This window comes from Cuculus canorus, chromosome 1, assembly GCF_017976375.1.
Source record: "Cuculus canorus isolate bCucCan1 chromosome 1, bCucCan1.pri, whole genome shotgun sequence".
NCBI classification, from domain to species: domain Eukaryota; kingdom Metazoa; phylum Chordata; class Aves; order Cuculiformes; family Cuculidae; genus Cuculus; species Cuculus canorus.
In genome coordinates, this window is record NC_071401.1 from 7,302,478 (window position 1) to 7,847,903 (window position 545,426).

The 545,426-nt window shown below is 41.7% G+C and overlaps 13 protein-coding genes and 1 non-coding gene across 40 annotated transcripts in view; 5 read left to right on the top strand and 9 right to left on the bottom strand.

The window, feature by feature from the left end:
- Window positions 1-39,176: 39,176 nt before the first annotated feature.
- GJA3 (gap junction protein alpha 3) lies at window positions 39,177-46,451 on the bottom strand. Its single transcript, XM_009556436.2, has 2 exons — window positions 46,370-46,451; window positions 39,177-40,729 (listed from the first exon to the last, which is right to left on the bottom strand). Exon 2 carries the CDS (start codon window positions 40,710-40,712, stop codon window positions 39,177-39,179), a length of 1,536 nt encoding a protein of 511 aa, XP_009554731.2. The 5' UTR covers window positions 40,713-40,729; window positions 46,370-46,451.
- Window positions 46,452-62,417: 15,966 nt separating this feature from the next.
- On the bottom strand, window positions 62,418-67,640 carry GJB2 (gap junction protein beta 2). 2 transcript variants are annotated; one of them, XM_054056804.1, is made up of 2 exons: window positions 67,488-67,640; window positions 62,418-63,998 (listed from the first exon to the last, which is right to left on the bottom strand). In XM_054056804.1, exon 2 carries the CDS (start codon window positions 63,974-63,976, stop codon window positions 63,299-63,301), a length of 678 nt encoding a protein of 225 aa, XP_053912779.1. In that variant the 5' UTR covers window positions 63,977-63,998; window positions 67,488-67,640; the 3' UTR covers window positions 62,418-63,298. The 2 variants fall into 2 exon arrangements, with proteins under 2 accessions (XP_053912779.1, XP_053912780.1); XM_054056805.1 differs by lacking the exon at window positions 67,488-67,640 and adding an exon at window positions 67,306-67,324.
- A 22,848-nt stretch (window positions 67,641-90,488) lies between these two features.
- LOC104055324 (gap junction beta-6 protein) lies at window positions 90,489-102,497 on the bottom strand. Of its 10 annotated transcripts, none has more exons than XM_054056262.1 (3): window positions 102,332-102,497; window positions 101,017-101,091; window positions 90,489-92,302 (listed from the first exon to the last, which is right to left on the bottom strand). In XM_054056262.1, the coding sequence occupies exon 3, from the start codon at window positions 92,278-92,280 to the stop codon at window positions 91,489-91,491; it is 792 nt and encodes a 263-aa protein (XP_053912237.1). In that variant the 5' UTR covers window positions 92,281-92,302; window positions 101,017-101,091; window positions 102,332-102,497; the 3' UTR covers window positions 90,489-91,488. The 10 variants fall into 10 exon arrangements, with proteins under 10 accessions (XP_053912237.1, XP_053912241.1, XP_053912238.1 ...); XM_054056266.1 differs by having other exon boundaries at window positions 101,017-101,094; XM_054056263.1 differs by having other exon boundaries at window positions 102,328-102,497.
- A 30,118-nt stretch (window positions 102,498-132,615) lies between these two features.
- Window positions 132,616-197,305, bottom strand: CRYL1 (crystallin lambda 1). The gene is made up of 8 exons (XM_054078281.1): window positions 197,203-197,305; window positions 193,712-193,819; window positions 179,812-179,938; window positions 165,340-165,501; window positions 160,901-161,095; window positions 151,358-151,463; window positions 137,675-137,781; window positions 132,616-135,645 (listed from the first exon to the last, which is right to left on the bottom strand). The coding sequence occupies exons 1-8, from the start codon at window positions 197,226-197,228 to the stop codon at window positions 135,532-135,534; spliced, it is 945 nt and encodes a 314-aa protein (XP_053934256.1). The 5' UTR covers window positions 197,229-197,305; the 3' UTR covers window positions 132,616-135,531.
- Window positions 197,306-204,511: 7,206 nt separating this feature from the next.
- On the top strand, window positions 204,512-261,185 carry IFT88 (intraflagellar transport 88). 3 transcript variants are annotated; one of them, XM_054078975.1, is made up of 26 exons: window positions 204,512-204,820; window positions 206,339-206,432; window positions 207,466-207,528; window positions 208,224-208,280; window positions 209,915-209,968; window positions 211,474-211,537; window positions 211,614-211,683; window positions 212,681-212,771; window positions 218,411-218,515; window positions 219,569-219,671; window positions 220,264-220,378; window positions 220,478-220,709; window positions 221,971-222,041; window positions 222,484-222,570; window positions 225,145-225,244; window positions 230,496-230,582; window positions 231,121-231,307; window positions 231,896-232,004; window positions 233,420-233,570; window positions 234,907-235,022; window positions 237,898-237,950; window positions 240,997-241,062; window positions 243,703-243,809; window positions 249,555-249,615; window positions 259,194-259,289; window positions 259,966-261,185. In XM_054078975.1, exons 2-26 carry the CDS (start codon window positions 206,343-206,345, stop codon window positions 260,085-260,087), a joined length of 2,457 nt encoding a protein of 818 aa, XP_053934950.1. In that variant the 5' UTR covers window positions 204,512-204,820; window positions 206,339-206,342; the 3' UTR covers window positions 260,088-261,185. The 3 variants fall into 3 exon arrangements, with proteins under 3 accessions (XP_053934950.1, XP_053934939.1, XP_053934931.1); XM_054078964.1 differs by lacking the exon at window positions 259,194-259,289; XM_054078956.1 differs by lacking the exon at window positions 259,966-261,185 and having other exon boundaries at window positions 204,513-204,820; window positions 259,194-259,939.
- TRNAV-UAC (transfer RNA valine (anticodon UAC)) lies at window positions 213,910-213,982 on the top strand. Its single transcript has one exon. It is a non-coding gene; the product is annotated as a tRNA-Val (tRNA).
- A 4,891-nt stretch (window positions 261,186-266,076) lies between the features above and the next one.
- IL17D (interleukin 17D) lies at window positions 266,077-282,322 on the top strand. The gene is made up of 3 exons (XM_054056738.1): window positions 266,077-266,203; window positions 266,287-266,543; window positions 277,627-282,322. The coding sequence occupies exons 1-3, from the start codon at window positions 266,189-266,191 to the stop codon at window positions 277,940-277,942; spliced, it is 588 nt and encodes a 195-aa protein (XP_053912713.1). The 5' UTR covers window positions 266,077-266,188; the 3' UTR covers window positions 277,943-282,322.
- Window positions 282,323-282,368: 46 nt separating this feature from the next.
- EEF1AKMT1 (EEF1A lysine methyltransferase 1) lies at window positions 282,369-295,822 on the bottom strand. 2 transcript variants are annotated; one of them, XM_054056547.1, is made up of 5 exons: window positions 292,866-292,996; window positions 289,094-289,247; window positions 288,113-288,195; window positions 287,565-287,845; window positions 282,369-286,103 (listed from the first exon to the last, which is right to left on the bottom strand). In XM_054056547.1, the coding sequence occupies exons 1-5, from the start codon at window positions 292,979-292,981 to the stop codon at window positions 285,976-285,978; spliced, it is 762 nt and encodes a 253-aa protein (XP_053912522.1). In that variant the 5' UTR covers window positions 292,982-292,996; the 3' UTR covers window positions 282,369-285,975. The 2 variants fall into 2 exon arrangements, with proteins under 2 accessions (XP_053912522.1, XP_053912523.1); XM_054056548.1 differs by lacking the exon at window positions 292,866-292,996 and adding an exon at window positions 295,711-295,822 and having other exon boundaries at window positions 282,370-286,103.
- A 7,171-nt stretch (window positions 295,823-302,993) lies between these two features.
- XPO4 (exportin 4) lies at window positions 302,994-386,577 on the bottom strand. 2 transcript variants are annotated; one of them, XM_054079000.1, is made up of 23 exons: window positions 386,378-386,577; window positions 360,914-361,019; window positions 356,634-356,775; window positions 356,327-356,465; window positions 344,185-344,301; window positions 343,292-343,445; window positions 334,616-334,728; window positions 332,033-332,190; window positions 331,585-331,759; window positions 327,181-327,357; window positions 324,877-325,019; window positions 324,621-324,766; window positions 323,144-323,321; window positions 322,021-322,180; window positions 320,199-320,368; window positions 319,056-319,230; window positions 317,655-317,948; window positions 316,588-316,768; window positions 314,808-314,926; window positions 313,937-314,067; window positions 313,048-313,165; window positions 311,696-311,788; window positions 302,994-308,463 (listed from the first exon to the last, which is right to left on the bottom strand). In XM_054079000.1, the coding sequence occupies exons 1-23, from the start codon at window positions 386,444-386,446 to the stop codon at window positions 308,266-308,268; spliced, it is 3,456 nt and encodes a 1,151-aa protein (XP_053934975.1). In that variant the 5' UTR covers window positions 386,447-386,577; the 3' UTR covers window positions 302,994-308,265. The 2 variants fall into 2 exon arrangements, with proteins under 2 accessions (XP_053934975.1, XP_053934983.1); XM_054079008.1 differs by lacking the exons at window positions 334,616-334,728; window positions 343,292-343,445; window positions 344,185-344,301.
- A 23,577-nt stretch (window positions 386,578-410,154) lies between these two features.
- Window positions 410,155-462,848, bottom strand: LATS2 (large tumor suppressor kinase 2). The gene is made up of 8 exons (XM_054067711.1): window positions 462,641-462,848; window positions 457,603-458,178; window positions 422,830-422,962; window positions 418,921-420,458; window positions 415,643-416,225; window positions 414,839-415,021; window positions 413,501-413,607; window positions 410,155-412,773 (listed from the first exon to the last, which is right to left on the bottom strand). The coding sequence occupies exons 2-8, from the start codon at window positions 457,939-457,941 to the stop codon at window positions 412,279-412,281; spliced, it is 3,378 nt and encodes a 1,125-aa protein (XP_053923686.1). The 5' UTR covers window positions 457,942-458,178; window positions 462,641-462,848; the 3' UTR covers window positions 410,155-412,278.
- A 28,256-nt stretch (window positions 462,849-491,104) lies between these two features.
- Window positions 491,105-495,153, top strand: SAP18 (Sin3A associated protein 18). Its single transcript, XM_009556426.2, has 4 exons — window positions 491,105-491,262; window positions 492,018-492,127; window positions 493,819-493,941; window positions 494,680-495,153. The coding sequence occupies exons 1-4, from the start codon at window positions 491,191-491,193 to the stop codon at window positions 494,834-494,836; spliced, it is 462 nt and encodes a 153-aa protein (XP_009554721.1). The 5' UTR covers window positions 491,105-491,190; the 3' UTR covers window positions 494,837-495,153.
- Window positions 495,154-501,930: 6,777 nt separating this feature from the next.
- SKA3 (spindle and kinetochore associated complex subunit 3) lies at window positions 501,931-517,136 on the bottom strand. 4 transcript variants are annotated; one of them, XM_054056902.1, is made up of 9 exons: window positions 516,896-517,136; window positions 514,277-514,341; window positions 512,980-513,145; window positions 510,949-511,372; window positions 507,541-507,641; window positions 506,613-506,794; window positions 506,211-506,417; window positions 505,909-506,027; window positions 501,931-505,065 (listed from the first exon to the last, which is right to left on the bottom strand). In XM_054056902.1, exons 1-9 carry the CDS (start codon window positions 516,996-516,998, stop codon window positions 505,032-505,034), a joined length of 1,401 nt encoding a protein of 466 aa, XP_053912877.1. In that variant the 5' UTR covers window positions 516,999-517,136; the 3' UTR covers window positions 501,931-505,031. The 4 variants fall into 4 exon arrangements, with proteins under 4 accessions (XP_053912877.1, XP_053912879.1, XP_053912880.1 ...); XM_054056904.1 differs by having other exon boundaries at window positions 512,980-513,293; window positions 516,896-516,916; XM_054056905.1 differs by lacking the exon at window positions 516,896-517,136 and adding an exon at window positions 515,504-515,593.
- Window positions 517,137-517,811: 675 nt separating this feature from the next.
- Window positions 517,812-520,644, top strand: MRPL57 (mitochondrial ribosomal protein L57). 2 transcript variants are annotated; one of them, XM_009556425.2, is made up of 2 exons: window positions 517,812-517,916; window positions 520,314-520,644. In XM_009556425.2, exon 2 carries the CDS (start codon window positions 520,319-520,321, stop codon window positions 520,628-520,630), a length of 312 nt encoding a protein of 103 aa, XP_009554720.1. In that variant the 5' UTR covers window positions 517,812-517,916; window positions 520,314-520,318; the 3' UTR covers window positions 520,631-520,644. The 2 variants fall into 2 exon arrangements, with proteins under 2 accessions (XP_009554720.1, XP_053915948.1); XM_054059973.1 differs by lacking the exon at window positions 517,812-517,916 and adding an exon at window positions 517,953-518,820.
- A 972-nt stretch (window positions 520,645-521,616) lies between these two features.
- ZDHHC20 (zinc finger DHHC-type palmitoyltransferase 20) overlaps window positions 521,617-545,426 on the bottom strand; it is a 54,877-nt gene continuing 31,067 nt past the window's right edge. The window contains exons 4-14 of one of the 9 annotated variants that reach the window (XM_054059891.1): window positions 545,178-545,298; window positions 543,759-543,828; window positions 542,540-542,572; window positions 541,624-541,744; window positions 536,522-536,557; window positions 534,493-534,625; window positions 532,272-532,398; window positions 531,027-531,116; window positions 529,800-529,918; window positions 529,333-529,410; window positions 521,618-526,538 (exon numbers count right to left, since the gene is read on the bottom strand). In XM_054059891.1, the coding sequence (XP_053915866.1) occupies window positions 529,373-529,410; window positions 529,800-529,918; window positions 531,027-531,116; window positions 532,272-532,398; window positions 534,493-534,625; window positions 536,522-536,557; window positions 541,624-541,744; window positions 542,540-542,572; window positions 543,759-543,828; window positions 545,178-545,298 (888 nt within the window). In that variant the 3' untranslated portion in view covers window positions 521,618-526,538; window positions 529,333-529,372. Of the gene's footprint in view, window positions 526,539-529,332; window positions 529,411-529,799; window positions 529,919-531,026; window positions 531,117-532,271; window positions 532,399-534,492; window positions 534,626-536,521; window positions 536,558-541,623; window positions 541,745-542,539; window positions 542,573-543,758; window positions 543,829-545,177; window positions 545,299-545,426 lie in introns of all 9 variants that reach the window. The other 8 variants (XM_054059959.1, XM_054059898.1, XM_054059916.1 and 5 more) reach the window with 8 other exon arrangements.

Here is a 545,426-nt window from a genome sequence, read left to right on the forward strand (position 1 = left end):
GTGTGTCTATGTGATGGTGATTAGATAAGCTGGTATTGCTGCGTTAAGAGACTGTGCAAATGCACAAGGAGGATGGAAAAGATTGTCTGCATCCATTTTGAACAGTTAAAGAGGTTTAATTCATACTCTGATGATCCCTTCCACATGTCTGTCACCTGTTCCAACCTCCTGCATAGCCTGACACAGAGGATTTCACCAAGTGACTGCCGCGTGCTGTCAGTGGGAACAGAAATGAGGTATATATTTAAAAGTGCTTAGTTTGGCTAGTTGTATTTACAAGATATCAGTGTGTTGGTGTTTCTGAATAACTGTATCTGGGAAATATTTGCATTTCCTGACCCAAGAACCAGTGGTCTTCATGGAGTAAAGCCACTAATAACAACAGTCATGGCACGTTTGCATGTGCATAATTTCATTAGGGAAGGATGCGGGTAGATCTCTGTATTGTATCCCAGGTACCAGTAAGGCATTACAGCACTTCAACTAATTGTTTAATCAAATAGTTTTCTACCTCCAGTGTCCTTTCTTTGTGAAAGGAGAAAATCTTTGGAGATAGCAGAGCCCTTGGAAGAATACTTCAGGGACGCTGTTGGTCATTTCTTCCACTGATGGCAGGAGGATGCGAGAGCTGGCTGTGGGTCACCCAACCTTCTTGTTTGTCACAGATGGGAAAAGCAGCCCATATTGTTGCTCCCCTCTTGAAGCATGGCTTTACCCAGCAATCCAGTGTTGATGGCAATCCTGGAAACACTGCTGAGCAGAACTGTTTCTGCAGATGTTCACAAAAGTAATTGTCACCCATGTAACCTAAACTGCTGCCATTTTGTTTGTGCCAAACCACTAAAAGTGCTATTTTAAAAGTATTTTAAAATATGAAATATTTTATTTACAGTATGTTTGCTGAGTAAACAGTATGCTTCCTCCAGTTATGAAGATGATTTCTACTTTTAGCATGCATTATTCAAGGCAATATAAGTGTAGTATTTGCATTTCTAGTCTCTTTTTTTTTTTTTAAATACCCTACTTGGAAGTGAAGAGGAAGCTTTCCAGTTCAGGACAAAGCTCTGTTGCTCAGGCAAAGGAAGTAGCCCACCATCACTGCAAAATCACCATCGTTGCAAAATCATCAGCCTCAGTCCCTCTGGGGAAAAAATAATCTCAAAAGTCTCCCCTCCTCATTACATCCAAAACCAGTTTCTATTTGTTTTCTCTCTAGCCCCAGATACGACATATACATTAGTACCTAACAGCCCTATGGTGGTCATCAGAAGTATAAATATCAAAATATTTTCAGTCTCATTTCCATTAACTTAAGAAATGTTCACAAAGTCTTGTAGTGATAGGACTAGGGAAAATGGCTTTAAACTGGAGGGGGACAGATTTAGACTAGACGTAAGGAAGAATTTCTTCACCATGAGAGTGGTGAGACACTGGCACAGGTTGCCCAGGGAAGTCGTGGCTGCCTCATCCCTGGAGGTGTTCAAGGCCAGGTTGGATGAGGCCTTGGGCAGCCTGGTCTAGTGGGAGGTGTCCCTGGCCTTGGCAGGAGGGTTGGAACTGGATGATCTTTAAGGTCCCTTCCAACCCAAACTATTCTATGATTCTAAATAAGCTCTGGCTGTATCAGTGTCCTTACCAGGATTAAAGGCGAAAGATTTAAAAAATAATAAAAAAGACAAATTTTTAATAACAACAGGAGGAAGAGCAGTCTTTTATGGGCTTAATGTTAGCTGAGGGAGCTGCAAAGCAAATACTTTGAATTCCCTAATACCATGTTTGTTCAGTTCAGCTTGGTTGGAGGATAGAAGCCCAAGCATCTTCTGCAACGTACGGGTTTGTTCATGTATATGTTCTTGTATCTTGAACAGCTCCTATAGTAGGCGTACTTGAAGTGATGTACTTCAAAGAAGTATGTGTAGATTGCAGTGTGTATTTATACACGTAAGACTATTCATCTAGAGAGATGGCCACATTACACTGAAGCAGTTATGTCTGCTGTCCTTCAGGCAAATAGTATTTATTATAATAAAATCCCACCTGATTCCCAGAGGCGATGTCCAATGTGTATTTTCCACATTTTTAAAAGAAGTGTGTGTTCTGACCTCTAAGGGAGGACAGACATTCTTGTCTGTCATTGGTTTCTCATCACAAAATAGTGTGATTTCTCCTCTAGCTTCAACTGGAGAATCAAACACAGGAAAAGAGGAGGAAATTCAGAGCAGCAAGTGACTCCTCACATTGACTAAATCCCTAGAACCCCAGGCAATACTTCTGTGAATCAAGTTTCAGTACATTGCTAGAAGGAGAGAGACTCCTATAAGATTCTTTCGTAGCTGTGCAGTCAGTTTAACAATGGACCAGCCTTTGTGTTGCAATTATTGAACTTTCTAAGGATCGGAGCCTAGCAGAGATGTGAAAGGGATTTTCTGGGAGAAAGAGTGAATAATTTGAAATGGTTAAGCTCAGTGGGGAGGAAGCAAATAACAAGGGATATGCCAAGCAAAAGAATTCAGAATTATCAAGGCAAGAGCAATGCCTCCTTCACAGTGTCTTTTGTTATTCTGCAAAACCCACTGGAATATGATTTCAGGGGGGAGGAGTACCAGGTCTTCGAGGTAAGGGTGGATGTGGATTTGGCGTCAGGAGAGCAATCACAGAAATAATGCATAGATTTTTTTTTTCATTGAATGCAAGAAAGTGAAACCTCTTCTCTGTATTTATAAGCAAGTATCCCAGCTCCTTCTGCTCCTCCAGCAGCACCTTGCAGTGCAAGGAGAAACGGGCAAGCAAAAGGGCCTCGGAGAATTAAGACCATATACAAGTTGTTTTGTGCTCTGCTTTCCCAAAGGCACAGCCACTCCAATCACAGGGAAGAAGGTTCCTGAGTCACAAGGGAACTGTTGTGTTGCTGTTATCTTCTAAGACGAGAGTTATCAGAAGGAAAAACATTTTGTGATGTCACGGGCATCCTCGCTGCCACGATGGACTAGTGGTGCAGTGATGTGGGCTGTGTTAGCTCTGGTGGAGGAGGCTGGAAGCTCAGGCACTCTGCTGCTGGCAGTTGGAGGTGCCTGTCCTGGGAAACACTCTCCAGCCCACTCTCACATTCACTCTTGTGGTTGGCTGTTCCTGTCCATTAGTTCCTTCCCACTAATGGAGTTTCCTTGTTCTGCTGGAAAAGAGGCGTGAGGGGCGAAGCGGTGGCAGCTCCACTCTGGTGCTGCAGGGTGACCAGTGCACTCTGCCCACAGAGTTCCGATGATAGAAGCAATTCACCTCATCACAGATCTTGCAGAGCTAGTAGTGGATATCACGTGAGCCCACAGGGTGGGAGGGTGAGTGGTGCGAGATCTTCGTCTAAATTCCTCAGGGAGATGCATTTAGGCACTAGTCCAGATTCATGTCAAGGTGCTGCAGATGTTAATGGATCATTCAGGTTGGGAGCTGAAGATAGCAAGCTATTGCGTAACTGTGAAGGTCTTCTATATGCATCAATGGTAGATGGTCTGCGTTAACTTTGCAGTCTCGGGCATATTGGCCCTGGCAGGGTTTTGATGGTTTATGACAGCAGAGCCTGGAGGTATATCCATCCAGAACCTGCTGTGGTTTCTTACTCACATTGTGGTGCACATTAGAGTTGTATCCTAAAATTAAAAGAGCAAAATAATGGAAGTAAAATGATTTTATGAACCTCCTACAGTAGGTAGCCACATAGACCAGCCATGCCTGAGTCCTCTTCCGAGCTTTAAGTCTGCAACAGAAGACTGCCAGCTCCCCCAGCCACGATGCTCCTCGCAGACCCTGGGAGGGCATGTGAGGGGCAAGGAGTTTAATATGTGCTGGCTCATTCGAATGGAGGTGTAGAAACTCTGCTACAACATATGCTTGCATGATGCTCAACTTACAGGGGAAATCAGCATTCAACTTCCCAAAATGTATCTTACAGAAAATACAGGTTACGAGAAGAGTGCTAGGAATCCTTTAAGTGCTTAGGCTGCTGCCTTACAAAGCATTTTCTCCGAAAAGGTTTTGAAGATGAGCATTTATAGCCCATCATTTCTAGTTGATAACAGTAACTTTGCTGAACTGTTGCTGGAGGAATGAATAGACCCAAGCTTCTAGGTAACTAACACAGTATGGAAGGCCTTTGAATCGGCTTTACTGGCTCTGCAAATTGATACCGTGACTATAACAAGTCATGGTTTGGACTTTATGAAAGGTCTGTTTCTCTATCTGTGGTTAAGGAAGGCAATACAACAATTGCTGGGGTCAAAAGGGAGGTCCTGTTCAGGATGCCCACAAGTTACCAGACTAATTGGGTCCAGTTCAAGAAAACCCAGTGTTGTCCATCAGCATAATATTTCAACTTCCTAAAAAACCCTTTCTTTGGTACAGGAAGGAAGATCAAGCACAGGAAACCAATCCTGTCATAAACCATTTTCAGCCTATGAGCAACTGGGTTTGGTCATACAGAGATCCTGAGTGAGAGTTGATTTCCTACAGATGTACCAGATGATAAATACCATTCTGAGGACACATCTCGCCCAACAGCAGACACATGCATTCACATTTGCTCTCAGTTTTGCTAAGACTGATTTCCTCAGAAGGAATTTTCTGTAGTCAGAGCAAGGACTATGTAATAGGAGACCACACCAGAAACATTTATGGATCTTGGCATTTTTCTGGCCAGCACACAGCATACCTTTCATGTGGAGAACTTGGGCTGTTTTGTCTGCCTCGAGGGTCAAAGCTCATTAAACAGTCATGATTGCTATCTTGCCCCCTGCATGCTTCCAGAGGGTTCTGCCACCCAAAATTCCCACTCCTCTTGAGTGGATGGACCACATGCTGGGGACAGGGGGAGCAAAGTCCTTCCCACTGTATGTGAAGATCAGATTTGTAAGCACCTGAGGGATTTGGACATGCATAAGTCTATGGGACCTGATGAGATGCATCCTAGAGTTCTAAGGGAACCGATTGATGCAGTTGTCAAGCCTCTGTCCACAGTGTTTGAAAAGTCATGACAGTCATGTGAAGTCCCTGGTTACTGGAAAAGGGGAAACATTGCACCCATTTTTAAAAAGGATAGAAAGGAGGACACTGGGAACTACCAACCTGTCAGCCTCACCCCTGTGCCTAGGAAGATCATGGAACAGATCATCCTAGAAGCTATGCTAAGGGACATGGAGGACAGGGAAGTGATTCGAGACAGCCAGCACAGCTTTGAGTAGGACCAGACTTGTTGCTGCCAACAGCAGGCACCAGCAAGGCTAGAAAACAGGCTTACCTTGAAAAGTGGATGAGGACACTTGGAGTCTTAGACTTAATCAAATTGGTGGCATTTGGGGTGATCTGCAAGTCTCACAGCCAGTAAAATCAGATGAGACCACCTCCCCCGGTCTTGTATCTTTGTACCAAAATTCTACATCTGAAAGGGCATGCCAGTGGGTTCTGCTGGTGACAACACCACAGACTGTGAAGAGTCAGTTGGCACCCAGTAATTGACTTAGTCTCCCTTCACTAAGAATTACTAAGAAAAAAACCAGGCATTTTGAATCCTCTATTTGGAGAACGGGATCTCCAACTATAGGATGGGTCGACAGGCCTGAATATCTCTCTCCTCCTTGGTAAGATTTGCATCTTCAGCCATGTTGAATGTTGTCTGGGAAATTATAGTTAACCATAAGTGCTTCACTCTTAAATCTACCTTAATTTTGCAGTGAGTGAATTTATCATCATCGATCTCAAACTCATTATACTTGTCTCTTCAATAATTTGTTCTATTGGTTCTACTTGATGAATCTGATTAACAAACAACGGCCTCTGACCAACAAACATTGGTCCTATCAACCTCATGAAACTGCTCAGTTAGAGTCCTCCATGACTGCTGACAGTCCTGGTTGAGTGAGTCAAATGTGTGAGACTGTTCAGTGAATGTCGCCTCTTTGGACGCTGACAGGCAAATTGACTCTCAAACTCAAAATCCATCTTTGGATGCGGACAGGCAAGTTGACTCTGACCAGAGGGCTTCCTTTGCTTAGCCACATGTCAGGCCCTTTACCCTTTTAACACAACACTTCGTCAAGAGCAAGTCCTGCCTCACCAACCTAGTGGCCTTCTATGATGGAGTGACTACATCAGTGGACAAGGGAAGAGCTGTGGGAGTCATCTGGACTTGAAAGCTGCCTAGAGGAGAAGGATCTGGGGGTGTTGGGTGGCAGCCGACTGAACATGAGCCAGCAATGTGCCCAGGTGGCCAAGAAGGCCAATGGCCTCTTGGCTTGTATCAGAAATGGCGTGACCAGCAGGTCCAGGGAGGTTATTCTCCCTCTGTACTCGGCACTGGTGAGACCGCACCTTGAGTACTGTGTTCAGTTCTGGGCCCCTCACAACAAGAAGGATGTTGAGGCTCTGAAGTGTGTCCAGAGAAGAGCAATGAAGTTGGTGAAGGGGCTGGAGAACAAGTCTTATGAGAAGCGGCTGAGAGAGCTGAGGTTGTTTAGCCTGGAGAAGAGGAGGCTGAGGGGAGACCTTTTTGCTCTCTACAACGACTTGAAAGGAGGTTGTGGAGAGGAGGGAGCTGGCCTTTTCTCCCAAGTCACAGGGGACAGGACAAGGGGGAATGGCCTCAAGCTCTGCAAGGGGAGGTTCAGGCTGGACATCAGGAAAAAATTTTTCATGGAAAGGGTCATTGGGCACTGGCAGAGGCTGCCCAGGGAGGTGGTCGAGTAGCCTTCCCTGGAGGTGTTTAAGGTACAGGTGGACAAGGTGCTGAGGGATGGTTTAGGGATTGTTAGGAATGGTTGGACTCAATGACCCAGTGAGTCCCTTCCAACCTAGTGATTCTATGACTTCTGTAAGGCCTTTGACATCAAAGTCCACTACATCCATCTCTCTAAATGGGAGAGATATGGATTTGATGGGTGCACTGTTTGATGGATCAGGAACTGGTCAAATGTTCATATCTGGAGGGTAGTGGTCAACAACTCAATATCCAGATGGAGATCGGTGGCAAGTAGCGTCTGTCAGATCCATACCAGGACCAGTATTGTTTGATGCGTTCATCAATAGCACAGAGAGTGGGATCGATCAGCAAGTTTGCATGAAACACCAAGGTGAGTGGTACAGTTGACACGCCCTGAGGGAAGGAATGCCACCCAGAATGTCCCATCCCTGGAAATATATAAGATCAGGTTGGACAGGATTCTGAGCAACCTGATCACGTTGAAGATGTCCCTGCACATACATGACCTTTAAAGGTTCCTTCCAACCCAAACTATTCTATGATTCTAAGAAGTTTCTCCCACTGGGATCGTGTTCATTTGTGATCTCTGAGCACGAATAACACACGTGAGACAAATAACTTTTTTCTTTCAACGGAACATGTTTGTCAGGCACTGGCAGAGGCTGCCCAGGGAGGTGATTCATTCATCATCCCTGGAGGTATTTTAAAGACGGATAGACGAGGTACTTAAGGACATATTTTAGTGGTAGATAGGAATGGTTAGACTCAATGATCTAAGAGGTCCTTTCCAACCTATCATTCTATGATTCTAAGCATTTTGCTTAATAATTATATTTTCTCCTGGTACAAATGCTATGTGTTTTTTAACCTTTGTAAGCAGTTCATCTCATAGAAGCTGCATCACCTGCTGCTGGGAGGTTCTGATCCAGTGGTGGCTGCAGGAAAGCAGTGACGTTTGTTTCCACGAGCTTTGAACACAGGTCAGTGGGCATATTGTGGTGATTATGTTTCTCAGTCACAACAAGTCTTAAATCAGTTAGATTTTTTCTGTACTGGGAACATAAACTCTGTTTACTATGTATTGCAGTAATCCTTGCCAGATTGGACTTCCATATGTCTTGGATCAGAATCAGAGAATCATAGGATGGTTTGGGTTAGAAGGGACCTTAATTATTGTTTAGTTCCAACCCTCCTGGCATGGGCAGGGACACTTTCCACTAGGCCAGGTTGCTGAAAGCCTCATCTAACCTGGCCTTAAACACGTCCAGGCATGAGGCATCCACAACTTCTCTAGGTAATCTGTGTCAGTGCCTCACCACCTTCACAGAAAAAAGTTCTTCCTAAGATCTTACCTACATCTCCCCTCTTTCACATTAAAACCACTACCCCTCATCCTGTCACTGTGCTTCTTGATGAAGAGCCCCTCCCCAGCTTTCCTGTAGGCCCCCTTTAAGTACTGGAAGGCTGCTCTAAGGTCTCTCCAAAGCCTTCTCTTCTCTAGGCTAAATAAGAACAACTCTGTCAGACTGTCCTTACAGGGGAGGTGCTCCAGCCCTTGGATCATCTTTGTGGCCCTCTTCTGGACTTGCTCTAACAGATCCATGTCCTTCTTGTGCTGAGGGCTCCAGAACTGAATGCAGGACTCCAGGCAGGGTCTCATGAGAGGAGAATAAAGGGGCAGAATCCCCTCCCTTGACCTGCTGGTCATGCATCTTTTGATGCAGCCCAGGATATTGTTGGGTTTCTGGGCTGCAAGCACACATTGTCAGCTCATGTTGAGCTTCTCATCCACCAGCACCCCTAGTCCTTCTCTTCAATGCAACTTTCACTGCATTCCCTGCCCAGAAGTTCAACAGTCATCTTTGCAGGAGAAATAATGTGTGTCAGCAGGCAAATACATTATATATAATGCTACTCCATAATTTGCACTCATTACTCATAATTGGTACTCATTTGGGTCGGGGCAATCCCCATTTTCAGTTTAAGATGGCGGATGATGTGATTAAGAGCTGCCCTGCAGAGAAGGACTTGGAGGTGCTTGTCGATGAGAAGCTCAACATGAGCAGGCAATGCACGCTCGCAACCCAGAAGGCCAACTGTGTCCTGGTCTGCATCAAAAGAAGCAAGGCCAGCAGGGTGAGGGAAGTGATTCTGCTCCTCTATTCCTCTCTTGTGAGACCTCATCTGGATTATTGTGTCCAGTTCTGGAATCCTCAATGTAAGAAGGATATGGAGCTGTTGGAATGGCTCCAGAGGAGGCTACAAAGGTGATCTGAGGGCTGGAGCACCTCCCATATGAGGACAGGCTGAGAGAGTTGGGCTTGTTTAGCCTGGAGAAGACAAGGCTCAGAGAAAATGTTATAGTGACCTTCCAGTACCTGAAAGGGGCTACAAGAAAGCTGGGGAGGGACTATTCAAAAAGGCTTGTGGTGATAGGACTGGGAGAACGGGTATAAATTGGAGAGGGACAGATTTAGACTAGACATCTCGAAGAATTTCTTCATCATGAGAGTGGTGAGGTACTGGCACAGGTTGCCCAGGGAAGTTGTGGCTGCCCCATCTCTCAGGGCGTTCAAGGCCAGGTTGGATGGGGCCTTGGGCAGCCTGGTCTGGTGGGAGGTGTCCCTGCCCATGGCAGGAGGGTTGGAACTGGATGATCTTTAAGGTCCCTTCCAACAGTAACTATTTTATGATACTATGATTCTATGATTTTGAACATACTTTTCAGCTTTTCAGTCTTCCAAGTGTTGTAAAAGGTACTCTGGCTAAACAGGAACCTCACTGGTAGCTCCAGGCAAAATGGCTGTGAGGAAGGCAGACCATGGTGCAGCCATTACGTGTTTCTCAGTGAGGCAAAAAAAACATGATCAGGAACAGATTGGGAAAACCTCAGAATTACGCAAGTCCATGACAATCAGTGACAAATTTAGTTTAAAGTAAGAATTTAGGTAATCAAAATTAAAAAAAAATTTTAAAGTAAGAATTTAGGCAATCAAAATTGGGTCCTTAAATAATAAGTGATGTTGTCAGCACCTAGATTAATATTGTATTAATTTCATTAAAAGATAAATGATACATCGGATCTGTCTACTGAAATATGTGCTCTTGCAACAGAAGACAATTGTCTGAAATCTTTTTCTTTCTTTTTTTTGACAAATTTGGTGTTGCTGACAAGACAAGAACCTTTTTATGCCATTGTGTGAGGCATCTGAGATGGCCATGTGAGCCCGTGACACGGACAGTGCCTAACAAAGCCCACAGCGCATAACTGACACCACATATAATGGAAGCTCGATGTAACCACATTTTTGTTAACTCTGTGAAAACTCAGGAACGTCAACAATGCAGGTCTCAGGGTTTCATATTAAAGTGAAATGAGATACATTAATTACAGGCTACTGCTAACAAGAAAAAGATTTTTTAAAAAATCAATTTTATTTAAGATTCAGGAGAAAATAGTAATCTAATTTCCAACCTCTTCTTTTCCTGACCTTCTCTTTCAGTGCTGCTGGTTTCCAGGCATACAGATGTGCTACAGTAAGCAGGACAAGACAGAGCCAATATTAACCAGAAAAATTTTAAATATATACGTATATATACAACTGGGATGTATGCGTAGAATTTTACACTGCATGTTTTTCTTTTGTGTTTCACAGAGCAGAGAGAAATGAGAGAAATGAGAGAGCAGAGTGCTGCAGGAGACCCCCAGCCACTCCCAGCCATGGAGCATGTGGGTACCTGGCCTGGAGGAGGATTGACCTGGGCAGAGATGATTTGACAGCAGACTCTCTTGGCTTGGAAGGAGAGGTTTTGGGAGACAATGTCAAGTCCTGGTGACCTGGGAGAAGTGGCTGGGGCTAAGACAGAAAACACTGTAGCCTAACGGGAGTGCTCTGCCACCTCATATGGAAGTTACTGCAGTTTTTCCTGGCACCTCCTTCATGATTGGCTGGATAGGGGCTGAGCTCTCTTCATGTGCAGAGAGAGACAGAGGAGCACCACGCTGAGGACCATGTGCCGCGTTGCAGGGGCACCTTGATAAGCACAATGGACTGATTACACAAGAGCACCATGCTGAAGACCATGTGTCACGTGTATGGGACCAGCATATACACATGGGAGCACCACTCTGCAGACAGGTTTGGATAGAGGTCACAGCTTTTTTTTGTGGGAGTTTCAGGAAATCATAGAATCACCAGGTTGGAAAAGACCTCTTGACTCTTTGAGTCCAACTATTCCTATCTGCCACTAAACCATGTCCCTGACACTAAATGTTCAGAGGTGAGTTGGGATGACCCATACACAGCATTACCACATCCTCCCTCGCACGCAAAGCAACTGTACTCTTGAAAAGAGAAATTGCTGGCCCTGGAGCCCAGAGCACGTAAAGTCTGCAGGCCAGGGGAAGCCTCAGCTGCATTTCCTTCTGAGTTTTACGGGGAGCACATCTTGACTGGGAGTACTTATCATCAGGAAAGAGGAGCTTTATTGCAATAAAGAGAAGGTGCATCCTGCTGTGATCACTCTTGAAGCTGTGTCATGTTCGTGGCATTCAGTTGTTTCTGCTTGAGCCACGCAGACACCCAACACAATGGAGAAATAAGCTCTTTTGGGCAACAGTATGTGGGAAGAGGTTGTAATGTTTCATACTCCTGGAGTCTCCAAACTGAAGATGAAAGCCCTGAGTGACCCATGGCAAAAGCAGCGAGGAACAGTGTGGTCTGGGGCCCTCAAACCACTGGCCGGGGAAAAAGGATGCAAGGGAGGCTGGAGAGGGACCAAGGTCTTGGGCTGGAGGCAGAAGTGGAGGTGTTTACCCAGTGCTCATGGCACTGGTGACTGTAGTATCAAAAGCTGAAGAAACAAATCTAGAGAAAATAATTCCAAAATAATTAAAGGAAGAAATTACTCAAGGGGCTAGTAGTCTGCTGCCTTCTGACAGCCACCCTGTAGCTTCAGCCTCACCTGCTCCAGGCTTCCTGTGGGCTCAGATGAGGGATACTTGAATAATGGGTGTATTTTATGACTTGAAGATACACAGAAAAAAACATTATGGCTCTTCAGACCAGAACACAGCTCCGTGGTGGCTCTCGGAATGAGAGAGGTTGAGCATCACTCAGTGTTTTAGATAACCAGCACATCAGTAATGCTGATTAACAGAGTAGTGATTAAAGGCTGTGAGGAGGAATACCCCTCCTGCACTGTCAGGATCTCCATCACAGCTCACCCCCTCAGGTCCCTCTAAATTCAGTATGAGAACAGGCAGTTTTGGGACACAGCTGTCTTTCGTGCGAAACACCGTGTAAATATCTGAAACAAAATGGATGAAGCCTGCAGAAGAAAAGGCTTAGAGGAGATCTTATGGCTACCTTCCAGTACCTGAAGGAGGCCTACAGGAAAGCTGGAGAGGGGCTATTCACAAAGGCTTGTGGTGATAAGACAAGGGGGCATGGGTACAAACTGGAGAGGGGCAGATTTAGACTAGACATTAGGAAGAATTTCTTCACCATGACAGTGGTAAGACACTGGAACAGGTTGCCGAGGGAAGTTGTGGCAGCCCCATCCCTGGAGGTGTTTGAGGACAGGTTGGATGGCCCTTGGGCAGCCTGATTTAGTGGGAACTGGATGATCTTTAAGATCCCTTCCAACCCCAATTATTCTATGATTCTATGAATCACACTGCAGAAGTGCCTATCTCTCACCAGGGACTTTAAAGGAACATAGGTTTACTCCCATCTAAACTTAGACAAGTCAAATCCCAAACCTATTTAAATACCTCTCAGGGTCTCTATTTCTTTTATCTCATCTACTTCTTTTTCTAGATGTAACAGATATAAACATGTTATATCCTGACCTATGGAAATCAAGAAGCTGTCATGGAGGGGTGTTAGAGGAATATTTCCACGTTAATAGACATATCATATTTGTTTGTTTTCATAGCCCATGTGAACTTGGGTGTCCTGAGCTGGCTGCACTGGCTTTTTCATTTGGCTCTCAGCAAACAAAAAAAAAAAAAAAAACAATTGGAAAAAACAAAGTTATAAAATTTCCCTTCCTTGCCTAGGTGCTACAGGGTATGAAGAGGCTGGATATTGTAATGCCTTCTACCACGTTGGTACTTAAATACAGCTTGAAACGATCATTTAACTATTACTTTTGTTGAATAAATGCTGATTCAGTGGTAAAAATAACACCAATAGAGGATGGATTCCGGAAGAAATGGAAGATCTCTGTGGTAGAGTTAAAAGGATGTGGTTTTGGTGGGTAGGAGATGAGAAAGGGCTTCCTTCCTGAGGTGCGAGGAGACTGTGACAGCCGTAGGAATGGTAAAACCGATTCCAACACCAGACCCTGGTCACATGCTAGACCTCTGCAGCGAAAGTGCAAGCAAAAGCTGTGGTGGTTGACTGATGCCCATGGGTCTGGACTTAGGCAGGTGCAGAACCTAGATGCAACAGGACCGTGAAAGTTGTGAAAAGGCAACTTGAGAAAGTTGTGAAAAGGCAATTGAGAGAGAAGTGATACGCGCTGTCGAGGAGAACTTTGAAATAAAGAAACTGAGGTATTGTGACTCAGATCAATTGGAATATTTTTCCTTGAGAAGGAAAATTGCCATCATTGCACACCTGGATTTCCTCAAAGGAAGAGAAGATTCAGTTTGGAAGATGAGTTAAATTGGCCCAGCCAGAGATGTAGCTTGGAAACATGCAGGTGGCCACACTTGGGGCTCAGGAACAGGGTTGTGAGGACACAGAGACATTTCCTGCCCAAACTACTCCATACGCCTACCTAGCAGCTTTCATTTGGACCTGCTTATCCCTACAGCTATCCTAAAACTGCTAAATTGAATAAAGCCCAGACCAAAACCCCAGCTCTGAGGCACCAGGAGGACAGCACCCATGGTGGTCTAAGCCAGCCCCATCTCAAGCAGGTTTTCCATGGAGAGGAGGGGCCCATAACAGGGCAGTGTGGACATCGGGTACCCAGTGCTTGACTAGCAGTCTACTCCTTAATTTTGTTAGCAGGTGGCCCCATCAGATAGGCTACAAGGGAAAAAAAACAAGCAAAAATCACGGCAATATAAAAAGAACAGTGCAGACTTCTAGGCAGGCTTTTTTTTAGTGAGTAAAAGAATGCAACAGCAAAGAAAAGTGATGGGTGCAAACATTAAGACAGGTTAGGAGTTAAATGAGGAGTGATGAATAATGATAAGTAAGTGTAAATAGCAGAGAAACACAAATGTCCAGGGTAAACCTCAATCTAGGTTTTCTTTTGAGTTCAGGCTTCCTCACCATAGTTCCACCTGGATGCTCTTGAGGAAAAACACAACAGAAACAGGCTGAGGTACCAGCTGCAAAGTGCTGGAGCCCTGGGCCTAGATGCAAAGCCCTCCTTCCTCTCCCTCGCCCCAAACCCCCAGTACTGGCAGCAGCCTCCTTGCTCCTCCACCAGCCTCAAGAGCCCGTGGCACAAATCTTCCAGTGGCTCAGCTCTAGCAAAACTTTTGCTCAGCTTCGGATACCACCTCGTTACCTTTTACTTTCACATTGCTTTGATATGCAGTGCTTTCAAAAGAAAGAGCAGAAAAAAAAGAAAGACCTAAAAGAAGAAACTTCTAGTTTGTCTGTGTCTCTCAATACAAACATGAAAACCTTTAATGATGTTATCAGCAAACCCCGTATAACAAAGTTGAACCATGAAGATGTGCTTGTGCTTTATGATAGCTTGATTCCTTTCCTAAGCAATACTTCAACACTCTATTACCTATTACAAACCTACACAGAAAGATTTAATCAATAGCCCTTGACCTTTTAAAATTTCTCCTCAACACCCATTACCAGCATGCCAAGAAAGAAAATAAACACCACTAAACAGTCTTAGTGCATGAAGTGCAAAGCTGACACCATATTGAATCAGGTTGTCTTGAGTGGTGTCCTATATTTCTGTGAAAGAAGATTCTTGCTCACTGGTTTAGTTGTTCAGTTTATTTCAAACACATCAGGACTTTTTTTTGGGAAGATGGAGATTTCTATCGAGCGGTGTTGGCCAGACTCCAGATTTCTTCTATTCATCTAGAGCTATAACAGCACTGAACACATAGCTGTGAGTGTGAAAGCAATTTTCACCCCTGCATTTTTGTTTCTGTTCGGTCCTCTTGTCCTTTTAGACAGCATAATAGAAGTGCTGCAGTAAGCAGGGTCAAGTAGGATATGCCAGTGAGAAATGTTAAAATGAGACTATAGGCTGCGATTATGGGCTCTAATGTGTGATGAATCCTTTTTAATCACATGATATGAACTAATGTCACCATTTATTATAAAACAACAAAGTGTTCAGCTACAGGAGGAATAGAATGGATGACAACAGCGTTTTTAAATGTTTTGTTTAAGCAAGTACAGTGTGATCTTTTTAGATAACTAGGAAAAACTGAAGTTAAAATAAGTGCAAGTATTTCCAGCTGGTTTCAGTTAGAACAAGAGTCTTTTCAGGGCATGAGGATTCATTCCCTGAAAAGGGGATGTGCACTGAGTATTGACCTCCACCTCTGAGCTCCAGTGAAAACTAAACTTCATTATTATGCTAAAATTTTTGCAGTTTTAAATAGTTAATTCAAGATGTGTTATAAAACTGTAAATACAAAAAGTTCAGTTCCATTTCTGTTCTAAATATTTTTCTAGTAGTTATTTAATTATAATTCCCTTGAGCTATTGACTTTGTCTTATGCTAAAATGTAGGAGGAAATTCTGAAAATACTACTGTCAGTTTTGACACATCTTCAACTCTCCATCCAATCTTCTAGTTACATATCTCAGAAAATATTTCTAGTGTTAAAGACAGTCAAAAAGATTTGTACCTGAAGGGAAGGTGTGTGGTGAGACACACTAGTGCCGTATCACTCCACAGAAATCATGGTTACAACACTGTCACCGATGTGCAGGCCAGTCTGCCCAGCCACCTCTGTTCCCCCAAATCTCTGAGCTGACTTCTGAATGTATTCTGCCTTCTGTGGCTAATTATTTTTCATTTCTTATCTAGCTGAATTCGTAGGACTAGTGCAATGGCTCCTGGCAATGCATGGTGAGAATATCAGTCAGAAGCACTCACTTAAATTGCCAGCAGCCAGGTAAACTTGGTTCATAACAAAGTTGAGGACACAATTTCTCTGGGTGGCATTTGGAATTACTGGTTGCAAGCACAAAGGAATTGCCATGATTTCCACTGCCTTTTGCCATCCCAAACCAGATTGTCCTGCCTACCCACTGCACTGTGCAAGAACCCTGATTCCTCAGCTTTCTAGAGCAGGAAGGTGCACTACTCATCTCGTCATCCTACTCCCTAATTATCAGATTTTTAATTAACATTACTGTAAAGATATATTTCCTGAAGACTGGCTATGTATCCATGGAAACTCGGTGACAGGACATTATCGGTTTTCCAGGTTTAAAATGTGTTGATTTAGACAAAAACTGAAAAAGAATCTTCATGACTTGGGTTGTAAAACAGTTTTGTAAGAAATGTTTTAGAAAGCATAGGAGCTGGGAAATGTAAATTTGGAAGGCACGTATCATGGCAGAATGTCTTAGGGGGAACAACACTGCAGTGACAAGTTGTAAGAGTCTCTTCCATTTCCAGAACAGCAGGTTCATTAATAAAAGCATATCATCATTCCTGCACAGGCCTTTTCTCAGCATGTGACTGCATTTTTAGTTTTTGAAGGAAAGCTCTGCCTACAGTTGTCTGGCTTGTTACTGGTTCTTTGCTTACAGGTGACACAAACATGGCCATGTCTCATAGTCTTTCACAGAGTCACAGAAGGGTTGAGGTTGGAAGGGACACCTCTCCTCAAGTAGGGCCACCTAGAGCCAATTGCTCAAAACCATGCCCAGGTGACTTTTGAACATCTGCAGTGATGGAAACCTCATAACCTCTCTGAGTAACCTGTATGCCAGTGCTCAGTCACTTTCACAGCAAAACAGTGGTTCCTGATGTTCAGAGGGTACCTCCTGCACCTTTTGCCTCTTATCCTGTCCCTGGGCACCACTGGGAAGACTTTGGCTCCATCCCCTTTGTACCTTCCCCTTAGGTATTTATAGGCTGATAAATTTTATATATGTCCATGCAGTCCTAGCTCTCTCAGCCTTTTCTCATAGAAGAGATCCTCCATCATCTTCATGGCCCTTTGTTGGTCTCTCTCTGGTAGGCTCCATGTCTCTGTTCTAAAAAGGAGGTCCTCACTGGACACAGCACTCCAGATGTGGTCTCATGAGAGGGGGTCTCATCAGAACGTCTCCCTTGACCTTGAAGGATACCTTTTGCCTTCTCTGTTGCAAGGATACATTGCAGGCTCTTGTTCAACTTGGTGTCCATCAGGACTCCCGAGGTCCTCTTCTGTCAAGCTGCTTTCCAGCTGGCTGGCCTGGACTGTGCACTGGCGCTTGTGGTTGTTCCTTTCCCAGGTGCAGAACATTGTACTTCTTGCTAGATTTCTTGAGTTCTTGTTGACCCATTTCTCCAGACTGTTAAGGTTCCTCTGGGTGGCAGCATGACCTTCTGATGCATCCGCTGCTCCTCCAAGTTTGGTGTCACCTACAAATTTGATAAGGGTGCACTCTGCCCCCATCATCCAGATCATTAACGAAGATGACAAGCAGGATAGGCCACACTATTGACCTCTGGGTTACACCACTAGTTACTGGTCTAGATTTTCTCCTACTGACCACCATCCTCTGGGTCCAGTCATTCAGCCACTTTTCAATCCACCTCTCCCTCTGTTCATTCAACCCACACTTATGGGAGACAGTGTCAAAAACCTTCCTGAAGTCTAAATAGGTAACTGCTGCTCCACATGCCCTTCTTGCAAGCCGCTCATTTCATCACAGAAGTTTGTCAAATTGGTCATGCATGACTTCTCCTTGAAGCTAAGATCTTTCTCTTGCAGCAGACAAGATAGGCTGACATGCTCAGAAAAAGATCTCTTTTTTTCTACTTATGTGTTGTTGCTGACTCCCATTATTCCAGGCCTATTGAACAGATAAAAATAAACCAGATTAAACCAATGTATAATTGGGCGTTCTGCAGCATTGGCTTCCTTGTCAAGTGAGGCATAGGAGTGTCAAAGTAATTACGGGTAATATAGCTGTGCTTCAGTGTCCAGTCACATTCAGGCTTTACAAATTCACAATAAGAATTACAAAGTTGAGGTTTTTCTACTCTGAGGAATCAGGACAAAACAGGAGAGTGAGAAAGAAGGAAAAAAGCATTAATTTTGCACATTTCCAAACAAAAGCAGTGAAAGCGAGTGAATGACTCAGTCTAAGTCGTACGGGAAATCTGCAGAAAAGCTGGAGCCTAAATCTGTGCCTTAGTCTTTCATTCCTAAGCTCTTTATGTACAGAAAATCTACCCTAAGTTCTTGATGAAGGATATCACTTACAGTGATTACAATTAAACTATTTATTGCGAAGTATATATTTGTGAAATTTGCTTTTCATTAATATTCATGTGTGCCAAAATTCACAGAGGAAAGAATTACATCGGTTTAGCATATGAAATCTCTGAAACCCAAGACAAATGCTGTCTCCTCTGGAGACAAGGAAGTACTGATGTCCATGGTGAAACAGGAGCTACTGGAGAAGATGGACATAGACATGTCTATAAATCAGAAAATAGTTTTCTGTAGTCCTGAGAGTCAGGTGACTGAAGCCAGGAAATATGATTCCTTTGTCAGCTGTGTATCACTTTCCTTTTTCATGCAGGCTTATTCTTGGTGTGAACCCCTTTCTACTATTATTTTGGTCTCAGAATACTGGGCAAGAGGATGATGCAATGTTCTGCACTTGAAGGACAAGACAAAGCCCTGCAAAAACACAGGTGAAATGAAGGCTGATTGTTGTGTCCACAGCACTTTCTCTTTCTTGGTTTCTGTCTCCCTTATAATGATGACAACAACAGGAGTTCAAAACATGGCCTTTGGATCAGAAACATTTTCACATTGCTCTGCTAGAAAGAAAGGGAACTTAAGGCCAACAAGTAAGGAATACTACTACGAGTTATCAGAAATCATGTCTCTGGTTTCCTGTATCTCAGAGCTACGTGACTTACTGCAGAACTAAAGGGAATACCCCTAGAATACAACACAAAACAGTGCCCCATCTAAGTGGTCAACACGAAAATTTGTGATGTTTTAAAAGTATGAAGTGGAAAAAAACACTGTAGACAAAACAAGCCTGGAGATGCAGAGTTTGCCTCTCTCAGCTTATTTCCCCATGTGACATTGTTTACATCTCCATCAATAATGCTTTGGTGCTTTCCATGTAGCACTGAGCATCCATTGGTCATGACAGTCATCATATCTTCCTCAGTCAGGGATTTCCTTCTAAAATTACTCTGGCTTATATTTTAGGGACTTAGTGGAGCACACTTGGGACACAAGAACCCTGAACAGTGCTACAAGCTTGGGGAAGAGTGGCTGGAAATCTGCCTGGCAGAGAAGGACCTGGGGGTGTTGATTGACAGACGACAGAACATGAACCAGCAGTGTGCCCACGTGTCCAAGGCAGCCAATAATATCTTGGCCTGTATCAGAAACAGCATGGCCAGCAGGTCCAGGGAGGTGATTCTGCCCCTGTACTTCGCATTGGTGAGACTACACTTCGAATACTGTGTTCGGTTTTGGGCCCTCAGATTGAGACATTGAGAACCTGGAGCATGTCCAGAGAAGAACAATGAAGCTGGTGAAGAGGCTGGAGAACAAGTCTTATAAGGAGTGGCTGAGGGAACTGGGGGATGTTTAGCCTAGAGAAGAGGTGGCTGAAAGGAGGTTGTAGCAAGGTGGGTGCTGGTCTCTTTGCCGAAGTGAAAGGCGATAGGACAAGAGGAAATGGCCTTAAACTGTGCCATGGGAGATTCAGATTGGAAATTAGGAAAATTTTCTTCACTGAAAGGGTTATCAAGCACTGGAACAGGCTGCCCAGGGGGGTGATTGAGCCACCATCCCTGGAGGTATTGAAAGGATCTGTAGATGAAGTGCTTAAGGATATGATTTAGTAGTGGACAGGTATGACTGGACTTGATGATTTCAAAGGTCTTTTCCAACCTAGGGATTCTATGATTCTATGAAAATTCAGATGAAAGAAGACTATGGTAGTGGTCATAGAACTATATGGCATGGTTTGAAATGTCCTTTGCTAGTTAATGAAGCTATAGGAATTTTCAGAGCTGTAGCAATGAAGTGATCTTGAGAATCAGCAGTATCAAGATTAGAAAGAAATAATTTTGTCATAGGTTGTATTCTGTAAGATGTTTTACCCATTATATACAATCTGCAAATCATGCTTGCTGAGGTTTAACTATTGTCACGTATTTGTGTATAAGCAAAAACTTGCACAAATTACCACGGACAGTTCTTAAAAATTTGCCTCCTTCCAGTGGCTGAAAGTATCTCTGTATAACATAAAGCTTCTCATCTGCAGACGTGAAAACACTTCTTAAAGCAGATGAAAGTCGTGCCCCATTTTGCAGATGGGGAGAGGCAGGTATTGGGTGGTGACAGGGTATTCTCAAGGTTAATGCAAAGGCATTGCTAAGAAAAGTGAGATTTCAAAGCTGCTGGATTAACACTGAGCATGAAGAGAATGCACTAAGATACTGGGAGATCGTTCTGGAAAAGTATAAAAGTAAGCTACTACACTTAGTTCATAAGAAGGACAGTGAGTGCCAAAGCCTGCATGCCGTGTGAATCCAGTAAGGGCAGGAGCTCATTTTTAGAAAAGGTTACTCCTGCCAGACAGTCCTCCTTATAAATGATGGGCTGACGGTTTGCAATTCCTCATGTTTCTGTCATGAACTCAGAGACACAGAAAAATGTTCAGTCAAGTCAACAGATCAGCTGGACTTTTGATATTCAGGATGTATTTTACTGATTTGCTGTCCTGTAATTTGCATTTATTCTTCTAAACAGGCCAGCCAAGCTTACAGGAATAAGGGTCATGAAGCTGATTATGCTTCCTGAGCCCACTTCGCTGTGTCATTCACGCCTATCTCTGAGCAACACAATGATAACACAGCATTGTATACAGAAGGGAGAATAGTTGCTTGGTGACTACTCTGCATTTTAGATTTAACTCTTAAGCTCTCGTCTTCAGGGTTATCCGTGTTTGGTGCATACGCAAGGACAGCCAACAAATTTCATTTTGACACTGATAGACGGAGCGTCATCTTAGTTTCTTCATGTGAGAACCAGGCATCTTAGTCTGAAAAGCAGAGCTCGAAAAATTCAGTTTACTGCTGGCTGAAAAACCAGCCAGCCAGCCAAGTGCTGGTGATGATGCACAACAAAGGGCCCTGTCTGCAACATCAAAGAGGAACATTCCTGTTGAGGAGCCCAGATGGGACTCAGTGCAGCCAAAACTTACTGTTCTTGGCCAGTAGCTGGAAACAAACATAAGCAAGTTTCCTTTGCATATCACAGATATTTATTTGTTCTTTTTCTAGTATAAAGTATTTATAAACCAGTCATGGATGTATTCTGCAAGTATGCCCTTTTGATTCAGGGAGGGAGTAAGATACTCACTGCCTTGCTCCATGACAGGTTGTTCTGAGGGGAAAAATGAGAAAAAGACCCATCATACGTTTAACTGAAAATTTGGCCAGGGACATTGTTGCCTGGAGTCTCCGTGCAACTGGGCTCCTGCCACAGGCAGATAAGCATCCTGAAGTGAGTAGATTCCAATGTGTGTGGATGTGTCAACACTGTTGACTGCAGCGAAGTGTAGAGATGCCTAACAGCATAAAATGAAATAACCTGGGGACAAAAACCTGATCAAGAGTCAACTCAAAGACTCAGTGCTTGATGGAACATTTCATTCAAGGAAACAAAATATTTCTGAGCCATGAAGAAGGCAAAATACACTTTCAGCCTGCCATGTCTGGGCGATACTAGCCAAACTACCAGGAAAAAATATTTTTTTTACAGACAGAGCTCTCAGTCTGCCCTTGGAAGCAGTCCCAGAACCAAGCTCATTCCTGCATCTGGATCTCTTCATGTTACGTGTTTGTCTGTGAAATATTTAATATGCATAGGCCTACTTCATTTTTCATGACTGACCTCAAAGCGTGCAACCTAAGCAGCTTTCAAGTTTGCATCTTTTAAGACTGTTATCTTTAAAGCTATGTTTTAAATTCATCTCAAGAAATCATCTATGAAGCTCTGCATAAAATTAGGCTAAGGGAAGGTTCACAGTAGCATTAAGCTGAATCAATATATAGGAATGTTTTCATGAGCGCTAGTTTTAGAAAAAAGCTGAGTAGCACCTTGTCCTAAGTGAAATTGATGTCTCAATGTTGTTACTAACTCATATTTAGATGTTGATGAGCAGATTTAAAAGCAATGATTTCAAGAAGCTGGAGATGACTCAGAAGCAGAAATTGACACTGACTTTCACCAGAACCCGGAAAATTTCGTTACCCTGAAAACTCCTTGGTGGGCCTTCACAGAACTCAACTTTTGGCAACTCAGTCAGCAGAAATTGCTTAACCTTTGTTACAGGGCTGTTGTTGCCAACCCACCTTGGTGAGTGAGACCCAGGAACCTGGCATAGTACTCCTGCATGTCATGGAATGTTAGAATAGTTTGAGTTGGAAGGGACATTGAAGATCATCTAGTTCCAACTTCCCTACCATGGGCAGGGACACATCCCACTAGACATTGTCATCACAATGTATAGGTAGTTATACCTCCAGAGTCCTTTCTGAAGCATACGTTTGTCCCACTAATGGTTCTCAAGGTCTTGAGGAGACCAACTTTGTTGAGAAACTGCTGTGATTTGGTTCACTTTTCCTCAGGTTGTTAATTTGCTCCACACACTCTCTGACAGTGCCTCTGGAGGTGCTCAGGACTGCAGAGGACATGGACTGGCTGATGCCAGGACATGACATGGCTCAACAATGTCAGCTGCAAGAAGCCATGCTTGAGCAGACGCTGAGCGTAAGGGTAGCACATGTAACAGTATCCTACAAGATGTCACAGAAAGATTATAGGATCAGCAGTAGCACAACATCCCTCCATACAAGTGGTATTGTGTATGTATTAGATATATTATCAAAAAAGACTCTTGGCTCTCCTTGTATTACCCATGGTGTAGAAAGGGGCCACGGTGTAAGAATATATAGAGAAATTTCCATAGCAAATGGCACCCAAGTAATGCCCATAAATGACCAAGTGGACCATAGCATTTAGTAATTTAAAATGTTTGGAAGTGAAGTGTTTGGTGAGGCACTGGAACAGGTTGTCCGGGAAGTTGTGGCTGCTCCATCCCTGGAGATGTTCAAGGCCAGGTTGGATGGGGCCTTGAGCAGCCTGATCTAGTGGGATGTCCCTGGCCTTGGCAGGAGCATTTGAACTAGATGATCTTTAAGGTCCCTTCCAACCCAAACGATTCTATGATTCTATGATTCTATGATTCTATGATTCCATGACTGAATGCAAAGACAATGTTCTGCCATGCCAGTCACAGTGCCTGTCACCCTAGAATCTCTTGCTCTCATTACAGATCAATGGCACAGTGCTCTCTCAACACACTCATTGCCTAGACTGCCAATGCCAGCACTCAGAACCAGCACCAAGGCTAAAGAATCCATAGACCCAGTCTCTGGAAGGTTCTGACATTTCCTTAGGTGAACAACGAAATAACCCTGACCCTTGTGGCCAACAATATCAGGGCTTCCCAGGATCTCTGGACAGCAAGAGATCTCCTGGCTGGATTCCTTAATGGATTTCTACTTGACTAGAAATTGCAGTCAGTAAGAAAAGTCCCCCAAGCTCTATGGCATATTGGCTGTCCCTGCCAGCAGAGTCCTTTCCACTGAAAAGATTGTTCCCAAAGTATCAATGCTCTTTAGCAACCCCCAGCCATTGCCCAGCCAAGCTCCAAACGTGTAGAATAATATTGCTGAGACCCCTCCCAAGAATTGTCTCCACTTTCATTCCTGCCTAAACTCCAGGCTGTCACAGCAGCCATACAGCAGAAAGACTGTAAAGATGCAGACACGCCAAAGGCACATCAGTCCAGGGGAGTCATTAACATTGCTGCAAGCAGGGGTTGAAAATTGGAAGACATTACTGCCTGACATTCCAAAGATGGGACCACCCCTTGGGCAAGATTGTCTCATCGTGCTGAAAAGAACCTGGAAGTTAATCGTACCTAAAAAAAAAAAGAACAGAGGGGGTGAAATTGTGTGGTTGAGCAAGTCTCCTAGATAGCTCTGCAGAACCACAGTCACCATAGCTGGAGCTCTAATCATAGAAAAGCATCACAAGCAAGAAGATTTTTCAACTCTGAGAAAGGCTAAATTTCCTTTCTTTTTGTTATTGAAAGCTGTCCTGAGTATTCGTAGTTATTTATAAACCACGTTGCTGTAGGAAAGGCTATTAATACCCACAGCAATACACATGCCCTTACTAGAGTGGCCAACTATGAAAAAATGGAATTACCTTTGGCCTACTGAAACCTCTTCAGCTACATCCTCTGTCCCCACCCCACCATGCCAGAAGCAAAATTGCCAGGTCTGGACTTTCCCTCACTTCATCATAGTCAGCTATTCAGCCAGACCTGAACCTCTGTATCTGGTGAGGTGACAATTGGTTATTTGACCACTACACACAGCTAATAAAGCCAAGAGGGAATATAGGACGTTTGATAGAAAGTGCAACAGAAAAGACAGTGCACAACATAGAAGACAATATTCTTCTAAGTGCAGAGGTTCTCGCTAGGAACAGCTCAGGTAGCTTCAAATCTGGCCTTAACCATTATACTAAACTCCTATAAAAACAAACACTGTCTCATGCAGACATATTTCTTGACTAATTCCTCCAGTCCCCATATGCAGAAAATCAGACAGGAAAGGGAAGAGACCGGCATGGCTGAGTCAAGACCTGCTGGTTAAACTAAAAAAGAAGAAGGAACTGCACAGGCAGAGCAAGCAGGGACAGGGAACCTGGGATGTGTATAGAGACACTGCCCGGTTGTGTAGGGATAAAGTCAGGAAGGCCAAGGAGCAGCTGGAGCTGAACTTGGAAAGGGAAGTAAAGACCAACAAGAAGGTCTTTTACAGGTACATCAATCAAAAGAGAGCGTACCCCCACTGATGGCTGGAAATGGGGATCATGTATCAATAGATGAGGAAAAGGCTGAGGTACTCAACAACCTTTTTGCCTTAGTCTTCACTGATAACTGCTCTCATCACCCCTCCTGGGTTATGGGACAGCAAGATGGTGACCAGGGGGGTAGACACCCTCCCCCCCCCCAGCAGAGGAGGATCAGGTTCACAAACACCTGAGGAACTTGAACATATATGTGGGCTACAAAGATGATCGGAGGGCTGGAGCACCTTTCGTAGGGGAACAGGATTAGACAGTTGGGCCTGTTCAGCCTGGAGAAGAGAAGGCTCCGAGGAGATCTTATAGTGACCTTCCAGTACCTGAAGAGGGCCTACAGGAAAGCAGAAGAGGAGCTATTTGTAAAGGCTTGTGGGGATAGGACCGGGGGAATGGGTATAAACTGGAGAGGGGCAGATTTAGACTGGACATTAGGAAGAATTTCTTCACCATGACAGTGGTGAGACACTGGCACAGGTTGCCCAGGGAAGTTGTGGCTGCCCCATCCCTGGAGGAGTTCAAGGCCAGGTTGGATGGGGCCTTGGGCTGCCTGCTTGAGTGGGATGTCCCTGTCCATGGCAGGGTGGTTGGAACTAGATGATCTTTAAGGTCCCTTCCAACCCTAACTATACTATGATACTATGATAATATGTTTTGCAATGCTTTTAGTTTACTCTCTTATGTGTTCTCTTGTCTTTGATCTATTCTTGCTGCTGAAGCTTTTTAAAGCGCTACTCCAAACATTCTTGTGAATCAAAAAAATCACTCCTGCCCCAGCAGGGAACTAGCTGCCTACTTCTCTGAACACTCGCTGTCTTGCTGCAGCTACCCTGGGAATCATCCTCTCAAGGAGGAAAGCTGTAACAACTTGCTTGAATTTACTCTGCATGAGTAAGGCCACACCTGGAGTACTGTGTCCAGTTTGATGGTCCTCAGTTCAGGAGGGATGTGGAGAAACAGGAGAGAGTCCAGCAATGGTCAGTCAAGATGGACAGGGGCCTTGATCCTCAAAGATGCAATAGGAACATAAAACTACTTGTAAGGGAGTTAAAAACACAAGAAAGCCAAATTATCCTTAGTCATGACAGACATAAAAAGTGGCAGCAGCCAGAGGCTCTAGTTTGGGACTTTCAGAGTGGATATTAAGAAAACCACAGGGGATTGTGCTTGTGGGATCACCATCCTCAGAGATATTTGACACTTGGCTATATAAAGCCCTGTCTGACCACATCTAGTTTTTGGAATAGTCCCACTGTGGGTTGGAGGTTGGATTGGATTAGAGATCTTTCAACCAGCAAGTCTGTAATGTGAGGATACTTTTTATCTCCTCTCCTTACACAAAAGTCATGAAGAAGCAGAAGGCATTTGTACAACTCTGACAGACAGTGGTTGCCTAAAACATCTGGCCCATGTGTTCCTCTGGTGGAGTTTGAACAGACAATGACTTCCAAAGGGAACACACTCCCTATAGGCTGAGGGATTCAATAGGTGTAGCAATGGCTTATATCACTTATAACATTTATAACTGAAAACTACACAGAAATCAAGTCTGAAATCAGAGAAAAAATAATGCTCCATTAACTTAGCTAAAGCTGAGGGTTTGAGGTTTTCTTCTGGATCTATTTTGGTTTAGTCTTCACACTCTTTGACTTCTGTTACTTTTGAAGGTTCTTCTGTAAGAGCATTTCAACCCCTTGTGAATTAAAGACGTAGCTCAACTAAAGAGCTAAACTAAAACATTTCATAATTGGTGAAACAAGTAAACTATTTCTCTGTATTTGCTTATAATTTTATTTAAAAGTGCACGAAAGAGTTAGAACGTATGAATCCTAGAGTAAAAATAGTGTTTGACAGCTATGATGTCACTTTGTAATTAGAGGGAACATTTCTGTTATCACTAAAATACCACGGATGTAGCCAATTGAACAAAAATGGTACTGTCTAAACAAACTCAACACACAATGGCTAGTTCCTAGCTTCAGAGGTTCAGCAGACCAACTGTGCTCCAGACAATGCTGAGTTTGTTTAAAGTGTAATACATTTAGTTGTGCATGCTTATATATGAGTTATTGTAAAGTTGCTTCAGGCTAAATTCATTCCTGCTGCAATACCACTGAAATGAGTCCACTTACAGGGGAGATTAATTTGGCCCATTATGTACTAAACTTGCAGATCTTTCTTTAAAAAAGAACTATTCTTTTTGCAATTGATCTTGTTCACTGCAGTCATTTAAACACAAAGAAAGTCTTATCTGTGTTACACCAGTGTGGTGGAGTTATACCGGATTTACGTTGTTGCAACTGAGAGAATTCTTTCAACTGAAAATAAAGACAGCTGCCCAAATTACATGCAGATCATTGCACTTGTCCTATACACCAAAAAACTTGTAATGCACATTTCAGTGTCATGCATGACTTGCTATAGCAGCTGTAGGGAAAAGGAATTCAGAGCAGCACACAGAACTTTGTTAGAAAGTCAGGTCACGGCTTTAGCTGTAACAGATTTCAACACCTAAGCAAATACATTTAAGCTTTTCCATTATGCACTAATGGCAAGCAGTCCATATTCTCTCCATTTTACAGGGCAGCAATGGGATTATTTTCCCATCTGGCTCATCTACAGACATGGCACTTCAGCATTCTGACTGTGAAGGCTTTGAACTCAAGGATGAAGAAAGAAGATCAAAAATAACAACTCAATGTCTAAAACACAACTATACATGGAATTCACTTGCCTAAAGGAAAGAGCTTGGAAATCACCTCATCTTCATCACCTCCACTTTGTTTGCTTGATGCTGCATGGAGCACAGCACCCTTCTCGTGTTGCAAAATAATTTTAAAATAATATAAAATATAAAAAAGAACTAAATTCAAGAATGACACACTGTTTCCAAAATGATCATCTTAATGTATTTCTAAATGTTTTTAAAGAAATTTCTCAGGCTTGGTTTCATGAAGAATATGTGAAAATGTATTATGTTCTGATTTGAAATCTCAGGATCCCTTGGGAAGTAGAAATTTTTCATGAGTTGATCACAATTATAACTATCATTTTGCAATGATGAGCTCTGTTTTGCAGGCCAGGCCAACAGAAGCAGTGACAACCCTATTTCTGAAAGCATTTTTCTAAGGCATATAAGCTTTCTGTAACATAAGTGCTGTCAAGGGGCAGGACAAGGGGGAATGGCCTCAAGCTCTGCCAGGGGAGGCTCAGGCAGGACATCAGAAAAAATTTTTCACAGGAAGGGTCATTGGGCAGTGGCAGAGGATGCCCAGGGAGGTGGTTGAGTCACCATCCCTGGAGGTATTTAAAAGATGGTTAGATTAGGTGCTCAGGGACATGGTTTAGTGATTGATAGGGATGGTTGGACTCAATGATCCAAGGGGTCTTTTCCAACCTAGTCATTCTATGATTCTATAAAGAAGCTTTTAAAAATGAACGGGTGACAGAACAAAGCCAAGCAAGGGAAACTGTCAGCTGTAAGTGTACAGGTTTTTCCGTTCCTCACAATTCTGCCCCTGTTGAAGAGGATGGTGAAAATTCAACTGTTACTGATCTTTTTACACCCAAAACTTTTATTTTACAGGAGAATAAAAAAATAGAGAAAAATAAAAAATGGCAATTTACTGGGTTCAGCTCTCATTTCTAGTTCTGTAGCCCTAAAATATGAATGGAGTTTGCTTTCAGTTGTCTTCTCACAGATGATTTTTTCTCCAGCTTACTTTCTTTCACTTCATCCATCAAATGTAGGAAAACTCACTGAGTCATGTGCAGTGTGCTTTTCCCAGTTCAAAATGTACTTGTTCAAGAAAACTACTATTTCTACAGGAATAAGCATATTGGTACATGATGTTTTTACAGGCTTGGGAAGATTTCCTTGCTATTTTAGTTATGCTATGAACACATGAAAGACAAACAGGGACTCCATTTGATGGTACTTGACAAAAACAGCATGATGAGTGGGCAGCAATCTTGCTTGTTCATTTTCAAACTTCTATGAATCAAAATTCTATGGATTAAAATTCTATGAAATTTCTAGCGGTGCTGGGACTGATCAGATATTTTTCCTTTGAAGCAACGTGGGATACGCTGTGGCCAGAAGTTATGACGGCAGCACACTGCAGAGAACTGTGCTAACTGGGACCTCCAGAGATCTGAGTTTCCATAATGGGGAAGTGACAGAAAAAGATGGACAATGCAAGAATCACTGAGGCACACTTTATGGTTTCTACTTACAGAGGAAGATGAGAATTTCTTCCTTGTCTTAGGTGAATTTTGAACCTTGATTAAGCCACTTATAGTTTGGATGAATAGGGAGCAGCCTGTGACACTGAGCTGCTCTGAAGGACTGATTGCTTGTGTGAAAGGAGAATGACATGAAGGCGGCCACCAGGTGCTTGCAACTCTACCTGCCAATAGATGTGTTGAAAAAAGGGTCCACTCATGCATAAACAATGAAAGCCAGAGTTTTGAAAAATACATCCCTAAAGTTAGACCAGTAACTGTCATGCAGGCCAGAGCAAGAAGCTCATGCAGACTGCATCCTTCTCCATGCTGCAAAATCCCAAACCACTGCAGTCATTAGTACAGCCACGTTCACAGGCAAATTTTTGCAGACTCTTGGCCAAAAATTTTGCTCTCAGAATGTTGGGCTTTTCTACTTTAATTGAGTAGAGAGCTTAAAAGACTCCAAGATGCTGAAAAGCCAGAGAGAAAGCCATGTGTGCTTCTCGTACCCCAGCCAGGCTGGCTTTGCTGCAGGTTTTTCTCAGTTCTGTCCCGGTCGTGCCAATGATGACTGTCTTCCCAAGAAAACATTGTGGTTTACAAAAAAAATCAATAATTTGTTTGAATAAATCAGGTATGAGCACTTCTGTTGCACTCAACAGTGATCTGTAGGGTTTCACAGTCATTGGTAAATCAGAACAAATCACATTCAACATTAAGACAGCTTATTTATGACAAAATTTTAGCCATGCTCAAATATAAAGAAGTTTAACTGATGTGGTCAGTCCTGACTGCCCATTCTGCTGTGTGATTTTGTTGGTTTTGCTGTATTCAAATTTCAGTCACAGGATTATTCAGAGATATGTACCGGGCCCTAAAGGATGTATAGGCAGTCTGAGAGATAGAAGCGCCTTCATCACTTGAAGAAAAAGAAAAATTTAAATCCCTCTTGCAGAGCAGAGACAGAAAGGAGGGATGGTGCATGCAGGTATGAAAGCTACCTCTGTTTTAGATACCTGGTACAATTCAGCATTAAACACTTCAACAGAGAACTGGAAAGTATGTAACTACTCTTAAATGGATTACTCTACCTTTCCTCATCTTCCATGGCTCATAAGGATTTTGGTAATTTCCCCTCAGAGTATCCACAATCCAAACATGAATGAGTTTGCTTAGGCAAACCATCCTCAGCTGCTTACTTCTGCATTCTGTGCAGAATTTACATAGCAAACCCCACTGCATAAGCCATGCAAAGAAAACAGTAGGTTTCACTGTGGGGCTGTTACAGTTCAACCATAATTATCCCTTAGTCTCTGCTCAGAAGACCACGACATTCCTTAAAGCCAAAATATTTAGAAAGTTTAATTTTCTCAAACTGGGAAGTAAAATATACAATAGCTGACAACCGTTCCTCCTTAGTAGTTTTAATTTAATTGAGGAGTATAGAAATACAACCCATATTCTCATGTGAAAAGTAAGGCTTCATAATAGTTCACTTTACTCCATCTCTTCACTGACTTTGGTGTATCTTCTGCAAACACAGGAAAAATGCATCCCACGGAAAAATGTATTGTCTTTTTGAGAGTTCGAACTTGTTAAGCTCTTTTTATTTTCAAAACCCAATCTCTATACAGCACAGGAGCTCTTTAAAATGGCATCTCACACTATATGGAAATGCAGACCTCTGGATATTTCAATGTATTTTATCATCCTTTCATGGGACAAATAAACAAATGAATAATTGCAGGTATTCATTTAGTTGCTTTTCTTTCTCAGGAGAAGACTTCTAGAATGATAGAGACCTGGCTGACAAAAGGCACCCACCACACATAGGTTAGAGTTGGCTACATCAGTGATGTAAACAGTGAGCCTGGGCAGCTCTTTGTGACCTGAGTGTTCGCCTACTTATCCCTGCTCTCGGTGGCACCAGGGACCTTAATCACATCTATATCCACTGTCACAAGAGCTGAGCATCACCCTTAAAAACAAGGTATGGCAAAAGTCCACACATTGAAGATCCTTCTCAAGATACTAAAAATTGTTCTGATAGACCCAGTACTACTGCCAGTGACACAAAGGTACACAGATCACCTACCATGAGAAAAATAAAAGGAGGCAACTAGCCATGATGGACAACACTTTGTTGTTATGTACCACTAATTTCTTTCTAAAAATGGAAAGAATCTTACAGTGAAGTGCAGCTGGTGCAATCCAACTGTTTTACTAATGCAGTAACGGTACTTAAAGTTACCTGTAATTCTGGCATAATAAGTTCTTTCACATACCTGTAAGTGCTAAAATGTGTTATTTCCTCAAACACCCTGTTTTTCTGGACTATGACACTCCAAGAATAACACATTCTTCCTAGACCATCTTTATGAGAAGGCTCTCTCTTCAGTTTCAGTATTTTGAATAAGCTTCTGCTTATTCTATTGTCAGCTGAAAATAGACACAAAGATGGTTAGACCTAAGGCACATCCAGTTGCCAAAAATTATCAAAACATCAGCCCTACTAAGTCCTGACTATCTGTCATCTGTTTCCTTGGGAGACAATGTGTATTGCCTTCATTTCTATTCCTGCTGCAATGTGGGAAAGCTGTGATGAAGTTAGTTAAACCCTACTCTTTGTGCACTCACAGTGAAAATGCTTGCTAAAGCCCAGCTGATTGTTCCTGTGCCAGTTCTCCAGTGACAACAGCAGCCGTACAGGAGTGTGTGGGGTGCTTCTCATTTAGCTTTCAGCACAATTGTACAGAGCAGATTTACTGGAGATTAGAAAGTTCCCCACCAATTCACCTCTTCCCATTACCATCAGAATTTTCACTGTGCAGCTGTGGATGAGTGGGGTGCAGCTGTGGATGAGTGGGGTGCAGCTTTCACCTATCCTCCACAGGCTCACATCAAACAGTCTTGCTTACTGTGGCGGCCGAAAGTACCCACTCCATCACACAGGCCTACAGAGCTCAATAGCAGCAACATTAATCTTTCATACTCTAGCTAGAAATTCTTTAGGAGACAGTGGATGCAAGGTGACAGGAGGCAGAGGGAGACCCTAGCACTCAGCAGCACCTGCACCAGCTGATGGCTCTCAGCTCTGTTGAGAGTACTCCGATTGTTCTTCAACTGACAAAACTGCAGCTTTGCAATGAAACATGCATCTAAATAGAAAATATGCAACATATTCCGGCCACATATATTCATAGTAATAAGTACTCTTCATCAAAAGCAAGTGAGTTATCTTTAGGAATACAGCTGGTGTTACCATACCACTTCACTCACTTTCTTCCTCAGCTTTTTAGTGCTAAGCATCATCTTAGTACTATCTGTATCATAGCTCTGTCGGCTTGCTTTACCCCTGCCCGGTCTTCAAAGGCAGTGAATAATCTGGTTTACGATAGGCATACACCATGTACATCAGAAACAGCATTGTCTGAGCGCAGGAGGCACCAAAAAAATACACTCGACCTTAATACGAGAGAGACAAACACTCAGTACTACAGGATGGAAACTATCTTGCTCCGCCAGGTCTCTATAATCACTGCACACGAAATAAAGTTTTACAAAACCTTTGTACTTATTTTATCACTTCCACCAAAGTCATGTAGTCTCATCTGCATTGCTGCTTTTCACAAGTTAAACCTTGAAAACCTGGACCTGGCCTCCTCACGAGACTGTAAAATAATTAGACTAATGTGCCATTAGTACACTGTACATTTTCAGCAGTAAACTGGATTACACTTCTCTGTGCTAAATTGTGAGCTTTGCCCATAAGGGGCAAATCAACAAATTTCAAATGTAGTGAGTACTCCGCATTATCCCCAGCAAGGACACGTTTCCCCTGCACTAAAAAATCCTTTGTGCATTCACAGGTAGCAGTCTCATTATACTCACCAGCTACACGGATAAACCAAAGCTAGTGAGTAAGCACGGGGGGGAAAGATGGGAGTCACTATTGACACCACACGACGAGGCATGAGATGAACAGTGAGTTGTGTGTGTTAAAATAAGAGCTAAGGGTGAAACACGTACTCATCCAAAGGCAGAGGCAGACCTACTGATTTTAAGTGCGTCAGCATCTCAGCCCTTGCACTTGCTAGTGTGTCTTGATCACACGTGTCTTCTGCATTTTGAACTTCCTTGCAGCCACTGGGAGTTCTGCATGGAGATGGGTTTCAGCATCCAGTTTTCCAACAGATGCAATTAAGCACTTCATATGCAGAAGGGAAGCAATAACGCAAGTCAATAAAGGGGGAGAGCTACTTGACTTCGTTAACTCTTCTGTGGTGTTAGTATTTTAAAAGTTCATCTACACAACCATGAAAATTGAATGTAAAAGAGACAATGCTGTGGTACAAAAGGTTTATTTAGTCACGATTTTGTAAACATATGAGGTAAATTAACGTTTACACCAACTTGTTTTTTACAGAATTCAATACACAAGGCACTTCTTTGAAGACAGCACTTTTAACTGTTCGCTGTTTTTATTGTTACTATAAGTTCCTGACGGCCCAGAAAACTGATTGTGTTTGTTGTCAGATTCTGTCATGTAGAAGACAAACATTCAGCAAGCAAAAAGAAAGCTCTGAGTAAGCATTCTTATGCTTTACAACCTTTTAACTCTGAGAAACAGTGTTAATGGGAATAGGAATATACTCTCAACCTTAAAATATATCCACATACCTTGCATAACTCTTCAGGGACTGAAACTTCTGGAATTTGATTGGCATCTCACAACAAACTTAAAATGCAAATCTACAATTTCTTTTTCACATCAGTGGTTTCTGCTTATGCAAATTGTCCCATTGCCTTCCATGGTCTTATTTGCAAGAGTGGAAATAACTTGCATAAAACTATATTTGCAGGCTCAGGACTATATTTTTTGCTAGAAAGCAAAACATTTATCTTCTGTAAAATCTTCTACGGTGTAACAGTGCAGTGTTTCTCCACAAGTATTTTATTTGGAATTTTTCACCAGGCTGTAAATTTAGCTCTCAAACGACAGTATGACAGCTAGTTTTTGTCATTGAACCTCTAAACACACAAGAAGGCATATCAATAGTCACGAATCTTAATTTATTTGGTAATAATTGAGTTAATGATGAAAAGTATATTTTTTCACAGTGTGCTCCCTATACATCCAGCTCCCATATTTTAAATATACAGATAAAACTGTTACTATAGATCAGTGATCAGGTTAAGTTGTCTTTAGTGGTACCACCTTATGTCTGAAGAGTTCCTGTGTTATAGTAAAACTTCTCTCTCTTAGGTTTAACATACTGGCAGAGTCATTCTTTTACTTTTTATACAAATGTAAACTTAGAAAGCAGTTTATTTCATCAAAATATGCAATCTGAAATCAAAAACTGAATGTAAACTTCAGAAAATCTAAATTACAAAAGCACACTTTTCACAAGAAAAATCAAAGTAAATGAAACAAAAACATTTGGAATTAAAAAAATAAAACAAACAACCCAGCCTGTTCAAATCCACGGTGTTAGTGTCTGTATTAAACAAAAAGACCTGGGGGCTCAACGCTCTGCTGCTGCAGACTGTTGTCACCCATGTGAAACCAGTGGAATACAACAGTTTGTATCAGCTGAGGAGATGGTCCCATGACTAACCAAAAAATGGACTTAAGTACTGATCTGATTTTTAAAGCTTGCCTTTATTATTTTACTGATCCTACACTTACATATTCATACCAGAAAATAGTCTTGAGAGCTGCAAAATGCCAGACATTTAGTTAACTTTTAGTGTCCTTATGAACAACAAGTATACTGAGCCAAATCAACCCCTGGTACCACTTTGCACACAACTGGCTTCCAAGTAACACCAGAAAAGAACAGAGTTCATCTGCTTTTTCAGTGCATGCTCCCTATTTTCAAGAAGCTATGATATTTTAATGCCATCAAATTCAAGGAGCACTTTTTTATCTGTGAAAAAAACAAGATATCAATTTTCATAGATAAAATATTCCACTTTAATAAAAAGAAGATTCTAGCTGGCTGTCTTCATTTAATCAAATACAAAGGGAAGTAATGTTTAGTTTTAAATTGCCTATACTTAATTTTCTTTTGTATTAACTAACAGCTGCACTAATTAAGTCCAGTGTTAGAAACTGATCAATTGTGCCCGTGGCCAAGAAACTATGTATTTATGTGCAATGCAGATATATTTTTATTATATCTTTATAAAACTATGGTGAAAAATGGATTAATGAAACCAATTATTTAAAAAATGTTTCATACAATCATTGTGGTTAGAAAGGGCCTCTGGAAGTCATCTAGCCCAACCCTCTGCACTCCAAGCACAGTCAACAAGTACCAGTGAGATGACTTATTGCAAAAAGAGTAGCACATCATACACCTGGCATCTTGTTCAAAGAGTATCTCTTTTTTTTTTTTTTAGCTTACTTTAGCATTTTTTTAACTTCAAGTATGACAGAACAATTTTCCCACAGTCATTCTACTCAAAGAGAAAAAAGGAGTCGGGTTTTTTTTTTCAGTTTGCTTAATATCAGGCATGATTCTGCTCTGACTTCTGCGTTTGCAATAACCTACTTACTGGCTTGAAGTTAGGTGTGTGTATAAGGTCTTCAGGATTGTGGCTCAAACAGAAGTATGACCAGGCTAAATCAAAGTATAATTTGCTACCATCCCCTCTTTAGAATTAATTGACGCTAAAGAGAAAACAGCCTAGAGAATTAATTGACGCTAAAGAGAAAACAGCCTAGAAATTAGGAGATTATTTTTGCCAACATCTCTGTTCCATAAGTTCGTTGGTGTTTGTACATATGTACTAGAACTGTGGAAGTCTCCATAGTCATGCTTTACTCATAGCACATTGAATTCTGTGATCATTCACGAGTACATATTAATTAAAGTATTCCAAATCAGCCATACCAATAAGAATTGTTTTCAACAAATCTGATTCAAGATGTGATGTGATGTGATGTGGCAACTAAAAGCAGTTGGAAGCACTAAGAAGTTATGCCAAAATGGTTACCTGGGCTTAAATGAAGAAACAATCACCCCAAATGAAATTGTAGGCAAACTAGAAGCTTGACGCTGTCTAGTTACGTGATGGAACTTACAAACTATGAGTTGTAGCTTTACTTTCTCAGATCAGTACTATTTGGTTGTGGAGGATACTCTGTCAGACTTTTCTTAGGGGTTGCAAAAGCATTACATTGCTCCCCCCAAACGTCAACTAATAGGAAAAATGATGTTTTACAACTTTCCAGTAATTACTCTGTCTGAAAATGCCATATATTCCACAAAAGCACCTGAACTCTCTGTAGGTCTAAGCACACACATTAACTTGAAAAGGGCAGTGGATCCTAAGTTAAATCTCTTATTTTTTATATACAATATGGATGCGATCCTGCAGGACACACTCTGTGAGGGTTGTACTAAAGTAAAGACTGAAAGATTCAGAGCTCCATCAAACAAGTCAGTTTTGCTATAAACTCAGGTGTTGTCAGGTGTTGATATAAAAAAGCACATATTCCAAGTGGTCTGGTTTATATGGATACCCTCCAGAGAGATTTTGACTTCGTTCTTCCGAAGCGTAAAATAAAGGAAAATATAGCCCATGAATTTTCATGTACTAAAACACAGGGATGCACATTGCATTATTTCAGCAATATAACTATGTGGCGTTTAGCAAATGTTACAAAACTGCTACTACAGATGCCAGTAAATGTAAAGATTTTGTGTTAAAATTCAGCCTTTGTTTACATCTAGGCAACTTCATCAACTAAGTTCAGCATAGTTGCACAGATACAAGAGAAAGTAGAATTTAGCTTTTAGCTTTCTTGCAGAAAGGGTTTTTATGGCTTATAACATAGAAAATTCACGAGAGCATGCCTGAAGCTCAGCACCTAATAGTAAATATCTTTATTGTAGTACTGTAATTGACTTTTAACACAGTGCCTGCCCCCAAGATCAGCGGCAGCAGAAAGACTTCTCCTCACCTGGTTCACGACAAGCAGGTCAAGGAAGTCAAGAGACAACATGTCCACGTGTTGCAGAGCAGCGCCTCTGATCATGAGAAACTCTTTGTCTCTACTCAGAAAGTAGTAAAAACAAATGTTTACTCTCGAGTGGTGGAAATACATTTTAACTGTTGAATAAAATAAACACATTCAGGAAAACATTTAACAGCAGAGATAAATGGCAACTGCAAATATTTGCCTGAGTAAGGACTGCACTGCCAGGCCAAATGCTTTGAAGATGCAAGGGCTATCCTGGTGCATTTGACTGCTCCACTCTATTTACGGTGGGTTTGATTTATAGCAGCAACAGGACTGACTCCAAACTTCAATTCTTTTGGCTTTTGCTTAGAACTGAAGTTGGGCTTAATCCTGCATTCCTTTTGCCCTTAACTCTCCTGAGCTTTATCATGCATTCAAAATTCTGACTAATGTCTCTGAGAGTGCTTATTAGAAAGGAATGAAGGACAGAGCCAGTTGTAAGGAAAGCTAAACCTTAGAAAAAAGTACTCAGTAGTTTCCTCCACCCCTTTTTAAGTTAAACACGCAATTTGCAAAAGCAGGATTTTAATGTCTTTATTTATGACCCCAAATCTACATTCCTTCTGTCTCTCAAAACTCCATGTGAATGTTAGTTTTACTTGAATATGGCCTGCAAGATCCATCCCCAAATCTTGCTCCTTGTTTAAATGAGTGGAAATCCTGCAAGTAAATTTAGAGGTATCAGAATAGACCCTCCAGCCACAAGCATGATGCCCAGATATTTTAGCGCCTTTTCTGCAATACAACGTTGCCTAAATCTGCCTTCACTGACCTGCAAGACACTACAGATTGTTGTTAAAGGAAAGGGTAGGACACAACAGGAAATAATGCTGCTTTGAGAATTTTACCATTAGTAAGTTTCTTCCTCCTTTACATTTTCTTGTAAGATCAAAGATCAAACTAAAATGATTAAGTACACAGTCAAGTAACTTTAAACCTACAGATCAAAATTATTCTCAAAATGTTTAAATACTTAAAAATACGCACTCAAGATTACTTCTAAAAAGCATTTTTCCAACAAACTTAAGCCGATATCTAATAATCTAAAATGCAGAGCTGTACTTTATCGTATTGTTTGTCCATGGGCAACGTATGGGGCCACCGTGTATTGAAATCATAATCCTTGCTTCCTGAAGAGAAATTGTTCTGTATAATAATTTCTGAGGTGTGGTTTAAACTCCTGTCCTCCTCTAAGCAATTTCAGAAGTCATCTAAAATTATAATCAAACATGCTCAAACATACTTGTGGGCTTAAAAACATAATGTGATCATGGTTGGCAAACACTGGATAGAAGGTCAAACCGAACACTTCCTAACAGGTCAAGAGTAAAAAAAAAAATATAGAAAGATGAACCTCAAAAATCTATTACAGAGGTGACCTAAACTTTGCCCGGCTGAGGACCATGTAGGCGATATGCCATGAGCACAAAGGCTTCATTAAGTCATGTTATACAGAAGAGACTGAGTCACCTTTAATATGGCAAGTTGGTCCACAGAGATGACAGGTGCCAACAGGCGATATGCCACCTTGATGTTTGCCATATGGCTACGTAAGGTTTAAGAAGAAAATAAGTCATAGCATCCACTCACGGAGAGCTTATGTGAAAAAGGGTGGAAGTGAAGGCAAGGGCAAGAGGGAGATGATGGCCAGGCACATGGGCACTAGGGCTATTATTAACATTTTTCTCAGATGAAAGTCATCCTCAGGGCACACGACCAGCTACCATCACCTGTTATCCATGCAGGGCTCCCCTACGGCTGCCCTTGGGAGATTTGCCATAGACATGAAGGAAAGCGGGACTGGTCCCCTGGCCCATGAGCTGCGCTTCGGCCACCCCTGACCTATTAGAAAATGTTGATATTTTCCCCCACTACAACTCACAGAGTGCAAAAACAGCAAGCGTCAAAGTTTGAAACCCAGGTCTTTCCCACCCACGCTAGACCTGGCCTCCCCGGGCAGCTTCCCTGCCCGCTCTGCCTTCCATCTCCTGCTCCTCTGAGCAGAGGTGACCGTGCTACACGGCCAGGTCGTCTGACCTGGCTCTGCAGCTGCTGGACTTACTGGCCCTGCTCAAGCGCCGCGTGTCGACGAGCAGCGGTGGCTCGTGCATCTCCACAGTGGTGCAAGCAGCTGAGATGGGTCGTCCCTCTGACAGCTCCTCCTCACCTTCCACATCCCACTTGTTGCCACTTGCTCCACTCAGGCTGGTGCTGCTGCCGCTGTTGGCTGCTGCAAGAGGTGGCACAGCTGGAGGAGGGAGGAGCTGCTCCAGTGGCTCTTCCTGCTCAGGAAGGGGATGGCGGACACTGCTGGGAGTAGAGGAGGCTGCTGAGCTGGAAAGCGCCTTCCCCTGCTGCTCAGCTCCCATGTTGACCCAATTCTGCTCGGCTGCCAATGCATGGCTGTTGCTGTTGAAGTAGTTGACCACAGCTGGTGTGGGGGTGGGGATGGGGGTGGGGATGGTGACAGGAGTGGAGATGGGGGTGGGAGTCACAGCACGGTGCCTCTCCTCAGGAACTGGTGGAGCAACAGGGTAGCTGGCCATGGAGGCCGTGTTGGAGGGAGGACGTGGTCTTGGAGTAGCAGCAGCGTAGTACGGTGCCATGGTCACCGGGGCCAGCAGCGGTGTGACAGCGCGGGTGTCAGGCAGAACGGGAGGGGGTGCAGCAGTCGTTATCACCACTGGTGGTGCTGGTGGCGGCAGGGAGACAGGTTTGGACTCCCCGGTTACCATGACCGGTGTCATTGTTGCAACAGGCATCTCAAGGCTGTACCGGTTTGTCATGCCCTGCTTAAGCTTCTTCCACCCCAAGTGATACATCTCAAGCATGTTCAGCAGCAGGGACACAGAGGCTACCACCAACATGAAGATGATGAAGATGGTCTTCTCGGTGGGCCTTGAGATGAAGCAGTCCACAGTATGTGGGCAAGGTGAGCGGCTGCACTGGTAGACAGGCTTTAGCTCAAAGCCATATAGGAAGTACTGGCCCACGATGAAGCCCACCTCAAACAGTGTCTTGAAAACGATGTTGAAGACGTAGGTACGGAGGAGAGCACCACCCATACGGATTCTACCACGCTCATCACGGATTGGGGGCTTCTCCTTCCCCCTTTTGACAAGAGGATCCTTGATGCTACTGCTGCCTCCTCCACCACCACTACTAGATGATGCTGCTCCTGGGAAGTTGCTGTCTTTGACACTTCCCTTCTTTTTCAGCTCCTCTTTCTCTTTCCTCTTCTCCTCCATGCGTACAATGTGCAGCACATGGCCCAGGTAGATGAGGGTTGGAGTGGAGACAAAAATGATCTGCAGCACCCAGAAGCGGATGTGAGAAATGGGGAAGGCTTTGTCATAGCAAACATTTTCGCAACCAGGTTGCTGAGTGTTGCATGTAAAGTCTGACTGCTCATCTCCCCAGACCTCCTCAGCAGCGGCTCCCAGCACCAGTATCCTGAAGATAAACAGTACTGTCAGCCAAACCTTGCCAATAACCGTGGAGTGCTCCTGCGCATTCTCTAACAGTCTCCCCAGAAAGCTCCAGTCACCCATTGTTTCAGATTTCTAACCTACAATAAGAACATTAGATCAATTAGAGCAATGTTAAAATAAAATCTTATCATTACACAATGCTGGGGCAGAACAGACTGATCCTTAACAAATGACATCCCTTAAGTGCACTTCCTTTTGCAGAATATGATGCACCTATGTTAAGAACTGCATAACTCTGTAACCACGCAGCTGTGGGTTTTGGTGAGCACAGGAGAAGACATTTAGTGCTTTTGCCTAGCCGATACAGATTTAAGTGTGTATACATGATGACAGGCAAGAAAGATTCATAACCAGAACTTCCACAAGATTTAAATGTTTTAAAAACACGATTTCTCTGCTTCCTTCACCTGAGATGCCTCTAACTGTTCTTGCCTATTTTAGAAAGGAACAGATGGAAATTAGTTCAATTAAACACAATATTCCTGATAGTTGTGTGATTGCACTTGTATCTACAAAGTCTGCCTAACCCTAAACATTTTATCGTTATCAAGACTTATTTCTTCCAACATTCGGGAGGCTAGTAGTGTCCCAGGACACTGCTGTTTTCATATCGTACAAACACAGAAAAATAATTACTCCAAACCTATGGAATTTATAGTCTGATTTTGGAATGTGTACACCAATAACAACCATGTTCTCAAAGTCAAGTCACGTTTGAGTTTATTTCTAAAAACAGAGAATTATTTGAATCAACAGAAATATTGGCAAGAATGAGAAATTCTGAGAGGAATGGTGAAAAGGTTTCTATGCCATTTCCCTCACTGTCACTGAAACACATACTGCAACATTATTAAATAAAATACCTCGAATACTGTGTTCACCTTGAATCCTGTGTTCAGTTCTGGGCCTCTTCCTACAAGAAGGATGTTGAGGCTCTGGAGCATGTCCAGAGAAGAGCAACGAAGCTGGTGAAGGGGCTGGAGAACAAGTCTTACGAGGAGCGGCTGAGGGAACTGGGGTTGTTTAGCCTTGAGGAGGGTGAGGGGAGACCTTATTGCTACAACGACCTGCAAGGAGGTGGTAGAGAGGAGGGAGCTGGCCTCTTCTCCCAAGTGACAGGGGACAGGCCAAGGGGGAATGGCCTCAAGCTCCACCAGAGGAGGTTCAGGCTGGACATCAGAAAAAAAAAATTCACAGAAAGAGTCATTGGGCACTGGCAGAGGCTGCCCAGGGAGGTGGTGGAGTCACCATCCCTGGAGGTATTTAAAAGATGAGTGGATGAGATGCTCAGGGACATGGTTCAGTGGCAGATAGGCATGGTTGGACTCAATGATCCTGGAGGTCTTTTCCAACCTAGTGATTCTCTGATTCTGTGAAAAACCGAAGCAAACAAACAAAAAAACCTCAAGGGCACATCAGCAAATGTGCACATAGGTTTTCTTAGGAAAATTAAATTACATCCTTTGACCTTATTTCTATGACATACAACTGCTACATATTCTTAGCAGTTTCCACCAATTCATCTATGATGATCTTCCCACGTCCAGTTCTAGGCAGAGACAAAACTTCTGATTTGGAAAGGCTTAAAGTACAAGCTGTTTTTAAGATCAGATTCCTCACAAGCTTCCTTCAACTGAGAAAAAAAGCTATTATCTGCTGGCATCACTTCTGTTATCCTTGGCCAGTTCCTAATTGTAATATACATAAAAGTAGATTTTATTCTCCTAATCATCACCCTTCTGTATTTTATGCATCAACCTTCAACGGAAATCAAAATACAAAACTCTACTTTTAGCTAACTACAATACATTCATAAATAGTCAGTTCATAATTATAATTCAGACAATACAATTTGCATGCAAAAACCCACTATGAGAAAGACTGATTATCCTCTTGTTTAAAAATCTCAGAATATTTCATAAATATGACTGAATTACACTTTACTATTTTTATACTTATACTTCTTGTCCCCACATCCATGTGTTTTACAGTCTCCAAGAAGGAAAGGTGTTTGTCATTACACATAGGAATTCACCACTGAGAAAATATATTCTTCTTGGTGTCATATTTACCGTGATTTCCAACAATGATGTCGCTGTTTTTTCAGAGGAATCATTTCCAGAGCCTTTACAGAACTTCTTTCAGGCTTTAAGTTAGGGTAATTAAAGAAGTTAAAGTTATTTCAGTAACGTTTTTATAGTTTGTTTTTACTTTGAGGCAATGAAATACCTGTAACTGCAGAACTTTCACACAAAAAGCAATACGATATCCATTTGCATTTCTGCAAATCCTGCAATGCCAGTGCACTTTTTATCCCCACAAAGTTAATTCAAAGATAACTCCCCATGAAAACAACCCTCATCTTTGTTATTCTGCAAAACCATATTCCCTTTAACTGAGTTCTTCCAGTACAGCATGATAAGATGCAACTGATAATATTAACAATGAAATGTAGGAATATTCCTGGTCCTAAAACAACTTTAAGTTTGTTTTTTTTAAATACAGTCTGATTATTTTTTAAGGAGTGTATTTTTTCCCCTCAGTAACCCAAACCTGAATAAATTGTTATAATACTTTACGTTTATAATCCTCATTTAACATGTTCAAATTATTTAAAAATTAATCTTCAATCTTAATTTTATGATGTTTACAACATTTTAGGTGGCGAAGTAAATTTAACCTTGAGAAATAACAATTTCTCAGGGAATAATGCATTAATTCTGTATCATTTTTACGCAAAACCATTTGAAGATTTACTCGGTTTAGTTTCATCTTTGGACAGAACTATTGTCTGGGAATGTTCTTATTTTGAGTACTGAAGATTGCTATGCAGGAACAGAAAAAAGAAAAATGTGATATTCGACAGATTAAAGATGTTTGGCATAATCCTAAATCTAGTATTTCATTTCCCTGCTATCCTTCGCATTATTCTGTGCCTCTCAATTCAGTTATCTCTGCCACCCTCTTTGGTTTTTATCCAGATCAAGCAAAATAGGCAGCTCGGATAATAAGTAATCAAAGTTACTGTTTGTTCTTTTATTACTAATATTTGTAATAGAGAGTGTATTCATCAGCAAAAGTAAACACATTTAATTTTAATTCATTAATTATGGTCCATTTTCAGCACAGCTGCCACTATCCTTGCTTCCCTCATGAAAAATCACAACCCTTGCACTGTAATGTGAAGAGAGGTGCTGCACATTGTAGTGCAGCCCTTACTGACATCAATAGGCGACGTTAACTACAGTAAAAGTAGGGGTTTTATTTGCTTTTCTGAAGAATTGACTATTATTGAAGAAGAAAAATAACAATTCCTAAAAAGTAAAGGAAAGATGACAAATAATCTAATTTATTCTCAGTCATTCTCCCTTCACTAATACTGCTGATGATTTTTTTTGTTTTTACTAGAGGTCAACAATGCCTGGGCTGAGATTACTCAGGACACCAGAGACATGACACAATGCTTTTCTCAAAGGATACACTTTAAACAGCTATTTTAATGTTTACATTAATCAAAAAATTTATTTCAGTGCATCAGAATGTGCAAACTCATCCTGCACAAAGAAAAAGCATTTTAAGCCATGAGTGGATACTTCACAGCATCTTAACCACACAGAGGTGAAAACCTCAGGGCTGATCTTAGTATGAATTGCAGCAATTCTTAACTTCACTACGGATGTCTATTACCCATGATATATAAATATGGGAAGGACGTAATTTCCAAGGGCAATGCAAAGATACACATATCTATTGGCTGGAGGGTTCTGAGAAATCCAGGTCCTGTATCTTTCTTCAATGTCAATACATTCTCCAGTGAGTAATTCATCAAGCCAACGTTAACTCATCCAAAAATCTCATCAATAATTTTAAAGCGGTGCTTTGATAAAAATAATGATTAAATTACATCGAAAAAAACAGAGCTCACAGATCTCACAGAATATTTGAATTGCCATCGTTAAGCTCAACAATAAAATACCTAAATTTAAATAGCCACAATGCAGTATTTCAGCTGAGAACCATTCCAAGCTTGCTTTTGTAGTATTACACAAACCTCAGCTGTACGGTGCTACTTGCAGCGCTGCTGATGTACAGACCTAAGCAATTGTTAAGCCCTAATATTACATATGGATTGTGAAGGAAGACATTTTTCCTTTCTGTGTTTGGGGAAAAAATGCATATTAAGAAATTAAATGTCTTTGTATTTCATTACATTCACATGGAAATACCTGCTAGGTAGAATCTGCCTAAGAAAGCAATGTAATTCAACGGCATGAAAGCAAGGACTTCATAAACCCTGGGATAATTTAATAAGAACTGAGACTCATATGTTGTGTGTGTCACTTATAAAATCTTTCCTATAAGACAAATAGCAAAAAATGGGCAGTTCATGAAAACTGGCACAGCATTTTGGTTAAGAATCAATATTGTGCCATTAATTACTGAGTGTAGTACATGCACAAATATATTTCATATGTGGGGGGTGGGTGTATTTGTGTGTGTGTGACAGAGAACAAGGAAAAGAGAAAATAAATTCTAAAATCTGTGATGTCGTATATATTCCTTCACAGGACAGAAATAATTATCATCTGGCACCTATAAACTTGCTAGTTGTTATCTCTATTTCTGATGACGTCACTGAAGACATTCATCATTATGTATCAGGTGTGTGAAATACAATATCTTAATTACTTATAATTTCATTTATACATGTATAGGTTTAGGTATTTATGTACACGTATGCACATGCACACACAGAAATAACTATACAGCTATGTTACATACATTGCCAGATTATGACACCTGGTGTATTTATTTTTTTATTACATTGGTATATCTAAAAAATGCCCCTCAATAATTCTTTAGCAACCTAACAGATGTCCTTGTCTGAATAAGATTTCTCAAAGTCAGTACATATTTTCTTTCATTATTTCTTGTGATGGTCTAAAATCTTGGGATTTAGGATTGTATCTTCAAAATTATCTAGATTTTATAAACTATTACGAGAAAGAAATGCTTTTAAAGGAGAAAACAACTTGCAATATTTCCTTTGCTTTTACACAAAGCAAACAGGTATCTCCACTCCAGGGTTTTAACTCTGCTAATTTAAATCTGATAGAAGTAGTCACCCTGCACAAAGTCTGGAGTGTAATCATGTCATTCCAGACTTCTGCAGGGACAGGACAAGCTAGTATAATTTCCAGTGAAACCTAACAGTATTTGGTCATGTACAGATATGCAAAACACAGTGGCTGAGGCTTCATAATTCACTTTATAAACTTGTTTAAATGTGGACTTGAAAATACCTTTCTTGTTGTTCACAGCATTATACTTTCAGACAAATCTATTATCACTTTCATGGTATTTCAAACACATGTTAAAAATTAATTCATTAGCTGATCTTATTATTACCTTAAACTTACTTTACTGCTATGGAGCCTCCTCCTTAAATCCCAGGCAAAACTTCTCTTGACTTCTTCTTGACTTCGCTTGACCTCTGACTGAAAGTTTGGTCTGAGTAAAGGAAAAGCCCAAGGAGCACAGAGCTGAGCCCAGGATGAGAGCTACACCCCCACCTGTTCAACTCTGTTCCCTGGTGTAACAAACCTTTGCTTTGATTCACTTCCCACAGAAGAAAATCAAAAAGTAACCCCTTCTATCCCCCCGAATACTCAAATGCCATCTTAAAGCTCTACACTGGAATTAAAACAGTGACTTACCAATAAAACTCGGAAAGGTGTGAAGGGTGTGGAGCTACCAGGGGACTACAGAATAGCCATCAAACATGAGGGCAACGGTCCCTACATCCCGAGTGAGTGAAGCATGAATGAGACAGATCTGTCAGGTGTCCACATACCATCAGCCAGACAGATCTAAAAACTGCACAGTAAGGACTGTCCCGCCCCTCCACCCCAAATGTACAAAGGAAGAACAAGCCCGTCTGGTGTTCAAAGACTCAAGACCCTTTTCCATGGCAGAGAAGTAGGTACCCCAAAAGACAACTAAACATCTGAGGGGACTTCAGGCAAATTACAGGAACTGCAAGGGAGAGGGTGCTATACATCCTGCTCCGAATTTTTAAAGTACAGTTTTGTCTCATGGAAACCATTCAAATCTTTTTTCTAATTGAATTTTAAACTGTTCCAGTAGGATTTTCCCTTGAAATTTCCCTTAAAGAGAAACCCTAGCAGCTCTGGCTACTCAGTTCAGTCCCTTCTTCATATCCATGTCAGTGTCTTTAACACACACTCAGGATTCCGAAAAACATCCTAGGCTTATGTGAATTCTTCAGAACCCAAATACTTTCCTGATGCTTACCTGGAAAAAAAACCCAAATGAACTAACTTTTCTTGCTTGTAACATTGGCAAGTTTTTGCTTAATAAAGCTATACATATCTTCCAAAGAATTCCAAAGAATATTTATTAATCTCAAATACTTTGCATCCCTTGTGTGTCCTAAGTGAACAGATAACTAGTATGGTTTTGACAACTCTCAGACTAAAGATGCAACCAGATTGAGGTAAAAGCCTGGTCAATGCAGGGAGGCCACTCAGTTTTCCCACTGTCTAAGGGCCACGTAACTCAGAGCTCACCTCAAGAAACCCCACACCCATCTTGGATTACAGTTGTGAACTCCATCACTCCATGTGGCACCATTTACAAGGGTGAAAGGAATTCTGGCTCTGCTTTATACTTAGGATTTCACTTTACTCTGAGTGGAACACTGGCTTGAAATGCACATCAGTGTTCAAATGCTAGTGGTAAGCCTTCAGGAACAAATTACATGGCCCTATACCTGCACACTTCAATGGGCAACAGCCACAACAATCCTGGACACAAATGGTATTTGCTGCTTCCTCCTCCATGGCATTTTCTCACATATATTGTGAGGTTTGGGCACTTTTCCCTACCACGCCAGGCTCAGTTATCAGCCCTGTCTGTGAGCACCACTGCCTGCAGAGGGTTCCCTTGCTGGGGCAGGAATAGCAGACAACACACTAGGGTCTGTCAGGGAGGTATTTTATAGACCTGTAGAATGTCCCGAGTTGAAAGGGCCCACAAAGTCCGACTCCTGTCTCTGAATAAGACAATCCTGATTCATATCATGTGTCTGAAGGTGTTGTCCAAATGCTCCTTGTGTCCCCCCCTGATCTAGTGGGACATGTCCCTGCCTTTGGCAGGAGGGTTGGAACTGGATGATCTTTAAGGTCCCTTCCAACCCAAACCATTCTATGGTTCTATGATTCTGTGATGGAATCATAGAATGGTTTGGAAGGGATCTTAAAGATCATCTAGATTCAACGCCCCTGCCATGGGCAGGGACACCTCCCACCAGCCCAGGCTGCCCAAGGCCCTATCCAACCTGGCCTTGAACACCTCCAGGTATGGGGCAGCCACAACTTCTTTGGGCAACCTCACCATGAAGAATTTCTTCCCAATGTCTACTCTAGACCTTCCTCCTTCCAGTTTAAAGCCATACCCCCTTGTCCTATCACTACACGCCCTTGTAAGAAGCGATCAGATGGAAGGTTTCAAACGAGAGGGGAAATAAATGATGATTCTTGAACTTAGTCAGGCTCCGTGCAAGACTGCTTCCCTGGGGAGCTGTTCCAGTGCTCCACCACCCTTTGAGTGAAGAACCTTCACCTAACACCCAACCTAAGCCGTCCCAGCACATTTTCCTGCCATTCCCTCTGGTCCTGTGGTTTGTGACCAGAGAAAAGAACCAGTGAGGTCCTTTCTACGGTTCCTCCTGGACACGATGAGCAGAACCGGGGTGCTCCGTGCCCTCCAGGGCAGAGCAGAGGCTCCGGGCACCCCCTGCCCCCCGGCCCCATCCCTGCCCCGCAGCCGCCAGCCCAGAGTCGCGCTACTTACGCTATTTTAAGTAGCAAACTCTTAACTCGTTCAGAGGCCGCATAGCTCATTGAATCGGGAAGGGAAAGCAGCCCTCCCCCTCCTCCCCTTTAGGCTTTGCTCGGCAAAAAGCGGGGAAGCGGGGCAGGGGCGGGATGGCAGGGATGCTCAGCGCCCTCCCTACCTGCTGCCTCGGCTGGCAACGCGCCCCGCGGGCGGCCGGCTGCCCACAGCCCCAGGGACCTCTGGCCACCTCCCCTGGAGGCACCGGGCACCCGGCCCTCCCTCTCTCCCCTCCCCTTGCCCCCGCCTCCCTTTGCAGGGATGGGGACCGGGGGCCGCGTCTCTGCTTCACCCGGGATGCTCCGAGCAGAGCGGCCGCGGGGTGGGTGCCCTTCTCTCCTTGGCTTGTAAAGCGTTTTCTAGTCGAATCCTAAAGTTTTCCCTTTAAATGCCTCTCTAGCAGCTCTGGTTACTCAGTTCAATCTCTTCTTCATATCTATGTCAGTGTCTTACAGTCTTAGCCCACACTCGGGATTCCTAACGACATCCTAGACTTATGGGACTTCTTCAGAAGTCTTTTCTGATAGTTTTCTGATACTTTTTTTGCCTGCTGGGAAAAACAAACAAACAAAGAAAAAAAAATCAATCAATCAAACAAACAGACAAACAAAACAACAAATCATAGAATCATAGAATGAAATGAAATAACTTTTCTTGCTTATAACAAACAAGCAAAACAACAATGAAACAACTTTTCTTGCTTATAATATTGGCAAGCTTTTGTTTAATCAAGCTATAAATATCTTCCAAAGCATATTTATTCATTTTAAATATTTTACATCCCTTCTGAGTCCTAAGTGAACAAGTAACTGGTGTGGTTTTGATAACTCTCAGAGCAAAGTGAGGTAAAAGCCTAGTCAATGCAGGGAGGCTACCTAACCGTTTTTCCCATTGTCTAAGGGCCAGGTAACTCAGAGCTCACCTCGAGAAACCGAAGACCCATCTTGGGTTACACTTGTGAACTCCATCCCTCCTGATGTGCATATCATAGAATTATAGAATCATAGAATCGCTAGGTTGGAAAAGACCTTTGAGGTCATCAAGTCCAACTGTACCTGTCCATTACTAAACCATATCTCTAAGCACTTCATCTACCCATTTTTTAAATATCTCCAGGGATGGTGACTCGACCACCTCCCTGGACAGGCTGATACTCCATCCTCTTTGGCAGACCACGGTGGGATTTGCTGATAAATAAACATCTTCTTCCTCCAAGAAGCTAAAAGCTTCTTGGGGTGGGTTTTCTCCCACCCCACAGGGAGATGCTCAATGGAACACATGTATTTGCACCTTGATGGCCGTGGAAGAGGGATCATCACTTAGGCAACCTCCCCTGAATGCCCGTTGCTGTAAGGGAAGTGTGTATGTCCCACTAGCCATCTCACAGGGCCTTCTTCTGGAGAATCTGTCTCCTCATAGCTTAAACAGGCTCACTGGGTAAAAAACTGTCTGGCTTGCCGACCCCAGAGAGTTGTGGTGAACAGAGCTAAATGCAGTTGGTCACCTGTCACGAGTGGTGTTCCCCAGGGCTCAGTGCTGAGGCCAGTTCTATTTAATATCTTTATCAGTGATTTGGGCGAGCGGATCGAGTGGTCCCTCAATAAGCTTGCAGATGACATCAAGTTGAGTGGAAGTGCTCAAGTGAAGGAAGATCTGGATCAATGGGCAAAGGCAAAGTGTATGAGACACAACAAGGTTAAGTGCCAGGTTCTGCATTTGAGTCACAACAACTCCATGCAACACTGCAGGTGTGGGGAAGAGTGGCTGGAAAGATGCCTGGCAGAAAAAGACCTGTGAGTGCTGGTTGATAGCCAGCTGAATGTGACCCAGGTGGTCAATAAGGCCAACAGCGTCCTAACTTGTATCAGAAATGATGCTGCTAGCAGGAGTAGGGAAGTGATTGTGCCCCTGTACTCAGCACTGGTGAGGCTGCGCTTTGAATCCTGTGTTCAGTCTTGGGCCCCTCAGTATCAGAAAGACACTGAAGTGCTGGAGCATGTCGAGAGAAGGGGAACGAAGCCAGTGAAGGGTCTGGTGCACATGTGTTATGAGCAGCTGGGTGAACTGCTATTGTTTAGACTAGAGAAGGAGGCTGAGGAGAGACCTTATGACTCTCTACAAGTACCTGAAGGGAGGTTGTAGTGAGGTGGATGTTGGTCTCTTCTCCCAAGTAAGAAGTGATAGGACAAGAGGAAATGGCCTCAAGTTGCCAGGGGAGGTTTAAATTGGGTATTAGGAAAAATTTCTTTACTGAAAGACTGGTGAAGCATTGGAACAGGCTGCCCAGGGAAGTGGTGGAGTCACCATCCCAGGAGGTGTTAAAGAAATGTGTAAACCTGGCACTTCGAGACATGGCTTAGTAGGTTGGTGGTTGGACTTGATGATCTTGGAGGTCTTTTTCAACCTTGATGATTCCATGACTCGATGACCTCCTGGCGCCTCCCAGTGGCTGCTCACGGGCTGCTGCGTGGTCTCTGCCTGTAAATCTTAGAGGAGAGAATTTCACTTCCGTCCAACAGGTGTTAGATCTTAAAGCAATCATTTATAAAAAAATAATTCTTCACAGAAAGGAGAATTTTTTTTTCCTGCCAGGAGGTAAACTCTGCTACTCCTGCCTGCCTGTCCTGCATGGAGAACACAGAAAGCCTGGCAGACCCTGGAACCAAGATGCATCCCAGGCAGTGGCTATCGCCCTTCTGCCAAGACAGATCCTTTGGTTCTCAGAGTGCAGGTAGCATTGCATCAACAGCTTGCAGTATTTCGAGATACTTGTCAAACGTCTAGAGAAGAGAAGGATCCAGGGAGACCTCGTAGCAGCCTTCCAGTAAATAAAGGGGACCTACAGGAAAGCTGGGAAGGTGCTAATTATCAGAGAGTGTAGGGACAAGATGAGGGGTAACATCTTTAAGCTGAAAGAAAGCAGATTTAGATTAGATATTAGGAAGAAATATTTGACTCTGGGGCTGGTGAGGCACTGGAACAGGTTGCCCAGAGAAGTCATAGCAGCCCGATCCCTGGATGTGTTTATGGACAGGTTGGATGAGGCGCTAAGCAACCTCATGTACTGGTAGGTGTTCCTGCCCATGGCAGGGGAGTTGGAGCTGGATGATTTTTAAGGTCCCTTCCAACCCAAGCCATTCTGATTCTATGATTTTATGAATTGTATAATTGATAAGCCTGGGTCTTCAAAGTCTAAGAGCCTATATCTAGGACTGAGCCTATGTTAGGAAAAGAAGGAATTATGGATGATGTTTTTGAAAAGCTTTTTCTCCACAGACTTTTCTCAGCCAAGATTAGCTGTCAATCTTTTGTGCACAGACTGTTTGAGAAACTATATCAATTGCAACTATTTTCAAAATGAGGATTTAAAGGTGGCTCTTGATATCCTGAGCATCAGTACTCAAAAATATTGCCATCACCTGTATTTTGATTAGACTTTTGTATGTTCTTTGGTGCTGTGCTGAGAAAGAAAAACATTAAATAGAATGACTTTAACTAGCATGACTCGGCAACTATTCAGCAATGCCATACAAATTTTTTTGATAGCTATTCTACAGTTGGAGAGCTGAAAACTTAACCACACCAGGCCATTGCCAAGGGTTCTAGTTGCTCTATTCAGTAAAAAAAAAGCCCTCCACAAAAAGATTTGCAAGGCCTTGAGGAGCTGCGTATAGCAGAGGACTGGTGACAAACTGAAACAGACTATCCCCATGGACTTGTATCCTTGCAATGCATGGTTACTGCCTATAAATCTTTCACCTGAAAACACTATGGAGGAGGATCTCTGTTGTCGTAAGCATTAGTGGTGACACAAGGGCAAATGGCTTTATTCAAAGCTGGGTGATACGTCTGAAACACAGTGCTGCCATGTTTGTAAGTGTAGTAGCATCGCAGTGAGGATGGATAAGCAGTGTGGGTTAAGGGGTCGTTTTAGGATATAGGAGAGAAATCCAGCATCTCCACTAACTCCTGACAATACAACTTCCTTCATGTAGTGAAGTCCCTTCGCCATATGATTTCAAGGAGAGACAGAGAGAGATCTTTTACTTCTAGCCATCTGTCAGAAAGGTTTAACAACACAAAGCACTGGGTGCTTCCACAATTGCCTTTGCAGACTCTGGAAGGTTTCTAGTGGTGTTTCCCAACTTCTGTATAAACTGGCTTTGACACCTCTTTCTAAGAGAAATATTCTTATTCAGAGAGCAAGAAGGTTCTAGAGCAGCCTCTCAGTACTGCCATAGGAGGGTTTTAATATGCAATTCAATACATTTTCAATGGTCATAACCTGATGCAGTGCCTGCAAAATGCCCAGGGAAACTTGAAGCAAGCAGCTTTAAAATTAAAGGACCAATTATATACTGGTGAAAGCCCAAGCATGAAAGCACGTTGAGGAGATATGGAGGACTGTATGTTAGTCATGTACTAGAACAGGAGGATCTGAAGCCAAATAAGGGGGAAACAGAAGAAGTAGGACTTGTTTCCCTGAGGAATTTATTCAGAAGGAAGATATTCTAGGATTTAAACAATGGTGTTAAACAATGTCTCTCCACGTGGACTTTCTGACAGGGATTCCCAAGGAAGAGTCATCTTGCTAGTTTCCTCCCTGTCACTTACATTTAAAAGTTCACAGCTCTGCGAGTGGCCAGATGCCACATTAGTATACCCCAAATCCCTAGGTCCTTATTATGTTTAAAGGATTCCTTCCATTGTCATTAATGCCAGACAGCAACATAAAGTTTCAGACAACATTTAAATTTTCACATTAAAATTCATATGTACATAATTTTCAGACTTCCTTTAGTTATCTTCTCAAGTGTCGCTTTTGGTCTTCCATCCAAATCTCCACACAGGTGACAACCCTTTCTCCATGTGGAGACAGACCTTTAGCAGTACATGATTTGGCTGGCACAGAAACAAAGTGGATTCAAGACGTGTGTAGCGAGAACAGTTAGGCAGGTGTTTCTGAGATTAGAAGAATCAGATTTGCATGTCAAGGAAGAAAGAAGATCAAAAATAGACACCAAGCTTTATGAAATGATACAAAGATCTTGTAAGTAAAGGAGATACATCTTGATCTTAGTCCGAACTTGAGCTGATATTTAACAAGAAAAATGGATATTTTCAGATCAGTATTGGTCCAAAACAGTGTTTACCCCATGCTATTTCTAATTTAAGCATCTATTTTGAAGTACAAAAAAGGATTACTCTTACCATAACTGTGCATCCAAATACAGTCGAGTGGAAGAACTCCCAAACTGCGGTACACATCACTAGTTAAAAGCAAGCCACGACAAAGTCGTATATGGCCCAATAGAGCTGATAGCAGTTCTGTCCAGACAGTCAGCCTAAAAAAAAGATCTACAAATGCCTTCAGTTCCACTTGTGGCCATGCATCATATGTCAATAAAAAAACCTGCACTTGAAGTGCCGCTGCACTACAGAAGATGGCACTAAAGGTATTTAAATGCTGGAAAAGGGGGTGGCTACCTCCAGAGGCACATTTGAAGCAAGGATTAAAGTCTTCTTCTCCAGTTGTTTTCTACGAGGATGAACCAAAATACTTTAGAACGAATTAACTAATAAATAAAATTGTCATAAAAAGATTGAAGTAGTAGTTTAATCTCATATTATATAGTAAATATTATTATTGTCCCAGTTAGTGCTAGTGTTATGTTCTGTTAGGCACTACTGACAAGCACGTCAGAGAATACAGCATATTAACAAATAAGATCTGCTCTCAGGAAGAATTATTCTTATTTCTAGTTTGGAGAGTTATTGTAATTTCTAGTTTGCAGGAATGGAGGCATAGGAGGAATAACTGATTCATCCTAGGTTATATGGCACTGAGATCCTAGGCTGATGTTTTACCCACCAAAACCTGCTTCCTCTCAAAAGTGCTTTTGAAACTGTGAGAACCTTCCCACGGCATTTTCCTGGGAAAACTGGTTGCTTATGTCTTGGATGGGTGTACTCTATGCTGAGTGAAAAACTGACTGGATGACTGGGCCCAAAAGGTCTTGGTGAATGGAGTTAAACCCAGCTGGAGACTGGTCACAAGTAGCGTTCCCCAGGGCTCAGTGCTAGGGGACAGTTCTGTTTAATATCTTTTATCAATGACCAGGACTACTCCCACAGTAAGTTTGCAGATGACACCAAGTTGGGCCAGAGTATTAATCTGCTTGAGGGAAAGAAGGCTCTGCAAGACAGATCTGGACAAACTGGATCGATGGGCCAAGGGCAACTATATAAGATTCTACAAGTCCTGCATTTCGGCCACAACCCCATGCAATGCTCCCAAACTCTGTAGTTAAAATGCCACATCTTTTTCATTGCAGGTGGTGTAGTTCCCCAGGTTCATGCATGTGACTCTTGTTTACTGAGTGGAATAGCTGTTGTCTCACATGGAATACAAAAGAAATAAGCTCCAGTTTCCTTAGTAGTAGGTTCATCCTCAGTCTTCCAGAACAAAAGTATAAACCTAAACTCTGTAGGAGAAGATCAAAGTAGCATGTCAATACGAAAGGAACACTCTGCGGAGGGACCTGGACAGGCTGAATCGATGAGCCAAGGTCAATAGTATAAGGTTTCATAAGGCCAAGTGCCAGGTCCTGCACTTCAGTCGCAACAACCCTATGCAACGCCATAGGCCTGGAGAAGAGTGGCTGGAAAGCTGCCTGGTAGAAAAGGACCTGGTGGGATTGGTCAACAGCCAGCTGAACATAAGCCAGCAGTGTGCTCAGCTGGCCAAGAAGGCCGACAGCATCCTGGACTGTACCAGAAACAGGGTGGTCAGCAGGAGTAAGGAAGTGATCATCTCCCTGTTCTCAGTACTGGTGAGGCTGCATTTTGAGTGTTTTGTTTAGTCTTGGGCCCCTCACCACAAGAAAAATATTGAGGTGCTGGAGCATGTCCAGAGAAGGGCAACAAAGCTGATGAAGGGTCTGGAGCACAAGTGTACCTGAGGGAACTGGAGTTGCTCAGTTTGGAGAAAAGGAGGCTAAGGGAAGACCTTATCACTGGCTACAACTACCTGAAAGGAGGCTGTAGCAAAGTGGGTGCTGGTCTCTACTCCCACATAACAAGCGATAGGATGAGAAGAAATGTCCACAAGTTATGCCAGGGGAGGTTTAGAGTAGATATTAGGGAATATTCTTCACCAAAAGAGTTGTCAAGCATTGATACAGGCTGCCCAGGGAAGTGTTAGAGTCCCCACCCCTGGAGGCATTTAAAAGACATGTAGATATGGCACTTAGGGATATGGTTTAATGGTGAACTTGACAGTGTTAAGTTAATGGTTGGACTGTCTTTTGCAGCCTACGATGTTCTATGATTCTGTGATTCTGAGCTGAAAACGAATCAAAATTCAGAGGCCAAGTAGATCACTGCTGAGTTAGTGGGTTAAATCAACTCATACAAAGGCTGAGGAGAGATTGTGTGAGAACAAGGAAGAAGATGGCCAGTAGGTGAGAAGCAGGGCCGGCAGAGAGAAGTAGAGAACAGGGAAGGATACAGCAGTGAAAGAGGGAACAGGCAGTAAGACTTTTGCGTTCCTAGTAGCAATCACTTATGAAAATACAGCCAGAGGCTGTGGTTTGAAATTACAGTGTGTGTAGCAGCAAATACAACTTAACATCTTGCCATTCCTCCTGCTCCTTCTGCTCCCTCCCTACAGCTTTTCTTGCCCAATGCCATGGGCCGCTGCCCCAGAGTCACGTCAGCATGTAAACGTGGCCTTCCTGTAAATCAAATGAAGGAATAGATCTAGTTGAAAAACAATCCAGCAAAGCAAAACATTGGTTTCTTCATCAACTAGACCAGTCAGCCAATCCAGTGGTGAGCGCAGCTGTGCAAACAACTGGGCTGGCATGGTGAAGGTCCTGGAGTGGAGGCATTGTGTTGAATGAGGTGGGAGAGACAAAGATAGGATAAGAATGAGCAGGAAGGGATGACATCAGTGTTCATGCATTAAACTAGTACTACCAGTGAGCAAGTCATAGTGCCAAACCACAGCCAAAGCTCCTAAACAAGGATGTTGTTCTTTGTATTCAGCATAAAAGCAAATACAGCACATTTTACCCGGAATATACCTTGCTAACACGCGTGATGAATTCGTAAAAGCCTCAAATAGTGGCTACCTTCCACAGAAAGGAACAAGAAAAGGTTTGTTGATTTGAAACAGAAAAACAAGGTCATGCGGAGTAAAATTTCTCTACAAAATCCAAACATCTGCACAATGCAATAATCTACCTTTGAAATTAAAGAAACTAGTAGCACAAAATGAGATGTTACTGCTGTAACATCTCCAGGATGCAGCCCAGGCTTCAGTGAACTCCACCAGTGTTTGCATATATAGTGAGTTGGGCAGCAAAACTGAGAATTGATCTGGGTTTCAGTCTTTCTCCTGCTGGGAGGAGTGCCTGTTCTGTGAGACACAAAACTGAGGAAGGAGGAGTATTTTACCCACTGTGCTCAGGATAAAAAAAAAAATATAAATTCCATTACCAATATAAATTCCATTACCAACTTCATTTACATTAATAACTATTTTATTTACTTGTTACCTGATGTGCTTTGCCAGATGGAAGATATTATAGCACAAGAATGTGTAATTACAATTGCTAATAGCACAATGGAACCATGCTGGCAGAGATCATGCTGGAGAGATCCTGCACTGACAAGTAGACTTGAATTTACATGAAAAATATTTTGATTAAGGAGATGAGCTTTGGCTCAGCAAAAGGAACCTATACAACTGACTCTTTCCATTGGGGTCACCTTTCTCGGGGATTTTAAAAGCTCCCTCTGTCCTAGAGCAGCGTCCTATACCTAAACGATCCTCAATAGATGTTGGGCTTAGTTGCGGTTTAACAGTCTTCAACGATGGAAAGTCTGTCATCCAACTCCATGCTGAGCCCTCTTCACAAAGAGTTTTTGCCATGACTAGTCTACATCTCCTTGCAACATAAGCCTACTATTTCTCGTCCTGTTGCCAGTTGATGTAAAGCATAACTTCTTCATCTTCTTTGCCACAATCTCTTACATAGTTGAAGAGTGCTGTTGAGTCTTTCCTCAGACTTTTCAGGGCCAACTCATTTCTTTCAGGCTTTCCTCACAGGTTATGTGTTTTAGATATTTGGTCAAATATCATTCCTGAATCTTGGATTTCTCCAGCTGATAAATAGGATTTTGGGGCACATGAAGCCACAAAGTAGAGTCCAGATAAGGACTTTCATGTGCTAAGAAGAATGGAAACATCATTTCAAACATCCTATTTTTGACAAATCTTTAATGCATACCAACATAGTATTTTTCCAAGTCAACAATGTTCTTGACTGGTGCTCCACTGATGTTCTACTGCAAATTCCAGCTCTTCTCTACAAAACTGTTCTTTAGTTCAGAAAAGGTCACCATCCCACAGTTCTGCAAGTGCTTAGTGTTTCACAATAGTAGCACTTAGTCCTTTGTAACTTCTCAAACTGCTTTTGTTAAACCATTTCTCCTGGTGATAAAGATCTCATTGAATTCTAAGCCCATCTTCCCATGTACATGCAGCTCCTCCCAGCTACATACAGTTTAACCCATTTGGTGGATCCTTACACTCTGACAATGAGTCATTAATAACTATTTAACTGCTATACACAAAAGCTTTTATCACGGCATAGGTAGAAATTATTCCTGACAAATCCATGTTGCAATGTCTCCGTCTATCAGATAACAGTGGGATAATGGTTTAGTCAGTTGGTTCATCTGTGTCTGCGAGCACATATGTGTGGATAAGTGTAGAGATTGTTCCTGGTTTTTTGTGCTGGAGAGATTGTGGAAGCTATTTAAACTGTATGTTAAACATCCAGTCCTTGTAAAGGACGCAACACTTAGGGCAGGGACATGACATAAACTGACATCCCACTAATGATGCAACATACAATAGGTTTGAAATCTTTACCACACAATCATTACAAAATACTTTTTTCTGGCACCTGTTGCAATTATCTTAATAAGCACTTGTTAAAGTGTTCTGCTTAATAAACAACTGTTCTGCTCCCTTTGAACACGACACAGTGTGACCTTCATCTTTCAGTTGGGGAAACTCAGAAACAAAGAGACTCAGGGTTAACTCTGTTTATTGGGACTGCTATAATACTTTTAAATCAAGTGAAAGAAGTCTTGTGACAAAAGAGATGATAGTTGGGTGCCAAACAGCAAGTTTTCCAGTGACTCCATCTAAAGAAGGTGCAGCATTCCTACTAAGAAGATGCAGTATTCCTACTATGTGCATCATTTAGAGAAGCGGGAGGGATTTTTATGTGTTGTCTTAAAGATTGAACCTCAGTAGAAAGTGATCTGCAAAAAACTTTTAAACCAAATTTCATGATGCCAACTTAAGTGGTTTTAAGACTGCTGTTGTCTTTCCCAGCTGACAAGCTTGTGTTACTTTAATTGCCAAGAAAACAGAGAAGTTCCAACTTGCCTAAGCAAGTAAGCCTGCCCAGCACAGCTTGTCCACTGAAAAAAGCCACCTGCATCAGGGTGACTGCATTCACACACTACAGTATTTTATTATCATGGGTACTGTGCCGGCCTGTGAGTGAAATGGTGGATCTTAGCAGCACACAGAACATACACCGCTGGAAAAATTAATCCATAACCTGCAGTGATTCATAGCTCAACTGTGTAAGTTCTCTATTAGTTCATTCAAAATGTTTCCCTGAACTGTATGTCATATTGATAAGGTGCAACTCCTTCACCGGGAAGGCTTCTGCAAGGATCTCCCTGCCTTGTGGCGTTCTTGGAGAGGTTATTTTTTAGTAGACAGCTTATTCAAATACAACAGATTGAGCATAGAGTAGGCAGAGGAACATAATCATCAAGGTATGGCAGTGATTTAATGGAAAGGAAAAGGGAGATGGTGCGCCTTCTTACATGGCCAATTCTGAGGCTAAATTCTAAGGTAGTACTAGGGGACGAGGCACAGCAGGGGCAAGATATGTTCTGAAAGGTGGAGAGATGGAGATGTGACTTGTTTCCTCAGCTGGGCCTGCCAATTAAAGCTCAATAGATTTCCAAACCCAGGTTATAAAGAAATTTTTTTGGTGGCTGGAATACATCCAGGTCAGAGCTGGGCCAACTTTAGAGACAGGAAAAATATTCTGTAAAGGAAAATGGCAGTGACAACTGGGTTGGTCAGATGGGGAAATAGGTGTATTTACCTCCTGAACTATCTTGAAGATCAGTACCATTCATCTTGCTCACTAAGATAACTTCAGATAGTTACCATTACTCTTGCCACTGTCTGCAAACAAGTTCAAATGACTGTATAGACGATAAGATGGTGAAAACCCAAAGAAACCTGTAATTAACACCCAGGGTAGTGACCGCCCTGGATATCAGAACAGGGGATCACAAATTCAGTGCAATTTTTTCAGTGTGATTTTATTACCTGGCAAAACATATTAACCTCAGTAGCAGGACAGGGTACTCTCATTAGGAAAAAAGGGATTAATTTTCACTCTGTTTGTAGTGAAGCACTCTTAGCTGTTGCATATTTGCTACAGTACTTTCAGCAGTGTTGCTGGTTTGGATAGAACATTCATGGCACACGAGTGCTCTTCTCGGTATGGACCATATAATGGTCCCCGATATTGTTGCTGTTTGATAGGAAAAAGCACAGTACATTGGCTCATGATAACTGTAAAGCGTCTGAAGGATTTTTTGTCTATGAAAACCTTTAACAAAGGAACTTCTATACTCAGAAGTAAAAATACAGACTTCTGATTTCCCTTTAAATCAGTCTTTCTCTCACGGGACTTCGGAAGTTTTTCCTCTAGCTGGGTCTATGTGTTAACAGTGAAGCTTTCTTCCCCTCTTCCCCACCTGTTTTGACAAATGTTTATAAGTTTTATTTTCAAGGTTTTGTATGAAATTTTAGCCTTGATGAAGTCAACGGTAAACTCCTGGTAATTTCAATCACAATATAACTCTAGCCTGTCTCATTCCTATGCTTCCTTTATTTTATATCCTGGTTACACTGGACACCAGAGTGTGAAGAATCAGCTTCCTTCGCAGTCATAACTTCAGACTTGCTGCTTCGGTCTTCAACATTCTTGTACTTTTCATTTTGAGAAGAGTTTAGGAACCAAGTGCCAAAAATGTAGACACTTTTAGTGTATTGCAGGAAAGTACACACAATTCCAACACAGCACTGTATTTTAACCTGTATGAAATCCACCTGTAGGTCAACCATGCATCACAGCCCAAAGCAATAGATGAAAAGGACTTAGTTCCTGTGAAGTATCTCATTTCTTTTTCCTCTACAAAGTGGCTATTTATTCATACTTAATACACACAGAAAATGAATCTCAGAGACAGTAAATATGTCCTGCTAGAGCTATCATCATCTGATGTCACAGTCCTGGATCAAATCCTCCCTGGCCAATTCCAGACACTTCTATCTTTTTTCCCGTGTGACAATATACTTGCCAAACTGCTAGTTGAAGGTAAAGTCTTAGTGTCACCAGTTTTGATGTGTCTTATTCCAAGTTCCAGTTAAACTCAAAGGCAGGCTGGGAAAACAGTCTCCTTTATAAAGCTGATGAAGTTATTTTTCACCAGCCTCTTCCAGCTGCAGTTCTGCTAGTACAAGGCTGACTTTGCATGTTTGATTTTGCACGTATATGGGCTTCCACTACCAGCTCATCAAGTCTGCAGGATAACAGGCAATACAACCATTTGAAAAAACAAGAGCAGAAGGCTAAAATCCGTACAGTAGTCATTGGGTATTAAATCCAATATTACTGCATACATTTTCCGTTACAGTAAAGAGATTTTTATTATACACATTAGTTAATACACAGCATGTACAAGTAATACAGAAAACAGACATCAAAAGAGTGCTTTAATTACAATTTCAGGGAAAAGAGTAATCCAGTTTTTACAAAAGAAATGTAATACTAGAGCACTGGGAGTGTAGTTTGTTCCCTTCATACTTGTACATGGAACAATGCAGGAACTTTACCAAGCACAAACCTGAGTGTGCCAAGCTTTGTCCTTTAGAGTTGCATTAAGGATGTTTTCACATACCAAGTTTCCAGTTCAGGTCATTATTAATGACTTTCTGTGGTTTTGTTCATGCTTTTGCAGAAGATGTTTTTCTTGCTCCCCTCTTAGATGACTGGTTTCTATCTGCAGTCAAGTTGTAGCACCGGAGATAGCTCGCAAACACTGGTTATGCTCAGCTTCCACTGTACAGTGAGGGGCTATGGGTCATAATGCAGCTTTGTTTACTCCAACAGTGATAAACTTAAAACATACAGTAAGAGATGGATGCAAATAGTAAGGCTGATAATTCTCGTTCAGTTGTGGTAAAAGCTAAGGAGGAGAAACAGCCAGCTTTCTACAAATGGATTCAAGGAAGGCACTTGGGAAGATAAACTGAGTCCCTGAATGTGCTGGTGCAGCTGCCTATGACAGGCATAAAACATGTTTTCAGGCTGCTTTGGAGAGACAAGACGAGACTGACTCACATAGTTCTTCAGGTTAGAAGCTCAGCAATGTGAACAGTAAGAAAAATACCAAGTTGCTCCTCATTTCTGTTTTAGCTCTGCAAACTGTTTCTGTATTCCTGCTACACCTACTGTAAGAAGAGGAAGGGTGATTTGGTCTCATTGTGTGGAATGTCAGAGAGACTAGGAGTGGTTTGATGGACTCACATGAAAGGTGCCTCACATAGGGAGATGGTTTTATGAAGAAAAGTTGTTCAGGCTGTATAGGAAAAAGAGACTGCAATCTACTGCATATTAGGCCATAAGTGTTGAAGCACTTTTTTGGGTAACAGACAGAATGAAACAAGGCAATATTTCTTGTTCTTTTAATGAAAAATTATGTACTCCAGGTACATAGCTGAAGGAGGCATGGTCAGGTGGTAAAAAGTCTCTTCATCAAATAAAATTTATTCTACTGAGATTCTTTACAAAGGGTTGGGGGAGAAGAAGAGAAGAAGGAAGACAGTTGCACTGATCCCATCTCATCCAAGATAACAATTTTTTCCACCTGACCAAGAGAATGAAGAAACAAACTTCACTCCTCCCACTTCTGCAGTCTCTGTGAGAGGAGGGAGGCAGCACAGACTAATGACATTCACAAGCAGTTAAGACGGGCTACCCTCAACCCTGTAGGAGCAAATAAACCATTGCTGGCGAACAGCAGAGCTGATAGCATGCATTGCTATAGTGTACCTGCTTTCCTAGGCCCTTTCCTTGCTCTCCTCAATACTTGAGTGAATAGGACACACGCTATAAACACAATCACCCCCCATCTTCTTCCCCTTCACAAGCTGTAAGTTTGCCCCAAAAAAACCCTTCACCCTACTTTTCACCAATGATTTTGCTATTGGCTCGGCTCTGAAGACGACTTCGCATTTGAAATTCCTGGATGTCCTTTGGGCACTAGAGCCTCTCTCTAGGGCTTTCCACACCCACTTTCTAAAAAGTGACTCTACCCCAAAACCAGGATCCCAGCAGCAGGAATATTAGGAAAGGCTCCTGCCAGAAGGCTGCTCTCTCTATTTAAAACCTGCTTCAGTGGCAGCTTCCCAGAGAGGCTATAATTTTTAAAACATGAATAAACTTTCAATTTTTTCCTTTTCCTCGAGTATGAAAATATTGCCAATTGATTTTTGACACCTAAAAAAGTTTGAGGGAAGTGGGGAGCTAGAAAATCCTGACACTGAGGAATTATTTTAAAACCGTTGTTTTCCTGGATTGTTTCATGCAAACTTTTATCACTAGGTAACACAACTCAGCCAGATTCAACATCATGCAGATCCCAGACACAGCAAGCATGAAAATAGTAAATGTGGTTTTCTCAGTGGGCCGAGACACAAAACAGTCCACTGTGTTGGGGCAGGGCCACGCGTTGCACTTCACCAGGCGAGGCATCTGGTACCCATCGTACATATAATAAAACACGTACATGAAGACTGCTTCAAAGATGATTCTGAAGAAGATACTGCTGGTGTACGTCCACCACAGGGGGCCCCGAATGTGCATCTTTTCATTTTTCAGCTCTTCGATATCAATTTTCTCACCGTTTCTGAATCTCCTTTTCTTCTCATGCCTCCGGTAAGCCACATGCATGGCCACCAGCAGCGCAGGTGTGGAAACGAAGATCAGCTGCAGGGCCCAGAGTCTGATGTGAGAGATGGGGAAAAAGTGATCGTAGCAAACATTTCTGCACCCAGGCTGAAGCGTATTGCAGACAAAATCTTGTTGTTCATCTCCCCAGACTCTTTCCGCAGCCACTACGAGGATCATGATACGGAAGATGAACAGGACTGTGAGCCATATCTTCCCGATGCCAGTTGAGTGTTTATTCACACCTCCTAAAATGGCCTGAAGAGATCCCCAGTCCATCTTCTTTTCTGTGTCCTTTTACCTGCAGGATGAGATAACCAAATGGTCAGTTCTCAAAGGGTCTAGACCGTCTACAAACAAGAGGACGTCCCATAGCACTCACTCAAGAGCCACAGGCAAATGTAAGACAGCTTCATTAATGTAATCCATATGTTTATGGATTCAAATAGCTTATTAAACTCTCTCCTTCCATGTATTTATGCTGGGACAAGCATACCTTGATCTATTGCTCAACAAGGCTTTGCACAGGAAATAAGTTAAGTCTTCAAATACATTTCCTCTGCGCATCCTCTGTGTCCTCCTTCCCTTACTCGATATCATAGAATCATAGAATCACTAGGTTGGAAAGGACCCACTGGATCATCAAGTCCAACCATTCCTAACACTCCCTAAAGCATGCCTCTCAGCACCTCATCCAGCCGTCCCTTAAACGCCTACAGAGAAGGTGACTCAACCACCTCCCTGGGCAGCCTCTGCCAGTGCCCAATGACCCTCTCCGTGAAAAATTTTTTCCTGATGTCCAGCCTGAACCGCCCCTGGTGGAGCTTGAGGTCTTTACCTCTTGTTCTGTCCCCTGTCGCCTGGGAGAAGAGGCCAGCTCCCTCCTCTCCACAACATCCTTTCAGGTACTTGTACAGAGCAATGAGGTCTCCCCTCAGCCTCCTCTTCTCCAGGCTAAACAACCCAAGCTCTCTCAGCCACTCCTCGTAAGACTTGTTCTCCGGCCCATTGTTCAACAGCTTCCATTTCTATGGTTGTTTCTCAGTGTATTTCCCAAAGCGACAGAAATTAATATCAGTACACAAGTTAAGGCTGATTTTAGACAAAGCAGAGACTTTTCTAGTAGTTTTCATAGACATTCTTTGCCAACCCCCCAGACCTAGAAGGCTGGGCTGGTGTTTTCTTTGCTTCTGAGGTAAGCAATACTTAGCCTTCTTCAGAAGTCCCCACTCCTCCCAGACACCTCCAGCAGGCCTCCAAGGCTTTCTGCAGTGGCTCAGACATGTCCCTTTCCTAGCAGGCCCTTTATCTCTGAAGTAAAGCATTTGATTTTGCCAACACTGCTGAGAAGCCTCAAGGGCTCTGTCAGGGCTGCATGCATATAGAGCACAAACCAACAAGCAAACAAGGATGCTGCAGAGCCTGCCCTTCCACGTTTACTGCTATCTCAATCAAAAAGGAGACAAACAAGGCCATGGAGTTGGGAGGAAAAAGCCCTCGGCTAAGGGGTTTATGTTGATTTGCAAGATGCTATCACACCCCAGCAGAATAAACAAGAGGTCAAACTTCAGAGCAACTTCATTTCAACTTTCCTCCTTTCCTACTCTTGAAAACTAAAATCCACATTCTTTGCCCGCTTGCAGAATTCAGGCTCAAGGCTCAGTTTTCAGTGATTGCAGTCATTTGGAAACTAGCACTGAATCAGACAAAAGACTTTGAAACCAGAGCTGGGAACTTGCATAGCTGGTCCATCATCTTTCAAGGCTAGGGCTGAGCTGTGCAGTGTGAGAGAGACAAGCTGCCCATGGATTAGAGCCCTATCTCCTCTTGGAGCAGGCTGTGTGCCATAAGGAGAGCGTGGTACATTGCAATGCCGCACTGGGTTCAGTTTTAAAAATCTCCAATTCTCACATAATAAAGAAAAAAAATAAAAGAACTTCTGTACCCTGGTGCAGTTACAACACAACGTGCCCCAACACAAACCCTTGGTACAAGGACCTAACTTGTACAGACAAGCCTGGAGGCAAGAGAGGGAGGTCAGATTTACTGTGATGAGGAAAGGTGAAACTGGGCAAGACAAAAAAAAAAGGTAACTTTAAGAAGGCAGCTGGAATTCCTTTGGCTTATCATAGTTGCTGCCAAAAGTGGCAGCATTTATGCAACTTTTTACATTGTCCTAAAGTCTAGACTAGGATCAGATACCTGCATTCTTTCTGTTGCGTAGTCATTAAAATAAACTCAATGGCACCTTCACAAGGGGCTTATCAGGACTGAAGGGAAGTATTTGAAGGGTATATCCCAGTGGGATGAACAAGGTGGGCTTCAAGTGAGCTCACACTGCAGTTCTAAACAAGAGCTGCGTGTTCCAGGGAGGAAACATCATCTCTCCCTGCTTCTCTGCCATTACAGAAACACTGAAATCGATTGTGGGGACTGAGTCCCGAGCACTCACTCTGCTGATACCAAAAATGCCGGCAAATAAACTCTCCAAGACTCGTTTTGGAGTTTTAGAAAGCAAGCACCCCGTGGTCTGGGAATATGTGGGAGTGATCTCCATCAATTGTGTGCAAGACAAGAGCTGGGGATACAATACATTCCCCACTTACATGCATAAGGATATATTTTCCCAGAAATCTTATGCATATTCCATTACATTCCAAGGACTCACGTTAATGTTATTATGAACTTCACAGCAGTCAAAACTCTTGCTAATTTGGAGCAGGCTCCAGCTCTGCCTGACCTTGCCTTTGAGATAGCGAGACCAAAACCAGAGGTGACTATAGAAGAGACGAACAATTCATACTTCACACAAGACACCATCATCTCCAAAGAATGAAGAGTGTGCGAAACAACACTGATTGAAAGAAAACACGGACAGATGGACATTCTAAACTTTCAAACAAAATCCAATTACTTAGATGAAACTTTAGCTTAGCTAAAAAATACTACACTTTATGTAATAGTAACTACTTCTTGTATCACGGCCAACCAACTGGAAAGCACTCGAAATCCCCACTTTGGGGGTTGCAAATTGGGCACCTGTAGGCAGTTCCAGCCCATCCTGCGCCCACCTTTGCTCCCTCTCAGCTCCAGCGTTGGGGCTACCGGGGGTGCGCAGCTCCGAGCCAGCCCCGGGGGCTACCGGGGAGTGGGGGGACACACGCACAGCCCCGGGGGCTACCGGGGAGGAGGGACACACACACACACACACGCACAGCCCCGGGGCTACCGAGGAGGAAGGGGGGGACGACACACACGCACAGCCCCGGGGGCTACCGGGGAGGAGGGACACACACACACACGCACAGCCCCGGGGGCTACCGGGGAGGAGGGACACACACACACACGCACAGCCCCGGGGGCTACCGGGGAGGAGGGGGGGACACACACACGCACAGCCCCGGGGAGGAGGGGGGGGGGACACACACGCACAGCCCCGGGGCTACCGGGGACACACACACACACACACACACACACACGCACAGCCCCGGAGGCTACCGGGGAGGAGGGGAGGACACACACACGCACAGCCCCGGAGGCTACCGGGGAGGAGGGGGGGGACACACACGCACAGCCCCGGGGGCTACCGGGGAGGGTTTTGCACTCACATTAGCCTCGCCTGCAGCCGAAGGATGGGGACGAGATGTGTCCACCCCGCTGCCTCCCCGGTGCCAGCCCCGGCGGCGGGGATGCCCCAAGCCCACGCTTCATCTCCGTCACGCTCATCCCGATCCCGCTCCCGATCCCGCTCCCAGCGCTGCAGCCCGCGGGAGCCGCTCCGCACGCTCACCTGTCCCGGCTCGGGATGCGCCCGTCGCTCCGCGCTGCTCCCGGCGGTGCCTGCGGAGCGTTCGGTCCCAGCCTCGCCTCCCCGCGGCTTTAAGGTTCACCTGCAGCCGCTTTTAACCCGCCCTCTGCCCGCACCGCGCTCCTGCAGCCACCACGGAGGCGGTGGGAGCCCGGGGCGGGGCTGGGGCTGGGTGCGGGGCAGGACCGCGGCTCGGCAGCCCTCGGTGTCCCCTCGGGGAGCATCGCCGAGACAGAAAATGCCGGCAAATAAACTCCATCAGGCTCATTTTGGAGTTTTAGAAAGCAAACATCCTTTATCAGGACGGGACGCAGTGATCGCCCATCAGTCACGCAGCGAGACGAGCTGGGGACAAAACACATCTCCCACTTCCATGCACGTGTATAAATTCTCCCAGAAATCTTATGCGTGTTCTATTACTTTCCAAGGACTCATGTGAAAAACACTCATTCACTGATAAAATATTGAAGAGGACAAAGCCTTCGGAGCAAAGGCAATAATATTTTTGCTTTACAATTCAGCGCTGAACTGGATGCCCTTCTAACATCTTGCAAAAGCAGTGGGTCTATATACCAGTTTTAGACAAAGAACCATATAAATCTTCAAAGAATGCTCATTATTTCTTTTTAATTACCCAACAATGTCTGGAGACTCCCTTCATGTTATCTCCTACAACAGCTGCATCTTGCAAGACAACTAAATGTATTAATAAATTCTCACAGCCCTAAGACAGGTTATCTCTTAACCTAAAACATCTTACAAGATAGATTTAGATGATGAGATAATGAAATATACAAACCAGCTGCAGCAAAACTTATCAATTAATTCTCACACTCATGTTAATATTATTAGGAACTTAACAACAGTCAAAACTCTTGCTAATTTGGAGCTGGCTCCAGCTCTGCCTGACCTTGCATTTGACATAGTTAAAGACTGCAAACAGAGGTGATACAGAAGAGACACCTCTTCAGCACAGATCATACTTCACACAAGATGTTATCATCTTCAAAGAATGAACAGTGTCTGGAAAGCATCATTTTAAAGAAAGCATGCTACCAGAGGGACATTCTGTCTAGCTTTCAAAGAACACAATTACTTAGAGGAAACCTAGCTCTACTTTAGTTTAAATTAAAAAAAAATCTATTTTTTGTAATAGTAACTACTTGTATCACCCCTCCAGGATGTCTGAGAGCCCAGAGCCCCGCCAAGGGACAAGCATCAGGCAGAATGGGGTCGGTATCCTTGAAGTGCAGTTCTAAGCCAGGATTGATTCAAAAGTGTTACCAGAAAACATGTCCTAAAGGGAAAATGAGTCCTGTGGGTCCCTCCGAAACTGCCCCAGCGCTGTGACAACCCAAAGAAATTGTTGCTGTGGGCCAGTTCAGACAGCACTCCGATAAAATGCAACTCCCAGAGGCTTTCTGTACGGTGAGACAAGGCTGGGAAAAGAAACCTTAGAGACCTTCTTAGATGGCTTGAGCTTGGAAGACAAGGAACAGATAAACCCACTGCTAATTTGATACTACCAAACTGAATGATCTTGGTAGCCAGATGTAGGATTATAAGGGCAGCAGGCAGGTAAGGGCAGGACAGAAGGAAGACTTGGGTAGTTTTCCCTTTGAAATCTTGTGGGCTTTCTGCATCTATAAGAAAAATTTCTTGTATCCTCAGTAGTGTGCACAACCTTGATTTTGCTGCTACTGCACAAGAGGTGGATGGGTAGAGAAAATACAGAAAATATAAAAAGTAAATCAAAGAAAGACACCTCACTTGCTATGTGAAAAGTCACTAGATGTTATTTTTCTGGAGCTTGAGCTTTGCTGTTGACAATAAAAAAATAAAAAAGACCTCTTCTAGTTACAATGTTCTTTAAACCATATCTTTAAGGAAAGCTCCTGAGCATGAGTTAGTTGGCTCAACACTGTAGTCCTTGGGCTTTTGATTGTGAAGTGCACTCAGTATTGCTTGTCTGGCTCAGGTCTGACGCTCATAGTCTGTGCTTCATCCAAAGCGTCCAATCAAGAATGACTTCTATTAAATGATGCTTGATTACAACACAGTAAAGCATCTTTGCTTTTTAAAACTCTGCAACCAAAAATTCTACAAGAAAAGAATGTTGTGTCAAGGAGGATGTGTCAGAAAGCTAGAAGGTGGTGAAATGCTACCCATATGACTTGAGATAGTAAAAACTTGTCTATAGATGAAGTACTGCTGAGAAAGGTGTGTTTGTTTCTGCAAATTGAAGTAAAGATCTGTCCTGTATGTTCCCCTTGAACTTGGTTTAATGAGGTGTGTCTGGAAGCAGAAATGCTTTCATTAGTAGAGATTTAAATAAAATTCAAGCTTGATCTAGAAATGTATACAGATAACAATTACAAGAAACTAGAACTTGTGTGTGTTTCTGCAAAATGACAAAGTGATTTTGGTTTTTCTGTCAGAGGTTTAGAAAATGAACTCATATATGTAAGATCTCTAAATAACCTAAGGAGTGTCTGGAAGAATCAACTATGTTTTATAAAATGATGCCCAAATTTGATAGTGGTAAATGTAAGTGCTTGAAAGAAACCTACATCTCGTGTTGCTCAGTACTGCCAAAGTGGTTTTCATTTACAACGAAACAAAATCCATGGCAAAGCTGAGTGTTATATTTATTTTCCTTCTTTTTTTTTTTTTGCTTGCTTGTATGTGTAAGGAAGTATGTAAGGGTTTATTTGGGAAGGAGAGGGGAATCCTGTCAAGGAATTCTAGCAGAGCACATTTGCTTAATATATGGCAAGTTGGCAGGAGGTGCAAGAGTGTATTAACAACTCTGGCATTGAAAAAGTTTCAGATGTAAGGAAGGGTTATTCTGGTAGCATTGAAGATGGTGAATGTTACAAAGTGTGTACATATGTACAAAACATTGATTCTTGTGGGTTGTAAAGTAATGCTGTAAAAGTTATAAAAATAGGAAAATCAATACTGTTGTGACTTTCTCAAAAAAGAAACAGGTTTTAGCTTACTTCAAGACAGCGGAAATCTTGGCATGATCTTCCAGTAATGTCTTATGGCTTTCCAAAGACTGTGTCTGCATCTCTTCATTCAGCAGCCCCCAGGCACCTCCAAAGGCTCTGTCTGGATCTGTACTTTTAACAGCCCTTGCTTCACTCTCTGTTTTGTCTAACCATGTTCTGATGTCACCTGTATCTGGATTATATAAATATTTAGTATTTATTCCATATGTATATAAATCCACAAGATCCTGGGGTAATTAACTCAATAGTTTAATTTTGTGTGGTGAAAAAAAAATCATTTCGTTTACTGAAAACCTGCTCTTATATCATTCCATGGGATAGTTCGGAGTCCTCACCATGGGTAGTAACAGCTGATTGTTTTTCTCTGTTCATCTCCTTCATGAATGCATAAACTTCTGTCGTATCCTCTCTCCATTCTTTTATTCTATGCGGAAAGGCTTAATTTGTTGAATCTGTGTGCCATGCAGGATCTGTTATATATCTTTATTATTGTCATCACAACTTTTTGTGCCTTTTTTTTACAAGAGTAGTCCAAGAACCCGCACAAAGCAATGCTTTCTGTTTACTTGTTTTCATTTTTCGTCACCTCAAAGCAATAAGGTGACTTTTTCACAGTCACTCATAGTTCTTTCCTAAGCATTTCTAGAAAGTAGAACAGAACCTTCTGGGTACCTACATGCCCATCTACTTGAATAAGTGTACTTTGCATTCATTTTTCATTATATGTTAGCTTATACCAGCAGACACTGAGGTTCATTTACCATTTTATTACCCAGTTACTCAAACTGAATAAGATCTTCTGTTATTCCTCATGGTCAGGCTTGGTTTTGACTAATACGAAACATCACTTTTATAATGTGCTGTTCACAAGCATTTTGATTTTTGCTAATTCATATATGTAGCAACCTCCTTATTAATCATTTTTTCTTAAAACAAAGCTCTTTCAACACCTAGCAACTTACTTGCTGCTTGTCATTCACAGCTATTGTTAATCAACTGGAAATGCCACTATAGGGTCAGATTATACTTTGCAAATAGTTTTCATTTCTTTGATGCTGAGCTAAACATGCATTACACCTGACAATTTTTCACTAACATCAGCAATAAAAGTGCCTTCTCAGTTCAACTCAGCATGTGTAACAAGTTTATCTCTGCATTTACTTTTCAAACACTCATTTTAGTCATACTAAGAGCAAAAATATCGTACTTTAGCCTGTGAGCAAACTATTTTGTCTCCTTCGGTATCTTTTACATTAGTGTCTGAAGTAGGTACCCAGCCATTATTTTCACATTAACTTAAATCGCTCTCCTAGCCTTTAAGAAATAAACCTTTGTATTTTATAGAGCAGTGCCTGAAGTGTTGTTAGCAAGGTCTGGGTAATCCAAATGTGTATTCTTAGGAGCTCAAATCTGTGAAGTTGTGGCTTCCATATCTACTGTACAACTCTGAATTCTTAAAGGTTACTACATGTTCAGTACCCTCTGCCTTCTGCCTTCCCACACAGCAGAAATGGGCTTGTGTCTCATTTTCAAGGAACATTTTATTTACCAAGAACAACCTTTTATTGTTAGATGTAAATACTTTGTCACTTCATCATCTTTTGGCGTTTTTAATAGTTAAATATTAACTTGATAAAAGTACCACTGTGGTTAAGTGCTGTAGGAGGAAGATCAGAGAATGAGTTTGGTCTGAAAGTGAAAACAGCACTCAATGTGCTTTTTAAACCCAGTTTAATGTAAGGGCTGTGAAGATCCTGGTTTATATTAATGTTGCTACAGGTCACTCTTGGCCACAGGTATCGATCTCAAATCCTTACAGGCTCCAAAATCTTCTCTGTCAGACAAAGCTTAAGATCACTGAAAAAAGAAGCCTTTGCAGAAGACATCAACCTTTTCTTTATGTTCACTGCCCAGTTCGAACAATTCAGAAGACTTCTGGAGAGAGATGCAGCACCTAGTTTACTTCCAGGAGTTAGAGCTGTCTTCTACCAGATTGTTCCTCAAAATTATTCTCCAAAGTTACTCCATAAAATAGTGTGGGCCCTGTCTTATCTGTTGGTGAATTCTTAGCTGTGCAGGATAGCAAGGAGGTTAAACAGGTTTCATCATTTCATCCAGCTGTGGAAAAAAAATCAACAAAAACAACTGTGTGACACTTCAAAGTGTCAGTAGGTGCCTTCTTTCTTGTTTCACCCCCTATGGCAACCAGAATTGACTTTGTTAGTGGCTGTTTGCCTTTCCTCTCGAAGTCAAACAGATCAGTGTACTTCCCAGGTCCTTTGTCCTAGTTCTGCAGCTCCAGAGACACCTTCCCAAGGCTGCTGTCTGTTCCCTGTGGGGGGCAGCTGCTCACAGGATCTCCACTGCCCCAAGTTCTGCAGCCCCTATCCGTGCTTGTACATTTATGCACAGACTCAAAACACTTCATGGGTCAAACAGGCTTGGTGGGTAGGACCCATATGTCCTCCACGTTGCTCAAAAGAAAACGTTTTGGGAGAGCATAGTGGAGTCTTTCGTGAGAGTGGTGGCATGATACCTTCCACAGAGGGGGTCTCATTTCACCAACAGCTGTGTCATGAAGATGCACCATAGGGCTGGGCACCAACAGACAGAGGAAGGTTTATGAAGGACGGTTATAATTTTCATTGCTTCTGGGAAGGTGCTTTCCACTGTCCCTCAGAAATAACCTCTCCCCAAAGGAGAAGGGTGTAGGGTACAGGCCAGAGCTGGGGGCAGAACTCACTTTTGTCTAATTCCCACCCATTGTCATGCATATTACATGTCTGTAATGCACTGTTAGAGTTCAGGCAAAGTTTTCTCAGGTTTGCCAAGAACATTTTAATCTTTGATGCTTATCTGAGGAGGTTTTGTTCTTCTGTATCTCTTGGAGCACACAGAGCATAGAAGAAACCCACATTAGTTTACTTATTCACAGATCAGAATGAGAGGAAGCCAATGAGAGAAATCAGGTAGCAAATGCTGGAGTCTGGGAAGAGAAATTGCTACAGGCATTATTGATGGAGCAGTCATAAAGGCTGCAAAGTACAAAGTGTGGAGCCAGTGAAGACTGAGGAGAGGCTGGATGCCAACAGTGGGAGAAGGATTGATCTTTATACACCCCAGACAGCGAAGGGGAAGCGTGGGAGGAGAGAACTGGCATTAAGATTTCTGCTGTGAGTCATCGGACAGGAGCTCAAGGGGAACAGAGAGGAGAGCAGGCAGCATCCAAAAATGATGTATGCCTCCTCCATGGAAAGAGGACTGGATTCATATGGTTTGCGTTGTTTTAATTCAGTCTGAATATAGTACATTGTCTTGTTCCTTTTGTCAATATTCAAATCACTGACTACGTGACTAATCCACCAGAGTTTGCTGAGGTCTCAAGTGCAAGTCCTGAATCAGACTAATGACAAGAATAGGATGATTCAGTAACGACCTGGTTGCACCTAGGTATGCATCATATTAACCAAGCGATTTCTTGAATGCAAATATATATAATGGGAAACATTTCCTCTTGCTAAGGTAGTCAGAGACAAGGGAGTGGAACCGGGTTTGGGAAGGAAGAATCATGAGGAACTAGAGGAGTACAGTTAAAAACTCATGTTGTTAAAAACCAAAGAAATAAAAGCAGTGGCTTTTACAAAGAGCTAAAGAGCTTTCCAGGCAGAAGCTACAACCAAGCCCACACCAACATGTTCCTCCAATAGATCTGTGCTGGATTACAGGTGTAACCTGGAAATCATGTCTGTGTTGCTCTCAGTCAGCTGGAACCTCAGGGCCCTTTGGGTGGCATTCCCATGCTCAGTGCTATTCCCTGGAGCAATGGCCCTGGAAACATGCCTGTGGAGCCATATGAGACCTATCTGAGCAGTGTCCCAGGAAATAAGGACACGTCAAGTTCTCAAATGCCCATTGTTTGGTTTTTTTTATTCCCTAGTTTTTCTGCATTCCCCATTTTTAGACTTTTTTTCCTAGCAATTCAACTACTTGCCAAACAGTACCTGTCATACATCCCATCAGATGATTGTCACATTTTAAAGCTAAGCAGTTCTTTCCTTATTTGTGGGTACTCAAGAACAAAAGCCCCATTGCCACTGAGGGGTGAAGATAGTTTAGCATACTGCAAGGGGGGTTATGCGCATAGTTTGGAGAAAACGCGAAATCTGTGGACTTTTGAAGGCCATCTATACTCAGTGGAGCAGATTAAAAAAGAGCACAGCATGACAGGGTGAGATAGTGATACTGATTGGGGAAAATCTACAGCACCTGCAGAGCTCTTGGGTGCTGAAGCACACGAAGCTCTGTGCAAAGCTGGCACTAGTGCAAAGATAACATCAGAAGAGCTCCTGTCATGACAGAAAACCAAACTGGCAGCTGCATGCTCGAGCTTGACTGCTGTTAGTCAATGGGCAACAATTAGGAGGTGGAAAGTCAACAGAAATTATGCAAGACTGTGAGGCTCTGCATTGTACAGGAAATAATAAAGGAAGCTGAAGTAGGCTTCGGGAAGACCTGTTTGGCCATGGGCCACCAAATATATAATGAAAAAGGGTATATTCCCATATTATACATCTACTGGGATGGTCACTGGAAGTCTGCCACATACAGTGACAGATGTTGCACTGGGAAAATTGCACACATGCTTCAAAGAACACGAAGTAGGTGAGTGAGTAGTAGCTGCCCAGGTCTGCTCCTCCTCTTTGGGAAAAGTGCTTTTTTAGTGACAGCTATGGTTCATCAATGTCTCTGCTGTGCAGTAAACAGCATTAAGGAAGGATTCAGATGTGATCTACTCATTGATTTTCCACAAACTTGAAAACTCAGTGATGATCTATACGCTACCTCATACATAAGAGGGAAATGTTACCAGCAGAGTGGGGAGTGAAGTCAGCTTGCTGGAATGATTCTGCTGACCTCAAACAACCAGACAAAAAAACAAATAGCAAAGTGTACAAAAATGCTGTTGAGCTGAGGGCAGCTTCCTTTGTCAGAGCAAGGCAGATCCTGCTTTGCTGGGGTTTAGGGGAGGTGGGGCTGGACTACAGCACTGTACTGCTGCTTGAATGGACTAGTCTGAGTTCTATGGCATAGGCAAACCCCAGGCTAGCAGCACAAGTCTTAGACAGTGTGTTTGATATGTAAAACCTGATAAATAAACACACGAGTGAAAATAGGGCAAATAATACATTACTTTCTAAAATAAGTAAAAAAAAAAAAATTAAAACAACCTTTTTACTAAAATTATTCTTCTGCAGTTGACTAAAATGTTCCTGGGTCAGTAAGTGAGACCTTTTTCACGCCCATTTTCTTCTGGTTTTGCTACTTTGCTTTGCTACATTTCTGCAGGTGATAAACAAATCTTCAGTATAAATAGATGGACTTTTAATATTTAAGGGCTAGGAAATGATAAATGATTTATGATCCTCACTGATAAATTTGGTTTACTATTGGAGATAACAGCTAGGGACTAAACCAGCAATTCATTAAAAGAGGCAGTAATTTATGACAGTATTAATCGTTGTGAACAGCCACAGGAAGGATGAAGTAGTTGTTGTTTTGTATTCATTGAAGTTTCATAGCCCTTGTCTGTCACAGGTTGGGAAGAGATAAAGATGTTGTCCAGCTTTGTGTAATAAGAGGTGGAGAACACTTTGAACATGGCAGTATCCTTGGGGTACAAAGAAATCCCTGGAACTCTTCAGCCTGTAGTCTGAATTCTCTCTTATTTTAGGCTCTCTTTCATGTCCTTGTGAACTTAACATTTGTGCTTCCCAGTCTTGACTTTCCTAACTGACCCTTTTCCTTGCCTGAAGGACAGTGTCTTTTCAGCCCTGTCACCTTTCCCAATCATTTTGTCAGCAGCTGCCACAGGCTGGGAAAACTGAGAACTTGTATCATTTCTGCATTTCTTTTTGTTAAGGGCCAAGAAGTTCCTGGTGTGCAGAATACTCCTAGAGAGAAGAAAGGCTGCTCCCTGGGCCTGATTCAGACAGTGGAAGGTGACTTCCAGGCTCTCTGGGGAGGCAGTTTTACTGGCTAATTTGAAAGGAAAAGATGACCTGCAAACTGCCGTGATGTTCCCTGAACAGGATTTCTGGGCAGCTGTAGCCACATTTGAGCTGCACAGAACCACAGAAAAGAGCTCGGGAGATTATAGAGTCTACACTCAGACTGAATCAGCTGGACTTAAAACAAGCCAAAAGGCAAATTTCATTGAAGAGTGGAGCAGTAATTACTACTAAATTAATATAAGGAAGGAGTCCTTGATTTCTGTCTCCACAGGGTGGTGGAGCCCCAGGGAAGGTAATGTTCTGGGTACCAGCGTCTCTCCACCTTGCTTGTCATCATGTTGCTAATCACAGAAATTCCAGCAGATCCCATTGCAGAGATCCGTGGGAAGGAAGACAGAAAAAAACAGAGCCGTCATGCCAAGAAACGACAAAGAGCGACACAGCATCTCCTCAGAAATGCCGCTGGGATTGTTCCCAAGCAATGTATGTATTCAGGTTTATAAAAACTCCAGGCAGAGACAAGGAATAGCCCTTTCAACCAGCACCCAAAGAGAAGGAAAAACAATCCCCCTTTGGTCATAAATGTTTCTGCCTCTGCTCTCCACTTTATTCAAGTGCACCAGAAAGGGATTTTCTTCAGGCCAGGAAAGGTGGCCATCCAAGAAAGCCACTGTCTTTTGCAATGTTTGTGTTATCTGTGTACTCTCCATTCTCACTGCTAAAAGTCAAAGGCTCCTTCTAAGCAGGTACTTGGTGACTTGCTGGCATGTTTTTATGGGTCAGTGGATCATTGCTTTTGTTAAGAAATAAATTTCTGAAGGGTTGCTGCTCCCTCTTATCTGAGATTCTCAGCACCAAAATGTGCCTTCTGCTAAGTAGTTTCTTTGCGAGCTGACTTTTTTATGAGGGAATGGTGGATGGTAGAATAAATTGACTATGGGAGGAAAAAGTCTGTTCCTTTGTTACCTGACCACATAAAAGAGTAACATTTTGAAAGAGAGGTTGGAGGGATTTGGGGCATCGGCAAGGGGAAATGCCCAAACCCCACACAATGAGTGCATGCAGCATTGTGATAGCTGGGATTTCCTTACCAGAACGCCCTCTGGACTCACCCCACAACTGCACCTCCCAAAGCTCTGTCCTGCACCCTCCTGTTTTCCTGCTCCCCAGCACAATCACCTGCACTCTGGTGTGTCCACAGCTGCCGAGAGAGAGATCACAGATGGGCTAGGACAGCCTCCAAGAGAGACCCAAAGACACTTCCAGTCTTTTTGGCAGACTCCCTTTTGTCCCATGCTGTCTGATCCCTGTGGCAGCTCTGGGCTTGCAGTCCCTCTGCTGCCTATGCTTTGATTTCTTTCCTGAGCAGCTCTTTTCCAGTATATGACTGTGAAGGACTGGGATGTCTTTCCTGGTGGAGGGGAGCTGAGTGTTGGGCTGTGTTGATACATAGCAATGCCTGCTTTTTTTTCCAAAAGCAAAGAGCAGGAAAAGGCCATTTCCCAGATATGCTGATCTTTCAGAGAAAATGGAGAGGAGGGGAAGAGGAGCAAATTTCAGGTCTCGATGATCCACAGGTTGTGAGGTCCAAAATCAAAATGAGACCATGGAGGCATTCACAGTGGGACTCACCTCTTAGGGCCGGCATGGGGAACAGAGGCACTGCTGCCATTTGTATGATACAGGCTGGCTGATGGCCTGAGTTGAACAAGGAGCTTGTTCCATCAACAGAAAAATGAGATTAAAACAACCTCACAGCAACTCTGTACATGTCTAACTAGTGGGGGAAAAAAGTGTAAAATAAATCAGGCCTAAAGCACACAAGATCTTTTACTGCCAGGTATTTTATTAGTACGGGTGGAGTGTCAAGCAAACATGCTCATAAATCAGTTGCAGTAGTTTCTATTATTTTGAAAGAGATAGAATCTACTGAAAATTATTCTGATTGACAGCATTTATGTGAAGCTACAAGGAAATTCCAGACAAAATCAGAATGTGCAGCGTTTCCAGTTCCCAACAGGGATTACAATTGCTGTTGAAACATTCTGTTTCCAAATGGCAGCCCACAATCTCAGGTGAGGTCATTCTTCCTTGTGTCAAGACACGTAGCCTATTGTACATCTTAGTAACAGGAATTTTGCCTGTAAATCAGCAAAATATACATGCAGGTCTATAACTTCAGAGACACATAATATCATCATAAAACCCAAGATTCATAGAATGGTTTGGGTTGGAAAGGACCTTAAAGATCATCTAATTCCAACTCCCCTGCCATGGGCAGGGACATGTCCCACTAGATCAGGCTGCCCAAGGCCCCATCCAACCTGGCCTTGAACATCTCCAGGGATGGGGCAGCCACAACTTCCCTGGGCAACATGTGCCAGTGCCTCACCACACTCATTGTGAAGAAATTCCTCCTTATGTCTAGTCTAAATCTGCCTCTCTCCAATTTATAGTCATTGTTCATGCCCTTTTAGCTATGCACATCTTCATTGGCTTAATTGGATTTGCATCTCTTTTTTCTTTTCTTTGGCACACACTACACTTCCAACACTACCTACTAGAGTGATGGTACTGCCTGCTGATGTGAAAATCACAGCAAGCTCATTAAAACCACATAAATTAACTTTTTTTTTTCCTTTTGCTCATTTGATAAATGCTATGACAGAGTTGTGGCCACAGTCTAACTTCAGGAATAAATCAACTTGTGCTTCCTCTGAAATTCCAGAGAGTGGAGGAAAATATGGGGAAAGTTGCCCAAATACTCTCCAATAAGCCCTAGAAGTTACTGGGCAGATTTCTGAAATCCAGCACTTTCTGGCGAGCATTATATACCACACCCAGGACAGCCAGGGAGGGCTTGTGAGCTGTGCCAATGTGGGGGCGTGTGCTCATTTCTCTCTCCTGAGGTTAGACCATCCCTTTGGATGTGGAGCCAGACGCCACTCCTTTGGCATGGACGACACTCCCACAGCTTTTCCTACCAAAGGCTGAACAGCTTGGACAGCTTGCTTTCTTCTAAGAGCAGCTGCTGGTGCTGATGGTTTAACATAAAATGCAGAATCCTACATCAAAGCATCAAAGATATCTTTTTTTTTTTTTTTTTTACCACACCTGCCTCATTTACAGAATAACATTTGGCTATGCTGACATTGCATTACATTACACCATATTACCACACACAACATTGTAATATGACGTTTACAGAGATAGGTTACGTCTACAGACTTTAGCAACCACTGCAGCCGCAAGAGCAGTCTGTAGAAGCAACTGGTGCTGAGGATCCAGCAGTCACACTGCATACATATCTAGAGGGTTTGCCTCAGGTCCCATAGGGGCTGTGCTCCAGGAGAGGGGTTTCCAGTTCTCCTCAATCCAAAGGGGACTCAGGCTGATTCCTCAAAGTGAAACAAAACACTAGAGTGGAGGTAATCAGGGAAAACTTCAGCAAACGTTTCTACCCCAAGCTGAAATGATAATGTAGAGAAACATCCTTAGGTTTTCCCAAACTCACCCAAAATTTGGAGATTTTTGCTTTGCTTGGCCTGAGAGGACTCAAACTTTTATCTCCAGTTCCCCACACATTACCAGAACCACCAGGCTGTAGGTTGGACAGGGCTGATGCTGGTTTCCACCTGCCCTGCGGAATTTATTTATCCAGGCAGAGAGGAACAGAAGTCAGAAGGTCAAAAAGCCACCGGGAGGGAACGAGATCGTCTAGGGGAGAATTTCCCCTAAGGATTAGAGGACTAGGCTGGGAAAGGGAAGGAAGCTTTGGATTCTCTGCTCCCAGGACCGTTCATACATTTTACATGAAACACTGGACAAAAGGCTGGAAAAATAAGACCCAGAAATAGTGTTACACTTTCCCAGCTGCCAATCATAACCACCCATTGAGTCAGAACCTGTCTTTCATGCTCTCTGTCCTTTGCAGTGTCCCACAGGAGTCAAGAGTGTCCCTTCTTGCTTCCTTGCCTCCACACCTGGCTGACAGCTTTGAGGAGAGATGTGGAGGTGAAACCTGTAGGCTAAAGGAAATACAGATCTTCTCCTTTTTGGGAGACAGATGTACCCAGAGGGGTAGACAACTGTCCAACCAGGACAGGAGGCATTTTGTGAGGTACCAGAGAATGCCCAAGCACACACAGGCATGTCTGCAGCACACTAACAAAATCCTTTGGGACATTGGTGGCTTCTTCTTCAGGACCATGGGTTTGTGGTGCACAAGGGATGGAGTATCCTGAGAGTACCTTGCAGCCTTACCAGAGGCTGAGGGTGTGCCTCACCGAAGCGTGTCCTGAAGAACCATGTTACATTTTCCACACAAGCAGACAAGTGACCTCCTGAGCATGTTTTTTTTCACGCATTGAGAATTTAAGAGCTTCCCTCCAAAAGTGATAGTTAATTCTGGGAATAACACATATCCAGGCTTTTGCTGGCAGTGTCTCTGGACTTGGCTAGTGCTGAGAGTTTATCCAATATGCAAATTGGTTTAGCAGCACTGATGCCTTACTTAATTAAGCTAAAATAATGTATAGGAGCTTTAGACTAATAGAAACATATTTACCAGAGGAATTTTCCAGGAATTTATCAAGTTCACTATAAAATTCATTTAGTTAATTCAAACAGTCTTTCTGCTACAAGAAAAGCCCAAGCAAAACCAGAGAGCCCTTATCTTTCAAGCATGTCATGTCAGACAAGTGCACCTCAGGAATGACCCAGGTGAATTTGATTCTGCTTCAGATTTGCAGACTGGGCTGTTGAGGAATCTAATGTCTGATATTTACGTCTTTTGCTTGGGTTTTGTGTGTGAATAAGTAACATTTCTTCCTAATAGATCCGTTAAGAAAAAATGCACTTGCTGCTGTTTTTTTAATCATGTTTAATAGGTGGTTATTCTTCATTGATTAATTTTTCAGTGGTCAATTGTATAATGCCTCCCAGCTTTTTGGTTAAGGAGGCTGTATGATACCAGAACTGTTAAAATAAACCAGGAGTGAGAGTTAGCTTGCTGAGGAGTGAATTAAGCTGGTGAATGATGTGTGAACGAGGCGGTGCCAAGACCACTAGGGCTGGGGGACCTGCAGCTGTATAATCCTTTGGGTCATTCTCCAAAGGCAGTGGTGGTTCTGAAGAGCTCCTTTGGGTTTATGAGTAGCTGTTAGCATGTCTTTGACTGCCAAAACCTTTGATTGCTAATCAAGGTTTTCCTACACAGTGATAAAGGGGTTAGATAGGTTTTGGGAGGAGTTCTAAGAGATTGTTAAGGTACTCGATAGGATTTAAATGTCAGACACCTACAGGCAATAAAGAGAACCCCCTCCCAGCTGCCACCCAGCCCTCTAGGCACTTAAATGCACAGGTGCCCTCCCTTTAGACCTGCAAATTCACCCACAGCTTCTCTTTTGTGTAGCTGGAAGGGCCAGGGGTGGGAGGCTTGAGAAAGGGCCTCCCCTCACTTCAAGAAGAGAAGAAATGCTGGAGGGAGAGGGCAGGAGATTGGTAGATCAGACTTTCCCTCTCGAGGAAGCCTCAGCAAGAACTTATGTTTTGCAATAAGTAGTGGATCAATGCAAAAATAATTTGGGGATCAAGGTTAACCCTCTTGGTTGTGAGGAAGGAGGCCTGAGCTGGGTGGTGTTCCCCCTTCATCCCTAATTCCTGTGAAATATCACAGGGTCAGCCCAATTTAGATTATCACTTTCATATATCTGTTTCAACTTAAAAAGTGACTCTTATCCGTGTCCCTTTTTTTCCTTGCAGTGACCAAGAAACAGGAAGGTTGGTGATGGTCTCTGGCCATCACCCCTTGCTTCTGCTGGGTGTGGGCATACCTTCCAGCTACATGTTGAAAGGCATGTGTGTCATAAAATCGGAATGGTAGGGGTTGGAAAGGACCTTAAAGATCATCTAGTTCTATCCCCCTGCCATGGGCAGGGACACCTTCCACTAGGTCAGGTTGCTCAGAGCCTCATCCAACCTGGCCTTGAACACCACCAGGTATGGGGCATCCACAGCTTCTCTAGGCAGCCTGTGCCAGTGCCTCACCACTCACAGGAAAAAAATTCTTCTTAATATCTGTCTAAATCTACCCTTTCTTAGCTTAAAACCATTACCCTTTGTCTTATCCCTGGACTCCCTGAAAAGAACACCTCCCATCTTTCCTGTAGCCCCCTGTAAGTACTGGAAGGCTGCTAAGAAGGTCTCCCCAGAGCCTTCTCTTCTCTAGACTGAACAACCCTAACTCTCTCAGCCTGTCCTCGTACAGGAGGTGCTCCATTCCTCTGATCATCTTTGCAGCCTCCTCTGGACTCACTCTAACATAACCATGTCCTTCCTGTGCTGAACTCCAGAACTGAATGCAGTATTCGAGGTGAGGTCTCCTGAGAGCTGAGTACAGAGGGGGGATCACCTCCCTTGACCTGCTGGTTACACTTCTGATGCAGCCCAGCATATGGTTTCCTTCTGGGCTGCAAGTGCACATTGTCGGTTCATGTTGAGCTTCTCGTCAACCGTCTCCACCAAATCTTTCTCCTCAGGGCTACACTCATTCCATTCTCTGCCCAGCCTCTATTTGTGCCTGGGATTGCCCCGACACAAGTGCAGGACCTTGCACTTAGCCTTGTTGCACATGTCTCAAGAGATTAGGAGCAAACCCTTCATGTCTCTGACCCCTTATGGATAGCTGAACCTGCCCTCCACCTGCCAGCACAATCAGGTTACATAATTATCGATTTCATTGTTAATTTTCTTCTTTATACATCTGGATATTTGGGTATTTTTTTTCTCTATCACATCTGGGCACCGAGCTGACTGAAATGGCAGCCCAACCAGCTCTTACTTCTGAAGCAGTTCAGCCCACTGGAAATCAGAGAGTTGAATGAATGGTACAATTTTTTCCTTTAAATGCTTAAAGCTAATGAAGTGGTAAAATTATCTTTCCCTAAAGTCCCTTAATTCTTCCCTGATCTCAGCTAGTTCTCTCTCATCATCTCATGATTTTGTCTTCTACCAGACTCTTCTGGTCAAAATATCCATTTAAATATAAAAAATGATCAGGGACGCCAAAATAAAACTGAATCTTCAACTCAGTGTTTGAAGTATTTGCTGGGAATTCTAATTTTTGCTGCATTTATTCTGTGTCAATACAAACTATTATTATTATTATTATTATTATTATTATTATTATTACCACCCCCTTTGGCTGAGGAACTGCAGGTCAGAGCTGGGTTCAGTCCCATCTGGGCAGCTGCAGTGTGCAAGACATGAATGCACCTGCTTGCTGCTCAAGCCTTATCTGCACTGTGAAACTTTGCAGGGTCTGGTGAATTAGTTAAATTTTGACTAGATAAGAAGCCGGAAACTGAGTAACTAAGAGTATGTCACTTTTTTTCAGACAGCCTAATAAAGCTCTGTCGGATGCCTTGAAACTGTTTTTTATTATCCTCAACTGAACACATAATGTGTGCCTACCCGGGAGATGTTTTGATTAAACCCAAGCCATCAGTCCTAATAACAGGATTAAATTCTCCCTTCTGTGACCCCCAGGTCTGGCTAAAATCCACAAGAGTCAGTTCAGGTTTCACTGTTGTGAACTTCAGCCCCAGGGACATACAGGGAATTTTACGTGGGCCACAGGGTTCACCAGCTGCTTTTCTTTCCAGGCTTTCCATATACTGTAGCAGCATCAGATGATGCAGTCTGGATCTTTCTTGATGGCATTGTCATGCTTTATATTATGCTGAACATCATGAGGTTCAACAAGGCCAAGTGCAAGGTCCTGCGCCTGGGTCGGGGCAATCCGCAGTTTCAATACACAATGAGGGATGATGTGATTGAGAGCAGCCCTGCAGAAAAGGGCTTGGGGGTGCTGGTGGATGAGAAGCTCAACATGAGCCAGCAATGTGCGCTCACAGCCCAGAAAGCCAACTATATCCTGGGCTGCATCAAAAGAAGCGTGGCCAGCAGGGCGAGGGAAGTGATTCTGCTCCTCTATTCCTCTCTTGTGAGACCTCGTCTGGAGTATTGTGTCCAGTTTTGGAGTCCTTAACATAAGAAGGATATGGAGCTGTTGGAACAGGTCCAGAGGTGGGCTACAAAGATGATCAGAGGGCTGGAGCACCTTCCATACGAGGACAGGCTGAGAGAGTTGGGGCTGTTCATCTTGGAGAAGAGAAGGTTCCGAGGAGATTTTAGAGCGACCTTCCAGTACCTGAAGGGGCTACAAGAAAGCTGGAGAGGCACTGTTCACAAAGGCTTGTAGTGATAGGACTAGGGATAATGGGTATAAACTGGAAAGGGGCAGATTTAGACCAGACATAAGGAGGATTTTCTTCACGCTGAGAGTGGTGAGGCACTGGCACAGGTTGCCCAGGGAGGTTGTGGCTGCCCCATCCCTGGAGGTGTTCAAGGCCAGGTTGGATGGGGCCTTGGGCGGCCTGATATAGTGGGATGTCCCTGCCCATGGCAGGGGGGTTGGAAATGGATGATTTTTAAGGTCCGTTCCAACCCAAACTATTCTATGATTCTATGATTCTATGATACTGTGATTCTATGATGTTGTCATCATTATGTAATAATTGCCTAAATTTCCCACATGTCCCCAAGACATCACTGACATGGGTCCCTGGCCTGAGAAGAGCATCACATAAAAAAAAACAAGGGGAAGGGGATAAGAGACCACGAGAAATTAGATTAGCAGGATTCCATTATGGTTTTGATAATACTGAAAAGCTGCACCACCCTGCTCTGGGGAGTTAAGAAAATAACCAGCTCTGACTCTGGGACTGAAGGTAGTATAAAAGCCTTATTCCCACAGTCTTGGTGGGTCAGAAGCCAGCAGGGTGTAAAACCTTCCTGCTTTACTGATCTTGCTGCCCCAAGCTCCTCTGCTTCATGGGCTTGTACACAAGTAAACTGTTACCCAACATCCAAGCCAGCGGAGGAGAAAGGCGCTCAGATTTGTTAAGAGCCACCATTGTAAGGAGCTCTCCTCTTCCTTTGCCAAGGAATAAACTCTTTGCAGCCACCAGCCACACTACTGGGTTGTGAGAGCATGACTGCAGGTCAGCATTGGTCCCCATGGCACTGGGGCAGTACTGCTGGCTGTGATGGGTGGGCACGTCCTGAATGGAGAATTATCTGTCCAGTTTGCCAATCTGTTGCAAGGAGATAATAGCTGCTGTGGGAAATGGGACCTGAGAATAGAATCATAGAATCACCAGGTTGGAAAAGACCTCTGAAATAATTATGTCCAACCATACCTATCTGCCACTAAACCGTATGTTTAAGTATCTCATCTACCAGGCTTTTAAATATTTCTAGGGATGGTGACCCAGCCACCTCCCTGGGCAGCCCCGGTTCCCTCAGCCGCTCCTCATAAGTCTTGTGCTCCAGCTCCCTCACCAGCTTCATTGGTCTTCTCTGGACACGCTCCAGAGCCTCAACATCCTTCTTGTAGCGAGGGGCCCAGAACTGAACACAGGATTTGAGGTGTGGTCTCACCAGTGCTGAGTACAGGGGCAGAATCACTCCCCTGGACCTGCTGGCCATGCAGTTTATGATAGAAGCCAAGATGCCATTGTCCTTCTTGGCCACCTGAGCACACTGCTGGCTCACGTTCAGTCATCTGTTAGCCGGCACCCCCAGGTCCTGCTCCTCCAGGCAGCTTTCCACCCACTCTTCCCCAAGCCTGTTGCCTGCACAGGGTTGTTGTGTCCCAAGTGCAAAGGGGCTATGCAGAAAGTGGCTGAGTGGTATTGCAGGGTTTTTAAGGAGTTACACCCTTCCAATGGGCCTGGCCCAAGCCTGCTGGAATGAACAGGGATTTGGTGAATGACAGTGAGGAGCTTTGGATCCAGCCCTAAAACATCTGCAAGCTTGCAGAAAGTGCCAACATGATTTTCACCCTATCAGTGGGTGGAGGGAGGCTGAAGTACAAATTCTGGCATAGAGGGTAACTTGGCAGCACAGGCAGGTGGTAGCCGTGTGGTGACAAGATGAAAGGAGTGGCGCTCCTGTCCATACGCCTCTTGGCAGGGATGAAGCAGAGTGCTGACAGGGCCTTTGCTAGGACTTGACAGCTGAGTCAGGGCTCTGCAAGAACCTGTCTTCTTCTCTCACGCCCCCACCAGCCCATTGCTCAGTATGTCAAAGTGTTGGGTGCTGTTCCGTGGAGAAACCCACCCAAGTCACTCAGCTGTGTGTGCCTCCTGAAGAGCAGTCATACTCCACAGCCAGCATCAAGGGTGCAGGGCTAAGTAAGTGGGAAACTGCAGAAGTGTTATTTGCACACATGCCTCCCCCACTCCATTTTTGTTTTTCTGGTGAAGCTGGCCAATTTTTAGATTCTGTGGATCTTGAGAAGGAGGCCATTCATCTTTACGTGCCTAGCCTGAGAAATTCAAGCCTGACAACACAGGGCTGGGCAGGGAGATGAGTAAATGCACTGCCTCTGGCAGGAGCAAGACTGCTACAGGAGCAGCGCTCTCACTGCAGTCAGTGTTGCCAAGTCCATACGAGGAAGGTTGCTGAGGTGGAGATTGTCTTTGCCCACTGGCCCACCTAAGGGGAGAGCTGTAGCCACTAGGGTGTAGGATCTCCGATCCAACAGTTCCTTTGGCTGTGGAGGCCATATTCTCTGAAAGCACAGCAAAACAAAATGTGCATGGAGAACTCTTAAATGCCTGCCCCCTCTGTCTTCCTTCCATGGCAAGAGCAGCTCAGCAAGCACCAGATAATGAAGACAAAAAGTAGCATGACTGCTCTTAACCCAGGTCCACAGCTACGCCTTTTGATGCAAATCAATAAACACACTCTGTGAGCTACAAGTCGAGCTGTGAGTGATCGTTAGTTAGATGTACACAACAGGGACTCTTCTCCTAGGGTGGCTGCTGAGCACCTCCTCATTGTGCTATGCCACAATCACCGCAGTGGCAATGAGGGGAGCCAGCAAGGCAGTGTGTACTACTTTAAGAAGAAATAGGTTTATTCCAGGAGCACTGTAATAAAGCCTTGGTCCAATAAGGGAAATAGAGGTAACACTGGTAATAGAAACACATACCAAGCAATTGGGAGCAGAGGTCTGCTTCATGTTGGCTGTGGTGGTGCTTTCCAGCATGCTGTCATGGAGCAAAGGTGGATGAGGCACTGAGCTGGCTTGGCATGCACCGCAGAGTCCCTGCTCGGCAGTGGGGCTGGGAGAACCAAACTTGCTCCAACCTGGCAGTGAAAAGCTGGCAACTGCAGTACAAGAGGTAGGGTAAGACCACCTAACCATGCAGAAGGTGGGGAGCGGGTTCAGAGCATCCCACAACTGGTCTTGTTTGCTTTTAGCACTTTGGCATGAAGGGTTGCTGGGAAGGGCTTAGGCCAATGGAAAAATAAAGCCAAAGTTGCAGAAGGGTTGGGCTGTGAAGAAAAGAAAGGGATGGAGGAGGGCATGCAGTGGGGCTGGAGTGAAAGGCTGTCATGTGTAATGGGAGCCGAGTCTGGCAGATGCTGCTGCTGTGCTTGTATGTGGTCAGGGCTCCTGCCTGTTTGACAGGAAGGAAAGGCAGGGTGGTGTGAGGTGCAGGGAATTTGCAAGAGAGCTTTTCCAGAGGCTCTGATTAATCATTTGGCACCACAGGCAGTTTAAGCAATCTCTGCCCCAGGCATAACAAAGGGGAAATCACAGGGTGGGGAAGAGCTGCAGGGATGGGCAGGGACAATTAAGCCAGCTGCCATGAAAGAAACTGTCTGAACTACCAGGGGATGATGGTGGTGCCAGTCAGTAAAAAATGCCCTCCACCAGTAGGTCAGAGATCTGGGCAGGAGACCCTCTCCCAGAGGATGGCTACAGGGCAGGAGCAAGGGCAGGCACAGAGAAGGGCTGGGAGCGGGCGTGCTCCGCGGTTCGGAGCAGCCCCAGCCAACTTGTGAAGACAAGGAGGAGGTCTGAAACCAAGAAAAGCTGCTCAGGTTTTCTTAGCAGAAAGGGCTAACTACCACCCACCAAACACGCTGCCCATCCTGCTCAGGCCACAGGACACAGCAAGCAGTGCAAAGTGGAGAAACAAAAAGACACCAAAAGCTGCCAATCTCTCATGTCCCTTCAGCGTAATACAACAGGAGATGAGGAATTATTTAATGAGGGCACTGAAACCATCAGGGACTTTTCCTTGGTGTTAGCAAAAGTCAGGGGATGTTTCAGACAAAGGAAAACACCCATAATTAGGGCTGCACGTAGCGTGATGGGAAACAGCCCAGCCAAACACATCTCAGTCACAACTACTTTTCTTTGCTAAGTCAATGAATTAGCACTAGTGTACCTTGGATAAGCTCCGCCTCTTTGATTTACAGCTGCCTTTGGCATAGGTTGGACAGGGACTGGCACATCTATTCCTGACCTGTCTGGCTCCTGGACATCCTGGCAGCAGGGCAGTGTTGATTCTCTGCACCTTGCCAGGTCCTGCTACCATGCAGGGAACACCCAACCAACCCAAACCCATTTACAGCATGGCCCCACGCACAGATGTGCTGGAGCACATAAGACCACATAAGCCAATTTCTCCATTTAAACTTTGTCCACTTATCCAGACTTACAATAACAACAGACATGGCACCAACCTTCTAGAAAAATCCAATTGCTGGAATGAAAAACAGTTTGGAAACTTGCAAGCAGTAAAAATACTGTATAGAGAGCTACCGTCCTACCTGCATTTGAGGTTTAGCAGGTCTGTTCTTTATGACAAACCAAGAAAAAGCACCTTTTCTCCATTTGAGGAAAACATCTGTGTTAAGGTGTTTTCCAGGTTTATCGACGTTCAGCGTAGGGCTATTTCGACTTGATCATTAAAAGCACTGAGATGTGATCAGGCGTAATCATTAACTGCTCTCCATTCACATTCCCTACATGGTATGTGATTTGCAGCATGCCATGGATGAAAGTCCGTAATTCTTGCTGCTCTATGAAACACAGATCTGGAACAGAAGGAGCTGTGTTCGCACACCCTGGGACCATCACGACATGAAGCCTGAGCCTTCATGGTTTGCTCATGGGCAGACTGGGGGGTGATCCAGTGAGCTACAGCCTGAGCATCCCCCTTCCTAACCCTCAGGGAATGCCTCCATTAAGAAAAGGTTTAAACCATTGTCATGGTGGGACATGGAGCCTGGGGAGGGAGCCATGATGAAGCCACCAGGAACACCACCTACAAAAGCAAACATTTGTAGCACTTTTCACTTCTGTTTGTATTTTTAGCCCACAGAGAGAACAATACCAGCATGCTAATACACAGTTTTGTGTATTTTTCCTCAAGCTTGCCAGTGGACACGTTTAGAAGACCAGCAGCAATTTCTTTTCACAACAGTTATTTAAAAAGAAAATGTGCTGTGAAGGCAGGAAAGATCAGGAGTTTGCCAGCAGAAGAGAACAGACAATTGACAGGGCTCAGCTCAGATCCTCATGCAGGGACAGAGCTGACTCTAGGTATTTTCTCTCTCCAGTTGCTTGTGCCTACACCCTGTTAGGATTCTAGTGGTCACACATAAAAAAAACCAACCTCCCACCTGCAAAACACAGCATGGACACACACAAAGCTATGCTGGCACCTGTAAGAAAAAGTGTGTCCATGACATTTTTATCATGGTGAGAAGTGATCCAAAACAAGAAACACACACAAGACACGATAGCCAGGATCTTGAACTACAGCCATGACATTCAGCATCCCCTGCTGTTCAACAGCATCCCTCTCCCACAAGCACCTGCTCCCCTGCACTCAAGAGTTACCTGCGCACCTCTGTTAGCGTGTGGACCACAGAACTGGGGCATCAGTGTTCTCTGGCTGGGAATGAGGGGAGTGTACGGGCTATGTACACTTTGCATGTAAAGCCTCTGCTTGAAAACAGTTTTTCATAAGCACTTGTCCTGCTTAAGAGCTTATTAGCATTCACATGTAGACTCTCACTTCATTGAGAAAGTTTAAAGTGTTTGCTTTTTATTCAGAAGACTGGTTCCTCTTCCAGTGACACTTTTCCATGTCCTTCAAACAAAAAAAGCCCCTAGTTTTATAACAGCACCATCAGTCTACCACAATAAAAAAAGCAAACAAATCAAAACCAAAACAGTTCCATGATGTGATACAGCATAAAGAAACAAATACAACTAATACGTTAGAGAAATAAACATTTACATAAAGTTATTTATGTTGCTATAAAACTGGCAGTATGCAATTAAAAGATAGCCAGGTCTGCTAGATGTTTAAAGCAAGTCTACTTAGGCTGTATCTATATTGTCATGCTGGTTTTTAGGCATGATTTTGCACTCAGGACATTACTACCTCGGTTATCCACACTACATGGGGCAGGCTTTCACACAACTTCCCCTACAGCAGCACGTACGAAAATGTCTCAAGCTACCTGTCCAGACTCAAGCAGCACTTGTAAAGCTGTAAGGATGTAGTCTATCGCTGTCTCCTCCCTATGAATATGGTATCACAAGGTTCATCTGCATATACCTGGTTAAGAAACAGAACAGTCAGTTGCGTATTATAACACCTTAAGTAACATGGAATCTTTTATATTAGAAAATACTTTAATTGTCAGTTCACAAGTAAAAACTATTACTATTACAAAATATTTTGTAATACTAGAATATCTAGCACGGAAAGAATTTTGTTCTTATTGCTGTTGCATGTAGTTTTCAGGGAGCTGTGTCAGCATGAAGGTACTAGTGGGTTTCCCACTTGCTGTGTAAAGGTACTCATAGGAAAATAGCCTTTCCTATTTAATCCTCAACGCAATTTTCACATGGTTAGGCTGCCTTGACTTTTTTTCAGTCATGTGCATAATTGACACCTGACACTACATATCAAAGCCTCCCCCAACTTAAACTGGTTCATGTAACAAATTTCATCTGCAGCCTTTAAACAAAGAACAGTCACTCCAAAAAGAGTGAACATCAGCATTGACACCACCTTAGCTACTTGTAAACCCTATAACTGTGTTCTGACAGCTATCGGATATCAACTCATTCATTTCATTTTGTTTGGTTTCTTCCTTATTCTCATGGTTGGGGTGATGTTTTGCATTTCCAGCTTTCTTAGACCTTCTGAGGAAAAATTTTGCCAATAAGTAACATAATTCAGCCACATTTAAAAGAATGCAAATGCTGGACACAGCAATCATGAAAATAGTAAACACCGTCTTTTCAGTAGGTCGAGAAACAAAGCAGTCTACTGTGTTGGGGCAGGGCCAAGCACTACACTTCATTAAGCGAGGCATTCTGAACCCATCGTACATGAAATAAAATGCATACATGAAGACTGCTTCAAAGACCAGTCTGAAGAAGATGCTGCTTGTGTATGTCCACCACAAGGAGCCATCAATATGAAACCTCTGTCTTCTTATTTCTTCAATGTCCTTGTATTCGCATTTCTGGCTTCCCTTTATGAACTGCCTTTTCTTCTCATGCCTCCTGTAAGCTACATGCATGGCCACCAGCAACGCAGGTGTGGAAACAAAGATCAGCTGCAGGGCCCAGAGTCTGATGTGAGAGATGGGGAAAAAGTGATCGTAGCAAACATTCTTGCAACCAGGTTGCAGAGTGTTGCAGATAAAGTCATCTTGTTCATCTCCCCAGACTCTTTCTGCAGCCACCACCAGGATCATGATACGGAAGATGAACAAGACTGTGAGCCATATCTTCCCAATGCTGGTAGAGTGCTTGTTTACACCTCCCAAAATGGTATGCAGAGCTCCCCAATCCATTGTCTTGTTTTAAGCGTCTGACCTAAGACAAGACAAATAAACAAAACAAAGATTAATCAAAGCTGGGAAGCAAGTACCATCAAGCACGTGGCATGAAATAAAGACAACATCACATAATTGCAGCAAATCCATTGGCTGCAGTAACATTTTGTTGATGCAGTGGGCTTACACATAAGCAGTCATAGATAACAATCTAATTGCATATCAGCAGGTAATATTTCATTACTTGATTTCACACGTGGTATCTCATTCAACTTCTAGGTGTATTTGCCAACCGAAAAAAGCTATCAGCCACATTAAATAAGAAAAGCAAACGGGAAGTCGATGAGAACAGCCTTAATTTAAAAGATTCTAGAAACTTCTAGTAGTTTGATAACAGTAACAAAAGAATAGGAGATTAACTCAGCCAAATGTAAGGTAGGTGTTCTGATAACCTGTATTCACAAATCCATAAAAAGTGTGACTACAGGACTTTGTAATGTTAGTTGAAGCAAATTCCACAATAGCTTGAGGCAATGAAAGTGAATTCTTGCTGATTATCCATCTCATCTTGAGTTAGATGTTTAAAATCAGTTCTCGAAGATTCATCCCATAATTGCATTTCTCTTCACTAACTACAATGAGCTGATGATAACTAAACAAAGGTATCTGTCAATCTGTCATGTGATTCCCCCCCACTGCCTCCCCAGGAACACCCCGATTATCTGGGTTTGCTCAGCTTCCACAAACAACACCCTTTCACAGAGAGCATTCAGAGGCATTTCAGCCCAAGTTAGTTTGCAAGCCACATTGAATTCAAGAAGCCAACATTTCTTGTGCCTGTCAGCCAGGACCCTCTAGAAGTGTTCCAAATTCCCTTACGCAGGTTTTTGTTTCTCAACTTTGTTGATTCATTCGCATCTCGGAGACCACTTTTCCTTGGCACAGGCACTTATAACAGAAATCACGTTTTCAAGGTTTCTACAGAAGAGCAGACAATGGCACAAAGTCCATCATACCCATCATGTGACAGAATTCAGATTTTCCTAACTCACATCACATGAGGAAGAAAACAAAGACATTTACTTGCAGTTGCCTTCCACATCACACTCCCATTCTGCATAACGTCAAAAACCTTTCTGCTTTACAGCAGAAATACATAGATTCAGAAAGTCACATACAGCAATACAGAACATCCATCAAAGTACACAACGGCTCAGGGACAATGAGGACATTTAATTGTTATATGAATGCAAGGTTATTTTTGTACTTGAGTTATTGGAATGCAAGTGTGACCCCCCTTCCCTCAGATCAGGCTGGCTGACTGTGTGGGGTTAGACAGCAGGAGGTGAAAAACCAAGGGAGGAACCCAAGATTTTCTTTGGAATGGAGAGAAGCTTTCCTGAGCCTCCTTCAGGAGGCAGAATCCATGTGGGCTATTACCCCTGTATCTGTCTGAACACAGTCCTGGAAGCAGAGTTACTTTCCTATTCTGCTAGGTTATTTTTACTAAGAAGAAATTTAATTTTTCATTATACAGATACAGAGAATGTCTCTGTAGGTTAACAGCCCTATTAAGGCACAGGGAAGACCTTTAATACCAGAGATACTCGCAAAACATCCTAGCCAGATTTTCAAATATATGCTTCTACCCCTTTTTGCCATCTGATTTTCCAACAGACAAGCCTTTTTTTCAGAATTTGCCTTGGAGATCGTTGTATCATTGTATGTTAAATGGAGGAACTGTTACAATTTATTAGCCTTTTTATTAGTGTTCTATTACAACTTTATTAGCCTTTTTATAAGTGTTCTATTACGCACATTGCAATTTACAGTACTTATAAAATGACACTACAACTATTACGATTAGAAATACTTATGCACACCTGAATATAAATCCGGTAGAACACCCGCACCACATAAACTGTGATATTATACTCATCATTCACCCATTCTTTAATTCCACCAGGCTCTTTGCATTTCTTATCTCAGTCATTGTTCCTTCTTCTCCCTGTCTGTCAGTCATCTCCCTGCAGTATGAAAGGCTGCTAAGCGCAGCCTATATATCCCTTCCTCAGAAGCCCTGTTTCATGTTTCACCTCTTGCTGTACACCAATCCAACCTTCCTGTTACCATAACTCCACAAGGATTTTTTTTTTTCACATGCAATCATTCCTTCCTGTCACCCTGTGCAAGAGGATTAAAAATACAAGTGTCTCAGGGTGCAGTTAAAGGGTACCTCATCTTCAGTGGCAAAGTAACTTCAAGATGCTTCACCGTCACTGTTTGCTCCTGAGGTCACACTGCAGTTCTTCATCTCCTGCAACTTTGTGGAGCTGCATTATAAATCAGGTGGCTTGTTCAAAAGCCATTTTTGAACTCCATCCATTTCACCAATCTGCTTTACAGCACAGACTTACAAAGCATCTGAAAAGCACAACTGCGTTAATAAACAAGCTGCAAATGGCAAAGCATGGAAAGGAACAAGCAGTCACTGAAGAGGAGTTTGGCAAAGCAGAGGGCAATCCACTGTGAAACTATACTCTTCAACTGACCCACTCCATCTCTTCCGAGAGTATATTGTGCTGGCTAAGCCAAAACATTATGCTTCAACTCTAGCAAAAGTACGTCGGTACCTGGATCAATGCAAAAAAAATAAAACAACCACCCTTGGGAAGGAGAGAAAATGTCACGAGGAAATTGCAGGCAAAAGGTTGCCTCTTCCCCCAAAAAAGGCTGTCTTTCACATTTGCCCAAGCCTTCCCCCTTCACCATTCCTACCTGACTTTCTAAATCCTCCAACTCTCCCATCTCCTGCCACCTCCACTATTCTCCTTGCTGTTTACCAAGCTAGCTGCCAACCTTTGCCCCTTCTTGCTATACCCTCATAGCGTCTCAGGCTTGTTTTTATGCTGGTGGAAAGTCATATGACTTCAGGGAAACTCAAGGGATTGATCCAGGCACTGATCTACCAGTAAGTCTCACTATCTCCTCCCTGAAAGGCAGCACAGTTAAGATTACAGGGCCATACTCAGGGAGCCTGAATTCCATCCAGGCATTTTGGCTTCAGAGTTTCCTGCAAGCTGGCTTTAAAGAGCCCTCATCAATGCAATTTAGCAGCTTTAATGAAGACAATTCAGACACTGCTTAAGCACCCACCTCTCTCCAATAAACAGACACAGCGACCCAAGCAGAATTTAACCAGGTATAGTCCTTCAGACTATTAAAGATATCAGTACAGATCACTCCAGTCTGGGTAATCTGCACTGGTGTGATGGCTCATTTACTCCTAATTTAATCAAAAGCTAGGATGCTGACTCATGATTGTAGGCTTTCTTTCTTCCATTTAGTTGCTTTTAAGACTTCTTTACTAGCCAGTAAAATACTGTCTGGCTGACTGAAGGAGAAGAAAGCAGGAAAGCTACTTCCCTTCAACAGGTGGTAACTTATTTTCATAGAGCCAGTCCAGATACTACTTCTACATGAGAAAATCCAGCCAAATGCTTACAGAAGTAACAGCATATAGGCAGATAAAGACTTACTGGTCTCATTAATGTACTACTGCTGTACTTCTAAGTTAGACATGAAAACTTAGGTATTTTTTTTTGTAATAAAACATAAAGTAGAAATGAGACTAGGAACTGGTTGTAAAGGAATAAGCTGGGAAGAACAGAAGATAGCTGAAGTCAGTGAGATTAAGTAACTCATCATTTAGAACTCATTCTAACATAAGTCTGTATTAAGTATCAAATTTTCCTTAAAAGAAAAATTGCAATTGGGCACAAAAGAAAGCTTTTCCAAGTCTCAGCATAGATCTTCTGCTCTGCTACCAGCTGAACCTTCTGCTCATTTCAGCAGAGGATCACAATAGTGTATGGCTGTCACAGGAGGAGTAATCATCATAAAACAATCATAAAATACGACCGTGTTCCACTGAAAGTGAGTTATGAGAGAAGCAGTTCTCTATGATCACAGAGCACAGAGGCACACAAGCACATGTTTTGTTTTGGTAGTGGTGTTTTGGTCGTTTTCTTCCCACTAGCAGGCTAGGCAGCAGCAAGAGAACTACTCCAGCTTAACGTCTCTGTAGTTCTCCAGCTTCTGGGCAGTGTTTTGAATTCTGTGCTGCCATGGCTTGACTAACTATCCTCTACTTTAAAGCCAGCTCCTGCAAAACCACACCAAACCACAATTACAGCACCATGCATACACCCAGAGAAAATCCCTGCAATTCACACACCGAGGGCAATTATCATTGAGCTCTTGTGGTTATGAGTACAGCTAGTTAGCAGAGGCTTTTTTTCACTCTGTTAAAGACTGTTATACTGGGAAATCATTACTCAATGGTTAAATCCACAGTTTCAGCAACAACTAGAATACAGTGAAGGTAAAAAACAAACAGAAGATACATTTCTTTCACATACACAGCATGGCTCTTGCTGTTACAGGATATTATCAAGGAAAGTTAGTACTTAGCAAGTTTTAGAATATTTACTTGTGCTACAGGAACATCTATGTGTCTCACTCAAGAAGGGTCCACAGTAAGCTAACACACACAAATTCAGAGTAAGATTACAGCCTTCTCCCCACAACTACAAACTGGACAATGATTTACTTACTCTACTGAAATTACACAGAAATGTGCAGGGTGTTCATAACGCCTCCACTTTTATCAGAATTGTAGTAGAGGGTGTAACAAGAATCACCAGTCCAGTGTATACTCTCCACCACTTTCAGTAGTGCCTCCAGATACTTGGAAAAGATACGCAGTCAGTGAAGACAAAAGTCACTTTATCCCATCTGAGAATACATTAAGCAAGATAATCTTTAAGCAAAAAAAAGCACTGGCCCCGAGTGTGCCTCCCCACCCCCTAAGCTGGGGGCAAAGATAACTCAGATGCGTGAGAGTGGCAGTTCCAATGCAGATTTTTGCCATAGAAAAGCTTTAGGACATCTAAAGTGCATCAGACCGAAGATCACAACCAAAATTATTTTATGACCCAACTTCACACAAGTGACAATATTCTGAGGTTCAGCATGCATTTGAAGGCCCTACTGATACAACTTTCCCTTTAGATCTTGAGCTCAACAGTTAAGCTGGGAGCACTAGCTTGCTTAGTGGCTGATACTAGAATCAAGGTGTCTTAAGAGCTGTCTACACCATTTCTTACAGTAATCTGAAGAACACAGAAATCTTTCAACTGTTTTGTACTAACATACATTCATTGTGTCAGCCCAGGATCTAGTTTATTGCTAAGCAAAACAGCAAGCACTTAATTGCTAGTGTGTAGGTTGTTATTCCTATTGCCAAGTTAGTTCTGGTGCTGTATCATAAGAAAAGAGCAGCATTGCTAGGACTGAACCAAGCAAGGTTCCAATAAACATAGGTGAACATCTTGCAAAGACAACACACTTATTTCACCCAGAAAGGCTGGCATACAGGCCACAGCAATCACTTGTTAACTCTCTCAGGCTTCCTACCCAACTGTCAGCCTGCCCCATGCCTCCAGTTTCCAGACATTAAACTGGGGATAACAAAATCTCATCATCTCACAGGACTGTTCTGAAATGCTCCACTACAATTACAGGCTTCACAAATTTGTACTTTGTTATCAGTGAACCAAGACAGGCAAGTACCAGTTCAAAGTTGGAAGTACAGAGCTTGAATTCAATCATCCAGGACGTTCCCGCTACCTGAAAAATAATAACAGCTTCCTACATCGCTATAGCTTTAATGCAGACTTCAAACTGTAAGAAGATGCAGCTTTGAACTCAGACTTTGGCACCAAAATCCTTTAACTTCGCTATTACAGGCGGCTTCCACCTATTTTAATTTTACAGTGGTGTATTAAAAACTTCAAGGTGCATGCATCTGGAACACTCTGAAGTACAACAACTCTCCTTCTTTCCTAAAAAGTTGAATAAAGATCAAAAGAGCAGTCTAACAATCACAACAGCCCGTGCAAGTCTCTCTAGTCGCTCTTAAACTTTGTTCTGAACACCTATCTCCAGATCAGAGTGGAAGCCAGAGAACAGAAGAGCCAGGACAGAGATTAGAGCATATCTGATCCGACACAAGAACAGGCAAATACTAATCAGGAACAGGAAGCCTCTGACAGTTGCAGATCTGAACACTGCAGGCATTGTACTCTCCTTCTACTCAAGTTTATGAAAACAGGAGGCATTTTTTTGCTGTAATTAAACCCAGTGTGAAACCCTGAGATAGCTTTTAACACAACAGATTAGGACCCAATATGCACGCAGTTAAAAGTTAAAAAATTTTGCTAGTTAAATATCAACAACATTAAGGGTTCGGTTCTACCCACGATGACCCCCTCATGACTGTCCTATATTCACATCCCCGCAGGAGTTTTAGGTCCTTGTCCAAGCATGTTTAAGAATATTCATCGTTTTTTCACTAGCCTAAAACTGTAAATGGAGGATTACTTTCCTCCAGAATATCTCTGCACGAAACTCACTCCACTTACAGGAAACAGGAAATCAGAAGTGCCAGTCACACTGGAAGGCATAACAAGACAGCACAAGTCCTATTAGAATTTGGCTTGTCAGGCATTTTCTCCTGTAAACCTTTCCTTCAAAACGTGCTTTAAGTTTCTCACTTTGAAACAAAGTCAAATTGGACTATGTCTTCACTGATGCAAGCGTCACATTTCCCATATTTTTAAACAGTTTTATACACACTGTGCCCCGACGCCCAGTCATGAAAACAGCAACTTAACAATATTTTTTATGTTGTTTTTTTTTACCTGTTATTAAATTCCTATTTCCTTTTCCCTAGACTAAGGCAAGTGTCTACATCCCTTCTGCAAATCTGCCAACTCCCACTTCAATATCTTTTCATACAAAATTGGCGAGGCATTCTTTCACACATAGGCAGAAATTACACTCTTTGGGAAATGCTAACGAAATTTGTAAATACTAACATTTTATACTGCAGTGCAGCTTTTCCTCCAGTGTGTATTTTGTTATCATTTCTGTCATCAAAAATAAAGACAAAAGCATCTTTTTCCTTTTTTAAAAAGAGAAAAAAATCTTTTACAAGAAGCATTTGTATGAGATAAAAGAAAGCTGAAGACTGATTCTATTCCTTATCAACTAACAGGAGATGTGATTCTCTTTTTCCACATTCCTTTTGTTGACAGCACAGTTATCTCCCCCCATATATCACCACTTCAAGTTTTTCCTTACACAAACTCATGTTTAGCCAGGCAAGAGCCAGAGTCCTCCTTCCAGATAACTCATCAGTCATCATTAAATAACAATTGAAAACACTGAGGAACAGAACAAGGAAAAACATCAAAAGAAAAAAAAAACCAAAAGATTCCACTCTTGTCCCTGTTTCATGCAGTTTCTGGGAACACTGATTTTGCTGGAACTATTCACATGAATAACACAAGAATCAACTTTTAAAGCATCCCCTTTATTCACAAGTACCAACCAAGCTTACGCAACAACTGTTATTAGGAACTTGTACTTCTCTCTCAAAGTGCTGCTGTTTTCCCAGCTACTGAGATACTATAACTTTTTCAGGGTACAATTCATTTTTGCACAAATTAAATGAGGTTGCCCAAGCCATCTACTTGGGTTGTGCTTCAAGGGAGGCCAAACAGCCACACAGTCAGAGATCCAAACTTCAGAAAGTAGACAGAACTAGCCCTGTCAGGACAGAATTAATTCCTCCTGAGAAATATTCTAATTCATACTTTTTCTTGTTTCATTTTTAAGCTCTGCAATATGCAATACTTCTACCAGTTATGAGCCTGTCAGTTCTAGGGACTGAAGTCTTCCAGAAGCCCTGAACCAGGCAGTAGAGGTACAATCTCATTGCTCTGCAAACGTGTTGCAAATCCCACCTGGAAAATTAGGTTGCAATGCCTAGTTGACATATGGAGGTGCCTCCTTCTTCCAGGCTGAGGCTTGGCCTACCATTGCCTTGTCCTCCAAGCTAAACCTAACATAATCATGTGCACATCCTTCTGCCAGCTGCCCTTCCTCTGAGGCTCTTCAAGGTAAAGATCGGTTAAGCAGGGTTTGCGGATTGAACAACAGAGAGTAAGAGATACTAGAAACGATGTATAATTTCAACAAAAAGAATGAAAATACATTTTATTCTGCTCTTGACTCTGCACACACACACATTGTGGTGACACCAAACAGAATCCACACCCAAACACCTTCATATCACTTCACAAAGACTACAGCCAATAAAAATCTCATTAGCAGCCAAAGTCAAGAATTGGGTTTAAAAGAGCAAAGACAAAAAAAAAAGGCACTTCTTTCAAGCACTTGCCCTGCTCTCTTCAAGCATTTCCAGTCTACCTAGTTAGTAGTTAAAGAGCACAAGACAAAGAGATTAATTCAATTATTCTACTGGGAGAAAAAAAGAAGAGATTTTTCAACACAAGAGATTGGAAAATACGCAATCTAGGAAAGTCCAATGAGGGGAAACCAGCCATGCCCAGCTTGCCACCACAACACTACTGCCCTTACTCCAACATGCCCTTCGTGTTTCATTTAAGGGCTCGAGTGTTCATTCCTGTGTGATCTTATCCAGCCCAGATACTCAGAAACACATTCATATTTCTGACTCACACCTCCCATTTTCTGTTCCCCCTGTAATTTTGAGGAATGTTTCCAGTGTGTGATCAGATGCTCGCTGGACCTGTCAGCATTACTGATGCAAGCTGTTTACCTTCGTTTAGCTCCCTTAACATCTGTAGGCGTGTCATAAATTACCTGTAATTGCGGAAGCCTTAATTTTCCTCGGTGTTTTGGCTGGTCGGGCTCTTCACATAACGTGCTTACACAGAGCTGCTGGGCGAAGGTGAATTAAAAAAGAGAGGCTGTTAGGAGTGAAGTGGGTAATGAACACCGACAAGAGTATTCATAATTAAATACGCTCGCGGGGTTTAAGCTCTCCCCCTTCACCTCAGGAAGCGAAACCGAGCGTTGCTCAGCCGAGCAGCTCCCAACCTGAGCATCCCGGGATGCGAGGACCTCCTGGGATATAGAGGACCCATCGGGATGCAGGGCACCCCCACCTCGGGATGCCGGGGATGCAAGGGGGATCCCCCAGGTGCCGGGATGCAGGGGACCCTCCGGGACGCCAGGGATGCAAGGGGACCATCCCCCCCCCCGGGACGCCAGGTATGCAAGGGGGGATCCCCCAGGCGCCGGGATGCAGGGGACCCCCCAGGATGCCTGGATCCCCCAGGCGCCGGGATGCAGGGGATCCCCCCCAGGATGCCTGGACCCCCCAGGCGCCGGGATGCAGGGGATCCCCCCCAGGATGCCTGGACCCCCCAGGCGCCGGGATGCAGGGGATCCCCCCAGGATGCCTGGACCCCCCAGGCGCCGGGATGCAGGGGATCCCCCCAGGATGCCTGGACCCCCCAGGCGCCGGGATGCAGGGGATCCCCCCCAGGATGCCTGGACCCCCCAGGCGCCGGGATGCAGGGGATCCCCCCCAGGATGCCTGGACCCCCCAGGCGCCGGGATGCAGGGGATCCCCCCAGGATGCCTGGACCCCCCAGGCGCCGGGATGCAGGGGATCCCCCCCAGGATGCCTGGACCCCCCAGGCGCCGGGATGCAGGGGATCCCCCCCAGGATGCCTGGACCCCCCAGGCGCCGGGATGCAGGGGATCCCCCCCAGGATGCCTGGACCCCCCAGGCGCCGGGATGCAGGGGATCCCCCCAGGATGCCTGGGTCCCCCAGGCGCCGGGATGCAGGGGATCCCCCCAGGATGCCTGGACCCCCTCAGGATGCCTGGACCCCCCCAGGCGCCGGGATGCAGGGGATCCCTCTGGGATGCCGAGGATGCAAGGGGACCACCCCTCTCGGGATGCCGGGATGCAAGGGGAGATCCCCCAGGCTCTGGGATGCATGGGACCTCGCGGGATGCCGAGATCCCCCAGGCGCCGGGATACAGGGGACTCCCCGGAATGCGGGGATGCAAGGCGACCCTCCCGGGCTGAAACAAGCGAGGAGACACAAGACAGCGGTCCCAGCGAGCCCCACCGCCCAGAGGACACCGATCACCCCTTACCTACCCCTGCGATGCTGCAGGGGGAGACGAGTCCCAGCGGCAGCTGCCGGGACGGGACACGGCAGGCGGGTGGCGGGGCTCAGCGCGGGTCTGGCGGTGCCTGCGGAGCTGCCGGTCGCAGCCCCACCGCCCCGCAGCTTTAAGGTCCCTCCCCGTTCACCTGCCGCCGCGCTCAGCCCGCCCCTCGCCCGCCTCCAGCTCCTCCGGGCGCCCGCGGAGGCGGTGGCGGAGCCCGGGGCGGGGCCATGTCCGTGCTGCCGTGCCCCTGGGAGGGCGTGCGGAGCTTTGGAAGGGAGAACAGCCGAAAGGAGGGGTGGGACGGCTGAAGAAAGATTGGGAGAACGCATGGGAGGGCTTGTATCCCTCGTGGGGGCGGTGGGGAGCCGCCACCCACAGCCCTGGGGCTGGTGTAGGGCTGAGGGTGGAGAGGAGGCACGGGAGGAGGGGGCTTGGGTCAAGATAACGGCAGAAGTGGAGGTTTTCGTTCGGAGGAAACGCATATCTATTTACGATAACAGTGTGGAGTACTTAAGAAGAATATAGAGCTGTTGAAACGGGTCCAGAGGAGGGCTACAAAGATGATCAGAGGGCTGGAGCACCTTCCATAGGAGGACGGGCTGAGAGAGTTGGGGTTGTTCAGCCTGGAGAGGAGAAGGCTCTGGGGAGACTTTGTAGCGACCTTCCAGTACTTGAAGGGGCTACAGGAAAGTTGGGGAAGGACTTTGTACAAGGATATAAGATGACAAAATAAGGGGGAATGGCTTTAAATTGGAGGGGGGAAGGTTTAGATTGGACATTAGGAAGAAATTCGTCACAGTGAGGGTGGTGAGGCACTGGCATCGGTTGCCCAGGAAAATTGTGGCTGCCCCCTCCCTGGAGGGGATCAAGGCCAGGTTGGATGGAGCTTTAACAGCTTGGTTTGCTGGGACGTGTCGGAACTAGATGATCTTTAAAGTCCCTTCCAACCCAAACTGTTGTATGATCCTAAATCTTGTCAAATCTAGGTACTCAAAAGAATCTTGGGACACAATGAATGCCCAGGCCTTTTCTCCTGAAAATCCTTGAGGAATTCCTGGCCAGACGCAAAAGGAAGAGCCAGTTGCTTCTGGCTTTTTGTGGTTTATTTTCAAGTGCGATTGAAATGCTACAGCAGTGCCCTGCGAACTGGCGGGCTTTCATGGAGCTGCAGATATTTGTCAGTTTGAAGACCTGTTTTGGAAAGTTTTCTGTTTCCAAGGAATACAGTTACTGAGGAAACAATTTAATTTGCGTTGAAAATTCCCCACCTCCAACTGTGCTGTCTGCCTTGCACAGTTGCACATCGAACTAAATCAACAGTTTCTGATCCTCTTAACTAAATTTGAAGGGAAACATACAGCACAACTGCAACAACGGCAGTGCATTTGCTCAGGCTCTGGATGAAAAATGTGTGTATATACACAGTATAAGGACTTGAATGATAAACTTTTCCGGCTGAATTCTTCTGCCCTTTATCTTGACTTCTAAGATAAAAGTAATCCCAGTGAAAAACTTTTGTTAAAGTCAGTGGCTTAATTCATCTCATGCTCGGGAAGAAGAGGTAGAAATTTCTAGCACAAGCAACTAAATCTTACACTTGAAGAATAAGAGATTGCCATAGGCTGTGGTTTAAACATTAGCTTCTGTCTCTGTGGCACTCATCTTTCCTCCACCACAGAGTGCCCTTGCACTTAGATCTGTGCAACTTGCACATTAGGACCATGATCTCAGGGGGCCTCTTGTCCAACCCCCTGGTTAAAGCAGGGTCAGCTTTTGTCTCGGACCATTCAATAGTTATACTCCATCCATGGGGACCCAACACCGGCTGCAGCTGGAGTCAGTTTGCTGCAGCAAAGGTAGGACCAGACCCAAGGTGAATGATGCCACACTGAGCTAGATGAGCAATAAATACCTGAGGCCTGAGTCTTCCTGTGTTTGCTGACTTCTGTGGGAGTTGTGTGTTCCTATGACGTTCAAGGTTCATGTGTATGGTGTGTATGAGGAAGGGAGGTGGCTCTGGATCTGGCCACGTGTCTGCACTTTGCAAAAGGGGAAGCTCCTCTTCTAATGTAAGAAAAGCTTTGGAAGGACAGCTGGGACTCCTGTGTCGTTCCCTCTCCAGTCACCTTGCAGCTTGATTCAGTGACCTTGAAAAAGTAAAATGTCAAAGTCTCTCTGTCAAAGTCAAAGGTCAAAATAAACATTTTAGCTGCAGTGGAGGGGTTTGAGTTTTGTGCTGTTTTTCATGGCTGTGTTTGCTGAAAAAAAAGGGGGAGTTTTGCAGTAAGGAAAGTATTATGGTAAAATAGAGGAGACAAGACCCTATCGGTCTCACTGTGAAATTACCTAAAGAAGATGAGACACGGGCAGGGATACAACATGGACCTCTCCGTGCTGCCTTGCATCAGGACTTCACTGCACTGCCTTCACAATGGAGAGTTACGGTTGGAGGCCAACACTTGGTGCTTATCTAAGGCAGAAACACCCATTTCTGGCAGCAAAGAAAATGTCTTTAGTGATGTTCTGTGTTTCAAAAATGAGGCAATATTGAACTATCTGTTCTTTATCTGGAACTACGGTGGGGAGCACCAGGTGAATGAGTGATGGGGAGCAACGGGCCATGTTCTCCTCTGCTGGGTGATTTTTTCATCTCATCTGTTGAATGCTACTTCTCTGACCTGGTAAAACCAGCATGCTCTTTGATTGTACATTGATGATGCCATTGAAGGGCCACTAGATAGAAAGAAAGAGACATGTCAGTGCTGGATATTTAAGGAATAGAAAAAGGGTTTCCTAGTTTTAATCACAGGGTTTTCTTTTTGATTAGTGGGGGAAATAAATATATTTAAGGTTTGACTACTTAGTGATCAGTGCTAAATTGTTCTTATTCCTCTACAGGTGAAGAAGGTTTTGGGTATTATTTACCCAGCATGTAAGAAGTACTGTTTGACAAACCTGTGAAATAAATACTCATAATTTGATTACTTTTGCATGGTGACAACTCCTCCTCCTTTTATAGCTGCAGCTGTGCACTATAATGTTTGTGAGCATATTTTGGATTATGACATAATTTTTAAGTAAAAAGGAAAAGAAGGGGACAGATAACCATAAAACCCATCTTCTACTGACATATAAACAAAGAAGAAAACTAAAATTATAGGATTTAGAAATTCTGTGTCAGTAGATGCCTCACATGATAATGCAGACACAAAAGAAACATCTTTATAAATACATGGGTTTTTTTAGATAAATAGACATAGTTGTCACAACATAATATTGAGGACCAAGAGTAACTTTAGGTATAAAGCCTAACTTTAGGACAAGGCTAATCTCTTTGGTAGTGCATGTCATCATCTTTAAGGCCGTAATCACAGGCAAGGCTGACTGTCCTGGAAGAGCATTTAAATCACAAGGACTCTTTTTAAAATACTGTTGTAGGTCAAGTTTTCCTCTTGACCACTCCCATCAACCACGAGTCTGAGATGACTACAACTTTTGTCTGAAATTAACCTAATTTTTATGTATTAAATTAGACTGAAGAGCTGTACAAAACAAATCAAACTTCTCTATCTTATTATTCTGCAGGGATAAAAAAGGAGAGAAAAAACACCAAGAAATTTCTTTCCTATCTTCCCATGGCAGACCACGGCTCAAACATTGGGGTGAAGTCTGGAAGTAGGAGGTTTTTCTTCATATCTCTCATTTGACTCTTGTTGCCTTCTGACTATTTTAGCAATTCAAAAAGGGAAAAAGAAAATAAAGTCCAGTCCCTCAGTGTGAAACTGCTGTACAGGAGTGTCTCAAAGTGTGTGCTCTCCTGTGGCACATTTGTTAGGGGACATAGGCATGCAGATGGTACTGATACTGTATATGAAATGTTGGCTCAAGCCCTGTACTTGTTACGTGCTGCTCAGTAAGCTGCTCTTCAGCTTTTATTTCCAGTTTAATTTACTGGCCAAAGTTCCCAGGACCTCATCTAGCCAGAAACGACACCCAAAGAGTCACTTCCTTTTCAATATAATTACTTTAATGACAATGTGTAGTATCATAAAGGTTACCCGTGTAATATTGCTGTTTATTAACCATTACAGCTCCTCAAGCACTCGTACTGCTATGATCATAGAATCATAGAATAGTTTGGGTTGGAAGAGACCCTAAGGATTAAGTAGTTCCAACGCCACTTCCGTGATAGGCAGTACTTCTTCCCAGCTACAAGGGCCTCGGGAGTGCTCTCGCAGAACAATTAGGATTGTACTTTCCTTGAATAATAGAGCAGATGGCTGTCTCCCTTCCCTTTTTGACCTCAGGTTGTCCTCATCAATAAGACTTTCCCTTTTTGAATTTTCATTTAACTGATATTCGTGACATATCCCAAGAGCAACATAGAATCAAGGTTGGAAAAGACCTCTAAGGTCATCAAGCCCAACCAATATACCGTGTTCTTTCCTGCTGAGGTAACTCAGCCATCTCAGTGATATCCTCTGCTTGTGGAGATAGAAGAAGAAACAGGAGAGAAACAAACGAAAAAAAAAATTCCAAGCCCACATGATAAGGAGGATGAAAATGTGTCCTAGCACTGCCAGTACATAAACAGCCTGACTTATGCCAGTCCATATAATTTACATTTTTACATCAAAATGGATATAGGCCTCTGTTTTAGTACAGAGCCATGTTTTTCCAGGTCCCCACTGGAAAGTGTACCTCTCCTGCATGCTAGATAGGGCAGACTAAATCATCGTCAGACACCCAGCAAAGCTTGTTAGTTAATTTATTATGCTAACAGCTCCAGATATCCAGCATCAACTTGATTTGAAAGGTAGAGCTTTCTCCATCCTTAGGCATCCCAGTAATTTCTGCAACGCTCTTACTAATTTGGAAGCTGACAGTTTCCATCTCTCTACTCCTTTAGTTTATTACAAGTATTTCATCGGACCAGCTGTAGTCTGCGTCCTTCTTTGCTCTGGGCAAGGATGGACAAGAAAGGCTGTCAGCAGCAATGCACAGTTGCTGTTGTGATGTTTCTCCTGGAGTAGGCAGCTGCAGAGAATCCCTCTGCTCCAGTGGCACCTAGCGCAGCCTCGGGATGGACCCATGGAGGCTTCCAGCTGATTTAATTAGTTCAGTTTTCCTTGGTTTGATGCAGTAAGTTCATTGTTCCCCAATTCAACTTAATTGAGGCATTGTTACTCGATTTAACTGACTGATTGCTGCCTGATTTGATTTAATTAAGCACCGCCTGACTTGCTGAATAAGCAAGCTCCTGCTGCCAACAGCCAGCATGGCTCCTGGCTCCTAACCCATGCTGTCTACCAACCTGTTCTTCTCCTGGGATTTGCTTTCTGAACTCCTCTAGCCACGTCCTCTGTTCCTTTCCTGCTTTTCTGTTTTGTTCCTGTAGCTTTTCCTCAACCCGAGGAACTTCTCTCACTCACACTCTAATCCTCCTCTTCCTTCTTCTCTGTTTTTCCCTGGCTTTAGCCCTGAGCCTGCCTCCAGCTTTCCTCCCAGAACTCTCACCACTGCACCCTGCTGCAGTTCCTCTAAAGCTGCTCCTGAACTCCCCAAAAGGCTTCACATTTCACTTGCTTCATGTGTCCCAGATTGCCCTTCCTATAGTGGGATTTTTTTTATCTTCTGCTTAGCAATCCTATATGGGCAGCAGCGCTTGTGTGGTGCTCTCCTTTTTCCTTCATTTCCATTACTTGTGTGTACCTGCCTTTCTCTTCCTTTAAGGTATCCAGAAGCCTCTGCCCATATTGCATGTTACCCAGCATCATCTAGATGCTGTGCTCTTCTTCCTCCTTTCCTTGCCCTGGATCCATTCACTTCCTCTGAGATTTCTGTGTCCACTGTAAGGATATTTTCTCTGATTGCTCTTAGCTCATACTCTAGCCTTTTGTTTTCACCTAAAATTTTCTGATGATGTTTTTTTGCTGACCCTCAGCTCTCTGGCTCTCACTTCAATCTCCTGTCTTCCCAGATCTCCTTGGCTTATCCCTCTATGTGTTCTTCTGTCTCCATTCAGCAGAAAAATGAGATATAAGTATATCTTATCCTCTTTTCTCTGCTGGACTTCTCCACTATCCATCTGATGTCAATGCTAGGAGTACACATGCACTTCTGCACGCAGAGAATTATTGCTTTTCAAAGTAGATGTGTCAAGTTGTATGTCTGCATTTATGTTAATGATCAGTATAAGCCCAGGGTTCCCCTTGGCTGCTTCAGTTCGGTACATATGGGTGAAGTCAGCTCTACCTGTGCGGTCTAGTAGGCACAACGTCTTGTATGAGAAAATAGCTCTCCTGAACAGGACCTGTTTGCCACATCATTCTTTCTGACCTATCTTCATTCTTTTTATTTACCCATTTTTCTCTTTTTCCTGTATTGTCAAGTGCCATGGAAGAAAGTTGAGGAGGGATTGCTTGTCTGTCCAGTGTAATCCCCATCAGTCAGTGGCGGAACCGAGAACTGGCTTCTGTATTCTGAGAACAGATGCAGGATGTGTTGCCCCTCCTTCCTATGGTTCTCTCTTTTTACTAATGGATCAGTGTTTTCTTGAGAGAGAATGTCGTTGCCTACAAAGATGCCTCTCCATCCCTCTTCCCCTCCAGCCTTTAAGGGACCTCTATCATCCCACATGGCATGGCTGATGCTCTTCAGTTTAATTTGCATTGAATTAACCTGTCTCTGCATTGCTTTGCATTCATGTAAAAGCCATTGTGTTCCTAGGGCTTTTTTGATCAGATCTCTCTGGTTTTCAGATGATGAACTCCATTGATTTCAAATATCTAAGAACCTTGGAACTTGCTTTGGAAGAGCTGGGTCTTTGGTTTTTTTAAAATCAGCCACACGAGTTTTGTCACCAAAACCTGTTTGTTTCCTTCAGCTCCAAATTAATTTCAGGGTTTTTTTTTTCTTTTTCTTACAGGCTCTTGAACCTGGGTGCAATTCTCTAAGGGAGACCTGGTGTGGTAGGTAGGACAGGATACACAGTTTCTGTATTCCTCAGATAAAGTAACCCAGTCAAGTTCCCACTGCTCCAACATACGTTCTTTCCCATGTATAAGTGACCTCCTTTGAATTAATCTTTGCAGGTCTTCCATTGTTGGCTTCAGCTCATTTGCTTGCCCTACAAAGACCATCTGACTTTGCAGATGATACAGATACTGGCAATCCCTGTCACATTACTAGTATCTGAAGGTATGACACCCAGCCCAGTTCTCATGAAGGCTGGTGCCAAATCTCTCATAAAATGTTATGAGAACAGGACTGGGCCACAGACTCTTCTTTCTGTTCTCCATGACAGTAATTAAAATAACATTAAAATTAGCTCTAGAATTAGCGAGTGTCAGACTCTTCTTGTCATCTTCTATTTTCTGTATTTGGCAAGGCATCTTTCTTAGCTGATGTATGCAAAATATGGATGCTTGAGGCTTTTCATAGTGTGGAGAACACCTTAAGAAAGGGAGAGATGGAGACAACAGCCCTTCAATGTTACAGCCAGCCTTTTGTCTGTAACTTGGAGAGGTCACCATATCACCGGTAACAGTTCTGCCACCTTCCACAGTGTGCAGGCACAGTACCTGGAGTGTGGACTGGGGTATGGGGTTCTGCTTCCCTGTGCAGTGCTTTGTGGGATAGATACTAACCATGGTGCAGTCACGAAAGGCAGTACTCATTATGCACTGAGAGGTAGCTGAGGTCTTATTTCCCTATATAAGGAAATCTGAAGACTTTTCTTTCTTCCACTCTCCTCATTCTGTTGTTTTCCTTCCTCTCCATTTCAGATTAGAAAGCTGTAGTGAAGGACAAGACATTTCTCTGGATTGCCCTTATGAGAATCAGCATTGTGGGTTGGGTGGGGGGCATCACCCCATGTCTCCAGCTGTGGGAGCTCCCCTCATGCCAAGGAGCCACACCAACAGCAGTTTTCACTAACAACTTACCTTCCCACCACAGCATCCTTCAAACTTTCCTTAGTAATGTGTATGCGAGATGATTTACATAAATACAGGACACCTACTAACGTGTCAACCCTTAGTTAACTTTAGTACAGCGATCTGAAAAGGCAAATCCTGCATACATTGCCTTAGATATACATGTTAACAAAAAACTCTGTTCCTCCCATGCATACTAACAATACCGTCTGCGAATGTCACCATAGTATGTTCAAGAGTTGAACATTTTCCAGTTAAATCATGCTGATAAAGATCTCTTCTGACTCTGGGCAGGGATGGTTGAATACCCCTAATGTGGAAAGTATTGTTAGACTCTTCTGAAAGAAGGCCAACTTCCAAGGAGCAAGAGGGCCCTTGCTGGGGGCATCTCGTAAAGGCGGCACTTCAGGGCTTAGGTCAGGGGTTTTATTTTATATTTATTTTATTAAATTAGCTTCATCTCACAGTCTGTACACACACACACACATGCACACACACCACCCCAGCAGCAAAAACCAAGAAGCCCTATGCAGTCTGCTGCTTCTGGGAGAGCTGAGTAAATGCTGCTGGATATAGATAACAGCAGAATTTGGTCGAAGATATAGATTTGGTCAAAGGAGTTTAACCACTTGTATCTGCTCCTATTTGACAGCCAGTAAGAGACAAGAATTTGGGAAAGAATATGTAAATACAGAGCTATATAAATACATGAACCGCCCATTTGTCTTACTGGATTAGTCAGGCAGAGAAAATACGTATAACCATCCAATTCAGCTACTTCAGTTTCATAGCATCCAGGCAAACCACAGAAAACTCGTCTTCCTCTAAAGATCTGCCTTTTTTTTTCTACTGCGACATTTTTTGCTATGAAATGTTTACAATGTTTTATGCAGCTGTGCAAAGAACAGTGAACCATATTCTGCAGGACAGAGACTCTATAAATGAAAGCTTAACTGTGAGCTGACAAGGGCTTGTAGAATTTAGCTTTAGAGACGCAGGACGTGCAGGAGCTTATGAAATTCAAAGAAGGAGCTGCAATGAGTTAGCAGCAAAGTTCCCAAATGACTTAGCTCCTTCAAATAGTTTGCTCTCTTCTTCCATGGCTTTGTATAGAAACTGCATAATTACACAGTGTAGCTGCTTTCATATATATTTTCTACTCTTACGTGTGTTTCAGCCACGAAAGACCACACTTTCTGTTGGCAAAAAGGATTATTATGGTTAGAGTATATTTATGGGCCTTTGACTTTGCCCCATCAGTTGGTAACTGTGGCTGCATATTCACATATAATTACTCATAAAAAAAAAAAAAGCTTCAAATATAAGTGGTGACATTGATATTTTCACTTTGTAAATTATCATATCTAAGAAGTTATTCAGCTTCCTATTGGAAGTGTCCCAGCTAATGACAATCTTCAGTGCTTCAGGTGGGATTAGCCATTTTGATAAGCAGGTATTTGCCTGCTTACACTTTCACAGAATCAAGCCCTAAATCACTTAATGGCATCAGTCTCAAGCCCATATGACAGAAACGCATAAAGTCACTCCTGTCTTTGTATTCCTTAACGTCTTTGGCTGGAGTTAAAAAATGCCTCCCTACTGGTGCAAAATGCAAACCCGAGCAGTAATTCACATTTTTCCTCATGACTTAAAGGAAACATTCCCCGTTCATTTGCTGCCTGCTCACAAATGAACTGGATGGAAATGGAGCAGGCTCTCCTGGGGCTTCTCAGCTCTCCCTAGACAGCTGGGCCAAGCCTCTTATGTTGTCTTTATCTTAAGGAGTACTGGGCTCCTGAAACATCATAAGGGCTTTTTGCCTTACTAGCTATTATAAACAAATAAATTTCATGTCACATTTCTCCCTTACCTCCCTCACACCTTCCCAATGAAATGAGAGAGCAGGTAAGAGCCTTTCAAGGAAGCACTGGGTTTAATATGAAAGGTCCACATGACTAGGGCTCTGGGTGTTCTCATGTCTTTATCCTCTCTCATCCTCTTTCTCTCCTCCCATATGTCTTGATGCTTCTCGCTTGGGATGTGTCACTGCTCTTTGCACCTTTTAGGCCGGGAGCAAGAATTTTTGCCTGTTCTCACAAGAATTTTGATTATCTAAGCAGTTAAAACAAGCAGTGGCACAATAATAATGGGTTTCCATTAGTTATTCCAAATGGATTGTGACTTTGAATTAATGATTTGCAGCAATCCAGTGCAAGATTTCTCCGTGTCAGCTACTGGATTTGAATTGGATCTGTTCCCGGCACATGCTTACAGAAGCATCTTAAAAGTGAAGTGCTTTAAGAAAACATTCTTTATGCAAACTGAGTAAACTGGACTCTGCAATATAGGTATGGGCTGAGCAGAAAGCTAGCAGCATTTCCCAGCTCAAGAACTGTTGTCTCCAGCCCCAGCACTTGCCTAACTTTCTTAAGGCTTAAGGTATGCAGATGGAATGGCTAGTGAAGGTCTTGGCAGACTACCCCTCTTCCTCTAAGGAGAGAATGACCAAGTTGGATTGTCAGGCCCTGCAGGAAGAGAAAGGAAGAAGGGATTTTCCTGGCTCATCCCTCTGTAATGATCCTCAGTTCCCATCAATTATAGCCACTGAGATAATCTCTCTTCCAGTGTGAAGATCCCTAGTTGGACAGGCCAGGGTAGTCGAGCCAGTCTTGTCGGAATAGTCCCACTTAAAATCATAGCCTCTCTTTACTTTGATCAGATACAACTCATACTTCATGTCTTGTATGAGATCCTTCCTGAAGAGGTAAGAAGTATATCCCTCACCCCGTAGGCAGTTGTTACAGAAATCCCATGGGGTGTCCTCCACCCCCTGGAGCACGTGGGCCACTGTCAGAGAGAGGGTGCTGAGGTCAGCCAGTGACTATTAGCATCTTTCTGACTTGTCCACTGAGCCCATTAGTATTATCTAAGAGTTTTCATTCAGCCAGCGTTATTAAATTTCAGTGCCAGTGACTGTCTGTCATCTAACACCTTCTCAGTAGAAAGGGATGGTCTCTGCTTAGCCTATCCCAGTGCCTAGCCAGCCCTCTCTTCTTTTCTCCACTAACATGACTAAGCAGACCCCAGCTGAGTGGGCAGAGGGTGGTCAATGCAGGATGCCCACGCCCTCTGCTATTCCTGTTTTGGCGTAATGATATTATTTTCTGGAGCAGTAGGAAGGCCTGTGGAGCACCTGTGTCTCCTGAGGTATGCAATTTCCAATTTTTTTCCTGCTGCTTTGGGTGCACATCTATGTGGTAATCTGCAGCGTGGGGATTATAGAGCTGACTCGGATTGTGGAAAGACTTTTGTTTTATGACACTTAAAGGTCCCCATTGAGTCTATGCTAGACACCTTTAGGTTACAGAAGAATGTCTTTCTTCATCATCCAGCAAATCAATTTGCCTCCCAAGGAAGGACTCCTGCCATTTATCCCAACCTTCGTCCTAGCAATGGATGGACTCCTGCTTACTTTGTCCTGCCAGTCATCCCTTTTGTAGTATGCATGGGCTAACATCTCTGCAATCCTGGCACTCAGCAGTTTGTATGGTTGGAGGTAACGGGGCCTGGTCACAATTTCACAGAATTACAGAATCACTAGGTTGGAAAAGACCTCCAGGATCATCAAGTCAAACCATTTCCAGTCTCCTGGGTGTTCTCTCATCACAGGATCTTCCTGCTTTGTTCTGTAGAGAGAAGATGTGAGGTGGCCCTTTGGAAACTGCCTCCTGCTGTTCCTCCTTTCACCCTTCAAACCAGTTTTCCTTCCACTATACTCAGGATCTCCTATGGCTGCAAAGAAGGAAAGAGCTGCCTCTTAGCCATGAACCTAGATTTGCTTTGGTTATAGATTTTTATCCAACTAGAAAATTTGTTTTAGATTACTGAGTTCAGCTTCTCCATACAAGATTTTTGGCCGCTCATCTCAGCTGGAACTGAAGAGGTGGGTAAGAGGGGAAACCGTCAGCTGAATGGGGCTACAGGAGCATCCCTGACATAAGACATGAGACAAAATATGAAAGCCAAGTGAAAGGCAGACACAAAGATGTGTTAGACTGTGCTCTGGTTATCTGCGCGGTCCTCTGCTAGATGGAGAGAAAGACTAGAAAAGAGAGATGGGCAGGTATGAAATGAGATTAACAATTGTCATCAGCTTAACCAAAATGGACACTTAATAATGTGTAGAAGAACTGACTCAGATTTTGATGCTGTTTTTTAATTTAGGATCAATGAACGAGTAGATTGTGTGGCACATTTGCAGGATGAGTGCTCACAGAATATAGATGTTGTTAGAGCAGGATAATTATTCATATTTGCTGTCAAGCCAAAAGTCACATTACAGAAGGGTCTTAAATGCAAATTTAACACAATTCAAATGCAGAAACGAGAACAGGAAGGTTGATCATTGTATAAAAAAGTGACTCACATCAAACTCAGTCTGCTTCATTTTTGTGTGAGTTGCTTTAAATTTAATGAAGCAAATCCCATAACAGTGGTTGTTCTCAACTAGAGCAGGTGAAGGCTTCAGCTCTTGAGAAACCACCAATCTGTAGCACAGAAAGGTGGTGTAAATAATCCCCACCGGAAATTTTAGAGTACACTCTTACCCACATCCCTGTTCTGGTGTTTCCTCAGTCTCTCTGCAGAAAGCAAGCTCTTTGAAGGACTATTTCTCTGTCCCATGGGGCAAATGCATTACTCCCAGGTGCTCAGGATATGAAAGGGAAGCCAGAGTGTCTAGGAAGCCTTTTAACTCTCACAACAATAAACATTTCTGTTTAACTTCCAAAATCCCCTTTCCCTCAGGGTAAAATGCTGCTTATTTCTCTTCTACCACTGGTTGTGAGTGCTGGCCTGTTATAACTGGCACTCCCTTTGTATGGATGCGTTTTTCTTGATTCAAGAGACTCTGGTGAGTTTGGAATTCTTAAAAGGGAAACCTGAGACGTTTTTTGTTAAAGCCTCCTGTATTTTATGTGAGCAGAGGAGTTGTCTCTTCCAGTACAATTTCCATAACCAGAGTCCTGAGCATCAGGGACTCCTTTAGCTGGTATTTCTTATTCAGCTCTTCCCTTTCTTCTGCCATAAAATAACTGCACCAATAAGGAAATAAAAGTCACTGCCTCCTTGTAAAACTAAATTACGTAGTAAATCTAAAAAGCAGACAACAAAGCAGAGGTAAATAACTGCTCTTTTCCTGCCTTTATGAGAGATGAGTCCCATGCATAAAATTCACATCCCAGATGCAAGCAGGAAGGAGAGCTGCGAGGCACAGATATCCAGAGAGATTTTGTTTGTTCAGATATTTCTATGGTGTTTCCCAGCATGGTCCATACCCTTTGAGGACCAACCTTATTCAACTACCTGAGACAAAGACTGCTGCAACAGCTTGAGGTTCTCACCTCCAGGATACAGCTGCCTTCTCCCAGGACGCAGAGCCACAGCTTACACAGGCAATTGCTCAGTTAGTGACAGGACTGAAATTGGTGTCTCCAAAGCCTGTGTGACCTCTGGACCATGCCACAAGCTGAGCAGGGGTAGAAAGTATTTTCTCATCTTGCTGGTTTGCTACCTGGAGTCTTGCTCTGTCAAGTGGTATCTAAGACCTACACTCTCACTTCTGCTATTCTTTCAAGAAGCCTGTTCTATTTTCCTTTTCTTCTAATTTTTATAAGGTTTTCTCCTGTAAACAGCCTTTCTGAAGTGGATACAAATAAAATCCAAACTCTGAACCATCAGAATTTCCCCCATCTCTGAGGGCTCTCAGACCCTCCCTGTGCTATGCATGTGCCTCCTAGTCAATCTCATTAACATATAGTGAAGATCATGAAAGAGAGGGAATCAGACCACCCTGAGTTTTTGCGCGCCTCCGTGGCTTTGTTGTGTCACATACCACCTCCTACCCTGCAGCACCATTGTGAATGTGTAGAAGGTCTTCCAAGCCCTTTTGGGAAATGGCACATCGGCTTGGCTTTCCTGTTCAGTTTCTTAGCCTAACCTCAGAGAACAAGTGTTCTTGGAGGACCCTCTGGCATGAGGCAGGAATATTAAGAAGGAAGGCTTTACATGAGCTACTGAAGTCTCACCTTGATTCAACCTCTTCCCCCTTTACAAAGTCAGGGTGATTGCTTTCACTTTGGCATTGGTTGGGGACTGGTGCCGCTGAGCATGTACCCACATGCTTTCAGACTGCTCCAGAGCGCTCACAGCTCTCTTCAACACTTCTTGTCCTGCAGATCACAATCTCCCCGGGGTAAAAAAAAAAACCAGTACAGAGGGCCCTGATCCCTGCAGGCTTGGTAGAAAGTGTGCAGTAAATGAAAGAATAATGGTACATGTCAGATGTATACAGGCTGAGAAGGTAGCAAAGGAACTTAATGAAAAAACAAATCCTAACAAGCATGGGATACTAATTTTAAGAAGTAATTCACATATTGTTTGTTGCTTAAGGGCAAAATTCGTGCTGCCTAACATACTTTCTCAAGTTTGCAATGCATGGCCTTTGCAGCACGCTAAGTAGGTACTTTTTAACACTTTCGATGTCCACAAAGATGTCTTTACAACCCATGCCACATCAGATATTCACAAGGCAACAGCATGATTTCAGGAATGTATTTTAGTGTTGTACTGAAGACTGCTGATAAGGTCTATTCATGCTCTGCCTCCCTGAAAGATCCAGGCTGCCATTGCCACTATGCTGAGCAGGGACAAGGAGGAGATGTACATTAACCCCTTAATTAAGTGCTGAGATGGCAGTCACAAGTCAGAGTGCATCCAGAAGAGCCAGATGAGCAACTTTTGCAAAGAGCAGAAATTCCATTTGAATCTCACAGGGCTGTGGACATTATCAGCCACAAGACCGAGTTTTGGTGCAGCTTTCCACTTCCAGAGCTTGGAGAAGCCCAGGGCAATTGAACAGGTTAATCTGCCATTGAGGAAGCAGAAATTTCCATTTTGGAGGTGAGGAATGCTAGACCATGGAGAAGGCAACCTCAGTGCCCTGAAGCCAAGCAGCTGTCCGCACAGAATCAGCAGACAGGCCTGTGACCCTCAAACCTGTGTCCTGAGATCATCTTCTCCACAAGACCATTCAGGCTTTGTCACTCTTTCCTTTTCTTTGTTCCTTAGTTACCAAAAAATGTGATTATGAATTCTGTCGCTGTCTGTCCTGCCCTGAGCTATGTGGTTGCAGGAGACCACAGCAGGGGAAATAAGGATGGGGGTGGAGGTGGGAATGGGGGAATATCCCACCCAACTACCAGGTACAAATATGACATCTCCTGAAAATGAGGTGTGAGGTAGCAATGAAGCAGGGTGGGTGGGGACCAGCCAGAGGGACAGGCAAGCACCAAGCACCTGCGAGCCCCTAGGAGCAGCCTTCCTCAGGACAGCATGCTCACAGGCAGAGATGGCTGTAGATGGTGATAGTCTTACTAAGTTGTTGTTTATAGCAGCTTCTTCGTTGTCTTCACAAGTTCCCAGCGGGACACCAGGTGTATAGATGTTGTCATCAGCCATCTCCAAGGAGTATGGTAGAAGAACACAAGGTCGCTGAGCTGCTCTGCCACAAGAGTCTGTCATGGCCACAAGAGTAGCCAAGGTCTTTTTTTTATTCGTAGAAGGACTGAAGGATCCTGAGGAAGGGGCTTTCCTTGGACTAACAGACTACTTCTGCAGGTGAGTCATATTTGGAGCTGGTCACCTGAACACAGGGGTATCTCAGTGTGTAGGAACACCTCCACTCAGCAATCTGTGCCCAGATCTCAGCCACCACCTGTGGATCATAGCCAAGACAACATCCCATAAGAGGAAACTCTGGTAAAGAATTAGTGGATGTTTACTGAAGAAGAGTAAAACTGTAAAAATGTTATCCGGAACTGAACTTCCAACATCTCTAGCTTGTCACAACCCAAGTTCTCTTGAAGTTCTCACTAACAACTTCCTTCAGAATTAGTAGGAGCTAAACGTGTGGGAGAGGAGAGAAAGAAATATCTTAAAAATCAAATTACCATGTGAACAATGGCAATATATTCCATGAGATAAGTCTTCATGTATAGAAGTGCAAGAGAAACCAATTAATTTTCTATCAAATATCAGTGCATGTTTCAAACAACATTGTTTTTCCTTCCATTTTCAGTTCTTTTCTTCTCCCTTCTTTCTTTCTTACCCATTTTCCCTCTCTAAATTTCATTTTGGTAAATATTTCTCCCTGTTGCTCAGATAACCGTATCTGATTGCAGGGACTTGAAGCATAACTGATGATGAAAGACTACCTGAGGGATACTCGAGCGCGTATGCCACAGGGGTGTGGACATAAACCCCTGAAATATGCCAGCAATATGACCAAAGTCGTTCTACCTGTAGGTTAAGTACAGATAAGGACTTGCTTGCTGGCTTCACGGGGAATTAGACCAAACCAAATCCCTTGTGCTATTAAAAAAAACCCATGAGGACTGTTGGCTTGAGATGGGGCAGAGCCTGTGAGTTGGGGGGCTAGGAGAGGGCTAAGCACCTGCCTCTTCTGACACAAAAATTGATGACAGCTCTCTATACTGGTGGTGTGGCCCCAGCCAGCAAAGCAGGAGAGGATCAGCCCTACCAGCCAAGACCAGGCCTTTTGCTCCAGATGGGCTTTTTGGCTTGGGGGTGGCACCATTGCATCAGGTCCTCCTGCACCTAATTCATGGGCACGTCTACCACCCCCAGCACCAGCCAGCCTTTCAAGGGGATTTACATAAAAGCAGTTGAACATGTCTGTTCAGGGCACAGGCAATGAGGCACAGCAAGAGGAGATGACTAATGGCCCCGGACTGGCCTGGTTAACACTGGGGCGGCTTCACTACGTGCTGCCCCAGTGGGTCCTTGCAGCACCAGTGCACAAGAGACAAGTTCTTGCTGGAACGGGATGCTGAGTGGGAATCTCTCCTCCCCTTCACATGTGGGAAGGTTTTGCATAGGAAAGAAATAACCGGAAAATACCACTGCAGCATGAGAACTGGCGCTTCTTCTTGCACAGCAGCTTCATATGGAACCACCTCAAAATGATTTACAAATGCCAAGCAAAGCACAAGGCACTGTCGTGCGATGCTGTTCATGGGTTTATAGGATTTTAGGAGAGTTGGCTCATGATTCCCTCTTTGAAAAGTCAGGGCTGCTTTGGTCACCAGGAGTATGGGAAAAACTTTGCAAGTGGCACTAGAAATCAGAAGATATCAAACCCAGGCCCCATAGTGCATTTATAATCCTGTGGATGACGGATAGAAGAAATGAGAAGACATCTTAAAGTATCCACATGCTCAAATAAAAAGAACTAATTAAGAAAAAAACCCTAATAACAACTAATAAAAAGTGTTCTTGACAATAAAAACTTGCATAACTTCTGCCGCAGACTTCTAATTATTTGCTGCCCCTGAGCTGGCAGCACTGGAGAGGTACCAGGGTGTGTACATTCACACAGCTCCTCCAGCACAACATGGGCAGTGTCTGTCCTGCCCCACACACAGCTGGAGGTTGACAGGAACCGGTGGTGAGCATCCCTCAGTGGACGACGTGTAGATTTGAGATTCTCAGGCATTAAAGGGAATTCCTGGTGGAATGCTATGGCCATAGGCATATTGTTTTTAAAATTATAATTTTAAAATTATATAGCTTAAAAACTATATAATGTTTAATAGCTCTACCTTTGGCTCTATCTCTGGCATTAATGTAGCTGCCAGTAAAATGACATAGTGTGTTTAAGCTTTCCTTGCTATTAATCAGGACAGGAACAGTAGTTTTCTGCAGGATTGCAAGTGCCCACACTGCAGACCTGTACTATCTCAGCTCTCCATCAGGTATTACAATGTCATGACACAATTGCTGGTTTGCTTCAGATTTCTTGACCCATTTTTAATGCTGAAATGCTTCATGGCAAGGCTGTTGCTTGGGCTGTGAGGCAGGGTTGCAGCAGGTGTCCTCTGAGAGTGGTGACATGGAGGAGGGCAGGGCTGATCTACAAGAAAAATGGGAACAGAGCTTTCCTCCAAGTGGGGGCATGTTTGTGCAGTGGTGGTGGGTATGTGCATGGAGGGAAGAATTTTCGCACAATGTGTGGGGCTGAGGCCTTGGCTGTAGCTTGTGACCAGCAGGAAACACAGAGCTCCTGGTTCAGAGATGGAGTGAGAGCAGAGGGTGATTCGTAGCCCAGCCCAGGCTTCTCTCTGTGCTGGCCACAAGTGTCGGGCAGCAGATTTCAGGAAGGAGGAGGACAAAGGCATTCATCATCCATTCCCTGCCCTCCACCCATTCGTTCTCTGCTCATCTAAACAGGGATGAAAATAACTGTGCAAGAACAAGAGCAATAGGTGGAGGCAGCTTGGGGGAGGTCTGCATGCGCTGGAGTTCAGCTGGGATCACCTGCAAGCCTGGTGTGGGTCATCCTGGCATGACAGAAAATTGGTCTGAGAAGGACTGGGAGAAGACAAGCGTTGTCTTCATTCCTCCAGCACAGAAGTGAGCATCAATTTGGTGTGAATTAATATACAGTCTGAATAAATTACTGGAGTGCTGGTTTCTGGTCTGGACTTAGTGCTTGCAGACCTGGGCCAAGTGAGGAGCATCGAAGGAGCACAAGAGTCAGGAGAAATATAGACCAAAGGATTCAAAATTAAAATCTAAGGAACTTGGCTCATTCAGTTAAAGAAAATGATATTAAGAATGAAGATGGAAACAATCTTCTAACACATAAAACCTTCTTAAGGAGATGATAATTTTACATTATTTGTAGAGGCAAAGATATGAAGAAATCAGCTTTATTTCTGCAACAAAGAGTGTTTTGATTGGCTACCAAGGAACATTTCCAAGATATACAAGGAGAGGAGCATGGGGAGACATTGGAGAATCCCTCTGCAGAGAGATTTTTTTCAGAAGTCCTTGGACAAAACATCTCATGATGTTTCCCCATGCTGAGGGTGCCTGTAGGTGGGGGGTGCCTCTGTGCAGAGAGGGTGCAGCAATCCCAACGGGTCCCTTCCTGGTTTACATTTCATCACCTGAACAGCAGCATTAAGTATTCTTGGCAAGAGCTGTAACTTGGCTTGACCAAGCATTTGATAAGATCCGTAAAGCTAAACAGGGATTATTGTGCTATAAGAAAGTGTTGAACACTAAGTATGCCCCACTTTCTATGTTAATTCTCTAAGCGCAATTCATAACACATCTGGAGCCAACTTTTTCCACCTACTTATAGACAATATTAAATGAGAAACTGTTTTAATTTTGCTGAGCCAGACAGAGATAATATCCCCAGGAAACAGTTTATGTCTGTAAAATTTAAAAAGGATAGTGTAGGTTGCTAAGTGATAATGATTCACAAAACCTAAATACTTACACAAAAGAAGTGATTAATCCAGGACATTCTTTATGTACCACCTCTATAAGCTTTTCAGCTGTAGTGAATTATGTACCTCTATCTCACAGAATACTCTCTTTTGTTTGCCTTACAACTAATTCTTTTAAAATGAGGGGTTTTTTTTCAAACTTGCATCACTAGTTTGCCCAGCCTTCTGCCTGCTGCAGCCATCCTCATTCTGTGGAATAATGCCCATGGACCTTTCCCACACAGAATGAGACACATTTGCACTTAGACACCAAAGAAGGTTTTATTCCATGTACCAGTGTCTGTTCAACACAGGTGTCTGAGCCACATCTCTATTTGCCATCATCCATGGAGGCATCTACCTGTTCTTTATTAACTCCTGCTGCTGCATGGCAATGTTTTGCCCTGTGCCTTACATGAAGACCTTGGAGATGAGAGGCTGGAAATCCAGTCCTGCAAGAGCGATATTTGCAGGGCAATGGAGAGTGTAGTCATTAGTTGAAATATAACTGCTATTTATACGGTGTTACCTGCATTGACCAAGGAAGAGCATTCAGATCTTCCACGGAAATACTCTCCCAACCCCAAAATGCCAAATCTTTGCTCGTGCAAATGGCAAGCACAGGAGCTCCACAGCTCCTTGGCTGCCATTAGCACTTGACCCCAAACCGTGGCCTAAAGGTTTGCCAGTTCTTGGAAAACTGCAATCACATAATTTTTTTTTATGACAGTGTTGTAATTTTAGTGTCTGCATGATTTATTACGTCCCCCTTAGGGTGCTGTGTCTTTAAGTAGATGCCTCCAGCAAGGAATGAGCACTACAAGCCTGTGGCAACCTCAGCTCCCTGCCCAGCTCTTGGGGGTGACCATCTCTTCCTTGCTCATTGCAGCCTTTAAACTGATGTGAATCCACTGACAACTCCTTTCACCAATGCTTCTTTCAATATTGACTCTTGTCATATCCCTAAAGAAGCATTGAGGTGACTCTCCATACAATCTAGGAAATACAGTAAAACCTGTCAGTCGGTACCTCTTTGCTCTTTGCCTGGTTTAGGAGATCTTTCCTGATGTTTCAGAGGCCTTTTCCCACTACTTGTACAGCCATGTCCTGCTCTGGAGCTGTTTTCCTCTTCCCTTCCCTCCTCTGTCACAGCCTCAGTGTTGACATTGATCCCTCCTGACAGGCTCCCTGGTTATTTCAACACACCAGTGCTTATGTTGGGATGGATTGTACAGTTCAGTCCTTCCTCTAAGTGCTCCTTCCACACTCTGCATCTTCGCAATGTTTGTTTCCTTGTGACTAGAGTTACTGGCCTACATTCCTCTGTCTTGACTTTATTTCCCGTGTCCTTTGTGATTTCCCCTTTCTAAAAGGTATGAGTATCCACTCTTGGCGATTTCTTCATATCTTTGTGCAATGGTGCTGTCTCAGTAGCCCTGGCTTATTCATACCTTTCTGGGAATGACTTTGTTATATTGCTTGAATAGCTTTGCCATGTTTGCTTACATCTTTCTGTGAAGTCCATCACCATGCTATCTTGGATCGCTCCCCTGAATACCAGCTGAGAGAGTTGGGCTTGTTCAGAGAAGAGAAGAGAAGAGAAGAGAAGAGAAGAGAAGAGAAAAGAGAAGAGAAGAGAAGAGAAGAGAAGAGAAGAGAAGAGAAGAGAAGAGAAGAGAAGAGAAGAGAAGAGAAGAGAAGAGAAGAGAAGAGAAGAGAAGGCAAGGCTCCGGGAGATGTTATAGCAGCCTTCCAGTATTTAAAAGCAGCCTGTAGGAAAGCTGGGAAGGGGCTTTTTATCAGGGAGTGCAGTGACAGGAGGACAGGAACAGTTTTAAGCTGAAAGAAAGTGGATTTAGATTAGGTATTAAGAATAATATTTTTACTGTGAGAGTGGTGAGGCGCTGGCCCAGGTTGCCCAGAGAAGCTGGGGCTACCCCATCCTTGGAGGTGTTCAAGGCCAGGTTGCATGAAGCTTTGAGCAACCTGATCCAGTGGAAGATGTTCCTGCCCATGACAGTCCCTTCCAACCCAAAACATTCTTTAAAAAAAATAAAATAATTTATCCTGTGGTTTACTGTGAGCTTTTCTTTTCTTTTCATTTTTTTTTCTTTTTTCTTTTTTTTTTCCTTACAATCACCTGAAATGCCAGCAAAATATCTCTTTGGAAACGACCTTCTCAGAGCTACCCTTTACTTATTGTAATCAAATGTCACCCCACCTTTTTCTTTGTCTTCCTCTTGGTCTCTTTGTTAGATAAACTAATTGTTGGCTGCATGAGCACTGGGTGTATGCTTATATTAAGCATTAGGCAATGCTGTATATTTTAATTGTTTTTAATTTGCATGCTTAAAGGAATGAAGGGTTTCTGATTTGTACTAACTATATCTGCATCATCAAGAGATTTGTATCTGACCTTCCCTAAAAGAACTCAAAGACCTGTGCAACTGCTCTAAACTGCTTATTCAGTTGCTTAACTTACACTTAGAAAGCTTTTTCTAAAAAACCTAAGCTGTGGATCAAATTCTGATACTTCTATTTGGATGCCCCATCCCTGGAGGTGTTCAAGGCCAGGTTGGATGGGGCCTCGGGCAGCCTGGTCTAGTGGGAGGTGTCCCTGCCCATGGCAGGGGAGTTGGAACTGGATGATCTTTAAGGTCCCTTCCAACCCAAACTATTGATTCTATGATTCTATGATTTTCACCTAGGATGAGCTTTGTACAATCTTGTAAAAGCTTGAAAATTATTTTTAATCTATTTGATAAGCAGTGAGCCCAGGACTGTAGATAAGTCTGTGAAGGTGGACTCCATGCCCACAAAAAGGAACAAAGGTCATGACCAAGTGGACAGTTAAAATAATAGTCAGTCAAAATCATGGGCATTAGAAGGAGATGTGGAAGTACAAGCAGAAGCTGATAAATCTGCTTGGCTTATTGCTGTCTTAGGGTGATAGGGGTTTGGTCCTCAGTCAGTCTTTTCTAACTTGTCAGGCTCAGAGCTGAGACTGTGACTTGTCTACAACCTCTGCCGAGGTGTCACACTCAGATCAGGCTCCGGTGCAATCCTCGCAGCTGTTCCCTCTGCTTTCCCTGGGAGGGTGGATGACCCAGATGGCTGCTGACCTCCACTGAGAGCTGCACCCAGTGGAAAAGTGGGAATGCAAAGATGCAGCTGAGCAGTGAGAGGGTGACTGAAAAATTAAGGACACTGTAAGGGACCCTGAAACAGGCATGGATTGAAAAAAAACAAAACAGAAAGATGGGGTAGTAGAGCAGGAACTTCATAAGGCTGCAAATGCAGAAAAAGGACTGCTAGAAGAAAGTTTCCTGTGTATGAACAAATGGCAGAAAGAAACAATGAGAGTGGACCAGTACCATTGCCCATCTTTCTGGCAGAGGGAGATGCTGACATGGAGCTGAGGATGACCCAGTGCAGCCTTCCTCCATCCCAGTGCTCAGAGTGTTATTCAGCCCCGTGCTGCCTATTAGATTATTGCCAAAGGTGAAAACATAGTCTTAAAATTCTCCCTCATAAATCTGCCTTAATTAAGTCAGCTTGCAATTTAGTTGTGGAGACTATACTTTCTCCACCCAGCTACTGTGGTTTTCCCAGGTATGCAAGCTGAGGATTTTGACCAAGAATGGAGTTTGTGCAACTGTAGCTGGTTCCATGACCAGACTGAGAAAAACACAAAAGTAGAAGCATGTGTTAAGCATTTCATTATTTCCGCACAAAAGGAATTATAAAAAGGGACAGGTATAATGGATTTGCTAAAAATAGGGCTTTTTTCCATGGAAAATTGTAGGATATACCACAAAAAAGCATGTTAAAGTAATAGTTCAGGTAACAAAAAGAGTAGGGAATCCCTGAGAAAACCATGTTTTGGAAGGATGTTATTTGCTCAACAGGCTTGGAAACCAACAAAAATATATCTCACAGCTGGAGAATATAAAGAAAGACCATGAAGTGAGAGCTGGAGGAAACAGAGGCTCCGAGGAGCTTCATCAGTAAGAGTGATAAAAGCAAGGACAGTGTGTAGCAGCCTGGTATGTCCACCACATATGCCGCATGTGGTAGGGTCTCTGCTGCAAAGGGAGGACATAGGGAGCCAAAAAGGCAACTAACAGAGCCAGGGGGTGGAAGACCTGTCCTGGGAGCCTAATACACCACATCATGGAACCGTGCTTGCCACTGGGATCCTGGTTCTACTGCCCTGAAACCCTGTCGTATAAAAAGACATTCTGCCAATTCCTTTGTTTTAACTCACAGATCACCAATGATCTCTGCAGGCACCAGGTTGACAGGCAAATACTGAGTCAGCCATAAAAGAGGGAGCAGCTTCATCTTGGAACATATCATGAGATTAAATCAGAGGAGCCAAACATCACTGTCAACAGAGGTTAGGAAAAGGCTGCATTTGGATCTCCACTGCCAGCAGGACCAGCAGGAGGATCATGAGTTGCTGCCAATGGGCAGCTGGGCTATGCCCAGGGACCAGTAATGTGCTGCTGGGAAATGACCAAAACAGGCCCTTAAGACATCTACCATGATCAAGAAGTGTCCAGGTGGCCAGAGGTTGGCATTTGGATCCCATCTGTTGAACAAAAAAATTCAGTAGTCGCCATAAACTCAGTTTGCCTGTAGAGGCTGGAGTGGGAGGTTCATACAACATCTGGGTAGTATTTAATCCCCATGTGTAGCTTTGAAGTTAAAAATGATGGAGACCTTATAGTGACCTTCCAGTACCTGATGGGGCTACAAGAAAGCTGGGGAGGGACTGTTTACAAAGGCTTGTAGTGATAGGACGAGGGGCAAAGAGTATAAACTGGAGAAGGGCAGATTTAGACTAGACATAAGGAATAATTTCTTCACGATGAGAGTGGTGAGGCACTGGCACAGGTTGCCCAGGGAAGCTGTGGATGTCCCATCCCTGGAGGTGTTCAAGGCCAGGTTGGATGGGGCCTTGGGCAGTCTGATCTAATGGGAGGTGTCCCTGTCCATCGCAGTGGGGTTGGAACTGGATGATCTTTATGGTCCCTTTGAACCCAAACTATTCTATGACTCTATGATGCTCTGAGAAGCAGAGAAACATCAATATTAAAGAACAGGGGCATCAGAAGAAACTAATACAGAAACAGAGGTGGATGGTAAATGGTGACTGGACAATTCAAAGGAAGGTTTTAAAAAAAAGGGAAAAGAAGAAATATAACAAAGTGCAATATATAACCATATGGCTACAGGAGCCTGGAAATCGTGCAAAGGACCAAAGGGCTGGAAAATACAAGATCCTGCTTCCCTCAGAGAAACTTCTTGAGGAAATGTACCCAAAGAAGAGGAGTTATGAGAAGCAATGAAAGTAAAGCAGTTCCAGTGCCCTCATTAATAATAACGAGGGTTACCAAAAGTAAGGGACAGCTATGGACATAATGCTAAACAAACCGGTCTTCCTATGGTAGCTGTGTTTTATTCAGTTCTGGTCTTTGTGCTTTCTTACTATCAACAAGATGATCATGTATTGTTCTAAAAGTCTCTCAACACTGCCTTAATTAGGGAGCTTCGAAATTATCTCTGTTGTTTATGACATAATACTCATAAATCATGACCATGGTCATATTCAAGCCCTTCTCATAGGCTCTAAAATCTAGTGGTGATCACCTCTGCCTTTTAATATAGGTTTGTGAGCCTTTCATATGACCACTTGTAGAAATAGGTCTTGGCAAAAGAGCTTCACGCTGCTGACAAGATAAATATTTGTCTCATGGCGAGTTCTCAAGCTTTCCTCACACTGAAGTGATGCCATCAGATCAGTAGCAGCTGGCAGTAACCTGCATTAGGGAAAATCAGACAAGCTGCAGCAGGGATCGTAGAACAAAGAGCCTGGACCAGGACAGCACTGGGGCAGATGGGCTTAGCTTTTGCAGATAAATTATCTTGGAAGGAAAAAATTGATTTTACAGGTGAATAGTCTGAGCTTGTTAGCCTGGCAGACTGAGGATGAGCTGTTAACATCCATTTCTAGCTGTGCAACAGGCTGTGGCTGGGCTTCCTACGAGCTGGGCAAACCGGCCTATTTAAATGTCCCAATCAAAGCTCCTTTGCTGCAGAAACAGGGCATCAAACCAGGTAGGATGCCAACACAAGACTGATTTGGCCTAAGAAACGGAACAAAACCCAGAACTGTGGTTAAGGCTACCCCTCATCGCCGATTTACTGTCTTGCATTGGCACGACCAGGAGCTGGGTGTCAGAGGAAAGTCCTTTTGTTGAGACTCACCAAACTCATCTGCAGGTTACAGGAGAGGTGGCTGCTGGAGATTACACTTTCTTTTGCTCTGCATATGCCCAGGTTTGCTAGCGGGGTGGACGTGGCAGTAAGTTACCCGAGGCTATAGTCAGCGACCACTGTCTGGGCAGTTGCCACACCAACTTTTATGGTGATCAATGTGCAGAGTTGGTGGGGCAGCCCTGTGCGGAGGCAGCATTCTGCAGAGCAGTCTGGACTGGAATTTTTACAGGAGACTTGAAACCAAAAGCTCTGTGCAGACGCAGGAAGCATCTGAAATGTGTGTTTGAAATGCACAATTACATCTTCGCATTAGTGCATTGATCCACACAGTGCACCAGGGCAGTACTAACAAACATGTACCTCACTTTTACTGATGATTAAATATGATTGCATTAATCCCAACCTAATGTTTTTTCTTATGATAAACTATTCAGATACTAAGATCAGAGTAAAACATAAGCTCACGTTATTACTTAATTAAATGTTTTTATTTGTACTATTATAAATCATACCTGCATCTTGTTAGAAAATTTATATTTTTCTCTGTTGTTATATCCTTAGTTTTAATAGCTTTTGTTTTGTAAACCACAGACTAGAGAAGTATGATGTCGTCTTTTGCAGCAATTGAAGCTTTATTCAGACTTTAAAAACTGATCAGAAGTCACCCTTTACTATGCACTGATACAGATTTTGATGGGGGGAGGGGAGATGATGCTTGTAATTAACTTTCCTCCCTAAAATGGAAAACAAAAGCAAAAGCAAAAAATGCTTCTGGTTTACAGACTTACATGATGTGAATTCATGCTACTCTGTAGCTTCTGTGATCAGATAAGGCACAGGCACTGTCTGTTCAGTTAAATCACCTGGTTATGCAATTCACTATTCCCACTACCCCATGTGTTTGAAATGCACAATTACACCTTTGCATTAGTGCATGGGTTTGAAATGACACTCCTGAATAGTATGAGAAAATCTGTTTTTGTGATCATAAGGTGCTCTGGAATGTGGAAAGCTCAGTGCTTCTTGGTTTTACCATCTTTGTGTTTCAGCAGTAATTTCAATAATTTGTTTTTAACTGCACAGAAATACTTTCTGTACTCAGAACTCAGCAGATAGATTGCACCCCATTAAGTTTTTAAATAGAGCTTAAAAAGAAAATAGAAGCTTCCACAGCTACACAGCTGGGAGTAAAGCTGACCAGTAGATTTGCTATACGAGTGGTGCTGCTGCTGTGTGCAGGAGCAATGCTCACATTCTGAACTGGGCTACATGGAAATTGCCAAGGTTTTCACTGAGGCAGCTGCTGGAGTGAAGCACAAGGCAACGGGGAACCATTCCCACTGGTAATGCCAGTTTTCATTTATGTATAAATGATTACTTGACAAGATAAAGGAAAGAAAAACACTCAAAAAAAAAAAAATCTCTCTTTCAGAACCGGTTACATCCAGGCGCTTCCCAGGTTCTCCTGGCTAAATTACAACCTCCTTTCTTCAGTAATACGAGAGTGCCAGCGAGGATTTTCCAGCCTCATCACTTTCTCCCTGGGCTGCAAACAAATGCCTCCATTGTATTACTTAGGAGTATTTATTATCTGTTAAAGCTGCCCAAGAACAAGCAACTGTGGCTTCATACGGAAAGTATGTACTCTTACGATACTGGAAAAATTAGTGCAAGACCTGATGTTAAAATTTAAACAGATCATTCATGCAAAGGAAGGTTCTCACAATGTTTTAAATTACAGAGTTTTCTGTTGGAAAACATCTCCGCTTATTGTGCCAACACGGAGGTGCTGGACCCTTATGGAGGACTTGGACAGGACGTTAATGCTGTCACAGTCAGCATCTAGGCTTAGACTAAACAGATCAAATATCCAATTTAGAGCAAATTTACAGCTCTGTTTCATAGAATCTTTTAAAAATGCTAAGTTCAGCTTCTGCACAAAGCTTTATTCTATCCACACGCAAAGTCTGAGCTCTTGACCGTTCCATGTTAGACTAGACTACATTTTACTCATAGAAAAAAGAAAACAAGTTTCTGGATCATTCCATGTGTCATACAGATTCACTTCTTGCAATTACAGGTCTGAAATCCACGTGGCCGAAAGAAGTCTACAAAGCCACGTGTTAAAATCTCCATTTCACACCAGATCCAAGAAGAAATCTCATACACACTAAATGCCATTTTATTCCAAGCATCTCTCTGTGTCAGTGTTTGGCACAGGGCAAAATACCCTCACAGAAGGAACAAAAATCGTCAGAGAGAAAAGGGAAAATGCTGAAGGACGTGCAACCCAATGGAGTGTTTCTTTGAATATACATTAAGGAAACAAGTGATGCTGCTTTCTAACAAACTAGAAAACAAAGCGGTTTGATGTATTTCAAAAGCCCACTGGATTTTGTGGACAGTGCCCTTATCAACAGCTCTCCTTGGAATCTGCTTTGCTCCCAAAGGAGTGGTGCAGGCTTTTCCTCACAGCCAGGAGGACATTGGATCAATTTTTGATGAGCAGTTTAGAAAAAACTCCATTTGTTCATGGATTTATTCCATTTGTTCATTTGTGTTGGAGCCAGCTAAAACCATCCTCAGAGCGTTGCACAACCACCTATCAGCCTGAGCAAACTGGAGCTTCAGAGCAAATTCTGGGGGTCAAATATCCAAGGTTGCCGTGTTTTGCTTCAAAAGGGAGCTCTAGCATCTTTTTTTACTCCCAATTCTTATGAAACTATTGATATGACAGCATTTGCTATTTAAATTACTGGTTTCTTTTCTGACCTCCCATTTATTTAAGAAGCAAGAGGTCTGTGTAGCCACAGCTCTGTGCCTTTTGGCATCACAAACAGCAGTGGAGGACACGGGTACTGACTCTTTCCAATGGACATCTTTGTATGGACACAGTGTTGAGGAATCAACTTTTCCTAGTGGTCTGTTCCTAGCACATGCTGTAAGTAATATTTAAGCTTTCATGAGTATTAAGACATGCAGCTAAATCTTGCCATTTGAATATTGCTTTTGCATGATTAAATGCACATATTCAAACGAATACATCACATTTAAGCTCCTGTCTCTCTGCTATACCTTATTATAAAATCAGTATTCGCTATTATTCATATATACATATGATGTGAGCCAGCAATGCACACTCGCAGCCCAGAAGGCTATCCTGGGCTGCATCAGAAGAAGCATGGCCAGCAGGTCGAGGGAGGTGATTCTCCCTCTCTACTCTGCTCTTCTAAGACCCTATCTGGAGTTTTGTGTCCAGTTTTGGAATCCTCAAGATAAGAAGGATATAGAACTGTTGAAACAGATCCAGAGGGCTACAAAGATGATCAGAGGGCTGGAGCACCTCTGCTATGAGCACAGGCTGAGAGAGTTGGGGTTGTTCAACCTGGCGAAGGCTCCGAGGAGATTTTATAACAACTTTCCAGTACCTGAAGTGGGCTGCAAGAGAGCTAGGGAGGGACTTTTTATGAGGGCATGGAGTGACAGGACAAGGGGGAATGGCTTTAAATTGGAGGGGGAAGATTTAGACTAGACATTAGGAAGAAATTTTTCACACTGAGAGTGGTGAGGGACTGGCACAGGTTGCCCAGAGAAGTTGTGGCTGCCCCATCCCTGGAGGTGTTCAAGGCCAGGTTGGATGGGTCCTTGAGCAGCCTGGTCTGGTGGGACGCATCCCTGCCCATGGCAGGGGGGGTTGGAACTGGATGATCTTTAAGGTCCCTTCCAACCCAAACTATTCTGGAATTCTATGAAATGTTGGCTGTATTCAACAGTCAAGTGATTCTTCCAAATAGAAGTTGTACAACAAAAGAAAAAACTCAGAGGGCAGAAGAAAGTTCTACCTAATAAATAAGAAATAGCAGTAAATGGGTAACTCTCTTTAAGGGGCGTGCAATAAACTGCGCTGAACTCTTAATAACATGTGGAAGGGAAGAATTCCTTTGTCTTTCTGAAATCACAGAAAAGAACCGAAAGAAATCCTTGGCTTGATACAAAGACTTACCAAATCAGATGTGAGTTTTCCCCTAAGGTCAGTTTTTGTCTTGCTACTGACTTTGACTAATTTGTAGGTTCACATTTGCAGGGCTGCTCTTCTCATGCAGGGCTCCTGTCCTTTGCATCTCTGCCACAGCAGGGAAACCACAGTTACACGTTCACAAAGATCCTCCTGTAACTTCACACTAAGGCAATGCAATGGCAGCATTTCTCATCTTTCTTTTGAGAAACTGAGACTGACAATGACATCATGTGTCTCAAAGTGATTTTCTCTGTTTTTTTAACAAGCACCACAAGCACTATCTTGCTTCTCTAATGAAGTTCATTGTTTTCCTAAAAGATGGTATAGATAGGCTAGTGCAATTTCTTAATACCATTTCAATTATCTAGATAATATGGCAATCAGAAAATACATTTTAACTTCCAAACTATTATTATGAGTTGCAAATTCACACGGCTGCTTTGCAAGCTGCAAACTACTTCTATTACACTCAGAGATTTAGTAAACAGAGATATTGGACTTCCCTCAGTAGAGCAGGGAGTATTTCCTTGCATCTACCCTTTCTTCTTTATCTTACTGTAGCAGGGGTTTTCATTTTCTATAGCATTAAATCAAAGGCTTTGGTATGAAAACGTTTGACTCGGCTTCCAATAAGCAGCAGTAACTAATAATACATAATAAAGAAAATAGTAAGCATCAAACTTAAAACCACAAACAGAAAACAGAAAACCACAGTGCAAAAAAGACAGGACAAGCCCAGCTCCTCCAGTCTCATTATCTTGGGAGACTCCCCTATCATTTGTCCAATGTCTGTCTTGTACTGGGAGCCCTAAGCTGAGCGCAGGATTCAGACACAGTCTAAAACTGATCAGTGCAGAGAATTAATAGTGAGCAGGGTACAGGTCCCTGGGATGAGGACAGTCCGTCTCATTCCATTAGCTACCTTCTCCTAATGCTTTCCAGTTGTTGCATTTACCAACCAGTATTTTTGTGTGCTTCAAATGCTAAGCAAATGTCAGCTAAAATATATTCTTTGTCAGCTGTGAACCTGAGCAGGAACTGATGCTCCATGGCGAGCTTTGCTCTATGCCAGACCTTGTGAAGGAGCTGCTTGCCACACAGATGTGCTCTGGCACTCTCCAGAGTGCTTTCCCCCGACCCAAGAAAGCCACTCCCTCATGGCAAGGCCCCATGTCTGCAGCAACTGGCCACCAACACATCAGCTAGAGGAGAGTGCTCTTTACTTCTTGTCTGTTTGTCTATTTACATCCACTGACTTCCACAAATTATTCTATCAGGACACTGGTTTCTAAAGACCTATTATGTGGTGCTACCACTATGGCATCACACTGGAACACAGAAGTTAATATCTTCCTCATTAAAATATTTTATTCACAAGCAAGTAATAAAGATGGAGGCAAATATTTAGTGACATGATTGAGTTTTAAAATATCTCAGAATAAACAGAAGCAATGCAAGCTGATTAGTTATGACAACGTCATATACTCATAGAAAAATCTTGACAGTAATTGGAACCTTCTATGGCCTTGTCTGAAATATAAAAACATACACAATACAAGGAAATTGCCCCCCTAATCATAGAACCATAGAATCATAGAATCACAGAATAGTTTGGGTTGGAAGGGACCTTAAAGATCATTTAGTTCCAACCCCCCTGCTATGGGCAGGGACATCCCACTAGATCAGGCTGCCCAATAATAATCATTTTACCATTGTATAATAAGGCATCAGGTGTGAGAACTGACCTCCCCAATTTCAGATGTCTAAATGCAGGCTGAGGAAGTTGCTGCAGCAACAAAAAGCGATGAAGAAACATAACAATTTTAGATCTATGTTGGGATAAAATAAATTTAGCTTACAGTTTTTCCTTTCTCTCCACTGACAATAAAGGACTACGGGACAACATCAGCTGTATGTCTGTCAGCCCATGTTTCGCATCCAGAGATACGTTCTTGGCCCACCACTTACGTCAAGTGATACAATTCATCTTACTTCATCTTACGTCTCTTTTACTGGGACCCAAGCAGAAATAAGTGGCATTGCTATGTTCACACAGACATTAATGCTGTTCAGCTCAGAATGGCAACTGATTAAGTTTCAGTAACTTGTTTGTGTGCTGCACCCTGTGTAAGAAAACAAGATTTGAAATGCCTCTGAGCTTAACATTAGCAAAGTGGCAGCTTAACACTTGCGCACGTGTGCTGTGACTACATGACCGGCTCACACAAATTCAGAAATGCTAACCTCAAGCAGTGTGGGTGCAATTCACTGTTTGAAGTTATCCTTACTCTCTGCATAACAATAAAGGTTCCTGCCCCAAGGTTTCATCTAAGATCAAAGTCCAACTATATTATAGGGTACATATGTTCATTTTACACACGCTTTGCCTGCTGTGGACTGCACCGTGCCACTGCAGCAGCTGAGGATATTACTACTTCCAGGTGTATACTCTGCCCATACACAGATGTTGTGTCTCCTGTAGGAAGGGCAGCAGAAAAGCATAAACGCTAGCTCTAAGCCACAGCATCTCTCCCTCTGTAGGAGAGCAGAAAAGCACATAGTTGGGGTCTTTTCAGCTGTCTAAGTGCTAAAGAACCACTCCTTCCTTCAGATAGTGTACAAAACAGACATGGCAACAGAGGGGTGAACTGGCTTCCCAAGACGACTCAGACACTCGTGGGGTAGCCTGGGAGAGAGAGTCCAGATCTATCCACTACACCACATTATCTCCCAAACTAACTATTAAATCAAAATCTCATATTTCTCATAGACAAATCTTCAAATGGGGCACACATTTATGCAGCAATGCCGATGACCAGCATCAAACACCTGACTTAAGCTGAGGGCAAAGCCATGGATATCAAGTGCAGAGCCTTGAAGACCAAGTAGGTCTCTGGTAAGTCTTAAGAGAATGAGGGGTGAAGGACGAAGAGGGAATTCTCCTCTTTTTACTCACATTTAGAACATCATATAGGTACCTAAGAGGTAAAGGGAGGGAAAGGAGGAGTAATTCTTTCCCCTACACCACGCAACAGTTACAGAGCTAACCTGAAGTGACTGTTACTGCCATTGAGGTCTCAGCTCACCAGCCAGTGAATCTACTCTTCACTTAACACAGCCTTCTCCTATCTACAGGCAGTGCTTTACACTTTAACCTCGCTATCACAGTGATCGGTGGGTGAGGGCTTATTTTCTCCAGTGACAAACAGCTGATGTTTGCCTATTTCAGACCCCCGCATAAGCAAATATTGTTCAAGTGCTGAATTTCTAAGCAAGCTGAAAAATGCATTATTTAAAAAATGATTGTGTTCCAGCATTGCGCAATATTAATATTGCTAAAGCTAATTAATGCTTACACATCTCATGCACATATATAATAATTTGATAAATCTTAACTGAACTTTTTAACAACTGTTTCCAGTTATTCCTGAATTACATCACAACAAATTTGGACCAAATGTTTCATTGGTCTCTAAATTTGTGCATATTGCTGGTTGTACATTCAGTATTTTCTTCTACATGACCAAAATTTGCACTTTTTATGAAGATCTGCTCTTCATTTGGTCTCTCCTGTTGGACAAGGTGCACCTCAGTCAGATTTCAATTGCTTTTTGAGTTTGGCAAGGCCAGCGAGACATTCATCTCTCCATTTTCTCCTGGAATCCAAGGCTTTTGGAACAACTGGAATTTTTTCAGACATTGCCTGAAACAGAAAATTTAACATGAGTGAACTTCACATTCTGAGTAAAAAGCCTCTCACCAGCATTGTTATCCTGCTTTCCTTGTGTCAGACCAAGTAACCATCCACACAAACTAATTTAGTCCATCACAAACATTAGGCCACTCACCAATTCTTGATATGGGTGACTGAAAATGAGCTACCTGTACAAGAAGAAAAGTGCTCCCACATGGAGAAGATTGGCCTCAATGTACCTACAGAAACATCAAAGCATCAGCCTCTTCTCTTGGTTTCCCCCATACAGCCGCTTCTCTTTGAGAATAACCTTTTATTAATTCGGAAAGAGGCAACCTGGCCATTTACGTGGCTAAAAATATGCTCTAAACCAAATTCCTGTGTGTGTTTAGAGATGTGATCTCTCTTCTGGCTCCTAAGAAATTTAATGAGGGATACCATGTTTATGAAGAACATTTTGTCTTAGGAGTGCCAGTTATTGAAATGAAGGGGGAAGACACTCAACAAACCCAGAATTATGATTTCTGTTGTTTATTGGAATAGGGGAGAGAGAAAGTACAGCAGTATTTGAGGACACAAATGTAAAAGTCTGAACAACTTGGCATGCAAAAATGATACTTAAAACGAAAAAAAAAAAAAAGAGGTATTTCTGAGTGCATTATCAAAGTTGTCTTATAAGTGCCAGTTAAACATATCACTGAAAGGAGAACAAGAGGTAGTAAGTTCTGGCCAGCTAGTACATAATAACAGATTTTTCTTTCAAAGTAAAAAAGCTGTTCTGAGAGTGCAGATAGAGATCACAAGGTCATCTTTGCCAAAATAGCACCTGAGGTCTTAGGTTTAAAAGGCAAAAGTTGAGAAACGGGGTAAAACCTGGACCTGCTACCAGTGACTGGCAAGTTGCAGTCATTCTAGAAAAAAAAGACAGGAGGAGGGAGAGGGGAGTAAGATAAGAAATGTTTAATGTTTTACTCTAAAGAGTAAACCCATCTTGCAAACTCAACTTTGGCATTGAAGACCAAAGGTAATAAAGAGACACAGAAACAGAAATTCAAGTGGAATCCAGCTTTCCATAAAGAAACCCAAACTGTTTCATTTCGATCAAAAGCTTCTAATAGCGAATAACTCCCCAATTATTATTGATTGTTATTATAAACAGTCTATGTTGCTTACGCATAAAAGAATCTTTTTCCTTTTTAACAAAGCTGATGTTGAAATTGTATAAATAAAACAACAAAAAAGGAACAAAAATGACAGAGAACTTCCATTTGGAAACTAATCTGACACACACTAAACAACAGTTAAATACATACACGTGTTCTTTGTGAAGCATTAAAAAAAAGCAACTATGAAATGGCAGAGTTAGGAAATAACAATACTTCAGTCAATTCCTATGATCACACAAAATAGCAAATAGAGTGAGTATAAAGAAATTATGGGGTTAGAAGTGTTGATAGAAAAACTGGGTCCCAATCCAGCATGGCACTTAAACACATCTTGTCTTTAAACATTCAAGCAACCTTACTGGACTGATCACATGCTTAACTTAAATGTGTATTCGCATGCATTACAGACCCGATCCCTAGTTTGTAAAGTATACAGAACCAAGAAAAAGAACACTCAGAAGAAAAAAGCTATGGGGTTTATGCAGGAAGTTGGAGTAGGAGGAAGACACAGAGAGAAAAGTCATGTAGGAAAGGAAGCTTTGAGATATGCACGTTACAGTAGAGGACACAGGACAGAAGTGGTAAGAAATAGTGTGGAGGATTTCATGTCAATAAACTAGAGATGTTAGCAGTTGACTCCTCTGTCTAGTAACGGTGTTACTCAGATGTCAGATCATCTTCTCTTGAAGGGTGTCGAAGTGCTTTGAAAAGGGATGTGCATTCTGCACTGATCTTCTTTAAAGTACACGCAAAAGAAATACAGACTACGGATACCTCCAACAGTAAATGGAAATGGTACAAATGTTAAAATATTATAAAAGTTAATGTTCTTCTTGTCTGAATGTCATTGCATGTATCAACTCCATATTTACCTGACTGATTTTCTGCTCAACTTCACCTGAAAATTCTGGAACTGGTCCAAAGGTGTTCAGAACAAGTCTCATACCTTGACGGTATCTTTCACAATAATTTGTAAAACCTAAAAAGAAGAGTGAAAAATTACATTTCATCAGAAATCTCTACTCAAGTTCGGTAAGGCTACCTGTGCTTAAGCACTGTCTTAAATCAGAGTCCAAAAAAAAGGTGGCTCTTATTCTTAAGACACCTAATTGTCATTAAGGAAAAATGGATTCTATCCACCACTCTTCCATTAAGGTTCACAGACAAATCACTTAGGACATGCCTTCCTTGCAAAAGCAATTAAATTTATGTATCAGCAGTCAATGCTATGTGAGGGGTGTAATACACAATCATGGATATACTCATGCTTTGTTCCTTGAGACCAGAAAGCTTCAACCAGTGTCCACCTCTCCCCTCCTTCTGTTTTGTACGTGTCAGATCAGCTGAAGCATTCCTGTTATTATTTCTATTTATTGACCTAGAGCTATCAAGGAAAATATAGCTCAGGGGGAAAGGGTCAAAGGCATGGGGGACCCAGGTGGCCTCCAGTGAATGAGAAAGGCTTAAGGAGGAACAGACGGGTCTTGCAGATCAACACCTTGTATTGCAAATGTGGTTAGTGACCGGGATTTCACTTTTATGACCTCAGGATGCTCTTTGACAGCTGAACACCGCTGAGGGCAGATGGGATCCATCCAACAAAGTGGACAAAAAGAATCTTTGCTAAAAACCCAGCCAATCTGGTGAGAAAAGCTTTATATTTGCAACACTGGAAAAGTGAGATTGTGACCTGTAGTCAAGTAAGGGGCATATGGGGTGGAAAGGAAAGAGTGCAGGGCAACAGGTACAAGAGAAACCTCCATAAAGTACAAAAAAGGCAGGAGTGCAGCTCTAGTGTCTGTGTGTAAAGGCGTGCAGTCTGCAAAACAAGGAGGGGAAATGAAAGCTCCACGTGTGGTCACACAAGTACAACATTGTCGGTGCAACTGAGCTGTGGTGGGGATGGCACACCTGGAGTGCTGCAGTGGAGTGATACACAATTCAGGAAAGACAAGCACGAAAGACAAGGAAGGTGTGTGCTAGTCTCTGTAAAGCAGCAGCTCAGAGGTATGGAGCTGTTTCAACGGATCAATGACTGGCAGGGTGAGAGCCTGTGGGTCAGCATCAGTGGAGAGGCCAGCAAAGGACAGCATCCTCCAAGAGCAAGAACAGTCCATTCTGATATTCAGGAATATAAGTAAATGCATCAAGAGATTGGCTTGGATGAGCTCCGGTGCCAAACGGCAGCATACAGGAGGGACAGGCTGTAAAGGAGAAATTTAAAAACACTGTCTAGGCATGCAGGGACCATGTCAGGAAAGCCAAAGCTTAGCTCCAGTTGAGACTTGCAGTGATGTCAAGGGCAAGAAGAAGAACTTCTACTGTTACATTAGTAAGAGAAAGCTGAACAAGGAAAGTGTGGGCCTGCTACTGAATGGGTGGGTGATTTACTGACAGGAGAAACAGGTAAAGCAGAGTTACTCATTGCTTTCTTTGCTTCAGTCTTCATTGACAAGGTCTCCAAGTGCCTCTGCGCTTAGAGGCAGGGCTGAAGGAGGAGAAGAGCTATCAGCAGTAGATGATGATCCAGTCAGTGACTATCTGCAAGAACCCACCTGAGACCATGGGATGAGACAGACTGTATCCAAGGATATCAGAAAAATGGGCCATGCCCTTGCAAGGCTGCTTTATACTGTATTTTAAAAATCATGCCAATCAATGCATCAATGTCATCATTTGAGATCTCCAGATGACTAAAGGCAAATATTGCATCCTTTTTCAGAAAAGCTCAAAAGAACAATCTAGGGTACTACAAGCCAATCAATCTCACTTCTGTCCCAAGAAAATCAAAGAACAAGTCCACTTGAAACAAATTCCTCGGCAGAAGAATAAGAAGAAAGTGATTGTGACAGTCAGCATGTAGTCACCAATGGGTATGCTGTGGTGTAAATCATGTCTGACTGACCTTGTTGCTTTCTGTGATAAAATCATTTGATTTGTGGAAAATAGGAAAGTAGTGGATATTATTTACCTCAGATTCAGAAGGGCATTTGACACCGCCTCCCATGATCTTCTTTAATCAAAGTTTAGGACATTAAGGGCAGCAAGCTGAACACGAACCAACAGCGTGCCCTGGCAGCACAGAGGGCCAACAACATCCAGGGCTGTGTTAACAGCAAAGCCAGAAGATTGAAAGAAGTCATTAACCCTCTTTATTTAGCACTCATTAGACTGCATTCAGAACACTGCATTCAGTTTGGGATCCCCCAAAACAAGGAAGACATTGACAAAACCGAGCAACTTCAACAGGAGCTACAAAAATAGTGGGGGATGGAGCACTCGCCTTCTAAGGACAGCCTGGAGAAGAGATGGCTTTTGGGGGGGATCTAACAGCAGATCCCCTATGCCTATGGTAACTGAGCAGACAAAGTTGGGCTCTTTACAGTTGTTGCATGGCAGGAGTGCAAGACACAACAGGCACAATTTGAAATGAGAGGTTCAGACTGAACACTCAAGCACTGGCACAGGTTGACAACAGATGTCACGTAGTCTCCATCTCTGGCAGTTTTCAAGACTGGATGAAACCCTGAGCAGCTTGGTCTGACCTCAGAGCTGACCCTGCTGTGAACATCTTAAAAAACATGTGGTCAGAGAACCTAAGAACCAGCAAACTGGTAATAATGGGTAAACTGGCAGTCAAGTAGGTCTTGGCTGAATTACGGAGAGGTCCAGCTTCCATGAGCTCCAGTAGGAATCTCAAAAAAATTATTGTTGAGGTAGAAGAGAGGAAATAGAATGATAAGCGCACCAAAAAGAGGAATTGGTCATTTAGACAGATGTATACATCTGGTAGACTTTTAGTACTATAAACTACCACATAATTAAGAAAGGATAAGCAGCCTTTCCCACTGTACATCAACAAGAAGTCATGAGCTGCACCACAACAGTAAATGAGCAATGCTTGTCCAGCAGTAAGCAAGCCAATATAAGTAAGAATGTGATTATCCTGATGAACACCCTAGATCTGAGAAAGGAAGTTCTGGATATCCAGTAAAATCTTGAGACAATCTCCCTTTTGTGAGAACCAGAGAGACTGAAGAAATTGTGTTCTTAACTCTCTTTTGGTTAGCTAATTATCAATGCAGAGAGGAGAAATTTGCAGAAGACAAAAGTAAGCAGCTACGGTCACCAACTCTTCCATGAAAACTCAGGAGATCATACAGACCAAGAAGCATGAAACTGAACTGCTCATGGTCTTATCCACCCACAAAATGCTGGAAATGTAAGTGGGGTGGCCTGACTACTACAGAAAAGAATGCAACTCAAGTCATGAGTCCTTAAGCAGTCTCTTTCCCGAACACCTTGAAGATAGTTCCCTGGAATGCAATTCTGTGTGATATCAAAACCATAGAAGTTACACATGTCAAACCCTAAATGGCTGAGGTTGAAAAGTGGATGAAGAAACGGAAACCTCTGACTACTAGCAACTATGAATCATAAACTACAACACTTACAATGTTCAACATGCCTGAAATTGCTGAAGTATGGGTTTTCCAAAAAGGCCTTTGAGGTCAGGAAAGAGTATGGAGAACACCCTTGTTTCTGGACCAAAGACAGAAGAACTTCCAAAGGACAAATGCTCAAGGAAGTATTGTATTTCATTTAAGAAATTAGCAGTCTTAACTCACGACGACCATCAGATAAACAACTGAAAGGACAGTGGGAGAACACATCCGCTGCACGACAGCAATATGGATGTATTCAACGCTCTTAAGAAATGGACTAGAAACATTTTCCTGATCAGAAGGAAGGAGGCTGTGAGAAAAACAGCAGCCTTGATAAGTACCTTGAACCTATATTTGGTTCCAAGAGTGTGTCAATCAGCATTTAGTCAGCCTGTTTCCTTGTTTTACCTGCTCATGGAACATGTGTGTTCCTAGAACACACTCGGGCATGTTCTGGCCTTCTCCAACATAAAAACGGAGGTCAGCTGGTCATACAGGTATATCAGTGCTCTAATTATGTGGAAATTTAGTATTTTGCTCATTTTTTTTGCTCAACACAAAGCCAGAAACATCCAAATTGCCTAGCGGGCTCAAAACATCACTGGCAGGAAGTGAGGTTGCATTACTGTGGGATGTGGAACAGGCTGCAATATGATTCTATCTCTTCACTGAGGAAATAACTAGAGACCATCCTCCTCCATAAACACTCTGGAAAGAACCACTGGTTATCAAGTTTACCTACTATACCCTGTCATTAGCATAAGTGCTTGCCTGTTACATCTTAACAGCTGGGCTCACAGACTTTGGCACCTGAAACCAACAAAGATCAACCTACAGGGCATATGCTATCTACATGAGAATTCTTGGGAACTCAAGACAATTCTGAACAAGACTCAAGCACCAAACACAAGATGATGATATTTACATTTCACCTCGTTCACATGAGCTTTTTCTTCTAACAATGAAGAGTCTGAGCAGAAAGCTTGGCCCACATCATCCAATATCATAGAAAGTTCCCACATGTAGAAGTAGAAATGACTGAGGCTGATAAGTGCAGAAATAGGTGGACTTGGGTACCGCTTGCTAATTCACAGGTGCTGGCAGCAGCTGTTGCCAGCTGGACAATCACAAAATCAAATACAGCAATTCAGTCAAATACGGCAGTTAAAGCAAATCCACGTGAGCAACTGGCGACAGAAGAATGGTAAACAGAGCAGTGCCAGCTACCAGTTATTCTGGTGCTTATTCAGCTAACACAGGTCTACGACACCTAGACCAATGCTGAATAGTTTGGGTTTAGTACTTTTCCAAAAGTCAAAGGGAACCTCTCCACCACCTGATAAGCTTGTGTAATAATACCATAGATCTGAGTAGTTTTGGTTCTGGTACAGTCAGAAGAAGGTAGAAGAGAAGACTGCATGCCAGAAATCTTCTTCACGATCCTCAGTCTAAAGAGACAATATCTTGGGAAAGCTGAATGCTTGGATGTGGCTGATCCATTGACCTGGTGAATGTGAACTCCTGAGCTGGATATGGCCTTCAAAGCTCACTCAGCCAGCTAGTCCTGGAAATTGAGTTCCTACTGGGAGCTCACCTACAGACTCAATGAATCAGCATAATTTATGGGTGGGTGTAGCTCACCAATGCAACAGACACATGCCAAGTGCTGGTTGAGCAATACAATTCACTCACTGCATGCAGTATATGAATGAAAAGAAGCCTTATGCAAAGTCGGCAAAATAAGAAAAGGTGAAAAAAACCCCTACATGCCTAGAGAAGAGCAGCAGCATTAGTATAGATGATCTCAACATCGTGGCTGAAGCAGCAACATGCAGGCATGTATGCCGCATGCCAAGCATAGGGTGGACACTGCAAAGTCTTTAAAGTCTCAAATGAAGGAAATACATCAAAGGTTTGAAAATACACATCATCTCACCCAAAGATTAAAAAGACATAATAACTTCAAAATAGCTAACTCAAGGCAGCACTCCCAGTCTAAAATGTCAGTGCAGTCTAGTGCAATCTTTAACTTGGTTTAAGAAATCAAGATCAAGCCCATGCTACCAGCTTCAAGAAGGTACTTGAGCAATGGGGAATAGTGCTGGAAAAATTACTTTGCTTTTCAACTGTAAACTCAAAACTGGCAAATATTTGACTTCAGACCTTTAGGCTTAGGAGTCCTTTGGTTCAAAGGTCAGGGCTATCGCAAAGGTGGATAAGAGCACTTGACTGGAGCATAGGGACAAGAAGATGGAAAACAAATACGACAGAATTCCTTTAACTTTAATCCTTGTTGATACTGCCCAGGGAGTGGATTAAGCTGGAAGAATTAGCATCTGTAAACATTATGAGACAGACAGGGCAGCACCTAGAAGATGGAGACACAGGAAGGAGACGGCAAATGGAGCTGTTAAAAACAATCACCATCTCTCCTTGCATCCAGTTGTTGTGCCTACACTGTGCCCCACTGTCTCCAACTGGAGAAAATCAACTCACAGCACAGGAATGATGACAGCTTCCTCTTGTCTATGTGGTTTGTTGGTTCCCTGTCTAAAACACATCTTCCTTGCACATTCACCTCATCAATGTTGGAGGGAAGGGACTGTGGGAGAAGGGAGATGTTGCAGCAGGCACCTGAGAATCATAGAACGGTTTAGGTTGGAAGAGACCTCAAAGCTCATCCAATTCCAGCCCCCCTGCTATGGGCAGAGACACCTCCCACTGGACCAGGATGCTCAAGGCCCCATCCAACCTGGCCCTGAACATATTCACAGCTTCCCTGGACAACCTGTGCCACCCTCCTTGTGAAGAATTTCTTCCTAAAGTCTAATCTGAATCTTCCCCTTCCAGTTTAAAGCCACTCCTCCTGGTCCTGTCACTACAGTTTCTGCTTCAGAAACTGTCAGCCTCTGGCCTGGACAGGCGCACACTCTCCTGTGTTGAAAACTGGTTGGATGGCCGGGCCCAGAGAGTGGTGGTCAATGGAGTTAACTCCAGCTGGAGGCCAGTTACAAGTGGGGTTCACCAGGGCTCAGTACTGGGTCCAGCCCTGTTCAATGTGTTTATCAATGACCTGGATGAAGGCATTGAGTGCACCCTCAGCAAGTTTGCAGATGACACTAAGCTGTGTGGAAGTGTGGATCTGCTGGAGGGTAGGGAGGCTCTGCAAAGGGATCTGAACAGGCTGGACTGCTGGGCCGAGGCCAATGGCATGAGGTTTAACAAGGCCAAATGCCGGGTCCTGCACTTGGGGCACAACAACCCTATGCAGTGCTACAGACTGGGGGAAGAGTGGCTGGAGAGCTGCACGGAAGAGAAGGACCTGGGGGTAATGGTTGACAGCCGACTGAACATGAGCCAGCAGTGTGTCCAGGTGGCCAAGAAGGCCAACGGCATCTTGGCTTGTATCAGAAATGGGGTTACCAGCAGGTCCAGGGAGGTTATTCTCCCTCTGTACTCAACACTGGTGAGACCGCACCTCAAATACTGTGTTCAGTTCTGGACCCCTCACCACAAGAAGGATGTTGAGGCTCTGGAGCGTGTCCAGAGAAGAGCAACGAAGCTGGTGAGGGGGCTGGAGAACAAGTCTTACGAGGAGCGGCTGAGAGAGCTGGGGTTGTTTAGCCTGGAGAAGAGGAGGCTGAGGGGAGACCTTATTACTCTCTACAAGTACCTGAAAGGATGTTGTGGAGAGGAGGGAGCTGGCCTCTTCTCCCAAGTGACAGGGGACAGGACAAGGGGGAATGGCCTGAAGCTCCGCCAGGGGAGGTTCAGGTTGGATATCTGAAAAAAATTCTTCACAGAAAGAGTCATTGGGCACTGGAACAGGCTGCCCAGGGAGGTGGTCGAGTCGCCTTCCCTGGAGGTGTTTAAGGAACGGGTGGATGAAGTGCTGAGGGACATGGTTTATGGAGTGTTAGGAATGGTTGGACTCGATGATCCAGTGGGTCCTTTCTAACCTGGTGATTCTGTGATTCTGTGATACATGCCCTTATCAAAAGTCCCTCCCCAGCTTTCCTGTAAGCCCCCTTCAGGTACCGGAAGGCTGCTCTAAGGTCTTGGAGCCTTCTCTTCTCCAGGCTGAACAATCCCAACTCTCTCAGCCTGGGCTCATAGCAGAGGTGCTCCACCCCTCTGATCATCTTTGCAGCCCTCCTCCGGATCTTTCATGTGTCATGGAGAAGCATGAACACAGAACAGAAATTCTTCTAGGGGAGGTAGGAGTTTACTGAATCTTCCTTCCACCATGTGTGATTATGACGGAGAGTGGAAGAAGAGGAATGAGTAACAAAATGCTTTAAGGAGTAGTGGATACATATAGAGGTGAAAAGCGGGATACTCTTATCTTCCTTGAAGGTTCCAAACCCGCTCAGCATTTCTGACTTGTACAGCATAGTTATAGGAACATATGAGGGCATTGATCCAAGGCTCTTCAGCTGCCCATACATATCTAGGAAACACAAGGCTCTTTATACCACCATCAAAGGAAGAGTAAGCTACTGCTTATTAGGTTCAGTGAGAGCCCAGGAAGATTCCAAAATAGTTAATGAACTGCCTCATAAGAATTTGTTAACATAAATACACTTCAGGTCTGCGGGTCCTTACCTGAAGGACTTGCACTGAAGCGGTGCAAACACGGGTATCAGTGAATTGCCTCTAGTTGCTTCATCAGCATGAACAGGGCATTGCTGAAGGAAAAGGAACTCAAGACCTGCATTTAGCGTAGAAGCACACATAAAATGCTTCACTGCCCTAAGGAGACCTCTTCACAAAGGAGGTTCATAACTTAAAAGCAATGCGAGTCATACGAAAAAAGAAGGGAAAACATGACAGTATAAAATGTAGTACATTCATGCGTTATAGTATGTGAGCATCTTCAACTATTTTAGCTTCTTCTATGCTAGGTCTCATTCCTTCCTCTTCGTAAGGCAGACAGCAGGCACGAGGGCTGAAGGATGCAAGCAAACTTGGTAAACCAGTCTGGCAAGAACACTACACATGCGGCAAAACAAGGAAGACACTGAGATATTTGTCAGAAAAACAAGAGACAGGAGTTAGTGTTACTGGCAAGGACAGGGAATAAGCCTGTTAATACTCACGATACTGAGTATTAACTTGATGACTTTGATGAGCAGCATAATAAGATGCAGCAATGACTCAAAAAGAGTAGGCGAGATGGTCAAGCCACTGATGTAATAGCATCAACGATTTGAAAGGATTGGGGTGGGGTTGCTTTTAGCAGGTAAAACCTAAGAGGAAGCTGCACTTGGCAAGACTGATGAAAAACATGAATGAGAACAGAAAAGAAGGGGCATATTGCAGGACCGTCATGGAGGAATCTGTCACAGTTAGGTTATGTTCAGAGAAAAAAAAAAAAAGTCCCAATCTCTTCGTTTTGCTGATAGACAGATTACATGTCTAGACGTTACAGCTCCAAGGGGAACTTTCTTCAACAGGGATGCGTTTGAGCACACATACACGCTTTTGGTTAAGGTGTGAATTCACGGGCCACTTGCTACTCTACATTAATTCTCATATTAATTCACTTAGACTGTAGTTGCATGAATATTTTCAACTACCCTAAGACAGTGGTAGCATCAAAATAAGTTTTATTAGGACTGCTGTAAGCTGGATCAAGGAATTAAACTGAGTTAATACGAACCACTTTGTTTGTTAGATCAGTTTGAAATCGAGGATTAATTCCTCAGTCTGAGCCGCTTGGAGACCATAAAAGTTTTTTCATTAGCATAAGGGGGGAAGATACACCAAGATGCGTTCTTTAGGACACATCTATAATGACTTGGGCAATAAAGCCCAATTAAGAATTCCTGCACAGTCACATGTTCCTTTCAGAAGGTGGAGGGAACCACTTGCCACCAAAAAGTACACAGAAGGAAACTGGTGCACAGCAGCTGTTATGTTGAAAAAGTCACATCTTTGCTTACTGCACAAAACTTTTTAATACAGAAAAGCCACACAGCCAGATAGAGGTGAACAGCATCTCTAGGAGGACTTAAAAACTGCTTTCTTCAGCCTACTGGCAAGTGAATTGAATGTGTGTAAATGCATATGAAGTAATTGGTGGGTTTATGAAAAAAGGTTTTGTATGATTATGTACTACTGAGATGAAATATCACAGTGGTACCCTCATACAAGTACTCATGATTTAAGCTGATATATTTTATTATCCTAAAACATAACACGTGGGCTGGACAGAAACAGAAGCAACCTTCCTCTGTTACTACCTTAATTTAGAGATCCTCACATCTTCTGCTTACTAGCTTGTAGTACAAAAGCTCTTAAACTGGGTTAAAGCTTGGTTTGCTCCCTATATGGCAGCATTAAAGCAGCAGCAATAGCAATGAAAATAATCTCTGCTTCTGAACCAGCCAGCATGCCCATCTACAGTATTTGTTAAAAACACGCTTGACTATGTTTTGCCTAGCCAGACAGGAAAAATTTCCTTCGTTTCAACTACAGCTTGTGAATCCTACCCCTCTTTCCCATTTTATGTTTTGAGCTTTTCATACAGCACATCATTCTGCTCCTATCATCCAAAACCAATCCATTCAGCAGGTGCTTCCATGAGGAGCAAACATTCCCACATCTAGTAACAGAAACATATCTAGTAACAGAAACATATCTAGTAACAGAAACGTAACTTTGACTATGAAGACTCATTTCTAGTTTATAGCATATTTGCGCTTATATTATAGGGACCATACATCAGCTCCAATTTTGACATAAGTGTGTGATCCTGGAACAGTGTTTTTATAAATGCAGGGGAGAAAATAGAAACAAAGATCCTTCAACCTCTCCCATCCAGCTCTTCTGCTAATATTAGCAGTGTAGATGCAAATTACAGTTCACCAAATAAAGTAACTGATCTAAGACAGCCAATTGTGAGACATATACAAAGAACTTCTGCTGCAAACGTGAAATATTGTATATGACAGTAAACAAGTAAAATTACTCCAGTGAAATCTACTGATGCTCCTTGTAAAAGGCTTAACTGCATTTGTTGTAATGCTGCCGTGTGAAATCATAAGATGACAGAGTCAAAAGGCAGAGCTTACTGAAACTGAAAGCAACATTAATTTTATTTACTGCAACCAAAAATCAATGTTATAATATTATGCAATTTGGATGTGCTTTTTACTCTGCCAAAGGGGTTTCCTTCCTGTCTGTTGCAATTCAGTTCTCAAACTGGTGTTGCTGCTTCTGCTCCTTTCAGTGACTTGATGCTGTCATTTTATTCCATGTTCAAGGTTGATGGCTCACTGCCATATATTAAAAATTCTTAATATTCATGCATGAATAAACTCATAATCTGAAGTGGCCTGGATAATAGCTTTTGATAGGACCATTGACGAATATGGAGGAAAGGACATAAAAACTAACACAGGAAAGCTGGCTTTAGCACATAAGAAGTTCATGGGAACATAAGAAGTTCATGGGAAGGTCTTGATGTATGCATCCCACAGGGAAAGATGTAACACTGATCATTGGAATAATATTCTTTATTCAAAACCAAACGAAAATATCACATCACCCTTACCAAAAAAAGAAAAGGCTTCACCATTTTCCGCAATCTCTCACAAATAACACTACATTTCTCTCTCATGCCTTCTGCATCCCCACTGTCCTTCCTTACTGATTAACAGAGAGTTTAAGACTGTGGGTAATTAATACCTTATGGCTATAAAGAATGGCAGCTGCTATGAAGCTGGTGAAGCTGCTAGACAGGCTAACAGGACAGAGAGGGGGTTCATAGACACTACTACTACAATGCATCAGAGTGGGGTGTCCTGGGCAATCAAGAGGACATCCACGCTAATTCCATATTACGTGACGCAATACTGGGCAACCAAAGAGAAGTTTGCACTAGTGCAGAACTATGACCATGAGCCATCATGTGTCCCAACACCAGCAATTTTGATTTAAACTGTCTCCAAGGAAAGCAACAGCCTGAGTCAGCCTGGCTGCATGTAAACAGGAGCAGCTCTGGACTTGGAGACAATGCATCTGCAAGACTGGGAGTGAAGCGATACTTCTCATGATCCAAGTTAGTGAACAAGCCAATAAAGTGCTTTTGTGTAAATGGTCTGGTCTACAAGTACACCTACTATGTCAGCTTAGGGTTATTTTTGAGAATGTTATAGAAAGTTAAAATAACAATTATAGTTTGGGTTTGCATTTTGCAAGCCCACCACAAGACTACTCTTCCATTTTATCAGTTTCCTGGATTATATGTCATAATTTTTCTTCCTCTCATCTGGAATACTAAAATTCCTAGCAGAAGGTAGTATTAAATCTAGATATTAAAATTCCTAGCAGAAGGTAGTATTAAATCTAGAAGCTGGATAATCTCTGCCATGAACAAGGAACCTACCAGTTGCATGTGTTACCTAAAACCAGTTTAAGATGGGAAATGTCAGAAATTATTTTTATAACAAGGACTACTTCCTGATGGGAGGAAGGAAGCTAAACTGGATCATGATGGAACATGAAATGCCAAAGGACACTCCAAGGAAAAGCATCAAAACCAACCCAGATGACTTCTACGATTCCATTCATCTCAAGTAAACATTGTTTTACAATTAAGGACTCTAAAACATGAACTTCAAAAATTATTCACAAGTATGATGTGATCTCTAAAAAGGATTAATTTTTTTTTTTCATTAACAAGCATTTTATTTTGATTTTATGTTTTAGTAGAGGCAGTTCAGCATGTTATTCTAACAGAAGATCCTGTGCATGAATTGCTTCTGCAAAGGATGGCACAGCAGCTCAGTGCAGTGGTGGGGACAGGACTGGACAACCCTGGCCTACAGGATTCCAGGAAGATTGCTGTGCTTAAGGCTAGTACTACGTGCATCTGTTCTGTTCTATGTAAAGAATGTATATGGTTTATATTAAGTAAGTCTAAAATCACTACACAGGACTGGAATCTACCAGATATTAATAAATCAGAAGAGAGAAACTTTTATGAAGGTACCTTTATTTAGAGAACGGACGCTTTTTTTCTAACAATGCACAAAAGCAAATACTTTGTGACATTTAATTTACTGATCTACAAACAAACTGACAAGCTGAAAGACCGGCGGAAGATCCACAATTCCACATTCATGTCAAAATTGCTTAGTCAGCCTTAGGAGACAAGTTTCTGACCAGTAACTAACCAGCAAATAGACATAAAATAACTTCTCTAACTGTGCACTGATATTTTATCATCTTGGTTTCTTATTTTTATTTTATTATTGTATTATTAGGCATTGCAGCCATGACTAAAAGATGCAGTAATGGAGCAGGGGCCTACCACGTCACGGACCATACAAAACCAAAATAAAGACATAGCCCATAGTATAAAAAGCTAAAAATGTATTTAGTTGATCTTTACGTTTTGAAGTTTTTATGTTTTATTACATTCATTGCTCACACCTTTGTAACACTGATTCATAATATTTTATTATTTTATGCAATTCACTTTATTTAGCTGAGATTCATGTATACTATTCCAAAAACATCTAAAAATCTGTCTTGATTATGCAAGACAGATGTCAAACTGTTACTTGACTGCTTTGACAAGTCCACTTTATACACACAGTATTTTGCGGACAGAAGCAATTTTACTTCATTTGAGATTTAAGCCAGCTTAAAGCAAGCAATCTCCAGTGATATTTACATCGAGCCTTTGCTACAAATTCTGGAGGGAACAAAAAAAAAGAGCACTCATTTACGGAAAGTGAATTTCTGTTGACATTGGATTATTTAATGAACCTTTTCAACACTTTCTTTTCCTGACATTCGGACAATCCTGAAGTATGGGTACAGCAATGTTTACAGAGCACCGAGACAAATCTTGGGAAAAATTAAGTACACAGCTAGCGTTTCAATGACTTGTTGTCTTTCATTTCATCACTTAAAACTGAATAGTCAACATCCATTTCCTTCCATCTGACCTCAACTTTTACATAAATCTTCCTTTTCTTATCATTACAGTAAAGAAAGATGAGTCATAATTGTAGCAATCCTAACCTGGATTTTTATATAACATTTCCAGAGCCCTGTGCAATGTAATATAATGTTCATAATTTTAATACTACTTACCTTCTGCATTAAGATGCATAGTTTCCAGGGGTCCAATAAACGCATATCGCATTCCCAGTCCATCAGACATCACAAGGTCTAGATCAGTAGGAGATATTACTCCCTCCTAAGTAGCAAAAGTAGAACGGGAAGGAAGATTTGTGGATGTTTGGTTTTAATGCAAAATAGCCCGCTTTTTTAATTTAATTAAAAAATTAAAGTACTAATAAAAACCAAGGCTAGAAACAGCAGTTAGCTTGCAAACAGAAACACAACTGTTTGCCAGAAATGTCCATCTATTATGCAAGCCTTCCTGTGATTCAGTATAAACACTCCATCACTTCTCTAAGTTTGCTGTACTTCATAACCCAAATACATTTTGATATATTTTGACAGTATTTTATTTTTAAATTTATAAGTTAATAATTTTCCATACAACATGTACTATTTGTACACACCAGCTTGCCTGATACTTATTACTTACAATAATTCATGTACAAAATCTAAATTGAGCTGTTTATGTTAACCAATATAATTTTTCTCAGAAACTGAGAATCAGAGAACACAGAACAACTGCAACAGTCTCAACAGCACACGACCAGAAGAGTTGTATCAAATCCAAGTACTATACCAGCTCTTTAAACACAGGAGTTGGACTAAATCTTACATATCCCTTCATATTCTCTTAGGTCTGGATTTTTTGGCAGCCGCAATTGGCAAAACAGGGGTGCAGCAGTGGATACTGTTCCTGAGGCCACCTGCAAAAAAGACTGGGACCAAACACGCAGGCAATGCAGCTGCCACTCCCTCCTACAAAACTCACTGAACATTCGACCTATCCAGCCTCAACCTGCCCAGGTGCTCAAGTTCATTGCCAGCCTCACATCTCAGAGCTTGGCCAGGATACAGAGCATGCAAAATGAAACATTTCTCCTGTTAAAAGTTGAGCACTGCTGTTCCGCCCACATGGTAGCACTTGCATGAAAGCCAACATCTCCATCAGGTTACGGCAAGCACAGAAGGCTTGTAAAAAGAAAAAAATTGAGTTACATTTCATTACCTTAACCGATTTACTTGAGAAGAAAAATATTTATTATATGAGGTTTGTTTTTCACCTACTAGAGAGATAGGAATTAACTAAGACCTGTTCTAACCACTTTCATCAGATAAAGCTTGGCTTCAAGAACTTGTCTTCATTCCCAGAGACATAAAAACATTTCCTTCTGGTTAAGAAGGTGGAAGAGAGGCTGAACCACTTCTAATTTGTCTTCTCACCCTAACCTGAGATGCTCTCCCCACTCAGTATCTCTTTCTTCACAAGCCCCTTTGGACTGCAGAATACAAGTAGGTATACACATCTGCTTGGCCAAAGACCTATCTTTTTCTGTTAAATTTCTCTTTCACAGGGCCCAGTCTGAATGCTTCTTCGTATCACACAGTGATCAGCTAGAGTTACGGCACGCAGGACAGCTCTCTCTACTGCTGCAGGCAGTGCCATCTGAGCTAGACATCTTGACTCCCTTTATAATCGCTAGGGAGAAAAAAACAAATCAGCATCCTAAAGCAGGCATCTAGAATAGGTAAGATTAGTAGTGTCCTACAAGGGCCTAGTTCTTCTCACTGACTGAAAGAAGACTAAACAGCTTGGATGTCAATACCTACATTGTAGAAATCCCATCTTAAGTGAGCTGAATCCCACCCACAGTGTCTTCCTGTGTTCATCAACTGCATCATTGACTGCTACTTTAAAAGAGTTACAAGCCAAGGACCAGCGCAACTCCTAAAGCCGGCCACAGACATCGAGTGTCATCACCTGAGGCTTAAAGAGAGCCTTTTATAAGAATCAACCTCAAGTCTCCATCTGTTAGAAGCATTGCTCCTTTCAAAAGAAAGCCTGGCTGAACGCCTGTTGCAGGTAGCTTTTAAACTCTACCTTGAAAAGCGAACAATAATGTAATTATTAAGATCTATCTACCATATATGGAACATGCAGCTCTGGTAATAATGCAATTAGACATAAAATAGCAGGGATAAGGAAGCATTACTTTCTTGAACTTCAAGGTAAGGCATCAGCATGGTAAAATAACTCCTCTAGAGGCAGACAGGAAGGTCTGCATAAACACAGGACTAAATGGAAACCTAGACAGCGTCCAGACCACACACCAGCATCAGTGCGATCAACCCAGGCATCATGTGTTTTGTGAAAGTTTTTTGTTCCTCTGACACAGCAACACAACTTCTCTGAACGACATCAGCAAAGTCAACAAAAGCGCTCTTCTGTTGGGACTGCTTCATCCAAACAATGAGTTATGCTGGTAAAGCTGTGCTTGATGAGTGGGGTTTTATTTTTATCCTGGTTGACATGGATTTGTGACAAAAGATTAACCACAAGTTCCAGACAAGCCTATGAACCACAGCAGCAGTTAAAAACTGTAAACATAATATTAAAGAGTTAACAGGCTCTTGAAACACTTTGGAATCATGGCACATTAATTTTCAAATTAAAAACTGATTTATTTCTCTTGATACCATAGTCCCCAGCTTTGGTACTGACACTTGAAGACTAGGTTGCCTCAGAATTGGCAGATGAGTGCTTTGTTCTTGTCCTTTTGCTAAAGCTTTAATTTTACAGTTACAGCTGCTAAAAGGTAAGAATTGCTGCTACCAGAAGGAAAACACGACACATCCCCCCTAGCTGAGGGATATATTATCCTACGCAAGCGAGGTCGGTTTCTCCTTGTCACAGAGACCTTTCTTAAAGAAAAGCCTTTTACTTTTTCTCTTCAGAAATTAAAAACACATAAATGAAAGACAAGTTAAACCAGGGAATAACCCTACTCCCACTTATGTTAAGGAGACTGTAAGTCAGTGGAATGATTCAGCAGGGTGGGTGCAAGGTCAGCAAGGTTTCTTCCACAAGGATCGGTGTTTATGCTAAGTAGTAAACAAGAAAAAGTTCCAACCCAGTTTCATTAAGTCTAGGTGTGAAACAATCTTCTCAAGGGATTTTTCATCCTGTTCATCCTGGGTAACCCTTCTTGTGAGCCCTTGTCAGAGGGAAGAGGAAGTGTGTCAGAGCTCACCAGAAGCTTTCACAGCTAGAGAATTAAGAATATATACATTTATTAAAATAAATTCCAGCAAAATCCTCAGTCACCCCAATAGCCGGTCAAACTTCAAGATCTAAACCTGCTCAGAATCCTCCACACTTCTTATGACAACATTTACACACCACAATCTCATCTCCCTGGAGATTTTAATCTCCTGTGATGGCACAGTATTGTCCTAATGCTCCTCTGGTATTTTATTAGTGCTTCTCGCTATGCAGGGACCTTTTTCTCCTTTCTAAAAGCCTATAGCAGTTCTGCAATCTCCACCTTTAGGCCCTGACCCAACCTGCTCGTTTTTAATCAACAGTCTTTACATCTGTGAGTCACATCCACATCGCAACTCCTGTCACCGACTTGGTTTGTCATCATATCAAATATGACATGGCCAAAAAAACAATCTTTCTTTTTCTCATACTACCAATTCAACATGTTCTCCTGCTCCCTCCAGTCTGTCCATTGAGTTATTCTGGACACCACTCCTACCTGGACCACATACTTTGTCTCCAAATTTGCCACTTCATACTTTGTATCTCCCAAATCCAGTTTTTCTTCTGATTGCCACTAATATATGCATTCTCTCCTGGCAGAACTTGTTACACCCTTCTCTCCACTATCACTTCAATCAAGTCCCTTCCATCCACACCCTGATGAGATCTTTTCCAGTCCTGTCATTTTGAGCATATGACATTTCTCCCTCTACCAGCTCCATCTGTTTCCATTTCATCATGTTTGAGAAACTTGCTGTCCTACACACTTCAAACCACTTTACTTTGCTGGCCTTTATCTTCCTTCTGCCATGGCACCCTCACTCACCTCACCCTGTAAGAAACCACTGAATATCAACAATATTTTTCTCCCTGGCCCTTTAAACTTCCTTTTATGATACTCCCTTTTATGAAGCACTGTAACTAGGCGTTTAACTCTACCTTACCTTTGATCTTTTAGAATGGTCCTCTTGAGAACACTTTAATACAATTATTAATAATAAGGAATTTGGAATTAAAAAAGTCTTGCCAGCATTTAAGGACTGCCAAGGCAGTCAACCAAGAAGGGCGAGGTACACAAATTAGGGACTGAAGCCAATGCACCTGATTGCTGTGAAAAACTAAAATGGACAACACAGCAAAACCATGACTGTTTATTTTCCAAAAGATTAATAAAAATGGCAGGGCTGGCCATTCTACTTGTCTTTTACAATGACTATAACTTAAAACAAAATCCACTTAAAATATATATATATATAAAGACAGTATCAAAAGCTTATACAGAAGAAAATAGAGTCTTAAGACACTTATCATACGATACATCATGCAAAATAGTTTTAGCAGGTTCTTAAAAGCAGCTGAAACTCCTCAATTAGATCAGGGCTGAAAAAGTGCCATGTTCTCCTCACTACCTCTGCTCCTGTATTTCATGCCCTCCTTGCAAATTCCAGGTGATGCTAAGAAAAATATTTCACCAAGATAAGCTTCCACTCAGTAATCCACAGCTAAAAGGACAGTTCTAGATATTCAGAGTAACATATGAGACTTCTGATGTAAAGCATTGGTGAAACCAATTGGTTGTTATTTTCTGGATGAAGTCAACCAAAACTTTACCTTCAGACCAAGACAAAGTCAAGCTATTCAACTAACACTTTTGCAGCATAATCCCAAGCTACCATAGAATGCATCAGTACTTGTAGAAGTATAATAGTGTCAGCAGTGCACAGGGTGCTTCCTAGGCAAATAAAGGCAGTAAATCTCTGCTCCAAGGTGTTATGACCAAATCAGACAGAATAGGCACTGCTGTCAACAGAGGCAAAAGAAAGTAAGAAAAACAAGGAATAACAGAGAAAGGTGTTAGAGATATTTTTCCTATTACCAGCTGTAGATTATTCTAATTGTTCCAAACTCGCATTATCAAAATTTAGGGTTGTGAAGATTTTCAACCTGAACATTTCACAGTACATACTCACATCATGATGATCTTCGCAACACTTCTATGGGAGACTTAAGAATTAAAAACATAAATAAGAAACCTACAAGAAGCTCAGTATCTCACACAACATGTGGTCCTACAGAAAGTTCTGATACGTGACCTTAAAGAGACAGAGTGGAGCATTCCGTGTATCTGCTTTTTAGTGGAAGAGATGTGAAACATGGGGAGACAGAGATCACTGATGCAAAAAGTTCCTGCCACAAACACCTGCTTTGCCCAAGCGCCCGTGACTTACAAGTCAAAACAACGTTCAAAAGACTTCTCATCACACAAAAGATTAACTTGGATCCAAAATGAAATATCTGATGGAGTACTCTTGCCTGAAAGGGGAGCACTTGCTTGAATTCCTTTTTTTAGGCTCATAAACACATCTATCGTCTTTGCTTCTAAGTTGTAGAGGTGAACTTCTGCATCCTCAAAACTATATTCCTAATTATCCACAAGACCAAAGTTCTTGGCACCCAACTGTATGGCTCCAAATGAGTTTTCATCCTCCCACTTTCCTATAAATTGGGACCTCTACCTTCAGGCCTCCTAATTTTTCATCACCTTAACTCTGTACTTTCCACTCTTACATTTGGCTCAGCCCTGCATTCCCAGCACTTATTTTGCAATTCAGCTTCAAAATCCCAGCCTTGCTGTGCATGCTCCTGGGGACCCCAGCATCTTTGGCAAAGATAAACTGTACCAAATAACTGGGTTTCTTGTTACCACTTTCATCACTTTGCCCTGAATGATGCTTCTCTCTTGCTCCAGCATCCATGTCCACATGCAGTCTGAACACCATGTGGAGTTTGAGCTTGAAACCAACCTCCTGGCAGGGCTTTACCTCTGATTTCTGGCTGTGTTATAGCCTCTCCTACTCTTGGACCCACATGGCAGAAGTCGGTGAGCCCCACATGTCATCCAGAAAGCAGCTATATTTACCACATTGCTTTCTATACAGCCCAACATTCACCTTCATGCTCTGCATCAGAGCCCTTCTCCCATTGTTTGATCCCTGTCCCATGCCTCACACATCACACATTCCCAACACGCTACTCCTAAGAAAAAGAGAAAGACTGGCAGGTCATCAGACACTGGGCTACATCTGGGAACTAAAACATATCCTGCAGGTGGCTCAGTCCATTTGTGATAAAAAGTTTTCCAGACAAATGTTAGTACAGTCGTACCTGCAGGTCTGTCCTACCACCAATGCCTTTTTTTTTAACAGAACATTAATACTTCTACTGGATAAACTTCCACTAGTTTCTTGAATGAAATAAGCTTGATTGACTGAAAAAAGACAAAAAGGACAGATCGTCCGTGTGAAGATGTCAGAACTAGGACTTGATAAATGTATCTCTGCACAGGTCGGCATGTATAAGATCGCTCCCTCTGCAATTACTGTAAATATTTTTGAGGCCATGACCCAGATGAGAACTTTTCAGCTTGCATCTCAAAAGCACCAAAAAGACATAGAGTTGTTTACATAAAAGGGATCACTTTAGGATCGCTTCAAGTGGCTTCAAAACACTTGGAGACTGCTGCTATGTTTCTATCCTGGTTCACACACAGCGTTTATATCTGGAAAATGTACGTCCTTGTTACACGGCAAAGAATTGATACACTGTGATGCAAACACCACAGTCTTCCAGCAACAAGAGATTTTTCTCAAGCACTCACAATGTTAAAATTAAAGAAAACTTGTAACAGAAATAGAAGCACCTATCAGTTTATGACATTTAACTGGAGGCCTGCAAAGATACTTTTCTACTTGTAGAACCAGTAAGCTTGAAATTATGTTTTATGGTTCTGCCTCATTGTTCTTTTACAACAGTCAAAAGCAATACACAATTATTACCACCAAAATACCATAGTGTTCATAAGCAATTTCCTAAGGACATCTGTGTTCTGCATCCAAGCTGACTTGGACTGCCTCATCCAGCACATGCAATTTACATATCTAACCACAAAAGGATTAATAATGTGATCATTTTGAACAAGAATGCTTTATTAATATGTCCCTCCTGCTAATATTTGTAGTTTATCTTCCACCCTCAGTGCTTCCTAGGATAACAAAAACCTTTGTTACCAGAATCAATCCGTGTAAGCAAAGTTTAATTTTTAGGAGCCTCTCAAAGGCTGAGAGTTGGGGAGGCTGACATTTTCAACAATACAGACTGAAAAGCGACTTAATAATCAAAAGTAAGAAGTATTTTCCCCATTTTGGAAGTGGAAACACCAAAAGAACATGATTTGCAATAAAAATTACTAGCCTGACAGCACAACAGTCAAAACAGAAACTGCCTTAGGCCTGCAGCTCTCGCCTATTTGTAGTAATTCTCCTTCAATCAAAGGCAGCATGCAGCCTGAAGTCACACAGCTGAAATTATACACCTTTGACAGCTGGTCCAGTCTTTTGGAATGGAAATACAGCCATGAGAATTGTTACAATTTAAATGTGTATTTGCTGGAAATGCAATAAAATTATACAAAACCAGAACAACTTGGAAACTTTGATGATGCACAGCAAAAGCATCTTTCATTATCTGTCAGTGCTTCAGGCACTATTTTGTTACTATTCACACACAGAAAGTGTCTGCACAGGTTTGTAACAGGTTTGTACTAAAGGTTCACCTCAAATCAATACCTCTTTTCCAATAGCAGCCCATTAATTGTTCTTAAACCCTTTCCATAACGGAAGATCACAGTGGTAATTCCAGTGATGTGTACTGCCTCAGCTCCCAGCGGCCCAGGGTTTGAGACTTCGACAGCTGAAGGTTGCTTCTGCCATGGTTTTCCTCTAATATGTGTGTGTATAAATGTTCTCAGAATCCACTCACATTTTTAGCAGTGTAGGTTTCTATAGCACAATCCAGTTAATGACGCTCAGAGACATGAAAGAATCCTACTACGTGTTTGAGGCATTACTTCCCTGGACACCTGGGCTGACCAACAAGTATTTTATCAGGCTTACTGGTCCACAGTTTTCCATCAACGCTCTGAACTCTTCTTTACAAGAACTCAGATGGAAGTGCTAAGTTCCATTTCTGCAGCATTATGCTAACTGGTGTGTAAAGTGATGCTTAAATCAGTATTTCATCAAGCTAATATTTGGGTTTTGGGATTCTCAGGTAAGTTCCATTTCTTCTTCACAATCTGACATTAATTTACTCTCTCTTGCTCCAAAAATCTTGTTCTTCACCTGACTTGTTTTACTTCTGTGTCAGATCCCTTCATTTTAAGGAAAGGTTACAGTGTGGACACCTACTTAGCAATGAACATTGCAGTTTAGTTAGGTTTTTCACCATGAACTTACTTTCTTCATTCACATTTTTTAGTAGTAGTCATTTTTTACATTTTTATTTTCAAAATCTTTTTTTCATCCAAGGTTATTAAGGTTCAAAAAACAATTTAGATGTTACTAATCTTTCTATCCCATGTCTTTCAACACAATTACAGCTTTCTGAAGGGTTTTTTCTTATCATATACTTAAGAATTTATATTAATTTCAGTAACAGAAACCTTTCTTCTTAGTGTAAAGAAACATCACCAGCAGAAGATCAGGTCCTTCCTAACAATATTGCTTTACTTACTGTTATTCACCACCTCCTTTATATTGTTGTATTGTGTTGCTAACAGAAGCTAACCAGAGGCAAGCAAAACCAATCCAGCAACTCTATTTAGATATTGCTTTGAAAGAGTCGCTTTGTTTACGATATGTTACTATTACCTTGGTTTTAAGATTTTTACCTACATTTGAGTGCATGGTTGTTTTAAACAGTTTGAAAAAATCAAAACACTCTCATGACAAAAAAGCAAGCCCTACTCAAGCACAGCTGAATCTCTTTTCAACAGAACAGCAATAGACTCCTAATACAGCTCTTCCCGATGAAAGATCAGACTTTGCAGCACAGAAGAGGTAACTGTGGGAAAAGCTGAGGGGGCACAAACAAATGATTCTTGGCTACAAGTCTGAATGGGCAAGAGGAGGAGAAATCTGTCTCTAACTACAAGTATCAAGTAACTGTTGAACCTATGACTGCGATTCCTGAAAGGGCAAAGTGAAAACCATTTAAAATATTATTTTCATAACCACTGTAGAGTAGGCCAGCAACATTCAGAAAATAACAGGACATGATGAGATAACCTCGAAAAAAGAAAAATCAGTATTTTGATTTCCATGCTTTTAAGATTGTTCTTTTGATTGTCCTGAAAATGACAGTATACTGAAAAGAAAGCAGGATAAAGCACAGCTGTTACGATCGTATCACTTTGTTTCTCTCAGGTATTGGTATTTATAACTGATATCACTTTTGACTGGTTTTCATTTACATGCTAGTATATATTTCACGTTCATAAGGGACAGCTTGACAAAGATAATACACATTTATAAGAATTTTAAATATACAGTCTTGATCGCTACATCTACAAAACCAACAGTGTGTGTTTGTGTTGAAACTGTAAAAAAAACCCAATAAAATGTACATACGCCCACAAGTCTCCATGCTTCACTTATCACTGCATACTGGAGCCGATTCAGAACAAACCCCTCAATTTCTCCATTTAGTTTGACAGGAGATTGACCAATCTTCTTCATCAGGGCATATGTTCTCTCTGTAGTAAAAGGATCTGTTTCTGGATGAGGAACAATTTCAACCAATGGTACAAAGTAAGGTGGATTTACCTCAAGAAAAAACACAAAGAAGAGTGTCAATTATCAACAGATTAACAGACCAAATTAATATACAGCATTTTTATAGCTTGTCTACTAGCACGGACATTTTCCACTGAACACAGTAAAATTGTCTTCAGACCCTGAAAGGTTCCACCAATCCATTAAAAGCTGGTGTATTAATTCAGATTTTAAAAAAATAATTAATCTTGCATTGAATCTAACTCTGTTGAACCCCAGCAAAGTTCATGGAGTTACACCGAAGATGATAGCACTCAAACAGGACCAAAAGACTTTGTACTGACTTGAGTAAACAACGTTTTCTCAATATTCAAGCTGTTTGTTGTTGTAAGCCATATGACCATCACCTATCTTGCCAAATGAAGCAAGGCATTTCCTTTTAGACATTCAGGAACTTTATAACAAAATTATTGCTAAACACCACCTGTAAATGCAACACTTAATAGATAAGCTGCAATTGGCCCAAGCCTGTAAATATAAGCTAAACACAGTAACAGATATCACATAAAACATACTTTGAAAAAGCTACAGAACAGGTTACCTTCAAATACTGTACCTACTTTAAAAAAATCACCTCTCCGACTCTTCTAAAATGTAATTTCTCAAGTCTAGACCTTTGTGCGATGTATTTTTGAAGTAATAAAAAATTCCGAACAACATCCTAGAAACAGCTGAAACTTCCTCAGGTCATAGTGTTACAGGCAGTAATACTGCCTGCACACACCTTCCAAAAGCAGCAGTCCTTCAGCCGTATTATCAAGGTGTTCAACTCAACTCTCAGTCTAGTTTCCAGGCAATAGAACCAGCTAACACATCATAAATTACTTCCCAAAATAACACTGACATGTAAAAGACGTTAATTAAGTACTGATTCCTTCACCACCACCCTTCTAGTCACAGAATCATAGAATAGTTTGGGTTGGAAGGGACCTTAAAGATCATCTAGTTCCAACCCCACCACCACAGGCAGGGACACGTCCCACTAGATCAGACTGCCCAAGGCCCCATCCAACCTGGCCTTGAACACCTCCAGGGATGGGGCAGCCACAACTTCCCTGGGCAACCTGTGCCAGTGCCTCACCACTCTCACGGTGAAGAAATTCTTCCTTAAATCAAGCTTAAATCTGCCTCTCTCCAGTTTATACCTGCTCTTAACTGGGCTCAATGCAAGTATAGGATTTAGTTACAACAAGGTGCAAGCAGTCTTTCCTCTCTGTTCTTCCTTTTCAGTACATGGTTGTTTTTACAGTAGGGCCTGACCAATGGAAAACCTGTTGTAGGCTATGTCTGCTCTAACTACTGATGTAACACACTTACTTCATCCCTTTTGAATTGCCTTATGTTCCAACATAACCTTTCTCCCATCAGTCTTTGACATTGCCACCACCAACACTGAGAATGGCTTGGTGGACACCATCACAGGTGTGATGCCAGGGCAATTTAGCAAGACCCAAACTACTGCAAGCACTAAGAAGCTCTCTGAAGGCTTTTCCAACCCTTAAGCATATCACAGGTTCCAATCAGGAAAAGGACAAGTTAATTGTTGAGAGAGACTGAGGCTATTATAATTTTTTTTCTGAGATTAGTGCTGACAATCATCTTATTGAGATATTCTGTTTCACAAACTTGGCACAGGGAGGACCCGGGTGTGTTCATGAGCACACTGAGGAGACTTAGGAAGGCAATTTTTTAGGAGTGAGAGAACAGATGTTGTTAAAAACTCAGAGGTAAAACGTGGATGAACTTGGGGATGGAGGAAGGTTTATAAAAATGAGAAGGGGAATGCAAAGCCTTTCTTCACGGAGCAGAAGACCTTACCTTACTCAACAAGATGAAAGCTAAGACAGAATACAACAAAGTAAACACAAAGAAAGAATATAAACTACACAAAAGCTGCCAACAAAAAGCAAATTAATTTTAACAGACCGTTAATAAGCTTGGAACAAAAATCAGAAGACAATTTCCAACAGGAATAGTGGAGTTAAAGATCTAACAGCTAAAGCTTAACACATTTTTAAGGTGATTTGATTACACAGTCTCCTGTACTGTAAGGGACTTCACACAGTAGCAAGGGCTCCTCTAGCTCCATATTTTCAGCTGTGTGACCTAGCAGGCACATACAGTACTGAGATATGAACTGCTCTGCAGGAGACCTCCACTGATACACTGCCTGAAACTGCTTGCAGAACCTTGTACCTACAAGTATTGTGTGCATGTCTATCACACAGCTGTGCTATGAGATTTCATTCACTTATTTTTTTTTTTGATTACCAAACCTATTCCTATGTTAAGCAAAGGGATGAGCTCCTTCTGTCCTTCGTGCATTTCATTTCTCCTCAACATGCTCACCTGTGCCAGAGGCTTTACAACTTCAGCTTTTAATTTTTCTGGTGTATCACTTTGTTTTCACCGTGTCTTTTGGAGCTGCTTGCTTCCTGCAGTCACTAGTTCCTTCGTCCTACTGTCATGTCAAAGACATGTTACTAAGGCAATGGTTGAAACAAGAAACATCAAAAGCCAACAGCTACTACAAATCGACCATGTTTCCCGATATAACATACTTAGAATGGCTCTGGGAAGAGTATATCAACTCATAGCTTCTCCAGTGCAGTCCCCTTCGAGTGGGGCTGAGATTACCGAGAAAACAGTCTCAGCTGGATTGCAAAGCCATTTCAGAACAATTAGACATTTTAAGGCACTTCAGTATATTTGCTTTGGAAAATACATACGTCCTTGCAACAGCAACCTAGAAAATGTGTACGCAAGGACTAGCTACTTTTCCAGATCTGATAAAACCTGGTTGCAGAAGTGGTTCCTACAAAGACTGCAGCTCAGACTGAACAATTTGGTACAGACCAATTCAAGGGAAAAAAGTAAGAAAGTATAATGTAAAAACAGTCAGAAAATAGACTGAGCTATTAAAAAAAAATAGGAGCTACTTAAAAAAAAACAAAACACAGCTCTAGTTACGTTCTACAGAAGTCTAAATTATATCTTCCCTGTGCTACAGAAAGTTACAACACTAGAAATAGGAGATAAGGAACTACTAAATTTTAGAGTGGAGAAAGTACAGATACACACTTGGAAGTTTTATTTTTTCTTTTTTCAGCTGAAAAGGGATGAAAACTAATCAGAAAGAAACCAATCCTTTTTGTTCCTTTTGCTTTCCCAAGGCACAATGGTGGTGGGGCAGGGGTGTAAGAAAGGGATGGACCAAATGCTTTGACACTGCAGCATTAGGCTACAGGTAGCTATAGAGACATCACAGTAAAGCAGTGCTCTACTTTTGTGTTCACATTGCCACTCTTCAGCATGCCCAGGGAACTGATGTTTACTTCACACCCTGAAGGATGCCCTGGAGAAACAATATGTAGTTACCAAATTGCAGACAGAAGAGCGGTACCTTTCACTAGATACTGCAAACCTTAATCTCAACAGTCCTCTTAAGTGATTTGTCAAACACCAGGCTAACACAAGGCTAACAAATTCAAGACCTGTGGAGTAGTGGAAATCAGAAGCAGTAGGAATCCCCGTGATGAAGACAAAACACTCTTCCATACTGAGGAGAGATGTGAAACTGCTGTCTGGCAGCCCCACACACCTCTACAGAAGCTCACAGGTGCCCTTCAGCATTTTGAGGTTCTGCTGCCACCTCTAGTCTTAACATTTTTGCATCACTGCCCTGTCCCAACTGGTCACAGAGCACACTAATTCTGTTCCAGGTACAATTTGTTCCATTTCACCCACCTGCTTTTCCTCTTCAGGTATACTGCTTCTGCATCATAAGTCTGAAGAAAGTAGAGTCAAAACCTTCCATCTTTGATCAATTGTACCTGATAAGCACATGCAGCTCACTGTTTGGATCATTACTGTTACCCAACAACAGCTGAAAAAGGATACTAGAGCGGACTAATGATACCACAAGAAAGTAGGGAATTTTATACGTTTATCTTCAAAACACAGAATTCCTAGATTTTGAGACCCAGTAGTTTGAGTAATGCAATAATATGAACACAGCAGCTCACTACACCAAACATATCTTGAGCCAACAGTATGAAACGTGCATAAATCCCCTATATTTAATAGGTGCTGCTGCTCACAGGATGACCAGACTAAAGCTTTTCAGAAAACTCAGGCCCCTGCACACTAACGATGCACCCCAGAGTTTGGGATGCAGTTTAGTTCAACACTTGTATGAGTACTAATACAAAACCAAAACATGCCACCATACTTACAGGATGTGATACAATGCACTGCTTAACATGCTTAAGGCCAGTGAACAATTTGCTGGGTAAGAGGCAAGAGGTCGAGCTGCTCAAGATAACGTTGTCACCAACAATAAGATCCAACTGACTGAAAACCTTCTTTTTCAGTTCCAGTTTCTCCGGCGTACATTCCTGTAATAAAACAAAAAATAAGTATTAGAAGTCTTCTGGTTCAATAGTATTTATCCATATATTTCAGACTTCATCAATCCCACCCTGACTGCAAGAAATTCAGCACAAGCCATCTATTTTAATCAGTCTAGATAAACCAGTGAGACATAACATAAAAATACCTTTCCACGTTAAAAAAAAAATGGAAAGCTCAAGACTTTCTCTATAGCAGAAAGCCACACACCACAGGAGACTCCTGACAAAATAAATTATTCTGGTTTTGCCTAAAATAGAGACTTTTACTCACGTACGACAACACAGTATGGGGGAATAAGACCTGGTCTCCATTGTTTTCAGGAAATCTCACATGACAGAAGTCAGTATTCTCTCTCAGACAGGGTGTAAATAGGTAGATGTACCTCAAAAGAAGTCAAACTTACAATCTCCAGAACTATGGCAGAAGATTCGAAGGTATAGTTATGGAACCTGTACTGAACCATCTCTCAGTGACCCTCAGACTTAAAAAGCTTAAATATGTTCATTAATTTCAACTCCGTGGAAGACTTTGGAAGTACAATGAATGCTATCAGAACTTCTCCCAAAGCTATTGAGCGTGTTCAGCTCAGTGGTATTGGGTGAAATTTCACAGGTATGAGCCAAGAGCCACAATCTACAGTCACTAGAATTTCAAAATCATTCCCAGGAACTGTCTGAAGGAGAGCATGCAGAAGTCCACCATTCTGGGAGCATCAGAGACACGGCAGAATAACTGCTGTGGATCCCACAATCAACAGGAAAGACTTCAGTCTACGAGAAGAAAAGGGGAACAAAGCCAGCTTGTTTCCTGGCTTTTTTGGAAGGGTTTAAAAAATCCAAACAGGATCCACACTTGCAAAATCTCAGCTTTACCTTCAAAATACACAGAAAACACCTGTTCTTTTCCAATGCTAACCTTCTTCCACCAGTCAGTACTTCATTCTGTACTTTCTGTTATGCTGAACTGTACATGAAGATAGGGAAAAAGGCTATACATCAATATAATCCAAAAATCTATATATAATACCTGCAGGTCCAGACTGACTTGGTGGCAGGAATGTCCAGGGACAGAGTTTTTAACCCAGAAAATGGTTAAAAGTAATTTGAAGTCTTAAAAAACAAGCAAATCGCATGGAACAGTACTAGAAGTTCCACTATACAGAAGAGATAAACAAGGTCATTTAAGAAGTCCAGATAGAGCCCAAAGCAACAGACAGCCTTATCAAAACAAAATGATACTCTGCTTGTAATTCCAGGATCCCTGCTTGTTGGTTAAGTTTAAATAGTTTCTTTTAGTAAAGCCAAAGATGAAGAGAACTCTGCAGATACTGTTCAAGCTAATAAAAGAGTTGGACTGAATAGGTCTATTGTGAACTCGAAACTCTAAGCCTCTTATTGCATCAGATGATAATAAAAAGGCAAACTCAGATCTGTTGGAAATTCAAACCTGCCATGGTTATGTAAGGTTTCTGAATGGGCCATTTGCTTGAAGTTTCTTGCATAGTATCACAATTGTATTCAGGTTGTTGGACCACTGCAATAAAGTTTCTGTCCTCATCAAGCACACAATTATTTTCTCAGGGACACCAATTCCCTGAAGAATGGGGAGAAATTAAGCTCTAAACAATCCATTACACAGGAACCTCATTTGCTGTCAGTTATAGAGGCTGGAGAGGTCTGTAGCTATTCTGTTCACCCTGAGAAAGAGAAGATCAAACAGTGAGCAGGTAAGATACAGTTTTAAAGCTACCATGGTCTCTCTCAGAGAATTGGTGCAAAAAGGTTAGCATACACCTCTACGCATTTTAAGTGATACTGTATATTTCTGTGCCCTTTTTGTAGAGATGACCACGCTTCTTGTTTGTGGTGAACAGTAAACCTTTATTCCAAGGCCTGAGAACCTGAACAAGGTTGCTACTAACCAGAATTCCAATTTAAACTTTATTAGACATCTTTTTCACAGCCTGATCAGAAGATGACAATTATTATTTTTTAAAACCCATCTCCTGGAAGAGCTGTATTGAATTAAAGGCTTAAAGGTAAACAGGCATTACACTATTTAAAAACATGTTCAGAGAACATGGAACAAAAGCTTGACCAGTCTATGAACTCTTAAAGAACTACACGAAGAGAAACATGTACTAGACTCTCTCCACAGTAGGCAACACTGATACCCAGACAGGGTGACTGAGATCTATCTGCCTCTAATTAAAAAGTTGCACTCTTGAACCAGTCCACAGAAAGGCATGGAGAAGGTAAAACATTAGCAACCATTCAGAAACAAGGAAGTAACTTTCTGTAAGAGCATCTGAAGATGAGAGAGTTGCATTGAGCCCTCTCAAATAACAAGTATGGAGTCTCATGGTAGTCACCAAGCATAAGGAACTGCTGAATAAAGAAGTTTGAGAGTCACACCTGCACAATCATTAGTTTCCAACTCCTGACTAAATTCTGGGTGCTGCATATCCAAAACATAATCAAGAAAATATTTCCTCCCTGGCAATTTTAATACGAAGATTTATGACAATGTAAGTTCCTACAAATGAAGACAGATCAATATTGAGCTCTCCTAGACCAATTGCTCTAGACCCCTCTTCATTTCCAGACTGTATCCCACGCCATGGGATTCTTCTAAGCAGATTTTGGCCTGAACAGGCCAAAGTTGTCTCTCCTAAAGTCCAGGATTGTGATCCCACTTTTTGTCTTGGTTGCCCTCTCAGGATCCTCAACTCTAATGTCTCATGACCACTGTAGCCAAGGCTTTCCCACAACCTTCACATTATAAACCAGTTCTTCCCTGTTTGTAAGCACCAAGTCCAGCACAGCATTTCCCCTCTTCCACTCCTCAACCACTTGTGCCAGGAATTTACCATGAAAGCATTCCAGAAACCTCCTGAATTGTTTGTGCTCTCCTGTGCTATCCCTCCAGCAGGTATTGACATGGTTGAAGCCCTGGCTGTGAAGACAAGGGGCTGCAAATGTGAGGCTTCTTGCAGTTGCCTGAAGAAGGCCTTTTCTTTCTTGTCAGAAGGTCTGTAGCAGACTTCTAACACGATGTCTCCCCGTTAATCAAGACCCGTAAGCTCTCATTCAAACCAAGGCAGAGCTCTGTACACATTAGCTCACAGTATATATTAAATACCCTAAGCAGCTATTCCTCTCCCACCTTCACCTTGCACCACCTAACCCCCAGAAGATGTGCTTCACTGCATGCTGCAACTGCTGCAGCAAAAGCTCCCTGTGGCCTTGCCCGAACCACAATTGAGGTGGAAAATTATTCTCATGAGTGTCATGACTTCCTTCTTCCCAGTGAATTCAAAAGGGCTTCAAGTAGCAGTTAAAGCTATTTAGAAGCCAAACCCACTTTGATTATGACAAGGATGCTCTTCATCTTCTGCAGTTAAGTGAGGATCTCCAAACACACCACAAACCCTGGTTCTGTTCCTCTGTATCTACTTATACACATATAATTTACAGAATTTGACAATTTTGAGGCTCTACTGTCAAACAGTTGAGTCAAGTGACAGCGGTCCTCTTCTCTCGTAGAATGAAGACATAGCAGAGCACTGAAAAATCTCAAAAGCTGGAGCCAGACTGTCAGCACTCCTGCAACAGGAACCACATTATGTCCAGCTTTTTGTGGGAATATGAAGATCTTCAGAGGATTAAAAGACAAAGAGTTCTGTATTACAGAAAAGCATCTTTTCTGAAAGTTTTGGTGCCTAATCCATTTATACAAATACTTCCATTATCTTCTGTAGTTATAATCCACCAGAAAAAACTTCCCAGAAAAGACTTCAGGCATAATTGTTTTATTTTCAGTCTACCACGTCACTTTAGAATGTTGTATTTCTAAAAGAAAGTCTGACTAACATAAACCTACATAAAAGCAGGGACCTGTGGATTTTAAATAGCATTCAGGTTATAAAGACAGACATCAAAAATATCTGAAAAGAAGACCTGGAAATTTAACTAAATTAAACATATATTTCAATTGTGATTACTATAACTAGTGGCTGTTCAGCCAAATACAACCATTTAATATAATTTTAACACAACCAAATACTAAGATAATAATAAACAACATTATAATCTTGTAAAGTTCGATGACTTCAGAGAAGTATAAATGTTAAAATAATCTCTCTGCTAATTAAAATCTGTAATGTTACAATCAATTCTGCTCTCATCAATGCTACTAGAAAAGTTGAGTTTCCTGAAGTTATTGAAGGAAGATTGCATTTATTTTCTCCACTTGTGGATGTAAAAAGATTACTGTGTTTCTGTCACTACCACTACTTTATGGGATCCGTATCAAAGTCAAATTATATCTTAAGTTAAATAGTGTTGAAAATTCACACTACTATCATTAGCATTCCAGTACTAATTCTTATATTTCTATTTAGGCTTTTCAAAAAATCATTTAGTTTGGAAAAGACCTCCAAGATCATTAAGTACAAATGTAAACTGCCAAATTCACAACTTAGTCATGTCCCTAAATGCCATGTCTACATGTCTTTTAAATACCTTCAGAGGTGAGGACTCAACCACTTCCCTGGGCAGCCTGTTCCAATGCTTCACCATTTATTTGGTAAAGGAAATTTTTTTAATTTCCAGTCTGAACCTTCCCTAGTGCAACTTCAGGCCACTTCTTCACAGTCTATCACCTGTTACTTGGGAGAAGAGACCAGCACCTACCTCACTACAACTCCTTTCAGGTAGTTGTAGAGAGCAATAAGGTCTCCCCTCAGCCTCCTCTTCTCCAGACTAAACAACTCCAGTTCCTTCAGTGGCTCTTCACAATACTTGTGCTCTACACCCTTCACCAGCTTTGTTGCCCATCTCTGGACACGCTCTGGAATCTCAACGTCTTTCTCATAGTGAGAGGCCCAAAACTGAACACAGCATTTGAGGTGTAGCCACACCAGTGACGAGTACAGGGGCACAATCACTTCCCTACTTCTGCTGGCCCTACCGTTTCTGATACAGTCCAGGATGCTGTTGGCCTTCTTGGCCAGCTGAGCACACTGCTGGCTCATGTTCAGCTGGCTGTTGACCAATCCCACCAGGTCCTTTTCCACCAGGCAGCTTTCCAGCCACTCTTCTCCAGGCCTAGAGCATTGCATACAGTTGTTGTAACTGAAGTGCAAGACCTGGCTCTTGGCCCTATGAAACCGTATACAATTGACCTTGGCCCATCGATCCAGCCTGTCCAGGCTCCTCTGCAGAGTGTTCCTTTCCTATTGACATGCTACTTTGGTCTTCTCCTGCAGAGCTTAGGTTTATACTTTTGTTCTGGAAGACTGAAGATGAACTTTCTACTAAGGAAACTGGAGCTTATTTCTTTTGCATTCCATGTGAGGCATTGACATGCATACCACTCAGTAAACAAAAGCCAGATGCGTTAACCTGGGGAGTTACACCACCTGCAATTAAAAAAAAGTGACATTTTGACTGCAGAGTTTGGGAGTTTAGTTAGTGAAACAAGCACAGAAATAAAATAGTAGTTTTAATAGCAGAGCAAATTATTACATCAGAATATCAATTTTGCTTCCAACATTATCATTAACCATTACGATTTAGCTCAACTACATGCAAATTTTCATGTATTAAATAGGTTTAGTTACTTCACAAGAGTCAGAATTATTAGATATTTTGAAGGCAAATACCTGGCTCCAAGTATTCTGGACTTCTCCATCACACTCCCTCCCAAAAACGGCAAAGTGGTTTTAGATGCTTATTCTGAGACACTTTAAAGATGGATAGTATGTGGATATACCAGTATACCAGGATATAAATTACGACAAGGTGCCAAATAAAAATGCATCATTTCCAACGGCAAAGATGGTGGGGTAAAAACATTTACCTCAGTCTCCTTTCAAAAATGTGTTATTACCATCACCTGAGGGTAAAGGCAGGGATAGCAGCTGGGCAGGAGACAGACTCCCACACACCACTGTACAGGTTTGAGATGCAGCATGGAAACATGAGACATACACACAGCTGTAACTGAAGGAGTCCCCAGGCTACTGCACACCTTCCAGTGTGGAGTCAGCATTGTGATCAGTTAAAATGAGGAAGATTAAAAGAAAAAAGGAGGCACAAAGCAAACCAACAGCCTTGACTCTGATAATTGATATGATTGTGTCTTAGCGTGACTAGAACTCAAGTCCCCAACAGCCAGGTTCATGGGGAGAGCTGGAGGAGCAGGCTGTGCACCAAGCAGGGAGGTGAGGTTAAGTGAGACTTGACCCTGAAATACTTGGAAGTGATGCAAGAACCCAAACCATATGGGATACACGCAAGGGAACAGAGGCTCATCAGGTTGTTTGCTCCCACTCAACTTTTCTTTTTATTTTAAGTTGGTTGGAAAAGACATTTAAGATCTTGTCCAAACATAAATCTAACACTTCCAAGCCCACCAATAAATCATGTGCCTAAGGTTCACAACTATATGTCTTTTAAATACTTTCAGGGATGGTGACTCAATCACTTCCCTGGACAGCCTGTTCCAGCACTTGACAATCCTTTCAGTGAAGTAATAGTTCCTAATATCCAATTGAAACTTCCCCTGGCGCAACCTGAGGTCACATCCTCTCGTCCTATTCACTTGTTTCTTAGGAGAGCATTGCTAAGGTCACTGTGGAGCTTTTAATTTTAAATGTGCAGGCTCTGTGCTCAGTTTTCCTCTCTCTTTACCCTCACAGCTGGGGTTCGGGGCCACTTGTGAGTGTCTGAATGACCACGTCTACATCAGGCTTGCCAGTCAGGCCTAGGCTGTCACAAGTCTTATCTCCTCTACGACCACTCGTAATGAGCCTCCAGGGCTGGGTGGAGTTCGGAAGAGACCCCATATACCTGCGTACACAACTCCTTCCAAGGTGGTTTCAAGCACATGTCCAAATACACCATCATTAACAAAAAAATATGTTTAGCAACAAGACTCCTTAGAGGTAAAACAACTCTAGTTAGCCCAAAACAAGCTGCACAACCTTGACAACCACGACTTTATTTTCAACCTGAACAAAAATTTGTATCCTGAAAGCCAAGGGTAAGAAAGCAGGATAAAGACAACAACTCCTTTAACTGCACAGCAGACTGGCAATTTGTTAAGGACGGGGCCACATTATCACCATTTGACACAATTATTAAAAATATTTATATAAAATAGAAAGGCATGGTCATGTATGCTCACATCCTAGGGCTTCAGTTATAGTCTTTCATTGGGGTAGGTATGCACTGAAGTAAAATGCTCAACACAGAGGAGAACAAATCACATCACACGAGGATTTTAAGAACAGGTTAACTCATTTTTGGCAGACAGTCGTCTAGGTATGTCTGATCCTACCTTGGGGCATGGGTTGGACTCAGTAACCTCTGAAGTCCCTTCCAGCCTAATTTTGGATAACTGTAGTTGATAGGACTGCAAAAGCAAAGATGAGTCTTCTGATAAAGGTGGGATTCTCTCATATACTGTTCTGCTGAGGGGCAGAGGACTCAGGGGGACACAGACAGGGGACACATGCACACACAGACTCCCCTTATGAGCCCAACTCTGATTCACAGGGCTTGAACTCGTTTACATTTCCATGCAAAATATAGGTTTTTTATAAAAAAGAGTCTTACAATAAATCTACAAGTGCCTGGCTTTTAGAACAGTGTTAAGTACATATTCAGAAAAGTTTTAATTCAAAGCCATCGCCTAAAGGACAGTAGATGAGTAAGCTTATTATGGTGCAGTTGTAAAGGAATCAATTAAAAAAACAATATGCTCAGGCTAATCTAATTTTAAAAGAGTAATTTAGGGCTATAATTCACTTCAAATCTAATGTAGTGATAACTTCTTAGTCATCTTGAATTTATGAGCTCATACCAGTGTGAAATGTGATGCTTCTTAACTCGCTGCTCCGGTGTGACATGAAAGACTGTCTACCACATGATACCATACAAGTAACTAACACTTTGGTGTGGTGAAATCCAGCATTTAGATGGAAACATTTTGTACTTTCCTACAGTTCAGATACATACCCTGTTAAAGAACTGGTGCAACAAAAATATCAAGTTACTGCCAATTTATATTGTTCAGAATAAGTGACTGAATTACAAGTGTCTGTTCAAACTTCAGTACAAAATACAAAACAGGATTTGAGGAAGTACTAGTTTTCAGAACTACATTTTCTAGAATTCAGATATGAAGATTTGGGAGGGTCTTGAGAGATGATGTGGAGCTTTTTAGTTTGGTTTATTTTTTGTTTACAACACAACAAATGAAGGCAAGCTTTGCTTCATCTAGTGACAGCATCATGCCATGAAGAAATCCAGGTTTCTCCCTGATGTTCATGTGCACTATAGAACTTTCAGGAGACAGACAGACAAGCTGATCAGGCAGCCTATTACAGAAGAGACTAAGATCTTTTTTGCTGCCATAGCGAAGGGCAATAAGATCTTGGACAGGCTGAATGGCATCCTCCTCCCCACATCCTTTCTCAAAGGATCAAATCTTCTCTGCTTTCTTCTACTGTGATTCCAGCCACCCTGGAAATGGGGGAAGTGATCTAGCAAAAGGCAATGGAAATACAATACAACTCTGGAAAAGACACCAAGAAACACTGGACGAGAACCTGAGGAGCAGTATTAACTGCTGGGCAGGATGTCAGTTATAATAATTACGACCTCCTGTAACAGAGACCAAAACCATATTCAAGTCTGTAATGGCAGACACCAGCAGTTGTTATATGCATAGGACAGATGCGAGTGAATGTTAGAAAGTTTAGGACTAAAGTCTATTCAGCAGCAGCACCACAGCAGTAACACTGGAAAGTTGTTTACCCAAACACCATCTTCCAGTTCAACTCAAAACGTTGATGTAATGGTGTTTTGCAGCAAGCCCTTGAGATCAGACTGTTTCAAACCCTAAAAACTCAAACCCAAACCTCTACAAAGATGGTAAGTCAAGTCACGTTCTTAAAACCAGCTCCCTCAGAAGCCAAAACAAATTCTGGTGCCTCAGATCACTGTTTAAGGTAAGTAAGGTAAAACAAGGCCTAAGGTTATATTTACCCAGTGGAGAGTAAATAGACCCATGTTGGTCTGCTCAGTGCTCAGAGCTGAGCAGTGATCAGTCCAGAAAAAGCTGTGTTACTGCAATGCTTGCACACTCTGCCATTCAGCAGCTTCGTATTTACACAAGTACGTCATTAATGCAGCTTCGAAACCAGAATGGTTTTCTATCCTAAGAGGTCAGGGCAGCTGAAGACATCTTTATCCATTGCCGTCTGCAGATATTCCATCATTCAAGAACCCTTTTACTTCTGGGAAAGCCACCAGGAAAGTAAAACAAAAGGCAATGGAAGAAACTGGTCCCAGATAATCAAAGACAAATTTTTATGACAGGAGACACGAGACACCTACTGTCAGGCTCCCAAAGCAATGGTTTTCCATTCTGAGGCACCACCACACTTTTTGAGAGGTATTTTAGGCTGGTATCGCTGTTTTTCTAAATATGACTAACAGAGAGATAAGAGCACCAGTAAGATCTAAAAGAGATCAGGCTAAAGATCTATTAGTGTTGTTCTCACCAGTTCAAAAGTTTGCAGGTGCAATGGAGGTAGGGCGGGGACTATGCCCTGTTTTTTTTAAAGAGGGGAGACTAAAAATAAAGATGCTGTTCTAGAGCTTTTAGGCAGCTTTCCTTTAAAAGGAAAAAGGATAAATACCTCAAGCCACATGGTTTAAGTTACAAGCTTAATTTCCTCCCCTTGCCAGTCAGCTTTGTCCCATGCCACAGCACAACTGACTGGTCTGGAGACGACCTCTCAGCTTCAACCAGCTCAGCCAGGCATTACAACTCACCAGTGTACACAGGAGCTCCAGTATCAAGAGTAAGGTCTTACAAATTGGTAGTCATCTATCCTCCTCTGAGACCTAGTAAACTTTATTATTCTGTTAGTAAATTGCTCCAAGGAAAAGCATTTAAAAAGATACATTTTCATTTTACTAGCATTGTGGAAAGAAATCACACAAAGGCTGCACTGATTTCTATTTGGCTTACATTACATAGGAACTAGACATACATCCACTCAAATACGTTTTTAATAGTGAAAGGAGTACTAATAAGTTCAGTACCCAATGGTCACTTAAGGGCTAAAGACAAAATTCATCATGCATTTATGCAGGGAAGTTAAGAGCACAGTATTAAGAAATTTTACCATGTGATGCCAGGGACGTTATAGTACAAATATATCCATTAGTCTCCACAGGTTTTCAGCTATTAAAAAATGATTTCAGAATTAAAGCTTTTAGTAAAGCAAGAAGCTTGCAGTGCACATTCACCAAAATGCTACAAGTTATGCACTTAGAGTAGCAGAGTAAGTGGCACAGAAAATCTCTGAGAAGTGAAATTGGGTGACTACTCAGTTTTAGAGCAAAAACCAGACTGATTTCCTTCTAAAGTTGATGCAAACCACACCAATCAAAATGCTCAGGAGAGGGAAAACCATAAAATAATTTACATCAAGGCATACCTTGTTTTTAAAGATTCATGGCATTACTGTTAAGAATTGTCTTCTTACTCAGTCCTACTTGTTCCTTGCATCTTTTTCACTTTTAATATCTTCTCTAATGTCATTTAGGAAGTTCCACTTTTTACTGCTACATCCCATTTTTTTAAAGTTATGTCCCATGAAAATTACACAGCTGTCTGAAGAATTCAGGGGTTGCAAACTTCAAGGAAATTTTTAAAGCTTAAGGTGGACTTACTCTATGAAGGTCAAATCTGAAAAGAAGTTAAGATTTAACCAACTGAAATCTTGGGTAAAGAAATGCACTTCTCAGGGTAGTCAGTGTTCTAAAAAGTTAATCAGTAGGTTATAGAAGCAAGAAAATAGAGTTCTCTACATTCAATCAACATTAATGCAATCGATGTTTTATTTTTATGTAACTGAAAGCCAGAACACTCGCACTCATAAGTACAAGTAGTCCATTTATTCCTTCCAGGTTCAAAGACGCACTAGGTGATGCTTCTGAAGTTTAACGCACTTTAGACAGAAAATTACACTGGCAATTGCTGAAATAAGGCTGTGAGCCTAGAATAAGAATCTTTTACATCTATTGCACTCCCCCTTCCAAAAGCAAATCAAGGACTACTTCAAAGGATTTGCCCACTGACATTGCCTATTTGTTAACACTTTGTATCAAACCAAACTTTGATGCTATGGCTTGAAACTGATGAGCTGATAAAAATACCATCAACAGTGTCTCACACATATGATTTGTTTGTTACTCAGGGGTATATTGCAGCTACTTCATTTATTTTTCTTATTTATATGCTTAATGACTACATGTTAAGAGACATCATAAGGGTTAAGGGAGCACAAACTAGTACCAGAAAGCTTGAGTTACCCCGCATAGATTGTTGCTATTCAGAGACTATCAACACAACACCACTGTCTTCAACTACCTGAAGAGATCACTGGAGCAGTGAGATCCTTCTCAGAGGTCCATGGTGGTAGGACAAGTGGCAAGAGATGAAAGTTGCAAGAAGAAAATACCAATTTGATATTAGGAAAGAAGTTTAACAATGACGGTAATCTAATGTTATAACAAGTTACCCAACGAGACCAGAAGTGTTTACTCTTAGAAGCTATTCAAAACTCGACTGCACAGATCCTGAGCAAGCTGATGTAAGTTGGTCCCAGAGGCAGGCTGGACTACAGGACTTGCACAGGTCCCTTCCGACTAAAAACTGATTTAATTCTGCAACATTTGCCTGATGCCTGTTTCATAGATCAGCTGATGGTGGGAGGGAGGGATGATGCAGCCCCTGATTTAATCTGAAGTAGCATGCAAGACTTTGTTAAAAAAAAAATCTTACTGGTAAAGAGCCTCTCTGAGGAACAGTAGAATACTGAGATTCAGTATCTCTGTAGGAGCAACAAGAGCCAAGAACTCCATCACAGCTGTGCTTAGCTTCAAAAGGAGACACTAAAATAAAAGTTAGGATACCAAGGAGATGCAAAGTTGGCAGTAAGAAGGATCAGATCCTTACATAAAGCACAAAGAGAAACTAAAGACACTGCCTGATATGTCTATTTGGTAAGAAACACCTGAAAGAACAAAAGAAAACAAGCAGAACTAGGAGTCTACAAGAAACAAGAAGGCAGCCTTCACAAAGCTGAGGCAGTACACAAATGAACACGGCTGGTAGAACTGTTAATTTATCAAAATAAGACAAAAAGCAGACACCACCACATATTTCGCCCCCCCGCCTGCAATTTGCAAGAGGAAATCCTTCTTTCTTCAAAATGCATGGAGAACACATAGAAAGTACAAAAGTACAGAATGATCATCTGGAAAACACACACAGAACAGTGATGTCTTTGCAACTGTCCTGTTTCTCCTTGTAATCTTTGCAGAAAATTGAAGTCTTAGATTTGGGTATTTCCGGGGTCTGTTTCAAGTCACAGAACAGAGAGGGGAACCAGAACCAAGGTACTAGGTCATGTTTTGATATGGTTTAAAAACCCAACCTAACAACAGCACTATACAACTGTTCACTTCAAAGAAAACTGAATGTATGCTATTTTGGTATTGAAGACCAAAAGAGTGGCAAGCATGATGCAACTTTTATGGGAACTTCAGGAAAGATCTCAACAACGAGCCTGTGACCCTTATGTCTCTTCCAAACAAGTTAATAGAAAAAAGTAGCACTGTATGAGTATTACATTAATTTGGAAGAATCAAAGAAACTTTTCCAGAGAGAGGTCCTGTTCCACAGACCTAGCAGAATTCTCTAAAGGAGGCAGCAAGCACAGAAGTCATGTAGCCAATGCAGTCTGTGTGAATGCCCAGAAGTCTTGCAAACAAAAGTAATAAAAGCTTTCAAGGAAGTTAACTGCTCACACGCAAGATAAAAGGAACTTCCATGGACAGTAACTAGTCAAGGAGATAGTAAGCAGACAGTAGGAAGAACAGTCAGCTCTTACTCAGTGGAAGACGCTGGCCTGTGCTGGTTCATGAATATCTGTGCCCTTTGTTATAGCCATTCTTAAATGACCTCAAAGTTAGCTCATCTGTCACCATCATCACAACTACAAACATTTGTGGAAGGACTTTACAGGATTGAGCGACTAGACAATAAATTAGCAGATTAAACTCAGCAGAGGTAAGTGATATATATATGAAAATATGAACTGACAAGCTCTGAGTTCTTTACTGATGAAAGAGCAAGATAATGGAGTAACAGTATATGGTTTCATGATTTGGAGAACAGGAAGTGAACACAAAATAGTACACCACTGTAAAAAATCTATAGTGAATTCACACCTTGACTCCTGTTTGAGGCTTTGCTCTGCCTCCCATTCTTTGCTCTCCCTCCCTCTACCTCCGCATTTGGGAGGAAGAAAAGGTCTGGAAAGCTGTTCCCTTTTAATTCAATTTATTATTAGGAATGTGTTACAGTCAAGCAAACTATGTGATTTACAACCTGAAACATTATAAATTATAAACTCGAGGTGCAGAACAGAAACACAGAGGAACAGTTGATGGAACAACACTAGAATAATACTGGGGGTCCAGGTAGGATAGAAGATGCCAGGTCCAATGCAAACTCATTCATACTTTATCCCAGAAGTGGTCTTCAATTCACCTGTTCCCTGAACTATGCCCGCGCCAGTGAGCATACTGACAGTTAAGAAATCACAGACTATAAAGTTCAGTAACACAGCTTGTTCTCCACCCCAATTTTACTTAGCAGCACAGATTCCACCCCTATATATCCACCCTGGTTTTAATATTCCCACATCCTGCTGGATAGCTGCTTTTGGCTACAGTGCTCCCTCAAATCCAGAACAGAAATCAACCCTGGGCATAGTAATACTCCCTGCCTTCCCAATGTACCTGGAGTGAAGAAACGTGTTATAGTCCCAGCCCTAGAATGCGTGGTGCTCCTTAAGACATCATCTCTCCCCGGGAATCTTCCATTCCCGTACAATCATCTTTCTAGAAGGTATGGTCTTTGTTACACACAGAGGTCAGCAATTCTCTCTTGGCTAAGCCAGCCAACAGCCACTTCCAACATAACCAAAAAGCATCTTGCAAGGACTCTTGAACAGGGAAATCCTGCAGAGAAGCAGCATCTCCCACATCAAGATACTAAGCTAAAAACAAATTTAATTTCAACAAGCACAACCATTCTTAAGTGATCAGCATGTTTAATTCTCCACTGTCCACCGACTGCACAACACAGCTCTTGATCACTTTTCTAAACTGTTTGCTAGAAGGTGTCAAATCTTTACTCACCTGAATGAAAGTAGCACCCTCTACTGCTGCCTTCAGGTCTGTACAGGTGCTAATGAGAGCCAGCTGCTGCTCCGCACTCAAAGATCCTTTCAGGAATCCCGACTCCTCCAGCTCTTGCATTTGTTTGCTGACAGAAACAATATATGAAATTAAGTATTTTATCATTCCTAAGCCACCAGCATTTTTTTTTAAAAGCTTTTCAACAACCCAGTGGTATTATGCTATTTGCCATGCCAGTGCACATATTTATACTTAAAAAATACAAATGTTAGTTTTAGTCATTTCTCTTTGCTCCCTTCATATTATAATACTTCTCTTCAAGCATGGACAGTTCAAAGACCTACTCTTAGATGCAAGTTTGTCATCACGTCAAATCTGCTTTCACTGGTGTAGGATCAGCAAGAGTTTTTCTACTCAACAGAAAGAGAAGTCCCTTCATAATATGCTTCACCTAGTGTTGTAAAAAACAGCTCTTTGTTATGAAGCCTCCCTGCAGGAACACCATTTAACTGTATAAAAATAAATACATACATTCCATACAGCCAGGAGTCCTTCCTAAAAAAACCCATACCTCTCTATTGGTAATTATTACAAAGCAAGTGTGAGAAAATTCCTGTAAATCAAGCGGCCACAGCTTGAAATGAATGTTCAAGCCCACACCATTGCTGAGGCTGGACAGGCCACCTTCTCAGAAAAAGTCTCTATAGTTTGAGACCCTTGAAAGCTGAGAACAGGAAAACCATTTCAAAACTGTTAAAAGAAACTTAGAGGAGAAATTTCCACAGAAATTAAGTGGGATTAAACTATTTGATCACGATCAACCTAAAGCTATTTGCTATAGCCATTATGACTGTTAAATCTGTCAGCTACCTCAAGCTAGAATTCCTCTGAGCCTTTGGTTATTATTCAGCAAAAATTTGCTTATCCTGAAGAGAGGGGGAAATCGAGCTAATGATTAGCACCAGGAAAATAAACTAAATAATCCTTTCTTCTCCTGACCAACTGAGTAGAAGCTTTGGCTTCTTTTTGAATGTCCTTTTACATGATAAATAAATTGCACTTGCCACCCAGTTGGAGGGTGAAAAAGTTGTAGCAAACAGAGAAGCTGTAAAATATGGAAAAAGTCAGCATTTTTGTATTGCACAAATCATGTAACTGCATATAGAAATAACCAGTGACTCATTGTGTGTTTCCTGAGTGACTGTGGCCCTGGGTCACACGTGACAGCCTTCATTAGGGGCTTTATGGTACAGTACATGTTAAATGGGCAGAACTTATTTATACAAGCCCAGACAATCTCCACTCCCAGCCACACTTCAGTCCTTGGTATACCTGCCCAGGGATCTCCATGTATCCAGACTGGAACACTGGATTTATTTTTGTATTTGGAGATCTCAGAGGAGATAGGACCTCATATGTTTGTCACAACCAACAGCAGCCAGAGGCAAACACCATCCTTAGTCCTTACAAAGGGCAGTTTAGAAGCCACCAGACTGGGATGTCAACCCCAGACTGCACGTCCTGCAGCAGCATTTCCTCAACCCCTACCAGTGATACCCCTGCAGCCAGCTTTACATCAGCAGTCCTGAACAAACCAGACAGAAGAACTGTACTGCAGCTCTCAGTTACTTTATGAAGTGGCAGGAGGCATCATCTAAATTTTTCAAGCAGCATTTAAAATTAATTGCAAAGGAAGAGGGTTGTAGATGATTGTGTCTATCTTTCATCTCTCTTCATTCTTTCCAGGCCATCTGCTGAGCTACATGTGATAATGCACTCTCACTTTCATCCTTTCATTTAGAGCTCATTCCTGTCAACAAGTATTGAGTCCGTAAATCAAATAAAAATATTTCCTTCCTCCTTCAGATTTCCTAAATGAGTGGGATTCACCTACTCTGTCTATGTGCACATCTGAGATAATCATCTTCAGCTCTCTTGTAGAGAAGGGAGAACTAAGTGTCCCAGGTGCATTTGTCTAATCTTTTTTAGACATCCAAGTATGCAATCCATCTTACCCTATGATGGAAGTACCTATTTCACGTCAAAGAAAATAACTCAGAATGAAACATTTACAGAATGGTATTCTGAAGCTAAAAATTAAAGTTTGCAGGTATTTATTTAAAAGACAATTGAGTTCCTACTGAACTCTACAGAAGCAAGTCAAACCACAGAGATTCACTGGGTCCTCAGATCTCTAGCTTAAACTGGCTCACCAAACCTACCACTAACTTCCAAAGAACGAGATTTTTACTTCAGCATTCCTGTGGTTGGGTTAGGTTGTGTTGTGTCCAAAAAAATACAGTAAAAATAGGCTCTACCACCATTATGGTAGCTTTATTAAGAGGTCATAAATATCTGCTGCTCTGCAAGTTACTTTGATGACCCGTCTTCCACTCAAAGTAGAGGAAAAGAGAACGCTTATTTCCCAGCAAATAAAACTGCTTCCTAATTCATTCAACACAGAGTAGCAATACCTTATCCTGGGAGCAACACCACTAAAAATCAAGATAAGGAGCACTCAGTAGCCACTTAGCAGTAGCCAAAACAATGCATGGAACAGTTCTGCTCCTGGTTTAGCACAAGTCAGAGGAAACCAATACCTTCTGATCACCACGGACTCTGTACATTAAATCTAAGGATTTCCAACAACTTGTTAGTAAGTAACGTCAGAGGCTCTAGAAAGCTATGATCTAGTTGCCATCACAGATACTTGGTGGGACGAATCCCATGACTGCAGTGTGGCTATCAATGGCTACAGGCTGTTCAGAAGGTACAGACTGGGAAGGAGGGGTGGAGGCATTGCCCTCTATATCAGGAAAGGGATAGAATGTGAAGAGCTGTCATTGAAGAGTAGCCACGAACAGGCTGAAAGCTTGTGGATCAGAATAAAAGACCAAGAACCAACAGGAACCTTGTGGTTGGTGTATACTACAGGCCATCCAATCAAGGAGAGCCAACCGACGAAGCCTTCTTCCTCCAGCTACAGGAGGCTTCACGCTCGCAAGCTCCCATCCTACTCCGGGACTTCAACCACCCAGATATATGCTGGAAAAGTAGCCCGGCAAGCTGTAGGCAAACCAGGAGACTCCTGGAGTGCATTGAAGATAATTTCTTAATCCAGATGATAAAGACCCCCACCCAAGGGGATGCAATACTGGACCTTATGATCACTAATACAAGTGAGCTCATGCGTGACATTAGGATTGGAGGCAGCCTGGGCTGCAGTGTTCACGCACTGGCGGAGTTCAAGGTCCTGAGGGATATGGGGCAAATAAGGAGTACAGTCAGGACCCTAAATTTCAGGAAAGCAGACTCCCACCTCTTGAAGGAGTTACTTGGTAGGACCCCACGGGACATGGTCCTCAGGGACAATGGAGCAGAACAGAGATGGAAAACATTTAAGAATGCTTTCCATGAGGTGCAAGAGTGCTCAGCCCTCATATGAAGGAAATCGGGCAGGAAAGGGAAGAGACTGGCATGGCTGAGTCGAGACCTGGTGGTCAAACTCAGGAACAAGAGGGAACTGCAAAGGCAGTGCAAGCAGGGACAGGTAACCTGGGAAGACTAAAGGAACGCTGCCTGCTTGTGTAGGGATGAGGTCAGGAAGATCGAGGTGCAGCTGGAGCTGAAAGAGGCCTACAAGAAAGCTGGGGAGGGACTGTTCACGAAGGCTTGTAGTGACAGGACTAGGGGCAATGGGTATAAAAGGCTGATTCTATGATACTGTGATGTGATTGAGACCAGCCCTGCAGAGAAGGACTTGGGGGTGCTGGTTGATGAGAAGCTCAACATGAGCTGGCAATGTGCGCTCACAGCCCAGAAGGCCAACCGTGTCCTGGGCTGCATCAAAACAAGTGTGGCCAGCAGGTCGAGGGAAGTGATTCTGCCCCTCTATTCCTCTCTTGTGGGATCTCATCTGGAATACTGTGTCCAGTTCAAGAATCCACAACATAAGAAGGATATGGAGCTGTTGGAACAGGTCAAGAGGAGGGCTACAAAGATGATCAGAGGGCTGGAGCATCTCCCATACGAGGACAGGCTGAGAGAGTTGGGTTTGTCCAGCCTGGAGAAGAGAAGGCTCCAAGGAGACCTTATAGCGACCTTCCAGTACCTGCAGGGGCTACATGAAAGCTGGGGAGGGACTGTTCACAAAGGCTTGTGGTGATAGGACGAGGGGCAATGGATATAAACTGAAGAGGGGAAGATTTAGGCTCGACATAAGGAAGAATTTCTTCACCATGGGAGTGGTGAGGCACTGGAACAGGTTGCCCAGGGAAGTTGTGGCTGCCCCATCCCTGGAGGTGTTCAAGGCCAAGTTGGATGGGGCCTTGGGCAGCCTGATCTGGTGGGAGGTGTCCCTGCCCATGGCAGGGGGGTTGGTACTGGATGATCTTTGAGGTCCCTTCCAACCCATACTATTCTATGATTCTGTGATTCTATGATTCTCTGTCTCAAGCTAGTAAAGGTGACAGTACACCTTCTAAACCTGAATATGCACCCATACTTCGAACTGGGAAGAATAAATCTCAATAACAACAACAAAGCACATGTATGTGCACACACTGTGCTAACTCCTACAAGGATTAACCTTCTCCTCTTCAATGAGCTGCTTCAGCAATTACCTCCAGATAATAATTTCTGTACTGCAATTTTTAATACTTCATTTTTATTTTTGTCAGAACTGATCATGGACAACGATTTTTAACACCAAGGAAGAGCACGCCTGGGTAAACAGCAAGCCACTGAATAGTGTTTACACTGGACAAGACCTTTGAACAGGCTTGATTCATTCTTAGCTAGAAAACGAAGCCAAGAGTCATATGCTTTTTAGACACTGCTCAGGTCTGTCCTGTTTACTTCCCCGAAGTCCCTTAGACTTGGCACCAAAATTAGTATTCCTACCAGTTTATGCAGTCCAAAACTGATGAAAAGAGTTCCATTAATAACTTTCTGCCTCTTTTCTCAAATATGGATTTAGGCTCAAAAGACCCAGATTTTTCCTACCTACAGCTAAACTAACCAGAAATTCTCTTCTGGCAAGTTTTGTTTCAAAGCATTTCAAGTAAGTGGGAAGGGGCTGGGAGGAGGAGAAAAAAAAAAAAACCAAGAAAAAAGTGCTCAAACGCTCCCCCAGTCCAGGCAGCATCACAGAAATAAGCAGGAAATCCATCAAGTTTCTGGATGAGTTTCCCATTCAACACAGGAAACAAATAAATGACTGAAAAGCATAGACTTCTGACTTTGAGCAATCTGCATGGTAAAGAATAGGAGACAGGAAGCTTCAGCTCCATTTTCCAAGCTGCTGGGGCACACCACAGCTTGTCAGGTGGGGGAATTCCGTACAAGACTTAAGGCTTCCAGCATTAAAGCTGCCAGTTCTTTACGTGTAAACAAACAGGTGCACCTAGAGTGTCCAAACTTCTAACTCCTTCACATCTCCTGAGGTGAGATGGTAAGGAACCGATCACAGAATGACTTAGGTTGGAAAAGACCATAAAGATTACAGAGTGCAACCTAAGACTGCCAAGTCTATTACTAAACCACGTCCCTCAGAGTCACATCTAGATACCTTTTAAATACTTCCAGGCATAGTGACTCAAACACTTCCCTGGACAGTCTGTTTCAATGCTTGACAACCCTGTTGGTGAAGAGGTTTTTCCTAACAGCCAATTTAAGCCTCTCTTGGCACAACTTGAAGCCATTTCCTCTAATTTGAAAGGTCTCAACTATCCATCCATTAGAAGTTCAATTCTCAGGTGCACTTGCGTAAATCCAGCACGCTCCTCTTGCTCACAGGTGGTATACTACTTTTAAAAAAACAAAACAAAAGGTTTCAAGAGACCACAACAAAATAATTTCTTCCTTTGAAGAAGAGGGTGAAGGTTTTGTTCATTGTCAGTGCAATATGACACTAGCCTCATCCTCCCTGGTCCCCCGAAACTCCACTCCATGACTGGTAAATGACGGATTAAAAAATGCTTGAGTGACAGACTAAGAGATCTGATTTTTATTTTTCTTCCACGCTTTTTTATAGAAGTTTGCAGCACCAGTCTCCTGTTCCGTGCCTTTCCTCCTCCGCCACCGATGACCATCCCCATCATTTCTGCTTCTTTGTCATAAGCCATTAGACCTTATACTGTGCACCAAGAACTTTATTTCTTAGTTAACCTGTAAAACCACCATCTTCATACTTTGCAACTTAAAGCTGGACTGATTTTTCTTCCTACACAAGTCTTCATGTTAACATCACCAATCACAGAATCTAGAACCATAGAATCATAGAATAGTTTGGGTTGGAAGGGACCTTAAAGATCATCCAGTACCAACCCCCTGCCATGGGCAGGGACACCTCCCACTAGATCAGGCTGCCCAAGGCCCCATCCAACCTGGCCTTGAACACCTCCAGGGGTGGAGCAGCCACAACTTCCCTGGGCAACCTGTTCCAGTGTCTCACAACTCTCATGGTGAAGAAATTCATAATATTCAGTCTAAATCTGCCCCTCCACAGTTTACACCCATTCCCCCTCATCCTATCACCACAAGCCTTTATGAATAGATCTTCATGACAGCCATTTATCTTCATGACAGCCATTTATTTGTTAGTATAGTTATTTAAAGCTTGGAATAGGAAATACAATTTGCACATTACTAGAAGTTTAGGAGATTTTTTTTTGTCTACCCTTCACTAAGACATTCACCCCCTTCACTAAGACATACTGGCTGTTTTGTTCCATAAATTAATTTTATGCTTTCCAAATTCTAAACCCTCTATATTCCCCTGGGGTATTAAATTGCCCACACTTTTGAAAAAATGAAGGGAGCTTCCCCCAGTATTTATAATAAATTAAAGCACAAACCAGACCAGTTTGTACATATGGCAGTGCACCACTGACCTCTGCTGGATGACTTTTTATTCAAAGCAGCTGAGACTTTGGGGTGATCATCCCTGCGGATGACCAGGGATCAAGATCACTGCAGCCATGTCCATAGAACACACACAGGACTTCACTTTGCAATTGTATTGTGTGCACAGTTTGAAGAGTTTAACTAACACCTGTATGGTCTTTGAAGAATGAAGACTTGAAATCTATAAGAATACATTACTTCCTTTTAGAGTCCACGCTTTGTCTACCTCCAGTTTTACTGCTGTACCCAACGGCCCAAATTAATGCTACTCTGAGAACTGAGCCAAATATTGTTTCGAGATAAGGTACCAAATCTATAGCACCACTCCTGACCACATAAACTGCCCGGGATGCTCATGGTTACAAATCTTATTCTATAAGTATTTACTTAGAGAAGGAACATGCAAGTGATGCTAATACTTAACCTGTCTCTTTCACAGCCCATTGCCTCACCTTCATCCATGGCTACTACAGGGCAGTCATGCTACCTGCACACATCACTGCAACAAGATTAAAGACCACTTAATCACAAACTTAGTGCTGAAAAGCAGCCAGGAGAAGGGAGAGAAAAATAAGACAACACCAATATTCACAAGTTCAGCCAACCATCATTGCCCAAAGACTAGGACCATTAACCATTCATGACACCAGACTGCTATCTAGTGCTGTCTGATAAATGAGAGGGTAGCTGGCATGGCAAAAAAACACACCACCAGCCCCAAAAATCCACCCTGAGACAACAGATCAAGTAGGCAACTAACGGGGCCCTGGGAAGTCTCCAGTCCAGCTTCCATCTGCAGCAGAACTATTGCTAACAAGAGACAAAGTTAGCCTTCATTTGGTGTAGCCAAGCCTTGAAAGTCTTCAGGGATGGAGATTTCACCAGCTTTTTGACAACCTGCTACTTCTGCATGCCAAGCAAATGTCAACACCATAACTGTTCTCAAAACACAGCCTCTGAAATTACAAAAATCAGTCTTATTTAAATTGTATATCCTAGCAGTTATGGAGACTGGCTGCCAAACAGCAGTTGTTGAGAAGACAACGCTTCCCTTTGGAGGTATTTTGGTGCTTTCAGCTACAGAATGGCCAGGTAGAACCTTTGGAAAGACAGAATCTATTCCCTTCCAAAGCTTAGTAACAGATTCTCTAGTTAGTTCTGCATATGAAGCAGTCTCCCCTAACTAGTTAATTGCACTTTGTAGGGAGTATCTGATGGAAAAGTCGACTCAAAGACAGGTTTTAGGACAAGCTTGATGTGCCAGTGCCACACACTCAAGATCAAAAAATACTTTGCTAAGAACTGTCTAACTAGAAGGTATCTCCTTTGTCTCCTCAAAGGAGATACATAAAAATATCGAGTAAGACTCAATCCAAGCTGCATTTTGCCTTTGATATAAATAGTGTCAATACAACACAGCAATACAGACCAGAAAGTGGAAGAAGCAGACAGCTTGGGAAAAGCATCAAACCACACAGCCATGAAACACGCCATGAGCTATAAAAGGAGTGGAGCCTGTATCAGGGTACTCCTCATGCTACAAAACAAATCAAGTAAGCTGCTCCCCTTTTATACAAACACAACATAAGAGGGCACCAGACAGCAAGAAGTCACATACATCCAAATATCTCTTCTAGAGACCAGTCTCCCAGTCTGAGAAAGATGAAGAGCTTGAGCCTTTCAAAACCTTAGCTATAATAAAGTCATTAGTGTAGATGTGGTGTACTTCATCAGCCTTGCAACCTGCCACACATCAGACACTTCATTGCAAGTTCCAGATCCCCATTCATAACAGTACACAACTCTTAAAATACTTCTCTCCACTTGGCCAGTGGTGTGTGTGTGCAGGGGAAACGATCACAGTATCATAGTATAGTTAAGGCCAGAACGGACCTTAAAGATCATCTAGTTGCAACCCCCTGCCATGGGCAGGGACACCTTCCACTAGATCAGGCTGCCCAAGGCCCCATCCAACCTGGCCTTGAATATCTCCGAGGACGGGGCAGCCACAACCTTCCTCGGGAACCTGTTCCAGTGCCTCACCACTCTCATGGTGAGGAGAAATTCCTCCTACTGTCCAGCCTAAATCTGCCCCTCCCCAGTTTATACCCATTCCCCCTCATCCTATCACCACAAGCCTTTATGAATAGATCTTCATGACAGCCATTTATCTTCATGACAGCCAATCTTCATGACAACCATTTATTTGTTAGTATAGTTATTTAAAGCTTGGAATAGGAAATACAATTTGCGCATTACTAGAAGTTTAAGAAATATTTTTTTTGTCTCCGCTTCACCAAGACATTCACCCCCTTCACTAAGACATATTGGTTGTTTTGTTCCATAAACTAATTTTATGCTTTCCAAATGTTAAACCCTCTATATTCCCCTGGGGTATTAAATTGCCCACACTTTTGAAGCAAATGAAGGAAGTGATCTGCCCCTCTATTCCTCTCTTGTGAGATCTCATCTGGAATATTGTGTCCAGTTCTGAAATCCTCAATGTAAGAAGGATATGGAGCTGTTGGAACAGGTCCAGAGGAGGGTCACAAAGATGATCAGAGGGCTGAAGCACCTCCCATATGAGGACAGGCTGAGAGAGTTGGGTTTGTTCAGCCTGGAGAAGAGAAGGCTCCAAGCAGACCTTATAGCAACCTTCAAGTACCTGAAGGGGCTATAAGAGAGCTGGGGAGGGACTGTTCACAATGGCTTGTAGTGATAGGACGAGGGGCAATGGATATAAATGGGAGAGGGGAAGATTTAGACTATACATAAGGACAATTTTCTTTACGCTGAGAGTGGTGAGGCACTGGAACAGGTTGCCCAGGGAAGTTGTGGCTGCCCCATCCCTGGAGGTGTTCAAGGCCAGGTTGGATGGGGCCTTGGGCAGCCTGATCTGGTGGGAGGTGTCCCTGCCCATGGCAGGGGTGTTGCAACTAGATGATCTTTAAGGTCTCTTCCAACCCAAACCATTCTATGATTCTATGATATCCAAGTTTTCGTTTCCTCTTCAGAGTCAACTAAACCTTTTTTCCTTTAAGTAGTTTTTCATTATACGTGCAAAAACCGTTCTATACAAAACACAAACCAGTTACATATAGGAAAAAATACAGCATTTCCACTGTAATTAATCAGTCTTTTACAGCAGCATAATTATGTTTATAACAGTAGCACAGTAATTATTAGAAATCTTAGATATTACAAGAACTATAAATGCTTTTTGGGAGAGTGTGCACTACAGCATTTCTGCAGCATATGTTTTAAAATTAATTACTTTCAGCAATAGACTACTACGCGTTCTCATTATTTTAAAGTTATTCAATCTTATTCAAACCAGAATCACACTGACTCAGAAGAAAACACGCTAGATATGAAAAGTTACATTTTCCAAGGCAGGTTACTACAGTGTGTATTCAGTAGGTCAAGCGTGGCATAAAGCTATTCAGTAGTTTCTTTCTCCAGCAGAAGAAAAGGTTGTTCCATTAGAGCAGACACTGGTTAATAATGCCACTGGTACACCCAGTTCAATCCAACGTTACGTGTGGTCATTTTGTGTGTCGGGGCACTGGCTGCCAAGTGCCCAGAAACAGGCAGGTAGGCAGTAAACCCATTGCACCACATATACACATTCTGTCTGTATCTGGTCTACTGATCCTGTGGCAACATGATAGGTATTTCCACTTGTTTCAGTAGATCCAAATTCCACAAGTGAATCTTACTTTTTACCCATAACCAAGTGTTTTGAACAAATGCACAGAGTACATTTCAGATTTTCCATACAGATACATGCAGGCTCTCATGATTATTGTAGGTCCATTTCAGACTCATTCCAGGCCTCTTGCAGGACTACACATCTCCGCTGCTCACCTACTGTTGTGCGAGAGTTGAATTAATTAGTTAATCAGCCCCAAGATGCCCTTTATATAAATTCAGAATAGCAAGTTACAAGTCAATGTATTAAAAGTTCACCACAAAACAGTTAATTATTAAGTATCTGGCAAAGGAGTATAATCTCCTTTAAGAACTAAGTAAAGTGAATGCTGTTTACTACTCAAATTGCCCTTTTCCATTGTTTAGAAAAGAGAAACTACATACAGTTCTCTGGACACTCAAGTTTCTCCTTAATCTGCAGAGCACCTCCATACACTAAAAGTTCACAGACTGCAAATTACGGAATTACGGAATAGTTTGGGTTAGAACGGACCTTACAGATCATCCAGTTCCAACCCCTCTGCCATTGGCAGGGGCATCCCACTAGATCAGGCTGCTCAAGGCCCCATCCAACTTGGCCTTGAACAGTAAGGGGACATCCACAACCTTCCTAGGCAACTCATTTCAGTGCCTCACCACTCTAAGCGTGAAGAATTTCCTCCTACTATCTAGTCTAAATCTTCCCCTCTCCGATTTATAGTCACTCCCCCTCATCCTATCACTACACGCCCCTGTAAAAAGTCCCTCTACAGCTTTCTTGTAGCTCTTTTCAGTTATTGGAAGGTCACTATAAAGTCTCCTTGGAGCCTTCTCTTCTCCAGGCTTAACAAGCCCAACTCTCTCAGCCTGTCCTCGTATGAGAGGTGTTCCAGCCCTCTGATCATCTTCGTGGCCCTTCTTTGGACCCGTTCCAACAGTTCCATATCCTTCCTACATTGGGTATTCCAGAACTGGACACAATACTCCAGGTGGGGTCTCACAAGAGCAGAGCAGAAGAATCACCTCCTTTGACCTGCTGGCCACACTTTTTTTGTTGTAGCTCAGGATATGGTTGGCTTTCTGGGCTGTAACTGCACACTGCCAGCTCGTGTCAAGTTTCTCATCAATCAGCACCCCCAAGTCCTTCTTCACAGACTACAGTGGGACACTTCTCAATACTAAAACAAAAAAATTCTAAAAGCTTTTGTAAAAGTACTATCTATTTGGAGAGGAAAAGGAAAGCAAATCCAAGCAAGCCCATAGAAGTAGCCACCAGCTGGCTTTGTCAGTTGTTGTCTGAGAGCCCTCCTTACCTACCCAAGCTCCAACCCTCACACAAGTATTACATCAGTAACTCAAGGGATTTACTGCAGATTGTGTGCCATGAAGTCAGTGCAAAGAAATTCATGTTTGGCCGTATTTTGATAGATTCAACCACTAAATACTGGTTGAAGAAACTGCATAGCTTGTATACTTATCACAAAAATTCGGTTGTCCTGAAACTATGCTTTTTAAACTAGGATGCTCACAACAGCTATGTTACAGAAGTTAATTATAAGTTGAGTTAAGAACACCTTATGCAAAAGAGAAAACTTGCCTTGAACTGCTGTGGGGCAGCAAATGCAGACACAGAACAGTACAGACACAACTAAATAGCACTCTATCTTATTACACATGACATTTTATGCTTTACTTTTCCAAGCTGAAAACCTTGGAAGGTTAAAATCCTCATTCTGCTATTAGAAAAATGAAACAAAATCAGGGGTGAGTGCTGTCTTTAGTAATATAAGTACTATATTACATACATATATAATATGCAAAATTGCCTCCTCCACAATAATCCAGAATTTCATCATGGCTACACTATGATAGCAATTGCAAAAAAGAACCAGTGTCTGTCACCTATGCGTAGCAATAGCAATGTTCAGTCTGACTACCATCTCCGTGGAAGGAGAGATTTGGGGAAAGAAAGAAAAAAATTGTAGGAATTAGATTTCGCTCCAATTCTGTTATCAAGCCATTTTTAGCAAATCTCACCAGATATCACATTCTATTCAACTTCTAAAATCTAACAACTAAACTGACCTACCTACAAGAGGCTCCTGAAGTCACTCCTCCTTGCTGTGAGGGAGCCTTTGCTTGTTACAGAAAGCAAGCAGCATGACACTGTTTTAGGTGCAGCTTAACTCTGCATACCAGCTGACATATTCCACTCCAACGCATCACGAAGGAAGGGCTGATGCATTTAGGTTGATATTGATCATGAAGCAACATCAAATGCTGATAGAGCAACATAAGGCTGTGCACGGAATCACTCTATAAAGGCACTTTCTCCCCCACGGGCATACAAAACTACTTCTAGGACCAGCAAGAAGAGGGTGAATAGGACCAACCAGACCCTTTAACACAAGAAATAAGAGCTGAACAAAACAACTAAGGAGCCTGGTTCAGAACAAAGAAAAGGGAACAGCTCTTCATGCAGTAAGCAATAAACCTGCAGAACACAAATCCTTAGACAAGAAGGCCACAAAAGCATTTACATAGGTTCAAGGGAACGTTAGAGAAATACCTGGAAGAAATCTAGTTAGAGTTACTGAATACATAAGAAAATTCTAGGCACTGAAGGTTGGGGGAGGGGACAGACAGGCAGGACTTGAACTTGAAGCTCTCTTGTATACCAAAAGCATGTGGCTTTAGCCACAGTGCAACAGGGCAACAGAGAAAAGGGCTGGAGGACTGTTGGTATCAACCAGCGTGATTGCTCTTGTGTTCACAGTCTCAAATTTGCTCTTTCTAAAGAAGCTTCTCTGCTTCCACCACAACTGATCAGTAGTTGCATCATTAGTGGAATTAGCAATCTGTTCTTCTAGGACTCAAAAAATACTAGTTTAAGAATTAAAAAAATTCTAATTATACTAATAATTGCAGCAGGGCTCCTCAGTAATCCATACTAACCTACTTCTATTTTTACAGTCTTCGTTGTCTTCCTAAGCAAAGACTTCTATGCTCATTTATTTTAAGCTTAGTCTATAGATAACCTAATCATGGTAAACACTGTTTCAAGAATTTGGATCTAAACTTAAGCTCTTAAACAGTTTCCTAAGAATTAAAGTGCTCTTCAGAAGTGTCATTGAGAGATTTGGGAACACACTTCCAATCTTAACAGGACCTGTACTTCTAAGTTAAAGCCTTCTTCCAAGCTTAAAATCTATATTCCCTTAAATATTAAGACGTGGCTGTTGATTCATAACAGAAATCCCACAGTTTCATTACAATTCCAGTCATTTCAAGTCAGGTGACCTACCGAATGTTTTCCAGTGCACTTGTTAGCTGTTGTTGTGCAATATCATAAAGTTTCACTTTGAAGCCTCCAGCAGCAAATACCATGGCCCAGCTGCGACCAATGAGTCCGCTGCAAAGAAAATAAATATCCACCAATTAATAAAGAAGCATTTATTTTGTGGAAGAGGGTCTGACAAGCATTGCAAGAAGGAAAACAGAGCCTGGACTCCTCAACATTTGATGAAAAGACTGATTACATATTGATAGGAAACAAGTCTCGCTCTAATAAAATAAGCTAGCTGTGCAGCAGCTTCTCCAAGAGTTGGAGGAAAGACAACAAGGAAGAAAAAGACAAAGTAGAAAAAGGACAGCAGAATTCAAAACAGTAGGAATCACTACTTTGGGACACTGGACTCAAGTATCAAGAGTTTTCTCAGCTGCACTATTAACCTGGAGCTGGTGCATTGAATTACATGAAATAGTTTTTGTTTTGTTTTTAATTCTACCACTCCTCTGCTCAGTTTATAGTCTGAAGACAGACACCCGTGCTTGGGTCCAAGAGTTCAGGATCCGGATTCAGAAATGACTAGAAAACCTAAGGGGCAAAGACTTGAGTCTGCTATAATCCAGGAAGTATCATAAGCATGTGAAAATGAAAAGGAAAAAGAAAGAAAACCAAGGAAAAAAAACTATGTGTTTGATACTACTTTTCCATCTACTGACCTCTAGCACTACCCGTATTTTTAATGAAGCACCCTACCACGCTGGAAGCATGCAGGAACAGCCTGCCTATATCTTTTGGTGGTCACATTACTGAGAAATAGATAGAAGTAACTGAAAAATGTATCAGATCTCTTAAAGAAATGCAGGTTTTGACTTAATTAGATTTATAGCAGGCATCAACTTTTTCAAACAGAAGCATTGAGGAACAGTGTAGGAAGCTTAAACAATCTGAGATCAAACACTAACAAAAAATCACCTCAAATGCAAGAGCAGAACTCCAGATCCACGTCTGTTATAATGAGGGGTCTGCATTTCCTGTCATTTTTGAGATCACTGTTTTTAGCACTAAACTTCAGCAACCTCTGGCAACTGGAAACCGCAAAGCTGTTAAGGCATCGGTAAAGGATTAAAAGTGGAGTAAAAGTCAGAGATAAACTTATAGGGCAGATAAGAAAAGAAGGAAGAGAAAACAGGAACAAGTTCAGCCTTTGGTTTAAATACAAAAAAAGAAGGAACAAAACAGGAAGTTTCAGGAAGCAGCATGGATCAGTGGAAACAACTGGTAAAAAAAAAAAAAAAAAAAGAAAAAACAAGGGTGAAACTTCGCATTTAGTGTTAAGCAGACTCTAAGTTCTCACTCAAAGCTTACCATTTAAACCAAAAACTACACACAACTTCACCATAGGAAACCCAGACCTCAGAAGTTCTTAGGCAAAGTACAGAACAAGCATATTTATCGAAAAGGCAAGGTATGGGTCAAGGTTTGTCGGCTACTGTAGCCTCCTGGGTAACAGGTATTTCTAAAATAAAAGGATGTGGATCACTTAAACAAGCACATCCGAGCTCTAAGTATCTATATATTCTCAACACCTTTTTCAAATTGCACTTTTAAACTAAATTTCCTTAAATCGGTGTTTGACCAAAAGAATTGTTTTTTTCTTTTATCTCCATACACGTTTTTAGGATTGAACTATATAGTATACAAAGTCCAGCTCTCTGGACCCTTCGCATACCAGTGGCGAATAAGAGCTTTCTGAGCCCCACCAGTAAGATCCAGCTTTGTCACGGTCACACACCAGCACCAAGACACATGTGCAAAGACCTCAAGTGGTCTCACTGATAAAGTTTGTTGCAGCCCATGCCTTCAGCACAGAGTTATAGCGGCAAGAAAGGAGCTGTTACTGTGTGACAGGTTTTTTTCTCTTCACACCAGATTACTGTTCAAATAAAGAACTTCAGTTTTATCATCTCGAGAAGAGGATGAAGCAATGCATTCCCATGCAAATCAGAAACACTGACGAATCTCGTGGCGAATCTATGGCATCCTTGCCATAGGAGCGTCCAAGAGAAACTCAAGAGTTTCTTGACGTAGTTGACAAACAGGATCCTAAAGCCGTGCTCAGATTTCTCCACTCCTCTTGTACTTAGACACACAAAACATTGCAATGACTGACTTTGAGTACAGATGCTGTGGACATTTGTTTGGCATTCATTTCATTTAACGTAGCTCACAGCTATGAGGGACTGAAGCAAAGACACTCTAAAGAGCCAAGCAGGTGCATTTTGCAGACAACACTAAGCTGGGTGGAAGCGTTGATCTGATGGAGGGCCGGGAGGCTCTCCAAAGGGATTTGAACAGGCTGAGATCAATAGCATGAGGTTTAACAAGGCCAAATGCCAGGTCCTGCATTTGCGACACAACAACCCTGTGCAGTGCTTACAGACTAGGAGAAGAGTGGCTAGAAAGCTGCCTGGAGGAGAAGGACCTGGAGGTGTTGATTAACAGATGAGTGAACATGAGCCAGCAGTGTGCCCAGGTGGCCAAGAAGGCCAATGGCATCTTGGCTTGTATCAGAAACGGTGTGACCAGCAGGTGATTCTGCCCCTGTACTCGGCACTGGTGAGACCGCACTTCGAACACTGTGTTTGGTTCTGGGCCCCTCGCTACAAGAAGGACGTTGAGGCTCTGGAGTGTGTCCAGAGAAGAGCAATGAAGCTGGTGAAGGGGCTGGAGAACAAGTCTTACAAGGAGCCGCTGAGGAAACTGGGGTTGTTTAGCCTTGAGAAGAGGAGGCTGAGGGGAGACCTTACTGGTCTCTACAACTGCCCGGAAGGAGGTTGTAGAGAGTCGGGTGCTGGCCTCTTCTCCCAAGTGACAGGCGATAGGACAAGGGGGAATGGCCTCAAGCTGCATCAGGGGAAGTACAGACTGGACATTAGGAAAAATGTCTTCACTGAACGGGTCATCAGGCAGAGGCTGCCCAGGGAGATGGTTGAGTCAACATCCCTGGAGGTATCTAAAACACAGGCAGACAAGGTGCTCAGGGACACGGTTTAGTGGCAGACAGAAATGGTCGGACTTGATGATCCAAGAGGTCTTTTCCAACCTGGTCATTCTATGGTTCTAATATTCCGCCCTGGGCTCCTGGATTCCAACAGCAGGAGCAGGACCCCACAGCCAGACAGACCCCCTTGCAGCGCTCCCCTGCCCAGCCCGGACCCCACACGCCGAAACCCACCGGGTTAACCCCTCGCTGCAGCATCCTAAGCCTGCAAGGGTGGAGAAAGGTGTGGCAACCCCACCACCTGCCCAGCCAGGGCTGCCACCACCCCAGTCCCCGTCCCCTCCCGAGCCTACAGCCCCCCCACCCGAGGATGCAGCCCTTTTCCCATCCGAGGATGCAGTCCCCTCCCCATCCAGGGATGCAGCTCTGTCCCCTCCTGAGGATGTAGCCCCGTCCTCATCCGAGGATGCAGTCCCCTCCGCACCCGAGCCCGCAGCCCCTTTACCTGCCGATGATCGCAACGCTCTCCATGTCTGCGGGTCCGGGATCACGATGATCCGCCCCCTCCGCCTTCCTGCCCGGCTCCCCCGAGTCCCGGGCGCCCCCATTGGCTCCTGCTACGAGCTCGCCCATTGGCCCCGCCGCTCCCGGCGCCCTCCCCCTGCCTCTCATGTCACTTAATTCATTAACAAACGCTTTATTATTCATTAGAATACTTTCTTCTTGTATTCTGAATGAATGTATTTTTTGCTGTCCCTGGGTTTTGTGCAAAAGCTTTCAAATTGTGCAAAAACAAAGCACTGCAATGTCCACAAAATTCTTTAAGCTGCTCTACGACAGCTGCTGCTTCTCTTGGCGTGCTGCATTACTCCTTTTTTTTTCCTAATTCCACGTACTTCCTATTCATCTGCTTATTGCTCTGTAATCGTGCTGGATGCCCCTGAAAAATGTTAGCTGTTATTTCTTTAAATGCTTCTTATCAAGATTATATGACTGTTCTCTTAATATGGCTTAGAAATACTTGCAAGTTTTCCTGTGTTTCCGGGTTTCTGAAAAAAAAAAAATTAAATGGAAAACGAATACATTTCTTCCTGGAATAAATATTTCATAGTTACTGATGATGTTTGATGAGCCTTTGTTTAGCTTTCATTTGAACGTTTGTCTGGCTATCATTTCTTCTAGTTTCCAAGGAAAAAATAAAATAAAAGACTGACATAATCACTTTGTCCATCTGCCACCCTCGCCAGCACTTTGCTAATTCCAACCACATTCAACAATGAGACGGATATCTCAAAAGTATAAATCCCTAAAAGGCTTCACGAATACCACTCAATGGATAGCAGGTGGAAAAACAAAATGGTGTCTCCTTGACTTTCCAACGTTAATGGGTCCAGAGGAGGGCTACAAGGATGATCAGAGCACGTCCCATACGAGGACAGGCTGAGAGAGTTGGGCTTGTTCAGCCTGGAGAAGAGAAGGCTCCAAGGAGCCTTATAGCGACCTTCCGATACCTGAAGAGGCTACAAGAAAGCTGGAGAGGGACTGTTTACAAAGTCTTGTGGCGGTAGGATGAGGAGCAGTGGGTTAAACCAGAGAGGGGCAGATTTAGATTAGACATAAGGAAGAATTTCTTCACCATGGGAGTGGTGAGGCATTGGAACATGTTGCCCAGGGAGGTTGTGGCTGCCCCATCCCTGGAGGTGTTTAAGGCCAGGTTGGATGGGGCGTTGAGCAGTCTGATCTAGGTGGGACGTGTCCCGGCCCATGTCAGTGGGGTTGGGACTAGATGATCTTTAAGGTCCCTTCTAACCCAAACCATTCTATGATTCTATGACTTCTGTTGGAAGCTGCAAAGTTGATCTCTCCATGTTTTCAGTCTCTTTCTATGGAGCATGCTCTTCTGATGCCCCACATGAGGAGCTGAGATCCACTACTGGCTGCAGAGGAGGTCGGTTTACTGGAGGGCAGGAGCGTGTTGGTATAAAAGAATTGTGTAATGTATAAGGGGAAATAACTAGTATTAGCCGTGAGCCACAGGGAGGTGGAATACGAAGGAGATGTGTATCCCCCCTTGCAGAAAATAAAGGAATTGCATGCTTCCAAAATGTACTGTATCCTAGCCTGAGCTTTTGGCATGGGATGAAAGCAGAGGCATAGTTCACATTTGTTAGGTATTGGATTGGTTTCATACATTACTTGGTCTCCAGCACAACCAGAAAGCACATTTATTTTGTAATGGACTATGGTATGTTGCTATTGTGATCCTAATGGGTCAGAAAACATAATGTGTTAAAATGATAGCTTTACTTTAGTAATTTTTTTCCTCTGTAGAGTTCTAATCAATAGTTTGCATACTCTAATTATAACTAGTGATCATATTAAATTTTGCTACAATTAAAACTGTAAATTTTATTTAGTAGTTTGTTGCTAGTAGTTTGTGAAGTTAATTCAGGTGGTCTTTCACAGCTCAAATGGTCCAATGCAAATAGTACAGACACTGCTAAAATTCTGATTCTTGAAGCTGTCTGCAGGAATTAGAAAGTAAATAGATAAATAAAATAGGCATTTAAAAAACATGATTCAGCAAAAATAGATGGAATTATATCCTCTAACAGTAAAAATACTTGTTAACAAGATATTTTTTCTGCTGCAAATGTCTTTTAAACCCAAACTACAACATATACATTATTCATATGTATTATTCATTATGAGGTTCTCCCATTTTCTTTTCAAATTGTCCATAAATTTATCTATTAACTTGATTTACTAAATAAAGTCTAAATAGCAAATTGATGTTTAAAGCAGACCTATACAGAATATTTTTTATCTAAGTCTAGGAAATATTTTTACCTATTTAATTCCTCTTTTAGGATCTAACCCTGAAAACATTGTATCTTTGTACTTAACAGCATGCCAAGAACAGCTCTATAAACTTCATTTTCTAACTTGATTTCTCTCAATATCATCTATATATGTTTATGCATATATACCAACACAGAGATCACAAATATAAAATTGATTTTTAAATCTAAATGAAACAAAATTGTTAGGAAACATTAACTGGAAGATCTTTATGTTAAATAGCACACAAAGGTGTGTTTTTAACAGCACAGAAATAATAAGCCAATGTAAAAAGATTCTAACACCAATACTGTTCATATACTTGATAACAGGGGAAAATAACATGCAGCATGCATCTGTTGATGCAATAAATGAGTCCAGAGATCACAGCTGTAGCAGGGACAGCAAAATAGTTAACAGTTGAAATCTGAATTTTCAGTTACAGGAAGAGCATGATCCAAGGCTTTAGTTTTTTAACTTTTAATTGTCTTTAAAATAAATCTAGTTACCATTAAGTTCAATTACCATTCAATTCTTAAATTTTCAACTGAAAAAAAAAATAAAATATTTGGAAAGGTTAAGTATTAGGGAGGCTTTAATTTTATATGCTTTCCATATTTCCTTTCCTTTCAGTAACTTTTAGACGTATGCTGACAAGACCCATTAGTTCCCAGAGGAGCAGTTAAGTGCACCTTCACTGCCTATGGCAGTCAAGCTGGCTGGAGAGTCTCCACATGACAGCAGAAAACATCTGAACTTCTGAATTCAATACTAGAATATCGATTTTTAAAGATTATAATGGGACAATTGCTTTTCCAACTCAGACTGTTTTCTAAAAGCAATGATCAGTGGCTGATCAGGCAAACAGCAAAGCTGCCAGAGCAAGGGTAAGGTACACACTAACAGAGGTGATTGTAACAGGCAGTTGGTGGCCAGTAACCCCTAAACCCAAGTGGGCACGTCCTGCAACAGTTTGTCTGAATTCTTATTTGCAGCGTTACTGCTGAAAAAAGACAGATACACCATGTGTGGAAAGGCAAAGCAATTTCTACTGTTTGAGCTTCGTGTCCTCCTTCACCTGCCATAAATCTTCATTGCAATTACTGTATCAGGTACTTCATGTCTTGAAAAGTTACTGAAGAAAAGCCAGACCAGATGTGCAGTTTGCTTCAGCTGCACAAGCATCTAATTCGATGCAAGTCAGAGGACTGATGTAGAGCAGGAATGATAATCAGAAGGTGGGAAAGGAATGGCACAATTCAATTTAGTGACAGCGCTGGCTTAATGCACATTAAAATGATCAGGAGTTCACAGCATATGTTTCTTGGGCTGCATGCTAAGTTAACTAAAATTTTTGGGGCAGTTTCCCATTCTAGGTTGCCCTCTCAATTTAGCCAAAATCAGTAAAGACAATTACATCATACGAGTTTCTCTCTGAAATATGATCTTTGTAGAAAACGTCTTGTAATCACAACTCATGAGTAAGGTCCCACGTTGCCACAGGAGAATCATAGAATCACTAGGTTGGAAAAGACCTCTTGGTTCATCGAGTCCAACCAATATCTTTGTTTTAAAATATACTAAAAATGCTTAGTGGATGATTTTTCATTTCTGATAGAGAAATGAAATTAAATGAAATTAAGTGAATTGATAGAGATTCTGAGGGTTTGGGTTAAATCTTCATGGACTAAGGTCTATTTATATTTCATAGCACCAGGAAAAAAAAAAAAGATGTACAGTCACACAGCTTTTAGAAACCTAAATAAAAGTCCATTGAGCTGCACGGAGGAGAAGGACCTGGGGGTAATGGTTGACAGCCGACTGAACATGAGCCAGCAGTGTGTCCAGGTGGCCAAGAAGGCCAATGGCATCTTGGCTTGTATCAGAAACGGTGTGACCAGCAGGTCCAGGGAGGTTAGTCTCCCTCTATACTCAGCACTGGTGAGACCGCACCTTGAGTACTGTGTTCAGTTCTGGACCCCTCACCACAAGAAAGATGTTGAGGCTCTGGAGCGTGTCCAGAGAAGAGCAACGAAGCTGGTGAGGGGGCTGGAGAACAAGTGTTATGAGGAGCGGCTGAGAGAGCTGAGGTTGTTTAGCCTTGAGAAGAGGAGGCTGAGGGGAGACATTATTACTCTCTACAACTACCTGAAAGGAGGTTGTGGAGAGGAGGGAGCTGGCCCCTTCTCCCAAGTGACAGAGGACAGGACAAGGGGGAATGGCCTCAAGCTCCGCCACGGGAGGTTCAGGCTGGATATCAGAAAAAATTCTTCACGGAAAGAGTCATTGGGCAATGGAACAGGCTGCCCAGGGAGGTGGTTGAATCACCTTCCCTGGAGGTGTTTAAGGAACGGGTGGGTGAAGTGCTTAGGGACATGGTTTAAGGGAGTGTTAGGAATGGTTGGACTTGATGATCCAGAGTGTCCTTTCCAACCTGGTGATTCTATGATTCTATGATTGAGAGCCCCATGTTGTTGTGAGGACTTCAGAAGTAATACCAGGACTGAGGGACCTAAGGAGCTGGGCTGAGGAGCTCCGGGGCCCAACCTCCAAGCTCCAGGACCCTGTGCATACTCCAGTGGTGTGTGTCATGTGCAGCACTGCCAGGGGCTGGACCCAGCACTGTCATTGACTGTCTTTGGAATTAAAGTACTCCATTATAGCGTTAGGTAGTTTTTCTCCTAAACATTTCCCATCACGGCCAGGGACCTAATACAGGTCGCGGACCACTTCCAATAGCTGGTTTGAATGCATACACCCTGTTTTGGAGGGTAATAACGTTTGATAGTATGAATATGGTCAGATTCCCTGGCACTACTTCATTTACTAGACAGATGCACTGCCTCCTTATCACAGTCCCTTCTCTCCACTGCCCTAAATAATTGGGCTGAAACATCAGCATAAGCTGCGTACCAGTATGCCAGGTCCCTGATGTGGACATGCTGGGTAGCAGAGCTAGGGCTCTTGCTACAGAATGTGCCTGCTGCTCCAGTACATATGAATGCATCTGGGAACAATCACAAAAATCTAAAAACTGTGGGCTAAATTATATATGAGGAGTCACGGGCAGAAAAGGGTGGCAAGAAATGTATATTGCCAAAGTTCATAATTAGTGGGAAGTAGTTCACCTGTTTTATTTTTTTTCCCAGCTAAAGTCTGTTATTCTGCAAAATACCCATATTCCAGGAACTTCAGGTACAAAGCTTCTCATGTCCCAAAATCTCAAGTCTGCAGTTTTTGTGTGAAAGTGTCATGCATGGAACGTGAACAGGTTAATGCAAGAAGTGATAATGCCTTAATACTTCTTAATGTTATCTTTGTTTCTCTAGTGGGGAACTAGAGTAGAAAGACCTTTCACTCATATCTTCTGTGTCTTATCTCTTTAGAAAGGACTTTGAGGCTGAAAGGTGAGCAGCAGAAAATCCTGACATTGCATAATGCTCACAAACGCTGACCATAAAAGGGGTATTCTGAAGAACAGTGCACTCACTGTATAATCTCTTTGCAGCTTTCTTAGAATCATGTAATCATAGAATGGTTTGGGTTGGAAGGGATCTTATAGCAACCTTCCAGTTCCTGAAGGGGGCCTACAGGAGAGCTGGAGAGAGGCTATTCATAAAGGCTTGTGGTGATAGGACCAGGGGGAACAGGTACAAACTGGAGAGGGGCAGATTTAGACTAGACATTAGGAAGAATTTCTTCATTGTGAGAGTGGTGAGGCACTGGCACAGGTTGCCCAGGGAGGTTGTGGCTGCCCCGTCCCTGGAAGTGTTCAAGGCCAGGTTGGATGGGGCCTTGGGCAGCCTGATCTAGTGGGATGTCCCTGGCCTTGGCAGGAGGGTTGGAACTGGATGATCTTTAAGGTCCCTTCCAACACAAACTATGCTATGATTCTATGATTCTATTCTATGACCCCATAATCCTAAATTCCTCATTAAGGAGAAGTTGCTGGCATTTTAGATATCAATAGAATCATAGAATCACTAGGCTGGAAAAGACCTTTGAGATAACTAAGCCCAACAGTACCTGTCCACTCAATCATATCCATTATATATTCAGCTTGCAATGTGCACTCGCAGCCCAGGCGGCCAACCGCATCCTGGGCTGCATCAGAAGCATGGCCAGCAGGTTGAGGGAAGTGATTCTGCCCCTCTATTCCTCTCTTGTGAGACCTCATCTGGAATATTGTGTCCAGTTCTGGAATCCTTAACATAAGAAGGATATGGAGCTGTTGAAACGGGTCCAGAGGAGGGCTACAAAAATGACCAAAGGGCTGGAGCACCTCCCTTGTGAGGACAGGCTGAGGGTTGGGCTTGTTCAGTCTGGAGAACGCTCTGAGGAGATCTTATAGCGACTTTCCAGTACCTGAAGGGGGCCTCCAGGAAAGCTGGGGAGAGACTTTTCACAAAAGCTTGTAGTGATAGGATGAAGGGGAACGGGTATAAACTGGGGAGGGGCAGGTTTAGTCTTGATATAAGGAGGAATTTCTTCACTATGAGGGTGGTGAGGCACTGGCACAGGTTGCCCTGGGAAGTTGTGGCTGCCCCATCCCTGGAGGTGTTTAAGGCCAGGTTGGATGGGCCTTGGGCAGCCTGGTCTGGTGGGAGGTGTCCTTGTTCATGGCAGGGGGTTGGAACTGGATGATCTTTAAAGTCCCTTCCAACCCAAACTATGCCATGATTATGTGATTCTATGATTCTATATGATTCCATGATCTAGGATTCCATGATCTTTGATCTATCATTCCATGATTCCATGAGCTATAACGATTCCACGACCCACGACTTAGGACTCCACGCACGCCCATTCGCATCGAGAGCATCCGGTCACCGCATACACCGCCCACGCTGGGGCAGAGGCGTCGCCTGCCGCTCTGCGCATGCGCCGCCCACGTTGTGGCAGAGGCTTCGGCTGCTGCTCTGCGCATGGGCCGCCCACGTTGGGGCAGAGGTTTCGGCTGCTGCTCTGCGCATGCGCTGCGCTGCCCTTGGGGACCACATCCGCCCGTGTCTCCATGACAACGCGGCCGCTGGGGCCCCGCGAGGCACTATCGGCCCGCGCATCATCATCATCATCATCATCATCATCATCATCATCATCATCGCCGCCGCACCGCGCTCCGGGCGGAGACCGAGAAAACGTGTAAAATAAAGGAGAGCTTCGGCTTCGGGGGCTGCACGGCCCGGAGGCGGCTCCAGCCCGGCGGTGCGGCTCCTGCTTCCCGCGTGATCCACGAAATCGAGTGTTGCCTCGCCGCGATCTTTATGAAAACAGGCAGCCAGGTAAAAGGAGACCTTAGTGTCCTCTGGGGATGGGACCGCGAAGCGAACGCCCCGAAGGTATTGTGATGGTGATGCAAGAAGTAGTTGCATCGAAACTGCTCCACTATTAGGAAAAGTGGAGCAGTTTTACTATAAACTCAAGTAAAGTTTCGTCTAAGTAACTGTATTTTGTAAAAGATAGACAGAACGTCCGTCTGAAAGCATGTTTCTTTTTCAAGCAGTGTTATTCAGACACTGTTTAATCTTTGGAGATGATAACGTGAAGTATGATCTGTGCTGAACAGATTTGTCTTCTTCTGTTATCACCATGATACAAGAAGTAGTTATTATAGTAGAATATCAGTATATCATAATATATAATACATTATTATATATATTATTATATAATATATTAGTATTATAGTAGAATAGTTTTACTTAAGCTAAAGTAGACATAAGTTTCATCAAAGTTATTAGGAGTTTTTGAAAGTTAGACAGAATGTCCCTCTGATAGCATGGGGTTTTTTTTTCAAACAGTGTTTATTCCAGTCATTTTATTTATTCTTTGAAAATGACAACATCTTATGTGAAGTATGATCTGTGCTGAACAGATGTGCCTTCTTCTGTAATCACCTCTGTTTGCGGTCTTTCCCTATCTCAAAAGCAAGGTCAGGCAGAGCTGGAGCCAGGTCCAGATTAGCAAGAGCTTTGACTGTTGTGAAGTTCATAACAACATTAAATTTGGACCCTAGAAAGTAATAGAATCTGCGCAAGATTTCTGGGAAAACTTATCCATATGCATATAAGTTGCAAATGTATTTTATCCCCAGCTCTTGTCTCGCTGCACGTGATTGATGGAGAGCACTCTCACATGTTGGCCAGGACTGATAAAGGATGCTTGCTTTTCAAAACTCCAGAATGAGCCTTAGAGAGTTTATTTGCCATCATTTTTGGTATCAATGAAAAGCATTGGAACCAAGACTGCTTTAATTCCAGTTTCAAAAATCCCACATGGATTGAAATGGCAAAATGATACAAGTGGTGTTTTGTATAGAGAATAGCAGTGGCTGTCTTGATACAAGGCTAGAGATGAAGGGAGGGAGGAAGATTTGAAGGTTAGAGGGATACCTCTTATTAGACTGACTACTATGGTTTGGTCTAATAAAGGCAAACTTTAGAATGTGAGACGATTATCCTAAATCTGAATTATCTGAGAATGTAAAGGTATCATTCTAAAAGTAATATAATTATTTGGTATGATCATTTACTTTTCATGATTAAGATCTTTTTGTATGACTGTTATAAATACCTAACAAAATCTAATTAAATGAAATGGTGTCATTTAGTATTGTTTATAGGTAAGCCCTGCCTTTTTATGACTAATCTTAGCTTATTTTTAGTTTCCAAGGCAGCAATTAGAAAATAAAATTAAATTGGATCTCTTTGATCTTAAAACCTTATTCCTATTTATGCTTTATGTTTTTAAAGAGAAATATAAAATCACTGAGATAAATATTTGATGTGCTAATTGTTTCACAGAAAGATGATGCAAAACGTGCATCTGGCTCCTGAGGCTGATGAAGATGATCTTTATTCTGGCTACAATGACTATAATCCCACATTTGACACAGAGGTAAAAATATTTGCTATTTGCCACCTTTCCCATACATAAGATTTAAGTTCTAAGTACAAGATAAGAACATGTAGGTACAGTAATGGGCAAGTGCTTTGAAATGAAATTTTATTTATTTAGTAAAAAATATATAGCTTCACCTGGATACTTTTTTTAATGGTTTTTTCTTTAGTAGTTTTTCTATTCCAACAAAATACTTGTGTGCATCTCATAGCAGATCTAAAATGCTGTAATGGTTAGAATTTATGAAGTGTAAAATCCTAGTTATTTGGAAGCTATATTCACAGTTGGGCACATTCAGGATGGTGTTTCTCCAACAGTGCAGCAGCAAGTTTTCTGACAAAACAGGCTGCTTATTGATCAATAGATCTTTAATCTCTTAGTGTGCCACAGCTGAAGGACATAACAGTAAAGTGAAGGTCTGCAAGTCTCCATGGAATCAGGAGAGCATCTGCAATGACTTACTTTAACTCTATAGGCCACATTTGGGTAACTGCTGGTATAGTAGAATTGGAATAACAGAGGGGTCATTTAGTCTAACCCACACTACCCTGCTCAAAGCAGACCAGTGTTGAAAGACTTGGCATCTTGTGTGAAATCCCAGTGCGGAATTCATGGGAGTTAGAGCATGAACTGGGAGACGTGAGGTATCTTAGTATTGGCATGACAGGCATTAATGTAAAACTTTAGAAATAGTGCTAGCAGTAAGCTTTTGGAGGGAAATAAAATTTTGTATTATATTTTATCACTGAAACTTTGCTTCCTCATTGTGTTTTTATGTTTCAGAGAATAATGAGATTTTAAATTTCCTAATCTGAAATATCAAAAAAGATAATATAAATACAAAAAAAAAATAATATAATCATTATTTATTGTCAGTAAAACCTGTTATTCAGTTATTTTCAGGTCACTTTTTTTGGAAGAAGAGTTGTTTTTTTAAGCTATCTGCTTTGAGTAGTCCTAAGGTTCTGGAACTGTGGCTTTTGGTGTTGTGTTTTTAAAAGGGTTGATGTTTTTATTTTATCTTTTCTAGGATTTAGAAAATGATGTGGCTTTTCAACAGGCAGCAAGAACAAGTCATGGTAGAAGAGTCCCTGTAAGTACCTTTTAAAATACCTCTTCTAGAGCCCTAGCTCTAATTTTGGTACTGACGCAAACTTATCTTGGGAATCTCTTATCTTTTTTTTTCTACTACTAACATGAAGATACAGACTTTAGTTATTTATATGAAGAAGTGTAAAATTAGCAGAGCACAAGTTCCATTACGTTCTGGAGCTAAGCAAGACCAAACAGAGAACTTTGGTAGAAAAATGTGTTCTCATTTAAAAGTGAGATAAAACCTTGTTAAAGAGCAAAAGGTACATTCTGAAAGGATTTTGTTTAATATTCTTTACATGGAATTACCGGTTTTGACATATAATTACACGGTTTAGACGCATATTAGAAAATAGGATTTAGGAATCCATGTGTTATTTTTTTGATGATTTTTTTCTTCCATACTAATTTACTTGCTTTCATTTAACTGTAACTTAATTCTACATCAGTTTTCAAAAACTTCAGAAGCACATACTGTGTGTCTAAAGAAGAGCTGAAATGGTTTGATTAATGTTATTTCTTTGCCAGAATAACCTGGTTCTATAAGAATTCTTTCTCTCACAATTGAAGCATTGTTTCTATGAATTCACTGTAGAAACTATATAGAAAGACTATTAAGTAATAGATATGTTTGTTATTTGGGTGAGTGCTTTTTTTTATGCTATGTGTATTGTTTGTTGATTTTTTTCCACCCAGGTGACAGCCAAAATTCCTGGTACACCAGCTTCAAGATCTTTAGCAACTGGATTTGGGGTAAGTTTTGTTGCATTCTTAATGAAAATGTTGTATTCTTAATGAAGTGCATTCTGTATGCACTTACATGCATACAGATAAATTATCACCAAAAAATCCCATGCGCAAGTGAGCTCTTTTTATCTTCCAGTGATCTACATGTATTCATTACTTTTAATTAATTTGCAACTCTGCACTTAGTCAAGGAGGTATTCCCAGACCATACTAAGGCAGTAGATTCCAAGGTATTAACCAAATTTTCGTGCAGGGGGAACTGGATAGGTTGTTATTTGGGTTTGGGAAAGCTTTTTGGAAGTTAAGATGAAAGTAAGTCTTAAATACAGGCTTTCAAATCACCTCTAGTTTCATCAGAAAAGTTTGTTATATTCATTGATATACGTAAACCATTGTAACTCTTAAATAACTAACTCTTTAATCTGGTTTGTTATGGAAACAGAAGTTATGCGTTAGCATTATATCCACTGTCTCGTTATATCAATAAATTTCAAACCTGTTAGCTGGTCTCAGTCAAATTTGAGAAGACAGTGCTCTTAGGTATAAAGTTTCTGTAAGCTTTATGACAAATAAAGAAGGGACATCAGATTGCTTTAGATCTCTTATGCAAGCTAGCTGGGTAACAATTTCAAGAACATCTAAATTCTATTATGTTATTGAAATACAACCATTAGTCTGAACTTTCTGTCACCTGCTCTGGATATATTCGTTTTGGGACTGCTTTCTATTAGAGGTCGTATCTGCACATGTTTATTGTAGGACCACGCTGTAATGAGGTAGGGAAAGCTATCTTGTTAACGGAGTGCACAAGAAGGCACTTCCTGGGGATAATAAAGGCTGAGATGTTTGTCTGCAATAGTAGAGCTAGAAATCTTGTAAGCATTGTCCAAGCCACGGTACTACCTGGTTTGGTCTGCAGGTTTGCCTCTTCTGCACCACAGTCCATGTTAATGTAGATTCAACCTTAACAGAATAAATGAAAACCCATCATGATGTGTGAGGGATAGTGGGTAAAATAGTAAAACATAAGCCTCTGAGTAGGAATCAGGGGAATGCTTTTTCATGGCATAAGACCCTTTATTATTGTCTGTTTGTATTGTATATTTGTAGCAACCTGTAGCATTTACTACTAAATATTTCATGTTTATTTCTTTACATTCTTAACACTACTACAGGACAGTATGCGGCATTTCAGCTGATGGAAAAGATATCCATTGGCCGTTTGAAAGTATATCTGTATTTATTGTAGAATAATTTTTCATGCAAGTATGACTTAAGGGATTAATACAGGAGCATATTTTATCAGCTCTACTCAGAATCAATCTTACTGAAGTAGTCTGTATAAATTATTCATTTTAAAGAGAGCATTTCAACAGATTTTTTTTTACAGTGTCTGACAGAAATATCCAAATACGTAAAAACCAATATTGTGAATTTGTATTATCTGAAATGTTCAACATCTTTAAATCTGCCAGGCGCTGGCAGTGTGTTGCATGTGAATAACATAAATGAGAATTTATGAACTTACATGAGAGTTAGATTAACTCTTAAAACTCAGTGTTGAGAAGACTGTACATAACCTTTACAGGCTTCTAATGCTTTGTGAATGCTAGCTGTTAACAATTTACTTATTTTTGTAGTCAAAGGCAACTTTAACTTCATCTATGGGAAGACCAATGACAGGAGCCATACAGGTAAAAGTTTCGATATTTACATTTTATGTTGATTTGGAATGATAAAGTTTTCTGTCAAGTGTTTGGGTTTGATACAAGAATTTAAAAGTTCATTGAAATGATACAAATTATTGCACTGTTTAAATTTGTCTTGTTTTGAAAACACCGCTATCAGAAAGCTTGAGGGTTGTGATGAGTATTTTTTTTGAGGACAGGGTTAAAAGCAATACCAGTGTAGTGCTTTTTAACGCTATTGACATACAATGACTATTTTTTTTTTCATTGAAATAGGAAGGAGGTAGATTCTGGTTTTCATGTTTTTCCTATGTACATATACTGAATAAGAATCTGCTGGAGTTTGCACATGTCTTTCCCAACACCACTCTTAAGTATATTGACTTAATGTTAAGTACAGCCACTGTATTCTTTTGTGTCAGTCCAGGTGGGAGAAAGGAATTTTCAGGAAGCATCGAGAGTAGGGCTACTCCCTAAGTGAAGGCAAGCCAGGAGTCTAAAGGGAAATCACGTGGCCAGTAGAGCAGTGGCTCCACCAGCTAGAACCCAGTCCCACAACACCTGAGCAAGGCAGGTAGGATCCACCCAGAAATGATGGCCATGTCCAACCAAGTGTCCAGAACGTAAGGCAATATCATGGTGATGAGACAGCTCAAAGGTCAAGCCAAAAAGTTGGTGCCTAGACGAGGTGTAGGACAAATAATCACTGGCCAGGTCCCTAGTGATGAGGCAAGACTAAGATCAGTCCAGGTGGTCAGTCCACAGGTTGAAATCTGGATCAAGGGACTCTGTGGTCAGGCATAGCTGTAGCTGATGTGGAAACCAGTAATCTTCCAATAAAGCTAAGGCAGGGGCTGAGAGACCAGGGTTGAACTTGAACCCTGGGTAGGAGATGTGGCTGGAGGCCTCAGGTGAGTCTGGTCAGGGCCATTGAGGTTTATTAATGCACTCAGTGTCCTGACAGGAAAATTTAATAAGCTGACACTGAGTGAAGTCAGACATCCTTGTGTTGGGAGACTTTGACTGCTGAGTTACAAATACAAAAAAATTGTAGTTTGTTTGAGCCTCTTTTGGTTTAGATCAAGTAAAATATTCTGATCCATTATCTCATAGGATTCTCTTTATTGTCAATAGAAATATAAAAGGCAACTGAGTTCTGAAACAGTGTAACAATGAGCTACAGCACATTACAGATCATATGACCAACAATTCTTAAGAATTCTCTAAAAAAATAGATGTTTGAAATCAAGTATTCTGAATACATATAAAACTTACACAAAGTAGTAAGTGTTCCTTTGTCACTTTCAGTTCCTGATAGTGTTTGCTCCTCTACTTTATAGACAGTTATGATGTATAATATTTGAGAAATAAAAACATTTTGTAAAGTATTCCGTTTACTGAGCTGGTAACAACTGATATTTAAAGGTTTTGTGATATGGAACTGATGTCTGTAGTGTCCACAGTCCATTCTTTGGGAATGTTATTTTAACATGTCTTCCTTCTTATTTAAGGATGGGGTTGCTCGACCAATGACTGCAGTGCAGGCTGCAGGTTACACTAAGGCAGCTATGAGAGGTACGGTTTGTAGAAATCTCTGGTTGCCAGAAGGAGATGTTATTTTACAATTTTCAGTACTCTGTTAATTTTGCAGGTTCTTTGTTTGATCCTCTTGGCCAAGGAAGAGGTCCTGCTCCACCTCTGGAAATGAAAAATTCCGACAGGTTTGTTCAGTTTTGCATTAAATTATTTCAGAGCATTAACAGCATCAAAAAAACAGCTGAGGGTAGAGTTCAGAAATACCCATACGGTTACGAAAACTTGAGGGGTCAAACCCTTAACTTTATGGAATAATGCCACAAACACTGATGCACGTGGTTAGCTGACTCATCAGAGCAGTTGCAGACTTTCAGGGATGTCTCCTTTCAGTGATTTTTGGTTCTGACTGTAGCTCAGAAGCCTGGGTGTAGTTTTTCCACACAAATGCAGTGATACTTATCTAGAATTGTGGAGGATTATGGAAGAGTGTGTGACAAGCAAGGAACACCAGGATTGATGCAGCTCTCTGGGAAGAACTTAAGGTAATTTGCCTGCTGTTTTTCCCTGTTCACTTTGACCTTAGTGCTTCAGGTAAAATTGACGTTGTGAAAGATTTGCAGGCTGGTGTGGATGTTGGGGAGTTCACTCAGAACAAGTCATTGAGCTTTTCAGTGCAGAAGTTATATCCCTCAAGTATAGCTATATAGGAATTGGGAATCCTACTGAAACATCTGATTAGTTAACTGAGGAGAAAATCTAGATGAATAACTTTTTATTAAAATCTGTATTTGAAAGCTATCCTTTAAAGTTCTCTCTGCTAATACAGGTTGAATTAATTGCTCTTAATACAATATTTCATTTCATTAGGTGTTTGATTTGTGAGTTTTACTAGCCCATCTGTCATTACTGCTCCAGAAAAAATTGAGTCCGTGAAATTTGCTTGGGTGTCTTGTTCTCGTAAGAAGATTTATGTTTTCTTAGGTTCCTGTTCTCAAAAATATTACCTTTGCACGATCTTCTCTAGGCCTAATTTCACATTATATTTTCTTAGATGGGAAAACCAATTAGTTGTGACATGTGATACCTCACTATGTGGTGTTATTGAAAATATACTGTGTAAAAGCTTGGTGTTTGCAGTTATGTTACTAGTGTTAATCCTTTTTATTGTCATTTGTATTTTAGTACAGAAGAGAAGATTAGGCAGCTGGAAAAAAAAGTGAATGAACTGGTTGAAGAAAGCTGCATCGCCAACAGCTGTGGAGACTTGAAACTGGTAATTTTCTGGATTTCATTTCACTTTTGCTTTTATGTGAAGAACAATTCGTGTAGATAGGTATTTAAAACTGACTTGGGTTGAAACATTTCAAATTATTAAACTCATCTTAATTTTAACTTTTTTATGACTTTTCAAATCCAGTAATACCTTTCATTAAAAAATAAATAAAAAGGTAGGAGCTATATTTCTTGTGTATATATTTAAGATGTCAGTGTTACGAAAACTCCTTTCCCTGTATGTCCATTGACCTCTTCAAATGGGTCTGATCATTACTCATACTGGCATAGATTTTCCTAGTCTAACCTATAGACTTTATGGGAATGGGTGACCCTTCTTCGATATCAGGCTTATAATTGGCATCATTGCAGCTTTTGATCCTCCGGTGTGTAAGGATCTTGTCTGAGTGATATTCCACTTCCTTGATGCTGCTTGGGCTTTTTGGATCATGTAATTTTCATCCAGGATTCTTATCTCACTTAAACCCCTTTCACAGTACCCTTCCATGTCAGGGGCTGTTTGGGGCAATAGAATATGGTAGACTCTATTGCTTTTGTTTCACTGGAAGGGGTCAGCATCAGGATGAACTTTTTCATCTTATTTCAGCCCTTCAGACAAGGGGACCTTCCAAACTAAGCAATCTCTAAAATGCAGACACCAGAATTCTTCCTAGGACAGTAGCCTTGGGTTCTAGATTATCAAAATAGCTTCTAACTCTTCTCTCTTGGGATCAGGCTTATGCTCCGGACTGGCCAGCTCCAGCTCCTAAACTGCTGGAGGCAGAGTAGGCTTAACTGTTAGAAGTAATAAAATACATTGGGTTCTTAGGAATGTAGACTTCCTTTATGCTCATCCATTGCCATATGATCCATAAGAGAAAAAACCCAAAACCTAGAGCTGTGAGAGGTGATGTTTCTTGCTCAGTCATCTCAGCTGCAAATTTTTTTTTATATAGGACTGTATTCTGAGGAGGTATTGTTAGAGTACAAGAATGGCTAAAGCATCTTTCCTTGAGCTTCTTAATGCTATTGGGTACAGATCCTAAGCCAGATAGCCTTTGGTTTCGTCAAAATTCATATATTTCAGAGAATGAGAGCTCCAAAATTTGTTACAAAGATTGCAAAGAGTCTCTAGTGGTGGTTCCATAGTGTAGTGGTTATCACGTCTGCTTTACACGCAGAAGGTCCTGGGTTCGAGCCCCAGTGGAACCAATGCAAAACTCATTGGTTTTGGGCTTGATAACCTTGAAGGTCTTTTCCAGCCTAATGATTCTATGATTCTGTGGTCTGAGAAATTGGGGAAAAAAACAATGTTTGTCCACTGTACAGTGTCTCTAACAGTGAATCAAATCAGTTGGTGTTTCAATTGTTGACGTGATTGATAATAAAAAATCTTTCTATAAATACATTAACAATAAAAGGAGGACCAGGGAGAATATTCAGTCCGTATTGGTTGCAGAAGGAACAAAAGGGACAGGGGATGAGGGCAAGGCTGTGAGGTACTTAATGCCTTCTTTGCCTCAGTCTTTAAGAGTAAGAAAAGTTGTTCCCTCTGTGTACAAACCTAGGAGTTAGAGGAGCAGAATGAGGCTCCCGTGATCCAAGAGGAGGTGGTTAGAGACTTGCTTGCCCAGCTAGACACCCACAAGTCTATGGGGCCGGGTGGGATCCACCCAAGAGTATTGAAGGAGCTGGCGGATGTGCTTTCCAAACCCCTTTCCATCATCTTCCAGTGGTTCTGGCTGACTGGGGAAGTTCCACTGGACTGGAGGCTGGCTGATGTTGTGCCCAGCTACAAGAAGGGTTGCAGGGAGGACCCAGGAAACTACAGGCCTGTCAGTCTGACCTCAGTGCCAGGGAAAGTCATGGAACAGGTGATCTTGAGTGCTATGATGAAGCACATGCAAGAGAACCGGGTGATCAGGCCCAGTCAACATGGGTTTATGAAAGGCAGGTCTTGCCAAACTCACCTGGCAGCCGTCTATGAGAAAGTGAGTCGACTACGGGATGGGGGAAAGGCTGTGGATGTGGTCTTCTTGGACTTCAGTAAAGCCTTTGACACAGTTTCTCACAGCATTCTGCTTCAGAAACTGTCTGCCTCTGGCCTGGACAGGCGCACACTCTCCTGGATTGAAAACTGGTTGGATGGCCGGGCCCAGAGAGTGGTGGTCAATGGAGTTAACTCCAGCTGGAGGCCGGTCACAAGTGGGGTTCCCCAGGGCTCGGTACTGGGTCCAGCCCTGTTCAATGTGTTTATCAATGACCTGGATGAAGGCATTGAGTGCACCCTTAGCAAGTTTGTGGATGACACTAAGCTGGGTGGAAGTGCGGATCTGCTGGAGAGTAGGGAGGCTCTGCAAAGGGATCTGAACAGGCTGGACCGCTGGGCTGAGACCAATGGCATGAGGTTCAACAAGGCCAAATGCCGGGTCCTGCACTTGGGGCATAACAACCCTATGCAGTGCTACAGACTAGGAGAAGTCTGGCAAGAAAGCTGCCTGAAGGAGAATGAGCTGGGGTTGTTGGTTGACAGCCGACTGAACATGAGCCAGCAGTGTGCCCAGGTGGCCAAGAAGGCCAATGGCATCTTGGCTTGTATCAGAAACGGTGTGACCAGCAGGTCCAGGGAGGTTACTCTCCCTCTGTACTGGCACTGGTGAGACCGCACCTTGAGTACTGTGTTCAGTTCTGGGCCCCTCCCACAAGAAGGATGTTGAGGCTCTGGAGCGTGTCCAGAGAAGAGCAATGAAGCTTGTGAAGGGGCTGGAAAACAAGTCTTACAAGGAGCCTCTGAGGGAACTGGGGTTGTTTAGCCTTGAGAAGAGGAGGCTGAGGGGAGACCTTACTGCTCTCTACAACTACCCGAAAGGAGGTTGTAGAGAGGCGGGTGCTGGCCTCTTCTCCCAAGTGACAGGGGACAGGACAAGGGGGAATGGCCTCAAGCTCTGCCAGGGGAGGTTCAGGCTTGATGTCAGGAAAAAATTTTTCACAGAAGGGGTCATTGGGCACTGGCAGAGGCTGCCCAGGGGGGTGGTTGAGTCACCTTGCCTGGAGGTGTTTAAGGGACGGGTGGACGAGGTGCTGAGGGGCATGGTTTAGGGATTGTTAGGAATGGTTGGACTCGATGATCCAGTAGGTCTTTTCCAACCTAGTGATCCTATGATTCTATGATTTTGCTCCAGGCTAATTAGCGTTTTTCTAAACAGTTTCAGCCTGGAGAAGAGAAGGCTCCGAGGAAATTGCATCGTGACCTTCCAGTACCTGAAGCGGCTACAAAAAATCTGGGGAGGGACTGTTTACAAAGTCTTGTGGTGATAGGATGAGGGGCAATGGGTATAAACTGGAAAGGGTCAGATTTAGACTAGACGTAAGGAGGATTTTCTTCACGTTGAGAGTGGTGCGGCACTGAGCAGGTTGCCTAGGGAAGTTGTGGCTGCCCCATCCCTGGAGGTGTTCAAGGCCAGGTTGGACGGGGCGTTGAGCAGCCTGATCAAGTGGGAGGTGTCCCTCGCCATGGCAGGGGAGTTGGAACTAGATGATCTTTAAGGTCTCTTCCAACCCAAACTGTTCTATGATTCTATGATTCTAGATGTGGTTGAAGATAACTATGGATAAGGAGCTGTTTCCAATAGGCAGTTTGAATATATTTGATCCATTTTAGAGGGTATAAAGGCAATGTTGTGCCAGTTAGTAGTGGCTAAATAACAGGCTCTAGCCCAATTTATTTATTTTTGGTATAGGTGTAATTAGTGTCTTCAAACAGTTTGCATCAGTTAGCACTTTTAATAAGTGTTGTCTTTTTTCTTATACAAAGGAATATTTTTCTATCTGCACTCTGAGTCAGACAATTTCAAATGTCTCTTTAGGTCTTGTGAAACATGGTGGGTACCACATCATTTAATCTTACCTCACCTAACTTAATGTAGGCGTAGTCTTAGCTTCTGTTAAGAAGCATGCAGTCCATCTTTTGAGACATTGTCTTTGTTCAGAAGTTGTTGTCTTTGCATTGAGGTCTAGAACTGATTCAGCTCTCCGGAGCCACACGGGACCCAGTGACAGTGAGGGCTTTCTTCTTGAAGGGAGCTTGTTGCTCAGTGCTTTCCACACATAGTGAAGGCCTCATTAGCTCTTTTATGCAAGATGATATTGTGTGCCTATGTGATGCTTCCTATCAGATTATGTATGTTTTCCTTACCTGAAAGGAGGTTGTAGAGGGGTGGGTGCTGGTCTCTTCTCCCAAGTGACAAGCAATAGGACAAGAAAAAACGTCCTCCAGTTGCACGGGGGGAGGTTCTGATTAAACATCGGGAAAATTTCTTCACCAGAAGAGTTATCAGGCACTGGCAGAGGCTGCCCAGGGAGGTGGTTAAGTCACTGTCCCTGGATATATTTAAAAGCTGCAGTGCTCAGTGATATGGTTTAGTATTGGACAGATATTATTGGATTCAATGATCTCAAAGGTATATTCCAACCAAGTGATTCTATGATCTCATCTCTATATGGCAGATATCTTAAGTAGTAAACCTTAAGTAGCTGCATGTTTCAGGCCTCTTGTACATGAGATATTCCATATTACAGTGGCAGGATCTGCCCTCTGATTGTAGAGAAATATCTAGCATTCCATTAAGAAGCACAGTTGGTTTGAGGTCTGTGGAACTTGCAGCAAAAATGGCTTTTGTCAATGTTTTTTTCTCCTGTAGTGTGAATGTTTTCAAATGCAGAATAGCATCTTTAAACTTTTAGATATTACTGGAAGATTTCAGTTGTCTTGAGGACTGTCTTTCAGCATGGATAGCATCCCATATCTTCTTGCCTACTACAAAGAAGCATTTTATCTATTGCTTTTGAGAAATGAGCTGTCCCAGCTCTCTGAATGCATTCTTTTTTTTTCTTTTTTCTTTTGACCAAAAGGCCTGGTACATACCTTTCTCCAGTTTGTGCAGCAATTCCAGTGATTCATGGACCCTCAGATTAAGACAAGATTGAACATTGATTGTCTTGACATGTAGCATTCCTTGCACAAAGGGTCTTGACACTGATCTGCAAAAGATTGTCAAAATAATAATTTTGGAGTTACTCAAATTGTGAACATCCATGTGAAATATGTCTTGTGGATAGAAAAGGGAAGCAATTTACCAGCATCCAGAATTAGTCAAGTTATGTGTACAGTATACACTTGTGTAACATGCGTGTTTACTTCCTGTCTTCAGTTTCTTCCTTCCAACACCTTCCTGCACTGGTTTTCTGCAACTAAGGAAACATGCCAGGCTTAAATGTGCACAGTTTTCTTTTTCTGTTTTTTTTTTTTTTTTTTTTTTTTAAACATTTAGGTGCACTTCCTTTGAGCAGTGCAAGGAGAATAATATTCTAGAGTGGTAATTGTTTATGGCATTTTATGTGTGTTGGACTATACTTCCCTAAAATTATATAGCTAGGCAGACAGACTAACTGTATGTCTGCTTATTGCTAATTAAGACCTTTCTGTGGGTTATATTGCTAATTTTCAGGCGTTGGATATAGTCTGTACATATAAAGAAAATGGACATGAGTGTATTCATGTCATACTTGTTTGGAGTGCATTTTTGCCATCTTGGATTAGTAATGTTCGAGGCATTGCTAAATTCTACTAATTTATTTAAGGCTCTTGAAAAAGCAAAAGAGGCTGGAAGGAAGGAAAGAGTATTGGTGAGACAACGTGAACAAACTGCTACTCCAGAAAACTTCAACTCAGATCTTACTTACTCAGTAAGTGCTTAGAAATCTTTGGTGAGTGAAGGGTGAATGGCTCCTTGGAGTGAGAAACATAGTATTGAATTGCAAAGATGCATTTATATCACTGAGTCTGTGCAATCTCAAGTACCAGAGAAATCTCATAGTCAACATCAAGCGAAGGGTTCCCATCTATTCCAGCTACATACTCATATACAAATACTCATATGCAAAGTTACGTATCAAAATATAACAGATGTAAACCCTGTACTTCAAAAATAAATAGTCTAGAAAATGTAACACGCCAAGAGACGAAAACAGGAGGGATCAGACACTGCCTTTAACTTGAACCATAAAATGACAGCCAGTGTATTACTTGAAATAGGATACGTGAATGTTCCTTAATCTTAAAGCAGATATCTAGATTTATATTCTGATTTTCAAATTAATAGCGCACTTCTTTTAGAAGAAATGTGCAGCATACATAGAAATACTTCAGGGGAATTTAAAGATGTACTCCGAGTAGTGCTGTAGGGAAAATTATTAACAATGACTACATTGAGTTAGGCAGACCTGGTAATTTACTTTAAGGTGAACGTCGGAGTAAAGCTGGGGAAAAAAGTGGAGGTGTTTTACCTGACACCAACAGAAACCTGAGTTTTGAAACAGCAGTTTGGAAAAATTCTCTCTTCATAAACTGAATGTCTGCAGGTAGTAGGACAGTTTTCCACATTTTTAGAGTCAGAATTTATGCACGGTTTCTGAGAATTATCTTGTATGAATGTTTGTTAATACTCTTGAATTACAACATTGTGCTTAGTTAGATCTGAGGTCCACTTAGGGTAACTTTTAATGGTGATTATTTAAGTACAAAAATAAAATAATTACCTAGAATAAGTAGAATTGAAACTTCCTTTCTCTATGTCAATGTAGAAGAACAAAGGAGCATTAAAGATGGGAGGCATGAAACTGGTAAAAGCAATACTTTGAAAGTAAATTAATTTGGAATGATCAGTTATGAATTCAGGTTTTTAATGTTGAAAGAACAAAATTTTTTTTCTTTTACATATAATTCATTTTTTTTTATAGGTTCTTTTCAATCTGGCCAGTCAGTATGCTGCTAACGAAATGTATGCCGAAGCACTGAATATTTATCAAGTTATAGTGAAAGATAAGATATTCAGCAATGGAGGTAGGTTACATTCCAAAGTGGATTAAAATTGGTAGTCAGGCATTACAAATAAGTACTTGATCCGTGTGGTGTTGTCTGACGGAGGTCTCAGCTTGCCTTTCTGCTGATCAGCGTGGATGGCAGATACTCATAATCTCTGACTTAATGCAGTTTGGCTTCCCAGCTCATGAAGTCTTTTTTTTTCTATAGGCTAAACTAAACAGAAAGCCAAATATATAATTTTCTCATGCAGCGTGCACTGTGTTGTCTGCTTTAATACTAATTTTTTCTCTTTTGACTCTGCTTTCATCTTCTAAAATATTTTGCACATCTTTGAGGCTGTTTCATTCTACTTTTCTCAGAGATGCTTATTTGGACAATCAAAATCAGAAAACATCTTACGTTCATAGTTCTTTTCTAGATTTCGTTACTATTTCATCTCCTGAGTGAAAATTCCCAGAAGGCTGTTCTTTGCGATGTTGCTTTAGAAGGCCACTGGTACACTATAATGACAAGTGTGTTAAGAAGTTGTTCTACTCTATCACTTTGAAATAATTTTAGAATGCTATAACTGTGCTTTAAAAGGCTGTAACTCATTGACTTTTTTTGATAGGCAGACTGAAGGTGAATATGGGAAATATATATTTAAAGCAACGGAACTATTCCAAAGCTATCAAATTCTACCGTATGGCTCTAGACCAGGTATCTAGTGCCCACAAAGAGATGAGGTGAGTTTCTACTATTTGGCACAGTTCTGAAATACAAGTTTGGGATGCAATGTGATTTGATAGTTAAAAATAGATTCTAATCCTATTTTCTATATTTAGGATTAAAATAATGCAGAATATCGGAGTTGCATTTATTAAAACTGGCCAGTACATTGATGCCATTTCTTCATTTGAACATATAATGAGCACGTCCCCAAACTTGAAGGCAGGCTTCAACTTGATCCTGTGTTATTTTGCTATTGGAAATGGTGAGCAAATGAAAAAAGCCTTCCAGAAACTGATTGCAGTCCCCTTGGAAGTGGATTATGATGACAAATACATCTCACCAAATGTAAGTTTGAACAAAATAAGTTATGTCTTCACATGGTAAATCAATAGAAAGGGGGAGAAACATAAAATGCTCGGACTATACTGAATGTGTAAATCTATGTGTATTTATGTGTATAAGGTAACATTATTTTTTAACAGTATGAACTTAGTGTGGCAGTACTGCTCCGAAATGTAAAGTTGAGAACATTAAAATCCTCTTTTCCTCAAAAGATATGATGTACATAAAATCCACACTACACAATTGTCTTCATACCAATTTTGTTGAAATTCATCTGGGCTTGCTTGTGTAGCTCGCCTACCACTTTGCTTCCTTTATGTATATAAAATTTTAATAAAATATTTATAAGATAAAATAAAGGCAGCAAAGCAATAAGTGAATTAATGCAAGTTATCTGAAATGACTGCTAATAAAATTTATAATATTGTAGTTAATTTACAGAAGAAAATTTTAGTAAAGTTTACAGCTGCTTGTTTTTGTTTATTAGACTTTGTAAAGAGGACTTCTTTGTGCCGCAGCTAGTGATACTAAAGACAGGAAAAAGTAATTGATGGCTTTTTTGATAGTTCTTACAAAGGTTCTCTATAGAAAGATCAAGGCAAGACTTTTATATTCTCTTAGCAATTTTTTTTTCAGTGCTGCGAAGCTTCCATTTTCAGTCCTAAAGATCACAGATTAATTAATCTTCAAACTGTTTGCAACTTAAGAGTAGCCATTGCTTCCTTATATCCTAGCATAAGCAGATGCTAATACATGAAGCATATATCTTTTTATATTTATTTATTCCAAGTTCTGTATTTTGTTACAAGGTGATTAAAAGAAAGGTCATAAAGTTTCTTTCTGGTCTTTTTGTATAAATCTGTCAGCTATCCCAAATAAATGAGGAACGGGTAGCTACCTAGCATACCTGCATTAGGTCTTTTAAAATCAACAGAGATATGTGATAGAAACCACAAGATGATCACGTGAGTTATTGTAATGAGGAGGCAGCATGAATGCTCATCTGCTGAATACCACTGCAGTTCAGCAAATGCTTAAGCGTGCTCTTATTTTTAAGCGTAAAATAGTTATAATGCCAAATTTCAGATTTTGTACTTAGAAAACTATCTTAAACAGAAGCTAGTTTTGTGAAATGTGAAAAGTAAACAACTGACATTATAGGCTATGTAGTTGGCATCAATTTATGTTTACACTCATATTGTCTATAAAATAACTAACATGCATGTGTACTGGGATAATTTGCAATTGTTTTATCTCCTTTCAGGATGATCCACATACAAATCTACTGATTGAAGCCATTAAAAATGACAGCTTAAGACAAATAGAACATGAGAGGTAATGGTGGAGTCTATTCTGTATTGACTGCAGTGCCATGGATTTTAGCTTCTGAAAGTATTATCAGTCTTCTCACGTGGGCACAGCTCTTGTTATAAACATGTTTTTAGAATTCTTGGGAAAGAACATGCTTGAAAGAACCAGTTGGATTGCTTAGTTTAGCGTGCTGCACTGGAGTCGAATATCTGCCCCAAATGCTAAATGTTACACTCCTCAAAATTTGCAGCATTGTTTTTTTTCCAAAATACAATTACACTCTGCAGTGAAATGAAACAAGAGAAAACTGAGAGCTTTATCAAGATACAGGGCAGTAGCAGGGGACTGGTTAGCTTGACTTCTAAAGTTGTCTTGAGTGCAGGAGACATATGGTTTGATTATTTTTTGAATACATGTTTTTAAAATGGTGACATGTTTGTGTGTTGGTTTTTTATTTTGTCCTTAGGAAATCCATGGCAGAGGAGTACATCATGACAGCTGCTAAACTCATTGCACCAGCGATTGAGACGTCTTTTGCAGTGGGCTATGACTGGTAAGAGCCAAGCAGAACTTCTTTTTGTCTAAACTCTATGCCAATCTCTTGTGCTGTTTATGAAACCAGATTCACAAACTTAAACAACCTGGGAAACAGTTTGTTGCACGTCTCAAACATAGTGTCCAGGTTATTTTCGGTTTGCCTCCATAATGCTCTGGAGAAGAACAAAAGAAAGGATAAGAATCTAATCTGTGTTAAAAAATAATTTCATTTTATCATCAAACTCAGCTATTAGTTATACGTTTTGAGCTCTTCTGTATTAGCACAAAACCTGCTTCTTAAAGTTCAATTGGATTTGAAAATTCTAGTCCTATAAAAAGTCTCAGTAGACTAATGCTGTACAGAAGGCAAGGATCACTGCTCTTTACTGTAAGTTTGAAGGTGGCATAAGGAGGATTTGAGGTGCCTAAAATGTTTTTGTTACTTTATGGAGTCATGATATAAAACACTGGAATCTAAGTATTGTTAGAAAGATTCGTTTGTGTTTCATTTATAAATGTAAATGTTTATAAATGTAAACTTAATCCATTGTTTCTTAAACATTTACACATTACCTACGGTGATAGGATGCTGATACTGTTTACCGTTTTGATTTTTGTATCCACTTTACTTCTTAATATACAGCCTAGCTTTTGCTTTCTGTGATGATTTCTACAACGGAATACTCTTCCCTTTATAGGAATTGTCTATTTTATTTCGTTTCAATGGCAGTTTAAAAATTATTAGTATAACTTTTCAAAAATTTTTTAAACTAGTTTTAAATTTTCTATTATAAGGTCTTATATATTTTTAGTATTTTTAATAGCTTTATTGGAAAAAATAATGTGTACAAAATGAATGTTGAGTATCTGCAGCTGCAACATTACTAACAGATATGCTCAGTGTTTGGAAAGTGAATAGAGTTTAATGGGAAAAAAAAACCCTTTCCTCTACCTGTTTGGGTTTTTTGGCCAGTTATGATTATGTTCAAGTTTTGTAGGTCCTATAATTATTATTTACTAATAAATATGTTTATATTAACATGAAATAATCTCTCACACAAACCTGTTTAGTCTGCTAGAGTCCACAAGGTGGTGTTTGATAATTTAATAATCATTATAGTCCTATAATTTCCCTATTTTTGCCATTCAGACTTAGCAGAGCTTAAACACTATTTATGAAAATCCACTTGTGCTTTATCACTTGTGGGCATGAGAAAGTCAGATTTATTTGCTCTATATCTTGTGGTTTTCTTCAAGAAAACTGGAAAAGATTGTCAGATATTCAATTTTCTTAGTGCTGTCGACAATATAAGTGTCATGAAGTAAAATACTCGTATTTGTTCTGGCTAATTAAGCAGTTTCTGGTGAGATGTGTGGGATTCTTTTACATATATCAGGACTGATTAAGTCTTCTTCTGTGCTGAGGTATTCAAGCCCAGTGAGGAAGTGTAACCACCAGCTTCAGCTTGGTTTTGCAAATACCACACTTTGTTATGAGTCCTTTGAATGTTAAGTGTGCTTTTAATGCAATTAATTTTATTTACAGAAATAAAGTGGGGACAAAGAATCTTTGGATTTCATAACTTCTTACTTAAAATGTTGTACTCTTGGGACTATTCTGTCATATTCCATAAGGAACAGATTGATTGTTGGATCTCATTGTGTTTTATGGTTAAAAGATGTTAACAGTAGCAGTTGAAAACTGGTTTTTGACCTTTTACGACAGATGTTGTTGCAGAAATTGTTGTTTTCAGTATACTTTTTCAAAAAGCATTTTTGTACTTGATGTGGACACTGTCCATCTGTGCCAACCCGGTTATAGCAGCAAGCAGTTGGCTAAGTTAAACTTTTGTTGACAAATCAGCCAACTATTAGAAGAAAAGAAAAAGATATTCCACCAGTTAGAAAAAGTGGAGGGGATGAAAGAAGCATCTCAAAAAGTTGTTTGTTTAGCCTGCTTCATTCTAGACAGGGTGAGAGAGCAGTATGTGCATACAATACGTAAAGGTCTCTCTTCAAGTGATTAGGCAGTTTTAAAGTACATCACATTGAACCCAAGAAGATGGTGTCTGTGAATGAAGATCTGAACTGTCTGCTGTGCTCAATTCTGCCCTTATTTTGCAGAAGACCATAAGTCAAAAGTAGCTGTGGGCCGATCAGAAATACTTTATTATTATGACTTTATTGTTATGTAGCTCAGGGACATAATCTGCAGTCTCTGACTTTGCTCACTAAGTTGATTTATGGGTTTGGTAGTACATGTAATCGGAGATCAGGCTTGAAAAATCAGCTGATAGAACATATCCAAAGAAAATGGTTTGAAAAACAGTATCTGACATCAGCTATCACTCAGTGATGGAATATAATGTGATATTTAGGCAGCTGACTAAAAAAAATAAGAGCAGAGATACTATTATTGAGGTAAGTTGTGGGAATAAAATGGTTTTTCAAATATTTTTAATCGAAATGCTCTTTTCATGTAAAGACAACTGATTTTGGAAAGTGAATTGGCTGCAAAGATATATAACTTAAAGGGACATTTGCACAGAAGCGTTTTGTTTATCTTTATGGCTTTTTTTTTATGTTGCAGGTGTGTTGAAGCAGTAAAAGTTTCGCAATATGTAGAGTTAGCCAATGACCTAGAAATAAATAAAGCCACTATGTACTTGAGGCAGCAGGAATTTAACCAGGTATAGTAACTGTCTTACTTGCTACTTGTTAGTATTCTGTTGGCAAAGATATCTTTCTTAGCCACAGCATAATTTTCAGCAAGGGAAAGAATGATTTATACAAATGTTATAATTATAGTGATGCTGCTCAGTAAAATAACTTCATAAAAACACTGAAAGAGATGAGATTTATCTAAATGAAATTTGTCACAGAAGTTACAGTGAATGCAGTTCACTTCAAATTTCAAACACCTAAATTTAGTTAAGTTCGCTGGGTGTCCAAGCTGTTATTACAGTTGATGGAACTGTAGTCAGTACAGTCAAAAAGGTTTAGAAACCATGTTGCTAACTGCTAATCAATGTGGAGGTGTTTTCGTTAGCATAAGCTGGATCTCTCCCTCTGTTAGATTGACTGTAGTACCAAAATATAGGCAGATATACTTCATATGTGTCATTATTGTTTGTTCTGGTGTTCTGACTGTTCCCTGTGCATTCCCTAAAGTACTATAATCTGACCTTGAACTTTAGTCAGCCCTCCAATCCTTCCATTAGAATACAAACTAAAATTAATTCAAGCATTTTCTCGGAAGCTTGGACAGTTCTGCTTCTCTTATCTCTTATCGTTATCTGGAGGGCGTAGAAGGCATGGGTGAATCACCATTCCTGAAAAGATGATGTGGGAGTTTAAGCCACAGGGGGCTTAAAGAGGAAGGTCGTAGAAAACACACAGGATTGGTACTTCCAAGTAAAAGTGTAGCTCACTGCTCAAAATTCAAAGGTCAGAAGATACATCTAGCAAAATCTTTGTGATTTTACATTTTTTATCATGCATATCATTACATGTTCTCTTTTCATTGTTTTGTTATATTTTTAAATACACATGTGAAGTAACTTTTGACAATGTTGAAATTATTTATGTGTGTTTACTTAGATGTAATCCCTTTCTGCAGTCGGCCATCCAGTCACTAGTTAGATGACTTTCTGAATTTTATACCTAACTGCCTTCTTGGTAAAAATCATCACCAGCCTCTTGCTAATAAGTACAGCAGGCAGTTAAATGTAGGTTTGCTTTTCTAGGCATATAAATTGCCAGCACAGGTGTATCACAGTTATCACAATGTATCAGGGTTAAGGTTTTGGTATTATCCAAATGAATGTGTAGCTTTCTTATAATGTTTTATTTTCTTATAATGTTTTATTTTAATAAAAATGCATTTCTTTGCTCTTCATCAAATTCTAGAAGTTGTGGGACAATTTATAATATCAGATTTTCATCAAAATTGTCATGTGTCATTTTCTTTGCCTGTGAAAAAAGGTTTGGTTTGAAATGTCAACAGTTGGAAAACAGCTTCATCTGAATGAAAAGAAACTCAAATAGTCATAGAATGGCTTAGGTTGGAAGGGACCTTAGAGTTCATCCAGTTCCAACTCCCCTGCCATGGGCAGGGGCACCTGCCACTAGATCAGGCTGCCCAAGGCTCCATCCAACCTGGCCTTGAAGGTTGTGATAGGATTTTGCTCTGTGAATACCTGACAGGATTTGCTCAGTTTCCTTCTAACATGCAGTGTTTGGTACATTCAACGGTAGAACTGCTGAATAAGAAGAAATATAGCAACCCCGGAGTGTGCACGGGTGGCAAGAAGTATGAGAGAAGGTGAATACCTCTGTCATCTTCTAAGGTTCTTCATCTTCCCATAGCTTGGAGAGATGCCCACAGTTACCACATGCTTGATTCTAGCCCATTTTTCCTTCTCATATTTAACCTCTTCTGGTTTCCTGAGCAGCTTTTGCTTCTTCTGTCTGCCCTGTGCTCTTCTCCTTCCCTATAGATATAGCAAGAGAGTTAATGCTTTATCATACTGCATGTCTGACTGATAGCTTTTCTGACATCAGGAAGCAGTTTGAGAGTTTGGAAAACTTTGGGCAAATCTAGTAGCTTTTGGAGAGTGAGAGTGTTACAGGTAGGTAATCATTTACATAATCTCAAGAATTTTCTGTAGTGATGGTATTTTTTTTTTGCAATTTCAAGTTAGTATCCGGTATAGGTTAAAAAGAATAATAAATCAATTCTCAGAGGTAAAATTATATCCAGAGGTTGTTTGTGATGTTTTTGTGAAGTACTCCAATAAGGGAGAGGGAAAGGTGATGGGAATTAAGAGTAAGTGGAGAAGATACTCTTTTTATTTCAATTATGTGCCTGCACTGGCACTACTTCATAGTAGAGTTGGACTGCAGAACATCCAAGATGGCAGAGAGTCTTTGTATTTATTCTGACAAATTGCAGCTGCCAGTTATATTCATCCTGTCTGTCTGTTGTTAATATACTCACTAATTCACCACCTGCTCAACACAACTTTGGCTGGAGAACCAGAATGGAAACTTTTTTTAAATGCAGTTTCAAGGCTGAAAGTTTTATTGCATATCAAAAAAGAAGAACTTAAATAGATTTCTGCTGTAACTATGATGGGCTAAACTCTGTGCTCATCATAATTAATACGTTATTTTAAAACAGTCCTAGGAAAAAGAAAAATCAGTGGAAATTACCAATGTATGTCTAGATTGATTTTATTAGTGACGAGGGTTGTGTATTAGAGATTTTGAATGTTTTCTTGGAAACATTTCCAAGATTTTCTTTGAAATTTAATTTAAAAACAAAATTCCGCAAGTTAGCCATGCAACTGCTTAACATCTCTGTCAGACCCTGCTGGGGTCAGGCAAGCTGCTTTGAAGATTAGATTGGATATTAGGAAAAAAATCTCTTTACTGAAAGTGGTGAAGCATTGAAACAGGGCTCAGGAAAGTGGTAGAGTCACCATCCCTGAAGGTGATTATAAAGCGTTTTAGATGTGGCGCTTCAGGACATGGTTTAATAGGCATGATGATGTTGGGCTGATGGTTGGACTTGATCATTGAGATCTCTTCCAGCCTCAGTGATTCTGGAAGTTTAACTTCTGTAGGCAAATAGTTTGGGTACATTGGAAACATATCACAAAGAATAATTTGGACAATCTGTGTTTTGATTGTAGAATCTTATAGCGACGTTCCAGTACCTGAAGGGGCTGGGGAGGGACTGTTTACAAAGGCTTGTGGTGATAGGACGAGGGGCAATGGGTATAAAGTGGAGGGGGCAGATTTAGGCTTGACATAAGGAGGAATTTCTTCACCATGGGAGTGGTGAGGCACTGGCACAGGTTGTCCAGGGAAGTTGTGGCTGCCCCATCCCTGGAGGCCAGGTTGGATGGGGCCTTGGGCAGCCTGATCCAGTGGGATGTCCCTGCCCATGGCATGGGGCTTGGAACTAGATGATCTTTAAGGTCCCTGCCAACCCAAACTGTTCTATGATTGTATGAATCTAAGTAATTGTTTGGATTAAAAAGTTAAAAGTTATTTAGAACTATATACATTTAGCTGGTACAGTGAGAGCATTTCTGCTTTGCAAGGACAGAAGGAGTATTGCTGTGGATTTTCGTCCTAGGGCTTGTAATTGCTGAAATGGTTCAAGAGACCTGCGATATAATTTACCAGTAAGTTAACAGAGTTCTGAGTCATATGAACTTTTTATTGTACATGAAAAAGAGATTACTGCAACTCTTTTATTGTCAAAGATGCCATTTAGCAGTAAAAGCAAAAGTAAACAGATTGACTACAGTGGGAAATGGCTTTTCAGAGTGTGGCTTTGAACCATGTAGCTCCAAGTTCACAAAACATTAATTCCATTGTAAGAAATGAACAGCTTCTAATTGATGAAATAAGTCTTTGCTTAAGAGCAGAGCACCTCAGGTACAGTAATGTTACATTTGTACATCTTTGGGACCATTCCCTCTTGGAAGGAAGTCACAAATACACATAGAAGTTTAAAATTATTGTATTTTAGATATTACATTTCAGAGACCACAGAATCAATCCTAACTTTTGAAGTGCTTTTCTTAATTGAAATTGGTTTATTTCTTTAGAAAATTTTCTGTTAGTAGGAGAATATTATGGTCTTCAGTAATTCATAGTTCTTAGGTGGAATGTAGTTGACTAAATCAATGAGAGACATCTAACTGTGTAAACTTTATCATTTACACATCATTACTACAGTCATGTTTTTTGTCTAAAGTAACTGTAAAACAGTATGTATGACAGTCAATTAAAATGTTTCCTTGATGTTTGTTTTGCATTCCACGTGCAGTGTCATGTATTAACTTTGATATGTAAACAGCAGCTGATAGGTTTCATGTGAAGGAATAAGGCAACTTTTGTTTTGGTAATGTTGATGGCTAGATTGAGATTGCCACATCTGCGTTGTAGTAGATCACAGAACTAGGATCACTGTGATAGTCTAACAGCTTGTGCAGTTAATATAAATATTTAGTGTAAAGAGGCCAGATTTGCTTAACAATTTAGTCTACTGTTACAAATGTTATCACATAGTCAAATGGGTGGAAAAAAGCTGCCTTTTATTTCAAAGTTTGTTTAAAAGTTTATTAGCTATAAGTTTGTTTACTTAATGTACATAAAATCCTTTATTTTGGAGTTGGAGTCACTGGCACAGGTTGCCCAGAGAAGTTGTGGCTGCCCCATCCCTAAAGGTATTCAAGGCCAGGTTGGAGGAAGCTTTGAGCAACCTGACCTAGTGAGAGGTGTCCCTGCCCATGGCAGGGGTTTGGAACTGGGTGATCTTTCAAGTCCCTTCCAACCCAAACCAAAGATGAGAAAAAAATCTTCTGGCTTCAGTCTTTGTGTTTGAGTACTACCTAAACTTACACAGGTGTCATCATCTTATAACACAAAACAAGTGCAAGCTGAAATCCAGTCCTAGTCTTGTGGGGGGTTTTATGTACTGTGTACTTTTTTAGCTTTTTAATAAGAGTTTCAATGTCAATCCTTTTGTCTTCACTTAAAGAAATGGAAAAATAGGTATGAGAATTTTAATTAGTTGGCTAGATTAAAAGCAAATAATATAAACGTGTGTTTTATATGTATAGAATTGTTAGATATCTGTGTACTTCAGGTAGAATGTGTAATCTAAATTTTTAAGCAGTAATGAATAGCCAATACTATTGAAATTTTGTGACCGAGATTAATGTTATCTATAATATTGGTATATTTCTCTATGTACATGCTTGCAAGGGTGTGTTACGAGCTCTTAGTAATTACCATGTGTGTGAGTATATAAGATGTTAGTTTTAGGTGTTTGTTACTAGGGAGTTTTATCAATGCTTTCTGAAAATGTTTTGGTATCATTTTCCTTCAGTAGGAAATAAGTTGTTTCCAAATTACTTCTAGGCACTGGAGACTTTAAAAATGTTTGAAAAAAAAGATAGCAGAGTAAAGAGTGCTGCTGCAACAAACCTCTCATTCCTTTATTATTTGGTAAGTGTTTACTTCAACAAAACCAGTTAAGAACTGCACTTTATGTAGCAAATTCTGTTTCTTGGTAGAAATTTTGGTATCTGTCTAAATAATCTCTGCTTGTTGGTGGAGTTACTCTAGAACACCCCTTCTTGGCTGGAATTGAAGTTTGGAGCGTGTCCTTTGTATCCTGTTGCTGGGAGGAAAAGTGAGAAATGTCAGGAACTGTGAAGTATGTAGTTTAGGCAGGTGTGTTTGTGCATGGAGTTTGTAGGGTATGGGGATTTTTTGTTTCTGTTTTGTTTTTCTAAAGAAATACTACTTTGTTGCAAGAAAGTAAACTTTCAGACTGAATTGGGTAGAGTGGCAAAACACTGTCAAGCGTCAAGTCCTTTGAAGGAGGTGATCTGCCTTATGCAAATGCGTAAGGAATATTTTAGGACTATTATTTTTTTCTTCCTCAATCTTTTGAAATTCCACTGTACTCACTGTAAGAAGCCACAGCTGCAAGAAAATTGACTGACAAATGACTGATACAATGTTTGTTTTGTTCATGTAGGAGAATGAATTGGCACAAGCAGCTAACTATGCAGATTTGGCTGTGAATTCTGATAGGTACAATCCAGCAGCTCTGACTAACAAAGGGAATACTCTTTTTGCAAGCGGAGACTATGAAAAAACAGCTGAGTTTTATAAGGAAGCTCTCAGGAATGATTCCTTATGCACTGAAGCACTTTATAATCTTGGTAAGCCAAAGGTGCTTTTGCAATTTAGCTTTTGTCTAATGGTAACGCTAGTGTTTCTGAGAAATCTGGCTTTCAAAGTTTTCCTATAGAAATATATACTAATTATTATTACTTTATTCAGTGATTTCTGTAATACCAAGGTATTAATTTGTACTTCCTATCTGTTCTGCAACAAAATACTGGTATTAGCAGCATCAACCAGCAATGCAGATTATTAAGTCACTTTGATGATAAAAATGTCGACTATCTACCAAAAATATATGTGCTTTAGCATTATTAAACTATCAGAGTCATTACCCTGTAAAAGCCATCCTTTTCCCTCATTCATCTTATTCAGAAAGTGAGATTAATATGTTCTTGGTCTTTGATTAAGTTTGTGTTCCTTGGGTTTATCAGTTTGGTAAGTCATACTAGCTGGTGAGAATAATAAGTATGTCTCTCGAGAATAGTGTGTGTGTCAATGTCAAGGCAGCTGCACTTCTTCTGAGTACTGTGTTCCTATTTCATTTTTCTTGGTTATTCCATCAGTTAATATGCTGAAGTCATGCTCTTTCTCATTGCATTAATACTGTAACTTTTATGTTTTAGGTTTAACATACAAGAAGTTAAACAGAATAGATGAAGCTTTGGATTGTTTTCTGAAACTCCATGCAATCCTTCGAAACAGCGCTCAAGTCCTTTACCAGATAGCAAACCTGTATCTTTTTCTGGATTGTGATAAGGGATGATGGTTTTAGTAAAATCCTTTCATTCAAAATACATATTTCAATCATGACACAATGACTTAGAAATTTACTGTGGGGTCCACTGTAATTAGGATGACTGCATAGATTCATTGAAGTGAGAACAGAACTTACAGCCTTCTTGGACATTTTCAGTGAAGCAAGTAAAGAAATACATTAAGACTGTTCACATTGCATGAAATGCATTTACATTCAGTATTAAAGTGTGTCCTGGAGTATTTAAAATGCTGCCAATTGTATTATGAAAATAATGCAGCAGATGTAAGCACAATTGAGTAAAACCTTTAAGAAAAAAATAATACAGTTAATGAAAGAGAGGTTCTGTTCTGAAAGCTATTTTCAGATTAGTTGGAGTATGTGTAAGAAAATAGTCTCCTAACAGTGCAAAAGCTTAACAGATTGAAAAGCTGAGGAGGGGAAGGTTGGCTTTGCACATCACCAGTAACCTTCTACACTATGAACTTCTTGAATAATGTTTCTGAGGATTTGCAAATCGTAATAAAGTGTCTCTTCCTCCCCCAAAGTAGAACACATTCCCGTTGCTGTTCAAATGAGAAGGTAATAAAAGTATATTTTAGTCAGTAAAATAAATAACCTCCAAAAACAGAAGAGGGCTATGATCTTTCTCTATTCCTTGCATAGCCCCTTTACAACAGCATAAATGGCTCCACAAGTCCCAGTTCTCATCAGGGGAAGAATTTCTCTGCTCCACTGCTGTGTAAAACTGCTTTCCACCAACTCTCACAAGCTTTTTCCACGAAGGGCAGAGTGCAGCGGAAACTGAAGAAACATACTGAGCTCCAGCTCGTATTGCTGCAGAGGTTTGAGCAGAGCACACTGCAGGACTAATTACAGCTAAAACTGCCTCTGTTCTCTAGGACAGAATCATGCACTGCCTGTGCTGTGCTTCTTAGACTTACAGCAGAAAATCTCATTGCAGGCAAGAGTCTCTTCTTGAGGATAGCAGTTTTACCTCATAAATTAGTTTAGTACAAAATGATATATTACGAAACATCAAGTTGGAAAGGTTACACATAAACTGCCTGGTTCTCAGACTTCATTCTTGTAAGTAAGGAAGTCCAAAGTAAAATTGGTAACAGAGAGAGTGTGGAACTGAGTCCAAAGTTCTGTTGAGCCCAACCTGGTTTTCAGGTGAGAGAGCAGCCAAAGCCTCAGTATTTCTTCAGTGTAATAAAAATACTTTCTGATACAAACAAATTATGAAAACAATGTGTAAAAGAAAAAAAAATCCCAGTGTATCTCCACACCACAGAGACTGGCGTATCTATGCAGGGTATGGGTTATGTTATGTAAAGTAGTAGGACTTTGAGTAAATCAAAATATCAGTCCTTGACTGAAGAAAACTCAGATATGAGATGATGGGAGATCCCAATCAAGCCATAGAGTGGCTCTTGCAGTTGATCAGCGTAGTACCGACTGATCCACACGTACTTGCAAAACTAGGGAAATTATATGATAACGAAGGTGATAAATCCCAAGCTTTTCATTATTACTCTGAGGTACTTGCTCTTTATTGCTTTTCCAATGCATTTAGATTAGACACAAGGAAGAATCCCTTCACTATGAGGGTGATGAGGCACTGGGATAGGTTGCCCAGGGAAGTTGTGGCTGCCACATCCCTGGAGATGTTCAAGGGCAGGTTGGATGGGGCCTTGAGCAGCCTGATCCAGTGGGATGTGTCCCTTCCCATCGCAGGGACATTGGATGATCTTTAAGGTCCCTTCCAACCCAAACCATTCTATGATTCTGTGATTTGTCATAATTAAAGAAAGTTTTGTCATAGGTTCCTGTGTGATTAAACTTTTTAAAATGTCACCCAAAAAAAAAGGTTTTGGAGGAAAGTGGACAAAATCTAATTTTTGTAGTCAGATCCTAAGAACATGCATAGCCTGTGTTTCCACGTGGTATTTGACCTCAGACTTATTTTTCATATGGTCCTTCTATACATCAATTCCTAAAAATTTTAATTTAAAACACAGCCTGAGATTAAATGAAAAATTGATATAATAAATGTAATTGTAAGGGTGTGTAACATGACTGTGCTGATTGGAAGCTATATCTGTTTGATAGGTGTGGAGATATGTATAAATAATGAGTTTATGTATGTACATTTATATTTTAATTTTAAAGCCACACATTATGCGTACAGAGTTGCCTAATGAGAGGATCCTCTCTCATTTCAAAACAGCTGCAGCATTGTCTGTAGCCAGTAGAGATTCTCCTGTTTTACAAACAGGAATATGATGGAAAGCTGCTTTCTGCAACCTGAGAGGATTTTTTATCTGTGTGAAGCCAGGATGACCAAAGTCTGTGCTACAATCTGAATCACAGAATACTGAATACTAGTTAAGTTGTGCTTGATGATAATTTTGTTGCCTGTTTTAGTAGGAATGTCTAAAAACTTGAAAATGTTATGTACATGAGTGTTTCACAGAAAAGAATGCTTTTAGGTGAATTTTCCAGCAGACTGGTATGAGTGTGGAGTTGCACACGTATTAGTTAGTATTGCTTAATGTTTTAGGTAACTTGTTCACATGTAGACATGATCCAAGTAAACTAGTTTGCTGTTGCAAACTATTTAATATTTCAAATAAGACTGGATGGAAAATGTGACAGATTCATCTCAGGTAACTTCTAAAAAGCATTTTGTAATTAGAAAACTTGGCATGCTTTTTTTTTTTCATGATTACTTAGTATAACACACTACTTCTATTCATATATCACACGTTTTTGGCATCTGGAGAATTAAACACTTGAGTAAGATATTCCAGAAGTAACATAAAGATGTTGTTTATCACTAAAATTGTGTTTCTTTCCCCATTCCTATTCTGTCAGTCATACCGGTATTTCCCTTCAAACATTGAGGTCATTGAATGGCTTGGAGCCTATTACATTGACACTCAGTTTTGTGAAAAAGCCATTGAGTACTTTGAAAGAGCAGCACTTATCCTGTAAGTAATTATTATTTTATGCCTATTCAAGTATTTGTGAGTAGACATCTGTCAATATGCCTAGAGATATATTAGTTGGATAACTTTAAGCAAATACCACATTTAAGAATGTTTGGGATATTATTTCATTTTCTCTGCTTTCTGTGCAGTTACAGTGTGTTTTTCCTCATACTGTTCAATATCAATGTTAAGTAACATTCTCTGTTGGGCCTAAGATAATATTAGCTATTAGAATCTCTTTTCTCTACCCTGTGCCATTAAACACAGCTATGAAGTGGGTAACAGCTCTCCTAAGCTACCAAGACCTCCTTTTCTATGGCTTTGTGTGAAATATATTTATTTTCTGTTATTTTTTTATGCAGCAAGGATTTGATGGTTTAGATAAATACATCTTTTAGCAGTTCTTGGTGCAGCTCCACTTCTCCTATAACTTCTGCTTCCATTAATAGGCTACTACAAATAAAGTATAGAAGAAAGAAAAATGTGCAGTGCAGAATTACCACTGGTTAGTGAAAATAAGTTGACAGATCAAATTGATCCTGATAGAGATATCTGAAATTTATTTTATTTAGTTCAGCAACTCAATTGCTGAAAATGTCCTTTAGTAGAATATGATGTGCTTTAAAGAGTATGTAGGCCATATATTTTATTTTAGATCAGAAAGGGAGCTTACCAGACAAATAGTTAAAAAACAAAAATTTGGTCAAATTTAGATAGGCAATCCAGAGTTCAAACAGAATTCTAAAAAGCCATGCGTATGGTCTTTTTGTGTGGAAACAAATATTTGCCCATATTTTCATGAAGAGTTTTGTATCAATAGACCAACTAAAATTAATGCAACTAAAATACTTTCCAACAAGTGTGAATTTCTGTTTTTTGTGTTTTGGGAAATCAATCAAAAATCAAGCTTAGCAAAACTCAGTGTTTGTCGTGATGATCTAAAATTTGATGTTCCTTTGGTTCTGTGAATCTGAATGACAGACATGAACAAGACAGCATGTGAGCAAAAATTTGTGCAATGATAGTCAAGGAAGAGATTATACTGTGAATGGGTTGTTAGAGGTTTGGAACAAAATGCAGATGCTGGTTTTGAAACGGCTTGAGTCAGAGTAGACATTAATTATAGGAGAGAAAATCTAGGATTTAAGTAAGGATTAAAAATTGAAATAAAAATAAAGAGAAAAACATAGACTTCACCCAAATTGTGTTAAAGAAGTAGGGATGTAGAGTAGATAAAAATGTATAGGAGACAGTTCCCAGAAATCACAGTTTGCAAGTTTGTGAGTATTCTTTTCAGTATAAATACCGGCCACCTTTAAAAGTTGTATTTTAGTCAAGCTATGAGATCACATATGGTGGTATTCACGGTCTTATTAGAAACTTTGGAAGGAAACAGATGAAGCAAAAAAGAATTATTTCATAATCTTGTTTTGCAAAAATCCAAGCGTTTTATGCTTCATGTTGCACTCAGTCCATGCCTGGAACATGAAGTGAAGTATTCATATTTACAAGGAATTGGCATACGAAATTCTTCATTATTATTTGTAATTGTAAGCTATCTGTAGTACAGAGAAATTATTTCTTTATGGGATGAGATTGTTAATAGCAGAGAACAGAACATAGATACTTTGCTGTTTATTTGGTATTTATATAGTCTAGACATGCTGGTTGATAAATACGAATGTTGGGTTATAAATTGCTACTAATTGTAAATAAAGTTACGTTTTAAAATTTATTTTAACCATGGCTAGCATTTTTAGTTTAACAGTGTTTAGTGTATTTGGTGTTTTAGTCACAATGAATAAATTTTCAATGATATTCTAAGACAATTCTATGTTAGATAATGAATTGAGAAACAGGTTTTCATTGCTTCATGTTTTACCAGCATACACAAGTGTATCATTAGGAAAAGGAGCTGTGCAGCTAAAGCCGGCTGCTGACAATTTATTCTCTCAACAACTTTCATACTGAAGTGTGTAATAAACTTTATTATGTGCCTGCTTGGCTGCCTTTATGGTTTGCAGGAGACGTATTGAGTTGAATCGAAAAAAAGGTGAGGCAGTTGTCATTCATAAGCTTGTTTGGCAGCTACCAGGCAAACAAAATATTTAGAGGTGAAAACTGCCTGTGCTGTGACTGGTAGAAAAACTGTAGAGAATAAGTACAAAACTATTCTGAATACGTTAGCATACAGTGCCTTTGGGGTATGCTACTCTGGAATTGTAAGCCACATGTGAGAAGTACTTTGGTTTTATAGAGAATCCTTACACTGTCGACATGAAAATTTCTGAATTTTCACATTATAAGGCTGAGGAAAAAGTCCGACAGTTGTATTGAGCATGTTCAAACATTTCAAATAATTTCTCTGACCATTTCTATCACCATCATGTGCTAAAAGTAAAGACAGGTAGGTGGTAGGACGTCAAGGTGATGATACAGTGAAGAAGCCAGAGTTTGAAACTGTAAGAGGAGAGTATGCTTCTTGGCAGGGATCTCTTGCATGTGCTTAGGACCTTGTGGGTGGAACTTGCCCAGAATACAGTTTAGCATTTTGTTCTCCGCCATTGCATGGTTCTGTACCACAAAGAGGAGTGATTCACACATTATGTCTAATTTTGTGTAGCATACAGAATCACGAGCGGGAGAAAGATTGTAATATAGGACTACAAATGAGCGATGTCAGGGCCTGAACAGAGGAACACAACAGGGGTAAACTGTGTGTGAGCTGAACAGCCTTGATTCTTCCTAGGAAGGCAATATGCTAGTTGAAAAATTTTGAGAGTAACATCATAGTAAGTCTTTATGAATACTATGCAGTTTATTTTGCTTGTTCATTGTTTGGCAGTGTGAATAATTTTCTTTTATTTATATATAGACCAACACAAGTGAAGTGGCAGCTGATGGTTGCCAGTTGCTACAGGAGAAGTGGTAAGTTCAGTAACTTTTTTACAGTTGGATGGAGGTTTGTAACATTTTTTTGTAATTAGTTGGGTTTGTTGCACCCTCAGCAAATTTGCGGATGACACTAAGCTGGGTGGAAGTGTGGAGCTGCTGGAGTGTAGGGAGGCACTGCAAAGGGATCTGAACAGGCTGGACCGCTGGGCCAAGGCCAATGGCATGAGGTTTAACAAGGCCAAATGCTGGATGCCCCACTTGGGGCACAACAACCCTATGCAGTGCTACAGACTAGGGCAAGAGTGGCTGGAGAGCTGTACAGAGGAGAAGGACCTGGGGGTGCTGGTTGACAGCTGACTGAATATGAGCCAGCAGTGTGCCCAGGTGGCCAAGCAGGCCAATGGCATCTTGGCTTGTATCAGAAGCGGTGTGACCAGCAGGTCCAGGGAGGTTATTCTCCCTCTGTACTCAACACTGGTGAGACCGCACCTTGAGTACTGTGTTCAGTTCTGGGCCCCTCACCACAAGAAGGATGTTGAGGCGCTGCAGTGTGTCCAGAGAAGAGCAATGAAGCTGGTGAGGGGACTGGAGAACAAGTCTTATGAGGAGCGGCTGAGAGAGCTGGGGTTGTTTAGCCTTGAGAAGAGGAGACTGAGGGGAGACCTTATTGCTCTCTACAACTACCTGAAAGGAGGTTGTGGAGAGGAGGGAGCTGGCCTTTTCTCCCAAGTGACAGGGGACAGGACAAGGGGGAATGGCCTGAAGCTCCGCCAGGGAAGGTTCAGGCTGGATATCAGAAAAAAATTCTTCACAGAAAGAGTCATTGGACACTGGCAGAGGCTGCCCAGGGAGGTGATTGAGTCACCTTGCCTGGAGGTGTTTAAGGAACGGGTTGATGAAGTGCTTAGGGACATGGTTTAAGGGAGTGTTATGAATGGTTGGACTCTATGATCCAGTGGGTCTTTTCCAACCTGGTGATTCTATGATTCTATGATTCAGCCTGGAGAATCATAGAATAGTTTGGGTTAGAAGGGACCTTAAAGATCATCCAGTTCCAACTCCTCTGCCTTGGGCAGGGACACCTCCCACCAGACCAGGCTGCTCAAAGCCCCATCCAACCTGGCCTTCAACACCTTGAGGCATGGGGCAGCCACAGCTTCCCTGGGCAACCTGTTCCAGTGCCTCACCACTCTGTGTGAAGGGTTTCCTCCTTATCTCTAGTCTAAATCTGCCCCTCTCCAGTTTATAGCCATTGCCCCTCATCCTATCACTACAGCCTTTGTAAACAGTCCCTCTCCAGCTCTCTTGTAGGCTCCCTTAATATATAACGAATATAACAACGGGGCTTACAAGAAAGAGGGAGAGAAATTTTTTATCAAGTGATAAAAACAGGGACAGGGCAAGAGACAACAATTTTAAACTGAGAGTAAACTGAGGTTGAACATAAGGAAGAAACATTCATGATAAGGGTGGCGGAACACTGGCACAGGTTGCCTAGAGAAGTCATGGATGCCCCATCCCTGGAGATGTTCAAGGCCAAGCTGGATGGGGCCTTGAGCAAAGTAAGCTAGTAGAATACAGGGCAGGGATACCTATGGCAGGGGGATTGGAACTAGGTAACCTTTAACAGTCCCTTCCAACCCAAACCATTCCATGATTTGTTCTGTTTTCATTGATGTTTTGATTTCTTTATTTCCTTTGAACTTTTCTACCTGATGTGAGTACTGGTGCCAATGTTTGTTTGAATATTCAGTTATATATAATTTTGGGATGAATTTTCTGTGTATATGTAATTAAATGTGATTTTTCTTTTAAGTCCAGGATGTGTGCCTGCACTGACTTATACATGAAACACTCCTTGTGTTGTTAAATATGTAGAATAAAGAAGATAATATAGCATAAATGGTCTGATAGAAGTTTTTTTTTAATGTAGTTATACTACTGTCTGATCTAATGTAAGTAATTAGATTTTAAAGTTGTATAGTTCTCGTTCCTTTTCCACAGCAGGTATATTGTTTTTATATTAAAATAGTATTTGCATTACACGAACAAAAGATAGTCTTAATGTGCTCTATTGCCAGGGATGTAATATGCCAATAAGCAAAATGGAAAGAGACTAATCGTTCTGGTTTTTTCATCACCTAAAATGCATTCAAGAGTTGATGATGTAAATTATACTCTTCTTTTTTTCTGTCTTATTTTGTCACTTTCCTTTGTGCTTCTTTTGAACTTTGCAGAACAGACTTCCATAATAAATAAGTGCATTTTTTTCACTCTGCTCAGTTATTTAATACAGCAGGGAGAAAAGGAACAGGACAAACGGAAGTCAATGAATTTAAAACAGTCAGCACCACCCAAAACTAGACAGATTAACTGTTTTCCCAGCAAAGGAACGCAATGGTTTTGGCTGCTTTTTAGACCATTTATGATTCGTTGGCAAATTTCCCAGCTTATTGTGTTAACACATAGCAGGTCAGTTCGATCTCTGTCTTGCAGCAGGAAAATAAAAAAAGTGGTATCTCAACAAACTTTTTTGTCAAATGTTCTATGGATATGAGGTTTTAGATTCATAGGGTCTATCAGTCCTTTCCATAATAATCAAGCTAGGCCAAAACTGAAGGCAAAAGTCTTAAAGAATAATTAGTTCACTACCAGGTCTGGGCAAAGGAGAGACGCAGTGTTCTGATGGAAGGAGGAATAGGCAGAGCACAGTGGTTATGCATTTCTATTTGACCAATCATACATTTGCAGCCTTATATAAGCCCTGGTGTGCTTGGTAGAGCTTGTCTAGTAAGATGTGGCATAGAATAATGAGGTCTTATAGGCAGATCAAAAACGGACAAAAATCAGGAAACTCTTAAGTCTGTTATTTACTGATTAATTTGAACCTTTTTCGGATGCTCTTATTTTTTACTACCAGTAATTAAAGAATGTTACAGTTGTTTTTTATTGAATTTCATCGTATAATATGAAATGGTGTAGTCAAACTAAAAAAATGAGGTGATGATAAACTTTTTCTCATCAGATATTCTTTTTTATGTTTGAATGTGTGGATAGGAGATGTTTGTTTTATTTGCAGGTAACTACCAGAAAGCTCTAGAGAAGTATAAAGTCATCCACAGAAAATTCCCAGAGAATGTTGAATGTAAGTTGTTTCATTGAGCAATACAACTATTAAGGGAAACTTCGTTACGTTGAATATGTGTGTTAGTAATAGTATGCTGTAAGTATTTTTCATGTCCAAATATTTTAATGAACTGGCTTTTTACTCATGCTAATGCTGCATGTTTTCTGTGACAGCACTAAAGAATGATTTAAGAAATACTAGGGTGAAGGAGACGAAAATGAATATTACTGTAGTGGATTGGTTGAGTTCTTTCTCATACATACTTTCTAAATTTTGTGACATATGATAAGAAAGATTAACATAAAATGTTAATGTTGTTTGTGGATGACAGTAAGCTGGGTGGAAGCCTGGATCTGCTGGAGGCTAGGGAGGCTCTGCAAAGGGAACTGAACAGGCTGGACCGCTGGGCTGAGACCAGTGGCATGAGGTTTAACAAGGCCAAATGCCGGGTCCTGCACTTGGGGCACAACAACCCTATGCAGTGCAGGAGAAGTCTGGCGAGAAAGCTGCCTGAAGGAGAAGGACTTGAGGGTGTTGGTTGACAGCTGACTGAACATGAACCAGCAGTGTGCCCAGGTGGCCAAGCAGGCCAATGGCATCTTGGCTTGTATCAGAAATGGCGTGACCAGCAGGTCCAGGGAGGTTATTCTCCCTCTGTACTCAACACTGGTGAGACCGCACCTTGAGTACTGTGTTCAGTTCTGGGCCCCTCACCACAAGAAGGATGTTGAGGCGCTGCAGTGTGTCCAGAGAAGAGCAACGAAGCTGGTGAGGGGGCTGGAGAACAAGTGTTATGAGGAGCAGCTGAGAGAGCTGGGGTTGTTTAGCCTGGAGAAGAGGAGGCTGAGGGGAGACCTTATTGCTCTCTACAACTACCTGAAAGGAGGTTGTGGAGAGGAGGGAGCTGGCCTTTTCTCCTAAGTGACAGGGGACAGGACAAGGGGGAATAGCTTCAAGCTCCGCCAGGGGAGGTTCAGGCTTGACATCAGGAAAAAATTGTTCACGGAAAGGGTCATTGGGCACTGGCAGAGGCTGCCCAGGGAGGTGGTTGAGTCTCCTTCCCTGGAGGTGTTTAAGGGATGGGTAGACGAGGTGCTGAGGGGCATGGTTTAGGGATTGTTAGGAATGGTTGGACTCAATGACCCAGTGGGTCCCTTCCAACCTAGTGATTCTATGATTCTATGAAATATATGTGTGTTTACTTGTAGTCATTACTAGTTGAAATCCCTACTGTAAGTTTCTAGATATGATAAAGTCTTACTCCCAAGTTTTACAAAAGCCAGGCCTATCCAAGAGCCATGCAGAGGTGAGATTTTTTTTGTTGTGTTTTTAAGTATAGTTGGTCAATGAGTCTTTAGAAAATCTGTAGAGAATGTCAAACTAAACTACAGGAAACATAACTTTGAAGAGGAAGCCATTTTGCAGAATCAGTCACACCTGTACTCTAAATGAGAAAGCCCTCTAGAAAATAGAGGTAGTCACTGCCTGTGAAAACATCCTTTTATAACCCATATTGTGACTCACTAATTCCAAAATACAAAGTTCTTGCCAACAAGCCTATGCTTTTAAAAGCTATATGGGAACAACAGTCACTGTATTTTAAAATAAAATTGTATCATTTTGCTTTCACAAATGTACTGCTTTTCTAAATAGGGATCATACAGCTTTGTTGTACAAGAAAATTCAGTGTTACAACTCCTCAAAGTTACAATCAAAATGTTGTGTTCATATTAATCACACACGCTTCAGAGTAGAGTACCTAGTAAACCTTTTAGAATGCTAACATTTTTCTGAATGTAGTTTCTGCAAATTGTGTAATGGAGGCAGGAGTTAGACAAGACAGTTGGACTGATATAAAGTTTGCTGCTGCTGAAACAATGCTGCTTCGCTCATTCTTCCCTGGCCATGGTCTTCCTTATGATTGTTCTGATGCTTGTCTGATCCCTTGGTGAAGAAGTTCACCTCCCTAAACCAGTGTAAGACAAACAGCACAAAAATAAAATAATGTATTTGTGAAAGCAGTCAGGAGGGTAATGGATCCTGTCAAGCCTATCTGTTTCAGGGGCAGTTCTCTCCACAAACACAGAGGAATAGCAACAATATTTTCAGAGTTTAGAGACGTTTTGTAGGAGTTTTTTGGTTCTATCATACAGTTATAGCTGATCCTCCTGTCTGGTTTGTTTTGGGTCTGGTTCTTTTTTTTTTTCATTCTATAAATACTAATCTTTTAAAAATCAACTACAGCAACAGAAAAATCAAACTATTCTGATTCACTTGGTATTTGTAAAATTGTTTTCAACAAAACACTCCTGGCGATGGCTTCTCAGTAATAACTTATCACAATTATGCTTTCCTGTTTCCAAAGTGTTTTGCAAATGTGAAGAGTCCTGAGCCAGGTGAGCAAGTGTCTTCTGCCTTCCACATAAATAAATGGCACTTGTACTGTTCATGGATATAGGCATTGCATCACAGAAAATGTTGAATTATTTGTAATTAATCACAACTTGCATAGCAGTCCTGGACTAAAGTCACCTTGTATTCCCAGTTATTTGCATTGTTTGCCATTCTGTATGTCTAGTTCTGTTAGCGTGTATTTGAAGCACTTGGACCTGCCTGTAAGCGTGGGTGTTCTTTACCAATGTTTTGCTTTTCAATTAGGCCTCCGGTTTTTAGCTCGCCTCTGCACAGATATAGGGCTGAAAGAAGGCCAGGAATATGAGACAAAGCTCAAGAAAGTGGAAAAGTTAAAAGAAATAAAAGAGCAGGTAAGCTTGTTTCTTTTTATTATTATACAGTATTACTATGTACACAGAGGAAGGTAAAATAGTGTTTATGATACTTCAAGATAAAATGTGTATTAACTCCCTGATTTAGAGAGGTTTCTGTTTTGCAGTGGTTGGATTTTTAGGTTTAAATTACTGATTAGCCTTATATCTGTCTGAATGGTTTTTGAGCACTGGATCTTCTGTGATCTTAAAAACTAGTGAAAGATGGATTATGTGGATGTGATGGGAATGCTGGAGCCACCCACATAATTCAACGTCTCTGGAATGTTGTCTTTCCTACTTATTTGCCAGACTGTATAAAGTGTGTTTGTGAGCCAAGGAATAATGCAACTATAGGGACAGGAGGGGAGCCTAAGAATTTCTTCATGTACTAGAATTCCTTTTAGCTATATACAAAGCTGCAACATCGACAGATTACATAGGTAGAAGTAAATGATCCATATTAGTGCCAATTTTTAAACTGCAAAAGATTTCCATGGTAAAGCTGCAGACTGTGAGAGGTACAAGATCATAACTTGTGTTCTATTCGGAGGAGTGAGCATGTGTGTGCGTGTGCACACGTGTATTGCTTTCTTCCCTTTCCTGTGATAAAGTAAGATTTTTAGATTAAAATGCAGTTCTTGTTTGCAAAGTATTATCCGGGCTACTGAGCTGCAAAGTGTTTAATCTTGCTTTTCCTATTCAGTGACTTGCCTCAAAGCCACATAGTCACACTAGGACACATTAAGTCTTAATTAATTTACTCTGCTCCTAGAAACACTTCCTGGCTCCCTTTTGATGCCAGAAAATGTGTAAATGCATCTTTAGTTGCTTTACTTTTCCTTCAATTCCAGATAGTCTGAGTATGCACATGTACACTGGGACGTTTTAAAAATGCAACACACAAAGGGAATCACTGATCAAATTATTCCAAATTTCATCTTACAACATTCCTTTGGGGAGGTAGTTGAAATATATTGGTTTGGATTTTCAGTAAATGTAGGATTGAAAGCATTTGGAAAAAATAGACAAAAGAAAGCAGTCCACAAATGTAGTAGGGCTAATATTCATCCATGTTTCCCCCATAATGGAACCAGTAAGCAAAACAGATGGTGAGATGTAATGTTACTGTTCTGCAAAACTCGTAACTATAAGAGATCTCCCTGAAGTGTGTTAAACAGACTTTGCTTAGTTGCTAGGGAATATCAGTTCAATGTCAGTGATAAACAGAATTCTTTACAATAACTTCCAATATCTCAGTGTGTTACTCTGGAAAGCTCAGAGATGAAACCAGTTAAAACTGGATTATTTTATAGTTGGTAAGACAGAGGACTCTGGGGATGGAGAGGTTATTTCTTTGCACAGAGTTCCAGCATTTTTTAAACTAAAGGTGTTGATTATGTACTATTGATCTGCAAATGTTGAGGATTCTAAGGAAAACATTTTTTTTCCTTTCAGAAAGTTAATTTTTGAATATGTAAATAAAATAAAAGTTACCTCTTTATTTCATGTTGGAAGACTGAGCTTTTCAAAACAAATTTCTGTGCTTTCTGGTGGGGAAAAAGCTACCAATAAGATATTTAAAATATTCAATAGTCTAAACTATTTAAGATTTTAGGAATTATGTTTGTTATGTTGGTTTTTTTCATTCTGACTACATTATGTTAAGAGTCTTCATTGAGTGATACCTGAATGACAGAGATATCAATGGAATCCAGGACAGATTCATGGTAGCACAAGTTATTGCATAGTTGGTTTAGACTGTTGAGGCTTCAATAGTGACCATGATTCAGCCATGGAAAGCTCACTCTCTGTATTTCATGTAAGTATTCCTGTTTAAGGGTCTGATGACTGTCCTGTCACAAAACTAACATTGCAAAGCAGAATCATAGAATGATTTGGGTTGGAAGGGACCTTTGAAGATCACCTAGTCCAACTCCCTTGCTGTGGGCAGGGACATCTTTTTCTAGATCAGGTTTCTCATCCAACCTGACCTTGGAATACTTCCAATGATGGGCCATCAACCACCTCTTGGGCAACCTGTTCCAGTGTCTCACCATCCTCTTTCAGCTTAAAATCATCACCTCTTGTCCTGTCCCTATAGGCCTTGGTTAAAAGTCTGCCCTATCTTTATTACAGGCCCTCTGCAAGTATTGAGAAGCCACAATAATGTCTCCCCAGAGCCTTCTCCAAGCTGAACAACCCCAACTCTCTTGGCCTTTCATAGAATTATAGAATCATAGAATAGTTAGGATTGGAAAGGACCTTAAAGATCATCCAGTTCCAACCCCGCTGCCATGGGCAGGGACACCTCCCACTAGATCAGGCTGCCCAAGGCCCCATCCAACCTGGCCTTGAACACCTCCAGGGATGGGGCATCCACATCTTCCCTTGGCAACCTGTTCCAGTGTCTCACCACTCTCACAGTGAAGAAATTCTTCCTTTTATCAAGCCTAAATCTGCCCCTTTCCAGTTTATACCCATTCCCCCTCGTCCTATTTCCTGATAACAGAGGTGCTTCAGCCCTTGGATCGATTCTAGACCCACTCCAACAGGTCCATGTCTATCTTGTACTGGGGACCCCAGATCTGGATGCAGTACCCCAGGTGGAGTCTCAAGAGAGCAGAGTAGGGGGGAGAATCGGGTATCTATGGTGGCACTTTTGATTAGAAAAAGCTTTAAGACACATCTGCCTAAACACTTTCCTATAACATTATTTACAGACCTCAAAGAAACACAAAGCAGAACAATGTCCCCTGGCCCCCCCAAACCAAACTCCCCACACACCTTTAAACCACCAACAACAGTGGGGGTGAAACAGATTTCTAGTCAGATCTGTCAGCTTCATTCCTGCAGCCTGGCCTTCCATGCCTCCAGCCTGTCTGAGGAAGCTCAATGAGTTTCTGAGTGGCAGAAAAATCCTGCCTCTGCAATTCCTGGTATAATACATTCTCTTCAGAAACTCTGAAGCCTAGTTGGTTGCTTTCTGCTACTGCTTGTCATGTGGGGGACATGGTCCCATCTTCCTCTTCAGGCTCTCTTGCCTGCCACACTCTGAAATCTCCCTATTTCAGTATCTCCTCAAGGAAAGGAACAACTTTTTCTGCCCCCCAAGGACCCAGTTTTCTTAAGAATCAACACCATGGTAAATGTAAAAAGGAACAAAGACACTAAGGAAAAAAAAGAAGTTACAGAACATATTGCAGTTTGGTATCCTGTATTAGAAATTGAGTATCTTTCTGCGACAGAATCTCAACATCAGTGCTGTTTTGCAAACCATAGCCCTGCAGTTCCTGTTTGTTACTGGTATTACATCTGGGTGCCCGTCCCCTGGTTTGGGGTTTTCTTGGTTGGTTTCTCTGTGTGTGGTTTTTTAGTTTTATGTCTACCATCTGACTTTTGAAATTATGAGATTTTTTTTTGTCCTAAGAAATTCTTCCAGGCATCCATGAGCGCATATAGTTATAAACTATACTTTCAAGTTCTAAAATTATCAAATTTTAATATTTCACTAACGAAGTTTCCAATAGGAACCCGGTTTCAGTTAGCAATACCAGATATAGTTCAATTCCTGCTCTCAATTTCGGACTAGCCCATGATTTCTCAATTGCACCCAATAAAAAGAAAATAGATAAGGAGTGGTGTAATGTACTTACATCTCAAAGCCTGCACACAGACTTTGTCTTTCTGTAGGAATTTATCAAAATTTGCTATTCTGGTATTGTTTTTCCAGAATAAGTATATCCACATGGAATTTATACCAAAATAAATATCCTGGAGTACTTATTTCACTCAGTTCTCAAATATGGACAAGTTGTTAAATACTTCCAGCCAAGAATCTGGGAACATCTGTGGGGTTCATTCCCTGTAGCAACTTTTCTCCCTGCCTCTCACAGCATTGGATTTTTACTGTAACCTTCATATGTTGGTGGGTTGGGGTTTTTATTACTGCATTAATCTTTGTTTTTCACATTTCGGTTTTAAAAAAAAATCAGGTAATACTGTAAAAGTTCACACAACCTCCTTGACGCTGATGTATACTATACGCAGCTTACTATTTATTTCTGTTAAGTGAACTTAATGGCTGAAAATAAGGGACTGATGGGGTATGATGTGAAGCAGTGATGATAGGTATAAACACTGGAGAGGACTTAACTGCCTTTACCTTCAGGCATCTACATCTGGACTAATCATTCTAAATTTCTTTCACAGTCGTGGGAGAGAAATAGGCATCTTTAGAATGGAAATCAATGGACGTAGTTTAAAGGTCTGCTTTTTGTATGGGATGACTTAGAAACTACTCGCTTGGAACTTTACAGGAATTAGTTGTATGCATAAGATGTAGCACTTCTATAATATTTGGGGAGTAAAGCCCTAGGGTAGGGTGTAAATGCCACGAGGGCACTATCATATAGGGACTGCTTCCCTCTGGCGGAAAGCTTCCGCTGGCAGACTTGTTGCCTGTCGCTCAACATTAGGAGAGTCTGAACATGCTTCCTGAAGGACTGATATATGCTCCTTCACTGGACTGTGAAAAGGATATTTAATCCAGAATTCAGAAAACATATTTTAGACTTGAGGATTTCCCAAAATAAATAAAAAGTATGAGAAAATCTCGTCCCCAGTTGGATTGTGCCAAGGCTGGTTTCATGCTAAGCTCACTGCTTTCCTGTCTGACTCCTGTGAGTTTTGATTTAAGGGTTCGTCCTTTTTCTGTTGGCATGAATCTTGGAAGTTCTTTGACTTCTTCTGTGTCATTCCAACTTTGGCAGACTCTATTATATTTTTCTGTTGAAAAATGAGTGAAGAAGCTATAGTAGTTGGCCTGAAGACATGGTTAGGTAGTGTCCACATGTGTTTTAATCAGATCCTGAATTTGTATTTTGAAATGAGATGCAGAGATTAATTTATTAAGAACTGAGTGCTTTAAACACGAAGTTTTTGTACCTGCCCATCTAAAAATCCCGTACCGAGATGGAACTTTTTGTAAATGACAAGACACATGCATGAGAAATTCTGTATTTTGCTGGGAGAAGTCAAGTCTGCCATGTGATACAGAGGCATTGCTTTGATAAACTGTTAAAGTTTTCAAATAACACTAAAAAAAAAAACACAGCTGGAAGATGTTTATGGTACCTTCCTCAGTGCGAGAGAGCTGGCTTTTTAAACACAGCTTTAAAGTATTTACCTTCACCTTTATCTTGCATTTAACACTCAACAGCCAATTAAATTTTGTTGTACAGGGCTGTGCCAAGTATTCAAAATTTAAGATCTATGGGGTGAATAGTTCTTTTTATAGATTTTCCTACTTCCCCCTCCTTGAATCTTTACAATAATAAAATGCTTGTGGGATTTACAAGTTGTTAATGGGCAGAGGCTACTTTGAACTTGTGTGAGAAGGGTGATGTTGCCTGTTTTTTCAGCTGTATTTTACAAAGGTACATCTGAACTATTTTTTTATGCACATTCCTCGTATAAATTTTATCTGAAGAAAAATAATTCATTGAGCTATTCTGTTTGAATTTCATAGAACTCTTATTTTATGTAAACATTGGATTTAACACTCATTTTAACAATTTTGTGCATTGAAAAAACCGAGGTTTATTAGTTATAGTAAGCCTAGTTTAATGTTGTTCTTCTGTTTTATTAATAAGGTGAGTTAAGTTTTCAATACTTATCTCTAATGTAAATTACTAAATGGGGGGTTTGTTCTGTTCTTTTCAAACCTTTTCCACTGTTCTCCAGCGCATTAAATCCGGCAGAGATGGCAGTGCACGTAGCCGCAGAGAGGGAAGTGCTGGTCCTGGTAAGTACTTAATGCCAACACTTTAAATTTCAGGTTTATCAGGAATGTAAAGAAAATAGTTTTTCTTAAGGTCTTTGTAAAACCTCTTTACATTCCGAAATGCACGCAAATACACACTGAATAATATGCCAGTACTTTGCAAATTTTGTGCTTTATATACAGATCTCAGTGTTTTTCTAAACCTAAATTTCCACTTGTTTTCAATTTTGTGGACTTAAGCATTTTTATTTTATTAACTTGGAACCTGAACATTTTTATGCCATCAACTTTGGACTATTTACTCTAAGGAATCATTGATTACAACAAAATGAAACATGTAAGCCATGAAAAAGAGGAATTCATGTCTTTATTGGACAAAAGGGAATTTTGCACCCACCATTTAGTCTATTACGTTAGGTGTTCATTACAGGTTCAAGAGGCTGTTTTGTGCAACTATCTCTGTAGTACAGGTGTCTTCTCCTTACTATCTTTGAGCTCCTTCTTCCTCTTTTCCCAGTATAGCAGAATTGAAGTACTAGTCTTCCACAGAGGAAAGCTTGCTCACTCACCACTAAGTCTGTCTGCTCCTATAGATTTACGATGCTGACTTTCATTAATGTAAAACTCTGGCAGTGTAAATCTGGAAACTGGCCTGCTTTGTCTTTTCTGCACTAGGTAGTCTTCATGTTGCAGATCTAATGATTTTTCCCTCCTATTATTAAATCCATGAAATGTTCGTAATGTTAAACCTGACTGTTCGCCGCTGCTGCTCTAAGGAAACGAGCAGACTTCAAGCTATTTCAGCCACCTGGCAGAAAAATCCATTTTAACCTAAATGGGAAATGGTTTCTTTGTATTCTGCATTTGGTTTATCTTACTATCAGTGGGCCTCATAAAAAGATATCCCCTATAAATTCTTGCCTCTCTTCTCTTCCTCTTACAGAGAAATAATTTATAGAATTTTTTTTTTCTTATTTGGTAATCTTATTTCTACACCTACACAGCAGATGCTTTCCTTCATGTATCCAATTCTGTAGGGTCATGGAAACTCATGGAAATTGTATAATCTTAAAACGACCTTAGAATGCTGTCACGTTTACGTAGACAGCTCTCCTGAGCTCTCTAAGGGTTAAGAGTCAGTGTTGGATGTTTAAGCGAGATCTCATTTCTTTTTCAGCTCTATAGTTTCACTAGAGAAGATTTTAAATCATTTCTTGATGCATAGAAAAAACATCTTTTGCCTAGTATTGAATTTTACCTGTTCTGGGCCTCAGGCCAAAGTAATTCTTTAGGTGAAATTCCTCGTTTTGGTAAAAGAGAGGAATGGAAACTTTTCTGGATTCTCCTTTGTTACATGAGCCCAGTGAATTGGCGGCCAGGTAGAGATGCCAGCAAAACAACATTGAGAGAGAGCATCCATCCCTGTTTTCTGTCATGAAATGGAGATCTGCTTTGGCTTGTGATAAATAGAAATGAAGAGCAGCATTGGGAGCAGGCAAGGGCAAAACATTGCATCAAGCATACAGGCAAATGTCACAAAAGGTCTTCTGTATTTTGTAATTATCCCTGCCCTCGTTAGTGAAAAATAGATGTGTTATGTGGAGAGTGAGAGTCATTAATTTAGCAAAACAGGTTATAAATAATGACCAAGCTGGAAAGATGCTAAGACACCATTAATCACCCAAGCTACCGTTTTGTCAATACTTCTTTTAAAGATAGAAACAGCTATGGAAAATAGTCTTTTTTAAAAAAAAAAAAAATAAAAATCCCTTCCCCTCCCCACTGAAGTTGAACTTGTGAGGAACTTTGTCTGCAAGATCTAGTAATTCCAATTCTTTCCCTCTATAGCCAGAGGAGAAGAGCAATAATCATGGGAGAAGAGCAAATGCAGTTATTTAGGATGCTAACATAAAGAGGATGAGAGAGTAAGCAGGGTCAGAATTGACTTGAATTTGTCCTATCAATAATTCTTAGATTGTTGCTCAATATATTATGGCAAATTAATGGAAAAAAAACATTTTGGGAACAAGTCTGTCTAAAAGCATGTTTGAGAAGTCTCTTTTATACAAATTCAGTGCTAGAGATTCAGCCTTTCTGTAAATGACTCAGCAAACAAGCAGAAGTACAAAGAAGGCTCAGTGTTGAGCCTGGAGTTAACTTTCTGCTTGAATTCCTAATTAAAAGTTGTTGTGAGCTATACAAATTGTATGTATTTTTAGAAAGAGTGAAAGGCATTACACATTTTTTTAACTGGTAATGTTGGCTCTGGGGAACCGTATCAATGAAGAAGCTGCACACTCACAGCAGCAGATGTTAAGGACTATGTTGTAGTTTGTGTACCTTTCACAATAGAGAAAATAATAGAGAAAAAGCCAAAGACTCAAACGTTATTTTGTCCATTATTCACTTGGGTTATGAGTCTGTGTAAGAAACTGGAGTGTAAGAAATTTCTGTATATGGCCCATGTGAAGACACACGTGAAATATAAACATGGGTTATTTTCTTTCAGAATCTTAGTACACTTTTGATAAATTAATGGCTTCAAAATTTTTTAAAAAACTGAACATTTATATACATTTTAAGATTAATCTTTTCTGGTGGCATTGCCAAGACGTAAAGGGATCAATTTCCTACACTGTATGAAGGATTTGGCATCATCACTGAACCCAGTGAAGCATGCAATCCTCCTTAGTAGTACTTACTAGCTGAATTAAACAACTTACTAGGCTAAATGAAGTGTGTGTGCATTCCACATATTTTAGGTATGATGCCTGTTTTATTTCTTTCCTCGTACCAGCTCCCTGTCTCCATACTTACTGGCATTCTGAACAGATATTTTTTTCCCCAAGTATTTTGTCCCAGTATAGTTATTTATTTTATAAATATTAATAGTTTAGGCTTCATTGCTTTAGGAAATATGATCTAAAATTGCCTTTAAAGAGGAAGTTAAGAGGGAAGAGAACTAAGTCAGGAGGGTCTGTACTTGATAGAACACCTCCTAGTTTGCCAATATAAATTAAAACAGAAGGAGCATGGGATGCACTAAAGCATGATTTGAAGAATATGATGTGTATGCGCAAATGGTAGACAGAATGGAAAAACAGAGACCAAGAAAAAAAGCCATCTTTATCAGCATCAGTTACCCTGCCTTTGTCTTGTCAGAAATATAAGCATTAAATCTAAAATGTCTATCTAAAATCAAACACATTTGTTCAGTCTTACTATAAAAAGTGAAATTTTCTTCTCCTCAGGAATATCATATCATATCATTATGATTTTCAGTCTTTTTGACTCATGTTGGAAGCAGATGACATTGCTACACTCCTTTAAAATTCTTTTTCATTTAAAAAAAAGGAGAAAAAAAATCCCAAAACCTTAAAAACCTGAAGAGACCTCACAGTAGGTTTGAATTCTCAAAGATTTCCTTTTCAGTATACTTTTCTTGGTTTTGTACTCACTTTTTTGTGTCTTGCAGAGATGTGATACTGACATCCAGAATTTAGAAGTTAGGACATTGTGGTTTTTACTGCCCTGTGCAATAGTATAAAGCCTTTCATAGATAAGGAAAAGTATGTCCTCAAGGAACACATTACCATAATAGTGTTTGCTTGGTCTCTGCTTTTGCCCCGTTCTCTGAATGGAAGGTTTTGTACTGGATGAGAGGGGAGTTTTGTGCTGGCTGAGAGGAGCCGTGCAGTCTCGGACAGGAGCCCAGAGACACAGTGTTGAATTCAGAAGATGAAAGGCTGAGCACTTTGCATTCTCCTTGATGCCTGAGCCTGTCCAGATGAATTTGGGAAGGGAATGGCACAAAAATAATTTATGTATTTTTCCCTTTTCACCTATGATGATGCCAGTGGCAAAATGGATTTGTCCATCCCAAGCATCCCATAATAAAAGACCCTTTACCAGCACACAGGGATCTCCTCGTATTATACGCAAGCTTATTATGTATGCTATGGTAATAAGTACCCCAAGTAATCTCCACTGTGATTGAGGCAAAAGTTTCTTGTGTTATCCTGCAGCCAGGACGTGATGATCACTTATATTTTCTTGATTGTATGTGCCTGTTGATGCCTCATTAATTACAGATTGTTGTGGGATGGTTCCATTGGTTGTGTACAGAAAAACCCCAAACCTTTTTTTTTAGAAACCAACAGGGAAAACACTTGAGTAAAGAGAACATCTTAATCTGTCTTCTGCATCTGAACTCACCCTAAGGAGTTAGCTTAACTGACACACCAGAAACAATTTTTATTCAACAGAATTTCAAATAATAAAATAAAAGAGAGTTAAAAATTGCATCTGCTTCCCCTGTTATTTCTCAGTTTTAGTATAATATTCTGGCTGCTATGCTGAGTTTATTGTTCTCTTTGGTCAAACCAAACCAAAGCCCTCTCTTCTGTAAAGATGGTGTCTTCATCCCAGATATGAAAGATGCATAGAGCTGCATTTAAGCACATTCTGAATTTAGTGAAGCATCTGCAGTCTTTGAAGGGAAGAGCCTGTGATGCACTTTGTTACATAAACATTTTACAGAGGAGGTAGATTACCAAACCACTTTGCGCTTTGCTACGTTCTTCCTGATGAGTAGAACAGTACTGACAATTCTAATTTATGTCCTTTGTGTTACTGAAGGAACTCCTGATGCAGTAGCCTCATCGCTGTGATTGCAGCTAGTGAGAGTCCTTTAAAAAGTAACACATGAAATCCATTATTTTATATTTGACGTGATAAACACACAGGTATCTTGCTAAGCTATAAGTACAAAACCACAAAGATTTAAAATCTTTTTTGCCAGGTATCACTACTTAAAATAGGATTATTCCAAAATAGGTCTAATCTCGCAGAATGTTGCTTTATTCAGTATTCTGCCATAAAAAATGAACCATTTTTTAAAAACTAAGTTTTACATTTGAAATTTTTAAAATCGTATGTGGAAGATTCAGGTCAAATTAGTTCTTGTGTGGAAGTTGAAATCTAAACGAACAGAACATTTTATGCAATAATTAATTAAATATCCTAAGTATAATGTTGTTGACATGACTTTTAAACAGATGAGAGGAAGGACTGCACTGTAACAGATAGAAGCGTGTAGACTGTATTATTATGTCTCTGTATGCATAGCTGCCCTTTAATGCTATTGCGCACAAACTGAGGGGAAGATAATGTCAGCATGATAATCCCAGTCTTGTAATCATTTTACAGAGTAAATATATTTATAAATCAGATTCTGAAAATATATCGACCAGCTCTACTTAATCTGTTCTTGCTACTTTTTAAACTGAAATCTGGAGCCAGAGTGAGCCTTTGTCCGCAGAGTGAGTACACCAGGACTGGCTTCCACACGAGCTACTGTAATAACATACCTTTTAAATAGAAGTACAATATGTAAATAGATGATGAGCACATATTAATTGCAGTAAAAGTTTTCTTGGATACAGAGAGAGCAATTTAGTTCAGCACTGGTCTTCCATTATTCAAAACCTTTCTTTAATGAGGAGAATGTGTTTGTACATTTACTAGAGTAATTCAGATAGAATTCATTTGCACTTTGAGAAATGTCTATGTGTAGTCCTTCGGTTGCAAGTGCAATCAGACAGATATTAATGCTCAACGCTGTACTATTAGTAGAGAAAAAAAACTTTCATCCAGAGTTTGTATTATTGTCCTTTGTCCCAGTGTTACCTTTGTTTTTTTCCGTGTGTTACTTTAGAGAAAGTTAATTTAATTCCCATAATCGAAAAGCTGGAATATGTATAAAATCTTTGGCCAAATTATGTATGTATTGAAATTAAAAATATATAGATTATTTATCTGTAAATAGAACTATGAAAAGTTATTTCTAGATGAGACTTAAACTTCTGGCATATCACATTATGTCATCAGCAGAGTTTTTAGTAGCTGCCATACTAGAAGTCAAATCCTGTATCCTATGGTAGAGTGACAAGAAAAGCCCTGCCTAAATGGCTTAACAGCTAGGACATTCTCCCTGAAAGATGGAAATGTGGGTTTGAACTCCCTCAGGTGAATGAAGGCACTAAAGCCAGACCTCTCGCTCCTGAGCTGCTGTCTGACATCTATATAGAATCATAGAGTGGTTTGAGTTGGAAGGGACCTTGGAGATTATCTAACTCCAACTTTCGACCAGACCAGGCTGCTCAAAGCCCCATCCAACCTGGCCTTGAACACCTGCAGGGATGGGGCAACCACAGCTTCCCTGGGCAACCTGTGCCAGTGCCTCACTGCTCTCATTGTGAAGAAATTCCTCCATATGTCTAGTCTAAATCTGCCCCTCTCCAATTTATAGCCATTATGTGAGGTAGGTGATGTCAACGATCTCTTTTTCTCTTCTAAATGTACTTTAAAATGAAAGGTGCTTTTTTCCACATTTTTAGGAATGCTCAGACCATTGTGCAGTCCTTGGAGACGTGATGTGGTTTTGCATATTAGCTTAATTTACACTAATTATTGGCTGATACCAAAAGAGATATTAACATTCCATTCATTATTGCTGTAGATATAGTGGTCATATGGGGTAAGGTGACCTGCATTACTTTGCTGATCCGCTCAAAAAGAAGTCTTCACTGGGTTAGTTTTAGACATATCAGTAGTCTGCTTCAGTGCAGCCTGCTGCCGATTGACAGCATTTGGAGGGGGATGTGATGCAGAGCAGAATAGGCAGGGTGTTCCTTCTATGGCGAGATGGGACAAGGTTGCTTGGTTCAAAGTAAATGAAAGGTGAAATTCATACCTGAGGTTGTTACGGATGCAGAAATTTCAGTGGGGCTCAAGGGAAGACTGAAAAAGTTCTTGGAGAAGAAATCCATCAATCTATTATTAAATATGAAGAGTTGCTTCCTTCCCCCGAGCATATGCTTGATTTACAGATTGTTGGAGGCTAGGAAGTTATTCTTGGACAGCTGCTGTATATGCTTGCTCTACTTTTGATGGTCTTCCCTAAGCATCTCGTTGTTCTTTTGTATGGACAATAAGCCAGTTGAGACTTTTTAACCTAATTTAGTAAGGCATTTATACGTTCTTATTGCTTAAGAGGACACTGTCCCAATAGATACTTAACTCTTCATAATTACTTCCAGGGTGCATTTGTTCAAGGTGGGATACATTGGTACAGCAACTTGCTGCTTCTGGAACAAACAGTCCACGTTCTGCCTCAGTACTTCTTTTCTTTCCCATTCCTGGTCATACGTTCTTGCTGCTTCCCTTGTACTATTTCTAGCATTAATGTAACCCTTTGGTGAGCTGGTTCAGTTTATTAAACTGGCAGTAAATAATGCGTTTGGGCAACTGAATCAAGTCTGAAACCGAAAAGGTAACATTTGTGTGAAAGGCTTAACAGCACTCACAGTTCCATTGGTTCATAAACTGAAAGGGGAGCTTAGGCACCAGAGCTGAACACTGAACATCCTGCAGGCATCTTGCTGTTCAGGATGGCCGTTTGGAGGAAGTCAATCATAGCAATAAGTGCTTGGGGAACTTCAAAGCTACATGGGGGCAAGCGATGAGGTTTAGGCACTTTGAGGGTTGCAAATCCTCTAGAGGGGAGAAAGAAAAGGGGGCAAAATATGGCTTCCAATTTTGGACTTGCTGCTTTTTTACATTTTTTTTATGTAGCCCTTAGAACACTTACAGGTTCTAGGATGTCCAAGAAAGCTTCTGTTTTCAACAGTTTTCTTTAGAGCAGTGAGATAGAAGGTAACTTGGGGGTATTATGTTTATCCTGGACATTTTGTTTTGTCTTCCATACTTTTTTTTCTTCTTTTGGTTAACATCAAATCCTTCAGCCTCATCTGGTAGTACCACTAAAACCCACGTGTATCCTCCCTCACAGCTGAAAACCTTTGATATGCCATCTTCTTCCTCTTTTATTTTCACTGCACTGAGTTCTTGCTTCCTGGAAGCAACCAATTAAATCTATGGACTTGCTCTGACTAATTCAGCCATAGTTTCATCTGGTTTCTGTAATCATGCCTATCTGTAATCACACCTAATGCTGTAATCGTTCCTATCTTTGCATCTCTTTACTGTTTTCTTCCGGCTTTATTCATTATCTTGTAAATTGTTTTTCCTTGCTGTGCCCACTCCTATCCTACTCTTTCTTTCTCTGTTAAACATTTCGTATTCTCTTTTAAACTGTCCTCAATGTGTTTCCATCCACGCCATCTCTGAAGCTTGGCACTCACCTCCTTGCTGCGCAGGCCTGTCCAGAGCCCACTGAAATCAAGAGGTAGCCCTTGGGTGATCTCGCAGCCCTTTGTTGGGTGCCCTGAGTGAAACCCATTGATTTCTTTCAGTTTCTTCAAATCCTTCATTAAGCATTCACTTCTTCCATGGAATCTGTCGGTCAGAATTGATCTAAGGGAATCTGGTGTACATTGAAGTAGATTTTCTGGACTTTGAAGTTTCAACCATAATCTTTATCTTGTAAATGTATTAACTGTTTGACGTGTGGCTGCATGTATTAGGTCTTTTCTGAAGCAGAGACATTGTCTTCCATTTCAGGGCTGAATAAATTAAGTCTGCCATAGTATTTATAAAGAAATAAAGGTTTGTCATCTTTGTGGAAGATTTTCTTTCTTCAAATAGTAACAATATTTATGAAAAGAACATTTGTAGTACATAAGACAATGGAAATGTGTCACCGAGTCCACACTTGTAATTAACGTTTGCTGAATGAAAACCATTTTTCCTCCTTACAGATGGAGGACTTTTAGTAACAGCATTGTTTGATGTTGTAAATGAGCATGCTTGTGTTTGGCTGCTTGGTTTGCCTTGTAAACCTACCAAGCCAAACACAAACCTTTTTCTCCTAGGAGAAAAATAATTCCATAAAAATATGTTGTAGCAGACGAGATTGAAAGCTTGCTGTGAATATGAAAAAGAGATTCAGAGGTGAACAGAATATTTAAAGTGTCTGGAATACTGCTGTGGCAAGAAAATGTTAATCTGACGTTGTCTGGGCACGAGGCAGCCCTCGGAGCTGACACATTCCTTGGGGCCCCACTGCAAACTCAGCTGCCAGCACAGTGTTTACAATGAGACACAGGGCCAGGATGGTCTGTATACACAAACTGTGCCTGCCTGCCAGGCCGACAGCACATGCCATACATACTCTTCAAATTAAAAGCAAAGTTAATGTTGTATTTAACCTTGAGAGCATTCAACAGGTGGGTCATACCAATCTAGGAGTAAGCACACAGACATATGAAATGTCCATATATGTTGTGACAGTGTTTATATTTATCATGCTTATTTTAACTCCAAAATGTGTCTGTAATTTATAAGCAACTGAAATGTCAGCATTTGAAGCAGAAATATTTTAATGTGTTTATGCTGAAGTATAATAAATAAGGCTGTATATATATTTTTTTTTTTATTTCTCACACACACATGTGGACACAGTGTCTGTTGTGTTTTAATGACCACTATTACAAATGAGTACTGTATCCATCTGAAAAGATGGTTTCATCCAGATCTTGTTTGACAGATAGTAGCTGAATTTATGTTGTTCTTGTATCGTAATTTCACAGAACGTAACAGCATGTTATTTGTCTTCAACTTTTCTTTTTTCCCCCCAGAGAGTGGTGGCACCAAAGGGGAAAGACTGAGTGCCAAACTAAAAGCTTTGCCTGGAGCAAATGAACCCTATGAAAGTAGCATCAGGAAAGAAATAGGCAAGTGGGCATCTCACACCTTCTTACTTTTCTGGCCCTGAGAGAGGGGGGAGATGGAAAAACTAAGTTCTTGGAAGAGCATGTTCAGACAATTTTCCACATGAAATAAATGTGAAGAACGGCTTTACCTCATTATTGTCCGGAGTTCACAAAAAATAATGTTAAAGATTAAAGAATGTGACCTATGTAAATATTTATTCCTTTTGATACCTATCTGTCTGCTGCATCTGTTAGTCAGTTCTTGCAGATCTGCAGTTCTTCACTAAGACTGAATTTCAAAGGGTTTTAAAATCCCAAAGCCATGTGGAATGTGTTACTTCCTAAAACGCCCTTCCCTTAACCAAGTCATTGGTCTTCCTGTTCCATGCACTTTTCCAAAGTCATTTTCTAACTTAATGACTGTAATAAATTAGAGAAATATTTATTTTAAAAAAGAAGGAAAAAAAACCCTTGTATTGCTGGCACTCAGGTACTTTGCTCTTGTGCCGAGCCTCGCTTCCCAAATGTTGTATCTTGTTCTGCCTCAGTGTTCATGCGCTTTTTCTGGTCTGCATTTCAAAGGCACCGTCCAGATGTGCAAGGTTAAAGCCCATTGTTGTGTTTGATTGTATAGGTTTGAAACCAAGCGAAAATTACTTGCAGGTAACTGTTTCAAATGTATTTATTTAAACCCTAGATGCCTTCTACATAGATCCACTTGGCCCACAAGCAGAAAGACCAAAAACTGCGGCAAGAAAAAGAGCTGAGGAAGATGACTTTGCAGATGAACAACTAGGAGAGGATTTGCTTCCAGAATAGCATATGGTCAACTCATAATTTTTTTCTCCTTTTAAAAGTTTTGGCAGAAAAAAAATTATGCACGATGATTTTTGTAGCAGATTTTGATACAATATTTGTGAAATACTTTGGCTATCTGCTATCTTACATTAAAAACCTGGATTTGAAGTTGCGGTGTCTTTTACAATTGATTAAATAAAATAATGTTGAGGTTTTTACTTACACATGAAAACTACACAGGTATTCAAACTCATTACAAGCTGTATCAAATGCATAAAGCTTTTGCTTTCAGAGATACATCCCATGATAATAGGCAACACAGCAGTCTCTGAAATTTCACCTTTCACTGCAAAATACCTCACAGTTTGAAAGACCCATTTCCCTCATGCAAAGCCAGAGCCTACCTAAGGCCTGGGAATCAACTTTCTGAAGATGTTGGGTATGACCTTGGTCAGCTTTAAGACCTCAGTTCAGCAAAGCACTTGATACTGAAGAATGAGTCTTCATTTTAGTCTGTGCTTAGCCAAGCTCGGGCCAGTTTGCAGTCTCCTGGCAATCTCTTAGGTATTTTTGCAATTAGGAGGGTTTTTTTATTTCAAACGGTCAGTGGGTAGGATTTCAATCTTATTTGTTCAGAATTGCTAATTAGATTTCAGCTTTCAAAATTACATGAGGATTGTGTGGCCAGCAGGTCAAAGGAGGTGATTCTGCCCTTCTACTCCACTCTTGTGAGACCCCACCTGGAGTATTGTGTCCAGTTCTGGAATCCTCCACATAAGAAGGAGATGGAGCTGTTGGAATGGCTCTGTTCTGTGTTCATGCTTCTTCATGAACCATGAAGGGTCCAGAGGAGAGCTGCGAAGATGATCAGAGGGCTGGAGAACCTCCCGTATGAGGACAGGCTGAAAGAGTTGGGGTTGTTCAGCCTAGAGAAGGCTCCAAGGAGACCTTATAGTGACCTTCCAGTACATGGAGGGGGCTACAGGAGAGCTGGGAAAGGACGTTTTACAAGGGCATGAGGTGATGGGATGAGGGCAGATGGCTTTAAATTGGAGAGGGGAAGATTTAGATTAGACATTAAGAAGAAATTCTTCACGCTGAGAGTGGTGAGACCCTGGCACAGGTTGCCCAGGGAAGCTGTGGATGACCCTTCCCTGGAGGTGTTCAAGGCCATGTTGGATGGGGCCTTGAGCAGCTGGATCTGGTGGGACGTGTCCCTACCCATGGCAGGGGCTTGGAACTGGATGATCTTTAAGGTCCCTTCCAACCCAAACCGTTATTCTACGATTGTGACACTGTCAGTGCCAATACACAGAGGCAGCTTTCTACAGCCTAGGATTTGCGTGTGCAAAGTCGTGAATTACCGAAACCATAATGTTAGTTACAGATTGAACAAGTTTGATCTGAAGTCATAGAGGCGCGTTAAACAGGAACCTGGGGTTGCTGGTTTGTATCACATTTCATGGGTAACAATAGTATGCTGGTGTTCAGAATTTCCTAATAAATTCTTCCAAAACTGGTACGCTGGGGTGGCAGGGACTTTGGTTTAATTGTTAGACCTGGGTTATTGCACTTCGAAATGCAAAGATTCAGTCTTCTAAAACCTCCAGTGCTCATTCTCAGCCTTGGTACTCACGCTGTTCCCTGACTAGTGGCACTGGGAAGTTCTCTTCAAATGTCCATGAAATCATAGAATTGTAGAATAGTTTGGGTTGGAAGGGACCTTAAAATATCATCCAGTTCCAACCCCCCTGCCATGGGCAGGGACATCTCCCACCAGACCAGGCTGCCCAAGGCCCCATCCAGCCTGGCCTTGAACACCTCCAGGGATGGGGCAGCCACAACTTCCCTGGTCAGCCTGTGCTAGTGAAGCTATTCTGAAATGTTCTTTTCATGTTTTAAAAACATCTGCCTGGTCTCATAAGATGAGACCTGCAAGTGGGTAGAAATACTTCTGTGACAGCACTGTTGCAGGAATGTGGTCCTGTGGGTTTATGGTCCAGTTAATGAACTGCTCTATACGGAATGTGTCTCCCTTGATACTGGTGCAGCGCTCAGTCCAGGACTGTGCCAGATTCTGCTTGGTGCTGTAAGTAGAGAACATTTAGCATAGCTTATGGAACATCCTGAGGAGTTCACCAAAGAAGAAAGACACCGTAAGCTTTGGGGGCTGATCCTTCTAGAGGACAGAAAAGAGCATGAGGAGGAAGTGGATGCCACCTGTCTTATTTCTGCAGGTCTTTCTGCAGGTCTTAGCAGCAGGAGAGAAAGGAGGAAAGATAACCTCATCTGCTGCAGGTAGAGACAGAAAGGGAAAGAATAGATGGTTTATGTGGCTAAAGAACTTGGATGCCAAACTGCAATGCTAACATACCAAGGCAGAGCAGTCTTTGGCTTTTTGACTCTGTTCAGCTTGGCAGGGGAGACCTTCGTTGTCTTTTAGAATGAGAAACACAGAAATGTGTTGCCGCTTTTGTCTCTGTTGGCTCCCCAGTTTCAGTGTGGACTTCACCATTTTACTTTTTTTCCACTCCATGACAGTAGCCCAAAGCCAGTGCACACCAGTCGACACAGAGTCCATGTGGTGATGTTATCTGGGTACGTTCTGGTTGTAGAGCCTGCAGGAACTTGCTGTCTCGGGCACTGGGCAGCCCTGACCTCTCTTCACCAAGGCTACCTCTGCAGTCAAAACCTCGGCACTGATACCCAATATAACAGTCTCTACATGTTTAGTATTTTCCATGAAATATCAGTCAAAAAGACAAAAGAGGGGAGATGGAAAAGCAATTTTGCTGAACAGTGCTCAGAGAAGGACTTGGGCAGATGACTTAGCCTTAGGGTCACACCTGAGACCCAGGTTTCTTTTGCCTGTTCTTCAGTGCTGTCACATCTACTGCTCCAGTCATGGGTTGACACCTCCCTGGATATCATGGTAGTCCTTTTCTGTCAGGCTTATTGTCTTGGAAGACCCGGGCCTCTAGGATGCAATGTGTCAAGCAGGAGGGAGCATTTTCAGCTACAAACTGCAGTGGAATGAGGTACCTGACTAATCATGGTGGAAGAAAGTATTTGGGACTGTGGTACAGCAGGGAGCATAGATGAGCCTGTGAAACTGTGCAAAGGGGAAGACAGACAAGAAACAGTCATGGTCTTCTAACATGAAGCTATATGAGTAAAGCATCTAATCAAACATTGCAATTGCATAGCTCTGTCTATGATAAAGGTGTACGACTTGGTCTATAGAAACACCCCTATGGGCATCAGAGAGATTTTGATTGGTAGCACTTTCTTGGTTTGGTTTGCCCAGATGCCTGACTTGTTCGTTTTGTAAAATTCTGTGCTTTACAAACAGGAATGCACTTTTGTTCCACTCCTGCACAAACTCCCAGGAACTTCTGGAACATGTTGTTTCTTACGGCATCAGGATTTGATTATACAGTGCTCCAGATGAGGATGTATTTGCATGTTACTTTGCAAGCACAGTGGAACGGACAGAAAACCATGTGATCCAGCTGCAACACTGTCAGCTTCAACTTGCTGACAGTGAAAATGGTTCAGCGCAGGTTCATCTCCTTCAAAATTGTATTAACTATGGCTACATCTCTACTGGAATTGCAGCATTGCCATGACAGGTGTAGAGCAGAAGAGCTGATGTGTAACTATTCATCCTGTAAGACCAGTAGTGCGCTCCCTGATACAGTTTTGGCCCGTGGAAACTTTACAATATTATATGGTTGAAACACCAAAGGGCAACAGGAGAAGCCTGGGAGACTATTAAGAACACTTATGAACCATAAAAACTAGCTGTTGTTTTCTGCCAGCAGGTACAAAAGTGCCTACAAGACATGAGCTCTGCACCACCCGCCCTCTCTGTCTGAAACTTCCCTCAAAAATAAAGTTTTCTGATTCATGAACCCATTGGCTGGTTCCTGTTTATGTGGTCTTTTGGGAGACACTTGTCCATGTACAGAAATCTCTATAAATCTGTACATCATACAGAAACACTTCCTGACACAAAGAAGTGGGGACCCACTCCGAGGGTGTTCTGAGAACATGGTGATATGATGGTTTCAAAGCATGACAACTGTCTGATCACAGTTGGAAGCTGTATGACACACGTGCAGGTATGACATCGTCAATGACAGCAATCTCCATGTGTGCAGTGGGCAAGGGCTTCCTGTTGTCACGTACTTCCACAGAAGCTGTAAGGGGTCCTGTCAGCCAGCTACAAGCCAGGATGAAAACATGTGGGCCATGAGATGGTTGGAAATGCCAACTACCTGCCATAAAGTGGCATCTGAAACCTGAAAAGGCCAACTCTCCATGGCGAGCTCTCCATGGCAGACAACTCTCTGCAGGACGACTCTCTGTGAGACAACCCTACACGGCTGACTCTCTGCAGGGGCAGCTCTACTCAGGAAGGGTTAGGGTTGGGGGTCCTCACACAGAGTTGTCCCTGAAGAGAGAGTTGGCTGTGTAGAGTTGTCCTAGACCCTCTGAAACAAAGTGGTGCCCCCTGTGTGTGTTGTAGGAGGGGACTTCCTGCTCTGAGGGCCCTTCTTGGGCTGACAAGAAGGGGTGACTGGTGCTAAGAAATGGCCATGAGCCAATCACAGAGCGTATGAAAATGAGCGGGCCACGTTTTTCAAAACAATGGCTCCATTTCCCATTACAAAGAGCAAAGAGTCATCTCCTTTGGCCAGCAGGATGAGGCAGGACACAGTCTGTGGACTCCATACAGACCTTGCCACCACCCTGACTGTTGTCACGGGCAAGGGTGGGATGTTCTATGCTCTGTCACTAGAAATTTTTTCACCTGGGCCCACTGAAGGAAAACTTCTCACTGCCTTGTCTGTTTTCTCTTAGAAAACAGTCATGAGCACTGGAATTCCCTACAGATCCATGTAAAGGTCCATATGGCTGAATTTATTGATTGAAATATTATCATACATTGCATCAAATCCAGGACAGACTTTTTATTACTAAAGATATTTTTTTCCAATATTTCACTATACAGATATCTTAAACCCCCTCATATTCTAAGAAAATTATAAATCAGTGTCAATGACAACGGTACCTTAGTAACATCTTAGTAACTTCTAAAGGAAGAACCTAAGTTTTTCCAAGGTGTGTAACTGAATTTTTTATGATTCCAACGTCTCTGGGGTAGACTATGCCATAAGAGCACTTACGCGTAGCACTCTTTCAATCCCCACTTAAAAGAATCTCATTTGCTGCCCTTGTGGGATTCTTTGAATCAATGAGATTGCTAATCATTAGAATTATTGGTTAGATGAGACTCAAAGCCTAAACTCACTGGAAATGTAATTCTGTGCCATCGTTTCGTCTTCTTCTGCTCTGCTGTTTGAGGTAGACCTCCCCAAGAAGTGTCAGTGCGTACAAAGGATGTGCACAGAAGTCATGTTTTGCAAAGCCATACATGACATCCTCACGCTACTCCAAAAGTGCTGAGAAAAGATACCGGTTTATCACAGGAAGAGGAATATCATAGAATCATAGCATCATAGAGTGCTTTGGGTTGGAAGGGACCTTTACAGGTCATCAAGTCCACCCCTCCCTGCAGGAGCAGGGACATCTTTAACTTGATCAGGTTGCTCAGAGCCCCATCTAACCTGACCTTGAATGCTCATCTCCACTCTATGGATATCGTGGAAGGGATCCGAGGAAAATCTGGCTCATCTCCATGGAAGGGACATGAGGATCAACCTCAGCTCATCTCCACCGAAGGGACCTGAGGAAACCCATGTCATGTCCGCAAAAGGGACCTGAGGGTACCTCAGCTCATCTCCACGGAAGGGACTTGAGGCAACCCGGAGGCAACCCCGGCTCATCTCTGTGCCACGGATGTTGTGGATGAGATCTGAGGGAACCCCAGCTCACCCCCCGCGGCAGGTCCCCATTAACTCCTTCTGCTCCCCGCGGCAGGTCCCCGTTAACCCCTTCTGCTCCCCACGGCAGGTCCCCGTTAACCCCTTCTGCTCCCCCCGGTTCCCCCGCAGGACGCGCTCCCGTCTCTCCTCGCTCGCCCCTCCCGGCTCGGGGCTCCCGCGTCTCCGGCGGGTCCCTCTCCGTGTGGCGGCTGTCCGGGCTGTCCGAGCGCCATGCAGCGAGGCCGGGTGAGGGGCCGGGGCTGGGACCGGGCTCAGGGGACGCTCAGGGCTGGGATTTTGGGGCTGGAATGACGGCGGCGTCGTTGCAGGTGCGGGCGGCGCTGGCGGCGCTGCTGTGCGCGGCGCTGCTCCCGCTGCCCCGCGAAGCCGCCAGAGCTTCCAAGCGCCCCCGGAGCTGCGGGGAGCGCCCCGAGGAGCTGCTGGAGCAGCTGTACGGGCGGCTGGCGGCCGGCATGCTCAGCGCCTTCCATCACACCCTCCAGCCCGAGCGCAACCGCAGCTGCCCCGCGGGCACCAGGGGGCGAGGGCCCGTCAACCTGCGCAGCGCCTCGCCCTGGGCGTACAGGTGACGGGGGGGGGGGGAATAGAGGGGGGCCGGGGGATAGGGGGGGACAGAAGGGACGGGGGGTGAGGGGGATCGGGGGAACATGAGGGATGAGGGGGACAGGGGGGCTGGGAGGATAGGGGGAACAACGGGACGGGGGGGACAAGGGGGATAGAAGGGGACGAGGGGGATAGGGAGGGATGGGGGGATGAGGGGGAACAAGGAGGACGGGGGGACAAGGGGGACAGGGGCGGGGGGATAGAGGGGGATGGGGGATGGAGAGGGATGAGCGGGACAGGGGGGAGAAGGTGATGGGGGACGGGGGGGAGAGGGGAGGATGGGCGAGATAGGGAGAGGTGGGGGGATGGGGGAGAAGGTGATGAGGGGACAGGGGTATGGGGGTATGGGGGAGAAATAGGGGGGATGAGGGGAATGAGTAGGACGGGAGGATGGGAGGATAGGAAGGGATGGGGGGACGGGGCAGAAGGTGATGGGGACTGGGAGGACGGGGGTTAGGCGGAATAGGGGGCAGGGGGGACAGGAGGGACAGGGGCGAGAATGTCTTGGGAGGACGGAGGTTAGGGGGGATGGGGGGATAAGGGGACAGGGGAGTATGGGGGGATAGGGAGGGATGGGGGACGGCGGACAGAGGGTTGTAGGGGATGGGGAGAGATGGGGGAATAGGGGGGACGGAGGGGCAGGGGGGACAGTGAGGGATGTGGGACAGGGGGACGGAGGGGATAGGGGAGTAGGAGGGACGGTGCGGGATAGGAGGGGAATGGGAGGGATGGGGGGACAGGGGAGACAGGGGAACAGGGGGTATAGGGGGGCGGGGAGAATAGGGGGAACAGGGGAGACAGGGGGATGGGGGGGATAGGGGAGTAGGGGAGACAGCGGTGGATAGGAGGGGAATGGGGGGAATAGGAGGGACGGGGGGGATAGGGGAACGGGGGGGCAACACGGGGTGATAGGGGGAATAGGGGGTGGTAGGGGGGAACAGGGAGAGACGGGAGGGGTGGGGGGATAGGGGGAACGGGGGGGACAGACGGGATGGGGAGGACGGGGGGAGCAGGGGGGAGAAGGTGATGGGGGGACCGGGGGGGCAGGGGGACGGAGTCTGGCGATGGTGAAAGGGGTCGCAGCAACAGAGAGTGGACTGGTAGAATGATGGAATGATGGCAATATGGAACCGCAGAATCATAAAATCCCATAATTATAGAATGATAGAATCATAGAGTCTTAAAATTATGGAATCATAGAATTATAGAATTATAGAGTCATAGAATCATAGAATTATGGAGTCATAGAATCAGACTGATAGAATCACAGCATCATAGAATAAAAGAATTATAGAATGATAAAATAATAGAATCGTAGAGTTATAGAATCGTACAATTACAGAATCAGAATTATGGAATCATAGAATTGTAGAATCACTAAGTTGGAAAAGACCTTTGAGATCATCAAGTCCAACTGTAGCTGTCTACCGCTAAACCATATCCCTGAGCACTTCAGCTTTTAAATACCTCTAGAGATTGTGACCCAACCACCTTCCTGGGCAGCCTCTGCCAGTGCCCAATAACCCTTTCTGTGAAGAAATTTTTCCTAATGTCTAATCTGAATCCCCCCGATGCAGCTTGAGGCCATTCCCTCTCGTTCTATCACCCATCACTTGGGAGAAGAGACCAGAACTCACCTCTCTACAACCTCCTTTCAGGTAGTTGTAGACAGTCAGCCTCCTCTTCTCAAGGCTAAACAAGCCTAGTTCCCTCAGCTGCTCCTCATAAGTCTTGTTTTCCAGCCCCTTCACCAGCTTCACTCCCCTTCCCTGGGCACACTCCAGCACCTCAATGTCTTTCTTGTAGTGAGGGGCCCAAAACTGAACACAGGATTCAAGATGCAGCCACCCCAGTGCCGAGTATAGTGGCACAATCACCTCCCTGGTCTTGCTGGCCACGCTGTTTCTGTTCCAGGCTAAGATGCTAGTGGGCTTCTTAGACACCTTCTTCACACTCTGGCAGAAGGATGTGAAGTAGACATCTAAATAGGGACATATTAGGTAAATGTATTAAAAAAACCACCTGTATGAGCAGTAAGGCTAATGGGCAGAAAGAGAAATAAGCAATGAATGAGGTTGAACAAGTTGTGAGATGGAGATCAGATACACACACCCACAGGAGCACACACTGCCCCTCATAAAGTCACTTCGGCGATGGTCATATGTGAAATTCACACCAAGAGGAAGTGACCCTCACCAAGAAGGCTCTTCCTGACTTTGGAGCAGCCCCCAAGGGGCTCAGATGCTTTCCCTGACTCCAGACATTGTGCTGGTGTCTAAAATACATCAGAGTACAGCGTGTGTTCTTGTTAGGTACCAGCAGAGCCGTATCTTCACCTACCCTGCTACAAACAGTCGCAAGGGCTTACTGTCCAGTTTGCTGGAGAGTCCAGTTTGCTGTAGGAGCACAGGCAAGAAATGAGTACTTTGATTTTCCACATTCATGTTTTCAAACAAGGCTTTGCAAACCTCAGCCTCCCTTGAGGTGGAACAGGGGCTGACAGACTATTTTTAAGGGGGCATAAAAGTCACTATGTAAAGTAAATCTGTTGTTAGGCTGGTTAATGCACAAAACAAGGGTCTGCATTGCTGTAGGGAACTCTGGAAAAGCTTGGAAAACACTGATGTTTCTGTGAAGAAACACTAAATCCAGCATGTGATCACTATGAAGTCTTCTGGTGACAGAATTGGGTTCTCTGTTTTCACCTGTCTGTAAAGACACTGCAGAGAACAGGAAGCTAAAACACGCACAAACTGAAAAGAAACCGACTTTCTTGCTACTTTCTGTACATGATCCTTTATACATACCTTGATGCTGTTACTGTGTATTCAGAAAACTGAAATATCTCCTTGTTAGTGATCTCTAATAAACATTTATTTTGTAGTATGGGTTTTGCCCACTTTCAGTTCAAGAAGTAATCCTACTGAGAGAAAGATGGTTTATTTGCTCAATAAGCCTTTCATAAACAAAGTATTTTTAGACTATTTAGACTATTCATTCTCTGTAAGCAGACTGAGGATTTTTGAAGCTATCTAAGTGTGTAAAAAGCAAGTATGAGGCATGGAACACCATTAGGCTCAGGTATTTTTTATGTTGGTCTTGCCAAATACTAGTGCTATCAGAAAATTGTTCTCCTCATCTGAAAACAGTGACTTCCATGCTCACATCTCATTGGGCAGGTATTTTTCAATTGGAGCACTGTGTAGGCAAACTTCTTGAGAACCTGCTGATATTTGGGGCCTGACTTACAAAAATTTTATTAAAAGGCTATAAATCTGCTGTACTTTTTAACAAAATGTTTTCAATCAGACCACTAACCATTCACATCAAATAACTTGATGACATCTCCAAGCTAGAAATTTTAAAAGGTAGTGAAAAAAGAAAAGTATTACACTGTCAAAGGCAAAATCTAAAATTATATTTAGTGGTAAAAAGGTTTCTGTAGGTTACAGAGGCCTGAGCACGCTATCTAGTTAACAGATCTCATTTACAGCTTTTTTTTCCTCCGTCCCAATTTTAGTCTACTGTTACCGTGCAATGAGACAGCAACAGAGATTGCAAGATTTGTAATGAAAGTGTAAAATACAGAATTGCTCAATATGAACAGTACTGTGCATTTGCTCTTACAGTCTGATATTTCATAGATTTTGAAGCCAGACATTATGAAGATCTGGTCTGTTCTGTAGTGTTCTCATGGATACTCTGGAAGCAAGCTCCCAAATCCCGATAGAGCTAGGGCGTATCTTTAAAACCGACATGCAGCTTCCCGTTAAAGATTACCTAATGGCACATCTTGCCAATGGTTAACCAAGTTCCACTAACACAATCCCAACAATTTCTTCTTCATGGCGGGGGTGTTATTATGGAAAATTGCATAATACTGTCTCTTGTAACACATAACTTTCTTGACAAGCCTACTTATATTTCATTCTTTTAATCTTTCCTCACGAGTTGCTGTCTTTCCCTCACCTTGCCAAGTTTCGTTGCTATCTCCTGAACTGCCTGTGAATTGCTGGAGTTGTTCTAGTAGTGAATGCCCAGAACTGAATTCTCTATAGGCATCCCCCTCTTGTACATCCTGATAGGACACCCCTCAAAGCATGAATGTGACTGGTTGAAACTTGAATCAAGATTCCCACCCTGCTTCAGTGTGGCTTACAGACATCTTTCTCTCCAATTTATTTTCTCCCCCTAAAGAGTTACAGTGCAGATGATTTCTTCTGTGTGCACAAAGGGTCTTTTTCCTTTTTGACCTGCATTTTAATGTCTGAGTTATCTCATGCTGTTTCTCTGTCTTCATTGGTGTTGCAGCAGTTCCCATTGTTACCATCTGCAAATTTCATTATTGTGCTCTTTATAGTCCCCATTCCAGGTCATTAATAATAAAGATATTAAGTCTGTCTCTACTTAACCTTCCCCTCCACATCTCCCTCGGCACCTGTTCCCAGCTGTTTAACGCTGCTTCTTTTAATTGTACTGCTCACATGACCCTTCAGCTTAAGTCAACTGATTTTTTTTCATATCAGCATTTGTAAGAAAGAATCAAATATATTGCTTAGAGATCTGTGTATACCATTCACCCTACTGCATGGCATATATGTGAGTTTGTCATTCTATTTAGTGTGGAAGAATTAGGTTTGATTGACTCAAAATACAGATTATTCTTGTGTGGCTTCTTTCCTTGCCTTTGTTCTATGGTTACTATTTATTTTCTATTACTTAGTCTTTACTTTGGTTATACAAAAATCTAGACTTACCTCATTTTTGGCTTGCTACAACCCAGAGATACAGGAGTTGCACATGGATTGCACTACAGATCCATCTGGTCCACAATCCTGCTGCTGACAGCAACCAGCAGTTGGTGTTTGAGGCAAAAGTTAGGGGAAGAATATTAATTCATCTCCCTGATACTGAAATTCCATCCTGATGGCCACAGGAGATCAGTATATAACTCAAGGCATGAAGTTTAATCACCCAAGTTGCTCTTCACCCTGTAGAGCTGTAAAGAGACAGCAGGGTTGAGTCAGTTGAGGGGAATGAAATCTCGAGCACACTGGATTTGCCTAGCGTTTTGGGAAGTTGGTCTAAGAATTACCCATTTTTTTTCAAAAACCAGAGCCAGCCGCAGAAGCTCTGCCATGAAGTCATCAGGCTGTAAAATCATCATGCTCACTGCGTGTCAGTTTGTGACATCTGTCCAGGAGTTGCTTGTCCTTTTTAGTACATAGTCAATGAAGTCTTGTACAGCACCTGCTTGTACAAGTGCTGTGGTTCACAGCTGCTTCACAAGAATTGGTGCTAAATGTTGTCGTACCACCCAGGGATCCCCGGTGACAGCACAGGATGAATGCTGATCGTTAAAAAGTATAGCAGCCACACGCATGGTGAATCTTTACCAATGCAAGCTCAGCTCCAGAGATGCACACACAGGTTACCCTTGGACAAGAGCCTTAAAAAGGGGATTAATTTTAAACACAAGCCTAAATGTTTGCATCATGAAGCTTGGGGTAATGGTTTAAAAATCTGGTCCTACTAAAATTAACAGGTAGTGCTGATTTGTGATTCTGCTCATGGTGCTGCAGAGCACAGGTACCATTCATTCATCAGCTGCTTACATCAGCTCTATTTTTATTCTCCGTTGTCTTAAGGTTATAATAGCATTCACAGCTACTTTATATGTGTACATTCCGAGTTTTGTGCAAACACGCTTCTATGTGAATTTAGCAAAAAATCTTTTACATCTATTCAAGAAGTCATTCCTGTTTCTGAATTTCCAAATCTCATGGCTTCTGGGCCTTTCTCTGGAGTCTAATCCTGTGTTTATTAAGGGTTCACTTACTGGGTTGAGAAATGAGTTTAGGGCCTTGGATTTGCAAAGGCTGAGATTGCTTTTTTTGTTTTGCTTTGTATCCAAGCAAATTGTCACTGTTGGAAAAGTAACAAAGCACTTCTTATAGTCTGCCTAGAAGTAATGATTTCTGTGGGCACCCTGATCTAGTGGGACCTGACCCTGCCCGTGGCAGGGGGGTTGGAACTAAGTGATCTTTAAGGTCCTTTCCAACCCAAACTATTCTGTGCTTCTAAGATTATTTACTGCTGTAAATTCACAGTAAGGTAAGATAATCAGCAAAATTTCTCAGCAACTTTTCCTGTACTGAGTCCCTAGGAATCAATGTTCAGCAAAAGAGAGATGTAAATTTTATTGATCTGATTATTTAACTTTTTATTGATCTGACAGTGAAATCCCATGTTAGCTAATCCCTCTCTCAGACATAGTCGATCTTGTTTTTTCTGTATTTCAAAAATCAGTTTTGTTTTATAAGCATCCTTGGTTTAGTGCTTGTCTACAGAAAATCTTCATAAAAGCAATACAGGCAAGTCTGTCCTTACTGGTAAAACTCAAACTTGTCTGCAGTTCTTTTGAAAAAGTCATACAAAAGGGATTTTCTTTTCGAATAACACTCCAGTGATTTTCAAGAACCTTATCCAAGACATTTTCCAAGATTCCAGTACCCAAAGGCGGCTACAAGAAAGGTGGGAAGGGACTGTTTACAAAGGCTTGTGGTGATAGGACTAGGGGCTATGAGTATAAACTAGAGAGGGCAGATTTAGACTATACATAACGAGGAATTTCTTCGCTATGATAGTGGTGAGGCACTGGCTCAGGTTGCCCAGGGAAGCTGTGGCTGCCCCATCCCTGGAGATGTCCTGATGACCAGGTTGGATGGGGCTTTGGGCAGCCTGGACTAGTGGGAGGTGTCCTTGCCCATGGCAGGGGGTTTGGAACTGGATGATCTTTAAGGTCCCTTCCAACCCAAACTATTCTGTGACTCTATGATTTAGCACAGTGTGCCTATCCCAAAGATGCAGCCGAGGGAAAGAATACAGGGGGACACAAAACTGTTCTCCTTTTTATTTCAGTACCTGTTTGTCCAACTCTTCGGAAAAGTAACTGTTAGCACTAAGCTATTTTATGCAAGCACTGTTCTTACTGCCTGTATATAAAACAAACTAAGCATAATGTGAACAAAGGAACACCTGCTAGAGAGAAGTAAATGTCTTGCCAAGAAGGAAAAAAAAATGTTGTTAGCTCTTAATCCTGTAAGTATTTCAGAGTGCAAAGTAAAAGGGATGATGATCTGCTTATTAAAATTCTGATAACATCCAGCTGTTAGCCTGGTGTTAACAGTGGTTTTCTAAGAGGGCTGTGTCCGCCTCCCCCAGCACAGCATCTGACCAACTGGATTTAAAAGCTTGGAAACTACAAAGTGATAATATTATTAAAAATAATACATATGGAAGTCGCTGTACAGGACAAGACAGGTTAAGTCTTTGCAGGAGTTTTACTTCTGAGAGAAACTTTTCTCTTGAGTTTCCAGTCTTAGTACATAAACGGCAGGAAGTCTGTTTTTCACTAGGAGCTCTAAAAACACTCGTAGGGTCGTAAGGAAAAGCAGCCTAGAACTAGTCACACTTCATTAGCAGTTCCAGTTCAGCACAAACCTGCTGCTTGTTCCAGCAGATGAAAACACAGCAGCCAGGCGTAGCTCACTGCTCCTGCCATTTGTAAATCAGGAGTGCTGGCCAGGCAGAGTTAGCCTGGATTCCACTAACTGGAGTTCACAGGACAAGGGCAGCCTTTATTGAAATGGCTCGTCTGCAGAAGTGGCCACAGCAAATGACACAAGGATGCAGGGGACACTTGGGTGGCAGTGGAAAGCTGCACTTACAATCACAGAATCACCAAATGGTTTGGGTTGGAACAGACCTTAAACCATCCAGTTCCAACCCCCTGCCATGGGCAGGGACACCTCCCGCTGGATCAGGTTGTTCAAAGCCTCATCCAGCCTGGCCTTAGACACCTCCAGGGATGAGGCAGCCACATCTTCTCTGGGCAATCTGTTCCAGTGCCTCACAGTGAAAATTTCTTCCTAATATTTAATCTAAATCTCCTCTCTTTCAAAGTAAAACCATTCCCCCTTGTCCTATTGCTGCACTCTCTGATAAAGACCCACTCCCTAGCTTTTCTGTTAGGCCCCCTTTAAGTACTCTAAGGCTGCTATAAGGATATAACCGCTTGTCTGGTTCTCCATCTCCAGGTGCTTCTGTTGTGTCCACACCAGTTAGGTGCATCTTCAAGGCCAGGTTGGATGGGGTCTTGAGCAGCCTGATCTAGTGGGAAGTGTCCCTGCCCATGGCAGGGGGTTTGGAACTGGGTGATCTTTAAGGTCTCTTCCAACCCAAACTATTCTATCATTCTATGATCTTTCACTACTTACAGGAATGAGTCAGTGCAAAATTGGCGCATGTGTTTTGTCAATTTAATTAATCAGATCAAAGATGTTTGCCCTGTTCTAGGTGAGGACATGAATAAAATGACTTGTAGTGCTTGGAGTAGTGGAGATACATCAAACTACAGCAGCTGAGGCTGTGGTCATTACATGCGCAGAGTGATTATGTTCAATACAAGAAAACAGAGGAAGCAGGTGACACAGCTGCATTTATAGAGCTAGGTTAATGTTGTTTGTTAGCAGTTCAGACCCAAATCAACTTGGGTTGCCCAGAAAGATGAAAATGAGGCTGTAGTTATATGGCCTTTCTTAATGGTCTTGAGCTGAAAATGCCGAACCTTGCATATGGCTCCAAAGTTTTGTGACATTTGAGTTCAGTGTTTAATTTCAGGAAGAAATAGTTAGTCTTCAGCTTTGACGTGCTGGACTGGAATTAAAACCATGCCTCTTTTGGATCCATCTTTGGGTTTGGATCCTTTCTGATCCAGGAAAGCTGGAGAGGGGCTATTCATAAAGGCTTGTGGTGATAGGATGAGGGGGGACGGGTATAAACTGGAGAGGGGCAGATTTAGACTGGACATTAGGAAGAATTTCTTCACCATGAGAGTGGTGAGACACTGGCACAAGTTGCCAAGGGAAATTGTGGCTGCCTCATCCCTGGAGGTGTTCAAGGTCAGGTTGGATGGGGCCTTGGGCAGCCTGAGCCAGTGGGATATCCCTGCCCGTGGCACGGGGGTTGGAACTAGATGATCTTTAAGGTCCCTTCCAATTCAAACTATTCTATGATTCCTGCCAGTCCTCACACGATGGTTAGAGGTATCTACAGCAAACTTGGCAATATAACAGATTTTTCTGTACGAAACAGAAAGCCACACCATCCTTCAAAAAAACCCTCATTTATGCCAGGCTTTTGCCACATGGGAATTCAGAGGGGAAGCTTGTTGTGGACCATGATTCCAGTGACATTGTTCTCTTGTTATTATTGAAAACTTATGTTTGCATCCAGAAGCATGTTCATGCTTTCCAGTAATATCATAAACCAGGTGCTAGAGATAATACAGTAAAGGAAATACCAATGACTTGACATATGGTGTGTTTAACAATCCACCACTGAAATTATTCACACTAGAGTTTGAAAAGGGAATGTATCGTGGGAGAAAAGCTTGTGTGCCACTTTTTTCCCTTCTGTTGGCTACCAGACATTTTTTTTACATTGGTGTGAGATCCTGTAACATGAAGGTATTTCCTGAGGAAAGGAAGCAAGTATAAGAGGGACAGAGAAGCTTTGCAAAATGTACCTGAGACATCATAGATGCTTGGTTATGAGAGAACTGGTCAGATTATATGACCATTAGAAAAAAACAAAAAAGGGCAGCTTTCTTTGATGATAGAATAATCAAGTTTGTTTGGCTAAAGATGTGTTTCCAGATTGTTTTAACCAATAAACTGATGTTGTTTCTCCTGAAAAGGGCAGCTCCCTTCTGCCTCGTCAACAGCTGCTTGTTCACACTGGCTTGTTTGTGTAAGGCTCTGCATATATGTAGCAAGACAGCTGAAGAACCAAAATCCAGCTTTTGATGAGGTTACTTTTTAGGCTGAGAGAGTTGATTGTTCTGCCTAGAGAAGAGAAGAGAAGAGAAGAGAAGAGAAGAGAAGAGAAGAGAAGAGAAGAGAAGAGAAGAGAAGAGAAGAGAAGAGAAGGCTCTGTAGAGACCTTAGAGCAGCCTTCCAGTGCTTAAAGGGAACCTACTCAAAGCTGCAGAGGGGCTCTTTATCAGGGAGTGCAGGGATATGATGAGAGAGAATGGTTTTAAGGTGAAAGAGGGGAGACTGAGATTAAATATTAGGAAGAAACTTTTCCTGTGAGGGTGGTGAGAGACCATAGTATCACATCTTTGTTCCTGTGTCCAACAACATCCAGAGAAGAACATTGGATCTTGGATTTTGTTGGTCCAAATTGTACTTAGGCTACAAGCTTTCCAGCTCCTGCTAATCAGGAATTTCAAGAGACAGGGTGTTAATAAGCAAAAGAAAGGGTCAAACAACAAACTAAGACAACAAAAAATAGAGGCTATACCACTGAAGCTTTGGGGCAATGCTATATTTCAAAATGCAGCAGGAGAAGGCAGAAAAAAAATTAACTTTGCAGTTTATCTCAGTGTGGACATGCAAATGTTACTCTTTGGTTAGAGGAAGCGACAGTGGAGGTGAATTAGAGAAAGAAATCTAGAGTTCTGCTTTCAAGAGGAAGGCACTTTATAACCCCAAGTATACTAGGGAGCAAAAAGTGTTGCAGAAATAATAGTACAATTTAATTCTATTTAAGTTATAATATTTTAAAACATCATGTCATAGCTTCAACAATGATAATGTTAACAGTAATAATGTTAACGAAGACCTGTACCATTTTTTTAAGAACTCAAGGCAGATCAAAGGTTTGGAAATGCCCAAGTATCCTTTTTATTGCTTGATTTACCCATTCAGTCCACAATGCAAAACTTATTCTGCTTAAACCCCAGTCTCTTCATACTAAAGTGTGCGCTGTACGACCTGATCTGTTCTCTACGTTCATCATGTTTTTTCTTTACACTTTGCAAATAAGAAGCCAGACAGGAACAGCTACAGCTATTTTTCCTGGAAAAGAAAACAAAAATATTAAACGACTGTTTACGGTCAAATCACATTAATGTTTTCCAGATGACTGTATCTGTTTTTAGAGATACTAATGACTCTTTATTCTTTTATTCCGTATAGAATTTCGTATGATCCCACAAGATATCCTAAATACATTCCTGAAGCGTACTGCCTGTGCAAAGGCTGCCTTACGGGGATCTTTGGCGAGGAGAATTTTCACTTCCGCAGCACCCCTGTGTACATGCCCACTGTCATCCTCCGTCGCACGTCATCATGTGCTGGGGGCCGTTATGTCTACACAGAAGACTACGTCACTATCCCAGTGGGCTGCACTTGTGTACCTGAGCATGAAAAAGAGGCTGAAAGTGTAAATTCTAGCATAGATAAGCAAGAAGTGAAGTTGCTGGTAAGCCAGAACAAGCCGTCATCAGAATGAAGAATATATAGAGTCACATTACAGTATTGGTTTCCTATATTCATCATTTCACCACCTCAAGAAACTGCACCACAGTGGCAAACACACTGCCTTACCCTCTTTTTCTACTTACAATTATTTCAGTTATAAGATGGAAGGTTTGTCTAGTCACTCACATCATTAGAGATGACATTTCACGTTCAGAACTTCTTTACTTCAAGTAGGTATTTGTTGCAAATTCCAAAGTAGCTTTTTCTTTTTACTTAGAGCAGAACATTTTATCCTTGCTTATTCACAGTAAATTTTAGATGATGCAACTGTAAGACATGCTAGCTATTATTATAGCAAACTACTGGTTGTAGATGTTTTTAAGGAATATCTTATACTCCACTTTTAAATACTCTTATATAAAAATCACATACCTGGCATTCATGTGCCAAATCAGCAGTTAAAAGGATAATTTCTTAGCCTGGAAGAGCCTTCCTTTATACTGTGTATCTCAACACCAAGCAGTGTTCTTGGCTGTTACATCTTTGGCTTTTTATACACTATAGCAGGGAAACCTTTGCTGAGTTTGAGTAATTCATGAAACAATATTCTATGTTTGCTATTTTTGAACTTGCCAAATTGCTGAGGGTACAAAAGGGTGGAGAAAACGCATGCTAGAATATTGCAAAACTGCAGCAGACTTTTCTGATGTGGACTAAGTCTAATTATGCAGAAAATACCAATTAGAAACACACAGCTTGGTTCCCAAGAATTCTGCATTAGATTTCATTCGTCATTAACTGCTTAACTGTTTCTTGTGACAAAACTGTATTCTGTACAGTTTAAAGGCCAACACTTTTGTCATGTTAGGAGGGGAGATTCCCCATTAAAAATAAGAATTAAGGATAGGCTTCATCTCAGATACACTGAAACTGAGTAAACAGCCTAGGTCTTAACCTCTAGATGACATAGAAGTGAGTCTGCCAATCCAAACTTGTTAAATCCAGCTGATTTATAGAATTAGTGTTACTCATTTTTCCCTATGCTACACGTAACAATCACAAGCAAATGATACTACTCTGCCAAGGAGCAGCCTTCCCTTTTTGCAGCTTGCAAGGTCTTGGTGGCAAGCCCTAAGCAGAAACCCTAGGTACACAAACCCCTGCATTTCCAGAACAAGAGGCTTCAGGCTGACTCAGTCTAATGAAAGAGAATCGGGAATAACCAGGCATGTCTTGCACAATCATAACTTCTCAGAGGGACACAATCACCAAAGTTGATAAACCTCTGGGTGCACAGCCTAGAATATCTTCTGCAGTTGAAGACTCGTGACTGCAGCGTCATTACCAAAAAAGAATAAACACCGTATGTATTCGTTACATCAAGAATCTCAAAATTTGTCTTAATCCATAGCAGAGAGTGTCCCAATGCTATGCTCCTTTGGAGTGTCGTTGCTTGAGGAATGGAAAGACTATGAGCTAAGCAGAAAGAAAAGTTAAATGGGGACTGAAAATTACATGACAGCTCCTTGTCTTCATGCATAATTATTTACTGTGCTGTTTATGACTCAGTCTACTATAACAGTATTTTTATAGTGCAATCTGTATAGCTTCTTAGAAAGCCTAAAACATCTTTAAGAACTGCAGAAACCAATAAAAGATTCCATCACAATGTCAGATTGAAGTTCATAACTGTGTTTCTTGTGCAGATGCTGTTCCACAATTCTACTTGTCTTTAGATCTGTGTTTCTTCAAATAGTAATGCTTCTATCTCAAGGGGACTCTCAAAGGAGAGTTCAAAGAAGGTCATGAACTGTTTATACTGCTCAGAGAACAACTACTTGCCTAACTGCTCCCAGCAATTAAATGTAGTTACCTCTTCCCTGGAGAACGTAAATACTTGCAGCAATTACATCTATCTCCTTCCTCCTAATATGGAAGAACTCACTGTCTGAGAAGAGGGGAATGGTAATCAAAGACAGAAAGGCTCAAAAGGACAGCCAGCCCACGAAACAGGAGAAACCTTGTGTTAGATGATGCTTCAGTAGTGTATCCTCTCACTATTTAACTGTGGGGTTTTTCACCACATGCACACTTTCAGACAGGGTGAAGTTGCACTTTCAGGTTCCACAGTATAGAAAGCAAAGTCTTCACAGTAAAAGGCAGTTAAAAAAAAAACCCAAACAACAATAAAATGTGCCAAACCACACAGCCCTTAACATTTAGTAAATACCCAGAAGGACTACCAGCTAAACACTGCCCCACAGCAAAACTCGTCTGTCTACACGCTTTTGTTATAGGAATTTGTCTGCAACAAATTAGTTACTGGAGCACAAGCACTAGTATTAGTGGATAGCACAAATACAAGCTAGGTGGAAAGTGGATGGAGAGCAGCTTTGAGAAAGACTTGGGTTGGTTCATGAGGTCAACAAAACCCGGCAGTGTGCGCTTGCAGCCCAAAAATCCAACCATATCTTGGGCTGATCAAAAAAACTGTGGCCAGCAGGTTGAGGGAGAGGATTCTTCCCCTCTACTCCACTCCTGTGAGACCTCATCTGGAGGACTGCATTCAACTTTGGGGCCCCCAACGTAAGAAAGACATGGACCTGTTGGAGCGAGTCCAGAGGAGGGCCACAAAGATGATCAGAGGGCTGGAGCACCTCTGCTACGAAGACAGGCTGAGACAGTTGGGGTTGTTCAGCCTGGAGAAGAGAAGGCATCCAGTGAGACCTTATAGCAGCCTTCAAGTACGTAAAGAGTGCCTACAGGAAAGCTGTGGAGGGACTTTTTCCAAGAGTGTGTAGTGATACGATACAGCGGAATGGCTTTAATCTGAAAGAGGGTAGATTTACATTAGATGTAATGAAGGAATTCTCCACTACGAGGGTGGTGAGGCACTGGCACAGGTTGCCCAGGGAAGTTGTGGCTGCCCCATCCCTGGAGGTGTTCAAGGCCAGGTAGGATGGGGCCTTGAGCAACCTGATCTAGTGGAAAGTGCCTTTGCCCATGACAAGGGAGCTGGAGCTGGATGATCTTTTAAGTCCCTTCCAACTCAAACTATTCTATGATTCTATAATGTTGGAAATTATGGAGTCATTTTGAGGTTTCTCAAGTAACTATAGCATGTTCTGGGAATTCCCGAGAGTTGCAGGCTAAGATCAGGTAAACGGAACATGATCGATTTCGCCAATCCAGAAAACCAGATGCTTTAGCTTATGGATAGCTATATAGGAATTGGATGACTGAAAGGAACATACTAGAGAACTGCAAAACCTCAGTGGATCAATTGATGATGTTTGTTGGCGACCTTCTTGTCATACTGCAACAAGTGCAGAAAGCTTCCTATGGTTAAAAGGAACTTCATGTTATCATACTCAGAAGCCCATTTTCCTTTTCTAATCCTCACCTTCTTCTGTGCCAGACTTTCTCGCTGAGCCAGTTTGCTTCCTGCTCCAGCCTTCCACTTAGATGTCTCTTAAAAGCCATGTTTATGTTTCAGCACGAGCAACTGTTTGATAATCATTTGTTAGTGAACAACTGTTTGTTAACACTTAACATCAAGAACTGTGAGCTACATAAACATTTGTTAACCTTCAAAATATCCTTCCATATATAAACCCTCTCCACATTACTTATGTGGAAAAGGCTGAGTATTAAATGCAGCTTGCGTTTGTTTGGAATTTGTTTTTTTCAAGACATCATCACATCCTGGATTTATATCAGTTTCATTTTAACTGTGGTGTGACATTTTCCAGCTTCTATTCCTCTGGGAACAGCTGCTGCAGCCTTGTCTTTCATTTGCATGGGGGGGAGGGAGGGTTCCTTGGAGTTGCTTCAAGGCTCACAAACTGTTGACACAAGGCAGACATGAAATGCCTCATTGAACCAAATCCAGGCCCAGTAAATGCAAACAATTCAACACTGAAACTATCTGCCAGCTGCAGCTGATTTGAGAAAATTTTTGTTGTGCCAGGAAAAACCTTTTCCTTCAATGAGGTTGTCCCTGGAATACATTAGGAGCCACAAAACACAAAACAATATCCTTGGTAAAGAGGTTATTTTCTTTTCCCTAGTATCACTTAAGATAGGTTGGAAAATTCATATCATGCAGGAGGGCTGAGAAAAGCCCGAGGTGCTAGTTTTGGTTTACTAGCCAGTCATTAGATGAAGATGTTTGTCTGAGTAGGAGGAAATCTATGGCTGCAAGTAAACGTGATATGGCTAGTGGCAAGGGAAAAAGGCTCTGTTGTGCTCAGAAAGTTCAAACACCCATTAATCTTGCTAGGATAAGGGAATAGCCATAAATATGTGGAGTAGCACACATGAGGGAGGTCTAGTCAGTCCTACGTTTTGCCAGGTAGTGGTATGAGCTACCACTTACTTTTGCTGTACTCCAAGCTAAGGAGCCTGCAGAACATGAGTAGAACCTGAAGCACAGCTCTGACAACTATGCTTCTGCAACCTGAACCTGAACACCCCTTTCTCCACCTCACTGCACCCTCCAAATAATCAAGGGAGAGTGACAAAACCAATCATCAGTTATTTCCCATCTAGAACCATAGCATCATTAAGGCTGGATAAAGACCTCTAAGATCATCAAGTCCAATGCTCTGTGCCCACTAAACCATGTCCTGAAGTGCCACATGTATACAGTTTTTTGAACACCTCTAGGGATGGAGGCTCCACCAGTTCCCTGGGCAGCCTGTTCCAATGCTTGACCACTCTTTCAGTAAAGAATTTTTTCCTAATATTCAATCTAAACCTCCCCTGGTGCAACCTGAGGCCATTTCTTCTCATCCTATCACTTGTTACTTGGGAGAAGAGACCAACACCTGCCTCACTACAACCTCCTTTGAGGTAGTTGTAGACTGGACCCCTTGCTCTGGTACAGATGGTCATGGGCAGAGGGGTGAAGGCAATCATGCAGTACAGAGACAGGCTAACCGTGCAACATCGAACTGAGAGCAACACCATTTTTAAAGGAAAGCACAAGGTTAGATCTTAACAGAAGCCGCACCTTAGACTCATGCAACAGCATTTCTAGAAATGTTTCATTTGTCATCTGGGAAGACACCAACAGCTATGACTTCTCCTGTTCCACCTACAGCCATCAGCCTGTGTGCAAGACCTCAGGTTTCCTCTGCCAAGTGTCACATCCATACCAGCAGCAGGGCATTGAGATGTTCCGGTGCTGCACAGAGCCCGTTACTGCAGCCAAGAGGCAGTCGCACATCTGCCTCCACACTCATAAACACCACTGGAAAAGCAGCACAGTGATAACGTTTCACCACAGTCTGTTCCAATAGGAAGTCCATCCATAATAAAGCAAACCAATCACTACTTGACACAGAAGGTTTTTTTTTCCCTAATCCTATTACAGAAAAAGGAAAGGTTTTGCTGTTACATAATATTTCTTAAAGTTACTGCAATGGCACAAAGTACGAATTCACCATGAATTTTTGTGACTCGCAGGCTTGTCAGAAACACCGCTACTTCCTTGGAAACAAGTATGGCAAAACCAGTTTTCCTGTTATCCTTGATGAAGGCTATGAGTGCCACTAGTCAAGCTCTGCTTGGGCAGCTGCCTGCGCTCACCAGGCTTTTAAGAGGGAAGCCACTGGACAACAGGCTGCTCTGTTGAGTGCATCTCCACAGATTTACATGTTCCCTCATAACGTGCATCTTCACAGTCTCTCTTTTCCAAGCTGTCTCACCTACATGTGAGAAAAAGCAGCAGTTATTTTCTTGGTGAACTGAATCCCTTGGAACAACCGAGTGGTGTAGTTTTCTCTTTTTAAGAAAGTTTGCAAAGTTATCGTAATTCTTTGAAGTTAGCAAAGATATCTTAATTCTTATACAGAGAGCTCAACAATACACATTTACCAAAATAAAGACAACTGAAGGAATTCATAGCAAAGCAGGAACACAGGCAAAGCTCGTGTTTGAACATTCTAATTTAGGGGCTGGCAGGGCAAGAATATCATTCCCTTCTGGCAGTCATACCTGCCCCACTTGAAGTCTCTACGTAGTTAAGAATAAAGCTTCAGGAGTTACTTAATTGTCTGCATCTGCTCGGTGTGTAAGACATTAAGGTAATAAAAGTAAAGCAGTTTACAATTGTGAAGCACGGATTTGTGCCAGTCATGAAATTCAGGAACACTACATAGGGGACAGAGGAAGAAGCAGCAGATATGAAATGGGAGTAGGGAAAAGCCTCAGGAAGTAAACAGATCTTTTGGGAAATGGGGAATAGAGTGACAGTGATTTGGATGAGTACTTATGAACCAGTGTTGTGTCCATCTCAGGATGCAGTGAGAGAGGGTTATATTCAATCCACACTGTTCCTGCTCATTTGTTTACACCACCCCATGGGAAAACCTGCATCCAAATAGCAGAAATGCACAGAAACAGGCGTATTAGCTCTACCTTATTAGAATTCTTGTCTCACAAGCTTCATTAAGTTTATCCCCCACTGCAAAATACATTTGTTAATACTTCATTTTAGGTGCTTGATTTTGTAGATGCAACTTTTGTTAGTCTTTTACAAAATCCCAATATATAAATATAGCACATACAGACAAGTACTTATGTTTTGTATAGGATATTTATAGCTGATAAAGTGTTCAGTGTCTTGGAATTTATGACCCAGCTTTCACCCAAAAATACAGTAGTAGTGTAGTCAAAAGGTTAGTCAAAACTGGCTTTAAAAATTCCTTGTTACCAAAAATCTCTGCTATCCCAAATTAAGTTTTTTCCAATGCATCACCTATTTGATTGAAATCGACTGAAATATAGGCCAAATTTTGTATGTAAAATTTAGCATTTGCCTATTAGAAGGAGTGGGAGTTTATCAATACATTTAATTATGGCTCAGCAGCCTTGTAAGACTTAACAAGTTCTAAGACGCTTCTATTCTACTGCTCTGCTGCTGTCTGCGGAACAGAAGGCAAAGATAAAACCAGGCGTTGGGGGGGGAAAAAACTGTTCTTGTAACTACATACTTAACATAGCTGTAAATCATCTTCTGCTTGACATCGAAATCTACTAAAAAGCAAGCACTATAGCTATTCAGATCCATTATGATTCAAGATTTAAGGGACTAACACATATGGGTAACATTACTACAGAAATATCTCATAAACAACACTGAAAGTGACTCAAAGTAAGAACCCATGAACAGAGTCTGAAGCACTAACGCGTGGCCCGGCTGATCTGTTGCATTTTCAGTCAGTAATTACTTAGTATTCAACGTGATTTGGCCTGGCTAATGTACAGGATTCTTAGTGAAAGTAATGCTCTCTCTAATGGGGAAACCCTTACTGAGCTTTTTAAGGAGACATCGCAAAATAAACACACCGTACTTCTGCAAATAGTTATTTAACAACTTAGTTAAGAAAAAGTGAAATAACAATCACAAGTTTTTAAAAAGCCAGTCTGGCAGCAATAGTGGACAGTAAGTTTTCTCTTAATTGGCAACTTGCAGGTAGTTCTGATTATTATTAAAAGCAACCAGAGAGCCTCTCCAGAAGGAGAACTATTTTCTTCTAGGTAGCCTTTACAAAAACATCAGCCTGCTGGATAATGAATCTGAAAACACGTGACAACAGACATCTCTCAATCCTTTTACTAATGGAGCATCTCTCAAGACTGAAAGGAGACCACTATTCATGCTCTTTGAACCAACCACTAGCGATCAAGTCATCGGTTCTGATACAATGATGATTTCAATGTCTGTGAGGCAAGCAACCAGCTAAAAATCACTTCAGAGAGGTCACCGAAGAGGCCTTGAATGATAAAAAACTACCCATTAGAATGAAACTCTAACAGAGAAGTTCCCATTATCCGGCACCTGCATTGTTTGGTCCCCATTTACCTAATAGGTAAGATGTAAAACACAATAACTGCAGGTTTTATACAGTTAAAAGAGAGACATTATCACACCATGCTGATTAAAGCTAGCCCAGAAAAACAGTGCTTGCAGCTGAATATTTCAGCATTGAGAGACGTGGAGTCACTGGAAAAAAACAGAAAGGAGCTTGACTGAAAAAGCTGTAGATCTTATGAGAATCAGTCCAGTCCAGAGGCATAGTTCACGTAGCATCGAAATTCATTGGCTAAATTTCTTGAGTGTTTTGGAATAAACTTGCATATCTTCACACCAAGATGCTTTGCTGCCAGTTCCTCCATGATTGCTCCTGCAGGAAAAATAAATACTATTCAATGAGAAAAACAGTTACAGAATGTTTGGGCTTTTTCAGTACCTCCTCCTAAATGCATATACATAGAGCCTGCTTATTTGAAGGCTTAAAGCAGCTACACCGTCAGCCCTCCTTAACAACTGAATCGACTGGGAACTTTAAAATATATCTGAAAGAATGGAAGAGGCCCCAAGGAAGTAAATGTTTCACAGGTTTCATGAGAATAGGTAGAGGGTAAGATCAGTGCCCCTTCTACAGAAAACAGAAATTTGAATTTCTTTTTGCTGCAATCCAAAGAAATTACATGGTAGGGAGCCATGGGAAATACAAACAGATTACGTATACTCTTCTACTTAAACTGCAGCGTAATATAATACAGCTCCACACTGAGAAATTATTTCTTGAGCATCACTTCTCAAACTTTGTAAATCGAAGGACCAGCTATCCATTTTAGGGCAAAAACAATCTGAGAACCATACTTGTGCATGACTGCCATTTGCAATGAAACAAAGAAGTAGGATTTCTGTGGCCATATATTAATTTTTCTTATTTGCCTGCTTGGTTGACCTTCCTCCAATTGCATGTACAGGGGGTTTTGTCCTTGGTTTACTGGATTAACATTTACTGCATGTCTTGTAATATGATTGCAGTTTAAGAAACACTATGACTAAGGCAGATACTCATAGCTTCTTAAGCCAACAAGTACACCTTCATAAAGAAGGATCTGCAAGTACAGCTGCTAAGTCTTCCAGTTTCACTGCTCTTATCACTGTTTTTTAATTCCTCCTGCTGTATTTCAGTGCCCAAGAGCTTCTTCCTTGAATCACAGCAGCAAAATCCCTTGATATTACAATCATTCACATTACAATGTCTCTGTTTACCAGTAAGGACACATAATATGAAAAAAAAAAAAATTGACTTTTTTTTGTTTTTCTTTTCAAGACTTAGCTAAAATCATCCCACTTTACAAAGCAAAGACCATTCCAACCTATTTGTCCTTCTTTTGACTTAGCTCACCTTAGATACTAGGTAGTATGTGGCAGCTGAAATCCTGCAGCTACTGACGTGTTTAGAAAATCACAGATCCATAAGGTTACTCAATAAAGCATTAACAATAAGTTGCATTTGTTTGTCACACTCAGAATTCAATCACTGGAATAAAGAGTGGCCCTTTTATAAGAAAAAAAGTACTTCTCAAACTTTGCAGGATGATCTTACAATTCTTCAAAAATTTAGTAGAATGCATATAAAAAAGTACTGACTTTAACTATGAAAACCCACGTGTCTTCAGTTTAAAATAAAGATTGAACTAACGTATTCCAAGGAAAAGCTTAGTATATATTCTTCCCAGAATTACTGATAAATTAGTACTGAGTTAGTATTTTTATCGCTTGTGCAAGTTTGTCTTTTAAGAGTAAAAAATCATTTATGATGACCTAATATTTTAATTAATTATACCTGTGCAAAGCAGGATCTTTCCTTTTGTTAAGTATTTGATGGTCTCTGCAGTTTTTTGAAGACATTCCTCAGACAGATAGGGTGGATCTGCTATTACAATGTCAAAACTGTGTGGCAGAAGATTTTCAGGTAGGTTCAAAGGGTGGTTGTAGTCATAGAAGATAAATTCCTCTCCATATACAGAAAACCTTCTGTCGTACTCCAGTATACATACTGAAAAATCTTTACCATCCTGTTCTTTCAGTTTCTGGTACACACTCGGTGCACTAACACATGCTATCCTGAAAAAACAGACAATAACTTCAAATATTAATTTAAAAGGCAAACAACAAGGAAAATCCTTCAGCAGCCCTCAGAGCTGCTTTGGGAAAACATTTTAAACACTAGTCCCAAAAATGTTAGTTATTCCTACTCCATTCTAAAAAGAATTACTTTGATAATAGAGTTTGAAGTATTAAAGCTACTATGTATTCAACCTCTGTGCTGCAGGAAGACCTTAAGCTTTACTACAGAGAAAATCTTATTCAAAAAAAATTATTCAAACCTACCTGCCACCTTTTCCAGCTGCCGCAACCGCTTCATTAGCCAGGCATGATGCAGTTTCATCGCTGTACCAAAACTGGCTCAGTTGCTGAGAAAGATAACGCACATTTACAAACAACATCAAATCTTCTGACTGCGCTAAGTACAGTTAAGCCTGGCGAGTCATGTTTTAAGAAAACCAAAATCCATAGCAACTTCTCAGTTCACAAATGGTAAAGCTGGAAAGGTGACTATTTTCCCTGATAGCCTTTTTTACTGCTGTAATCCTGTGACAAGCAGCAGGCAGCTTGCGATGTGTTTTCAATGCATTTACTGCAGTGTCAGGAAAACCAAGTAAAGCAAACTCACTGATGAGGTTAGTTCAAATCTAATGTGCAGATGCACAATATTTATGTGCTCTTAAACTGAGGTACTTTAACAGAAGGACAAGGAATGTGAGAGTATAGAAGGAAATAAAGGATAAAAGTACTAAATCAGAAGAGATCAGAAAAAGGAACAGTAAAAAAAACAACCCAGAAACAAAGGAAGAAGCAGTCTGTCAGAATAAAAAAAAAAAATTATAAGGCGATCATCCACAAAACTAAAGAAATAAAACACAGAAAGAAATATGATGTGAAAGGAAGGACCACTCGATCCTGTTACATGGTGTTTGTCTCAAACTCCGGGAAGACTCCTCAGTACTTTCATATGTCAGGTTGATGTTAAAATTTCCAGATGGAAATGCTTCTATTGGCAGTTTTATTCCCTCTCTTTGAGAAATTTCACTTTGTACCCCCTGCAAACATGGGGAACAGAAAACTATACCAAGGTTTAATATTAAAGCAAATCCCAACAGTGTTACTGTCCATCAATAGTTTGCTTTTGGCACTCTAGGAACATCTTGAGTGTTCTCCTTTTACATTTCATTTCATTATCCATGCACAAAAGAAACCCAGTAAAGGCTACTCCTCTAACTGTGCTTCATTCACTGAAGTTTACTTTCTTACCCAGTCTTCTTCTATTGAGCCAATGGAATATTGATTAAACCCCTGGGAGGTCTTAATGCCCTCTCTCTGCTGCTGTTCCAAATAAAACGCCTGGAGGGCAGCCAACGTATGGGATGAAAGCTGGGGAATGTCATCATCATCATCATCCATTTTTCTAGACGCCAACCGGAGGAAAAAAAAATTAATTAAGTTAACCCTTTTCAGTGGTGAATGCTTTTAATAACGGCATACTCTGCTGAGGCAAAACAACCTTGACCGACACCACAGATTTAGTCTAACAGTTAACTAGGAAAGCCGCCTAATAAGAGAAAAAATATTTCCTCTGCTTAGAGGCTCTTAAACTAGTGAGAGCCAGATTGGAAATAACATGACTCCAGAGAGAATTCAGGAAGAGCAGAAACACTGTTCCCTTTCTATACAACACAGACTTGGCTTGTATCTTACAGGGAAGTTGTCATTACAGTTCTCGATTTCCTGAATCCATAGACTTTTGTATTGGCTTGCAGACAAAAAAAAACTTTAGTGGATTTGGCAAATGCTATAGAAATTATTCCCCTCCCTCCCCAAAATAATTATAGCTACTAGCCATTCCTTCCCAGGTTTGAAAGTCGCACAAATCTCAATCAAAATGAAGTAAACTACTCTTCTAGGATCAGCATTACCTGGCTTTAACTTTCATGCCATAAAAAGATGCCTCTGAATGCCAGACACCTCCTACAAACAAAAGCAGGCAAGAAGCCCAAGATGTTTTTAAAGCAAAAATTTGTGTATTTTCTGCCTAAGAACACAGACACAACTTGTATCGAAAAGACATGGTATAGACTAATCATAAAATTACAGAATCACAGAATAGTTAGGGTTGGAAGGGACCTTAAAGATCATCTAGTTCCAACCCCCCTGCCATGGGCAAGAACATCCCACTAAATCAGGCTGACCAAGGCCCCATCCAACTTGTCCTTGAACACCTCCAGGGATGGGGCAGCCACAACTTCCCTGGGCAACCTGTGCCAGTGTCTCACCACTCTCATGGTGAAGAAATTTTTCATTTTTTCAATATTCTAATGGCAAAGCACAATCACTTTCTTGAACTGGGTTATGCTGCCCAGCATCACCGAGCCCTGCTCAGCCCAGTCAGCAGTGCAGCATCTGCTCAGAGGAAAGCTGAAGCCTGGGTGCCTTCCCCACAAGAGACAGAGCCACCTTGCGGAACAACAGTGATGAAAACAGGAACGCACCACGTGAAAAGTACTGGAGGAAACAGCAAAAAAGATTCTTCTCTCAAGAAATCCGTTCTCTCTGCATCTGATCTAAGAACTAATTCACAAACAATGACTTTAACAGAATTTGGAAACGGGTGTACGCCTGCCTTTGTGCTGAATTCAACAAGAGAACTGTGTGCCATCTGAACTCTGTGCAACTTCGAAAGCTGAGTATAATTAGAATATAGCTGCTCATGGTTTTTCTTCTTCCTATTCTCTGCATTGCAAGAAGACCTCCAGAATTCAGTCTCTTCCCCTTCCAGTCCTCCCTCCCCTTACAGGGCTTTCAAGACATTTCTTAAAACTCAGCTTCTCCCTATTTGCTGGAAAAATGGTATCCTTCATCTGTCACCGTGAGAGAATTCATCAGTACTCACTGAAATAATTACTCTGCCATTCCACTGACTCAGTGTGATGTGATAACAGTAAAGATATCCTAGAGTATAATTCATCGACTTGCTGGCTTCTCAGGCTGGGTTGGCCAGACAGGGAATCATTCAAAGCCTAAAGACCCACCTATATATTAGCTTCACTAAAGAGAATTCTGGAGTCAAACTACCTTGTAAAAGCAAAATGGCTAATTTTGTCCCTATTTCTTTGCTGAATAAAACAGAAATGCTTTAAAATTATTTATATTACCACATTATGTATTGTTTGAAGTACTTAGTATAAAAAATGACTGAAAGTTCACACAGATAGTAGGTTGTAGCAACAGTGCTCTAACAATACCCAATGCTACAATCTATTTTAGGCCACATACAAAAACGTTTTTCGTTAGGACAGATGTTAGAAGTTTAAAATCATTCATCTTGTAATTTTGATTTTTATTAAGTCCATCATACATGTAGTAATCTGGTTTGCTACTATCCCCTAGGCAAGGACATATCTATGCTTTGACTTTAAGAAACTTTGAAACAGATGCAAACTTGCAGTTCTTAAGTGAAAAGCTGAAATTTTCATCTTTATGTTCAGTGAGCCCATATAAGCACTTGCAAGGACTAAATTCAAGCCCATTAAATGAAACCCTCACAGATGAAATTGCTGAAGCAATTACCCATTATTTCAGTAGATAAAAAGGCATACAGCCACAGACATTTTTTTTTCTATAAACATTATTTTAGTTGAATTTTTTACAGTTTTCAGTTTGTAAATTAAAGCTTTAGGAACCAAGCAGCAATTAACTGTGAGGCTGCAAGGAGAGGTAATTAAGAACATATGATAGAAATATTATGTATATCTATCAAGAACACCTTCAATATATTTTTCTGAACATACCTATATTGCCTATGCATTCTGACTCAAGTCATCAGCATGAAGACATTTCCATGCTCAAGAACTACATCAGAAAACTATTAAAGAAACTGAGTTTACGTGAACAACGCTTGTAAATTCCTTTGGCTTCAAGAGAGCAGAAAGTTCTACAGTCTGAAAGCCTCTTTATACCCTTCCCAGAACGTTCACTTGCTCTCAAGCCCAGAAACATACCTAAAAGTTTTGGAGGAGGATGGGAAGAAACAGAGAAACCCACAGTGCCTTTGGCACTTAAAGAACTACTAACTCCGAAGGCCCCTGAACATTAAGACTCCAGCTGGCCCATCTGCTCTTGTCTCCAGCCCTGGGTCCCTCCAGAAGCAGCCTGTGCTCTGTCCTCACACAAAACTCTCTACAAGAACCACATGTAGGAATGGGGTTGCATTTTAGCAGCATCCTGGGATTCAGAGCACTCCTAACACACGCAATCCTGACACAGCCATAGCACCTACATTAAACCCTTACATTAACAGGAATACAAGGTTTAAAGCTAGCAATGTGGCAAATCTTTACTATTATTTCTTAGCTTAAGTGTTGCATTTGCACGTAAAGAAAAAGCAAACCAATAAAGAAATCGTATCTCCAAGAATAGCTCAAGAACACTGTACGCAGAGTTTGGAAAAATAAGACTCGTGGTGAAGTTAAAGTTCATCTAAAGGAAAGCAGGAAAAAAAAAGGGCAGGAGCTTCCCACAGATACATGGAACATGAATAGGCAGGGTTGTATTCATAGGGTAAAATGGCAAATTTGAATGCTACTGGCCTCTAAGGCCAGATCTACTCAAAAAAACCCTTTACCCACCAGGAAAAGTGAGGTGACTACAACTACATTGTATGGCCCACAGCTCACACAGTGCACAGGTGACTGCCATGCCTTGTCTACACAAGAATACTGTACCTATTTAACATTCATTTCCAGCTGTCATATAAAAAAATTTCTAGTTAGCCAAGTGCTAAAATGGAAGACAAAGACCCAACAAATTAAAAAGAACTATGGAAAAATTAACTCACTCAAAAATTCCTACAGTTTTCTGTAGTTCAGCACCTTTGGCCCATCCATAATTATGAAGTTACGATCAGCTGGAAAACTACTCTCTGAGATACAGCGTGGCTTCTATGCCCAAATGTAGCTGTGTTCCCCTGTCCAGAGAAGCTTGGAAATCCACAGTAACCAGCCCCATCTGCCCTTGCACCATTGCTCACCCCATGAAGACAAAGTGTAGCTTGCTCCAGAGGACAGATCCTTCTAGATCCACAACACCACTTGAGAGGAAGCTCGTCCACTCTGAGGGAGAGCAGGCAGGAGGTAGGATCCACATTTACAAAACCACTTCAAAGAATACTCTCAAACTGCAGGAAACACTGCTTTGCTAGTTTCCAATGCTCATTCTTTATGGTACCCTAAAGTTGACATCTCTAATAAAATGTACCTCAGCTGATGGGAGAAAGGAAAGACTACTAAAAGGTCAAGGAACAAGAGGAATACAGCCGGAAAGCCACCTTGTTCATCACTTGGCGGGGTGAGGAAGAGGGTGGTGTTAGCCCCTTAGATTTTTTTTAATCAAGAATGTAAAAAGCACATGTGCAACTTCAGAAAATACTTTATTCTAGACAAACTTGGATATAGTTAGATATAGTATAAATACATACAGTATAGCTTGGATATATTATCAATGATATTGACAGCAAGATTGAGTGCACTCTCAGCAAGTCTGCAGATGACACCAAGCTGAGTGGTGTAGTTGCCACAGCAGAAGGACGGGATGTCATCCAGAGGGATATGGACAGGCTGAAGAAGTGGGGCTGGGTGAACCTCATGAGGTTCAACAAGGCAAAGTGTAAGGTCCTGCACCTGGGTCAGGGCAATCCCCGTTTTCATTACACGATGGGGGATGATGTGCTTGAGAGCAGCCCTGCAGAGAAGGATTTGGGGGTGCTGGTCGATGAGAAGCTCGACATGAGCTGGCAATGTGTGCTCCCAGCCCAGAAGGCCAACTGTGTCCTGGGCTGCATCAAAAGAAGCATGGCCAACAGGTCGAGGGAGATGATTCTGCCCCTCTATTCCTCTCTTGTGAGACCTCATCTGGAGTATTGTGTCCAGTTCTGGAATCCTCAATGTAAGAAGGATATGGAGCTGTTGGAAAGGGTCCAGAGGAGGGCTACAAAGATGATCGGAGGGCTGGAGCACCTTCCCTAAGAGGACAGGCTGAGAGAGTTGGGCTTGTTCAGCCTGGAGAAGAGAAGGCTCAGAGGAGATCTTAGCCCGACCTTCCAGTACCTGAAAGTGGCCTACAGGAAAGCTGGAGAGGGGTTATTCATAAAGGCTTGTGGTGACAGGACGAGGGGGAATGGGTATAAACTGGAGAGGGGCAGATTTAGACTGCACATTAGGAAGAATTTTTTCACCATGAGAGTGGTGAGGCACTGGCAGAGGTTGCCCAGGGAGGTTGTGGCTGCCCCATCCCTGGAGGTGTTCTAGGCCAAGTTGGATGGTGCCTTGGGCAGCCTGATCTGGTGGGAGATGTACCTGCCCATGGCAGGGGGGTTGGAACCAGACGATCTTCCCGGTGGCTTTCATTACACTGGCCCTCCTTTATCCAGCTTTTCTTGATATGTGTTGCAAACACCTTGCATGATCAGCTATTTGTCTCAAATACTGACTTGGGCAGCTTGGGAACAACACAGACAACTATCATAGAACAGTCTGTGTTGGAAGGGATCTTAAAGATAGCCAAATGTGGGAGAATCGCCAAATCCACTTTCACAGGAATGACAGGAAAGTAATTTAGACAAAAAAAAAAAAATCCTCCTGCTAGCTATCATGGCCTGGCCAGAAGAAATGGAAAAGTGCCAGGCCATACCTACATCCATTTTGTAGAGACTACCACAAATAAAAACTTCTCAAACATCTGAGAGGTCATCCTCAAGCATAGGCAGGCAGCTTGTTCCCCTGCAGTCAGCTGTGAAAAACTCAAAACCTCAAGGTTTTTTGGTCCAGGTGCCATGAAACAGAACAGCCTCTGAACAGGATGGCCAAGCCAGGGGACATCAGAAAAGCAAAACTGACATACCTGCACAGAAACCTTAAGTAGTTTTCTTACATACTAATGATTTTGTGGAGTAGGGAAAGAGGGACAGGGCAGTATTTGTGAACCAGGAGCAGCTCACTTGCCACGAATCTGAAAGCAGCTCCATTTCAGGATTAAGTCTGGAGAACTCCTGAGGTTCTCCCAGGAGAGAACTTCTCCAGCCTGTCTAGGTCCCCCTGGATGACATCTCATCCTTCCAGTGTGACAACTGCACCACTCAGCTTGGTGTCATCTGCAAACCTGCCCAGGGTGCACTCAATCTCGCTGTCAGTATCATTAATGAAGACATGAAACAGCATCGGCCCCAGTACAGACCCTGGAGGGACACCTCACATCATAGAATCACTGGGTTGGAAAAGACCTCTTGGATCATCAAGTCCAACCCTTCCTATACACCACTAACAGCATCTGGAAAAAACACTGTTTGAAAGAAAACACGCTGTCAGAGGGACATTCTGTCTAACTTTAAAACAAAATGTCCCTGCCCATGGCAGGAGGGTTGGAACTGGAGGATCTTTAAGGCCCCTTCCAACGCAAACTATTCTATGATTCTATGAAAACACAATCACTTAGATGAAACTTAACTCTCCTTAAGCTTAAATAACAAACACTCCATTTATTGCAACAGTAACCACTTCTGGTACCACAACATTTTCTGCTGAAGGCCCTTTCCCGTTCCCTCCCGCATTCCATCGCTTTGGGCGCGCGCTGCGGCAGGCGCTCAGCTGCTGCCCCGTGCAGCCTGGGAACTGGCTAGTGGGGAGCCGAGACGCTCGGTCACCCGCTCCTCGGCGCCATCTGCCCCAGCAGCCCCCTTAAGCCCCCCCGGCCCGGTGGCAGCTCCAGGCATCGGCTCCCGCCGCCCGTGGAACACCTGGCGAACGGGCACGTTGCCCCCCGAGCCGCAGCACAGCCCGCACCGAGCCGAACCCCTCTCTGTGTTTCTGTCACCCACTCACCGGATGCCAGATCCCTCCGCGCACGCGGAACACTCCAAGCGCCGCGCCAATCGCGCCCCCTGCCGGGAACACTTCGGAAGGGCGGGGCGGTGACAGCAGCGCTACTCACCATTGGCTGCAGAGGGATGGGGCGTGGCCAGACACTGTTTTCCCACTGGGTGATGCATGAAGGGGTGGGGTCAGGCGACCCTCACCGCGTTGCCTGCTGCTATCGGAGGCGTGGTCAGGAGGTGCCCCTCCCCTCCCCTGCCGCTCTGCTCTCCCATTGGCTGCTGCCGGAGGGAGCGGAGCCGGGCGCTGCTCATCCCATTGGTGGCTGCGGTGGGGGCGGGGCCAGACGCTGCTCGGCCCCTTCCCCCGCCTCGCTGACTCCCATTGGTTGTTGCACACGAAGGCGTGGCCACATGCTGCGTCCCCATAGGCTGTCTCAGGCGCTTCCCCGCCCCCTTCCCTGCCCTTCTGCTCTTCTATTGGTCACTATGGGCGGAGGCGGGGGCCAGGTGCCGCTCTCCATTAATGGCTGAGGGAGGGGCGGGGGCAGGCTGCCACAGCCATTGGGTGCCACAGCCAGGGGCGGGGCCAGGCGCTGCTCCCCATTGGCTGCCGTGGCCGGGGGCACGGCCAGCCCCTCCCCTGCAGTGCTGCTCCCCATTGGTCACTGTGGGCGGAGGCGGGGGCAGGCGCTGCTCTGCGCGGCCAGCAGGTCGAGGGAGGGGCTTGTGCCCCTCTATTCCTCTCTTGTGAGACCTCATCTGGAGTATTGTGTCCAGTTCTGGAATCATCAACATATGAAGGATATGGAGCTGTTGGAATGGGTCCAGAGGAAGGTTACAAAGATGATCAGAAGGCTGGAGCACCTTCCCTACGAGGACAGGCTGAGAGAGTTGAGCTTGTTTAGCCTGGAGAACACTCCAAGGAGGTCTTATAGTGACCTTCCAGTACCTGAAGGGGCTACAAAAAAGAAGGAGAGGGACTGTTCACAAAGGCTTGTGGTGATTGGACGAGGGGCAATGGGTATAAACTGGAGAGGGGCAGATTTAGACTGCACATTAGGAAGAATTTTTTCACCATGAGGGTGGTGAGGCACTGGCACAGGTTGCCCAGGGAAGTTGTGGCTGCCCCATCCCTGGAGGTGTTCAAGCCCAGGTTGGATGGGGCCTTGGGCAGCCTGGTCTGGTGGGATGTGTCCCTGCCCATGGCAGGGGGGTTGGAACTGGACCATCTTTAAGGTCCCTTCCAACACAAACCATCGTCTGATTCCATGAATGATGCTATCTTTGTACAACACACCGTAATACGTATGCAAAGTGATAGAGTGGTTAAAAGGGCAAGCCTAAAGATTCAAAGAAACCAAAAACAGTGGAAGGACAGGAGAGTTGGTAGGCTAATTAGAAGTGAGGACATTTCTCACACTATCACAGAGGGCAGTGATAAGACGAGGGGTAATGGGTTTAAGCTGAAAGAGGGGACATGTAGGTTAGACGTTAGGAAGAAACTTCCTTCTGGAGGTGGTGAGGCACTGGAACACATTGCCCAGAGAATTCATGCATACCCCATCTCTGGAGGAGTTCCAGGCCAGGTTGGATGAGGCTTTGAGCAACCTGATCCAGTGGGAGGTGTCCCTGCTACGGGGAGGAAACCAGATGATCTTTAAGGTCCCTTCCAGCCAAACCATTGTGTGATTCTATGATTCATAAAACCGCAAGAACTACGCAGCGAGCCAGTGCCACAAGGTTCCTCACTGGGTGCCAGGAGCAGAAAACCATGCAGGAGTTCAATTATTCCCACAAATACAGAACTGCTAGCGTACCTCAAGCTGGACATCCATAGTCATGTTTGACTTGGAAATAACGGGAGTTAAATGGCAAGGATTCAAAAGCCATGAGCTTTTTGCCTTCAACACTAGCCTAGCTCCCTACATTGTTGTTCCTGATGCGGCTTCCCTGTCCAGTTCTCCATTTGAATTAAATATTACAGAGTTCAAACAAGCTCCCTTTCTTGCGTACAGACAGCAACTGAGCTGCTTCTAAGACAGTTTCAAAAAACAGCAAGTTTTCTTGTTTCAGTTAATTGTGTCTTTCTCTTTGGGCATAGAAACTTCTCATTACCCCATTTCTCATGTTGGGCAGGTACGATGCATTTGTCTGGCACTTATGATCATCTCATACTGCCCCAAACAGAGAATTAAGAAACATAACTTCCTTGCCACATTTTTGTTTAGTTCCTTTTTTTATAGTCTCGTCTCACCCTGATAATTTGTATAAAGCATTTTCATAACACTGTCTTTCTATTCGCCTATAAACCAACTCCTCGAAAGTGGCCGATCGCGATTATTGATAATTAACTCAGCAGCAGACTCCTCGTGTTCTCCAGATTCCTATCAGCAACGACTTGAATAAGGAATAGCTATTTTACCTACAACCTCTTGAATCTTTATCTGCTGCAGCACTGCAACAGCTGAACAGAAAGTCCCAGACTCAGCACTGAAAGCAAAGCAGAACTATTTCCTTGGAAGACAGAAACACTAAATTCTCATAAAATATTTTTGCAGCCTAGCTTTTGTAGGCAGCAGAGAATAAAATTTTCTTCTCACTGCAGGATGTGAGGATAAGCTGATTTTTCCATTAGATCCCCATACTTTCTACTTCACTCTCTCCCGCATTTCAAAAGAAGGCTTTTCATGACAGTAGAGGACTGCAGACTTTTCAATTTGGTTTTAAATTAATTCTGTGTAATTTGGATCTGGCATTCAGTGCGTTACCCTCTCTGAGTTCTTTGAAAGGTCTTGCCAAAAACGGTCTTCAGCACAAAATACTGTCCTACATGGAGGGCACCTGTATCCATTCACATAACCACCACTGCTGTAATTTAAAACAACCAACCCCCACTGCATTGCTGCAAAATGAGTTATCTGATACTTAAATAATATTAATTAGTGCAGTAAGAAGTCTGATTTAGATTCTACAAAGAAGCGCCACAAGTAATTTACCTATTTCATACGTATTTGTAAAGCATTTTAAGTGAAAAATGATCCGCACGGGGTTGACAGTAAAGGGACAGAGGAGGCTGGACAGACACATACTCTCAGTCCAGATTTCCTGAAGCAACAGCCCCTCCAGGTTCCCAGGAGGGTTACAGAGGTCACGTCAGGGCACGTGGATGTGGGGGGACTTGGAGGGGTGGGCAGGGCGACATTATTTAGGTTATGATATCACATATTACTTGGCAGCAGGCACACTGCTCAAGACCTTGCTAGAGTCCACATTACAAGACTGTTCAAGAAGGAAAGTTTAGGAGGAATTGGAGTGACCCTGTAGGAAGGAAAACAGGTTACATCTGACAATGCAGTATCTTTGGGACGCGAGGACAAACCAGCCATAAATATGGGAATATAGGTAAAGTGCACCCTGCAAGAAATTTCTTATTAATCATTTGGTCTTATTGTTTCCTAATTTTTTTTTTTTAATTTTTTTTTTTTTGCAGAAAAGTATGTCTAGTTCAGCTGTCTCTCCACACACAGAAGTGACAAAAGTGTCTCTCAGGCTCGAACTTGGTGACATAGACCACTGCTACTTCACTAATACATTTCCTAATTGTCTGTGTTGCACCAGATCAGGAATAGAACATAAAGCAGAGTTTTTAAAGACATAGTTCTACCCTGGAAACAACAGCAACTTGTTACTCATAAGGCTTTTGTGTTTGGTGTTTGAGTTTTCCTCTATACTTTATAGTCTATTGTACTTTGCTATATGGCCATCAGTTTTAACTAATCTGAAAACACTATTAAATTCCAGTTGTAGAATCTCTGTTGTTGTGTTTAAGTCTAAAAAAACCAACTTAATAGCTTTCTCCCTTCCAAATCTCGACATTTTTAGGGCTGGCAAACCAACTGCACGTTCATTCGGAAGGCAGCCAGGCACACAATGCTTTACAACCATAGAAAGATTACGTTAACATCAACATAATCCTACTTCTGAAGAATAAAAGTGAAAATACTCCACTTGCAGAACAACCTGCAACAGCTCCTCTTTTAAGAGACACTTCCTGCACAATTCCAAGCCATTTTGCTACAGATGCAGGATAAAATATCTGAGTTCAAGTACATTAGTTAGGTCTCATCTTCAAACAGTTTATGGACTCCCAACTCTTTCTCTATTGGAGATGCAAATCTTAGAAACATTACAGTGGAAAACGATCAGCGATTTGTTTTGCCAGGCTTTGTGGATCCCTTGGAAATAACTCAGCAACCACAAAGGGACTTACAGTCTTCAGACTGAAAACCGCTTGAGTGACAGCTACTCACTTAATGCCACCTAGTGGTATTGACATTTTAAATGGATTTTAGAAGTAATAAAAAGAATAATCCACCCAGAAAACAGAATTAACAGTATCTATGCCTTTGTACATTTTAATATCCCTGTTGATTTTACTATGCCATATCGCCCCTGATTTATGCTGTTCTCTTAAAAAATGCCAAGGTACATGCTAAAGTACAAACTTGATGGAATTTTCTAGCCAGAGCTGTCTCATGGTTGGTTTTGCCGCCCACCCCAGGTGTAATCACTCTGCCATCACAAGAAGCAGGAAGGAAAATATATAAAATATATTTAGCAAAACCAGTAAAATTAAAGTGGAACAGAAAACGCAGTCAAGTAGCAAACATTATATACAGCAGCAGATTTTACAGTTTTTCCTGCACATACCTCTGCACTTATTTCACACACACTTTTCAAGGAGAAGGAAGAAAATAGAAAGAAGCTAGTGTTAAGAAAGAAAATGTGGATTTTTTGTTTGTTTTTTTTTTTTTTTCCTGAACAGTAAATGGGGTTTATCACTGTTTTTCCACTTTTGAAACTCCAATTCAGACTATCTATCTCTCTAAGAAAAATAAGAGAAGGACACCATTTTCTAAGTCTCTGGAGTAAAATTACACTGTCCTTCTTTTACAGACTATACTAGTATCTTAAATAGTTACTCACAGGATCTAGACATTATCTGGCCATCTTAAAGGATGTAGGTAACAAACATTTAACCATGATACAAAACAGGTATCCGATTTTTCCAATTTCCTGAGGCTGAGTGAATTGTTTAAATACATGTGCGCTTATAAAAATCCATGATACAGTACATTTTTAACAGTAGTTTGTTAAGAAATCATGAAAGTGCATAACAGCCTAAAAGCAGGCAAAAAGTACTTCAGTCTTTCCTTAAAGTGGCAGAAGAATGTAAGCCTTGCCCCAAAGTAGTGTCGATCTTGTGTGAGGACATCAGTGATCTTCCTAAAGACTCCATAGTGTGGTGGCGGGGTTTTGGCTTTGGGTGTTTTTTTTCTGAGTTACAACAATCATTTGAATGAAAAGAAGACCATTAGAAGCATCAGTGCAGCTCTAAAATTAAAGCGAATGTCCTGATGACTTACGAAACCAAGTTATGAAAGAGGCTTTCAAGTCCAACACTTGTGTTGGAGTCTAGTGATGACTTTCGTTCAGTAAAACACCAAACACAGATTGGAAGCAGTCCAAATATGCCACAAACCCAAACTACATCATCCAAACCAATAAGTTAAAGCAAATCAAGCATTCACATGTTCGCAACCACCGACAGTAGGCCAGACACAGAGGGGAAGAAAAAGGAAGGTACATCATACCCAAAAGCTCTGCCTTACTCAAACTTGCAAAGGCAACGCAGTGTCAGAAAAATCAAATCTGTTAACATCCAAGAGATGTTGAGGTGAAAGCAGTTGTTCTGTGAGATTCAAATATAGATGGGAGAAAAACTAGTAACAAGTCACGTATCAGTCACAGTGGGTAACATCAGTGTTATCTTCAGAGATGTGGAGTGTTTCCCCAAATAGAGAAGATTTTATTATTTAGTTACCAAAACTAAGACAAATAGTATCACATTTCATACAATTCCAAAGCAGCATTTCTTCTTTTCCCCAAAAATGTGTTGATGAAACACAGGCTCTTACTAATCCTTGTCAGGAAGACACAGGTTACCAAGTTAGGGGGCAACACTTATTACGGATTTCTTTTTCTTCTTACACATTAACTTGATTTATCTTTTTCTCCACTCCTTTTACTTTCTTCTCTTCTTCCAGTTCGTGTATAACCTCCTCCTCAGTTGAACGGCCAAATTCCACTTGAAAGGTTAAGCATTCCTACCTTTCTGCTTATAACACATGGCAAATCAGTGAAGGGAAAAAACCCCACCACCAACTCCACTACTCAACTGAAGCAAATGTAAGTTCACAAAGGCAGAATTGATGGGTTTTGTGTACACTTTGACAAACAAGTGTGAATAAAGACTTTGTACCCAAATCATTCAAGTTTATTCCAGACCTCATATGAAAGTAAAGCAGAATAGTTCCATTTTCTACATTAAAGGCTCTTGGATACGCTGCTGCTGTTAATCTTACTGGCTGCTTCCAAGGATTTGCTCTAATTACCTTAATGTTTCTATCCTTTACCAAAACACTCAGTGAACTAAACCAGACCAATATAAATATATAATTGTGATAATTTTACTTCTGAAACCAGTAAAGTTCTAGTGATACATAGAGCCAAGATGCATAGCAAGCTGTGTCACCACTGTAGTTGTTGCGTAGTTTTACTTTCAGGATTTGTAGTTTCCCCCACCTCCCTTTTTTTTTTTTTTTTTAAAACAAAAAGTGAGTGGAACAATAGAAAATAGCTTTACTTTATCCAGATTCTATTGTATAACATCAGAAATTGCTGCCTGTAACTAACTTTCCTGATATATGTGAAGTACCATACTATCGGATGTCACATGGGAATGGATTATGAGCTTGGAGAACATTTCTGTGCCAGGTATCATCAGAAACTGTTTAAATTAAACCTACATGAAAAAAAAATTCAAGACTCAGGAGTCAATATTCCTTCTGGGTAGGCAACACCACCAGTAATCGTCACCTGAAAAGTCACCATTAAACTTTTGTGTGGAGGATGGGGAAAAAGATTAATGTTATTACATATTCACAGTCACATCTGGTAACGCCCAGTGTGAAATCTTCCTCTCAAACATCTAATCACATTTTTTTTTTTTCTGAAGGGCCAATGTAAATTAAAGCTACTTTATCAATTTTAACTTAACTACTGTGCATTCACAGTAGCCAAAAAGCACAATGTGTAGCCTGAAGTTTCATAATGCTGTTTTTGTTTCTACTGTAAAAACTATATCAAACGCTACTTTCGGGGATTCAACACAGGTGAGATTTTAGAAAAATATGAAACAAGAATACACACAAATCAAACACGGCCAAACCAAAATAATAAAAGTCTTTAGTGGAAAACAATTTTATCCTCCTCCTGCTTATGGATCTTAAAAATACACAAAATGTTCATTTCAAAATCGAAAATCCAGTTGTGATAAGGCTTGATTACACAGCCATTTCCCAAGTCTTATTGCAACAGATGGTGAAATATTTCTATGCAACTTCATATCTTCAACTGTACAGGTAAAACAATACTTGAAATCAACTAGCACTTCAGTCCCTGCATTTGTAATATATAAACTCAACACAGTACCGAATTATACATTTAAAATATTTACACACTTGACCAACAGCAGTACCAGCATTTATTGCCTTCAAACTGCATGTTCACCGCATGGAGGTTCCTTATTTTGCACAAAGGGAACAAATAAAAGAGGACAATATTCCTAATAATAAACTCCAGAATGGTTCAGCAGGAGATTGAAATGTGCTGGGAAATGCTATTAGAAAGGATTTTCTAAGTTTCAAGTATCAAGCTGATTGGAAAATCACATGGGTAGTATCTTTCCCTTGAGGTTAGAAGGGTCTTCCAACTCTTTTATAAGAATGGCTTAAAAAGACGGGACAAGCAGGATAGGGAAAGGGAAGAAATGGAAAAGCAGGATCTACTTCAATTCGCTGAGAAGGGGACGCTGGGGTTACTTATTTCTCAGTTGCTAGGGCCCCAAGAAATCTAGTCTTGAAAAATGGGTTTTGTAAGACAGCCGTTTTGTAAATCACACTTCATTATTTGCTTCATAATTTGTGCTAGAAAGCATTAACCTCATTTACCACAAAGAGGGCAAATCTACTTATATTAAAAGAAAATTTACGGGGCAGGGGAAACAGGGCTGGCTCTTTAAAATTTTAATTGTTATCATTAAGCTTTGGTTATACTGAGTGACTGGAATATATAGATATGGGAGAAGTGAGTGGTGTTTGTTCCTTGAAGTGTAAAAAACCCAACCCAAACAAAAAACCCTACCACCACAAGTGGCACTTGTCACAAGTAGAGGCACCAAAGCCTGAATAATTAGCAACTCTCCTCTCAGTGTATGGACCAGAACTGAGGCACACTGGTGGAAAATCTTATTTAAGAAGAAGCCACCATCTCAACTAGCTGTAATTGATTCAACTACAATTTACAGCCAGCATTACTGTACCGCAGTAGACCAATCTTGGGGGAAACTGCACAACTGGTGCCTGTATTGGGCTTTAAAATTATGAATATCTGTTTTCATTATAGTAAATCTTACACCTCACAAACCTAAAATTAAAATATTTAATATTTACATAGCATCTCAGATCCTCAATGCATTTTGTAGGCATAAGATAACCCTCACAACATCCCTGTGAGGTAGGTGGGTATCATCGCTATTTTTACAATGACACAGTTCTAGCGACTCACCAATGGCCGCAGAGGATCCAGTGGAAAAACTGATACAAAAACTAGAGGAGCCTGGCTCCTACTCCTGCGCTTATATTCATCAAGCTACTTCCATTAAAAAACACCCTTTCTTATGTAATTATTTAACCAAAACTGAAGGTACTTGAAGCGTTCTACAAGAGAAATGCTGCAACTTGTATTTTTCAATAGTTATAAAGATCACAAATTAGAAATTGCTTCACCTTTTAAAGAATTTTAAATGACTGACTGCTCTGAGCAAGCTTATTTTCTTTCTAGAACTACATGGCTTAGATATAAAAGGGATTTACCCAAGTAAACACTGAGGCTTTAGTGAGTGCTACGCACCGTCAAAGAGATTACTCTAATTCAAACCCTTCTCTTTCAACTAATAGGATTTGGACATGCTGAGAAAACAAGTTTCTCGTTCCTGAGGAAAACTCTGAGCCCTTGATCACTAAACAGTGAAACACAAACCTCTGGGCAATAAGTAGCAGATTCCGGTGGTAATTCAGTGAAGATAATTAAGGCAAAAATGCACACGAAAGTGGGTTTCATGTAGGACTCATGCACTTCTCCCTGTTCAAATGTGTCTGTGCTTCGAAGGTGGTCTTGAATTTCATGATACAACTAGATGGTCAAGTCTGCCAGCACTGAAAAAATTATGTTAAACAGTAAATTTATGCCAGCAGCAGAACAAGCAATTACAATGGGGAAGGAGTAGGCAAAATGGGAAATAAGCTACTTGATTTCTAGTCTCAGAATGAAAACACTGAAGCAATCATCTGTTTTAACAAAAAAAGTCTAGACAAATATATTTGTTACAATTATATCATGCAGCATTTATAATTCAGCTTGAGTTGTCTTTTTTCCCCCTTCAAAAACAGGTGCATTTTTAGAACCATTATTCACTTTGCACACTGAATGAAAAAAATCAATGCAGTGATGCTATAGAAATTTCAGAACACTTACGTGGAGCCAACTCTCAATGTTCACTTAAAATGGTCTGTAAATCTTTCCTATGGACCTGAACGAGTTTTTACATCTGGATTTACAGCAACTGAATATGTGGAAAATTGCTGAAGAATAATATTTCTTTTTTGTTTTGTAGGGGATATAGAAGCCAAACAGTTTAGGTAGAAGGAGCCACCTAGCCAGCAGGAGCATGAATTAAACTTATTTCCAAACCCTTTTGCAATGATTTAATGGATGAGACATCTTAGCATTGCTGTAAAAGAAACTTAAAATGGCATGGAAAGATCCCTCTTGAATATATGAGAATGAAAGAAAAATAAAGAAACACGAAAGGAAGAACATTGTCTAGTGTAACACCCAGCAGGAAAATTACAAACCCAAACTTACTAGGACAGCTTCCCTCTAACATTTAACATCAATTTTAAATGAAGGGCAAAAGAAAGTTTTGAGCAACCTTCAAAACCAGTCTGTGAATGCGTTTGTATTTTAGGAAGCCTCGACAGTCAAAAGATGCTGTGCGTCTGCTTGTTACAACACAATGGGCCTGACAAGAAAAGTAATGGGTATGTACATTACTTTGTCCTGAATACTATAACTCAGTCTGTGTTTCCATTCATTAATCACAATCTGCAAGAGGATTTTTACATGTTTTGAAGTTAATAAATAGTTTTAAATAGTGAGCCAGGTTTAGGTGAAGAAAATTATAGTGACAGAGCTAGTTATAAAAGAAATGATGACCGAGTACATAATTTATTCAGTCAGATCCAAAAAAAATGAAGATATTTGCTATGATCTCTTTGAAGACTTTGGCCTGATACTTGACCTTGAGTACATCATGCTAAACTAGCAGCTCCTGCTGCCACTTATGTTCCCAGTCTTTAATGCCCTTCATCTCAAAAAAAATGAGGTTTCAGAACTGCTGCCCTATCCAATGTACAAAACTGAAAAACCTCTAGAAGCAGTTTCAAAAACACAGCAAAATCCAGGTACATTTTAAAAAAAATCAGCTACCATAAGAGTTTAAAACCAGAAGGATCTGCCAAGATCATCATCTTTTGAGCAAGTGCACAGACAAGAAGTCTTTTAAAGAAAAGCACTAGAGTTTCAAGAAAAAATTGAGAGCGATATCCCTGTTCTAAAATACTCCACAAATTATCTTAGAAATAAACTAATCAGGAAGGTAAATTATCTAACAAAGTTTTATGGTTGCTTTTTAACATGTAAATCTGCCCTAGCCCAGTTCTCACATAAATTAAAAGAAAAGAGTATAGTAAAGAGATGGCATTTTTGGCCTTGTGGATCCACACTGGAAACAGGTAGGGATTTAACTGAAAAATAAAAAAGCCTCAGATCACTTATAGCACAGAATTAAGAGATTTATGTCTTTTAAAAATTCTGGCTACTGTGATAATTTTGAGATGAACAGCACAGAGCTGCAAGCGATGCTATAATGCATAGTCGGGCAAAGGCATAGACTGTACATTTTATATAAATTTTGAAAACACATGGGATATTTCTACAGCATAATGTAGTAGAGGTCTTGAAAAGGGCCCCACTTCTGCCTCCACACGTTTCCACAGAAATCAACTTTACTAGACACGCAGCATTTGTGTTTGCTTCAGTTTTCTTTGACTCCTTACTGGAGACAAAGCAGATCTTGCTTTCGTATTCGTGTCCTGCTGTCCGTTGTTGATCTGCTGTATTCAGGGCACTTTATTCTGCTTTCTCAATAGCTAAAGTGCTGATATAAAAAAACATGCAAGAGCAGAGCAGCTGGGAGGACTCTGCCCAAGTGGATTTAGATTCAGCAAAACCAAGAATCCCCACAGCACTACACATCCCAATTACATTTTATGACTGGAGTCAAACCAATATGGTCCTTGAGCAAGGTTTGATGGCCCTGGTCTAGCCCAATTGTTTTCGCTAATGCCCCAACTTTAAAAAGTCTGCCAGTAATTTACACCTTTTGAGTTGTTATTGCTTAAGCAAACAGTTCAGTGTAGAAATCCGTTGGAGTTGGTGCAACTTGGGTGTGAATCAAAACAGATACTGAAAGTAAAACTACACATGAACCTTGCATTAGACACTCATTTCAAAATGACACGTCAACATGAAGGGCTGCAACACGTATACAGCAGCTTAATGCCAACACCCTAAACCAACTCTAAAGAGTCAAATCTTGCCTTAAATTTCTTATCTAAAGTACATGAGCTATTTTTTTCCCTCCTTTTTAAATTAAGGCAATGAAATGGCTACAGCTCCTAAAGTTCATTTTAGGGGAACAAAAATATACACCTCTCCCCCTACCCCCGAACTTCAGGCAGCAGAACATGATGTAACAACCTGCATTCCATTAACCATGCAATGTCAGGTTGATGTAGAAAAACAGAACTAAACACAAGTTAAAATACCATTTGGTTTTTCTTTCCCATTGGAACACAAACTCAAACTTTAAGAGAGGAAAAATAAAGCTTAAAATCAGCTAAACTGGTTAGAGCTTTATATGTATCTGCATCACACTCTAACATCATTTTGGGTAAAAAAGAAATCTGGACATTTATCTGGCCACTCATTTTAAACCAGTTTGGGGGGGAAAGGCACTGCATTTATTTTTCATTGTGCCCATATCCGTTTGCACATATATGGAAAAAAATTCAAATTCAAATTTTCTCTTCATTCTCTCCCACACACAAGTATGACAGATTGCAGCTAACACATAAAAGCAGAAGCTGATTCAAAGTTGACCTCTCCTGTTCCACTGTGTTATGTTCAAACTTCCAGGCTCTCTAGAATCTGAGATGGCTGCAAAGAACCCAGAGACAGGTACAAGATTTAGTCAGCGTTCAGCATTTCTCAGTGCATTTTGCAGAAAGGGTCTAAATTAGGCATAGAGTTTTGTTGTTTATTTTACACAGAGAAGTCCACCAACATTTGCCATAAATTCTTCTAAACTCTTTAAGAAGGCCATCTTCTGCTTACGGTCCAGTGTAGGAGGAGTGCTGCTCGCAGTAAGCTTGTTGAAGGCATCTGCTAACCGCTGGTAAATTACTGGATCTTGTTGAGTTGATAGCAATGTTTCAACTAGCTCTGAATATTCAGCCTGTTAATTAAACAAAAATCTCATTAACATAAAAAAAGATACAGTATATACAATTTCTCTCTTGTCAGTACAAACTCCAGAATCAAGGCTGTACCAGTACCTCTCTACCTGTTCTCCAGTTTCACTGCATACTGTACCAGAAGCAACCATGGATCTGCAGCCTTTCACCTGCCTCTAAAACCAGATAAAGCCCTTCAATCAGACCAGTTTTTTTAGTAAGGCTAAAGAAGCTTTCAGAGCTGGGCACTGTCCTTTGCAGCACAGAGTAAGAAGAAAACTTTCAGATACACTCTTCAAAGTGCCTTCTGGCTCTTACTTTGCATAGACTTATTCCTGCAGCCGCACTGCTCTTTCTTCATGCCTGCCCCATGTTTGCGCTGTACCAACCATCTCCTCCTGCAGATCTTCCCTTTTCTAGATTCCCTTCCCTGGGACAGAGAGCTTTGAGTCCTTTTGAAGAGTCTCCTACTGACTCTCATACTTACTTGGACAGAAACAGAAGACAAAGAAACATGTTAAACATGACTAGAAGGGGTACCTGGTGCAAATCCAGAGTAACTACCGAGCTCTGAGAGCAAGGGTGAAGGACACAGGGGCCAGGATGGCAGCCCTTTCAGTTCTACCGGTGAAGGGCTTGCGTGGGGGTAGATGCATCATGTGGTTGGTGTCACAGGGTCTTTTTGTCTTGTATGATCATGAGTCCCTCTTTGAGGGATAAGGGCTGCTAACAAGTGAGAGGATCCATATGATAAAGTAGCTTAGAAAAATCTTTGCTTGAAGGCTTATAAAGCCCTTCTTGCCAGGTTGGTAAAAGGGCACATTGGGGGATGGTGGTAACAGCTTGTAGATAAGTGAGGAGACACAAGACCAAGAGTACTACACAAGGAAGTGTGATGGATCTAAGAGTGCTCATCAGGAAGGATGAAACAGGTTGACAGGAGGGCCAACTTCAAATGCCTGTGCAGAACTGCATTCAGCTTTGGAAACAAGCAGGAAGAGCTAGAGCTCCATGTGCAAATGCAGAGCTGCAACGTGACTGCAGACACTGAGATGCTGTGGGACATGTGTCACGACTGGAATGCTCCGATGGACAGATTGAGGCTCTTCAGAGCCCTTTAGGGAAGAAGAGAACAGGAGATTGCTATGTATGTGAAAAGGCAGCTCAAATTAAAGATGCTTTTCTATGGACTGGGCAACAATCTCAGTCTTTATGGGTCACAATCAGAGGAGAGGTGATAAAGATGACATCATGGTGGAAGCTTGTTGCAATTCACCAATGCAGAGTGAGTAGTGGACTGAGCCATCTTCAAGCAACTTGGTGTTTCCAATCAGACTTACGAGAGATTATTCAAGCAAATGTCAGGGAGATGGCCCACCCAGGAGTGACTTTGCATCTGCTACTCACAGCTAGGAAGAGTTAGTCAGGGCTGTGGTAACTAATGGCAGCCTTGGCTATGGTGCTCATGAAATAGTGGAATTCAGGATCCTGAGGAGAGCAAGGAAATAAGGCAGCCAAGTACAGACCGTGGACATCATGAGAGCAGAATTCAGCTTATTCAGGTGACTAGCAGTTGGGATCCTGCGGGAGAGAGCTCTGAAGATCAAAGGAGCCAGGAGACATGACAGGACTTTAAGGACAACCTCTTTAAAGCACAAGAATGGCCTGTCCAGATACTGGGGAAAACAACAGCGGTCAGGACACTGACCCAGCTAAGCAGGGAGTCCAGTGCAAGGAGGACACGTGCAGGAGACAAGCAGGGATAGCTACAAAGAAGGAAAACATAAACACTGTCCGGACAAGAATAATGACAGAAAAACAAAGTTCAGTTAAGGCTCATTCTGGTGAAGGACATCAAGGACAACAAGAGCAGCCTCTACCAGTACCTTAACAGTAAAAGAAGGAACAGGGAAAATACAGGTCCTGCTGCTGAATGAAGCGGGCGATTTAGTGATAATAGACAACAGATAAAGCTGAAATATTCAATGCTTTCTTTGCCTTGGTCTTGATGCATACAAACTCATAAGACCTGGCAGAATCCATCATCCGAGGGTTCAGAAAGCTGTCTTATGTCATTACAAGACTGGTCTCTACCATCTTTTAACAACAAAATCATGAAGCAAATACTCCTGGAAGCTATCTCTAGGCACGTGAAAGAGACATTGGGAACAGTCAGCATGGATTTAGCAAGGGTGTATTATGCCTTACCAATCCAACCACCTTCTGTGATGAAATGACTACATCTGTGGATGAACAGAAAGCAGTGGATGCCTAATGTTAGCAAGTCTTTAGCAATCTTGCACAGGATCCTTGTAACCAAGATGAGATTTTGTTGTCTATATGGCTGAACTATTACATGGGTGAGAAAACACCCGTATCATCACCTTCTATAAGACTCTGGGTAATGGCTCATCTTCTACCTGGAAGCTGGTTACAAGTGGCACTGAGAGCTCTCATCTGGGCCTTCTCCTGTTATAGTCAGTGACCTGGAGGAGGAGGTGAAATGCATTCTCCTCGAGTCTGTGGATGAAACCAAACTGGGGAGTGCAGCCAGTGCATTCAAGGGTAGGATCTACATTCAGACACGAGTCAGGCTGGCTGGCGGAATGAACTGACAGGAACCTCACAAAATTCAACAAGGACAAATGCAAAGCTGTGCAGCTGAAACACACTAATGCCCTGCAACTACACAGACTGGGAACTGACAGGCTGGGGAGCAGTTCTGCTGAATAAAGGACCTGAAGGTCCATCCTGATGGACAGCAGGCTAAGCAAGTCAGCAGTGTGCCTTCCCACAATGAATGCTAGCAGCGTACTGGGCTGTATTTATTACTTGTCTTTACACAGCACTGGTTAGATTAGATGTTGAATACCGTGCCCAGTTTTGGACTCCTTAACACTCGAAGGATGTTGATGTTGAATGAATCGAGTGGTGCGCCACTAAGATTGTCTGGCAGGTGCTGAGAGCACATGAACTATAACAAAGCATTCAACAGGCTGGTCGCAGAGTCTTTGGCATATACATCTTGGAGGTTTTCAAGACAGTTGGAAAAAGTCCTGAGCAACCTGATCCAAAGTCAGTGTTGACTCCACTTTGAGCAAGAGGTTGGACTACAGACTTCCTCCTAAGGGCCCCTTCCAGCCTGATCAATTCTATGATTTGAACATGCAGTAACTAACCACTCTCCTTTAACAAATGACTGGTTTTCATGGTCTAAGCGTCTAAATGCCATACCTGATGCAAACACACTAATGTGTAGAATGCTTCACCTGCTGCAGTTGTCATTTCTGTATTGTGCTTCTGAAGTACCAGCATGTCAAAGACCATCTGAAATCAAAAAACAGAAGGAGTAACGGAAGCGTGAACTTAACTTTCTATTATACTTTACCAATATTTGCTGCTGAACCTGATCTTCACTTCTGATAATAATAATGAATGTGCAATTACAAACATCCAAGGTTGTTGGTTGTTTTGATGTTTCTTTTTTTAAATTTAGATATCGGTAATAAGAAGGTCAAGTTCTTTTAGAAGTTGAGTCTTAGCTTAAAAACACAAATTCACATCTCAAAGCACTGAAACCTCTTGATTTATCTGTGCTCTTCAGAGAGAGACAGCTGCTCTTCTTTTTCTCCAGAAGTGCATTTATGCCAGAGAAATAATAAAAAAAGCCTTTGCTCCTCCAGAATAAAACAAGACACTTTTCCCTCAAGTTTTGGAGGCTCCTACAGCTCACAGAAAACCAAACAGGGAACAGAATAGTAAGAACAGTATTATAATTATAAGTGGAAATTTAAAGAAAAGGCAGAAAGCTATGTTAATGTAGAAGAAATATAAAGACAAATAAAATTATTTAAGGTATTTCTCATTGTCTCAGCTTGGCTGATGCGTGCTTTTAATGAGCAATCCTCAGAAATCTGAAAATCAGTTTGGTAAGAAAAGATACCTTAAGGAAGAATGAAGCCTTTACAAAAACAGAAGGCAAGTACACAAATTCCACAATTACTTTGTTCCCAGTTAGCAAGAACCTGGTTGGTACCAGGTCACTTCAAAATTTGATAGAGTGGATGGTCATAAAAGGAAAAGTACTAAATATGATACTGGATTAAGAAAACCTGCAATTCATTTGGTACATTGAATAAATGACAGCATTTTCTTTCTAGTTCCCAACCATGCTTCTTTTTCTGTCTCTTGTTTTAGTATTCTGCCAGCTTCCAGTTCACGCAGCTGTGGAAGCTTTCTATTTCACAGCTTTCACACTAACTGCTAAAACTGCCAATCGAGTTCACTCTAGAGCTCATGTGCACAGCATGGATAAATATAAATTGCATTGTCAGAGGCTGAGGTCTTTTGTTGATTCACAATAAGTAACTTCTCCCTCTCTGTGCCTCCATTCTCCTTTGTACTCTAGTCCAACATCTCCAGTCCTCCATGCTCTCTTTCTTAAACTGATTTTTTTTTTTAAGGAAACAGGTGCTTCTTACAACATGTGTGGCTATGATTAACCCAGTCAGATATGATCACTGTTTGGCCTCTTTACACTTACCTGTATGCAAAAATCTCAAGAACACAAGATACAGATGCCTTACCTTAAGAAAGTGCCTCGTTGCTAGAAAAAGGGTTGAATCTGTTTCTTGTGCTTTTGCACACTGTTCTGCTAATGGTGTTACAGCCTCCAGACAGAGTTGGCAAACCTCTGAACTCATTCTGATAATGGGTGTTAAAGAATCTAAGTCAGATTTCAATTAAATTGTGGTAAAATTTCACAGTCATTAGAAAATATTTTAAATGCCTATATGATCCAAGATTTTTTTTAATATATATTATAAAGCTGGTAATTAAAAAATTAAATCAAAAAAATAGAAAAAGGGGAAAAAAAGAATTCCAACTTTGTTTCCTTCTTTTATTAGCTACACGCCCTATGGTAACATAACCTTCTCTGACATAACATTTTCAGAAAGAGTTCCTTATGGTCAAGCTCATCTGTTTCTGACACGTGCCGCAGATTAGTGAAACTGGTACTCCCATTAGGAGAGGGAGAGCCCATTGGCAACCTGACAGGAAATGCTCTGGAGCCAGCCCAGTAGAACAGCAGCAGTGTTTTGTACTACCAGCTGAGAAACTAATTCAGGAATGGCTTTGGGAAACCAGCTGAAGGCTTATGAAGTTACACGCTCTGAAATGAAGTAATGAAGGAGGCCGGAATGGCTGCCAGAAAAAACTTACAGGCTAGACCACTTAAAGGCTGCATTCAAGAAACACAAGTCAAAGGAAATTCAGCTTATGCCAGAATCTCATTAGACACTACAACACTACAGCAAAACTCTCAATGACCTGAGAGGCAATTACCAATATATTATTATAGATACAGATATTGATAGGAAAGGAAAAATGCAAACTAAAAAGAATCCGATTTTTAGCATGTCCTTATAAAAGCAACTCAGATTTTTAAATGCTCCCAAGCTCTATAAAGGATACGATGACATTCCTAACTCCAGTGAGTACATTAGGCTCTTAAAGAGGTCCTCTGGAAGCTGTGGAATTTTCTCAGGGAATATCTCACAGATGAAAGTGATTAATTTGTAATATTGATTACACAGGGATGGAAACTGTCAAAAGAAAAACAGTAGTTTTAGAATCACATTATTCTGACATAATTTCCAGCCTAAGAAAAATAACGGTGGTAGACAACTTCAGAGTCATTAGAATGGCTACAGCTTTGTTAGCGAACACTGTGCTACAGTAAAAAAAGCTAAACAGTTGATGGTGGGAATCTGTTATCTGATCAATACAAATCCAAGGAGTTTTACTTCAGACATAAGCAAGCCTAGTCCTCTGGGGTAGAAGCCTCGAGAGCATTTGGAGCACAACAGAAGGGCTCCTAGGGTACATCCTTTGACTCAGTTTCGTCTAAAAAGGATGTAGCTCGCGCACTCTGCAAGTGCTGCCAGATGGGAAAGCATGTTAAAGAGAGGACAACCAAGACAGAACCAGGGGAACACTCCTGAAGTGTAAGTAAAACACTAACATGCACAACCCCATGAAATGCTGCCATTTCATTGTTTCATATTTTACTGTTCCACTGACAAGCTGCTGCTGTCTATGATACATAAGACACTCACTTTAGGAAAAGAGTTTCGTTTAGGCCCTCCAAATATACATTTTTCTCATCTTACAATATTTCTTTTAAAACAGTATCTAGAACTACCAAACAGTTATTTACATTTTAAAAAGCATAGAAAAGCCAACTTACAGAGGTGGAAGGCATATAAGAATGAATTCTGGGAATTCATTACTATAAAGCTTATGTATTTTAGCAGCTACATCTAAAGTGTAGAAACATACTTACTTTCAGCAGATCCTGGGACATTAGAGGCAGAACCAGATTAACTCCATATAAGACAACATCTGCTGCTGATACAGATCTATTTGTTGCTTGCCCAGGCTCATGTCCTCTAAATACCTCATCTAGACGAAAGACAAGAAAAGTTTAGTATAAAAGAAGGCTCAAACATGTTAAGGAAGAGGCCCATTTCTTTGTAGTAGAGACATTTTTAAAAATAGGACTATTCCCCTCTCCCCAAAACAAAACCATGCGGCACTGTATTAAAATAGAAACTTAGTGAGTGGAGGCTGCCACATCACTCTATATTTATATTCGTTAGGACTAAGCACTTCATAACCACGTGTAGCAGATGGCACGCTAAAACAGAACACTTGAGATACTCTGAGGGCTCCCTTCCATTAGAGAAGGTTGCATTTGTTTCTAGTGCTAGTTGCTTCATGCCTGCGCACATAAACAGCAAGTAAAATATCACCGCCCTTTTACACTTTAGATATGTATTTGCAGATATTTATATTTTATAAACACGAGGAGGAAAGAAATGGGAGATTTAATGCAGAAAATAATGTAGTTTAGATGTTGCCAAATCTTCTCCAGTTACAGGTAAGATCTCCATTTCCCATCAACTGGTGGTCATCTTATTCTTAGAATTTCTGCACTGAGCCAGCAACAGTATGCAGATAACTTCCAATACATCTCTGGGCATTACATACAGGTAGTAGTCACATTCCTAGTTTCATGCTAAGTATTTTATGGTGTTTGCCATGCAATTAAATCCCAGCATCTGACCTCAAAGACAGCATGATGCATGCCCATTCAACTGGCACAGTCTAAACCTGGTTTTGTATTCATGTTGTGCATGCGTGACAAAAAACTACATGGATGCACTGTATTTCTGAGGAAAGAGAGAACCTTGTAAAGATGTACCTCAGAAAGCAACAAACAACGTCAGAACAACGTCAGAACAACCTAGGTAGATTCAATTTGTTACTGAGCATGGAGGTGCTCAAAGCCAGGTTGGACAAGGCTTTGAGCAACCTGATCTAGTGGAAGGTGTCCCTGCCTGCAGTAGCCAGGGATGGAGCTGGATATGATCTTTAAAGTCCGTTCCAATCCAAACCATTCTATGATGTTTTCTGTCAAATTGTATAGAACATGGTAAGATCCAAATCACTCAAGTTTGTTTCAGCTTATTTAAAAAACAATGAGCACAGCTAAGCTAGGACTGGCAGATCATATTCAGAACTACTGCAATTTTAAGTAGCAAATATACGGGAAAAAGTGGCAAATATAAAGAAGAAAGTCTGGGATACAAACCAGAACCCTTGCCTATACCCACATACTGTAAAGCACGTTCTGTGAACGAGGAATACAGAAAACCTTCAAACGTGATGCAATTTTAATGAGCTCAGAATTTCATGAAAGTTGGATCTCGTACTAAGAACATAAATCCATCTGCCCTCTTATGCTCATTTACCATCCCAACTTCTCTATGTTTTTTTTATTATAAAACTGTTGCTACCACATGTTTGGACTTGCAACATTCAGGTTTCAAGCTGCTTCATACATGCCCTGTTTATTTTTGAGAGCACTAACAATTTCAGACATTAGAACACTGCGAACAGATCTTCCTTTGATACTGGCACGTTAAATAGCAATTTCCATAACCTGATCTAATTAAGCCTAAGCTTCAGTTTTCACTTTACGTAGAATGAATGCACGCCCACAATGCTTTTCACATTTTAGAACACAAGTGACCGTTCAGCAATTACCAATTCCTTCCTACCTGTATCACTAAAATCTATGAATTCTTTTGACAGAAGATTAGTGAGAAGCTCCATAATAAGGAGGAGATCCTGGTACTGATCTTCTTCTGCTGTAACATCTATCCTTTGTCGACCTAGATTATTCTTGGAATATACCTGGAGCAGTGTTAGGCAGGCTTCATACAAGTTCATGGCTTTGGCCTACAAAACAAAGTTAGATAACAAGAAAATTTTGATATGCTAAAAATGACACACTGTTTTAAGATGGCAGTACTTAGCTGATGATCTCTCAAGAATTTACTCCGCTGTATAAACACTTTTTGTAACAAATGCACAAAATCATCAAGGAAACAGCCACCTTGAACAGAAAACACGGACATATATTGATTGAAACAGTAGAATATTACTTTTATAAGTTCCTCAATCTTCATAAAAAAAAAAAAGACAAGAGTGGCCTGGGTCAGGCTGACATGTCTCACTAATCTCACAAATCAGATTAGCAACAAAATCTGTCGAGGACTCACTTCAGCTACCAAAGTCTGGAGCCACAGTACAATGTTTGTGCATCCCCAGTTTGGAAGAGGCAGGAACTCTTCTAGATGCAAAAGCAAAGTTAGCCAACAGTGCAAAGATCTAAGCGTACTGCATCAACTCGCATAACCTGTTAACTTTTTGCTATCTATTAATGCCTTGTTTAGGACCAAGGCAGCATCTCTATGGTATGCATTTGTCACATAAAACAGTGCTCCAATTCTCCTGGACCAGCCTTCAGAGAACTCTGATACGGCTAAAAAAGTATTCAACATGGTCTATGCTCTTGCCACCCATGCATAGAGTTAGACTGTGGTTAAGTTTATTGGTCTAGATGTCCTGCTTTTGATCTTCGCAAGCGGATGTTCTCAATCAGAAGAATTCCTCTACCAGTTATGACCATGGAGCATTTCTTTCTCTACAGAATCAAAAAAAGCACTACACTTTATTTTACTTAAGGATCAGCACTGTAGGCACATGTATATGCACATGTATATGCACACATGCACACACACGCACACACTCTTCCCCTCCTTCCCCGTCTGGTTGTATTTACCTCTCCAAGATAGCAAATTTGTTTATGTGCAACTTCAACAAAGACTTCTATTATGAGATTAACAGTCTCTGGTGTGTTTTTGTATACTTCCATTAATCCAATGCAATTATTAAGGAAGTCCATTAAGAAATTGAAGAGAATTGCTACGTTATCAATCTGGGTAGCCTCCGCAATGCCACAGAGCGCTTCTAACGTAGCGGTGATTTCCTGTTTCACTTCCTCCTCCTGACAGATCTGCTGGAAGTTTTCTTGGTTTATCACATTCAAGAATCTCTGCTGAAGTGGCTGAAGAACCTTGAAATATTTTAAAAAAGTCATTAAGATAAGCATAGTATTATATGAGACGTGAGGTTTAAGTAATTTAGCAAGCTCGTGGGTTGCTTTTGGCACGGCACCACAAGAATCAACCACTTTCAGGTTCCAAGGGCTCAGTTATGTTAACATCTGTCACAATGTAAGCTGAAGTGGTAGTGATTCTCATTATCCATCACCACCAGCAGGTTGGTTTCAAATTGAGCACCTCCGTAAATATTTTATGTTACTTTGTAGTGTTTTAACAAATGGCAATGACTTTCTCTGGCTCTTGGTCTTTTATTCTCTTCCAAATTCAGTATTAAAAGAAAAAAATGGTTATAATTAATCAATGAAAGCATTAAATTCATGCTCCCAATTATCTTTGTCACATTATGATTCTCAATAGGACAATTTCTTTTGTCATCAGCTGTGTTTGGAGCTAATTTACAAGTTTCCATAAAAATAGTGAAATGTTTTTCCCAATTACTTCTGGTGCATTATAGTCTTATCTTTGATCACTAATTTCATAGCTTTGCTAATAAAAGCTAATTCCTCTCAGAAGGCCAATGCTTCACAAACTCAGGCGGTGCTTCCTGATCACACTTCAGCTACTTTCTAGCACCAACTTTTCTGGTATTGAACATCTGAGCTTTAAAGGAGGTAGGGCACAAAAAGCTGGTCAAGGCTTTTCATTACTTTCCATGTGAACTTTTTACTTACTGTCATTATCATTAAGTGACTAACTGAATAATTCATAACACCACCAAGTTAAAATAAAAGGAAGACATGAAACACTTCCAAGGAAAATTCTTAACCTGTGATAATAGTCTCTTAAGCGTACTGCTATACTGGCCACTTCACAAATCCTGAAGGTAATTACTAGTTGTTTCTGTTTAGGTTGTGATGTTTTAGACAATTTTTAGCAGCTTATGGGTGCCATAAAACTATTGACCTTCAAAAGACATAATAAATTTGAAAAATTATCAATGTTAGATGATCAAAATCAAAAGATTCTATACAAGTTGATTTTGCATTACCATAAAATTCCCTAAATTTGTTTGTACAACTTGCTAAAATGGACGTAACAGAAGCATCAAAATAGCTTACCTCTGTCCAGTATTGCTGCTTTGTTTCCGTATCCATATGAGCAAAACCTCCTAAAACTAAAGCTTTCATTAGTGTTCTCTGCACAGAACTGGACAAATAGTGAAGAGGAGGGCTTCGCCTTGCAAATTGCTTAGCTAAATTCCACCAGTTTTCACACTGAATGACTAAGTTTGCCCTAAAAGAGGGAAAAACAGTTTAATTAAAGAAAAGACTTCACAAAATTGTATGAACAGAGCATATTGCATTGCTAACAGTTATCAGTTTGTTTTTTTTTGATTCCTTTATTCTAAGGCTAAATTGCCTTTTGACTTTCAGCTTATTAATGCTCCACCTCTTAAGATTTCTTAAGTATATACTCTGAAAATAGCTCTATTCATATAGGAGAAAAGCAGGGAAGTGCTTTAGTTTTACACACATACACACACAGAGTTAAAGGACATATTGCATGGATTAAAAGCTTAGTCTCATTATGTCATGATAAAAGAAGCAGTTTATTCCAAAACTAGCTCCTGTGGGTTTTAATTTTTTTATAAAAGAAAATTTCTCAAGTGTTTAAGTCCTCAAACTTCAGGAAAGTCTTTCAGCAGACTGTGAATGCATGATTGCACAGAAAATCGCATGTCAATTGACAGAAGTAAAACATTCAAGAATTTCCTGTTTCACAGCTTGTAATACCAAAAAAAAACCCTTTGAAATTTGTCTGAATCCACCAAATCCTGGATATATTTTAATTTATGTTTACAAAACGCATTTTACACTGGCTTAGCCAGTATCTGAACTCTTAATCTGGAAGAACTTGTTCAACAAAAACAAACAACAATGCAAAAATCCTTGCAATAAGAGTGAAGACCGGGAGAGTTTTCCTTTCTCACTGTTTAAGAGTGAGGCATAAAGGTAAGGGAAGGAGAGTGCACTTCTAAACAATAATAAAAACTAGGTTATGTTTTGTCAAATACAGGTCTCACTCCTCACTTTGTCAGATAGTTTTGTTTTTTTTTTTTTCCCCCATTTACAGCACGTTACTAAAGTAATTTGAATTACAGAGACACGAATGTGAAGTGCCCTACATCTGGATTACTTCGGCCCAAAAAATTTAAAGGAAGCAAAAGAAATTTTTTGACTTCCAGAGGTATAGCAACTTACCGCTCTCTCCTTTCCACTAATGTTACTAGCAGTTGTACAGTATCATTTGCAAGGTCCTGCTCTGAACTCCACACTGCCAGGTTACTGATCACTTTTTCTAAAAGGTAACCCACAATCCACTGGGAACCCTCTGTATCAGCACCAAATGCTGTACTAAATGGCAGACTTATCTATAAGAAAAGCATTAAAATGAGTGAGTTTTACAGAAGCCAGAACCCCAAAGTGTACGGTAATCATTGTCAGCAAATCTTTTCAGGCTGTCACTTCTTCCCTACTTAAAATACACAAATGTTACACAGACAAAGGCAAAGAATACCTGTAATAAAAAAAAAAAAATCTTTGCCAAATTTGTTTTGCAATTTTAAGCACAACACCTAAGACAAAGAAAAGTTTCAACCTCATTACAAAATCAGGTTTCGGTATGTCTAGTTCTTAATGCCAATCAAAGTTCAAAAGCTTTAAAAGTTAAATGAAAGATCCCAAAATCATCTCCCAAAAGTGTTTTCATGACTTTACAATGAAATGCCTCAAAGTTCAGTGATAAAAATTACTAGAAATAAACTTAGTGATTGATCTAGATCGGATCTTGTAAACGCTTATTTTCATCACTTTTTTTTGCATGTGCTTTCTGCAGATTGTTCCTTCAATCTAGGGTTCTTTTTGGAAGAGATGCCCCATTCTGATCCTAGCACATTAAAATGTCCTTCCTTGAAACTGCCTGCTCTCTTGTCTTTAAATAAAATTTCTCAAGAGTGAAATCCAAAGATTTAGTAATATTTACGCAGGGACTTCTTGTCAGTACATGACTTTAAAGCTCGTGATATATACATCTGAACATAAGGTTTCAAATAAATGTTTCCATCACTTTCACATGTCAACACAAACTAAATGTGTGCATTTCCTATATGCTCTATTTTCTCTGTTCACGTCGTTCCTCAGGTGGATCATCTCCTTACATGCTCTCCAATCCTTCCCCCTACTAGTACCTTTACAGATTCTTAGCTCTGCTGTAAGCACAAGCCGAATAATATGATTCCAAATCTTTACAAGTCTCCAGTATATTTGTTTTTGTTAAGGAAGGGCCTCCTGAAGCGTTAGTATTCTTAGTTGCTTCAGTAGTGAAAATAAAGGGGAGGAGGTGGCGGCTTCTTTCTTAAATGTTAGCCAACAGGATCTCCTCAAGACGAGTGGCCTCCGCCAGCTAGCTGGATTACAGTTAGTTTGAGAAGCAAAATCAGGATCAAGGTCTAATCGTGATTAGTGCTATCCAAACACAAAAAAGTTGTCCTTTACAAAGAACGCACCATTGAAATAATGATATTTACAATGAGAACATATGAGAATGGGAAGAGGAGAGAAAACAGCATGACATTAGCTACCCTGTGATGGTGTTAAATATCTAATTCAGAGTCATGACCAGGTTACTCACTAAATCATCCATCAAGTGCAAGCGCTGTATTAGAGATGAACTGTAAGATCTGATGCATAGTGAGGAGTAGCTTATGGGATTGCTGTAACCAGTGAGTTTCACCCACTATGCAGCCTGAGTGCACACACTATGGTATTCTGCTATAGCCACAGCTACCAAAAAAATCCTATTTTTACCAAAATGTGCAAGAAGGGTACCCTAACAACTTATATTTCTAATTTAAAAACTGAAGAAAACATCAATTTTCAATCAAATTTCAAAATAAATCACAACCCTTTTAATATTAAAAATGGTTTATCATTGCACTTTACAATAGCTACACTGACATCTGCATTCACAGGATAATAATATTGCTAATACTCACCAATTAATTAATAAAAGTTATATTCTTACCTGATCATACAGCTTTTCATCTACTAGGAGGTAAGTCTTTGCCCAGCGCTTGAGGAACCATACAATGTCTTTGCCCATCTGAGGGCTTAGGAGGTGTGTGAGATTTGCCCTTATTGCTCTAGACTCTACTTCCGACACTCTCAAAATAGCAGATAACAACCTGCAGATTTAAAATACAATGAGGACGCTAACAGTAGTTTTTGAAAAAGCAATGCGACTACTAAACACTTCAATTTTTCATGAAATACGACAGAAGGGACAGAATAACTCACAGTAGTTTAACATTAGGCACATCATTGCTAATGAAGACCCATTTTCTCTAGTCTCTTTAAAAAGAAAAAAAAAAACATTAAGTACACAACTAAACTTGGCTGAAGAACCTTTTGTGTCAGTTAAAAGTGGACTGCAATCTTCTGAAAGTGTGAAGATGCAATCTGAGGAGTCCTTTGCGGGCATCAGCCTTCTTGCAAAAAAGAGAAAAAAATCCCCTCCTTGCTCGTTTCATAGGCTAATAGTGATAGGGCCAATTTTGCTACTCCTGTCAAGCCCAGCTGAATTAGAGAGTATATCATATATTATCTAAAGATTTTGACCTACCAGCTTTTTAGTAAATTAAGTAATTCTAAGGATTTTCTCTAAAAAATAGATTAAGGATGGTTTTTCAGTAGAGACATAAAAATATTTCTGGTTATTTCTAAGACTTTGGCTCATGCCCTCTGTTAAGGCTATTAGGTCCATCTAGTCATTTCAGCCTTCCCATCTTGACTCAGTCTTATCTGTTTTGATGCCTTACTCTCATTTTTCTTCTCAGTCCTTCCATGGATCACCTTAAGCTGAAACACAATCTGTATTTACCCTACCTTTCTTTACCCAAAAAAAAAAAACCCACAATTTTTTCTGTCTTTTCTTAATTTCTTTTACAGCACTGCCTTAATATGTCTGTTATAAAACCATTCCCACAAATTAGTTGCCCTTACATTAGTAGTTAAGGGATATTTCTTTTCCAATGTGAAGTGTTTATATATTGCTTTTCCACTTTTCAAATTTACAGAAGTTCACTCACTCATTTTTTTTCCACTGAAAAAGCATTTAACATACTTAATAGCATGAGATGCATCCTTACCTAATTACAGAATCAGTTCTGTTGTACCCTGGGATGGAAGAGGCTTTTTCTCCTGGAGATCCCAGAATCTGAAGTGTTGTATTGATGTCAACCTCAGCTGAATGTTTAATGGAATATTCCATTACTTCTGGAGGTATTAGCGGAGTCTCTCCCTGAGTATCATTAGCCAAGAGGTAGCCTTACATTAAAAAAAGAAAGAGTGATCACGACTTTCTACCCTAGGTTAACTTACAGCTTTTTGATTAGAGAATCCATTGGCTTAACTATAGACATCACACCAGAATCAAATGTTTGTACAAAACCTGACTGACACTGTTTAGATACATCTAAGTTAACTCTAGAATTCTTAAAGCTATTCAGTAGAGAAGAACCTAAAGTGACAAGAAATCAAGACTGGAAAAGAAATCACCAAACTGACAAAGAGATAAGCTTTGCTCCATGTAAAAGTACTGCAGTCAATTCAAGTATCAAGAGCGGTAAAAACACCCAAAACAACATTTGGTTGCAATTTTTTCTTCTTCTGTTATGTGACAAAAAAACCCCTTAATCTTATAGCTTCCCCACTCAGTCTATCTCATTTGCAACTTCCATTTTGCTAACATTTCAAATCTGTCAGAGGCTTTCAGACACCAAATAGGTGCGCTATAAAAAAAGGTCTTCTTGCACAGCAACTGCAGATCAGGTGAAGCATGGGGTTTTACAGAATACTCTGGTGCCCAAATAATTAATATTATTTCCAGCTTTAGTCATAGTTTTCAACACCTGATCTCATAACCATCTGTGAGCTACAAACTCCAGCCCGCAGCAACGCAAATACACTATAAACATATTTATGTCAACACCCGAGAGTGACTAAAACATCAGATGTTCAAAAAGATCCCACAAAATATTTCATAAAGTATACATTTCTCCTAACAAAGTACAAACACTGTCTTAGTAGTTATTATGTTTTGCAAACAGATGTAAGATAGTTCCACCTAAGAATCAAAACCAAAAAGGTTCTCAATTCAAGTTGCCTGAAACACAACAAAATGCCAGGACATGGATCATCAGCACTGAGACATTCTGGAACTTGATTCTTTGCCACCACTGAGTAATACCGTCTCCTGATCGCATTTGATTCCCTTATAAAGTCACATACCCCAGACAATACAAGTGATATCACGAACAGACTAATTTCTTGAACAGGTTGACTGGTAACACGTCTTAAAAAGTCTATACCAAAATTAGTTGAGGGAATTTCCAAAGGACATTAAGATTTCACACGTCTTCTAAAGATAACATTCTTGCTACTCAAGGCAGATGCAAGTAAAACAAAGACTTTGGAGTAGTGTATGGAAGATGGGAGCATCATAAGGGATAAAATTTACAGTCAATTAAGAGTAGTTGATATACAGCATTCCCCCCCACACACCCCAAGGTGTTGCGGTTGCAGTAAGAATACTAGAATAAGTACTATTTAAAGCTGTTCACTAACCTGTGACTAAAATAAGCCAATGAATATCCTCATACAGGTCATCAAGCACTTTATTGTCAATTGAGCCTGATGCTGGTGAGGCAAGTAACTGCTGCTGATGTCTTTGCAACTGCCCATGGAGCCTTGTCACTCGGTCTTCTAATAAACTGTGGAAAAATAACAATAACTTCACTGTTTTTAAATGGTTCTGGAAAAGCCAGGCTTTTCAGATGTGATGGCTTAATCGATATGCATTCATGACTAATTTTTTTTGTACCTTGTGAGAAGAGGTATACAGTGTTCTGCAGCAATTCTCCCCAGCATGCCTACACTGGCCAGCTGGTCACAGAACTGGTCTCTGTCATCTTCCTGCAGTTCACTTATTTCTTCTTCTTCCCGAGAGGCCACACCATTGGCAGTCTTTGGTTATTTCAACAAAATTAGAAACAACCAGTTAGTGTTATACTTGTTCAATTTTATCATCACCACAATTTTCTACGTTACTTTGGCTTTTTCTTTCAAGGTGTTTCGAACAGATGGACAACAGACTCGTGGAGAAGAATTAAACAGAGGAGTAAACACAGCTTCATATTGATTTAAAGATTAGCATTTTAACAAACTCATTAGCAAAATGCCACATTTGGTTAATTGTGCATTTGCTACTGTTTCCAATAGTGCTCTCAAGTCAGAAGATTCACTGTTTGTAAAAAGAGTCAAGGATAAGAGTTACGAAAATTAATACTTGTTATTAATAGGATAAGCACAGGCTAGATAATAGCCAAACAGCTTCTTTACGCTACAAGGCAAATAAATCAGCTTTGTCGAGCAACTACTACTAGAAGTAAGATATAAGGTACTGGACGACACTGGCTCACAGAGATGGTCTGCAGAAGATTGCTGAAGTACGTATGCGTTTCAAATCACACACATAGCAGACCAAGAACCATTTTAAGTACTGCAGCTGCCTTGCTTTCCCCTGTTCATTAGCCAAAGATATTATTCTCAGTTACCTGAGATCTTACATAAATCATAGAATAGGTAGTGTTTGTCATGATGAATGAAAATCATCTCCTTCACTAAAGGTCTTCCATAACCCATTGTTGCAGGGGAAAAAAAGCTTTAAAAAGTAAATGCCGCAACCTCCAAAACAGAAGACTAACCACCAGCACCATTATCTCAGTTTTATTTCTTGCTGATGCAGAAGTTGTACTGTTTGGTTTCCCAAAGCTTATCATGGCTGCATTTTAAGCTACTTAAATAATGATCAGACCTTATTCCTGAAGAGCTGAATCAAGATATGTAGAAACTAAGTATCAATGTTAAAAATGTTTTCTTAAAATCCTAAAGAATCAAATTTTACATGACTAAAAGTAAAATACAAGTAACAGAGAAAGCTATCAGTCTGCTTTGTTTCTATAAAGGCTGTAGGAAACTGAATCCACACGAAACTCCTTGCCCAAAGTACTTTTTTTTAACCCATCTTTTCTTTATGTAAACCAGCAAACCACGTTCTCTTGGCAGCTTCAAAGCTGCAGCTGTTTACTGAAGGGTGAGCCTCTGCTCTCAAAGCAGAGACTGAAAGTTCCTGTTACTGCTTTGATATCAAACAAGAAGCATTTTGAAACGCCAGCTGTGGCTTTTAGAAGGTTACCCATGGGATAAATGACTTATCTCACAGAATGACATGAATTAACCTGTGTATACAAGTTATGTCAAGACCGCCTGATATGAAGTCAAAGTTCTCTTGTGAAATATTTCTCTCTGGTTTGGCACTGTTATTACCATCTGTTACATATTGAGATAGAATTAAAGTTTTATATGGTACTTTTCAGAATGAGGCACCTTGGAGATTTTTGCACACCATCAAATTAAAGAGAGATTTTAAGGTTTTTGAACTGAATCTATGCAATAATTAATTAATGCATCATCTACATCCAACATTGCTCGAGATTCTATTTTACTAAGATCCAGGCTCCTGGCAAAGAGATTCATCTGCTTTTTCCCCCCCTCAATGTTTCAAGAGATACTTGACGTACTTTCAGGTTTTCTCCAGAATAGTCACCTCAAAAATTCAATTGGGAATTCATTTTATCCAAAAAGAACCAGATAATACTGCAAGTTTATTCTAGTCTGAGCATAGCCATTATACAATTTTTTCCCAGATATTTATGCATGTCCATTATACTCCAAAAGCATACTTTGAAGATAACGTATAGGAGGTAAAAACTGTACAAAAGCCTTCCAATTTCATTGGGGATATTAACTAGGAGACTAGTCCAGAGAAGAATGGTCAAACGTTTAGACATTTCATCTTGCTGTTCTTTCCACAGATGCACATTGATTTAAGTAACAGGTTTAGTCTTTTTTAAAGTGATTTCCAGCTTTATATTCCTTTCTCTTCAGAACGAGAGAAACAGACTGGAAAACACCCAGAGTAACAAAATCAGCAAATTTTTACTCTCTAAACGTACAAACAGTAGTTCTATGCCAGCTCCCTTGAGCTATATAGTATAGTGCACACCAAAAGACATGGGCTAGTTACCATAGATCATCATCAAGAACTACTAGAATGAGGACTTACCAAATTCCTTGTACCATCAGGAGCAGCTAGATGGCACTGAATGTAGGAATTAAAGACCTGAACAGCATGTTGGGTAAAGAAACCTTTATGGAAATGTTTGTCATCTTGTACCAAAGTCAGCCAAGATTCCAGCAACTTGTCATATGCTTCCATGTATACCATGTCATCTTTGTCAAGCTGCAAGAGATGAAAGAAACAAAGCATATATCCTATTCCTAAAATGAACCAGAGGAACATACTTATAACGATTATTTAAGAGATGTTCTCCTAATGCTGAAACAATTAAAAAACCCTATCAGTCACAAAAACCATCTAAGGAAAATCAAGAAAAGACCAGAATGAAGCGAAGCAACGCATCAAAAGGGTTATAATGCAGATGTTATGCTCGCTAGGCTTTATAGCTAAATGCTTTGACCTTTTTTATCTCTTCATCTGATGTTCAAAACCAGAGGAGCTTAAATTATTAAGCCTTTAGTGCATGATTACCTAAACATGGGAGGTTTTACCCCAAAAATGCCAACCATCTCAATTCTTATTTGTAACAACAAAGAATTGAGCCATTTCTTTTTAATTAAACAGACAAATCTAGAACATGTGCACAGACAGACTTTTAAGTATTCCACTATTTCTGAAATATGCAGAAAAGATGATGATTCCCTGATGCAGAGGAAATCCTTGTAAGATTGCATGTTTAAGAAACCTTAATACAGGTAGCCACGTTTGATGATAATACACAACTCATTCTATGAACAAACAAACAAAAAAAGGCAGACTTCCACAGACTAAGTCTGCATCCCCATCTGCTTAGTGCATTTTAGCTGATGCTTCATGGTTTTATTTATGCATGTTTCTATGTAGCACACAAGTTGCAAAAGGAAATAACATATCTGAAAAACAAAAGTTACAGGCAAACTAAAGAACACAAGTAGCAAAGAGGCCATTTCTTTTAAGAATAAAAATATTTATAATTACCTATCAGCTTTTAAATTTGATGCAAAAACTGAACTTTAGTAAATATATCCAACTTCAAATAACTTAAGCGAGACTGTACATAAAAAAATGCTGCTAAAGCAGAACATTTCTTTCCTCTAAGAAGTCTTAAGTTTTAACCACAGGATCACTCACAAGAGTTATTTTGAGATAGCAGAGCTTAGTAAAATGACTCCTTGATGAAATAGAGATATTAAGGCCTTAATCATGCTCCAGACAGAAGAATTCCTGACTTTCAGTGAAATTATAAACACAGCTGGATGAACAGGCAAGGAAAAGAAAACACCGGCTGGATGACTGATTATGAGGGAAAACCGATATCATGTTGGAAGCATTTCAAGATAGCTTCACAGCATCATTTTGTAACTGCAAAGTGGTGATACGTACAAAAGTTAAAATATGGGACATGCTGATGTGAACAACAGCTGAAGATAAGCCACAAATTTAGGATGGACATCACAATGTGTCTTTGTAAAACGTGGCTAAAACCACATGAATTCATAGACAGTCATTCAACCCAGAAATATTTTGATGTGTGTAATATATTTACATATAACTTTTAATAATTTCTAAAAATCCAGAGGATAAACCAATAAACAGGCATATCTTTTTATGAACAGCAAAAGAAATCAAATCTATCCAATTCATTCGAGGAGGTAATACAGAAGTTAATGCCACAAAGATACTTGATAGTATTTTCACAAAGATGCTAGGATGAATAAGTACTCACAAAGTACGTGCCCAAATAGGGCCAAATTCAGAATGATCTCTCCCATCACGTATTTTTTAAGTATCGTGAAACAGGAAATTTGCATTAGGATTAATTTTGAGGAAAGACATCTTTGGTATAATTTCTATTTCTATTTGACTTTTCAGCCAACGTCCTGTTCATACTCTTCACTAATTCAGGTGGACTATCTAATTTCACTGAGTATTGTGCAAGGCAAAGCACAGTTGTAGACAAGCATCTTCTTTCAGATTCAGTGCTGTTAAAGGAAGAGATTATTGATCCAACTTAGCCCCCAGCACTGCTGAAGCTTACTGTCCTCCACCTGACGTGTATCTCCCCAATGTCAACAGGCAGGTTAATGTAAAACAGCATTTGAAGATGATGTCTGGGGATTGAGATGTTTTCCCCCCTTTGCTGAAAATCAATATTAGCTGCATTGAAGTGGTTTCCATAGTATGGTTCAAGACACCCCAATTTTGACAGTTTCCATAGCAGGTCTCCAGCTAAGTAGATTCCTTGTCCCTGATGGGCTTTCTGAAATGTTCACATAAGACATTCTGCTGGCATATGAAGTGGCAGAAATATGGGGAAAACAGCTTTTCCGACCAGCAAAGCTTAAGGAACACGGTTGCCTGCATCCTGCTGTACTTCAGATTTCTGACTGGTTCCAAGCATATTATCAGAGGATTCTACTGAGCTCGATGCACACGGCATTTTATCTATCAAAATCTCAATTACAGGCCACAAATGAGCTCACAGAAGGTGTCACTACAAGCAGTCTGAGCAAGAATTTTGAAGAACGCATCAACCATGGTTGGAAAATGAAGCCAAAAGATTGTTTTCAGGGATGTGAAGTAGTATTTCTACAGGCACAGCACACAGTATCATTATGCCATCTGGATTAAGTCAGCAACAACTTAAAGGTGTCAGTAGCATCCCTTAATGCTGATACACCGTTACAGAATTTTTTGGAAGGCCCATCATCACAGAAATCTGTGTCATCTTGGAAATCAAAGAAAAAGCATGAAGTTGAGATACCTGTAAGAGCTACAGCAGAAAAGAAGGGGTGAAAGGTAATGTTTCTCTTTCCCATAATGATTTAAAGGTTTTAAGATAGTGAGGAAATTCTCTTAAAAAAAAAAAATCTTGCATTCTCTTTCTGATGTTGCTGAATCTAAGAATGTCTAATACTGAAAAGATTTTCTTCAGCAAAAACTATGGGATTACACAAGTGTAGGCAGCCACAGTTTACCAGGCATAACTGGTTAGTCATTTCGAAAAGAAGCTTTGTACCAGACAGTGGTATACAAGCTATTGTAAGCTCTTGCCGAGAGATGAAGTGTTTTGAGTGGCATTACGTTGAGTGCTGTTTTCATTAAACACGGTTGCATATTCTAGCTCTCAAGTAACAAGAGGCTAATTGAGGAAACAACATCCCTTTAATTCAAATAATTGGTGTTTATGGTTCTCCTGAATCTGTTCCATAAAGGCTTCAGAGGCATTCCTAAATGTGTTGGTGAGCACCAGAACATCTGCTCAATGTTCTGCTAGAAAAAATCTCAAAAGCAGGACAAGTTTTAACCAATGAAGTTTGGAAATTAGCTCTATTTCAGATTCTAAATTTAATCACCAATTAAGACAGGAATACATTTGAAAGTTTAAGTGATTACTGGTCCAAATGTAATACATTTTAACCTTGCAGCAAAGACATGATCTAATGTTCTGCAATGAATGCTAATTAACACACCTGTGATCTCTGGTAAAGAAACATGTCCATCAACTTGAACTAAATACTTCTATAATTCTTTTCAAACTCGGGTAATTAAAGCTTCAAAGCAAAACTGGTAAAATTTCACACTTTTACACAGTAATGGGGAAATATAGGCTAATATCTTGACAGTCTCATTCTAAACCAATAGCTACTGCATAGAAGTAGCTTACGTGCAAGATTATTCACCTTAATTATCAGGGGCTTTTTTTCCTTAAATCAGGTCTCTTTAGAAGTTTTTATTTTTAATACAAGTTTCAGAAGCAGAAGACTTAGATTATCCCAACTGCTCTTTAATGTTACAACCAAAGTTTGAAAGAAGTAAACACACACAAAAAAAAAAAATCTTCTGAAGTCCTGTTCTAGATTTGTACACAGAACTACCATTTGAACAGTGCCAGAAATGAAGAGATTGTTTGAACAGCTTAGAAGTATGGGGTTAACAACAGATCTTAACAGCTACATTCAGTTAAAACAGAAGTTCCTGACTCAGAACTCCTGACAGCAGTTAAGCTTCAGTCTGTCCATATGTTCGTGTAGTCATTTTAAGCTTTCAGGACGTTGCTCGCTCATTTATCTGTAACAGTTCTCAGAGAAGTCCTACAAAGGCAAGTCAGCAATATTTAAAAACTAATAATTTAAAATTAACCCATTATTTGAAAAAATGGAAATATGAGCGAGGTGCTTTAAATCAAAACAAAGTCCAAAAGATGCTCACAGTGTGCAATTATGTTCATTATACTGTTTGCAACAAGAAGAAAATCCTCTCAGATGTAGTTTCAGAAATATCTAGAAGAAAACCACATTGTTGAATTCACAATGGTTATCAATAAAACAGCCAAATTATCACATCACTTGTGCTTACCACAAATAGAAACAAAAAAAGAATATCTACTCCTTGAGAGCAGATACTTACCACTTCTTCCAAGGCAGCACTTCTTCCAAAAGAACAAGTGAGGTGTGCAAGGCAGTTTACAAATGACGAGAAAAGTTCATTTGGAATGGCCGTTAAAATGTTGCGAGGAAATACAGTTATCAGGTTGCTGATAATACTGGAAATTCCCACTGCTTCAGAGTCTTCTATTTCAATTCTACAGACAGAAAGAGCAGTTAGGTTTTTTTGCCACTAGGAGAAATGCTAAAAGTGAATTGATTTTGTGATATGTTTTCTATCAACAAATGTAATTTATATTACTTAAGATTCACGTACTTTAAATTGCCTATTCTTAATTTCAGTAAACCAACAGTAGGCAGAAATTATACCCAGAAATAAGCAAGCCATACCAGTTCTCCACACAGATATGCCACACTCCACACTAAAGGTTAAAAGATGCCATCTAAATTTAGAGAGCAAGCATACATACCCATTGATAGTGTTCAGTAATCCCTCAATGAAGTGTGCCAGGTAATCAACTTGTGAGCCTTCATCGGGAAAGACTGGCCCGTGTAAAGACGCAAGCTGTGCCAGACACTGTAATGAATCTTGGGCCATATCTGTATCTTCTCTGATTTTTCGATGTACCTTTCAGGAAGTGAGATAGTTAATAACACAAGGAAAATAGGTTGTTCTTACAACAGTCACATGGCTCTCAACCTAAAAGAGCACACACCAAAAAAAGCTTACTATCACTTCAAATCAGTCTGAACTGCAAGGGTTTCTGCAACTCTCTAAACCCATAGCAAATGTCAAGATCCTGACTTAGCTCACAAAGTCACAAGCCCTGAATTAATTCACTGAAACTAACATTTAGTTAAGTCTCACCTACATGTTGAAAATTGAACTGTCTACTGAATGTTATATCTTAAAGAGAGAAACAGATGCCAGGCAGTCAGACATACTGCTCCTTCTAAAAACAGCAATAATGACAGTCATCTCTATTATGCTAACTATGCCTAGGCTATGGAGTCTTGCTAAAGTTAGTCAACAAGTTCAATCAAGATTATACAGATGCTTCTTTAGCAGAGGTAAACACTGAAGACATACAAAAATGAATGCATCACTTCCTTGGCAACACCCTTAGATTATACAAGGCCAAGAGTAATCTTACCGCATTTCTGTGAACTGTTTCGTCATTACTTCTGCTGGGGATGCTTTCGAGATTCAAATCTCAATATTTCAGTTATCATATTCTCACACGCTTATTTTAATAGTCAAATATGGAATTGAAGATTTGTTAGGCTCATGCCTCCCTATTTTTTCACATAAGTTTACTGAATGAATAAATTCAGTGAATTTATTTAATTCAATGAATAAATAAAGCTTTTTCTCCCAGAAACAAGTTTAATTATACTATTTAAACAATATTATACATAAAAGTAGAGTTAAAAGACTGACTATTTCTCTATGGTGTTATAGTTGCAACTTCACCCAATTCATAACTAGCTGGATTAGCTGCACAGTTAATCTCTGAAAGATCAAACTAGCAAGAAAAACAAACCCCGCAACAGAAATACTCCTCCTAATATACATCCCACACCGATCTGAGATTAGAACTGAAGGCTCTCACTTTAACATGGCAGTTTGGCCAACTTTTGCAAGGTTATTACAATTTCTTAGACCAGATAAATGAATATACATTACTGCCTTTCATTTACATTACTTCAAATAGCAAACTAATGCTATATGCCTAAACCATTACAAATCAGGAATGTAAAACCAAAACTGACAGCAGATTGCCCTGACCTGCATTCATTAAAAAAAAAATAAAAAAATCAAATACAGGCAGGCTTTAGTTACTTTTAAGTAAAATGCAAAATTTATTAAAACAATTCTGCATGTTATTAAAAACATCATTCTCACTACAAATAAGTAATTGTAAATCAACCAAAGAAAAAGATAAGTAACTGTGATAAATTCACATTATTAAACAAGGAAGGGTTAATATGCAAGCCAAAAAGTTATTTGCATGTGGAGGTTCACAGCTGACAGTAGCAACTGTCTGGATAGTCTAGACAGCTGTTGGGATTGTGTGTAGCTGCTAAGAGTTCTGTCAGTGATTTTTTTTCACCTTTTCAAAACTGCTGGAACAGATAAACTTGCAGTAACAAAAAAAAGGAATTAAAAATTCTCATTCATCAGAAAGTCCTATAAAGTAAGGACAGGGATATGCGTATCAAAACTCTCAAGCAGCACTGAAAAGTTCCATTCACTTTAACAACAACGTTGTCTGAGTTTGGAGCATGTTATTTCTCTGCTTTGCAAAAGTGAAAATAGCCTGAGAATTGAATACTCAGGTCCCAAGAGACGTAATATAAGATAAAATAGCATAGTAATTTATAAGCCAATATATGTAACTCCTTGCTGAGCAAAGACTACAAACGTCTCTCCCCAACACTGATAGAAATAAAGCAATACTAATTCATCTAGTTTGAATACAATGTGGGGTTTTTTTAAGCTATAGAAATTGAATATTACGTTCCTCTATCCCAACTGTACCTCTACCCATCCCTCCTAACTTAATGTATTAAAAGTTGTTTGTATTTGTGCTGAAGAAAGAGATACAGAATTTTGTATCCTGAGACTGGCTAGAAAACTGCAATCACATTACTTATTTTCAGCTGTTCTGTTGAGCAAATGCTTTAAGATCAGCAAACACACTGTTGATTTGATCTTTTTTGAGATCTGTTACACCTTATCCAAAAGACATTCTAGTCCTGCTCACCATGCTTGGTTTCATTTGATGAATACACATCCAGAAGTACTAAAAGTTTAGGTAAATACACACCTTTTATTTTGTTAATGGTCATCAATTTAAGGCAATTTAAAGGCAAAATACATATTCAGTAACCTAGGAAAAATACAATCCTTTTGCTTTGATAAGCAAGCTGAAGGTAATAGAATCAGTCCTACCTGATGCAAAAGGAAGACCCCAACAACACAGTTTTAGAGCAGGAAGGAGCTGCTTTCCCTGTGGTCTGGACTACGAAAGTTGAAGAAAGAAACTTACTGTAAAGAAAAGCTCCATAACTCTGCTGTCCAGGAGGGTCTCGCGCCAGGATTCTGTTGGCTTTAGCATCACATTTTGTGAGGATTCAAACATAGCTATATAATGTCTGCCCAGTTATCTGGTGTCAAGGTCAACAATAACATTCCTACTTGGCTTTAAAAAAATCCTAGATACAACAGGATCCATTCAGAAAGAATGTAATGGAAACAAACTTTAAGCCTCTTCACATACACAGCATAATTCATGCATGAGGCCAAGGAATAAAAGGTATTAAGTATTGAAAAAAAGAATGCTCCAGGAATGTTAGATAACAGTTTGATCATAATTATGAGACATACCATAGTGATACGATCACTTTGATAACCAGGGTGTCTAATGTGACACAGCGAGAAGGGAAAAAAGCAACCGCAATTAACAGGTGTTAAAATTTATGCAAAATAGGAAATAATTTCCTAAAAAATTTTCCTGGCAGCTTTTAAAAAGGGCTTATGATAGCTAAAGATAGCTCATGGAAATCTAGATCCCATTTTTCTAAATAGCAAAATATGCGTCACAGAATGCAGATATGTTAGCCCTGCATTAATCTACATTTTTTAATCACACTGCGAAGAACAAAAGCATAAGGCACCACAAGACATCGTCCTATTAAACACATTTGTAAGGGACGCGCATGAAAAACGTGAAGCCACAGTTTTGCCGCACTCCACTCTTACCATGCGTTTTGGCATAACTTAATTTACTTTCTGCAGATGCTCTGTACAGAAAAAATAGAGACGTGAGCAAAATATTTAAACAAGCAAGTTTCGTTCTGTGTCAGTCTAACCACGCAGAGGAGTCTTTATCAAAGACTTTTGAACACGCTTCTTTCTGTGACAGCCCCCAACCCAAGGAGCAATCAACCCACTCCAACTCAGCAACTGATGTTTTGATTTGCCTTTTTTAAACCCTTCATCATTCTCTCCGATCCCTTTCAAACCCAACCACCAGAATAAATAACAGCATGCTCAGCTGCATGTAATTTACTTACTGGTAATGAAATGCATTAACTCTTGTACTGTAACTTATCAGGTATTACAAAAACGTGTAACAAAAAGCATTTGTATGTCTAGAAGAAAATAAATTCCACAATGCTACCACTGAAGAAAGCAGAACCCTTAACTTTTGACAGGTTTTGTTTAAGAGAACAATACACAAAGCAAATATGTAGCTTAATGTGAAGGGTCGTGGCCCAAGGTCGGATGCACAATTTTAGTTTACACTTGTCTTTGGAGTTCTACCAAAACCCCAAATCGCTAACAACGCCGTGCAGAACCATATCTCAAAAAGTGACTTTTTCTACAGCGCAGTACCAGGTGGATCTTCACTGGTGGTACGTGCTCAGAACTGCTGTCAGGACATTATAACGAAGAACCAGAGATTTTCATATTAGTGCAAACCAAAACTAGATCCATCATTTTCAAAATTATAATCAGTATATCTCGAACCATACCAGATCTAAATTATTTCAGATAGGCAAAACCTAAAATCATAGAATTGTCTATTTTGCTTCCATCTGAAATAGAGATGTCATTTACCTGATCAAAAATGCTTTGGTTCACCCATATAGGCTTGAAATTATCACATGCTAGCATTCTTTAGCAGGAGAAATATTACAAATAAAACTAATTTTACTTGTCAAATTAAGCTATGCTTTTTTTCTTTTTAATTTGGAATGTTTTAGAAAAAACAGTACTTGAAGTTTTATTTATTGACAAGAGTGTCCTTTGCTCTAACTCTCCAATAAATGATTGGCTTGGAAACACATCCACGTCAGAAGATGATCACAGATACAATCTCTGAAAAATCTATTTCCTCTTCACTAGGTTGAGCCTACAGATGGAACCAGCTACATAACACTTTTCACATGGAATGAAAGAAGGGCTAGTTTGCTGTCACTATTTTAACAAGTGTCAGTATTTAGCAGCCCTATCCTGTTATTTTTAGTACTGTTTCTCATGCTGATGGACTGATGACACATCTGACAATAGCAGATTTGTGGGTAAAATATCGGTTCACTGAACAATAAAAATCATAGAGATCTTACATCAGTTTTCCATCACATACCAGATGTACGCGTATGCACACATTAGCATAAAGTTAGCTGTGAAGATGCTTGCTATCATGAAATACCTCTACTTATCCTGTGCTATGGTTCAGCCTTACTAGCAGCAGCCCAGTTTATTCCAAACATGAAAAAAATGGCAGTAAATGACCCAGTACACAGGTTTACACAGGACAAAAGCAGTCTTCATCATCAAAAATTAATTTACTTCTCGATGTTCATGAGGGAACAAAAAGTACAAGACTAGCATTGGACTTTTTTGTAAGCACTCAAGCTATTACACAGACTTACAATAAGTAAAGATCAGTCTGTGACATCCTGGAGGGTATGAGAGGCTTTTTGGGGTTTTTTTTTTTTTGGTTGTTTTTTTTTTTAATGAAAAACAATTGTAAACCACATCTGGTAATAAATACAAATGTTTGTAATTCTCTCAAGCCTGCTGAAGAATGAGTAACTCCTAACAGTTCACTTTGAATGATGAGGAAATCCAAGCTAGGCAACAGCTACAAGCACAGCAACGTCTCACCTGGTCTCCAAGATTTAGGATGCTGATTCCTACAGAGAATTTCTGCTTGAATCAGAACAGATTATTAAACAACATTCACCAAGCTCTATCGAAAAGCGTAAGAATATAACGAGATGCCTTCATGTACAATAAGGCACATATGATCATTAATTAGTGCTCAGAGATGGAGAAGACCATATTTACAATAGGTTTTCTTTTATCTTTGCCTACATTTATGTATGTAGTTCTATGCTTGCTTTTGTTTCATGAGCTAGAGAAATAAAAGCAATCTTTTTGAAATTATGAATTTATAATTTTAAAATTGTAATTTGTAAAACAAAATTAAAAATTGAAGTTTAATATGCTTCTTGGAGGTATACATTAAAAAAGAAAATAGAAAATAAACAAAGGTGTAGCTTTCCTTCCATTCTTTGCCTCTGTCCCAGGAAAGGACTGACGGGTGAAGACGAGTGTCAAAATATTTCCTATCCTAAAGGCAGCCACAAGGGATTATAATGTTTCACTTCAGGACTTCCTCCAAATTCCAGTATCCAAGAATGGATCCCAAAGACTTTCTCCTAAGAGATGCAAGGGTTGCCCTTCCACAAAGCAGTAAAATTAGGAACTCAAAAAAATCAAAGCCGAGATTTCTTCTGCCAGACCCCTATGTGCAAATTTGTCCACAGGAGCAAAGAATTCTGAAACAGAGGGAAAACTCCTGGAGTGCTAAGGAGCAAACATATTTCATAAAAGTTCTTTTAATCACTCCACCTTTGTTGTTTGGAACATTTCTGGAAAGCTTTGTATCAGACTTTAAACTTACATTTTACAAATAAAAACTGCATTAGGAAGCTAACAGCTTGGAAATCTGCCAGCCAGTGTTACAATGCTAGCGCAGTGATTATATTTGGCTTGCCAACTACTCAGCCAAGCATGTGGGATGAGTTTAGGAGCGACTGTCTGTTGCTTGCTGCCCCCTATGGAGAGTTCTTAACAAACCTTTACGTATAAACGTATGGTCTCAGCAAACACATCCAGCATTCAGGAGAAGGAACCATTCAGGAGAAGGAACGTATGCTTAAATCTTTAATAATTAAACACAAGTATTCTTAACTGTCCTAAGAATGAAACAACTCCTTTGCGTTGGAGACGCTGGACTCATTGCAGCAACAGGTGTAAGAAGCGTAGGAAGATCCAAGCTAATTTTAAAACTGGCTGGTTCCAGAGCCAGTATTGGTGTAGCCTTGCCAGAACCAAGTCTCACGTTGAGCACTCAAGTGGATTCTGCAGCTCCTGCCACATCTTCCTGCTATGGTTAAACAGCTAATAGGATGCAAGCTAACCATTTTAAGCCTAACTTACACTTAAATCACCTGAGCAGAAGTGACAGCCCTACACCTGCAGCTTCAGAGTCACCTTTCCATTAGGTACCAGCTGCCATCTCAGAAGCTGATGACAAAGCACTGCAGAACTGGAAACCTAAAACCAATGGAGCAAGAAAGCAGAAGAGGAAAAAACCTACGTTTTATCAGTTCCCTTTCATAAAAGTCATTACTAGTCTCTTTTCCCCTTCTGATATTAATATTCAAGATGCTCTTACATTGCAAACTGATTTCAGAATTAATTCAGGAAAATACAAATGATGAAACAGTAACTGTTATAAAGTTCAATATCACAAACATGTTTAGTGCACTATGACCAAATTCAGAGGATTTGTCAGTCTTCTTGCTTTTGCCCAACTTCATCTTAAAAAGTTGCTAGAAAGGATCATCAAGAAAACATCATACCCTAGATATAATTTCTAAACACCAGGATCAAAGTCAGCTCAGTTTTCACCTAAGAGTCATAATTTTGATAAAAGTAAAATGCAGCCCTCTTTTGCACTTTCTTAAATTCAGCTGTTCTAGTTACATTGAAATTATTTTTGTATCCCAAACAACCCCCAGGATAGTAGCCCAACCCTTCATCTTTCAGATAGGACAGACTGCTTAAGTAAATTCAGGATAATCCCAAGCTGCTAACAAACACAAGACCAAGGAAAGCAGCACCACTGCTGAAGCAAATCTGTGTTGCTGTTCCTCAGTACAGGTTCAAACATTTCTGTAGCTGTGCAGCAAATCAAAGTGGGGACCTCAGCCAGCTAAAAATAAGAAGTTTTCAGCCAGGTCCCTGCTGAGTATCACCCAACAGGGAGGTGCTAGGGCAGAAAGCTTTTTCAGTAGCAAAGCCAACTTGAACGTTCCTCAAAATGAATCTCAAGTTTTCTGGAGCGCTATTTTTTTCATGCAATTCCATTATATATAACAAATGCTACCAGTCTGGATTGGATAGAGTACAGATCTTGAAAGGCTGCAGAACTACATGGTTCACCGGATCTCCCAGAAACCTGTCTCATTCTGGCTTGAGGTTTAAAAGACGTTTTCAAACTGAGAGATGAAGAGCTTGTTTCTTCAACTGTGTGGCCGAGGAATACAGACACTTGAAAAAAAAGTGTTCAGATCAGACAAAAGCTTCAGTCAATTCATACAATTGCCATCGTACTATTAATTTCAATGATACAGCAACAGTGCACGTTAGTGGAGTGCGCCCCATTAGGTTTACATAACCCGTATTTTAAATTCAATTAACTTGAAAATTTTCTAGCTTGCCTCCAAGCAAGCAGAGGCACCAAATCCGAAACAAGAACAGAAGTTCAAGTTGCTCTTTATTCACAACCTATATCCCCTATTCATTAACACATGGGTTAAGTAGTTCTATGACAACTCCTAATGGACAAAATCTTATGTTCTGTTTAAGATCTTTTGCATTTGAGGATATTGAATTAGTCTCTTAGAACTGGCTGCCAAGAACAGGTAAATCCCAAAGTCAAGAAGTGAGAAACATCTCTGGAGGTAAAAGAATATAAATTATAATTATATCCCGACTCCACAGGACATATTACATATTCATGTCAAGGTGCATTAAAGCCCAGCAACATTCAGCTCCTTAACTGGAGGCTCACAATGTACTAGCAGTGAGATCCTTCAAGGCACTCTTGTAAAGGAGAGGGCCATACCTCCTAGTACTAATCACCTGCACTTCCTTAATTAGTCAGAACACTTATTTAAGAAAAGATGTGGTTAATACTAGTCCCACCCAAGTAAATATTATTAACATTGCTGCAGCAGCACAGAAAGAAAACTCTGCAGAAGCCAACATGCCACAACAGACTGCCATGCATGCAAAACAGGAATCCTCTATTATTGTCATTTCCAGCAGTACTGACAAAAGACTCTGAAGCATTTGCAAACACCGGGTGAATTGATACCTTGAGGTAGCAGATAAAAATAACCATAGATGACTGCCTTTGTGTTAGGAAATGAAATGGAAAAAACTGCAAATGACTGAAAAGATGCCACCTAGGTCATCATGCCCTGCCTTTGCTACTGCAGGCACTACCTCCCAAGACACTAAAAAATTACTGAGTTCCCACTTAAAAGCAGGTAGGTCCCAGCCTCTCTTTGCTCCTATAAGACGGCTATTCCAGAAAATATCTTTCATCCCAGCTCTTCTTGCTGTCAATAGACAGTTCAAACTTACTCCAAGTAACTCGTCTGTTACAACTGATCCATTTAACAATGCAACACATAATAAATTATCCTGTAACAGTAGAAGAACTCTTGAGAGGTTGTGTGTTTAATTCTCACAACTTGAATCACTAAGTATTTTGCCTCTTGGTGATGGTCCCCTTAGCACATTTACGCTACTATCCTTTTTTGGAGATACAAGAATCTTGCTAAAGGTTATACACAAGTACTGCGGATTACTGTTGCTGTAGGGAATACCGAGTATCAAAACTATCTTGCCAAGGGAAATACCAACTAGAACAAAAAAAGATATATCTGCAGATACAATGGATCGTTTTACTTCGAGTATTAAATTTATGCCCATTGCTTTGGCGTATGTACTGTCAAGATTTAGAAAGAGGATACCAAAAGGACACCAACTGATCAATCAACACAGCAATTCTTACGTTCTTATGTAACGAGTTATCTATTTAGAAACTGCAGCCAAGTTTCACTGCCCTTGAGCTAACAATCAACAGTTACTTTTAAACTGGTCTTCTTAGGGAAGACAGATTTATGCCACAATATAATCAACATGGTGCTGTACACGCCAACGTTTATTGGATCTTTGTCAGGTAAGACCTGCATTTCTCACTAAAGTCACTCCAATTTCTCTGAAAGCAGGTTGCTACACAGATGAGAGAGATCTAAGCCAGTGCTTTAATTCTTACATCAAAATGAAATGTCAGTGGTAGAAAACAAGATGGTATCAAGTAGAGCAGAAGTTACGAAAAGATCTGAAACAGAACCATGTAAGAACACTTGTGGTGGTTCACACCTGACCTCCAGAAGTAGCTAAAACTTATTTACCAGCTATAGTATCTCAAGTAGGGCAAGTAGCAGAAAACACTTAACGCTGAGCTGCAATGACTCGCTTAGCTATTTACACTTATTTACTAGCACCCATAGACTAAATAATTTCATATTATATAGAGTCATAAAAGAAAGTTGGAACTCAAGGCTTCATATCTTCCCTGTAAACACCTAGCTTCACCCACCACTGTAAACCTTAGCCCACGATAAAGTGCTCATTGAAGAACTTCACTTTCAAACTATAACATCAGTACTTAGCACTACATTAGAGGCTTGCACAGAGCAAGACTAAAATTCAGAGGGAACTACCTCTGCCCTCCACTGCATAACACAAAAACATTCCCTTACTATTTAAGATGACAGCTTAGGGGGAAAAAAAAAAAGTGTTCACACATTATTTGAATTCTTACAAATCCCAAATCCTCTTCCGAAAACTTTTATGAGATTCAATAATTTAATTCCAGTCTCACTCTTGTAGGTACATGCACTGAACTCCTCTCTGGACCCCAGATGAATCACTTCAGCAATTAATAGGAATGGGATATTTTACTTTTAATCCAGGGCACCTTCCATAAAGACGATAGAACTGGTATCCTGTTTCATATAAATTTCACTTTTGTTGCCCACTGTATAATGAACAGAATCAAAGACAGAGACACACAGATATCACCTTCTGACTGGCAAATCACAGAACATTTAAATGCAACATCCAGATGTAGGTATAACTTCGTAGCAATTTCAAAAGGTTTTAATAAAAAGGTTTATAAACTAGCTTAAAAATTTGGCTCTTGGAACGTTTGCTGAGCATCTTAAAGACACTAGATATTAAAAGAGGCGTTGCAATGCTTTACTACAAATGCTGTCTTAACCCTGTATTAACTACAGAATGTGATTATTTCTGTAATATTCTTCAAGCCTATTTTTTGGGCTGAGCATTTTTATATCTTTTTTCTTCTGTCCCTCAAAGAGACTCTCTCTTTGATTCCCATCTTCTCCTATACTTTCCTTATCCACCTTTCCCTGGACTTTCATAAACAATAAGCATCACGAAGATGTCAAAATGGAAGTAATGGTACCTCTGTGTTGCCAAAAAAGGTGCCATTTCTTCTCTGAGCTAGCAAATACTTTTTCATCAGGCCAAATGGAACCTATTACATCTTCTAGTTTATGACCATGCACTTTTATGGGGAATCAGTTGAGCAGGCACATTCCTAGATGATGGAACATTTACCTGTGCCCTCCTCTTCTCTAAGGGAGAGAATTAGGACAGAGCAGGACTCCGCATAAAGATACAGCCAAGCTTAGACCTCCTTATCATTTGGTTCTGCACTAAAGCAGCATATTACACTTTTCCTCTCCCCTGCACCAGCCAGGTAGATCAACAACCCATTGTGAAGAGCTGTTCTGCTGAATGAGTTTTGCCTTTGATATAAAACACTTTAAAACTGTAATGAAGAGCAACACTAGCTTCTGTACGTAAGCATCTGTTAGCAAGCACGGCCGTGACAAAGAGCACTAATGGAAGAAAACATAAGACTTATTTCACCCTTGATTTATAAGTTCTACATTTTTCCCTCCTCACAAAGACTTCACTTATTATCCAGAAGTGACCCAAGTCAGCTGAAATAAAGGGCCTGACATGAAAAGGATATAATTTGGAGGAAGGAAGTTCCAGCTTAAGACCTGATTGGCTAGTGCAAGATAACGCTGAAACACTGAAGACATCTGAGCATTGAGGTTTTCTCGTCTGCTGAATTCCTGAAGTACCTCTACTGTGAGCATGAAGATCTGCCGCAGATCATCCTCCTACAGTCAGGACAAACACAACATATTAATAGAGTCTCTCACTCATTAAAATGTTTATTAATAAGAAACACTTTTTCAAGGAGAGAAGAATATTCTGTATTCACCCTATTTTTCACTAAAATATAGAAAATATTCTGGAGGTTGTCGGTCAGAACCCCCCACTTCTGACAAAATCAATGGATTGTTTTTGTAAAGAATAAGAAAAAAATCTTCTCATAAATGCTAGTCATTAAAAGAGAAACTTAACAATATGTTTTTTAACAACTGGTGGAGGAGAGAGTTGGTCTTTGGCAGGAAAAAAAGTTGGTAAGTTGTTCCACAACAGTCAGTTTAAAGCAATGCCTTCACAAAAACATTTCTGTCTTGCCAAACAATACATCTGAGACAACCAGACTACACCATCTGCAATAATATTTTTAAATACATAGCTCTCCTTGGCTTTAAACCAAAGCTATATTTAAGACTATCATTGTTCCACAGAGTATTCGTTTTGTTTGCAATTGGTAGCCAAGGAATTAAAGAGTCCAGCCGCATAAAGAGCTCTAGCTCTACATTCATAAAATGAGCAATAAGGGATTGCACCTTTTGATACAAGTTTTTAAAACGTACATTATCAAATTTCCTGAAGCAGCCACTATCTGCATCTATAAAATGCACCTGGCGCAAAAAAGTACTTTTGCTTCTCAAAGTTTAAATTTTAGAAAGACAGGTAGCATACATTGATACAGAACTAGTTTACCTGAAATATACGTTTACAGTTACCATGGAACTCCATGCTTAGTCCAATGTTGCTGGTTTTACTTGAACTTGAGAACTCGCTCAACAACGCCGTTAAAATGGAACAGGCCAAAGTTTGCTATAAAAAAATAAGGGGGAATAATATAACTAAAAGATGTCCAATAACATAATACCATCTACTTTGTCCTTAAGTTATTTTATTGGCATATTTCTATGACTATTACCTCAGTTTCTTCTAACACAAACTAGAACAACTCAAACTTTCAGCAGAATAGATCCTTGGATGAATCATCTCCAGAATCCCTTACAAAAAAATTCAAGTATGTGAGCAACACAAAAAGCTAGAACCTATGTGATCATCACTACAAAATGGAAACAAACTTATTGCAATCCATTTCCCAGCCTTGCTGTTTATTTTCTCTCCTTGTGCAGAGGGTTTTAAGGGTATTAGTTCTAGAGAAGATTCAATTTCCATTTACTTCTATTGATCCAAGAGTTGAGGTCACTCTTAAGATTTTTTTGGCCCTTCTTTGCATTTGCTACACTTACCGTGTTGGTGTTTGATCATGATTGAATTTATATCACCAAAAGTGATAAGAGCCAGTCAAAAACACTCCCTTACAGTACACTATCTACTCCATCTTTTCCCTCTCCTCCATCCAAAAAAGAAGAGGAATACGCAAAAAAAATCTCTGATGCTTCAAAGCTTTTGGATACTTCCCTCCAAAGCACAACATCCACAAGTCTCAGAAATAACCTTCAAAACTACTCTGTTAGAACAATGTCTCTGAATTGATATTTGAGAAAACAGCACGTTAATTTTAAAGAAACGGATCCATGAAGACTTCAGGTTTAAGTACCTTTTTAATTCTCAAAATTATGGTAAGGTAAATCAAATGTTTATCCTAAAACACAATTGAAAAGTCAACTTTTCTTTATGAAACACACTGCTCCAGCCTTTGCTGCTGGTTTTTGAAACAAAAAAAAAAGCAGCTTTTTTTCCTGATGCCAAAGTCCAGTAACCGTCATCACCAGTTTTTATGTATTTTGTAAAACACACAAAGGGGAGTAAATATTGTACAGCAGAGGTGCAAGAACTACTTCAGAAGTGTGCCATACACTACTGTAATGAGCACAATAGACTCCACATACTGACAAAATGAAAGCACTTTTTGTTAAAAAGATGTTCTCAACGAAAAACTTCAAAATTACTGGCTATCCTCCCAGACTGTTTGGAGCCAAGGTGCCAGGGATGGACAGAGGGATAGGAATTGTTAAAGGGTCATGCATGCCAGCGAGTGTCCAGGGGTTAAACAGAAATATGCACACTACCTCTGAACACCCGAAAGATTAAAGTGGAGATGATACTATTTATGCAAGCTCATACAACAGCTGAGACCAGTGCCATCCACCCACCAACTGCAACATCTTTGTTCAGAAATGCCTCTGAAGTCAGTACCTTGACCCTCCAGACAACTAGTTATCTTAGCCAGTATACACTGAATTAACATTCTTACTTGCTAAATAAGTCCCAGACAGATTGAGCATATTGGCTCTGTGATAATACGTGGGTTTTCTCTTATACTACACACTAAAGCTGTACAGTGAACCAGAATATTGCCAATTAGTTGCTAACTCCAAGCTTTCACATTTTAAGGAAACAACTATTTATTTCCTTAAGTGTACTGCTTCTCATCTACAGTCACCGCTGTCACATTTCACATATGATAAAAGCAATGTTTAGCCAGTGAAAAACAGCATTACACTTTAAACTACTCCAGGAAAAGTGCAATTTTATCAGTTCTATACTAGACTGGGAATTATTTCTAATTAGTTCAAACATTTCAGTATTTCGCTTCCAAATTTCTGTGTAAGCTATTTACACAATAAATACTTTTTTTGTTTAGCAGAAATCCAGATTTGATTGAATATAAAAAAATAGTGTAGACTAACACCGAGTTTTAACAAAGCTCCAGATGAAAAGAATCTGAGGAGAAAAAACCCGCTAAAACCCTCCCATCCTACTCCCAAGGGCTGACTCTAGAACAATGCTTCATATAAGAATACATGTTTTTAAAGCAGTAATGCAAAGCTGCCAGCAAACACTGCACAATTTCATTATGTGCCAGGAGATACAGAAGCCACACAAAGCTCTCTAAATGCTTTAGAACTGAGGCTTTCATTTTATGTTTGAATTACTGACACACTGGTATTTTTCAGCTTCTGAGAAGCCATGATGTAAGGGCATGATTAGTTAGAATTACAAATCCGTACAGTTTAATGCTGTTTGATACCATGATTACCACATGGCATTAATGATTACAATAGTACAACAGCCTGCCTAAAGCTAAGCTGCTTCTGCTTTATCAAGCAAAGACCTTAACACCAAGCCACCACCCAGACCACCACAGGACAAGTAGGGCAGGGATGCAGATGACTCGTCACTTGGAGTCGGCTGCGGGTTAGTGGAAAATAAATCAGTAAGTCCAAATGACAATTAAGGAGCAACAGGAAATATTTGTTTCCACTGTGATTACAAATAATTAAAATTAGCTGAAATAACGGACATTTTCTCCTTCCATTTTCTCCAGTTTGTTTATATGGTAAATAATAATTTATCCTTTCTGTTGGGACAATAATCTGCAATTGCATGATAAAAGTGTGTTCCAGATTGTTTTGTGTCCTTTTATCCTAATTTCAAGAAGAAATTTAAAAGGAAGGTTAACTTTCATGACTTATGATAAAGAAGTCTCTTCAAAGATGTACAAGAGCAATGGATGCAGCTAGCTCGACTCAATCTGCTAAGAGCCTGATAAAGCAGCTTAAGCAGTGACCTGCCCCACTGATTTCAGTAAGAGCCATTTCAGGTAGCTCTGAGATCAGTACCTGCTTTAAGTGTGCAAAGAGAAGCGTGACATTACTAGAGATGTACATGCTTTACTCCCTCCAGCAACGTAGCTCACAGTGAACACTAGGACACAGTGCATCCCTATGCTTTCCTCCCCCCAGGTGAGTTCCCAGCATCCTGCCAACTCCCTCACCTTGGTATTTTGATCCCTGGGGTGCAAATCCTGCCCCATTCCCACACCATCGAAATCACAGAATCATAGAATCACTAGGTTGGAGAAGACCTCTTACTTAAATCATCGAGTCCAACCATTCCTATCTGCCACTAAACCATGTCCCTGAGCATCTTGTCTACCCATCTGTTAAATACCTCCAGGGATAGTGACTCAAACACCTCCCTGGACAGCCTGTTCCAGTGCCCAATGACCCCTTCTGTGAAAAATGTTTCCCTGATATCCAGTCTGAAGCTCCCCTGGTGCAGCCTGCGGCCATTCCCCCTTGCTGTGCACACTGTGGACACATCCAGGCTCTCTTGTGACTATCTGCATCTGCTCTTACCCCTTGCATCCATGAGGAATTGTAAGTACACCAGTATATCCAAGTTGTCAGAGCAGGAGAAGACTAAAGATAAGATACTGGCCAGTAATTTAAAATTTACTGCAATAGCAGGCTGAGAGGTGATTGTTTGAAATTAGTTTCCTAGAAGGTAGGTGCCATCCCCCAAGATTAGATTACAGACAAGAGCAGAGGAACAGATCAAGACCCAGTCCTTGCAATCTCAAGCATTTGCACAGAGCTGCATATAAAACCACCCTGCTTCCCAAAACTGCTATAAGACTACAGGAATTTACATAGATTGCCACTTTCAGCTGAATATTAACTAATTAACCTAAAGAACCCGTGCCCTCCCTTCTACTGAACTCCTCTGAATACACAGTAATATTTCAGAAACTCTGGAACACACACAGCTTAAGTAAACTTTAGTAGAAGTTAAATTTTACTATATGAAAAGTAACTCTACTGAAGCTTAACTATTAATATTTTGAAACGCATTTTTCTAATGTACATATATGTTTGGTATGAAGACACTTAAAAGTACCCTAAACAAATGCAGGCTGTTAGAAGAAAGGCTTCAGAAAAACTGAAAACCAACATTAATTTCATATAAGCCAATAGAGTTGTGCTCTGAAAAATAAAATCACTTCCTCTTGCACATAATAAAATTGAATGCACTTACTACATATAAAGTTCTAGGGCAGAAGGAGGTTTTTTGTTTCCTAGATTTTTTTTTTTTTTAAGGTTTTTGCTATGCCACAGAAGAGATTAACAATATGACTTAACAATACAACTTAACAATTTCTACTTAGTAATAAGTAGAAAATACACGTGATTCTGGGCATTATATTAAAGTCAGATCTGAATGTCTATTGTCCAGTAACGTCATTGACTTCATACCAGTAAGAGTACACCTCTGAACCTAGTTTGACTCACTTGCTAGCAATTTCACTAGTTCTGCCACAAGTACATACCCAAACAATAACTCCATCTAACAAAATAAGATACTTCTCTTGTTGAGAGCAGACAGCCTCTGAGAATAGCTTGGCACTGACCCCAGTTAGCTTTATTACCAGGAATAAACTTTATGAAAGATCGCTACACATAAAATAGAGCCTCAGCTGCTCAAACAGAAGATCAATGGGACTTGTGATAAGAGATTAACTTGGCAATCAGACACCCAGCAGTAACAATGCTTTAGTCGTTTTCTTTATAAATTACTCTAACAAAACACAGACACTACAGAAAGGACACACAATTTTAACAGTAAATGACAACATTTATACATATTTCATAAAATGCAGATGCAGAAGGTAAATGCATCTTATTCCTCCAAATGGAATGTCCCCCATAACAAAAGCTAAAGCCATAATGTTTGAAGGGATTTCACACTTGTGCCTGGACTGCCCATGGAATAAGTGAACCGCTTCATTTGAGGGTAGTTAGGTTACAAAGCATCTGAAAGGAAGAAGAGTTCAAGAACAGCTTAGGAAAAAATGGACATGTGGTACACCAGCTCCAAGGCAAAAAAAGCCAGCCGACAAAGCAGAGTGAACTACACCACCAGAAGTGTTTCCTCTGTTCTGAAATTCAGAGCAGTGATACAGCTAAACTGTTAGAGGCTTGATTAAATAATTAATTTTACTATAAAATCTAAATTATCAAGCGTCCCCCCACCTTCTGCAAGTGTCATTTATACCTGCAGAAAAGTAAGTATATTTAAAATAATGATAGTCTCACCTGAACAGAGAAAATTATAACATCTACCCTGTTATATCAAATCACTGACATCCTGAATATGTATTTGGAGAACTTTTTGTCTCCATCCACATAATGTCAACTCTTGTCACCGAAACCAAAGGGAAGACACAAGAAGCATTTAATAATATGTCTAAACCAGCCGATTTTAACTTGCACAAGAGTAGGATGAATCAAAGAGTAAATATGCTGGGGGTAGATTTGCTGTGCTGCTCCTAGCGAGAATGTGTCAAAAGCAATTTTACCACATAAGTTGTTTCAAGCAAGGCTTCCTTTACAAAGGCAGTAATATACTCCTTCCCTAACTTCTTTTGATAAGCACAGCTGTATTTGCTAACATTTTCAGAGAACCTAAAACACCAGAATGTAAGCTGCAACTCCAAACAGAAAGGGTAACACAATGGCCACAGGAACAAAAGAAATACCACTATGTACACAGAGTAATTGGGGCCACTCTAGCTTTTCAACTTGTGAACAGTGAGCAACAGAGCTGAAGTAGTAGTTCCCATCCAAAGAAATCCAAAAATCATTCTGAACAAAGAAAAGTAAGGACCAGGAAGAACCCACTGGATTTTACCTGCTTGTTCCATCCCAAACGAGCCAACTGGCAGAAAAAAAGCTGTAAATCAGGGACAAGATGATAGTAATAGGACCCACAGCTGCAGTTTTGTGCTGTAAGCAGAAAGGGCCTGGCTGGGCAGTGCACCCCTTTCCTCCCATTCCTCCTCTGCCACCACGCAAAGACAGACAAGCAGCACCAGGTTAACACAACACACCTACCCTGCTTCCCTTTCTTTGGGGGGAAGCTGGTAAACCAAGCAAAGGAAACCCCCAAGGTTGACCTGAGAAAGAGAAAACCAATTCCTCTGTGAATAATGGGGGGCCGTAGGAAGATGATCTTGTGGTATGTGAAGCATGCAGCCTTTGGCCAAAGAGAGAAGGGAAGTAGCAGCCTCTATTAACATTGGAAGAGGTCCAGATAGAGTTTGCTGGAGCTTAGGGTGCAAAACATACTTTTCTTTGAATCTCTGGGGACAGGTGAAGTTGTGGACCAGCCATCGGGAAGAGGGGGAAAAAAAAAAAGTACACTCATAAAAGAAAAAGTGAAGGTCTGAAAACCATTTTTCTAGCGGTAACATAACCATCTCCATGTTGAAGGGTTTAGAGGTAACATAACCATCTCCATCTCTGAAAGGCACCAGTTGAATCTCTGCCTCTACAGTAGTTACAAGAATCATATAATAGTTTGGGTTGGAAGGGACCTTAAAGATCATCCAGTTCCAACCCCCCTGCCATAGGCAGGGACACCTCCCACTAGATCAGACTGCTCAATGCTCCATCCAACCTGGCCTTGTACACCTCCGGGGAAGGGGCAGACAACTTTCCTGGGCAACATGTGTCAGTGTCTCACCACTCTCCTGGTGAAGAAATTCCTCCTCATGTCTAGCCTAAATCTGCCCTCTCCAGCTTATACCCATTGCCCCATACCCTATCACTACAAGCCTTTGTGAACAGTCCCTCCCCAGCTTTCTTCTATCCCCTTCTGGTACAGGAAGGTCACTAGAAAATCTCTTCTGGCCCCGTTCCAACCGTTCCATATCCTTCTTATGTTGAGGAAGAACAACCTCAAGATTTTCAATTAAATTCAATATAATGAATAATAAGACTAGCCATGCAGCTTGCCAACAGTACCACCCAGCTTTAAATATGGATCATCCTGGCAAATGCTCTTTGTCAGGCAGGTGTTCCTTCTCCTCTACTTTTCCCAGCATTCAATCCTGGTTCTTCTTGCCTGCCTGATGCCAGATATGCACAAGCTGTGTTACATGGCTGTGCTTTACAGCAGATCTGCTTACAGGAAAAAAAAAAAGATGGAGGTAGAAGTCTGGTTGTGTTTGAGTAGACTCCCACACAGATCCAGTTTATTACTAAACGTATATATTCAGAAGGTCACCACCTCCGAGAGGATGAGGGACTACAGATGAAGCAGCTCCACAGTGATATGTGTTATCATAGTAATAAAAGAAATACAGGTGCCACACATGGAAAGCCATAATTTCTTACTTCCCAGCGAGTCTGAGGCCTTCCACACCTGCACATCTAATGAGACAACAGAATTGAGGAAATGAAGAGTCCTGGATGCCATACATAGAACAAGAGGCACACATCTCTCCTTTGGATCACACCTCCTCACTTTCCAGCCCTGTCTTCCAAACTGCAGCTGGATTTTAAATGGTAATACTGGGAGTTATCAATTTCTCATATTAAAGCTATCAAGCAACTAAGCTGGAGTCTTGCTGTACTGTACCTCTTTCAAAAGTAAGATTTGAAAACTTTAAGAGGCATCCTTGTTAATACAACTACTAAAAACATAATTACATTTTAAAGTTTTCTTACATGTCTATTACAGAGTTTTAACCTCATATTTGGAGTGGTTCTTGGATCCCCAAAATTCCCAAACCAATTCTTAACACACTAACTTTGGCCTTCGTAGACCACTTGTCAGCATGAATGAAACTGCTCAAATATCCTGGTTCACCATCTGTTTTTCATATTCAGCATGTCTCAAGGGCAGTAAGGTTCATAGGACAAGGTAATAATTTTATTAGACCAGAAGATACAGCTGAGGGGGGAGGGGGGAAATATATATGTTTTTGTGAAAAGCCATGAGACCCTCTCCAACTCCTGCCCTACAACATGAGAACACAACAGCTAGCTAGACAGGGATACAGAAGTAAAATTTCTCCTAAACAACAGAAATAAGAACCATAAATGCCAAATAAATTTAACCAGTTATCTATGCAGCCATTATTACTGATAGATTAGTTTCAATAAAGGTAAATGCCTATGTTTCTGCCTACTAATATTTCCCACTGTTCACATCAGATCCACCCGTAGCACATTCCTCGGCAGTTTCAGGTAACCTGAAGCATCTGAATTTCCTCTTTAGCCCAACCATGACCTTTAGGACACAGACCAACAGATTTACAGACTTTAGGAGAGAAGGAACAGTTGGGATCCCAGAGGTCTTCCAGTAAGTCTTGACAAGTCTTCCTGCATACATAGAAAAATTGAAGTTTCACGTATGGAGCTTTGTATTAGAATACATTCTACTGTATGCATTGTAGATCTTAAAACATACCTCCTATTGCTTCCCAGTCCCATGCCAGGTCTACAGTCGCTGGACCCTTCTGCATCAGCCTATGAATCAAAGCATGACTCGTACTCTAGTCCAGTTTTAAGTAAAATCCATCTGACTATGTGGACATGCAGACCAGTTCCTCCTCTTGGGAATCAGTCACTAGAGCTACGAGGGTTCCTATCCTTCTGGCAGGGATGAAGGATAAACAAAATTCTTCAGCTATGCAAAAGCAGAATATTCTAACACAAAAAGAAGAGGCCAAGACATTGAAGGCTTTAATAGTCGAGAAGCACTTGGCCCACACAATTCTCAAGAATCTTGAAATCAGTGACAGAAAACATGTATTTAGCACTTTTAAGACTGGCTCATTATACTGAGTCTATTGCCAGAACCTCTGTACCCCAGGGCTGAAGATTTAGAAAAGAGACCCTGAAATTACTATCAGAGGGAGATACAGACTCTCTTTCGTTAGCTTATATCAATGTTACACCATGAGCCAGCAAAAACAAAAACAGGAACTCCAAAGCTAACCCCTGTCCTCCTAGAGGATTACTACCTGAACTCATTTATAAATTAATAGGCAGCCAGAGCCTCTGTAGTTTGCTCTGCCATCTCAGACAGAAGTTTCTTCCACAAGATCCACAAAGATCCAGATGGTAAAGAAGTGGCAGCAGGAGGCAATGCTCCAGCTTCAAACCCTGGCTCTACCCACGGATTCTTGCCATCCCTGTAGCATTACCTCTCCATAGTGCCCTGTTATTTACTTAACATGTGCACTGTTTTTCACTATTAAGAGATTACTCCATACTAAAGTAATCTTTTTCAACTCCTATACTCTTTCTTCTTCTCCTTCTAATTTCCTTATTTCTCATTCTCATCAGTTCATCCATCAGGTGGGCAGTAAGTCAGAGGAAACACTGAGCAGAAGAGAAGTCTGCAAAGGATACAGAAAGGGACCAAAAGACTCAATAGAGAGAGTCACAAAGATATAACAGTCTTCTGAAGCTTAAGCGGATAAGGCCAGAGGCAAGAGTGCACATGACATCACAGGAAAGATGTATTAAAAAAGTGGAAGGAATCAGGGAGGCACAGAGGGCTGGAAGACATCTGCTGATCTCTCCCAACACCTATATCCTAGCCTCCTCCCTGACTTGGGTGGAGGCATGTTCTTATAACTAATATAAACAGCTCTCCAGGGAAGCACAGAAGCACCTGAGACACTGCATGGCACTGTCCTGACAGTACATCTTGGATCTCGAAAGCAGTGCCACTCCCTCAGTTTCACACCGTACCCTGAGGCACCCTTCGCTGTGACTCCATACTGCAGCAAGGCAGCTGCACCACTGTGGTTCCACAAGACCTGATGGGCACAGCTGAAACTACTCAAAACATCCCCCCCATTTGAAAAGCTAAGTACATAATTGATGTATGGATTACTCCATACAACCTTTCAAAGTTATTATATATTTAAACAAGAGGCATCCCCTGAAGTCACTTGGAGCTCAGTTGTGGCAGTACTGTGCTAACACACAATTTTATTACTGTTTATTGTTGTGTACGCCAAGTCCTGGGTCACAGGAAGCTGTGTCAGGACCAGAATTTCTCTTGCAGCAGTCTCAGAAGATTACAAAAACATTTTGATGAATGAGAACTATTTTACAACATAAAATCATAGAATTGTTACAGTTGGAAAAGACATCTAAAATAATCAAGTCCAAACCATCAGCCCAATACCACTTTGCCTACTAAACCATGTCCCAAAGTGCCACACACGTTTTTTTTACCACCACCAGGGATGGCGACTCCACCACCTTCATGGGCAGCCTGGTCCAATGCCTCACCAGTCTTCCAGTAAAGAACTTTTTCCTAATATTCAATCTAAGCCTGCTCTGGTGCAACTCAAGGCCATTTCCTCTTGTCCTATCACTTGTTACATTGGAGCAGAGAACTACAATCTCCTTTTAGGTAGCTGTAGAGATCAGTAAGGTTGCTCCTCAGCCTTCTTTTCCCCAGGCTGAACAACTCCAGTTCCCTCAGCTGCTCCTCATAGAAAGATATAAACTCCATGGATTTATAAATATTTATATCTTCATATATGTTTATATGAAGATATAAATCTTCACATGTACATTGGGAGCATATATTTATAATCAGCCTGCCAAAGACTAACAAAGATAAACTGTGCCACACAGATAAGACGTTCCAGCAGCATCACGTGTACACTGTATTAGTGTACTGGAACAGAAAAGGTCTTTATATACTAAAAAACATTTTAAATACCCCTCTCTTAAAACCTAAGCAAATATTTTGCAAAAAATATGGAGAAAGTACTTGTGAAGAGGGAAACCAAAGGGAACAAAGGGAAATCAAAAGCTTAGGCAAAACTTGGTCTCTGTGTGGTGGCAGTGAGCGAAACTTGGAAAAGGGGGAAAAGTGAAGAACTGTCCCTTCCCCCAGGCAAAGCCCCTCTGCAACAAGCCCAGGGTGATATACTTACAGCTGGCAGTCTGGGTGTACGTGTTCAGTGTAGCGTCTCTGTATATTAGTGCATGCACAGAATGCAACTGCAGAAGTTGGACTGTGCAAGAGTTAGTTCAAAAAAGATTCAATATCCAGGTATCTATTTACTCCACTACTGTATCTTTATGGAGAGATCATATAAACTGCATGACCAACATGCAAAAAACTTGAAAAACCTCAGTTGTAACTCCATTTAAATAAACAAGGCTATGTTCCCCGGGGGTAAAAAAAAGGCACAAACTTAACATTGTTCTCCTAAACAAATACCCATTTCTATCCAAATTATGCCCAACCAAAAAGCTGAAATGTTCTTCTTAAGCCAAGTAACAACGAAATTAAGGTTTAGAAGTATAACCAAAATTTCCATACCCTGGGGGCATACCACTTGTGTTCAGAGGTGACACACTATTTTTAGGACCATGACATGAGCTGCATTACTTCTAGTACATTTTGATCAAATTTTCAGAGTTAAACAGTTGCCGCTCACATTAAGTACAACTGCTGCTCTAAATGCTCAGCAATGTTAGGAGTCCATTCCCTCAAGGTTTGTTTTGTTTGAGAAAAGCTTCGGTTAGAAGTTGCAGCATGGAATCTATATAATCTTTGATTTGCATCTGGTAGGAGAAAAATCACCTCTCTTTAATCTCTAGTTACATGCCTCTATTATGACCTATTCTAAACTTATCTCCTGGCATAGCAAACGGAATTTCACTAAATGCATAGATAGATATTGGACACCTTGTTTCCACTTTGAGCTCAGTACGGAAGGTAACACCCCTAGTAGTATGACATTAAATCTAGAGTAAGTTTTGTATTTCCATTCCACGTTTTACTTCCTCACACCCCTTTCTCTCCACCTACCCGTCTCCCGGAGAACAGCAGAGGTCTATGCCTCTTGCTGGGTAGCCCATTGCAACAGCTGAGCCACAGGAGGGAGGGTGCAGCACTGCACAGATGGAAGAGTAACAGCATGTAACAAACCTGCCAGCTAATGGAAAAATCCACTTTAGATCATGCTGTTAAACTAAAGAAACCCAGAGAAACAGCAAAAACATCCCATCACATTAGTGACAACTAAAGCAGCTACTGAGAGAAACCTGTTTCCTAAGAAATATCTTGTATTTTTGCACCAAAGAATTACTACCAGTCCCAAAACATTCTTATTCCAAAATCTCTTACGTGGTAAAAGATTGCTTGAATAGTTATCAACTTAATTACTAATTTTTATTTTTATAAGTACACAAGATTTTATAGACACTAAGTGTACAGTTCATGCTGCTGACACTGACTGCTTAAATTTTGAAGAAAATGAAATACTTACCACAGTGGGGTTACCGCTGCTGATCAACTGGCTGACTTCATGAAAAATGCTTTTGCAGTCGATTGATTTGTCTAATGATCCCCGTTTCACTATCACCGCTACTGCTAATAGAATCTGCTCCCGAACGTACTTCTGAAGGCTGTAAACAACATTGCAAAAATAAGTTTGCAGATAAGCTGACAACTCTACAGAAGTCAACTGTTAAGAATGGAAGACAAATTATTGTTGAAATGGGCTTCCACTGCTTCCCTTGGTAAAAAAAAAAGGATAACTCAGACTTTATGCAGAACATTTTTTCTATACTTACTTAGGCCTTTGTAAGACATAGGTTAGAAGGAATGTTCGCAGTGACTCGATGCTAGTTTTTTCCAGTAGAATCCATTCTCTCACAACTGCTTCCATTATCGCTGTAGCAGCTTGAAAAAGGACATAGTCCACTTTACTAGTTTCTAGGAGGAAAAAAAAGTAAGTTTGAGTATCGGACGACACACAGGTATTTAGCTTGTATGTATTTAAAAAAAAAAAAAAGAAATTTACTATTAGTTTACTATTACATAGTAAGAAATCAGACAAAATTTACATCTCAAAAGGCAGGGGAAACCAATAACCCAATTATAAAATTGTCCAATATTATCCGAGTCGAAGACTCCGAAAAAGAAAAGTTGGCTGTATGAGGAGACTGGCCAAAATTCAAATATATGAACGCCACTACAACCGCAAAACGAAATAAAATAATAATGACAGATTTAATTAAAATACACTAAGATTTGATTAAGTTGTCAGAAGATTCTCCTGTCATTTGCATGTTTGCCTTTGGAGCCAACAATGCCTGAACTTATATGTATTTTATGGATGGTAATGAGAAGCAATGATATTTACACTTAAAGATAACTTTTTTGTTTAATTATTACAACAAAAGTTCTACATACTGGTGTATGTAAGGTTTTCTATATTAAGTTCAAGCTTCTGTATTCATCTTGAGGTAATCAAAATATAACTTTCTAACAAAGCGTAGGAATCTGTAGCCCTTGCTATCTCAATATCTGATCACTCTGTGCATAGATACCATGAAGAAACCAGAAAAAGATGGTATGGAAAAAGGTGATGGCTTGTGTGACTACAAAATATAGTTAACAGAATCCCCCTGGAATCTGAATTTAATTTATATGACAATGGAAAGCTACAGACAAGTTGTTGTTCTTTGCTTTTAAGAATTTTAACTTAGAAACAACAGGTACTATCCCAGTGGCCAGTTTCAAAACACTCTGAGGTCCATAAGAAACAGAATGAGCATTCAGAAAAGGTGTAGCCACAAGGTGGCAAAAGCATAAAATCTGAAACTGTGAAATAAAATTCCCGAACAAGAAGCAGAGTTTGAGCTATGGTGGGTGTCCTGCCAGGAGCAGAAAAACTGGGTTCATTCGAGAAAGCCTCAGTTAGGGGATGAAAGGTTTTAAATGACTAAAAAGAAGCTTTCTTCCCCTGATTATATGCACAGAAGTTCATAATATGTTTTTCCTTTATATGCAAGTTCTATATCCAAGATAGCAGCCAATTTGCTAAAATGTTAAGTAATTTAATCAGGTTCCAAATCTAAACCCTACATAGGTAAGCATATTTAAATCAAAATAAACCACCTTTAAATCTACTTAGTTTAATCTGGGAAATGAAATAACACACACATAAAAGTGAGCCAGATTATTCCTGCATGGAATTTTAAAATTCTACCATTTTCTCTCTTCTGGGTCTTTGGGTTTTCAAACTGCACAAAGTTCAGACAAAAAGAGAATGCGATTAAAAAAACCAAAGGGGATGGAATTTCTCCTTTGCATCAAGTACTACAGATGCACAACTGCAATCATTAACAGCACAGACACGCAGCACTCAATGTAAGCTTATAACTAGTCAGAGCACCACTATCCTCTATGCGAAGTTACTAAAGAAGGACAGGACAAGTTTTGCCAGTACATTTAAGAGCTATAAGCTTACAGCAGAAGAATGCACAGCCTCATGCTTCCTGGATTCAACTCCATGTTTCTAAAGAAATTATATGGTAGTGGCTGTTCCCCTTTACCCTTATGCTCCTCATCTCCATTGCTCTTTCTATATCGCTCATACACTCTTCTTTCCACACCCATCATCAACATTCTCGCTATCTCTACCTCCATTCCAGTTCCTGCCTGGACCATTTCTTTTTATTTTTCCTGTTTCTTTTTAAATCCAACTACTCCGATCCTCTGGTTCCCACCCAGTCTCACCTGCATGTATCCCTTCTGTACACTTGAACTCTTTTACCCATCACAAACAGATTGTTTTCCTTCCTGGTTCCTGATTTCATAATCCCTGCCTCTCCCTTCTCACCTCACAAGCGTTAACAAGCTGTTCTTTCATAACACACTGTACAAACACTTGCTCACAAAGCACAAAGTTTTGGGGAAAGTCTCTCAGTTCCAGACCTCAGGATCACAACTGCCTAGTGGAGAAACCACTGCCAAGAAAAAACCTGCTCCATGTGGAAACATGCTGGCTTCTCAATGGTAATAGCACATGAGCAGTTTAAGGATGTAATGTTTCCAGACACCCAAAAGGTGTTGAAAACAGGATCACATTCCTTCCAACCAGCCATATTTTTATTAGTTTTTTTCCTTCCGAAATGTCTGCAGTCATATTTCATCATAAATTCTAAATTGTATTCCCTTGTTTGAGAACAAGATGTAATGATGTATCCCTTAGCACAGATAGTGCTACTAGGTATTTGTTTCATAAATTGCTATTATTTACTTCTGAGTAGTGATAAATACATCACTTATTAGAGACCAAAACGTTCTGCAAAGTTACTTAGCTACACTTTTGTTGCCCACTTCAAATTCTCTGAAAATCAATGTGAAAATTGATTTAAAAAGTATCAATTTTGCAGACCCCTAAAGCAAAGGGTGTGGTTACAGTCTTCAGGACTGAAGCACTAATACAATATACTAAAACTAGAAGACACTCCTTTGTAGAAGACATTTTGGTTGGAAAATGGGTGTAGGAAAGGAACCACAGGCTGGTTAAATTACCACAGGATAATTTAACAACAGAGTGGTCTTCAGTTCTTCTTGGAGAGGGGCACATTTAGACTAGACATTAGGAAGAATTTCTTCATGCTGAGGGTGGTGAGGCACTGGCACAGATTGCCCAGGGAAGCTGTGGCTGCCCCATCCCTGGAGGTGTTCAAGGCCAGGTTGGATGGGGCCTTGGGCAGCCTGATCTAGTGGGAGGTGTCCCTGCCCATCGCAGGGAGGTTGGAACTGGATGACCTTTAAGGTCCCGTCCAACCCAAACTATTCTATGATTCCATGACTCCATGATAATATTGGTATCACGATATGAATGATGATCTGTACGTCTCTCATCCAGCAAATTTAGATATAATTATTAAAAAAATTACTGTAGAAAAAATTAAGTATGAAAATTGTAATATTTTAAACATAGTTCTAGTATTGCTTTGTTCATGCTGGAAAGTTCTTTGAAAGAAAAGCTGTTCTTTCTGTATCTGACACACGTTCGTTTTCATGAACTTCCAGGTTTTCCTCACCAGGTTTCAGAGTCAGCTTTCACTGAAAATTCCTTTTTGCCTTCCCCCCTCAAAATTCACTCCTGGTCAGTACAGTGGTGCTGAGCAGGAATCTTACACACTTACTGCTCCTGTGATTTTCAGATGATTTAGCTACTAAACTCTAATTAAAGTCTCCATAGCGTCTCTAGAAACAGATTTGTATTCAAAGATTTGTAACACGACCACATTTATAGCACTTCCATTAAATCTCTAGAAATTTCTGATAAAAGTGGTACCTACCAATCTCTTTCCTTTCTCCAAATCTGTAATCTCACAAAACTTTGAAGCAATGCTCTACTACTTCTACCAGGTAGACAGAAACTCTTCTCACTACCTTATTTTTTAAAAAAATAAACGTAACATTTGGGCTGTTAACAGCAGCTTACTAAGACATTCAACCTTAAATAAACTCTCACCATGGAAAACAGCACTACTGTAAAATCTGACAAAATTATATGAAATCACATCATTGGCTGATTCAATGAGAAGCATCAAGCCAAGCAATTACACTACAGGCAGTTCTTCAAGCTCCACAGATTAGACAGTGTAGCAGAGGAAACCTGAATCTATCAAATCAGTTTAGGAACTTAGCTACACGAAGAATTTCTTCACCAGGAGAGTGGTGAGGCACTGGAACAGGTTGCCCAGGGAAGTTGTGGCTGCCTCATCCCTGGAGGTGTTCAAGGCCAGGCAGGATGGGGCCTTGGGCAGCCTGGTCTAGTGGGATGTGACCCTGCCAATTGCAGGGAGGTTGGAACTGGATGATCTTTAAGGTTCCTTCCAATCCAAACTATTCTATGATTCTATGAAGTTGTAGACTATAAAGGTGCCAGAAACAAAATCGAAGGGCAGCGATAGGCTTCACCCTCCCTCAAAAAGGACCCTCATCAGACTCAAAACTAATGTTCATATCCCCAGCTGCAAAACAACAGCAGAGTTCCAGTTATAAAAGCAGGTATATGCCTGGCTTGACTTATAATATAACTTACCCAAAATGTGTTTGCAAACGGCAAATGGTGATTTTGATTTTCTAAATGATAAGAATATGTGCTCGGCATGTTGACGTTGTTCATTATTGACCATGGAAGGTGGTGCCTGGAAGAAGAGAGAAAAAAAAAAAGAGTTATTCCACTAAAAACCCACGCCGACTGTAAGTACATAATAATATCATGAACTTACAAATATTTGCCTCATTAAGCATCAAAATCAAGTGTCTCTTGGTAAAGCTGCCTGTCCTTTCAGTCATGGCCTGTTCTTATTACCACTACGTATTTATGTTGTGTACACAGAACTGCGAATAATGAGTCATCAGGCAGAAAGTGAATAATTTTAAGTATTCTGTTCCTAATGACAATTTTGAAGAAAGAAAAGTCAAATCTACATTCAACACAACCCTTTTTCAACTCAAACCAGAAACATGGCACACCATGCTCAATCATAGAAAAAAACCACTGTTTTTATTTTAGTCCTACACTTGTTTTAAAATATTGAATTGTGTAATACAATAAAGGGATTAAAAATCATGACTGCGGATATGCTCTCAAATAAAGTATTGGCAGTAGCATACTACCCTCTAGTGTTTCATATTAAAGTTGACATCTTAAAGACTAAGTGAGGGCTTGAATTTGAGTAGGATGTTTGGGGATGGCCACAGTGGTTCCTCAGCTGCCTACACTTGCCCTGTTGTATCTCCATCTCACCTGCTGTTCCACTACTGCTGAAAGCCAGCTCCATGGTGGTTTCTACCTGAAAATCAGCTATAGGTAAAACATGAAACTAAGCAATAATCTGGATCATCACAAAGTGGGATATTACCTTTAGAGCTTAGATGAGAGCTAACCATCTGTATGGCAGCCTCACCTCATCAAGCAATCCCGAGATCCCACCCTCTGCTGCTCCACAAGGTAAAAACAACCCTTCAGAAAGCATCATCTATTTGCACCAACACACTGCTGTCTCCTTTTGCCATTAATACTCTCCAATTTCTATTACTTGAGATTTATCTGGAAAAACACACAGCACGAAATATGCTTACAGGGGACTGATTCCACCAAGCAGTGTAAGCTGAAGCGTGCCTTTGGGAAAGGAACACGCACATGTAGAAAGACTGCATAAAACTAAAAAGCTGGGTCAAGGTGACCAAGGAGGTTATCAGCTGCAGCTGAACTTCCAAACTCAGCTCCTGATCCTGGAAATCTATGGAGAACGTATGCACCATGCACCTTTTGGTTTTGATTTTTACCTGCTCACAGAGACCAAGGTTTCAATTGAAAAGAAATATTTTCCAGTATATAAAACGGATCAGTTCTGATTTAATTCTTTTTCCCATGACAAAACACAGACAACAGAAGATTCAAATATGACCTAATAACACCACAAATTAAAGCTGTTACTCCTCAATCATTTTTTCAATAATCTGACTAAATGAAACAAAGGAAAGCACATTGCTGACCCTTGGATCAAGAGGGACCTAATAAACAGCTCTGCTGCTTCCTCCACAGCATATTTCTGCACTCACAACCTTCCAATGCAGATGATACGAATGGCCTGGGAAGGCAGTCCACTGCCAAGGACAATGAACCTTGTTTTGGTATAGACTGAAGTACCACAGGCAAAACTTGATTTCATTATTACATTTCATTTGTTTTCTTGGCATTGTGCTGTTCCTGTTGGGCTCACCAACAACCCATTTTTCTTTTCATTTTGCTGTTTTTTTCCATCCACTTGCATTTACTTAGTGCCCAAATCAATCCACAGTTACCGGTCATTCATCTCAAATTCTTCCACTTTATAGAGACCACAAATGAGTTAGAAGTGTTTCTCATTTTTTTAAGGTCATTTGTGAATAACAATGTGACGTCAAACGTGTGTTCCTACTTAGAGGAAATCAGCAAAACAGGTATTTCCCGCCCCCCCCCCACCCCCCCCCAAATGAACTCCACACTTGCTTTTTTAGACTTCAACTTTCTCCTCGGACTCCAGTGAACGATATTTTCAAGTGCTCCAAAGGCACTTGGAGCAGAAAACTGAATTGGGAGCCTAATTTTTAGCCTTTTTTCTTTTATTTTGCTCTGGTTATGATAGCAGACTCATTCTGACAGAATTGCCTTAAGTCAGAATGCTTTATTTTAGAGTGTGAGATCAAGCTAATTCCTAAGGTTTTAACGTCCTTTTGTTCCAGCGCTTAGGAGGAACACCCCCCTACCTGTACTGGCAAAAAAAAAAAAAAAAAAGAAAGGTTACAAATGAGGGATATTTTGTTTACAAAATGTAAAAGCCAAACAAACAGACTTTAAGGCTACCACCACTATTTCTCTCTCTATTGAAAAGAGTCCTGTTTTTACTACTGTTGCTGGAATATTGGCAAATGTGCTCCTTGTTCAAACATTCCTCTCTAAAAGCAGAATCCTGAACTAGCAGGCTGGAGGCCTGATGTAGCTGGGCTGAAACAACCCCAGGAAATCGCTCTTTCATGTGTCTGGTACACAGAGGTAGAAGAGAGGCAGGTCCTGAAGATATGCATGGTGAGTTTCTACGGGTGCTTTTTGTAGCTGGGTTAGCATGGAGGGAGAGCCTTATGAATGCAGAATAAATGCTCCGTTCCTTCAAACTTGCCCTACTATGATCAGCTTGGTGCAGGACCTCCTTGGACAGTGATTTGAATCACAGGACACCTCAACCTTACCAGCTGAGAGGACAAGTCAGTGTTTGTCCATGCTTCCTTCTGGGTAGGTGTTAGGTTCTGCACATGTGTAGATGGCAGCTGCCTTCAGTTCAAGCCTGTCTTCCACCTGCTTGGAGCAGTGGCTCAGAATCTAAGGCAGCAGGCTCCATGCAGAAGCATGCACAGAAAAGCTTTCAGATATTTCAGGCATTATGCACCGCTGAACTGACATGGAAGTGACCTCAGCAAATCCAACCCAATGCAGAAACCCAAACTTTTCATAGAATGATAAAGGTTGGGAAAGACCTCTGAGATCATCAAGTCCAACCATCAGCCCAACACAACCATGCCTACTAAACTGTGTCCCGAAGCACCACATCTATGTGCTTTTTTAATACCTCCAGAGACAGTGACTCTGCCCAGTGGAACACTTTTCTGGGCAGCCTGTTCCAACGATTTACATTTACTCTTTCAGTAAAGAAATTTTTCCTAACATCCAACCTACACCTTCCCTGGCACAACTTGAGGCCATTTCCTCTTGTCCTATCACTTGATACTTGGGAGAAGAGACCAGCACTTGCCTGGCTCTAGCCTCCTTTTTGGGAGCTGCAGAGAGCAGTAAGGTCTCCCATCAGCCTCCTCTTCTCCAGACTATACACCTCCACTTCCCTCAGCCACTCCCCATAACCCCTGTGCTCCAGACCTTTTTCCAGCTCCCCTGCCCTTCCCTGGACATGCTACAGCAGCTCATGTCCTTTTTGTACCAGGGGCCCCAAAACTGAGCTCAGGATTCGAGGTGCAGCCTCACCAGTGCCGCATACAGGGGCACAATCTCTTCCCTACTCCTGCTGGCCACGCTGTTCCTGATACAAGCCAGGATGCTGACTGCAAATTTAAACTTGTAGAGAAGCAGCCTTACTGATTCTTCGGCGATAAAAACCTCAATTCTGCATGCAGCCAGCCATCAGCAGGAGCCGTTGCAAACCTCTCCTTTCTGCAACCTGAAGGACAGTGGACTCTAGCTACATTCACTGCAACAGAGCCAGCTGCACAGAACGTCACAAGGTTATCTGGAGCAGGTTATCAAAAATGCAAGAATGCAGCAAGAAACTGACGTGTTTCAGCCAGTGCTACCACAAATAAACCAAAGCAACCAAACAAAAACAGCAGTCCCCACTTTTTACCCCACTGTATGAGCAAGCATTTCTGCAAATGCACAGAGAGCCAGATGGGAGAAGTAACCACCAAAAAGCATCCCACCACAGGCAGGTTTATTTTCATCTAGATCAGCCCTCCAGTGTGGTTCACCATAAGTCAGAACAGAAACCTGTGCCAGCACAGTACGGAAAATAACAGCTGGCGAGACAGGTTGCTGTTTTTAGCATCGATTACCATTCTATAAAGTGCATTTTATCTAGAGCCTCTGTTGCTGTGCAATGCCATAGGAATACTCTGAAGTCTCAAGGAAGACACAGCTTTGTTCAATGAAGTTTTATGAGAACTAAGAATCTAATTGCTTGAGACAAACGACTTTAACTAAACTCTCTGATACAAAAAGGTGATATCCCACTCCTCTCCTGCTCTCACCTGCATGGACTTGTCACCTCCTTGCATCACCTCATCTATCAACTAGACCATCAAAAAAAGCAGGGAGGAGAAAGGTGCACAAGGGCAATCAACACTTTGGTTACTTTAATAAGCATCAAAAAGTCAGGCAAGTTTAGCGATGGGGAGAAGGAGTGGAGTGACATTGCTCTTTCAGCAGTTCTGACCTTGCAGCTCACAGCTCAGCAGTCCTGCAAAGCCTCACTAATTACAGCCAAGTTAGAAGGAATTCTTTGGATGTAAGTGACAAAGAGTAATATTTTACAAGTCTAGGGTCACTTCTATTCACATTCTTGGAGTAAGAAGAGCAAATGAGGGCCTATCTGATCTTACACTGATTTTGCATTAACAAAGCCTATTTGTCATTTAGAAATCATTTCTATTTTCAGTGTTCTGTAATACTTATGAGGACTTAAGAGTCATCAGCAGCAAATTATGGCACTATTAAAAAAAGACAGAATTAAAGTTTTATGGAAAACATCCCCTTATGCTTACAATAACTAGAAAAAGAGACCTCCAACTCTACATTATTATTCCTTCTACTTCTCTGAAGTCTGATTACAGGTGACATTCAGCACCTTGGAAAGACATATGGCACATCATATTCTTGCATTTAAGTCAAATTTAATAATACATTAGACTCTTAAAACTGTCCAGAACACACAAGTGTAGCAGGTAAGTTTTAACGTGTACGTTAAAGCCACCAGAGGGAGCTTATAGCTCACAGTCTGCTGTACTCAAACGGCAGTTATCAGTACATCACAAGTAAAATCCAGCTAATTTAAGGCTTTACAGGGAAGCCCAATACACATATTCTGTGTATAAATTTCACATTACAAGAACACTGGTTTAGGTGAGCCCAAGAGCCCTGGAAGCAAATGTCCAGCATCCCCTTAGCAAAACAGGGTTTAGAACCATACCTCAGGTACCGATCGCGCTTGGAAGGTCCCCTCAAAATACCCACATGTTCACTGTTTTCTTCAAATTGTCTCTTTCAAACTCTACCATCCAGCTTACGAGGAATTAAATACCAGCGTAGTAATGACCAGACTCCTTCGGCATGTTGGAACTATTCCCAGCTATACTGCTCTCCTTTCTATACTGCCTGATGTTACCACTTAACACCCATTTGGTCTCTATTTGTCTTACAAGTTACCTATAAAATTTCTTCAGGACAAGGATCATTTTCTGGTTTTAGCACAGCAAGATACTGCCCCACAAGAAGAGAGATCCTATATAACACCGTATTATAAATAACATCACATCCTTTCAGCTATTAAGGCTGTGTAGATACAGAACAGGAAGAGCAACAGCTGCGTCTACCGATCAGATCCAGCAGGAGCACTGACTCAAACAGTGATTATTCACACAAGACAGAGAAACCAGAAAAAAAAAAAAAAAAACCAGGACTGGAAACTCTCTGCCAGAGTTGTATTAATATTTTTAGGACCACTAAATGTACCTGAAAGCCTGCACTACTAATAAGAGAGTAGTGTAATTCCTTCCCTTTCACATGAACTGGTTTATTAATAAAATAAAAAAGCATAGATTTTTCTACTTCATTATGTGCTGCTACCACCAGTTTGAACAAAACACAGAGAGAAATTCAGGTAGGGCATCTGGTGACAAAGTTGCAACGCGGCCAATGAGCATAAGTTAGAAGATGTAAATCCAGAAATTACAAGCTTTCTCTCTGCGTGGCTGAGAAAAAAACCTTTACTGTGGTTTTCCTGCTCAAGGAAAAAAGCATGGGAAAGCCAAGGTCTTTGCTTCCCTTCTCACTCTTCTTGGAAAACCACAAATAATTGTGATGATGCTCCTCAAGCCACCAACAGTAAATGAGCCAGTGGAAGAGGGGCAGGGGGAACTCTTAGAAAAGAGCAGAAAGACTACACTTAAACACAAAACTGAGTTTGTGAAGTCAAAAGTAGAAAACACCTTTAACACCTCACAGTCAAAAAAGAGAGCTGGAGAAGAAAAAGAGATGGAGGTTAATGTTCACATTAAGGTAAATACAGTCCTAATATTTTGGGAAACTGGTAGACAGGTGCATTTTGAAGGAACGTGTTGGCACAGGGCAAACAAAAAAATCTGTCCAAATCACATGTACAAACACCATTTTCTGGTGTAGTGTAAACATGCTCCAACTTCATGAGGACTGAATGCAGAGGGAATGACAACAGCTTCTTCTCTACATAAAGATCAGTTCTGCCAAAAGCATCTCAGACACAGGCAAGCCTTTCAAAATTTGGACAGTGATCTTCAGCGGTAGGAAACAAGATAGATCAGGCTCTTATATGCTTTATTAGACTGTCAACAGTTTCCTCTCCGATTCACATATTAGCATACATTTGATTTTTCACTTTCTGTACACTAAAAAAACTAATAAAATCAGCCCACTCTCAGGGTATAACCTATCTCATGGGTGCTACAGCAACAAGACAAGCATTTTGAAAGGCCAAACTGTTGTATAAAACTAATCTCAAATAAGGTTTTTCCTTCCTTGACTTATTAGACCAGACATATTTAAATTTTTTGTAAATTAATTTCCACACAATTACTTTTTCTTTCCAGAGTGAAATCTGATAAAAACAAAACCCAGCTTTCCATCAGAAATTGAAGTTTCTCCTCAGTGAGTATGAGGACAGCACATCCTCCTGACATCCTCCTTCTTCCCTTTATTACCACTATGAGAATTGTTATGAGAAACACTATCACAGACAAAGCTCCAGCACCCTTACCCCTGCTAATAAAATAGAGGGAGCCCAAACACAATTTGTAACAACCACCTCTACCTCTGGCAATCCTGGTATAGACAATCCACTGATCTGAAAAACGAAGAAGTAAAACACGCAACAAATTAACAATATTAAACCCTCCAAACAGCACCGGGTCCCGACAGCCACAAGAGTACTGGCAGGTTTTTAACTTCCCATTCTTACTGCCTGCAGTCATCTTTCCATACTGTGTGAAGATAAAGAGTACCTGATACAGCAGCATCATTCCATTTCCTAAGTTTAGATATCACCACTTACTTCTTTTTCTCCCCTAAATAACCCACCTTTGCTTCTTCCTTACAGAACACAGATTTCTCATTTCTAACTTTCAGCTTCTCTTCTGCTCCTCCCTTGATGGCACAGCAACCATTTAAACAGTATCATATTATTCACTGATGCTACAAGGACAGTAGAACTGGGAATGAATTAAATTAAAAAGGCAAAAAATCTGGCATAATTTACCTAGGCAGAAACTGATTAGGCAAAAAGATATTTAAAATAATGTAAAATATTAATCCATAATGAAGACTCAGAACAGAAAAGAAACAGGTATGAGAAAGGGTTAGAGCAACTGTCATTTGGAAAATACATACATGACTAGGAAACACCTGGTAAAGGTACAGGTGGAAAAAATAAGGACCCTGGGGGTTTTGTTCCATTTTAAATAGAAGAAATAGTAAGATACAGATGGAGGATCGGAAGCTACACACACATATTCAGAACCACATACTTAGTACAAGAATTTCGTACCGCAGTAATGTGCCTTACATATAATTATGAGTTGTCATGACAGAGAGTGCTGAGAAACGACGGTAGGACATAAGAAAGGCAGCAAATGGGTTGCAAATGTCAGTTATCTTCTTCATAAGCCTGAAGTCATCATGTATTTACCAATACCAGGCTGAAGAAGTAACACCATCTCTACATTTGAGGTAGTACCTGTTTATTTCTGGAAACGCTGTTTCTAAAAAAAAGTATCAAATTCTCCCTCGATTCTGTTCAGGCAGTTTCATGTTGATCATCATAGACGTACCAAACCCAACATTTTTTGGTCACACATTAGAAGTGACATCATTTTTTAAATGATTTTCAATGTTGGAGAATATTACTTATCAGTCACTTGTGGACAGTGACAGTATCCTAAAATTAACAACTTCTAACATTCAAGCAACAACTTTATTATTAAAATCAATAAATGAATAGATGTTTAAGTATGAATTAGTTAACAAGTTTGTGCTGGTTATCTCTGCAACATACTTTTGCTAAGAAAAATCCTGCCCATGATCCTGTATAAACATAATTAAGGATGGGACAAACAGCGCTTCATTTCTTGCAGACAGAAAAGGCTGCTAGAGACAAATTCTGATTTTTCACGCACTTTTGCCATGGCAAGATAGCACTGAATACAACTAAATTCAGTGACTTTCTATAATTTCACAGAGGAAATCTGCAAATTGTCATGTCACAAAACAGTCACATACTCCTCCAGATTTTGCTGCTGAAGAGAACACAGAGAGAGTGCACTGGAGTGTTTTAAGCTGACACCCACAGTATTCCCACCTACAAAAAAAAGTCCCCTAAGAACAGTACAGCCCAAACACTAGTAGGATTACAGAAAGGCAAACATGCCTACTAAAGGAATTCTCTCAGGTTTTAAAAAAAAAAAAAATCAAATTGCTTGTACCTGCTACAATTAAATCCAAGAAGGAACTTTCTGGCCAAAGTCAGTGTTTACGTCTGCAAGTCAAGCACATTATAAATGTGACAAGGGTAGAAATAAAGATCTGAGATTTCTGCTTAAGTGTGACTTCATAAAATTCACCACAAACTCTCCAAACTAAGCTTTCCCAAATATGTAGAGGAATCTTGCCCTCCCTGCAGTCAAGGAGTAAAATAAAGCTGTTCCCAAATGATGGTCTGTGGGCTGCTATCGGCTTATGAAAAACCAAGTAAACACGAGTTGTTCTTCTGAATGTTGTCTGGATTCTGTGCTACAGAGAACTCGAAAACCTAGCAGGGACAAGAATAAGAAACTGAATCTCTATCAATACACATGGATAAGCAAGAATCCCCACAGACTGCAACAGCACGGTTGGGTCTGGACCTTGCTGACAGCCACCATCAGGCAAGAAGCGCTTAGAGAAGCAAGGAAGAAAGGAAGCCCAGATGGCTCATCACCATGTCCCAGCAGGCAGGGAAGCCAAGTAACAGTGAGGCATATGCAAAGGAGAAAGATCATGAGTGAAAATGAGAAGCATGTGCAGGGGAACACCGTGTGATAGTGATAACATAGCTGAGGAGTATGGGCAAAAATGGAAGGAGAAAGATAAAAGGCAGGGGAATAAAAATAATCAAACACCATGGCAAGCAACAATTTTTAACTAGTGTACATATTGCATTTTAGGACAGCTAAATAAGTTACTTCAGACATGTAAGCAACTGTTACAGCTGTACTATATCTAAATATTCAAGTGCTATGAATTTTTAACTTACTGAGCTCTTCTACTACGACTCTTAAACCCCCCTAAAAGAGATTTCCATACCTTAAACAAAAAAAAAAAAATCCCAAACCCTGAAGAGAATTACTCCTCACCACAGTTCTGCTATATAGATGAGTTATACAAAAGAATCACAATCTCAGAACAGAGAGATTCCAAATTCAACTCTATCAAAGTCACATCAAGCAGTACGCTCCAAGACTGCATTTCCCTGTGACTTTAGCAGAGTCAAGCCATAAAGAGCTTCCATCTCAGTTTTACAAGTAGAACCTGAAATTTTAAGTAAGCTTTTTCCTACAGCATATCACAGCACAGTCAATAACTGTCACTTGCATAATTAAAATAATTAATCAAAGAGATACGACGTGGGGGTCAGACACAGAGAACAGGATGATCAGATACACTTTTGTTCTCAGTGATTCACCTTACTTCTCTAGCAGACACGGATACCCAATAACACCAGGATGCTTGATCCACTCATGAAACAGACGCCACCGGACAACAATTCAGGCTACATAAAGATGCTCTGGTCTCGGTGTTCAGCAACTGGTTCACAAGTGGATCAGACGTTTCTGCCTTGGGCACCAGGCCAGACAGCAGTTTAGACAACTGGTATGGATATCCGAGTTGGACAGTAGAAGCTGCTATGTCACTACATGACTGACAGAGACTCACGCAATAGCCAAGTTACTACAGAAAATCTAGCTAGTGTAATAAGCAATTTTAACTGTGTTCTAATTATTCGCTTTGCACTTGCTTTTTGAAATAATAATTTAAACTACAGCAGTAACTCATATTCGAACTTAAAAGACACAAGATTATTTTTGAAGATAAGTAGGAAAGATGCAGTGGATGGCTTCCCATCAGACCTGTAACAGAGACAACAGGAGAAAATTTAAACCTTTCTGAACAAGAACTATTTTTTTTTTCTTAAAAGAAGTGGTTAGGATTTATATTATTTAAATCCCAGAGTGCCCAGTATTTTTTGGTATATATTTGGAACAAATGTGTGACTCCTAGAGGAATTACCTCCTGCACATCTACTCACCCATGTCTTGCTTTCATGCAAAGACTTAACAATAGGAGGGGAAAAAGACTTTTTTGTACGAGAGTTTGCTTTGCATTTTGGAGCTGAACTAATTTAAGAAGTCTTTCGCAAGTAAAACAGGTGATAAATCATTGTTTATGATAAGATCTATTCTCAGGTTTGAAACAGTCTTACATAAGATACTCTACACAGTAATTGGCCAGAGAGCAGAAGGAAATCATTACCATTGATGTGAAAATGTTTTCCGAGATAAAACTTCCGTCTCCAAGACAAGCAACAAAACCTACTGAGGTTTTACTTCTCTACTAACAATTTGACATGTTCTCCACTGAAATTGTCATTCATTTACGTTCACAACACACATAAGATACAGATTTGTGGTAGTGAGTCTGCAGAGGAACTGCCCTCACTCCATAAGGACACTACTTCTACTGCTCAGATCTGCTTCTCAGGGTCAAAAATGGTACCCAAGACCTGATGCTTGAAGAAGAGCAGGTTTGACCTGAAAGACAAAAAGGAGGATTGTGGAGTGGAGTCTTCGTTCAAGGAAGCAGGACCCTAGAGAAGCAAGAGAAAAGAATAAAGAATAATGAAGGCATAGCCTTCAGCTAGCTGTAGTAGGACACAGACCAGCTACAGACATCATTTGTCAATGGATCTGCGAGATCTGTTCATCCAATCTCAGCTCTGACTGTTATCGGTCTCCTCACAAGATTCATCTGGGACTTTCTCTTTTCTGACCACTGTGCACAAATTCAACTAACAATACATTGACTCAAGTCAATCTTCTGGAAGCATCAGGCAAACAGGATCAGCCCAAACTCCTTCCACCCCATAGAGGATTGCTCCAGCAGAATTTGGAAAAATTATTGAATTCTGCATGGGAAATTCTGCGTATCTCAAGAGTTGCAAGTTTAAACTTGTAAGTCCTAGACCAAACTCACAAAGCCCATATACAGTAATCACAATAGCAGCATCACATTTATCACAGACCTCACACAGACAATGATCAAGATCTAGTTTTCTTTTTAAATCTTAATGTTTCTTTATAATCTCTGGGTCAAGGAAACATTTCAAATTGGTTCCAAGAAAATTCAGTGTGAACTTTAATAGTTCTTTCACTTCTGTAAGTTTGGGCAATAAAAACAAGGATACAGCATAACACTGCAATGAAAATAAAATGCTTTAGAAAATTATGTGTGTGCTTTATAGCTATTTGTCACCGTTTCCCCTGTAACTGCAGTTAGGACATTAGTTTAAGCACAATGACAACTGATAAATCTCAGAAATGTTCTGTAAAGGACATTTACCTTACGGTAGCCTACCTGTGGATAGCTAGAGGATGAATGTTGACATGAGGTTACAGTTCAGACCCTTAAATAAGAAATTGTTCATTTCATAATCTCCACATTCACTGTTTCAAAGAACAAGCAAGGTCTGACAGGTAGTTCTGTTTAGCAAAGTAATTTCTGTAATACACACAGCCAACAGCAAAGGGCAAATCCATGCACAATCCCTTGAAGTCAGCAAGATTCTACAGCACAACAAGTTTACTCATGAAGACCAGAGAAAGCTCTGGTCTGGACAGAATAAGTGCAAATCAATACAGAAGAGAGGGTCAAAGATAAGAAAAACACCATAACTCCACAGAACAGTTATGGAAAATCTCATTGTTAAAAATATTTTTAAACAGTTTAATGATAACAGATAAATCTGCTTGATTTGACCTCAGCAGGAATGAAACATCACTACTACAGTATCACAGGAACCCTAAAAATATCCATTACTGAAGGATATAAAAAGTCCTGAAGTGCCCTTACTACAACTGCATTTGCCCTAGCTTCTAGGGCAATCTTCTGTGCTATCCTATAGCGCAGGAAGGAAGGCATCAATGTATCCCTCAGCCTCCACTGCGGGGTGGACTAGTCCCCTAACAGGTCCTGCTTCTCCACCAAGAGATAGGACCCTAGCTCATCCACAGCCCATGAAATCACATTCACAATTGGATCATAAGAGTCAAGTAGTCAATGTCTTTATTGCCCATTTCTGCATCTATGACACATCTAGGCACAGCTTAACATAAAAAAAGCCTGGACTGTAACAGCAAATTTCAAAACAAAAGTTTTAAGTCAAGAAACTGTGGCCCCTCTTCTACCAGACACCAGATGAAGATAATACTGGGCATGACCACAACCATCTTCCAAAGCTCAGAAGTTGAGACATAGGTGATATCTAACCTATTTATCAGGTTCGCTGTACATCAGCTACGATCAGCAACTGCTCTTCTACTGCAAGAAAAATTGTAATATTGTACACAATTGTAATTGTGTAAGAACAGACACAACCACCCATTGTTGCAGGGGTGGCATTATTTTTACCCACATGTGGCCTTCTACAGCAAGGACGTACAGATGGAGCAGGACATATGACAGAATCATAGAATGGTTTGGGTTGGAAAGGACCTTAAAGACCATCCAGTTCCAATGCCCCTGCCATGGACAAGGACACCTTCCACTGAATCACAATGTTGCAAAGCCTCATCCAGCCTAGCCTTGAACATCTCCAGGGATGTGTCCCAGTGACTCATCAGCCTCACAGAAAAAAGTTCTTCCTAATATCTCATCTAAATCTCCCTTCTTTGTTTAAAACCATTATCCCTGGTTCTATCCCTGCACTCCCTGACAAACAGCCCCTCCCCAGCTTTCTTGTAGGCCCCTTTAAGTACTGGAAGGCTGCTAGAAGTTCTCCCCAGAACCTTCTCTTCTCTAGGCTAAACAAGCCCAACTCTCTCAGCCTGTCAACATCACAAGAGTAAGCAGGACATGGGTAAGCTCCAATCTGCCTCACTCACACACCCCCAGCACCGAAGTTAAGTCATCACTCCATTAACAGTTTAAACTGAGGCAGTGATGCATTTTGGTTTCTGAGAGATTTATTTAGCCTCCTATCATGAAACATCTCTTGCCACCAACCTAATGAAGAAAGGCTGGCACAGAGGGCAGCCAGCTTCCCTGCCGAAATTCACCTTTTAGCACTTCCTCCTCCATCAATCTTGCTAAAATTTCAAAATCATTTTGTTTAATCAACTCCTAAATAATTATGATGAAAAGTGCGAAAAGGGAGTTTTGGAACAGAAAACTCCTTTGGCTTAGCGTACTTTCAGCAGTAAGTACAGCCTAAACCACCTACCTTTATTAATGACTTTTAACTGTTAGGGCATTAATGGAAATTTACAGGCAGACACAAGTAAAATACACACAAAAGATAATGCCTGAACCACAGAAGCAAACAGAAACATAGCTACAGAGGTAAGAAATCAAGGTTTAGCAACACAAGAACAACAGAATAGAGGCCAGAGGAGGAAGCTCATCAGCTAAGTCAGCCTGGAGGATACAGAAGCCAAAAGAAATATGAAAAAAAGAAAGTGATTTAGTGAAATGAATAACTTCTTTCACTCAAAACCAAGAAAAATCCTGGACTTCCAATGAACACCTAGAAAAACATCCTTTCCCTAACATTTTGCCCATTCCTGGGAAATGGCAAAAGTTATCTAGAACTACACACACTCGAGAAGCTTAATTGTAATTTACTTCTACCCTGTTTCGCTAATTTGTTTGGCTCTTGCAGATAAATACAGCCTGAACCAGGGTACCAAAGAAGTAACATTTTTGTATTCATTCTTCAATATCCAAAGGAGCAAACAAACGATATATTTTTAGAGAGATTCTCTTGTACAATGCATTTCTTTAAGAAGAAATTTTTTTTTTTTTATTACAGGTACACATATTCTGGGGGTTTGTTTAGAAGAGGCAAATTTTAAGACTCCCTTAAAGTCAAGTGCCTGAGTTAACTCTAAGAACCTGCATAAATTAGTGAAGTCTCAAGCTCTAAACAGTCACAGGCTCCATGTACTCGCTGAAAAATAACTGCAAAGAAACATGGTCATAATTCTATATTTTATTCTTAATGCTTTTAGAGGGAATGTTATTGTAAAATGAAGAGGAGAATAGCTCCAGAAACAACACTGTCATTTCTCCCAATATTAGAATTTAAAATTTATATATTCCCTGCTAAACAATTCATTATCCTGAAGCTACCCAACATCTGTTCTTAATTCCACTTAAAACAACCTCAGAAAATAAAGGCTTTACCATTAAGCCTCCCTAATTCTCTCAGGAAGAAGCATGTTTGGGTTTTGGGTTGGGCTTCTGTTGTTGATAGGTAAGAAAAGTGATATTCATATTTTCTTCACCAGAGAGAAGCGTATGCGTTTCAGAAACCTATTCAGACGTGTTCGCAATAAAGATGCAAGACTTCAGCTGTCTGGAAAGCTACCAAAAAAGCCCGGTTGACAGAAAATTCAAATTACAGCAACATTATAAGCAAAGCAAATAGCAGAAGTCAGTAACTGAGGACATGACAGAGCCAAGCTACATGTGGTCGGTTAAGATCTTACTGAAAATATCCCCAACCAAAACTATAGTCAGTGCAGAAAACACTCAAAGCTCTATTTGCATGCAAGATCACTGATATTTTAAAGTAATGCTTTTCAGCCACCGTTTTTAAACCATATAAACTCAGCTTTAGGGCACCTAATATCAAACCAGTATCTGTAGCTGCAAGGAGGAATATATTTCCCTCTTGCAGGGCTGCAGCTCTGTTGCATCAGAGATACAGAGCTGGTATCTCACGTGGTGATCTACAATTACTACACACCCAGACATAGACATAGATTCCTCATGAAATCTGCTAGTGACAAGTGTGTAAAATGCGGCTTTAAGATGAGGGGCATAATACAAAAGGAAGCTAACCGAGTCATAAGGTGAAACCCACAGCAGGCAGGCAGGGTACACCAGCACCAGAGATGCCCAAGTAAACCCATGGCAAGACAAATGAAGAACTGACTGAAAGGCCCATGTGATGCCAAGACCACGAATACAAGCCCAAGCTGTGGGAGACCAAGTTTCGGGAAGTTCATTCCAAAATCTTGAAGACCACCTACTTGCAAAGCAGACAAAAAGCAGCAAAGAGAGAAGAGGACCCTGCCTCCGCTGCATGCCAAAGGCAGAGAAGCTATTTGTGTAGATCCTGGAACAGAGATGACCCCAGACTGACGATGCTTGCCCCCACATCTCCAGCATGGGAACTCTGCCCAGCTCCCGGGCAGCTAGTGCATGAAGCATGGCTTCTCTTCTGCTGCCACGCGACAGAAAGGTGGCAGTTCTGCAGTGACTCATCAAGGAGAGCATAAACGAGCGAGCCAGCATGCTTTGTGTTTGTACAATTGTTTCTGCTGTTGTGTTAGCTTTGCACATCATCACTAAAGCCACAAATAACAAATGTGGGAATATTGTTTCTTTAGTAAGAAAGGATGGCAAAACTCAATGTTGGTTGTCATCCATTTCCACCACTGATCTGTGTACAAACAGATGTTGAAATCTGAGCCATAGATGCCCTGTGGCACAGGCCAAGGCACCAGCTTCTGGAGTACTCTCACCTACAGCATTTTCAGACTCTGTGTTAATGATGCTGCAACCTGTTTTGTAAATTCTACGAACTGCCTCTGCCCTCCTTCACCTGTTGTCGGAACAAAAACCACAGTGGCCAGAATATTTACTTGTAATGCGAGAGCTGAATCCAAGTTTTTTCCAAACTGGGAAACTGATTGAACACGGCTCAACTCGTGTCTTAAAAGCTATGAAGTTAACTGTTACAGAAAAATTGGAAATATAAAGTCAAGAAATATACCACCCACTCCAGTACAGCCTTAATGCCACACTACAGCAACACCCCGCAAAACATCAGCACTCTAAGTAGGCATTACAGTCTACCCTTACCAGGAAAATGGTTCTTCAGTGAAGTACACAAAAAGACAAGAGTCATGGAACTTTTCTACAGCTCTTCCTAATTTTAAAACACAGTCATGAAGGACGCTAGTACCATTCTCTTCCTTTGTCACAACAGGATCCTGGTCTAAGTTAAGAGAAGTGAACAGGGGCTGCCTCTCTAGAACTCCCAAGTGGTTCCCAGAAAGGTAATGCAGTGACAGAAACCTTCCTTCTCTCCTTCCAACCATGCCAATGCCTTTTCACTCCTAGACACACGTTATTAACATTATCTCATGCCAGCTTTTGGCAGGTCCTTCTGTAAGCCAGTCCAGCTCACTACACTAACAGATAATCAATCCAGCAAAAGGAAAAGCAACTGTTTTCTTCAGCCACTCACTGCTTGGCTAGTTTAGGCTTCTGTGAAAACATAGCCTATGTCTGTCTTATGCTTACAAGCAGAGAACCACAGAGGTCTGTCACCTTGACCAAGCCTTTGGAAATCCCATGGACCACCATCATAAACAGTCAAATTCCATGGCAAAACACCTTTACGCACTTCATTGATTTCACAGCCACAACTTAATTCTACAAAACCTTCAAGAGATCCTAAGTCTTATTCTCACACCGTGCCTCTACCAATCTGCACAGTTGTACATAACAGCCGGACTGCATGAGGATAAATACTGAAATTCATTATTTTTGCACAAACCATTATATATCTTTAGCCTCTCTTTATATTCACTTTCACAGTTCTGTAAATTTTGAATTTGGTAGGCACCATTAAACTATTTATCCGACTTCTAGAGTAACAAAAGCAATAAAACTTCATTCACTTGCTCCCATATTAATCAAAATAACTTTAAGTGTATTTTCCCTTTAAAAAAAACAAAATCAGTGTTGATCTGAAGGTAAAGAGAACTATATCTTCTATTTCCTAAGTGGCTTGACAGTATAATTTAACCAAATTTATTTTAAGAACACAGGCAAGCTTTTTCACCAAGTAAAAATTAACAGAGTTTTTTTTAAATTACAAAATTCTTAAAAACCAACTTTTCCTCTTGCATCCACTTAATCAAGTTCACCACGCAACTACTCAGGCGGGCGTGCTAGCTCTCTGTTTGGTAAAGCCAAAGGTAGCTCTGTAGAGCTGCCATCCACCACTGAGTCCCAGCTAGGAAAGATTAGTGCTTTCCTTTCTGTGAGGCAGGGCAGGGAAAGAATATTAAAATTATTATAAATATTATTTAAAATACAGCCTGCTGCCAGCTTTCTTCCATTTCTTAGACTCTCTATTCAAACAACTACTTCCTATTCAACAGGATTTTTAAGGTAGACTTTAAAGGGATGAAAAAGAACTGAAGACTCACATCAAGATCTCTTACAGCTCAGACCTGACACCCTCCCTGCTATGCCGCATCTCCCAGTACATATGTGGTTTTATGCCACTCAAACCTCACTACACATCAAATTAGCTCCAAAAGTTACCGCATTCCCTTTACCAGGTCACTGCCCCAACACAGGCATCAGTTCCACTTTTCGTTCTGGGAAATCGAGGAAACTCTGAAAGCAGGAAAGGAAATAGATACAAAGAACACATTTTCCCTTAATAAACCAGAAAAGGATATGATCATCAAAATCCAGAATTCCATTCCTACAGCAAGCCAGGAGAGAAAAGTGGAGATCTTATATATACCTAATCCAGACAGACTTTTTGGCATAACAGTGTCAGAAATTTATAAAAAGGAATATATTACTTAGCTGTCTGTGACAGCATCAGCTAAACTTAATAATCAAGAGGGTTTCTTTCACCCTTCCATATGGAAAGCTGTTAATTAACTAATGAACACAGATTAGCATAACGATAAGACTCTTAGGAAGCAGGTTAAATTGAAGACAGCAGTAGGTAGTGTCTGAGGAATTATCCAGATGGAGTTACAGACTAATGAAGCTTCCCAGTGGACAAATCTAGGAGCACGCACACAGTACTTTCATTGGCAACTCAGAATAAAACATAGAAATACATCAGTACAACAGTGACATGTCAAATGAGTGTGAAATATCATCTTGATTCAAAGACGAATATTCCCTTTGAGAAACAATCTGGGGAAATAAACCCTAAGCATGAAGAATCCCATTTCACTAGATTTTTGATTCACCAGATGCTACGTTTGCTGTTCAAAGATATCAGAATCTGTACCAATTTTCATATTTCTATTCTAAACTCCTCACCCTTAGTACCATGTGCTTTGGGAATGCTCCAAGCACATTTATCTCAGCTCCCAGGTAAGTTCCATCAGCATGCTGTGTACTGCACATACTTATCTCCCAAATTGTAATCTGAACTGTGTGCCTGTAAAATGCACCAACCACATCAGTTCTTAAGCAAAAGGCTGAAGAACTATATATACACGAGTCTCTAAGGAACTCAGTACTGCTGTGGAAAAAGATCTGGACTGCTTGGGCATAGTCCTCTGGAACATCACCTTGCTGCTTGGAAGTAATAAAGAAAAGCACAGTGTTAAGCACTATTATAAAAGGAATACAGAAGAATACCAAAAATTTATAACAATCTAAAAGCCTCACATATCTATATTAAAAAAAAAATACAGTTCTGGTTAGTCCACTTCAAAAATGGTTATGCAAATCTAAAAAGCTACAGAGGAATACAGGGATGATTAGATGTACAAAGAATCTCCCATGTGAAAAACTACCCAAAACCTTCAGTTTAGCTAACAGATAATTGCAGGATGCAATATGACAGAGCCCTATAAAAATCACAAAGGATACCGCAGAAGAAAAAGCAGAACAAGGATCAGGTATTTCTCATAATTCAAGAATGAACGAAACTATCAAACAGCAGGCTTCCCTCAAATAACAATGTAGGTTGTTTTTCCCAAAACACCTGTGAAATTCATTACTACCAGACAAGCACAATATAAACACTAAGGAAATACAAATGCATTCTAGAAACAACTGGACAGATTCACAGAAGAAAACTTTATCAACAGTCATTAAAGACAACTATGCTACCTGGAGCTCTTGAAATTGTTAATTCAAATAAAGTACATAGTATACTAGTGAAAGGATTATCCTTATTTTAGATCCTTTCTCTAAAGCAGCAGTTAGAGGCCATCACAGCAAGCAGAACTCAGCTGGGCAGATGTTTGGTCTAACAGCCATACTATAGCACACATTCAGCTTGTTTTGCTGGGCAATAACTTGGAGGACTTAAAAAGAAAAATCTTCTCAGCACTGGAATGATTCATTTGTCTGACTTTTTCCAACAGGTAACCTGTCACAACCAAATCTCTTCCTGTCACCCCCCCCTTACTATTAGTCATGCTTCACAGTCTGAAAAAAACGCCTCACAACAAAGTCAGGCTGCAAGGAGAAACTGAACTTCCTCATGGAAAGAGGATTGTCATGGTCCCGAACTCCAAGAAAGGCAGATCAAAAAAAAGCCAACCAGACAAATTGTCAGGGCAGAGGATATAAACAATTTGCTCTTGAATTTTAAGGATAGTAATGTGCTCCCTTATGGTTTTATTCCATAAGCTTATTTCAACATCTGAAAGAGAAATTGGCACGACCAGTGTCAGAATACCCAACTTTAGCCTGAAATCTCCCTCAGAAGGGCAGGATAAGCCACAAATTAAGTAGTACCCCGAGAAGATAGCAATGGGTGGATCCCCCAGCTCCCCCAAAACAGACCACAGTGAAATGAGAGCATTTACAAACTTCTAAAGAAAGGAATTCTTCTGCAAAGGCTCAACTGTTCTTGAACCTGTTAGAGCTACCGAGACCCACACCATGTGGAATAGCTTAGGCTGACAGAGACCTCTTGACTTCACTTCACTCAATCCCTCAACCAGAACAGAACTTGTTTCAAAGTTACATCAGGTTATTCAGGGCCTTGTTCAGTCCAGTTTTTAATATTTCCAAAGACAGGAGATCCCACAGCCTCTACAGGTAGCCTGTTCCACTGCCTTCACCAACCACAATTATTCTGATTTTTGGTTTGTTTCTTCCCCCCTCTTCTCTCCAGCTGGATTTCCCTTTCTGAAACTGGTAATCTCTTGTTTTTCACTGCACACCTCTGAGAAAAGTCTGGCATTTCTAACATCAAGACAGTCTGAGTTAGCAAGTAACTTGCACGGTGAAGGTGTATGCTAGACTTGAGCTAACCTGACAGTTCACCACTGGTAACAGGGGCAGCTGAGCCTTGTACATGTCCAACAACCTAATTTCAGCCCCCTCATGCTAGCTCTGCAACTTAAATGGCTGCACAGACAGCCAATTCATCTTGCTAACTTGACAGAAATCCATTCCCTGTTTAATTCCTGTGTCATCTCAGCAATATTAATATCTTCAGCACAGGGTCACAAGGGAGAAAGTAGAGCTGCAGGTAGGAAAACAGCACCCCTTTTTGGAGTGGGGCAGGGGGAACAAGCTACAACCTCTGAATTTAGACTTAAGTGTCACAGAATATCATACACTAAAAAGTTTTAACCTGCTTTAAAAAACTCCTGGCAATAACTAAGAAGTCTTACACATGCTTCCTACTTCATCCTCTCATCTATGGGATGGCACTTACATTTCCTTCCTTAACAATACAACCCATGTTTTCTTTCATCCATTAAAACAGTTATTAGAACAGCGCTTAACGGACAGTAATTATATTCAGCATTAATTACCACCTGAGCTAAACAGAACATAATAGATAGGAACCATATACATTTAGTTAGGGGATGCCAAGCCAGTTAGAAATAGTGGAGCAGCAAATTCATTTAGTTCATACAGATGCTGATGTATGGTCTTCACCACGCCAAAGTCACACAGGTCAGAGGTATATCAGCCTGTGGCACTGAATGATCGCACAGCATTCCACATTTTAAGTTTCAGGGCACTATGGGAACCTTACTCCAAGTAAACACCATTAGATTTCTTGGAAATTAGAACAAATTTCAATCATTTTCCAAACTAAGCCTTTTGAACATGGGCTACCTAGAACCTGATGAAAGCTGCTATTGGTAACAAAGGAAAAGCAGTTCTCTACAGCTGTAGAGGAGCTTGTTAAGACAACAGATGGAATCTTCCCAGTTTTCATACGCTGCATGCCATGGTTAGCAAAGGCCAGCAAGATCAGCAATTTATGAAATCAGAACTAATGTATCTCTTATCTGGTACATAATAAGTAGTTTTCCAAAGGAAAACCCAACTAATCCAGAGCAATTAAAAAATAAGAACTATGAAAATACTTATTAATGACTGAGACAGCTCATGGTAATCCATACTTACCCTGAAGGAACGTTAATTAAATACATTCTGGGTTTTTTATTAGCATGCCTGAATTCCTCTAGTCTATTTTCTACCCAAGGCTCAGTATTTAAGTTTGAAAACAAGACAAGTATCACATAAACCACCATTGCTCCCTGCTCCACCCTCAGATACATTGCACCATCTTTGATGCTGCCCTAGACAACTGTATTTTGCATGGATTACTACTGCCTCAGCTGCCACAAGGAAACCTTGCTGAATCTCCCTGCCACTCCCCATCCTGTTAAAACTCACGGTCATCTGCTGTCAGACCATCCCTAGGTCTCCCCTTTCCCATTGCCTCCAGAGTGGCTTCACTGCATGGTGCCAGCCTCTACTCATGAACTCCACGACTAGGTTCACCACCTTCCTCCAAGTCCTCAGAGCTTTACATTAATACCTTTTCAAGTGACCCTATCAGTTTCCTTGATCAGTTCACATCTCCCAAGTACCACACGCAGTCACTTTTTGCCCTCATCCCCAAGCAGGCATTTTACCAAACAGTGTAGTCCTCTGGCTAAATTAAATTAAGATCATCACCATCCACATGCAGTCCTGAAACTTGGCTGTTGTTTTTCCACAGTTGCTACTGCAACAGAACAGGAGCAAAGTACATAACTCTTTCAGTCTCTTGGGTCTCACATTCACCTCTGTAAAGCAGCACACGTGTCGGAGCTGCTCTTCTCTCCTTCGTCACTTCAAAGGCCTGATGATTTTTGAGAAGAAACACAGACTGATAACCCTAAGCAGTCCTCACAGCTCCTCTAGAGCTAAAACAGCTTAAAGTCTGAATCTGGGTATTTAGCCTCATAGACAGCTTTAGTAAATATCTGGTTTATGCAGCATCCCCAGGAGAGCCATCTAACTAATTCTTGTCAGTTCAACGGTGCCTATGAGACTTCCAAGAGCAGCTGTAGAAAAGAAAAAAGAACAAGGAAAACCAAATGACCACAACAAGTCGGTTTTCATATTGTCAGAGGCTAGAGAGCGAGAGAGAGAGAGAGAGAGAGAGAGAGCAGAAATTCAACAAGATCCTACAACCATGTGCTTACAGACCTGAGACTTAGTTTTACCAGCAAGTTTAGAACTTATTCCTCATCAGAAGCACACATGTTACCATAAAAGGCTTGCATCTTTTCACTCTATTAACATGTTTATTTACTGAAACTTCACACAGAGTCACATTTCCCTCTGTGGCAGCAGGAATAGGCTAGAAAAACGATGCCAACACATGTAAGGTTAAGTTTTCTAGCACAGATTAAAAACTTTGGAGATGCCACTCCAAGTGCTTTCAGTTTGATATCGAAAACTACCTAGCTGCCAGCTTCCTTCCACATACATGTTCCATCTCATAATAATACTCACTACGAATTTTCCCAGTGCAGTCAAACACTTCTGGTAATTACAGCAACTGCATTATTTTTATAACTTAGATACACAGACATTATGAGATTGTCCAACAATCTACGCAGTTACTTTTTGAGGGCACGCATGAAATAAAAGCAGCTTAAAGCTTAAAATGCATCACTTGACATACCTTGAGAAGGTTTTTTTCTAGAAGGGCGAGTGCTAAGCTATCTACCTTTGCTTTCCTGTTTGGAAACACAGTCACTGTTTTCCAGGCTTTGATTTCACAAGGAGTAACACACATGTATGAGGACAGCTTTCAGTAAAGCTAAAACAACCTGTCGCTTTATGATCAGGCCACTCTGTCTACATCAAACCACAATCGTTCAGGCTCTGGCCACTGACTGATTATCCATACCATGTAAACTCCTACTATTTGTTTGGTTCTTTTGAAATCCCTTTAATAAGGACAACTTTATTTCCGGTGGTATTACATTTGCTAAGATAAGCTTTGTGTGGGAGGCTTTCAGCAACACATTTTGAGAAGCTCTGCTCTGAGAAGGATGCAGGCCAATACACAGCTTGTCATCCAAAGGAACAAAAAACTTTTCCAAGCACGCATGACCAAGATATTTTAACATCTGCCTGTTTAACAGTTGCCACAGCCCATTTAGCTCCATTGCAGTTCTGATCTTTGCCATACGGATTCTTTTTTTTTCCATGCAATCATGGAAAAGAACACACAAGACATTGGCACTGAGCACGAACAGTAAACCAACAAGAAAAGATCAGGGCAGCGCTGCAAGACTCCAGCTGCTCCTTGCTGCTCTGAAAGGAAAACTCTGGAAGCGTGCGGCACTCAGCCCACAGTTTGCGGCAATGTCAAAGTAGTCCCCATGCTGCTGCCAGTGCCCACCGCCCATGGTGGATCAGGAACCTGTGTTAAAAAACCCTGGCTGCATATCCTTGGAAAAGTGTTTTGTTGCTTTGGATGAGAAGCTGCACATTGGCCTGCATCCTTCTGAGGTCTTACTTGCAGACCTTCTAAAAACGTCCAGCTGAAAACCTTCCCCAAGAAATTTATCTTTGCAAAATGTGATTCCAACAGGAACAAAGTTTGTAAGTTGTCGTTATTAAAGGGATTTCGAAAGAACCAATCAAACAATAGAATCTGTCCCATCACAGTTGTGATCTCTGCTGTATGGACTTTCTTTTCCATGCAATCATGGAAAACATTCTATGCAATCAGTCTGAGGTTCCATGCAATTATGGAAAAGAACACACAAGCCATTCACACTCAGAACAAACAGTGGCCCGATAAGAAAACACCAGAACACCAAACAGCCCTTAACACTTCGCTCTGATTGCTCCACTGAGAGGAAAACTCTGAAAGAGAGTGGTGCTGCCCACACTGCTGCCTGTGCCCATTGCCCACGCTGAGAGGGAAATTGGGCACCGGGCACGACCTCCCCCAAGACTTGTTCAACAACAATTTGAGTGGACAACAGCGATACAGGCGCTCGGGTGTTGGGGGGACAGAATGGGACACTGGGGCAAGGGGGAGCAGCTGGCACGCACAGCTGTGGTGGAAACCGGGAAGGAGGAGGAAGAAGACCTGCTGGGGAGGGCGATGCAAGAGGAAGAGGAGAGGCGAGACCCGCTGAGGAAGATGCAGGAGGAGAAGGAGGAAGAACCACTGGGGGGATGCAAGAGGAGGAGGGGGAGAAGACCCGCAGGACGGGATGAGGGAGGAGGAGGGAGACACACTGGGGAGGGGGATGCGGGAGGAGAAGGGAAAACTCATGAGGAGGAGAGAGGATTGCAGAAGGAAGGAGGAGACCCACTGGGGAGGGATGCAGGAGGAGGAGGGGGGAGACCTACTGGGGGGGTGGATACCCACGGGGGGTGCGAGAGGAGGAAAGGGGAGACTCACTGCGGGGGGGGAAGCAGGAGGAGGAAAGGGGGGGGGAGAGCTGTCGGGGGAGATGCGTGAGGAGGAGGAGGGCCCGGGGGGGATGCGGGAGGAGGAGAGAGGAAGAAGACTTACAGGGAGTGATGCAAGAAGAAGAGGAGAAGGGAGACCCGCGGGGGGGGGGTGGCGGAGGAGAAGAAGGGAAGGAGAGCCGGGGAGGGGAGATACCAGAGGAGGATGAGGGGAGACCCAAGGGGGGTAGATGCGGGAGGAGGAGAAGGAGGGGGAAGACCGACCGGGGGAGATGCGGGAAGAGGAGGAGAAGGTGGGGTAGACCCGCGGGGGGATGCAGGGGAATGCAGGAAGAGGCGGAGGGGGAGGCGCAGGGGGCGGCGGAAGCTCCGGGGATGCGGGGAGCGGGAAGGCGGTCGCTGGTTCCCGGTGTCCGCCAGGCTCACCATCAGCACTTTGGCCGCGTTCTCGAGCTGCGCGATCACCTCGGGGGCCCCGGCCGCTGCCGCCATCATGGTCTCTGTTCAATGACGCGCCATCCGCTGCATTCTGGGACGAGGCGGCCGCGCAGCCAATCCCGGGCCCGGCACCGCTCGCCACAGGGCGCGACGCGCGGAGAAGCGGCGCCTCCGCACGTGACCGCCAGCACCGCCCCCTGTCGACCACGTGACCGACAACCACGCCCCCGTCTGCATCACGTGATCGACGGACACGCTCCCAACAGCACCATGTGACTGCCGGATCCACCCCCTACAGCACCACGTGATCCTCACCCCGGCCCCGACAGGCCCAGTGACTGCCGGCCACGCCCCCGGCAGCACCACATGGCCGACGGCACCGCCCCCGGTAGCACCACGTGACCGGCAGCGGTGTTGCGGGGGTGGTTGGTTGTTGCTTGGTTTGGTCGCGTGTTACGGAGCCTGGCGGTGGCCTCGGGTGCCGGGGATGCCGCGAAGGGTAGATTAGGGAATCGCAGAATCTCATATTCTCATAACCGTAGAATCACAGAATCATAGAATTATAGAATCACATAGTCTCGTAGAATCACAGAATAGTTGGAAGGGACCTTGAAGATCATCCAGTTCTAACCCCCCTACCATGGGCAGGGACACCTCCCATTATATCAGGCTGCCCGAGGCCCCATCCAACCTGGCCTTGAACAACTCCAGGGATGTGGCAGCCACAACTTCCTTTGGCAACCTGTGCCAGTGCCTCACCGTCCTCATTGTGAAGAAATTCTTCCTAATATCCAGTCTAAATCTGCCCTCTGCAGTTCGTACGCGTTCCCCTTCATCCTATCACCACAAGCCTTTATGAGTAGCCCATCTCCAGCTTTCCTGTAGGCCCTTCAGGTACTGGAAGGTCACTATAGGATCTCAGAGCTGTCTCCAGGCTGAACAAGCCCAAGTTTCTCAGGCTGTCCTCCTAGAGAAGGTGCTCCAGCCTTCTGATCATCTTTGTAGCCCTCCTCTGGACCCATTCCAACAGCTCCATATCCTTCTTATGTTGAGGATTCCAAAACTGGACACAGTATTCCAGACGAGGTCTTACAGGAGAGGAATAGAGGGGCAGAATCACTTCCCTCGACCTGCTGGCCATGCTTCTTTTGATGCAGCCCATGGTATTGTTGGCCTTCTGGGCTGGGAGCACACATTGCCGGCTCATGTTGAGCTTCTCATCAACCAGCACCCTGAAGTCCTTCTCTGCAGGGCTGCTCTCAATCACATCATCCCCCATCCTGTACTGAAAACAGGGATTGCCCTTACCCAGGTGCAGGACCTCACACTTCGCCTTGTTGAACCTCATGAGGTTCTCTCAGGCCCACTTCTCCAGTCATAATTATAGAATCACAGAATCATAGCATCAGAGTAATAGAATCTCAGAATCATAGAATCACAGATGAGGACACTGCCCTGCTTGTTCTGTTGTCAGCCTCAGTTCCCAGCTTATCTACCTTCATGGAGTGGTCTTACTGTTGTCCATGAGATGGTCCACCTTTCCTATCCTCCACAGTTTGTACTGCTGTGGTGGTTATTCCACCTTGGAAAGGGCATGATACCTCAGGATCCACCCATCAGGCGTAGTGGTTTGATCAGTCTGTATCTTTCCCTTCTCTCCCTGAAGTTGTCTGTCTATTTGAGCAGACTTTAGAAGTAGCATGTTCTTTAAATCCACTCTTTTCACAAATGTTCACAGTATGTGCAGAGAAAACCTTGCATTTTACCATACTGTCATCAAGTGCATCTTGCCCTCATTTCCAGTGGCAGGACTGAATGGATTAATCTACAGAAAAAATGAACACGTCCAAGTAGTCATGTGTTCTCTCAGCTATATTACAATCTTGTTCTCTTGGCTAGCCTTAGAAAAGATGATTGCTCATTTATCTTGTCAGAGTGAATGCTGAAGCTATTTCTGCTGTTGGCTAAAAAAGATGCATCGCATTTTTCCTTAATTCTTCTCTCTTTTACAGTATTAATACTCATAAAATAGTGCAAAGTGTTTGGACTCACTGCCAGAAAAAGTGGTGTGGGTAATGGAGCTTGTGCTTCCTGCACTGGCCGTCCTTCTCTGGCTTATTTTATTCCACAGCTGAAAACATCCAAATAGTGCTAGTTTTGGCTGAAGATTCAAATATTAAGGAAAACGAGCCAGCAGTTTGTAGTAAAACAATAATGAATTAGGGTTTTTTTTGTTCTTCTTGATTTTCTTCAAGTATGAGTTGATTAGTCCTATGCACGCAGGCAATAATACTGGGAATGACCTGTTGTAGTTAGGAGCATCTGACAAAATCTAGGCTAAGGGAACAGAAGTGTCTGGGCACTAAGTTGGATCAGCTAAGGAAATCAAACTCAGTAGGGAAGTGGATCACTAGTGTGAAAACAATGACAATTGCTAGCTTGCAAATGGCAAGCTTGGGGGGAATTAATCTTTCATCATTGGTTAGGTAGAAGCTTTCAAAACAATCGTCTCCTATCAGGATGTGCATCTTGATTTGTTTCCTGTTCTTGGTTTGTTGGTGCTCTTAAGACTGTTTCCTCTCTGTTTCCCAAATGCATTCAAGAGATCTCTTCCCACATAGCCACTTCTTTTTCCAGTAGACCTCATTTCTCTGGCCTGGACATCTAGTTTGCTTCCTTTCCCAGACGACTTTTTCCTAACATTTACCTTCACTGGCTGGATTTCTGCAACAAATCCTGCAATAAATTCTGCAAACAAATTGCAAATAAATTCTGCAATTAATTCCTGCGATAGTTTCTGGTTTGTTGCTGACTTTTGACTACTGCATAGCAGAAGTCTGTTCAGAGTAGTGACTCCAGGACTAGCTGTTCCATTTGTGGTAGGCTGTGATGCTCACCTCCAGTGACAGAGGAGGTCTCCCACCAGTGTGAACTACTTGGCAGTGTTACTTCAAGCAATGATGCTTAATTCGTTCCAACACCTTGGCTGGATTTTCATACAAATGGCTTCAGTCAAGTTACATAGGCACATGAGTTACCATTCTCCTCTTGAGCAAAAGCTGCTGCCAAAATTATCATAAGCAAGTCTGGTGGCACCAGTCAGTGCTCTTAGCAGTGCTTCCATATTATGAACCCAGTGCTAAACTGTGTTTAAGTTGGCCAGAGTTCAAAATTTTGGGAATATAGGCTTCTGTGCAAAGTGCCTGTTAACGAGCTTAAATAATACATATGCCTATGCTAAAATGGTAATCACTTCTGAGAACAAAGCTAAGGAAGAATAAAGTTGAAAGATTAAATTGAGGCTTTTGCAGCAAGCTACTTTATTTGGAAAATGGGTTTACAGTTTGGGAAAAAGCAAAATTTTGATGGGAAAGTGTCTCTTCCCATACCAAATAATCAGCTTGTGTTTGGCCATGTTTGAACTAATAAACGGAGAAGACTTACACATACTTAGTTTGATAAAACAAATACAGCCTGCAGATTTCCCTTCTCAATGATGATACATCTTAATGTTCATTGAGGATCTCAGAACAACCCTTTCCCTCACAGCTCTGACGTCTGACTGCACGTCAGAGCCTGCCATGGCCCCGCGGAGTGTTTGCTTCTGACTGATGACTCTGCAGTCATCATCTACTTCTCCCTTGCTCCTGCTTCCATTTGGGATGCAGAGAATGATGCTCTTCCTGTTATTCCCCAGTCTTTTTTCATGAATAAATTAACATCTGACTGTAATTTAGAGTTCTGTGAGAGAAGCAGCTTGTCTGCTGTAGGAACATTATTTTTCTTGTTGAGGAAGTACAAGATGAATGAAAATAATTAAGCTGATTCTAGGAATTCTGTGCGAGTGCCTGTCTTGCCTGCTTGTTCTTGCATTGCTCTGCTGAGGAGTTTAAACAAGGCTTCATATTTTTGATATGTGTCTTTTTGTAAGAAGTTTGACTTGATTTCCGGGTTTGACTTGGTTTCCAGGGTTTGTTTGTAGCAATATGAAGGTCTACAACTGCAAGTAAAGACAATAAGAGCTTTATCGCGCTAACTAAAAATAAATTTATTTGGTGTCTGAAGAAGTGTTCCTTCAGGTTGTTCACACTCTGAATTAGACATTGGCTCTTCAGTAAATTTCTTACAATTATGCATTATGCAATGCTGCAAGGCTAGATTAGTCATCTGTGTAATTAATATCAAGTTCTTAATTTTGTTAAGAATGAATTCTGACTAGGAGTGGAGTGGGTAAGAAGTGAATTTAACTGAGAAAAGGTAAAATATTAGATATTTTAGTGAACAACCGCTACATTGTAAGACTGGTTCTTACTGGAAGGAAGGTACAAACTATATTAGCCAGTGGTATATATAGAGAGATATAGGGTGTGAGAGTAAGATTGTAGAGATGGTGCTTTGTGTAGTTGTGTGTGTGCATTACCTGTGACGCTGTGAGAACTATGAAGAGTGACAGTGGCCAGGAGCAGCCCCGGCGCACCCAGAGCGGCAGTTGTGTAGCCACAACAACAGCCTGCAGAAGGGGAATTCAGGAGGATGTCAGACATGCCGATGACTGAGTCACACGCAGTATTTATTAAACTAATATTCCACCCAGTAGAGGCACATACCTCTCACTTAACCTGGCTTTTCTCAAGGAAAGCATTATGTTGGAGTAGATATGATTGACACTAGGAGACAAAATGTCAGCAGAAGAAAAACAGGTAGGGTAGGTGAATGGCGTTACTAGATCTAGACTTCTGGCATCTTGTGACACATTCCTGTAATAGGATGAGCTTAAGCATTGTTTAAAACAAGTGAGTGTTTTAACTGTTTTATAGGAAATGTGCTGTATTTATTTTTGTATCTGCTAATGTTCCATATCTTCCTGGCTCTGCTTGTGAAGCAACCACCATGTCGGTTAGCACTTCAGTGTGCTGAGAAAGGGGAGGTGAGCAGTAATACTCACTAAATTTAGCTATTTTGATCTTCAAAGTTATCTTTAGGATTTATGACTGGTTGACCAGAACATGTTGCTTATGACTCACTCATATTTGGAAGTTTATCGGCAGTAGTTCACACTAAGTGTTTGGAAGCGTGTATGCTTTCCTTCACATGGCCTCTGTGTTGCCTCTACCATGGTCTTCTGTGGTATTTGGGAATACTTTACTGGAGTGTTAAATGGTAGGATGATAGCTTATGCTGGCCTGTTTCATTTTGTCTGTAAGAAGCACTTAAAAATCTTCATGCAGCAGATATCTATATTCAAGCACACAAAATGCCAACTCAGGTTGCCAGCTTACTGTCTCTTTCGTCTCAAGACTGTTATGAAAGCAAGCTTGCCACCCCAAAAGGGATCAATGCAGCACCAGTATTTTAGGCTACTGTCTCTGAACTCTTACTTGTTTCGTACAAGGGTCTCTCACTCAAGAATAAATCATTCTTTTGATTAGCATAGATTATAGGACTGCTGCTTTCATCTCTCCTCTGAGATTGTTCTCTTCTGGTCCTGCAGAAGGCTGCAAAGGGCTTCGTACTCCTAATAGTTTATTCCCAAGGCCATTTGCTTAGGAGTGGCTTTTCTTTCCTCTTAGTGGCTTACGAGTCACAGCCAAGATCTCACTGGTCCTGCATAAAATGCAAGGATCTAAGTGGAAGTCCTCAACAAGACCCTTAGTTGAGATTTAACAGTCTTCATGTTATATCAGGATGTCTAACTGTCCCTGTGTGCTGTAGAGGTACAAAAGAGTGGGGTTTGGACAGGGGCAACAGGGGAAACATCTCTGCTAGCTGACAGTAGAAGGTGCCAAGAACCATTTGCAGCTTAAACCACAGAAACACGTGCACACATGCCTTTGCACACACACATAGACACGTACATATGTACACTTGTTTTACTCGTAGTATTTGGGAACACTGCTATACTACTTTGGAGGTTTCCACTTAAGCAGCTCTGGCTCAAGCTGAGAACTTTTGCCTAAAAGTTTTGCTCCTGGCTGCAGAAATACCATGAACTACTTGAAAGTTGATTCATCATCCACCCATTTCATCTTTTGAAGGCAGTCAGGGAAAAGCAAGCTAAGGACTCAGCTGACCTGTCTTCTATACAATTGCCACAGGCGTGTGCCATGTAAAGAAATCAATTGCAGTAGAGAAAGTTCCATTAGTTATTTGGACATAGGCGATCTAAGCGTGGTTAACTCCTGAAGTTACAGCAGAAATATGCCACAGGACTCGTCACTTAGTTTCTCTGTATTTCTATTCCATATACAAAAGAGGCAAGTAGTAGAAAGCAGCTGCCGTGCTAGTTAAAGTCTCACCTCAGTTTTGCAGCTCTCTGCTGGCCCCTGCAACACTGCACTATTAAAAATGAACTCTTCTTGTTAGTCTGAGGTGTGTTTGACTGTTTTATTGGATAAAAAAAATAGTATTAATTTTCCCCGTGTGTTGAGATGTTAGAAAGATGCTTTAGCAGCTCCAGTTATACCAGATATCCAAATATTTGCTAGCTTTAGCAGAGGCTCCTAGAGCCCATCTGGATGGTTGGTATGACCAGATCTATAACAGCCTAATGAAGTCAACCAGGAAAAAGGTTGTGTATAATCTGTGAGAGGAATACGATAAATCAGAAGTGCCTTACAGTTCTAAGTTTAAGCCTTTCATATTGCAGAGTCATGTGCAGCCACGCATAAGTTGTGAGTGACTAAGGTGAGTTAAGTTTCTTATCCTCACGTCTCTTATTGAACAGCTATTCCAGAGTCTGGCTTTTGGAGTTGTAAAGCCTTCTGCCTTCCAGCTTATTTACTTTCACTCTATTTGCTGCCAGCTTGCTGGCACAGGAATAGATATTGTTCCTTATCCCAATTAATCTTCCTTCCACATGTTTATTCTAAATATATTTAGAAAGTTCTGTTGCCCTTATTTTTCATTTTGTGAGTTCACACGTAATTAGGAGAGTTTTCTTCCCATAAATAAGTTCCTTCACATAAATAGCACTTCTCATGTTATAACCCAAGTTGATTTATCACAAAAAAATGCTCGCCAGAATGGTGATACTCCAGGCTATGTTTTACAAGGGCATTGCTTTTTTTTGTAGCTCTGTTTGAATTGCATGGATCAAGGTTATAAAATTTCCTCCACTAGTTTCATATTGGCTTCATTTTAGTGGTTTAGTCATCCCAAAATCACCTGATCCACGTACATACATACATTACAGCAGGAAGTTTTACAGTAAAAACCTTCATGCCATTTCTATCACTCTATGCAGCAATCATCTAATTTTTCCTTTTACAGTGCTGTTAATAGTCTTTTACTGAATGTGCCTGAATACTATTTGGAGATTTCATTAGTGTACTCTTCTTTTTGTTCTCAAGCCATTTGTGACAGTATTAAAATTGAGTCTATTTATAGGCTTTCCACTCCTAGACATGCCCCTTTGCAGAAATACCATCTCTGTTTTCCAGCAGCAGCCCCTCAGGGGCTTTTCTGCAGATTGTCTTAGTGCTAGAATCAGCTCTGCATAGGGCACTTCATGGAAACAACTCAAAAGAAGTTCCTAATCCTTCTATTGAATTCAGAACAGGAATTCCTTTTATTTTTTTCATCTTGCAGAAAGTCCTTGTAAGTCTCAAGCAGTTGTATACAATATTCAAATTATAACCCCATCCCAGGCATGTGCCCAGCTCCTATTTATTTACCCAGCCCTTCCTAGGGCTTCCACTGACTTTGTTTGAGGTCTGACAGGGTAGTCAGTGCCTACTTTGATGACCAACCCAATGACTTTAACAGCAGAAAATGATCAGTAAATCCTTTTACTGCCACTCTGCCTCTGATATGACAGCCTGGAGGAACTAGGGGATAAATCCTTCAAGCTGTTTTACCTTGATTAGGTTTTCCTTTGGCCCAGAAGAATCGGTGTTCTATTTTGGGGAAGTAAATGGACAATTCCTTCAGCTTCTCCCATACAAGGACAGGCTGAGAGAGTTGGGTTTGTTCAGCCTGGAGAAGAGGAGGCTCCGAGGAGACCTTAGAGTGACCTTCCAGTACCTGAAGGGGGCTACAAGAGAGCTGGGAAGGGACTGTTTACAAAGGCTTGTGGGGATAGGACGAGGGTCAATGGGTATAAACTGGAGAGGGGCAGAATTAGACTAGTCATAAGGAAGAATTTCTTCACTATGAGGATGGTGAGGTGCTGGAGCAGGTTGCCCAGGGAAGTTGTGGCTGCCCCATCCCTGGAGGTGTTCAAGGCCAGGTTGGATGGGGCCTTGGGCAGCCTGGTCTAGTGGGAGGTGTCCCTGCCCATGGCAGGGGGTTGGAACTAGATGATTTTTAAGGTCCCTTCCAACCCAAACTATTCTATGATCCTATGATTCTATGATTCATGACAGACCAGACTATACTCATGAATTTTCCTGCAGTGACAGAGCCAGTCTCATTATGGTTACACAGACGTTTTCCAGGCAGTCCCCACCCTGCCATCCTGACCTCATCCTTCCACCCCCTCAGTTTCCTGTGCTCCTTCACCATGGGGGCACAACCGTCCATGTCACCATACATTGAAGTGGTTCAGAAAATCAATCCAGCTAAAATTAGCAGCTGCTGTTCTACTGGTTTAATTTTTGTCCTGAGCTCTCTGCTTAAAGTTTGCTGCCCAGTTGCACAATTTTGCCAGCACAACTGAGAGGGCATTGCAGGAGCGGTGGGGAGCAGCAGAAATGTCAAGCATAGCTTCAATGGGCTCACCATTAGCTTAGTCCTCACCTACACAAATCCAAACAACACTGTTTTGATCCTGTCTCTGTTTCCTCTCCAAGGCCTCCTGCACTGTTCTGGCCTAAGCATTTGTGAGGCTGCCCCGTGCTGGGAAGCTTTCTGGAAGCTGGAAAAAATAATCTAGCATTTCTCTTGATTTACTTTTCAGCAAGAGTAACTTCCCCTGATCACATAAACACCTGCCCTGGGAAGATCACAGATTCATAGAATCATAGAATGTCCTGAGTTGGAAGGACCCCACAAGGATCATTGAGTCCAACTCCTGTACCTGCATAGGACAACCCCAATATTTGAATCATAGAATCATAGAATAATTTGGGTTGGAAGGGACCTTAAACATCATCCAGTTCCAACTCGATGTTTCTTGAACATCGTCAGGCTTTGCACAGTGACTGCTTCACTGGGATCTGTTCCAGTGCTCCACATCCCTCTGAGTGAAGAACCTTTTCTCAATGTCCAACCTAAACCTCCCCTGGCACATCTTCCTGCCATTCCCTCAGGTCCTGTCATTTGTCACCAGATAGGAGAGATGAAAGTCTGTTCCTCTCCCTTGTGAGGAGAAGCCCAAAGGGCTGAAAAGTCAATGCAGTAAGAATAGAAGGTGAGCTCTTAGCATGTATTCAGGTAGTAGAGGTGCTGAACATCAAATCATGCTTTTGGTAACCAGCAGCCCAATTAGTAGTCTAGTTTGCCCCTCATAATGCTACTCAATGAGGAAAGAACAACAATCATATTATGGTGATATGCTTTTGAAAATATGCTTGGATTGACAGAGTCACTCTTACTCCTCAGGGGTTGGATTGAGTTTGGTTTGAGGATTTGAAGGATATTACTCTTAGAAGCCTGCTAGATAATGAATTTCCTAGATTAATTTAACATATGAGAAAAAACAAGTTTAAAGCCAGCTTAACCCTGAATAAAAAAAACACCTTGGTGAGCAAGAAACCAATGTAAAATTTAAACATTGAGGCTAATTGTCCCGTACAATCGAAAAGAGCAGGTAAGGATCCTGCTTTGGAGAAATGAAGGCACCAATACTAATTTTTAATCAGTCTCTACACATCTTTTGTAAATGCCCTGACAGTTTATTTTGATATTTTTAATTGAAAAAGCATCTTGGTAATTTATTGATAATTCGCCATCAGGAAGATATTCCCAAATAGGAAAACATAAAGCAAAAGTTTTCCTTGTGCAAATCACCTGACTGTTTCACGTTATTCTTAGCTGCAGCATCTGCCAGCACATTTTTCTGTAATTCTATGTAACGTGAGACTTGAAAGTGAGCATCAGAGTAAACAGTCTGCATAAATGACTAGCACGACTGAAATAAACAGTTTTGTTGGCCTCAAAAATAGTATTATTGATGATTTACTCAGAGGATGATTTTTCTCAGACTCCAGTTGTTCAAGACAAGCAGAGAGGTCAATTTTTCAGGGTGGCACAGTAAAATGCAGTGGAGTCAGACATTTCCAAGGCTTAGAAATGCCATTTTCTGCATGGAAATATTGACTAAAATTTGCCCTTTGCGTTGTCTTAGAGAGAAAGAATGGTATAATCTAAACATGACATTTCATATAGATAAAGGAGGGAGAAATATTGTATATGTAACAAAAATGTATTATGCTGAGTTCGATTTGGTTTGTTACTATCGTGCATTCAAAGGACTTATGCTTTGAACTAAATGCTGAAGGAGGTTTTCTGTTGGGACAGTAAATGTGACATGAGTCAAATTATGACTGTGTTTTCTTGTTCTGTTGCTGCTGATTTAACTCATATAATCACAGAATCATTTAGATTGGAAAAGACCTTTAAGATCAAGTCCAACCATAAACTTAACACTGCTAAGACCACCACTAAGCCATGTCTCCAAATGAAACATCTGCATGTCTTCTAAATCCCTCCACAGACGGTGACCCAACTGCTTCTGTGGGCAGCCTGCTGAAGTGCTTAACAACCCTTTTGGTGAAGAAATTTTTCCTAACATCCAGTCTGAACCCCCTCTGGCACAACTTGAGGCCACTTCCGCTTGTCCTATCATTTATTACTTGGGAGGAGATCAACACCCACCTTGCTAGAACCTCCTTTCAGGTAGTGGTAGACTCCCTCCATTCTTCAAAGCTATACAGAATTTGTTTTATTTGCTACCATAGGTACAACCCATTGTCTGCAGCCGCGTATAGGAATAACCCAGAGTAATCGAAGTAAAATGTGGATTGGTGCTGACAAGCTGAAAATGGAAAGAAACACAACAGGCAATAGCAGGTCTGTAGGATCCAACACAGGAACATTTCAACACTTCAAGCAACACCACCAGCAGTAGCTCCCTTTGCTGAGATCCAGCATTGCAATGTCCTCCATCCTGTTCCTTTGCCAGCTGTAGTTCTGACATCAGAATGGGTCTAAAAGCAAAAAAAGAAATGTAATAGCATTGTTTGGGGCTGGATGAACTCTGCAGCGGAAGGCCAAGGTGATTAAGGCAAATAAACTCTGAGACTGTGTTTATTAGCCAGGAAGTGGCTATTACCAAATTGGCAGGAAATACACTGGAGGCCGACGTACCAGCTCCAACATAGCTGTATGTATCAGTCATCTTTCTACAGTGTTGTTGGAATCTTAGTATAATAGTGGCAGCTGCATTAACTTTTGTTTGAGAACACGCAAATTTCTTTTTTTTTTTCTTTCAACCATTCCTTCAATTAAATCTGCCTTCATTTAGAGGGAGTGCATCCAGTTTCTCTACTCCAAATACTCTGGGACACATCCTACTAGATCAGGGTGCCCAAGGCCCCATCCTGCCTGGCCTTGAACACCTCCAGGGATGAGGCAGCCACAACTTCCCTGGGCAACCTGTGCCAGTGCCTCACCACTCTCACAGTGAAGAAATTCTTCCTTATGTCTAGTCTAAATCTGCCCCTCTCCAGTTTATACCCATTGCCCCTCGTCCTATCACTACAAATCTTCATGACCAGTCCCTTCCCAGCTTTCTTGTAGCCCCTTTCAGGTACTGGAAGGTCACTATAAGATCTCCTTGAAGCCTTCTCCAGGCTGGACAAGCCCAACTCTCTCAGCCTGTCCTCATATGGGAGGTGCTCCAGCCCTCCGATCATCCTTGTAGGCCTCCTCTGGACCCATTCCAACTCCATATCCTTCTTATGTTTAAGATTCCAGAACTGGACACAATACTCCATATGGGAGTCTCACAAGAGAGGAATAGAGGGGCAGAATCACCTCCTTCACACTGCTTGCCACACTTCTCTTGATGCAGCCCAGGATACAGTTGGCCTTCTGGGCTGTGAGCGCACACTGCCGGCATGTGTCGAGCTTCTTATCGACCAGCACCCCGAAGTCCTTCTCTGCAGGGCTGCTCTCAATCACATCATCCGCCATCCTGTATTGAAACAGTGGATGAGGTGACAGTTGTTTTGACTCTTCTTCAAAGGAAGCTGAGCTGCATGGGTCCTTGTGCTTTGTCCAAAATACACAGCAGCAGAGCATCTCCATCACAGTTTGGAAGGTTTCTAGGTCTGACACCACTAGTTTTACTTCTTCAACTGGCTGTACAACAGCCTGCTTTACTCTGCTCTGGTGTGAAGATGATGACTCTGACTGTAGGTAACAAATTTGTTTTATTTTTGTTTTAGCCTTTCTATGGAGTTGTCATAAGTATAGTATTTCTTTAAGATTTATCCTTGAACACCATTTATTAAACTGCCAAGCAGTTAAGGTTAAAACTGGAGAAATTTCTAAAATCTGCCTAGAAAACATGAAAATTCACTTTTCTTTGCAGCCCAGTTCAGCCTGTTGCTGGGACATGACTGCAGGCCATTGCCCAGTCTGCATTTAGTGCAAAGAGTTATCACATAGTCATCTTCATTTTTCAGTTCCTGAAACACTATCAGTATCCAAGAAAAGGTCAAGGCAGGCTCAAATTGCATCTCCTTATGGACAGTTATAAAATTACTTTATGAGCGTCCTACCACAAGATGGCCCCTACCAACCGCATGCCTGACCACTGCAGTGTGTGGAAGAGCTGACCTTTGGCTCCTGTTTCTTACAGGGTTTGGGAATTCTTGTTATTACGTTTAACTCTATAAAATGCTTTCCCAACACATCAAGCTCGTAGGACATGATTACCCTTGGGCTTGACAGCAACTAAGTGCCAAGTCCTCTCTGTCAAGTTCACAAGGTGGTAAACATCGCAAACAAAAAGTCTTTATGCCTTTAACTTGGTCACAGTTACATGAAGACTGGACAGGGTCAAAAGGGATCAGGTTTAAGATGAGATTTTAGCTCTCTATCAGTCGGTTCCTCAAAGTTTGGTAAGGATGAGACCCACATGGGACGCTCATCCTGAGAGATTAAATTAAATTTCCAGAGTATTTTTCCTCTCCTTGGCTGCTGGACTGGGAATGTTTAGATCACCATTTATTAAGGTTAGCACTTAATCTTGTGAGACCAGGAGGTGCTCTCAGCTCTCGTTATTGTCAGCGGCTGCTGAGGACATCCAGACCCCAGCGTTAAAGATTGCTGAGAGTAGATCAACAAAAGAGATGTCAGTGCCTGAACTGTGGTGTCAGAACTGAGGAGATTGAGGCACGAACTCCTGAACTTGTGTTAACAGAAGACCCTTTATTGCAAAGGCAGGCCGCTTTTATACAACTCTGCTGAATACAAAACTTTGGCGTTATCTGATTGGTTAGTAACAACCGTCCGTGCGCTCAAACTACAAAATACCTGGTTAAGAGGCCACTGATCACACGCTGTTCACGTGCAACCCCCATTCCTTCTTTGGGTATCGGAAGACTACAAGTGTTTCTTGTTCTTCTGTCTTTGGTGCTTTCCACAGGTATTTTAAGGACTTTCCCAGCAATGTTTTTCTGTTATCTGCTTCTTCAAGGTCCTTCAAGGGCATTTTTCAACTCAGTCAATTCTGTGTGTCCTGCATTTTCCAAAAATCTGTCTACAGCTTACCTTCTATAGCTGAAAATTACACAGCCAGGTCCCATAAATGTTTTTTAGGGTGAACTGGGTGTCTTATTAGAAGCTTATAGTAAATACAGTCCTTTGTTGAGGACGCTATCTGAGACAGACGAGTCTGATACAGAGAAAAAAACCATTTATGTCACCCATTGGGTACCTCTGACCAGACAGATGCATCTGTTTGTGGGCAGTAGACACCCAAAGCCCAGCATTGTCACCTGCAAACAAATAGGAAGCTGCTTTTGCTTTTGTGTAGTGAGTGGCCTCGTGGCTGGAGGTGGGAGAGAGACTCATGTTGGACCTATGCCCCTCCTGGTCCCAGAGGTCTCTCTTACCCCTCTTATGACAGTCCATCTCATCAGACTGCTGGCAATCGTATCATGGAAGCTCTCTTGATTTCACGTGTTAAAGATGTTTTATCTTTTATACATAGCAATATTAAGCTAGAGAGGGACCAACTCCATTTGCAGTTAATAAGACTCCTTTAGAAGTTGAAAACACGCACTTGCCAAAAAAAATCTCTTGCAAAAAACCCATATAAATTTGTACAGGTTATACAACAGCATCTGCCCTCAGATATGAAAGAAAGGAACTGAAAAATCTTGCTCTGAAGCAGAAACTTTAACTTACACACCACTCCTGTACCCTCATCAGCAAGACACAATTAGCCACCCTTTGCCTTAGAGATACCTAGAACACGTCTAACAAAAAAGGGTTCTGATTGTCAGGTAAGCACCCCTTTGTCTTGGTTAAGGATCTTGTTTCGTGCCAGTCTAACACCAGTTTAAAGAAGGACCCTCAGCATCTTGCAGGAGCAAGTCTGGGTGTCTTTATCCCATGAATTCAGGGACTCAATAGGATTTGGACTCAGAGGTATCTGTGGTATCTGTGGTATTTTGTGGTATCTGTGCAGCAACCTGAGAGTTTCCAGGAGGAGGCAAGAGAAAACTAAGAAATCAAATACATGTAAGCACCTTTTAGGAACTGAGTTTCGGGTCCTTTCAAAGATATCACACAGGCGACATCCATCTCTCAACCCACTGCTAAAGAGTCTGTTAGGGAGAGCAGAACCATGATGGGGAAGGGAAAAACAATCCTAGTGACAAGCCTTTGCATCTCCTCTGCCTAACCTCAGTGACAAAAGTGAAGCCAAAAGCAAATGGAGACTGGAGGGATTACACGACAACATATCTGGTATTCTGAAAGCAATTAAAACTCATGCTGACAATGAGTTTGTGATCCACAGCGTGCTGCAGCCCAGAGTTGTTCAGTGCCCATGAGAACCGTAGAAAAAGAAAGGGGAGACACGGACGCTGTCACTGACTGCAGAAGTCCTGCGTAGAAAAGCCACTGTTAATTAGCGGTGCTGGTTGATGAGGAGCTCGATGTGAGCCGGCAATGTGCTCTCGCAGCCCAGAAGGCCAACTGTATCTTGGGTTGCATCAAAAGAAGCATGGCCAGCAGGTCAAGGAAGGGGGTTGTGCCCCTCTATTCCTCTCTTGTGAGACCTCATCTGGAGTATTGTGTTCAGTTCTGGAATCCTCAACGTAAGAAAGATATGGAGCTGTTGGAACAGGTCCAGAGGAGGGTTACAAGGATGATCAAAAGGCTGGAGCACCTTCCATAGGAGGAGAGGCTGAGAGAGTTGGGCTTGTTCAGCCTCTAGAAGAGAAGGCTCCAAGGAGATCTTATAGCGACCTTCCAGTACCTGGAGGGGGATCTTAGAAAGCTGGGAAAGGACTGGTCACGAAGACTTGTAGTGATAGGACTAGGGGCAATAGGTATAAACTGGAGAGGGGCAGATTTAGACTAGACATAAGGGAATTTCTTCACGCTGAGGGTGGTGAGGCATTGGCACAGGTTGCCCAGGGAACTGTGGCTGTCCCATCCCTGGAGGTGTTCAAGGCCAGGTTGGATGGGGCCTTGTGCAGCCTGATCTAGTGGGATGTCCCTGCCCATCGCAGGGGGGTTAGAACTGGATGATCTTTAAGGTCCTGTCCAACCCAAACTATTCTATGATTCTAATTGTAAAGGGAGGTGCAAACAGCATCTGGAATCTGAGGTATTATAGGATATTGTGCTAGGTACAAAACCATTCCTCCACTGAATGAGATAATTCAGTACGTGTTGGTGGTAGAGTATCTCGACAGAGATAAGCAGTAATTATCCTACCCAAAAGAGGGCAGCAGTTAAACTTCTATGCCCTATTTTGTCTTCTATTAAAAAGGAGTTTTAGCAATGACAAATGTTGTTTCAAGTAGCTCCATAACTGGGAACTGTGCCAGAATCTGACGGCAGAAGCTGTTATTTTATTGATATTTTTCAAAAGGAAGTCAAGACTGATTATGTATGTTGACACTCAGAAAATGCAAAGTAACATTTAAATTGATAGTAAAGGGATGAGGAAGATTTATGCAAGAGTGAGTATGTTAATCACTTAGTTTAATTCAGTCATTTATCTGCAAAGTGAATTTCAATGTATTAGAAAAAATCAGAAAAAAAACAGACATCTGCAGTCCGTTTTGGAAAGTTTCCTCCCTGTCCCCTGATTCTAGCTGCTGGCACTGGGGCTGGCCTGGCTCTACTGTACCATGATTCTACCTTAGTGAGGAACCACAAAGTTACTCCTAAACCAAATTAATTGTCATGGTTTTCTTCTTACAGTTGTGCCTCGTTTTCCCTGATGGTTCTTAGCTACTAGAAATGAAGATTTTCCCTTTCAGATAAGCTGTTTTCCATCTTATTTATTTGTCCTTTTTTTTTTCTGCTGCTGAGACAGCCACCCTCTGCTAGGGGAGCCTCTAGAGGTCCTGGCTACCCTTCATCCAGAGCCTCAGACTCCTCTGGGTTGGAAGAGGCACCGCAGGTCTCTAGTTCAGCCTCCTGTGCTGAATTCAGGACAAGGTGCTTAGGGCAGTGTAAGGTCACCTCAAGGTGTCTTATGGCTAAGATGTAGCAGGAACCAAGGCAGGAATGTGCTGGGAGCAATTTATTCTGCTTTGGCAAAACCATTTATTAAATCAGCTGATTCTCAAACCAGATGTTAAGAATCCCTCCAAGCAATCTCCACACTGAGCAATTAGAGTTTTGCAGCTTGCCACCAGGTTTCTCACCCTATAAAGGAGATCATGAAGTAGACTCTGTCTAACAGAAAACGAACACAAGAAAAGCACTGTGGGCACACAGGCACTGCAGTCACAGTCACACAGCAGACTGCCTCTCATATGTCACCTCCAACCTGCCTGAGGTTCTGCATTTTACTGTGACTTTGAGTAATTAGGCTTCAAGGTCGTGACTGTATTAATTACTACGGCCATGCACAAGAGTGTTAGGAACACAGAACTGGCTTTGACCAGGGAGCTACGTACAGCAGGGATTGCTCTCAATTGCCATGACTGTAGAATCATGGAGTCATAAAGGTTGGAAAAGACCTCTAACATCATCCAGTCCAACTGTCAGCCCAACACCACTGTCTGTAGTAAATCATGTCACAAAGTACCATCTCTACACGCTTTCGATCACCTCCAGGGAAGAGACTTGACCACTCCCCTAGGTAGGCTGTGGCAATGCTTCACCACTGTTTTGGTAAAGAAATTTGGGAGGGACTTTTTACAAGGGCATGTGGTGATAGGATGAGGGGGAATAGCTTTAAATTGGAGGGAGAAGATTTAGATTAGACATTAGGAAGAAATTCTTCACAATGAGGGTGGTGAGACACTGGAACAGGTTACCCAGGGGAGTTGTGGATGACCCGTCCCTGGAAGTGTTCAAAATCAGGTTGGATGGGGCCCTGAGCAGCCTGGTCTGGTGGGAGATGTCCCTGCCCATTGCAGGGGGGGGATGGAACTGGATGATCTTTAAGGTCCTTTCCAACCCAAATCATTCTATGATTCTACGATCTCATCTAAACCTGCCCTGGTGCAACTTCAGGCCATTTCTCCTATTCCTATTACTTGTTACGTGGGAGAAGAGGCCACTGGTGAGACTGCATCTCGAATACTGTGTTCAATTCTGGGCCCCTCGCTACAAGAAGGATGTTAAGGCTCTGAAGCGTGTCCAGAGAAGAGCAACGAAGCTGGTGAAGGGGCTGGAGAACAAGTCTTATGAGGAGTGGCTGAGGGAACTGGGGTTGTTTAACCTTAAGAAGAGGAGACTGAGCGGAGACCTTATTGTTCTCCACAACTACCTGAAAGGAGGTTGTAGAGAGGAGGGTGCTGGCCTCTTCTCCCAAGTGACAGGCGACAGGCCAAGGGGGAGTGGCCTAAAGCTCTGCTAGGAGATGTTCAGGCTGGTCATCAGAAAAAAATTTTTTGGAGAAGGGGTCATTGGGCACTGGCAGAGGCTGCCCAGGGAGGTGGTTGAGTCACCATCCCTGTAAGCATTTAAAAGATAGGTAGACGAGGTGCTCAGGGACATGGTTTAGTGGCAGTTAGGAATGGTTGGACTTAATGATCCAAGAGGTCTTTTCCAACCTGGTGATTCTATGATTCTATACATAACCTTGTTACACCTTGCTACAACCTCCCTTCAGGTAGTTGTAGGAGGAATTAAGGTCTCACTTGAGCCTCATCTGCTCCACACTAAATCCCTGTTCCCTGAGCTGCTCCTCGTAAGACTTGTTCTCCAGACTCTTCACCATCTCTGTTACCCTTCTCTGGACATGTTCCAGCACCTCAATGTCCTTCTTGTCCTGAGGGGCTCAAAACTGAACACAGTATTCAACATGCAGCCCCACCAATGCCGAGTACAAGGGCACAATCACTTCCCTGGTCCTGCTGGCCACACCATTTTTTAATACCTGGGCTTTGTTTTCAGTTGAGGAACACCAGGAGGCCCCTCTATCAAACAACAGTCTGTGGGGACAGGAAGGGTGGAGGTGCCCCAAGATGCTGCTTCTGTGGGCTCAGCCAGACATCTGCCAGGGACTCCTTGTGCCTCCCTCACCTGTATGAGAGTTACATGCAAGATGAGGTTGTCAATTAAATGCATTTTAATTCCAGTTATTACTTGGCATTGTTTGACCTCTTTTGCTAATTTTAGAGCTAGTTTAAATTGGCAAGTCTTGTTATGTGGGAAATTGGACATTGTAAAAAAAAAAAAACTTTCAGTCTAAATTGGAAGGCAGGGTTGGAAATTTCCAACAGATTATATTTTCAAAATCTGTACTGGAAATATCAAAATAACCCAGTCACAGCAGTTAATTTTTATGTTATAATTTTGATTAGAATGTGCTATATACAATGCAAGCCTTGGCCTTTTAATTACATTTTTTTTGCTTTGATAGGTTTGGAAACAAAATATTTTTGCAATTTATTGGAAGTATGATTGTCAACACACCAGTGTGCTTCACCCAAATCTTTCCATTTTGTCAAACAATATTTTCCTAGGAGAATGATTTTCTTTGGGAAAAACACCCAGTATGTATTTGAATTTGCCCCTTTCCGTGCCAGGACTTGGTCTTCAGCAACACAGAGTTCCCTGAGGGAAATGGCTTGTCCCCACCCAATCCCTGGGAATGGAAAGATTACTTTCTTCTGGGAGATAACTTTTGTTTAAATCATTCCTCCAATATTAAGCATTTAGGGGCAGAGCACTGACTTATATCAGTGTTACTCGGTTCTGTTGTGCAGCCAGGACACGGCAAACACTGAAAAGCTGGATATAGAAGAAAGCATTCCTTGCTCTGGTGACACTCCCCGACTGTCTGGCAGGGCTTGCAGCAGCTCGTCGTCATCCCTACCAGTGCTCTGCCATTCTTCTGGCACTTCCAGCTTTGAAATGGCATCTGGTCTTTGGCAGTCAAACCATTTATCTACGGCCACGTGGTCTAAGTTTTCAGGTGAGACTCGCATTCTGGCTCTGGTCAGCGGTGGGCAATGGCTGGGGTGTAGGCAAGATGATCTGTGCACCAACATCTCAACAATGTAATAATCTTTCAGGCAGCCCTTTAGCCACACTTTCTTTCAAGGTCTTTGGGTTGGACAGTGTCCATGTATTCCTGCAGTCGGGTCTGGCTCGCTCTATGACCCCATGTGCAGGCTCCCTCCTGCCCAGCCAGACTCTCCGAGATGGACACTCCCAAAAAGTGTCAGACGAATTGGAGGTGCTGACATGAATGTTCTCCTCTACACATCCCTTCCCCCATGGACTCTGCTGGACCATCTTTAAAGTCTTTTTCCTGGCTGCCACTCATGGTCTAACATTATCAGCTATTTGCCCTCACCAATGTGTACCCCTCACACATTCAATTCCCACTATTACAACAGCCAAGGAGACAAGTGCCTGGGGCTTTCCTGGGTCAAGGGAAAACCAGGACCAAGACTAGGAGATAATGTGTGCCTTATACCCTGCTATTTTTTGAGGCCTGCTGAAGTTTAAGAAATAAGAAGTTTAAGATCACCCAAGACCTGCTTCATCAAGTCCCATTTTCTTCACTGTCTAAATAACACAGAATCATAGAATGTTTTGGGTCAGAAGGGACTGTAAAGGTCACCCAGTTCCAACCTCCTCTGCATGCGCAGGGACCTTTTCCACTGGATCAGGTTGCTCAAAGCCTAATCCAACCTGTCCTTGAACACCTCCAGGGAGGGGACATCCACAGCTTCTCAGGGCAACCTATGCCAGTGCCTCACCACTCTCAGAGTAAAAAATTTCTTCCTAATATCTAGTCTAATTGTCCCCTCTTTCATCATAAAACCATTACCCCTCATCCTATCCCTGCACTCCCTGATAAAGAGGCCCCCTCAGCTTTCAGCAAACACAGTATTTTTACTCTCATAGAACTGAAGTAAAGGCACCTTCCAAACCACAAAACAAGTCAGTGCATCCGTCAGTTCATTTGAATTTAAATTGTCCATGTCACCAAGATCCAGTTTCTTCTGTAGGGCTTGGAGCTACTGCTGCGTTTGTAGAAGGTGACCACAGCTTTACAGGTCAGATCCTTGGTTTATTTTGAGAAGACTTAGCCCAGAGCTCTGTTTTTACCAAGTGCCGCTCACTGCTCATTCACTACTCAGAACAGAAGCCAGAGGAAGGCACAACCCCCGTGTCCTCAGCGTAGCAGATTTCTTTGCCACAAAAAACATTTTTATACTTTTTGTGTGTATTAACGGTTGCTATTTCTACATTATCTATTCCTGAGTTTATTTCCTGTGGGAAAGTTTTAATATTTTTAATTCCAATAATAATTTTAGCAACAGTTGCCATTTTCTGCCAATATTTCTGTGTTTTGGGATGGAACCAAATTATATGTTCTAAATTCCTCTTCTCACTGCAGTTTCTCTAAGAAAGCTTTTAAGGCAGTTATTTCATACCTCAAAAATTACAGGGAAAAGAATAGAATTCTCTTATGTTTGTGAGACTGATTTTTCCATCAAGTTCCAGGCTATCGCCTGCTTCCTGCATAGTTAACCTCATTCTTCCATTTCCATTTAAAAGTCAATTTTCTTACCAAGAGTCGTTTTTGCTTCTTGGCAAATCTGACCGCACTGAAGAGTTCAGGTATGAGAGGCTGCAGCAGGATTCCTGTTCATGTGCCGTTGGCACTGTTGTTTCCATTCTGGAAACAGGAATTTTCAGGGCCAGGATGAGGCTTTGAGCAGCCTGATCTAGCAAAAGAGCTCCCTGTCCATGGCAGAGAGGTTGGAACTGGATGGCCTTTAAGGTCCCTTCTGAAAGAAACCATTCTATGATTCTATGAATTAAGTACAGATTTTGAGGCAGTTACTTAGACTTTTGTACACGCAGTAAGTGGTGTTACTGTATGTGCTTTTACTGAAACCCAGGAAGGAAACTGCCGAGATCAGCAGGAGGGTCAACCTTGACTTTGTAAAGTTTGGATTACATCTCCAATGTCACCTGTGGCCTTAACTACTTCAGAATTAATTCCTTACTTCTAGCCAGGAATCATTACATCTAGAGGTTTTGTTGTTGTTGTTGTTTGTGTTTTTTTCTTAAAGGAAGAGATTTCTAAACAAACATTGAATTGATATAACTTATTAGAAGAAGATACCAGATGCTTTTTGCAGGAAGCCCAGCAGACTCGAGAATGCTTGCAGCCAGTGCCAATATCACATCATAGAATCATAGCATAGTTTAGGTTGGAAGGGACCTTAAAGATCATCTAGTTCCAACCCCCCTGCCATGGGCAGGGACATCCCACTGGATCAGGCTGCCCAAGGCCCCATTCAACCTGGCCTTGAACACCTCCAGGGCAACCTGTGCCACTGCCTCACCACTCTCACAGTGAAGAAATTCTTCCTTATGTCTAGTCTAAATCTGCCCCTCTCCAGTTTATACGCATTGCCCCTCGTCCTATCACTACAAGTCTTCATGACCAGTCCCTTCCCAGCTTTCTTGTAGCCCCTTTCAGGTACTGGAAGGTCGCTATAAGATCTCCTCGAAGCCTTCTCCAAGCTGGACAAGACCAACTCTCTCAGCCTGTCCTCGTAGGGAAGGTGCTCCAGCCCTCTGATCATCTTTGTAGCCCTCCTCTGGACCCGTTCAAACAGCTCCATATCCTTCTTATGTTGAGGATTCCAGAACTGGACACAATACTCCAGATAAGATCTCACAAGGGAGGAATAGAGGGCCAGAATATTTATTAATTTGTGCAAAGTTCATAAAATTTACTTCAAGTTTCTGTTTACCTCTGAAATGTCTGCAAAGGACACAAGCCTTCTAGAGAGTGCCTGATAAGCCAGAAAGATTTGTTTTTTTCAAATGAGTTCCTCTTTAGGTGAACTGGGAGTTGGCTTCTGTTCCCTGCAGCATATATTTGAAATGAGTAATATATTCATTGTGGAAGCACCTGCTTCCTTCTGCGCTAGGTTCTCGTTTGGCTTAGTTGCAAAGATGCTGTATTTGCAAATGAATCATAGAATCATAGAATAGTTTGGGTTGGAAGGGACCTTAAAGATCCTCCAGTTCCAACCCCCCCTGCCATGGGCAGGGACACCTCCCACTAGATCAAGCTGCCCAAGGCCCCATCCTGCCTGGCCTTGAACACCTCCAGGGATGGCACATGTTATTAAGGTTTTAGGAATACGTGAGAGGCAACAGCCAGAGGGGGCAAGTGTACTGGTTGTGGTTGACCCTGGCAGAGAAACCACTACAAAGAAAGTGACTATGTGGAATTTTCCTCCACCTACTGACCTGGTCACACCAAAGCAAGTTTTGCCCAGGAATCTTGTCCCTTGTTCTCAAGGGCCATAGGGACAGAAGGACATGTGCACGCCAGCATTGTGCCCAGGTGGCCAAGGCGGCCAACAGCATCCTGGCTTGTATGAGAAACAGCATGGCCAGCAGGAGTAGGGTAGTGATTGTGCCCCCGTACTCAGCCCTTGTGAGGCTGCACCTTGAATCCTACGTTCAGTTTTGGGCCCCTCACTACAAGAAAGACATAAAAGTGCTGAAACGTGTCCAGAGAAGGGCAACAAAACTGTTGAACAAGTCTTACGAGGAGCGGCTGAGGGAACTGGAGCTGCTTAGCCTGGAGAACAGGAGGCTGAGGGGAGACCTTATAAGTTTCTACAGCTACCTGAGAGGAGGTTGTAGTGAGGCAGGTGCTGGTCTCATCTCTAAAGTAACAAGTGACAGGATGAGAGGAAATGGCCTCTAGTTGTACCAGGGGAGGTTAAGATGGGATATTAGAAAAAAAAATCTTTACTTAAAGAGTGGTGAAGCATTGGAACAGGCTGTCCAGGGAAGTGGTGGAGTCACCGTCCCTGGAGGTGTTAAAAAAAGGTGTAGATGCGGTTCTTCAGGGCATGGTTTGGTAGGCACAGTGGTGTTGGGCTGATGGGTGGACTGGATGATCTCAGAGGTCTTTTCGAACCTTCATGATTCTATGATTCTAATCATCTTAAAGCACCCAGAGATCCCACATCAAAAGCTACAGGAGAGAGATGAGATTTGTATCTCCTGTTGGTAACTCAAATCCATCGCTAATATTACAAAACCAATCCGATTAAAAATTCTCCCTTAAAGTAGGCAGGAATTACCCTATTCAAGAACACATAACACATTGTATATTTTGATTCAGATTTTTAATAAATTGTGCCAGTAGAAGCTTTCAAAGGCAATGATATATCAATAAATAACAGTTAAATTGAGTTCCTGAGAAAGAACCTACCACATGAAAGAATGTCAGATAGATGTAAATAACAAAAAAATGGCATTACTATATAAAAAAGCAGTAATACTGAATCTTACATGAACTGTCACAACACAAGCACTGCATACCTCAGAACATTCCTTTCATACAAATGTAAACAAATACACAATCATTTTTGTTTAGTTTAGGCTGATGAATTTATATGTTGTTGCTTAGATATCTAAACAATGGATAGGATAGGATATGCTAAAACATTAAGGAATAATATGTGGAATAATATACGGAGAAAATAATGAAGCTCCAGATTTTAAAATAAAATAAAGCAAAAACACATTAAAGGAGCATTTTCCTCAAGTGTTATTATGTCAATCACTTTAAATAGGACTGTTACACTAATCTGAATTAAGGATTTTTGTGTGTTTATTTAGTTATATATAATATATATGCAAATATGTATGGCTTAATTATCTTTAGTATTCTGATATCACCTTGAATAAGTCTCACATATATATAAGAAAATGCATATTTTAACATAGTTAACAATCGATATTTCAAAGTATGCCTATAATTTGACAGAAATGCAGGACTATCGTGCTCCATTTTTATCTATAAATAACAGGACAGGATGACCTATGAACAATGCCAACATTTTCAGATGTCAGTGCCTAAAACATTAAGATCCTAAATGGATACACAGCCAGTCACGTATAGGGATCTGATGTCTGGAAAAGCCACGTACCTCCAGGTTCCATGGATGGCCGTGGAGCTGCACGCACTCAACATGAGCCTCATCGCACTTAGGATCTCGATGTGTTAGGGGAGCACAGTGTTAAATGTCCTGTTTGAAGACGTTGAGCTACGTAAATGAGTCTTGGTGCTCTGCATTACTGCTAGTTTTACACAACGGACACTGTGCTGCATGCTACGTGAATAAGCCCGATCTAGACTGTTACCACAAATCAGCTCTGTAATAATGGTCTTGCTATTGATCCTTTGTGGGGAAATGTGTGTGCCGATGATACATGTTTACTAAAACGATCTATTACGTCAGACCACAAAATCACTATTCAGTTACAACCTTTGCAATCTGGTTTACAAAATTAATATTGGATACAATCATAAGAGGAAACCACCCACACAATACATTATCAACACACGGTTTAAAATGGTCTAATTTGAGACCCTTAGTAAAAATGGATCCACAGGACCTGCCTGTGAATGGCAAGAAAAGGCCATTTCAAATAGAAAAACACTGCTCATGCAACATTTTTCACACACTAGACAATGAAATCACACCCAAATTGTCACTTGCTCACACTTTCTATTACACTCCAATAAGCAGAAGGAAATAAAGCAGCTTTAAGGTTATGTCACAAGTTTGAAATGTGGAAAATACATACAATAAAAAAAAAAAAATCCCGGTGTGAATACAATGGCATCAGTAAATTTAGAAAATTAGAGAGCAGAGTTTTTTATTTTTTCTTCTTCTATTTTCTTTCTTACATTATTGCACAGAGACCTTTCATCACATGTTCTTCAGCTTTATGCATCTTCCTTAATGTGAAGTAAGTGCTATGGAGAAAATAAACATGTAGAAAAGAAGAACAGCAGCATGATTTGTCAAAGTTAATCCCTATAATTTAGTAGGAAAAAAAAACCCTGCTATAAACAAAATATAAGTGCTCTTTATTCATTTAAAAAATAACGCTGACAGTTGCAGAAGTCTGTAAATGTTAATCTGAGTAGGGGGGTGCTGACCTCAAATAAAAGTAGGCCTAGAAATTATAGACTGCTGGCCTTGCAGATTTTGGTGAAGACCAGGATTTCAAGTGTCATTATCAACAAAGTTATTTACAGTAAAACTGACCTGAACTTTTGAGAGTGCCATTTTCAGGACCTGGCCCTGCAAGCTTCTGACTCCCCAGGATGACTCCAGGCTCAGCTGGTTACACCTCAACAAGCACTGCAGAATCAGCTCCTAAAGGATCAGTTAAAGGCCCTACTGGATTAGAAATTAGTCTATATCTGGAGTACTCTATACAATAATTTACACATATACAGGCTGACAAGCTCCAGTCTGATCCACCCCACCTTTGTCTTCTACATCAGATTTCTCAGACTGGCCAACTTCCATTCCAGAAGGTTTAGGATACCTGAACGGATACCCATTGTCATCGAAGAACCTTCGGAAAGTAAACTCATAAAAAGCATGTTCTGTGTGTTTACTATTGGAAGAGGCTAGTGGGTCCCATGTCCTGGTGCTGTCACCGCTAGCATCGTTCCAAGGACTTTCTTCTTCAACAGGATCAAAATTTGAAGTGTCCATTGGATGGCTGATCTTTGGAACATACGGAGCTGGCTGCCTACGGATATCGGTAGAGAAGTCCATAGAGTGAAAGAAAGAATGGGCCTTAATATCATCTGCTCCATTTCTTCCAAGCCTGTCCTCAGCAGCACAGCAGAGCTTTGTGATGAGATCAGTCGCCTCAGGGCTGAGCTTGATCTGTGAGGGGATGTGCAGTGTGCTTTCCCAATTTATCACCTGGAGGCGAGAAAGGTATTAAACAACTTCTAATCCTGGAAGCAAATCCTTCCAATTGTCAGCTGTACAGGAGTACACACAGAACTAGTCAGTTTACAGTCTGTGTAGTTATCTTAGAGGTTCGAGAACACAATGATTAGATTGCATTGGCTGTTAATAATTACTTTAATGAGTCAAGAAACATTGTTGGACAGTAGATAAAAGGAGCAATTCCATTTAAAGAAAAGGCAAAATCCTTCCTGAATGCTCTCATAGTACGATTTGAGAACACATTCTGTTCACATGTGACTTCATGGAATGACTTTTAGGAATTACTTAATTTTGTCTCCAAAATGTAAACTAGGAAAAGTGGACATGAGCTCTATCCTTTCTGGAAACTACTCATGGCGTGACTTTGAAACATTTACATTGCCAACTGTAATTGCCACTGGTATTTCAGTTTACTCAAATCTGACAGGCACTTTAAGGAATTTAGATGGATGAATTTGTGCTGAGAAGACTCATAAAACTAATATCTGTGCAGTTGAACAAGTCAGTTCTAGCCCTATACTCACTGTCTTCATTGATTGGGAAAGGATTTGTCCCTGCATAGAACTATTTGAAAATCAGACTTTTGTAATCACTGCTCCTTTCTCTAGTAAAACAAGAGAGGATAGGTCCGTGCATGGAGCAGAAGGGAAAAGGTTAAAGTTTTGCTACCACAAACTGGAATTTTGTTACAACTTACCTTCAGTTGTGTTTCTGTGGGTGTAGGAGCCAAAAAAGGAGGCTGTCCCACTAACATCTCAAAGAGGATCACACCAACACTCCACCAGTCACAGAGCTGAGTGTATCCTGAAAGGCAAGTCAACATCTTGTCCTCCTGTGTATAGAGCTACTTGCAATTAAATATCAAAACATATAGCACAGATTTCTGTCTTTTCTCTGACAATTTGTGACCTAAAACCAAAGGACTCCTGATCCATCTTCATCATGAAGTAGCTTCTGCTTGCTGACCTGAATTCTACTATGGTCAGTAAAGATCTAATCCCGTTGTCTGGGAATCTTCCTGGATAAATTTAATTCTCAACTAAGTGGCGAAACTATATAATTAGAAAGAAAGAAGTTTTTGCATTCCCTATCCCACAACCACATCACTATACAGCACAAACTGGATCTCAAAGAATAACAAAAAAAGTTCAGTGACTGCTGTCTCCCTAGGTTTAGTGGAGGTGACACCTTGAGTTTGAAGAGTTGATGGAAGACACAGCCTAGCTCTAAATAAAGAAGAATGGCACAAATGACTCTTTGAGCAACTTCCAAGCATCACTTAATTGCTATGACAAGACAAATAAGGTATGTGGTTTGAGATCTCTGAAACTGGAATGGAGAATTTAGACACGGATTTCAATGGAGTTTTGTATCATCAGATGACGTAGGCTCCAATGTCTCTCACCTTGAAAAAGATCAGATTTAGGATCTGACTTATAGGCAACTTTGAACATCTTACTACAGCGACCATGTCTGTTCTGCACAGTTAGCCACCAATGACTGTCTGAATTCCTCAGGCTGAGCTTTTGAGTGCAGGGCTCCATTGTAAATTGTGGAAGACTTTTTGTTGGGTTTCCCCCAAGACTCTGGCTGGCAAACTGAAGGACATGTTTCCACAAGTTCACATCATCCATATTTAAGTGGCCTGTCTGAATTAGTGAACCATCAACTGGCTACTCACTGATCAATGTAAACTTGCTAGCGGTCATAGTTGTACTCCATGAGTACAGATACTCTGCATTATACTTGAAAAATATCACTGCCAACATCATCTGACACACTTACTAGCAGTCTCATTCAAAGGCCTCAGAGTGTAGATACACACAGACACACAAAGTATGACCACCATCAATGTTTAGCAATGTAATGCTGAACAGCAGAGAAGATAGAAAAATCTGTTCTCCTTAATCTGAGCTAAGTGTTCGTGTCTTCAGAATGACAATCTTCCAAAGCAGCAAGCTTATTGAAGGCAAAAAACCAAGTATTTCAAAGCATCAATGTTCACTTAAAGAGGAGAAAAATACAGGTTATCTACCTTTACGAAGCAGGACTTCAGGAGCGATATAATTAGGGGTTCCAACTAATGAGTGGGCTAGACATCTCTGATGCTGCTTCTTAGCTCTTTGTTCCAAAGTCTTCAGCCTATCTCCACATCTACAATTGGATACATCATCCCAAAGATCACTGGGCTCCATGCTGTCTTGTCTGATATGGCTCCCTTTCAAATGGGAGAGAAAGTTTACAGTCATGGTCATAAAAAACAACACACAAAGAGAAAAGTATTTATCTAGGTCTAGTTGTGCCATCTTCTACTCTCACTGAAGAACAGCATTTAAACTTTAAACCCAAGGCATTTCCTTCTGACCTCCCCTTCACAACTGCTTTTCCATAACCAGTGAAATGTCTCTCTCACGCTGCCATGTGGGGGATACAGAACAATAGAGAATATTTAGATTAGCTATACCAGTTCTTTATGACCTTTTTGCCAACAGGCACCAATACTCCCCCACAGCACACAAAGGAGGTGCATGGGCTGGTTTAAACCTGCAGTCAAATTATGTCACCAACAGGAGAGACCCTCCAAACAAGTATAAACTGAAAAACTGCTGCTACTGCAGTGGTCAGCCAGATTACGGATAGGGATTTAAACAGTATTGGAAACAAAAGGACTGGAAAGCAAATTAATTGACTGAGTTAGTGAGAGACAGACGCATCCTATTGCCCTTAACCCTTTATCAATGTACCTCTGTTTTCTAAGATGGCATCTCTGCCAAGAAGAACCTGTTTGTTTCAAAAGAAATAATGCAATGCCACCACAAATAAAGCTTAAGAACATTACCTTTCTGATAGTATTTTGAATTGTGAGTCCACCTGAATCCGGTACAGAGTCCAAAGTCAGTCAGTTTGATATGCCCATCAAGGTCTATCAGAATGTTGTCAGGCTTGATGTCTCGATGAATAAATCCCATTTTGTGCACACTCTCTATAGCCAAAGTGAGCTCTGCAATATAAAACCTAGCCAGACGCTCTGGAAAAACCTCCATTCGAATGAGTAGACTCATCATATCCCCACCAGGGATGTAGTCCATCACAAAGTACAAGTTGTCTTTATCTTGGAAGGAATAATAGAGTTTAACCACCCACTCATTGTCTGCCTCAGCAAGTATGTCCCTCTCTGCTTTGACATGAGCCACCTGGTTTCTGTTTAGCACATCTTTCTTTCGCAGAGTCTTCATGGCATAGAGGGCATGCGTATCCACTTTGCAGGCCAGGCACACTTCTCCAAATGCACCAATCCCCAGAGTCTTGATTTTCACAAACATAGATTTGTCCATTTTGGCCCTTTTAAGTCTGTTGTAGTTGGACTCCTTCTGGTAGAGAATCTTCCTCATTTGTTCCTGTTCTGCTTCACAAAGGCCAGCCTTTACAAGGGAAAGGAAATCACAAGAGCTAGTACTGTTACATTCATAGCAAGAGAACAATAAACTATGATACTCAAAATGCATTTCTCAGAAAAATTAAACAAGAACCAGAAAAGATGTATTTGAGAGATACAGTCTCTTATCTGTCTATTGAACTGTTTCTGAAACACTGGCAAATTCACTGTGCCCTAATTTCTTACCCAAATTTGCCACATCTGAGATTGTTCTACCTTTCTCTGAAAGAGTCATGGAACAATACTGTCAGAGAGGGGAATATAACATAACAATCCTGATCATGGGATTTGGTTTACACTTTTCAAATGGGCACTTTGCTACTGCGCTCCACTATGCGTATGCGCACGGCAGTGCACCTGAACTGAAACTGTAATTTAAACCTAGAGGCAGCAGTCCACTTTGTTCATGAATGGTTCTTCAGGGCAGCTCACATTAATATTTCCTACCTTGAGTGCTGTTTGACTGTTGTTTTTTGTATTGCAATTATAAAGCTGGTTTTGACCTATACATTCCTAAGTGCCTTGGGAACCTTCTTTAGAAACTGTTTTTCTTCCTCTACCACCTACAGCCTCTGCTCTCAAAGTCTGTAGATCTCCTGACTACCTGTTTTATAAACTTCTCTCTTTTTCCTCCAAAAATAGGGGCATATAACCCTCAGCTCTGGCCTCTCTCCAGCCACTGCAGCACAGACCCTGGTGCTATTTCCCCTCTAAATGTATTATTTCCTCCCTGTACCTAAGCTGCAAAAAAGGTGGCTTGTCTACCTCCTGTCCCCAGAGAGCGTTCAAGTAACTGCACGGCTGGGAGAAGAGACTTCCTCAGAAAGGAAGAAGCAGCAGTATCCAACCAGGCATTCCTCACCCTCCAAGACAGAGCCTGCACACTGCAAACTCTGCCATTTCAGTGCCTGTCTCTCTCCTGAGAGCCACTGGTGGGCTCCACCAGCAGAACCCCCTGGGCTGATGCTCAGGATCCCCTGACAGCTCACCCTCTGCAGCACACTCCTTCCTTTCTGTGTATCCCTGGAGCATCAAGTGAAGCACTTTTAAAGGAACGTTAGTATCTGGTAGGAAGAGTGAGGGAGTTGAAGCCGACTGATTAGCAGGAGAGACACCCAAGCTTACGCCCACAGGGCTGCTGCTTAGATTGATTTAATTTCACATCTGTAGTTTGCGTTTTTAAAGATGAGTGTGGGTAGACAGACTATGCAGGGAGATCCCCACGGTATAAAAATGAAATCTGTACAAATAAAGGATGGAGGAGGTCTGCAGAAACTTGCAGAACAGGTAGGATGAACTTTCAGGCTGAAGGCAACAGCCAAATCAAAACAAGTAATACAGTTTTTAAAATGTAAGGTAAGTACAGAAATCTGCAACAAAGGAAGTGTTTATTGTTTTAAGGTAAAATAATTAGTGTGTTGTGTTCTGGGTTAATTCAAGAATAATGTGATATTGAGATAGCCAAAATGTACTGAGTTCATAGTGTATTGTTCCAGCCAGTGATGAGGTTGCTAAGGGAAGGAGTTGTTTTTGTTTATAGCTGAATTATCTCTGAGTTATGAAGTGAAGGAAAGCTGAACAGTCAGAAGAGAACTAACACAATTAGCTGCTCTTTTACTTCTCTAGAGATCATTGCCTACCTCAGTTTAAGGAAAATACTCGCTAAATCCAAGCAATGCAACACAATCTGTACTTGCAGTGAGGACAAACTGTTAACTGTCTGTAAAATGCCAACCTTTTGAGAGATTTAATTTTAACCTCAACAAATAAATCACTGAATTTTCTGGAGCAACGCGAGCAACAAATTCATTGACTCTGGAAACTGTACTTGCAAAGACCAAGTGGTTAATTATTATCCATTATGTGCTAATAACAGCTTTCCTTAGAGTTTATCCTTAAATACAGAAGTAGGCAAGTCATATTCTAGTCATGCCTGGGAAAAAAACCTCTTTTGCATTTAAAAATTAAAAGTAAAACTGCCAGAGCTACTATCAGAACTTGGCAGCTTTGTTTTAAGCAGTCCTATCAGTGAATCAGCTTACGTTTGAGAACTGCAATTTGGCATGAGAGAAGGGCTCTCTCTCAAGAAGTGTACCTCCCTGAAACCTGCTGGTAGAACAAGTTCCAGCAAGGGTCCTGCGAAACACTGAGATCAGTTTAAGCTGGCCAAAATATACTTATTTGTACGATATTATCGCTTACAGGCAACTTTCAGTCAAGTATTACATATTCATCTGAAAATATGGCACAGTGAATACACTGCCAAGCTGAACCATGGCTTTGGTGAACGAGTAGCTATCATGGAAGTGGAAGGAAGAACTGGAGCAAAAAGAAAAGCTTTTTCAGAGTTTTACAAGAGCTGCCAAAATACTGCCAGAGTTATGTCTCAAACCTGCCTGATGAGCTCTTGCCTAACCAAATCTAACACTTTCCTACTATGAAGGGTTTTGCTTAATTCAACTTTGCTGGTATGAAGATCTATTATTTCACATCTCGGGTTTTTCAAACAGCCTCCCAGATCTGCATCCAGGCTTCTGAGTGAAAACAATATGCCATAGAGAGGTGTTGGATACCTTCTACTTCCAGTAGAATCTGCCCTTACACATTTTTTGACTGATTAAAAATAGTAATAATGAATTTGACCCTATTAGCCTTTGTTATAAGAAAACATTGAGAATTACTTTAGCCATTTCTTGCTCCAATTGTAATCTTCTGTTAATTTTCTGCTGGTAGGTCTTTATGACATTTTCTACATGTTGCTCCATGTAGAACTTGAAGGCAAAAGGTGAGTAGCTCTTTATTCGGGATTCTCGCTTTTCCTCATCTTTGCCATTTTTTCGCACAGGTACCGGAGACGTCTGAATCTGCTTTTTATCTTTGCTTGGCTTTTCAGCTTTAGTGTTCTTGCTGCTTTTGTCGTTTCGCTCACTGTTCTCCTCAGCTTTATTGCCCGTTGAATTGGGGACTACACGGAGGGTCTGCTCTACGCCCATGCACAAGCAGTTGATATCAAACTGCTCAGAGCTACCAGGAAGCAACAAATGCTTGGGATATGGTGGTGGTGGACACCGCAGTTCCTGGTTTCCGTAATCCACATCTAGCTGATAGGCATTAGCTGCTCCAACCGGTGACACATGCTGCTCAATCATCTCCAAGCCATCCACAGCTGGTGCCTGCGCAGGTAACCAACCAGGATGGGAAGGTCCCACTGCAGTCTGAGGCTCAGGTCTCATCACTCGCATGCTCTTCACTGGCTGGAGAATATGAGCAGATGTGACTGCTGTGATTGTATTTGGAGATGTAATTGAAGGATCGGGTTTTCCTGGAGGAACCTGTCTCATAGACACTGTCACTTGTGGCTGTTGCTGGTGGTTGTTAAAGGAGTTTGTTCTGCTCGGCACAGTGGCATCAGGTCTGAAGGATACGTGTTGCCGTGGAGATGTTTCTATTCCTGGATTTTGTAAAGAATCTCGGCGTGACGATGTTGCTGCCTGCCACTGCTGAACTTGAGGATTATTCATGTCATAGATGTCCATGTTTAAGCTATTTCTAGACGGAGTTAATAGATTTTGTGGCGGACTGTCTGAAAAATCATTAGCAAAGGCTGGACCTCTAGATATCACATGCATTTGATGAGAAGAAGGACTTGTCTGTTTGTGATGAGAATGTGATATATACAGGCTTGCTGGTGCCTGCTGAAATGCATGACCAGAATTATTCTGAACAACTGCTCCTTTATTTGGGAGACTGGTGTACCCTCCCTCCTGCTGCATCTTGTTTTGGAAGGATGGACTCCGCTGAACACCATACCCCATAGGTTCCCCCTGCATCATCATGTGCTGCCTGCTGTAATGCTGGCTGTTGGAGCCATGGGATGCCTGCAGCTGCAAAGCTTGGCTGCTGTGATTAGCCACCGGGTAATTAATCACAGAAGAGTCGATATTTGCAGGGTATGTTTTCTGCTGATGGCTTGTTGGTGTGCTGTGAGTGCCTACTCCAGAGGGTCGCTGTACGGGAGCATTCATAGCTGTAGACTGCGAAGTAGAGATTAAATAGTCCATGTATGGCCTCGGAACTTCAGTGAGCATGTTTGCACTCTCTGCTCCAAAGCCTGTCCCTTCATAGGCTGCATTACCAATCTGATGGTAGGACGGAAAAGATTCATTTGATCCTTCGAAGCTTGGCCTGCGGGTTACATTATTTGGCACAATACCCTTTCCTTTATAAAAAAAAACACAGAAGAACGTTAGGAAACAATTCAGGTGAACAAATTACTTTGCATTACTCATCTATCTGCACATACAGACATACACACACATGCATGCACACTGCGTAGGGAGTATGTGTTATAAAAACACCTTCCAAAATCTAAATTAAGCACTCTGAACATTTAAAGTTGTAGGTGCCAAGTATTATTACTGATAACAAGCTACTGGCCCACAACACTGCTCATGCCAGGAATCATCAGGGAGTTCTACCAAATCATGAAAATAAAAGCACAAATTCCTTAACTATGAAATCATTCAATTACTCTGCAGCCTGGTTGTTAAAGCTGGACCAGTATTACCAGTCATTACTCAGGGGTTAAGCAGGGGATTAAGTACAGCACCAACAGGGGTAAAATAACTAGAAAGACTGTCAATACAACTTAAAGTCAACATTACTGTAAACTACTAGGTCATCACATAGTCCACATCTTCTGTACAGTGAGCTCACTGATCACACTGTTTACATCTCTCTGTTCCATCGTTCTCCCCAAAACCCCTTGTTTTCCTCTCCTTCATTTGCAACAAAGGCATCACACAGTTTGTCCTGTATTCTTTCCACTGTGTCGGACACAGAGCATCCCCTTGTATTACTCATTTTCCATCTGTTTGGAAGGGAAATCTTTTGGGGTGTCAACATGTTAATCTTAGCTTGAAGAATGTGCAGAGACAAGACAGCACCACTCCTCTACTGGAAGCATCAATGGCACTTTTTGTCAGTTCTTTGATCTGAGGACAAATTGCAGGTGTCTAAAGCACCAACTATGCTAAAAAGACAAGGGGAAACTGTGCTATTTTTCTGTTCCCCTCCTGGATGGTTCTTTAAGCATTCACAAATGACAGGAGTTGGCACGTATATTCCTGAAGAATTTCCTTTGAAAATGTTAACTTCACAAGCTCCACAAGAAGAGCTGTATTGCCCTAACAGGCTTGAACAGTGGATTACAAGCTTTTCTGATTATTTGTATTTCAGCAAGTCAACAGCTGGGCCAGATACAACGCACTTGAGCATAGCTGTTGGCTCCTCATCTGCATACACGCAAGCCCTGCTATACACAGACACATAACAATGTACACGTTATTAAGGCAGGTCTATGCACCATCTCTGTACACTGAAGTGGCTCCAATACTAAATTACACATTCATTAAAATCTATAATAGGCAGCTCTTTTTCCCAAGATAACACAAGGCTGCGCTTACCAAGGTGGCTTTACTAAAGACCTCCTTCCTGTCCAGGGATTTCTCCTTGTAAATTGAATGGTCTTTCTCTTCCTCAGCTTTTCTCATTTCTGGACATGCCTTGCTCCCAGCTACCCAAAATCTAACAGCCTTTCTGACACAGATTTTCAATTTGATCAAGAGGCAATAAGGAAGGTGCTGCTGAGGTGGCTAAGAACAGAAATTTGTCATGTGGAAACCACTTCCACTCTGTGTACTGAACTTATGACCACACCCAGAGGTCTGTACTACTGTAGATTGATTGAATGGATTTGTTAGATCCAATGAGTCCAACATAGGCAAGACCTTTTAAGTGTAAATGTTGCCACTGACATAAGAGAAGTTCCTTGTCCAACAAAAGCCCCTGACAACAGCTCTCCAATCTGCTCAACCCTTCACCGACCAGCCCTCTGCAGCACGTAACACTATTTGATTACATAGGTTCAGCCAGTCAAAGAATGGTTATTTGTCTGCTTGGCCAATTTTTCAAACTGAAAGAAGATAAAAATAACAAACTTTACCCAAACCAGAGTGCATTAAAAGCATTCTGCAGCACTGTAAGTGCTGATACCTGAATGGAAACAACTCTTGCAAGGCCTTTTGTCAGATGTCTGATGTTTGCTGATGAGGCATACGCAGAACCCAAATCCTCTCATTTGTTAATTTACATGAAACAGAACCGAAGCAGACTAGCATGGATGAATGGAAACGCTTCTGTTATCTTGGTCCAAGCTACTCCTGCAGCATACTTACAAGGATGTTCATATGAATGAATTCTGGGGAAGTGAGCTACTGCACAACTCCACAGTAATTACTTCTGTGCAAGCTTTTACTTTGAGGTAAACCGGAGACGGTTGAGCTGATTTGCACTGAAGAATTAATAGCTTTGTGTTTAAGAAGGTGGACCACAGTTGTGCTCTTGCAAAGCAAGTGAGTTGTGTTTAGCTTGCAGCCCAGCTCACCTTGCAGGGCCATGTTCACATCACTGTCTCCCACAAGAGTACCACTGCATATGGCCAATCCACTACTTCTCACCAGCAACGACTCAACTTTAAAGAATAGCTTATTGCAAGAAAGAACACAGTTCTTAAAAAAGTTCATGCTTACCTGGCGAGGTCTGCTTAATTACACGTACTATCTGTTCATTTCTAGGATCCAAGTAGCTCATCTTACTGATATACTCCAGAGCTGCTTCAATACTTCTGCTACCTGTCTGCTTCAGTGCTCGGACAGCCATCTCCTGTGTAAAGCAAACAAGAATCGAATCACAACGGGACAAACCCCAAGCACTGTACTGCAGGCTAGAAGGCAGTAAGCACTCTTACATTCATAGAAACATTTTATAATTCACACCAGATCACAGCTGCCTGAAGCCAAACTGACTCATAATTTGAAAACACTTGCATCCCTTATACAACTCAAAAATTAAAAGAAGGAAATAACAAATTAACAAAATAACATAATTTACCTATACTCTGGCAATTAAAAAAGCATCACATTGAAATGTGTGCTTTAAGATTCCTTAAAATAAACTCCAAATCAGTTCTGGAAAAGGTAGCACAGTTTGATATAGGAAGAAAGAGAATTAAATATTTTGGGTTTGGTATTTGAGAGCATGTCTCTTAGTCGCACCTGAACACAGTAAAAGCTTTACACTTCCACGGGTGCCACAAGGAGCTGATTAAGCAGGGGCTGAGTTCTGCTGAGCAAATCCTCGCCCCACTAGAGTCAACAGAGAAGAAAGACTCCTGTTTTGGGTACAGCTGAGTCATCATTCACTATCTGTTTGGAAAATGACTAGGCACATCAAACTGCATTTCACATTGTTAGTTGACTTTTTAGCTGTACTTTACTGGGCACACATCCATCACTGAGAAGTTAGTATGGGTGGCAAACACACAACCTGCAAACTAAAACTGAGGCAAATATGAATATTCTAAAATACTCTAACACAACCGTTAGTGTCCCCTGCTCTACAGCCAGCAAGTCACACTGTCCATTTATACTTTTACTTAGAATAGTAGAATCATAGAATGGTTTGGGTTGGAAGGGACCTTAAAGATCATCCAGTTCCAACACCCCTGCCATGGGCACAGACACCTCCCACCAGACCAGGCTGCCCAAGGCCCCATCCAACCTGACCTTCAACATTCCCAGGGAGGGAGCAGCCACAACTTCCCTGGGCAACCTGTGCCAGTGCCTCACCACCCTCAGCATGAAGAATTTCTTCCTAATGTCCAAATCTTCCCCCTTCCAATTTCAAGCCATTCCCCCTAGTCCTATCACTACATGCCATTGTATAAAGTCCCTCCCCAGCTTTCTTGTAGGTCCCCTTCAGGTACTGGAAGGCTGCTCTAAGGTCATCCTGGAGCCTTCTCCAGGCTGAACAATCTCAGCTCTCTCAGCCTGTCCTCATAGCAGAGGTGCTCCAGCCCTCTGATCATCTCTGTGGCCTTTTCTGGACCTATCCCAACAGTTTCATATCCTTCTTACGTTGGGGATTCCAGAACTGGACACAGGACTCCACGTGGGGTATCGCGAGAGTGCAGTTGAGGGGTAGAGTCACCTCCCTTGACCTCGACCCTACTTACACTTCAGGTGATTGGAATATCTTTCAGCAATGACTCTAGCCTCTGGCTGCAAAGCAAAATTCATAAATCTTCATAGAGCTGCACCTTTTCTGAAATGATGGAGAACCTGCACTCCAGAGCTTTAACACCAAATTAAACTGAACTTCACTCACCAAAAATTTAGATACTTGGTGAAAAGTAGTTGATGAGAACCCTTCTAGAATCACCTCTAAAAGACAATTGATAAAAAAGATATAATGGGAAATCTACTGACCTTTGGTGACAGAAGATTAGAGGACTAATTTGAACTGGTCTCCTAGCTCATAGAAGGTTAAAGTTGCATGAAATGAATGTCACCTAGAGGACATGCCTGCAAATGTCTTCTATTATCTTGCCACCTTACTGCCATTTTTAGGGGACTTGTGTCATCACAACCTGCCCAGTAAGCGGTGAATCAGATGGGGTTTGTGCCTTCTTGGCTAAGCTTACTGACTGCAGATGTGATGGCTGGGTTGGTGGAAGTGCACACGTACGCCCCTTTCCCGTGTCATCTGGAGCACTTGTTGCTCTTTGTTCCACTGAACTGCAAGTACAGAAGACATACTCACTAACTGTTTACTGAGCAAGGGAGGATCATTGCACATGACACTAATTCACACTTAGCACCGAGCCACACGCTGGCATTTGGCATTTTGCTTCGCTTACCTCAATCCCCTCCCACTCCCCCCAAAATGGCAGCATTTTCTCCATTACTCAGAGGTTCTGCTTGGGGAATAGCTATAGCAAGTTTGAATATTTTTCATTCAATTTATGACTCATAATTCATAGAAAGGCAGTAGTTGGTTTCACATTTCCTATAGCTGAAATATTTCACTGGCACCAACAAATTACTAAGGGCAATTTTAAATCAAGAGAAAACTATTATGTATGAAGGAAAGAATTTCCCACAATGTTTTTTTTCCTTGCTTTCTTTTTTCTTCTGGATACATTTCTAAAGTGTTAGCAAATTTGCATCCTAGTGCTCAGCATTCTCATCATCCAGGGACTTCATGGCTTTGCAGCCCAGTTCAACAGGGCTGCTAACACACTCTGCCCATTTACACCAGCTGGACTTAGCCTCACATCACAAGTCTTAAAAGTTTCCTAAATCAAATGTGCTCTATACCCACATTTGGGCTAGCTTGGATATTGTTTTTATTTTTGTTTTTTTTCTGCAATGGAGTAGGAAGAAAATAAATGGTTGGTAAGCACTTATCTTAATGATTAATAAAACAGTCCCCATAATCCATCCCTCCCCTCATGGCTGTGTTGGATGTATACAATTCAAAGGGGCTAAAATACTTCAGGTTTTTTTATCACCAGCACAGTGATATAATCTCTGAAAACAATCCTTTCACCTCCCCTATACTTTCTTCACTTTTACCATTGCCTGTGTCAGAAAAGCAGGGTAAAAATGACACTGCACCATTTGAAGCTGCACGTACTACCTTCAGCAGGTACGTTACAGGATTCATACTTAAACTCCAGCGGGAATAATGGGAGCAGAGAAGCCCAGTGGATTTCACTATGGACTGTACAATTACCTAAGAGGGCCAGGAAGAGCTTGGGAGCGACAGATGAGTGGCTGGCAACCTCAAGCCCGGCGCTCCAGCTCACCAACTCTCATCTTTCATTAGGTCAGCTCCCACCCTCCAAAGGGTTTCCTCATTACATACCCTGTTTGCTTAGCATTTACATTACTGCTGGAAAAAGTGAAGTAAGTTTGTTTGTGGTTCAAAAGAACACCTGCAATTCTCCTGTACACCACCTCACAGCTTTGGCCTTTTCCCACATAGCTCTCAGGAGACACAAACAGCCCCAGTTTCTGATGCTCGTTCACAAAAAGCCTTGTATCATCTCCAAGCAAATGGAGAGTGACCAGCACAACCTAAACATTCCACATACAAAAGTAAAGAGTTTTTCTCATAGGCAGATCATGTATAATCGTAATTCTCCACCTAGGACACAAGGCCCTCTGGTGACAGGAGAAACTCCAGGGGAGCTGAGGGCAACGAGAAACTCCAGCACTGTTATAGCTGGCCTTTGCCCTCCTCTGCATTGTTTATCCCATCACTATCCTTCATGCCCACAGCTCTCCTCTCTGGTAGCCACACGAAGAGGTCTCCACTCATTCCAGCACCTTTTCTTTGGGAATGGGAAACAAGATTAGACATAAGGAGGAATTTCTTCACCATGAGAGTAGTGAGGCACTGGCACAGGTTGCCTGGGGAAGTTGTGGCTGCCCCATCCCTGAAGGTGTTCAAGGCCAGGTTGGATGGGGCGTTGAGCAGCCTGATCCAGTGGGATGTGTCCCTGTCCATGACAGGGGGTTGGAACTGGATGATCTTTAAGGTCCCTTCCAACCCAAACTATTCTATGATTCTAAGATGATGCATGGCTGAAGCTGATGGAGGGTGTGCTCTGTGCCGAAGGCAGCCACTGGCTGACGGGGGCACAGTGGCTGCCTCCTTCCTAAATCCAACACGGCGATGAGCTCTATGAGCGTGGCTGTGAGGAGGCAGCGAAGGGCTGAACTCCGGGAGTCTGCTGAAGGGGAAGGTGGCTCCATGCTGGCGGCAGGGACCACAGCCTGCATTTCCTGGAAATGGATATAAGGACTGTTTGGAAGACAAAAGGGCAGAAGATGGATTAAACTGTGTCAGTAATTACACTTGTTGGAGAGCACAGGCTTAAGTGAGATGGAGGGTGTTTGTGAGAAGGAGCAGAATGGCTCAAGGAGGATGGAAAACAGTGCCAAAATCTTGCAAGCTGATACTGTAGAGAGTAGAAGGGCTGAGGAAACAAGAGGACAAACACCAGGGAAGGATAAAAGTGCACAGCTACACTGACACAGATAGAGCTGTCCTGATTTTATGCCACTCTAAGGTAAGTATGCTTTAGAAAGAGAAGGGAAAACAGACCATAAATGAGACAAGGAAAAAAAGTCCACTTGGAGCCATATCCAATGCCAAAACATTCAAGCAGGCACAGGATCAAATCCAGCTCCCACTGAGGTCGACAAACATTTCCATTAACTGCAAGGTACACTGCATCAGGCCCTCCGCTTTGGATCGTTTCCTTTTGACCAGGCCAAAAGCTGTCAGCCGCAGTATGGTTTGAGAAACCTGGCCGCTGGCTGCGTCCTGCTAACCCCACAGCCAGCTGTCAGGCTGCAAGGAGAAACTCAAGCCACTAGCAGCGCGCACATAAACCACAGGGGAACAGAGCGGTCCCAGCCCCAACTCATTCTTTGCATTCTGTGTATTCCTTTTGGAGGACTGAAACATTTCTCCATGCAGGGCTTTTATGCACTTTTTTGCTTCCAGACATCACCAGCTGTTGGCGAAAAAATAAACCAGAAAAAGTAAAGGTGAAAAGCTACCAGGGGAAAATGTGCTTTTACAATTAATTCTAGTAATTTTGTAATTAATGTTACAGCTGCAATATTAAAATGAGGTTTCAGTGGTCAGCTGTGGTTCTGGACAGATCTAATGGAAAACCAAAGTCAGGCTATGCAGATCGAGGCAATTCAGCAGGATCCCAAATTTGTGGGTTCACAGAGAAAAATGGGGAAGGGTGTGTTTCCTAGCTAGTTCCTACAGTGGGCTACCCAAACGAGACAGCTGCAGGGTCAACGTGCTCTCCGTTATTTCCCCAGCCTCATGCTGGTAGATGGCAGCTTTCCAAGAGATTTCAAGACTTTGCTAGAAGGAAGGCCACCTTTGAGCTCAGATGCTCAACAAGGAAAACCCTTGTTTGACAGTAAACAGATATTTGGATGTGTGCACATACAGATTTCATCTCGCTCTGTGCTCCGTAGGCAACGTGAAAGGCTTTCCCCGTTTTACCCTCCCATCTGGCTGTACTCCACTAGCACTGGCAGAGGCTTGCGTTCTTGCTGTACTACAGAGTTGTCCAGCAACATTTTTCATTCAGAAAGCTCCTAGTTGCCAAGATGTATTTATCATCCAAGTGAAGATTGCACAAGAGGTTACAATAAGTAAGACTTTTTCCCAAGAACATTGTGTCTGAAGGAGACAATAGGTCCTCCAAGATTTGGCAAGGGTAATCAATTGCTAACAACAACAAAAATTAATGACTTGCTTTCCATTCACAAAGAAGGATAGGCAACAGATGCAGGAAACAGATACAGGTTCCCTGCGGAAGGGAGAAAAAACTAAAAATCAGGCCAGAAGAGATGATGCAGAATTGATTAGGAACCTTTCTGCAACAACCCACCATTGTAGGAATTTTCATTCATGATTTTAAACTTGCAAAGCCTAAGAAATCCAGGAAACAATGTGTACAATATGCTATGTCTGTATTGCTGCAGCCCTAAGAACAGAGAAACTTATTTTGTAATATTCTCTGTCTGCAATTATTCTCTAGTTGGATGTGTCAACCAATTTTGTATTCTATTTTTATTTCGCCTGTCTTCAGGTTGCTAACACCAGGGGCTCAATCTTGCCCACAAATCGCCATGACTAAAATAACCTAGCTATGTAATTAAGAAGCTATGTTGAGAATCATTAGCGCTTTTCAGTTTCAATGTATCAAAAAAACCAGGAGGAAATCAGCACTGGCAGAGACCTACTGAGTGCCCACCTGTTTGCCACAGGATCATTTAATCTGTTCAGGAACCACATAACCCATTCAGAAACTAATGAGAGAGCTACACCACGGCTAGTTCAGATTTTCTGCCCCCACTGCTCCTGTTAGAAAGGTCCTCCAAGGCTAAATTGCTTTGGCACTGATAAACCTTCCTCTTACTTTCAGCCTAAATTATGCAGGATCAGTTTATTCCCTTTGCCTTTAACTTCTATTGTATTTTGACTTCAGCAGCTCTGTTGTTGCTCCCTTCAACCTAAGGGATGCTTGCAGCTTGGCCTCCTGGGCTAAACAAACCACATTCTTTTAGTCTTCTCTTGTAAAACAGGTTCTTCATTCTCTATATCGCGGTAGCAGCCCATCTCAGTATCAAGAAAGATCAGACTGGTACAACAGCTGACACATAGTTCCTGATGATGTGCAAATAGTGGTCTAGAAGTTATCCTTGTGGAAAAGCTATTCCTTTTTTTTTTTTGTTGATTCCAGCAGAGAAAGTTTGAGTTTGGACCTTTAATCCAAGCTTTTAGTCCTTGCTTGCAGCATTCCTACCCTTTGTGGTCCTGAATTTATTTTCATTTCTGGTACCACTCCAGCCCTTACGGTCATCCATTATTTTAGTCGGATGCTTCAGCTCCTTCCCCAGCTCCAGCCCTGACTCTGCATTCCCACTTCATACCGTCAGCATACTTACTTTTTTATTATCAGACTTATTAATGGAAAAAGTATGCAGAAGGGACTCCCCATAGAACATGAAGTTGGGGCAGACAGAAAAAGAATACAGATAGGTGATGAAATGTAAGACTCACTAAGTTAAACCACATCAACATATGAAAAAAATAACTGAACCATAACTTAGGAATGGGGAATTATGGGTAAGGAATGACTTTAATCAGAAGTTTCTCATGTAACAATTTGAACGGATATTTGAAGAACTAAGAAAGGGACTAAAAGATAGAGGGAGGACTTTTGAAATGATACAAAGCTCTGGTAAATATCAGAAGAAAAACTTAAAAAACCCACTTAACATGACATTCACTGCTACATCATCACTCATTCTGCTTGCCTTCAAACTCTTTCAGTCTTGATTCAGTCACCTACAGAACGTAAGCACCTACTATCCCGTGTTTGTGCAGCATCCAGTAAAATGCGGTCCTGCTATTCTGTCTATGAAAGCATGACAACTTATTATTAATGGGAAGTAATTAAGTCCAGCCTAAAATACTCAATTTGTAGTAGCAGGCAAAAAGATGATGCAGGGCAAAAATGTTAATTCTCCTAGGTCTGGAGGATTAAAAAGCTCTGGAGGATTAAAAAGTAAACAATGAAGCAGACAAATGAAACCAACATTTCAAATTTATAATTTTATTTTTTGTATTTTACCAGCCCTAGAGCTAATACAAAGTTATTTCACAAGTATCACAAAAAAAAAAATCAAAATAAAAAGGCCATCGTGACACTTCGCTACTGCTTTTTCCCAGCTGCTTTTCCTTAAGTTCATGACTAATCAAAGCTTTTTAAGATCTTCCAAGGGAAAAAAAAATACTCTATAGACTTAGCAGCAGGGTACTTAAAAAGAACAACCATCATAACACCTTCACCAGCTGGGAAAGCGCAAGAGAGAGAAAAGCAAGAGCTGAGAACAGTAACTGGAAATACAACATAGCTCCTTGGCAGGTGTCTCAAAAGGCACCAGTTACATCAAAATGCTTTTTAATATTATGCAATTTGCAAGTAGCAGCACATAACTTCTTTTCTGGTTTGAGTCTTTTGTTGTTTTTGTTCTTTTAACTGAACTCGTATAGTACCCTGCCTCACCTCAGCTCCTTGTAAGACTGTGTTTGGCTACCGGTGCTATTTTATACAACACTCCTTGTGTCCCATGAGTTGTTCAAATATGGTTCTTTGCATAGAAAAGAGAGATATGAACTTTAGGCCATCAGCCAATCCAAGGTCCCAAAGTTAAGATGCTTGGAAATAAACCAAACCTGGCTTCTCAACATATTTCCAAACAAACGCTTGTAAAAAAAAGGGATTATTTATAATGAGGCATCTCCAGACAAAGAGCATGAATGTAAACACTTGGAGAAGCTCTGCTGAACTATTCAAGAGATGCAATCTGTTTAAAGAAAAAACGTACATCAACTGCAATGTCAATCTTTAAATTCAGTCAGAACATTTCATCAGACCACTCCTGTTACATCCCAGAGAGTAGGTGTGTCTATGTACAGACACATGTGGATATACGGCAAAATATGTACCTATCTGTGTAGGTGATTTTGTTGATATTAATCTAATTTCAGGTAAATTTGTGAGCCCTTTGAAAGCAATGTTTTAAGAAAGACATTATGCATTGTTTCATGAAGAAACAACAAGCAATTTCATTATATATGTATATGTACATTTATCACATGTCAGGCACTCTGGAAAGGACTTGGAAAGTGTAAGGCCTGCAGGAAGCTGAAAGAGGTCCTATCCCACAGAGCAAACCTGCATCAAGGTCAAGTGTCACAAAAGAACAACTACAAACAGGCAAGGAAAGAGAGCGGCCACAGCATTAACAACAAAAATGAAAAAGAAGTGAGGATAATCAAAAGTGGCCACGATTACCACTTTTTTTCCCCCCTTCCATCCTAGCCAGCTTGGGAAGCAAGAACAGAGCTGAGCTGCTCTGTGTCAACCAAGACACAGCCATGAAAAGAAGGGGAGCAGAGTGCAGGGAGCTCCATCATAAGGCAGCTTAATGAATAGATCTGAGGGGCAGTGACTTAAGAGCCTGTTCTCCTCCCTGTCTACCCCATCCTGGGAAAAATTGCATTTGTGGCTGAAAAGCTTGTAGTAGAAGCCTAGCTTCCCTAGATATTTGGTGCAGAGAGTGACAGTGTTAGTATCCAAGATACATGGTGGCTCGCTGCCTATCTCAGAGGCTCTAACACCCCTTTCTGAAGGCACTCACTCTTTCTACCAGCTTTTGAAGGAGAACAGGCTCCTGATTTAGCAATCAAAGTTGGCCCCAACAGTAAAATGCAGCAGTAATATCTCCTCAAGTACAGATACTCCCCATTCTGGAAAACATACACTTTGCTTCAGAACCTACATTACAAAGTATAAGTAGTGACCACACATAGTATTCAGTTTTAAGCGTTCAGTTCAGTACTCCAAGATTATCGATGCACCACAATTCACAGGCCAAGTTTCCACTGAAGGTAAAATAAAGGAGAAGGGAAAGCATGTATTTGTATGTTCTCACTGCTCAACTTATCTCCTAGCTGCACAAAATCCTTTCTACTGTGATGGCATCTAAAGCCTTCTGCATCACACTGAGCCCTACACAAACACAAGGGAAGAATCCTATTCTAAAAAGGATTTCTAATTTAAAACAGAACAAACAATTTTATATATAGCCATAACTGTTCCTCATTACTCTTCAAGTCTGTTCCCTGAAGAGCTATTTAAACTATATAGTTCAGTCTAACCAAATGACCCATGGTCAGCGCATCAACAGACAAAAAGTTGTACAAATCTCTCCTAATCTTTCCTCGGCACTGGAGCAGAGAGAACTCAAAACAAGAACACTATTATGTGCTAATTCAGAAATCTTATACTGAGGCCAAATCATGTTATATAAACAGCATTTATAAATTACTGCATTGGCAGGTTTATGTCACAGAGCAGGATGGAAGAGCTTTGCTTATTTCATGCATGTGTCAATCCACATGCACACACATATAAGTGTGGATATATCCTTTCCAAAGGTGCTTCCCTGGTGACACGAATGGAGAACTTCCTTCCTATGGACCTGCATATGGTCCATAGCAGGTTCAGCCTCAGCTCCAGATGACTCCTGTCCCTCCTGACTGGCAGACACTGAGGTGACCTGTATTCTTGTCACACAGTGCCTCAGCCGCATCTTGCATTTACCTGTAAGGCTCAAGAGTTTCTTCTGTCCCCACAAGCCAAGCCACAGCACTACTCAGCAATACTTCTAATATTACAAAGGTAACGTAACATCCTACAATAGCTTTTGAACTCTGAAGAAAAGGAAATAGATAGCGATTTGAAAACAAACTCAAGTACAAGCAAACGAGTTATCCCAAACTAAGAAGTATCATCATCTTCCTGTAATGTTCACTGAAAACCCCTTCCACATTGCTGTTCATGTGTTTTATTAACTAGAGATGCTACTGAAAAGGTATTCCCCTTCCCACACCAAGCCCAACACTGAACAAGCTCTGAGGCTTACAACTGTAACTCAAAAGAAAAAGAGTCACCCATCTGGTACTCCAAATCAAATCCTTTGGACAGGGCAGAGAAGTCTAAGCCAGAAGACAGCTTTTTTACCAAGCCTCTGTGTTTTTATTCAAGTTGCTGAAGTTTTGAACACAACACCTCCCACCTCCCTGTCTTCTACCTTCTTTATCCTAACAGTAAAGCAATCAAGCTGATACAAAGAGCAGTGAATCCTTTCAGCAGCAGCACTGAGCAGACACTATCAGATGTTACAGCCTTCGTAAGTAGGAGGAAAATATGCATGGGTCAAGAACCTTCAAATACTCAGCCACCATTTGGTTAGAAAAATTCCTCTGGATTGGTATGATTTACATCCAGAAAGCGATAATGGATCCAGAAACTCTATTTAAAGACAGAAGAATAGGAAGCGTTTTCCTATCACTTCTTCATAACGTGTATTGAAACTACCTCAGGAAAGCAGGAGAGATGCTGTGCGTTTCACCAATACAATCAGAAGGTTTTTTCACTCAAGAGAACGGGCAGACTTCAGTCAGACTAATTCCTCCTTACTCCACTTCTGCCCTTGTCTGACTCAGTTGGATGAAATACGCAAATGCAGGCAACAGTGCTGACACTAATACCAATAAAAGTATTAAAAAGCCAACTCGGGAATATTAATAAATACTGCAGCACCCAGCAAAGACCAAGTACAAGTTCAAGTTGCATCAAAAGAAGTGTGTGACCAGCAGGTCGAGGGAGGTGATTCTGCCTCTCTATTTCTCTCTTGTGAGATCTCATCTGGGGTATTGTGTCCAGTTCTGGAATCCTCAACATTAGAAGGAGATGGAGCTGTTGGAACGGATTCAGAGGAGGGCTACAAAGGTGATCAGAAAGCCGGAGCACCTTCCCTACGAGGACAGGCTGAGAGAGTTGGGCTTGTTCAGCCTGGAGAAGAGAAGGCTCAGAAGAGATCTTATAGCGACCTTCCAGTACCTGATGGGGCTACAAGAAAGCTGGAAGGGACTGTTCAGAAAGGCTTGTAATGATAGGACAAGGGGCAATGGGTATAAACTGGAGAGGGGCAGATTTAGACTGGACATTAGGAAGAATTTCTTCACACTGAGAGTGGTGAGGCACTGGCACAGGTCGCCCAGGGAGGTTGTGGCTGCCCCATCCCTGGAGGTATTCAAGGCCAGGTTGGATGGGACCTTGGGCAGCCTGATTGAGTGGGATGTCCCTGCCCATGGCAGGGGGGTTGCAACTAGATGATCTTTAATGTCCCTTTCAATCCCCAACTATTCCACGATTCTATTGAGTTCACCAAAATCTCACAAACTCACACAAAGATAATATGGTAAAGACCCTTGAACAGAAGCTATCTCCTAAGTTGAGGTAGAATTGGAGCCAACCTTGAGAGTAGGGTTCACCACGCTGCAGAACAGGTCTGTTGTTTTGAGAAAGGCACTCCAGTAGACCTTCAAAGATTTCCTGTTGTGTACTGGGATCCTCACACATTAAATCCAGCCAAGAATTAAAAATGGCATTTGCTACTCTGTACTCTGGGGAACATTCCTACACTCACGGTGTGCAGTCTTAATAAAAAAAACAACCCACTCCCAACATAATGCACCTTAAATGACTGAATATATTAAGATGGCAGTTTCAGGAAAAACACCACCTTACTGTGCAGAGGCCAGTTACCACTTAAAAAGCACCATGTAAACTCTTTTGAACAATCTCTTGGAATCAGATTCTTCCAAGTTCTTTCTCTCAGGTGGGATGTTTTGCAGTCTTAGTATTTTACACTTATCAGTACAAGGCACATGTGTTGCACGAGCAGCAGTCCATCCCTCTCTTCCAGACCCACTTCTGACACACTGAGCTGTCAGAATAATGGCGCGACTCCTTCCTACTAGACTCTACTCTTTTTTTTTTCTTTGACGCTGCTGTTCCTTACTCTACCAGAGCAAGTAAATTAAGCTGGATAGAATAGCAGTTCAGTGAAGGTTTCATGATGAGCTTATTCCTCTTCATTAGCAGCAAGTGATGTGTTTGCTAATTTTATTGCTCACGCATTAGCCAAAAATGTGTTTGGCTGGCATTACCTCTACAATCACACTACTTGTGTATCAAAGCATTTCTTTTCAGTGGCCACAGACACTAAAATGAGGGTTTTCCATTGCTCTTCCTCCTACTGTAAAGATACATACATACTGAGTTACATAGAAAAGAGGATTTTTACAAATATTCACAGAGCTTGCAAATTATTTCTTGGCCAAATTGGATACAACGGACTTGTAAAACATGTATTCAGATTCAGCAAAATGAGTTATGAGGTTTGTTGTCCAGGAATAAAACTCCAAAGCACAGGAAAAAATTGTGTCAAAGACTGGAAGAGCTTTTTGCGCTGCCAAAGTCAGCTGCTCTCCAGAAAGTCACACAGTGCTGCAAATTTATAATGCTTTAGAACTGTTTTTTTTTCATTTTTCCATACCCAACTCTACAAACTGGATTTTGCATGTACCATTGTTATCTCTGTCAAATTTACTGGGGGCTGCCTACATAAGGCATTACAAGTTTTTTTGTATTCATAAGATTCCGTCACTTAAAGAGTGATACTCCTCTCCCCTCCTATTCTTGTAAGTTTATATGGGGGTTTTTTTCCCAGTTTTTAAGCCACTAGAATTTTCAAGTATTGTTTTAAATCTCCCCTCCACAGCAAGAAAAAAATCAAGTAAAGACAGTAAAATTAAGTCAACCATTCATATTCAAAGTCAAATATGAACATAATTTTCAAAACAAGTTTCAAGCATATTCCTGATATGGCCTTCAGAAGTTCAGGAGAGTTTTTTTCACCTTAATTTTGCTTTGAGGAATGCTTTAGTAGTACTATAAAACCTTCAGGATATGGGGTTGGAATGCATTACCACCGAACTGTTCTTTCCTCTGAGGATTTACACCACAATGGGACCCCAACTGACATCATGCAGTAATGCACAGTCAAGAAGAAAAAAAAAATAAAACAAAGAAAATATCTCTATTGTGAGACAAATGAAGGCTACCTCTCTCTCAGCCTCTCAGTCCAAAGCAGCATGTCTCATGTGACTGAAGAAACATCTGGGTTTTATCTTGAGATCCCTAATATTTCTCAGTACAGACACACACACACAGAAAGCAAGTGTGCTGGGCAAGGCAACTTGTCATATTTCTTGTTCAAAGAGTAGGAAGACGTAGAACTTTTACATACAACATTATTCAAAAAAAAATTGTTGGCATTTTTGAGTTTTATTTATTGATTTTAATGCTATATTTTTAAAAACATTCTCATTCAACAATATGAAAAAGGCATTCAGCTTTTAACGTTTTACAGTCAGTATGCCCAACTTTGGAATAAAATATACTCAAACTCTGCTGCACTGGGGATCTCATTAGACATTTTCCAGAAGTCTTCATGCAGCGCTTGGTTTCATTAACTCTACTCATACACATGTATGACTACAAGTCCAAAAGTAAAAAATACTAAACACCATGGACTGCCGCTTAGTGATTTTTAAGACTATAAAAATACCCTTTGTACTAACTGCCCTATATGACTGCTGCTTACTTTTGCAGTTGCAAGATAAAACTCTCAACTCTACCAGTGCTAGAGGCAAAAAAGAAATACAGAAAGAAAAAAACCCAGCTGGATAAAATATCTTAAGGTCAGGCTTTTTACATGTAAAGCAGCCGCAGCAAAATTATTCACATTCTTAGCACATAGCTGACCGGGACAAGATTCCACGGAGAGGCAAACAATTCCCCCAAGAGAGCAGCTGCATCTTCCTCAGCTCGGGAGCTTCCAGGGGGAGGGAGAAATGCCCACTGGGGTCCCCAAAACTGAACAACAGCAGGAAGAAAATTAAAAGACCGCATCTGCTCCATGGTAATGCTTCACACGACCGCTCCTTTTCTGTGCTCAGTGAGAAAAGATACATGTAAAAATAAACAAATTGAAAAAAACAAAAGACAGTTGGTAGCACACACTTTGATTGATGTCCCAGAGGAACCGTGTAAGCAGACACCCAAGTCCAGTTAAACATAATAGAGTAGGGGGGAAGTATTAGATAATATTGAACAGAACACCTGAAAGGGATACAGTGCACCCAGCTTCTTTTTTATTGCATAATTCTTTTCAGAAGCATCTTTTCAACACATAAAACCATTTCTTTCTAAGTTTCCACAACATGTCTCTTAAATTGTCCTCTTTTTATCTGGTATTTCTTTAGCAGTATCTTTATTCAGTTCACCTCAATGCTCTTTCTGTTGGCTGCTGGCCAAGTGGCACACTTTAACAGTCAAGACACACAGTACTGAAGAATCATCTTTGTTGCTCTGCTCCATTTACGTGCAAAGGCTGTGATAGACATCGTAAGAAAAGAAATCCTCTTGCAAAATCCTCCTCAATGCCATCCCCTTAGCACTACTATGTCCTCACAAACTTGTCATTAGCCATCAATGAAATCAGCTGCACCAGCATGAAAAATGACCGTATCACTGCTTTTGGTATTCATAACTTAGTATTCGCATATTATCTTCCAGCTGCAAGTGTGTCAGCAGAAAACTATTCCCACCTTGCCCCTGGCTGCCTGTCACTGCTCCCTGTGCCCAAGGTATCACCTGCTTCCCTCTTCCCTGACCACACCATGGTCTGCTCACTGCCAGGGACAGCTGGGTTAGCACAGACCTATGATTCAGCTGCTGAAGCTATCTCAGCTCATTTTGACCCAAGTGAGCTAGGGTTAACTCCAGCAGCAGCTCAGCTGGGACAGTAAGACCTGGGTGAGAGGAGTAAGAAGAGACAGCACTGAGCAGATGGCCATCTCTGGAGCACAGCTGGAAGGAGGAGAGCATGTGAGCACAGGCTGAGCTTTCTCTCGGCATTTCCTCTGATGGTGTTTGGCAGCCAAGGCAGCTGCCACCGCTCTCAACTTCTCTGCTCCTTTCTGTTTCCCCTGCTGTACCCCCTCAATTGTGCTTGTGTCCCTCCCAGCATCCCCTGGATCAGTTCCCTGATCAGTCACTGCTCAGCTCCACAGACACCATGCTGGCACAGCTTGCAGGAACGAACGGGAAGATGGGCAGCTCTGGCAGCACAACACAAAGCACGAGCTCCAGCCCAAGAGCCTTCTCTCCTTCCTTCACATCAACATACAAACTTCCTAGATGAATGGAATATTCTTGGGATATCTCAGACCATAAGGTTTTTCTTTATTTTTTTCCTCTATCCTGCCATAAGAAAGTTTTTAATTGCAGTATTATTGTGTAGGTGTCATATTAGGTTTAACAAGCTAACCCTCCTCTTACTTGTGCAGTTATCACCTAATATTTCAAGGCAACAAAAAGATATTGTTCATTTGATCATCTTAAAAAGGCACAGCCAAGGGGAAACAGTCTTACATGACAGGCTGTAAATCAACATGCTAGACAAGTAATTTTAAACCGCAGGAGGAAGAAAAAATAATCTCACTGTATCAAACCAATAAAAACCCTGTAACACTGACTCTGGAAGATACAAGACCTATTCCACAACAACTATATTTCTTAGTAAAATACAGTATTTTGAACTCTAAAAAAGCCTAAACTTGATCAGACTGAAACAAAGGAGAGGGAAGGAGGACACGTTTCCCCTCATGGAATCACAGAATCATAGAATAGTTTGGGTTGGGAGGGACCTTAAAGATCATCTCATTCCAACCCCCCTGCCATGGGCAGAGATATCCCACTCAATCAGGCTGCCCAAGGTCCCATCCAACCTGGCTTTGAACACCTCTAGGTATGGGACAGCCACAACCTCCCTGGGCAACCTCTGCCAGTGCCTCACCACTCTCAGTGTGAAGAAATTCTTCCTTATGTCTAGCCTAAATCTGCCCCTCTCCAGTTTATACCCATTCCCCCTGGTCCTATCATTACAAGCCTTTCTGAACAGTCCCTCTTCAGCTTTCTTGTAGCCCCATCAGGTACTGGAAGGTTGCTATAAGATCTCTTCTGAGCCTTCTCTTCTCCAGGCTAAACAAGCCCAACTCTCTCAGCCTGTCCTCCTAGGGAAGGTGCTCCAGCCCTCCAATCCTCTTTGTAGCCCTCCTCTGGACCCATTCCAACAGGTCCATATCCTTCTTACTTTGAGAATTCCAGAACTGGACACAATACTCCAGATGAGGTCTCACAAGAGAGGAACAGAGGGGCAGAATCACCTCTCTTGACCTGCTGGCCATGCTTCTTTTGACGCAGCCCAGGATACAGTTCGCCTTCTGGGCTGCGAGTGCACATTGCCGGCTCATGTCTAGCTTCTCATCAACCAGCACACCCAAGTCCTTCTCTGCAGGGCTGCTCTCAATCACATCATGCCCCATCGTGTACTGAAAATCGGGATTGCCCTTACCCAGGTGCAGGACCTTACACTTGGCCTTGCTGAACCTCATGAGGTTCTCACAGACCCACTTCTCAGTCTGTCCAGGTCCCTCTGGATGACATCCCGTCCTTCCGGTGTGGTAACTGCACCACTCAGCTTGGTGTCATCCGCAAACTTGCTGAGGGTGCAGTCAATCTCGCCGTCAATATCATTGATAAAGATACTGAACAGCACTAGTCCCAATGTGGATCCCTGAGGGACATCACTCGTCACTGATCTCCATCTGGACTTCGAGCCATTGACCACTACTCTTTGAATATGACCATCCAACCAGTTTCTTATCCACCTTACCGTCCACCCATCAAATCCATAGCTCTCCAATTCAGAGAGAAGGATGTTGTGGGTGACTGTGTCAAAGGCTTTACAGAAGTCCAGACAGATGACATTCGTCAGTTTACCCATGTCCACTGCTGCGGTTATCCCATCATAGAAAGCCACCAAGTTGGTCAGACAGGACTTGCCCTTGGTGAAGCCATGCTGGCTGCCACTCATCACCTCCCTGTCCTCCACGTGCTTTAGCATAGCTTCTGGGAGGATCTGTTCCATGATCTCCCCAGGCATAGAGGTGAGGCTGACAGGTCAGTAGTTCTCAGGGTCCTCTTTTCTACCTTTTTTAAAAATGGGCACAATGTTACTCTTCTTCCAGTCCCCAGGGACTTCTCCTGATTGCCATGACTTTTCAAATTTCATGAAAAGTGGCTTTGCAACAACAACTGCCAATTTCCTCAGGACTCTGGGTTGCATCTCATCAGGTCCCATGGACTTATATATATTCAGGTTCCATCCTTCCCCCACTGCTGAAGTCTGAGGAGGAAGCTTGAGACGGCTCAAGTAGATAAACCACTCCTAGAATCATAGGATCGTAGAATGGTTTGGTTGGAATCATAGAATCACTTCATTGGAAAAGACCTTTGAGATCGTCAAGGGACCATGAAGATCATCTAGTCCAACCCCTCTGCAATGAGCAGGGACATATTCAAGAAGATCATTCCCCTAACCAAGTCACTTAGTGTTGGCACATTTGCTTACTAGTTCCCAGTAATTGTGGCAGTGGATGAACGTTCTTCACCTCCCTCCTTCAAGCCTTTACTCAAGATTTTAAGGGATTGTTGTTTTTCCAATGCTCTCAACCCATGTTATTTGACAGGAGAACAAATGGCAGCTGTTTTTCAAGCTTCATGATTATTATTATTGTTATTATCACCATTACAGCACATGCTCTATTGCATGAATGACATTCAGAGACAGCAATGTTTCTTCTGAGATCTTCATGGGTGTCAAATACTAAGAAAGCAGTAAGAGACAAGTAATCACTTCCTTGTGAAAACTTGTCCTTACAAGTGAGGCCTACAGCAAAATCACGCTGGGCAAAACTCTTCTTGAATATCTCAGATGCAGAATGAAACCTGGCCAGTGCTTTGACAGGGTAACACTAGCAGTAACAAGCATGATGCTACATGGCCTGGAAGGGAGGCTTCATAATACAGCATCCCACCAGAAATGAAGGCTAACAATGTGCAGCAGTGCGCTGGCGAATGTCTCTGTTTCAGGATGGATTAAAAATATATAATTTCTAGGCACCTGTTCTACAAAGCTGCCAAAGGTAAGGAGAAATGTCTAGTTAGGCAATCAGCTTCCAAGGTGTTAATTTTCCCTGGTGAGAACTGGGTGGAGACAGTACTACTGGTTTCTAACTAGTGTGTGTATTGCCAAGTACCATTAAACAGCTGCCATGGCATCAAACCACACTGCAGGTTCATGAGAAGATGTGTTCACACTCTTTAAGCATGCCAAGCCCAAAATAAAGGTAAGCCTCCATGGTAACGATACTTGGAGACAGTCTCTGTATTTTGATGATTGAGTTCATGCTACACCAGTAAACTTCGTGAGGTTGTCTTTGAGTAATTTCTGTAGCTCCAGAGAAACATTCTTTTCTCACTGCTACTGTCTGTGCATCTTCCTTGGGCTCCTGTCTGTACGTACACTGCCTTCCAATAACGCTGTGAGACAGGCAATGATTCCTGAATAGCAGTGTTCAAGACACTCTGCTTCCAAGGTCAACATTCACTTCGTGTAATAAGCATTGCAACTGCCTGCTCCTTTTCTCTAAGGCATCCATCAGCTCTTAAAATTGTTGACATTATGATTAATTATTTTAAATCAAGCTTCTCAGTCTCTGCCACCACTTTCGCAGACTAACCACGGAGGCTAATGATAAGTAAGCTTAGAAGTATATGTATATAAATACAGGTACAGAAGTATGTGCGAAAACCTTACTTTACTTACAATTCTTTTCCACAACTGAAATTTGTAGGATTTATGTTCCAGAACATGCAATATCCAAGACACTGGAACTCCCTGGCATACTGCCTGGCAAAGAAAGCAGTAACACAGGCGCAGAGGGTCAACATGCAGTCCATTACTTGCATGATTATAATGATTCTTGTATATCAATTTTGATAGTCAGTTTTCAACTTTCAGCTTGTGTCTGCAAAAGTGTAGAGCTAAGAATCCAAAGCAAAAGTACCCTAACCTGCAGCAATCTGACAGCCTGCATCTTAAATAGGACCTACATCTTAAACACCAAATGAGCTTTCAGCGTATTACAATGCTCCCATCTAAGCCATCTACCTGCCAACCAGCTTCTGTATTCTTTTAAACCTGAAGCATATGGGCTGAGAGATCCCACCAGCTGATTACTCATTGACTGCTGCTCTGAACATTTACCCACCTTTTCAATACAACCCCAAGCTCTCCTCTTAAGGAACATTAAGTAAGCAGCCAGTAAGAAGAATAAAAACTTTCATCATTATCCTTTCATCTTTTCTGTGCTGCAAGCCTTCCTACATCCGTAGCCCAGGAAGATCAATTCAGGCTGTACTGTCTTCTGTGTAGAGAACTCATTTTTTTGCAATGACGGTGCACCATGCAGCTTTACTGCATAGCCAATATAACAGTGGCTTTGTATTTGATTATCGCTGTAATGGAGCAGTGCGAACGTGAAACCCAAGGTGAACAGTAGAACTCTTGTTAGCAATTAACACTGGTAACACGATCCATACCACACAAAGCTTTTCCCAGTTTCTAACAAGCAGATCATAGATCAAAGGTCCTGTTCTGACAGGAAAGGAGCCATCATGTTTTCTTATCTCATCATTACAAATGCTTGGAAAACTATGTGGACACCAGCATCATAATTCAGAGAAGAAGAAAAGGAAAATACCAGGTACACTTCAAATTACTGGGTTTAACCATCCATGTAATCTGAAATTTAAGCTACTGATAGTAAATGGATTTGAATAAATTTCCATTTAAGGCCAAAGTCTGTGACAAAACCTAAGTAAATGAACTTAGCATGTGCGTGTACAGGAGGGCTCTTTTACTGCTCAAAACAAGCAGCAAATCTCTGGGCTGGTGAAATCAACAGGAATTTTACTGCTGATTTCGATGAGGACAGAATTTCAGCTCAAAAATCTTCATCTTCCAGTACGGTGGAGCTAGGGATATGGACCCAGGCTAGATATGCACCATTGATCTGCAATCCCAAAACCACTACTCTTCCCAACTTTCCCATCTCACTGCGCTCTGCACAGCAGTGCTCAGAGAGCAGAGCCACAAAACTCAGATTGTGCAGGGCCTCCACATTTTGTCTCCTGACTCAAGCATCCAAGGGACTCTCTGTTGTTGCAGGTGGGGTCTGAGGAAGGAAGACACTGCTACTCAGTAGCTGATGAAATTAAAAGTCTTACCCACCCCCAGCACTTCCTGCAATGCTCCATACACTAAAGTCATATACCACTAGAACCTGGATCGCAGCTCAATGCATTCCACTGCACTTTGTCACGCTTCCCTGACCGATACTATGCCAAAAATGACTAGCTTTAAGAGTTCTCTGGTGAATAAAAGAGCTTTTGCAACTCTGAAACAGAGCTGAGTTTTTAATTCATGTTAAATCTCCTTTTCTGTTCCGAAGGAACATTTTTAATGCTGCCTGTAATTCCCCTTCTGTGCTTTTTTTTTACTTCTGTAGTGACTTCTGTGAAGATAAAGGGAAAATTTAAGCAGACTAGTTTCTAAAAGTCTTAGAGAGATCTTTAAATATGCCTGAAGGAAGTAAAAATACGAATTAGCAAAATACAAAGATGAAAAAGATCCACATCATGTTCATATAAATCTAGAAATACAGGGCAGTGAGCCAGAAGACTCACAAGACAGCTACCATAGAGAGCAAAATCCAAAGTACAGCTGGACTATCTAAACAACTATAGACCAACATTATCCAAGATTTGCACATTTGCTGTTTATTTACCCAGTACCCAACTGAGCAGAGTCTTGTGCAATATCAGGGACTGCAAACATCCCTTCTACTCAGATATTCTAAGCACTTGTAGTTACAGATTATGCCCTAAGAACCCTTCCTTTGTAATCTTTTATTTAAAATCTATGCCTCAAATTACCAAAAGAACATGATTTTGAGAAAAGTGTAAAACTAACACAAGTACTTAACAGAATAGAGCACTCGTTATGTCAATGCTTGGCTCCCCTCCACAGCAGAAGAATACCAGCATGTTGCATGTGCACTCAAAAACTGGATTCCACTTCTCTCCAAGCCAGTTAGCTTTGCTCAGCACACCAAGAACTGTTGCTGGTTCCAGCCCATGTTTGGAACAGAGGGTTTCACTATCCAACCCCGTGTCCAGGCTGACCTGAAAATACGCCTACACTGATCACTGCTTGTGTATGGAAACGACAAAGCCATTTTTAAATGGAAAGTGAATCTTTTATTTTCCCAAAAGCAGGAACAGCCATTGCAACAAACACAGAAGCCAGGCATTTAGAATCGAAGAGGGTATTACCTAAAAGTACAAAAAGCAATTAAGCCTTGTGAGTAGAGCATGTGGGCAGGATGAGGGGTTAAGCATGACATTAGACAGCAAGCACACAAAAAACACAGAAGAGAGGGAAGCGGAGAGGAGGAAAGCAAAGCAATCTGGAGCCCTTAAATTCAATAGGCTGGGAAGGTGGAGAAGACGCCTCTCCTCCTCTGCAGTGCCTGCCAGCTAGAGCAAGCAGCAGGCACTCACTATGGGGGGGCACTGCTGGGAACCCCATGCTGCTTTCCCTGGTGCACAAGGAGCAGTTCTGGCTCAGGCTGCTGTTTCTTCCACATTAGAGAGCTCAAGAAAAGGACTTTCCTCACACCCAAGAACAAGCCCTTGCTGAACACATTCTCATTTCAGTCATGCAGGAGGCTTAGGCGCTGAGAGACCAAAAGAGCATGATCAAGATTTTTAATCTCAAAAACTACATCCAATTTTCAAGTCATGACTTCTCTAACAATGACGTTCCTCCAGTTCAAACAACCACTCTGCTATTAATTGCTGAACGCAGCACTATCAGCTCAGTGACCCAACTGCCCTCCTACCCAAGTAAATGCCAGGAATCACCCTTCCTGCTCACACATCCAGGTGCTTCATCCTTGTTATGCTTCCTATTTGTCCTCATGATTGAGGGCAGTTTAAACTGTCAGAGTTTAACCCTCAGCAATCACACCTCCTCTATCCATTAGTCCTATCCATGATCTGAGAGTTTAAAATAAAATACCTAGAAGGAGGTGAAGTAAAAATTCATTCCAGTGAATTCTCAGACTGGGAAACCAAAAACTTACTAAGCGAATGTAGCTAAACAAACCAGGTCTGTGGTCTAGTGGCAGGGTTTTCCCCAAATTTATGGGCTCCAAAGTTGGTGTGAAAGGAAGGTTGATGGTGCCTTGCCAGTTTGATTCAAGGTTTTATCTAGTGCTGGACAATGGTTCTATTTCAGGGTAAGGAGAAAGAGGAAGAGAAGGAACTTTTATGCATAGCTTCGCTGAAAGTAAGATAACTGGCCTCCCCTAGATGCTGTGTTAATGCTACAGCTGCTATTGTTTGGCCCATGTAGGGCAGGGTGATGTTCCAGTAGACACTGGTGAGCTTGGGAGAACAAACCCTCCTCCACGAAGCAAAAGGAAGAAAACAGCTCTTTTGCAAAACAACCAAGGAATCCTGTTAAACACGTAGTGCTGCTGTTTGCCCAAAATAGCGTTCCTGGAGATGCTGAACACATAGCAGGACGTTCTGACCTTCCTAGGAATCTGGGAGAAGGCAGCTCTGCCTCCAACATCCAAGCTCTGCCACAGACCATGCTTGCAGCTCAGATTCTCCTTAGAGAGGTGTTCCAGGCTCAGGAAATCTTTCGGTAAATCTGAGCATCCATTTCTGTGTAAGTGTAGAGCCAGGCTTGCAACAGCAAGTTCTCAACCTTCAGCAGTTTCTAATGCTTACAAACCACAGGGAAGTTCCTGGAAAAGTGGAACTGAGAAAGTTTGATGGCACCAAAGTAGTATTGAAAAATACTTTTTTCTAGGTTACTTTCATGTGGCTAAAACCCCCAAAGGTTCACTTCTCAGTAAACAGAGAAATGGGGGGCGAGGGGAGGCATACCAACGCAAATGAAAATTCTTGTGGCTTGCTTTTGAATTTGCTGGCACTTCCCAGTGAGGTCCCGCTTTTGTAGTACGAGGAGCTGGCTCGCCACGTGCTCTGGCAGAGACTGATGACTTTTGCCCACTTGTAAACTCCCAGGTCTTTGATTTGTGCTGCTGAGCACTGCATTAACATCTTCTCTTCATCACTTGCATGACGGCAACACCACACACGTTTCACAGGCTCTTCCTAACACACCTTCAGGAAAGCACTCCATGAACTTAGTGCTTGCATTATAGAACATAAGAAAAATATTTTCAGAATGATCACAGGACAGAGATGGAAGCGACTTTCCAGCACAGCAACCACTGGAGCACTGGAAAGAAAAGAGGAATTCCACCCTGCTCCAGAGAACAGCCAGCAGGTCGCTACCACGTCTGGGCAGCACACATTACACAGGCAAGTGGGGGCTCATCTAAAAGCAAACTCAAGAAACTGCTGGACAATCAGAAGAAACAAGCTCCAGCAAGATGGAATCCACATCTTCGGAGAAAACTATCCAACACTCATTTGGAGTCAGGACAAAAATAGCCCAATATGGAGTAGATTTGTCTTGATTCAAAGATCTCTGTCATATGGCAACAACTTTTTATGTTTTTAATCAGGACAGCCAGAGAGGTGGGGTTTTTGTTTGTTTTTTTGTGTTGTTTTTTTTAAACCAGCATATCCTGCACATATTAGCATTTCCAAGGTTTCAGTTACATTGATTAAATTAGATTTTGTGCACTTTTATCAGGCTGACATCTGGCAGGAAGGTAGAGTGAACACAGTGACTGGCAAAGCTGGAAAAAAAGCACGAATTGGACAGATATCTGGTTTAAGCACAGACTATGGAGTCCTGACATTGAATAGAAGAAAAGATCCAGAAGTGAAAATATATGGGTTGTGCTGTCAAAGTCACATTACAGATGCATCCATAATTACTTAGGATGTCACATCAAATCTAAAAAATAAGGTTGAAGTCTATAGATGAGTTAGTTCTTTCTTAATAGTTTGCAATGGTAGAAGAAATAATTAATTTAGGGTATTCAGGAGCGCACGGAGGTGTTGAATATTAGTCATTCAAACCAATGGAGCAGAAAAAACAATGCAATAGGAAGACAGGTAAAGTAAGGTATAGATTTGAATAGCCTTGAAGATAGTTTTGAGTTGATGCAGTGGAAGAACAAAATGAACACGGTCAGATGGAAGCTGCAGGGCAGCAATGATGAACTCTGAGTCTGTGCTGACATTCTCTTCTGTTCTGATATAGCCCACATCCACTGGATTCATAAATGGTAGATAAAATCCAAACCTATCCATATAAAGACTTACACAGGAGCAATTTTACAGCGCCAGCTGTGCTACTGAAGTCAATCTCTTTGAGGGGTAAGAACTTAACTATTTTATCACCTGGCAGCAGCACTCTTCTTTCTAGCATTTTATATGTAAGGAGTAACATACTGCATCTGTGCATGCTTCGGCTGAAGTGACAAATCTACAAATCATGTATGAGAGTTATGATGGATATAGAAAACAGTGGCAAACAGCTTGGTCACTCAAGCAATCTGCATTTAAATCTCAACATTTTTCCATGTAAACTGTGTTTATGTTTCTCTAGATGCATAGAAGACAACGTGTGTTGCAGTAATAGTTTCATGTACACACACATACACACAATTAAAGACAAAGCAGCACAGAGCACAGTTATTTTCAAAGGCTGTCCCTGCCAAAGCTGTTACCTGATTCGCAAAGTTACAAGTACACAGTACAAAGAACATGGCTTGAGCCTTCTGAAAATTCACTGACCTAGAAATATATATTTTTGAAGTATTTTCATATCCTTTCTATTCTCTTCATCCTTCACCTCCCTGGGGAAATATTTTTAATTGCTTGGATTCAGTTAAATTGAAGAGCACAAGTCTCTCATCAGGAAAAAAAACAACTCAGACTGCAGGGAAGCAGAACACAGCCTCAAATATTAGAATCTTGTTTACTTAGACTGAAAAAGAAATCATTAGTGAACTAGCAAATCCTATGAATTAAGCTCTTTGCAAAGAGCTGGTACCATGCAATCACCGTGGTTTTCATAATACATATATGCACACATTTTAATACTCTTGGGTGAAACCTAATTTCTGTGAGTCAGTTTGTGTAAGAATTGTTTCTTGTGGACTGCCAGTGACAGCCCAGATGGCAGGACAAGACTAGTAGAACAAAACCAGTTTTGCTGTGCTGCAGCCATAGTTGGGTGACCCACCAAGACCAGAGCTGACAGAACCACCTCAGCAGAAGTCACGTGGTATCATGGGAGACACGTCAGCTGCACAAGTAACACGAAGTCGAAAATATTCCAGCACCAACAGTATTTTGGGTGACCAGAAGCAGCAGATGTGTAGAGCAGACAGACAGCAAGAGTTTGACTGGTTCATTTTCACCAGGCATCTATTTAAGCATCTTCTGAAAGTGAGAAATTGGGATCCCTCTCAAGCCTGGAGCCTGCCACTATCGTAGGATACCACACTAACTTCAGCCACTAGTGCAGTAATCAATGGCATTTTTAAATTGAGTTTTACTTTCTTCCAAAACGCTAAGGAATGATGAAAACCTAGAAACACAGACCAGCATTTTCCACTCTAAGCCTCAGCTCCAAGCAACATAAAAATGTCAGTTCTAAGTTACACTCGCAATTAGGTTATGAACATAAGCAGAAAGAGTGACAAAAGTGGAATGTATTTCATACGCTGTACATGATCTACGTAAAGATAAGACCGAAATGAAAACTAACATTTGTAGCTTTAAGCAAACAGGCAGGGTGTCTGTCCATCTTAGATTTTACCAGCACTAACTGTTTGTTCCAGAAGTACTTGATTGTAAAATATCTACTCTAGTGTAGCTATATCAATAGTAAGGCAGCTTGCAATCCAGCCAGAATTCTTTCCTAAGTCAAATAAAAGCAAACCTGGGCCTTCTCAGCTGTTCGTTAAGAGATTAAAAAAAATAAAATAAAAGGCAATGGTAGGGAATTAATGGACGTACCCAACAAATGAGAAAAACAGCAGTGGGCAGGGACACCTCCCACTAGGTCAGGCTGCCCAAGGTCCCATCCAACCTGGCCTTGAACACCTCCAGGGATGGGGCAGCCACATCCTCCCTGGGCAACCTCTGCCAGTGCCTCACTACCCTCATTTTGAAGAAATTCTTCTTCATGTCTAGCCTAAATCTGCCTCTCTCCAGTCTATAACCATTGCCCCTCGTCCTGTCCCCACAAGCCTTTATGAATAGCCCCTCCCCAGCTTTACTGTAGCCCCTTCAGGTGCTGGAAGGTTGCTACAAGATCTCCTTGGAGCCTTCTCTTCTCCAGACTGAACAACCGCAAATCTCTTAGCCTGTCCTCGTAGGGAAGGTGCTCCAGCCCTCTGATCATCCTTTTAGCCCTCCTCTGGACCCATTCCAACAGCTCTATATCCTTATGTTGAGGACTCCAGAACTGGACACAATACCCCAAATGAGGTCTCACAAGAGAGGAATAGAGGGGCAGAATTCCCTCCCTCGACCTGCTGGCCATGCTTGTTTTTGATGCAGCCCAGGACATGGTTGGCTTTCTGGGCTGCGAGCACACATTGCTGGCTCATATTGAGCTTGTCATCGACCAGCAGCCCCAAGTCCTTTTCTGTAGGGTTGCTCTCAACCCCACCGTGTACTGAAATGGGGGATTGCCCTGACCCAGGTGTAGGATCTTACAGTTGGCCTCGTTGAACCTCATGAGGTTCTCACAGGCCCATTTCTCCATCCGATTCTTGACATCATCAAGAAAACTTGACTTGAAGGTCTCTTCCACGTCCCTCCTTGCCTACTTTAGACAGCATTGCCTACATTCATCTGCATGCTGCAGAGACAGCCAATACACAAGGAACAAGAATATACGTACTGGAGCCCAATTTATGACAGGTGGGGGGGATATTCAGACAACACACATGGGACACAAACACTATACGGGAGTCACCAGCATCACAGGCAGCTGCTGAGCATGATTTGAAGGCTGTGCCCAAAGGAGCACCAACAAGCTGTGGTCTGCTCAAGAGTCACACAATCAATCCCACAACCAAAAAGCACTTCTACATTTTATAACACATAAGCATTTACCTCCAGAACAACAGCGGTGTGATCCTCAGTCCCTACCTCCTGGGCATGACCATGCTGGTCACGGTTTCCCCTCCCAACAGTGGGTTGTTAAGAATTCAGCCAGCATCTTGAGTATTTCCAGAAAACAGACACACAGTTGTAATACTACCATGCTTTCAAACAATGTAGTCACAGTAACTTCATTCTGCCCTTGGGTAAATATGACAATATTTGGCAATGATATTTTATAAATAAAATAGAAGAAAAAGTACTTCAGTTCCCTTCAGTTTAGTAGATTATATTATGCAATTGAATGCCTGGCTACCCCCTTGTAGTTTAAATTACTATATCCTCATGTATCTGGTGACAGTATTACTATTGTTGCACAGGGTACAGTTGAGATTCCCTACTTTTTTCCTCCTATTAACTTACCTTCAGTTCTACTGATCAACTAATTTCAAAATGTCTGCAAAGTATTTTTTCCTGTGGGCACAGCACAAAAAAAAAGTGAGGGGAAAAAAAAAAAAGACTGCCTTTGTAAGTTACTCTGTATATTCAGCCATGCTTTAGGAAAAAAACACAAGTATGGCACATACCTGAGTACCACATGAGAAGTAGCCATGGGCTTTTATTTCCATTCTACTGATATTCAATTAGCAGCTTTAACATAAGCTTGTATTTAGTTTAGCAACTATCGGAAAAGCATTCCTAGGCTGAATTAAATGAGTTCCAAATGCACATCTTGGATTATCTCTAAGGACTGTAGCCATGTGAATACCTTGCATCCAGTCCTTCTACTGAAATCTCTGAGTTGTAAAGCGTCGTTCCATTTTCTTTAAGAAAGGAAAAAAAGAACCCACAAACACAACCAAAAAGTACCCCTCACCCCCTCATGCAGAGATGCTTATTTTCAGTCTCAGCATAAAATGACATTGGTTCCTCTCAGATATGAGCTGAAAAGAATGGCAGAGATTTACGCTGAGAATAACAAAAAAATGCAGAAGGAACAGTTACACCCTACTACTATTGTGATATCAACTTCCTGTTATAATAATGGCAATCTTTACTTTTGGTCACAAGGGCTTTTTTATTCAGAGGCTGAAGTTAATGCTCATGCAGAAGTTTTAGTGGCTGTGATGAAGCCATTTCCTTTTTTATAGAAAAAAATCCATAGCTCAGCCTTCTCCTGGAGATTAGATTTTAATAAATACAATTTAAGTATACAATGTAAGTTAGTCTTGCACCCTGTCACAGCAATGTATAATTTTAGACTTTTATATTATCTCGCAAGCTTCTAGAATGATTATCTGACATGAGGAATAGGGACATATTAGTTTAATACAACTCAAGATTCACACTTATTCACAGTTGAAGACTGGCATCTGATTCTTGTTCCACCATTTCAAACATAATCCTACCACCCAGCTGTAATTTATTCTATAGTTTGCCAAAGAAAAAAAGGAGACTAACAAGAAAAAAGGGCAGAGTTTAAAGATACTGCAGCCTTGCTCAGTGCCATATTACTGCCCAGCTGCCAAGAAGCCACATTTTGTCATGTGAAGGAGGCACACGCAATCACCTACTACTGCCAACAAATATTTCCACTACTGTGAAAATGCAAGAGAAGAGACAAACCCCTTCTTCGTCCTTCTGCACCACAAAAACATACTCTAAGCCACACTCACACAGAACAAAGCCAAAAGTGCTTTCCTAAATATATTCCAGGAACTGTGTCATGACACAGAGGATTGAAGTATATTCACGAAGACAGTGACAGCACCACAGGAAGACCAGAGACAAGAGAAACAGGATAGAAGAGAGAGGTGTCAGCAGGTATCAGCTCAAGAGTAATCCTCATCTCTTGCTTTCAGCCCATGGAAAGCTATGACTCACTTTTTTTCTGAAGCAGCTAAAACCAAAACTGACTTAAGGGCTAATGTGAGGCATGTTGGTGGGAAAACACATTCCTTTACATGCTTTGATGGAAGAACACTGGATGACACTGGAAACTTGTCAGAAATGAGAAAAAGGTTGAAACCAAAAAGGGAGATTAGAAAGAAAAAGTATGGTCTCCTGGGCTGCATCAAAAGAAGCATGACCAGCAGGGCGAGGGAAGTGATTCTGCCCCTCTATTCCTCTCTTGTGAGACCTCATCTGGAGTATTGTGTCCAGTTCTGGAATCCTCAATGTAAGGATATGGAGCTGTTGGAACAGGTCCAGAGGAGGGCTACAAGGATGATCGGAGGGCTGGAGCACCTTCCCTACAAAGACAGGCTTGAGAGAGTTGGACTTGTTCAGCCTGGAGAAGAGAAGGCTCCAAGGAGATCTTATAGCGACCTTCCAGCACCTGAAGGGGCTACAAGAAAGCTGGGGAGGGACTGTTCATAAAGGCTTGTGGGGATAGGACGAGGGACAATGAGTATAAACTAGAGAGGGGCAGACTTACAGTAGACATAAGGAAGAATTTTTTGACAATGAGGGTGGTGAGACACTGGCACAGGTTGCCCAGGGAGGTTGTGGCTGCCCCATCCCTGGAGTTGTTCAAGGCCAGGCTGAATGGGGCCTTGGGCAGTCTGATCTAGTGGGAGGTGTCCCTGCGCATGGCAGGGGTGTTGGAACTGGATGATCTTTAAGTTCCTTTCCAACCCAAACTATTCTATGTTTCTATTATTCTACGATTCTATGATACAAGCTCTCAAGGCAGTTAGCAAAGAGAAGACAGAGTACACAACTTACCTTCAAATGAGGGAGGCAAATGAACACGCTAGAGACTGTTGGCCTGAATTACCGAATCTACTTCAGTTGCTAAATAAAATCCTTCTGCATTCGGCAGTGAGTGCCCTCATTTGAAGGCCCCTTTTTTCTCCTTGTAACCCAAGAATACTTACTTAACTCCTGTCCTGAAACACAGCTTGTATCCTGCTACCTTTAAGACATGTTCCACAGATTAACCTAGGGAACAGCTCATTCTTCAGTCATTTTCCATTAACAAAACACCCTGGACCCAAAACACCCAGAAGATGACTGAGATGTTCATCCTGGCAGTTTTGGTAAATAGCTGGGCAAAACCGTCTCTTAATAGAGGTGAAGTTTACCTAAGCAGCAGAAAAAATTTCATTATGGGACAGGCCAATGTTACGATTATAATTCCCCCGTTTGCTCAGGGCTATTACAAAATTTGCTGCCCTTCACCTTGGAGGCAAGCTGTCTTTTTAGTCCTGTCCTCTTAACAAATACTTCATAACAGATATTTCGCTAAAGCAAAACTACTGCCGTGCATTCTCTGTTACTAAAACAAAATTTTGCATTGTTTCTCCTTCTCTCATCACTCCTATAGGATGAAAAGTCATAATGCTCAGTAACACACACTGTCAGATAGAACATGGATTCTATGCGAACAAGCAGGACTTAAAACCCTTTAGAGAGAAGAAAAAAAAATACTAATTCCAAACACAAAACATAAAAAGGACTTTCTGCCCAAGCTTCACTTGAAACGGCAGAACTTCCCTCAAAGAAGTGTAAATACTCAAATTGAGACAAATATTGTATTCCCTCTTCTCAGTTTCCCAAAATCAAGCAGTAGTTCCCAAATCAGAACACAATCTTTGCAAATGGTTTAAAAATAATGTAATCCATAATGAAGAAATTAGAAGAATCCTTGTATATGATAAGAAGTAATTAAATAGCAAAAAAACAAACCATCCCACTTCTACAAAGTGAATGCCATGAATCTGGTGCAATACAGATGACGAAATGGTCAGCTTGATATTCTTAGACACATTACAGTACCCACAAACATCATTCCACTTCCTTGAAAGACACTACAAGTAGTGCCAGGCACTAATTAAGGATGGATCTTCCCCTTTGGAATGTTCTGATATTGTCACAGGTGCAGTGTATGTGTTTTATTACAGAGATACTTATAAAAGTTGCTGGAAAAAATGAAGCATAAGGATTTCCCCACTGCACACATCCACATAATTATCCACTGTATAAGTACATAATGCACATTAACTTTTTTTTTCTTAAAAATAGCTGCCCAAACAAGCTATGTCTTGAAATCTTCACCCAGAAAAGGTGCCCTTGCTCAAAGAAAAGAAGTTTGCTTGGGGGGAGGGGAGAAGGGAAGTGACAAGTGTGTAACGTTCCACAGTTCATCTAGAACTGCTGCAGCCCACTCTAAATTAGAATGTCAGTGGCTGTTTATGCTCTAGGAAGTACAGTAAGTACAGTACAGCCCATTCAGGTTGCTGGAATGTCACTGATCATACGCTCAATTGCATCTATTCATTAGAAAAATTCAATCCACAACAGCAGCTGCATTTTCCACCACACTCCAAAAGCCATCCAGTTGCCTCAGGTGATTCCAGCAGTTTACCAGCCTGCAGGACAGATGCTCCACGCTTTTGTCCCTCTGTAGCGACTGCAAGTTACACTTCCAACCCCAACGAGTTGTATTTACTCAAGAATGGTGTATTAGCAATGCTTTTAGCTTCAAGCTTTTGCAAAAAAAAAGGTCCTGCCTTTTGCAGTCATGTTGCACAAGTCTCAAAACTACTTATGCTGCACTAATTATTTTTGATTGAAGGTTGCTAAATAATTACTGTTGAAAAGATGACTTAAGCAAACAACAGACAAGTTACTCCACTCGTCTGAAAAGGACTATGACTAATTATGTGTGTAATTGTATCTCTTAAAAAAAAAAAAAAGTGTGTACTCCTGGCTTCTTTCAGGTCAACAGCAAAGTCCCCTTTAAATTTTGGGGGCCAGATTTCACTATAAAATCATAAGCTACACAATGGCTGAAAAGAAACCTTTATGAAAGAATATGGGTCATTTAAAAGGACACTGTTAACTTCCTAATAATCTAAAAAAAGATCTGCTTTCACATGTAGCACCCATGAAGCTGTAACTCCAAGACAGAAGAATTTTGTATTTACTTCACTAATTACACTGCATTTTATATACTCGTTAAGTTTACCAATCAGCTCATAACCAATTTCCTGCCTGTGTGGGTCTTTCACCGAGCAAGAGTAAAACAATAAAATGTTACAATATTTCCTTTTCATTTAATTAAAGCAATTTCAGTTTCATCTTAAAACTTAAGAGTCATGTTGGTAAAACGGGGAGCTACAAACCCTACCTTCACGTTACCTAACACGCAGCATCTCCTGTAGTGTGTTAAACGGTTGTTGTTAAAATCTAACCATGCTACTGATATACTACGTGAGTGAAGCTAGTAAGAGTAAGGAATAGAAGTATCCTTTCCACAGCATCTTAAACTTATAGATTCCTTCCTTCTTAAATGATCACTACTCCCTTCCACTCTCTTAAAATCCTTATTGTGGCCCAATAAACTGAAGGAGAATCCCAATCCTCACATGGTGTCCACCGTGTCCACCAGAGCAGATTACTCACAAGGTAAGAATTACTTTCCAGTATTCCATCTAGAACACCAGAAAGCATCAGCCCAAATCTGTCTTGAAAATGGAGTTCACGTAAGATCAAACTGAATGACGCTATAGCCATCCAGTCATTCTTCACAACTTCCTAGAACTCATGATTAGAGCTTTTTGTGACAAATTGTCAACTTCAGGACCCCAGCAGCCACCAAACAGGTGATCAGTGTACCATGAAGCAAGTTCAGGAGGTGTAAGTTCTTGTACTCTGCAGACTTGCTGTGGAACGTTCAAGTAGACCATTAGCTATTCATGACCTGAAATCCTTAACCTCTAAACACTTTCCTACTGTTATTTGGGGATAGAGGGACCTTCAATGCCCATATACCAGCTTCACACTAGCACTCTGTCCAGAGGTAAATAAAAGAAACCAAACCTGACTTCACTTCTCTGTTAAATCAGAGATCTGTTAAATGCCTGGAGGACTACATAAGATGCCCACACTGTAGGCATTTAAAGGCTTTGACTCACAAGCAGGCACAGGGTAGTTCAGGATAGCTGATTTACAACACATCATGCTCTGAAACAGCTCAGTATTTGATCCAAAACAACTCAGGCACCAGGAAGAAAGTAAGAGTCTAGAGGTAGTAATCAAGTCTGGCACCCTACACCATACCATTCCCAGGGCCACTCACACCATCTCAAGAAGCTCCACTCACTCACAAGTCCAGAAGAGCCAGCCTTCTTAGGACCCAGAACCACACTAGGAAACGCAGCACTTCTAGCGTCAAGTGCCAGTTTTGGAACCTTCTGGACTCTTGACAAAAGCGATCCTGCTTATGTTTAGGTTTCAGTGTCAAACACACCTAAGGGATAGGCCCAATAATGACGTCTCCAGGCAACAAGTCAAAGCTAGGGAGAAAAGCCAAATGTGAGGATGGAAGGATCACAGCCAGTGGGGGCGGAACCCCAACTGAAAATGTGCAGCCAAATTTAAGGAGGTTTCAAAAATCTCCCAGTCAGCATCAGAACTGAGAAGCAATACCATTGGATGAATATTGAAAGCAAAACAAAGATATTAAAAACGTTTACATATATAACATTTTACACTGCGTTTAATACCATGACATTTTAACAGATGCTCAGGTATTTCTGTTTTATACATTGGCTTAACATTTTTGTGCTGCAGTATGCTCAAAGTACTTTCCAAGATTTCAGTCCAACAAGCCTGTTCTGTGTGTGAACGATTCATCCATGTAACCTACCAAACGCGCATTTCCAATCCAGAATCCAGCTGTGCTCATTGAACCTTGGCTCATATGCACAGGCAGTGTTCTCATTCTGAACAGCTAGGGAAATTTAAAGGGTAGAGTTCTAAAAAATATTGTTTTCATGGCATGCTTAAGATCAGAGATAATCCTTGGTTCCTCCAGTTAAACAATTCAGTACAGCATCTTGATTCCCTGGATTAGGAAGTGTTTAGTTGTTCTGCAGCACTTCTCAATGGATCTGCAACCTATTCTAGCTCTGATTATCTCACACAGCAAGTGAGCTTCTTCAAAGACCACATACTGTCTCTGTCATTTCTTCTAGTTGCTTATGACAGTGAACTGATCCTAGATGTGACAGACAAAATTCCACACCAATAGTCATAGCTGAGGCTTTTTCCAGTATTGAGGAGAAAAAAGAAGACAAGCTACTGCGTTCAGCCTTATACATCAACCGGAGATAAGAGAACCCTAAAGACCACCATCTTTAACATGAATTTACCCCGTACTAGGCACATGTCTCAACAGCAAGATTGTCTACTCTGCCAGCCAAACAGCAACATGAATGCCAGAAGGATCAGTGCATTTTGTCAACCAGCAAGCCTGGTAACTTCCGTCAAAACCCTTTCTTCGGTCTCAAGCATAAACTTGTTCTGAAGGCAGTGATAATCTCCCCTCCAAACCCATACATACCTGATCACAACCTGCATTCACCAGTTCCTGGAGCATCTGCCTATTTACTTCAATGGCTGCTGCGGTGCTCGACTCATTAGCAAAAGGCAGCAAAGAATATCTAATTTCTCGCAGAGCTTTCTGATACGGTCCAAACTTAGGTGTTTGTCTCATCTGCTGCTGCCTTGCAGCATCCTTCCCCATTAAAATCTTAGGGTCCAGAGAAGTTTCACTGCCTGGTCCAATAGGTAGTCCCTGACCTGAAGATTTGGATGGCTGCTTTAAACCTTCTCGAATCTCTTGTAACCTCTGTCTGCTGTTCCCAGAATACGTTGTAGCAGGAAAAGTCTTTGGCCTCATTGTTAATCCAGTTTTCTCTGAGCATAAATACAGCTTTATTCTTAGGGTTATTTTAAATGACTTTATTTTGGAACGGTGTCACTTGATGGTATCAATTTCTTGTAAACATAATCCTTCAAAGAGAAAAGGCAAGATTCTCAAGAAATTTCTGCCAAAGTTTTACTTCAGCTCACGATCTTCATGTTTCCTACAGAAAATGAAAATCCTTGGAATCATCATTTTGCAGACTGACAGTATCTGAAACAAAAGAAAATAGAAAGTACAGGCAATTAAGTTGATATTGTAAATGCCTCTGAAGGGACAGCATGACAATTAATCAAGTGCAAGTGAATCAGTTTAACCTATTAAGCTGTCACAGCTGGATTCCCTTTAATGATTTTCACTTTATCTGTTTTCAAGAAAAGGATTCCAAAAGGCTTTCTCAATATAGGCAATAAATAATCCATTTTATTTTACATTCCATTTTCAAAACACATGAAAATAAAATCCTTAAAAACTACAATGCTTAAGAATTTTACAGCACCCAACTGTGGCACATTTCCCACCCAATTGCATAACCAAATCCTGGACAAGCCTATCCTATTTCATAATTAGGGAAGAGTATGCTCATGAAATGTTTTTCCCCCACTTAAGGTTTTGCTTGTTTTACACTAGCTGAGCTCAGTTTCAGCAGTTTATGAAAAAGATTTATAATGGAAATATTGATGACTCTAACCATAGCAACTTCTAGTATTTCAATAACAAAGTGAATAACAGAAAGACAAGATATTTTGCCTTTCCACATGACTATCTCAGCAAAGCCTGCAGGTAAGAATTCTCCCCAGAATCAGAAGGAGGAGGGAGGGGAAAAAAGGAGGGTGGGTGGATGGTGGTTTATACAATATTTCATTAGTTGTGCCTTATAGGGAAGAAAGGGAAAAGAGAGGTAGATGGAGCTACTAAGTAATAACGGAAGAGGCAGAACCAGCTCCATCAGCAGCCCAATACAGAAAAAAGTAAAGACCTCTTCTGACATGCAGGAGAGAACAACTCTGCAGCACACGTAAGCTAGTGCAACTTGCCACCTCAGTGCAGCATGATGTTACAAGAATCCTACCTCAACTAAGTCTTTGTGGCACCACTGTAACAGAAATATTAAATAATGGTACGTTTGGAAGTGGATTAAAAAGACAGCTTAATCAGAAATGTGAACTTACGCAAGTCTGCGTCTCTTGCTGATGTTAGACCTTGCAAAGTGACTCAAGCCACTTTGTTGGAAAGGTTAGATTTTTGTTCAGTTGTTTTCAAATCACAAATATAGAGAGAAGCTGGACACATTCACCTCTGAAGCCTATCACCACCTCCTCATTAGTACAGAGTCTATTTCAAGCTTTCCTCTAAAACCAAGGACTCAAATGCAACAGTGAAGTGAGCGTCCAGGCTCTTTTATGATGGTTAACCAGTCTGAAATGCAGGTGCATAGATTAATCATTTGAGATATGGTCTATGTGTTATGTTCTTACAACACCTGCCATATATTCCTTTAATGGGAAATTTCTGTACAGTCTAACATTTCAGATCCACACTTTGGCTGAAAGGTATGATTATGTTTACACTGAAAGCTCTAGGATCAAACTACTTGAGAATGCACAATAAGGGGGATAGATGTCAACCTCTTTTGCTAAGATTTAAATGTTCAGTTAACTAAAAGACAACGTATTCAAGGTCTCGAGCTCTTCCACTTGCTGCTCTTTATGTATATCCCACAACTCAAACACATACAGGACTAAAAGTGACATAAATGCCCACACGCACATTGGACAGGGTTTGTCACTTGCCTTAAGACAAGTGCTAAAGCTGGTTATCTAGATTTTGATATTTTCACAAACAATAAATCAGCTATTAGTCAATAACAGATCAAGTTTTCATTGTTCTGAAAGTGACTGTAGGATCTCAAGAATAGACTTTCACCTACCTAGAATACAGCAAAAAAAATACATAACCTTGTTAAAAAAACAATAATATTGCAGCCTTTTTAGGATTACATCATAACTAGCTAGTGCTTAGAAGATAGAAAGCAATTAATTGGTCTCTAACGGTCTGTCTTTTCCTCACAGCAGCAGGCCCCATATGGCTGGGTTTAGGAATCCAGCTTGTTCTTCCTTTTCAGTCCCTGTGCCAATCCTCAGGCCTGGGACGTGCTAGAAAAGCCTGTGCACACACACACACCCCCCACCACCTTTTTGCAGCAAAGGACTGCTTTCCCATTTACACGCATGCTTTACGTACAGAACTTGTGACCTTTAGCCTAAGCTGGAGTCTAATAATGCTAGGTCAAACAGGCTGGCAACTTCCTCAGCTTACATTTACAATACTGCTAAAACCAGAAAAAAACGTTGATTGTTTAGACAGTATGAACGGGAACAGCAACAACAGTAAGTACTGGAGCTAACTGCAAACCTGTTTCACATTCTGAAGAAAGGCTTTTTACCTAAATATGTAAGATAAGCCAGGAAATTGGAACATTAAATATTACAGATGATTTACAAAGAAAGACAAGCTGCCTGCTTTTTTAAATCTTCCTATGATTTTTATCTTTAGAAAAAAATAAGAAGTTTGTATGCTTTAAAAGATGTGTAGTATGTCTAATTCTGTCTCAGCATTTCTGACTGTACATCTGGATGTGGATAACTCCAAATCCTTCTAATCTGCACCTTGCCTACAGCATGAATGTATCAATAGCCTTCCTGCCATCACGAGAAATCATTTGTCAGAATCAGTTTTGAGCTTCAAGCCAAGCTGACTAAACAGTCTAAGGGTTGGTTGTTTTCCAAAATGTACGTTCTGTGCTAATTAAAAGGTTGTCCATTATCCTGAAGATAGAATATATCAAATAAGCATGGCATCGCTCTAATTGCATTAAGTTAGAACAATTTTTTAATAACAGATTACAATTCTTCATTTGAGAAGGACCAATAGCCACTTTGGCACCAACTACACTGAAATTATACGCTGATGTCTGTCGGCTCAGCAGCACTAGCTGTTCTCTCTCCTGTTTCTTCATTCACCAACACACTGTATGTGCTTGTGGCTCTGCAGAGCTGGGACACAGGCAAGAAACTAAAGCTCAGCTGTGATAAGTCCCAAACGCCACGCCAGAGAGCTGTTTCCTTGTCTATAACCATGGAGCGAGCTGAACCAGTGAGCACAGCAGAAGAAAGGAGTAAAGTTTTAAGAAACTTCTCCAGCTGCCTTCCCTTTCTTAAACTACAGGAATTGCTTTGGGTTTTTTGGATCACAAATTCACAGAAGCAGGGACCATCCACTTTGTGCTGGAGGTCTAAGATTGCTGGGAGAGTGTTTCAGGGAATTTATTATACAAACCGTGCTTCCCTTTTAGAAGCAGGCACATGGTGAAAGTGAAAAGAACCGAAGTAAGGATTTTCCCCAAAACCATTGCTCCTCTCCTTCCTTCTGCTAACAAAACTGCCCCAAAGCAACTCCGTGCCCGCGTCCCACTGCCAACCACACGCACTGGCCCATTCCTACGCTGTGGGAAACAGCTCACCTTCCCTATCCACAGCCGCCCAGCAATAACCGACCACAGAAATGACCTGAGTGCTCCAAATAATCTGGCTTTTTTTTTGCGTCATTTGTGCAGAGTGCCTTTTGCTGGGAAGGGGGGGGATATTTCAACACACACACCACTCAGGAGGCAGGAGAGAGAGGGTGGCGAAGCGCTGAATTTTGGCAGTGACCTTCAGCTGACTGGGACCAGCAGGGGCCCCGCTGCAGCCAGCCGGGACCTGGCAGGACTTGGACCCCCCTGTCCCCCCAGCCTCGTCTGCTCCAGGCTCGTCCCCTCCACCTGCAGGGAAGGCGGCTGCCCCAACCCCTTCTCCCCCAGCCCTAAACGCGCAGAAAGGTCCCAAAATAACCTCAGGCCTGAGGTACCGATCTCTGTGGTGGAGGAGGGGGGGGGGAAGCAGGGCTGTCCAGCCTGGGGACTGCGAGCAAGCGGGATCCCCCTCTCTCCCATCCCATCCACGTCCCCATCCACGTCCCGTCCTGTCCCCGTACCCCCTCTTCCCTCCCTAGCCCTGACCCGTCCTGTCTCTCTCCTGTCCTCGTCCCCCTTTTCCTCCTCCGCCAGTCCTGTCCCTGTTCCCTCTCCTGTCCCACTCCCTGTTCCCCTTCTGCTTCCCCCCATCTCCGTCCCAATCCCTGTCCTGTCTCCCTCCCAACCCAGTCCAGTCCTCCTCCTGTCCACGTCCCCATCCCGTCCTGTCCCCCTCCCGTCCCTGTCCCTTCTCCTCCCAGTCCCAGTCCCAACCCCCTCCCAGTCCTGTCCCCCTCGCGTCCGTCCTGTCCCTCTCCTGTCCCCTTCCTGTTCCCCATCTCCTCCCCCCGAGTCCTGTCCTGTCCCCCTCCCGTCCTCTCCTGCCCCTGTCCCCCCTTTCCTCTCCCCCCAGTCCCCGTCCTGTCCCTCCTCTCCTCCCTCCCGGTCCCAGTCCTGTCCCCTTTCTCTTCCCCATATCCCCGTCCCATCCTGTCCCCGTCCCTGCGCTGTCACACGGTGTCCGGGCGCTGCCGGGCGGGCTCAGCACAGCCCCGATTAGCGGGACACACACCGGGACACTCACTCCTGCCCCAAGAATCGATCCTCCTCCCCCCCAACCACGCGCTCAGCAGCCGGGGGGGGTGGGAAAATCGCTCCTACCCAGGATCGAAGCGAAGAGCCGCTCCCCTCTCCCCCTTCGCTCCCCTCCCCGGGGTTCCCGGCGCCGTCACGGAGCGGCCGAGCGGCGGCGGCCCCGGCGGGGGGGTTCGAGCTCCATCTCTCTGCCCCCGACCCCCCGTTTTTCGGAGCCGAACGCGGGGCGCGCAGTTTCGGGACATTCGCTACATTGTTGGCATTCCAGCGGCCGTCACGTGACCGCGGCGTCATTCCAGCCCCCCCGCCCCGCGCATTCCAGAGGGGGGAGGCGCTTCCACGGCCGCGGGGGCTGTGGCACCCCGGGGGGACAGTGGGGGGCTGGGGGGGAGCGCCCTCTCAGCAGCCACCGCCTTCTCAGCAACACCCAGCACCCCCCAGCACCCCAATCCCTCTGCTCTCATACCCCTCAGCACCCCCAGCACCGCAATCCCCCTGCTCCCATACCCCTCAGCACCCCCAGCACCCCAATCCCCCTGCTCCCATACCCCTCAGCACCTCCAGCACCCCAATCTCCCTGTTCCCATACACCTCAGCACCCCCAGCACCTCAATCCCAGCACCCCACCCCCACTGGCACCCCCCAGCACCTCAATCTCCCCTACAACCACACCCTTAATCCTCCCTGCACCTAGCCCCCCCAGCACCCCAATCCTGTCTGCACCCAACCCCCCTGCACCCCTATCCCTCAGCAACCCCTCTCTCAGCACCCTCACAGCACCCCAATACCCCCGCACCCATCCCCCTCCTGCACCCCCAGCACCCCAATCCCCCCTGCACCCCTATCCTTCAGCACCCCGTCTTTCGGCACCCACCCCCCTCAGCACCCCCAAGCATGCCAACCCCTCAGCACCCACCCCTCTCAGCATCCCTCAGCACCCTAATCCCCCCTTCACCCATCCCCCTCAGCACCCCCCGCACCTCAATTCCCCCTGAACCCCCATCCCTCAGCATCCCCCCAACACCCCAATCCCCCCTGCACCCACCTCCCTCAGCACTTCCCCAGCTCCTCAATGCCCCCTGCACCCACCCCTCTCAACACCTCCCAGCACCCCAATCCCCTCTCAGCACCTCCATACTTCAGCAGCCCCCTTCGGACCCCCCAGCACCCCAAACACCCTGCATCCATCCCCTTCAGCACCCCCAGCACCCCACCCCCACTGTACCCACCCACCTCAGCACCTCTATCCCTCAGCACCCCAATCCCCCCTGCACCCACCCCCATCAGCACCTGACCCCTATCCTGCATCACTGTGACCCCCCACCTTGACCCTCACCCACACTCCCAGGTCACCCCACGTCACCTCAACTCCCACCCTGCACCCCATATCACCCCACACTCCCCACCTTGACCCCCACTCTGCACCCTTTGTCATCCTGACCCCCTCCCCACATCCCCCCAAACCCTCACCCCACATCACCCTGACCTCCCCCCTGCACCCCACGCCCCACTGTCCTCAGCTCCCCCCTCAGCACCCACCCTGGATGAGTCCCTGAGTGACGTGGGTGGTGGCTGCCAGGCTCTTGGGATGCTCCAGGTCCAGGCAGGTGTTCCCCAACCAGACCTGGCCTCCACCTTCCGGTCCCCTTGGGGTTCCTTTCCCTCTGCTTACAGGCAGCTTGCGACAGTTGTCCCCTCACAACAACACACACAGAGGTGTGGGTGAGGTGGTGGTGGGAATGGCACTGCCTCTGCTTCTTGAGGATGCCTTGGAGTTGCCCATCCACTTGCCGGATGCCTTGGAGTTGCCCATCCACTTGCTGGATGCCCCAAACCTGTTTTAAGTGAGAGTTTTAGAATCATAGAATGGATTGGGTTGGAAGAAGCCTTGAAGATCATGAAGTTTCAACTGCCCTGCCATAGGCAGAGACACCTTCCACTGGATCAGGTTACTCAAAGCCCCATCCAACCTGGCCTTGAATGCCACCAAAGATGGGGCATCCATGACTTCTCTGGGCAAATTGTTCCAGTGCCTCTCCACCGTCACAGGAAAAAAATCTTCTTAATATCTCATCTAAATCCCCCCTCTTTCAGCTTAAAACTGTTCCCCCTCATCCTATCCCTGCACACCCTGATAAAGAACCCCTCCTCAGCTTTCCTGTCACCCCCTTTAAGTACTGGAAGGCTGCTAGAAGGTCTTTCCAGAGCCTTCTGTTCTCCAGGCTGAACAGCCCCAAATCTCTCAGCCTACACCTCTTATGGGAGGTGCTCCAGCCCTCTGATCATCTTCCTTGCCCTTCTCTGGACTTGCTCTGAAAGATACATGTCCTTTCTGTGCTGAGGTCTCCAGAACTGAACACAGGACTCCAGGTGAGGTCCTGCAAGAGCAGAGTAGATGGGGAGAGTCACCTCCCTTGACCCGCTGGTCACACTTCTGACGCAGCCCAGAATATGTTTGGATTTCTGGGCTGCAAGTGATAATCTTCTATTATTATTATTCCTTCCATGCTGAGCTAAAACCACACACACAAAAAGTGGTAGGACTGTGTCTGTTTGGGCTTGGCTTTCGGTTTCTAGTTTGCTTTTTTTTTTTTTTTTCTGAGGGGTTTTACTTGGTTTTAGACTCACAGAATTGTTAAGGTTGGAAAAGACCTCTAAGACCATCAAGTCAAACCATCAACACAATGCCATCGTGCCTACTAAACCACGTCCCGAAAGCACCACATCTACACGTTGTTTGAACACCTCCAGGGATGGTGACTCCACCACTTCCCTGGGCAGCCCATCCCAATGCTTCACCAATTTTTCGGTAAAGAACTTTTTCCTAATATCCAATCTAAACTTCCCCTGGTGCAACTTGAGGTCATTTTTATGTAATTCTGTATTTCATGTATCCATGGGGCTCTATGAGGTGCCAGAGGACAACCAGGGAATTCATATTTGGATCCAAAATGCAGACTCAACCTGCAAAGGATTTTTAGATGTAAAGCTCGTGTTTGACCTCTTTATGGACGGAACTGCCTGGATCTGAGCCTGGGTTTTAAGATTTTAGTTTTCTTCCTTGTTTTCTGATTTTAGATACCTCTATAAAGTTGATAAAGACAACTATAATCAAGAAATAACACACACAAACCAACACAGCAATATTTGTATCTGGGAGGCCGGCTCTTACCCCTCAGCATGACAGACACAAACACATATATATATATATAAATATATATGTGCATATAGCTAGATCAGTAACATGGAAGAAGCCTGCAGTCCTGAAATAAAACTTCAAAATTCTTGAAGTCCCGTTGCGAAGCTGGGAGGTGCTCGTTGTAGAGGTGCTCTGCTTGGCTGGGAAAGGTTTTTGGTGGCATGCAGGGAGAACATCAGATCTGCAAATGCTCAAGACACGTAGTTATCTTTAATCATGCAGCCAGCCCCAGTGTCTTGAACGGGACTGACAGCACGTATAAAGAGAAGTCTACACATAACTGTCTTTCCAGGATGGGAACTTTATTTACAGCCTTTTCCAAGCCATGAGGACTATTTTTGTAAGCAATGTTGCTCACAGACAGTCCTATCTAAGGATATTTCTGTGGGCTTGTTTATCATATTTTTTTTTAATGCTTTTCATGCAAACTGTCATTAGTGCTTATAAACGATGCTGGTTTGGGAGGAGAAGTGACTACCAATAGAGTGCTATATTTCATGAGATAAACACAGCCTGGTACACAGAAATTGTTTAGCATCTCATCAGAGGACAAACAGTTACTGTATATAAATGAATGTTGGAATTTCAATAGTGCCATTGGCTGGAATATATTGTGAGGGGCAGGGAGGAAACCTGCCACTCTGGGGAGCTAAAGAAACCCATTAGGTTCAGAGCAGATTCGAACGTCAGCAGAATATTGTAGGTAATGTGGTTCATTTTGCAATCTTCAAATACCTGCAAAACTTAAGAAAATTTTAAATGATGTGGCAGATGCAGCATGGCTTCATTTTCTGAATTGCTGCTGTGCTTAACCAATGAAGCACAACAACATGATTTTCCAAACCAGAGATTGCTCAATGGCTTGAGACCTTTTCCCAACAAAGTTCAGGCTGGTTTAAAGGAACAGCATTGAGATAAAAATTGCTTATTCTGTGCTTCTACGCTCTTTCATAAGATTTGGTTGTCATCCACATTCTTAAAGCTAGGTAAAAGAGATGTTTTCACTTAGTTTTCTCCTTTGGAACTGTTTGTTATCCTTTTGCATTGAAATCCATCTGGGAATGAAACTCATCTACAGTATTTCACCTCCTGGTTCCAGCCAGTTGCACTTTCTGAATTTCATGCACTTGCTCAGAGTTGCTGAGTATGAATTCCCACCAGCAGAGTAGCAGGTAGAGGAGAGAGAGGTTGGATCCACTCTCTAGAAAGTAGCTGTATTTGGCTGGTCCACTACAGATGAGGAGACTTAGACTATTACTGCTTTTAGCCTTTAGAGACTCAAAATATTAGAAATCATGTTCCTCAAAAATACTAAGGAGATGAAATTGGGTTGTATCATGATAAAACTCTATTAAAATGTGATTTAATCTCTGTAAGTTTATGGTTACCACTGTGTATCAGTCAAGTCTTTCCTCCCAACTATCTTCTACACAGTAACATATCTCCGGAAGAAAAGACACTCCATAAAAAAAAACCCCAATGCAATTTGTCTGTATGAGCAAATCTGTTCACAGACATGAGATAATGATCTGCCATGAGTAAGGGTCAGTGTGTTTATTTATGGCTCTCTTTCAGTGAGTGACTCTGTGCTCACCTCTTGACTTGCCCAAGCAGCTGTCTGCCCCGACGTGTGGATTTGGTGGGAGGGAACAGGGCTCCAACATTTCACATTCTTTCTCCTTCTACCCACCTGAGACAGTGAGGGAAGCGGTGCAGCTCCATCCCCTCACATCTCACGTTGTTGGTTGCCTTGTCCCTTCCCTGTATTCTTGTTTCATCATTAGCTGGGCCACAGCGTGACTCTTTCTAGACTATTGTATTTGGAACCAATTACCAAGTCGTGCTGCTAAAAATGCTCCTAGCAACCATATAATTGTGATGTGGGTGGATGAACTTTTTCTTTACACAGTACCAGTAGCCAATAAAACCTTGAACCCATTCAGAAAGCTTGAAACCATTCAGAAAGCAAGAATATCAGCAGCAATGTCTAGTTCTCTGATAGTCTTTTTTTCACTGAGAGGAACACACACATACATACAGGAAAGGATTATGAACATGCAAACATAGTGTGTATGAGCAGGCAGACACAAAGAATTTGCTGACAGTGACGTCCTTCACTAGGACAACATGTCTAGAACAAACCACTGTGACACAGAGTGAATGATGTTCAAGGAAAAAAGAGGTAGGTAAACATCACTGAAATGTTCTTGTTTTAATGTATCAATTTTCTCTGCAGATGATACCAGGGAATCATTCTTCCCAAATCAGAAATACAAACTCAGTTAGAAACAGGAGTTGTGAGTCCTCCAGCACAGTACAGACAATGCAACCTGTCTGTGAATATAATGTATACATTTAACAACGATGCAAAATTACATTTTTGTCAGTCAAAGTTAGGCTCATTGCTTCAATAACTGAGTGGGTGAAAAATTAAACTCTAACCAAATTCTAATTATGGTTTAGATATGCTTTTCTTTTGTCAGGACTTTGTTTGTGAGATCTATCACTGCATTCTTTTTGAGCAGCAGAGATGTAGCGAATATTAAGAGCTAGTATTCCAGAAATACATTTTATTTCAGCACAAAGTGGGTGAAATAGGACAAAGATGACTGGGAATCCACATCAGCTTTGCAGAGGAAATATGAACCCAGGCTCACATAACTGGGTAAGGCATTCTGGGTGCTCAGATTGCCTTTATGGCCCCACACGGAGGGTTCAAAACTCTGAATTTCACAAGGACCCATGTTCTTCTGTACTCTGCCCCTACACTCAGCCTTCATATCAATCATTGACTGCAGCTGGAGCCCAGGCAGTGCCCGAGAGGACTGCAGGAATGTCGGGACTTTTGTGTGGAATTTCGCCAGTGCGAGCCAGTTGTGCTTTCTGTTTGGGAATGAATCAGCCAGATTTTTAAGTCCCTACACTCAGCTTGATGGCATCGCTTTGTTCAGATGCAATGTGGACGGCTTTTGAACATCACAGTCAACCAAATAAAAAATTTCGGGAAAAGTTTTTAGGCATCTGTAGGCAGTGCCCTTCTGATCCTGGAGAAAACGAGAAGCGGGTAATGCAGGACACATGAAGTCCTGGCATCTGGTGAGGGCATCCAGCAACCATCAATTTTCTTTTCATCAAAGGACTGGAACAGTAGTTGTGAGCATCACCCAGCATAACAATACCCCACCACAGCTCTGCCCTTCCTGCCACAGACTCCCTGAATGATTAGCATCATGCTTTAGACAGAGTAAAAAGGTGTGGGAGGAACACATGCAAAGCCCTTGGCTTGGTGCAGAAAATAAAGGACTCTGGAACTGATAAGGACAATGGTAGCTTTCCAAAATCACAGAATCATCGAATGATTTGGATTGGAAGAGACCATGAAGATCATCCAGTCCAACCGCCCCGGCAGCGAGCAAAGACATCTTCATCTAGATCAGGTAGCTCAGAGCCCCATCCAACCTGACCTTGACTGTTTCCAGGGATGGGGCATCCACCACCTCTCTGGGCAACCGGTGCCAGTATTTCACCACCCTCTGTGAAAAAAAATCGCTTTTTAATATCTAGTCAAAACTTCTCTTTTACTTTAACACCATTACTCCTCATCCTATTGCTACAGGCCCTGCTAAGAAGTTTTTCCCCATCTTTCTCATAAGCCCCCCTTAAGTATTGAAAGATTGCAATAAGTTCTCCTTGGAGTCTTCTCTGAACAACTCCAACTCTCTCAGCCTTTTGTCCTAGCAGAGGCGTTCCACACGTTTGATAATATTTGTGGCCCTCCTCTGGACCCACTCCAATAGGTCCATGTCTTTCCTGTGCTGAAGACTCCAGAGCTGGACACAATATTCCAAGTATGGTCTCACCAGAGCAGAGTAGAGGGGCAGAATCACCTCCCTCTACCTGCTAGCAACACTTCTTTTGAGGCAGCAGGGAATACAGCTGTGTGGAGAGGAAAAAAAATTGAGGGAGCTGTGAGGAACCCCTACTCTGAAGGAACAAGTGAGGTGCTTTTCTTCTGCAATGCTCTGCAGAAGAAAATACCAAGGAATTCCTAGAGCCAGTGGTATGGAGGTGAGGGTTTGAGACTAGGAAGCTCCTAGAGGAATACAGAATGGGAAAGCAGCACCAGAGTACACAGGGAGGAATGAGACACGTGTAGCCTACTAACTGCTCCTTGCCCCATGCACACACATACACGCATCAGTGTAAGGGTATATTTCAACCGTAAGAGACCATCCAAGACTTCAGAAGGGTCATTCTCTACCGAAACATTTCATGTTGATCTGGGAGAGGGGGTGGTAGCTACGTCTGTTGAGCCAGAGATAGGATAGATCAGTTTTTCTCAGTTCTCTGTCCCGTTTGGGGACTGTCAGCAAACCATTTCACTTCTACACCTCAGCTTCCCTGCCTGTAAAAGAAAGAGGAATGATTCTCACGTCTTGGAAAGACTAGGAAATCTCTGGATTGATAGCTCCTTCTGTGAGCTAGCATTATGTTAAATTGATGCCTCAAAGCCCAGTTGTCATAATTGAGTGTTAATTTAAAAGAAAGCTGTGTTTGTTTCTCTAGTAATTTAGAAGGCCTGGCACTAAAGTCCTATGTAGCTTTTCCCATGAGAAAATTAAATATTTCTATTGAATTTGCATTTTAACTGATCTATCCATTTAAAAACTGTTGGCTGCTAGGGAATTTACACTGTCATCTCTACAATAAATGATTTATTTTGAAGCGAGGAAGGATTATCAAGGAAAGGATGTCTTTAACATGTTTCTGCGGTTAACCTGAATCCAGTGTTTTGCTGTTTTCTGTTACCAACTTTGAGTGCAGGAGACGAAATCTCCTATATCCTGTGATATATTTGGTTTATGGAAAATATGAAATTTGGAAGCAGAAAAAAAAATAGTGTCTCATTTCACTGAGAGTATAGATATAAGTTATTTTGCCAGTTAAAAATGACACATGCTTTGTCTATTAAGTAGCTCATACATCGAGGAAATGTGAGATTTTTTAGATAAGACCCTGGAAGAAGAGACAAAAATGACTCATGTGACTGAGGCAGCAATCTACTCAAATGAAGCCCAAAATAGCAATGAACAAAACTCCCTTGAAAATGGGTACTCTGAGCTAGTTACCTGCTTGTGAGTAATGCCTGGTCACTAAAGCTAAATGTCATATTCCCCCAAAGCACCACTAGAAACATACCTACTAGACACTTCACCAGAGAAACCTGATAGATAATTGTCTCCTTAGGACAAGAATTTATGGCTAGAGAGAATAAATATATTAACAAAGGATTTCAACAGCAAGGGATGTCAGTCCAGTATCCTTAGAAAATAAAACTAGACAGACTTCATCCATCTTACAAACATATAAGTGGTTCTTTCCCAGATAAAGAGTAGAACTGAGTCAGAAGACAGCACTTTTAATAGGCTGCCTTATCAAAAGCAATACAAGGAAAAGCAATACTTCAGAGAAGGAAAAGCAAGTGTCAGATTAGATATAATTTGAACACATTTTAGGTTCCCAACATTATGTGTGTTTTGGGTTAGACGTGAGTTTCTCAGAAGATACCATTTCTCTTCTGCGACGTTGTCAGATCTGCCAATGTCTGTAAAAGCAGCGAAGTATAGTTGGAAGATTATCAAAAAAATAGTGACCATGGTAATAAGCTTTGGATCAGATCTTTCAACAAGACTTGGATCTTTCCCTGTAAGCTTTGTTATTATGACTAAAGTAGTTTAAAAAGGAGAAAAAAAAAATAACAGCAATGAATTTCAACTGATTAAATTCTGAGAGAAAACAGGACGTGGAACAGGGTAAAGGCAGGGATAGAAAGAGAAAAATGGGCACTGGCATGTGTTCAGAAGTACTATTAATGTGTATTCAAAGACAATTAAAATACTAGTACAGATGGGCAAAGAAGTACAACCACGGATAAGAAAAAGACACTGAGTCCAGAGGAAGAGAACTAGACAGATTGCAGACTGACATCAGTAATGCAGAAGGAAAGAAAGGGTGAGCCAATATAAAACATAGAAGTCAAACTATAAGAGATTGATCTATGTACATTCATATATTCTAGATATGCACTGAAGGAGACCACGGAAACAAGGATAGCTGGCAGCTATAGACAGGAGTGGTAAGATGCTTTTAAAAAGAACTATCTGTACCTCTGTTTTTAAAAAGCCTGCTTGTGTATCAGAGTGTGGGAAGTAATGACCATAAATTAAAATGAAGAAACAGAATTAAGACCATGCTAACACAATACAGCTGCACGAGTGGAACAGCTACTAAATGAGAGAATCCCACAAACATATGGGGCAAGTATCAGTTAATCTTGCTGCGTGTGATGGTGCACTGGAAGGCTGCAATTGCTCTTTAAAAATACACATAAGGGACGGCTTCTTCAGAGCAGAGATTACATCTCTACAGATAAGATGGACAGAGAAGTTAAACAGCAAAGCACATCTAGCCTGCATGAATGTTCCAAAGGAACATAGCTATTCAACAGCAAGGTCAAGACCAGAATCCTCATCTGAATCACCGTCAGCAAACAGATCACACTGTCAGTTGATTTTAAATTTAAAAAGGATGCAAACGTGAACAGTCAGAGGAGGCGTCCAGTTTCTCGGTTCCTTGCTACCTCCCAGACACAAAGTTCTAGGGCAAACCTGTAAGCCTTGCCCTAGATAGTCTGCAGAAATTCAGACCAGGGCTGCTTAGCCTCTCTTCGACACACAGTAATTTTCCAGTGGTGCTGTAAGCCTGTTGCTGCGTCTCATTTTCCTAAATAAACTAACTTTTCATGCTGACTGTGCCAATTGAGCTCGCCTTAGGTTGGCATACCTGCCACATCTGCAAGACAGCGCTGAGCAGCCGTACCGTGTAGGGGAGCGAGGCAGCAGCCGCTGGCTCACGGTGTCTCCTCAGCTCAAAGCACAGTAGGGTTGCAGCACTCTCTTGTTCAGAGCCTGCCCACAGCAGTGTGACCTTCTCAGAGCTTCTGCTGAGCCCAGCACTCAGCCATCACATTTCTGGCCCTGCAAGAAAGGACCTGAGAGCTGAGCAGTTGTTTGATGCAGTTGTGAGGGGCAGGACTCCCAGGGGAAGCCTACCCTGTTTGGATTGCCTGCAGGAAGAAAGTGGGATAACATATAACTTGGCCGGGCATCTCAAAAGAGCATAAGAAGCTTCAGTCAAAAAAACTTACATATTTTCTTGGGGCAGAGAGAAAGATAGAGTACAGAAAAAGCAACAGTCACACCTCTGTGTACTCTGGAAGCTGAGATCCTGTGTGCTTTGTGCTTGTTTACATACTTATATCAGCAAAGAAGGACACCCGAAAACTGAGAGAAGGTATTTACTATTGTTCATGAGGTGAGTTTATGAAGCACGAATAAAATAATTGCCCCAAATCCTACAGATCTGTTGGTATAACCACAAGCAGAATGAAAGGATAGGGGTAGCTATCACCTGGCCTTTGCAACAGAAACAGAAAATTGCAGGTTGGGATTTGTCATCCACATGTGTGACAGGTTCATTTTAAAGATAAAGTTTCATGAAAATAAGGTTTGGGGTTATAGCCCCTAAAAAGATGTGCAGGGAAAATTCTGAGGGAGCCCTGCATAGGAGACTGAGAAATCCCCAGCTGTCCATAGTGCTCTACTAGAATATCATCATGGAATAATATAGCATGAAAACACCATCCAAACTGAGAGACTTTCCACTCTAAATATGCTTCACGGCCACATGTTCCCGTTTGATGACTATCATTATCTCCACACGTCTCCTGGTCTTCCACACAGTCTTTCACCCTACATCTATTTTGAACAGTCTTCCCACACCAGCCACTACTTTTAGCTCACTTCAGAAATACACACTTGCTTGTCTAATATACTCCACAGCAGCCCTAAACATACTTCCAATTTTTAGCTCTTTTCTTTCAGCCTCTGCTGCATGTTACCTTTGCAAGTTGTGCTAAAGCTTATAAAATCTCAGCTCCATGATTAAAGAAAAAAGGCTCTGAATGTCAGGGGTGGCTTTTATTCATCACCAGTCACTAAAACTGCAGGTTGGATAATGCATGATTTGCAAACAATTAAAATACAGAATGTGGTTATAATGAGAATCACCATTCTGAGTCTGTAACTTAAATGAGTAACGTGTTTTATAAGTCTTGCAATGTGAATATGAATAGAAATACTATTGCACTGTATATCTAAGTGAATAGAGACACAGAGATCACAACAAATAGTTTTAAAGTGGCATCTCATGACAGCATGCAAAACACCTCAAGTGGCCCTTGCTTTTCTATCACCATGACTACAAATGTTCTCCATGTGCAGGCCATTTCTTGCTTCAGGTGCTGTATTTTATTTACAGTTACTCTCCACAGTCCATTGTACGCCCTTTAGCCTAACAAAATCAGTCTAGTTGCTCTTCCATCTATTTTCCACAGCTCATATAATCTCTTGTAACTCCAGAAGCTCTAATGCTCCTCTGCAAAGTCAACCCACTGGTGTACACATAGCATGACAGCAGGCTCAGGTTGGGCCATGAATTTTGATGTACACCACATCTGTTTCGCCATCCCTTGTGTATATAGTGATAGGGGGGAGCCAATTTAGAAGTTAGTCTTTAAGAAGCCTTGTGCAATGTTGTGCAATGCAAGCAAAGACAGTGTTTGTGTGCAACAAGCGTTTTCTCGGCCACTTGGAATTTCACAGTTATTGTTGTTCTTCACTTTGTGTCTGTTTGAAATATCACGGTAAACCCTCACCTTGGCAAATGAGACGAGCTGTGCACAGAGTAGGTGACACCAAATGGCAGACCGGTGTTGTTGGGGTTGTTTGTCTGGTGGCCCCTGAAACACAGCACTTCTGATCGTTCCACCCCCTCCTCAATGCACCTGATCATTTCTGCCTGCACCTCTCCAGTGGGGAAATTATTTTCTCTTCTGTCCATGACTGTCCAATTTCATATCCCTATGGTTTTTTTTAATTTCTTCTCCTCAAGTCCTCACTGCTATTACATACTCATTTTGCCTCAAATCACTTTTTTTCAATATAAAAGTATCAATTCTTTCCAGATCCACTTTCAGAACTTCCTCTATTTTATCTGGCCTTAGGGATGTTTTTCCTCTTTTTCCATTTTATTCCATATAACCCATCTCTCATTAAAGTCCTCATCTGAAGCTTAAGTTTCTGTCTCATTATCTTCTTCTTGAAGTGGTCCTTGCTTTTCCATCACCACGACTACAATTCTTCTCTGCGCTCTGTTACTTGCTTCAGCTACTGTAATTCACTGACAGCTACTCTTCAGGCCCTTCTGTACACCTTTTAGCCCAACCAAAAGGTTGTTAATCTATATTGTCTTCCCTCACAGTTAAAGGATACCATCTTGTTTCTTCCTCTTGTCACTGGCTCGCTGCCTCCTCAGTCATCAGAGTTTTTCTCTCCTTTTGCCCTCTTGTTTCCCATGTGCCACCCGATGTTCTCCTGCCACACTGCCTCTTGGCACCTCCCAGCCTCTGTCCTGTAGCCTGCCTTTATTTTGGCAGCTGCAAGAGATCAAATAATATCAGTTTTACAGGGAAAAGAACTTGTGCACAGATTTCTTGACTCCTAAAGGTCATCTATGTGGTCCATGGCAGATTGTAAAAGAAACCTCAGTGTTTCTGAGTGGCATTTAGTCATTCAGCCCAAGGCTCCCCCTCTCCAGGTCTGTCCTTCAGACATCCTGTCCTAGTGATTCTCGGTCTCTGCAAGATCCATTTTTTTCCCTCAAGACAATTGCCTCATGTTTTTTTCTTGACCATGTTTGACTCTGAATTCTTTGGAAATGAGATTAGTGGTTTTGTATTTGCAAAGCACCCGGTTCACCTTTATAGCACCATATAAATGCTTTCCCCATTGTAATTATAGTAGCCAGTGGCTTAGACATGCTGTACTGTACTTGGGGAGGAAGCAGACAGATTTCTGTGCGTCACACAGAGGAAAGCGACAGACTGTATTTGCTCGTTAATTAAAACATTTCAGTGACTTTAGCTTGAGCAATATAAAACTGCTTTGGATAGCCTAAATTGTGCCCCAATTAAGATTTCAGATAAGATCTCCTGCCAGAACTGAGACGATGCCCTGGTAACAGTGACGGTCAGGGCAAAGCGCTGGCTCTGAAGCATGAGAACAGAAAGCACAACGCTGTCTGCCCCCTCACTTTCTAGAGCTCAAGGGACAAATATTCCCAGAAAAAGCTGTATGTCTTAAAGGATGAAAGATCCCTATTGCTTTTCTAGACTTATTATCATAACAGGTTCAGAGACTCTTGGCTCTCCTTCCACTAAATTAGCACAATGTTGACTATGGTAATGGTAGCTTCTGCCCTAACCCAAGAGAGTTCCCATGGGGCCACTGTGTGTTTATCCCATGAAGCACTCAACCATCTCTTCGACTGTCTTTTTTCACAACTATGCAGCTGGGCAAAGTACGGATCAGCCTTGGCCCACATTACTATACCTGGCCTCATCAGAATCAGTCAGCGAGTGAATATCAAGTACATTTATTATGGTTGTACTTTATTATTTTCACCATGAAGGTGATAAGTACCAGCATTATCTATACTGACATCAGTTCTCTGGTCATTGCCTGCCCACTCAGAGCTTGTGCAGGTTGCCCAGAGAGGCTGTGGGGCCTCAATTTGTGTGGAGGATCTGTTTGAGCGAGTCCAGAGGAGGGCCATGAGGATGATCAGAGAGCTGGAGCACATCCCATAAGAGGACAGGCTAAGAGAGTTGAGGTTGTTTAGCCTAGAGAAGAGACCTTGCAGCAGCCTTCCAGTACCTGAAGGGAGCCTACAGGAAAGCTGGGGAGGGGTTCTTTATCAGGGAGTGCAGGGATAGGATGGAAGGGAGCAGTTTTAAGGTGAAATAGGGTAGATTTAGATTATATATTAGGAAGAAATTTTTGACTGTGGGGATGGTGAGGCACTGAAAGAGGTTGCCCAGAGAAGTCATGGATACTCCATCCCTGGAGGTGTTCAAGGCCAGGTTGGATGAGGCTTTGAGCAAACTGATCCAGTGGAAGGTGTCTCAGTACATGGCAGGGGGGTTGAAAATGGATGATCTTTAGGGTCCCTTCTAGCCCAAATCATTCCATCATTCTATGATCTGACTGGATATGGTCCTGGACAGTCTGCTTTAACATCCCCCTGCTTGATCAGGGGTTTGCACTAGATTACCCCGACAGACCTCAGGTATTCTGTGATTCTGTGAGCTGCTCCCTACCAGGCTTGTGTCACCTACCTCAAAATGTTTCTCCCAGGCGGCAAAGAGATCCTCTGTTTGGGATGCAAAGCCTTTTGTCTGAAACCAAAGCAGGGTGGGAGGAGAAGGACCCCTATTCATCTTGTTCAGCTGAAGAATTGTTCTTTTCCTAACCTCATTCTCCTTTTCATATTTTGGATGACTAACACTTAGGTGCCTGGAGTACAACAGCTGAATATATTCATAGTCCGAGCATTACAAAAGCACCCTCTGAGGCAGTTTCCTCTCACACTGCCACACCATTGAAGGCAGCCCTGACCTTCGGGACCACCCTCTTCAGGAATGGAGGGTTATTCAGCCTGTATCCTGTTTGAGAACCACACACCCCTCCTGAGCAGCCGGTTCACCGCTGGAGCCAAGGTCTGAACGTTTGTTTCGCAGCATTCCCACTTCAGAGCCTCACTCCTGAAGCAACTGGTTGTGAGAGTGTGACCCATTCTTCCCAGTGCTGGGGCTCAATTGAGCTCCCTCTGAGTGTATGCATCTGAAGTAAGACTGATCCCACAAACCTACAGGCAGAGGAGTCAGCAGCTTGGCTGGCATCAGAAGGAAAACACACCCTTGGGATATAGCCTTGCAATATCATTTAACCTCAGTTGAATCTATGTAGGAAGCAGCGATCTGGCTCCTGCTAATCCTTATTCAAGATAAGCCCTTTGAAGTCCAGCTTGGCATTTTTGCCAAGTTGGTGAAACATTTTGACAGCAACTGCTTTCCTTTTCCCCAAAACAACAACTGGCTCTTGTTCTGTTATTTTAATCTTGAAAAAAAACCTTCATCGCATTTCCGTCTCACTCTGCATTACTATAAGAGAACACCATTGCCACCACAATTTCTCTCACGCATGAATACACAGACTCATTGAAGACAATTCTCCCTTTTCCCAACCTGCTGGGTAGAGAGTAGTGTCTGCTCTGGGGTTTGTGCTGCTCCCAGCAAGAGGCTGGAGAAAGAGAGAGCAGGTTGCAGAGCAGAGAACAGGCTATGCTTGACATTCTTCATGCCGGGGAGAGTCGAACCAGTTCTTCCTTACAGGGAATCACAGGAATGTAAGGCTGGGAAGGATCTAGTTTAGGCTGTCCCTCTGCACTACAGCAATTTTTTTCAGTCTTAAAAAACTACAGTGCAAAGATTCCACACATTTCTCCTTGGCAGCTCAGTGCAGTGTTTCATGTCGTGTTGGAGGCTCGGACTTGAGGCTATTCTGTGTCTGTATTTGCTAGGTGCTTTCTTTCACTGCCCCAAAACATTGTCTGCACAGATTTTTGAGGATTGTCTGTACAGTAGCTTGGATAGGAAGGCTACACATGTGGAAAACCTGGACATATCCCCAGGACCTCTGCTGACCTATTGTGCAGTCTGCGTGCAGGAAACCTGACCAGGAAGCGCTGAGCTTATTCTACAGATGGGATGCAGTTGCTTGGTGAACGCACAGTAAATTCACAATGTCCCAAAAGCGTGGGATTTACTACATATAAGCAACATCTCTGATTACAGAATCAGAGAGGAAGTACTGGATTTACTGTGTGGGCACTGCAGAACACGACAGAAGCAGGCAACACACTGAAACTATGATCCTGAAGGTATACAATAACAGCTGTGTGATGCCCAGGGTACTAAGACACTGACGTTGCTCCAGTATCTTGGATCCTGCTTCGAGTTGCACTCATCTTTTGTGGCCTAGCTCAGCCCTCCTGGGCCTCTACCTTCTCATTCTTCCCCAGTTATTTTTTTTTTCCATCATATTAGGCTCACTAAGGGACTATATAATTTTTGGGGACACCTACATGCTGGGGGGCAAGACGCCATCTCACTTATCTCAAGCATCCTGAGGTAGCGCAGCTCTGGTGCAGGGTGACAGAGCACTGGGGTGACGAGCGGGAAGGAAATCAAAAAGTATCAAGTGAGATACACAGAAAGAAGACATCATTTTGGGAAGCAGCACTTCCTTCCTTGTCTTCTAGGACTCCTCACAGTCACACTTTTATTCTGAGGCACATCTGTTTACACAATGACAGGATGACCTAGAACCTGACCTAGAAAAAAGGGGAATACCACACTGATTAATATTTTGGGGCTTGCTTGGGTCATTTTTGCTTCTGCCAATGAGCAGTTGCACTGGTCTGACTGAAGCTGCCATTTGACTGTCTCTGAGCAGAAGCACCAAATGTGCTTAGACTGGTGCTGTGCCGACGACCAAGGCCAAGCTGGCAGAGCAGCAGAAGGGATGCTTGTACAGCTTCATCATCCCATCCCCTTCCTCATGTCATCCTCTCCAGTGCTGCTGGGTATCTTGCATGGTGCCATGGGTGGCTGTTTGGGGAACCAGCCCAGGGAACCGATCCAACTGAAAAATAATCCACCGGAATAAATCCAAAAGGGACCATTTTCAGTGCCATCCCTTCGTCAGCAGGGTCTGCTGCATGAGTGGAGAGGAACAGCCAGGGGACATAGTTCACCCCACACTGCTGCCAAAGAAGATCCCCATGACCATCAACCTTTGTGGTGTGAAACCACAGCCTGAACACAGGCAGTTTCTTCACACCTAAACTAACTGTATTCTCATATTTTGTTTCTCAGTGTAATCTTCCATTCTGACGGGAAAGGTGGTAATTTTTCTTGAAAATTCACACTGTTTCTATAGCAAATAAACTCATATTTGACACAACATCTGCCCTGTCTGCCAGATCAGCAAGGTCTTCTTTCTTTTCTCTGGCTCTTTTTCTCCTTGTTTGGTTTTTTTTTCCCCTTCCAGTATTCTCTTAATTTAGACTGGACCCTCCTGTCCCAGCAAGTCAGCAACTTGCTTTGGGCAAAACAATTTGTACACTAGATTTATTGTCTTCCTGCTTGGATGTCCATCTTGTACTGTCTTCCGCATCCAAGCCCATCCAAGTTTCTTTCTCTCTTTTCTCCTCTTTACTTTGAGCTTAGTGTTTTGAAGGAAGTTGATCAAACTGAGCATTCTTGTGAATTTGAGCTTGGTTGCCAAGAATGTAAGTGATTCATCCGTCTGTAAGGAAAAGTGCTGGCAATAAAACATTCCCCATTCCCCGTTTTTTTACATGCAAAATACTGTTACTGCTCAAAACAAGCAAATCTTTTTACTCAGAACGAAGTGTTACGCTATTAATTGCACAACCAGAATTCTTAAAATACCTTTAAGCTCTATTCTTAGAAGAAGAAAATATTACCATCAGAGGCCTTGAAAGCGATGAGATGTAAATTACAAGCACTAGTGAAGCACAATGAAATGGTACCTTGCCTCACATCCTTCATATCGTTAAATTACCCTCAGCAGGACCAAATTGCAGAAGTTTTTCCTTTGTGCTTTGTGTAGTGGATATTTTAAGAACCCTCCATGGAAATGCAAAATAATTTCAGAGGGGAAACGTGTTATTTACTTGAATGAGTACAACACAGGAGCTGAACAGTCTGTTTGATGAGGGGAATTTCGTGTCCCAGTTTGTCTCCTGTGACAGTTTTTGCACACCTATCAAGCAGAGAGCCTGGCTTTCTGCACCCTCACCCCCAGGAAGTCAGAAGCCTGGTTTATATCACGGTTTGAAATAAAAAAAAGTAGTTTGGGATTAAATATGTATTGTTGCAGATAAGAAAGCAGGATTCATCTTTTCTGGGAGTCTTCTTTGAAAAGCTATGCTATTACTAAGATGGCATTGCTGTTTGGCATAGCTTTGGCTTCACTCCTGGCTGAGCCAGGAAACAGAGTGCACAAAAATATAATTTCCCATTTTTCAGTAGTGTCCCCACAGCCTTGCTCATGCCCCATCAGTAGCATGCAAGTAGGACTATGACATTTTCATCTGACCAGCTGTTTTCAAGAACAATTAATCATAGAATCATAGAATCATAGAATCATAGAATCATAGACTAGTTTGGTTTGGAAGGACCTTAAAGATCATGTAGTTCCAACCCCCCTGCCATCTATTGTCTCTGTCAGCTGGTCTCTGATAAATCCACTCACAACTCCAATTCTGATGGCTACAATTGTGGACTGCTGTCCCAACAAGAAACTAGGGCTCATTTAAGCAGCCTGAAGAAACTGTAAGATCTCCTACAGTTCACCTGTCAGCATTCAGTGTTTGCAGATCTAAAGGAGAGTACAACTCACCTCCCTCAGAGAACTGGAGCAGGATAAGGTCCGGTGCACCCAGATGCAGGTGCACAGCCTGTTCTTGGTGGCCTTCCACCACAGACATCACTGAAAATTACTGACTTTTGAAAAAGTGGTCAAAGAATGTAGGATAGAAAACTGTTTACCCAAGTCTGGATACCACTGGGTGCAGAATGGAGCAAGAACTTCTCCATGAATGACCAAATATTTCATCTGGCATCTAAACAAAAAATCATGAAAAATGTGTAACTTCTTCATATGCCAAATCACTTGTATCTACTGGCTCTGGGTCAACTGCAAGCTATATTAATATAAATACACAAATCTTCCCACTTCATTTGCAGTCCAGGATGGAGGAACACTCATGAATCTCTCATTCCACAAGTCTTCATGATTTTTAATGAGAAACCAATTATTAATAATTTCTACAGTGTTTCATTTCATGTTTGATCTTGGCTAAAATCTTTTCTGAATCTCCTTCACGTTACTGGCTGAAGCACATTTGATCCGTAGCTCCTTATTGGCTTGACTGAAGCCAGACCCAAGTCTGAAACAAGTGATCAGCAGCCAGACTGCTGTACTTTAGCAGCACTTTAGGATCTGGCACATACATGAGAATTTATGCATAAGAATTTAGCAATAACTGTGCCCTATGTTCTTAATATTTCACTTTTACATTGTAAAAATTCCTTGCTTAGCTAATCATTTGTCTCTACCAGGCAAGTGATCTATCCATACCTCTAGTAATAGAATTTTTACAATTCTGGTATTTGAGAGTTTCCCCTCATTTCATATAATGGTATCTCTTTTTTCTAGTATTTGTTTAATTGATCTCTTTTTAAAAACTAACATTAAGTGATAATAGTTTTTAAAAAATCTGAACACCTGCATGAAATTGCTGTATCAGCTGGTAATTATTATGCCTTTGCATTCCTCAAGTCCAAATAAAACATCAGAGCATATTTTAGCTTGCTTTGTATCGAACAAATCTAATCTAAGATGTGTAGAAGAGCAATTTCTCTTGCTCTTCTCTGCCCTGAAGTTTTATAGAAACAAGCTTGAATTATTCTGAACTTTGTAACAGGGGTAACAAAGCATAAAGCTGACTGTGAAGTAGTGTCAACCTAAGGTCTCTCTCTTTCTCCAATCCACTTCTTTTTAAATAGTTTCTTTCTTTCCTTCCCCTTTCTTATTTGCAGGAATTGCCCCTGGCAGTTCTGTGAGGCATTTATTTATTTTTTTTGGAGTGCTTTCTTACACATCTTGTGAACACAAAAGAGCACTGCTCACAGCAATCTGAAATGTCAGCGTCTGTCATACTGTATGTCACATAAAATGTCGCATCGTATAACTTGTCATCTGAAAGCACCAGCAGCTGGACAAATGTCATCTTCTGAGTCCAGTGGAACCACTGCAAGGGGACACCCGTTAGCACCCGTTAGTCCCCTCTGCCTCACTGATGTTCCAGCACAACCACTTGTGTGAACACTTCAGAGTTGGGGCTGTTCAGCCTGGAGAAGAGAAGGCTCCAAGGAGATCTTGTAACAACCTTCCAGTACCTGAAAGGGGCTACAAGAAAGCTGCGGAGGGACTGTTCACAAAGACTTGTAGTGACAGGATGAGGCGGAACTGGTATAAACTGGAGAGGGGCAGATTTAGGCTGGACATAAGGAAGAATTTCTTCACACTGAGAGTGGTGAGGCACTGGCACAGGTTGCCCAGCGAAGTTGTGGCTGCCCCATCCCTGGAGGTGTTCAAGACCAGGTTGGATGGGGCCTTGGGCAACCTGATCTGGTGGGATTTGTCCCTGCCCATGAGAGGGGGTTGGAACTGGATGATCTTTGAGGTCCCTTCCAACTCAAACTATTCTATATTCTACAATTCTATGACTCTATGATTCAATGATTCCATGATTCGATGATTCTACAATTCCTTTTGTAGAAGGCAAGAGCAGTGAGATTATTGCAAACCAATTAAGTATGAAGTCTTCGCTAAACTGCGTCATTGTAATAAACCTGTGGAGAGCTTATCATGGCCAGCCCTGCTAAGAGAGCTGACAGCGATGGCAAGGGCAACGCTGTGGTAAGGAACAGCAACAGAGGGAAAAGCAGGGATTTTGTTCCATTGGCATCCTAGCTGCAGAGTGTTTGCCCGTTCATGCCCTCATAATCATTCATCTATAACTCCCAACGTGCCTCTGTTGCTCTGCAGCAACACTTTCGAGTTGCAATAAAATGGCCTTCAAATTTCCCCATCAACTTTTCCCATGTGTAAAATGGAATAAAACACAGCTGATAACAAGAGTCGCCAGTACATAGAAAGATTATTCTTTCTTGGTAAAAGGAAGAGGCATGCACAAATTTTCTATCAACTTTTCTTTCACTGCTATTGTGATCTGGGGAGCCGGAGTGGTTCTGCCTTCCATTAATCCTACAGGACATTCTGTTTTATTGGCATTATTCCCGCCACTATCATTAAGATTATGTCAGTGTTTCCACTAAGCACTGTGTCTCCGAGGAGCTTACGGTAACCAAGCTGTCAGAATTCATTCTGGGCTCAAACTTCACATATTGTAAATTCCAAATGATGGACATTTCCTTTCTTTAAAAAACATGGAGTGAATTGATATTGCAATACATATGATATAGCATTCAGAAAACAATTTGGTTTTATATTGCACTATTCAAAATGTTGCAGGTAATTCATTGCAGCCAGAACATTTTGGTTGTAAGCGGCCACTCAAGAGAAAAAAAGAAAGTCACCAAAAAAAGAAAAAGTTATCGAATTGTGTTTTCTGACCCTCACATTGAAGCACAAAAGGTATTTCTGTGATGTAGCTGGGCTGCCTTGGGGTGCTGAGACTTTGCTTTGTGCTTGACAAGGTTTGCCACATGGAACTACTTATTTTGGAGGAAAGTTTTGCTCAACTCTTTACGATGATGCTTCTGGAGGCAGGACACATGTAAAGGCTTACGTAACATCAACCTTTTTTATGAAGAATATGGCAATGCTCTCATAAACCCTCTGCGAGGCTCTGTGAGCCCCAGAACAAAGCTGAATAAAATGACTTGTGCTGTGGCTGACAAGAGAGGATTTATTTATCAACAACTCCACCGTCATTAAAGAATCAGTCTGAAATGCCAGAGACATGGGGTGACTCTTTGTGGTAAGACTTGTTGTCCTGGGGCAGGAAAGAGAGAGGCAAATATCTGTTCTGGGTGTGTGGACTCCATGTTTACCCACCTACTATTTTCAATAGGAACTGTGTGTGCCACAGACTGGAAACTTCTAGAGATGTGTGACAAGCTGAAGAGCAGCATAGCCAGGGAGCTGTGTATAAAATATACGTACCTTGGTATATTCAGTCAAATGTCTTGGAATTTTCTACTTTAGGAGAAAAGGTTTGAGTCTTTTAATATTATTCTTCCATGGGAAGGCAAAAGAACAGATATTTGGGGGAAGATACTGGAATAACCATCAACCTAATATGTTAATTCTTATTCATGGAAATGTTCCCATCAAAGCACGAGCAGCATCCAAAGAAGACACCCCGTTCTCAGACTTTTGTGTTGTGTTCATGGCTGGGCTCACATTAATCCAGGAAACAGCAAGGGAAGGGATTTGTCTGCACAGGAAACGTGGAAGACAATATTAAGGACATCTCTTCCAGATGGTGATGTTGTGAAGGAACACACCGGCTCTGCCATGTGGGGCATTTGGACGATAATGCTGCTGCCCTCAGAGCAGCCAGCACGGCAGGGAGGGGCAGGTCAGGCAGCCTCCAGCTTCCCAGGGCAAACTGGTTTGCAGCTGCCCAGTGAAGGAAAACTGGGAAACGGCTACAAGGGAGCGAGGCAGGGGCCCATGCGGTTGACCTAACTATCTGCAGTGAATTACAGGCTGACAAACTCCCAATGTTAGTTGTCCTCTCTATAAAACACATCTCATACCCAAATTTTAAAATTTCCACTTATTGCAATGATAACCCAGTTATTCCTTCCTTACAGTGTACGAACATTTCTGTACTGAGGTAATTTAACACAAACAGTAGGGGGGGAATCAAGAATCTATGGTAGAATATTACCCGAGTTATAAAAGCAGTTTATTACTCTATTGTGTGTCTAAAATTTCTGGAACATTGTAGCAGATGTATTTTATAGAGAAATGACAACACATTTTAATGAAATCCAGGTTTAAATTCTGGCATCAGTTCTTCCTTAATTTTATATTTTGTAACTGAGTCTACTACCCTAACAGGAAAAATCAATAGAATATGTAGTACAACTCACCATAACACCTTCACGTGTATTTGTATTGAAAAGAAAATAACGCTGTGGGACAGACCAGGACTTACTTTTTCTTTACCTGAAATTGAATTTCATCTTCCTCTGCTGACAATTTCAGGTTCCAGTTTGTGCTGGTCTCTTCCAGGTGAAATTCATGCAGTCATTACGATCTTTGCTGCACCCCTCTTGCATAACACATGCTCTCTTGTTGATTCAGATCACACACAACTTTGCACCGGGCTGCCCTAAGGTGCTGTGGAGCTGCTCCCTCCTCACACCGCTCCACACACTCTCAGTGTGACACAGGCAGGGTCACATCCTGCACCCCTTATCGGTGCACCCTAAGGAAAAAAAAATGAAGAGCCCCGTTGTTCCCAGTTCCCATGCCCAGGTCTTTCGCAGAACACTGGAGCACTGCAGACATCCTCCCAAACCCCTCACACACCCGGATGTGTCAGATACAACTTAGCTGCCCAATAGTCGTTTGTCTCTGCTGACTATGGATAAATCACAGTCTGGGTTGGGGTTTTTTTCTGCCCCTCTATTCCTCTCTCATGAGTATTGTGTCCTGCTCTGGAATCCTCAACATAAGAAGGATATGGAGCTGTTGGAATGGGTCCAGGGGAGGGCTACAAAGATGATCAGAGGGCTGGAGCACCTTCCATACGAGGACAGGCTGAGAGAGTTGGGCTTGTTCAGCCTGGAGAAGAGAAGGCTCCAAGGAGATCTTAGAGTGACCTTCCAATACCTGAAGGGGCTACAAGAAAGCTGGGGAGGGACTGTTCACAAAGGCTTGTGGTGATAGAATGAGGGGCAATGGGTATAAATTGGAGAGGGGCAGATTTAGACCAGACATGAGGAATTTCTTCACTATGAGAGTGGTGAGGCACTGGCACAGGTTGCCCAGGGAAGTTGTGGCTGCCTCATTCCTGGAGGTGTTCAAGGTCAGGTTGGATGGGGCCTTAGGAAGCCTGATCTAGTGGGAGGTGTCCCTGCCCATGGCAGTGGGGTTGGAGCAGGATCATCTTTGAGGTCCCTTCCAACCCAAACCATTCTATGATTCTATGAAACTATAGTTCAGTCAAATACATTTGCTTTATGAGACCATTTCTGACAGAGGAGTAAGGATCTCTTACAGATTTTCTGTCTCAAAAGTATGTGGATGCTGTGGGTTTTCAGACAAACCACTTTAGTCATTTAAAACAAACAGAAAACAATAGAAATGTGAGTGCTAACACTCATGTGCCTAATATTATTTTCAGAAGCGTTTTTTTCTGAAACTGAAAAAATAAAGAAAGCATCCTGCGGGTGCTCTTTCAGGAAACACCTGATGTGGAATAGTTCCACCCCAATGGCAGACTCTTAACATTTGGCAACAACATAAACAACATAAACAAGGTCTTACCCTGGCAAGTATGAGGCAGCTGTTTACAAGGCTCACCAGTGGCTCTGGCGTGCGTGCGATGCCTGTGTCCTGATCACTGCTACTGTCACGTTAACAGTTAAATTATCTTACAATATTGTATAGTAGTAAATCATCTTCAAAGTGTTTTTATTAACTTGTGGTCCTTCAGATGACTTGAGAAAGAAAAAAAAACATACAAGTAATTTATACACAAGTATAGATTCCTCCCAGGCAGTCAAGTCCTGGCACTCCTGAATTGGGATAGTGCCTCAGGGTCTCTGCGTGCTTTACACATACAGCAAATAGAGTCCTTTCATACTTTGTAGACTAAGAGCCCAGCCCTGCCAGTCTTTCCCACACTGACTCATACACCTGCTGGCTCGTATGCACGTTGAACAGGACCACGGAAGCCAAACAGTTACAGTGCATTTGGTGAACCCAAATCATAGAACCATAGATCCTCCCTGGGCAGCCTCTGCCAGTGCCCAATAACCCTTTTGGTGAAGAAATTTTTCCTAATGTCTAACCTGAACCTTCCCTGGTGCAACTTGAGGCCATTTCCTTTCATCCTATCGCTCATTACTTTGGAGAAGAGACCAACACCCACCACTCCACAACCTCCTCTCAGGTAGTTGTAGACAGTGATAAGGTCCCCTCTCAATCTCATTTCTCCAGGCTAAACAATCCCAGGTCCCTCAGCCACTCCTCATAAGACTTGTGAAATACTTGCCTGTAGATACCGCCTCAGTCTACCTTGCTGCCTCAGCAAAGCGCTTTCGTTTTCTCTATAGCACACACAAGGGTGAGTTTGCACAGGACATAGCATCCCTGAAAAGTAGAGGGGACCCTCTCCCCCCAAAACCTAAGAAAATGAGAAAGGAGAGTGAAGCAATCGCCTGTCTCGCTGCCACTGAAGGGACAGGCTCTATTCCACTCCTATTCTCCCTCTCCATCTACAAACTCCTCCTGGGCAGGCTCTTCCACTGCTCATCTTGCACCAGGTTTAGCAATCATGGAATCAGTTTAGGAAGTGTCAGATGCAATAAACTGACAGAAAACAAGCCCCCAGCTGGATAGTTTTATTGTAAATTAGGGAATTTAACTTATTCTTGGAAGCATCTAGAGGACCACAGCTGGCAGAAGGGAAGGGAAAAAGCCCTCACATGACTGAGAGTAAAGACAGACAGTGGGGAGCTAAATCCCCTCCTTTGGCGACAGTGAGCTGTTAGACTAACTCGGGTACAGGTAGGACCTCAACCTGCACCAGTGGAACCCAGTTGACCGTATTATGCCTTATTTAACCAGACAGCACCATCTCCAGTAAAACCTGCATCCCGCAGTCCAGGGTCCAGATTGCTTCACTGCATTTTCATTTCTAAATAATTTCCAACTTCCTCTATCAAATAGGCAATGTAAGAATCTAAGATTTTAGACTGAAAATAAATTGTGATTGTTAATACAATTCATGAACAATACACTGTCATACTTGAATTTACTTAAAACTCAAGCACACTAGGTCATTTTTCAGATAAATAAAGCACACAAAAAAGTTTGAACAGAAGGAACTACTTAGATTTGTAACAGAACTGTGCTTTATTTGTTACAGCTGTTCCTTTATGATACCTGATCCTAGCCATAAATTCCTTTGTTTTGGAAATGGCAGGTCACCACACTGAGCCCAAAGTGTGTATTATCAGGGCAGATATAATTAATTTTAGCAGTATAATAAACCGTATCGTTGCCTGGGAAATCAAATCCTGCAAATGGTGGCGAGGCTGAGTCATTCCCTTTGGTAATAAAAAGATGATATGCTATAACTTAACATAGATTAAAAACTGTGCAATACTATCCAGGTTACCACAAAAGGAAGTTAATAAGAGCAGAGGGTGAACTTTAATAGGTTGCTGGTTCTCTTGCCTTGTATTAGGTGTGCCATAAATCTACATTTTAAACCAATATTCTGTTAAAGGTGAGCTGCAAAGAGCTTTCATAATTTTTAAAATAGTATGGACTCATAACTCTTTTTCTTCTTCATGATGTACACAGAAGCCTCAGAGGTGAATGTATTTTCTAATTTTATTCTCCCTTATGTATTTTTTAAATAAATAATACATTGGAAACATCTCTACAGTGTTTCCCATGTGAAATCAAACTGCAAAATCACCCTTAGAGCACAGGTATATCAAGAGTTATATCACCTTAACAACCAGATGCTTTTTTTCACAGTGCAGGATTTATTCTATTTATTTCTCTCCAATTCTAGACTTTCACTTGAGAAAGCAACCTGGCACAGATGGAAACTCACCCTGGATTTCCTTACTCAGAGAAGTGCATTGCAGAATAGGGACCCTGAGACATACCTTGGATAGCACATAGTTCTGCTGCAAGCATTAATGGAAAAAGGAGAATGCATTGAGAGTAGCCCTGAAGACAACTGCTTGGGGGTGCTGTTGGATGAGAAACTCAACGTGAGCCGGCAACACGCTCTCGCAGCCGAGAAAGCCAACCGTACCTTGGGCTGCATCAAAAGAAGTGGGACCAGCAAGTCAAGGGAGGCGATTCTCCCTCTGTACTCTGCTCTCATGAGACCTCATCTGGAGTGCTGCGTCCAGTTCTGGAGTCCTCAGCAAAGGAAGGATATGGATCTTTTAGAGCGAGTCCAGAGGAGGGCCACAAAGGTGATCAGAGGGCTGGAGCACCTCCCATAAGAGGTATGGGCTGATAGAGTTGGGGGTTGTTCAGCCTGGAGAAGAGAAGGCTCTGGGAAGACCTTGTAGCAGCCTTCCAGTACTTAAAGTGGGCTTCAGAAAAGCTGGGGAGGGTCTCTATCAGGGACTGTAGTGATAGGATGAGGGGTAATGGCTTTAATTTGAAAGAGGAGAGATTTAGATGAGATAATAGAAAGATTTTTTTTTTTCCTGTGAGGGTGGTGAGGCACTGGAACAGGTTGGTCAGACAACCTGTGGCTGCCCCATCCCTGGAGGTGTTCAAGGCCAGATTGGATGAGGCTTTGATCAACCTGATCTGGTGGGAGGTGTCCCTGCCTATTGTGGGGGGTTGGGACTGGATGATCTTTAAAGTCCCTTCCAGGCCAGACCATTCTATGGTTCTATGATGATTCCATGAAAATCATATGAACGGTAGAGGAAGGCCATAATAATGTAACATCAAATAAATCTTAATGGGATAGTTAAGGGATGGGAATGTCTATTATACGAGGAGAGGCTGAGAAAGTTGGAGCTGTTCAGCCTTGAGAGAGACAGCTCTGAAGGGTTCTATCACCATGTATAAATTCTTGATGTAAGGGGGTAAAGATGTCAAAACCAGGCTTCTCTGTGGTGTCCAGGGACAGGAGAGGCCACAGGCACATATTGAGATACCAGAAATGTAATTTAAATATAAGAAGAAAACTGAACCAACTTTTTTTTTTTTTAACTGTAAGGGTGATTGAGCACCGGAGAAGGTTGCCCAGAGAAATCTCCATCCCTGGACACGCCACAAATCCACCCAGCCCCAGCCCTGATCAACCATCCCTTCCTGCCTTGAGCAGAGGTGTGCGTGAAGCAGTCTCCTGAGCTCCTTCCCAGCTTCAGTGATTCTATGAGTCTCTGACAGTTGCTTATTTTGCCAGTACATACATTTCTGCATCATTTTACAGAAGAATTTAATTGTGCTTTACTCTTGAAATGAGAAATTCACAGTGCTTGAGGAAATAAGTGTAAATTCTGTTTTCACAGAATTCACAAATGAACACACCTCCCCATTCTGATGCGAATACCAACTCTCAACATCTAAAACAAGTTATCACATCAGAAACATACATCTCTCTCCCACTGATTTTGTAAGACACAATCACAGACTCAAACTTAAGCCAGTAAAGAATTCTACTATTGGAAAACCAAGACCATAAATAGAAAGTATATGTATTTAATCTTTCCTGAACATAATGCTAAAGCAAAGATAAAATTTAAGTACAATTTACCGCTTTCTCATTTAATTTACCACTAATTACAGTGATTGATTCTATGATTTGCCTACGTGAAGATATGTTTAAACCTACCCAAGCCACGCCCACTCGCCATACACCACTGCCAATTGGAGCCACGCCCCGTCCATGTGGCCACGCCCCACATCCAAAGCTACGCCCACTCGCGCAACACTACTCCCATTACCCGCCCCGACAGCGTAGCCACGCCCCCTCTCCCTCCTCTCGCGAGACCCGCCGCGCGCGGCGGCACTTCCGGGTCGGGCGGGTGTTTGAGTGTAGGGACAAGATGGCGGTGGAGTCGCGCGTCACGCAGGAGGAGATTAAGAAGGAGCCGGAGAAGCCGATCGACCGGGAAAAGGTGCTGGGACGGGTGTGGTGCGTCCTCTTAGCGAGGGAGGCGGGGTGTGCACCGCGGGGAGGAGGGGATGGCGGCGCCGTGAGACCTCGGGGGGATGGGCCTGGGAGGGGAGAGGGAGGAGGGGCGAAGGATGGGACTTGGGGGAGAGGAGGGATGGTGTGGGAGGAGAGGAGGAATGGCACTGGGAGGGGAGAGGGAAGGGATGGATGGGACTGGGCAGAGGGAGAGATGGACGGGGCTGGACTGGGAGGGGAGAGAGAGGAGGAATGGGGGCGTTGGAACGGGGGAGGGAGGGGCCTGGAGGCAGAGAGGGAAGGGGTGGGACTGGAGGAGAGAGAGGGGAGGGATGGGACTAGGAAGGGAGAGGCAATGAGAGGGATGGGACAGGGGGTAGGAGAGAGGCAGATGGAGGGATGGGATGGAGAGAGGGGGAGGAACGAGGGAGAAGGAGGGGTGGGGAGGGGGCCAGGATGGAGAGAGACATGAGAGAATGAGAAGGAGGGGGAGGGACAGAGATGGGAGTGATGAGACTGGGAGGGAAGAGGGAGAGGACGGACAGGATGGAGGGATGGAGGGAGAGGGCGAGAGGGAGGGGGAAGGATGGAGGGAGAAGAAGAGGGATGGGGGAAGGAGCAGAAAGAGGAGAGGAGTGGGGGGAGAGGGAGGTGAGGGACGGGGAGAAGAGGAGCGATGGGACTGGGAGTAGAAAGGGGGGAGACTGACAGGGTTCTCCTCCCTCATTCTCCTCCCCTCAGACATGCCCTCTGCTGCTTCGAGTCTTCACCACCAACAATGGGCGACACCACCGCATGGATGAGTTCTCCCGTGGCAATGTGCCCTCCAGTGAGCTGCAGATCTACACCTGGTGAGTACCAGGTGATGGCCTGGACCTCGGAGCCAAACAGGGCCCTGTGGCTGGACGGGGCTGCAGGCTATGTGGGGGAGCTTACCTGGACTGAGGTTTTCTCTGATCCTCGGCTGCAGGAGGGAGCTCACTGGGCCTCCTTTAGAGAAGGAGCCATGGGGAGGTTTCCATGGGGTGAATGTCTGGCATCTCCATGGGGCATGGCAGCTGCTGCAGAAACAGCACTCCTGGTCGTGACCACGGTGACTTAGGCATGGCATCCATGGGAACACAGCTTCATCTCAGCCCTGATAACAGTGAAACTCACTGTGGTTGGATTAGGGGTTTGGAGCTACATGATCTTTGAGGTCCCTTCCAGCCCAAACCATTCTGTGATTAAATGCCCAACCACTGATGCGTGTAATCAGAGGCTTGTGTCATGGCCCATCTTTGGTTATCACAACAAATACATTTAACAATGAGGATCTCCTTTAACTAGTGCTTAAATGTTGTTCCGACAACCCGATTTTCTCAGCAGAACTAGTTGTCCTAGAAGGCTTAAACTGTTTTGTGAACAGTGGGTTGATTGAGTCAGAGCCTCTTGAGAACAGAGTAGTGCATTTCTTTTTGCGTTTTTCAGGTAGAGGTGCTTTAACAGAGCACTGGATTTATTGCTTCCAAATTTAGTTTGGAGAACCACTTTAGTCAGTGTTGCAAGCATGTTAGTTATTGCTTATAGTATTTTGAACAATGCTGTTGAAAATTAAATATTCTAGTTTTTAAATCATATTTTTCATTCATTCATGTCTGCTAGGGTTATAACTTGGATTTTCTTAGCCATATGACATATATGTTTGTGGCTACCAAAGCATGCAGTTCTGATTTACTTCTTAATGGGATTTATGGACTCAGTCCAGGCTGTTGATGGTATCAGAGCTGTTTGCCATCTGCAGAAATCTTAATGGGTGTTGTCTGTCAACACAGTGCTCCTTAGTTGCTTGAGGCTTGGAGTCAGTGCACAGCCTGTAGAGTTTGAGCTGCTTTAGTCATGATGATTGAGTCCTTTTGTTCTTGAAATTACAGAAATGAGCTTTACCTTTGGTCTGGTTGAAGGCTGGGAAAAGGAGAAGTGCTGCCTGGTAGGGCAGAAATGGAAAACTGTTTTTTTCTTATGTTTCCTCCAATATTGAAGAAATAATTTTAACACACGTGTCAGGTGAGGAAACTCTCACACTATTTATTGTATAAAAGCTTTAATGAATTCAAGAAAAATAAACCCCCACAGTTTCAATGGCATCTCTTCTGAGAGAACTGGAAAAGCAGACGTTGAAATGTCTACGGAGGTGAAGAGATTTGTTTTAACTAGCTTCCAATTTACTGCAATATTAGAAGCTATGTCTTTAGACCATGTTGCATCCAGTGGTGAATTCTCCCAGGTGTCACAATCAATAACCAGAGCGACTTCTTGTTACTTGATCCTTGGATCAAAATGCATTGTGTGGAACATCACATACTTATGAAATCAAATGCTTGCTATTTAGTTCAAATGCAAGATCTTGCTCTTCTTGAGGTACTAACAGTATGGAAAGGCAAGGAACTGTATGGTCAAGTTGTAGCAATATATTGATTCCATCTTAGGTGGGTTTGGGAAGCTTTTTTTTTTAATCTTGTTGCTTTTGGGAATGTGAACCAGTTTTCTTTGTTTAACCTAGGATGGATGCGACTCTGAAAGAGCTGACCAGCTTGGTGAAAGAAGTTTACCCAGAAGCACGGAAGAAGGGCACGCACTTCAACTTTGCAATTGTTTTTACAGATCTCAAGAGGCCTGGGTATAGGTAAATGGCATTTCTTCTCCGCATTAATAGAGGACTTCAGGCATCAGAGCAGTAAATTATCTTTTTTTTAACGCTGATTTTAAAGATCAGAACCCACATATCAAATTTCTGAATACCAGAAATTTCTTGGTACCAGACTATATGATGACCACTGCAGACTCTAAACTTTGTGCGGTGGCGTGTGTTGACGTGTTCCTGAAACGGTGAACCTGGGTGCTTGAAGGCTTTGGTTGCTGCTTTGGCAACCAACCAGAACACGGACCTACAGTTTGAGATAAAGCTTTTTTTTTTCTGATGATATGAGGTGTGGTAGGTCTTGTGTCTGCGAATGTGTTTGAGTTTCAGCAGTGATCTTGTTGCAGGTGTCCATCTCCAGGAACAGTGTGAGCTAACCTTTGTCAGCAACCAGCTGCAATCGTGCTCTGTCATCTGTAGGGACTTGTTCTGTGTCCCTACAGAAGGGGGCAAGGGATTCTATTTAGTATTTAACTGAATACGGTAGAAAGTTGCCCCACCCCTCTGCCTTATCAGAAAGAGGACTCGGTGTAGCTTTTCTTGGTGCACCTGGTACTGGAGATAAAAAGCCCAGCATCCTGTGCACATGGCTGAATGCCAAATGCAGTGCAACGGGTGGCACGGGAAGGTTGTATGTGCTGAAGGAAGGTTGTAGGTCCTGTTTTGGATGCCTGGAGAGATTTGCCTCTGATAACGAATTTGCCTTTCTTCTCTTGTGCGCAGGGTGAAGGAGATTGGCAGTACCATGTCGGGCAGGAAGGGCACGGATGATTCCATGACATTGCAGTCTCAGAAATTCCAGATAGGAGACTACTTGGATATTGCCATTACTCCTCCGAATCGCGCACCGCCCCCATCAAGCCGCATGAGACCGTACTAAAGTCTTGCTGCTTTGTATGGTTACATCTTCTGTTTCTTCCTACTTGCTGTTTTAAAGCAGGCTTTATTTTTTTTTTCGCTTTTGTTGCTAAGCGAGAAAACCTGAAGGCAAAAGCTGAGCATCAGAAATGGAAGCTAGCTTTTAAACCTTAACTTTTTAGTTTATTTGTTTAGAAGAAACGCTTACCCCTAGCAATGCTGTTACCTACCCCTGATTGTTATAGTTTGGATAGTAAGTCCAGTGTTTCCAGTTTTCCATAAAATACAAGTGGAAGGATTACAGGTGCTCTGTAGTAAAGATTGATGTTCTTAACCTTTTGATTGTGTGCTCGTGCTTAGTTTTGTGGGTTTTTAAAGGGACCTCTGCAGTGAAATTTGGAAATTGGCTTTGAAGTAGAAGCTGAAATTGGAAGAGGGGGCAGAGCCTTTAGGTGACAGCTTTGAGCAGGACTTGCCAAGTAAGCAGGCAGCCTAATGGGGTTCCCGGTGCAGGAGCATTTCTTAATGGCTGCTGGCTGGATTTCAGAGGATAAGCCTGTGATTGGAGGCAGCCAGGCTCTGTGGTCTCCCTGCTGATGTAGGTGTCTCAGAGATGAGCTGTGTGAGGCTGCCTGTCCTGCAGGATTGGGAGGGGAGCGGAGGCAGGCCACTATGGCTTTCAGGGCCTGTTCCATCATGAACCAAGGTGATCCCAATCCATGGATTGGGAATGGTCTCTGTGACACCAGCATGGAGGAGCTGGTGGCCTTGCTAAAGGAGGTGTGGCTCAGCGCATCTGCTCATCAGCCTTACTTCGGTTCTGAGGCACTGGTGGTGTCTTTAAAAACAGAAGGCATCAAGCTGCCTTTGAAGGTCTTGCTTTTATTAGAACAGCAGTCTCCAAACTTCTTTCTGATCGCACGCCCCTGTCAGTAAAAGGTTTTTGAGCATGTGCCCCAAAACTTATTTATAAACTATGTCTCCTACTGTATGAATGCATTACTGTGTCCAGTTCTGGAATCCTCAACGTAAGGAGATGGAGCTGTTGGAACGGATCCAGAGGAGGGCTACAAAGATTATCAGAGGCTGGAGCACCTCCCATACAAGGACAGGCTGAGAGAGTTGGGCTTGTTCAGCCTGGAGGAGGGAAGGCTCTGAGGAGACCTTATAGCGACCTTCCAATACCTGAAGGGGCTACAGGAAAGCTGGGGAGGGACTGTTCACAAAGGCTTGTGGTGATTGGATGAGGGACAATGGGTATAAACTGGAGAGTGGCAGATTTAGAGGACGTAAGTGGGAATTTCCTCACTCTGAGAGTGGTGAGGCACTGGCACAGGTTGCCCAGGGAAGTCGTGGCTGCCCCATCCCTGGAGGTGTTCAAGGCCAGGTTGGATGGGGCTTTGGGCAGCCTGATCTGGTGGGAGGTGTTCCTGCCCAGGGCAGGGGGGTTGGAACAGGATCATCTTTAAGGTCCCTTCCAACCCAAACCATTCTATGATTACATACCTTGTAAAACTACACAAAAACTATATTACAGTGTAAAAAGAAAGGTGAAATACTTCCTGCACCCCACTGTAATAGGTACCACTTTGAAACTTCGGCTTGTCTTGCACACCACACTTTGGAGACCACTGTCTTTGAAGATTGGAATATCTGCAAAAGACCTGGTTGGAAGAAATCCAGTCTTTCCCCACTGAGGTTGAGATGAAGGTGCTGGCCTCTTCTCCCAAGTGTCAGGGGACAGGACAAAGGGGAATGGCCAGGGGAGGTTCAGACTGGATATCAGAAAAAACTTTTTCACAGAAAGGGTCATTGGGCACTGGCAGAGGCTGCTGAGGGAGGTGGTTGAGTCACCATCCTTGGAGGAATTTAAAAGATGTGTAGACGAGGTGCTCAGGGACATGGTTTAGTGGCAGATAGGAATGGTTGGACTCAAGGATCCAAGAGGTCTTTTCTAACCTGGTGATTCTATGAAGGAGCGTGCCTTCAAGGTGCCCTTCCCAGAGATGCTCTTGCCTGCAGTTTAGGTGAAACAAGAGGAGGCGAGGCAGCACATCTGCACTCTGACTGTGTGTCAGAGTCCTGACCCTGCCACCTGACCACCAGGTTCTGAGCTTAGCCCTCGGCAAGGTGGCTTTTCACAAATCCCTGCAGCTTGTATCACACACCGGTTTCTCAATTTACTGTAACCCTTGGGTGTTGGGGCAAAGCCAAGGAGCTGTGAGGTGTCCATGATCAAGGCTGTTCTGTGTTAAGAGTTCCTGATGAATCTGGAGGGCAGTGGGGGTGTCCAGAAGGGAAGAAGCCAGCTCCTGGAATCTTAAACCAGGGGAATGGGTAGCAAAGGCATCTCGGTTGTCCATGAGGAATCTGGAAGGCTGGGCTGCACAATGTTGCCTGGTACTGTCTTAAGGAGCAGAAGAAGGGATAACCCATCTCCCAGCACCTACAGCACAGCTCTGGAGGATGGGCCCTGGGGCTTCCCATGGCTCTGTGCTTGCCAGCTCCTTCTGTTGTTGCAGAGGGAGAGCTTAAGCCGTGCTGGTCTGACAGGAGGCTCCAGCTGTCCCAGGGCTGGGCTGACTCTGAGCATCCACCTGGTGCGGAGAGAGCCAGGCACTTGTTTTCTTCATGTTTTGCCCCTGAGCGCTGAGAGAAAGGCAAGAGCAGAAGCTGTAGTTGCTCTTTAGAACTTTCCTCACCTAAAGCCTTAGCAGAGGCTCAGACTGAAGGAAGTGCTCCTGTCTGCTGAGGAGAAGGCAGCTTTCTTTCATGAGTTGTGATTTACATGTTCTTTTTTCTCTCAGGAGTCCCTCGGTGCAATACAGCCTGAGGGGTTTTAGGTTCTGCTCATGCTTCACCCTCCTCTGTCTCTCCTCTCTGGCTTCTCAGGGTATTCGGGTTCAGCCTTCATGAATGACTCTCATGTAGTGATCACCAGCATTTGAGTTGCTTTTCCCCCTAAGACTGGAGCAGTTTGAAGGAAGAGATTATTTTTTATGTTACTAACCTATTATATATTTGAATATTATGTATAGTTTTTGTGATTTTAGAACAAAAATACAGGATTAGCTTGAATAATAACTCCCAGCCAGCCTGCGCCTGCATACTTATGCTTACATAAGGAATTTTAACAAGGCTGCAGTTAGAAAGAATGGGAAAGAATGTGACTGTATCCAATTAAGCCAGATAACAAGGACTAGTGCAATGATAAGAGAAAGAAGAACCAGCTAAGACCAGATGCAGCCTTGAAGAGGTGCCCAAGGAGTCTAAGAGCATGTGCAAGAAGAGTTGAAAAGTTCAGCTGTGAGGAAGATTTACGGCCTTCATCCTGAGACCCCTGAAGAAGAACCTTAGAGGGCAGAGCGTGTGGGCCAAGGGGAGGAAACTTATGTAAATAAATTCCGGGAACTGATTATAATAGACACACCTGCTCCAGGGAAAGTGATGAATATGTATGCTTTGAATGTATGTTGACTTTGTGAATTGTGCTAGAAGTGGCAAACACATTAGGTAGAGTGACCCCCTGCACGGCCGGCATCACGTTAAAGAATACCTTACCTAATAAGCAAATTGGCATTGATTACTGAGTCTGGCTTTTCAGGGCATCAAGTTGAAAAGTGCTGCCCACCCTTTCTTACAAGAGAGCTGAAGAAAACACACTATAAATGCTGCTTTGTAAAGGACAGCGAGCCTGGAAGTTGTAGTGTTGCCAGAGGTGGGATGTTTTGTCACTTCTGTTGAGGGGGCACTCTGGAATCCTGCTGATGGGAGGAGCCCAAGTGTCAGAACAGGTCATAGAATCACAGAATCGAGATTGGAAAAGATCTCTAAGATCATAAAGTTCAACCATTGGGCCAACACCACCATGCCCCCTAAACCATGTCCCAGATTGCTGGGTCTACAGTCTTTTTGAAGACCTCCAGGGAAGGAGATGCCACCACTTCCCTGGGCAGCCTGTGCCAATGCTTCACCACTCTGTCAGTAAAGAGTTTTTTCCCAATACCTAATCCAAACCTCCCCTGGCACAACTCAAGCCATTTCCTCTTGTCCTATCACTTGTTAGTTGGGAGAAGAGACCAACACCTGCCTGGCTACAGCCTCCTTTCTGGGAGCTGCAGAGAGTGATGAGGTTTCCCTTCAGCCTCCTCCTCTCCAGACTAAACAATCCCAGTTCCCTGCGTTGCTCCTCATAACACTTGTTCTCCAGACCCTTCACCAGCTCCATTGCCCTTCTCTTGACACGCACCAGCAACCTGGTGTCCTTCTTGTAGTGACTTTGCACAGCAAGGTCAGGCAGAAGTGATGGGACCTCAACATTCGGTACCTATTTTGTTTGAGATCAGTGCAGTGCATGTTGCCTACATCAAAAAATCTGCTGTGCAGTCTAGGCCAACAGCAGCAGTTTGAACTTGCCCATCGGGTTCCGGCCAGCGGCTGTGAGAGCACCAGGGGTACAACCGCCCAGATGCTGCAAGAGCTGGAACAGTAAGGGAAAGCTGTCTTCTGCTGAGCTCCTGCTGCACAGGCGGGAATTCCCTCACAGTAATGAGCTTGTCTGTGTCTTCTGAAGCTCCTGTAAAAGCTGAGGAAGGATGTCAGTCCCTAAAAGGAGCCAAATACGCACAGCATCGTGATTTGGGGAAATTAAACAACACTGTCTCAAAACTCCACAACAGTGAGCAATCCCGCATGCTCAGGAAGCAAACCGGTGTAGAAAACGCTACGCCCAGATCTGTCAATCCACAGGACATGCTTTACATGCAGCAGTTTCATGTGGAATTTTTGTCCTTCATCAAGGCAGCTCAGTGAGACAGGTTCTTCCCTTTTTTATTTTTCTTTTTTTTTTTTTTAATGCTTAAAGCACTAACAAAAACACCTCAGTTTCATGTTGGCACTTTTACCAGCAATCACCCCTCCAGGGCTCTTTCCATCCCCCAGCTGCAGCATGTGAATAACTAGCATGTTAGTTTTTAAGAGGTTTCCCGACATTGCCATTTCCGAGGGGCAATCCCCCTCCCACAGCCCCCCCAACCAGCAGGTGCCTCCAGGGATATCACACCTTAATGCCCCCCTTTGCAGGTGACCCTCCAAGTCTCACCTTGTCCTTGTCCTTCCTCAGACAGGCTCTCTTTTTCTTCACCTTTCACCAGTGAGAACAAACCTGGGCCACCCATGCAGCTCTGTGGGCTCCCGTGGCTTCAGCCGTGAGCAGATGAGCAGGTCCAGCAGGGCCAGGACCTGCCTGTGGGGTGCAGGAGGGTGAACTGGACCCAGCTCCAAAGTCGAGGCAGCATCCCCTAATTTCTCTTTTATAAGCTCAGCAGCAGCTGCCCCAGGATGCTCTGCTCCCTTAGATGTGCCTTATGTTTCTGTGCTCCTCCTGGTGTGCCTTTCCTGCATGTGCCTTACTTGTAACGGGAAGGTGCTGGGGGAGCACTCTTTGACAAGCTCAGGGCTTACAGGAAGGGCTGTTTTCACAGTCCCCCTTGGATTTCACCCCTCCTCTGTTACAGGTTTGGAACAGAGGCTCCAGCCTCAGAAGAACAGACATTACTTTCACCCCACCACCCTGCACCTATCAGGCCCTCTTCCAAGAACCAGATTTGTCAGAGTAGCTGTTTCCCCTCCTGTCTAATTCATGCACAACCACACAAAGCAGTTGTTCCAGGAATGGGGAAGGAAGTTCAGGAGCAGGAATGATGGGTGGGGTGAAGAAGAGGAACTGCCTCAGCTTCCATGGAAGTGCTCATGGAACAACAGCCCCAGGAAACCTTAGCAAAGCAGCGGGACAGACAGGATACGATTCCCTAGGCAGCTTGAGCTGGCAGTGAAGGAGGATGTCCTGGCTCCCACTCCTCCCACTCTTTTACTTCTTTTGCCTCAGCACCTATCAGAGTTGTTGCAGGCAAGCAGTGATTTGAGTCAGCACACAGAGTCCACGCATAATTTAACTTTGGAAAACAACAATTAATTTCCCATGGCTGGGCAAGCAGGAGTGGCTTCCCCTGCAGCCACAACTGCAGTGATGACACCGAGGGTGTGGGACCCACAGCTGGGGAAAAGGCAAGGCCTTAGACTGGTTTACAACAATTGCATAAGCAACCATAAGCATAACCACAGGGCTTTAAGGCAGGAATTATCAAAGTATTTAACTACCTTCCTGATGGGTATTCTGCAAACTATCTCTTGCTTTGTTGCTCCCCAGGAGAGCTGTCAGTGAAGCACAGCATCTTCTTCCATGGGCCATGTCCTGTGTGTACACACTTGTGCGTTTGTTTTTTAAAGCCTTCAACTTGAATTAGACAAGACAAGATCAGATTGATTCTCAGACCTGGTCAGCTCCCTCCCATGATGTTAACTGCCCCTTTGGAAAAGAAGATATTACCGTAAAAACTGCAGGAGATGTCATGTTTAAATTGATAGGGAATAGAGGCAGCATTGACTGATGTCTTCCTGGTAGAAAGGTGGACTCCTGTGGACTGATGTGTGTGTGGTTCCATATTGCCACCAATGGATGTTGTCATTGCTCCTTATAAAAGCCACAATCTCTGTATTGTTGTCCCATGGGGAAATAAGGTACTCCCAAAATAAAAGGCAGCTCCAACATCAGCTACAGGTGTTGATGGACCACACAACCATCGTGAGTACTGGAACATCTGAATAATAACAGGGAACAAAGCAAATATCACACGTCACAGAAAAGTTATTGCATTTATGGTGCTTTCAATAACCAAGGAAGCCTGGACTTCAATTATTGCTCCAGTGATTTATAAAAACATCAATAAAAGCACAACGGGAAGCATTAAAGGCAATGCTTGTCATTTATCCATTTGACAGCCATCTGGGAAAGTTCCATTTCACAGTGAGAGCCATATTTATGCTTAACCTCAGGCAAAATACTTCTAAAATAAGAAAGCACTGATCACCTTAAGGGGCATCCTAGGCAGAACAACCAAGATGCTCCCTTGACAACAAATGGGATTATGGAGAGAAGCTTCTGTTAGCTGACAACATTTGGTACGCTTGAAAAAAAAAAGAAAGAAAAAAAGGTTAAGAACCACAGCAAATTAAGGGAAAAAAAAAAGGCTGTGCTTTTTTTGGCTGCTTCCCAGGTGTCCCCACATACTGAAGTGCAATTTTGTGTTGGGTGGGTTCAATCTTTTCCGACTGCGGGCTACTGCTAGAAGATATGATCCTGTTCTCACCCTTTCCTTACATCTGATCTAGTGCTCCCACAGGCAGAAGCTGAGTCTGAGATTACTGTTGGGGAGGACAAACTAGAAGAGAAAATGAGGTTGATTAGCCTTTCAGTGGCTTTGCAAATGGAAGGAACCCATCGTACAACTGCATAAGCCCTAAGATTCTGTGCAGGAGAACTGGTGGCAGCCTCTAGTGGAAGCAGCCCCCAGTTAAACTAAATTAAATGCAACACAGAACCATACTCTGAGCTAATTTTCCCTATTTTCTGTCCCTTGCAAAACTGTTGTGTTTGCTACTGATTTAGCTACTGTTTATCAGAACTGCACTTCTAGAAGCACAATGCTGTTATCAGACTCACCCCACAACAAACAACATATAACTTTTGCATTATTCCCACTGTGACATGTTGTATTACTTCAGCGTGCAGCAGGATGCAGTTTCCTTCAGCAGCAACAATGGCTTAAGTAGTTTTACCTTCCTCCAGCTCCATGGCTACATCCTTAGTTGTTCCAGTATTTGAACTGGTGCCGTTTAGTAGATGGGCACACAGCCACCTGCCTGAGAGAACTGATCTGAGTAGGTAAAAGAAAGATGAAACAAAAACTTGCCATCCCTGCCAACTAATTATGAACACAGATCAGTTCCCAACACTTCTGCCAACTTTTCCCTCCTCCACTCCCAATACTCAAACTACTGCTTAGGCCTTACTGAAACCTAAAAGCTTTCCAAAGGTAAAGCATAAACTAAACCTAGCGTTTATTTTGCTGCTCTAATTATACCTACCTCAGTGCAATGGTCCTGCTATAAAGAACATAAACATGAACAGCAATATTACTTGTAATAGGGTAGTATTGAGGACAAGGAAAACAAATCTAACTAGTGAAACCTAATTTAGAGATTCCAAAGTCTCATGTGTAACAGCTTGAGTAGACCAGATGATTTTAAGATTCCAATTGTTACCTTGAAGATAATGTGTATGTCAAAATGTTGAATCCCTTTTATATTAGTTAATGAAAAAGCTATGAAATGTAGCAGAAAATATTGTTTATTTGGCAAGAAAAACAAGGCAAGTGGCTCACAGTGAGAACCACAGCACTGCTAGGTACAACTCTACAGTTCCCTGAGGGAGGAAAGGACAGTGAGTGCAGAGTTCTTCTCCAGTTTAGAGAAAAGACATTTTAAAGCCCTTTTGGGAATTTTAGGGTGTGTGGGGAATACAGCAAGGTCTGGGACAGTAGTGCTGCTTGTTCCTTTTCATGTTAAATGGAGTCTTTCAGGACATCTGACTTGCTTCAAGGCAAGAAAGTAGCCATAAAGAGCTGTGGAAGGAGAAAGCAGGCTGCAAAACCCCTTCCTGCTTAGTGCTGGTAACTCGGTCTGGCTGAAAGATTCTTGATCAGTAGCTTGTACTTTTTTAGGACTATGAAATTCCAGCCCATTAAGTGTTTTTAGTCTGAAATTGCTGGAAGCAGGTCTGGCCTTGACTCTCTGAAGGAGCTGGGTAAGACACGTAAGTGTTTTTATAGCAGCAGATGATTAGTTTTGCAACCAAGCATCTGAGACTGATTTATTTATTATTCAGAAGTGTTGATCAAGCTCAAAGACTGACACATAATAATATATACATATTTTTAAACAGAAGCTAGCACAGAAAAACAACAACATGCTCAGGCCAGAACTGGAAAATCAGCTTCTCCAGCTAACTTGGTGTATGTTTGCCCTGGAGAATGACTGGCATAGAAGGAAAAAGGCACCCTTACTTACTTACTAGGTTTTAGCCAGGACAAGTCCTTCTAAGCAAACTGAGAAATACTTCCAGGCATCTCTAGATGTTTGCATACTCTAAGGACTTCAAAAAACTGTGGAGCTGTGTTTGGAAAGACCAAAAAAAGCATACATTTTCACCCTGTCTCCTGGGACAGTTTTTCCTCTTTCCATGTGTTGCACACATGGCCTCATACAAATGACAGAATTTTAGCTATTGGCAGGAAGACCACATAGAGCTGGTCAGAGCAGTCCTGGAGTCACTCTGAGGAATAACTGACATCAGGAACAGCAAACTGGCTCCAGACAAAAATACATAGTTGGGGTTTCTTGTGGACAAATGTAAAATATCTAGTAGAAAAAAAAAAAATCCTTATTACTATGACTACCAGATACCAAAAGTGCCAAACAACTCTGAGAACTTACACTTGGTCAGTTGTTCCGGGGATAGATGTGCACTTTTAGAAGCGACCAATCACCTACATGCCTCCCAGAAAATCTTTCCAGCAGCTGAAGATACAAATAACCAGTACCAATTGCACAATATATTTTCAATTAGTTCATATTTGAGCCAGAGTCACCTTTTAGGGCTACTGAGGTTAGACTGTCCAAAGGAAAACAGCTCTATAGCACCCGATGCAATGTCCATGTAAGAAAACGATAAGAAGCAGCAGCTTAAGAAATGTCTGTCTGTCACAGAGGTAACAGAGGCTGATGCAGAAACATCTGATATATCTTAGCATCGGAGAAGTGACTAACTTTAAACAGTAAAGCAAGAAAGAGTTACTCTTTCCATAAAAAAGACTTGTTTCTGTTGAAGATACCAAATACTGCAGAAGTACTACACTTCAAGTCCTGAACAACGTCACAAGAACAGCCACAGATATCCACTTGCTGGGACAAAACACTGGTGTATGCTTACGGTAAGTGCAAGCCTACACAACAAACATGAGAATCGAGTGAAATAACTGAAGCACTACCTCATACCCCACACTATCCCAGTCCTTTGAAGCAGATATCCATTTAAAAACCCTCAATATGTTTTGCCAATAGTTTCAACTGAAATTTAAGCACAAGTTGTCAGTTAAAATCAGTTTATCCATATGATGGATAAATAATATTTCTCCAGCTTCTCCTTTGTATGGCTCTTTCCTCCCAACAGGGTTCTTGTTTTGCCTTTTGAGTTTGTTATGATTCGGTAATAAGATCCATGAACATGAAACAGTCTCAGCATGGTCTTCAGCTTGATTTCAGATCTTTGTCTTGAAAATTCCAGAAAGTCCTCTGCAAAGATAACCAGAACAGTTCATGAACTTATTGCCTCAATCATGTTTTGAATTAGCACAAGACAAACACTGAAATAAAATTTTAATTATCTTGAAAGAAAAAAAGAAGGGTTAGCTAAAGAGCTTTGCTCTATTTAGTTACTCAAATGGATTTCAACTCTAAGTACATTAAATTACCTACTTTTATCAGTATCATTATGGGTTGTTGCAATAATTATTTGACTTCATACATGTTCCTCATACCTCTTCATTAAATAATCTGTACTGACTCCAAGTTTAACAGATAATCAACGAGTGCAATATACATTACATTGAGTCAGGAGTATCTACACTTGACTAAGCTGTCACAAAAAATTCTTTCTACCTAAAACAACTGAGTTCTTTTTAAAGCTATTATTCCATTGTTCAAAGATTACTCATACTTATTGTAGACTAATTTCTTCTGGCTTTTCATTTCAAAGAACTTTGTCTTTGCCGGAACAACCATGAAATCAGTCATGTCACTTCTGTAGTTTTCTCCATTTCTTTAGTTTTATTGCTTAAATTTACTCAGAAGAAAGCATTCACTGGTCATCTGAACGCTGCAAAGCAAAATATATACCTATAGCTCAGTTTACTTTTATTAAAGTTGGGGAGACTTAAACATACAATAAACTATAATATTTGTTCTATATAATAAAGGCAGTCAGATTACCAGGCCAAAGACGAGTTGTTTAGTCAGAGCAACAAGAGCTATTTTGGTAGTTGAAAAGCAAGCAGCTGCAAGAATTTTTATGTTAGAGCATCTTTGTAGCTCCTCCAAATTAAATTACTTAAGCAAATTTGTAAAATTTAATCATACCCGTTCTCTTTGTCACAGTAATCAGTGAAATCGTTTTCATATCTTGTAGTATTTCCTGCCTTGTTCTCCATTTTCTTGACTTTAGAAGAGTCTACGTTACGATTATACTTGGACAGAATCTACAGGAAACATTAAAAGGAAATAAAATCTAAGAACTCAAAAGAGGATTACAGCTTATGCATTTTTAATAAGTAGCAGAGAACTTTCTTTTAGAAGAACAGAATTTGATAGAACTAAGCTCTTTTAATTTTATTATTTAGATATTAAAAATATTTTTTGGGAAAAAAGGTATATTAGCTAACCTGTAGAACATCATCTGGTATCCTTGTTATTTCTGGAGGTGGAGGAGTATCAAGTAACTGGTCATATTGTTTTATTTTAGGAGGAGAAGGGTCTCCAAAACGCTCAAGATACTCATCAGAGCTCACAGCAAAAGGAACTCTATCTTCTCTGTATTGTTTATTTGTTGCACCATTCTTTGTCTCAATCTTTTCCCTCTGCTTTACCTCCTGCAAAAGAGGTATTAAATGCCTTCAGTTAAATCTTAGGTAAAGCATTTAATAAACGTTCATACAAAAGTACCATTAGGAAGATCTTCTACAATGACACAGGAAAAAGTGTTATTGGAAAAGAATCCCAAACTGACATCTGAAAAGCTGCTTACAGTAAAGTGTGTGAAAATATACACAATTGCTATTTACTACCTTAGCTTCTGTTTTTAGCCATCCTGCTTCAAATTTTGGCAACTGTGGTGTTTCTGTATGACTGGGAAGAGGCAGTTCATTTGTCTTTGGTGACTTTGACAATACTGTCTCATACGTTCTAGAAGAGATTTTCACATCAGGAGTACAGAACACAAATACCATAGGAGAAGCCATCCAGTCAGCTGTTGAAATTAAGAGGTGGGCGGGGAAGAGAAAGATAAATCGGACACGCACTCTCACATATATAATTATTATCAGCTCCAGCGCCTCAGTTTAGTTTTCTAAGTTTATTGGCTTTTCATAAATTTATACATTCTAGAACACCAGTATCATTTTAGCTGATATCTTTAGTATAAAGAAATTACAGAATTCCATAAAAGCAGCAAATACAAAAAAGTAATAAATCTAGTCCCACTACTGAATATAACGGAAAAAGCCTCATTTAAAACAATATCACTCTAGCTGCTCATATATTGAATTGTCACCATGTTTGTCCAATTTCTTCACATATATTGCATCTCTCAAAGAGGTTCTAGCACTACTCTTGAAAGATCTAAGTTACAGTTTCAACAGTGTCTTTCAAAGCATTTTCTTTCCTGTCTTTAAGCAGATCCAATGGGTATTCTCAGAAAAAAAGACTAAGTTGGCAAAACAGTATTTTTATTTCAAATACGAATTTGAGGGATTTATTTCAAATAAGGTGGTTATAAAATGATGGATTTCTTCCCATAATTCTGTATGGATATGAGTAGAAGAATGAGCAAAGGTTTATTCTAAAGTGAGGAACTTTGCCATAGAAACCACCAAGATTTCATTTACTAGACATTACTACTCATACAATAACCGGGCCTAAATTAACTTAATGCATTCCTAAATGTAGTTAAAAAAAATTGCACAAGTGTATTTATTGCATATGTTTTTAGCTTACCGTTCTCAGATGCCACTTTCGGTTTTGGCCTAGGAGTAGCCATGATTTCTTTGGATGTCATTTCTGAGACATTGACTTCATGATCATCTTTTTTAACAAACCTGAAAACCAAACCCCTCAATTAGCTCTCAAGTATTAGGAAAAAATCACAATTAAAGGAATACTGTCAACCTAATCACTTTTCTAGTATTTGTTAATCCACACAAAAGTAAAGAATACATTTCCTCAAAGACGATTTTGTCAGAGATTTTTCATCAATGATTCTAGTGCAGCGATGTGTAGCATGCAAATATTCAATCCATCCACAAATTATCAAATACACTGAGATTTCAATCCAAGGCATAAAAATAATCCATCATGAAAAAAACAAAAGGAGTCCAGGGTGGGATAAGTTGTATTTTTTTTTTATCCCAGGAGGTCAATTCTGTGTTAGGGGTACAGTCTCTTGTATTTTCAGTTGTCTGTTGCCTAAAAAATCCTGAACAATAAGAGGAAATCTATTTGGCTTTTAACTACTAATGTTATTGTGAAAACTTAAATGATTTTTAATTCAATTTTTAACAAGTTAATTTATATTAATCACTTGCTGACTTCACAGTGAAAAGCCATTTAATATCAATTCTACAAAAACTAAAATTTAAAAAAATCTTTCTTCATATCCAAGCTATTCTTGTGGAGGAAGGGTGTAGGCAGGTAAGAGACAATACTAGATAAAAAGTGGATGCTTCACTAAACTTTACACAAAGTGTCTCTACAAAACATTTTAAATATTTAAAATAATTTATTTTAACTATGAGAACCAGATATAGACCCTCTCTACAAAAAGCTTAAAAAAAACCCAGACATTTGAGGCAGTGTAATTTACTTAGAAGAACAAAACTTAAATTTTTAGTTTAAAATTAAAGTAATTTTTCAAGTCAGTTTTGCCTTGGAAGCATTATAGATACTCGAAACCATATGATTTTTAGTTTTCACAGTGGAGAAGAATAAGTATAACATTTTTGTTCAAACACTTTTCCTATTTTTTACTTCTTTTCTTCCCTAGTTACTTTTGATTTCAGTTTTGTAGTAGATGCATCAAATTCTATTATTCTTTTTACTTGTTTCTACACTGAAAACCTGAAAAACAAAGTTGTAAGAGTAGAGTTTTAATAAATACTTTTAAGAGCTTTGAGATGAATTTTTAAAGTGTTCTACACACAATGCACAGCTGCTAGATAGATTTCAGGTAGGTACAAGACCTGGCTGACACAAACAAGGGATAGGAAAGGACAGGGTCGTCTCCAAGAAGGTTACCTATCTGTGTACCTGAAAATGACAGGTATAAAGCCTACCTCATTTGTACTAGTTTTTTTTTTTGCTTATCTGATTCTCAGGGAAGAGATTCTGCTCATTATGCAGTGTAGCAAAATATCTTTTATTAATTTGGGGTTTGAATTTGCTGGCTTTGTGTTGGGCCCATTTAACCTGCTGAGCCTTTTCACTGAGAGACCAGATCCATGCTTTTTGGAAGTAACAAAATGTTTAACCGTTTCAAAATTCTGACCAGACTGCAAGCTATCTCTAAATTAAGGATGCAAAATAAACACAAGTAAGCTAAAAGACAGCTAATGATTAATTATCTCTAATGACTTAATGTCGAGACCTCTCATATATATCACCAATTCTGAACCCATATGCAGCTTTAACTTTAGTCACAATTAGTGTGTCCCCATCTGTTTTGGTCACTAATGATGATGTGTTAAAGAGCAATCACGCTATAATTAACTCTGTACAGAATTTTAATATCATTAGGAGTATGGAAGACTGCAACTGTAATTTATTCTTTTTAATTATGCATAAATAGCACTAGTGGACTGCCTAATTGTTTCACTAGAAGCCACAGAAATAGATACATCCAAAAGTGTAGATTCTATTTAGAAATCACATCCATCTGAAGATCACATTTAATACAGTTCTCATTAAATAGAAAAGCAGCACAACCCCCAAAAAAGTTACAGGTAGCAAAAGAACTTAAGCTGTGCAATAACCATTAAAAACACAATTCAAAATTTAACTATTGCAGTAAACGGGATCTTTGGGGGACAAAGTAATTTAAGTTGACATGGTTCTGAAAAGCTTTGCACCTGTGCCTATATTGCAAATATCAGGAACTGAAAAGAAAAAAGCTAAATGATTATTGCCACTACTTATATTGAATGTGGTTCTTTTCTTGAAAAGTTTCTCCACATACCAAAGATTAGCTGCAGAACAGCAAGTTTCTTTTAAATACTGTCAACTTTTAAAATTGAATGTGTTGCTAATACCAAGTATAAGAGCATGGGACCCTCGGTACAAGACAGACATTAGGGTGCTGGCACACATCCGGAGAAGGGCAACGAAGCCGGTGAAGGGGCTGGAGAACAAGCCTTGAGAGGTGGTGGAGAGAACTGGGGTCATTTAGCTTGGAGATAAGGAGCCTGAGGGGAGACCTTATCACTGTCTACAACTACTTGAAAGGAGGTTGTAGCGAGCTGGATGTTGGTCTCTTCACCCAAGTGACAGGTGATAGGACAATAGGAAATGGCCTCAAGTTGCACCAGGAGAGGTTCATCAGGGAAGATTTCTTTACAGAAATGGTTCTCGGGCACTGGCAGAGGCTGCCCAGTGAGGTGGTTATCAACCATCCCTGGGGGTATTTAAAAGACAGGTAGATGAAGTGCTCAGGGATGTGGTCAGGTACAGTTGGACTCTGATCTCAAAGGTCTTTTCCAACCAAGCGATTCTATGATCTAACTACCTTTAGATTATCTTAGAAGCACAGAAAAATACTTCTATTGCTAAGGTGTTCTACACTTCACTGCTAATAATTTTAATTAGAGCAGTGAAAATCTGGCAATGTCTTCGCAACAAAAGACTGGAGCAAAAAGAGTTTGTAACTTTTTGTAAGTGGGAGAGCTGGATAACATAAGAGATAATACACCGTTGCTATAATGAGGCATTTTACTTAATGCTTTGGAAGTTTTTTTCCAAGTGTATATCCCTAAAGCTTTTGAAATCTTTAAACTAGCAATGTAATACCTACTGCAGACAACATGTCTCTAAATCCAAGGTTAAGGAAAGCAAAAGGTCACAGATATACTGCACATTTTCCCTTTGTAAATAGATTGTGGATGGAAGATTCTTATCATGGCGCAGTCAAGGAAGGAGTGTATCAGGGATGTATTTTATGGCAGCATTTGGCACTGCAAAAGGCACATAAGAAGACTTGTAGAGAGCTAAATAAAGACATAGGAGTAGCTGGCTAGCAGAAAATACCACAACGCCTGCTTGAAGAAAAAGGGCACTAGCAGCAAAAAATTCATACAGCCAGAAGAAACTACAGAAAACTCAGTAGATGTACAATCTGAACTTAAGTAATTTACTTACTTCTTGACTGCCTGAGCAGTTTTACGAATAAGTGACATCGTATAATCTTCATTCAAACACATGGTATGTTCACTGATGCCAAACTGTTCAAGTTTTGGTGTTACACACTCATAATCATCCATCTTCAGCATACACTTTGGTGTTTTGGGCAAAACACTGGGGGTCCGTGGTGTTACTGGAGTTCTGTTTGAATTTTCTTGATATGCATTTGTTGCGCGCTGCCCTGTCCCTGCACCCCATGGCCTGGAGAAGGCATATTGTGTAAGACCGAAATCAGAAAGCTGGGGGTCACGCAATGAGTCTTCAGGCAACGGTGGCTTCTTTGTACAAGCAGGAAGATGAGGTGCTTCATCTAGTTTTTCTTCATCAGATTTATTCTGGGCATACATCATCGAATCACTCTTAACTTCTTTTTCCTCTTCTTCTGTTGGAGAAAAGTAATCAAAAAACCACACCAGATTTATGTCAGAAGTTCCTGGTTTAAGAACTGATAAAATAAATTGAGACTTGCCCTCCAATTCAAAATTTTTTATTATTGTAAAAAAATAGATTCCTTCTTTCACTTTAAAGCACTGAACCTGAAGCTACAACAGATATCAAAAGCTCATATTATAAATATAGCTTAGCCTGATATGCGTCACACGTTTATTGAATTTCACTCTATTGGTAAATATTATTTTTAGGAAAAATGAAATAAAAATATTTTTACAGAATTAATTTTGCTGCATGGAGCAGGCAGGAGGTGCTAACTTGAAATATATTTATTCGCTTTTATTTCACTGCAAGAGTGGAAATTCATTAAATATGTACAATATAAATGACAATTAAAACAAAATTTGACTAGACCTGAAAATGTTTTTTGAGCTGCACACAGTAGTAGAATGCTCATTCTTTAGAAAATCTGTATTGAAGAAAGGTTATGAAGCAGCAACTAGAAACCCATGAAAGAAGCTAGCTTTGTAGATAACAAGTCCACTGCAGAAATATGCAAACATACCATCAGTACATTTCTGTAATCAGATAAACTGAAACACCCCAAAATATTTGTGAATTTCTGCATGATGAAAGAAGCAGGGGCAGGGAAAGTGCCATTTAAAATAATATGGCTGAAGTGTTACCTTTTTACGTGTACTGATATTGCACATTCAGATACACTTAGCTTAAAAATACATCTTAAAAAATAAATTAACCTTATAGCTTTGTTTGGAGTCTTCTTTAAAGGCAGAGAGAGGACAGGAAGGAAGGTACTGTAGAATTAGAACCTCCTGCCATACCTTTGTAAAATTATTGTAGTGGCTTAACTGGGAGGAGAACATGGTCCATGACTACAATTTTTGTGTGTGTAGTGACTGGATACACACTCAGGGGAAAGTTAAGGTGTGCCTCGCCAAAGGCTTCTTGGAGGCTGATTGGGCCCACGATATCAGTGAAAGCAGGACGTGTAGTACTGACAGCTGGAGTATTTTAAATTCATGCGGCGTGTCTGGATTTTTCCACACCAGTGTGTGCACACTTTCTAACTACATTAAGGATCTGCCCCCTCCAGTGATCAGGATACTACTGCTTCCCATGTGTCACCCAATTCTTGTATGCATTTCTCTGGTCCCATTTGTGCTGCAGAGCATACTATTTTAACATTTTCTCAATGGTAATTTAAGCTAATGGAATCATTACATATGAATACAAACTAATTTAGATGCTAAACTAATTCTATGCATGAGAAGCTGAAGCAGCATAATACTCTTGGTTATTGAAATGTGTTTGCTAACATGTTTTCTGAGCAAGACTACTACTGGAGAAAAAAACATATGCTACCTCAGAGTTAGATTTCATGGCTTCCTTTAATTTTTTATATTTTGCTTTATTCTTATGGCAGTAATCACAATAGAATCTTTTACCCTCTGGATATTATTATAAAGCAAATACGGATATACTTGGTCTCTTAATCAAAATAAATATATACATAGATAAAGAAAAACAATTCAGAAAATTACATCTGTTTTCACATAGTGTATTGTCAAGAAATATTACCTGTAGAGTCTTTGCCATGTGGTTTGTAGCCATAGTTCCGGAACAGCTCTCTTATTTTTCCCAGATCTGCTGCATTTCTCTGCATCAATACTTCACTTGCCTTCAAAAACTCATGAATTGGTTGTTTTTCAGAAGAACACTTATCAAGACTGGCACTAACATCTTCCTTCATGGGCGCAGGTGGGGAGGGAAATACAGAAACACTGGTTCTCAAATCACTACATGGCAGTTGTTTATATATAAAGTGTTTTGTGAATAAGTACTGAACTTCAATTCAGATGAGGATAAGCAGCACATTTAGGTCTTATCTATACCTGAAAACCAGGTTACAAAGTATCAGAAATATATAGGGCACCAGTGAACAAAGAATCATAGAAGTTAAACCAAGATGACAGATCACAGTATGATAACTATTTACTGGTAACCTCTCAAATATACATGATTTTACTCCATAAAAATACGAGATAACCGCAATTAATTTGGCCTCTTACTCCCTGTGTACAAAGAATTAGTGCAGAGCAGATGGTAAACCTCAAATTTATATCTTGACTTACATAATTTATTTCTACACTTGCACATTTTTGTGGCCCATTTTTCCTACTTCTGTTAAAGAAATAAAGAACATTTTTTCCAAGTTTAACTGAATGGCTGAAGGTACTGACAGTTCTGTGAAGATTTTCTTTATTTTGCATGCTGGGTGTTGAACACAAAGCAGTGTAGCTTTTCTCTAGGGAGCTGCTGCTCCAGAATCCTTCTCCCCTATACCTACACCTTGGCATAGCTACTACTTCCCTGTTACCTTTGTCCCCTACTGATCTGAGCAATATAAGTGATTGCAAACTGATAAACACTGCTAAATGTACTTTAATCCACCCAAAAGTTTTTGGGCACTACCTTACCATCCGCAACTATTACCATAGAATGGTTTGGGTTGGAAGGCACCTTGAAGATCATCCGGTTCCAACCTCCCTGTCATGGGCAGGGATACTTCCCACCAGATCAGGCTCCTCAAGGCCCCATCCAACCTGGCCTTGAACACCTCCAGGGATGGCCCATCGACGACTTGTCTGGGCAACCTGTGCCAGTGCCACACCACCCTCACAGGAAAAAAAAATTTTTCCTAATATCAATCTCTCCTCTTTCAGCTTAAAACTGTTACCCCTCATTCTGTCCCTGCACAGATCAGAACTACTGCGTAACAAAGTTGTATTGGGTTTTAATGATCAAAATAGAACCATAAGCTTATGGAACAGCTCCCCTCCCAGTTTTTCAAGAAGGAAGCGAGTTAAGGCATTACCTTCAGAGTTTTGATTTCACAATGGAGGTCATGTAAGAGTCTTGCTGGAGATTCCACTTCATCGTCTTTGATACGCATGTTCACACAAAAGGATTTGGAAAGGAAAAAGAAACATTAATATTTTAGCACGCGAATACATTCTGCATCAGACTGTAGTCTATATTAGAGATGTTGGAGTCGTATGTTAGAGAGTGTCAAGCTGGAGAAAAACAACGAAAAATTAGTTCATACCAGGTACCTTTGCACAGTACAAGAGTGCAATCTGCACAGTATGTTTAACTATACAGAAAAAACTGTATAGGCTTCCATTTTACTGCTGCAGCTAATGCTGTAGAAATTAAAGTACACCAGATGTCAATACGATAGGTAGGTCCCTAGGATGTCAAGGATTATTTATGCTAAGTTTTTATCCTTAAAGAGCTTGAACTTGAAATAATAATAGGAATTGAAAAAAGTGATATAGACATCACTGGAAAACATATATCAACAAAAAGTTGAATGCTTCTGCCTTATTTGCACCTGGGCAGATGTTAGTATGGGCAATGAGTATTGTTCATTATACATGCAGTCATTACTTGTTTCACTGGAAATCAAGGTTAATGCAAATATTGTCAAAGAGGACACCTGCTGTTACAAGACACAGAACAGTGATAAATCCAATTAGCAGCTTGAGCTATCTGTACAGAGAGAGAATAAGCCCTGCAAATGCATTTTCCTGTCTCAATCCATGAAAACAGTAAAAGCAAGAATGCAATTCCTCTTTCATTTTTCCCTATGATAACAGCTTACTCACACAGGAGCTCAGAGAGACAATAAGAGGGGAAGCCCAAATTATTCCTTGCCAAGGAACTCCCAGGCCCATCCCCAGAGCCACCAGCCCAGAGGAACAGAGACACAACAGCAGGTAGGAACCCAAATCCAGGACTCACAAGGAACCTACTGGGCTACCCCAGAATCACAGAATGACCAGAGCTGGAAGAGACCCACAAGGATCATTGAGTCCACCTCCTGTACCTGCATAGGACAACCCCAAAATTTACACCATATGTCCAAGGGCATTGTCCAAATGCTTCCTGAATATTGCTAGGCTTAGCACCATGACTGCTTCCCTGGGGAGCTGTTCCAGTGCTCCACCACCCTCTGAGTGAAGAAACTTCTCCTAATATCCAACCTAAATCTCCCCTGGCACACCATCCTGCCATTCCCTAGGGTCCTATCACTGGTCACCAGAAAGAAGACGTCAGCTCCTCCTCCATTCCTTGTGAGGAAGCAGTAAACTTCGATGAGGTTCCCCCTCAGGTTCCTCTTCTCCAGGCGGAAGAGACCAAGTGACTTTAGCCACTCATCACATGACTTCCCCTCTAGACAATTCACCAGCTTTGTGGCCCTTGTCTGGACACTCGCCAGTAGCTTGGTATCATTTTTATACTGCACACAACAGTTGATGTGGGGCCACACCAGTGTGGAGTAGAGCGAGACAATCACCTCCTTTGATCAGCTGGCAACGGTGTGCTTGATACACCCCCGGACACAGTTGGCTCGGCTGCCAGGTCACACTATCGGCTCACGTTCAACTTGCCATTGACTGGAACCCCAAATCCCTTTCTGTATGAATACCCAGGGTTGCCTGTCCCGGATGCGAAACCTGACACTTGCCCTTGTTAAACTTCATGTGGTTGGCAATTGCCCAGCTCTCCAATTTGTCTAGATCCCTCTTTGCCCTCAAGAGTGTAAACAGCTCTCCCCAGTTTCGTGTCATCAGTGAACTTTGTTAGTAAACCTTCGAGTCCTGCATCCGGGCCATTTATGAAAATATTAAAGAGTACTGGTCTTAAGATGGATCCCTGCAGAACCCTGCTAGTGACTGGTCACCAGCCCAATATAGCCCCATTCACAGACCCATCAGCTCCAGTGCCTGGCCGTGACACCCCTCACCACCAGTCACTGGCAGCAGCTCCCTAGATCGCACTCTTCCCAACCTTGGGAGTCCCGCAGTGGGCTGATACCAAAAATGCCAGTAAATAAACTCTCCAAGATTTGTTCAGGAGTTTTAGAAAGCAAGCATCATTTAATCAGGCCTAGACAACACAAGGGAAGGATCTCCATCAATCACGTGCAGCGAGACAAGAGCTGGTTACAGAATACATTTCCCACCTACATACATATGGATAAACTTTCCCAGAAATCTTATGCAGATTCTATTACTTTCCAAGGACCAATTTTAATGTTATTATGAACTTCACAACAGTCAAAACTCTTGCTCATTTGGAGCTGGCGTCAGCTCTGCCTGATCTTGCATTTGAGATAGGGAGAGACTGCAAACAGAGTCGTTTACAGGAGACATCTGCTCAGCACAGATCATACTTAAGCCAAGACGTTATCATTTCCAAAAGAACGAAGAGTGTAACAAGTGTCTGGAAAAACACTATTTGAAAAAAAACATGCTATAAAAAGACATACTGTCAGAGGGACATTTTGTCGAACTTACAGAAAATACAGTTACTTAGATGAAAACTTTAGCTTAGAACAAAATATTCCACTTTTTGTAACAGTAACCACTTTTTTTGCATCAGGCTGTGGAGAGGCAGAGGCAGGAGATGGGGCTCGGCCAAGGCTTACCCGTGTCCTCCCTGTGCAGGGCCCGCTCCAGCTGCCTCACCTCCTTCTCCACCGTAGAGGCCAGGTCTTGCAGTTGCCTGAAGAAACCCTTCGACAGGTCCATCGCCCACGGGGAAGGGGAGCGACGGCTGGAAAGTAAGTGGAGCCCCCTTGGAAGGGGTGGGTGGAAGGGGAGCCCCCTGGGAAGAGGCGGAGGGGAAGGAAGGCAGGGGAACCCCCTGGGAAGAGAAGGGGGGAAAGGAAGGCAGGGAGCCCCCTAGGAAGAGAGATGGGGAAAGGAAGGCAGGGAGCCCCCTGGGAAGAGAGGGGCGGGGGGGAAAGGAAGGCAGGGCCCCCTGGGAAGAGAGGGGGAGAAAGGAAGGCAGGGAGCCCCCTAGGAAGAGAGATGGGGAAAGAAAGGCAGGGAGCCCCCTGGGAAGAGAGGGGCGGGGGGGAAAGGAAGGCAGGGCCCCCTGGGAAGAGAGGGGGAGAAAGGAAGGCAAGGGAGCCCCCTGGGAAGAGAGGGGGAGAAAGGAAGGCAGGGAGCCCCCTAAGAAGAGAGATGGGGAAAGGAAAGCAGTGAGCCCCCTGGGAAGAGAGGGGCGGGGGGGAAAGGAAGGCAGGGGAGCCCCCTGGGAAGAGGGGGGGAGAAAGGAAGGCAAGGGAGCCCCCCTGGGAAGAGAGGGAGAGAAAGGAAGGCAGGGGAGCCCCCCTGGGAAGAGAAGGAGAGAAAGGAAGGCAGGGGAGCCCCCTTAGGAAGGACAGAGCAGGAAGGTGTGGGGGAGGAAACCGAAGAACGGGGCAAGGCAGGGAAGCACCAGCGAGTCAGGCTCAATGGGCGAACGAGCCGCGCCGAGGCGAAGCCGGACCCGTTGCCGCGCGCGGCTGCTTCAAACAGCGGGAGTCGGGAGCCCCATTGGCGCCGCCAGATCTCGCGAAGTCTCGCGAGATCGGCACGTGCCCTCTCTCTTCCCGCCTCGAGGTCTCGCGAGATCCGCCGCGCGCCCACCCGCCGCCGTTTGGGTTCCCGCCGCCGGGGCTGGTGAGTGAGGGCCGTGGTGATGCTTTCGGGGCCACAGAAGGGGTTGGGGTGGAAGGGCCCATAAAGCCCGTCCAGTTCCGATCCCCCTGCGGTGGGTAGGGACACCTCCCACCAGGTCAGGCTGCCCGTCCAACCTGGCCTTGAACACTTCCAGGGATGGGGCAGCCCCAGCTTCCCTGGGCAACCTGTGCCAGTGCCTCACTACTGTCATCGTGAAGAATTTCTTCCTAATGTCCAGTCTAAATCTTCTTCCAATTTAAAGCCATTCCCCCTAGTACTGTCTTGTCACCTGTTACATGCCCTTGTATAAGCCCCTCCCCAGCTTTCTTGTAGCCCTTTTCAGATACCTGGAGCCCCCTTCAGACACTGGAAGGTCGCTATAAGGTCTTCCCAGAGCCTTCTCTTCTCCAGGCTGAACAACCCCAGCTCTCTCAGCCTGTCTTCTTACGGGAGGTGCTCCAGCCCACTGATCATCTTTGTAACCCTCCTCTGGACCTGTTCCCACACGGTCCCTATGATACAGGAAGTAGTTACTTTACAAAAAATGGAATATTTTTTATTTAAGCTAAAATAGAGTTGTTTCATCTCAGTAATTGCATTTTTTCAAAAGTTAGGCAGAACGTCCCTCTGACACCATGTTTATTTTCAAGTAGTGTTTTTTTTTCGAGAAACTGTTCATTCTTTGAAGATGTCAACGTCTTCTGTGAATATGATCTGTGTCTTCTGTGATCACCTCTGTTTGCAGTGTTTCTCTGTCTCAAGTGCAAGGTCAAGCAGAGAGCTGGAGCCAGCTCCAAATTAGCAAGAATTTTGACTGTTGTGAAGTTCATAATAACTATAAAATTGGTCCTTGGAAAGTAATAGAATCTGCACAGTGTTTCTGGGAAAATTTATACAGATGCATGTAAGTGGGAAATATATTCTGTAACCAGCTCTCGCCTCGCTGCACATGATTGATCGAAATTGCTCTTTCGTGCTGCCCAGGCCTGATAAAGGGTGCTTGCTTTCTAAAACCCCAGAACAAGCCTTGGAGAGTTTATTTGCTGGCATTTTTGGTATCACCTGTGCCAGGGTTGCTGTGCTCAGGTCTGTATGCCTGTGATCCCTGTGCCAGGTTCCATGCACCAGGATCCCTGTGTCAGGGTCCTAGTGCTCAGGTTCCTGTGCCAGATTCTCTGAGTGCTGGAGTCCCTGTGCCAGTATCTTTGTGTCCAGGTCCCTGTAATGGAGGGATTTAAAATCCATGTGGATGTGGTGTTCAGGGACAGGGTTCAACAGCGGGCATGGCAGTACTGGATTAAGGGTTGGACTCGATAATCTTAAAGGTCTTTTCCCACCTTAATGATTCTGTGGTTAATCACAGGGCTTCTTCGCTCCAAGCACAGGGTGCCTTTTGGCAGACTGTCTCTGAACTGAGAGGCCATCAGTATGGAGCAGGCAGGAGATCCTTCTCACTAGCACTTTGCCACATGGGTTCTCCAGGAGCTGTTGGGTTGTCCAGCCACCTGGTGGCCCCTGTGGCAGTGGAGAGCCCCAGTGGGTGGCTGCGTGGAGACCGAAGCAGCAGTGCCCCCATGAAGCTGCAAGGCTTCACTTCGCAACTGGACCAGAGAGCCGTAACGTCAGTGTAGAGTTGTACCATGGGTGCAGGGTTTGGTGGGGTGGCTTTCCTTGGCAGCAGTGCTGGGTTATGGCAGGTTCGAGTGCTTGACCAACTTATCAGTTGATGAAGATATAATGTAATGAGACAGTTAGGCATGTTTAGGCCTAATAAACAGGATAATGAGGAGCACGAGTGTCAAGTCAAGATGTAGCTTGGCCTTTCTTGCCTCATCATCCCCGAGTGTTATGTAGGACAGTGTATTTGTGCTTTTTGCAGAACGCTGATTGGTCTGACATAGGATGTTGGTTTTGTCTATTAAACCTTATTTCCCCTAGTTAAAACCAAGACTAGATCATTGTACTCTTATAGAGAGACTGTAGTTCGAAACTTAATATCAAGGAAAGCCCAGATCTGGATCTAGCAGACAGACCTGGAAATACTCCCTGTTTAGACCACACAGCCATTTGAAGAAGGAATCAACGAAGCAAATCCTCAGTTTAACAGTAGCTGAGACTGGATTTTTGATAAATAATTTATGGAAGACGTTCTTTAATCTCAGCATAAGGATAACTGAATAAACTCTTCAGCTAAATAAAGATTTCCCTTTTCTGGTCTTAAGCTTCAAACGTCTCTGTCATTGTACTGTCTGCTGTATGTAATGGTTGGCTCTGAGTACAGGTTCTGAACTTCAGAACAGCAGAGGAGTCTGTGAAGATTTTTCTTTTTTCTTGTTAATTTTTGGGTTTTTTCCCCTAGTATAATGAGCATTTTTATATTTTTGTCTGTATTTGAAGGCATAATGTTTTTAACAACAATATTACTCCGGAAGAGAATTCCTGGAAAACAGTGGATTGGAAAATACAGGCGACCAAGAACAGTCACACTTGCAATGAAGCAAGCAATGATCCGAAGGTTGGAAATCGAAGCAGAGAACGAATATTGGCTGAGTCGACCTTACCTAACACGGGAACAGGAGTACAAACATAATGCAGAAGGGAGACGTGCAAGATGGGAAGCTTTCAAAAGCCTGGCAAGAGCCAAGTTCCCCGAGCACAGATACATCAGTGATGATTTAAACCACTTAAATGTGACGAAAAAGTGGACATTGTGAATAATACGGCATGTTTATACTTGGCACGTATTATGCACTGATCTGCTGTCATACCTCTCTTGGTTCTTTTGTAATTCAGAAGAATAAGGGTCAGTGACAAATGAGACTTCACAGTATACGAACTCTTACATTAAAAGTGGTCCTACAGAACGGGTGTGTTTTTTTCTTATTGTCGTCCCTTTAGAAAAAGAGAGTTCTTTCCCTGGCTGTCTGCCATCTGCCTGCCTTCTGTTCATGAGGGGGTTTCTGTAGAACAGTGTGCGTTACCAACTGCAATGATGATGATTTGAACCAGATGTCCAGCTTCACCGATTCCCTTTTGAAAGCTGGGAGAGCACACCTGCTCCATTGAAAGGGATTAAAGGCTGGCACTGACCAAACGGCCCTTAACCAGTCACTCTCCCTTATGAGGAGAGACTTCTATATGCATCAGTATTTAGGACACAGCTGATGATATGCAGTGCTTGCTTCATCAGGCACACAAGGACCAAGATGAACTAGAATTACAAAGTTAGGTGTTTGAGGCTGGAACTCACAGAGGCTTGTAAAATGTTCCATTTCTTATTAAAACTTCCTGGAAAGCATCATTGAATTTTAGTGCCAGCATCATTGTTGTGTCAGTGAGGACTTGGGCATTACTGCCTTCGCTTACAGAGATTATTCCTGATCCAAAAAGAACACAGCTGAGTGGCAGTCTGATTTCTAAAAAGTCATGTTTAGTGTCCAGAAGGAATATAGTGAGCCACATGTGAGAGTTTTTTTATTTCCCCTCTCGAGACCCTGTGAACTGGAAAATGGGGCAGGAGGGAGTGTAATCCTAGATTTCTTGGAGCCTAAAAGCTGTGGAATGGTTACAGTGTTTCCTAGGCAGGCAGTTTGTCTCCCTGATTGGGGGTTGGAACTAGATGATCTTTAAGGTCCTTTCCAACCCAAACTATTCTATGATTCTATGATCCAATACACACACACTATTGCTAAGCAATTTTCAGATTCTGTCAGATACTTTTATTAAGTTGATGCATTCACCGATGAATTCAAGTGTTAAGTCCATTCATATTTTATCACTTTGGAAAAGAGGCCTAAAATGGTACAATGTTTTTATTTAAACATGAATTATACTTTAGAGAGGTATGAATAGGTCTGAGCACTGATTTACAAAATCTCAAATGCACTTTCCATGGTTATAAATGGCTTAAGATAACATTTATGGAAAAGTATACATACAGGGAAATTCCACAATACAATTAAAACATGAAAAAAACTTCCAGGCAAAGCAATATGATTTTGTATTTAATTCATTTATAAAAGCCCATTTTAAAAAGTTACTTCAAGTATTAAACTATAAATGGCAACACATTTTTGCTGTGCATAGGACTAGTCCTATCCGTAACATATAAAAAAATACAATAAATGTGTTATTACATATATCTTTTATACTCCACCTCAAACTTAAATACAGCTCATTACAAGTTTAGGCAGCACAATTAAAAATAACTGTGGAAGTAGAACAGCTGGGACATTGCAATTAGTGCAAATGTTGATGACCCTTGCTGGCAAATACAAAAATAATTGCAGAGATAACCCAGGGATGTTTAAATCATCTTAAGTAAAAATGGAGAGAGTGCACGATCGCTGCCTCTTTCTGTGATAATTTACGATTGTAAACTGCTGTTCAGAAAGATTTACGTTTCTGACAATAAAGCTGATAGCAACAGGTTTAGAGACAGAAATTAGAGAGGAACACGCAAAACATGCAAGTTGTCAGCTAAATGATGTAAACAGAAAGGAAGCTGCCTGTCAGTGTTGATGCTTTGGTGCCAATAAAGGTCATCCCAATACTTCATTCCCAACACATATGCTTGACTGCTGAGCATGTGCTCTCAGTTTCTTGGGGTTGGGAAGAAAGATAGGGGAACCCCCCCAAAACAATCCTGTAAACATTATCAGGCTTCACTACCTAATGGAAACAAGATTCAAGTAATTGCTGCAGAAAACAAATGGCAGAACACCAGTTTTAACCAATGTTACAACTAACTACAGCTTGCAACTTTATTACATTTCATGACAGTTATGTAGTTAAGAAAAAATGCTTATAAAAAGCTGCCTATATATACAAAATAAATTGATACTAATGAGTGTAGTAAGTGTGTTCAGGATTATAGCAAATCACTTTATATGCAGCTGCTCTCTTTGGTGCCATTTAGGGACAGCAGAGCCTCTGGATGGTGCATACTGAGCTAGTTTTTAGGTACCATGAAAGACGTGGGTTTGATCTGCGCTTATAGTTAAAGTAGCTGCTGTTTGGAGCTTCTGTAAATGTACATCTGAATCTCCCAAATAACTACAATTTTAGATGGTGTCCTCACAGAACAGACTATGAAGCTCAAAGTGTTTTTAAAAAATAAAATTAATAAATATCATCAGTCAGTGCTCCAGATCCAGGCAGATCTGTTTAACTTATCTCTTGCTAAAGCTGCCAGACACTGATGCTGCTGCAAACGCTGCTTTCTCCCTCCTCTTGGGGCTCTGGAGAGCTACAAGCTGACCATACACTAAACAGATCAAGAAGTTCTTTAAGTGGATATCGAATAGTGTTGATCTTAACTAAAGAGGCTGTAAAGGCTGACTTCTTTACTTGTATTTGTTGTGTCTCAAACATGGCCTAAGTGCAGGGCTGTGTGCGCCTGAGGGGCTTTTCTGTGACTTCTGGTTAACAATGAAGGGAGGTGTTGAAGCAGGCACTGCTCTCCCCTCAACTGCTAACAGGGCACAGACTTGTCCCATAAATACTGCCTGCCAAGAAGGCACAGCATACGCTCACTGCTCCATGGACCGGGCCTGAAAAAGCACTGCTGCTCGACTGACCTGAAGAACTACTAGATCATGTGTTCCTGAAGAATCGCTGCTGGAGGAGTTGCTGCTGGATGGAACACGTTCTCCTGAGGAACCACTGTGCCCCATAGGAGTGGTTATAAGTTGTGTTTTTTCTCCTACTTCTTTCTCTCACTTCTCTTACTGTACCTTCTTTTTCCTTGGCACTGTGGTGGATTGGATCAAACCCAAATTGCATTGTAGTGTGTTAACGACCTTGGCTGTGTCCAGTGTATCAGATTGTGATCTGAACAGACTCGGACCTGGTTTTGCAGCTTTGAGAAGCTTTGACTCAAAGTGCACTCGAGTACCTGTTTCGTGATTTTGGCTGTGTCCAAACGAAATACTGCATTTGAATTAATCGGAGATTTGTTGGTCTCCGAGTTGCTGTGCAGATATCAAAAGAACCCTTTTTGCTCTCTGTTTTTGACTGTGCAGGTCGGCATGGGCCCTAACAGAGGCTGAACCCCAGAAGATTATTTACAATACAGAAAAGCCACACCAGCAAACGAGAGGAGAAACAGTACCTGAAAACTTTAAGCATCTAGAAACTTGTCCTGTTTACCAAGTGCTAAGAATAGCATAATAAAACGAGCTTGGTATCTGCGAATTCCACACTGAAGGGTCAGCTTTAATATAAATATTACCAAAATTCCTACTCAAATCACTAAAAATAGAAGTGCCCAAACTCCCTCTAAAGTAACCCTCCAAATATTTGAAGTGGAAATTTTCAATCAAAGGCTTATGATGGATCTAACTTGTGACACTGCAGTCTCGGGATAATACTGTAGAGAATGAGTTGACAGAATCTCATGCCTCTTCCTGCCCTCTTACCTTAATACGCCTTTGGTAGGAGCAGCAATTATGTGTCTGTTGTACAGTCTGAATAAATCACTGTAAGAAAATAAAACAGCACTGCAATTTAAAGTATTTTGTTTATGTATCTTCTGGCCTCATCTTCACAGGCTTATCACCTTAAGACATTTCAGAAATCCGGAAGAGAAGTCACACTGAAATCTTGCCTCGTGTCAGGCTTCTGTCCTCATACTGGGATTTTAATGTCATTTTGTGTGCTTGACTCGTGTGCATGTAGATTTTTTTAAAAGAAAAACGCAGTAAGAAACACAAAAGCCTAGTTTCTAATTGCAGCCAGTGTCAATATCCTACAGTAACTACAATACTACTTATGGCTTGCAATAGTCATTACTTTGATGGATCTAAAAGCTTAAGGGCTGTTATTTTTAGTGACAGTCTAGGTGTTTGCAAGACTTGCTGACAGAGCTGGTGATGGCGCTAAACGAGCATGTACGAAGTGACTCAGCACTCAAAGCAGTTGTTTTCTGTGGATCAATCTCCCTTCAGGTCTCCCGAACAGGCAGGGCTGCTCTCACTGTGCTCCCTGGAAGTTTTCAGCTCCTCAGTGCACAGCCCCAAAGAACCCATTTCCTGGAGCACCTCTACAGCCCCGGCCTCTGCGAAACCCATCTGCCTGCAACTCAGCAGCCAAACAGCAGTTTGCTCTCGGCAGCTTTGCGATTCCTGCCTCGCTCGTTTTGCCTATCCCACTCTGATAGAGCACAGAGCGCCCCTGCTTATGGCGAGGGAGCTGTCATGACAGAACTCTGAAAGACAGAAGATGGTGTCCTGTCACGCTAGATGGGACACCTCCTCTGTAGCCAGAGCCTGCCAGGGAAACCTGCCCCCCCTCGCCATCCCACCCACCGGTGACCCTTTAGAGTTCATCAGTACAATTCTTTTAGAGAACTTAATTCCTTTCTATCAGTCTGTTTCTCTTAGTAAACAGCTCTGCAGGTGGGTAAAAGAGGAGGGGATGCATTTGGGGCGGTTAATTTGGAATTATTTGAATCATTTTATTACATTTCATATTTGTCAAAGTGGCTTTTCAGTAATGCCTGCTTTGACACCAACAGTAATTCTGGCCTCAAGAGTATCCTAAGCACACTTCTCTCCTTTTCTCATCTGAAACATGAGAAAAATATGGGACAAAAATCTACCCCTGATCTGCAGAAAGGGCTCAGAAACATCAGCTCTTCACGAGAAGCCACAAAAACGTCCATCAGGAGCCCCACAGGAAAACCAATGCCCTTCCAGTTCCACGTTCTAACAGCACATAACTGAAATAAGGTTTTTCTCAGGGGTACTTTACTATTTCACTACTGCCTCATACAGAACACTGCAGACATTAACAGAAAATGTAACAATTGTTAATTCCTTTTTGGACTGGCTTTTCTTTGTATGCTGATAGACAACCACTGGGAAGTAATAATCCATGCTTTTTCTTTGAGCTCTGTTCTTGATATGATTAAATAAATCAAGTTAAAATGATGAGGGGGCTCAAGGCTACAGCAAAGAAGCAACAGCCAAATAAATAGTTTTTATGTTGTCGGCATTGCTTTGCTCCAAAGCACAGACAAAGAGAATCCTCAGACCCAGAAGACCTGGAGAGGTACGATCATGGGGTAGGCTGGTTAACAGGAAGAGGTGAGAAAACATAATCCAGTTCCTTCCCCATCACCTGCTCTTTGAACTCTGTATCGTTGCACTTCAGACTCACCAGCCAGCCAAACTTGATGTTTCATTTTTTTCTTTTTTTTTCTTTTCTTTTCCTTTTTTCTTTCTGTGCCCTGGAGTCCTGCTATGGAAGTAACCTCTGCAGTGCCCAAGGTGTGAAGTTTGCCCGTGAGGAGGTAGGAGTCTCGGCAATCTACCCCTATCACTGCAGCATAACAGAAATGCATAGTTCCCACTCTGGACCTTGTGCATCCAAGCAGGGCACTTCAGGATTTGGCCCTTTGGTAGCAGTATATTATTCAGTGTTGCATAAATGCACATGAAGAATCTTAAGGCATCTGTCTTAACTTCCCTGCTCTGCAATAGTGCTTACAAGAATCCATTGTACTGTGCAGAAACTTGAATTTATTGTGTCTTCCTAAAATGTTCATGTTCTGTTCTTCGCTGATCAACTTCTTCCAAAGAAAATTAAGTAATATTCAAGCACAAAATGCGTTGCAGAAACCTAGTGAAACAAGAAGAGTAATTAGTGGAATTACACCAGTAGCTTTGAGAAAACAGGTCATAGTGCATAACAGGAATGTAGGTAACATGTAATTTACAGACGCCTGCTTCAGAACAGCAGTGAAGGTAACTTCAACTCATAACTGCCCCTCTGGGAAGTGTGGGGATTTTAGTTTGTTTTTATTTTAAACCTCATGTTTTAGATTATCTGCACTAAGAACATCAATCCATCACCACTGACCTGTGGATAAAGCCTCTTGGATCCCTGATTGGCAAGAATTGCTCATTCATTTAGAATTAAATTGATAGACATAGGGACACAAATGCTATTTGCCTCGGTGAGGCTGGGGAACAGGCTGCCTTCTGCAAATTATGCTTTTTCTCTAGAATAATCTGGGAATTTTACTTGTCATTCTTAACTTTGACTGCTTCTGCTGTGTGTTATAGGCATAAAGTTAAAAAATACAATTAGCAATCTGTTTGAGGGTACAAAGGAGTACCTGAAACAGAGATCGAATCTCACAGCCGCTGCAGTGTTGGTTACAATTGCAGGGGGACTGGAATTCACCACCTTAGCCAACAGGAACTGATCAAATCCAACTGAACTCAGAACAGCGGAAACACTGGGCTACCAAGTTAACCATTATTTGAGGTAACATACCAAAATGGTTGTGTGTTGGATGCAATAATGCACTATTTATTTTTACAACTTTTAAAACTGCAGCAGCTTGGGAAACTGCGACAAAGTACACCAGATCCCCTTTATTAAATCTGGTCTGACTTTAGGAAAACAGGAAAGATAGAAAGGAAATGAATCTCAAACTCTTATCAGTTAATCGTCTAGCCTAAGTCAGTCATTCATGCTCCCTCTCTGTAGAAAGAACAATAAAGACCTTTCTATAATATCCTATCAAATTGGATATGAACTGCTTGGGATGAACTGCTCTCAGAAGATATCTATTCCTTTCTATGAAGAACAAAAACGCCTTAGTGATCCGAGAAGTTACTACTGCAAAAAGCGGAATACTCCGATTTAAGCTAAAGCAGAATCAGTTTTCTAACTTAAGTCTCATTTAAGTAACTGTATATTTTGAAAGTTACAAGCAGAATATCCCTCTGATACCATGTATTTTTTCAAATAGTGTTTTTCCAGATACCGTACTCTTGAGAAACTGTACATCTTGAGTGAAGTATGATCTGTGCTGAACAGATATGTCTTCTTCTGCAAACACCTTCACTTATAGTGTCTATATAAGGAATGCAAGGTCAATCAATGCCCCAATCAGTGGAGCTTTGGCTGTTGTGAAGTTCATAATAACATTAAAATTAGTCCATGGAAAGTAACAGAATCTGCGTTAAGATTTCTGTGAAAAGTTATACATATGCTTGTAGGTGGGAAATACATTCTGTAAGCAGCTCTTGTCTCGTTATACATGATTGATGGAATCATTTCTCCATGCGCCCAGCGCTGTAATAAATGATGCTTGCTTTCTAAAACTTCAAAATGAGTCTTAGGGAGTTTACTTGCTGACTTTTTCTGTATCATTAGCAATCTGTTTAGATCCCATGTATATTTACATAGCTAGAGGCTGAAAGAAGTCCCTTGCTTGAGACATGCGTTTGCATGTTTATATAAAGTGTTAAGAAAAGCTGCAAAAGGAAAACTCATCCTTGGTGGGTTCTGATAGTCGAGTAGGTTTTTCAGAAGTACCACTAACTAATCTCATTTTGGTTTTGTACAAGCTTAAAATGAGCAGTCTGACCAACAGTCAAGCATCACACCACCCCTGCAAAGACCTTTTGGGTAGATTTTTCTTGACATTTGCCCCTCCCACAAAACAAAGATTCTAGGGCAGAAGGCTTATTTTAAACAAAAAACAAACCAACATTAAAACCAACCAAACAAAAAAGTGGTCCTAAAATTACAGAGCTCACAAAACTCAAATATTTTGTTTTCTTTCCAAAGAATTCCTTCCAAGTTCTGTTGTGTCGCTTCTCTTTTTCTTTTTTTTTTTTTTTTTTTTTTTTTTAAAGGAAGAGGAGAGGAGGGAGGAAAGCAAAGGGGGTGAATGACTTGGCCCTTGGCATCTGTGGTTGCAGGTTGTCCAAACTACATTTGTTTTTCTTTCAAAAAGAGAAGTTTAACAGGAGCTTATAAGATCACCACAGCATGAAGTAAACACAAAAGAAGTCAAAATTAGTCTCCAGAAATATGCCAAGGGAAGTTTCCATATATGAGGCAGCAGTTGTATTTCCTACATGCAAAGTATGTGCAGAACTCTTTTACGTAAGATCACTGTCAATTCAAGTGTGATGAAATGTTCCATATGCAGACACCTATATTTACCTATTGACCTTCCTTCCTTGTGTGCACACAGCTTCTTACAGCATAGAGCAGCCCACCAACATTCAGCTAAGAAAGAGAAACTTACGGAGCTGTTCCTTAAGAATAGCGCTTCCTCGAGACAGTATTTTGTCTTAAAATTGCCTGTTTAGCAGATTAGTTTCTTTTTCCTGGTCAGGTAACAAATCTAGCACTACCCTCTTCAATCTAAATTATAGGATTAGTCTGATTCATCTCAGATCTAGCCAGCCCATGCTTCCTGCACTACAGCATTACTCCCATTCTTGTCTTCTGGACAACTGTTCCAAGTTTTATTTAAGACTTTTCTATTACTCATCCAACATCAGAGGACTCCTCTGCATTCCACAACCAGCAACTTTTGGCTTCAAGATGTCTTATTTTAGTTTACTCATACATATACAGAAACAGCAATCAATCATGTTAGTCTTACCTGTTTCTCATTGAGATGGATGGTTAGTAATAAGCTGAGATCAGCTTTCCAACGAAACTATAATATGCTTTTTTGCACCTAAAATGTGAGAGAATCTCAATTATGTGTTTTCACAGGTGCGCACAACAAACAGAAAAGACTTCAAACCAGAAAGCACATCTATCATGTTGTGCCTATTTTAGAAGAATGTTTTCCACTGCCTAATCAAACACAGAAAGATCCAAAAATCTCAGAACAGGAAGTGAGAAAGTGAGAATTATCTATCCATTACCTTAGTATAATAATTCAGTTTGGAGCAGAACATGAGAAAAAAGTTAGCCTTAACTTATATAAACATGCTGACTTGATTCTATGGAACTCATTTTCATCTATTTGACCGCAACAAATTCCTAAGGCCTAAAAAATAAATATGGAAAACCCCACCACCAACAAAACCAAAGAATCACCAGAAGTGTTACGGTGCAGGCTACCTGATTTAACATTTTCCTCTTCAGGGCCACCTTCCACCCACTGACTGTCACTGGCTAGCAATCGATTTTGTGATTCACTCAGTGGTCGAGTAGGAAAGGACTGATTTGCTCCAGAGCTGAAAAGTAGGCAAAGTCAACAGGAATTCTGTAACAGCAGTAGCTGCTTATTTCACATTTCTAGAGTAGTGAAGTCACTTAAGAGCAAAGCAAACAAAACCAACCCCTTACAGTGCTAACTAAAAATGCCCCCATGCCTCCAACTCGAATTCTCCTAATAGCTTGTTCCAGTCATCGGTTAAAACCCTTATTTGACACAGGCCATTAGCAGTTCTAATAGAAAAAGAAAACACAGACTGATAAATAAGAAATAGCAAACAGCAGCAATGCTACTGCCAAGCAGTTAAAAGGAACACCTAACCCATACTTTCTGGAAGAACAACTTAATGCCATCTTATCCACTTCTGCTGACCATCTTCCTAATGCAACAGGACACTGCTGTTTGCACAAGGGTCCCGCTCCTGTGTAAATTCCAAAGGTTATACTGCACTGGAAGAAATTTCTCAGTCTTGCCTTTGAACTCCTCACAAATGCCTCATAAACTCAAGTGACCACTGTTTACAGCAACCTTCTTCTACAAACTCCTCAAACTATAGAAAAGACTTCTAAAATGGCAAGTGTAAACACTCTTCCAAGTTTCCTGCACTCCTGTGTCTCTGAATCTAAATACACTGAAGATGCAAAACACACAAGTTTTGAGTAACGAGCTGAAAACCCTCCAGGGCTAAAAATTAGCAACAGTCAGTGATCTACCTCTCTTGTAAACTGTGTCTCAGCAGACCTTGTTTAAGTATGCTGGAGAAGGTGAAATACAAATAATATCCACACCTTGCCTTTCCCTTAGTCAAAAAAAGTATCTTAGATATTTTTCTTTCCATGGACCTTTATTCAGTCTTCCCTAGGATTTCTCTGATTGTTGTTAAGCTCTCTTACTTTCTGCATTACTGTTTCCTTAGAGCCATACCCTCTGTTACAGGCCAAAGCCAAAACCTAGCCTTTTTGCATCAGGCAGCATTATTTCTTAGTCTTTAGCCTTCTCTGAGGATTTACAAACTCACTCTGAACAAGACAAGAAATATAAAAAGTTAAAAAATAATTTTGAAACAGCTTTTTGTCCAGATAAGGGATGGAACAGAACAAAACCAGCATCTTAAATGCTATAGTTACCTTTTGGCAGGTTCATTTTGGCTTGAGACAGTAAGTTGCTCTGGATCCATAATCACCAAACGAGTTGGAAAATTGCACCCATCACCCAAACTAAACCAGAAACAAAGACACAAATCACTGTTTGTAGTCGACTTAAATGAACAAAACAAGTATCCATGCCAAAGGCAAACGCTACAGGCTTGAGTCAATTACTGAGTGCAGCACTGAACTCCAGACTTGAGCAAGACAGTTCTACCACTAAGCTGGATGATGAATTAATTAAATCTTAGAGCTCAAATGGTTCGCACTCAGTATGGATTGCTGAGCACAGCACTGGTCCAGGTATTTCAGAAACATCTCTGTTTCAATAGACTGTAGCCCCAGTCTTCCCACACCACTGCGCACACCTACTCAGACTATCTGGTATTTACAATCCCAGAAGCCATAGCATAAACAATATTCTGATGGCCATGCTTTCTCCTCCACCCATCCTTCTAAGGTTAGTTAAGCCTTCTTTTAAAGCAAGTTTAATCACGATAAAATGTAGCAAAACAGACCAAACACTCTACAGTATAGCTTATCTTTAATCATATGAAAAGTCATCGTAGTTGAGGAAACAGCTGAGGCAACTTAAGATCTTATTATTACCTCTGCTGTTTGCTATCAGACCTCAGCTTCACAATGCGTTCACCAACATTTTAAACTGATCCACAACACCCAAAAAGCAGTTTTGAAACATGGCTCCTCCTTTGTTGTGCTGACTTTTGGGAACAGTGGTAGTGGGCAGCAGGTCAGTCTTGCTTCATTAAGCTTCTCTGACTCTTACCTGCAACTCCCTAGCAGTGGCTCAGCCTAAGTTTTATATCACATCAGAATTATTTCTTGCACTGCTGCTTATTCACATGCACTTTCGCAGGAGGCTTTCAATACCAAAACTATCATCTACTGCAAAAGGAAAGCTGTTAATTTTTTTTCAGATCAGACACTAATACTACTACCAAAAGTAGTACAAGTTTTGGAATGCACTTCTCAAAGTTTTCCAAACTTCTGTATTTAGAAGGCCGGTCTCAATGAGGCCCTTATCTTTGAATGAAAACCCTGCATTTGCTCAGTTTACTCCTGCACATTTTCCCCACACCAATATTCATTGTGCAGGATTTACAAGTTGGCTTTTCAGTTGTGCTTTATTTTTTAGGAGAAGGGGAAGCAAGGTGAAAGTAATGGAATCAACTTATTCCCCAATTCATTCCCATTCAGACTGAATACCTGGTAAAGATAGGGATTAGCCAATACTTCTTTTCATCTCCAAAAACCTGCCTCAGATTTTTGCTGCATCCAAGAGAAAAGCCATTTTTATCAGGGCCATTTCGAAATGTGGGTGCACGGAATGTTTCTGTAAAAGAAAAACACACAATATGTCTAAAGCGATAAGGAGCCAGGAGAGATGAATAAACAGATTCAAACTTCTCTATTGTGAAAACAGTGTTGGGCAAGCTAAGGCGACCTTGACATGTATTATGGAGGTAAAAAAAAAAGTAATCTCAAGTAATCAGCACAGAAAAAATTCACAGGGCTAATGACAAAAATAGAAATGAAAGGCAAGAAGGTCACGTAAGCAGAACATTCATCCTTCTCGGTATGAGACAGAGCTAAGCACCATCAGCATGCCAAAAGATACCACATCCCTTATTCATGGATGGCTAGCTCACTCTTTGGCTTGCAAAGCCTCCTTTGAGCAGAAGACTTTCTCATCTATAAACAATTAACCATAAGCTCTACTGACCTAAACCCATACAGTGTAATTTTTTTTCCACTCCTGCCAGGGTCTGAAGTTGAACTAAGTGCATCCCATGGTATCAGAGAAAGATGAATTCTACTGAATTAGAAACACAGACACACCATGAACTATGGCAAATCACCATGATTTTTCTAAGTCAGTCTGGTTACAACCTGGGCCAAGAACCAAAAGGACTCATTGCTCTCCCCATACCAACAGCTTCTCTTTTTACAATCACGATCCAGAAAATAAATAAAGTACTGACAGTGTTGCCAATTATGACCATTGAATTTTGTTCAAGGAACATGCTGAAATTTTCTTCAAAGCTAAAACAAGAGCCTGAATATTGCTTAGCTGTAGATATGTCAAAAGAAAAAGAACTCAAACAACCCTCCCACTGAGCTATCAAAAAAATTCATTTTCCTCCATCAAAAAATTGTAGCAATCTGAAAATAATTTTACTTCAATCAACCCACTTCTTTTTCAGGGTAAAAATTTACCTGCCGTTGAAAGGCTTAAGGTCTAAACTCATTCAGTCATGGAAATACCTACCAGTCCCTGTCCCTACCCACCTCACAAAAAACACTTAAAAATGTTTTAGCAAGAACTTCACATGTTTTAATGCACATAATTGCCTATGCCAGTCAATGCCATTTAAAACATTTAGGCATAGAAATTACAGGAATCTCTTATTATTTAGGAAATCACAGAATCATAGAATGGTTTGGGTTGGACGGGACCTTAAATATCATCCAAGTTCCAACACCCCCTGCCATGGGCAGGGACACCTCCCACTAGATCAGGCTGCCCAAGGCCCCATCCAACCTGGCCTTGAACACTTCCTGCGATGAGGCAGCCACGACTTCCCTGGGCAACCTGTTCCAGGGTCTCACCACCCTTAGTGTGAAGAATTTCTTCCTAATGTCCAATCTAAATCTTCCTCCTTCCAATTTAAAGCCATTCCCCCTTGTCTTATCACTCCGTGCCCCTGTAAAAAGTCCCTCCCCAGCTTTTCTGTAGCCCCCTTCAGGTACTGGAAGGCTGCTGTAAGGTCATCCTGGAGCCTCCTCTTCTCCAGGCTGAACAACCCTAACCCTCTCAGCCCGTCTTCATAGCAGAGGTGTTCCAGCCCTCTGATCATCCTTGTGGCCTCCTCTGGACTCATTCCAACACTTGCATATCCTTCTTATGTTGGGGTTTCCAGAACTGGAAACGTGCATCCGTGTTTCTGCTTTCACTGCACTGCTTTTACAAACCACTTCCTAACAGTGAAGTCCATTCTATGTCACAGGATTTTAAGAATATTGGGTTTGATCTGGTTCAAAATGTAGCATGTTCACATACAATAAAGCCTTCACCTTAGCTGGGGCCACACAACTACTTGAAGTATTATACCAACAGGGTAACTGACAAGTAGCACTTGCGTTATATGCTTACAACTATGTAAAAACACAACAAAAATGCACAGCAGCTCAGGGATTTCAAAAATACAAACAAAACAAATTAACATTCATCGTGAATCATCCTTGGCTCCAGCAGATGACCCGTACACATGCTTCATTTTCCCATATGTTTCATGTTGAAGTATTTTTCATCAAACATGCTTCTTATTGCACAATACTTAAAAATGCCATTTATATGTGATGGTATATCCTTGTCCTCAAATTCTTTTTCTGGGCAAGGAATGGTTCCATATTCTAATTAACTGACCTATGGTTGACCTGTTTTTGCCAACTAGCCAACAGTGGTAGCTGAAGAGTGACAGAATGCTGATGAAGAACATGGCTGCCACAAAGAAAAGGAACAGCACGTGGAATTTTGCATGGGTATCTGGCAATTCATTCTGGGGAGAAAGAGAGAAAGAGATTAATACATTAACATTTTTTAGCAACTAATGCAGTATTATCGCTAAACATTTTCTACCACACCCATTCTGCTATAGGTCTTTCACCTTACTTTTCACAAAGCAAAAAAAAGCACAAGCTCCTTCCATGTCATCTTTAACTGCTGTGTAACAGCATTTAAAGCTGGTGGGTACCCCTTCCGCCTGAGTTCAGTAGCATGGATGCATATGTTCATCCGTTTGTGTAGTTAGTTTTTTAAATGCACAGTACGGGACAGGGGAAAAAAAGATCCCATAGTAAAAAATGTGAACTGTGCATCCACACCCAAAAAGACACAGGGAAAACGTCCAAAATTACTTTCTTTGAAGGGAAGAAATTACAACAAAAACTTTCAACCCTCTCCTGTAAAGATAGTAACACCAAATCTACTTCTGAACTAATGTAAGGAATGTAAAAGGGAAATGGCTCTCATACTGTATTTCCAAGAGTGAACAAATGCCAGAAAAGACCTAGTACAGACCTTCAGTTTCTCTAAGGTTTAGGTAATAATCAGGATATACCTAGCATAACAAATTTGCCACGTCTGACCGGGAAGCTGTGATTCACCAGATCTACATGAAAAACAATTTCAGTACAACTGCCATATTAAAAAAAAATAACCTCCCACCCATATGGCATAGTCAATTCCACCCTCAACCCCAACCATTTTTAGGCTTGCACTTCCAAGAGGCCAACGGAATTTGTAACAATACTGTTCCAGTTCCATATCAAGGGACGTTAAAGATCATACAGTTCCAACCCCCCCTGCCATAGACACCTCCCGCTAGATCAGGCTGCCCAAGGCCCCATCCAACCTGGCCTTGAACACCTCCAGGGATGGGGCAGCCACAGCTTCCCTGGGCAACCTGTGCCACTGCCTCACCACCCTCAGCATGAAGAATTTCTTCCTAATGTCCAATCTAAATCTTCCTCCTTCCAATTTAAAGCCATTCCCCCTTGTCTTATCACTCCGTGCCCCTGTAAAAAGTCCCTCCCCAGCTTTTCTGTAGCCCCCTTCAGGTACTGGAAGACTGCTCTAAGGTCTCTTCCAATGCAAACTGTTCTATGATTCTATGAAAATCACACTACTGATGTAGCTGACCTTTAACAGCACTATGAAAGCAGAGAGGCTATTTTTATTCAGCTGTTTAGTTAGCATTATTGCCATTACTTTTTCCATTAGATCATTCACTATATCCACTTAGCTAAGGCTGATTTTTTTTAGACTAAAAGATATTTCAGTTAAGATCCGCACATGTAGGTATATCTATAGCCCTGTGCACTGCCTATATACACAGGCAACAGATTTCTCCTTCCTTCTGTAAACAGAATCATAGAATGGGTTGGAAGGGACCTGAAAGATCACCGAGTTCCAACCCCCCTGCCATGGGCAGGGACACCTCCCACCAGATCAGGTTACTCAAGGCCCCATCCAACCTGGCCCTGAACACCTCCAGGGAGGGGGCATCCACAGCTTCCCTGGGCAACCTGTGCCAGTGCCTCACCACCCTCATTGTGAAGAATTTCTTCCCAATGTCCAATCTAAATCTTCCCCCTTCCAATTTTAAGCCATTGCCCCTAGTCCTATCACTGCATGCCCTTGTAAAAAGTCCATCCATAGCTTTCCTGTAGCCCTTCAGCTATTTGAAGGCTGCTGTAAGGTCATCCTGGAGCCTTCTCCAGGCTGAACAACCCCAACTCTCTCAGCCTGTCCCCAGAGCAGAGGCGCTCCAGCCCTCTGATCGTCTTTGTGGCCCTCCTCTGAACCCCACCCCAAAAAGCTACCAGGAATAACTGGATCTGAAAAATTATCGTAGGAACAGTATTTAAATAATTACAGCAATATTGAATTTTACCTTTGGACAACTCTCTGCAGCTTTCCTGCGGCAAAGCTTTGCGCAAACAAAGACAATTTATTAAACACTGTGTTATGTATTATATATTATGTTAAGACGAAGTGTTTGAAAACAGCACAGGCTTTGTTAAGAAAGAAATGGCTGGTGTGCACACGAGCTCTCAGATGCGCTGAGTTCCAATGCCCATTGGCAGCCTTAGCCCCCATTCTCCAAAAGAATGCAGGACAGCGTACATAAGAGCACACTACTAACTTCCAAGACATAACATTTCCTACCAAAGCATAGAGTATTGCTATTCAGATCGTTGCAGCATCACTTTCAAGCAGTTCCTCAGCTTGAACAGCATGACTGCACCAGGTAGTACACTTTTTGCTAGTTGTTTCCATCACAAGTAAGGTTTATGCGACTATTCTGCATAACGAAATCGTTCACAGTGGTCTGAAAAGCTCAGAATGCACTACAGGTGCAAAAAGCAACGCTTTACAGAGTGCAGAATCTTTCTGACTTCAGAACACATTGATTGCCATTGAAAGTAGTTTCAGTCAAAACCATAAAAAAAATGAATTGCCATTCTTTGCACAATTTTGTTTGAAAAAAGAACCCATCTCACATCAGTACAGTTTTTCTTCTTCACAAAATACAATATTGAGATTTGTTAGTAGGATGTATCTTTAGCATAAAATCTGAAATCAAATCAGTACTTAAGAAAATAAAGCAAGAAATGGGAAAGCTTAGTTTAAATCAGCTTTTAAATTCCAAACTTTGTACCTAAAGAGTGGTATTAGCTGCCATGGTAAGATGCCAGCACTTAATGAATGTGTTGTAGGCAAGATGTACGGCTTTTAAGTTACATTAATCTGTGCAGAAAGCCTAGGGAGAGCTCAAGCTTTTACCTTGGAGCCAGGCATAAATGTACAGCATCTAAAAAAATGCTAGCTACCATCAGACTGTACAAACGTAAGCAAATTATAGCGGAGTCCAGCTCTCTGAACTGCTGTCTAAGTTCAGTTTCCTTATTTACTGCCTTTTTTTTTTTAGATGCAGCTTTGTTTTGACAGTTTGCGCACCGTCCCTCTCCCCTTTGCTGCAGAATCGTGTTGGTTTGTATTACCTTGATTTCAAGGCTAGCAAAATACATTCTCCAAATGCTGCTTATTCCCAAGCTTCACATTAAAGCTACGATGACTCCTCTCTCTGACCTCAGAGAACACTGCAGTGTACCCTAGTTTCCTAATTAATTTTTTTAAAGTTTTATTTCTATGATTCTTTTGGAATCACATATTCAAACAATAGTTCACTATAAAGAAGACTCAGGCCAGTGGTTTAAATTCAAAGCGCAGTAGCAGCTTAGTCTCTGTGTTTTCTCTGGGATGGAAAATACAAGTTTATTTCAGTTGCATCCTTCTCAAACAGTAGCTCTATAACCTGGAGGAGGGTTACTGGAATTATGCATGATTATGGAATTTGCACAATTCCCAGGGAATATCCACCTCTTCTGACTACCGAGTTTCAGCCACTGGCTTTAAGTTCTTGAATGACAGCTGCGGAACTGAAGCATCTTTTAAAAAAGGCCAATTCCTTCCTGGTGAGAAGCACGCAGGCTTTGAGTATGTGTAACAAGCTTATTCACAGTTGTGTTCTTGCAGCAGTCCACATGTCACAGCTTATGAAAAAGAGTGAAACTTCAGACATTAATTAAAATCATCATGCTCAGTAGAAGCACAAAAGCAGAGACTTGCAGGTGAGAGAGCTGCAGATCTTAAAGGGAAGCAATGCGCACAATAAAATTTGGGCTACTTTGCACACGTAATAGGGTGAAGCCAGTCACTACTCTACAGAGTTCTCTACAAACTCCTTCACAAGCATAGAGTGATTTGAGCACATGTCAAGCCACAAACCCCCAAACAAAACTCATAACAAAAAACGTGCTGTTAGAGCTTGACTTGTTAGAAGCTATCTTTTAGAAGCTAGGTCTAGCTTAAATCTAGATAAAATTCAGAATATTTGGTATATGTCCTTATGTAATAAGTTCTAACTAAGGATCTGGAATCACTTTTTTTTTTTTGTTAATACAACCAAAATTTTTCAGAAGCATCTGCTGTCTCCTCTGAACACACACTTCATCCTTGAATTAGCTAAACACGATTGCCAGAATAATTTGGAGGACAATGAAAGACACTGAACAGCTGGAAAATATACGAGTTTCAAGAGGGAGCAAGTGGAGCTAGAATGAGAGTACCACCACGTACTACGTAAACAAGGCATCAAGGACTGGGCGTTCAGCCAGTGCTGGTGTTTGTGTCAAATACATTTGGTTAAGCTGAGGTTTTATCTGCTCATCTTTAATAACTTTCCAGGTAGAAATAAAAATTTCATGAGTATAGGAAAAGTAGTTATGAATATTAGAAGAAAAAAAGGAGTAATTCACATTCCTTTGATCCACAAAATAAGATTTTAACATCTGCATCAGTGTGTCAGCCTGCGGTAAACATTTACAACCAGAGTTGTTGTTCCACCCCTGTATGAACAGAATCAAGATCTTTCTTCAGTACTTCTGCATAGAGCATGAAAGATGCTATGTAAAAGTCTTGCAAGTGGGAAACACAAAGACTTTCTTCAACAAAAGGGTTTGGTACATGTACATGTCTCACAATGTTTGCAAGTATTTGTGAACGTGTGTCGTGTCTCTATGCAAGTATTGTCGACAGTGCCACTGCAAAACATGGACTGCTAAAATTTGGGTAGTTCACACATACAATTTCACAACCTCATTACTACAAGTTCTGAAGTGACCAAGGCTACACCCTCCAAGCAGCAGTTCATCTTCCATCCCAACACTGGAAACATACACCAGTTTGTTGCACACTTTCCTAAAATCATCTATGAAGAAGCAAAAAAGAAGGTATACTTGTGAAGGTATACAATAACATTTGTGGTAGTCAGGCTTCAGGGGGAAAAAAACAACATCTAGAAAGCCTCAACAGTAATCAGTCGGATGCTGTAGCAGACAAAGCTGAGCATTTGCAATATACTGAAGCAATATACTATGACAGCACAAGTCAGCAGTACTCTGCTTTGATCTGGATACAGAAGTATCCACAGATGTAGAGGACTCTACGCTGCAGTCAACAGCACTTGCCTAAAAGCTTACATGCTACAGACATACTAAATTTTGCAAGCCTACACCATTATGGTGCTGCCACCTTCTTCTGGAAATCTACTTTAATCAGGCTATTATAAGATCAGAGGAATATTAGGCTTGTGGAATGAGTGATTTAGTATGAGTAAAGTGAGTCACAGACCTACTCTAATGGTAATATCACAGCATCTCCAGATTCTGTCTTGGAAGTAACCGGAAACGAACAAAACAAGCACAAGCACACAACTAGATTGTCCATTGTAACATTTCAGAAGTAGCCCATTCTTACAGGAAGCATTTTTAACAGCTAAATAATAATAAGAAAAAAATCCCTCTTAAATTAATTTCCTCTGCTCAAGGGTCCACTTCAGTATCATGTCCAATGGGCTTTGGAAGAGCCTTGCTGCAAAGGCTGGTATTAAACGTTTACTGCGGTCAGATGTCTTGCGGACTTTTGTTGCACTAACACTCATGAAGTGAGGTGACATAGCAAATTCATTATTTTTGCTCAAGCACTGACTGGTAAATATGTAAGAGCGCATCTCCAGTTCCATTAGAAATTGCGTACAAAGCACTGGAAAGCAGCCAGGCAGATGTCTGGGAGTGGCACATTCACAAGTTAAAAAAAATAACTATTTACAGTCAAGCAAAACTGAACAGCAGAATCAGATCATTTCATCTGAAATATCTGTCAAGCCACAGCTATGATTGATACATATATTTATGGCTTTCATCTCACACAATACTGACGGCTCAATTCCTACACAGCTCCTTGCCGTTCAGTGACAGGCCACTCTACAGAACTGCCATACTAAGAGAAACAGTACTTGGGCAGATAAGACCCATAAGTGTAGACGAACACAAATAAACATACTTTTTTGCAGCATTCATCTTAGCTGGCTATTACCAACTGTCTCAAGATAAAGCTGTTCTGAGTACATGATCAAGCTTCTCTTATCTCAACATTTTTGCTCCAATGAAGATTTTTTTTGTGCAGCTACAGGTAATGACTGCTTTTACCAGTTACTCTGACAGCAACTAGCATCAAAGAAACACGTGCTGTTATTTACTTATAAAAAAGTGATGGAGAGCCTTCCACTTACAGTGATCCTTTCCATGCTAGTTAATGGAACTCAATTAAAGGAATTCTGATGATAGCCCTTCTGCCTAGAGACAGGAAGGCACAGTAAAGGGGTTTGGAGATGAAAGGAAACACCACCAGATAACACTCTGTGCAGCCTGGAATGTGACAGAAACAAAACTGAGAGGAGGAATATAACACTGACATACAAGGATGGCTGCCCTCCGCATAAATGTTATTGAATTTCCTAAGATTTAAAATGTATTGATGATTTGACAACTAATAATAGTTATATATGTCATTAATGCTGCATATAACTTAGCGTTCTACCCATATCAGATGAATAAAAGCCACTGGTATGAAGTTCAGACACGCCTGTCTAGGGACTCCAAAACAGAGCTTGGTCAGTTCCTGAGAAATTAATTTGCCTTATCTCTAGCAGAGTATGCATAAACAAGTCTATGAAGATAAAACCCTGTTATTTATATTTCACATTTGTCAGTGTTTTTATATATATATATACACACACAAATATACATATATATATGTAATTGTTTGATACAGCCAGTTCTTTATATATCTTAATAGCTGTATCCAATAGTCTCAAAAGAACTGAACTGTGCCTCTCGATTTTGATGGAGCAGAAAAATGCACAGTGCCCTCACCAGAACTTCTTCCCCCATCTGCTTACCCTGGGCAGCCTAGTACATTTTGTTTGTTAATATTTGGAAAGTTCTCCTGCGTCAGTCACTTTGATTGATGCTGTTAATGGTAATGAACTATGAAACAGAGTAAATGGTGAGTGACAACATGCTGATGCAGCCTCCAAAACCACATGCAGGATTAAACAAATGAACAAAACCAAAAAACTCTAGAACTTACTGTCCAAAACTTTATGAAGTACTGCAAAACTGTAGCAGCAACGAACAGACAGTACAGTAAGGAATACATTAAGAACAGGAGGAAGAATTTGTAGTTTGAAAATCCCACACAATTATTCACCCTAGAAGGAGGGGAAAGAAAAAGAGGTTACTATGATATACAAAATCCAAAATAAAATAAAAACCAATACATTCAGCTTTTGCAGAGCACAATTATGTCAGTGGTGTGTCCAGAACAGCCTGGCACTAGTGTTTCAGAAGCATTTCAAGCCACCATTTTGCCTCAGGCCAAATGATCTGGGCACCTCACATAAATTTTGCTCCCCAGTAAGTTCCACCGGACAGGACTTGAGCTGGCAAAGCGTATGATACATACAGTCTGTATAGGAAGCATTGTACACACTACAGACTAACTGCAGTCATCGCAGAAGATAATATGAGCCCCTCCAACAATTTTAGTGGATGCTACTTTGGTTACAAAACCACCTTCAGGTCAACAACTGAGAGTAGTGTTTTCATAGTGACAGCAGATAATATTTTCACTGACTAGCAGTAAATACAAACTGCAGAAGATTAACTGTCTGAGTGGGTCTTATGTATCATCTAGAACTGAGAAATGATTGTCACAGTGTAGTGGGTATCTCCTCTCCTGATATGAACACCAAACTGAACAAAGAGAAATGCCATTTCTCATAGGTTTCATTAAAGCCAGGGTTTCTCTGTGTAAGGAGAAACTGCATGATTCAGGCTACTGGGCCTACAACTCTATATTGCAACACATTAGGAACAAGATTTCTTTTCACATATTAAAGCCACAAGGAATTATGTGAAAATTAAGTTGAATTTTTGAAGCAGCATTTAATTAATCATATAAATCACCACTATAATACTGACTTATTTTGTTTCTATATACTTACCATGGACAATGGTGGTCCATTTTTAATACACATCTGAAAGAAATAATTTCTAGTAAGTTAAAGCAAAAAAATACATTTTCTTTCTAAGACACATACTTTTCAGCTTCTACTGTTTTGGGAGTTGGTTGGTTTTGGTTTAGTTTTTTCTTTTTTTAAAGTATTTTGTCCCACTGTATCTTTTTCAATTCCTTCTAAATCATTTCAGTTCTCTGTGTTCTAGCAGCTATCCATTCACCCTCAAGCACCAAGTGAAATTCAGGAGAGTTATTAAGCAAGTTTCTTAAATGAACACACAGAGCATTACTGAGCAACACCATGTAAGAGTTCATTAAGCCACACTAGTTTTTATGTGCACATTGAGAGAAAACAAATCCAAAGGACCCTTCAGAGTTGTGTGGATAAAATATATTAGCCTGGAATTCACTTAGCAACTAACTCCGCCTTTGGGCCATTTCTGTTACCTTTTCTGTTTGCTTATTTGTTCTTTAAAGCTAATTGACGAAAAGAGCAGCACAGTGGCTAACGTGAATAATCCACATACCATTTTAATCCAGTTTTAGCATCAGGACAGACACAAGACATTTCAGACATACAGACATTCACTCTATTTGCTAATAAATTTGATTTTAGTCAAAAGATGTGCATGAGGTTCTTCGGTTAACTAGACTTCCACAAACCCAGCCTGCTGAGGTCTCGCTCAGGCTCAGTCTTCAGTGCCCTTACAGACTTCTCTGATGATCCAGAATGAGGCAAGGGAATAGCAGTCATATCTTTGAAAAGGTTAAAATATGCAATTCCCCCGTCAATCTCTGCGAGAAAGATTTTTAGCATGATTAGTAGCACGCATCTGTTTCAAGGCTGCAGAAGCAAGATATAATCAAAGAGTTCTATAATAAGCAGTTGCTGGTGCTGGGATCTTAGACCTGCCTTTCCTTATTTTCAATTGCTGATTTTTTATTTTTCTATACAAATAAGCACTATTTTGCAAAGCTACGAGCAGGTTTCCTAAAAGGTTTGGCCACTTTGGACAATAAGCCTGCAATGATAATATTGCACCAACAGGAAGAACTTTGCTTTCTCAATTCAGGTACTGAGGGTCTAAGGGAGGAACAAACAGTAATTCATGCTGTTGTGTAAGGGCTGACACACTGAAGACAAGAACACACAAAAACAATGATTGCAGGAGAGAAAATCCATCATTTCAGATTCAGTAACTTACATGTCACATGCAGAACAGTGGTGGCAACGGTCAGGTTTGATTAGCTGGCATCGATCACAGTATCTGATTGCTGCATTCAAGTCAAGTCATTAGAATTCATTTAATTTTACAAAGGTTTCCCCTTTTAACATGAACTGAATCTTAAAGAGCGTCCTGCCCTCCCCTGCCACATATACTCTCACAGATCTTCATGTGCCTACTCTCATTAGATACGTACTTCTGAGTTCTTTAAGAAATGTCACATATGCAAGAATTTAAAATATTTTCATCTGTTACTACTGTAACATTCTTATTCACTCTTTTGCTCCCCAGTGTTCCCAACTTCCATTATCTGGCACTGATCCCCTATCACTTATCCTCTTTCACCTCTGGACAGGGTACTCTGTCATCTTATCGTGAAACTGCATTCTTTCAGCAAGCCAACTTTCTGCATTAGCTTTCTCCATCCTCTTCAGCAAACAGCGATCTAGCCGACTGTTCAGTAAATTAGCTCTTCCTCATCTTTCCTGCATATTTTTAAACAAGCCTTCAGGCTCTTCTCAATGGAAATAAGACATCAGCACAGACAGTTTGAAAGGAGGAGGAAAGCCAACACCAACAGCTAAGCAGAACTGTTAAAAGCTGTCAAGAGCTTCCCAAGACCACTCCAGGAACTTTAGACTGGGATTCCCTTAAAGGGAGGCTTCTACGTAAAAAGGCCAGGCGTACTTAAGACTTTATTTGAAAAGTTACGGCAAACAGTAATTCTAAGTAGCCTACATTTTTTGAAACTCTATAGGATTGCTAGTTTTAGTAAAGAAAAACAGATACATATATGTACAAAAGCTAGATTTTTAACGAACATGCATATGTATAAGACAGCAGTTTCACAGATCACTCATATAAAAGTTGGAATAAAAATGCGTATATGTATTAAAGGCAAATACCAAAATAGCCCATAACTTTGTACTGAATTACAGATGGGAATGAAACATTCATTCGTTCTTAAGTCCTCACTGTAAGTATGATGTTTCTCCTCCTACTGAACTGATAGAGCTCAGGAGAAGTTTAAAGGGGGACATAAATGATTACAAAATTGAGCAAAGAGTTACATTTTCTCTATTTCTAGCTGTATTAGCTATATTTCTTTTCTGCGTTCAGTTTTTAAAGCCACAATTGGAGATAAATGATGTCATCTATGTGCTTGCTAGAAGAGGATTTTTTGGTTTTTAATTCCAAATACTGGCTACGTGTTGAGATCCCCAAACAAAGGACTCCAGTTTCTCTTGGGGTAAAAAAACAACCCAGCGCAAACAAATAACAAGGCAAGGTCACAGCCTTTGCAATATGTGCTTCACAGATTGTTCATTCAGTGACATCAAATGAATTTCACTGAATTAAACTAGCAGCTTCAGGAGCATGGAATTATCTTTATCTCACTTCTTGATGCTGTTGTCGTATAGATAGGCAAGTCTTTAGCAGCTCTTCTCAAAATCTCCTGCTGGGATTCTGGTCTCTCTTCTTTTTCATATTGTTCTTTATCAGCTTTTGACAAGCAGAACTAAGAGGGAAGGAGAAAATGGAATGAAGAGATTAATTATTAACTTTGTGTTCTAGTCGAGCTTCAAGGAAAAAGCCCTACGTATCTCAATCCTACATCTTTGGAAAGCTCCCAACCACTGACCCAAC

Excerpts from the sequence above, each read along its gene's own strand:
- XPO4 (XM_054079000.1), bottom strand. The coding sequence starts at position 386,446 with ATGATGGCGGCAGCGGCCGGGGCCCCCGAGGTGATCGCGCAGCTCGAG. Across the intron at positions 323,322-324,620 it reads TTGGCTTATTTTAGTCACAG|GCTACCTCTTGGCTAATGAT; the intron begins GTTAGTGAACAG and ends TTTTAATGTAAG. Across the intron at positions 319,231-320,198 it reads TTAGTGGAAAGGAGAGAGCG|GGCAAACTTAGTCATTCAGT; the intron begins GTAAGTTGCTAT and ends TCCCTCTTTTAG.
- MRPL57 (XM_009556425.2), top strand. The coding sequence starts at position 520,319 with ATGTTTTTAACAACAATATTACTCCGGAAGAGAATTCCTGGAAAACAG.
- IFT88 (XM_054078975.1), top strand. The coding sequence starts at position 206,343 with ATGATGCAAAACGTGCATCTGGCTCCTGAGGCTGATGAAGATGATCTT. Across the intron at positions 219,672-220,263 it reads TAAGATATTCAGCAATGGAG|GCAGACTGAAGGTGAATATG; the intron begins GTAGGTTACATT and ends TTTTTTTGATAG. Across the intron at positions 259,290-259,965 it reads TAGCATCAGGAAAGAAATAG|ATGCCTTCTACATAGATCCA; the intron begins GCAAGTGGGCAT and ends TTTAAACCCTAG.
- SKA3 (XM_054056902.1), bottom strand. The coding sequence starts at position 516,998 with ATGGACCTGTCGAAGGGTTTCTTCAGGCAACTGCAAGACCTGGCCTCT. Across the intron at positions 506,418-506,612 it reads GGCTAAAAACAGAAGCTAAG|GAGGTAAAGCAGAGGGAAAA; the intron begins GTAGTAAATAGC and ends CCTCTTTTGCAG. Across the intron at positions 505,066-505,908 it reads TACTGTGACAAAGAGAACGG|AGGACTTTCTGGAATTTTCA; the intron begins GTATGATTAAAT and ends TTATCTTTGCAG.
- EEF1AKMT1 (XM_054056547.1), bottom strand. The coding sequence starts at position 292,981 with ATGTGGATCCTACCTCCTGCCTGCTCTCCCTCAGAGTGGACGAGCTTC. Across the intron at positions 289,248-292,865 it reads CTACACTTTGTCTTCATGGG|AAAAATGGATGATGATGATG; the intron begins GTGAGCAATGGT and ends GTTGGCGTCTAG. Across the intron at positions 288,196-289,093 it reads GCTCAATAGAAGAAGACTGG|CAACTGAGCCAGTTTTGGTA; the intron begins GTAAGAAAGTAA and ends TATCTTTCTCAG.
- GJA3 (XM_009556436.2), bottom strand. The coding sequence starts at position 40,712 with ATGGGTGACTGGAGCTTTCTGGGGAGACTGTTAGAGAATGCGCAGGAG.
- IL17D (XM_054056738.1), top strand. Across the intron at positions 266,544-277,626 it reads GCCTCGCCCTGGGCGTACAG|AATTTCGTATGATCCCACAA; the intron begins GTGACGGGGGGG and ends TATTCCGTATAG.
- LOC104055324 (XM_054056262.1), bottom strand. The coding sequence starts at position 92,280 with ATGGATTGGGGAGCTCTGCATACCATTTTGGGAGGTGTAAACAAGCAC.
- CRYL1 (XM_054078281.1), bottom strand. The coding sequence starts at position 197,228 with ATGGAGAGCGTTGCGATCATCGGCAG. Across the intron at positions 179,939-193,711 it reads AGTGCACTGGAAAACATTCG|CAAACAAATGCAAGAGCTGG; the intron begins GTAGGTCACCTG and ends TGTTTCTGTCAG. Across the intron at positions 137,782-151,357 it reads TATGCATCTTAATGCAGAAG|GTTTTACAAATTATTGTGAA; the intron begins GTAAGTAGTATT and ends TCTTCTTTTTAG.
- LATS2 (XM_054067711.1), bottom strand. The coding sequence starts at position 457,941 with ATGAGGCCAAAGACTTTTCCTGCTACAACGTATTCTGGGAACAGCAGA. Across the intron at positions 422,963-457,602 it reads TGAATGCAGGTTGTGATCAG|GAGATGGCTGTCCGAGCACT; the intron begins GTATGTATGGGT and ends TGCTTTACACAG. Across the intron at positions 415,022-415,642 it reads TTCAAAATACTATCAGAAAG|GGAGCCATATCAGACAAGAC; the intron begins GTAATGTTCTTA and ends CCCATTTGAAAG.
- SAP18 (XM_009556426.2), top strand. The coding sequence starts at position 491,191 with ATGGCGGTGGAGTCGCGCGTCACGCAGGAGGAGATTAAGAAGGAGCCG. Across the intron at positions 491,263-492,017 it reads AGCCGATCGACCGGGAAAAG|ACATGCCCTCTGCTGCTTCG; the intron begins GTGCTGGGACGG and ends TCCTCCCCTCAG. Across the intron at positions 492,128-493,818 it reads GAGCTGCAGATCTACACCTG|GATGGATGCGACTCTGAAAG; the intron begins GTGAGTACCAGG and ends TGTTTAACCTAG.
- GJB2 (XM_054056804.1), bottom strand. The coding sequence starts at position 63,976 with ATGGACTGGGGATCTCTTCAGGCCATTTTAGGAGGTGTGAATAAACAC.